This window comes from Carcharodon carcharias, chromosome 4 (assembly GCF_017639515.1).
Source record: "Carcharodon carcharias isolate sCarCar2 chromosome 4, sCarCar2.pri, whole genome shotgun sequence".
In the NCBI taxonomy this organism is placed as follows: domain Eukaryota; kingdom Metazoa; phylum Chordata; class Chondrichthyes; order Lamniformes; family Lamnidae; genus Carcharodon; species Carcharodon carcharias.
In genome coordinates this window covers 158,388,217-158,964,932 of record NC_054470.1, presented here as the reverse complement: position 1 = coordinate 158,964,932, position 576,716 = coordinate 158,388,217, and the positions used below count along the sequence as shown (strand labels likewise).

General features: G+C 43.0%; 3 protein-coding genes across 16 annotated transcripts; 1 reads left to right on the top strand and 2 right to left on the bottom strand.

Annotated features, from left to right (window-relative positions):
- Positions 1-242,703: 242,703 nt before the first annotated feature.
- On the top strand, positions 242,704-346,118 carry poc5 (POC5 centriolar protein homolog (Chlamydomonas)). 3 transcript variants are annotated; one of them, XM_041186205.1, is made up of 13 exons: positions 242,704-242,784; positions 248,473-248,553; positions 260,173-260,296; positions 265,680-265,787; positions 275,441-275,649; positions 282,654-282,830; positions 285,853-285,957; positions 299,644-299,823; positions 300,789-300,951; positions 315,924-316,057; positions 330,765-330,884; positions 332,158-332,328; positions 344,100-346,118. In XM_041186205.1, the coding sequence occupies exons 1-13, from the start codon at positions 242,728-242,730 to the stop codon at positions 344,232-344,234; spliced, it is 1,764 nt and encodes a 587-aa protein (XP_041042139.1). In that variant the 5' UTR covers positions 242,704-242,727; the 3' UTR covers positions 344,235-346,118. The 3 variants fall into 3 exon arrangements, with proteins under 3 accessions (XP_041042139.1, XP_041042138.1, XP_041042140.1); XM_041186204.1 differs by having other exon boundaries at positions 260,173-260,323; XM_041186206.1 differs by lacking the exon at positions 260,173-260,296 and having other exon boundaries at positions 242,731-242,784.
- LOC121277141 (ankyrin repeat and death domain-containing protein 1A-like) lies at positions 316,617-431,280 on the bottom strand. 8 transcript variants are annotated; one of them, XM_041186211.1, is made up of 17 exons: positions 430,999-431,280; positions 421,170-421,273; positions 418,885-418,983; positions 417,000-417,098; positions 414,050-414,151; positions 413,234-413,332; positions 407,978-408,076; positions 390,237-390,335; positions 388,932-389,030; positions 388,726-388,824; positions 386,125-386,223; positions 376,144-376,239; positions 365,863-366,064; positions 359,203-359,334; positions 348,342-348,934; positions 346,120-346,214; positions 323,060-323,187 (listed from the first exon to the last, which is right to left on the bottom strand). In XM_041186211.1, the coding sequence occupies exons 1-15, from the start codon at positions 431,114-431,116 to the stop codon at positions 348,876-348,878; spliced, it is 1,605 nt and encodes a 534-aa protein (XP_041042145.1). In that variant the 5' UTR covers positions 431,117-431,280; the 3' UTR covers positions 323,060-323,187; positions 346,120-346,214; positions 348,342-348,875. The 8 variants fall into 8 exon arrangements, with proteins under 8 accessions (XP_041042141.1, XP_041042142.1, XP_041042145.1 ...); XM_041186214.1 differs by having other exon boundaries at positions 348,608-348,934; XM_041186212.1 differs by having other exon boundaries at positions 323,064-323,191.
- Positions 431,281-435,299: 4,019 nt separating this feature from the next.
- Positions 435,300-541,282, bottom strand: polk (polymerase (DNA directed) kappa). 5 transcript variants are annotated; one of them, XM_041186712.1, is made up of 16 exons: positions 541,195-541,265; positions 538,090-538,136; positions 535,663-535,868; positions 521,655-521,774; positions 496,367-496,519; positions 487,767-487,898; positions 471,667-471,805; positions 467,408-467,671; positions 463,158-463,282; positions 456,869-457,035; positions 448,058-448,090; positions 446,465-446,561; positions 446,091-446,262; positions 443,686-444,870; positions 437,596-437,647; positions 435,300-435,865 (listed from the first exon to the last, which is right to left on the bottom strand). In XM_041186712.1, the coding sequence occupies exons 3-16, from the start codon at positions 535,807-535,809 to the stop codon at positions 435,781-435,783; spliced, it is 2,871 nt and encodes a 956-aa protein (XP_041042646.1). In that variant the 5' UTR covers positions 535,810-535,868; positions 538,090-538,136; positions 541,195-541,265; the 3' UTR covers positions 435,300-435,780. The 5 variants fall into 5 exon arrangements, with proteins under 5 accessions (XP_041042646.1, XP_041042647.1, XP_041042648.1 ...); XM_041186713.1 differs by lacking the exon at positions 538,090-538,136 and having other exon boundaries at positions 541,195-541,282; XM_041186714.1 differs by lacking the exons at positions 538,090-538,136; positions 541,195-541,265 and adding an exon at positions 538,338-538,646.
- Positions 541,283-576,716: the final 35,434 nt, after the last annotated feature.

Below are 576,716 nucleotides of genomic sequence, written 5' to 3'. Positions count from 1 at the left end.
GATTACTGGTGATCAGGAGGACTTGTTTGATCTGAAGCCATGAGACTTCATGGTGTACAGATTCAATGTTGAATCTGCCAACCTATGCTGTGTGTGGGTTTATACTGCAAGTGAGACAGGATGGTAATGGAGGAATCTTGTCTGATTCTGTTGCTTGTTTAGTCTGTAGGACAGCTTTCCAAACTTAGGCAGCAGACCTCTGATGGTAGTGAGCACAACCTTGTCTGGCTTGATTGGTCTATGACTATCTTAGTCTTATCCTCGTACAAAGCCTGGATTGTTACCCAAAGGTCTCCCTGATTTTGTTTACAAATGGTTAGCTTGCTCATCCACTTCAGAGGCATTAAGAGCCAACCGCAGTGTGGGAGTGGGGTCACAAATAGGTTACACCAAGCAGGAGCGATTGGCTCCATAACAGAAAGACTGTCACATTGTTGAGTTCTATTTTTATGCAAATTCAGAAACTTGTATAATTTTCTGGTGCTAGCTTATAAATTACCAGGTTTATTAAATTCAATTCCATAACTTGCCATGGTAGAATTTCAACTCACAAAATCTTGCTTATCCAATATGATAGCCACTGGGCTGCTATACCAAGAGACAATTGAAAAGGTATTGAAAAGACATTGTAAAAGTCACTAAAGACACAATCTTCTGCCAGTGGGCAATTGGTGTGCTGTATTGCCCTCAATAAGTCAAACAGAGAACTATAAAGACTGAGAAATGTCCACAAAGGGAACAATTGATGAAACCACTTCACCACCTTTATGGGGGAGGAGGAAGGATGTGAGTCAGCCACCCTTTTTGAGTGACAAACATATCTTTGCTGCTGCCTTCATTTTCGACAATGGCTTTGAGACCCAAGGCATTTCCACACTTCTCTCACCTTCACATGGGGCATTTCTAACACTTCCTTTCCCTTTCTTTACTTCTCTGTCTCCATTTCTGGGGATAGGCTGTCTACTAATATTCATTATAAACCTACCAACGCCCACTTCTCCACACCCTGCTTCCTGTTTCATTTTCCCTGTTTCTCTGTATCCATCGCATCTGTTCTGATGATGCTGCCTTCCACAACAGTGCTTCCAATATATCTTCCTTTTTTCTCAACCAAAGATTCCACCACACCCAGTGTGGTTGATAGGGCCATCAACTGTGTCCAACCCATTTCCCACACTTCTGTCATCACCCCATCCCCTCCCAGAACTACACCCCACCAGCCTTCACATTCAAAGGATCATTCCAATCATTTGTGTCACCTCCAACATAATGCCGCTACCAAATACATTTTCCCCTCCCCTGTTAGCATTTCAAAGGGACCGTTCCCTCTGTGACACCCTGGTCTACTCCTCCATTATCCTCAACAACTTCAACAACTTCCCATTACACCTTCCCATGCAATGTTGTAGTTGTATTGTTGCTGAACCAATAATCCAGAGACCCAGGGTAATGCTCTGGGGACTTGGGTTCAAATCCCCCCATGGCAGATGGTGGAATTTGAATTCAATAAAAATCTGGAATTAGAAGTCTAATGATGACCGTGAAACAATTGCCAATTGTTGCAGAAGCCCATCTGGTTCACTAATGCCCTATAGGGAAGAAAATCTGCTGTCCTTACCTGGTCTGGCCTACATGTGACTCCAGATGCACAGCAATGTGGTTGACTCTTAAATCCCCTCTGAACAAGGGCAATTAGGGATGGGCAATAAATGCTGGCCTAGCCAGTGACACCCACACCCATGAACAAATAATACAAAAAACCACAGGAGGTATACTACTTGCCCTTTTACCTCCTCTCTCCTCGCTGTCCAAGGCTCCAAATACTCCTTCCAGGTGAAGCAGCAATTTACTTGTACTTCTTTCAACTTAGTCCTCTATATTGGGGAGGCCAAACACAGACTGGATGACCACTTTGTGGAACACCTCCACTCAGTCTGCAAGCATCACCCCAACCTTCCATTTGATTGCCATTTTAATTCACCATCTTGCTCTCTTGCTCACATTTCTGTTCTTGGTCTGCTGCAATATTCCAATGAAGCCCAACACAAACTTAGGAACAGCATCTCATCTTCCAATTAGGCACTTTACAGCCTTCTGGATTCAACATTGCATTCAACAATTTCAGACCATGAACTCTGTCCTCCATTTTGATTTGTATTTTTTTTTTGCAAGTGTCAGTCCGTATCTTGTTTTGATGTTTTGCACTCATGCAATGCCACCCTTTATTCGGACTTACTCTGGACCAATGCTTTGTTTCTTTACATCCTTTTCCTTTTGTTCCATGATATCCTTATCACTTAATCCCTTCTGCTCTCTAATCTATCTCTGACCTTCCTTTTTGTTCTAGCTGAATCTTCACCCCTTTCTCAACAGCATAAAACTCATCACATTTCTACCCCTCTTTAGTTCCGAAGAAAAGTCATATTAGACTCGAAACATTAACTCTGTTTCTCTTTCCACAGATGCTGCCAGGGCTACTGGGTTTTATCCAGCACCTATTTTTATTGAAGCAGTCATACTTGCACATTTAATAATAACAAACCTTTCCCATAGCTGGATCTCCAACAAATTGAAAGAAATAAAATTGCTGCATTTCCATTTTGCTTGTCCCATTTTCAGTACAAGAGAACCTGACAGAAACATTTTCAACAGTTAGGTTAGTGGCAGATTTACAATGAGAGGAACTCAGACTCACATTCTATATTTTTATAAAATATATATAGATATGCTAATCATTATTTCTAAAAATTTTAAAACTAACAAGGACCTCTAAAATGGCTGTGTCTGCCTGTAACCCCTGAATAAAAGAAGCCATTTGGCAGTTTTAGGAAAACTTTGAGGAGCCGCTAACGACCCTCTGTGGACTATACAGCACAACATCAAAGAAAGCTATACAAAATCATTGACATTTAATAATCTCGGCTGGCGAGAATGAGATAGATTATCTGCTAAAACAAAGGCCCTGCAACTTTCCTTTCAATTCCTAATGGCTGAGACATTTCCCGTCATTGAAATCCATATGAGGGATGCACATCCTTTGTCAAAGATAGTGGAGAGGTGGGAGTCATGTGACATGGGCCTCTAGCTTGTGGAGCATATTGCCTTGCTGAACTGAAAAGCTCAGTCTGCTGTTTACCATCTGACTAGCAATCTCACAGAAAAAGGGCTCTGCCCAGGTTCAACACCTGGCCCCCATCTACAGTGCTTTTGTTGTAAAATCTGTACCATCACCTACAAAACTGATTTATCTCTGTGTGATTATTTCATCGTGTGAAGTCAACACCACCAGAAAAGTAAATTATCCAACATCGGATTTCAGCCCACCGAGCTCCGTGAAGGAATACCTCATTGGACTTTGATTCTGGACTCTGGAACTCACATGAACCAATATTGATTTCCTCCATGGTCTCTGTGCTGTAAAACCTTCTTTCTTCTATCCCTTTCTTTACTGTCAGAGTGTGGAGGTGACATTGCAACCCTCCTTTCGCGTTTTAAGTGTGTGCAAATAAACTAACCTTTTGAGTTCATCCTACCTCAAGCTTGCTGTGGGTTATTAATAGAAAATTGGATCGCACAAAAACCGAGGGGTTGGGAAACCCACCAACGCTTATAAAGAGAGAAACAAATCAAAAAACCTTTCTGTTCACGGTCAGGTTGTCAGAGGAGAAATTAGTGCTGTTTAAATTAACCCTCCTAATAACACTGTAAATGGGAAAAGGAGAATGAGATAGAAAACTCTGATTCATGCATTCATTTTGGTCCCCTTGAGCCAATCTATGTATGAAGAATGGCTGAAGTGATAGACTGGAAGATGGGAGGAGTGAGAATATCATGGTGAAAGGCATCAGGAGAGAAACCCAATGTCTTTTTTCATGCAAACAGATATTCTGAAGGGTGGCTGGCATGGTGGAAGGACCACACATTCAAATGCAGTAGAAAGGTAATTAAGCCTGTCATTTAACTGTGGTTTTACCAGGGTTTCAAATTTTACAAAGGTGCAGGTGAACTGTTGGGCTTCAATGCGTTGCCATGTGTAAGGAGGTGGCAAGTTAGCTGAACATCGATGCTAGCTCCAGACAGCAGCCATGGTTACTTGGCAGGGAGGGTGGAACAGCACAGGCATTGGCAGTGGTGGGGGCATACCACTTGAGTGCCATCTTGAAAGATGCACTTGTGTGAACAAAGTAAAAGGGAGGTGAAAGACCCTGAAAACAGAATACAGCTACCTGCTATGGGCTTCACTCAGGCTGCTGAACCTCCAGTGATCAGGAGCATTAAGGAGAGTGAGAAAGCAGCCAGTGGCACACCGGGAGATACAGCCCCAAGGGACATGCAACCAGCCTCTTGTATGTAGAAGAGGTTACCCTCCAGAAAGGGTCTACAGTTGTGAAGGGATTTTCTTATAGGGAGAGGTTGAGTTGGTTGGGCCTGTATTAATTGGAGTTTAGAAGAATGAGAGGCAACCTTATTGAAACATATAAGATTCTTAGGGGGCTTGACAGGGTAGATGCTGAGAGGTTGTTTCCCCTTGTAGTGTGGTCTAGGGCCAGAGGGCATAATCTCAGAGTAAGGGATCACCTTACTTTGAGACAAAGATGAGGAGGAATTTCTTCTACCAGAGGGTAGTGAATCTGTGGAATTCTTTACCACAGAGGACTGTAGAGGCTGGGTCGTTAAATATATTCAAGGCTGAGAGAGACAGGTTTTTAATCAATAAGGGAATCAAAGGTTATGGGGAAAAGGCATGAAAATGGAGTTGAGGATTATCAGATCAGCCATGATCTCATTGAATGGTGGAGCAGGCTAGATTGGCCTGATGGCCTACTTCTGCTCCTATGTTTTATGGTCTTACGGTCATAAAATAACAAAAGTATTTTCAGTAAAGATAATTGAATTTACATTTTGAGGCGATCATAACAGTAACTTGGTGTTAGTCTGAAATCAACAGCATGGACAGAGCTGGCTGCTTAAATGATAGTAACTTCACAACACTTTTTATGGCAGATTTCACCATTGATTAGGTCAACGTAAAAACTTCCCAAATGTGAATCCAACATAGAAGTAGTCTTGAGATATTGTAATTTGAAGTAGCACATTCACAGTGCCAGTGTGAAAACTGGAAGTTGTAGCTGGAATATGTGCTTTTTTGGAGAAAACCTCTGCAAGGTCAGCAATTAACATAATGTATGAGAGCATAGGCCATCAATAAATTGGCAGCAACTTGACAGGCAGCACTTTATGTTGAATAAAGCCTGGACCATCTGTGTGATCAGGTAATGTCCTTTCTCTGATGAAGAGGGCATGTCTTATTCCCTCACTCACTGCACCCTAATGAATACAGAAAATGTATCCAGCCTATTGTTGAGTGTAGCCTGCCATGGTGTTTGCCATCCAAGGTGCATCTTAACCTGTGCCCCTTTTCTTTCTCTGGATCAGACAGATAACTTGAATTTGAGATCAATGGAAAGGGGTGAGCGAAGGCCTCCAGAAGATGTAGTATTACTCACTCTTAGCACCATGTTGGAAATATGGAGCCTGCACAGGTTAACCAGTGAATTAAAGGAGAATGATTCATAAAGCACAGGAGCAGGTGACTATAGGGAGAAAAGAAACTGATGTTTGGAGGGTTAGATTGGGCCCTTTCTGTGCTGAAGAATGTGGTACTCAGTACAGAAGAAATTACTGGAGCCATTAAACAATCAACCTGAGAACTACCAAAACATATCGGCAAATGTGGAGAATTCCACAATCCAAATGTACGGATGTTAATGTATGCTCAATTCTACAGAAAGCCTAGAAAGTGCAGGGGTGAAATTAGTAAGGAAATTAAGGAAGTAAAATAGAAGAAATGAAAAATATTTGGCATGTAAAATCATGGAAAACCGAAAATACATGAAGAGCAAGAGGATAACCATTAGAGACTAAAAAGGTTGCTTGTGTCGGCTTTCTTCTTAATGAATACTTTGCGTCTGTTTTCGTGGAATAGGGGAAATGGTGCAGATGTTGTGGTTAAGGAAATATTGATTGGATAAACATAGTGAGCGAGGAAATGTTAAGAAGTTTAGCATCTTTAAAAGTGGATAAAGTCACTAAGCCTGGATGAAATGTTTTCCAGGATACCACATGGACTGCAGCAGTTCAAGAAGGCAGCTCACCAACTCCTTGTCAAGGGCAATTAGGGATGGGCAATAAATGCTGGCCTAGCCAATGACACTCACATCCCATGGATATATAAGATGCTAAAGGTAATTGAGGTATATAAGATGCTAAAGGGGATAAACAAAGTAAATGTGGAGTGGATGTTTCCCCTTGTGGGGCATTCTAGAATGAGAGGCCATAGTTTTAGGCTAAGGGGTGGTAGATTTAAATCAGAGATGAGGAGGAATTACTTTTCTCAAAGGGTCTTGAATCTGTGGAACTCACTACCTCAGAGTGCAGTGGATGCCGGGACGCTGAATAAATTTAAGGAGGAGATAGACAAATAGACAGATTTTTAATTAGTAATGGGTTGAAAGGTTATAAGGAGAGGGTGGGAAATTGGAGTTGAGGCCGAAATGAGATCAGCCATGATTGAAATGAATGGCAGGGCAGGCTCGAGGGCCGAATTGCCTACTCCTGCTCCTAGTTTTTATGTTCTTAGGTTATGTTCTTATGTACTGTCCAAGGCTCAGCTATTGTCAATGTCAGAGTAGCAGTGTCACTGAAGATTGTACCTTTCCAGGGAGGCCATCACAGAGCTGTGTGCCACTATGAAGGGCGAGCTGAGTCAAATGGGAAATGATGGTCGTACAATTCTAGTGGCAATGAAGGTCACCATGGCATTGAATTTTTGCATGTCAGGATCATTCTACGGGTTCTCTGGAGATATGTGTGGGATTGCCCATTCTGTAGCTCATGGTCACCAATGTCATCTTTAAGAGGGCCAGGCAATACGTGCACTTTCATACCAGTCCTAAAAGTCAACATTCCACATTTATTTCAAAAAGATTGCAAGGCAGCATACTTTATCAAAATATTAACCAGTGACCCTATGAAGGTGGGCCTGTTCTTAAATGTCTAATGTGATTCTAAATTGTTCTCCCCCTGAATTGTCAACTGTGGTGGAGGCAGGCTGTTGACCTTGCTTCCCTGTGGATTTGCACGACTTTGGTGGCCATCCCCTGGCTGCCTGGGACGCTGACTCATTGAGGGCCTCCTTCATAAGTGCATAAAAGTCCTCTGTCACTGCAGCTGTGAGGCCCTGTTGTCACTGACAGAGAGACTGGGGAGCTGCATCCTGAGAGCAGTCCCCAGTGCATCAGCTACTCTATGCTTTCAAGGAATGCCCGTAGCCCCTGGCTCTCCTGAGGAGTGCGAGGACCTGGCAGTTAGACCAGGCCCCTTGTCTCCATGTTGCCCAGCTCCTGCTACACAAAGCTCATGGAACTGATGGTGGCATGCAAATCCAAGTGCAGCTCTGGAATCTACTGGGTGATTTGCTGGATCAGGGTCTCCATGAGGGTCACCAATCTCTCAATGGATGAAGCCAAGCACTAGACATAGTAACACTCATGCCTGGATGGCCTCCTCCATTGTCCGTGTCAGGGTATGCATAGTCTCTGAAAGTTCTGCTACATGTTCACACACCTCATGGTCTAGCTCCTGCAACTACCACCTTGCTGATGACCCCAGAGGCTCGCCATCATTTAACATGGGCCTGGCATCCTACAGTCCTCTGAATGTCAATGGTCTCAGCAGTCACAGTCTCCAATATCTGCTCAGGTGCATCTCTGCTGTTCTCACCAGGTTGTGACCTCAAATCTATACAGAACGGGATAACAACAACATGAGAGCATCTGCACTAATGAAGGGTGCAGTGAAATGATGTGACGGTGTACCCTTTGAGATTCGCACCACACAAGTGCCAGGCAATGACCATCTCCAACAACAGAGAATCTAACCATCGCCCCTTGACATTCAATGATATTGCCATCAATGAATCCCCCACTATCAACATCCTGTGGGTAACCATTGACCAGAAAATGAACTGAACCAGCCATATAAATACTATGGCTATAAGAGCAGGTCAGAGGATAGGAATCGTGCGGCAATAACTCACCTCCTGACTCCCCAAAGCCTGTCAATCATCTACAAGGCACAAGTCAGGATTGTGATTGAATACTAACCTACTTGCCTGGATGGGTGCAGCTCCCACAACACTCAAGGAGCTTGACACTGTCCAGGACCAGACAACCTGCTTGATTGGCACCCCATCCACAAACATTCACTCCCTCCACTACCAACAGACAGTAGTGGCAGTGTGTACCATCTACAAAATGCACTGCAGGAATTCACCAAGGCTCCTGAGACAGCACCTTCCAAACCCACGGCCACTACCATCTAGCAGGACAAGGGCAGTAGACACATGAGAACAGCACCACCTGGAAGTCCCTCTCCAAGCCACACACCATCCTGACTTGGAAATATATCACCATTCCTTCACTGTCACTGGGTCAAAATCCTGGAACTCCCTCCCTAACAGCACAATGGGTGTACCTACACCAGAGAGACTCCAGTGGTTCAAGAAGGCAGCTCACCACCAGCCTCTCAATGGATGGGCAATAAATGCTGGCCTAGCCAGTGACGCCCATGTCCCCATGAATAAATTTTTTACAATCCCCTCCTTTGCAGCAGCGGGGCACTGTCTCCCAGTCATGGTCACTGCAGGTCTCTGCTTTTGTCTCAGACCTGCGTGAGAGGGATGATTAATTAGAGACTCAGGTGCATTCCTTACGTCCTTCAGACTACGCCTAATGTGGAGCTCAATGTGACCGGTAGTGGACATGTGAGCCCTATGCTTCACTTTCAGCAGAGGCTCTCGTGCCCATCTATTAGGCAACTCACTCTCTCAGGCCTCCACTCCTGTCTCACCATCTGCAACAGAATGGCCTGCATGCTGGCCTCTGAACTCCAGATTCTCCTCCTCCTCCATCAGCATCAAGATGGTAAGGTAAGGGACCCTGTCAGTCTTGGCTCTTTCTTTTGCATTGCGTGCAGTCTTCTCCTGGAGGGACATTAATGACCATTGTTAGTCATCCAAGGAAAAGCACAATGCCTATGCTAGTGGAATCTTGATTGTCCATGATGGAACCACAGGAATACCTCCTGCATGTGGCCCCTCAAAATCAGCAGTCAACTCTGACGGACTGGGGCCATTGACAGAGAGGCTGCCATGTACCTGATAGGCAATGCTGTTGCCTGGTCATTGCCAATGGGCATTTCCTTTCTACCAATCTCACCCTCATACCTAGTCACATGTAGGGTTGTAAGGAAAACAACATGTGGAGCATGATTGGCGATCGCACAAGGTCATAAACATGTACGTTTAAGGGATGATCCCACGGCCACTGACCTCCTCTGCGATCTCAGTCCAGGCTTGCTTGGTCTGATGGCCATTCTCCTCCTCCTATTCCGGGCGAAAATGACCACCCACCTTGCCCGAGTAGCCTGTAGGAGAACCTGCAGGGAGGCATCACTGAACCATGGGGCTATCCAGGATCTTGCTTCTGCCACTCCTCCAAAAGCCTACTTCCTTGGGGCTTCAACAGATGTTGCCTTTGTGAGAGGAATGATTTGAAAATGGTGTCAACACTTCCAGGCTGGCTAGACAGCTCCTCCAACTGCCATTGTTTATTGGCCACTTCCGCCGGCTAGTTTGCTGATTGAATTTGTTGAAGTAATGATTCCATTTCCATGGATCGTTACCAGCTTCTGAAAGACTGCTTAATTACCTACTCTCCTTTGTAACAATTAGCTTAACTCAGTGTCAGAATTGCAGCAGGCTTCTCCCACCGACCGGAGGGCAAGACTGGAGCATTGTCCTCATACTATCTGCTTCTGCTATTACTGGAACAACAGGAGGGCACACAAGAAGAGCTGGAAGAAATTGAATCTGATGCAAATCAGCTTGCAAATTTCTGCTAATTTCCTTCAAATTGAGTGATGTTGTCTAACATTTTGATGAATTCCACATTTGTGTTACAATGCAAGCAGATCATAACAGCCTTAGCTTTCGAGTAATTCCTGGGCTGATATCTTCAAATGAAGTGTTAATAAAGGAATTACATCTGACTTCAGGCTGCCACTGGGAGATCTGTAACATTAGCCAAAAAGCTGCAAACATCACAGTAGTTACACCAGCTTCAACCCCCCCTCCCTGCCTTACCTTAAGTGGCTGACTCAGCAAGACTAGAAATGCCACAGAAGCCCACTATAATCATCATAATTAATTTGATCCTAGAAACCTGCTGGGGACAGAGAAGAGTAAGATACATGGATGCAAACCTGATCTGGAGGGATTGTTAAATCCTTGACATTAAATCATATCGGGCCTGCTGACCCAGCTATGCCTCTGCCTGGGATGACCTTGGCGGGCATCCTCTGGTCACCTGAGGCTGTGTGGGCCCCAGCATGGTGAAGGGCTTCTGCACAGCATCAGGAGTCTGCTCGGTTGCCATGGCATCCTAAGGTGCTGGTGTCACTGGCTGAGGGGTGCAGGGGACACTGTCCACATCAGGAATGTCCTGAGAGGTGACCCCAATGGAAAACGCTCCTTCACTCACTCCACCATAAGGTCCGGTTGGCTCTCAATGCTTTTCTGAGAGGAAGAAGGTCCTTGTGGCAACCTCAGGTGCCTCCTTGCCCCACCCTTCTCTCATTGCCTTGACTCTGGTTGCTTGAGCTCAGAGACAAGGTGATGAAATGCAGGTCACAATTCATATCCTGAAGCCCCTAAATGAGTTGCTGGGTCTGGCCTCCATGAGAGTCGCCAACCTCTCGACAGAGGAAACCATGCATTCCAATGAGAGGATAATAACAGTGCCCATAGCCTGGATGGACTCCTCCATTGTCTGTGCCAGGAAACCTAGACTTATTTTCAGACAGTAGGTTGTAATTGGAGTTACTTTGGAAAAGAATGGCTGAAACCGACTGTAAGGTATCAGGGAATGATTTCCCACCATTATTCTGTGAAATTGAACCGAATGACCAATAAAAGAATGAAGTGGACGTATGGACACGAGTTACATCCTTACAAAAAAAAAAGCAAGATATGGCCTTGGCACTTTTGCTTCACACCAGAAGCAGGATCAGGTACAAAGTATTTTTGGAGCTAGAGGCTCATCATTTGGACAGTTATGAAGGATTGGATAATCTCTTAAAAACTATGGACAAAATTTATAAGAAAGGTGATCTGTTAAACAGAAATGAGGCATGGTCAGTTTTTTTATAAATTTAGAAGGATGGGCAGTTATTCCATAGAAGAATATATCATGGAATTTAACAGGTTATATAACAGATTGCAGAAATTCTATTTGCAGATCTCTAATTCAGTTCTTGCTTTCAAATTGTTGGATTGCGCTAAAGTATCGAACGTGAGTAGGCCCTTGGTCTTGACTGGAGTTAGACTCTCAGAAAGAGATATGCTTTTGGAACAGATGTCTAAAGCTTTAAAAAAAATTCTGGGGAAACATTAATTTCCAGCCACTTTCATGGCACCAATGGAACATTCAGTGGTAACACAAAAGATGGAGGATTCAATACTGGCAGCATTTTGAGACTGTTTAGATATGGGGCACAAGTGTCAATACAAAAGAAGAACCACAAACAAAAGAAAGGAGGATAGAGACCTTTATGGCAACTCTATTGGACAACAGAAGCTGGGTATCTATGGCAGTAGAACGAACACCATAAATAACCAAGGAGTGATAAACAGGTGTTTCAAATGTGACTCGCTATATCATTGTTCAATCAACTGTCCGAAACGGAGTAACAGGGTTTTTGAAATGACACATGACAGAGAAGGTTCAGAAGAGGAAAATGACCATGCTGACCAGTCAGAAGGAATTGTCCTGGTCACCAGAAGCTTTATTCTGGGGTGTTCTAGTTGCAGGCTCATTCAATTTTGCTGTATTAGACAGCGGGTGCACGTCCACAGTATGTGGAGTGGAATGGTTGAAGTGTTACCTCGGTTGTCTAAACAGTAAAGGCCAATATAGAAAGTTCTTCTTACTTTAGGTTCATGAACAATAATACATTAAAATCACTAAAGAGAATGGTGATTCCATGTAAAAGAGCTGAGGTGATTATAAGCAAAATAATGGAAAATTGGACAGAAACCAGACCGGAAGCTAAATTTCCTAACTAGCTATGGGGGGGTGGGGAGGATTTTGCCAACCATGAATTTATAAACAAGTGTAAAAATGTGAGCATCGTAGCAATGAACAGACCAGTGAAAAGTCCCTTTAGAAATTGGGTTGTGAAAGAAATCACGCAGTAATTGATGCGATGCTTCACAAAATCTCAGCTGACCAACTGAGAGGTAAACTGACATCTGCCCTGATCCATGTGAAGAATTAAATAAAATAGTTGGGGGCTACAGCCCCTATCAATTAGTTAATGGTAGAAATCCAAAAATACCTTCAGTGATGTGGAATCATCCCCCCGGTCTTGGAAGGGAAAATTGGTTCAATTTTTTCTGAACACCTGAATGGCCTGCATGCAGGGAGAAGGGCATTTATCAAGGCTATGGTTTCAAAGAAAATTCGGTAAGCTTTACAGCACTGAATATGGCCATCAGAAATAAATTTTAATCCATGGAAAATGGTATATTACAAAAGAGAAGGAAAGAAAGAGTGGAAAAGCCTAGGTAAGGTTAAAGGCAGTGACGGCAAAACAGTAATTTTACAACATGGCAATCATACTGTTAGGGTACATTCCTCAAGACCAAATGGCACTGATTATACATTTATAGAACAGAACAGGCCATAGAAAGTGAAGAAGGGCCATGCATTTCACATACACATATGTTGTGCAATTATGAAGACCAGATAATGGCAGACAACGAGCTGACTGAATATAAACAAAGTGATACTGAAGCACAGGATAAGTATATTTATCCCAATGGATAACTATCAAAAGTTGGCACTAGAGTAACATATATATGAGTAGGAGCCATTGAATGGAGGGATGCCACCACTACAGGGAGAGCAGGAAAAGCTACCGGCAAATACAAACATTTGCTGAATGTGCAAGATGAGGGACAGGAGGAAAGACTCATGGATTGGCAAAATGAGGTAAAGATGTGGAAGGCGAGAATGCACAGTGTGAGGTCTGAAAAGGGATGGGGAAGTGATCACAGCCATAGGAAAAGATAATAGATTTGCAAAATTGACTCTGACCATAGCAGAGAGAGATGATGTAGCAGTAGTCCAGAAAGAGATAGGAGGGTGAGTAGAGGTTGTAGTTATTGGTGTCACAAGAAGAAACTAGCAGGCATCTTTATGATTTATGTTGATGATTTTCTGTGGCGAGATTCTGCAGAATTTGAGCAATAGGCGATAGATTAAAAAAAAGAAGCTTATGATTGGAAGTCAGATTTCAAGGGCCTTTAAACCTATAGGGCTAGACATTAAGCAAAATAAGTCAGGACCGACCTTGAATCAACAGTCTTATTTAGAAAATGTCAATTGCATCCCAATAAATCAGGACCGGCTTTGAATCAAGTCTTATTTAGAAAATGTCAATTGCATCCCAATAAATTAGGCCAGGTCCTCACAAAAGGAGGGTCCTGCTTCTAAGGAAGAAATAAACCAATTAAGGAGTCTGACTGGACAGTTAAACTGGTTGTGCACTCAGGCTAGACCTGACACTAGTCTTGCCATATTTGAACTGAATACTATGGTAAAACATGCTACAGTCGAGTAAGTTCTGAGAGCAGATAAAACATTTAAGCAATTAAATTCAGAGAAATGTGCACATAGGTTTCCAACCTTGAGTTATCCAGAAGATATGAAATTAGTAATTTTTAACAATACTTCACATGCCAATCTTCTGGATTGATATCCTGATAAGAAAGGTTTATCATATTCTTGGTGGGAAAGAATAACAAATGTTGTCCATTGGCCAGGGAAACAAAGAAAACAAAATGGCTAGTTAAAAGTACCTTAGCTGCAGAAACACTGGTTCTAGTAGAAGTGATAGATATGTGATTTTATTTATCAAACATTTTGAGGGAAATCCTACACAAAGGTTATTCTGAGAAATGTTGCCCATTGAATGTTATGTGGCTAACCATTCTCTATGGGATAATGCACATTCAACAAAGCCTATGATTGACAAAAGGTTAAGGATTGACCTTGCTAACATAAAAGTGATGTTAGAGAGAAAAGAAATCTCTAAGATAAATGTGTCAATGCAATTCACCAATTATTATTGTTTTCCAAAAATTTGTTGCAGGTTCTAAAAGAGGATGTCTTGTATTATGATGGGTTATATGAAATGCGGAAAATCATTTTTTTCTTTGATTTGTTTCGAAATTATTTGTGGGTTATAAAGTTTGTAGTTTAAAGAAGGAAAGGAGAATCTGATGATGGTATGTTAACAATATAAATGATATAATTAAGATACACTGGTGAAAGGCATTGTTTAATTAAGTACTTTGATCGTGTATAAATAGGGGATAGCTGGGACACTGAGGAGAAGTATGAGAGCGAACTAAGTCAATAAACTCTCAGTAAAGAAAAGCTCTGTGACCTGGTTTTGACGTTACCAATCAGCTTGGATTCTGTTAATGTCCCTGCCTTCCCCCCTGACAACCCCTCCCCTCCTCTACATCCCTCTGGCTCTCTCGCACCTGCCACCCCCTAATCCCTCAGGCTGAATGCCAGGCTCTCTGAGGCCAATGGTTCTGCAGTCCTAATTTCTAGTCAGCTGCAGGATCTTCTCCTCTATCGGAGTCAAGATTGCCAGGTTGGCCACACCACCACTCATCCTTGTTCACTCCCAAGAATTATGGACCTCTTCTCCTGCAAAGATAATGGTGGATTGTTAGGTTTTATTTCTGGAAAAATCAAGTCCCTATATGTGTGCATAGCTAGTACTCTACAAGACTGCATTGCTTGGCCCTACTCCTCGTAAACTATCCATCCTTTACATTCAGATAGCCCTCTTTGTTTCCCTGGAGCCATGAAGGGTGGCATGGCTGCTTAATGCCACCTTCTGACCATGATCCAAAACTTAACCCAGTCCATACTCACCCCACATTACATCTTACCACCATCCCATAGGTGTGCGCTCACATTGGATAGAGGTTTTGATACTCATCCTCGTAGATCTCATTCAGCCTCTTGCAGTACTGCAACTATGTCCTCTGGATGACACCACGGCTACTAACCTCCTCTGCCACCTTCAGCCAGGCAGGCTTAATCTGGTGGGGAGGCCACCTCTCAGCCTCCTGAAGCATGAAAACTCCCACTGTTCACTCACAGCCTGGAGTTAAATTGGCAGGGAGTCATCATCAAACCCTGGGGCCATCCAGATTTTAGGGCCCACCATTACACCTGGTAGTTGCAGCATGGAGGGTGAGTCACTCTATTCATCTGTGGGTGTGTCCTGTACAGGCAGCTGATATTTCTTCCTTGGCAACAGGGCTGGCAGTCACAACGCAGTTGTTGCAGAGGTCACCTGGACTAAAACTGACCTACTGCTGCAATTAAAAATACCCTCTGAATGCTCAATCCACTTTTTCCTCAATTTAAGGTACTTACACAATCTGATATCTCCTCAGGCTGCACCCGACCCACCAGCAATTCCAATGTCCACAGCCCTTTACATCGATGGCCGGCAATGACTTCCGGTTCACAGCCTGACGCTTCTCCCATGGGACATCCCTCCCTGACTGCACGATTCACCAAGGGGCCCACCAGAAGCACGTTAATTGGCCAGCCAATGCTTGATTGCGCCGCGAGGATTGGCGGGTGTTAGAGTGAGCACACTTGTCTTTTTGCCTTCCTGATCCTGCCAACCAATGTAAAATCCAGCTCTGAGTGTCTAGATAGTTTCCCTTGTCAGGTTGTAGCCTTTAATATTTAACTTATTGTAACAATAATTTAGTATTGCTGCCATAAAAATCAAATCTGAAATTATTTTTGTTGAACCATAATAATTTGTGGTATGTTTAATTACGTATATGAGGAGAATACACTGTACCTATCTGCCATAAGGGGTGGATTTTGTCAGATGATTGCTGAATAAACAAGAGTGCCCAAACTTCACTCTAGGATGCCAGGTCCTGCTAGACCAAGAATGAAGACAAGCTTAATCAAATTACATAGAATTTACAGCATAGAAACAGGCCATTTGGTCCAACTAGGCCATGCTGGTGTTTATGCAACACTCGAACATTCCTTTCTGCCTCATGTGTTTATCTAGCTTCCCCTTAAAGGCATCTATGTGATTTGCTTCAATTACTCCATGTGGCAGGAGCTCTTCCATTATGCAAGGTTTTATAAGATGATCATGTTTTGAACTGTCTCTTCAATTCAAGGTAAAATGGAGATTTGAAGAGAGTCATGTGATCTGCTATGAGTTCTGCCTGACAACAAGCCTGTATGTCTTGGTTACCATGGGGACAGGGGGGCCCAGGTCAGGAACTATTGAAATGTATGTGCACATTTCACCCCTGAAAACAAAGTTAAAAGCAGCTGGGCTGACTCTGTTCAGACTTCCTATCTGATATTTTTGGACAGAGAGAGAGAGAGAGAGGCCTCACAGGGACAAAAAGCTGCAGCTGGTATGGTCAGCAGAGTGAGAAGGCTGCAAGTCCTCGGCAAGCCACCAGGCGGAATGCGGGGGGGGAGGACAGTCTCTGGTCAAAGTGTTGCATCCCATAGCAATCTAACGACTCTTGAAGATTTGTCCCAATGAGGCTGGGAGGAGAAATCGCCTAAGCAGGCCTTATTGCTGGTATTCGGTTTGGAAATGCTCTGAAAACTGAAGGAAGCACCTTACAACGGTCAATTGACATTACAACTTGGTGATACTGGGAGACATGAACCCAATGGAAGCTGTGAGCGAGTGTGGACTGTTTCCCATAAAGACTGTAATCCTGTGGAAAGCATGTTGTAGTGTATATGTATGTGGCATGGGGTTATTGGCTGTGTTAAAACATTAATAAGGGTTATTTTTCTGTAGCTTAGCGTATTAGTTGCCTAATGGGTAATGTTTAGTAAATGTGGCTTTTAGTTTGTTTGTTACAGTAAATTCTTAAAACTTCAAATCTTGCTGTGCAATTCCTTTAAATTGGTCACTGGAAATTCAATTATCTTTTAAAAGTTATCAGTCCCTATGGTGATCATAACACTTACCACTCTTTGGATAAATACATTCCTCTTGAAGTCTCTATTGATTTATTAGTGACTATCTATATTATATTTATGATTCCTAGTTTTGATCTGCCCACAAGTGGAACGTCTATGGGGTCACTCTTCTAGAGAAAAAAGGCCCCATCTGCTCAATCTTTCAAATAACATTCAATTAAGTATTTTTGTCTGATTAATGTCAGGCAGGGGGAGATGAGTGTTTGATGACTGCACAGTGAGTTGATGTCTCGTGTAAGGCTTCATCATCTGAACATTTTGGCAAATAATTAGGAAAGTGGGTCATTAAAGTGTAGATATTGAAGATTCAACCTTTAAATCAAATCAATATAGCTACCAAAACTGTGTCTGTTCCTGCTAATTTTATGTTGCACATGAACCTCCTCCCATTGTAAAATACAAACAAGTAGAATTATTTCATTTCACATTGAAATGGACACAAAGGCAGATTGACTCCATAAAGCACAGCACATCAGGAAAAACTATAGTCGATGTATTCAATGCAAGTCTCAATCAAGTGATGCAAATACACAATCTAAGAAGTTAATTCGCAAGCACTGTGCACAATAGCCCCACAAAAACAAATCGAGTTGGTCACATCCAACCTTCAAAACCCATTGAACCTGAGCTGAAAACAAATAGGCTTGATTTGGTGCAATTAATTATTGTGTTAATGCAGTTTATCCTCTATACAAAAAAAAAAAATCCACAGATCTCCCTGGTCAGTTAGCTGCTGAAACTGAGGAAATATTTACTTCATAATAAAAGGGCTTTTTTCATTTTTGACAGAATGGGCTACACTAGGGAATGATAGGTGATACTCACTTAATTATAATCAAACATTGACATTTTTAAGGATGAATGCAATCCATTGACAGACATTCTATGAAGTAGAGGCCCGTATTTTCACCACAACGGCAAGCCTCTCCATCATGGTGAAGTGGTGGGTGAGCATGGTAATCGTAAGGCCTACCTCCGAACATTGCACTTCGCATTGTGGCGGGGGTGGGAATGAGGGTGGTTTGCGTTTCGTGTATGCACAATTCATGGCTACAGCTGGCGTTTAAGTCATCAATGACCTCCAATGAAGTCGGATTTTTGTATCCCGGGAGTGTGAAACCTGAAGTGTGCAGAGTAGACCTGGTAAGAGCAGTCGGAACATTGTGAATTTCTTTGACTAGCCGGGGTATTCTTTTGGAAGATAGGTTACCCCTTTGGATTTGGTCCGGGGACACCTTTGGAGCAGGCCAGGTGCTCTATAGGGGAGGTAAGGTGCCCTTTGGGGGAGAGCAGGTGCCCTTTGGGGGGGAGGTAAGGTGCACTTTGGAATTGTTAAAAGTTGGCATAAATGTGCGTAAAAAGTGCATTAACTGTCACGTTCATTGGAAAAATCGACTGTGAAAACTGTCAAGAGGACTAGTCAAGTGACCTGTCAAATATGACAAGAGGAACAGTCAAAGGCACCTGTCAAAGGTAGCTGTCAAGTTATCAGGGCTTTTAAAATCTTTGAAAAAAGTATGGAGTATTAAAAAGGATCATTACCTGCCATTTCACTGTCTGTTGACATAAGCTTGAGAGTTTCCATAACTGGATTACTGCTGCCGACTGGTTTCACAACCATCCGTTATCATGGTAGGGTGCCTGCCATTTCACAGTTTGGTTGACAGCTACAAGTGGTTACAGACTCTTTGAAGTGAAACTATGAATCCCAATGCTTATTGTTATCGGGAATTGTGCACTTGAATGAAATGTGTGTTGTTATAAGGCATTATGCAGTTGAAGGAATGTAAATGCAATAAACGTTTTTTATGAATGAGAGTGTTCTTTTCAATATAGTGAAGACTGCGATAGACACTTAGAACTTTATTTTATAGAATTTTATTTTATCTCAACCCTGCATGAGTCCTGAGGTCTGCCCATGGTGGATACTCGTGAGTTGGCATGGTAGATGTAAGGGCTAAGGTTGGTGGGGGGCATGGGTTGGCATTAGTTGGCACTAAGTTGGCATAGGGGTGATAAAAGGCCATGAGAGCTGGGTACAGTGGCATAAGTTGGCATGTAGGATATGAGGAGATATGGCAGGTGGGTCCAAGGGCATAGGTTGGCATGGAGGGTATGAAGAGGCACGGGCATGGGTACAGGGCATGAAGTGGCAAGGATTAGCATGGATCGAGCATGGGGAATGCTTGTCGGGGTGTGAGGGATGAGGGCTGGATGGATGTTTTATATTTTATACTTTTTTAAAAAACAGTGCCGGAGCCCCAAGGCACGCCTTCAGCCCAACCTGCCTGTGCACCCAGCATTCTCCTCACTACTTTCTGGGTGGCCCAGCCCAACTTCTAATATATCTCGCCCCCTACGGCTGCAAGTCTGATGCCCAGACATTTTTAAAAGTCGGGTTCACAACTGATCAACTCATGATCAAAAATCCAGGGCAAAGTATAGATCTTCTAAAGAGAAATTGTATTTTGTTCTATTAAAACTCAAAAGCCCAGTGTTACAAAAAATCATTAAGTGGCCTGCTATGATCTGAGCTATGTCTATTCTCTCCTATATATTGAGGATGGTATTTATAGATGTCATGAAGCTATTAAGGTATATATTATTGGAAATCATTTTTCTTTGCAAAATAGAGGCTTAGTCTGTGGACTTTAATTGGATTAAAGCCAGCTAGTCTGAGTGCTTTGATGTGTACTAGTTTTGAGATGTAACAAGGGTAGAGTGCATTTGCATTTTTTGAATAGAGCAGTCAAGAAAGGGAATGAATTCTGGCACTAGCTAGCAGAGACCCAGCAATGTTTATATTACTAATAAATTGGTACTATGAAAGGGGTTTTATTGTTAGAATAGGTAGAGGTCAAAGGGGCTGGTGATACAATGAGAATTTACATTCAAAGAGCTGTGTTGTGTATAACAGACAGCAGTTTTGTTTGTACAGGGAGAGGCATGGAACATCAAAGCCTGTAAGCCTGCCACAGTATCTGCAAGGAACCAAAGTAAAAGGAACCTCATTTTGAATTTGTAAGGTGAAAATGCTTTGCCTGGTGTCTGCTTAAAAATCTATGCATTGCTGTTGCCTTAGTGGAGATTAGTCTGGGAATTAGTTAAGAGTTATGATAGTAGTAATTTGTAGCCATGTGTATGTGATTAATGTATCATAACTTAATAAAATGTTTCATTTAGTTTAATATAAAAAAAACTCTTGAGAACTGGTGGTCTGATTCCTGAATTTAGAGTTGCATCTCAAACATACCACTTAAAAATATAGGTTATGACAGTTGTTTTTGCAAAAGTCTGAGACTTTTTAATAATTCAGCTTTACCAACTGCTGGGTCATAACAATAGAATAGAATCATAGAATGGTACAGCACAAGAGGACGTTTAGCCTGTCGTGTCCATGCCAGCTCTCTGCAAGAGTAACTCATCTAGTCCGACCCCCAGCCCTTTCTGCATAGCCTGGCATTTTTTAAATCTTCACGTACTAATCCAATTCCTCTTTAAAGGCTGCAATTGTATCTGCCTCCACCATCATTTCCAGACAGCGCATTCCAGATCCTAACCACTTGCTGCTTAAAACTCATGTTGCTGTTGATTCTTTTGCCATTCACCTTTACATCAGTATCCTCCGGTTCTTGACCCTTCTGCCAATGAAACAATTTCTCTCTAAATACTCTGTCTAGACCCCTCATGATTTTTACCATCTCAATCATATCTCCTCTCAACCTTCTCTCCTCTAACAAGGACAACGCAGTTTGCTCAATCTATTCACATAACTGAAATTCCTCAGGCCTGGAACCATTCTCGTAAATTTCCACACCCTCTCTAAAGCCTTCACATCTTTTTTAAAGTGTGGTGTACAGAATTACACACAGTGAGCTGAATTCTATGGGGGGGGGCAGCAGAGTGTGGGGACAGAGGTGCAGGGGAGGGAGTACTGCTTGCCTCTCCAGAAGAAAAGTTGGTCTGTTAAAAAAGGTGGCTCTGCAGTGATAACTTGCTGCTGGCAGCCTAAACAAGCTAGGGTCAGACTCCTGCCCCTCAGTGGAAAAGAGGCCCCACCCACAAGAGCTGTCTGATCAGCTAGAATCTCTTGTGGTCCCAGCGGCACCAGAACTCAGTAGTGGGCACTGTTGGGACTGCAAGCAGGCCCACAAAGATCCAAGATGGACATTGAACCTGGTAAGTCCTGGGCTTTTTGGGCAGGGAGGGATTGAGCATCCTAGAGAGAGGGGGAGTGGGTAGTTGTCAGGTTTTGGATGCCAGGCAGGGAGATATAAAGAGGCAGGGGGTAATATCTCAGGGGGTGCCCCCCATGCTCACAGAGCAACCCCCCAAAGGATGTACCCCATTTCCTTCCTGCCTTTGCACCAATTTTTTTTTAAAAACAGCTTTCTGACTCTTGCCAGCTACCTAGCATATTATGGCAGTAGAAGCAGATTGAGGGCCTTAAGTGGGCAATAATAGGCCAATTAAGGACCTTAATTGGCCCAAAGACAGAGGGGCTAGTGAGCATCTTATCCACCACCCTTATTCTGAGGACCAGGTCAGGCGTGGGCGGGAAGGCACTGGGCTAGCCATCTGACATATTAAAAGCTCCCCCTGCCAGAAATACTCCCAGTGGGGGTGCATGTCCACAAGTAAAAAATAAGTTGTGGGGGTGGGGAGGTGGGTTTGGTGGTGGTAGGAGTCACAGTGCGGGTTTGGGAGAAGGTTAAATTATTTTGGACCATTCTGGAACATCTCAAAATGACTACTTGTAGATGATTTGAACTAGATCACCTGCCCCAAAACATCTAACTGGAGAGGGGCCATAAAGTCCAGCCCAATATTCCAGGTGAGGCCAAACAGTTTTTTTATAAAGTTTCATCATAACGTCTTTGCTTTTGTACTCTATGCCTCTATTTATAAAGCCCAAGATCCCTTTTGCCATATTAACCACTTTCTCAACCTGCCCTGCCAACTTCAGTGATTCGTGCACATATACCACCAGGTCCCTCTACTCCTGCACCTTGTTTAGAAGTTGATGGAAGTTTTTGTGCAAGATACTATCAGATTTGTGGGTAGTACCTTCAGAAGATATACAGGCAGGACTAGACTTCATGGAGCAATGTGTGACACAATGTATTTATTATTCCTTAGCTTTCAACTGCCTGAGTGATGGGAATGCTCCCTAGTATTCTAAGGACAATATTGTCAGGGATTGCGAGCTTGCATAATGTTGACACATTAATTGTGTTGCAGCACCTTCAGTGCTGGCACTCATAGAACAGCCAATCATAACAGGATGCTAAGGAGGCAATGACTTACATTTTTAACCATGTTTGTAATACTTATCAATGTTTCGTTGTTCACAAAATTATTCTTATGAATATCACAATTATTTTACAATTTAAAAGTAAAACACTTTTTAAATATATTGAGGGAAAGTTGTTTGTGTGGTGCCACTTCAAGTGGTGGTACACAGACCTTCGACATCCCAGGGGCAGACAGCACTGTGAGCTGCTACCTGTAGCCAGCACGGGTTTCATCAATGATATCAATGAGGAAACATGTGTGGACTGAAAATGTAGTGACCCTCAGCAGAGCTGTGTGCCTTTGGAGAATCCATGGAAGTCCGCGTACAGCCATTTGAAGTGGGACTATGCAAGCGATTCCCCCCCCCACCCCCATTTCCTTTCTAGCTTAGATCTTTGCTACTTGCCATGCAGCACTTTCCAGTTTAAAGTTTTGGGGCAGGTGACCCAATTCAAGTCATTTGTGAAATGTTCCAGAATGGTCCAAAATAATTCAATCTTCTCCCAAACCCCCACTGTGACCCCTACCACCATCCCAACCCATCTCCCCACCCCTGCAACTTATTTTCACCTTTTACTTGTGGACATACACCTTGGCTGTGCTCGACAGATCCACAACAACCCAGGATGTCGAGCTGGGAATTTATTCCACGTCATCATGTGTTCATCAACCAAAGAACTGCAGCACTAGATCGCAAAGGATTTCTGAATTCTAACCTGGTAAAGAGAACATTACTCCAAAATTTTTTTAGATTTATTCTTTCATGGGATGTGGCCATTGCTGGTAAGGAAAGCATTTGTTCCCCATCCCCAACTGCTGAGTGGCTTGCTGGGCCATTTCAGAGGTCAATTAAAAGTCAACCACATTGCTGTGGGTCTGGAGTTACATATAGGCCAGATCATTCCTTCCCTAAAGGGCAGTAGTGAACCAGATGGGTTTTTACAGCAATCAATGATAGTTGCCATGGTCACCATTGCTGAGACTAGCTTTCAGTTACAGATTTTCCTTTTATTAGTTAAATGCATGGTGGGATTTGTACCCATGTCAGCACTAGACCACCATGTCACCCCACTTGCTGAATGTCTGCTTTCTTCTGCTACTTTTGAATTTACTATCTGACACAAGGGCTAGTTGCCTTTCAATCTACAATGCAAATAACATTGTGTTGTTTTCAATGTCACAGCACCTTAAAAGTGTGGCGGATTCTCTGGAACACAAGTGACAACTGTAACATGGCAACACAAGAAGATGAAGATGTCATTTATTTATGATTAGCAAATTGTAACACAGTTCTCTCTCTCTCACTGCTCTCTGATTCAGGATTTTGATCAAGAGCCTATACCTTCACCTGCTGACACTCTGATTGTGCTTAGATCGTTGACATATGGGGAAGGATGTAGAACAGGCAGTCACTTCGCATTTTCCCCTTTCTTGCCACTTCTGAGAATGAAAATCTACCTCCAAACTTGAATATAACAATTGAAATTGTTTCCTTAACAAAAATTTTCAATCAACAGGAAATTCTCCACAGCTTTACCCACAATTTTCTATAAGATGCTCTGCCTAACATGCATGATTGACAGATGTCTTGAACCTTCAATTTACATACTTAGCAAAGGAATATCTGATGTGAATTTGGTGTTTACCTTTGTCTCCAATCACATATGAAACTGATTTATGCTAGTTTATGCCCATTTTACACTCTACCATATGTTAATGAATCAGGTGCATATCAGCAAAATTTTACCCTCCGCAAAGTATTTCATCATTTTCTATTCTATTCCAGATGTGGAATATTTTTCTTTCTGTCCTCACAAGTAAATGTGCTGCCTGAGTGTAATTTCTCTGTTTTGAACCAATGTTAAAAATTTGCAGAACATCGTTTTTAAAGTGATGTATGTAAGAATAATATGAGCTTTAGAAAGGTTTGGAATTGAAGAATTAATTATTTCCCAGTCAGGTAAGGTCAAGTTTTGTTCCGGATGCAGCCATGTTTGAAATGACTTCCTCTACTGAATGGAGGAAGCATTTGACTCTACCACTGTTTATAGAAGAGAAATAGAATTATACTTCTATTATAAACTGACTTTTTCCATAACCCATACACCAAATGATTTATAGTAAATCATTCTCAGCAATCTCAGCCCTTCAACCTCAATTCTAAGCCCTTTGGAGTAGAAAGGGTTAAATTAGTTTGAACTGACATGTTCCTTTAGAGAGACAGGTGTGTGCTTTTTTTTAATTATCTTTTTCAGTAACTTGCCAAGTCCCTGCACTTGAGATAATCTTATCTGCCTGTGAGCATCAGCACAGCAAACGATGTTCAAATGAAAAGAAAACAGGGCCATTATTGTGTTGCCATGCACCGTGATTGAATGCAGTGGTCACTTTCACATTAGATTAAAAAGGATGAATCAGAATGCTGATGGCATGGATTTAACTGACTGACATCCTGTTAGGCTGCCTGTTATGAATCGGAGTAGCATAATTTCCCAAGTTTGACTGGTGACTCAGACCGCAAGGAGGCATAAATATCAGATTCAGACAAAGAAAAATAATTGCATTTCAGGATGAGTAATGCATCAACCATGAAACATTTTAAGCTGAGGAACACTAATACATTTTGCACAAGTTATATTTAAAATGCTAATGTTGCAAAGATTTTAAAAGGAGGCCGATGTGGACTGATAATTCGCCCTTGCATTAACTCACTGTTGGCAGCCTGCTCTTTCTGTTTACTTCGGCGAGAGAGACTTATCTTTTGTTCTGATTAGGTCATTTTAAATTCTATTCAAATTGGTTTATCCGCTCTACCAACCTACCCTATTTATTCTGTGTGCTATATCAATAGCAAACAAATAACTTGATTTTGAATTGGCCACTGTAAAGAGCTTTTAAAATCCAGATATAAAATAAAGCAAATCCAATCCAAGGCAGAGGCTGAATATCCAACTATCCTCCATCTTTGTTGCTATTCTATCCAAAAATCAGGTGCTGCAGCTTGGAAAACCCATGTTTAAATTGCTGTGAGAATATGGCATCATGTGTTGCAGAAGGTCAAAGATGCAATCAATTTAGGCGTCACAGCCAGAGACTCTCCTGGAAACATTTCTCTTCCTGCTCCCATGCCATTACAGCATACGTTATGTTACTGAACTAGTAATCAAGAGGCCTAGGCTAGTGATCTGGTGACAGAATATTTCGCTGAGTGGGCAGGTGCCCACTCGAGCGTAAAATGATCCGTGATGACCCCAGGCGAGCGTTCAAATGTCATCGGGCACTCGCGCGATATTTCGCTCAGTGGGAGCGCACGGAAGTCGGAGCCACACCCGCCATTAATTTAAGAAGCCAGTTAAGGCCCTTGACAACCCAATTCACGGTGATTTAGTGTTGCCCGTTCGATTTTTCGCTCTTCACACAGGGAAAACGGGCAGGCCACATTTTGGAAAACATCATCCAAGGGCAGGATAAAAAGGGTCAACAGCATTGCCAGTGTGAGTAGTGTGGGGTGTTGGAGATAGTTTGCTGCTGGTTGCTTATTGATACTTGGCAGCTTCATCTCTGTTCAAGGTTCATTGTTAGCATTTCCAGGCTTCAATTCAGGACCGGTTGGTGTCTCCAAGGTCCACGGAGGATTCGGACCATGTGGACCCTTCCAGGTATCAGTCAGCCTTTCCTTACCCTGGTAATGGGGATTGTGGTCTCCGCTGAAGGCACCTCCTCTGAAGAGAAACAGAGAGACAAAAGGGAGAGGAGGATAGGTACCCAATGCAGCTTCCAGGGAGGGGACCTATGGGAGGAGAGGCACAGGCACAAGGGGCGCAGGGCCAGCAGGAGGTCCAAGGTGGAAGGGGCTGCAGAAGACACCACTATCCTGCTGCCAGTGTTTATAGGTGGCGATGCAGCTACCTCAATACATCTGAGGTGCAGTGCCAAAGGAGGCTCCGTCTCTCAAGGGAGACAGTGACCTCCATTTGTCAGATGATCAGGCCTGAGATCACTTCCAACTGTGTGGGTGGACACCCCATGCCAGTGGTTCTGAAGGTCACAGTTGCCCACAATATCTATGCTTCTACCTCTTTCCAGGGCTCGGCGGGGGAGCTGTGTGGAGTCTCCCAAACAGCTGTCCACAGTTGTGTCAAGCTGGTGACAGAAGCTCTGTTCAGGCAGGTATTGATTTTCCTTCATTCCCATATGAATGAGGCCAGCCAGGCTGAGCGAGCCAGAGGTTTTGCAGCGATTGCTGTGTTCCCCCGCATCCAGAGTGCAATTGACTTCACACGTGTGGCCATCAAGACACTAGCGGTTCAGCCGGGTGCCTTCATCAACAGGAAGGGCTTCCACTCCATGAATGTGCAGATAGTGTATGACCACAGGAAGCAGATTCTGCAAGTCTGTGCAAGGTACCCTGGCAGCTCCAAGACACGTACATTCTCAGACTCTCCCAGATGCCAAGGTTCTTCAGTGCTCCAGCCCGACTAGATGGATGGCTTCCGGGTGACTAGGCCTATCCTTTGAAAAAGTGGCTCATGACGCCTCTCTGCCACTCAAGAACAGAGGCAAAGCAGCGGTACAACAGGAGCCATGCCTCCACAAGGGCTGTGGTAGGGAGAACCATAGGTCTTCTGAAATTGCACTTCCGATGCCTGATCTGTTCAGGGGGTGCACTCCAGTACTCCCCAGATCGTGTGTCACTGTTAGTGGTTGTATGCTGCGTTCTCCACGATCTGGCACTGATAAGGAGAGACCCATTGGAGGAAAAGGATCTTGACGCAGCTGCACAGGCCACAATGGATGAATCTAGTTATGAGTCAGAAGAGGGGCACGGTGAGGAACACAGTGAGGGTGTGGAGCCAGACCTCGGTAGCCTTCAGGGAGGCAGGGACACCTTGATCCAACGCTCCTTCAACTAGGCTGCCAAATAAGAACAACAGCCTCATGTCAGGGCTGTTGCCTCCATCGTGGATCGCAGAAATTACCCTTTCCTTGGTCCCCAAGATACACTCAGTGCCTGTGCAATAGGGCTTCAAGCCACCCACGTCCAGCATTACATACTGGCTTAGGCTGCACCTACAAAACAAATGAAGCATACTCGGGCCAATAACACAAAAGCAAATGTAATTTAATGTTGGAACTCACATCGTCTTGAACAGAAAAAAAGCGGTGTTGGTAGTTACACCATTAAAAAAAAACAAGATGGGGGAACAAAAGATCACCCATGACCAGTCCCTCTTGTGCTTAAGGTGCTTTAAACTTATGTTTACGGGTGCTACGTCTAGGTGCTTCCCCCTAACTGGCACCAGCATTGGAGGTAGCATGCTCACTCTGGTGTCCTGTTGGCTTTGATGACCTTGGCAGTCGTCCTCTCGCCAGTGGAGCCCGTGCTGGCCCAGCCTGGGAGGGTGTTGCCAGTGCCATGGCTCGCATTTGCCCAGTCGCCGCAGCCTCATCAAAAGCCATGTTCACTGGTAGAGGGGCGGAGGAGGTGCTGCCATCATCCTGAGCGCCCTGAGAGCAGCCCGCAGAGACGACAAGCAGATCATGCACCAACGTGATGTTACTGTGGGCCTCCTTGCTCACCATTGATGGACGGGCACCTAGCTGGGATACTGGATGCCCGATCCATCTCACACACGGAGACTGACCAGTTGAGGTCAGTGCCTGGTGTGAGGGCTTGCAGGTCTGAGTGCAACCCCAGATCCTGTTCCTGGAGCAGCTTCTCCATGAGAGTTGCCACTCTCTCCATGGAGGAGGCAATGCATTTGGCCAAGAGGGTCAAGACAGTGCTCACACTCTGCAGGGACTCCTCCACAATGGAGACCATGGCATGCATACCCTCTTGGATCTCCGCCAAATCCTCCCGCACACCCCGCTGGACATCCAGCATCTGCTGTCTAATGGACGGCTCCTGAAGCCCATCATCAGCCTTCAACTGATCTAGTCCTAGTCTTCAGCAGTCCTCCAACTGCCAGCGCCCTGGGCATTGTCTGCCTCCGCCTGCACCTCATGCAAGTGTGAAGTGCCCTCACAAATGTGCACTGAGATACTATCCACCGAACTAATGCCCATCGAGGTGCTGGTATCTGCGCTGGTGTCTGGTTCAGAGAGCGGGTGTGACACAGGTGCGTCCACTGGTGTCAGGAGTGGCCCTTCAGGATCAGTAGATTGAATTCCTGCTGGTGAACCTAAAAGGGAGAAGAGGGACATGTCATTAGTTAAAGTCATTACACTGTCACTGTGCAAACCAGGCGCCCTGGCGAAACTATGGAGATCTGCATCATGGTGCCATCGTCTTTCAATGATCAATGGGGACTCCAGGTTTGAGGCTCACATCAATGAAGAAACTACACTAGAATGGTTGCACAAGCTGAAATTCTCACCTCAGTGCACTGTATTCTTACCGTCGTCTGACACCCCAGCCTTACCGCAGCCGCTTGACCAAGTGCATGGCGCCTCATGAGCTCCAAGGCCTCCTGCTATACCAGGAGAGGATGAGGAGGTGTGGGGGCCCTCTGCCAGTCTGCGACCTCTCAATATTGTTATGCGATGTCTTCTCTTGAAAGACAGAAAAGCATTGATTAGTCCACTCTCTACCTGCAGCACCATTGCCCCTTGGCCAGCTCTGGCATGATTGACAGTTGACTCAGACCCTAACACCCCTGAGCTCCATGGGGGGACGGCCAGCCCAAAAGAATTCAACACACTGATCCATGCCAACATGTTACTCACCCTTTCTGAGTGCAGCAGGTCATTGAAGTGCTTCCGGCACTGCACCCAGGTGTGCCGCACCACTTTGTGGCAATGCCTTCTTTGTAGGTGATGTGGCCTACTTTTCCCATCCCTGGGGACAAGGGTGTCCCTTCTGCCACCACCTCCTCCAGGAGGACAACTAGGCACTTGTCATAGCAATGGGAAGGGCCGAGTGCCCTCCCAAACTGCCCTCCCACTGGCATTTGCTGACACACTGGAGTCCATCCTTGCAACGACAGATAGGTTTCCTTCCCTGGCAGCCTTTCTGGGGCTGCCTGGGCCGTTTTTAAGCAGGCCTCCGGGTTGTCATTGCACCAGGCGGCCAACAGGCCCCTGCCCCCACTTGGCCCTTCCTAGCCAGTGGCCCGCCAGCGTGAAATCGCAGTCAGGCCCCGATGACGGGTGACGGTAGAATTCCAAACCACCCCCACTCCTTCCCCGCCCAGCCCGCCCAGCGAGGGCAAAATTCAACCCATGTGTTCAAATCCCACCACAGCAGTTGAGGAACTTAAATTCAGATAATTAAATAAATATGGAATAAAAAGCTAGCATTAATAATGGTAACCATGTATAAACTCACCAGATGCACTAATGTCTTTTAACAAATGAAATTTACCACCTAATCTGATCTACCTGTGTTAGAACCGGTCCCCAGGCAAGGTCCCTCAATTTTGTTATTCTCCCGGGTGAGGAGGAATGAACTGGCTCCCCTTCTTTATTCAACCCCCTCAGTTGGTTGCAGCAAAGTTAATTTAAAAAGGATCCCTTCCCTTGTGGATACCTTTTACCAGTCTAAGTGTATTTGTGTTTTAGAAGGAGCCAATTTAACCAAGGGGAGAATTCTCTCCCCGTCAATGGGGGTTGGGCGGGGGCAGGTGCGCAGCCAATCGCCGATCACTGCCCACGATCGGCTGTGTGCCACCATTTTATGTGGACGGGCCAATTAAGACCCACCTAGCGTGACGTGCAACTGGAAGCGCTGAGCGCTCCCTTTGCGGTTGGGGGGAGAGTCGGTATCTGCGCTCTTTCGCACATGCGCGCGAAAGAGTGCAGAAATCTCTCTGAGGCACAGAACTGCCTCGGGGAGATCAGTTTGATATTTAAAAATTTAAATAAAAGCAAAAAAAAAAATTTTTAAGACATGTCCCCTCATGTGACAATGTCACATGAGCTGAGACTTGTCTATGAATTTTACTGAAAATTTTGGTTAAAGTTTTAAAACCTTCATGAAACCTCATCCCACCCATAGATGAGGTTTCATGATAAATGCCAGGGCTCTTCGCCTGCCCACCAACTTTAAGTTTGGATGGGCAGCTCAGTTAATTATTTTAATTGCTGTTTCAATGGACTTAATAGGCCTTTGACGGTTCAGTGGGTGCGCAGCTGACTCCGGTGCTTGCCCGCTGAACTCAAGATCTGAATGATGCATGGTGTCATTGGGACACACACCCGACGTCACTGTGCATCATTTTACATGTCAGCAAGCAGGACCCGCTCCTGCTCACCAACCCGAAGATTCTGCCCCAGGCTTTCTTGAGTCAAAGAAAGAGTGAGTTTATTAGTTTCTAAGAACCAGAGAAAAATAATAAAAATACAACACACATACACCCAGATCAGAAATGAAAAGTTATAAGTTAAAAAAAAAGATATATGAATCAGTCTTTGGCTTGTCGATGAGGAGTAGATGATGAAATGTTGCGGCGGTTAGATTGGGTGATTCCAGTAGAGCTGATTTTGGCAGTTGAGCAGTTGGTTTGGAGACATTTGGTTCTGCAGGCTAGCTGAAGGAGCTGTGCTATTTCCTTCTTAACTGTGGTTTTACTGACTTGTGACTTGCCTCCTGCAGCAGAGAAAGACTGTTTTTACCTGCAGGCTGCAGGGATGCCTAGTTGATGTTCTTCAGCTGTGACCTTCACAGCACACACTAGAACACCAGAACTAGAATACCAGAACTAGAACACCAGAACTAGTGCAGAATGACCAGGTTTGCAGCTGGCTTTTTAACCCCTTTGCTTGTGTATTCCTGGAAGTGAAAAACCAACATGTCTTTTGCCCAGAATCTGCTTTCTTTCAACTCAGATAATGTCCACATTCTGAGATATAACTCAACAGGAGATGGTTTCTCCATTGTCTCTGCAACCACAAGAGATTGGAGTTCAGCATTTTGCATTGCATCTCTCCCTTTCAAGTATCTCTGCCTTGGCCTTGACACCTTTTTAGGTGTGACATTCCATTCTCTCTGGACTAGTCGGTCAAGTGTAATCCACATAGGAATTTTCCAGAAAGTGGTTACTTTACAGTCTCAGCCAGCTTTTGCTTGTATGTCCTTTGTTAAAAAAACATGTCTTCCTCAAAATGTTCGATAAGCCCATAAATAATTTGGGCTGTGATCTGCTGTCATGACACATGTTACTTGAGACCCACAGCATTGTGGTTGAGTCTTAATTGCCCTCTGAAATGGCCTAGCATGTCACTAGGAAAAAGTCAAATAAGAATAAAACCAGATGAACTACCCAGCATGAGAAGGCACCAGAAATGACAACGGCACACCCACCCCAGTCGACGCTGCAAGGTCCTTTTCACTAACATCAGGGGGCTTATGCCAGAATTGTGAAGGCTGTCTCACAGACTAATTAAGCAACAGCCTGACACTGTTGTATTTAAAGAATCATAGCTTTCGGCCAGTCCTAGACTCCTCCAACACCATTCCTGGGTATGTCCTATTCCATCAGCAGGACAGGCCAACTAGAGGTGATGCCACAGTGGTATACAATCAGAAGGGAGTGACACTCAGAGCCCTCAAATTGACCCTGGATCCCATGAAGTCTCATGGTATCAAGTCAAACATGGGCAAGGAAACCTCTTACTGAATACCACCTACTGCCCTCCCTCTGAGGATGAATCAGTACTCCTTCAATATGAACATGACTTGGAGAAGTACTGAGGGTAGCAAGGGGACATATCTACCAGACTAGGCTTGTGGCAGATGTTGAGAGAAACAACACGATTGATTGGCATTCTATCCCCCACTTTAAATATTCACTCCCTCCACCAATAGCACACAGTGGGATGTACTATCTACAAGATGCACTGCAGCAATTCTCCAAGGTTTCATCGACAGCACCTTCCAAATCCATGACCTGTACTATCTAGAAGGGCAAGAACAACAGGAGCATGGGAATTACACCACCTGCAAGCTCCTCTCCAAGTCACACACCATCCTGACTTGGAAATATGTCATGAATTCTTCATCATTGCTGGGATAAAATCCTGGAACTTCCTCCCTAACAACACTGTAGGTGTACCTGTATCAGATAGACTAAAGCAGCTCCAGAAGGTGGCTCACAACCATCCTTTTGAGGGCAATTAGAGATGGTAATAAATGCTGGACCTGCCAGGGATGCCCACATCCCCTGAAGAAATAAAAAAAACCATAACCTCTGGAGTCTTCCAAGAATCTATACTTCTATTTTCATCATAACATCATCATAAAAGTCCTATCTGACCCTGAGCTTAGCTTCCGACCCCATATCCTCTCCATCACCAAGACTGCAAATTTCAGCTCTATACTATTGTTCTCTTCTGCTCCTTCCTCAGCCCATCTGCAAGTGAAACTGAATGCTCTTGTTACCAATGAGGGGTATCCCATGGTCTTGTGGCACTGAGCAGCACAGAATTGCAGCATCTCTGACATTGGTGATGTTGAGAGAGACAGGGATCTCCCACTGTTAAGGGATCAGGGTCTGACCACTTTCGGGAAAAGTGGGGTTCGTAAGAGAATCTAAGCCAACTCCCACCTCTCCCTGTCTGCACATCCCTGTAAGTTCCCAGGCTGCTAACCCACTTTCCTGCCTGAAGCTTGTTTTAAGTTCAAAATGAACTTCAGTACATTGCTGACTGCATAGCTATCCTATTGCAATAGCTGATTACAACCACAGAACACAGCTGATGTAATTAGCTTCTGAAAGACAATAGCTAAATAGAAAGAAAGGCAATGTATTTAGCCAGTGCTGCTCAACAGTAGTTTTAAAAATTCAAGACATTTTTCCCATTGCTGTTGTTGGTCCTGAAATTACTGAGGGTTTGCGTAATTAGTGCAAAAAGGAACTGCCATGTACATTAATTCAAAGCTCTGGAGATTCAAGCTGAACAACCAATCATTCTTTCTCAAAATGTCCAGCAGCCATGACAGTTCCCTGAATTGACCTAGGGTTGTTCCAATTGGTTTTTGTCAGGAGTTTACTGCTGAAGAATGAGGAGAACTGAGGATCAGGCGTTTTGTTGCAACACAGCTAAATGGGCAGGCTCAATGGACCAGCTGATCTTCCTACACCCATTTTTCCCAAATGTATGTGTGACTAAAAGGTCAATCATTTTGGGAGGGTGCATTCCTTTTTTTGGGATTCAGAATAAGTGACTGATTACTAGATGTCCTCAGGCTGGATCCTTCTCCCATTGGTGGGTTAATGTCCAGGTTAGCATCCATGTGTTTCTGCCATTAATTCATTGAACTTCCCTTGAGGCCCATTAGCCTTGCAGGGTGGGTTAGCATTGACAATACCATTCTCCAGTGAGTTACCACTACTGCAAGGGAGGGAATATGAATTCTGTTGCAGCCTTGTCAAGGGGACAACATCACTTCTTGTACAGTTAGAATTACAAGTGCAAGATTTATGAAGGAACAAGAACCTCAAAGGGATGAGCATCCTCAAGAAAGTTGGTCACACTATTTTATTAGATGGAGTAAAGAAGCAAAATAGTCTAGCATGGCCTTTGGTGTATGTGAGGAGGGTTACAAATAAGATTGATGAGTTGCTAGCACAATTAGAGGTTGGGGAAGCAAGGGGTTTGCTAAATAGGTTGGCACCACTCAAAGTTAACAAGATGCTCCATCCAGTTGGGATATGTTGTTGTTTGCTGAAGAAAGCAAGGTTGGAGATAGGAGATGGCCTGACAAAAATCTTTGAATTCTTCTTGAATATGTTTTGGGGCCAGAGGGCTGTAGTTTCACAAATGTTGCACCCCTGTACAAAATAAGCAGAGAGTGCTAAATACAGGCCCATTAAGGCCAGTCAATCTGGGCCAGAATTCTATACTGGTTGTGTGAGTGCGTCCCTGACCTGACAGCACGTGAAATCACGTGAGAAGACATTGAGTGTGCGTCCTGACACCATTGCGCACTCGCACGACATTTCGCTCGGCAGGTGAGCACAGCAGTCGGAGGCGCACCCGCCAACTAATAACAGGCAATCAAGCCCATTAAGGAAGCAATTGAAATCGATTTTATGAGGCCCATTCACTTTTTCAGTTGGCAGATGGACCAACAGATCAGGCGGCCTTCACATTTTCACTGAAACCTCAGTCCAGGGCGAGATGAAATGACTGGGCTAAAATATAATTAGAAAAGATATCAGGGGACTGATGTTTTTTGAGTTCTGCTGCCAGGTGCTCGAATGTGCTGAACAGACACATTTTTGTGCATCTTTTACTTGCCATTTAATCTGTCCAGGCCTGCAGCCCCCTGAGGCAGCTCCACAGCAGCTGTCTGCCTTCAAGGAACTCGCTAGAAGCATCCACCCGCACCCTCACTTTTGTCAGCACCTGACCTCTTCCCCCAGCCCCCACTCGGCAGCGCTGAGTCTTTCTCGGCACGCATTTCATACTGGCTGGCTGTTAATTGGCCAGCCAGTGTGAAATTGCTTTCAGGGTCGATTGTGGGTGGATGTGCATTTCGCGTCCACTTCCAGTCTCGCTGATTGTGCGTGCCCGACGAATGTATGATTCAGGCCCAGATGCCAGTGGTAGCAAAATTACCAGGACAAAATTAATTCTCACTTGGAAAAGTATTAGTTATTAAGGGGCAGCCCGCATGGACTTGTTAAAGACTAATTGTGTCTGACTAACCTGGTTGATTTTCTTGATGAAGTAACAGAGAGTGTTGATGAAGGTAGTGAAGTGACCTAGATTTCAGTAGGAATAATAGTGAGGCTATCAGCATTCATTGTAAATGAGGACTAACTTGGGCAGCAACTTCTGGTGTCAGTAAATGTGCAGCTAAAGATGGAAATCAGGAAGTTGCAGTCTGAGTTACTCGGCTCCTCCACAAGTTTCACTAGGCCTGTATCTCACTGAGGGAAGCAGCATTCAGGCTCATGAAGGGTGTGAAATTGTGGTACCTACCTATCGGTCATCAACTGATCAACTGTAGTTGGGGCTGACCCAAAACCATTTTCTGCAAATTTCATGCCTGCATACCCCCGACACCACCTCCGCTGACTTGGGAAAATTCTACCTGATGATTCTACAATTCTATGAACATACCAGTGGATCTCAATAGGCATTATTCATGGTGAGTTAGAGAATACAATGTTTCACACCATATCTTAACAGTCAGTGTGATTTCATGCCTAAAGTCTACTCCACTGACTCTGCAATGACTGCTGGCATCCCATGTGGGATATATAGAATGGTTTACACTGAAGCAACATTCTCAAGCAGAGATGGTTACTTCAGAGACCAAGACTAAAACACCTGGTTCATTTCCAGAACACTTAACCTGAATTATTGGCCAGGAATTTCCTTGGAGCTGCCTTGCGTCCTTCGGTGTAACTTTGTCAGAAATGTGGCAACTCTATGGAAATTCCGAGCCATTGTGTTTTAATTTTTAAAAATTTACTTATAAGCATTAAATAATGGGACCAGACACTGCAACTTCAGCTTGTGGCATTTTTAGCAAATGATCTCAGCTCACCTTGCACTTTGCTGAGTAGTTTACCCAATAACCTGCAATCGATTGACATGATTGCCCATGACAGGTAGCTACCGGCTTATGCTAAAAGGGAATTTTTTTCTTGTTCATTCATGGCATGTGGACATCACTAGCTAGGCCAGCATTTATTGCCCATCCCTAATTGCCCTTGAGAAGGCGGTGATGGGCTGCCTTCTTAAACCACAGCAGTCCATGTAGTGTAGGTACACCCACAGTACTGTTAGGGAGGGAGTTCCAGGATTTTGACCCAGCGACAGTGAAGGAACGACAATATATTTCCAAGTCAGGATGATGAGTGGTTTGGAGGGGATCTTCCAGTTGGTGGCATTCCCATGTGCCTGCTACCCTTGTCCTCCTAGATAGTAGAGGTCTTGGGTTTGGAAGGTGCTGTCTCAGGAGCTTTGGTGAGTTCCTGCAGTGCATTCTGTAGATGGTACACACTGCTGCCACTGTCCACTGGTAGTGGAGGGAGTGAATGTTTGTGGAAGGAGTGCCAATCAAGCAGCTGCTTTGTCCTGGATGGTGTCAAGCTTCTTGAGTGGTGTTGGAGCTGCACTCATCAGGCAAGTGGGGAGTATTCCATCACACTCTTGACTAGTGCCTTGTATATGGTGGACAGGCTTTGGGGAGTCAGGAGGTGAGTTACTAGCTGCAGGATTCCTAGCCTCTGACCTGGTCTTGCAACCACAGTATTTATATGGCAGATCCAGTTCAGTTTCTGGTCAATGATAACCACCAGGATGTCGATAGTGAATGATCAGTGATGGTAATGCCACTGCATGTCAAAGGACAATGGTTAGATTCTCTCTTGTTGGAGATGGTCATTGCCTGGCACTTGTGCGGCACAAATATTACTTGCCAATTGTTAGCCCAAGCCTGGATATTGTTCAGGTCTTGCTGCATTTTGACATAGACTGCTTCAGTATCTGAGGAGTTGCGAGTGGTGTTGAACATTGTGCAATCATCAGCAAACGTCCACACTTCCGACCTTATGATAGAAGGAAGGTCATTGATGAAGCAGCTGGGCCTAAGACACTTTCCTGTGGAACTCCTGCAGTGATGTTCTGGAGCTGAGATTTGCCCTGCTTTTTGTGTACAGGACATACCTGGGCAATTCTCCACATTGCCAGGTAGATGCCAGTGTTGTAGCTGGACTGGAACAGCTTGGCTCGGGGCATGGCAAGTTCTGGGGCACAAGTCTTCAGCACTATTGCCGGAATGTTGTCAGGGCCCATAGACTTTGCAGTGTCCAGTGCCTTCAGCCGTTTCTTGATATTATGTGGAGTGAATGTTGATCTTTGCTTTAAAATAGAATATTATGATGTGTGTCTTTTCCCTTTGTTTTAATGTGTCAGTGATGATGGTGAGTACTTCAGAATCAATGGAGAACCCATCCAAATTAAGGACACCAGGCGCAAACTTCAATATCTATGAAGCTGCAATTGTGTGATACTTTGGGCTGAATTTTAGACTTAAAAGCTGGTTTGCATCAGCTGACAGGTTAAAGTCTCAAAAATCAGTTTCTCCTCCCAAACCACTTACCCATTTCTGGCTTTAGTTGAAGCTGGAATGTGGGCAGGTAACCAACCCGATCCAAGCTGGAGTAATGCAACTTTAAATATTATATTGAAGCTGCCAGCCTTGGTGACATGCAGGCTTTCAATCTTAGCAGCTGGTGGCTGAGTTTCCTGATTGTCGAGGGATCCGGCAGCTTCATTTGAGTGAGAACTTGGTAGTTTGTGAAAAATCTCCATGATCAGGCCCTGTGCCCCTACCCTCCCCTCCCCCCACCCACCCAATCTCCAATCCCACCACAAGGCCTCTGACCTCTCCACCAGGATCAGCAGCCCACTGATCAATTCCTGCTTTCTGCCCCAGTCTGGCCTCTGATGAGGGACCAGTCATTGACGTCAGTGACATGCTGTGGGATTTAAGCTCTGCAGTGTGAAGGGGCATCCTAAATTGTGTGTTCCCCCCGATTTTCTGACTGACCCGGTCCCCACAGGTCTGTTCAACAAAAATTCTCCCCCTGGTGCTGAAACACTGCGACGCTACATTGCACTGTACAATGCACTCGATTTATCACTTTATATCAGCACTACAAATAATGGATGAATCCTGACAGTTTGTACTAATTGCCTTTACTCTCCAGCAAATTCAATCATGATCACAAAAACAGAATGAATATTCAAGCCTCCAAGGACTAAGGAACTGACCCCACAAAAAAATTGCATGCTACTTATGGCTCATTTACAGTAGTAAAAATACTATTTTATAGTGAATATAAACCAGTAAGCAAATCAATGGGACAACATCGTAATACTGGGCTTGTTAGGCATGCTGCTGTATCCCTTCAAGTTAAATATCCTTTCATCTTCAGTAGTTATTCTTTATTGAACATCAGGACAAGTTTGCAGTTGCGTCTAGCATCCACATCATACAAGAGTAAGCATAGAAATTTAGTATTCATAGTTGCACTTACCTTGCCTGCCTGAAACATTGCACAGGATATAATTCTGACACTTGTGTCTTTCTTCAATACGCCATCTATATGATGAGTGAAGTGAACTGGGAAATTAGGTTAAGAGGTAGGTCAGTAGAGATGCAGTGGCAGACATTGAAGGAGATATTTTAGAATACTCAGAAAAGACCCATTCCATTGAGAAAGAAAAACTCTAAAGGAAGAACACACCATGTGTGGCTAACTAATGAAGTTAAAGATAGTCTCAAATTGAAAGAGAAAGCAAATAATTCTGCATAGAGGAGTGGCAGGTCAGAAGATTGGTCAGAAGATAAAGACCAGCAAAGAATAACTAAAAGGTTAATAAGGAGGGAGAAATTAGAGTGCGAGAGAAAGTTAAGGACAAGAGTAAGTAAAGTGTGCATCGATCCTATTGAGAGTGAGTCTGGGGAATTAATGATGGAAAATAAGGAAATAGCGGATGAATTAAAGAGATATTTTGCATCTTTCTTCACTGTAGAGGCTACAAATAATATCCCAGAAATAATTGTGAATCAGAAGGCGAAGGGGAGGGAGGAACATAAAACAATTATAATCACCAGGGAAAGGACGCTGAGAAAATTATTAGAGCTAAAAGCTGACAAGTCCCCAGGTCCTGATGGTCTTCATCCTAGAGTCTTAAAAAAAGTAGATGCTGAGACAGCAGATGCGTTGGTTTTATTTTTCCCCAAATTCCCTAGAGTCTGGAAAGGTCCCATCAGATTGGAAAATAGCAAATGTAACTCCTATATTCAAGACAGGAGGGAGGCACAAAGCTTTAAACTACAGGCCCGTTACCTTTACATCTGTCATAGGGAAATTTCTGGAATCTATTATTAAGGAGGTTATAGCAGCGCACTTAGAAAATCTCAATACGATCAGGTAGGGTCAACGTGGTTTTGTGAAAGGGAAGTCATGTTTGACTAATTTATTGGAGTTCTATGAGGAAGCAGCAAACAACGGGGATAAAGGGGAACCTATGAATGTGCTGTACTTAGATTTTCGGAAAGCATTTGACAAGGTGCCATTTCAAAAGTTACCATGCAAAACAAGAGCTCATGGTGTAGGGGGTACCATATTAGCATGGATAAAGAATTAGTTAGCTAACAGGAAACAGAGAGTAGGCAAAAAATGGTCATTTTCAGGTTGGCAAGATGTGATGAGTGGAGGTCCACAGGGATCAATGCTGGGGCCTCAACTATTTACAATTCATAATAATGAATTGGATGAAGGGGCGGAATATATGGTTACTAAATTTGCTGAGGACATAAAGATAGGTAGGAAAGTAAGTTGTGAAGAGGACATAAGGAGTCTGCAAAGAGACATAGATGAATTAAATGAGTGGGCAAAAATTTGGCAGACGGAGTGCAATGTGGGAAAATGTGAACTTGTCTACTATGGCAGGAAGAATAGAAAAGCAGCATATTATTTAGATGGAGAGATATTGCCAAACTCTGAGGTACAGAGGGAAAGGTTAGTGTGCAGGTATAGCAAGTGATTAGAAAGGCAGGTGGAATGTTGTCATTTATTGCAAGGAGAATGGAATATAAAAGTAGGGATGTTTTACTACAGTTATACAGGATGTTGGTTAAAGCACATCTGGAGTACTGTGTACAGTTATGGTCTCCTTATTTAAGAAAGGATATAAATGCATTAGAAGTAGCTCAGAGAAGGTTCACTGGACTGATACCTGGGATGGGGGGAGGGGTTATCTTATGAGGAAAGGTTGGACAGGTTGGGTCTGTAAACCCTTGGAGTTTAGAAGAATGAGAGATCTTATTGAAACATATAACATTTTGAGGGGACTTGACAGGGTGGATGCTGAAAAGATGTTTCCCCTCGTGGGAGAGACTAGAACTAGGGAACACAGTTTAAAAATAAGGGGTCTCCCATTTAAGATGTAGATGAGAAGGAATTATTTTCTTTCAGTATGTCATGAGTCTTTTGAATGCTCTTCCCCGGGAAGCAATGGGGTAGGGTCATTGAATATTTTTAATGCAGAGGTGGCTAGATTCTTGACTAACAAGGGAGTCAAAGGTTATTGGGGGTAGGCAGAATGTGGAGTTGAGACCACAATCAGATCAACCTTGATCTTATTGATTGGCGGAGCAGGCTCAAGGAGCCACATTTTTTAAAATTCATTCACGAGATGAAGGCTTTGCTGGCTGGGTCAGCATGTATTGTCCATCCATAGCTGCCCTTGAGAAAGTAGTGGTGAGCTGCCTATAGTCTATTCCTGCTCCTATTTCTTATGTTCTCATCCTGTGAACCAATAAAAAGTCAGTGTAACAGCAAAGGAAAATTTGCCCTTCTATTACGATTCACATTAACATAACCCTTCAAAATTTGAAAATCCTCTGTCGATTTATAGCCTAACCTTCTCATCTCTAGTGAAAACAACTCTGTTAGTCTTTCAACCTAACTATAATACCTCAACTCTAGTAACATCTTATTGAATTTATGCTATACCTTTCCTGTTCTATTTATATCCTTCCGATAATGAGATGTCCAAAACTATACACAATGATCTAACAGAAGCCTAACTTAAGTTTTTATACAAATCCAAGGATTCTGCATGTAAGTTTTGTACTGCCACCTTTAATGATTTGTACATTTACACATTAATGTCCCTCTGCTTCTCCATTCTCTTTAAAATCTTACCCTTTCAGAATATATTAACTTCCCTTTCAGTGTATTGGTTCACATTTTTTTAAATGGATCTGTATCCTCCACCTATTTTGCAAACTTATCTATGCCTCTTGAAACCTATCACAATCCTCATACCAATTTGCCAATACTCTCGAATTTGATATAATCAACAAATGGTAAAATTGGCCTTGATTCCTACATCCAGACCATTTATGTGTATAGTAACTAAGCCTGTGAAATGTTATTAACAACAGCTCTCTAGTAGGATAAACTTCCTTTACACCCAAACTTTTGCTTTTTACTGTCCAGCCATCTCACTATACATGTTGTGCTTGGCAAATACTCAGTTCCCAGACATGGTGCAGAAAAGTTGGGATGGAGACCCAATTCATCAGGTGTCTGTCCTCATAATGGCTTCCCCAATTCATGTCAAATGGCCTGTGCCCTGAGGAGTACATGCCCAGTGTAGGAATATTAATGAGGTGGGAGGGGGCTTTCCCAACTTGATGTTTCCTTTTTTTCTTTGGCTGCCATTTGGGAGTCCAGTGGAGGGATGCTTAAAGAGAACTGGTGGTGGGACATGCTGCGACTCTCTATAGACCAGAGAATCAATGAGATTCCTGCAGACAGCCTGTAGTAAACAAGAACAAATGTGAATATATTTGTAGAGTATTGTTCACTACCAACCCCCAGACAATATTTGCGAATGGGGGACTTTTGATTGCTGTTGGCCTGAAGCTGTATTGTGATTTTATCCATTCCCCAACTGCCAGGGCAAGGTCAAAAATTGACCCTGTGCCATGAGTAGGCCAGGAACATTGTAGCACCTCTCCCTCTGCTCTGGTTACAGAAAAGGCTCTATTTCTGCAAATGAAGAATTGCTTCCTCTCTTTCCTAGCTTTCCTGTTTCTTCCCAGCCCTAGCGGTCTCTGTCAGCATACAAAAGAATGGGAGAGAAGTGTGCTCTGTGCTGTAATGGAGAGCTGTAGCTGAGTTAAGGGCACAGTCTGAGGCTGGAAAGAAACAGAGAAATAAATGGCACAAACAGAGATCCATATTTGTTGAGAGAGACAAAATCATTCCTACACTAATCAAAGGATCATTGTCCTGAGTGGAAGTATTGTTGATGATGCAAGTGAGCCTGTGCCAATCTAGATTGTAACCTGTGACGACGACAGGCGAAGGAAATTAATCACTGGATATTGCCGCAGTTCACTGGAGCAATGCGAAGAATCAAAATAAAATTATTTTAACAAATAACAAATGCTTGAAGGAAGAGGAGGCAGTACTTCTATTTGAGTTTAATTATCTTAATTAACGTGAAATGGCGGGGAAGGTTCTAAATGTTGATAGGTTGAATTCATGGTGGCAGTTTTCTTATAAACTCACATTTAAGAAATTGACATTGCCCATCGACAATACTAAAAAACTCTATCTTGCCTCAACAAAAACAGAATTACCTGGAAAAACTCAGCAGGTCTGGCAGCATCGGCGGAGAAGAAAAGAGTTGACGTTTCGAGTCCTCATGACCCTTCGACAGAACTTGCGTTCGAGTCCAAGAAAGAGTTGAAATATAAGCTGGTTTAAGGTGTGTGTGTGGGGGGCGGAGAGATAGAGAGACAAAGAGGTGGGGTGGGGGGGTGGGGGTGTGTGGTTGTAGGGACAAACAAGCAGTGATAGAAGCAGATCATCAAAAGATGTCAACGACAATAGTACAATAGAACACATAGGTGTTAAAATTAAAGTTGGTGATATTATCTAAACGAATGTGCTAATTAAGAATGGATGGTAGGGCACTCAAGGTATAGCTCTAGTGGGTTTTTTTTTATATATAATGGAAATAGGTGGGAAAAGGAAAATCTTTATAATTTATTGGGAAAAAAAAAGGGAAGGGGGAAACAGAAAGGGGGTGGGGATGGGGGAGGGAGCTTACGACCTAAAGTTGTTGAATTCAATATTCAGTCCAGAAGGCTGTAAAGTCCCTAGTCGGAAGATGAGGTGTTGTTCCTCCAGTTTGCGTTGGGCTTCACTGGAACAATGCAGCAAGCCAAGGACAGACATGTGGGCAAGAGAGCAGGGTGGAGTGTTGAAATGGCAAGCGACAGGGAGGTTTGGGTCATTCTTGCGGACAGACCGCAGGTGTTCTGCAAAGCGGTCGCCCAGTTTACGTTTGGTCTCTCCAATGTAGAGGAGACCACATTGGGAGCAACGGATGCAGTAGACTAAGTTGGGGGAAATGCAAGTGAAATGCTGCTTCACTTGAAAGGAGTGTTTGGGTCCTTGGACGGTGAGGAGAGAGGAAGTGAAGGGGCAGGTGTTGCATTTTTTGCGTGGGCATGGGGTGGTGCCATAGGAGGGGGTTGAGGAGTAGGGGGTGATGGAGGAGTGGACCAGGGTGTCCCGGAGGGAGCGATCCCTACGGAATGCCGATAAGGGGGGTGAAGGGAAGATGTGTTTGGTGGTGGCATCATGCTGGAGTTGGAGGAAATGGCGGAGGATGATCCTTTGAATGCGGAGGCTGGTGGGGTGATAAGTGAGGACAAGGGGGACCCTATCATGTTTCTGGGAGGTTGCCTCTGTTTGTTTCACATCTCAAATTATCCCTGTCTTTCTTTCTCTGCCTTCAACATGTTTTAACTCCCGTTCCCACCTCACTGGATGCGTTTCAAACACTATCTTCTGGAACTCCTTTCATCTCTTTTTTTCACTTCCTCCTTTCCTCTCCACTCTCCCTGTCAGGCCCCGTGCAAGAGTATGGCGTCTGTAAGCCAACTTTCAGTTTCAGTCTTGTGCCCGCACACCACTGCCTCCCACCCCAAACTCCAATAATTAACTTTCAAACATGAATATTGTGCATTAACATGAATAAAAATTCTGTAGTTATAAATACAGATTTATTTTATATGAAAAAGGAGAATATTGTGTTACTGATTGTACATTCTCATTATTCTACACTTTTCACAGGATATGTACCTGAAGAGACATGCATTATAATGTGTAATATGCTTTATATGATGTAATATTATGTGTTCCTGCAACAGTTACTAGATGATTTTATGCACAATTTACATAATCAATTGTGGTTACGATAGAGTGAGCTAGATTAAATTTACTGATTTGCAGTTTTGGAATAGTCATGTAGATGTACAAATTTGTAAAACAGTCACATAACAGAATGAGGAATATAATATGAAATTTTGGAAAAGACTGCAATATAAATACATGGAAATCTATATGTATGTCAGTATATGTGGGTGTATATCGGTTGATCTAGACCTTTCATTCCTACTGCTGAAGCCTGTTTGTTTACTTATGTAGTTTCATGAATAGGTCATTCAATTTTTAGGTCATTCAATTTTTGCCCCCCAGCCCCCAGCCCCCTGCCCAAATTTTGCCACTCTAACAATACTATGATGCATTAGTACTTTCCCATTCCAGGATATAGGACACATACTAAGCAGTTTAATTTGAAAAAAAAAACAGAGAGAGCACTGGAAATGTACAGCAGGCGTCTGATGTGTACCATCTCAGCAGAATTAAATGTTACATCCAAAAATGTATCCATCTTCCTCTTTCAGTTAGCAATCGAGCTGTCTATAATTCCAGCAGTCTCTTTTTATTTCAGATTTGCGACTTCCGTTTTACTCACTCAAAACAGATTCTGATTTCATAAGTGCACCATTTGTTCTCGGTGAGTTCAACATTTTTAACAAAAAATAATAAATGGGCTAATTAAAGCCAAATGGTCATTCCCTCCATTGCCGATAGATTTAATACTTTTGTCATTTACATTTTAATAAGATTTTTAAGTGCTAAATGGAAGCAAAATCTAATTAAGATCACAACACAAACGGCACATACTTCAGAAAAAAATAAGCGTGTCTTGAAGTACATTGAACTGAATTAACCTAACTGAATGAATCTCCGAGATTGAAGGCGGATTCCTAATTTATTGCAGCAGGGGAAAGTGAATGAGAAAGCTGAGCATTGACAGTGACTGGTGCGAGATTCAGGGCTTTCACTCAAGCTGCCACTGAACTGAAACATTCCTCTAATTATGTCTATAATTTTAAAAAGAGCCTCGATGCGTACGGATAAACATAATGCTGACTTGCTTTATTAATTAATAATTCTATCAGATCCGTGAAAGTACTTCCCTTTGCAAAAGCAGAAACAGTGATTGACAGAGCAAGACCTGAACCTGTTTTGTGCTAAGCCTATACTTTGACATTGATCTTTTCAGTCCTACTTAGTTCAGCCAAGTGATAGAGAAATAAACTGGTTTCATTGTTCTTTATGAGGGATGCTGTGCTGCACACTTAGTCAAATTCCTAAAATAACAAAAATATATAGATCAGTTTCAACCATAACATTCCCTGGAAGACAATGTCAAAATCATCCACATATAAAATACAGAATATAAAAGAATTTGTATTAATCTTCTGCTTCTAAAAAGGCTTCTGTCCTTATGCTGAAGCTGTCACCTCATTAATTTATGTCATTGTTTGCTACTGTGGGTGGGTTGCACATTGCACTAATTCAGTGCTTGACCCTGCTTTGTTTTGCACATTACATAAAGATAGAATTTTTATCTTGTAACTATAGCTGTACATCCTTTCAGTTCAGGAGAACCCCTAGGCTGTCGCAATTATTGAACCAGTGATGTCATGAATTACTATAAAAGACATTAATTTAAATCCATATTCACGAATAGGGAAAAAAAAAATCACATTTTCACTATCTGCTTGGGAGCTTAATTTGCAGAGACCATGGGATCCTCCCTCTGCCTCACTGCAAAAAGGCTGCAGCCATGGACCAACTTACAGTTCTTTTCTCCCATCATCAACAATAGTTTAACACTGTGGCTCTCCAGTTTATAAAAAATGATTTAGTTCAGAATTGGCCTTCTAGCCATTATGTTCCTCAATTGTCAAACAGCTTACTTCAACTCTCTGTCAGCTCACATTTGGGTAAGGTTTAGAAAAATCTCTGATGCATGTGAAATCAAATCCTAATGTGAGCCATTACTGTTGGGAGAAAAGAGAAGTAAATTAGAAAAATATATAGTTTAAAGTATTATCTTGCAATTTCATGCTCTAATGCTGTAGAGTAAAATATTCTATTGGTTAGAAAGAAATTTCTACTCCTAGTATTTTCTTATCGCCATTGTCATTCAGGGTAAATTTTACTCTACTTGCTTTGCATCCTGAGACCGCATGTCAGGAATTCAGGCACACAGGTCAATGGGTCCCACAGGATTTTCCACCCATTAAAATAAAATGAATAGATGGAAGATCCAACAAGATTCACATGCCAAATTCTTGATATCATTCCCACTGGGTAAATCTCTTCGCAAGGAGTGCAAGTTCATAAAATGTATCCTGTTGTTCCATCCTGTAACTCAGAACCTAAAACAAATAAATCCATTCAGAAGGAAAAATTAAAGGGTTTTGTTACTTCATATGGTGGAAATAGTCTGTTCAGTGGAACGGTCCATGGTGACCTCATGGGAAGTGAAGCATAAACACCAGCATGGACTGGTTGGGCTGAATGGCATGTTTCTGTACTGTATATCTGATGTAATCCTGGGTAATAATGCAATAGAGTTTCCACTCATTGCGATGGTTTTTCTAGCCCAATTCGTTCAATATCAGTGTAACTGGCATACAAGATTGGGAACTGGTACATTGTGAAAAATGTTGATTTTTTGTTCATTTTCTAAGTAATTAACTGACCTCTGTACCAAGCTAACTGGAAAATAGTTGTGCATTCTCTGACCATCATTTCATGTCATTTAAAGTCAGGGTAACTTTCAGGTAGTGGATTGACGCTATAGTTATTTTTTTTTTGATAAACCCGTTTTCAGATGTTTTAATCAAACTGCTCCAAGTCGCCACTCTTTTGTCTTTATTCTTTCATGGGGTGTTGGCAAGGCCAGCATTTGTTGCTCATCCCTAATTTCCCTTGAAATGAATGGATTGCCAGACCATTCCAGAGGGCAGTTAAAAGCCAATCACATTTTTGTGGTTCTGGAGTCTAGACTGGGTGAGGATGGCAGATTTCCATCTCTGAAGGGCATTAGTGAACCAGATGGGTTTTTACAATAATCAATGATAATTGTCACGGTCACTATAACTGAGAATAGCTTTATATTCCAGATTTATTAATTTAATTTAAATTCCACCAGCTGCCATGGTGGGATTTGATCTCAAATTCCCAGAGTATTGATCTGGGCCTCTGGATTACTAGCTCAGTGACATTACCACTACACTACCATTGCCCCATATTAAAAGTATCAAAGAGGTGTTGATGGTGATGATATTAGCTAAGAAATGTGCTAATGGTGACATTAAGGGTAGGATGCTTCCTGCATCCTGCCACCATCAACACCTCTTTGTCCCTTTGTCTATGACATCTTTTGGCAATCTCCACCTATCACTGGCTCTCTATCCAGCTCTACCTGTCTCACCCCCCTTAAACCAGCTTATATTTCACCTCTTCTATTTTTCCTTAAGGCTAATGGAGGGTCTGATAGTGGCATAAAGATAAGAAAGCAGAATATGTTAATATTTGTTCTGCTATTGTCCTTTTGTTCATGACATCTTTGTCAATCTCTCCTTTGGCCCCACCTATCACAGGCCTTCTACCCAGCTCCACTTGCTCCACCATTCCTCTCTCCCCCCAAACAGCATAGGTCAGCATTTATTGCCCATCTCTAATTGCCCTTGAGAAGGTGGTGGTGAGCAGCCTTCTTGAACTACTGCAGTCCATGTGGTGTGGCTACACCCACAGTGCTGTTAGGGAGGCTGTTCCATGATTTTGACTCAGCAACAGTGAAGGAACGGCGACATACTTCCAAGCCAGGATGGTGAGTGACTTGGAGTGGAACTTCCAGGCGGCGGTGTTCCTATGTATCAGGTGGCCTTGTCCTTCTAGATGATAGCAGTCATGGTTTGGAAGGTGCTGCCTTGGGAGCATTGGTGAATTTCTGCAGTGCATCTCGTAGAATGGTACACAATACTGTCACTGTGTGTTGGTGTCTGAGGGAGTGAATGTTTGTGGATGGGGTGCCAATTAAGCGCTGCTTTGTCCTGGATGGTGTCAAGTGCCTTGAGTGTTGTTGGATCTGCAGTCATCCAGGCAAGTGGAGAGTATTCCATCACACTGCTGACTTGCACCTTGGAGATTTTGGATGTTTTTGGGAGTCAGGAGGTGAGTTACTCACTGCAGGGTTCCTAGCCTCTGACCTGCTCTTGTAACCACAGTATTTATATGGCTAGTCCAGTTCAGTTTCTGGTCAATTGAAACAATGGAAAGACACAGTAAGATCAGTTAATTAAAATGGCCAGTTATTAAACAGCATTTTAGGTGATTAATAAAGATCAATGAATAAAGCTCTGAAGAAGAGTAATATTCAACTTGAAGCATTAACTTTGTTTCTCCCTCCACAGATCTGGCAGACCTGCTGAGTATGTCCAGCATTTCTTGTTTTAATTCAATGTTTATAGCTGATTATTCTATGTTACTTAAAAAAATTAAAGCCAAGTTTAAAGGCATACTCAGTTGGAGCCCTAGGTGACTAACAGACCGAGGATGGTTAAAATATGGAATCTTCTGTCACAGACAATTGTTTGAAGAAAATAATCACTGACTGAAGTCAGCCAACAGTCACCAATTGTCTCTACCTTGTAGTACTTAGACTGACAGTTTCAGTTTACAGATTCTACTGTCAGCTCTAAATTTGATGAATGATGATTTCCTGGAGTCTATTTTCAAAAATTTTGTGATGGGGAACGTAGTGCCTGTCACATCTCAGTCAGAATGAAAATGAACTAGAGATTAAAGTAATGTGGCTGGCGTTCCAATAAAATCCACATATCATCAAAGGGGATAAGAATTTCACTTGATCTGTTTAAAAGTACAACAAATCTGATGCAGTTTGGCGCTGACAACCTCACATTTTCTTTCAGGAATATTGTTGGTTAACAAATTAACCATATGGAACACTCCATTAATCACCATTTTGTGATTTGTCTGCAGTTTGAAAAGCAAGAAACATGTCACTTAATTACATTCTCCTGTAAACTCAAAGCTGATGATCCAAATATTAATCACAAAATAGAGTAAGCACTAGTTGGGTTCAGAGACCGCAGAAAGTGCAATGGATCATGCTCCTGAGGGATAGGGCAATGGATAGATTGAGTCGTGGCTCCTCCCACTGCAGGAAAGAGAATGGATTAATTGGACATAAAAGACAAAGGAGGTAAAATTTGGCTCATTATTGTCAATTTTTTGTATGAAATGCCATTAGGGTTCCAACATGGTGTCCACAGAGAGCATTTTCTAACATGCAGCCTGCCAGATGCTATCTCAGCAAACGGATTAGTGTGTACGTAGCTAATGTTCACAGGATGTATGCAGAGCAGGAAGATCATGACCTCTTGACGCTGTGTTGCCATTTTCAAACTTCAAAACCCAGCTGCCATCCTCTCTTAATCTTGTGCAGCTGAACATGTGTTCAGCAGCATGAAGGAACCCCCCAACTAGCACAACCTAAAGGGTTGTCGGCAAGTTGCTGGCTCATTTTGTCTGGCTTTTGCTACAATCTACACAGTTATGTTGCTTCCATGGGTGTTCCAAGTTTCAAAATTGTACTGGTCGTGACAGGTGCTGAAAGACTTTTTGCTGACGTCAAGGCTTCTGCACAAACCAGTTGTTCCCAGACATGGGTGCAGTAGTAGGCCTTCCCCCTAGAACAGGGGATGACAAAGAGAATGAATATGGCCAGAGCAGGACAATCTGCTGGAAGTGGGAGGAGGAGAATGGCACTCAGCACATATCAATCTAGTGTATTCATGGAGCAATTCTCCTACCTTGCATCACAGAGAAAACCAACGTTTGAGTCATCTGTGCTTCACTGAAATCCACCAATGAATGCTGGCACAACTTCAACCTGAGAGCAGCTGAAGAACCGTATTGCCAGTGCCTATGACGGTGACCATGGTGATGTACTTATTTCTGCTGAGCTCCTTCCAGAACGTAGAGATTAGCGACATCTCGCAATTTACTGTCCATTGTTGCATAAGGAGTGGGAGGCGGGGTGCAGTCACTGGAGGCTCTCTATTCAAGGAGAGATAAATTAATTTAATTCCCTCTTACCATAGAGAAGCAGACAGAGTGAGTACAAGGACTTGCAAGGATTGCAGGCTCCCCATGCAGCAGAGTGCCATGGCTACAAGAACATTCCTTTCAATGGGCCAGATGGCCCATTGCCAACTCTGCCAGTTACCAAAACCAAATGGCTTCTAGTCCCTCAATATACAGCTTCATGTGAAGGATGGCATTGGAGTAGGGAGAGTGCAGAGGTTCCTGACCAGGGTGCATGCTGGCCTGGAGAAATGGACTTATGAAGAAACATTGCATACACTTGTGACATTTGCCGTAGAGCACAGGAGATTGACAGGTCACATTTTTGACCTTCATACCGTTATGAGGGGCATAGAACGGGTGGACAGAAGGCAACATTTCCCCTTGGCGGAGGGATGACTAACATGGTGGCATTTATTTAAGTTGAGTGCCATGAGGTTGACAGGTGAGGTGCTGAGGACCTTTTGGACAGAGTAATGTGGGACGCACTGGCTGAAAGGGTGATGGAGGTACAAACCCTCCTAAGATGCAATAGGTATTTGGATGTGCAGCAGCGATGCCATGGCATGTTAGGCCATGGGGATAGTGGTCAGAAGTGGGATAAGGTGACTTTGGAAGGTGCTGGAGATACGTATCCTCAAGGGGCCGAGGGAGCTTTGTGTGTGATCCACACGTCTGACTGTATCAGTCTGTGAATGAGCAGTGTTGCTGCATTAACAATTGCAGCAGTCATCAGTGCTTTGGATGGTGGGAAGATAGAATGGATGGGACTGTGGGCCTCAAATACCTGGTTGCTGCACCGCAGCCTCGCCGACACCTGCCGATCTGGCCACTTGGCTTCTTCCCAACTCCATGGCCTGTTCTTCGAAGTGGGTCAGTGTGTGCAGCATGGCCTGGCCACCACCAGTGCGCAAACGCTCCCTGGTTGTTGTGTTCAGTTTTCGTCTGCAGACCAGAGAACACCATTTACTGGGGCTGATCACTCATGTACTCTGCACGCGCACACTGCAGCCCAACCACAGTGGCCCATCTGAGGCTCCTGTCCACACTACTGGTGATCAGTCACCAGAAGATAGTACGGCTGTCCCAAAACCCCTCCCCCAACAGCCACCTTAGACACATTCCGCGTCCATGGCAAGGAGGCGCAACTAGGTGCGGCGCCGAGGCCAGCAGATGGCTCTTGGCCACAACACCTTGAGGCTCCCCTTCCACCATCTCATCACCATCAATAAGACATGTGTTGGAGTTCTGAGTATGTCTAGCTGCCTCCCCTGCAGGTTGCCCCCAGACTACTCAAATGCGACAAACACCAACATATGCTGCAGGGAGAACCCATCTTCTCATCAACCACTAAGGCTGATGTAAGCATGGTCACTATCTGTTTGCTTACCCAGCGTGCGCCAAATGCCCAATGCAGTAACAACAGCAAAATGTGGGGAGGGCCTCAAAGGCTAAGGCTACCTGTTGGGTTAAATGGCCAAGGCTGACATGGTACTCATCCTTCCAGAGCGCAACAAATCATTGAAGTGCTTGAGGCACTGGGTCCCTGTTGGGAGCGGACCACCTCCGCCACTTCCTGCCAGGCACGCTTCGTGACATGGGGGGCCCTCCTCCTCCCATCCTGAGGAAACAGGACCTCTCGTCGTGGTGCCACCTCTTCGAGAAGGGCATAAAGGCAGGCGTCAGAGAAGCGAGAGGCACTTTGGCCCCCCCGCTGGCCTACCCTGAAGCCTGCCCTCCTCCTCTGGCCTGCCCTCCTCCGGGGCCCACTGTGCAGACCCCCTGCACCTGTCGCTGGCCATGGTGAACAGCCTAAAGGAGGCTGCCTGAACTTTCTTTGTACAGACTGCCAGTTCCCCATTGGAACCAGCGGTCTGTGCATGCCTGCCGCAAGTTTGAAAATCCCGCTGTGTGAAATGCGCTGGGCGGGTCTTAACTGGCCCGCCTGCGCAAAAGGGCCACACCCGCCCACTGGACAAACAGAAAATTATGCCAACTGTCTTCATTCTGCAGCGGTCCCCTGTGCCAGCTGTATTTCAGCCACCACGACAAACTAAAGAGTGGCTACTGGGTGACAAGGGCCATCCACTGACAATATGGCTCATGACTCAGTCAGCATCCAATGCACCCGTGCGGAGCATGCATGCATGGAGAATCATGCTGCCACACAAATTGTGATAGAACAGAATCATTGCTATGCTGAAGCAACGAACCCTGTTCCTGGACCACTCTGGAGGATCCCTGCAGAATTTGGCTGAACAAGTGTGAACGGAATTGAGGAAGCAGAATTCTTGAGGTGCATTCAGGAGAACCTTTTTGACCAATATGTAGCAAGTGCAAGAGAGAATGCAGTTCTGGACTTAGTTTTTGGAAATGAAGCTGGTGTTATGATATAGCAGTTTGTAAAGGTTGAGTCATTTAAATGCCAGAGGGAAACTTAAACAACTGTCATAACCTATATTTTCAATTGGCATGTTTGAGATGCACTTCTGACTTCAGGAACAAGGCCACCGAGCCTTGAAAGGGTTTTTATATAAAACTAAATTATTAAACATTTATTAATTTAACAACAAATTAAACGCATATACATGTCTACAAATTACTACCATAATAACTTTTAAACAAGTCGCCAAATTAATCATTCCCAGGTAAATCTTCACCAAGGCAACATTAACTCATAGACTTTAAATAGACACCAAGCAAAGCACATTTGACCTTACAAATACAAAATGAGGTTCCTTGCAGTTTAGTTCCTTTTCATAGTTGTAGGCTTACAGGCTGGTTAGGTCTTAAATGACTCTGACTCACACGCACAAATTCCTCTCTGTTTACATGAAGCTTCCTTTTTGAATGTAAATTTTCCATTGTATTACTAGATTTTTAAATTTACCTCTCCTAGCATAATCCTTTCATTCCACCAATTTTATTAGTAATATAAACACATTGCTTGGTGTCTCCCAGCTAGGTGCAAGATTTTACCTATTCTTTTGAATGGTTTATTCAACAAATGCAAATTGCACTTTACCTTTTACTCCTTATGTTTATCTAATTAACATCTCAAACTACTATACATTAAAGCACCCAGACTAGCTGGTGTTAACCCAATTAAGATACACACAGACACACACATAGACACGCACATAGACATAGACCCTACTACAATTCCAATTTAACAATAATTTCCAAAATCATTATAAACATTAATATCTCTTCATGACAGCTGGGCAGGTGGAAGGAGTAGACATGAGAGAGCATTTTGTGGTAGTGATCATAAGTCAGTTAGTTTTAGCATAATTATGGAAAAGGACAAAGGTAGAACAAGAGTTAATGTTCTAAATTGGGGCAGGGCCAATTTTAATAAGCTGAGGAGTGATTTAGCAAAAGCAGACTGGAAACAGCTACTTGAAGGTAAATTAGTGTCAGAGCAGTGGGAGGCATTCAAAGGGGAGATTCAGGGGGTTCAGAGTAAACATGTTCCCACAAAGAGAAAGGGAGGGATGGCCAAATCTAGAACCCCCTAGATGTTAAGGAGCTTATAAGGTAAAATAATGCAGAAAAGGAAAGTTTATGTCTGACACCAAGAATTCAATACTACAGAAAGGCAAGAGGAGCATAGAAAGCAGAGGGGTGAAATCAAAAAGGAAATCAGGAAAGCAAAGACAAGGCATGAAAGGATATTGACAAGCCAGACCAAAGTGAACCCAAAGATGTTTTGTCACTACATTAAGAGTAAAGGGATAACTAAGGAAAGAGTAGGGTCCATGAGAGACCAAAAAGGCGGAAGATGTTAGTATGGTTCTCGAATACCTTGAGTCTTCACAAAAGGAGAGAACAATGCAGATGTTGTAGTTAAGGAGGAGGAGTGTGAAGTATTGGATGTAATAAACATAGGGAGAGAGGAATTATTAAGGGGATTAGCATCCTTGAAAGTGGTTAGATCACCAGGGCCGGATGAAATGTACCCCAGGCTGTTAAAAGAAGCTAGGGAGGAAATAGTGGAAGGTCTGTCCATCATTTTTCCAATCCATACTGGATCTAGGCATGATGCCGGAGGATTGGAGGTCTGCTAATGTTTGAAAAGGGAGCAAGGGACAGATCGAATAATTATAGGCCAGTCAATCTGACCTCGGTAGTGTGTGAATTATTGGAATCAATGCTGAGGGATAGGATAAACTTCACTTAGAAAGGCATGGATTAATCAAAGATAGTCAGCATGGAGTTGTTAAGGCAAGATTGTGTCTGACTAACTTGATTGAATTTTTGAGGAAGTAACAAGAAGGATTGATGAGGGTAATGCAGTTCACGTGGTCCACATGGATTTTAGCAAGGCTTTGGGCAAGGTTGCACATGACAGGCTGGGTAAAAAAAAATAGAAGCCCATGGGATCCTGGGGAATGTAGAAAGCTGGATACAAAATTGGCTCAGTGGCAGGAAACAAAGGGTAATTGTCGATGGGTGGGGAGCCTCCTACCTCCCCCACTGCGGATCTCTCCTCCTTTCTACCGCCTTCAGTACCCCAAGGAGACACAATGCACTTTCACTTAAAGAGGTGTGTTTCATTTTGTGTTTGGGGTGTAGACCTCTTGTAGTCATTCATAGTGATATTGAATATGAGTTTTTGTCCCTGTCTGTTTATGGCACAAGTAAAACAGTTAGAAATCATTTCTTCTGGCCACTGGTCTGATTGCTGTGCTTTCAAATGACGTTTTGCTATTCCTAGCTGACCTTGGTGAAGTGTTTGAATAATATCCGGCCAAAGTGCCCTCAGTGTGACTATTCCCTCATTGAAGACTAGTAAGTCTTCAATGACAGTGAGGTGCTTGGATTGCTCACAGTGCTGCCATAGTATCAGATTAATGGGGAGATAATTTGGCCATGCTTTCAGACAATGTTCTCGGATTTGGTGACATACTTCAACTCGTTGCTGGCTTTATTTTACTTCCTGCAACTTTTTTGCATTAGTGGGTAAGCGCTGAATGATTAAGGATTTACATGCATCATCCTCCTTCACAAAGTGTAAATCCTTTTCTTTGGTTCCTTCTTATGATATTTGTGACAGTGGGTGGAATTTCCTGGTCTTGCCAGTGGCCGGTTTTGTGGTGGGCGGGAATGGAAAATTTGGAATAAGGCCAAAAGTCAGATTCCCGCCGGTGGAAAAACGAGTTGGAATTTTCCCCTCGCCTTTCATGGCAGGACGATGGTGGATTGGCTTTCCCACTGATCCATGCTGGGAACACCATTTGCATGTATTAGCATGTCATGAATACTCATTAAAGATGCAACTCACCGGAATCACATTCCCCCTCCCAATTATGTGCAATGCCAGCGGGAAATTAGACCGGTCTAAATCATGACCAGATATAAGTGGCGTGCAGCTGTCCATCCTCACTTCATTTGTGAATGTGAGATGATTGCAACATTCAAAGCCTACCTGCAACAGCACTGCTCCAATTTCTTAGCAATGCCAGTGTTTGCCCACTCTGGCGGGGACATATGGCAGGGCTGTTCACTTTGGTTTCCTCAGGAGCTGAGCTGGTCTGATCACTATGGTTGCCTCGGGAGTTGAGCTGGTCTGCTCACTTTAGTTGTTGTGCTACTCCAGCAGGACAGCATTGTGCGCAGTGAGTCTCAGGCAGGGCTGACCTCCAAAACAGGGACCAGCATGATGACTGGGGTCTGGGGCAGGAGTGGTGGCGGTGGAGATGACAGAGATACGAGAATGAAGGGGGTTTGGGAGTGTTAAGGTAACAGGGGTAATGATGACAGGCAGAGGGAAGTTTGGGGGTGGGAAAGCTAGAACCCGACATGGAACAGTAGAATGCAGGCACAGAAGGGGACAGATGGGATTCAATTTGCATGAACGGAGAGATTGTACGCAGTCTCTACCAAACAGAGGAGTGGGGGGGGTTAGTGTGGCACCAGAGGGAAGCATTACACAGAGAATCATGAGTGGTGTGCTTGGGGGGAGGCTTGCACAAGAGGGACAGAATGCACAGAGACTCATGGAGCCAGCGGGGAGGGAACCGGTCGAGTGGTCATTCATTGAGCAGCCAGAGAGCTGAGTGAAAGACAGTCATAGTCCTTGGACTGATACCAAGAGGTTGGGGTGAGAGATTAAAGCCTCTCCTGGGCTCTGTGGACTTCATAGTCAGGGTGAGAGATTAAAAACAGTCCTGGGGCTTTGCAGGCCATGCTACAGGGCAATGCATGGCACGCACATCATCTCCCAACTCCAGAGAGAGGCAAGGCCTGTCAGCTCATTGGGGATCGGGCACAGCTCGGTGTGCAACGTGGTCATACTCTCACACTCGGGAGTAATGGGGATGTTTGCTCGGTACTGGGCTGCAGATGGGGTGATCTTGGTCAGGGGAGGCATCTGCAGTCTGTAAATGGGGAAAACGTAATAAAGCAGGGGTACTCGATTGGGTGGAGTGGGTTGGGGGGGGGGTCACCTTTGTATGTGGCTGTGCACACAGTCTCAAGATGGGGGGGTGTGGTGAAGCCCACATGAGGCATGAGGACATCAACAGTGATGAGTTCGGGGGAGGTCCCCGCCCCCACCCTCCTTCAAGTGTCTCTGTTTGAACTGGGCCTTGACACCTCTTCAGGTACGAAATTCCACATTCTCAGCACAGGTCTGTCAGTATAACCTACATTGGAATTTTCCAGAAAGCAGTCACTTTACACTATCAGCCGTCAGTGATGGAGTGTCCACAACAAAAGCAGTGGGATCCAGTGTTACTGGGGGAGGCTGGAGAATAACTGGAGGGAGGTCCACCTACATATCGTGAGGTTCCAGGAAGATCGGGGGGGACTGGAACTCTGGCGGGGTGGAGGGGGCGGGATTGAAGCTGGTCTCAAAGTAAAAATATTGCACCATCATCTTGAGTTATGGAGTCCTTGAGTCGGAGTTATGGTGCAGTTTAAAATCGAAACTGGAGAAGAATCTGCAAGGGAGGGGCTGAGGCAGTGTGGGAGGAAGCCACGGCTGGACTCAGGGACCCTAAGAGGGAGCACCCTCATACTGCTTAGAGTAACAACATGCAAATGGAGTCTGAGCTGTTAGAACTCAGGAAGAGTTTATTGAGAAGGTGCAATTGGAGCCACTGACATTTGGAGCATTTTAACGTGAGACTCCAGGAGTCATTGGGTTCACAAATAAGTTGATCAATTTGAGCATTAACCAAGAGAAATGTGAGAATGGAAAATGCAGCCAACCACGCAGGGAGCACAGCAGCTGGATATCTGCAAGGTGATCAATGAATCAGGTGCTTTCTCCAATTGGCACGGTTAACAGGTCAAAGGGCATCCATTCATTCCAAAAGTGCAGGTTAGGCATAATCAATATACCAGATCAGATAGTGTCACAAAAGTGTGCTACAGCTTCACCAACTACCTACAGGCATATTGAACTTTTTAAGGAAGACCTGTGTTTTTAAAAAACACAAGAAAAGACAGTGATGGCTGATACTGTAAAGTGACCATGTTCTGGAAAGTCCTGATTTGGATTATACTGACAGACCTGACCTGAGAACATGGAATTTCCCATCTGAAGAGGTGTCTAGGCCCAATTCAAACAGAGATACTTGACAGAAAGGTACGGCAAATTCAAAAGGCAATGGGCTGTTTCCTACATCTCATCAAAAAAACCAAAGACCCATTTCCTGTTGAGTTATATCTCAGAATGTATCAAAAAAAGTTCTGAGCTGAAAGCAAAATGAACTGTGGATGCAAGACATGCCAATTTCCTTCTCCTGACAATATCCCGGCTTGAGCTGACAAGTGACAAGTAACATTGGTGCCACACAAGTGTCAGGCAATGACCATCTCCAACAAGAGAAAATCCAACCATCACCCCTTGATGTTCAATGGCATTACCATCACTGAGTCCCCTACTAGCAACATCCTGAGGGTTACCTTTGACCAGAAACTGAACTGGACTAGCCATATAAATACTGTGGCTACAAGAGCAGGTCAGAGGCTGTGAATTGTGTGATGAGTAACTAACCACCTGACTCCCCAAAGCCTGTCCAGCATCTACAAGGCACAAGTCAGGAGTGTGATGGAATTCCCCACTTGCCTGGATGAGTGCAGCTCCCATAACACTCAAGAAGCTTGACACCATCCAGGACAAAGTAGCCCACTTGATTGGCACCACATCCACAAACATTCACTCCCTTCACCACCGCCACACAGAGCAGCAGTGTGTACCATCTACAAGATGCACGGCAGGAATTCACCAAGGCTCCTTTGACAGCACCATCGAAACCCATGACCACTACCATCTAGAAGGACAAGGGCAGCAGATATATGGGAACAACACCACTTGGAAGTTCCCCTACAAGCCATACACCATCCTGATCTCGATCTCTTTCTCTTGCTGGAGATAAGTATTGTAGCAGGGTTTCTTCTTCAGCAGAGTGCAAAACAGAATCAAGTGAGCAAGTGTCTCCACACACTGTGAAACTGCCAAAGTCAGCTCCAGAGTTCTACTGAAATCACCTAACTGCCATGATGTACCACCATCTTTACCTCACAGACAAGCCAAGGACTGATTTGTATATTCTTTTAAAAATTGTATTTGGATTCTTAATTTTCTCATTTCTGACGTGTGGATGTGCATGTGCGTGCATGTGTGTGTGTGCTTGTGTGCGCATTTCTGTATGTGAGTGTGTGTGCATGCATGCATGTGTATGTGTGTGTGAGCATGCGTGCGAGTGTATGTGTGAATGTGTGTGTGTGTATATGTGTGTGTGCACATACCTGTGCATGCGTGTGTATGTGTGTGTGCATATGCACATATAAGTGGTGTGCGCATGTGGGTGTCTGTGTATGTGTGTGTCTGTATCCCTGTGTGCGGTGTTGTGTGTGTGTGTGCCTGTCTCTGTGTGAATGTATGTCTTTGTGTGTGTGTGTGTGTGTGTGTGTGTGTGTGTGTGTTCGTCTCTGTGTGAGTGTATGTGTCTATGTGTGTATGTGTGTGTGTGTAAGTGTCTGTGTGTGTGTGAGTGTGTGTGTGGCATCTTTATTATTTTTCCTCAGGTTTTAATAACTAATAAACTTATTCTTTTTTGCCTGAAGAAAAGCTGTTGGAATTGGTTCCTTATGAAAAGTAAATTACACTTGGGTTGGGAAAAGGCGTCCACAGATCCACGGGGAAAGAATTTTAAACAATCCAGCGGGCAAAGTTTTTACCTCAGCGGGTGGGCGCGTGCCTGACCTGCTCGAGTGTAAAATAACGCGCGTTGATGTCGGACCAGTGTCAACGAGCAGTTGCGCAATATTTCGGTTGGCGGGCACGTGTGGGAATCGGCAGAGTGCACACCGGCAATTAAAAGGCCTGTTAAGGCCATTAAAGTCTTAATTACCTTACATTTTTCACTGCCCATCCAACGGTTGGCGAGCAGGCAAAAAGGCCAAGTGGCCTTTGCACTTTTTAGGAAACCTCATCCACTGGCGGTATGAGGTTTCCAAAAGCAAATAAAAATAAAATAAAAATTTCACAATTTAATTAATAACATGTCCCTGCTCATGTGACAGAGTCACATGAATGGGGACATGCTTTATAATATTTTATGAGCTCATCATTATGTAAAGTTCACATTGGATGAAGCTAGATTCCTGCATTTCACTGCAAGCTCTTGCTTCCCTAGAGTACAAGGTGCGATTGATTGCACATGTGACTTTGAGAGCTCCATGGTAATAGCCCCTGATGTTCATTAACAGGAACACTCACTAAATGTTCAGCTGGTGTGCGACCATCAGAACCACATCATGTACCTTTGTGCCAAGTACCCTGAGAGTTCCCATGACTCATACATCCTGAGGCACTCCCAGTTTTCTCAGATATGCAAAGGGCCGCAGCTTTTACAGAGCTGGCTGCTTGGTGATAAGGGTTACGCACTGAAACAATGGCTCATGACACCCATGCTTCGTCCTCAAAATGCTTCGGAGGAAAAATACAATGCGGTGCATAGGCCAGACAAGATCTATCATCGAGAAGACCATTGGCCTCCTGAAGATGCGCTTCTGATGTTCGGACATCTCAGGTGGAGCTCTGCAGTACTCTCAGGAGAGGGTGTCCCACTTCATTGTGGTCTGTTGCGCCCTGCACAACCTGGTGCTTCAAAGGGGAGATCACTTGCCACAGGGAGACATGGAGGAAGCTGAGAACTCCTTGGAAGATGAAGACCTGGAAGGGCAGGAACCTGAAGAGGGCGATGATGGGGAGCTTCCACGTGAGGATGTGATCAAAGCCGCAACACACGGAAGATATGCCTATGACACACTCACAGCCACAAGGTTCCAGGAGGAGTAAAGTGCAGGCAAAGGTACACAAGCACATTTCTCCTACCCCTGGAATGCCAGTGATCTGAAAGGTCTTTACAACCACTAACATCAAGAGCAAGGTCTGCACTGGGCCTTGGACCCCCAACCCTCATGTTTCACCAGGCCCTAATCTTTGGAAAGGTCAGCAGCCAAAGCAGTTTGTAGCCGCTCTGTGAAATGAAAGGCAGTACGCCAGAGCAAAGCTTGCGTCAAGTGGACTTGATGCAGTCGTGGCCTCCTGAGTGAGACACTTCTTGCTGCCACAGAGATGCGCACATAGCTGGAGAGACAATCATGGCTGCAGGTCTTGTGCTATGGCACAAACAATGAAGACAGCTATTTGATGATGAGACAACATGAGTGGTAACCTTCCAATGCAATTGAACACACATAACTCCATGGTGTCTCTAAATGAATATCACTTCCTAATGCAATTTGCAGTCACTTTCAATAAAGAGGTTGACACATCTCCCTGACATTAGACAAGGGATGAGTAACAAACATGAGTCAGCTGGATCACATGAATATGAGTTTCACAAAGGGAGATGAGGTCACCCTCGCAATAAGAGGCCACGAAGATGAATATGTATGATGCATTCAAATGATGAGACCATTGTCATGAACAGCAAATGTATTTACGAAGGTGCATGATATATACAGTGAGCAAATACCCATGACCCAAAAGTGATATCAAGATTTCTTAATCTTTCTAACTCTACCGTTACATCTTGGTGGATTTCCGACATCGGCAGCAGAGGTGGAGGCATTCTGCTCACTGCTGTGCCCTGTGTCTTTGACGACTTTGACAGGCATCCTCTGGAGGGCTGGGACCTGGAGGGCTCAGGCTTGCTTTGGGTCTCCTGCTGTGAGGAAGATCCGAGTGCAAATCCAGTAGAACCTGCCAGTCCAAGGTTTCCAAGGTGGCCGCTGCCCTTCCCATGGAGACCTTGAGGCACTTGCATGTTGGAGCCATGACATCAGACAGAACACGGATGGATTCCTCCATCCTTCGCTCTAGTCTGTTGACTGCCTCTCACAACTCTGCCTGATGTTCTGCCTGTCTTTGCATCTCCAGCATGTTAGTGACAGCCACTTCCAGAGGCTCATCATCTGAGTCAGACTCAGCGGGTGGCTGTTCTCTAGCAGTCCTCCAAGTGCCAGAGACCCCGGCTATCACTGCCTCAGTGTGTGGTGTTCTCTGAGCCTAATCTAGATCTATGACCCACAGGGGTGTGTGTCTGCACTGATGGAAGGTACAGGTGAACGCAGTGACAGGTGTTCTTCAGATGGAACCTCAGCATCCTCCACCGAGGTGGCCTGGGGGCTGGGGCTTATGTTTCCTGTGCTGGTCTGTCTGGACCTGCTGCCTGTGAGAGAGAGAGAAGATAGATTTACTTCATAAACAGGCTGAATACAACATTGTATGTCACTCACTGTGAATCTCACCTTCACCACAGGAGCAATCTCTGTCCTCCCCAGCCAACTCAGCGGCATCCTCCTCAAATTTGGAGAGCTCCTAAATGTTGGCTGTCCTTCCTCCAGTCTAGGATCTCCCCCCTTTTGTTGTGGGCAAGCTTGGCCTGCATGAAGACAAATGGAATGGAATGTGATGAGAAGGGATGGAGCAGAGGTTGGGAAGCATGCATGTGTACTGTGTGTGCTGAGCACCCCCAAATGCAGGATGATAGATGAGATAATGGTGAATAGGCTGTCAATGCTGATATCTCCCCTGCGAATGTATAAGATCCCTGAACTATGTGACACTTTGAGTGCATAATGCCATGATGAGAGTGTGAGTTTGGAGTGAGCTGAGGGTTAACTTACCCTGGTGGTGCGGATGAGATGATTCATCTTCTTCCTGCACTGGATGGCATTTTGCTGGCAGTTGCCCACGGAGCTGACCTCCTTCATGACCACCTGCCCGGCTGGTGAAGTGAGGTTGATGGACCCCCTGGATCCATCCCTGGGAAAACCAACATCCCAGTGTTGGCAGACACCTGTAATTAAAGCCTCCAGGGAGCCATGGCTGAACCTTGGCGCAGTCTTCTTGATCCCTCGGGCCATCTCCGGAACTTCCAACCACACAGTTGAGCTACAGAGAGTGTTATGGCACAGCCGATGGTAAATGCTGAGTTGTTCAAATCCCAGAGGGAAACTTGAAACAACTGCCACAACTATTTTTGCAATTTGTATGTTTCGCGATGCGGGCTTTGAATTCAGTAGTAATAAGACCACTGAGCCTTAAAGGGTTTTACAAAACTAGGTTTTAAGCACGTAGATATGTCTACAAATTTCTACTATAATAACTTCTAAATCCCCTAATTAATCTGACTCTCAGTTACACCTCCATTAAGGCAACAGTAAGATGCATATTTTAAAAGACCCAGGCAAAGAAACATGATACCTTGAACAATCCAATTCAAAGTGAGTTTCCTCAACTTCAGTTCTTTGTAGACAGTAGATGCTGAAGGTTTTTCACACTTGTTAGATCTTAAAATGCTTGTCTTTGCACACACCCTGCTCTCCTTTATCCATATTTTCCCCTTTGAATGCAAATTCCCATTGATTCACTATGTCTTTGGACTTTACCTCCCTGATCATAAAAAATTATCATAGTACCAATTTTACCATTAGTCTTTAGGGAAAATAAACACACTGTTTCTTAACTTCTGCTGGTTAGGTGCAATATTTCACCCCTCCTTTGAAAACAATCTAGTCTAGTTTATTTAAAAGTAGAAATGTTCTTTTACACCTTACATTCTAAACTTCCCCCATATTTACCTACCTAACATTTCAAACCTGGCTCATCTTCTAATGCATCAAAGCTTTCAGACCAGCTGCTTTTATTCCAATTAAGTCATACACACACACACACACACACACAAACACACACACATAGACACAGATGCCACTATCAATAAATTCCAATAACTTTATTATATCTTCCTGACAGAGAGTAATGTGTGTATTCAGGTAGCATTTAAGCATGCCACCAGGAACTTCAATACCATGAGGTGATGGTGGTTGGACAAATCAGTTCCCACCCCACCACAGCAAAGGGCTCGCCTATGCAAAATTAATGATGTTTCAAGCAGAAGATCAAGCATGAGAATCCTGCAATCAGCAAAAAACTCACCGCTAATCCCATCTGCCACTGCACTTAGTCTTGAAGCAGAAAATATCATCTAGAGTATCTGCTATTCATTGTTTGATACTCTGTGATGAAGTCATATTTCATCAATCTTTGTCTGAACCACTAGATTCTGGGCAGCATTTTCGTACTTTTTTTCATGACAAGAAGGGTGACTAGTCATTTTCCAGGCCCACACTCATGCACCACTGTCTCAGTAGCAGCCTCAAGAGCTCATTGACCCCTGCTAAATTTGGTAGGAACTTGTCAACTTGGTTGACCATCCTGAGGAATCTTTGAAGCTCAGTTATGTTCCTGCGTTGTGGGAATTCTCAGGTTACTTTCAATTTTTGTGGATCAACTGTGATTCCATGGCCTGGATGTGGACTAGAAAGTTGATCAGAAGTTTGGCAAACTCACTTCATTCATTCAGGCCTTCATTCTGTAAGCCTCTTAATAATCTCTGACCCCAACACTCATGATCTTTCCCCGTGGAGTTATGTACATGTGTGTCATCCTGTGGCATATTACTCCTTTCTGTTTGGCATTGAGACTGTAACCATTCCTGCACATTACTTTGTAGGCATGATGACCAGTGATCTTGCTGCTGCATCTTTTCAATGTCCCCTTTGACTTTGTCCAAGAATGGGCGAGGAACTTTCCTCAGTATAAAGAGGCAAATTGGTTTAGCATTAGCTTGGTACTCAGTCATTAACTTCTCTAGGCTGGAGGAACAGAACCTCATCTTCCGACTAGGCACTTTACAGCCTTTCGGACTGAATATTGAATTCAACAACTTTAGGTCTTGAGCTCCCTCCTCCATCTCCACCCCCTTTCTGTTTCTTCCCCCTTCCTTTTTTTTTTCTTTTTTTTCCAATAATTTATATAGATTTTTCTTTTCCCACCCATTTCCATTATTTTTAAATCTTTTATGCTCCCCCACCCCCACTAGAGCTCTGCCTTGAGTGCCCTACCATCCATTCTTAATTAGCACATTCGTTTAGATAATATCACCAACTTCAACACCTCTGTGTTCTTTTGTTCTTTTGTCTGTGACATCTTTTGATGATCTGCTCCTATCCTAACACCACCCCCCTGCACTTCTTCCCCCCCACCCCCCACCTTAAACCAGCTTGTATTTCCCTCTCTTTGTAAAGAAAGATCAGTTCTGTTGAAGGGTCATGAGGACTCGAAACGTCAACTCTTTTCTTCTCCGCCGATGCTGCCAGACCTGCTGAGTTTTTTCCAGGTAATTCTGTTTTTGTTTTGGATTTCCAGCATCCGCAGTTTTTTGTTTTTATCTAGGCCTAGTTTTGGAAATTCATTTTGAAATGTACAGCTGTAATTCACATCAGCAACTTCATCCACTTTATAGATTAATTTCAGTTTTAGGCATGCCTTTCTGTTTAGTAGAGAGAGCTCTTAATTTTGAATGATAAGGGGCAGGAGTTTCCCCTCCGTGGAATAGGTGCAGTGGCGGGTGAGAAAAGCAGCATTTTCCCCATCGTCTGCAATGGCCGGTTTCCGCGCCCGATTGTCCACTTCTCGCCTCATTAAGTATGCATCAACAGGAAACACGTATTGCGGGCAGGCAACCTCTGATTTACCGACCCTCCTGTGACCTGAACAAATGATCACTCCAGGCACAATATTTAAACTGTACCTGCACACAGCTTTCTCAACATCTGCAGCCCAGTGCTGCTCCAGGAAAGAGATGGCACCCAAACCAAAGAAGCCTGTAGCACCCAAGTTTAGTGACTCACCTTCTAGATGCCATCTAGGATCACCAGGATGTCCTGCACCTCCTGATGGTAGGAGGTCCACAAACCTGACGACTGAGGCTTGGGAAGAGGTGGCCACCGCGGTGAGCACCAATTCTGCACAGAGGAGATCAACCATCCATTGCAGGAAGAGGATGAATGATCTCATATGTTTCCACCAGGGTATGTCAACCAGCTCATCACTCTCAACTCACTCTCACAAGCCCCTCACATTTGCAGGATGACACTTTATAGGGATCTCACACATTGTCGGCTCAAGGGGCATAACCACTCACTGTCTCACACACACCTTCACATCTCCATCTGGACTGGCATCCTGTGTAGTTCACATCCTCATTCCATGCGCAGATCCACTCAGCACCCACACAAGGCAGGGATCCTTATCATTTGCCCTGGCATGCGTCCTGCTCACCCTCTCTCCATCCATCTTTATGCAGGACAAGCTTGCCCACAATAAAAGGGAGAGAACCCAGACCGGTGGGGGGATGCCTGAGCTCAAGGTCCTCACTCCTTACGAGGAGCCTACTGTTGAGCTGGCCAGAGAAGACCAGGACCGGGACTGGGATTGGACCCAGGACCGTGCCTGCAGTGATGGTGAGGTCAGCAGTGCAGACCCTGGTGAGGACCCTGCACCAACTGATCCTTCAGATAGCAATACTGTGAGTGCATTGTCATGTTTTTGAGTCAGCCGCCATGCACTAATTATTTCTACTCTCTTTCATAGGCACCTCTGCCAAGTGCCCCAGGGATACCAGGAGCCAGCCCCTCCTCTCCAGCTCCCTTGACACCTTGGATGAGGATGCTGAGGACACAATCATTGAAGACTCGTCACAGCGCTCACCCACACCCTCCACTAGCACAGAGACACACACCTCGGTAGGACCTATATTTAGAGTAGGCTCAGGGTCACAACCTGGTGAGCACAGCACAGATTCAAGTCCACAGCAGGCAGAGGTAGGGACATCCGAGGTCACAGGCACTCGGAGGACTGCTGGAGGCCAGGATGCTGCTGGATCCCAATCAGATGATGAGCCTGTGGACTTGGTCCTAACTTAGATGTTGGAGCTGCAGTGACAGATACAGGAATATCAGGCAGGATTGTCAGCTACATTCCACAGATTGTAACATATAATAAGATGTCCATCCATGTTTAGTCTGAGGTAATAGCACTAGCCTGCCAGCACACCAAGGTCAACACTGGTAAGATGGCAGCTGCCATGGAGACCTTGATCCAGGACATAGGTCCTGCAATGCACCAGGAGGTGCACTCCACCGCTGTAGGCATTGGTGGCATCCATCAGTGTCAATTCCAGCTGCTCCTTCTCCTCAAGGAGTCAGACAGGAGCCCTCGGCACCTATAGGGAGGAGGACCAGGAGCTGAACGCCCCAGGGCCATCTATCCATGCAACTCCAGAAGTGCCCAGCAAATTGCAATCCCCTCTGCATGTGACTCCATCACATCTAGCTCCTCAGACCAAGGAGGCTGCACCTGCCCCAGAGCAGGAGGCCCAAAGCAGGGCAAGTCCTCAAGAAGACGCCCGCCAAAGTCAAAAAAGACAACAGGACGTAGCAGGGCTGTCCCCACCTCCACTGTGGATGTCAGGGATGCACCAAGACATAGCGGTAGGGTTAGGAAGATCAAGAATATTAGGAGAAGGGTGATCTTTCCTTGAACTCCGTGCTCTCTGTCATCCGTGAGGGTTTGCAATCTATAAGCCCATACGCAGAGGTCATGTGCACTCCCGCCAGCCTTGTGCATTGTTGACTCTATGAGTGTACATCTGCTAAGCTAACCAATAAGTGTGTGCACCTTCCCACCTCAGTGTGCTGGTGCTCTGTGCCTCGCCAGCACAATTTTGGCCTGGTGCTCAAAGCTACAGCTTTAACCATTTTCCACCTTGGAAGTGTCTGCATAGCACCCACAAGGCTATCATCAAAAAGGGAGGTAGTGATGGCCCATTCATTCTGCTTAGCCTCCCCTCCCCTAAACACTCACCGAGTTCAGCCACACTACCTCCATATGGAGATGCGTTGCAATCAATGGAACCATTGAACATGGTCTCAATGCTCAAATGTTAGCTTGATGGGAAGACAATGCTGAGGGCAGAAATAGGCTAGGAGAGAGGATGCAATGCAGCTGACGTGTGGTCTTCATTATCAATGAAGCAAAACCTTGAGGGCTCCATGTTGTGTCTGCATTTTTGGGGTTGCAAGGGCCAGGGCTTACCATTATGGGAAACTGATGGGCCAGAATTCTACGTCATTTGGGCAGGCGCACTCCCAACCCGACAGCACGTCAAATCGCACAAGAAGACGTTGGACACGTGTCCTGACCTCATCGCACAATCATGCAATATTTTGCTCAGCGGGCATGCGCAAGAGTTAGAAGCGCGCCTGCTGACAATTAAGTAGGCAAAGAAGTCCATTAAGGAATCAATTAAAAGCAATTTTACATGGCCCGTCCACTTTTACGGTTGGCAGACAGGCCAATCGGCCAGGCAGCCAGGATGCAATGAAATATCCAGGGTGAAATATAATTTAAAAAGTTGTCTTGGGACTGAGGTTTTTTTGTTGTCAGGTGCTTGAATGTGCTGCATAGACATCTATTGCTGCAAATTTTCTTTTCATTTAATTTGTACAGATCTGCAGCTCCCTGAGGCAACTCTGCAGCAGTTGCCACTTTCAGAGAGCTCATTAGAAGCGCCTGCCCGCACCTTCACTTTTCTCGCTGTCCACCCCCTTCCCACGCTCCCCCTCCACGGCAGTGCTGGGCCCAATCTCAGCGCACATTTCAATCTGGTTGCCTGTTAATTGGTCAGCCAGTGTGAAATCGCGTTCGGGGGCTGGTCGTGGCAGGAAGCGCATTTTGCACCCGCTTCCGGGCCTGCCGATCGCACGTGCCACTCGAACGCAAGATTCAGTCCATGCTGTAGAAAAGGAGGCTTTTTCATATCTGTCAGGCAAATGTGTGAAGATGGTCATCCTGAGGTGATCTATGTCCATTGAAAGTTCAGGCTAACTGGTGCCCCACATCCCTAACTGAGAGAGGAGGATCTCAATGTGATGATCCGGGTAAGGAAGCGCTGAGGGCTGAGTGCTTTGCACGTGCATTAGCACCTGTTGAACATCCTTGCCTGCCTTGGCCAAAGTTTCACCTAGCAGTATCACCTTCGAAGTGACACTTAAGGTGTTTTTCAGTTGCTGGATGTGGATCTCACTGAGGCATTTTGTCAGACTGAAGGTACACTGCCACGAGTCCACTTAGGACTGCAGTGCAACTCCTGCCTCTTGTAGGCTGCATTAGTGACTGGAATGCTCTGTAGGAACGTTGAAAGAAAGGTATCTCAAAAGTTCTCTTTCTGTCGCTGACTCATGAGTGACTGTGGATTCTAGGACTTGGTCACAGTCTAGGCACCTATTAGCCAATACAGTCCTGGCCATTTCAACAACTGGTCTCAGTGTTATAGTATGCTTCACCCCCATCCACCCACCCCTCCTCCCAGCCCCATTTCAGTAGACCTAATTCTATGAGATGGATTTGGCCTGGTGCTTGGATATCCTGCATTTTTTGGGGTGATAATTACTCATTCAGTAGTCTCTTTAACTACATCCTATGGAATACACATGAGGGCACTTGCTCTATGAGGGGATAAGATTCTTTTAGTGGGGCCTGGGAGCTCCATCTCTGAACCTGGCAGCTGCAAGTTCAATGCCAGGAGTCTAGCCTTTTTGCAGTGCCACCAGGAGTTAAATGACCTCACACAATTGATCAAGGTTAATGAATGTATCTTCAAATGCCATATCCCACCAACTTTCCCAGAGGCCTCACACACTGCTCAATGCACTACACTCCATTGCTCACCTACCAACAATCTGTATTTACACATTTGGACCTCTACGTGAGGTTGGGCTTCTCCTCCTTCCAGATCTCTCTTACTTCTCAGTCATGTGATCTGACATCATTATTACATCAGCATCAAGTATGCTTCTGATGTTGACCCTTTACACAACAAGGCGCAGGAAGCTTTAAGTAGGTCTAGTAAGTACCAATATTGGACACCCTGCTGATGCGTGCAGCCGATGATCAGTGCAGGAAACATTGGCTGTGCACAAAAATCATCATAATGAGCAGGCAGCACAAAGTTGGCATTACATTCACTGGTGGCGGGTATAATAATCCCTGTGCTCATTTTGGGGGCTATCCAAATTAACCCCCAAAATCTGAAAAGTATTATGGGAAAAGGGACAGATCAAAGGTGGAAGACTAAGTTGCAGTTACTGACTTGTATCATTGTTTATGATTGTTATTATTATTTGTCCTATATGCACGTTCATGTTTAGAGTTTTGCCATAAGAATTTTTTTACATATATTCTTTCGTGGGATGTGAGTTTTGTTGGCAAAACCAGCATTTGTTGCCCTTCCCTAATTGCCCTTGAATTGAGTGGCTTGCCAGGCTGTTTCAGAGGGCAGTTAAGAGTCAACTACATCACCATAAGAAATAAATCCTTTGGTTATCCAGTATGACCTTCACAGGTGGCATAATATTATGGTGCATTGGAACACCAATATGTTGGCCCATAAAACACAAGAACATATGATCATAAGAAATAGGCGCAAGAGAATGTCATTTGATCTTTTGAGAATACCCTGCCATTCAGTGAGGTCAGGGCTAATCTTTTACCTCAACTCCACTATCCTCATACTATCCTCATAACAGGCCATATCTTCTGAAATGTGGCAATTGTTGTAGGGTTGTTTGTTGTCTCACAAAAAGGTCTAGAGGCTTGAATGGTTGAACAATAACTGTTTATTAATCACACATAACTATATACATATATACAGGATGCAGTCCTGACTAGGTGCTATCTTCATGCAGACTTCTACCAGACTCACTATTACACTCTAATACTCCCATGTGACTCTCTACACCACAATGTGGGCAGTACAGTTTTCTCAGTCCCATATTAACCCTGTCAGTCCTGAACACCCTAATACTACAACTTCCCCCAAGTCTTTACCCAAATGTATTTTACAATAACATTTACATTCTATCCCTTCTCACCCCCAGGTCTCTGGCTTTACTGATTTAGATGGTCTGGAGTCTTTACGGCTCTTCCAGGTTTCATTCTTTTCAAGTTTGGGGTTCTGCATCTGGTTCATTGAAATGTATAATAGGAGGTATGGCACAAGGAATGAGGAGAAGACTTCTCCTGTTCCATCTGATTGTGCCTTCTGGGGTATGTAACAAGTGAGACCATCGTTGATCTTCATCCCTCAGGACAATGATGCCATTGATCCAAATCTTGTCACCTCTGTTTAGCCTGGGCAGGTTTCTAGTACAGTACCTCCTATTCTAAGTGGAAGCTCTGTCTGTAGAACTGCTTTTGGTCCTAAACGTTCTGATAGTCCCTGATTGCCAACCCTGGGATTAATTTCTTCAGCAGCATGGGAAGTTGAGTGTGAAGTTTTATGCCCATCAGCAGCTTTGATGGGGCTAATCCACATGACAGTGGGGTGGATCTATTTGTCAAAAAACGCCATTGGAAAGTCATCATTTTTCTTCACAAGCGTTTTCAATAGCATGGATGCCCCTTTCTGCCTCACTGTTAGATTGTGGATACCTTGGGTAGCTGGTGAGATGTTGAAATCCATAATTCCTGACAAAATGAGTGAAGTCTTCATTAGCGAATTGTAGCCCCTTGTCAGGCACCACTTGGTCCAGGATGCCATGGATTGCAAAGATTTCTTTCAATGACCTAATGACGGACTCTTTGGTTGTTGTGTGCAAATGTTTCACTTTAATCCACCAAGAGAAGTAATCAGCAATGATGAGGAAGGGCTTGCTGTTGTACATGAATAGATCCATTCCCAAATGTTCCCACGGTTTAGTAGGGAACTGTATGGGAATAAGGGGTCTCCCTCTGGGCTGGTTTATGCAGTGCACACGCTTGGCAGTTTAAAATCATCTCTTCAATTGCGCTTGATATTCCCGGCCACCACATTGCAGACTGGGCTTTTGCTCTGCACTTTGTAATGCCCAAGTGGCCTTGGTGGATTCGTTGTAGAATCTCCAGCCGGAGTGAGATGGGAATGACCAATTGCTCATCAAACACTAGCAGATCATCAATAACAGTGAAGTATTTCTGCTGTTTGACGTGAATTTTCATAATGTTGCCTCCTGGACGCTGCAGTGGCCAACCTTGCAGGCAGTACTGACAGACGCGGACGTACTCTTCATCTCGCATCTGCTCCTGGTGTAAGAAACCTGGCATCTGTCCTTTTATCCTTTAACAATTATTACTATTCTATGTCCAATCACCCATTGTCTGTATTTCAAAATCCCGCAAGAGCACCCAATCTTTGTTAGGGCTGGGATGGAAGCAGTGCACAATTTATCTAGCCCCACTACTCCACAGGTTGCACCATTAGTGTAATTGTTTACTTCGGTCATCAAAATGGCCAATTATTTACCTTCACTACTGTTAACCTCAGAATAAAATAAACTTTAACCAGGCTTCTTTCAATAAAGTCAGAATTATTGATTTATTATTAAACAAAACTTCTTTTTTAAAACAAGTTGCAAGAACTGATTAACACAAAATTTGTAACCTGGAAATGTAACTTTTAAAATTCCTCAGCACACACACAAACACACACACACACAGACACAAAGACACACATACACAAATACAGGACAAACAAATAGGGTCTTAGCAGAGATGGCAATCGAAGAAAAAATCTTTATAAAATGGATAAAGTTCACATAGTTCTGATGCTGTTAATCTAAGCTCCCTCATGAGAATGGGTTACTAGTCCCAGTAGATGTTTATAGGTTCTCACCAATGGAGTTTCAGCATGGAGGAAAATAGGGCCGGGTCAGTCCTTCTCATCCCAGCCTCTCGGGTTTCCAAATAAAGACAATTTCCCCTGAGATGAGGATTCCTAGCTAGATAACTGATAAGCACATTGCACTTCAAGCAAGGCAAGGAGAGCACGAGCTGGACAGCTTTTCCCCTTCTTAGTTCAAAACATAAAGCTCCTCTGTTAGGTAATTTCCAGTAAATCACCAGGCCTTTGCCTTTAAAACTGTTTTTTTCCCCCCATCAACTAAAGTGATTACACTTCAAATAAATAAATAGCTGTCCTCCACAATTGCCATGCTGGTCATTTAGCTGATGTGTGATTTATTAGAAAAGGCATGTTTACCCACAGTCCGAGGTGAACTTATGACCCTTTTTAACAAAAGCCAGGTCAGTTCCCATGTGTCCAAATAATGCAATGTCTTTCCAAATTTTAAAAGATTTATAATTCTTGAAGATACAATTCTAGCAATATACATATCTATGGGATAGAGTCCCAAATAGGTGTTATCGTCATGCCGACTTCACTCACTCCTACACTCTACTACTCCCATGTGTCTCTCTACATAATAATGTGGGTGGTATGGTTTTCCTAGTCCCACATTAACTCGAACAGCCTAATACTACAGCAGTCACCATCGGTGGGGAACAGGGTGCAATGTGGAATGTTGCGCAGGATGGCAGGGTGGTAGAATTGGCAAGGTGCTGAGGCCGGGTCAGGATGGGTCAGGCTGTGGTCAGAGGGTCTGGGGCAGTTGGAAAGTCCCGAAGGGTGTCAGAGTGTTGGGGGCCTGGGATTTGGGGGAGAATTGAACAGTCAATTGCAGTCGGAGGGTGAGGAGGTGGCCAGGGTGGGATTAATGGGGAGTCAGTGAGATCAGTTGTATTGTTACCCAGGAGTTTGACATGGGTCAGGATTTGCTCTCAGGCGGGCTCAGCGGGGGCGGGTGGGAGCTGTTGGGAAGCCAACTCCCGCCATCGATCGAGACGAGACTGCATTTCATGCTTGTGGGCCAATTAAGGCAAGCCCAGTGTGAAACACACACTGCAGTGCTCAGCGCTGCCTGTGTGAGGGAGAGAGGAGGACAAGCGGGGAACTTCACACATGTGTGCAGGAAAAGCTCCCTGAGGCACAGAGCTGCCTCAGGGAGATGAAGATCTGAAAAATCAAAAATAAAAAATTTAAAAATGTTAAAAAAAACATGTCCCCTCCATCACATGAGCAGGGACATGTTATTAATGAAAAGCTAAAATTTTTATTTTATTTTTAATTGCTGTTGGAAACCTTATCTCACCCGTGGATGAGGTTTCCTAATAAGTGCAAAGGCCACTTGGCATTTTCGTCTGCCCACCAATCATAAAGTTACTCAGTCAGTGAATAATTTCAGTTAATTGATAATTTAATGGCCTTGATAGGCCTGTTAATTGTCGGCGGGCGCGCTACTGACTTTCACACATGCCCGCCAACCAAAATATTGCGCATCATTTTACGCTCGTTTGGGTTCAGCACACACCTCCCCAGTGAGCACATATTCTGGCCATGGTTCTTCCTGTCTAATATTTTCTGGTTAACTATTTTATTAAGTGAGTCAGAACCATCCAAAGTCTCCAACTCTAACTCAGAGGTGGGACTTTTCAGAGGGTCCTCGGGAGCTGAGGAATCACCCATCGGAAGTTGAAACTTCTCAGGCAATTCCCATAGAGTCTTTGCGTTGGGAATTCCGAGGGATCCCATAGCACTTCATCCAGGGTATATCCTATCTCCAGAGACCGGAAAACCTGGGCCAACATTATGCGACTTGAGTTTCAGTCTGTGATCCCATGGATGGAGTTCTTAATTGCATCTCCACAGACATGGGGAAGCAGCACGATCCAGTAATTAACATAGGACAGGAAGAAATTTCAGATTGTGATTCACTTCTGGGATTCTCACTCTCTCACAGTCCCTGGCACCTGTTTTCAGAGCAGCACTACTGCAAACCAGGATCAAGGTCCATCCCCACCCCCTTTCTGGTCCCCCTTTTTCCAATAATTTATATTTTTTTTACAACTATATTTTTTTTTTTCCCCCTTATTTTTACATTTATTTCGATCTATTGTTTCATCTCCACCTTTTAGCCCATTTCGATCCCTTCCCTCTCCCCACCCGCACTAGGGCCATCTGCCACTAGCTTGGTTCCCTTAACGTCCCCATTAGCACATCCTTTAGATAATATCACCACCGTCAACACCCCGTTGTCCTTTTGTCTATGACATCTTTGGCAGTCTCTTCTTGGCCTCCACCTATCACTGACCCCCTATCGAGCTCTCCTGTCGCACCCACTTCTACCAGCTTTTATTTCATCTCATTTCTATATGTCTTACTTCTGATGAAGGGTTATACGGACTCGAAACATCAACTGTATCCCTCTCCGCAGATGCTGTCAGACCTGCTGAGTTTTTCCAGGTATTTTTGATTTTGTTCAAGGTTCTGACCATCTTCTCAAGTAAGGTAGTCATAGGGAAAGCAAAAGAAGGCAAATAATAGAATACCTTGGAGAAAACCAGTCTTAGTCTCAATGAAAGTAAAGGAAATGGGGAAAATTGGTGCAGTGGCTTCGAAACAGACCTTTCACCTCTGAGATTTCAGATCAAGTTCTGCCAGCCTGGACAATCTCCATTGTCTGCTGGCTATAAGGGCCCAACGTGAAATGAGTTTGTGCGGTTTCAATCTATTTTGTCGGTAGACTGGCACAAAGCTGCCCCAAAGTTGGAAGGCATTGTGGAACAAATAACCTACTGGTGCAGTCTTCTGATATTAAGGTTGGGGTTTTGGCTGAATAGAGAGAACTCTACCCAATAACAACTTGTATTTATATAGCATCTTGTTTTGTATTTATATAGCAAAGTAAAATACCCAAAGTGCTTTTGGGATCAAATAGCAAACAAAATTTCCACTAGCCTGCACAATATTTGATGTTGGAATGCTTGATGCTGACAACCCATGCCAAACATGCTTCACCTTGATGAATATTGAAAAAAGAAGTTAAATTAAAAGAAGATAATAATGTAGGATAGTGTTACCAGACTGCAATCAAATCAAGTGCGCTGTTTTCCCAAGTTGTTATATTACATGTATGGAGTGCTTACCTGGATTGGATGAAAATGGTCTTGTGAGAGAAAAAAAGTTTGTTCAGATAAATGGCAGGACCCAACTGCAATTTGAACTGAGGCCTGACCGGAGAATCTGATGTGACTGTCCCACCACGCGAAAGTCAGTCAGGACCTGCTGAAGAAAAAGAGACCAATAACGGTAAGGTTTTTTCTTGCCTTTGTGGGGCCAAATGAGATTTCCCTTGTCACACGCTCCTCCCCTTGTGCAATGTGAGACCCTACAAGTGCCGCCTCTACATGTTTTGCCAGGCAGCCTCCTAAAGGTGCGCTCTTCTGCCACTTCCCAGCAACTTGGCACTCGTTCTGGGACAATAACTAGTTGCCAGGATTAAATGAAACCTAGGAGTTCAATTAAACCAAACCTCTTTTCTAGAATGTGGGTAAGTTTCCAAAGGTACCCATCTGCTCAAAATCCACTTGGGGTTAAAATTGGCACACGAGGATGCCTTGCTTTGTAAAGCTTTGTTACAACTTCCCATTGAGCAATTGAAAGGCAGCGTCTTGTAATGTAGATTATTTCTGTCTCTTATGTTGTGCTTCCTACTATTTTAAGGTATCTAATCAGATACAGTTTAGTTGACACAATTCAAAGATTATGTGATGAAGCACGGTGATGCAGGAATATAGCAGCAATGGAGAGGATTTTTGTGAATCTAGTTTTCAAGTGATTCTGATGTTGTTATGGAGGAAACCTGAGTGATAGTGCACAACATAAATATTGGAGGCCACAACTTAGGACAAAGAAATTCTTGTGTAAATGCCGAGCTGGTTAAATCAAAACAAGACCTGAGGCTGAGGTGCTATAAGATGAAAATCCAAGGTTAACAGGATACAGGTCAGAAAGTTGCAGTGACGAAAGTCAGTGAGCTGGGCTGACTCATGCTTGTGCCAAAGGCAAGATTAACTCATGAACTGGAGTCAACATTGCTTGGATCAAGTAGTGAGTAATCCTTTCCTATTGGCAGCAAACTAGAGGCACAAGATGCAACATAAATTAAATATGAATGGGCAAAAATAGGAAAATATAAATGCCCAAGCCTGTTGTCAAATTTCACAGCTACTTACTACGTTTTATGTCCAGTATTAAATGTATTAATATGATAAAAATATTTAAAATGTTAATATGATAAAAACATCACTAAAGCAAATGTTGTGAACTGTTATAACTGTGGCAATAAGTATTCAGTTGAAGCTTGGAAATGTTTTTTTATTCATTCATGGGATGTGGGCATCACTGGCTGGGCCAGCATGTATTGCCCATCCCTAATTGAGAAGGTGGTGGTGAGCAGCCTTCTTGAACCATTGTAATTCATGTGGTGTAGGTACACCCAGAGTGCTGTTGGGGAGGGAGTTCCAGGATTTTGACCCAGCAACAGTGAAGAAATGGCAATATATTTCCAAGCCAGGGTGGTGAGTGGCTTGGAGGGAACTTGCTTTTGGTGTATTCCCATGCATCTGTGGTCCTCATCCTTATAGATGGTAGTAGTCGTGTGTTTGGAAGGTGCTGTCTAAAGATCCCTTGGTGAGTTCCTGCAGTGCATCTTGTAGATGGTACACACTGCTGCTACTGTGCGTCAGTGGTGGAAGAAGTGAACGTTTGTGGATTGGTGCCAATCAAGTGGGCTACTTCGTCCTGGATGGTGTTGAGATTCTTGAGTGTTGTGGGAGCTGCAGTCATCCAGTCAAGTGGAGAGTATTCCATCACACTCCTGACCTGTGCCTTGTGGATGATGGAAAGTCTTTGGGCAGCTGGGAGGTGAGTTACTCACCACAAGATTACTAGCCTCTGACCTGCGCTTGTAGCCACAGTATTTATATTGCTGGTCGAGTTCAGTTGCTGGTCAATGGTAAGCCCAAGATGTTGATACTGGGGTAATCAGTGATGGTAATGCTATCGAATGTCATGGGGCGTGGTTAGATTCTCTCTTGTTGGAAATGGTCATTGCATGGCACTTGTGTGGCACAAATGTTACTTGCCACTTGCCGGCCCAAGCCTGGATATTGTCCAGGTCTAGGTGCATTTGGACATAGACTGCTTCAGTATCTGAGGAGTTGCAAATGGTGCGGAATGTTGTACAATCATCAGCGAACATCCCCACTTCTGACCTTATGATGGAAGGAAGGTCATTGATGAAGCCGCTGAAAATGATTAGGCCTAGGTCACGAGCCTGAGGAACTCTTGCAGTGATGTCCAAGGACTGAGATGCTTGACCTCCAACAACCACAACTATCTTCCTTTGTGCTAGGTATGACTCCAACCAGCAGAGGGTTTACCCACTGATTCCCATTGACTCCAGTTTTGCTAGGGCTCCTTGATGCCACGAATGGTCAAATGCTGACTTGATGTCAAGAGCAGTCACTCTCACCTTATCTCGGGAGTTCAGCTCTTTTGTCCATGCTTGAGCCAAGGCTGTAATGAGGTCAGGAGCTGAGTGATCCTGGCAGGACCCAAACTGAGCGTTAGTGAGCCAATTATTTCTAAGCAAGTGCTGCTTGAAAGCACTGTCGATGACCTCTTCCATCACTTTACTGATGATCAAGAGTATACTGATGAGACAGTAATTGGCCGGGTAGGATTTGTCCCACTTTTTGTGTACAGGGCATAGCCGGGTAGATGTCAGTGTTGTAGCTGTACTGGAACAGCTTGGTTAGGGGTGCGGCACAAGTCTTCAGTACTATTGCTGGAATATTGTCGAGGCCTATAGTGTTTGCAGTATCCAGTGCCTTCAGCCATGTCTTGATATCATGACGAGCGAATTGAATTGGCTGAAGACTGGCATCCCTAATGCTGGGGACCCCCAGAGGAGGCTGATCATTCTCTTGACATTCTGGCTGAAGATAGTTGCAAATGCTTCAGCCTTATCTTTTGTGCTGATGTGCTGGGCTCCCCCATCATTGAGGGTGAGGGCATTTGTGAAGCCTCCTCCTTCAATGAGTTGTTTAATTTTCCACCACCATTCACAACTGAAGTTCTGTGTTTGTCTGCAGTAGAGAGCTTCAGATTGGTGACTGAGGGAGTTCAAGGGTTAAATTCTATCTAAAGTCTAGTCTTTCTTTAATTTAGCAATTAACTAAAAGTTGCTGTTAGGGTTAGAAAAGGGTGAGTTTTAGTCCAGCTTAAAACAGGGCTCATACACGCTCTGCTTGCAACTGCAACTAGTTAATTAGATAACTGGCATAATCAAGTTTTCAGTGATTAAGTTCAGAGAGTATAAAAGCAGGCTATCTTATAGTACTGACTTTGTCTGCACTAGAGTGTTGTGTTTGGCTGCAGTAGAGAGCTTCAGTTGGAGATTGGTGACTGAGGGAGTTTTACAGTCTAAAACAGCAAGAGGAGAGCCAGGAATTTTACAGTTTAAAACAGCAAAAGGAGAACGGCAAGTGTTACAGTTTAAAACAGTGAGAAGGGAGCTGGGGGTTTCACAGTTTAAAACAGTGAGGGGAGAGCTGAGAGTTTTACAGTTTAAAACAGCAAGAGGAGAGCGGGAAGTGTTACAGTTTAAAACAGTGAGAAGAGAGCCGGGGGTTTCACAGTTTAAAACAGTAAGGGGAGAGCTGAGAGTTTTACAGCTTAAAACAGTGAGAAGAGAGCCGGGGGTTTCACAGTTTAAAACAGTAAGGGGAGAGCTGAGAGTTTTACAGCTTAAAACAGTGAGAAGAGAGCTGGGGGTTTCACAGTTTAAAACAGTGGGGGAGAGCTGAGAGTTTTACAGCTTAAAACAGTGAGAAGAGAGCTGGGGGTTTCACAGTTTAAAACAGTGGGGGAGAGCTGAGAGTTTTACAGCTTAAAACAGTGAGAAGAGAGCTGGGGGTTTCACAGTTTAAAACAGTGAGGGGAGAGCTGAGAGTTTTACAGTTTAAAATGACGAGAGGAGAGCCAGGAGTACACAGAGAGCGGGCCTGCGTGAGAAGGGCAGCAGTGGCAGGAGATAAAAAGCAGTGACAGAGAGTCCCTTCAACCTGTTTCTACCTGTCAGAGCCAGTGTGTGACATCACAGGAAAACAGGTAGGTGATTGGTGGTTATCTCTTCCATGATTTTTTTGGTTGGCCAAGTGGTTTGACTCAGGAGACATTATTACAACTGAAGAGTACAGTTAAGAAATTCACTTTTAAAATATTTAACATCCAAGTTAATTAAACAAATAGAATAGAGATGACTGGGCAGGTGATGTGTTGCAGCTGTAGCATGTGGGAACTGGTGGACACTGGTGCGATACATGGTGACCACATCTGCAGCAAGTGTTGGCTGCTCGAGGAACTTCGGCTCAGAGCTGATGAGCTGGAGTCTGAGCTGCAGACACTGCAACATAATAGGGAGGGGGAGAGTTACCTGGACACTGTTTCCAGAGGCAGTTACACCCCTTAGATTAATTACATCAAATTTGGTCTGTGGTCAGGAACAGGAGGGTATGACTGTGAGTGAGGCAGGTATGGGGATCCAGAATTTAGCTTTGGAGGAACCTTCCCCAGTGCCCTTGTCCAATAGGTACAAGGTTCTTGCTCCCAGTGTAGATGAGGGCACAGACCACAGAGAGGATGAGCGAACTGACCACAGCACCATGGTACAGAGCATCATTCAAGTGAGGGGAGAACAGACAAATGTAGTAGTAATAGGAGATAGCATAGTTAGGGGAATAGATACTGTTCTCTGCAGCAAAGACAGTGGGTCCCGAAGGCGGTTTTGCCTACTCGTGCCAAGGCTAAGGACATCTCTCCTGGGCTGGAGAGCAACTTGGAGTGGGAGGGGAAGGATCCAGTTGACATGTCCCATGTAGGTACCAATGACATAGGTAGGACTAAGAAAGAGGTTCTGCTGAGGGACTACGAGCAGCTCAGGGCTAAATTAAAAAGCAGAACCACAAAGGTAATAATCTCCGGATTACTACCTGAGCTGCGTGCAAAATGGCGTAGAGTAAATAAAGTTAGAGGGGTAATGCGTAGCTCAAAGATTGGTGTGGGAGGAATGGGTTCTGATTCATGGGGCACTGGCACCAACACTAGGGAAGGAGAGAGCTGTTCTGTTGGGACAGGCTTCGTTTGAACCATGCTGGGACCAGTGTCCTGGCAAATCGTCTAACTAGGGTTGTGGATAGGACTTTAAACTAATTAGTGGGGGAGAGGGTTCAATTGAAGGGAAGTTTAGAAAATCAAAAATAAATGAGAGAGCAGAGGTGCAGGGTAGTGAAGAGGTGAACGAGAATCAAAGTATGACAGGAAGGGGTAGAAAATATAAGCAGAAGAGTGCAGCAGAAATCAGAACCAGAATGAGTAATAATGGTAAACAGTCAAAGCTCAAGGCTCTTTATCTGAATGCACACAGCATTTGTAACAAGATACATGAATTGACAGCACAAATAGAAATAAATGGACTTGATAGCTATTACAGAGACATGGTTGCAGAGTGACCAAAACTGGGAATTCAATATTCAAGGATATTCGACATTCCAGAAAAATAGACAGAAAGGAAAAGGAGGTGGGGTAGCTTTGTTAATAAAGGAAGGTATCAGTGTGGTGGTGAGTAGTGATACAGGTACAATAGATTGTGATGTGGACTCAGTTTGCATGGAAATAAGGAATAGCAAGGGGAAGAATTCATGGGTGGGAGTCATCTGTAGGCCCCCGAAGAGTTGCTTCACTGTAGGGCAAAGTATAAATCGGGAAATGATGGAGGTGTGTAAGAAGGGCGCCACAATGGTCATGGGTTATTTTAACCTGCATATGTTTTTTTTTCATTAACATGATGTGGACGTCGCTGACCAGGCCAGCATTTATTGCCCATTCCTAGTTGCCCTTGAGAATGTGGTGGTGAGCTGCCTTCTTGAAATACAACAGTCCATGTGGTGTAGGTACACCCACAATTCTGTTAAGAAGGAAGTTCCAGGATTTTGACCTAATGATAGTGAAGAAACGGCGATATATTTCCAATTCAGGATGGTGACTTGGAAGGGAACCTCCAGGTGGTAGTGTTCCATTTTTTTGCTGCCCTTGTCCTTCTAGATGGTAGTGTTCGTGAGTTTGGAAGGTGCTTTCTAAGGAGCCTTGGTGAATTCCTGCAGTGCATCGTGTAGATGGTACACACTGCTGCCACTGTGCATCAGTAGTGGAGGGCATAAATGTTTGTGGATGTGGTGCCAATCAAGCAGGCTGCTTTGTCCTGGATGGTGTCCAACTTCTTCAGTGTTGTGGGAGCTGCACTCACCCAGGCAAGGGAGGAGTATTTCATCACACTCCAGACTTGTGCCTTGTAGATGGTTTACAGGCTTTGGGGTGTCAGGAGGTGAGTTCCTCGTCACACGATTCCTAACTTCTGGCCTGCTCTTGTAGCCACAGTATTTATATGGCTAGACCAGTTCAGCTTCTGGTCAATGGTAATCCCCAGAATGTGGATAGTGGGGATTCAATGATGGTGATGCCATTGAACATCAAGGGGCGATGGTTGGATTCTCTCTTGTTGGAGATGGTGATTGCCTGACACTTGTGTGGCACAAATGTTACTTGCCAATTGTCAGCCCAAGCTTGATTATTGTCCAGGTCTTGCTTCATTTGGACATGGATTGCTTCAGTATCTGAGGAGTCGCGAATGGTGCTGAACATTGTGCAATCTTCAGCAAACATCCCCACTTCTGACCTTATGATGGAAGGAAGGTCATTGATGAAGCAGCTGAAAATGGCTGAGCCAAGGACATTACCCTGAGGAACACCTGCAGTGATGTCCTGGAGCTGAGATGACTGCCCTCGAACAACCACCACCATCTTCCTTTGTGCTAGGCATGACTCCAACCAGTGGAGAAGTTTCCCCCGATTCCCATTGACTCCTATTCTTGCTAGGGCTCCTTGATGTCACACTGGGTTAAATGCTGACCTGATGTCAAGGGCTGTCACTCTCACCTCACCTTGGGAGTTCAGGTCTTTAGTCCATGTTTGATCCAAGGCTGTAATGAGGTCAGCTGAGCGGCCCTGGTGGAACCCAAACTGGGCATCAGTGAGCAGGTTATTGCTAAGCAAGTGCAGCTTGATAGCACTGTTGATGACCTGTTCCATTACTTTACTGATGATCGAGAGTAGACTGATGGGGCGGTAATTGGCCGGGTTGGATTTGTCCTGTTTTTTGTTTATGGGACATACGTGGGCAATTTTCCACATAGGTGGGTAGATGCCAGTGTTGTAGCTGTACTGGAACAGCTTGGCTAGGGGCACGGCAAGTTCTGGAGCACAAGTCTTCAGTACTATTGCCGGAATATTGTCAGGGCCCATAGTTTTTGCAGTATCCAGTGCCTTCAGCCGTTTCTTGATATCATGTGCAGTGAATCGAATTGGCTGAAGACTGGCATCTGCGATGCTGGGGACCTCCAGAGGAGGCCGAGATGTATCATCCCTCGGCACCTCTGGCTGAAGATTTTTGCGAATGCTTCAGCCTTATATTTTGCACTGCTGTGTTGGGCTCCTCCATCATTGAGGATGGGGATATTTGTGGAGCCTCCTTCTCCAGTGAGTTACTTAATTGTCCACCACCATTCACAGTTGGATGTGGCAGGACTGCAAAGCTTAGATCTGATCCATTGGTTGTGGGATCGCTTACTCTGTCAATCATCTGCTGCTTATGTTGTTTGGCATGCAAGTAGTCCTTTGTTATAGCTTCACTAGGTTGACACCTCATTTTTAGGTCTGCCTGGTGCTGCTCCTGGCATGCCCTCCTGCACTCTTCATTGAACCAGAGTTGATCCCTTGGCTTGATTATAATGGTAGAGTGGTGGATATGCCAGGCCATGAGGTAACAGATTGTGTTTGAGTACAGTTCTGCTGCTGCTGATGGCCCACAGTCTTGAGTTGCTAGATCTGTTCAAAATCCATCCCATTTAGCACAGTGGTAGTGCTACACAACGCGATGGAAGGTATCCTCAATGTAAAGGCAGGACTTCATCTCCACAATGACTGTGCTGTGGTCACTCCTCCCAATAATGTCATGGCCAGGTGCATCTGTGGCTGGCAGGTTGGAGAGGATGAGGTCAAGTATGTTTTTCCCACTTGTTGGTTCCCTCACAACCTGACGCAGACCCAATCTAGCAGCTTTGTCATTTAGGACTCGGCCAGCTCAGTCAGTTGTGGTCACTGAGCCACTCCTTGGTGATGGACATTGAAGTCCCCCACTCAGAGTACATTCTGTGCCCTTATCACCCTTGGTGCTTCGTCCAGGTGATGTTCAACATGGAGAAGCCTCACCAGCTGAGGAAGGGTGACACATGGTAATCAGCAGGAGGTTTCCTTGCCCATGTTTGATCTGATGCCATATGACTTCATGGGGTCCGGAGTCAATGTTGAGGACTTCCAGGGCAACTCCCTCTTGACTTACCACTGTGCCATAACCTCTGCTGGGTCTGTCCTGCTGGTGGGACAAGACATACCCAGGAATGGTGATGGTGGAGTCTGGAACATTATCTGCAATGTATGATTCCGTGAGGATGAATATGTCAGGCTGTTGCTTGACTAGACTGTGAGACAGCTCTCCCAATTTTAGCACTAGCCCCTAATTAGATGTTAGTAAGGAGGACTTTGCAGGGTTGACAGGGCTACAATTGCCATTGTCGTTTCCGGTGCCTAGGTTGATGCCGGGTGGTCCGACTGATTTCATTCCTTTTTTGTGACTTTGTAGCAGTTTGTTACAACGGAGTGGCTTGCTAGGCCATTTCAAAGGACATTTAATAGTAAATCACATTGCTGCGGGTCTGGAGTCACATGTCGGCCAGGTAAGGCCCTTCCCTAAAGGGCATTCGTGAACCTGATGGGTTTTTACAACAAAAAAACAATGGTTTCATGGTCATCATTCGACTTCTAATTCCCGATTTTTATTGAATTCAGATTCCACCATCTGCCACGGCAGGATTCAAACCCAGGTCCCCAAAGCATTACACTGGGTCCCTGGATTACTAGTCCAGCAACAATACCACTACACCATCACCTCCCCAATATTGACTGGACAAATCAGATTGGCAGGGGTAACATGGAAGACAAATTTGTAGAGCGCATCAGGGATTGTTTCTTAGAGCAATACGTTGCAGAACCTACCCAGGAACAGAGATAAAAACAAAAAAACTGCGGATGCTGGAAATCCAAAACAAAAACAGAATTACCTGGAAAAACTCAGTAGGTCTGGCAGCATCGACGGAGAAGAAAAGAGTTGACGTTTCGAGTCCTCATGAACCTTCGACAGAACTTGAGTTCGAGTCCAAGAAAGAGTTGAAATATAAGCTGGTTCAAGGTGTGTGTGGGGGGGGGGGGGGGGGGGGGGGGGGGGGGGGGGGGGGGGGGGGTGGAGAGAGAGAGAGAGAGAGAGAAGTGGAGGGGGTTGGTGTGGTTGTAGGGACAAACAAGCAGTGATAGAAGCAGATCATCAAAAGATGTCACAGACAATAGAACAAAAGAACACATAGGTGTTAAAGTTGGTGATATTATCTAAACGAATGTGCTAATTAAGAATGGATGGTAGGGCACTCAAGGTATAGCTCTAGTGGGGGTGGGGAGAACATAAAAGATTTTAAAATATTTAAAAATAATGGAAATAGGTGGGAAAAGAAAAATCTATATAATTTATTGGAAAAAAAACAAAAGGAAGGGGGAAACAGAAAGGGGGTGGGGATGGGGGAGGGAGCTCACGACCTAAAGTTGTTGAATTCAATATTCAGTCCAGAAGGCTGTAAAGTGCCTAGTCGGAAGATGAGGTGTTGTTCCTCCAATTTGCGTTGGGCTTCACTGGAACAATGCAGCAAGCCAAGAACAGACATGTGGGCAAGAGAGCAGGCTGGAGTGTTAAAATGGCAAGCGACAGGGAGGTTTGGGTCATTCTTGCGGACAGACCTCAGGTGTTCTGCAAAGCGGTCGCCCAGTTTACATTTGGTCTCTCCAATGTAGAGGAGACCACATTGGGAGCAACGAATGCAATAGACTAAGTTGGGGGAAATGCAAGTTGAAATGCTGCTTCACTTGAAAGGAGTGTTTGGGCCCTTGGACGGTGGGGAGAGAGGAAGTGAAGGGGCAGGTGTTGCATCTTTTGCGTGGGCATGGGGTGGTGCCATAGGAGGGGGTTGAGGAGGAGGGGGTGATGGAGGAGTGGACCAAGGTGTCCCGGAGGGAGCGATCCCTACGGAATGCCGATAGGAGGGGTGAAGGGAAGATGTGTTTGGTGGTGGCATCATGCTGGAGTTGGCGGAAATGGCAGAGGATGATCCTTTGAATGCGGAGGCTGGTGGGGTGATAAGTGAGGACAAGGGGGACCCTATCATGTTTCTGGGAGGGAGGAGAAGGCGTGAGGGCGGATGCGCGGGAGATGGGCCGGACACGGTTGAGGGCCCTGTCAACGACCGTGGGTGGAAAACCTCGGTTAAGGAAGAAGGAGGACATGTCAGAGGAACTGTTTTCGCTACCCAGGAACAGGCTATTTTAAATCTAATTATGGGTAATGAGATAGGATTAATATGAGATATCATAGTTAAAGATCCTCTAGGGATAGCGATCACAACATAGTAGAATTTCAAATTCAGTTTGAGGGCAAGCAACTTGGAACTTAAACCAATGTCCTCAACTTAAAAAAGGGCAATTACAGATGTATGAAGAAAGAGTTGTCTAAAGCAGGCTGGGGAAATTGACTAAGGGGAAGGTCAGTGGTTGGGCAGTGGCAGACAGTTAAGCAGATATTTCATAATTCTCAGAAAAAATTTATCCCAGTCAAAAAGAAGGTCTCGATGAGGAGGATGAACCACCTGTGGTTAACAAAGGTAGTCAAGGAGAGTATCTAATCAAAAGCTAAGGCATACGAAGCGGCAGAAACTGGTGGTAGGCCAGAGGATTGGGAATTTTTTAGGAACGAGCAGCGGATGACTAAAAAGCTAATAAAGGTGAATAAATTGATTATGAAAGTAAATTGGCAAGAAATACAAAAACAAACAGCAAGAGCTTCTACAGGTATATTAAAGGAAAGAGTAGCTAAAGTGAGTGTGGAAACCTTGGAGGATGCAACTGGAGAATTGATAACAGGGAACATGGAAATGGCGGATAAATTAACCCAATATTTTGCATCATTCTTCATGGTGGAGGACACTATAAACATTCCAAAGATATCAGGTAAGCAAGGAGCTAACGGGAGGAAAGATCTTGTAACAGTCTCTATCAAGAGAGACAGTTTTTGAGAAAGGCACTAAAGGCAGACTAGTCGCCAGGACCTGATGGCCTGCACCCAAGGGTTTTAAAGGAAGTGGCTGCAGAGATAGTGGAGGAATTGGTCGAAATATTCCAGAATTCACTGCATTCTAGGAGGTTCCCAGCAGATTGGAAAACCACTAATGTGATGCGCCTGTTCAAGAAGGGAAGGAGACAAAAAGCAGGAAGCTATAGGCCAGTCAGCCTAAATCTGTCGCTGGGAAATACTAGAGTCCATAATAAAGGAAGAAATAGCAGGACATTTAGAAAAGCTTAATGCAATCAAACAGAGTCAACCTGGTTTTGTGAAAGGGAAATCATGTTTGACAAATTTGCTAGAGTTCTTTGAGGATATAACAAGCCTGGCTGATAAAGGGGAACCGGTATTTGGATTTCCAGAAGGCATTTGATAAGGTGCCTCATAAAAGGTTATTGCATAAGATAAGAGCTCACAGTATTGGGGGTAATGTATTAGCATGGATTGAGGATTGGTTAACACACAGAAGACAGAGAGTCGGGATTAATGAGTCTTTTTCAGGTTGGAAAGACATAACTAGTGGAGTGCCACAAGGATCAGTCCTAGGGCCTCAATTATTTACTATCTATATTAATGACTTGGAGGAGGAAGCAGAGTGTAATGTATCCAAATTTGCTGACTATACAAAAATAGCTGGGAGGACATGTTGTGATGAGGACATAAGGAATCAGCAAGGGGATATCAACAGGTTGAGTGAGTGGGCAAAAACTTGGCAAATGGAGTTTAATGTAGGAAAGTATGAGGTCATGCGCTTTGGAGGAAGAATGAAAAGGCAGACTATTATTTAAATGGAGAGAGACTTCAAAAACGTGCAGCACAGAGGGATCTGGGTGCTCTTGTGCATGAAACACAAAAAGTTAGCATGCAGGTGCAGCTAATAATTAAGAAGGCAAATGGAATTTTGGCCTGTATTGCTAGGGGGTTGGAGTTTAAATGTAGGAAAGTCTTGCTACAACTGTGCAGGGTGTTGGTGAGGCCACACCTGGAGTACTGTGTACAGTTTTGGTCCCTGTATTTAAGAAAGGATATACTGGCATTAGAGGCAGTTCAAAAGAGATTCACTAGGCTGATTCCTGGGGTGAAGGGGTTGACTTATCAAGAACGGCTAAACAGATCAGGCCTTTATTCATTAGCATTTAGAATAATGAGTGGTGCTCTTACTGAAACATACAAGATTCTGAAGGGACTTGACAGGGTAGATGTTGAGAAGATATTTCCACTTGTGGAGGAATCTCGAACTAGGGGATATAGTTACAGAATAAGAGGACATTCATTTAAAGCTGAGATGCGAAGGAATTTCTTCTCTCAGAGGGTAGTGGATGTCTGTAATTCTCTACTTCAGAGTTGTGGAGGCTAGATCACTGAAAGTACTTAAAGAGGAGGTAGATTGATTTTTGAAATATCAGGGGGTTGAGGGCTATGAAGAGCTGGCATGAAAGAGGAGTTGAGCCCTGGGCCAGATCAGCCATGATCTTATTGAATAGTGGGGCAGTCTTGAGGGGCCGAATGGCTTCTTCCTGCTCTTATTTCTTATGTTCTTATGAGTATGACTATGTCAGCCTATTACTTGACTAATCTGTGATACGGTTCTCCAAACTTTGGTACAAGCCCCGAGATGTTAGTAAGGAGGACTTTGCAGGGTGGACAGGGCTGAGTTTGCTGTTGTTGTTTCCAGTGGTTCATACAACACTGGTTTCATACAACTGAATGGCTTGCTAGGCCATTTAAGAGTCACTTAACCACATTGCTGTACGCCTGGAGTAAGGGCAACAGATTTTCTTCCTTTAGCGAGCCAAATGGATTTTAGGACAATACCACAATGCCACTACCACTATGCAACCGCCTCCCCCTATGTGGCAATGGTGATTTGCATTTTAAACTTGATGTCCACAACAATATTCCCACACATGGTGGGTATTTTTGACTTTTTCTGAAATTGTTAAACTTGTGATATCAGCCTGCTGCCCTTTAAAGGCCTCTTCTGATTTTCACTGCTGTTGACTTCAGTGGACTTTAACATCAAGAGTGATGTTTATTGAGTGGCTGAACCAATAATGCCCATTTTACATTATTATCTGTAGTCAAAACTTCCTGTTATATATTGCAGAATGCCAGGTGGTGAAGGATAGAACTGGAGCCAATCTTGACATATTTTATATGCACTTATTTACAGAGATATACTTACAAGCATGCACACAGAGCCATAATTTCAGTCTGTTCCTATTTATAGGGACACAAGTGAATCCCCAGTTAATGTCCACCACTTGCATATATTTGAATAGAATTATTATGCAATTAACAGATTTAAATAAAAATTAGAGTTGATATGTATAACCAAAATTTCAAAACAAATTAATCAAAAGTCTCCACATCTGTACAAAACATTACATTACAAGATGCCCTTCCTCTCGGACCCCTAATAGTATTTTTCATTTCTTTTTGTAAAACAATCTAACAGTTGGTAACTTGCATCCATCTATTTAATTTTAGAGATTTCATTTCTCCGCAGCATTTGTGTCCAGCCAGCATAATTAACCCCTAACCTTTTCTCACTCACTTTTGGAGGAGCGTACGTTATCATACAAGGAACGATTATCTATACAACATTCAATGGGTATACTATCTACAGTATTCCCTTGTACAGAATCTCACTTAGAATATTTGCCAAAGAGAATTCCATATCTTTGCCTCCACAAGAGCCAATGTTTGACAGCCAAAGAACTTTTAACAAGCCTTTTCATTTTCTTTGGGTTGGGACCATGATGTCCAGTTCAAACGGGGGCGTCAAAAACCGCATTGTTGGGGAAACAGTCACCGGAAGTGGTTTTCTGCAAATTGGCTGCTTTGTGACCAGAGGGCAGGCTTGTTGTCCAATTAAGGATGACAGGCAGGCTTTCGAAACAAAAACAGAATTACCTGGAAAAACTCAGTAGGTCTGGCAGCATCGGCGGAGAAGAAAAGAGTTGACATTTCGAGTCCTCATGACCCTTCAACAGAACTAGGTGAATCCAAGGAAGGGGTGAAATATAAGCTGGTTTAAGGTGTGTGTGTGTGTGTGTTTGGAGGGGGGGTGGGGTTGGGTTGGGGGAGAGAAGTGGAGGGGGGTGGTGTGGTTGTAGGGACAAGCAAGCAGTGATAGAAGCAAATCATCAAAAGATGTCACAGACAAAAGAACAAAAGAACACATAGGTGTTGAAGTTGGTGATTTTATCTAAACGAATGTGCTAATTAAGAATGGATGGTAGGGCACTCAAGGTATAGCTCTAGTGGGGTGGGGGAGCATAAAAGATTTAAAAATATTTTAAAATAATGGAAATAGGTGGGAAAAGAAAAATCTATATAATTTATTGGAAAAAACAAAAGGAAGGGGGAAGAAACAGAAAGGGGGTGGGGATGGAGGAGGGAGTTCAAGACCTAAAGTTGTTGAATTCAATATTCAGTCCGGAAGGCTGTAAAGTGCCTAGCCGGAAGATGAGGTGCTGTTCCTCCACTTTGCGTTGGGCTTCACTGAAACAATGCAGCAGGCCAAGGACAGACATGTGGGCAAGAGAGCAGGGTGGAGTGTTAAAATGGTAAGCGACAGGGAGATTTGGGTCATTCTTGCAGACAGACTGCAGGCTTTCGATGCTGGAGGACCAACTGGTGGTCTTCCAGCACTTTAGAAGTAGTAGGCTGCTTTTTCAGGTAAGCGAGAGAGCAGGCACTTCAAGATGGAGGCACCTTCTCTCCAACTTTTTAACATTAAAATAAGAAATGCCTATAGCAGCCGAGCCTCAGATGAGGACTTTGATGGGCAGGCTACAGAAAACCGCTGATGTGTATGCACAACAGAATCCTTGTTGCTTTGAGAAGCCTGCCACAAAGCCAGTGTTCAATGTCAAGGAGCATGGAGGGATTAGGTATCAATGTGAGGTGATGCATTTTGGCAGAAGGGATGGGAAGAGGCAATATAGACTTGATGGCACAATTCTAAAGAATGGACAGGAACAGAGGGACCTGGAGGTGCATGTGCATCGATCTCTGAAGGTTGGAAGGCCATATTGAGAGAGTGGTAAGCAAAGCACATGGGATCTTGTGCTTCATAAATAGGGGTATTGAGTACAAAAGCAGGGAAATTATAGTGAACTGATGCAAAGTTCCAATTAGACCCTAACTAGACCGTTGCACCCAGTTCTGGTCACCACATGACAAGAAAGATGAGAAGGTCCTTGACAAGAGGAGATTTACCAGAATGGTTCCAGGGTTGGGAGGTTTCAGTTATAAGGTCAGATTGGAAAGGCTGGGGTTGTTCTCCTTGGCGTAAAGGCGATAGAGGGGACATTTGATAGAGGTGTACAAGATTGTGACAGGTTTGGATAAGATAGACAAGGAAAAACTCTTCCTATCTGCTGATGGTACAAGGGATAGGGGACACATATTTAAGATCTTAGGCAAGAAATGCAGGGGGAATTTGAAGAAGAACTTATTTATGCAGGAAATGGTGCTGGCCCAAAGCTCACTGCCCAGGAGGGTGGTGAAAGTGGAAGCAATCAATAATTTCAAAAGGAAATTGAATGTGGACTTGAAGGAAATAAACTTGCAGGAGGTATGGGGTTCTAACAGGGGAATGGGACTGACTAGATTGTCAGGGAAGCTGGCATGGACTCGATGAGCTGAATGGCCTCCATCTGTGCCATAGATGACTCCACAACACTAACTTGCCAGAGATCATTGACAGACCTTGGAGGCCATCCTTTCTAACATGGAACTGGTAGCCAACTCCATCTTCACTGGAAGGCAGGAGAGATTCACCATCATAGTCGTTGAATAAATAGCAAAAGGAATGATGGTGCAAGGCGAAAGGAAGTGATAATGGGACAAGTAAATTAAAAAATGTTTACAGTAGGTGTAAATGAGAAAGCAGGATAATTACCGACAACTGCCATCAAAAAACAAAACTATTAAACATAAAATAATTTGGGGTTTGAGATTATGACCTGAAATTGTTGAACTCAGTGTGGTGTCTTGAAAGCAGTAAAGTGCCCTAATTGAAAGATGAGATGCTATTTATTGAATTTACATTGAGCTTAATTCAAAAAGTGTCGGAGGCCAAGGACAGGAAGATCAGAGAGAGAGTGGAAGAATGAATTAAAATTACAGGCAACTGGAAACTTGGGGGTCACACTTGTGGGCTGAACAGAGATGTTCTACAAAGTGGTTATCCAATCTGCGTTTAATCTCCCATGAGGCCCATGTGCTTTTTGCGGGGGGAAATCTATGGGCTGAATCTTCTGGCTGACGTGCGGGTGGTGGAGTCCGCACCTCAGCACTTAAAACGTCACGTGCTGACGTCGCGCAAGCATCCCGATGTCAGCGCGCGGCATCGCGATATTTCAGTCGGCGGGCACGCTATGCAGCGCAACGCACGCCTGCCATTCATTAAAGGCCTCATTAAGGCAATTAAGTGAGCAATCAGCCAGGATTTTGAGGGGCCCGTGCGAACTTCGGCTCGGCGCACGGGCCCAATGGGTGAGTGATTTTTTTTAGAAACCTCATCCACTGGCGGGATGAGGTTTGATATCAGAATTAAAATGTTGTAATAAAGCTTTGTGCATTTCATTAATATGTCCCACCTTGTGTGACATTTTCATATGAGACGGACATGTTAATGATTTTTTTTATTTTTCTATGTTTAAAGTTTCACTGCCTTTCAGCAATCTCCCTGAGGCAGCACTTTGCCTCAGGGAGATGTGCGCTCTTTCGCGTGCATTTGTGAAAGAACGCACTCTGACAGTTGGGGAATCCCGCCCCCCCAGCCCGCACAGGAAGCGCATAGTGCTTCCCATTGGGCAACACGCTGGGTGGGCCTTAATTGGCCCGGCCACTTAAAATGGCGGTGGGGCCCGTTTCAGCGGCGGTGATTGGCTGCCTGCCCGCCGCTGAGTTGGTCGAGCCCATCAAGGGCAAAATTCTGCCCTATGTTTTATTTTGAGATGATGGTCCCTTTAAGAATTAGGCTTCTCTGAAAGATCATTTACTGTAAACAGCCATGTGCTTCCAGTAAATGCTTATGTGACCAAGTTGCCTGGAGATAAACTACAGAATAACAGAGTCAACAAGAAGTTAATTATAGGAGTGAATGTGTTCCTGGTTCTGTTTTCAAGCAGTTTTAGGGTTTAGTTTTAGTTTTGAGCAAGCTGGATGCGAGGAGCATCCTTTCAAGCAGGATTCAGTTGAAATTCTGTGTGCTGGCTAAAAGAGTTAAAACTCTTGCTAACTGAAGGAATCTAATAACAGTAAGTTTGACTTCTGGGATAACCAAGCTGAGGAAAGAAAGAGTTTTTGATGCAAGACTCCAGAACAGTAAACTAGGAGAGTTCTGACCTGAGATAATTATGCTTAAGAAGCTAGTGGCGCCTGTGTTGAACTGGGACTCTACAACCATGCGACAATTGGAAGAGATTTGAAAGGACATCCTTGCTGAAAGTGAATGGAAGGCCCAAGATATCTCAGCCCATATACGAATCTTTGAAACAACACTCAGACCAAGTGGTTAATCTTCCAATTTCTGATAAGTATCTGACTTAAGCTTATTGGAGGTGTAAGTCAAATGGTTGTAGAAAGAAAGTTGAGTTAAGAAGTTCAGTTTAGACCATAAGTAACTGTGTTCATTGTACTTTTAATATCTTTAATACACCTGATCATTTAAGGTAGAGTGTAGTTATTAGTATTCATTTTCTTTCATTTTTTGTAGTAAAACTCTTTTGTTTTAAACCATGAACCTCATGGCTTCATTCTTCTAGTAAATACCTGGGTTTTCGGATTTCCAAAGAACAAATGAAAACATTACTTGTCTCTACTGAGATTGTAACAATCCCCAATGCAGAGGAAACCACTCTTGAACAGTGAATATGGTATGCTAAATGGAAAATGTATAATTAAATCGCCGCTTGACCCGGAAGGGGCATTTGGGACGTTGGACAGTGGGAAGGAGGAGGGAAAAGGGTGGGTGTTGCATCTCTGGTTTTGTTTTTGAACTGCAGTTGTTAGTAATTATGGTACACGCTGTACTTCATGTCAGAAGTGTGCAAGTGCACCGTGCATGCTATTTTGGAATCCTAAGAGCACTCATGGTGCCCAGACAGCATGTGCCCAATTTCACCTCCTGTGGCTTAAAGTGAAAAGTACCATCTGCACAACCGCTGTTGAAGAATTTTAAGATAAGGCATTAAAATCTTAATCAAAATTGGCAGAGTCAGAAATGAAGAGGATTCTAATTCTCTTTCTTTCACAGTCACTGTTCACACTAACTGTGGACACTGTTTCCCATTAAACACACACTGCAAATTACAATTGGTATCAAAGCCAGCAACACCTTTTGTACAGTGCATTCCTCCAGTCAACAGCAAACAACATTTCCAGTTGCCTCTGTTCATCACTCAATGCAGGAAAGACACTAACCCAGGAATGAAGGCTCATTGTATACCAGAAGCTACTCTTTACTAACTGATGGATAATATTGGCAATCTCTGGAATGATGTGCAATTAAAAGCAAATCAGTTTGAATAAATTAAGCACCTAGCAGGTGGTTATGTCTTTTTCTCAGTAATAGATCACTTGGCATTTTCCAGTCCTGTGAAATAACAGTACTTTGTCACACACATTGGCCTCAATTTTAGCCCCCTCTGATGGATGAGGCGGGATCATTGGATGGTTAAAATATCAGAAACGCACAACCCGATTCCAACTGCATACTGAGTGTCCATGATATCTGTGGCGGTGATTCATGCCCTGGGCTAAATTAATGCTAAATGTGAACAGGAGCCTATTTAAGATTCAGAAGCTCATGGTGGGATTATTGCCCTGAGATATTTTCAACCATACAACAGGGTTTGGGTGTGGTGGGGGGGGGGGTGCGGTGGGGAGTGGGGCTGTGCTGACTGCTGCCTGGCAGCAGAAACTGGCAGGAGAAGTGGACTAGCCAGAAGAGGTCCAGGGGAGTTTACAACATATCCTGTTTTAAAGGTCCTTGTGGGCTAGGAGGATCAGGGGTGCTCCCCACCCCCCAAGGAATCACAAGGAAGAATTTGGCCTCTAAAGCTTCATCATCCATATCCAGAACTCCCCTCTTCAAATCATTGCCACAGTCTTCCTCCTTCACCACCCACTCTTTCTTACATCCAGTCTTTCTTTCCCACCCTTTATTGCTCTTTCTGTCCTTAATTTGTCATTGAATTCACCACAAGTAATTTATACTTTGTTCTCAGTCCGTCACTTTCAGTCAGATCTCCTCCTCCTTCAAGCACCATGCCCTAAGAGGGCATTGGCAACCATGGACTTCCATTGGATTGGCCTATGATGATGCTTGGCAAAGTACCACAATGGTTTGCCATTACGTTCTGCAGTTTGGCTGACCAGGAAACTCTCCACTCTCACTGCCTGCCATCAGGCATATTGGAAGGATTTACAGACTGATATTCAACTTGTTTGATCACTTAATGCATGCACATTCCCTGGTCATCAAGGCTTAAAGTGGGAGTTGACCCCAGAGCTTCTGGCCCAGAGGTAGGGACACTACCACTGTGCCACAAGACATCCAGTCAGGATCTAGCCAAGGTAAAATGGAACTGAAGACGGACAGGAAGAACAGAATAATGGGTAACGTTTAAGGAGGAAATTATTCAGGTACAGGCTAGGTACATTCCAACAAGAGAGGGCACAAGGTAAGAGAACCAAAGCCCTTTGGATGACAAGGGAAATTTAGAATATGCTGAAACAAAAAAAGAGGGTGTATGATGTGTGTCAGGTAAATTCTTGAAGCGAGAACCAAGTACAATAAGTTAAGAGGGAAAGTGAAGAGACTGTCAAGAAATGGGAATAGAACAACCGTTAACACAAGGAAATCCAAAAATCTTCCACCGGCATGTAAATAGGAGGTGGGTAGTGATTGGGCCTATTAGGGACAAAGAAGGTGATATATGCTTAGCAGCACATGGCAAGGCTAATATACTAATTGCCAGAATTTTAGGCAGAGGTGGTGACCCATACCCCCCACCACCTCCTCCACCACACCCCAGCCCATAAAATCCAGGGGCAAGCTCGCCAAGCTTCCGAGAGACTTGGTTGTGCTTGTACAGGGAATGCAGGAAGTTAGCATGCAGGTACAGCAATCGATTAAGAAGGCAAATGGCATGTTGGCCTTTATTGCAAGAGGATTAGAGTGCAAGAATACAGAAGTCTTGCTACAATTGTACAGGGTTTTTTGGGGCCACATCTGGAATACTGTGTGTAGTTTTAGTCACTATACTTAAGGATATACTTGCATTGGAGGTGATACAGCGAAGGTTCGCTAAAATAGTCCCTGGATTGAGGGGGTTGTCCTATGATGAGAGGCTAAGTAAATTGGATTATATTTTCTGGAGTTTAGAAAAATGAGAGGCAATCTCACTGAAAGCTACAAAATTCTGAAGGGGCTTCATAGGGCAGACGCTGAGAGATTGTTTTTGCTGGTTGGGGAATCTAAAATGCAGGGGCACAGTCTCAGGATAAGGGGCTAATCACTTAGGACGGAAATGAGGAGAAATTACTTCAGAGAAACCATAGAAAAGTTACAGCACAGAAGGAGGCCATTCGGCTCATCTTGTCCATGTCAGCCCGAGGATATCCAGGTGCCCTTTCTAATTCCACCTTCATGCACCCGGCCCATAGCCCTGCAGCTTACAGTGGTGCGGGAAAGAGGGTTCCATTTTGTGGGGCACTGGCATCAGTATTGGAACAGGAGGGATCTGTGCCGTTGGGACGGTTTCCACCTGAACCGATCTGGGACCAATGTTCTAGTGAAAAGGCTAAATAGGGTGGTCAACAGGACTTTAAACTAGAAAGTTGGGGGGAGGGAAGGATAAAACTCCAAGAAGTATGACTAATGGGAAACAAAGCAGCAGATTAGCATGTGGGAGGGTGGATTCAACTTCATGGAAAAATATGAAAAAACTGAAAAGAAAGGAGAGCCCAGGAGAGGCTATTAAAGTCTCCAGAACACAAAATCGGACAGAGTGTTTGGAAAGGGCTGGGAATCTAACTTCAAGCACATCAGATAAAGGGACGACAATGAGAAAGGAGATGGGAAATACAGGACTGAAGGTGTTGTATCTGAATGCATGCAGTATACGAAATAATGTAAATGAGCTTGTGGTGCAGATTGAAATTGGCAGGTAAGATGTGGTGGGCATCAAGGAGACATGGCTGCAAGGGGATCAGGACTGAGAGCTAAATATCCAAGGATATATATCCTATCGAAAAAATAGGCAGGTTGGCAGAGGGGGTGGGGTTGCTTTGTTAGTAAGAAATTAAATTAAATCAATAGCAAGAAATGATGTAGGGTCAGATGATGTAGAATCTGTGTGGGTAGAGTTGAGGAACTGCAAAGGTAAAAAAAACCATAATGCGAGTTATGTACTGGTCTCCGAACAGTAGTCAGGATGTGGGGCACAAGATACACCAGGAGATAGAAAAGGCATGTAAGAAAGGCAAGGTTACAGTGTTCATGGGGGATTTCAATACACAGGCAGACTGGGAAAATCAGGTTGGTAGTGGATCCCAAGAAAAGGAATTTGTGGAATGTCTAAGAGATGGCTTTTTGGAGCAGCTTGTGGTGGAGCCCACTAGGGAACAGGCAATTCTAAATTTAATGATGTGTAATCAGGCAGATTTGATAAGGGAGCTTAAGGTGAAGGAAACCTTAAGAGGAAGTGACCATAAAATGATAGAATTTACTCTGCAATTTGAGAGGAAAAAGCTGGAATCAGATGTAACGGTATTGCATTTGAATAAAGGCAACTACAGAGGCATGAGGGAGGAGCTGGCCAGAATTGACTGGGAGATGAGCCTAGCAGGAAAGACAATGGAACAGCAATGGCAGGAGTTTCTGGGAGTAATTTGGGAGACACAGCATAAATTCATCCCTAGGAAGAAGAAGCATACTAAAGGGAGGACGAGGCAACCATGGCTGACAAGGGAAGTCAGGGACAGCATAAAAGCTAAAGAGAAAGCATACAATGCGGCGAAGAGCAGTGGGAAACCAGGGGATTGGGAAGCCTACAAAGACCAACAGAGGACAACTAAAAAAGAAATAAGGAGGGAGAAGATTAAATATGAGGGTAAACTAGTCAGTAATATAAAAGAAGATTGCAAGAGTTTTTTTTAGATATATAAAGGGCAAGAGATGGCAAAAGTGGACATTGTGCTGCTGGAAAATGATGCTGGAGAAGTAGTAGTGGGGAACAAAGAAATGGCAGAGGAACTGAATAGGTACTTTGCCTCAGTCTTCATGGTGGAAGACACGAGTAAATCCCCAAAATTCAAGAGAGTCGGGGGGCAGAGGTGAGTATGATGGCCATTACCAAGGAGAAGGTGCTAGGAAAACTGAAACGTCTGAAGGTGGATAAATCACCTGGACCAGATGAATTACACCCCAGAGTTCTGAAGGAGATAGCTGAAGAGATAGTGGAGGCATTAGTGGTGATCTTTCAGGAATCACTTGAGTCAGGGAGGGTCCCAGCGGACTGGAAATTCGCTAATGTAACCCCCCTGTTTAAGAAGGGAGTGAGGCAAAAGACGGGAAATTAGCCTGACCTTGGTCATTGGTAAGATTTCAGAGTCCATTATTAAGGATGAGATTTCAGAGTACTTGAAAGTGTATGGTAAAATAGGGCAAAGTCTGCATGGTTTCATCATGGGGAGGTCATGCCTGCCAAATCTGTTAGAATTCTTTGAGGAGGTAACAAGTAGGTTAGACAAAGGAGAGCCAATGGATGTTATCTACTTGGACTTCCAGAAGGCCTTCGACATGGTGCCGCATAGGAGGCTGCTCAGTAAGATAAGAGCCCATGGTGTTAGAGGCAAGGTACTAGCATGGATAGAAGATTGGTTGTCTGGCAGGAGGCAGAGAGTGGGGATAAAGGGGTCCTTCTCAGGATGGTGGCCGGTGTCTAGTGGAGTTCCGCCGGGGTCAGTGTTGGGACCACAACTTTTCACTTTATACATTAATGATCTAGATGAAGGAACTGAGGGCATCCTGGCTAAGTTTGCAGATGATACAAAGATAGGTGGAGGGACAGGTAGTATTGAGGAGGCAGGGAGGCTGCAGAAGGATTTGGATATGTTAGGAGAATGGGCAAAGAAGTGGCAGATGGAATACAATGTGGGCAAGTGTGAGGTCATGCACTATGGTAGGGAGAATAGAGGCATAAACTATTTACTAAATGGGGAGAGAATTCAGAAATCTGGAGTGCAAAGGGACTTGGGAGTCCTAGTCCAGGATTCTCTTAAGGTTAATTTGCAGGTTGAGTCGGTAGTTAGGAAGGCAAATACAATGTTGGCATTTATTTCGAGAGGACTAGAATATAAAAGCAGGGATGTGCTGCTGAGGTTTTATAAGGTTCTGGTCAGACCACATTTAGAATATTGTGAGCAATTTTGGGCCCCATATCTCAGGAAGGTTGTTCTGGCCCTGGAGAGGGTCCAGAGGAGGTTCACGAGAACGATCCAGGAATGAAAGACTTAATATATGAGGAACATTTGAGGATTTTGGGTCTATACTCGATGGAGTTTAGAAGGGTGAGGGGGGATCTGATTGAAACTTACAGAATACTGAAAGGCCTGGACAGAGTGGATGTGGGGAAGATGTTTCCATTAGTAGGAGACACCAGGACCCGAGGGTACAGCCTCAGAGTAAAGGGAAGACCTTTTAGAACAGAGATGAGGAGCAACTTCTTTAGCCAGAGAGTGGTGAATCTATGGAATTCATTGCCACAGAAGGCTGAGGAGGCCAGGTCATTGAGTGTATTTTAGACCGAGATAGATGGGTTTTTGATTGGTAAGGGGATCAAAGGTTACGGGAAAAAGGCAGGAGAATGGGTTTGAGAGACTTATCAGCCATGATTGAATGGTGGAGCAGACTCAATGGGCTGAATGGTCTAATTTCTGCTTCTATGTCTTATGGTCTTATGGTCTTATGCTCAACTTTCCCCCCTCTATCTTCTTTTAGTTCTTAAAATCTGACCAATCTCCTGACAAATCCTAATCTTTGCAGATTTGTACAGTGTTTCTTTCAATTTGATGCTATCCTTAACTTTTTTATGTGGCCATGGATGATGCAAACTTTCTAAAGTGCCTTTCTTTGTCACTGGGGTAAGTCTTTGCTGAGAGTTATTAAATATTTCCTTAAAAGCCTGCCACTGCATCTCTACTGCTCTACCTTTTAATCTAGTTTCCCAATTCACTTTAGTTTTTGCCTTCATTATAATTACATTTATTCAGGTTTAAAACACTAGTTTTAGACCCGCACTTCTCTCCTTCAAACTGAACATGAAATTCTATCATTCTATGATCACTCTATCCTAGAGGCTCATGTGCCATGAGGTTATTGATTAATCCTGTCTCCTTGTTCATTACCAGGTCCAGAATAGCCTGCTCCGTAATTGCCTCTAGTATGTACTGCTGTAAGAAATTGTCCCAAATACACTCTATGAACTCATGTTCCAGGCTACCTTTGCCAATCTGATTTGTGCAATCTACATGTAGATTAAAGTCACCCATGATTATTACAGTACCTTTCTTACATGCACCATTTATTTCATCTTGTATACTCTGTCCTACTGTGTAACTACTGTGAGGAGGCCTATAAACTACTCCCACAAGTGACCTCTTACCTTTCCTATTTCTTATATCTACCCTAACTGATTCTACATTGTGCTCTTTTGAGCTAAGATCATCTTTCATTACTGTACCAATGTCATCTTTAATTAATAGGAGCTACCCCGTAGTCTTTTCTTAGCTTCCTATCTAGTCAAATGTCAAATACCCATCAACATTCAGATCCCATCCTTGGTCACTCTACAAAGAAGGGTGGGATTTTCTGGCCCCACCAGTGGTGGGCATTGTTGTGGGTGGTACGGGAAAATTTGCAGAGCAGCCAAGAGTCATTGGTGGGATGGAAAATCACAGCCAATGTCTCTGTAATGGCTATCAGGTCATACATATTAATTTCTATCTTTGTGAAGCAGTTCAGAGAAGGTTTACCAGACAAGAACCTGGAACGTGGGAAGGGGCGGGGGGGCGGGGAGGTTTCTTAGAAGGAAAGGTTGGACAGGCTAGTTTTGTATCCACTGGAATTTAGAAGAGTGAGAGGCAACATATAAGATCCTACGGGAACTTGAAATGGTGGATATGGAGAGGATGTTTCCTCTTGTGAAAGAATCTAGAACTAGGGGTCACTGTTTAAAAATAAGAGATCACCATTTAAAACGGAGAAGAGGCGAAATTCTTTCTCTCAGAGAGTTGTGAGAGTTTGGAACTCTGTTCCTGAAAAGTCAGTGGAAGCAGAGTCTTTGAATAATTTGAAGGCAGAGGTGGATAGATTCTTGGTAAGCAAAAGGGTGATAGGTTATTGGGGGTAGGTGGGACGCAGATTTGAAGTTACTATCAGATCAGCCATGATCTTCTTAAATCGCAGAGCAGGCTTAAGGGGCTGAATGGCCTAATCCTGCTTCTTGTTTGTATGTTCATCTTTATTTTGTTATGAATGCTACATGCATTCAGATATAGAGTCTTTAACTTTGTCTTTTTACCATTTTTGAAATCTCTGTCCTTACCTGCTTGTGCACTCTGTTACAAGGCTATATCCCTTTATTTCAAAAAAAATATTTTTCAACTGACTGAAAATTTTGCAATTTGAACAAAGACAGAGCAAACTGCTTAAAAATGCAAGGCCATATTCCGTGGTGGAGGTGATAAACAAATCATCGTCAGGGGAGTGTGAAGAGAGAGACATATCCTACAATCCAGGCACCCATAAAACTCATAACTGTCTTCTAAGGAAGTGATATTAAAAATGCAAAGTCTTGGATTTGAAACAATGGCTGCCACAGACAGACTCACCCATAAACCTCTTGGAAATACACAATGAGTGAAGTATTTCAAGGCAAGGCTGCCAGCCACTAAAGAGAAATTGCAAATGACAGACACTGTCAAGAAAGTCCTCAACACGGGATTCAGCTAAGGGCTCTCTCTCTCCCTCTCCCTCTCCCTCTTTTGGAATAAGCATGTCATCAAAATCAAGAAGCCAACTCGACCAGACACCTACCAGCAAACCAAGATCTCGTATTAATTTCAACTTCTTCTACGTCTGACCACATCCAAGAAACTAGTTAATCTAAATTGGCCGCAACATTTAAAACCTACGCCTCAAGGACAATCAAAGGATATTTAGCCATAGATTCTTTTACCTTTTTTTCTTGGACTCTAACTCCCTAATTTCTGATATGTGTGTGTGTGTGTGTGTATGCGTGTGTGTATGCGTGTGCGCATGTATGTGTGTGTGTGTGCACATATGAATGTGTGTGTGCATATGCTCATGTGTGTGTGTGTGTGTGTGTGTGCGTGTGCATGTGTGCACGTGTGAGTGTGATGTGCCTAAACTGCATGAGAGCTGAATGCTTCACATGACGGGCAAATTTTTGTCCTTGACAGGTGGGCTCAATGGGGGTAGTTGGGAACCCGTCCACTCCCTGCCAATTAAGGCCTGTCCAGCTTGAAATGCAAGTGAAAGCATGGTTCAGGTGAAGACCGTCCCAACCGTACAGCTCCCACTTTACCCAATACTAGTGTCAGTGCTCCATGAATCGAAACTTGTTTCTCCCACATCTGTCTTTGAGCCATGCATTCATCTCTCTAATTTTATTTACCCTATGCCAATTTGCTCGTATTATCAGTATTATCTCTATGGATTATTACCATTGAACTTCTGCTTTTTAATTTAGCCACTAACTGCTCATAATCTCTCAGCAGAACATCTTTACTAACCCTATCTATGTCGTTGGTACCCACATGAGCCATGACAACGGGTCCTTCCCCTCCTACTGCACGTTCTTCGCCAACCCAAACCCTGGCACTGGGCAGGCAACATAGCTGGCTGCAGAGAACTGTGTCTATCCCTTTGACTATTCTTTCCCCTACTACTACATTCCTATTAAATCCCCCTGCTTGAATGGCTTCCTGTACCATGGTATCATGATTAGTTTGCTCAGCCACCTTGCAACCCCTGCTCTCATCCATACAGGATACAAGAACCTCAAACTTGTTGGACAATTGCAAGGGCTGAGAATCCTCCATTTCTAATTTCTTGGGAGGGAAATCGTGTTAGACAAATTTATTAGAGTTCTCTGAGGATGTAACACGCAGAGTGGATAAAGGGGAACCGGTAGATGTTGTGTACTTGGGTTTCCAAAAGGCATTTAATGAGGTTCCACATGAAACATTCTCACACAAGAGAAGATCTTATGGTGTTGGGCATGATATATATTGGGGGTGGTGGGGTGGGGTGGTGGGGGTGTGCGGGCAGGCAGGAAAGTGGAGTTTAGGCCCCAATCAGATCAGCCATGATCCTGTTGAATGGAGGAGCAATATTGAGGGGCCAAACTGTCAACTCCTGCTCCAATTTTTAAAATATTCTTATGCTATCAGTTAATGGGAAGGCTTTTCTTTGTCTACTTTATCTAAATATTTTATAATCTTGTACACTTCTATTAAATCTCCCTTCAATCTCCTTTTCTCCAAGGAGAATAAGCTCAGCTTCTCCAACCTAACTTTGTAGCTAAAATCCCTGATCCCAGAACCATTCTGGTGAATCTCCTCTGTACCCTCTCAAGGGCCCTCAATTCCTGTCTAAAGTGTGGTGACCATAAATGGATGCAATACTCTAGTTGTAGTCTAACATGAGCTTTATAAATGTTCACCATAACATTGCTGCTTTTATATTCGATGCCTCTATTTACGAAACCCAAGATCCCTTATGCTTTGCTAACTGCTCTCTCAATATGCCCTGTCACCATCAAAGACTATACAATTGAACCCCCAGTTTTCTCTGTTCCTGCATATTCTTTAGAACTCTATTGTCTCTCCCTATCCCTCTGCCAAAATGCATCACCACACATCTCTCTATATTAAACTTCATCTGCCACTTGTCTGCTGATTCTGCTAACCTATTTATATCCTGTTGCCGTCAATTGGTATCATCCTCACTGTCTGGCACATCTCCACATATGGTACCATTGACAAATTTTGAAATTTTACTCTGTTTTTCAATATCCAAGTTATTTATATGTATTAAAAAAAAGCAGTAGACCTAGCACTGAATCATGGGTAATATGACTCTCTACCATCCTCCAGTCTGAAAATAACCATTTACCAGGACTCAGCCTGTTAAACCAGGCTGACAATGACCCACCATGAGCCTCAATTTTGTTAATCAGCCTTTTATGTGGTACTTTGTGAAAAGATTTTCTTAAAGTCCAGAGACAACATATATTGCTTTCTTTTTGTCAACTTTCTCTGTTACTTTATCAAAAAATTCGATTAGATTAGTCAAGCACGAGAAGGGGTCTCTCATCAGCTTCAGGGCTGAGGACAAGAGAGGAGGGGTCACATGACAGGAATGGAGTAAGACATGGTCTAAGACAGTTCCCACGATTTCTGTAATTTATCCCTATAAGAATACATCATTGGGTTAAAAGGTTCAGCTTTTGACTATCAGTGTTCTGGGGTTTATTCTGATGTTCAACATACATTTGAAATGTCTGAACCCAGAGGCAAACGCAGTCAGAATGAAACTGGGTCTGGTGCTTTATCGACTGCGGCGTCCAATACTACAGCTGGTAACAAATTGCGGTTTACCGCGCTGAATTCAATTCTGTCAGTACACTTGTTGACTTACAGAGCACTATTTTCGCTGAATTTGCTGGACTCCGTTCAGAGCTGCTCTGTGCTACTCTACAAGCCTCTGTTGCCTCCTTCAATCAAAGGCTTTTACTGAGGCACTTCTTTTGGAGGTTTCTGGAAAGGAGAGTTTCGATTCACTGCTGGTAGTGGATGGAGCTCATCACTTTTTGGTGCCGCGGCTACAGCATGGCAAGCCGCCAAGGCCGATAATACGAAGATTGCATCACTATAGAGTGCAGGTGAAAATTATGCATCTGTGTAGAGAAAAGGGTCAACTATACTTCACTGGAAACAAGATATTCATCCATCCTGACCTCAACGTGGATCTAGCCTGAAATCCTGGAGAATACAAATCTGTTAAAGTTCAACTTCATGAAGCTGGACTTAAATATGGCCTTCTCCACCCTGCTCACCTGTGTGTAACTTTCAACAGAGTGAATAAGATTTTCAATACATCGCAAGACGCTTCAGCCTTTCACAAGGACACAATTGTACCTTCTCTTAATAAGACATATCGTGACTTCACCCAGGACAAAATGGTACATGATGTTTAATTATTTAACTATGCCTGATTGGTCTGTAACATGATAAGTTTTGTTGGTTATACAAATCTCTTTGTATCTTATATGCAAACTGCATTAATCACAGGAAGTTTTGCATAAGCTGTATGGGTGTTTATTTTTACCTTTTCCCACATGTGCAAAAGCAACTGAATTCCTTGAGAGTTGAATCCCTCTTTATCTTCTCCTTCTCTTGTTGGGTACTGTATTACAAAACTGTTGCTTCTGGACAGATTTTGCACCTTGTTCAGCATATGCTGAGCTTTACAATACCTTTGTTTGGGATATTTGCTTGTCCATTGCTTTAATGTAGGCTGTCCTTTCAAGACACACTGGTAAAATAGGGAAATAGAACAGTAGCTGTGAGGGGTAGCATTCACCTCGCTTGGGGGTGTGATGCAAGCTTTTCTTTTCTTCACCCCCTTCTATTTTTTCTCCCAATCCTTCTCTCTTTTTCTTGTTTGTTTTCCCAAATATACATATATACTTTCCTTTTGGTCAATTTTTAACATTCTTTAAGTGGATAAGCTCTGGTTCAAAAATATTTAATTCTTTATTTGCAATGGTTAACCTATGGGGCCAATATGGTTTGATACACTTTTTTATATCATAATGTCCACTAATATTAAGGCCTCACAGGGCAGTTGTCCAATCCATTTTATCACCTGGAATGTGAAAGGTCTAAATCACCCAGTTAAAATAAATAAAGTTCTCTCTCTTTACATCATCTGAAAGTGGGCATTGTCTTCCTGCAAGAAATTAATTTTTGTAATCTGATCACTTTCGAATGTGGAAGGATTGGGTTGGGCAGAAGTTTCATTCTAATTTTCATAGTAAAGCGAGAGGTGTGGCAATTCTAATCCATAAGGGCGTTCCCTTTGCTCGCTCTCAGGTTATAGCTGACCCTATTGGCCGCTATGTTATAGTACAAGGCAGACTTTTTAACTGTCCATTGATTTTAGCTAATGTATATACACCAAACTGGGATGATCACTATTTCATTTCAAACTTTTTATTTTCCATATCTGATTTAGACTCATATCATTTACTTCTTGGAGGAGACTTTAACTGTGTTCTTAACCCAAATTTAGATCATTCATCCACAAAATATGTTCCAATATCAAAATCACCCTCAGCCATCAGGTCTTTTCTGGATATACACGAATTGGTAGACTCATGGCATTTTCCATACCCATCAGCAAGACAATACTTCTTTTTCTCTCCTGTTCACCACACCTACTTGCTTATTGACCATTTTTTCCTTGACAAGAGGCTGCTCTCGTTTATTCAATCTTGAACATACAATAGTTTGTGATCTCTGATCATGCCCCCTTAGTACGATTCCATACCAGCCTGTTTCTCGTCCACCATGATTATCTTCTTCTGATGGACCCGGATTTTACTAAATTCATTTCCTCGCAAAGGTACTTTTATAGAACTTAATACTACCCCAGATAATTCCTTTGCTACTGCTTAGCTTGCTATGAAGGCTTAACTACGTGGACAAATAATTTCATATACTGCTTAACTTAACAAATGCAATACCTCAAAATTGTTCCAATTGACTGACCAAATTCTCTTAGTGGACCAGCAGTATGCTATTGCACCTACCGCAGTATTGTACAAACAGCATCTGGTTCTACAGACTGAATTTGATCTTCTTTCTACTAAACAAACAGAAAAGCTTATACTTTGATTACGTGTACATTTTATGAGCATGGTGAAAGAACTGGTAGACTCCTGGCTCAACAGCTTTGACAATCTGCTTCTCTCAACTTATTACTGAAATTACCACTCCAACAGGGTCAATCACCATCGATCATCAGGAGATCAATGATCAATTCAGACTTTTTTATTCCACTCTTTATACCTCAGACTCCTTTACAGATCCTGGTTTATTTCACAATATTTTTGATAATATTGACGTCCCATCTCTAACATCTGACTCTATGAATGTGTTCGAAGCACCCCTTTCTCAAGATGAAATACGAAGGCAATTAAATCCATGCAAAGTTATAAGGCACCAGGGCATGATGGATTTCCAATAGAATTTTATAAAAAATTCTTATCACTACTTTCTCCATTATTATTGTCACTGTTTTCGGAATGCTTTTGCACTGAAACGCTCCCTCCTACCAGGGAGCAAGATGTGAGGCATCTTTGTCTATTCTTTTAAAGAGCGATAAGGATCCTCTCCATTGCAGTTCATATTGGCCTATTTCCTTTTTAACTGCAGGTGTTAAGATATTAGCCAAAGCCTTAGCCCACTGTCTTGAACCTGCCCTTCCATCTATTATCTCTCCTGACCAGGCAGGTTTTATACAAAGCAGGCAATCCATCTCTAATTTAAGGCGTCTTTTCAATATCATTTATACGGATTCAACTATTCCTCTTCCTGAGGTTCTTATAACTATGGATGTAGAGGAGGTTTTTAACAGAGTGGAATGGATGCACCGTTGAATGTCGGGAACCTCAATGTAAGGCCAGCCCATCAGAATCAATCCCCCGGTGAATTGTACACTCACATCAGGGTGACTCAACGCCGATGTGTTTCACAACAGCATATATAAGGTGTGTACTTGGCGGGCTACACTTTGAGGGGAACACAGAGGTGAGTGCACAGTAACATTGTGCAGTGCTCACCCAGGTCACCTGTTGGACTTCAAGGTTGAGGAGCATTGTGGTGGGTGGGTGGGTGGAGATCAAGGGCTGCCCTGCAGGTTTGGTGACTTGGGGGGTGGAGGGGGCAAGGGCTGCTCCGCTGTTGAAAGTAGTGCACAAGATCATGTTAAAATCAGGTTGGGGGCTGGGGGGCTGGTGGGGAGGTAGTGGACACGCATTACAGACACCTTATATAAAGTGACCATTCCTCTGCAACTGAGACAGTTCAGATGCAACCACATTGACATGCATGGAGTCGGGTCTCTGAAGCAAAGCAGAGGCATGAGAGTGCCACTTAGTGCTCCAGAGCTTTTCACCCCTCAAGCACAGACTGCAAATTAATGCACGTTTAAGTGGACTGCAGAACAGCTGATGACTGGGCACATTGTACAATCTCCTTGTTAAAGCTGGCTGTGGAGCAGTCACTGGTGGAGGTGCTCACAGCCTCCTGCAAGTGTTATCATCCTAGTTTGGACCAGTGACCCCCATGGTTCAAGCTAACAGTGCAGCCTTGCAGTGCAGCTGAGGAGAATACCTGCACCTGAGCTGAGGGCACAGCATGCAGCCCGGTGGGCAAAGCTGCTGCCAATCGGTCAAATGGAGTGGGGCGGAGTAAGGTGAGGTTTTGGGCAGCCATGCAGCGCACTAATGTCTGGCCATCCAAGTGGTGGCCAGCACTCTCTGGGATGCATTAAGGGGCCTTCAGACCTAACCAAGAGAGGTTCTTAGTATACCCAAGCTAACCCACGCATCTCTCTCTTTCATCCTGCAGGAGGGGTACATGAGGAGCATGGATGTGGTGAACTAGCTGGATGATTCGTATAGAGAGCGGAGATGACAGAGAAGAGAATGACATAGGCTCCTGGCTGCGCAGAGGGAGGAGCAGCACCCTCAGGAAGAAGGGGCAGCCAGGGCTCCCGCACACACCGCTGAAGAGCCACAGCAAGCTGTCATTAGTCAGTGCCTAGCTAGACCCAGGGTCTGTAGACACGATCTTTCATTCCAGTAGATGACCGAGAACCAGTGTTGCTGAAGAACTGCGCATGTCTAGGGAACTAGGCATGTCGTTCAGATCTACCAGCTCCTGCAGGATTTGGCGCCATGAGTACACGGAAATCATCCACTGCCAATAGCCATGAAAGTGACAGTGGTGCTCAATTTTTATGCCAGAGGCTCCTTTCAGGGCTTCACGGATGACCTCTGTGGGATATCACAAGGCTCCACCCACAAATGCAGATGACATCTTCACAAGGGCACACAACTTTGTGCATTTCACCTGGGACCAGGACAGCCAGGATGCAAGAACATTTGGATTTTCCCAGATCTCCGGTTTCCCACAGGTGTAGGGTGCGATCAACTGCACTCAAGTGGCGCTCAGATCTCCATCGCAACACGTGGTCAACCACAAGGAATTCCATTTGCTGAATGTACAGCTTGTGTGCAACCACCATTAATGCATCCTTCAGGTCTGCTCATGGTTTCCAGGGAGTGTGCACGACTCCTACATTCTTAGTCAGTCACAGATCCCCAAAGTCCTCCAGGGTCCACAGAGTCTGCAGGACTGGCTCCTCAGGGACATGGGCTACCCACAGAGGATGTGCCTGATGACACCCATGCAGTGGCCTCAGACTGCAGCAGAGTGACAGTGTAATGGGGCTTATGCTGCAGTTCGCATCTTGGTGGGGCAAACCATCTGGATGCTGAAAGTGAGGTTCCGGTGCCTGGACTATTCTGGTGGAGCCCTGCAATATAGTCCACAGCGGGTGTCACACATCGTTGCCGTCTGCTGCTCCCATTACAACCTGGCGCTGGCTGAGGAGGAGTTGGGGGAGCTGGATGTCTCCTCTGATGAGGAGGATGTCGACAGTGAGGAGGTCCTCGTAGGTGATGATGACGGCGAAGAGGCCCTCACATTGGCCAGACAAGGCAGGCGTGCACAGGAGACCCTCATAGCTTCTAGATTTGTGGAGGATGATGACAACATGCAGTAAGGAGACACCTCATAGATCCTCACATTGCATCTATGAATGTTTGACTCCAGTCTGGCTTTCGGCAACGTTCATACCCTCTGTGATAATGCTCCTGCCATTCAGATGCAATGGGGACCCTAAGAGTCACTCGATTGCAGGAGGATGATGATGAAATGCAGTGAAGACACTCCATAGATCTTCACAAAGCCTCTGAGAATGTCTAACCCCTGTCTGGCCGAGGGCAGCTCGCTTGAGCTCTGAGATCAGGGTCGTATCATGGGGATGCAGCCAAACTTTAAATGCACCTGATCCTTTGTCTGCTTTTAGCACCTGACCCCTGCACGAGCACAGCATCACTGGTCACCGATGCTGAAGAGATGGGGAACAGCCCCACCTTAAAAGATGCTGAGAGCACACAGAGAGAATGATGGAACTCCCTGATGCCTGCCTGTGACATTCTGGTGGCCCAATCTCACTCCAGCTCCGTCAAGGTGCAGGCACCACTAATGTGTCCAGGGAATGTGAGGCCAGACCATCACTTTGGTCTGAAGGCTGCACAAAGCACAGGGAAGAGGCCCTGGACTGAGACACCTGTCTTTATCTTGTGCTGAAAATTTTCACATCTGAGTGACATGAACACTGCTCATCAGAGCAAGGAGCCATAGGCAGGGAGATATTCTGAGGAGTTTTTAACAATAGTGAACATTATGTACAAGTGATTAACACCCGTGCCCAGGCTCCTTAACTTTCCTAACCCTGCCGCTACGTCCTGGTGCTCCCTGGACATCCACACAGGAGGTGGACACAGCCTGCTGACTGCTACACCCTGTCTGTGATGACGTGGGTGGGCGTCCTTAGGAGGGCTAAGATCTGGAGGGCCCCAGCCCACTTTTGGCGTCTTGCTGTGTGGCAGTGGCACCCTCCTCGGCCTGTGGAGCTGGAGCTGCTGGAGTCACAGGAAAAGGGGATTTGGATGGGCCGGACACTTCTGGAGTCACCTGGGTGGATGACCCAAAGGGTACAACTGCTGATCCTCCTCACTATGGGTGCCCAATGGTCCCTGGCCGACTCCTTCAGGAGAAGGGGGAGCTGGAGTGAGATTGGGCTGCTCTGCAGCCCTCTTGTGCACACACTGTTGGAGGCCAACTATGATGTTGGCGTTGGCGTTCAGCCCACGCTGCAATGCAGAAGCAATGTCCTGGGACCAAGGTCTCCATGGCGGCCGCCATTCTACCAGTGTAGACCTCAGTGCGTTGCCATGTCTGAAGGCGGACAATGTCCTCCAATGTGCCTTACAATCTGAGGAGTGCAATGGCCATCCCTTCCTGATGTTCCTGAGTTTGCCTTTGCAGGTCCAGCAACTGTGACATGACCAAGTCCAGAGCTCATCATCTGACTCAGACTCAGCAAATTTCTAGCCTCTAGCAGTCTGAGCACTGGGGACTTGCAAAGTCCCTGCATCTGCCTGCTGTGGATCAGAAAGTGCAATGTGCTCACCAGATTGTGATCCCGAGGCTACTCTGAAGCTAGTCCCACCGAGTTGTGTGTCTCTGCACCGGTGGAGGGTGTGGGTGAGTGATGTGATGGGACTTCAGGGAGGGTACCTTCAGATTCCTCTTCAGAGGTTTCTTTGGAGCTTGATTGGAGGCCCTGGATCATGGACTCCAAAAGCAAGGAGAAATCATTATTTCATCACAGTAACAGCATGGTTGTCTGATGGATGTTGCACTGCTGGATCCTCCCTTGATAGAGCACCACTGACCTCACAGTCAGCACAGGAATGGTCCAGGATGGCTCTGTTTTCAAAGTCTGTGAGGACGTTGATTTCGGGAATTCCTCCACCGGTCAGTGACCTCTCTAACTTATTGTGTGCCAGCTTGCCCTGCATGAATAGAGATGGAGAGAACGTAAGCAGGGTGCCTGCCAGGCCAGATGATAAGTATGCCTGGCCTGTGTGGGTGGTGAATGGTCCCATGGACGGGATGAGAACAATGACGGTGAGTGTGAGAGAGTGAATGGTGATGTCCCTTGAACTGGCAGTGAGGGAGATCCCTGTGGATATGTAATGGGTTTGTGAGTGTGTGAGTTGAGAGTAATGAGAATAGTGACTTACCCTGGTGGAACGAAGGAGATCATTCATCCTCTGGCGGCACTGGGTGGCTGCCCTCTTTTGCAAGGCGTTGGCACTGACCACCGCTGCCACCACCTCCCAAGCCAGATTGGTGATGTTCCTGTCCATCCTGCGGCCAGATCGGGGGTAGAGGACTTCATAGTGGGCCTTCACTGTGTCCAAAAGACATGTCATTGAACTTGGGGGCAGCAGTCCAGGGCTGGAAGCACTGAGAGGTTTGCATGCAGCTGCACTTTAAATGTAGCCCCCAGTTTGATGAAGCGGAGAGTTGATGGCGTGGCGAGTGATCCACTTTAGAAACGGTGTGTTTCCTGGGAATGCATAATTAATGCGGTGGGTTTGCAATGATATGGCCTGAAAAGCTGCCGTTGCGGTTGGCGGGTACCCTCCTGCTACCACACTTAATGTAAATCTGGGATAATTCCGCCCATTATTCGATTAAATTGGTAAGAGTCTGCCCTGTCCTCTTTATTATTTGGATATCTGATCTTATGCAGAATCTTAAACTTGAGAAAATAAAGTACACTATAAGAGGCCCCACTGATGGATTTTATGCAGCTTGGCAACCTTTCCTAGATTATTCTAAGGAACTGCAGCTCTCTACTTTCATATAACCGACCCTAATTAGACTGTATATATTATGTCATGTGAAACTATATCTGTTCTATGATTGTTGTTGATTTTCTTATTAATTATTTTTTGGGGGCTGGGGAGGGTTTTTTTTTCCATCTTTTTTCCTTTTCTTCCTTCTTTTTTTTCTTCTTCCTCCTACTTCTCTCTTCCTTTCCCTTTTCTTTCTCTTCCTCTTCTTAATGAAAGTTTATTAAATGAGTGGTCAAAATGATTAGTCAAGCACGATCTACCTTTTACAAATCCATGATGGTTCTCCTCAATTAACTCAGGCCTCTACAAATGCCTGTTAATTTTTTTGCTTGATTATTCTACTTCAACATTACCCACCACTGATGTTAAACTGAAAGGCATGTACTTAGTAGGAACATGGTTCCTTTTCTTGAATAAGGGTGTCATAATTGCCAGGGAAGATTGAAGAATTATGGCAAGCCCTTCCAATATACCCAACCCCCAGTTCATTTAGCAGCCTGGGTTGCAAGCCATCTGAACCAGGCAAACTGTAAGCCAACCTTTCCAGCACATCTTGCCCATCAATCTTAACCTCATCCGTTACCTCTACTGTCACTGCTTCTACCGATATTTCACAGAATCACAGAACCTTTACAATACAGAAGGAGGCCATTTGGCCCATCGAGTCTGCACTGGCTTCCTGAAAGAACATTCTACCTAGTCCAACTCCCCTGCCTTATCCCACAAACTTGAACATTCTCTCTTTTCAGATAGCAATCCAATTCCCTTTTGAACATCTCAATCGAACCTGCCTCCACCACCCTCTCAGTTTATTCCAGGCTTCAACCACCCTCTGGGTGAAAAGGTTACTCCTTTTTCTAATTATTTTGAATCTGTGCCCTCTAGTCCTCGATGCTGTCTTGAGTGGGAACAGTTTCTCGCTATTTACCCTGTCCATACCCCTCAGGATCGCCTTTCAGCCTTCTTTTCTCCAAGGAATACAGCTCCTACTTATGTTGCTAGAGTGTCAGAATATCCTGCTGGACTGATGATAAACCATTAAAAGTCAACCACTCTGCTGGTTATTCTTTTTACTATTTATTATTTTAAATTAGTTTTTATTGTGATCTGAAGATTCTGGTTAGACATTCCGCGCACAGGAGTCGCTTAAATTCATTTTCTTTTCAATTTCTTCACATTAAAATCACAAACTGATACTTCACCCTGAAATTTTAAAGAGCAATTCATATTAAAATTCAACAACAGAAATCTTTTAATAAAATTCCTAACTTCTGTTGGTAAATTGTAGTGCCATACTTGTCAAGTACTGTGACAGTCTCATTCTTGTACTTTCCCTTGTTTGATTAGCTTTTGTCTTATGTGAATCTCAGCACTAGAAAAAGGGATTTACCTGCATTAACACTGAAACAGAAGGGACTAACACAATCTGTTTTCACTGAAAAGAAGCTTGAGGCAGGTCTTTAAAATACTAAGAAGCATAAATGATGTAAGTACAAACAGGTTAGTTGATTTGAAACTTTAAGCAAATAACTTAAAAAACACAGGTTCAGTACTAATAACAGGTTGACAAATCATTGTTTTCAATTAGTCAATTTATTCTTCTGGTGAGAGGAATGAATAGAAAGTGAAGCCTTTAATATAAACTTCCTTAATAATGATTGGCTGGCTGCTGGGCCTTGCAACTGTTTTATTTAAATAAATTCATGCATCATGTGAGAGAAGAACAAAATATTTGTTGTCCTGCCCACTAGGGCTGATAAGCAGAAACTGAAAAGGAATATCCACATCGAGCTATTCTACAGTCACTGGGTGGGATTTTCTCCTTCACGGACTAAGTGGGTGGGAAAAGTGGCGTTTTCCTTGCTGGCCCCAATGGTGGGTTTTTGCGCCCAATCATCTGCCTCCCACCTCGTTAAATATTCATCAGCAGGTAACACATCACTGCGCCATCAGGAGGCCTGTTCTCCCGCTTAGGGAGGGTGGTCAGGCGCTAGTGTGCCTACGCACACAGGTGGCGACTTTCCGCCTTCAGACCCTGCAGCGATACCTCTACGTCGAGCCTCCTCCTAGATGGTGTGCCCTGACGACGTATTTCTTCCGTCAGGTGCACGGCCTGAATTATGACGTGCAGCTCCTGTTTATAGAACAGCTGGGCCTCGGTGGCTCCTTGCAGGCATTGCCCGTCTTTTACCAGGACCTGATCAAAGTCTGGAAAGTGGTCGCCTCGCGACGCAGCTCTCCCCCGTCAGGAGTAGCGGCTATCGTCAGAGAGCCGCTGCTCAGGAATCCGCCCCTCCGTCCTTTTCAGTGGTTGGCGGAGAGGAGGGCTGTGGCCGCAGGGGTGACCAGGATCGGGGACGTGCTGGGTGGCGGAGGACTGGGCTGGATGCTCCCGCAGGAGTTGGCGTGACGCACGTCTGTGGGTGTCCAGGTCGCAGCCGATGCCATCCAAGACCTGAGAACGGTCATGCTCGGACCCGACGTTATTTTGGGTCTTGAGGTGGCCCAGGTGCGCGGTGGTCTTCCGTCTGAACGTTCCCCTGTTCGGACAGAATTCCACATTGGCCCCAAGCCCCAAACCCTCCCTCGGGTGCTGGTGCCCCGCAATATGAGCCGCCTCGGGGACATGCCCTCCGTGCCTTTTGGCACGGCAAAGAGGGGCTTTTTGTACGGACTGCTGCTGCACACCTTCCATTTTCTTGCCCTTGTCCATCGCCCGGACATGCCCTGGCGTGCCTTGTTGCCGTCCGGCGGCGGAGGCCCCCGATGGGAGGCCCTCTACGGAGGTGTCCTCCCCCTTTCTATCGGGGACCTGGGTTGGAGGGTGTTGCATGCAGCAGTCCCCTATAATAAGAGGATGCATAGGTTCACAGACTCTCAGGACACGTGCCCTTTTTGCGGTCTTGTGGAGTCCGTGGACCATGTATACATAGGGTGTTGTAGGCTGCACTCCCTTTTTAGTTACTTGAAAAACATTTTATTGATGTTTTGTTTGCACTTCAGCCCCACGCTCCTGATCTATGGGCACCCGGTGCGGAAGGGGGTCGGGAAGGAGGAGGACCTCCTCGTGAACCTGCTCCTGGGCCTGGCCAAGTTGGCCATTAACAGGTCCAGGCAGCGGGCGATCGACGGGGGAGTCCCGCCCAATTGTTTGTCCCTCTTCCGCGGCTACGTTCGCTGCCGGATGTCCCTGGAGAGGGAGCACACGGTGTCTGCTGACACTCTCGAGGCCTTCCGTGCTCGGTGGGCACCGCGGGGACTGGGGTGTTTTGTTGACCCCTTTAATCACATTTTGATTTAAAGTTTGTAAGTTTCCTTTAAACTTTGTTCTTGGTTTTACAGCTGACCTGAATTAGGGGCTGTGCCTGATTTATCACAATTTTGTTGATTTGGTTTTCATTTAAAAGATTATCAGGCGGCCTGTGATTTGCCCGTCCTGCCATGGCATCAGCAGGTTATTGCAGCGCCAGGCGCCATATTTAAACCTCACCCGCACATACCTCTTTCGATGCCTGAAGCCCAGGACTGCTGCAAGACAGAGATGGCCAGGAATGGGAAGAAGCATGCAGCTCCAAAATTTACCGATGCCTCGCTGGGTGAGGCAGAAGAGGCCCACCGTGACCTTCTGTAACCCACCGTCATGGAGGTCCCCAAAGGTAACCAACCCGGCTTGGGAGGAGGTTTCTGTGGCAGTGAGCGCCAACTCCACCCAAAGGAGATCAGCTATACAGTACAGAAATGCATGAATGATCTGCACAGCCAGGGTAAGTCAACCTTCTCATGACTCTCAGTTCACACTCTCCTCACACATTTTCAGAATCAAACTCCACAGTGATTTTTTTTTAAATTATTCATCCATGGGATATGGGCATTGCTGGCTCAGCCTGCATTTATTGCCCATCCATAACTGCCCTTGCTCAGAGGGCATTCCAGATCACTGTGCTTGGAGTCACTTGTAGGCTAGAACAGGTAAGGATGGCAGATTTCCTTCCCTAAAGGACAGTAGTGAACCAGACAACTTAGACAGCTTTACAATGGTTTCGTGGTTATCATTCAGCTTTTGATTCCAGATTTTTTTTACTGAATTCAAATTTCACCATCTCCAAGGCAGGATTCAAACCAAGGTCCCCAGAACATTACCCTTGGTCTGCTGGAATGAGTCTAGTAACAATACCACTACACCACCACCTCACCAACACACTGCCATGACATGGGACATCACCACTCACTCTCCCCCACAGACCTTGACAGCTCCAACTTGCCTCACATCCTGTGTAGCTCAGTTACTCATCCTGAACACAGATCTGCTCAGCGCACACATAGCCAGCTTTATCATCTGCCTTAGCATACCTCATGCTCACGCTCTCTCCAACTCTCTCTATGCAGGCCAAGCTTGCCCATAATAAAAGGGAGAAGTTCCGGGCTGGTGGGGGTATGGCAGAGAACTGGGCCCTCACCTAGTATGAGGAGTGTGGCCTTCACCTAGCCGGAGAGAACCGGTACCTTGCCTGCAGTGATGGTGAGGTCAGTGATGCACACCCCAGTGAGGACCCTGCATCAGCTCATCCTTTAGATTGCGACACTGTGAGTGCAATGTGATGTTTTGTATTTTGATACCACGCACTAATAATCTCTACTGTCTTTCGTAGGCATCTCCACTGAACGCCCGAGGGACACCGAAAGCCAGCCCCTAATCTCCATCCCTTTGACACCTCGGATGAAGATCCTGAGGAAACAAAAAATGAAGACCTGTCACAGTGCTCACCCACACCCTCCACCAGTGCAGAGACACACATCTTGGTGGGACCTAGATATAGAGCAGGCTCAGGGTCACAATCTGGTGAGCACAGCACAGATTCTGGTCCACATCAGGTGGTGGCAGGGACATGCAAAGTCAAAGGCACTTGGAGAACTGATGGAGGCCAGGATCCTGCTGAGTCCGAGTCAGTTGACGAGCCCCCAGACTTGGTCTTAAGGCAAATGTTGGAGCTGCAGGTGAAAGGGAATGGAATATCAGGATTATCAGATGCATTCCTTGATTGCAACGTACGATGGAGGCGTCCCTCCCCAGTCAGTCTGAGGTCATTGCGCCAGCATGCCAGGGCACTGAGGTCAACACAGGTAGGATGGCAGCCAGCATGGAAACCTTCATCCAGGACTCAGGTCCTGCACAGTCCTGCACTGGGCCAGGAGTTGTACTTCATCGCTCTAGGAATTGGTGGAATCTATCAGTGGCTACGTGAGAGGGGGCCAGGGCACCTTGATCTCGCTCCAGGTGCCACTTCTCCTCAGGGTCAGCCAGGGGCCCTTGGGCACCAATAGGGATGAGGACCAGTAGCTGGATATGCCGGGATCATTCACCCAGGTGACTCCAGGAGTGTCCAGCCGATCCCAACCTCCTCTGCCTATGACCTCATCACCTCCAGCTTCACAGACCGAGAAGGGTGCACCTGCCCTACAGCAGGAGACCCAAAGCTGGCTGAGACCCTCCAAGCCTTGGCTCTCCAAAGGTCACCCGCCAAAGTCACCACAGACAACAGTGTGTAACAGTCAGCAGGATGCCTCTACCTCTGCTGCGGATATCAGGGAAGCACCAAGACATATTGACAGGGTTAGGAAGACCAAGAAATATTAAGAGCACAAAGGTGGCATGGGTGTTCACAACATGTATATACGTTCCATCTATGTAAATACAATTTCCCACTTTCCACATCTCTTGTGTATGCCTCCTCTGTATGCTGAGTTTGGCCTATCAGGGGTCACACCATGTTCCCTCGCTGCCACTTATCGCTGCTCAAGCATCATGTGCTTCTGGTCCATGTTGTGTGAAGCCATCTCATCACAGTGTGTCTCCCTCCTCAGTTCTTCTCCAACATCAGTGATGCGTTACCCTCTATGTGATAAGTGCTTGTTGAGACAACTTGTTGTCAAGCATTGCAGATACAAATTATGTTCATTCTTGGCTTTGTAAGATGGAGGCTCATCTGTGTTGTGGAAAGGTGAATTTTGTCAGCATCCCCTTTTTTAGTAAACACCAATACAAAGTATTCCTAGGCTGTGATTTTACACTCCCTCAGAGGTGGGCTGGCAGCCGGGGGTCGGTGGGTGTAAAATTGAGTGCCATGGCAGTGGTGCCATTAATGGCCACATAAGAGCCTCCTCCAACCACCGCTGTGATTTTACCTGTAGCAGCAGATGGCAGGACCAAGTGTCCAGGCCACGAACTGAAACCTAAAACCTGGTGGCCTTGTTGCTAGCAATGGTTCCGGAGTAGTGTGGCTTGGGGGTGTTCCTCCTGTCTTGTTGTGTGTTCCCCAAGCCATGCCCTGCCAAACCCCACCACCCTCACCGGGCACAGACAGCCTGGCCCCGATGAAACTCCGGACTTAGCTTTAAGTACAGGTCCATGGAGTCTCTTTTTTGGAGAGTGGCTGCAGTCCCAGCAGTGGCCATGGCTCCTGGCATTGCTGGAACAAGAGAGCTGCTGGCTATTTGATTGGTCGCAGCTCAGAGGCTGGACTTCCTCTCCAATGGGGGAACATTACCACAACACGTGAACACAAGAAACAGGAGCAGGAGTAGACCATGTGGCCCATTGAGCCTGCTCTGCCATTCAATGCAATCATGGTTGATCTTGAGCTTCAACTCCATTTTTCCGCCCACTCCCCAAATCCCTTAATTCCCTGAGAGACCAAAAATTTGTCTGTCTCAGCCTTAAACGTAATTCAACAATGGAGCATCCACAACCCTGTGGGGTAGAGAATTCCAAAGGTTCACAACCCTTTGAGTGAGGTTAGTTAAGGAAAAAGTGGGACCTATCAGAGATGAAGATGGAAACTTGTGCAGAGGCTGTGGGAAGGGTTTTGAATGAATGAATATTTTGTCTCCGTGTTTACAAAGGAAAGAGAGGATATAGATATAGTAGTCCAGGAGGAACACTGTGAGATATTGGATGGGATAGTCATAAAGAGAGAGGAAGTACTCAAAAGGTTGAAATCCTTGAAAGTTGATAAATCACCAGGACCAGATGGATTGTTTCCGAGGCAGCTGAAGGAAGTCAGGGAGGAGATAGCAGATGCTCTAGATACAGGGGAGGTACCGGAGGACTGGAGAAATGCAAATGTAGTTCCATTGTTTAAAAAGGGATCAAAGGAAATGCCAAACAATTAAAGGCCAGTTAGTCTTACATCGGTGGTGAGCAAATTAGTAGAATCAATCCTGAGAGATAGGATTAACTGTCATGTGGAAAGGCATGGACTAGTCAGGGATGGTCAGCATGGATTTGTTAAAGGAAGGTCTTGCTTCACAAATTTGATTGAATTCTTTGAGGAAGTGACCAGAAGGCTTGATGAAGGTAATGCAGTGGATGTTGTGTACATGGATTATAGCAAGGCATTTGACAAGGTCCCACGTGGCAGATTTGTCAGGAAAGTAAAAGCCCATGAGATTCAGGGTAACGTGGCAAGCGGGATAAAAGATTGGTTTTGTAACAGGAAACAAAGGGTAATGGTCGATGGATGCCCTTGCGAATGGAAAGTTGTCTCAAGTGGTGTTCCACAGGGCTCGGTGTTGGGATCCTTGCTGTTTGTATTATATATTAACAATTTGGACATTAACGTGGGGGGCACAATTGGGAAATTTGCAGATGACACAAAGATTGGCCGAGTAGTGGATAGTGTAGAGGATAGCCATAATCTCCAAAACGATATAGATGGGTTGGTGGAGTGGGCGATAAAGTGGCAGGTGGATTTTAACATAGAGAAGTGTGATGTCATATATTTAGGGATCAACAGTTACAGAGATTACAAAATAAATGGGAAAATACTAAGAGGGGTAGATGAAGTGAGAGATCTTGACGTACAAGTACACAGGTCCCTGAAGGCAGCAGTTCAAATAGACAAGGTTATAAAGAAGGCAAATGGAATGCTCTCCTTCATTGGCAGAGGTATAGAATATAAAAGTAAGGATATAATGTTGGAATTGTATAAAACACTGGTGAGATCATAACTGAAGTATTGTGTGCAGTTCTGGTCATCACATTACAGGATAATAGCTCTGGAGAGAGTGGAGAGGAGGTTTACAAGAATGTTGCCAGGGTTAGAGAAGTGTAGCTACGAGGAGAGGTTGGTGTTATTTTCCTTAGAACAAAGAAGGCTGAGAGGTGACTTGATTGAGGTGTACAAAATTATGAGGGGAATAGATAGAGTGGACAGGATAAAGTTGTTTCCCTTCGTGGAGAATTCTAGAACCAGGGGACATAGATTCAAGATAAGAGGCAGAAGGTGTAGGGGGGACATGAGGAAGAACTTTTTTATGCAGAGGGTAGTGGGTGTCTGGAATTCGCTGCCCAAATTGGTGGTAGGCAGAAACTTTAAACTCTTTTAATAATTACCTGGATCTGCATCTAAAGTGCTGTAGACCATTAGACCATAAGACATAGGAGCAAAAATTAGTTTCTCCTCATCTCTGTTCTAAAAGGTCTTCCCTTTACTCTGAGGCTGTGCCCTTGGGTCCTAGTCTCTCCTACTAATGGAAACATCTTCCCCACATCCACTCTATCCAGGCCTTTCAGTATTCTGTAAGTTTCAATCAGATCCCCCCTCATCCTTCTAAACTCCATCGAGTATAGACCCAGAGTCCTCAAACGTTCCTCATATGTTAAGCCTTTCATTCCTGGGATCATTCTCGTGAAACTCCTCTGGACCCTCTCCAGGGCCAGAACAACCTTCCTGAGATACGGGGCCCAAAATTGCTCACAATATTCTAAATGTGGTCTGACCAGAACCTTATAAAACCTCAGCAGCACATCACTGCTTTTATATTCTAGTCCTCTCAAAATAAATGCCAACATTGCATTTGCCTTCCTAACTACCAACTCAACCTGCAAATTAACCTTAAGAGAATCCTGGACTAGGACTCCCAAGTCCCTTTGCACTCCAGATTTCTGAATTCTCTCCCCATTTAGAAAATAGTCTTTGCCTTTATTCTTCCTACCAAAGTGCATGACCTCACACTTCCCCACGTTGTATTCCATCTGCCACTTCTTTGCCCATTCTCCTAACATGTCCAAATCCTTCTGCAGCCTCCCTGCCTCCTCAATACTACCTGTCCCTCCACCTATCTTTGTATCATCTGCAAACTTAGCCAGGATGCCCTCAGTTCCTTCATCTAGATCATTAATGTATAAAGTGAAAAGTTATGGTCCCAACACTGACCCCTGCAGAACTCCGCTAGTCACCGGCCACCATCCTGAGAAGGACCCCCCTTATTCCCACTCTCTGCCTCCTGCCAGACAGCCAATCTTCTATCCATGCTAGTACTTTGCCTCTAACACCATGGGCTCCTATCTTACTGAGCAGCCTCCTGTGCGGCACCTTGTCAAAGGCCTTCTGGAGACAAGGGAGTCAAAGGTTATGGGGGCAGATGGAAAAGTGGAGGTGAGACTACAGCCAGATCAGCCACGATTTCATTGAATGGTAGAGCAGGCTCGAAGGGCTGAATGGCCTACTCTTGGTCCTAAGTCCTGTGTTCCTATATCTTATGTTCCTTTCACAAAATCATGTGGACTTTACCTGATTGTATTAAGATTTTCTAAATGTCCTGCTACTACCTCTTCAGGAGTAGATTCTAGCATTTTCCCAATGATACACCTTAGGCTGACTGTCCTTAGTTTCCTGATTACTGTCTCCCTCCTTTCTTGAACAAAGGTGTTACATTTGTGTTTTTCCAATCCACTGGGAACTTTCCAGAATCTAGGGAATTTTGGAAGATTACAACCAATGTATCCACCATCTCTGCAGCCACTTCTTTTAAGACCCTAGGATGTAGACCATCAGCTCAGGAGACTTGTCAGCATTAAGTCCCATTAGTTTTCCTGTTACATTCTCTCTAGTGATAGTGATTATTTTAACTTCCACCATCCTTTTTGTCTCCTACTCCTGGGATGCTTTTTGTGCCTTCTACTGTGAAGATGGTTGCAAAATGCTTTTTCAAAGCCTCTGCCATTTCCTCATTTCCCATTATTAATTCCCTGGTCTCACCCTCTAAGGGATCAATACTCACCTCAGCTATTCTTTTCCTTTTTTTTATACTTGTGGGAGCTTTTACTCTGTTTTTATATTCCTTGCCCGTTTTCTCTCATATTCTAATTTCTCCATCTTTTTTCTTTAATCATCCTTTGCTGGTGTCTAAAACTTTCCCAATCTTCTGACCTATCACTAACCTTCACAGCAGTGTGTGCTTTTTCTTTCAATTTGATACCACCCTTAACTTCCTTAGTTAGTTATCTTGATATTACAAGGACAAGGGGGACACAGATTTAAAGTTTTGGGCTAGAGTTGCACAGGATGTCAGGAAGCACTTTTTGTGCAGGAAGCTTACCATCTATGAGGCTGGTTGAAGCAGGGACAATGAATGATTTCAAAAGGAAATTGTATGGGCTCTTGAGGGAATTACATTTGCAGAGATATTGGGATAGAGTGGGTGAATGGGACTGACTGGATTGTGCCACAAGAACTGGCATGGACGCAATGGGCCAAATGGCCTCCTTCTACACTATAATGACTCTGTGACTCAATGACTCTGAGTCTTGGTGTTATTAATTTCAGAATCCTCCATTCTTATTGGTTATAGAGGCATCCAGGTCCCTGATGCTCTGTAGAGAGTGCCATGCTGTTTCCAGTTCTCACTTACAGCAACATATCATGGAGGTTAAATAGACAAGAGCAAGCCTAACTAATGGCAGCCACTGTTCATTGGCCTGGCCTGTAAATATGCTTTTCCTCTAAATTAATTGCTGAGAAATCATTATTGCAGAAAACTCAACACTCATCAAATGCAAAATCAAAAGTGGTTAAATACAATTGCCAGGACCATTCACACATTGGGATAGGAGGATCTGTCGGCCTCGGCACATTTGCTGGAGGTTGCTTATCACAAGGTGAATTGGCTCAGGAGAAGATGTTATGGACCCTGTAATAGATTGGCTGATTCTCTTGATTTGCATCAGTCCTTGTTTTTATTGATATAATGTCATCCTCTTACATGGCTGGCTTGCTCATTGTACAGACTGTCAAATTGTACGGCATCACAAAGTCTAGCACTGACAAAGCTGGAGCTGGTGTAATTAATCGATATTCCCTACACAACTGCCAGAAAGCAATTCATTTGGGTAATTATTTATTGATGAATGATGAATCAGTGTGTAGTGCTCGTGAGATTACAGAACCCAGCTGTATTTTCATGTCTAGCTGCATGGTTCTGGCATGGGAATCACTACACATATGGTCTACATTATTCAATGTGGCATACCAACGGCATAGTAGAAATATTTCAGGCTCCAATGTAAGAACGTTTGTTGCTTAACTGCAATTTGACATTAGTCTGAATTTCAGTATACAAATCTCAATAAATGTTCAGATATTTTATAAGATCTTTATCATCCAGCAGTCTCAGAAGACAGAAACTCCGTCAGACTAGTTGGGACCACATAATCTTGTGATGTTCTTAGAATCTTTTTTTAATAACGAGTTTTATTTGAAGATTTAATGTCTTTAAGATAATTCCAAAGTGGCCTGTGACTACCTCTTAGAAGGATTTTACGTTATGAGGCTATTCTGACCAGTAAGAAATAATTTGTTCTCTTTTTCTTGAATATGGTGTCTAATAGTTTTATGCTTTAATTGCTTTTCCTTTTCATTTTCACTCCCTCCTTTTTCCCCAAATTTTCTTCCCTCCTCTCCCAAGGACATTGACTCATACTGAGGCACTGTTCCATAAGCTGCAACCATCCTGGGGTATCTGACCCAGAGATGAATTAGCAGCACATGCATATTTTTCATGGCCCTATGAGCATTGCTTTCATTTCATTTTTGCTCTTTAGTTACTTGCCAAACCCAAGTGACAATTCATCATGGTCAAGTCCAGCCCTTGAGTATTCAGTCAGAGTGGAGGGGGGTGCAATTTAATCAAGCGCCCCTCCATCCTTGTCAGACAGAAATGAATGCGTATGCCAGGAGATGTAAATAGTCAGCAATCAGGAGTGGGTATCCTGACTGAGTTTTTCCTCTCTTTAATCAACCAGGATGTTACGGGAATTGTATTGCCTCATACACTCACACCTCACGCTCAAACTGAAATCTGATGAATCAGCACACACAATCCCTTTGTACTTTTGACAAATTTTCATCGAAAGCTCCAGAGTTTTCTGCGCTGGATGTTTATAGGGGAAAATTGGACAGAAGCTGCTTACAATTTTTTGCCCGTTCGTTTTGATGGAAAGCCTTGGAAGTTCGGCGATCACAAATCTCCACTATGTGTTCCTGGTGAATGAAATAGATGAAGCTCTGAATGTGCTGAAAAAGAAAGTTTACCCCATGATAAATTTCTGTCAGCCAGTGAAGAGTCAACAAAGATCGGGAACACCACTACTGTCACATTGACCCTCAGGTAAGTAAGTTCTGGGAGGGGGACAAACAGAAGCCCAAGAGTAAATCAGAAGTCATTTTGGAGGGAATAGAGACTAAGGAGATAGGTTAGAGGCCATTTTTGTTGTAACAATGGGTATTATTTCTCCTTTATATAAGCTGTTCCAACTACGTATTCTTATGCTATTTAGTGTAAGAATATGGAGTTCTCTAGGAAATAGTTGCCATTGCTCCTAGTATCACTGTCAGTTGGGCCCAGGGAGGAAGGGGAAAATGGGAAATTGCTCTTGCTCTGAAAAACCACAGAAGGTGATGTGCCAGCAATATTTATCTGGAGACGAAGGCCCAAGGCTGACTGGAAACCATTCCTTTGGTCTCAACTAATGGACTTGTGAGCAAAGTCAGAGCTCATGGAACAAAAGGGACAGTAGCAACATGAATATAAAATTGGTTGAGTGACAAGAAACAAAGAGTAGTGGTGGATGGCTATTTTTGGACTGGAGGAAGGTTTATAGTGGAGTTCCCCGGGGTCAGTATTAGGATCCCTGCTCTTCTTGATATATATTCGTGACATAGACTTTGGTGTACAGGGCACAATTTCAAAATTTGCAGATGACACAACACCTGGAAGAATTATGAATTGTGAAGAGGACAGTGTTAAACTTCTTAAGAACATAAAAAGGTTGGTGGAATGGGCAGTCAAGTAACGGATAAAATTTAATGCATAGAAGTGTGAAGTGATTCATTTTGATAGGAAGAATCTGGAGAAACAACATGGAAATGAAGGGATAAAAACAAAAAACTGTGGATGCTGGAAATCCAAAACAGAAACAGAATTACCTGGAAAAACTCAGCAGGTCTGGCAGCATCGGTGGAGAAGAAAAAAGTTGACGTTTCGAGTCCTCATGACCCTTCGACAGAACGAAGGGTGGTAAGGATTCGAAACGTCAACTCTTTTCTTCTCCGCCAATGCTGCCAGACCTGCTGAGTTTTTCCAGGTAATTCTGTTTTTGTTATGGAAATGAAGGGTTTAGTTTTAAATGGGATGCAGGAACAGAGAGACCTTCATCATTGAAGATGGCAGGGCAGGTTGAGAAGGCGATTAACAAATCGTATGCGATCCTGGGCTTTATAAATAGAGGCATAGGGTGTAAAATCGATGGAGTTATGTTCAACTTATATAAAACACTGGTTCAGCCTCAGCTGGGGTGTTGCATCCAGTTTTGTGTACCCACACTTTACGAAGGATGTCAAGGCATTCGAGAGGGTGCAGAAAAGGTTCTTGAGAATGGTCCCAGGGATAAAGAGCTTCAGTTATGTGGATTGATTGGATAGATTGGTGAAGTTGGGGCTATTCTCCATGGAGAAGAGAATGTTGAGAGGAGATTTAATGAAGAGTTCAAAATCATGAGGGGTCTGGACTGAGTTGATAGAGAGAAACTATTTCCGTTGGTGAAAGGATCGAGAACCAGAGGGCATAGATTTAAGGTGATTGGCAAAAGAAGAAACAGCGACATGAAGAAAAATTATTTTACACAGCTTGTGGTTATGATCTGGAATGCACTGCCTGAGATTGTGGTGGAGGCAGATGGATGACAGTGTAGCACTGAAGGAGGATGATGTGTTCAATGGTATCAAAGGCTTCAGATGAGGAGGGAAAGGTTATCTTTGTCACAATTACATAGGATGTCATTTGTGACTTCGATAACAACTATTTTGGTATTGTGGCAGGGGCAGAAACTCGAATGAAGGGATTCAAACATGGAGTTCCGGGAGAGATGGGAACAGATTTGGGAGGTGACAACATGTTCAAGGATTTTGGAGAGGAGATTGGAGATGGGATGGTAGCTTGCAAGGACAGAGGAGTCAAGGCTTAGTTTTTTGAGGAGAGGCATGATGACAGCAGATTTAAAGGAGAGAGGGACAACACCTGAAGAGAGCAGACAGTTTACAATGGCCCAAAATTTACGATTCAAGTCGGAATCCCTGTTCTGACACTGATCAGCGAGAAAACTACCTGCATACGTTGAAAAGGCTCCAACTTCTGATCTATGATGCAGAAGAACACCCTCAGCGCAGGAGTCCTCACAGTGAGCAGCAAAGAGAATCTGCACATCAGCCACATCACCTTTTACAGCACTAGCTGCCACATTCTGGTTTAGCGTTTAGAAGTCCCCAGGTTTCTCAGTGTACGAGTGAATGCGTGTATGAGTGAATGGGCGTACGAGTGAATGGGTGTGTGTAGGTATGTAAGTGGATAGGTGGGTGAGGTAAGTGAGTAAGTGGGTAGGGTGGTAACTGGGTAAGATGGCAGCTGTGTAGGATGGCAGCCAGGTAGGGTAGTAGGCATGTAGGGTGGCTGCTGGGTAGGCTGGCAGCCAGGTAGGGTGGTAGGTGGATGAAGTGGTAGGGTGGCAGGTGGATGTGGTAGGTGAGTTAAGTGGTAGGGGGCAGGGTAGCAGCTGGATAGGGTGATGTGGGTGAGATGGTAGGGTGGCAGGTGTGTACACTGGCAGGCTGGAGAAGTAATAGGGTGCCAGGGTGGAAGGTGGGTGAGGTGGCAGGTGGGTGGGGTAATAAGGTGGCAGCAGGGTGAGGTGGTAGGTTGCCAGGTGGATAAGTTGGTAGGGTGGCAGGTGGGTGAGGTAGTGGGGTGAGAGGTGGCTAGGGCTGCAGCTAAGTCAAGTGGTTGAGTTGCAACAGTGGGATGAGTGGGGTGGTTGAGTGGACGAGTAGCTAGGTGGGCTCGGGGGTAATTGGGTTGGATCAGGAGGGGCTTCCAGGTTGCAGGCTAATCGGGTCAGGTCGGCGAGGAGTCAGGGGTTGAGGGGGCAGTTAAGGGGGTGGTTGGATAGTGGGGCTAGTCAGGTTTGGTCAAAGGGAGTCAAAGGGTCAGGGAGGAGTTGACAGTTCAAGGAGGTAGTCAGGTGGTTAGGCTAGTCCGGTCGGGTCAAGGAGTACTCAGGTGGTGGGGCCAGTCACATCGGTCAGGGGGTCGAGGGGGTGGGGAGTGTCAGTTGTACAGTTACCAGGAGTTAGACTAGGATTTTTCTGTCCAGCACAGACTTGTCCAGAGCATAGCCCATGGCTTGGATGGAGTCCACAAAGCCCCTCTATCTGGCTCCTGGAGCCAGTTTTCAAAAAGCCAGTCAAACAAGTTGGAGTGGAAGATTCTGCAAGGAGATGCTCCTCCAATCACAGGTCACTTCTCTCCCAAGTTTGGTGCTGATAAGCTCACTAGTGAGTCTATCAGCAGCAAGTGTGGGAGAAAAATAATCTGTGATTAGAGGAGCAGCGAACAACAGTGGGGGTGAATTCGGGGCCTGGAGAGTAGAATCCGGGGAGCAGGGCCTGGGGAGCAGAGTGCCAGAGAGCAGGGTGCCGGGAAGCGAGGCTCGGGGGAGAAGAGGCTGTCTACGAGGCCCGGGGTTGAGAAACTGGCCGACAGTCGGTTGAGGGGAAGGGGGGAGAGGCACACTGCGGTGCGTGGGAATGAGTGTGAGTGACTCTGTGTGTGGGAGTGAGGGAATGGCTGGGGAGAAGTGGCCTCAGGCAAGGGAAGAGACTGCAGGTCGAGGGCTGTACTGGGGAAGGAGGGTATCCCAGGATGTGTGTGGCTACACATGTTGATCTGTGCAGGTGGCCTCAAGCAGGTGAGGGCTGAGGAGGCAGTCTCCAGTGGAGTTGAGGCCAGATGCAGATGTGAGAGTGTGAGTGAGGGAGTTAGCAATGATGACCCTTGAGCTGGCAGTGAGTGAGATGCCAGGGAATGTGTGATGGCTTTGTGGGCGTGTGCGTTTAGAGTGATGAGATGGTTGTCTTACCCTGGTGGCACGAATGAAATCATTCATCCTCTTTCTGCACTGGAAGGCTGACCTCTTCTGTGCAGCGTTGGCACTGACCACCTCTACCACTGCCTTTCAAGCTGGAGTGGTGACACTGATGGGCCTCCTGCAGTCGGAGCAGGGGTAGAGGCCATCTTGGTGGCCCTCCTCGGTGTCAAAAAGGCATTCCAGTTCACGTCAGAAAAATGGTGGGCTGCTGTCTTCTTATCATTCGGGGCCATATTTCCTGTGCAGCAGTCCTGGGCTGCAAACTTTGAGAACTGTGCACACAGCTGCAGTTAAACTACGGTGCCCGGCATGAGGAAGCGGCGAGGTGGCAGCGAATTGAAAGAAGCCCACCAGTGGAACAGCATGTTCCCCGTGACTGTATAAATAATGAGGCAGGAAGGGGACGATACGGCCCAAAAACCCACCATTGCAGCCGGCGGGTAAAACATTGTTTTGTACACCCGCTAGTGCACGTGGTGCGTTTCTGGGATGATTCCATCATGCGTGCATGTGTGTCTTATTCCTCAGGTTTCTCACTTACTCTCACCACCACACACTAAGACATACACACACCACTCACAGTGGGTGAGGATGAGTGAGTGAGTGAGCATCCTGGCATACACACTCTGACCCTCTCACATTCCAGTCGTGTTTATTCATCACTCTTTTTTTTAACTTAACAGTTGACTGCTATGACCTTTCTTTATTTTTGCTTGACAATTGTTTCTTAATACCTCAACTTTTTTAAAAATTCAATTTAAAGTTGTGCCGAACCTTATCCTTCCGAAATTCGCTCATCGACGCCTTCAGTGAGAAAAAAATTGGAAATGGGACCCTCCCAAGGGAAGAGGTTGGACAAGCTCAGTCTAACGTTTCCTGAGTGACTATCCAGGTAAGTCAGAACTGCCCAAAGTCTCTGGCTCTACCTTGCAGCTGGTGACCTTTTCAGAGGGTCCTGGGGAACATAGGAACAGGAGGAGGCCATTCAGCCCATCGAGCCTGCTCCACCATTCAATACAATCATGGCTAATCATACACTTCAATGCCTTTTTCCCACCCTATACCCATATCCTTTTTATGTCATTGGTATTTAGAAATCTGTCAGTCTCTACTTTAAACATTCTCAATGACTGAGTTTCCACAGCCCTCTGGGGTAAAGAATTCCAAAGATTCACAACCCTCTGTGCAAAAAAATGTTTCCTCATCTTGGTCCTAATTGGCTTCCCCCTTATTTTGATATTGCATCCCCTGGTTCTAGAGTCCCCAACCAGGGGAAACATCTTATTTGCATCTACCCTGTCTATCCCTTTAAGTATTTTGTGGGTTTCATTGAGATCACCTGTCATTCTTCGAAACTCAAGAGAATACAGGCCCTGTTTTCCCAACCTTTCTCCATAAGACAATCCCGCCATCCCTGTAACAAGTCCGGGGAACCTTTGTTGCACTCCCTCTATGGCAATAATATCCTTTCTGAGGTAAAGGGACCAAAACTGCACACAGGACTCCAGGTGCAGTCTAACCAATGTTCTACACAACTGAAGCAAGACTTTGCTACTCCTGTACTCAAATCCTCTTGCGATAAAGGCTAACATACCATTAGCCTTCCTAATTGCTTGTTGTACCTGCATGTTAGCTTTCAGTGACTTACTGATGAGGAAACCCCAGAGTCCTTTTACATCTACATTTTTAAATCTCTCACCATTTAAAAAAATACCCTGCAATCTGTTCCTCATACCAAAGTGGATAACATCACATTTTCTACATTATATTCCATCTGTCATGTTCTTGCGCACTCATTAAGTCTGTCCAAATCTCCTTGAAGCCGTTTTTCATCTTCTTCACAACACACATTCCCGCCTAGCTTTGTGTCATCTGTGAACTTTGAAATATTACTTTTGGTCCTCACATTCAAATCATTGAGGTATATTGTGAACAACCGGAGCCCAAGTACTGATCCTTACAGGACCTCACTATTCACAGCCTGCCAATGTGAGGATAACCCGTTTATTCCTACTTTCTGGTTTCAGCATGTTAATCAATCCATAACCAACCAGGATGTTAACCAATCCTTAATCCATGCCAGTCCTATATCTTGTGCTTCAATTTTGATAACCAACTTTGTGAGGGACTTCTGAAAATTCAAATATTACATCCACCAGCTCCCCCTTGACAATTCTGTTAGTAACATCCTCAAAAAACTCCAACAGGTTCATCAAACGTGATCTCCCATTCATAAATCCATGTTGACTAAACCCAATCAATCTTTATTATCAAAGTAAAAACAGAATTACCTGGAAATACTCAGCAGGTCTGGCAGCATCGGTGGAGATGAAAAGAGTTGACGTTTCGAGTCCTCATGACTCGAAACGTCAACTCTTTTCTTCTCCACCGATGCTGCCAGACCTGCTGAGTTTTTCCAGGTAATTCTGTTTTTGTTTTGGATTTCCAGCATCCACAGTTTTTTTGTTTTTATTATTATCAAAGTGTCCATTTAACACATCTTTTATGACAGATTCTAGCATTTTTCCTATTACTGATGTAAGGCTTAACAGCTCTGTAGTTCCCCATTTTCTCTCTCCCTCCCTTCCTAAATAGTGGGGTGACTTTTCAATTCGCAAAAACCATTCCAGAATCTATAGAATTTTAGAGGATGATCACCAATGCATCCACTAACTCCATAGCTACCTCTTTCAATACTGGGATGTAGAATATCAGGTCCCAGGAACTCATCAACCTTCAGCCCATTACTTTCTCCAATACAACCTTCTTACTATTACTAATTTACTTCAATTCCTTGTTCTCTCTAGTCCCTTGGATGTCTAATTCTGGGACATTTCTTGTATCTTCCTCAGCCATTTTTCTATTCCCCATTATAAATTCTCCTGACTCTGCCTATAATGGGCCCACATTTGTCTTAGCCAAGCATTTCCTTTTTATGTAACTATAGAAGCTTTTACAGTCCATTTTTATATTTTTCGCTAGTTTACATTCATATTCTACTCTCCCTTTCTTTTTAAGTTTCTTGGTCCTCTGTTGCTGTATTTCAAAATGCTCCCAATTCTCAGGTTTACTATTCCTGGCAACTTTATAGGCCTTATATTTTAATCTTATACAATCCTTAATGTCCTTTGTTTGCCACAGTTAATTGATATTCCTTTTGGGGTTTTTATGCCTTGAAGGAATGTGTAATTGCTGTTATCTATGTAATCATTCTTTAAAGACTATCCATTGCCTTTGTACCATCATACCTTTTAATGTATTTTCCTAATCCCTCTCAGCCAATTTGCCCTTCGTACCTTCAAAATTTCCTTTGTTCAAATTTAACACCCTGGCTTCAGATTAAACAATCTCCCTTTCAAACATAATGTAAAATTCTATCATATTATGGTCACTCATCCCAAAGTTTCTTTTACAACAAGATTATTAATTAGCCTTTTCTTGACACATAATATCAGATCTCAAGTCGCCTGTTCTGCAGTCAGTTCCTCAACATACTGCTCTAGAAAGCCATCCCTACCACACTCCAAAAAACTCGTCCTTCTTAGCATTAATGCTCATTAGGTTTACCCAATCTATTTGCAGATTGAAGCCACCCATAATTACTGTATTACCCATGCTATATGCTTCTCTAATCTCCTGATTAATACCATGCCCCATACTACCATTACTGTTTGGTGGCCTATGAACAACTTCTATCAATATTTGTTGTCCTTGCTGTTTCTTAGCTCCACCCAGGTTCCATGTTTTGTTCTTCCAACCTGAGATCCTCCCTTACTAATGTACTTTACTGATCCCATCCCTTATTATAAACGCAACACTATCCCCTTTCCCTTTTTGCTTGTCCCTCCTAAATGTTGAATGTCCTTGAATATTCAGTTTGCAGTCTATTACCTCTATTTGTGCCTTTAAATTATCCACTTTGTTGCAAATGCTGCACGCATTCAGGTAGAATGCCCTTAACTTAGGCCTGAATTTACAGCTTGGCGGGCAGACAGGATTGGCAGGCCCAGGATCAGCTGAGAAACAGACCGCCAACCACGATTGGCTCCCGACCGCGATTTCACGCTGGTTGGCCAATTAACGACCAGCCAGCGTGAAGCGCACACTGAAAAGCTCAGCGCTGCTGGGGTGGAGGCCGGAGGAGGGCAGGCGATGACATCAATGCGGGCACGGGCAAGCACTGACAGAAAGCTCCCAGAAGGCAGAGAGCTGCCTCAGGGAGTTACAGACCTGAAAACTATGAAATAAAGTTTTGAAAATCAGGGAAAAAATGTCCAAGCATCACAATCAAACACCTAAACATATAGTTTACAAAAATACTGTCCACATTTTTAAAAAAAATTATTTAATAACAGGAACGTCATTCCGGTTTTATGTGAGGTTTGATGAAAAACGTAAAGGCCACCTGGCTGATTCACCCATCCACCAACCGTAAGGTTGGACAGGCTACAAAAAGTAACAAACAATTGCGCTGGTATTGCATCCTTTGGATTTAAGGGAGCAGAGATGAGGGCTGTACCAGGGAGAGCAGGAAGCTTATGGTCTTATAGGGAACCATGATATCAAAGGTGGAGGCTCGGTTGAGCAAATCAACATATGCAGAAATATTATGACAAATGGAGCACCAAAGGCTATATAGGTTGGATTTTGAAAGTGAAAGTGCGCAACAGCAATAACAGTTGCAGTCTTTGAGAGCCATGAGTTGCAGCTCCTGCCCTTTCCAATCACAGTAAGTTCACACAAGCAAGGCCAATCAAACCTGGGGATGGACAATGAATAGGTAACGAAGCTGACCAAAGGAAATCCAGCAAGATTGGCCCAGCACAAGATCAGCAAACTCAAAACTCACCAGTCCATGTTCTCACTACTTTACACGTATAGGTTTCTTCAACAGCAGTTCCCAAACCACCCGCCTCTAGCACAAGGCCAGTAGATGCCAGTTGCAAGTTCCCATGCAAGTCACACATCAGTTTGCCTTGGAAATGTATCAGTGTTCCTTCACCATCACTGGGTCAAAATCCTGGAACTTCTTAACAGCACTGTGGGTGTACCTACATGTCACCAACTTCTCAAGAGCAATTAGGAATGGCAATAAATGCTGGCCTTGCCAGTGACACCAACATCCCATAAGCAAATAAGTTGAAAAATAATGGAGAAAATTGTATTGAAGCAGCAATGGACAACCAGAGAATTGCAGCAACTGTACTTCAACAAGTGCTGCCGAACTGTTGCATTTTAACATCCAAGAAGTAGGCAAAGAGTTACAGGTGGTAGCACTGCCTTAGAGATAGATTGTGTGATGTGATGTGCAAAGCTTTGCTGCTGGCTTTAGCACACGCTCTTAGGTAATTCTTAAAGCTTCAGTGCTTAGTGGAGGATCAAGTAAGATATAAGTATAAACGATGTAAGTAAAAATGAAAGATGTGAGGCTAAATTGTTCTGTTATGCCCTGTTATCCTGAAGAGTTGAACTCTAAGTCAACCCTTTTCTTGGGAAAGGGAAAATATGGCATATCACGAATACCATTTAAATTATATAAAAGGTGTTATTAGATTAATGCCTTGACTGGTGCCTGTTGAATAACAAGTTATGAAATAGATTTAATTGCTTGCTGAGAATAATAATTGCTTTTAATTTTCACTTACATTTAACAAAAGGCAACTCCTAACTCCTACAATACAGCTGTAAACTCAATCCCAATGGGAATTCCCAGCTGAAGTATCATTATGTGCTATTACAGTCACATGCCCTCTACTGCAGATCAGTCTCACTATCAACAGACCTCGGGGCTCTACAGAGATATCCATATCACAAAACCACATGCGTGTCAGTAGCTTTCACTGTCTGTGCAGGTTCAAATGCAAGTGGCACTTCACGTGAAGCTGAAAATGTCCAAGAGATATGCCAGACCTTCTGACGGTGCCACATCCTAAATGTTTGCCAATTTGCTTGCCCAGAACCATTTTAGAATTTATTTAGTTATCTTATGAAAGAATGCAAATTTACTGTGTCTACATCAAAGGGGATTAAACTGATCAATATTAGTTGTATAGCTCTTACAGTGAAGCAATTACAGCTAAGAAAGCTGGTTACCCAGCAACAACTCAAACGCCCACGTACAATGCCTTTTAATTCTATTCATGCCCACTAGTGAAGTGGAGAAAATGACAGGCTGTCAGCGGAATGAAGCGACGCACAGAATTATAGTCCTGATGAACTGTAGGGCAATTCCTTTTTAGTGAAAAGTTCTATTATGTCCCCCAAACCAAGATTAAGAAAAACAATCATCCTATGTGAACTGAAAAAAGGTTATATTTACAGTGTATTGAACAATAACTGAATGGGAAAATTTACCAACTGATCTTTGTAGTATTTTACTCAAACACTGCTAAACAGAAGGGTATAGTAAATTAAAAATTCCTTATTGATCCCTCAGTGCCATTGAAAGAAAAGGTCGTTTCTCCTGCATGATTAGAAAACTCCACAAAAAATATGTTGGGACAAGTGGCTGAGATTGACATTGCTTGGGAATAAGTATCCTTAGCAAATAGAACTCCATTGAACATTTGAAAACTGCAGCCAAAGGCTGCGCCCAAGCTCGTAGCCTGGATTGATTTAAAAGATCAGTATCATTGCATACGAGAAAGGCCAAGAATCTTGCTCTGAAGGTAACTATTCAACACTTCTGAGAAAATTGATTTAATTTTTTGCATTTTGAGGGGATTTCTTTTCCATTTTTTTCACAGGAAGTAATATCATGTGCACCAGCTCAAGACACTGCAAGCTTGCTTGTTTCTCTTTTAGTGAACTTATATAAATATCTTCCAAGCTATTTTACCAGGCAAGAGGGATCTAGCTGGTTTTTGTGAACAGTTTTCAGGACACCTTCATCAAGAAAGAGTACACTTCCCTTTGCCTTATCTAATCTTTATCTGTAATTATATTGGGATTGATGCAGGTCAATAGTCATCCCTGAACTCAAGAATCATCATAACTACAAAATAAAATTATTTGTGCTTCATGCAAATAAATCTTGGTTAGTCATTAAGTTTTACCTGTGTCTTTGCTTTGTCAATGGAAAATATCATTTGTTGAAACTCAAATTGGAATAGAAAAAGAAAGGATTGCCTTTGTACAAGATTAAGGCAGGAAAGTGGTACACAATTTCCTATTGTGACAATCTTTACATGTCAACAGAGAAGAAAACAGGTTAGTGGATGTCAAGTGGGGAAAGAGCAGGGAAATGGGAGTAGATTAATATCTCAAATGCAGAGCAAAACAGGCATGATGGGCCAAAACATTCTGCTGTGGTGTTAACATCTGTGATTTCTTTTGGTGCAGATTGTGCTGTGCCATTGTCTGCAAGTGGAAAGTATGTCTCTGATAATTCTTAAATTAAAGTATAGATATGATCCATAAAAAGTGTTGATTAAGTGCCACCTTTATATGGTGATCACTTTAAACTCATTTTTTTACCATACCATTTTATCAAAAGGGCAATTGTAAAAATAATTCAATGATTCAGAACCCGCCATATATGTTCCAAAGTAAACTGCTCCACTCTATTATGATTCAGTGAACCATTATTATAGTTGGTTTAATTTCAAAGTCTCTAGTTCCAACATCAAGCAAGGTTTGCTAATCTGAGAGTACACACACATTATTTGTTCCATGATACACTGGAAAGACAAAGACAAACAGGAAGAGAATGAAGTAAGGGAAAGGTACAAATGGAGATAAAGAGACAAAGAACTTAAAGAAAAGGAGGGAGTTGTCACTCTACCAGGGTAGCACATCACAGTGTGTGACTTCTATTCTCACCTGCTGCCTCACTTTATGGCTGAAATACCCAGTTTATTCTATACAGTAGGTCACGACTTGTTCTAGCTTGTATTCTAACATTTTGGCCATGTGGTTAACATTTAATTTGTTTTGTTGATTAGTGCTTTCTTGTTTTTGAATATAACTGGTGTAATTTTAACATTGTATAAAACAAGCAATATTGATTCAACTGCCTGAGGAAGGAAATGACATGGGCAAAGGGAGGGATTACAGCGCACAGGTCTTCAGAAACAGAACATTGTACCTGGACTTCACAATGGAGCAGCGAGTAAGATGGCCATGTTTCAGTAGGGTGACAGTCACTTACCTATGCTGAAGAGAGAATTGGGTTTGGAGTGTCAAGAATAGATGAGGGAACATGGAGTGGAATAGGACAGTTAAAAAGGATGAAGTAGGAACACTAGAGAGTCAGGGTGTGGTGGAAGAGAATGGGGTTGTGAGAAGGTGAAATTGTTGGGGATCCAGTGGAACTGAGATGATGGGAAGAACAAGTAATTTGGGGAGGGTTTAGGGAAATATCCACTCAGGACCACATATTCCCTACAGCCCCAACCCAAATGCAGCTTGCAGCCATTGCTGGCTCCTTTCCCCGTCTTACTGTACCATTCCACAGATTACCTCTCACCAGAAGAAAAGAAAGATGTATATTAATGACCTGGACTTAGCGCAAAGTTTGAAAATAACGGAAATGTAGCAAACAATGAGGAAGATAGCAACAGACTTTGGGACGGGACATAGTCAGGCTGGTGAAATAAGTAGACATATGGCGGATTAAATTTTAACACAAAGTGTGAAGTGATACACATGTTAGAATTTATCCCTCATTCAACGTCACAATAAATAGATTACTGTACTTGATCATCATATTGCTGTTTATGGGAGTTTGCTGTGTGCAGGTTGGCTGCTTCGCTCTTCTGCATTACAACAGTGACTACACTTCGAAAGTACTTTGTTGCCTATTAAGTTCTTTGAGACATCCGGAGGTCATGAAAAGTGCTATATAAATGCAACCCTTTCTTCTTTCTTTTTTTAGAAAGAATGAGGAGAGGAAATATAAACTTAAATGAAATGATTTTGAAGTTGCTGTCAGAGCAGCGATGCCTGGGGGTGCATGTACTTAAATCTGTCAAGGTGGGAAGACAAGTCAAGGAGGCTGTTTTAGAAGCATATGACATCCTTGGCTTTATTAATAGAGACATAGGATGAAATTTTCTGCACTTGCAATATTTTCAGGTGTTGGGACCATTTCCAGTTCAGTGGTCCATCGACCACTGGGGTGAAATTCCAGGAGGTGACCAATTAGCAAGCTGCCTCTTTGTTCACCATCCAATTAGTGATGGTGGGCAAACTCCAGAGACAACAGCACAGGATATCGCAGTTTACTTGAATGGAGGTTGGTTGCCTCCAGTGTGAGATCAGTGGGAGAGCTTCTGAGGGACCAGACTGATGGAGCAACAGGGAGGCACTGAATCTGCCAACAGGATCAGTGGAGCAGCTGAAAAATAAAACGCATGCTCCACTGTTTCAGAACTCAATGGTAAAGCTACAAGATGGACAGGCAGCAGACTCGCCACTTTCTGCCAGTGAGCTCTTCAATATTTTTAGAAATTACGATGTTCCAACAATCCACTGTGAAGCTGCCTCCTCTCGCTTGCCAGGGAGGGAACATGGTGGGGGGGGAGGTCGGGGGGGTGCTGATAGCTTCCCACAAGACTTTAAAACATAGCCCAATTGCCATTTTAATCACCCTGCCACTGGGAGCCCACCTCCTGAAAAACGCACAGATGTCGGAATGTATTGGGAAGCTAACCCAACATGCTACAATCTAAAGTTCACTGACCCAAACCCTCACCCCCGCCTCCAAAGCCATCTTCAAGGAGTTGGAAAGTGTCTGGCCATCGAGTGCAAAAGACAGGAAGTTAAACCTTTACAAAATACTGGTTAGGCCTCAGCTGCTGTATTGTGTTTGAATCTGGGCACAATACTTCAAAGAAGGTACCAAAGCCTTTCAGAAGGCACAGGAGATTTACCAGAATGGTACCAGGGATGAGAGGCTTTAGTTAATGTGGACAGATTGAAGAAGCTGGCATCGTTCTCCTCAGAGCAGAGAAGGCTAAAGGAGATTTGGTATTGTTGTTCAAAATCACGATTTTCTTTGCAAAACATCTGTAATGCGCTGCCTGAAAGACAGATTCAATGATAACTTTCAAAAGGGGATTGGATAATGTTACAATCGCAGCTCTTGTTAATAATGGAGAAGTCAGATCCCAGAGTGTAAACTAACTTGATAGGTCCTAACTTTTTTTTAGAAACCGTGGAGGAAAGTTACTGAACAAATCCACAGGAGTCTGATGAATTTTTAATACAAGGAATGAAATATTTATTAAAACAAGAAAAGTGAACTATATTGCACCACACAAAAAATTTGGAAAGATATCAAAACAAACACAAGAAGATTATTCAAATTCCCATTAATCCTTTACCCCAGCAACATCTTTATAGACACATAACCAGTGAAGAGTTACCACTAGCTTGGGACAAACGCTTCTTATTTGGGACTGCACAGTTGCAAATGATCTTCTTCCAGGGAATTCCTGAGCATTCACTTGAAGCTTCTCACCCAACTCATATTGCTCCCCAAGCACCCAAAAACCACACCCTAAACTCACTGTTTCTTCACCTGCAAAGCAAACAAATGAGTTCCCTAAACTCAGTCTTCCAGTAGCAGCTCCGCTAAACTGATCACTTTACTGAGTCCCGTAACCGATTATTCAGTTAACTACTGTTCCACTAGCCTTGCCATTTTTCTTCTCAGAAAGCTTACAATCCCTGTCTTCTCTCTCTGACACACACTCTGAATTCCTGTCTTTTCTGTGTCTGTGTCCCTGGATCGCTGTCGCTAGGCAGAGTAAAGCTTTTCTACTTTGTGTTTTGTTTTCAGAATCACTGACCTTTCAATCCCTTTTAACCCATCTCTTTAACTTCAGGGGTTATAAGATCTCATAAAATGTATACATACAAATAAACCCAAAAGATCTGAAACCTCAGTCATATGTCTATCCAGCCTCCCAGGCACTAAGTTTCATAAACAAAACCTAACTGAAACTGAAACCATTTTTACCTTTCGTAGCACACAAATATGTATATAAATTCAACTTTAAATTATACATTACTCATAAGGATAAGTATTTGAGGGGCAGGGCTATGGAAAAAGGGAAAGGCTTTCAGACTAATCGGATAGCTCTAACAAAGAGCCAGCACAGGCGCAATGGGTCGGTTGGCCTTCTTCTTTATCATATCATTCTATGATTCTATGAAGAAGCAGAAGACAGATTGGAAAGCAAAAAAAAAGAGTTTTACAAAGAGAATCAGCAGAATATTGTAAAAGAGAAATAGAAGAGGAGAGACTGAAAAAAATCAGCAAGATAAAGGCATTGGCGCCAGGTCTGAGAGTGGTCACATTCTCTGACCAGCCATGAGTGCCTCAAGAAATCAACTACTTCCTAATAAATGGCAAATGCGCAACAAGGCAGGTTTCAACTGTATACAATTTATAGTTGATTCAGATTAACAGGATTGCATGCCTTAGTCTGTATCTGGAGCAAAATAAATCATTCCAAATTAAATTGATACCAATACCATGCTGAAAGCGAATCAACTCTGTAAAGATCAAATCTTTGCTTAAAGGCATTGTACACCATAATTAAACTCACTGAAACAATTTGTACTTAGATTCATCATTTTAAAAATAATATTAACATGATCTTTCTGTAATATTGCCAATGCTGCCATTTTGTAATCAGAACTTAAGCACTTAATGCATCCAATCTTATGAATACTAAAGCACCCCCAGGAATCTATGCTTCTATTTTTTTTCAATTGCTTATAAAATTAACAAATCCTGTCAGACAATGTTGAAGGTAGACATTTCAGCAATTCCTATAATTAAAATCCTAAGATAGACAGCATTTAAAAGATACACAATGCTTTTAAAGTAAGATATTCCTTGCAGTGTTCAACCAATTCTGTAGAATCAACCATCATAGGCAATTATAATTTTCACACTAATAATTTGGTTCATAGTCACCTAAAATAAATTTTCTGTCCACTCTCATTGACCAAATTACTGTTTTACCAGGTAAAGTGGAATGCTTTAAAATTTCTGATGTTAATCTCAGACTCCAACTAAACCCCTTGAGGTTCCCCAACATGCTTCCTCTTCCTTCTCTTTAACCTTTTCCTTCAACCACGGCAGGGTGGGCAAGAAGACCCCCATCTTCAGTCCTGAGCTTCTCTAAATTTTGGAAGCAGAGGATATCAGTGAAGTCCAGTGGAAACCCCATGAAGAAAACCACCCGGATGAATTGCACAAGGATACCAATGATCTAAGTGCTTTTGGGTGAGGGTTCCTTTAAAGATACTTCCAATTGCTGTTTCATCCTCTTCTCACTTGACGGATGCAGCACTACCTACACTTCAATGAGAAAAATAGCATGAGGATTCTATTGGCATCATTATTTGATTGAGGTTTTCAAGGTTTTGAAAGGGTTTGAAAAAATAGATGAAAGAGAAGTCTTTTCCCCTGGTGGGGAAGTCTAGGCCAATGGGATATAAACTTAATATAAGAGGCAGGCCATTCAGGAGAGAAGTTAGGAGACATTTATTTTTGCAATGGGTGGTTCAGGTGTGCAACTCTCTCTCCAGGAAGTCGTGACCCAGTAGCCAATTCACCGCACAGAAGGTCTTTGGGTATACAGCTGTCATCTATCCAATAAACGTGGCCAATGGCTTAGCAATAAATATATGCTGATGGAATTACCACACTCTCAAGGGCCTCTGAGTTGGTGACCTTGTCCTTCCAAGAGATGCCGAGGATATGTCTGACACTGCAAAGGAGGAAAATGTTCGGCCTTTTCTCCTGCCTAGTATATGTTGCCCAGTCTCACCACCATAGAGGAGTATGCTGAGAATGCGGGCTTGGTACACTCGCAGTTTGGTATTCTCAGTCAGGTTGCTGTTGTTCCACTCATTTACTCAGCTTGGACATAACAGCTGCAGCTTTTGTGATACGTATGTTGATTTCAGCATCAAGAGACAGATTGCTGATGATTTTGGAGCCTAGATATGTGAAGCTATTAATAACCTCTAGCATCACATTGTCAATGCTGATAGATGGTGGTATAATGTCCTGGACAATGACATAACAATGTTTATGGTCAAACCAAACTCTTTACAAGCATACAAGTCTGTCCATTTGCTGCTGAAAGTGTTCCTCAGCATGGAATGTCAGTGTGGCATCATCAGCGTAAAGCAACTTCCTGATGAGGACTTGGCACATCCTTGTCTTGGATTTCAGGTGAGCAAGGCTGAACAGCTTTCTGTCAGTTCTGGTATGTAAGCAGACACCCAAAGGCATTTTTTTTATCATTCGTTCATGGAATGTGGGCACAGCTGGCTAGACCAGCATTTATTGTCCATCCCTAATTACCCTTGAGAAGGTAGTGATGAACTGCCTTCTTGAACCACAGCAGTCCATGTGGTGTAGGTATATCCACAGTGCTGTTAGAAAGGGAGTTCCATGATTTTGGCCCAGCGACAGTGAAGGAACGGTGATATATTTCAAGTCAGGGTGGTGAGTGACTTGGAGGGGAACTTCCAGGTGGTGGTGTTCCCATCTATCTGCTGTCCTTGTTCTTCTTGATGGTAGTGGTCATGGGTTTGGAAGGTGCTGACTGAGAGAAGAATATGCCAAAAGGTGTTAGTGACAGAACACAATCATGTGTGACCACACTTTGGATCTCAGGTTTCCAATGTTGTCCTGTCACAGCGGATAGTATATTGTTATGGAAAGAGATCACATTGAGCTGTTTCAGTAGGCAGTCAATTTTCTCCAGCAGCTTAAATAGGCCTCCTCTGCTCACCTGGTTGAATGCCTTGGCGAGATTGATGAAGGCAATAAATAGTCATCTCCTTTGTTCAAGGCATTTCTTTTGCAGCTACCAGACTGAGAAGACCACGTCAATTGTAGATCCTCCAGTTCTGAAACCTCACTGGGGCTCGGGATGCATTCAGCCAGGATCTGCAGTCTGACAAGGGCAACACAGGCAAAGAATTTTCCCAGGGTGCCTAGCAGGGAGATGCCTCGATAGTTGTTGCGATTGCTGCAGTCACGCTTGTTCTTGTGCATGGTCACAATCTATGCATCTTGCTTATTCTGGGGCACTGACCACTCCCTCCAGCAGAAACAGAAAAGTTCATGCAGATGCTGGAGCAGCGCCGGTTTCCCGTGCTGGATGAGTTCAGGGGGTAAAGCATCCACAACTGGAGCATTGCCCATGGCAAGCGAGTCAATAGCTTTGCTAAGCTTCTTCACTGTGGGTTCAATATCCAGCTCTGCCATGACAGACAGGCTTTCTATTGTGTCCAGAGCTTCCTCGGTGACAGTTTTCTCCCTGCGGTACAACTTGAGGTAGTGTTTCACCAATATCTCCAATTGTTTATTGCCAGTGATGAGCTCCCCTGTCTCTGTTTTCAATGGAGCTATTTTCTTTGTTGATGGACTTGTTGCCTTTTTGATTCCTTCATACATGGCCCGGATGATCCCTGTGTCACAGGACATCTGGATATTCTGGCAAAGTTGGAACCAACAATCATTGGTACACCACCTAGCAGTCTGTTGGACTTTACTTTGAACTGCTCTTAGTGCATTCAGAGTTTTCTTGCTTGGAAATCTTTTGTAATCAATGAGAATGGTCTGCTTGACTTCAATGACAGGTTCCATCACAGTGATGTTAGCCTCGAACCAGTCGGCATTTTCCTGCTCTTGCTTCCCATATGTTGAGGGTGCTGTATTGAAATATGTTCCATTTTGCTTCTGCACTCTGTGTGGGAATGCCGGAGAGTGTCTGTTCAATCAAGTCACAGAACTGTTGGTTTTCATCTGGGAAGGCAGTATGGCTGATGTTGGTATGAGGACGGCATTTCTGCTTTGAATGATAAAGATTCAAGAATTGCATCCTAATCCTGGTGTACACAAGGGAGTGATCTGTATCACAGTCAGCGCTGTGGTAGCTACGTGTGTTGAGAATGCTGTCAAGAGAGTCACATCAGGTGATGATCAATCCAGCTGCTCCCAATGCCCTCATCTTGGATGTCTCCCGAACACCTTGTGGCATGGCTTGTTCTGAGAGAAGGTGTTAGTTGCACGAAGATCATGGTAGCAACAAAGCTCAAGTTGTCTCTGGGCAGAATCGTCTGCAGAAGGAGTACATCAGGATCATGGCTTACAGAGAAAGGAGACAAAGGAATAGAGAGCAATGGAGGTGCCTGGCTGGGCAGAAGGAGGAGCAGCACCTTCTGGAAGAAAGGGGGGCTGGGCCGCTGCATGTGCCACTGAAGAGCCACAGTGGGCTGTCGCTGGTCGGCACCTAGCTAGACCCAGAGTCTTTAGACACTGCCTTTCATTCATGCAGATGATTGAAAACCAGTTACCGAAGTCTGCACATGTCCAGGGAACTGGTCGGTCACATCTGCCACCTGCTTCAGGATTTGGTGCCACGGGAACATGGAGGGCAACCACTGCCAGTGGCCGTGAAAGTGACTGCGGTGTTCAGGTTTTACAGACGTGGTTCCTTTCAGGGCTCCACAGGTGACCTCTGTGGGATATCACAAGCCTCCACGCACAAATGCATCCATGAGGTCATGAATGACATCTTACCGAGGGCACACAACTTTGTGCATTTAGCCCAGGATCAGGAGAGTCAGGATGCAAGAATGCTGGGATTTGCCCAGGTCTCAGGCTTCCCTCAGGTGCAGGTTGCCATCAACTTCATTCACGTGGAGCTCAGATCTCTATGGCAATACATGGTCAACTATGTCAACCGCAAGGGCTTCCACTCGCTGAATGTTCAATTGGTGTGCGACCACCACAAATGCATTCTGCAGATCTGCATATGGTTCCCAGGACATGTCCATGATTCCTAAATTCTTAGCAGATCTCAGATCCCTGCAGTCTTTCAGGGTCACGGATGCTGCAGGGTTGGCTCCTCAGGGATAATTGCTACCTGTAGAGGACATGGCTGATGACACCCATGCCACAGCCTCAGAGTGCAACAGAGAGAAAGGTACAATAAGGCTCATGCTGCAAATCATACCTTGGTGGAGCAAACCATCGGGATGTTGAAAATGAGGTTCTGGTGCCTGGACTAGTCCGGTGGAGCCCTGCAATATAGTCCATAGAGAGTGTCACGCATTATCGTTGCCTGCTGTGCCCTTTACTATCTGATGACGCAATGGGGACAGGAGTTAGTTGAGGAGAAGATGGAGGAGCTGGACGTCTCCTCTACTGAGGAGGATGTCGACAGCGATGAGGGTGAGGAGATGCTCAAAGGCAAGAATGGCTGCGATGAGGCCATCACACTGGCCAGACAAGACAGGCATGCTCAGGTGGCCCCCACAGCTGCTAGATTTGTGGAGGCTAATAACGACATGCAGTGAGGAAACACCATAGATCCTCACATTGCATCTGTGAACGTTTGACTCCTTCTGGCTGAAGGCAGCGCACACACCCGCTGTGATAATGCTCCTGTCATGAAGACACAGCAGAGGCTCTAATAGTTGCTAGATTCCAGGAGGATGATGCCGACATGCAATGAGAACACTCCACAGAAATTCACACAGCCTCTGTGAATGGCTGAGTCCTGTCTGGCCGAGGGCAGGTCGCTTGCGCTGTGTGATCAGAGCCATATCATGGAGATGCAGCCATGAAACTTTAAAAGCGCCTGATCCGTTGTCGGCCTTCAGCATCTGACCCCCTTCAGGAGCACAGCGTCACTGTTCACAGATGCTGAAGAGATGGGGGACCAGCCCCACCTCAAAGGTGCTGAGAGCGCAGAGAGAATGACGGAACTCTGTGATGCCTGCCCATGGCTTTCTGGCAGCAATGACAAGCACCATCGAGGTGCAGGCATCAGTAATGTGTCCAGGGAGTGTGAAGTCGGACCATCATTTTGCTCTGAAGGTTACAAACTGCACAGGGAAGAGGTCCTGGACTGAGACACCTGCCTTTACCTTGTGCAGGAACCAAGGTTTCACATCTGAGTGACACAAGCACTGCTCAACATAACAAGGAGCCATAGGCAGGGAGACATTCTTGGGATAAAATCTGAAACAAAAACAGAAAATGCTGGGAAAAATCAGCAGGTATAGCTGGAGAGAGAAACAGACTTAACATTTCAAGTCCATACGTCCCTTCTTCAGAGCTGATTTGTGGGTATTTATTTATAATAATGAACATTAGGTTCATGTGATTAATACCCATACCCAGGCTGTGCAACAATATCTTCTTAACCGCCCTAAACCTGCTACGTCTTTGTGCACCTCTAACTTCTACAGTGGAGGTGGAGGCAGCCTGCTGCTGACTGCTACACCCTATCTGTGATGACCTTGACAGGCGTCCCCTGAAAGGCCGAGACCTGGAGTGCTCCGGGCCCTGCTGTGTGGCTGTGGCACCCACCTCAGCCTGTGGAGCTGGAGCTGCTGAGGTCACAGGAAGAGGGGATTCAGATGGGCCGGACACTCCTGGAGTTACCTAGGTGGATGGCCCCAGGTTCTGCGCTTGCTGATCCTCCTCCCTATGGGTGCCCGAGGACACTCACAATTGGGCAGCCCCGCTCCTTTCTCACATACACACTGTTGGAGGCCAACTATGGCACCAGCAATGGAGTTCAGCCCACGCAACAGTGCAGGGCCAATGTCCTGGACCAAGGTCTCCATGGCGGCCGCCATGCTACCAGTGTTAACTTTGACTCATTGCAATGTCGGCACTATCACCTCAGACTGAAGGCTGACTGACTCCTCCATTGTGCCTTGCAATCTGAGGAGCGCAACGGACATCCCTTCCTAATGTTCCTGGGCTTGCTTTTACAGTACCAGCAATTGAGGTATGACTGAGTCCAGAGGCTCATCATCTGACTCAGACCCAGCAGATTTGTGGCCTTCAGCAGCTGTCTGAGTGGCGGAAACCTGGGAAGTCTCTGCTGCCACCTGCTGTAAATCAGACAGTATGACATGCTCATCAGGTTGTGACCCCAAGGCTACTCTAGAACTAGGTTCCACCAAGGCGTATGTCTCTGCACTGCTGGAGGTGTGGGTGAATGCTGTGATGGGTCTTCAATCGGGGTTTCAGCAGATTCCTCTTCCAAGGTGTTTTCTGGGCTTGCTTGGAGGCCCTGGGTCATGGGGTCCCTCAAATGTTTTCCAGATGTGCCTACAAAAGTAAGGAGTGATTATTAGTGCATGACAGTGGCCTGTGAAACAGGACACATCCCTCACAGCATGGTTGTCTGATGGATGTTTCACTGCTGGATCCTCACTTGGTAGAGCACCGCCAACCTCACCATCAGCACAGGACCGGTCCAGATCGTCATCGGCCAGCTGGATGACTCTATTTTCAAAGTCTGTTAGAACCTTGATGTCATGCATTCCTCCACCAGTTTGCGATCTCTCCCTCTTGTTGTGTGCCAGTTTGTCCTGCATGATTAGAGATGGAGAGAGTGCAAGCAGGACACCTGCCAGGCCAGATGATAAGGATGCCTGGCCTGTGTGTGTGATCAGTGGTGCCACGGACGTTTGTGTGAGAGAGTAAATGGTGATGTCCCTTGAACTGGCAGTGAGGGCCCTGTGGATGTGTGATGGGTTTGTGAGTATATGAGATGAGAGTGATGAGAAGAGTGGCTTACCCTGGCGGAACGGAAGAGTTCATCCTCTTTCGGCACTGGGTGTCTGTCCTCTTTTGCTGGGCATTGGCACTGACTACCACTGCCTCTGACTCTCAAGCCGGATTGGTAATGGTGCTACCCCTCCTGTGGCCAGAGCAGGGGTAGAGGACATCACAGTGGGCCTCCATGGCATCCAAAAGGCATTCCAGGGATGCATCACTAAATTGGGTGGCTGCCGTCTTCTTGCCTTTCGGGGCCATGTCTTCTGTGCAACAGTCCTGGGCTGGAAGAACTGAGAAATGTTCATGCGGCTGCACTTTAAATATGGCGTCCAACGTGAGGAAGCGGCGATGTGACGGCACGGTGGGCAAATGAGAACCCGCCCACCATTGAAATGGTGTGTTTCCCAGGAATGCATGATTAATGAGGCAGGATTGGGACAATACAGCGTGAAAAGCCGCCATTGTGGCCGGAGGGTAAAACGTTCTTTTTCCCACCCACTACCACAGTTAGTGAAAATCTGGGGCGATTCCGCCCTCTGTCATTTATCTTTTCCAAGCCATGATGTCCACATGGCAGTTCATAAATTCTAATGTCATTATAATTCAATGAAGTTCATTAATTGGACTTCAGGTTACAAGCAAAGGGGGTTGGTGTTAGTGGTTAAGTTATTGGGTTAGTAATCCAGAGGCCCAGGCTAATTTACTGGGGACATGGGTTCAAATCCCACCATGGCAGCTGGTGGAATTTCAATTCAATTACTCTATCTGGAATTGAAAGCTTGTCTCAGTAATGGTGATCTGAAACTATCATCAATTGTTGTTAAAAATCCATCTGGTTCAGTAATGTCCTTTAGGGTAGGATATCTGCCATCCTTACCTGGTCTGACCTACATGTGACTCCAGACTCCCAATAATGTGGTTGACCCTGAAATGTCACTCAGTTCAATAGCAATTAGGGATGAACAACAAATGCTGGCCAGAAACACCCATGTCCCATGAAAGAATAAATAAAGCACTATATGTCTACCAGGAACAGTATGACTGAGTCAGAAAAGTTCAAGTTTGCTGCAGTAGCATTTTGCAGCTGTCAAAATGGTGGATTTATAGCCATGTACTCTCATGATGGTTCTTGAATGCCTGTACCAGAACACAGTGTCCTCTGGTTTTAACAAGCTTTGTAAAGGAGCCCATAATTTAAGGATTATATCTGACTGTAGGCAGAATGGACATCGAATTTATCCTTTAAATGGTTTTAAATAGAAATCGAGCATAAATGCCACAGAGGTCTAAAGCCAAACTACTGGGATGCTAAGTCCAGCCTGTTGAGTCTTTCTAATTTATTAGAGAGAGGATTGCCTCCAACTGAAATGTGGTTTTGCTTGTGACTCTCAAGCCTGTGGGTTTATCCAAAATAAAAGCAGAAAATGCTGGAAATACTCAAAAAGTCAGGCAGCATCTGTGGAGAGAGAAACAAAGTTAACAGTCTGGGTTTTAATGTTCACACTCAGCAGCAGGGTGTTGGGGGAGGGGCCTGATAACACATGAGAAACCCAAAAGTATGTGAAGCACATCTGCTAATGGCTTTTTAACACTGGTGCTACATTAATGTTTGATTTCCAGGTTTCACAACCAATTAGCATCAGCGAGCATGATGACAACCCTTATGACACAATTTCAATTATTTGAATATGCAAGTTGAAGCAGTTGGAAGTGAGAAGGAGAGAGAAAGAAGTCTTGCCATGGAATGTAGAAGGTTGAAAGCTACACCCTGCCTCAGCAATGTCTCTCTGGATGTGCTGCTGGGGGCTCTGAGCACCCCAAAGTATATACTGCTCCCTAGAAACGAGAGTAAGAAGCCAGCTTGGATCAGGAAGGCATCGATGGAGGTGGCACAATATGTCAGCAGTAGGAGGATGGTGCCACAGTCTTAGACACAATGTATGAAGCACTTCAATGATTTAAGCAGGGCAGGAAATGTGAGTACAGTGGTCCATTCAAGTACATCCTGATATGTGTATCACCCAACCCCTCAGTCTGCCTTCTCAAGCCTATTCCAGTATATCACTCCTCACAATGATGTAACTTGCTGGACACATCCAACACTCTCTGTATATGCACTTCCTCACAACCAAATTTGTTCATCTACCATTGACGGTCACTCTCAACTTACGTAACGCCATGCCTGTCCCTCATAGTCACCCCCATCAAATGCTCTCCATCCATCCATTCAACACATGACATTACTCTCACTTATAGTTTTTTTCTTCCCCTCCTTGCAGGCCAGGAGAACTTAGAACATGAGGAGTGTCACAGAATTGGAGTTAGCCCTCCAGCAATCTCACAGCTAACAAGAACAGAGGCTCAGTCACTGGAAATCACTGGTGTTCATGGCCATCGGCAATGGAAAGATAAGGGCCTCCCACCTGCCTGGTGGCAGAATTAAAGATCAGATAGCCACATGGCATATAACACTCGCTTATGTTAATTTAATGTCAAACGCTTCACTGCATGAGATAGCCTTCTGCTATATCTCAGCCCCAGGATAACCTAGTGAAACTGTAAGCATGTGTGGAGATGGTGGCAAGGGGGTAGTGTCGCTGAGCTAGTAAACTAGAGGCCCTGTCTAATGGCCTTGGGACATGGGTTCAAATCACACCATGGCAGCTGGTGGAATTTAAATTCAATTAATAGATTTTTTAAAAATTTGGATTTGAAAGCCAGTGTCAGTAATGGTGCCATGAAACTATCATCAATTATCGTTAAAAACCCATTTGGTTCACTAAGGCCATTAGGGAAGGAAATCTTCCATCCTTACCTGGTCTGGTCTACCTGTGGTCTACAGCAATGTGATTGACTCTTAACTGCTCTTTGAAATGGCCTAGCAAGCCACTCAGTTCAAGGGCAGTTAGAGGTGGGCAACAAATGCTGACCCACATCCCATAAAAGAATAAAAATAGACATTTATACATCTTTAAAACTTCTGTTATCCACCTCTGATATAGCTGATATTTGCAAAGTCAGGTGCAATAAAGTATTTGATCATTTATATTGACACCCATCCTTACAATCACCAAAGCCATTCTTAACCCAATTTGACCTCCTCTTTTGATTTAGAGAATTAGTAGCTTCAGTCTGAGGAAGTCACCTGATTTACATCTTAAAGGCATATAATGGTCTGCAGTCACAAAATTAATTCATTATGGGCTTTGCATTTGAATAGTAATGTTACATAGACACAGCGGCATTGGGTATCTTTCAGAAAAATAGAAGAAAGTTACACTTTAGCCAAAAAATAACCAAGAGCCTGTTGGTCTTTAACCCAGTAAACATCCTTTAGATGAGGTCCTCTGTAAACATAAATGTCTATTCACCCTGTAAACATAAATGTCACTAGTAATTTTTAAGGTGCCTAGACAATTTGTGTGATGTCAGCTACGTGGTTGGCATTAGCCATCGTTGTATTAGTTATGTCTCACTTAAGTTCTTTCTATTCATATGACAAGTTTTGAAAGAGTGCACAATCATCAATTTTAAACTCAAGAAGGTAACCCTTTAAAAAGGATCACATTTAAACCATGAATGGTTGTCAATTTTATTTCTGAAGATTTTAGTTAGAATTGTCCGGATTAAGATTATTATGTACAAGTAACACAATGTAATTGATAACTGGGAATAAGGGTCCTTTGGTGATGCTAGAAAACAAATTCTTAATTAATCACTCTTTGGGAGAATTGTTCTGACTAAATTAATTTAAACCAGCAATTTCTACATTAATCCCCTTAGAAGGAAGGCTGAAATGGTACCCCCGCTCACAAGGGGTATAGTCACAATTCAAATTTTCACTTCGTTCTGATCCCTGTGCAGACCAACTTAAAGAACCAAATGTACTGAACAAAACCAATAAAAACAAAGAAAGACAAGATTTCACTTTTTATAACTTCTACTTTAAAAATCAAACTAAAATCAACATAAATTAAACATTAATTAACATGAAAATTGCAGTCAATATAAACTAGAAATTGCCCTTTAAATAGCAGATACAAGAAAGAAAGATCTCACAGATTCACCAGACAGCATCCTTAGCATATACAGCACCACGTTCAGCTACAAAGTCTTTCAAAACTATCTTCCTCAGGTTCCCAAGTTCCTTTCTCCACAGGACTTAACCACTTCCGACAACACCACTTAACCACCATCTATTTTTTTATTCATTCTACGGATTTGGGCTTTTTTGATTGGGCCAGCATTTTTGCCCATCCTAGTTGCCCTTGAGAAGGTGGTGCTGAGCTGCCTTCTTGAACCACCGCAGTCCATGTGGTGGAGGTACACACAGTTCTCTTAAGGAGGGAATTCCGGGATTTTGACCCAGCAACAGTGAAGGAACGGCGATATATTTCCAAGTCAGGATGGTGAGTGACTTGGAGGGGAACTTCCAGGTGGTGGTGTTCCCATCTATCTGTTGCCCTTGTCCTTCTAGTGGTAGTGGTCACGGATTTGGAAGGTGCTGCCTAAGGAGCATTGGTGAATTCCTGCAGTGCATCGTGTAGATGGTACACACTGCTGCTACTGTGCGTCGTTGGTGGAGGAAGTGAATGTTTGTGGTTGTGGTGCCAATCAAGCAGACTGCTTTGTCCTGGATGATGTCCAGCTTCTTCAGTATTGTAGAAGCTGCACTCATCCAGGCAAGTGGGGAGTATTCCATGACATTCTTGACTTGTGTTTTGTAGATGGTGGACTGGCTTTGGGAAGTCAGGAGGCGAGTTACTCGTCACACGATTCCTAGCATCTGACCTGCTCTTGTAGCCACAGTATTTATGTGGCCAGTCCAGCTCAGTTTCTGGTCAATGGTAACCCCCAGGATGTTGTTAGTGAGGAATTCAGTGATGGTAATGCCATTGAACATCAAGGGGCGATGGTTGGATTCTCTCTTGTTGGAGATGGTCATTGCTTGACACTTGTGTGGCACGAATGTTACTTGCCACTTGTCAGCCCAAGACTGAATATTGTCCAGATCTTGCTGCATTTGGACATGGACTGCTTCAGTATCTGAGGAGTCATGAATGGTGCTGAACATTGTGCAATCATCAGCGAATATTCCCACTTCTAACCTTGTGATGGAAGGAAGGTCATTGTTGAAGCAGCTGAAGATGGTTGAGCTGAGGACACTACCCTGAGGAATTCCTGAAATGATGTCCTGGAGCTGAGATGACTGACCTCCAACAACCACAACCATCTTCCTTCATGCTAGATATGACTCCAACCAGTGGAGAGTTTTCCCCCGATTTCCATTGACTCCAGTTTTGCTAGGGCTCCTTGATGCCACACTTGGTCAAATGCTGCCTTGATGTCAAGGGCAGTCACTCTCACCTCACCTCAGGAGCTCAGACCTTTTGTCCATGTTTGAACCAAGGTTGTAATGAGGTCAGGAGCTGAGTGACCCTGGCGGTACCCAAACTGAACATCAGTGAGCAGGTTATTGCTAAGCAAGTGCCGCTTGATGGCACTGTTGATGACCCCTTGCATTACTTTACTGATGATGGACAGTAGACTGATGGGGCCATGATTGGCCAGGTTAGATTCGTCCTACTTTTTGTGTACAGGACATACCTGGGCAATTTTCCACATAGCCGGGTAGATGCCAGTGTTGCAGCTGTACTGGAACATATTGGCTAGGGGCGCGGCAAGTTCTGGAGCACAAGTCTTCAGAATTATTGCTGGAGTGTTGTCAGGGCTCATTGCCTTTGCAGCACCCAGTACCTTAAGCCATTTCTTGATATCACGTGGAGTGAGTCGAATTGGCTGAAGACTGGCATCTGTGATGCTGGGGTCCTGCAGTTAGCAGGTTCCAGGCAGTTAGGGCTCGAAGAAGCCCTGGGAGACATCGGTGCAACTGAGAATTGTTGTTTGGACATTGTATCCTTTGCAGTACACAGAGAATTGTTGGGAACTGTTCACTGCAATCAGGGCTCAGAGAAGCCCTGGGGAACTGAGAAGGTGGTGGAATGTCACTGGTTCTGAGTCAGGCAGGGCTCAGAGAAGCCTTAGGATCAATTTATAGCTTAGTGTAGCTGGGAGACTGAATTTTCAGGGGCAGTACCAGATTAGTGAAGCTAGCAGAATGCGAATGAGTTGGAATTAAGCTAGAGGCGGGAATGCAGCTTTGTGAATCCCGTGGAACGTAGTCTCAGGAGAAGAGATTGAACCATCGGGAGGTGAGCAGTCAGTAAAGCAGGTTATGTCAGAGCAACCTTGGAGGGAATTCCCCTTGAGGGAGACAAAGTCTTAACGAGATTTGTGATTCACAATGTCACTGACGTCTGGGTGGGTTGCTGAGAAATCCATGGGATCTGCCTTGGTCATATCTTCCATTTAATGTGCAGTTTGGTGTGCTCAACCATGGTTTTCCTGTTAATTCATATTTACTTCATGTTAATTCTGGATGTTATAGAGTGTAAGATAGATATTGTAAATTGTTTTACTTTTCTGACTTTGCATTGTAAAACTTATTTTGTTTGTTTAAAACCGTAGAATTTTGTGGCTTTATTCTCCTAGTGGGTAGTTGGGACTTCAAGCTTTGTCTACTTTAAAAAGTTACTGTTCCTTCGCCAGATCAGAACAATTCCAGGGTCAAAGTTTTACTGGCCCTGGGTGGTGAGCTCGAAGGTGGCAGGCCCAGTAAAATACAAGAGAGCCACGTCGGAATGGCTCACTGACACAGGTCCATTGGTGGGGAAGTTCCCCAGCAGTGGGAACAACAACAGTTTGGCTGCCCACAACCAGAGGTAGGCAGCCAAGTTAGACAATGAAAGACTCGGTTAAGAGCTGTTTTCCCAGGCCATTAACATATTGCCAGCAGTGAAGCTGCCCCCTGCCATGTGGGGAGGCCGTCAACTGCAAGGAAGCGGTTGGCCTTCCTGTGAGTTTGCAGAGAAGTACGTTGGAACAGGAGGCTCAATGACCCAAGGAGGAGGCCACCAGCAAAAGTGTTCCTCGAGGCTCTAACACCGCTGCTGCATGTGTTTGCCCTCTGATTTCCTGCTTAGCCCCACTAAAATAAACACCGCTACCTCTGCTCTAAATATGACACCTCAATCTCAGTGGTGTGCAGAGCCAGCAGTGCTGCCGGCCCTCTGATTAGGTTAGCAGTGTGGAAGGGCCAAATATAAACAGAAAGTTCTTGAAAAACTCAGCAGGTCTGGCAGCATCTGTGGAGAGAGAAACTGAGTAAATGTTTCGAGTTCAATATGACTCTTCTTCAGAAAAAGAAGGGCGCACTGTCTTCTTTGAATGGCCACCTCCCCTGCTTGCTGCCACATTGTTGCTCCTCCTCCTGGCAATATTGCAGACATGGCCCGCCTTCCACCTGAGCTGCTGGCCGCCCAAAACATTGACAGAATCGGGACTTCCCAACTCCTGGGAATGTCAGGGTGGAATTTAATGCTCTCACTTGTGGTGAGTTTGGTGCTGGGTGTGGGGAGGGGGTGTGCATTTAATCAAGTGGTGGGGACCAAACCAGCTTCCTGTCTCCACTCCAAATAGATCTGTGGCCCACCTGCTGTCAATTGAGGCCCTTAAGTGGGCAGTTAATGGCCATTTAAGGCCCTCATCCCACTATCGCTGGTATTCAACCAGCAGCAGGTGGGGAATTCGCCATGTGAGAAGCCCAAAAAGCTAGCCCTGGTATGTTTGCTTGCAGACACCCGTGTGTGGAGTGGGGGGGGGAGGTGGAGCGGTGTCGGAGGGGGTGTCCCGCCCTTGTTAGGCACTCAGTGCCTGATTGAGGGTCCCGGCTTCAGGAAGGGGGCCCACTGATAGCCACTCCCCTGCCCTTGCTGAACCCCTCCACCTCCCCTGTGACCCCTACCCCATAACAATTCTCCCGCCATCAGTCACCTGTTCCTAAGTCCTAGGCAATCCTAGGCCTTGGGTGGGTGTAGTACCGGCAGCAGCCACTATCTCCCCGCTGCCAAGCAATTAAGAGCAGCTGGCAGCTTTGATTGGCTGGCAGCTCACAGAGCATGGGACTTCTGGCCCCTGTCGTTGTTGACACCAGCTAGGCCCTCACTGCCCAGTTGAGTACCCGGTTGGCACTTAATGTGGCAAAACGTCCTGAAAAGAGGGAACATGGAGTTCTCACCAGTTTTTTTTTTACTACCTTTTCAACTTGTCCTGCCAGCTTCAAGAATTTGTGTGCACACATCCCCAGGGCTCTCTGTTAGTGTAGTCCCTTTAAAGTTGTAGCACTTATTTTGTATTGCGCCTCTTCATTCTATCTACCCAATGTATCACTTCACACTTCTCTTCTTTAACTTTCATTTGTCATTTGTTTTCCCATTTTACCAGTCTGTTTATGTCCTTTTGAAATCTGTTGCTATCATCTTCAGTGTTTACTCCATTTCTGAGTACCATGTCACCTGTAACCTTTGAAAGGAAACCCAAGTTTGGGTCATTAATATATATCAAAAAGAGTAGTGCCACTAAAACCAACCCCTGAGAAACACCGCTATATTCCCCCCTTCAGTCTGAAAGACAACTGATCACCATGATGTGTGTTTTCGTAGACGTGAGACATGGATAAAGGAGGAAGAAGAACTTCAGCTGGCTGCACTTGAAGAAGATGCCCTAGCATCTGCCTGAAAAATTGAAAAAAGCTTGTTCCATGGATATTTTACTGAATAACCAGGAGTCTAATAATTCCAAAATGATTGAAATCTAAAATTGCCTAAAAGCTGAAGAAAGAAAATTGTCAATTACCAAAATACTGAAGACTAACAAAAGGATCACAAAGTTGTCTTTCTTAATAGGAACCATTACTGAAATGAAACTACACTCTTGTCAACTTAAAAGCCTAAGCCAGCACACTAGGTAATATGTAATGATACAAGATGATTCTCATCAAACTGCTTGAAAGCTTCTCATTTTGATGACTTACAAGTTAGGCGTTTTTAAATAATTGTTTCTTTTAAGACAATTCAAATAAGTTATGTAAAATACCTAATGCAATAAAATCAGCAGGTGAATTTTAACCCTGTTCCCCCCACCCTCCCCCCCCCACCCCACCCCTCACCCACCACTCCAACAATGGGCAGGAAAAGGTTCTTTCTTCTTTTCTCTTCCCACACCTAGTGGCACACAAAGCATGTGTTTACATCTATTCCCATAGCTAGTTTTTCTGGGATTAGTTAGAGGGGCACCATTCCACATCAAATATGGCCGACCTGGAGTCTTTCCTGCTATTACCACCTGCCGTAGGGGTGTTGGAAGGACTTACAAGTTGACAATCAACCCAATTGGCTATGTTATGAATACACTGTCCTTGGCCATCAAGCCCTGGAGTGGGACACGAACCGGAGCTCCTGACTCAGAGGCAGGGGCACCACCCACTATAACCACAAGGCCTCCCCAGGGGAGGATTAGTGGAGTTAAAAATAAAAGATTTGGTAACCTGACTACAGCGTGCCATACAGGCTCTTGCCACCATTTTATAGTGGTGGGTTGTGTGGCACTTCTGTGTCTTATTCCAGAGAGGCAGGTACATCAATATAATATTGAAGTCAAATTCCCAGGACAGAATTTAACGGCCCCGTTTTGGCGGGGACGGGGCCGTAAAATGCGGTGGGCAGTAATAAATGCCATTGACGACAGCGGGAACGTAAAATCCCACTGTCGTAAAATTCAGCCCCCTAAGTGCAGATGGGAGCCTGATTTAAATTTAGCGGCTGTGAGCCTCATTTCCCAAGGGTGAAAAAACCAAGCATCTAAAAAGATACAGTGTCAACTGGACCCAGAGGATAGGTGCTTTTTATAGCACTGCTTGTGGGCCATGGGGAGCAAGAGAGTGCCCCCACCCCTCTAGAGAAATCTCTGTGTCAATTGGCCGACCCTTACCCCGACAATAAGCCCTTCACCTCTCCATCCTGACTGCTGGTCTATTCCCCCAATTCCCATCAACCTTCAATTTTTTCCTGATTGTCAGGAAGGCTGTGGCCTTTGACGGTTGGCTAATTCACCCGTCAGGCAGCCAGTCTATTAACCTGGCTATTAATTGGACAAGAAAGCAGGGTAAAAATTTGATAATGAGCTCCTGGCATAAATGCAGCAGGCCATCCATCTTCCTGGGATTTTATCCACCGCTTAAAAACCTGCCCCACTCCCTCCCCACCAACCTGTAAATATAAATATCAGGGCCCATATTTAATTTAGGAAACTAGTATAAGAAGGAAATTTCTTCATTGCCTTATCTTCCATCCAGCTGATGTCCAGAATTATTGCAATGGCTAGGAAGAATGGAACAAAAAATATATTCCCCCTCCACCCCACCCCACAAAATCAGATGGTCATCAACTAACCATCAGCTCCTCTCCCCAAAGACAAATCATGCTAACCTGAGCCAAGAGCCAATTCTTTATCCAAATCTATCTTCATTCAGGTTAATAGGTGTGACATCTTGCAGGGCAAAAAGAGACTTGTGCAGCATATGGAGTTTCAAGTCCCTGCTGAAGCTGGTTTATCCCAGTTTGCTTATATACATACACAACAATAGCCACAAGACAGTGGCCCCCTCTTTAATGAAAACGTCACACAAAGTTTGAACTCCATGCAACTTATATTAATTTCTTGTTTTTCATTTATTTACAAATCCAACTTAAACACTGATTCCTAAGAGGATCCCTTCTTTCTTGAAACAAACTTTCAGAACTCAGGAAAGTCTGAGAAGAAGTTTTTTTCCAAGACTCTGACTTGGATCTGAACTGCTTTCAGGCACAACTTGTGTTCGAGTAAGTATTGGTACTCTACTTGTACCCCAACTCATTGGGTTAATTTGATTCTTCCCAATTTCCTTCTTCCTTGTGAACCTCTGAAGGTAAAATATGATCTATACGTACAAGCCTAACCTTTCCACTGCCAAACCTCTTGACCAAGTATGTGTGAGGACTCCATATTTCCACATCGCTTCCTGGTAGCCACTTCAACCACTTATGATGATGATCTTTCACTCTAACCTTCTGGTTCAACTTTAGACTTCTTTCTCCTGCTCTACCCCTGTCATGATTATCTTTCTGTCTTAATTGTTTCTCATATACTCACTATGCTAAATGTGGCTTCAGCAAAGAGAACCTCATTTTGGGCTGCCTTCTAAGAAACAAATCTACCGATAGTAGTGTGGGGTGTGTTACAATAAATAAACAAAAAATTCACCAGTTTATGATTCAAAGACAACTGATATTACTTCCAGTTTGTATCTAGAATTTGTTTAACAAGAACACATTTAACAATTTGTACTGTGTGCTCTGCTGCTCCATTTGAAGCAGGATGATACGGTGGAATAAAAACAAAAAAACTGCGGATGCTGGAAATCCAAAACAAAAACAGAATTACCTGGAAAAACTCAGCAGGTCTGGCAGCATCGGCGGAGAAGAAAAGAGTTGACGTTTCGAGTCCTCATGACCCTTCGACAGAACTTGAGTTCGAGTCCAGGAAAGAGCTGAAATATAAGCTGGTTTAAGGTGTGTGTGTGGGGGGCGGAGAGATAGAGAGACAGAGAGGTGGAGGGGGTTGGTGTGGTTGTAGCGACAAACAAGCAGTGATAGAAGCAGATACGGTGGAACTCTAATATGTTTTACGTGTTTAATCTCCTGAATTTTACAAATTCTTCGGAACAAAACTGAGGTCTGTTGTCAGACCCAATTTCCTTTGGGAACCCATAAGCAGCAAACAAACTACATACAATATTTAAAGTTTCGCTAGTTGTTATTTGATTCATTAGAAACCCCTCAACACACTGATGCCCTGCAAATTATGAAACATTTACGTGCAGCCTCTGACATACTCTAGCTGACCAGTTCCATATTTGCAAAGGTTATGAGGGTGGATTTTTCCTACAGCTTGACATACTCTGCACTGTTTCACTGTGTCTTCTATGTCCTGACCACCAAAGATAGCTTCTTGCTAGACTATTTGTCAAGCTCATCCCAAAGTGTTGATCATGAAGATCACAGAACAATTGTGATCTAGACCTTATGGGAATTACAACCCTGGCTCCCCAAATAACACAACCTTTACCAACAGACAATTCATTTTTATATATAAAAAAGGCCTGATTTCTAAATCCAGTATCTGTGTTGGACAACTATTTGTGGTATAGGTGTACACCCTTACCAATACAGGGTCCCTACAAGTTTTTCTACCAATGTCATCTGCTGGTGACTGGCAACTCACCTAAGTGTGAAAAGAAAGACATTTTCCCTGTTGGGCTCTACCTCTGGCAGGGATCATAATCTAGACATCACAGCAGCATTACAATGATCTTCCAATCAGTACTTAATGTCGTACTGATAAGCAGACAAGGTCAAAGCTCTGCATTTGGGCTGCAGCTAAAGTGGACACTGGAAACTTTGGATTCAAAATAGCCACCTTTAGCTTATGATCAGTTTCAACTGTGAAACAATGACTGTACAAGTATTTATGAAATCTCACTCCAAAAATCAAAGTCAATACTTCATGTTCTATCTGAGCATAATTTCACTCGCTGGCACTGAGGGTGTGTGAGCCAAATGCAATCTATCTCCCCTCACCATTGTCAATCACATGACAGGTTACAGCACCTACTCTGTATAGCGACGCATCACCTGCTAGCTTAATCTTTTCAACACGTTGTAATGTACAAGCATTGCATCTACCAATTTACCTTTACACAACTGGAATGCCTTGTCACATTCCCTTGTCCAATTCCACAAACCCTTCCTCAAGAGGTAATTCAAGGGATGCAATAAGGTTGCCAAACTTGGTATGAATTTACCGTGGTAATTCATTAAGCCCCAAAAAAGTTCTAAGCTCAGAATTTTTCTAGGGGTATGTTGCATTTCTTATTGCTTGAACCTTACTCTTGGTACGATGTTATCCATCTTCTCTACCCTGTGACCCAAATACTCTCCAGAGTTTTGAGTCATTTCACATTTGTGTATCTTCACCTGAGCTCCATGCTTTTCCAAATATTGGAGTACCTTATTCAGCCTGTCATCATAGGTCTTCCTGTTTGGAGCTGAAATAAATATGACATCCAAATAGCACACTGCACCCTAAATTCCTTGCAAAATTTGGTTCATTGACCCCTGAAAAATTCCAAGGGCTGAAAAAAACATGAAATGGCAGCCTATGAAACTGAAATAGACAAATGTGTGTGTTAATAATCAAATATGACTTAGGCCCATCGTCTAACTCAAGTTGCAAATAGGAATTTGTCAGATCTAACTTTGAAAAATCTGGCTTCCTGACAACATTGTTAACAGATCCTCCGTGTTTGGCAAAGTATCGGGTGGATTATATTCCAGTACCTAATTCACTGCTCCCTTATAATCCCCACATATTCTTACTCTACATCTGACTTTGGTACTGCTGCTATAGGAGTAGCCCAATTACTCAGTTCTACTTTAGAGATAATGTTCTCAGTCTTAAGGGCAGAATTTCCCCCCGTTGGGGGGAAGTTCAAGAGCTGGCGCATGGACATGCACCTTCTGATCGGCGCCCCCAATCGGGGGAGTGCCGCCATTTTACGTGGGCGGGCCAATTAAGGCCCGCCCAGCATGATGTTGGCAAGGAAACACTATGTGCTCCCTGTGGGGGTGGGGGGGGGGGAGGTGGATTCCCTGAGCCACGAGTGCACTCTTTCATGCATGCGCGCGAAAGAGCGCACTCATCTCCCTGAGGCTAAGTGCTGCCTCAGGGAGATCGGCTACACATTTAAAATTATTGAAAACAGAAAGAATAAATTTCTCAGACATGTCCCCTCATGTGACACTACCACATGAGTTGGGACATGTCCATCACTTTCAGTTTCACTTTTATTAAAAATTTATAAACATACTTGAAACCTCATCCTGCCCGTGGATGAGGATTCATGCTTTTTTCAATGCCCGCCAGTGCTCCTGGCCTGCCCGCCAACCTTAAGGTTGGACGGGCAGGTCTAATAATTACATTAATTACTTTGTCAATGGCCTCAACAGGCCATTGACAGGTCGGTGGGTGCACATTCGGCTGATTCGGCTGCACCCCCGCCGACTTGAAAATTGAAATGGGGCAGGGTGACATCAGGAGTTCCACCCAATGTCATCCCGCGTCATTTTAAACATCGCGAGCAAGCCCCGCTCCCGCTCACCAACTGGGAAATCCTGGCCCAAGTCTTTTCAGTTCTTGCTCTACTTTCTCCCTTAGAGCATAGGCTGCTGGACAAGGCCTGCAATAAACTGGTCTGCGTTCCTCTGATCCTGTATGTTGGCCTTATATCCTTGAATCAGTTTGCTGATTTCCCTAAACACCTGAGGTACTTGGAGATTGCATATCTTGCGTTATGCATTTTGTTTCTAATCAACAAAGCTCGTTCCAATTGAACTTAAGTGTTGTTTACCAGTTTCTTCCTAACAAGGCTGGTTTCTCACCTTCGCCACAATTGGTCAATTTTGCACATTGCTCCTTATATGTGACTGGAACTGACACACTTCCCATTATGGAAATTTTCTCTCCTTCATAACTTCTTAATTCCATGTGTGATTTCTCTTGTTGATGTTGATGCAACTTTTCATGGTATAGTGATTCATGAATCACACTAACTAATGGCCCATGTTGACCTCGATGCTTACCAGAACTCTATCCAATGCTACTTGGACAATGATGCCTTATGATGTGAATTTCCCCTGGACATCTTTGTGCTTCGAATCAAATGGGTCTCGAGTGAACCCTCATTGTCCTGGTGCTGTCCAACAACAATATGCAGTGGCTGCCATTTCCTCCAGCCAGCATTTTCTCCATTTATGTTCTTTTGACATACCTTGGCAAAATGATCCTTCTTGCAGATGTAGCACTCTGCCTTCAGAAATGGCCAATTCTGTGCCCACTGTTGGTCTACGAGTAACAGGACATTTTAGTACCTCTGCTACTACTAACTGCTGCTATTGGGGCCCTCTGCTTACTCAGCTACAGCTATTTACTTCAGCAGACAACTGGCAGTTGTTGACCCTAAATTTTCTCAAGTCACATTCCACCATGTCCCTGGATAATGCTATTTGTCAAGCTATGTTGAAAGTTAACTTTGGCAATGTCAGCAACTGTGAATGTGTTCATTTTTTAAATGACACTCAAATCTGTCCCACAATGCTGTCTCTTGAAATTCTCAAAAATTACAATGGCTGAACAGCTTTTTCAAAGCCCTGATAAAGTCTCCAATGTCCTCACTGGATAACTGATTCCTTGTTCCAAATCGATAGCTTTCAGTGGTTTGGGACTGAAGTGCTGCTCAAGGTTGCACAAAATGTCTGACAGTAATGTGTCTTTTGGCTTTACTGGGGTGAGCAAATTCTTGAGCATTTCATACACTTCTGGGCCTGCTTCAGTCAAAATGATTGCCATTTTCCTTTCCCCCACTGCCTGTTGAACTGTTGGATTATCAGGATCTTCGAGGAAATTATTATTTATTGCAGGGGGGATGGTGCATATAAGTAGGGAAGTCTTGCTACCACTGTACAGGACATTGGTGAGGCCTCAACCGGAATACTGTGGACAGTTTTGGCCTGCTTACCTGAAGAGGTGGGATATACTTGCATTGGAAGTCATTCAAAGATGGTTCATTAGGCTTTTCTGAGATGAAAGGTTTGTCTTATGAGGAAAGGTTGAGCAGGTAGGGGCAAACTCATTGGAGTTTAAAAGAATGTGAGGTGATCCTATTGAAACGTAGGACAGAATTTTAAGTCCCGTGGGCGCGCGCACACCCAACCCAATCAGGCGTAAAATAGCACACGATGACGTCGGGTAAGCATCCTGACATCATTGCGCAATATGTCGGTCGGCAAGCACAAGCAGGTGCCAGAGTCATGCCCTGCCATTAATTAAGAGGCCACTTAAGGCCATTAACAATCCAACTGATGGCAATTTTCATTGCCCATGCGATTTTGCGTTCGTCGCACTGGCAAAGTGAGCAGGCGGCCAGCCGACATTTTCAAAAACTCATCCAAGGGCGGGATAAATGGGGTGAGCGGCATTTCCAGTGTGAGTAGTGAGAAGTTTGGTACATAATTTGTTGCTGGTGACTTACTGGTTCTTGGCAGCTTCATCCCTGTTCGGGGCTTCATTCTTCATTTCCAGGCTTCATGTTAGGTCTCCTTGATGTCTCTAAGGACCCTCCAAGGAGGATTCAGACCGTGTGGACCCTTCCAGGTATCAGACAACCTCCCATCACCCTGGTAATGGCAGTGTCCACTGATGGCATCTCCCCTGAGGAGGAAAAGAGGGGCAGGAGGGAGAGGAGGCAAGGTGTCCCTATCTTCCCGTGGAGTGACCGGTGGGAGGAGAGGCGCAGGCACAAGGGGCACAGGGCCAGTAAGAAATCCAAGGTGGAAGGGACTGCAAAAAATGCCACTATCCTGCTGCCAGAGTTTACAGGCAGTGATGCAGCTACCTCAATATGTCTGAGGTGCAATGCCGAAGGAGGCTCTGCCTTTCAAGAGAGACCGTGATCTCCATTTATCAGATGACTGGGCCTGAGATCAGCTTCGGGTGGACATTCCATGCCAATGGCTCTGAAGGTCACAGTGGCCCTCAACTTCTATCCCTCTGGCTCTTTCCAGGGTTCAGTGGGGGTTTTGTGGAGTCTCCCAATCAGCTGTCCACAGTTACATCAAGCTGGTGACAGAAGCTCTGTTCAGGCGGGTACTGATCTTTATTCTTTACCATACAGACGAGCCCAGCCAGGTTGAGCAAGCCAGAGGCTTTGCAGCGATTGCTGGGCTCCCATTCACTGCACACATGTGGCCATCAAGTACCAGCGGGTCAGCCGGGAGCCTTCGTCAACAGGAAGGGATTCCACTCCATGAACATGCAGATAGTGTGTGATCACAAGATGCAGATTCTGCAAGTCTGTGCAAGGTACCCTGGCAGCTCCCATGACACTTATATCCTGAGACACTCCCAGGTGCCGAGGCTCTTCAGCCTGACTGCTGGGTGACAAGGGCTATCCGTTGAAGAGGTGACTCATGACGCTTCTCCACCATCCAAGAACCGAGGTAGAGAAGCGTTACAATACGAGTCATGCCTCCACAAGGGCAGTGATAGAGAGGATCATAGATCTTCTCAAGTTGTGCTTCTGATGCCTGATCATTCAGGGGGTGCACTACAATACCTCCCAGAGTGAGTGTCACTGATAGAGGTTGCATGCTGCGCTGTCCACAATCTGGCACTGGCAATGGGGGACCCACAGGAGGAAGAGGATCTTGATGCAGCTGCATAGGCCGTAGAGGAGGAGTCCAGTAGTGAGTCAGAAGAGGAGCATGGTGAGGAGAACGCTAAGAACATGGAGGCAGACCTCGGTAACCTCCAGGGAACAGAGACACCAGGGACGCCTTGATCCAATGCTCCTTCAGCTAGACTACCAAAGATCAGCTTTAAACACATAAACGATGTCTGAAAAGACTCTTTCATTTGAACACAAAGAACACTCAGTGCCTGTGCAATAAAGTTCAGAGCCACTTACGTCCAGCATTACATACTGGTGTATGCTGCACCAATAAAATGAAAAGGTGAAGCATACTCAGGCCATGACGACAAAAACACAATTTATCTCAATTTGACAATTCCAATCTATTTACATAAACTTCTCTGGTCTTAATTTCCAGACCAGTATAGATACTGTATAGATATAGATAGTATATATATATAAGTACATAAATGAACATAAAATCACCCCATGACCTGCCCTCTTATGCTCATGGTGCCTTTAACTTACGTTTGCATGGGCTACGTCTTGGTGCCTCCCCCTCGCTGGTACCAGCATTGGAGAGAGCCTGCTGACTCTGCTGTCTTGTTGGCCTTGATGACCTTGGCAGTCGTCCTTTGGCCAGTGGAGCCTATGTTGGTCTAGCCTGGAAGGGAGCGGCCAGTGCAACGGCTGGTATCTCCCCAGTCGCCGCAGCCTCATTGGATGCGATGGTCACTGGTGGAGGGGCAAAGGAGCTGCTGCCATCATCCAAAGTGCCCTGAGATAAGCCCACAGAGATGTCAAGCAGCACGTGCACCAATGTGAGATCGCTCTGGACCCCCCTGCTCACCATTGATGGACAGGCACTTAGCTAGGATACTGGGTACCTCATCCACCTCCCACACTGGCACTGACCTGAGGTCACAGCCAGTGTTAAAGGCTTGCAGGTCCGAGCGCAACCCCAGGAACCCCTGGTTCTGTTCCTAGAGCTGCCTCTCCATAAGGGTCGCCACTCTCTCAATGGGGGAGGCAGTGCGCTTAGCTGTAAGAGTCAATGCAGTGCTTATGCTCTGCATGGACTCCTCCACAACAGAGACCATGGCACACATTCTCTCTAGGATCCTGATCCTCCCGCACATCTCACTGATCATCCAGCATCTGCCGCCAAATGGACGAATCCAGAGGCTCACCATCTGCTTTCGACTGAGCATTGTCCTGGCCCCCAGCAATCCTCTGATTGCTGGCACCCTGGGCACTCTCTGCCTCCACCTATACATCAAGCGAGTGTGAAGTGCCTTCACCAATGTGCACTGACATTCTAGCCGCTGATCTAATGCCCAATGAGTTGCTGGTATCTGCACTGGTACCTGGTTCAGAAAGTGGGTGTGACACAGGGGCAACTGAAGCTCGGTAGTCCTCTGGCATCAGGGATGGCCCTTCGGGGTCCACAGAGCGATTGCATGCTGGCGAACCTAAATGGGGGAACAAGAACATGTCATTAGTTAAAAGTCATCACACTGTCACTGTGCATGCCAGGCACCCTGGTGAGACAATGGAGATCTGCATCATGGTGCCATCGTCTTTCAATTATCAATGGGGACTCCAGATTCAAGGCTCACCAATAAAGAGATTACACTAGAATGATTGCGCAACCCAAAAGTCTCACCTCTGTGCACTGCACTCTTACCTTCGACTGGCACCCCTGCTTCTCCATGCCCCCTTGCACATGAGGTGTGCCAGCTCTTGAGTTCCAGAGTGCCTTGCCTAAATTTGCTGAGCAGCAGGAGGTTGGGCATGTCTCCACATGTATGTGCCCTCTCTTACTTGGTTATGGCTTGTCTTCTGAAATGACAAAGGAGCACTGATTAGTCCACTCCCTACCTGCAGCCATTGCAACCTGGTCAACCCCAGCTGAGGAACTCTTCGCAGGGTACACGCAAGTCATAGCAGGGGGACCGAGTGCCCACCCAACCTGCCCTCCCACCTGCTGTGTCCAGCAGTATTCAACTCCATAACTTCAGTTTGACAACGCAGAGGAGAGATCCTTCCATGGCAGCCTTCAGGGATCGCCTGGGCCGTTTTTAAGCTGGCTGCAGGGTTGACTTTGGACCCAGCAGCCGACAGGCCGCTGCCCCCATCTGGCCCTTCCTCAGCAGTGGGAAGCTGCATTTCATGCTGGGCAGCCATAATTGGCCCAGCAGCGTGAAATCGCGGTCGGGGGCTGATCGCGGGCATGGCCCATTTTCCAGCTGCTCCCAGGCCCGCGCACCACACCCACCTGAGGACCCCAAAATCCTGCCCATAATATTCTGAGGGGATTGACAGGGTAGATGCTCCAAAGATATTTCGTCTCTTGGGGGAATCTAGAACTAGGGGGCATAGTTTCAAAATAAGGGGTCTCCTGTTGAAGACAAAGATGAAGAATTTTTCTCACAGGGTTGTTAGTCTTTGGAATTCTCTTCCTCAGAGAGCAGATGATGACAACATGCAGTGAGGACACTCCATAGATCTCCACATAGCCTCTGAGAATGTCTGACTCCTGTCTGGCCGAGGGTAGCTCGCTTGAGCTCTGTGATCAGAGTCATATCATTGAGATGCAGCCATGAAACTTTAAAAGCATCTGATCTTTTGTCCGCCTTCAGCACCTGATCCCTTCAGGAGCACAGAGTCATTGGTCACAGACGCTGAAGAGATGGGGACCAACCCCACCTTAACGGTGCTGAGGGCACACAGAGAGGATGACGGAACTCTGTGACACCTTCCCATGCCATTCTGGCAGCATGACAAGCACCATTGAGAAGTAGGCATCACCAATGTGTCCAGTGAGTATGAGGCCGGACCATCACTTTAGTATGAAGGCTGCAGAAAGCACAGGGAAGAGGCCCTGGACTGAGACTCCTTCCTTTATCTTGTGCAGAAAGGTTTCACATCTGAGTGAAATGAACACTGCTCATCAGAACAAGGAGCCATAGACAGAGAGACATTTTTGAGAGTTTATTTATAATAGTGAACATTACATATAAGTGGTTAACACCCGTGCCTAGACTGTGAAACTAATTCTCCTTAATTCTCCTAACCCTGCCACTACGTCTTGGTGCTCCCATGACATCTACAGCAGAGGTGGAAGCAGCCTGCTGACTGCTACGCCTTACCTGTGATGACCTTGGCGGGTGTATTCTGGAGGGCTGAGATCTGGATGGCCCTGGCCCGCTTTCAGGGTCCTGTTGTCTGGCAGTGGCAACCTCCTCGGCCTGTGGAGCTGGAGCCGCTGGGGTCACAGGAAGAGAGGAATCAGATGGGCCGGACACTCCCTGGGTGCACCTGCTCATCCCCCTCCCAATGGGTGCCCAAGGGCCCCTGGCTAATTCCTTGAGGAGATGGAGAGGCTGGAGTGAGATTGAACTGCCCTGCACCCCAGCTGCGTACACACTGTTTCAGGCCAACTATGATGGAGTTCAGTTTGCGCAGCAGTGCAGGAGCAACGTCCTGGACCAAGGTCTTCATGGCGGCCGCCATCCTGCCAATGTTGACCTTGGCGCGTTGTAATGCCGGCACCATCACCTCATGTCTTCTGTGTAGCAGTCCTGGGCTGGAAGCACTGAGAGGTATGCGCACAGCTGCACTTTAAATATGGTGCCCAGGATGATGAAGGCAGATGGACTCCTCCATCGTGCTTTGAATTTGAGGAGTGCAACGGACATCCCTTCCTAATATTCCCGAGCATGCCTTTGCAGCTCCAGCAACTGTGACATGACCGAGTCTAGAGGCTCGTCATCTGACTTAGACTCAGCAACGTTCTGGCCTCCAGTCCACCGAGTGCCGGGGACTTGGGAAGTCCCTGCCGCTGTCCCTGCAGATCAGAAATTGCGATGTGCTCAGCAGGTTGCGATCCCGAGGCCACTGTAAAGCTAGGCCCCAGCAAGGTGTGTGTCTCTGCACTGGTGTAGTTGTGGGTGAGTGCTGGGTGACAGGACTTTAAGGGGGGTGCCTTCAGATTCCTCTTCAGAGGTTTCTTTAGGGCTTGATTGGAGGCCCTGGATCGTGGACTCCGTCGGATGTTTGGCAGGTGTGCCTCCGAAAGCAAAAATAGGTCATTAGTGCAAGGCCATGGCCTGTGAAACAGGACACATCAGTCACAGCATGGTAGCCTGAAGGGTGATGCATTGCTGGATCCTAATTTGGTAGAGCACTGCTGACCTCACCATCAGCAGAGGAATGGTCCAGATCCTTGCCAGCTAGCTGGATGTCTCTGTTTTCAAAGCCCGTGAGGGCTTGATTTCAGGCATTCCTCTGCCGGTCTATGACCTCTCCCTCTTATGTGCCAGCTTTTCCTTCATGATAGAGATATCGAGAAAGTAAACAGAACGCCTGCCAGGCCAGATGATAAGTATGCCTGGCATGTGTGGGTCATGAGTGGTCCCATGGATGGGATGAGGACAATGAAGATGTGTCTGAGAGAGTGAATGGTGATGTCCCTTGAACCGGCAGTGAGTAAGGGCCCTGTGAATCTGTGGTGGGTTTGTGAGTGTATGAGTTGAGATAGATGAGAAGAGTGACTTAACCTAGTAGAACGGAAGAGATCATTCATCCTCTTGCAACACTGGGTGGCTGTCCTCTCTTGAAGGGCATTGGCGCTCACCACCGCTGCCACCACCTCCCAACCCAGATTGGTGATGTCGCTGCCCATCCTGTAGCCATAGCTGGGGTAGAGGACATCACGGTGGGCCTTCACTGCGTCCAAAAGGCACTCGAGGCACGTGTCATTGAACCTCGGTGCTGCAGCCTTTTTGCCTTTCGGGGCCATGTCTTCTGTGTAGCAGTCCTGGGCTGGAAGCACGAAGAGGTATGCGCACAGCTGCACTTTAAATATGGTGCCCAGGATGATGAAGTGGTGAGGTGATGGCGTGGCGGGTGCAAAAGAACCCTCCCCCACCCCGTCATCGAAACTGCGTGTTTCCCATGAATGCATGATTAATGTGGCGGGATTGGGACGATACTGCGTGAGAAGCTGCCATTCTGGCCAATGGGTAAAATGTCATTTTGCCCGACTGCTACCACACGTTGTGCAAATCTGGGATGATTCCACTCCTTGTTTCATCACCTGAGGAAATCGATGTGGCAGCCACATGCTCATCTATCCATGCCATTTCCCTAACATTATATTTGGGTGTAGCGAACCAAGCAACCCTGCACGGAAGTTTTATTTTCTATTGGATCATTCCACATGGAAAAGTTTACTTGGCAAGTTTAATCTTCTTTCTCGTGCAGCTCACATCCTTTTCTATTATTGAATGGGTTCCCAATAAATAAATATACGACTCCTCCCGACACAAGACCAGATGCTTGAAACATACTTACATGGTTTGGCACCCACTTTGTGCTTTAAATTACAACATGATTTGTCCAAGGCTTCATAAACTCATTGTGACAATGTGAACCTGCAATGTATTTAAATAAGTCCTAATCTATAAATAGTGCTTTGGGATTACTTGGTTTCATTATTGATCATCTTCTCGTAAGTAAAGTTCTGATAGGGAATCTCCTTTGAGAACATTGAGGACCTGCTTTGAATGACAAAGAGAATGATTTCCTTTGGGCACCCCATTATAGAAAGGACATTAGAGCCACAGAGAAATATAGTGTAGGTCACCATTTTGATGCACGAGATGAGATACTGAGGCTATTACCACTGAAGCAAAGAAGGCAAAGAGCAGACTGAGAGATTTTCAAAATTAGTAAGGACATTGAGAGCAAGAATAGGGAAAGATTATTTCCTTTGGTTGGAGAGTCAATGGGCTGAATTTTACAGGGGTGTGGAGGGGGAACGTACTGCTCTCCCCACTGCTCCCCACCACTCCACTCCAGAAGAAACGTTGGCCCCGAGTCAACCAACATTAAACAAGGCTTCCTCACAGCCATAATATGCTCTGGGCAACATTAAGTACCTGAGATTGGGGCTTCCATTCTTCGGTGGGAGGAACTCCTGCACTCAAGAGCTGCCGGACAACCTGATTTGCTAGCAGTTTTGGCAGTTCCAGCAGTGTCAGAGCTAAGTAGTTGATGCCAGGACTGCAAGTAGGTCCCGGGGTGAAGACTACATCGATCCTCAAGACAGGCAAGTCTGGGCGTAATAAACGGGGAGGCGGGGGGAGGTGATGTGTGGCATGAGGGGTCTGGGTTTTGGTGGCCAGGCAGGAAGTGATGGGGGCAGGATAACAGCTTGTGGGTGTGCCCCCAATGCATGAAGGGCACCAACTCCCTCAAAGGACGTATCCCCCTACCTTCCCACCTTTTAACCAGTTTGGTTAAAAAAAATGGCATACCTACACCCACCCTCCTTGTCCATGCCAACCATATAATGGCACGTGCAACATAATATTCAGGTCAATTGGTTTGTTAACAAACTCAATTGTACATTAATTATCTTTTTAAAAATGGTGGGTGGGCTGCCAATTTTGGCACCTGGCCACCTACCCTTTTATGGGGAATGGGCCAAGGGGGAACAGGAAGGTGGTGGGCTAGCCACCTGTCATATTTTATGTGCCTCCCCCACCATCAAAAACACACCCGGGGGGGAAACCATCAAATCCAGCCCCATGTCAAGGGATCAATAATTTAAAATCAATATGAGAATGACGAGAGAGATTACAAAAAATTAGGTTCAGGGTTTATGGGGCATGTAGATAGTTTACCATTGGGAATTGGTGAGCCAGAAACCACTGAATCTTTGTACATTTATCTACATATATCACACAACTTTTCTACGTATAAGTATACATTTACATATGTTCTTTGAAGCCATTATATATTTATGTATTTACACATAAATTTCATCAAATCATTGGACATTTTGGCTGCACTGTGCTGTTATGAATCAGTACATTTGGGTATTAAAAACAGAAAATGCTGAAATTACACAGCGGTTCTGGCAGCATTTGTAGAGAGAGAAGCAGACCATTTCTCTCGTCATGACCTTTCATCAGTTCTTCATCCCCCTTGTAAACATGTTCAACATTTCAAATCAAAAAAAAAATTCCCTTTTATATAACCATGTTGACTCTGCTTGGTTGTATTATGATTTTTTTATATGCACCTGCTTCTGCTTCCTGAATAATGGATTGCAATATTTTCCCAAGGACAGGTGTTAGGCTAACCAGCCTATAGTTTCCTGTTTTCTGTCACCCTTCTCTCTTGAATAACAGCATTATATTTGCAGTTCTCCAATCCACTGGGACATTTCCAGAATCTAAGGACTTTTGAAAGATTATAGCCAATGCATACGCTATCTCTGTAGTTAATTCTTTTAAGGCCCGAGGATACAGGTCATCAGGTCCAGGGGACTTCTCAGCCTTTAGTTCCATAAGTTTGCGTAGAATTTTTTTCTCTAGTGATAATGTTTGTTTTAAGTTCTGCCCCCTCCCACTTTTCTGCCTGATTTTCTACAATATTGGGATAAACACAAATATTCATTTAAAGTTGCTACCATTTCCTTGTTTCCCATTATTCTTCTGGTCTACCACTAATCTTTGCAACATTGAATTTCTTATTTACAATTTACCATCCTTAACAGCTTTAGTTAGCCATAGATGATTCATCCTTCTCGTAGAGTCTTCCTTCCGAAATGGAATATATCTTTGTTGAAAATTATGAAATATCTCCTTAAACATCTGCCACTACTTAGCTACTATCTTACCTTTTCAGCTATTTTCCCGGTCCACTTTAGCCAACTCTGTCTTCATAACTTTATAATTGCCTTTACTTAAGTTTAAGAATCTGGTTTCAGACTCAAGTTTTCACCCACAAACTGAATGTGAAATTCTATCATCTTATGATCTTTCTTCCATAGACAATCCTTTAATTAATTAGTCTTGTCTCATTACAATGTTATCAGATCTGAAATAGTCTGTTCCCTGATTGGTTCAACAAGATATTGTTCTAAGAAACTGTCCCAAATATGCTCTATGAGCTTGTCCTCAAGGCTATCTTTGCCAATTTAATTTGTCCTAGACTCCCCAACCAATGGAAATAGTTTCTAGCTACACCACCTATTCTCCTTAATAACTTGAAAGCTTCAATCAAATCACCCCATAACCTTCTAAATTCTAGGGAATGCAGCCATGGTATAATCCTTGGAGTCTAGGGATTGTTCTGGTAAATTTACATTGCATTTCCTCCAAGCCAGTAGATCTGCCTAAGGTGTGGTGTCCAGAACTGCTCACAGTACTCCAGGTTTGGTCTAACCAGGGCTCCATATAGATGAAACATAACTTCAACCCCCTTGTATTCTAGTCCTCTAGATATAAAGCCCAACATACTATTAAGCTTTTTGATTATTTTCTGGACCTGTTCATGACATTTTAATGACCTATGTACTTGGACCCCCAAAGTCTCTTTGGACCTCCACTTCATCTTGCTTTTCACCATTTGGAAACTATTCTTTTCAAGCTCAAAGTGGATGACTTCATGGACAGAATCTTCTGCCTGTCAGGCGGGCTGGTCGGGAGTGGCTGTGGGCGGGTGCGGAGCCGATCGCCACCCGCGAGCGGCTTCACGCTGCCATTTTACGTGGGTGGGCCAATTAAGGCCCGCACAGCGTGACGCCTTCTTGGAAGCGCTCAGTGCTGCTTGTGCTCCGTGCCTCAGGGAGATTAAGTTCAATTTGAAACATCAAAATAAAAAAAGTTAAAAAATCATTTATGCATGAGCTTGGACATGTTTATCAAATGTTTAAAGAATATTTATTAAATTAATAAACCCTTCATGAAACCTTACCGTGCCCATGGATGAGATTTCATGAAAAATCTGAAGACCGCCTGGGCTCTTCGCCTGCCCACCAACTTTAAGGTTGGACGGGCAGCCCTATCAATTTGGTTAATTAGTTTATTAATGGTCTTAACAGGTCTTTGACAGTTTGGCGGGTGCGCAGCCGACTCCGGTGCGCGCCTGCCGAACGAAAGGTCAGAATGATGCATGGTGATGTCGGGCTGCCCCCACACACCGAAGAGAAAATTCTGCTCCATGTTAGCCTACATTGAAATCCATTTGCCACAATTTTGCCCATTTATTTAATCCACCAATACCTCTTCATAATTAGTCAATTAGTAGTACAAACTTGAGTATTGCAGAAAAAGGAGACATGCTACTGAAGCTTTTCATCTTGCATTCATCAGTACAGATGCAAGAATGTCAAATTTCAAAAAGAACAACAATTTATACTGCATGAGAAAAATGGTGCTGATTGGTTGGCAAATTGGCACTGATTGGTTGAGGCATTGCCATGGAGAATGCACGAGGGAGCTTAAGGCCACAACTTTCAGACCTGAAAAGTGCCCAGTTTACCTCAAATTACCTTACAAGGGTAAAATATCTCAAAATTTGAGCCACAGGTGAAGCTTTCTGTTTCAAACTGCTACTATGCAGTGGCAACACACGTGGTGTTTTCTACTAACAGGATGCTGCCATCAAGTCAAAAAGATGCTCTGCCTACTACACAAACCAATAATATGGCATATGAATTTTAGTGCTGGTATGATCCCAGGTATGTAGGCCATACATCCCAACAACTGGCGGATCATACCAAATAGCACATCCCTTCAGCTGTTTGCCATAGGCAGAGACTGACCGTACTCAACCAAACCATGCTTGTAAAACTCAGAACATAACGTCTAACATTAGATGTGATTCCGTGAATGGGCAATATTTGTTAAACAATCCTGAGTGTGTTAAGAATTACATTCACAACCAAGTTAAGATGACTAGTGGGGCTTTCAATGTAGCTCACTTAAGCTCGCTAGAATCTGCAGGGACTTGTCCTCTGCAGGCAAAAGGAATATGTCCAGACATTGCACCTTTTTTGAATAAACAAGCCTAGATGACAATAGTTCCCAGTGCATTAATATGATACAAATTAGGAGATGGAATAGGCCACTCGGCCCTTCATACCTGCTCTGCCATTCAATAAGATCATGGCTGATCTGATTTTAACCTCAGCTCCACATTCCTGCCTAACCCCAATAACCTTTCACCCCCTTGCTTATCAAGAATCTATCTACCTCTGCCTTAAAATATTCAAATATTCTGCCTCCACTGCCTTTTGAGGAAGAAAGTCCCAAAGGCTCAAGGCCATCTAAGAGAAAAAATTTCTCCTCATCTCGTCTTAAATGGGTGACCCCTTATTTTAAATAGTGACCCCTAGTTCTAGATTCTCTCACAACAGGGAACATCCTTTCCACATCCACCCTGTCAAGTCCCCTCAGGATCCTATACGTTTCAATCAAGTCGCCTCTTATTCTTCTAAACTCCAGTGGATACAAGCCTTACCTTTCCTCATAAGGCAACCCATCCATTTCAGGTATTAGTCTAGTAAACCTTTTCTGAACTGCTTCCAACACATTTACATCCTTCCTTAAATAAGGAGACCAATACTGTACAAAGTACTCCCGATGTGGTATCACTAATGCCTTTGGAGAATCTAAGTACAGTACATCCGCTGTTTCCGCCTTCACCACAGCAATGTCTAGACCAATTGGAGCCAACTTGCCAACAAACCAGCAATTTTTTCTCATGCAGTATAAATTGTTGTTCCCTTTGAAATTTGGTATTCTTGCATCTGTCCTGATGAATGCAAGGCAAAAAGCTTCAACAGTATGTCTCTTTTTTCAGCAATACCTTTTGTAATTTTATGCCTCCATCTAATTTTGGTGAGTTCCTGTAACTGATTCCATAGGAAGTTCCTTGAATTCCTGGCATGCTGACCTCTTGCTCTACTGTAAACAATGAGGCAATGTAATTATGCAACATGTATATCATATTTTTAATTTCCCATATAACAGTGATACATGACAGTGCACGCACCAGGAATTGTGTGGGTCAGAGAATGTTTTGTTGCTGGGTTCTGTGTATCATTCAGACCTTGGAATAGGGGATGGGAACAGGCTCCCGGCTATTGGTAGCCAATGCTGCTGTGAGTCAGTGCCTCTCATGGCTTGTGGGTGGAATTTTGAACTAGAACAAAAATGAGCAATACTATTGCATCCTTTAAGGAAAAAGCAGATAAATATTTGAAGCAAAGAAAGCTTCAAGGCCAAATGGAATGAATATGAAAGTGAGATTCGTTTTGGATTGCACTGGCAAACAGCACCCATAGATTAGGTGGGCTGATGTGCTGTAATCTTCTGTAGTTGGACAATAGCTGTTACCAATAAGATAATTTTCTTTATTATTTATTACTTTGATCTTTGCACTATTGAAAACTCCTGCAAGGTGGTTAAAAAGGCTGAAATGCACTATCAGGAAGGATTTGTACTTCAGCAAATCTTCCCTCCTGAGTACAGTGTTACCTCAATAAATTTCAGATGATGTATGTTTTCTCATTTTTTCATTAATTCTAATGACAATGCTTACATCCAAAGATAAAAGTAACTAATAGCCTATATACTCATCCACACACACACATGCATACATAATACAATATTAAACAATTATTAAGAAATGTCAAAATCACTGAATTGAACTTAACAATACAGGTGCAAAGAGTAGATGTGATCTGACAATTTCTGGTCATGGTATACAATCTTTGGAAAAGGATCCCACTGACTGGTTCAGTGAGAAGACCTGACAATATGTTATAGGTTTCCAAACGGGTAATAAAAGAAACTGAACTGTTGAAAACTAGTCCTACAGAACAAAGTTAAATGCAATTTGCCATACTATCAAAATATAGGTCTGGAGTTTCATTCTCATGGTGAGTAACAGGAGTTGGAAAAATCTCAGGAGAAAGTGCCCGCAAGGATGGGAATTTCATTACGGCATGCTGCAGTCAAGCCACCCAACCCAGGAAACAGGTCAAAGGCAGCCACAGGGTCTATCAAGTGCTGAGGTGGGCTGTTTAAAAGGCCTGCCTCAGTGCTTTGGGGCTTCATTCAAGTTATAATGAAAAATGTAGGGCCCTCTAATCCTCACCCCTCACACCCCCTCACCGCCCATACACTCCCCATGCCCCATTTATGCCATCTCATGCCCCTCCACCCATCCCCATTGCTCCTCATGCCCCCATGCCATGCTGTGCCCCTCCAACCAACCCCCATGACCCCTCAAATCCCTATTCCAAGCTGTGGCACTTCCACGCTCACTGTGCCACCAAACACTGTATAGAACCAATGAATTTATAGTGACAATAAAGTGTATAAATCAGACCTTTAAAAAATAGTTATTCATTCATAACTTTCCATTATGTTAAAAAAAGTCCTTTTACTACAGGGCAATAAAAGTGTCAATCATACAGGCCCTTTAACTTATCGATGGCAAGCACTTGAAATGTCTTAACCTCCTATAAATAAATATTTTGCAATTGACAGCAGAGATCAGAAAGTCAGAACCGTCAATCAAACAACGATTTCTCAGTCAAGAATGCATAATGAGGCTTGGCTGAGAGCCCAGAAAACCATTCATCTGTTAAAACACCTGGGCTCAGGGAAAACATTGATTGATTGAGAGCTCTGGCTCTCTGATCTCTGCTGTCAATTGTACAATGTTTATTTACACAAGGTTAAGAGCTTTCAAGTACCTGCAGTTTCTCCTGTTGATGCTTTAAATGGCCTGGATGATTGACACTTTTATTGCCCTGTAGTAAAAGGACATTTTTAATATAGTGGAATGTTATGAATTAATGACTGCTTTTTAAAGCCTTTTTTTACACATCCTATTGTCACAATAGAGTTCTTTGGTTCTATACAATCTATAATGGGTCAATGGGCATGGAGGTGCCACAAGGAGGCATGAGAAGCCATGGGGATGGGGGTGGAGTGGGGCATACCTTGGCATAGAAGGCATGACAGGTCATGGGAGCTGGGTGGAGGGGCATAGGTTGGCATAGGAGCTATGAAAGACCAAGGGCTGGGTGGAGGGCATACCTTGGAATAGGGGGCACAAGGAGGACCTTTTGAAGTTACACTTCAAAAGGTTCCCTCATGCAGACTATGGTTCATGACACCATTGAGGTGCCGCAAACTACAACTCTTTAAAAAGTTGACCTGACTCCAAAAAAATTGCAGAGAAACAAGGCATGCCTATCCCTGCAATGGAGCCAGTCGATCAGGACAGCAGGGTGCAGGCTCATGACCCAAGCAGCCTACACCCTTAAAAGGCCATGGTGAAAACTGGAAAGCCTGGGAATGGGGTCAGGAATCCCAGAACTGGGACCCAATTGCCATTTTTAAAAGGCTACTGAGCCATATCGATGTGGAAAAATTCCAGGCCATAAAGTCTAAATAGTGACTTTGATGGACTACCTTCATTATGGGTTATTTTACGTTAAGTTTCATGTATCTTTGTATTCAACCAAGGAGCTCTGCATGGATCATCCGTGACACTTTAAAAGCCCTAAGAACTCATTCAAAAGATGTTGTGTACTATTCTGATATTCTTAAATATTTCCCTATAGCAAGAGAGATACAGTTATTTTACATAAGTGTTCCTCAAATCTGTCGAGGCTATTAAGAATAATGTTAAAATCTAACTCTACTGTACGTGACTAATCAGCTCAGGGATTAGATTAAGGTGCTCTTCAAGATGCATGGTGTGATGTTTCATTTGGTGCCACATGGAGTAACGACAGTGCAAATAAGCAGGGAAAAAGTCATTGGAGTATATTTTAATGGTTTATGATTACTGTTCTGGAACAGATTGAACCTCTTTGTAGCCCACGAGTAGAATATGTGTCCTGAATTTAAACAATGAGCTGGTAATGGATTTCACTAAAAGCAACACAGATAAAAAGACATATGTTGTCATTTATGGTAAGGAAAAAATTGTAACTGGAAGGCTTTTCATAAATAAAATCTCCAGACATCAGGAACAGAGGTAGATCAAAATGCCTGTGAGGCAAAACACTTAGTTATATTGTACATAGTATCCTTAATATCTATAAAAAGATAAATAAATCTATACAGTGACTATATTCATGGACTTTGATGCTAGGATGTTTTATATTGAATTTCACGTATCCTTTTAATTAGCTACTGAGTGGTGCATACATTCTGCGTGACTCTGTAAAAGTGAAAGAGGCTGTAGGCACAGTTATAAATAATTTGGTTAGTCATTTGAAGATCCGCCAGTAGCTAATATCTATCATAGAACTAAATTCCACCCACAGAACACCTACATTCCCTGCATTTTTTGTGCTGAACACAAAACATTGGACATGTTTGACAGAAACATTCAGCTACTTAGCCATTCAATGCAAGTGTGACGGACCCCCACTACACTAGTCTTTTTATCGTTAGGAAACACTTAGAATGACTCATCATGAATCAGACCCTTACACTGCAGATGTTGGAAAACAGTGTGCAGTCCGTGATAGGTGACAGAATCAGTCAGTAAAATCTCATTACACGACCAAAATGTTTATATTGTAGTTGGTAATGAATTCTGGTATCTTTCCCTAAAATCTTATGCTAGCAGCATCATATGGAGGAAGTCTGATCTCTTTAAAAAGCTTGGCAAAATAGAGCCTCTAATAGAATATTGTTTTGTAAATTGCATATACAATTGGTTCTGATATTTGTAGCCAAAATTCATTTGCTAAATCTTAATGCCATTTAATATTGTCAGACAGTGCCTTTGGGTATGAAGAAATTTGCAATGTTAATTTAAGGTAACGATTTTCCCCCTATTTCTCTTTAAGTCAGGTACAATTTCAAGGGTGCTGGCAACCACCCAGCAGCCTGCCCAAGTAATGATTCTTCACTTGTGAGTGGAGACACTGGGCGGAACTGAATGGAACTGACATGAGTCCAGCTCACCAGTTGGAGAGCCAGTGGGAAGCCTGTGTTGTTTCTGAGGGGGAGGCCTGACAGGCACTTAACAGGCCAGTGCCAGGGCTTCCCGGGGATTTAGGACCCTGTGGGTGGAAATTATGCACACCCCCAGAGCTGCCAGTCAATCAGAGGCGGCAGCTCTCCATTGCCAGCATGCCACCGGTAGCCGTGGCTACTGCCACTAGTGTTCCAGGGTTTTCACCAGAGATTGTCATTGGATCACTGGGCTCAGGTGAGTGAAGGTGGGAAAGGGGTCAGTAGCATGGGGCAGAGAGTTGGAGGCAATGGTGGGGGTGGGGGAGGTTGGCTTTCAGCACCCGCCCCCATTCCCAAAGTTGGATTCCTGAATCAGGCACTAAGTTTCTTTGAAAGGGGGATTCTCCCCCCACTGCCCCAAGAAAGCTGCAGACAAGCCTTAGAGTTTACTGGGCAGCCTTTGGGAGGCACAAGTAAAACCACGAAAAAAAAGCATTTGGGCTTTGATCTCATTGCTATTCATGGGATCTTGCTGCAGCAGATTGGCTGCTCTTTTTGCATCTACTTAAAATGTTTTCTACACAACAAAAGTCATTAATCGGCTGTTGAAGCACTTTGGGATGCCCTGAAGCTCTGAAAGGCATTATAAAAGTTCAAATTCTTTTGCTTAGGAAATCATAGCTGGGCCTGATTCAGCTGTTAATTGGTCATCCGTGCATTTGTGTTTTCCAACAAGATTTGTCGAACAGCAATCAAGGATGGAATCGTCCCAGATTTGCACTCTGTGCAGTAGCAAGCACCATGCCATCACCTCACTGCTTCATCATGCCGGGCACCATGTTTAAACTGCAGCCACGCGCACACCTCTCTGCTCCCAGTCCACAAATGTTGCATGGAAGACATGGCCCTGAAAGGCAAGAAGACTGCAGCCCCCAGGTTTAGTGACACGTCCCCCGAGCGCCTTTTGAATGCCATGGAGGCCCGCCGTGATGTCCTCTACCCCCGCTCTGTCCGCAGGATGGGCAGTTGCATCACCAATCCAGCATGGGAGACAGTGGCAGCAGTGGTCAGCGCTATTGCCCTACAAAAGAGGACAGCTACCCAGTGCTGCTACAGGCTGAATGGTCTGCCAGGGTAACTCAATCTTCTCATCGCTTTCAACTCACACATTCACAAACCCATCAAACATCCACAAGGATCTCACACCTCAAAGGACAACACCACTAACTCTCACACACCCTCAGATCTCCATTAGGCTCATACCCTCTGGAGTTCGTGTCCTCATCTCATCCATTGCTCCGCTCACCACACAAACATTCCATGCAGTGCTATGTGTCCTGCTCACACACTCTCCATCTGTTCCCATGAGGGTGAAGCCTGCTCATAACAGCAGGGCGAGGCCCCAGGCAGTTGGGGGGGGTGGGGGGCAGAGTGGCTGACATGAGACCCCTCACTCACTTTGAGCAGCGTGCCATCGCATTGACTGGTGAGGACGTGGACCCTGCCTGTCGGTGAAGTAAGCGGCGAACACCCACCTGAGGATCCTGCACCACATCATCCCTCTCACAAAGCAAATGTGAGTGCTCTCTCTCCTGCTTTTGACTCTGTTGCCATGCACTAATTATCTCTACTTCAGTTCACAGGAAGCTCTGCCAAGCGACCAACACCCTCAGCCAGCCAGTCCCTCAGCTCCATCCATATCCTCACCTCCGACCAAGAGGATACCTCCTCCATTGAAGAGCTGGAAATAAGCAACCTGGAAGACCCGTCACAGTGCTTATCAACATCCTCCACCCACGCAATGACACATACCTCGGTCGGAGCTAGATCTACAGCAGGCTTGGGCTCACAATCTGGTGGTCACCACATGGACAGTTGTACCCAGCAGGAGGAGGCAGGTTCAGTTGAGCTTCACGGCATTCGGAGGACTGCTGGGGATGAGGTATCAGGTCTGAATCAGATGACGGACCCCTGGGCTAGGCCTTCCAACTCACCCTGGAGAGTCAGCAGAAGACGTGGGAACATCACGCAGAGCTGTTGGAAGCATTCAACAGAGTGGCTAATGAGTCAGAGGAGTGTATCCGCCTGCTCTATGATAAAGTGATACCCACATGTGTGTATATGGAGGTCTCCATGGGGAGGATGGCGGATGCCATGGAGATCTTGGTCCAGCAGAATACAGAGGTACACTCAGACCTGCAATCCATCACGGGAGCCATGGGTGAATTCTTGCTGTGGCAACGCGAGAGGGAAATGGGGCAGCTCACATCCTGCCAGCTCATCCTTCCCTTCAAGGAGTCAGGCCGGGGACCCTGGGCACACAAAGGGAGGAAGAGCGGCAGCTGGACACCCCTGGATCATCCACCCAGGAATCTCAGAGGCTGTCCACTCCCTCCTGTGAGCCCATCACCCTCATCCTCTGTCACCACAGAGGGAGCAGCTGGCCCACAAGTGATTCTGGAGGGAGAAGCATGTGTGTGGCAGGGCCTTTTGGAGACTCGTGCAAACGTTCTACCATACCCACAGATCCCTCTTATCACACTCACCTCAATGTCCTGAGCATTTTCATGCTGCCTTCTGGGGATTGTTTTCAGTTGTCCATCTGAGCTGACCTGCATTGATCACACTCCCATGCAGCACCTGATCTCGCCCACCATGACTCTCGTTTCACTTTCGACTTGGACAGCATGGTGCTAATTCAGTTTTATTTTTGCTCCCGTGTCCTTTACCCTCCCCCAGCCTCCCATTTCCTTTCCCCCATCACCTTCCATGTCCTCTCCGTGACCTACCAGCCACAACTCTTTTCCTTTGGGGATGTCCTGGTGAAGGTCCATGTTCACTCCCTTCACGAAAATCCCACCCCCATCCACATTAACATCCCCGACCTCCTCCTTCCCACCCCCAGGCCCCATGTCTGCCTCCAAGTCCCCACCAACCACCCTCACCGCCCCTTCTACTGCTGCCATCAAACCTTCAGACTCCCTCTACTGCCTCACTTTTTGCTAGTCATTCTCACCATTCCCTCATACCATGCCCACCCTCAGTTTGCTCCCCAGGTGGCAGTCATGGTCCCACCAAACCCCACCCCCCCACCCTTGCACGTTCACCTGGACATCCCGCCCTCTGGACCACATCCCCCCCTTTGCATCCCTTCCCCCTTCATACTGCATCCCACCCCCAGCTGGACTCCTTCCCCGCCTTGGAACCTTTTCCCCTCTCCAGACCCCTTCCTCCCAGATCCCCTATCCCAATTCGGACCCCTTCCCCCGGAATTCTTTCATCCCCGGAACCTTTTCCCCCATTGTCCTCCCACCTACCCGGACTGCCCCCCATTTAGTCCCTTCCTGACTCCCTCAGGCACCCTAACTTCTTCCTCCAGCTTTACTCCTTCCCCCTTCCCAACTCCATCCTCTCCCCGGACTCCCTCTCCTCTCCACACTTCTTCATCCCCCTGGACTCCCTCCCCTCTCCGCACTCCTTCCTCCAACCTTAATCCCACCCCTCTCCGCACTTCTTCCTGCACCCTCCCCTCTCCGTGTTCCTTCCTCCCCGTCCTCTCTGCACTCTTTCCTCCACCCTTACTCCCTCTACCTCTGCAATCCTTCCGCCCCCCTGGAGTCTTTCCCCTCTCTGCACTCCTTCACCTCTCTGAACTCCTTCCCTTGCATCTTTCACCCCACTTACACCTATCTCCCAACTTGCCAACTTCTCCCGAGTTACTCCCTACTACCCTATACTCCCTCCCCCTCCCAACCTCCCCACAACACCATTTCCGCCTCCCAACCTCATCCTCCGACACTTTCATTCCCACCTACCTACCTCACCCACCCCAGCACCTTCATTTCAGCTCTCACAACCTCAACTCCCAACACCTTCATTCCACCCCCCTCCCATCACCCCCTGGTACCTTCATTCCCCCCAGAGCCTCACTCTCCCAACACCTCTTCCTCTCCCACACCCTCCTAAATCATCCATTGTGAGCTTCAATAGCGGCTGGGATTTTCCATGCGCGGACGTGTCCAGTGCCGTGAGCAGACAATGTGGCTTGATTGGTTTCATGACGCGTGAATCGTCTACTCAGCCCGCCAATGGCAGGCCGCATTCTCCGCCATCCGATGTCGGGAACCTCATTGTAATACATCAGCATATTACTATTATTAGCCTGCCAGCCGGAATCATGCCCCCCCACCCCCCCAACCACTTCACTGGATTGTCCGCCCATGTTGGCAGGAAAGCACACCAGTACAGAACACATGTTGACAACTGTGACATGCAGAAGTCACCCGCCAGGGTTTTGCTCACATCGTGGACATCCAAGGAGCAGAAGATGCTGGAGCCCCACAGCAAAGGCACACTGGAGGAAGGTCCATGGCGTGCTGAGTGGATTCTCATAGACAGGGCTCTGCTGTGAAGCAGCTCACAGAAACTAGATAGTCACCGTTGACGATCACAATTGATGTCGGTCGACAGGGTGGGAGGGGCAGGGCTAGGATCGGCTGGGAGGGAAACAGGTGTCAGTGGGGTGAGGATGGGAAGGTGGGGGAATGAAGGCATCAGGATGGAGTGAGGTTGGGATGGTGAAAATGAAGGTGTCAGGATTGGGTGAGGTTGGGAGGGGGGAGAATGAAGGTGTCAGGATTGGGACAGGTTGTGGGGCGAGGGAGAACGAGGGAGGAGGAGGTAACAGGGGAGAAGACTGCAACTGGGGAGGTAGATGTAAGGGAAGGAGTGCAGAGAGGGGAGGTGTCTGGGGGAAGGAGTGCGGAGAGGGGAGGGTGTCTGGGGGAAGGAACAGGTGCAGAGAGGGGAGTGAGTAAGGGTTGAGGAAGAAGTAAGAGTGGAGCAAGGGCATAGGAGTAAGGCTGGACGAAGAGGTAAAGCTGGAGGAAGGAGTCGGGGGGAGGGACAAAGAGTGACTGAAGAGGTAGGGATGGTGAGAAGGAATCAGTGGGGGGAGGGACTAAGCAGGGGGAGTCTGGGATGGGTGGAAGGACTAAGGAGGGGAAGGAGTTCTGCAGGGCAGGGGTGTGGAGGGGGGAAGGGTGCAGAGGGGGGAAGAGGTTGCAAGTGGGAATGGGAGGTGAAGGGGAACAGGAGTTCCACAGAGGGAAGTGGTGCAGAGGGGGGAAGGGATGCGGAGGAGGGGGTTGGGCAGGTGCACGTGCACAGGAGGGGTCTGATGAGTCCATGTCTGCCTCCTGGGGAACAAACTGAGGGTGGGCATGGTATGGAGGAAGAGTGAGAATGACCAAGGGCATAAAAAGGCGGTAGGGCGGTAGGGTGGGAGGGTGAGGTTTCAATGGTAGTGGTAGAAGCGACAGCGATGGTGATTGGTAGAGACCCAGAGGCAGACATGGACCCTGGGAGGTGGGAAGGAGGAGGTCAGGGAGGTGAATGTGGATGGACGTGGGATTTTCAGGAAGGAAGGGAATGTGCACAGTCACCTGGACATCCCTGAAGGAAAAAGGGTTGTGACTGGTAGGTCACAGAGGGGAGGGAAAGGCAATGCCAGAGGGGTCAACTGTGATGGGGGAGAGGAAATGGGTGACTGGGGGAGGGTAAAGGACAGGGGAACGAAAGTAAAACCAAATTAGCACCAGGCTGCCCAAATTGAAGATGAAATGAGAGTTGTGGTGGGTGAGTTCAGGTGCTACATGAGAGTGTGATCATTGGGCGGACAGAGATGCAGGTCAACTTAGATGGAGAACTGAAAACGAACCCCAGCAGGCAGCATTCAAAATGCCGGGGACATTGAGACGAGTGTGAAACGTGAAGGATCCTCTTGCTTGTGAGAGTGCTTGCACAAGGCTCTGAAAGGCCCTGCCACACACACTTTTCTCTCCAGAATCACTCGTGGGGTGGCTGCTCCCTCTGCGGTGATGGGTCTTCCAGGTTCTTATTTCCACCTCTTCACTGGAAGAGGAGGAGGAGTCTCCTTGTCTGCAGATGACGACATGGATGGAGCCGAGAGTCTGGCTGGCTGAGGATGTTGGTCCCTTGGCAGAGTTCCCTGTGGAGCAAAGTAGAGATAAGTAGTGCATGGCAGCAGAGTCAAAAGCAGGAGAGACAGCACTCACATTTGCATTGAGAGAGGAATGATGTGGTGCAGGATCCTCAGGTGGGTTTTTGCCACTGACCTCACCGTCGCTGCAGACAGGGTCCACATCCTCACCAGTCAGCACAATGGCACGCTCCTTAAAGTGAGTGAGGGGCCTAATGTGAGCCACTCCAGCCCCGGTCTGAGACCTCTCCTTGCTGATGTGAGCAGGCTTTTCCTACATGAAAACAGGTGGAGAGTGTGAGCAGGACTCTCGGCACTGCGTGGAATGTTTGTGTGGTGGGTGGCGCCATGGACAGGAATGAGGTTGTGAGTTCAAGTGGATGTGAGCCTGATGGAGATGTGAGGTTGTGTGTGAGTTAGTGGTGTTGTCCCTTGAGGTGTGAGATCCCTGTGGATGTGCGATGGGTTTGGGAGTGTGTGAGTTGAGAGTGATGAGAAGAGTGACTTACCCTGGTGGAATGGAAGAGATCATTCATCCTCTTGTAGCAATGGGTGGCTGTCCTCTTTTGAAGGGCATTGGCACTGACCACTACTGCCACCACCTCCCAAGCCTGGTTGGTAACAGCACTGCCAATCCTGCGGCCAGAGTGGGGGTAGAGGGCATCATGGCAGGCCTCCACGGGACCCAGATGGCATTCCTGTGAAGCGTCATTAAACCTGGGGGCTGCAATCTTTTTGCCTTTCGTGGCCATCTTCCCTTCAGTAGTCGTGGGCTGGAAGCACTGAGATGTGTGCGTGCAGCTGGACTTTAAATATGGCGCCCAGCGTGAAGAAGTGGTGAGGTGATAGCAGGTGGGCGAATGACAGCCCGCGCACTATGGAAACGGAGTGTTTCCCGGGAATGCATAAATAATGTGGCAGGATTGGGACGATACGGCATGCAAAGCCACCGACGCGGCTGGTGGGTAAAACATTGTTTTACCTGCCCACTACCACACTTAATGCAAATCTGGGACGATTCTGTCCAGTGGCTTTCCAACTTTGGTGAGCTGCCTAGTAGCAGAGCCACGTCCATGCCATAGACATTCCTCCAGTGCGATTGGGCTCCAGCATCTTCTGCTCCTTGGATGTCTACAATGTGAGCAAGGCCCTGGTGGTAAGTCCCGACTTCTACGTGTCACACTTGTTCTGCACCGGCGTGTTTTCCTGTTGATGTAGACGGATGATCCAGCGATGGGGGGCGGGGAATGAGTCCGGCCGGCTGGCCTTATAATGATATTTGATGTATTACAATGAGGTTCCCGACGTCCAATGTCGGGGGAAGTGGACCGCCATCAAAGGGCTGAGTGGATGATTGCAAACTGGTTTCATGATGTCGTGAAACCGATTTTTGGCCTTCTCACCATATTGCTGAGCACAACTGACGCCAGCGGGCCAGAGAATTCCACTGGCAGGTTTAGGTGCACTGATGTCAATTATCATGCTCACTTCATTTTAGGGCGATCAACTGCGTGGACATAAGTTTTTTTTTTACTGTGGAAATCTATACATTTCCACAACAAGCACTACATAGGCTACGGGTGTGCTACTGGAGCCATCATCCTCTATAAAACAAATAGAAGCAAAAAACTGTACAAAACATATTCCATAGTTTATATCATAAAATAATTCACACAGAACAGTAATTTGGAGGTATTAATGCCCTCTTTGGTCTAAATGACATTGTAACCAGTTTCTCTTCTGATGAAACATTGGGCAAAACCATCCCAGATTTGAACCAAAACGCGGTAGCGGGCGGGTATAACGACGTTTTATCCGCAGCTGCGATGCCGGATTTTCACGCTGCATCATCCCAAAGCTGCCACATTATTTATGCGTTCTCGGGAAACACGCTGTTTCCATGGCGGATGGGGTCTCATTTCCCCGCCCACCATCACGTCGCTGCTTCATCATGCCGGGCACCATCTGGGAGACAGTCGATGGAGTCCATGACCCAGGGCCTCCAATCAAGTCCCGAACAAACCTCTGAAGAGGTATGTGGAGGCACCCTCCTTGAAGTCCTATCACAGAGCTCAGCCACCAGCCCAGAGACACACACCTCAGTGGGACCTAGCTTTAGAATAGCCTCGGGACCACAATCGGGTGAGCAAATCACACTGTCTGGTCCACAGCAGGCAGCGGCAGGGACTTCCCTGGTACTTGGAGGACTGCTATACAACAGAAACCTGCTAGCTCCGAGTCAGATGATGAGCCTCTGGACTAGATCATGTCTCAGTTGCTGCAGCTGCAAAGGCAAGCTCGGGAACATCAGGAAGGGATGTCCGCAGCACTCCTCACATTGCAAGGCACAATGGAGGAGTCTATCTGCCTTCTGAGGTGATACCGCCAGTATGCCAATGCACTGATAGGATGGTGGCCGCCATGGAGACCTTGGTCCAGGACATTGGTCCTGCACTGCTGCACAGACTCAACTCCATCACTAATGCCATAGTTGGCCTCCAAAAGTGTGTATGCGAGAGGGGTGCCAGGAAATTCAGTCTCACTCTATCTATACCTTCTCCTCAAGGAGTCAGCCTGGAGCCCTTGGGCACCCATAGTGAGGAAAATCAGCAAGTGTACACCCCAGGGCCATCCATCCAGGTGATTCCGGAGTGTCTGGCCCAACTAAATCCCCTCTTCTTGTAAGCTCAGCAGCTCCAGTTCCACAGGCCGAGGAAGGTGTCACTGCCACACAGCAGGACCCCAAAAGCAGGCCAGGGCACTCCAGAGGGAGCCCACCAAGGCATGACAGTTAGCTGGCTACCCGACCTCTGTTGTTGATGTCCAGGGAGCAGCAAGACATAACAGCAGGATTAGGAAAGTTAGGAAGAGTTAGTTACACAGCTTGGGCACAGGTGTTAATCACTTGTACATACTGTTCACTGTTGTCAATAAACTCCCAAGAGTGTCTCCCTGCCTATGGCTCTTAGTCCTGCTGAGCAGTGTTCTTGTCACTCAGATGTGAAACCTTTTTGCACAGGATAAAGGCAGGTGTCTCAGTCCAGGGCCTCTTCCCTGTGTTTTGTGCAGCCTTCAGACCAAAGTGATGAACCAGCCTCACACTCCCTGGACATATTACTGATGCCTGCACCTCGACGGTGCTCAACATTGCTGCCAGGAGGTAGTGGGCAGTTGCCACAAAGTTCTATCATTCTCTCTGTGTGCTCTCAGCACCTTTATGGTAGAACTGGGCCCCATCTCCTAGCTTGTTTCATGGCTGTGTCTCTATGAAATGACCCTGATCATAGAGCACAGGCGAGCTGCACTCTGCCAGACAGCAGTCAGACATACTCAAAGGCAATGTGAAGATCTATGGTGTCTCCTCACTGCATGTCGTCAGCATCTTCCACAAACCTAACAGCTATGAGGGCCTCCCGAGCATGCCTGCCTCATCTGGCCAGTGCAAGGGCCTCAACCCCATCATCATTGCCTTTCAGGACCTCCTCACCCTCATCCCTGTCGGCGTCCTCCTCATCAGAGGAGACCTCCAGCTCCTCCATCTCCTCCTCAGCCAGCTCGTCTCCCCATTGCAGCGCCAAGTTGTAAAGGGCACAGCAGATGATGACAATACGTGACAGCCTCTGCGGACTGTATTGCAGGGCTCCACCAGACTGGTTCAAGCACTGGAACCTCATCTTCAGCATCCCAATGATCTGCTCCACTAAGTTGTGAACTGCAATATGAGCCTCATTATGCATCACTCTGCTGCAGTCTGAGGCCGCTGCATGGGTGTCATCAACCACGGCCTCTGCGGGTAGCCCTTGTCCCCGAGGAGCCATTCCTGCAGCTTCTGTGGACCCTAGAAGACTTCAGGATCTGTGACCGACCGAGGACGTAGGAATCGTGCACACTCCCTGCAAACCGTGCACAGACCCCAGGTGGTCGCACACCAGTTGCACATTCAGCAAATAGAATCCTTAGCAGTTGATATGGTTCACCACATGTTGTGATGGAGATCTGGGTGCCACATGAGTGCAGTCGATTGCACCTTTCACCTGTGGGAAACCAGAGATCTGAGTGAATCCAATTGCACTTGCATCCTGGCTGTCCTGATCCCGGGTGAAGTGCACAAAGTTGTGTGCCCTCACAAAGATGGCATCTATGACCTCATGGATGTATTTGTGAGTGGGGCTTGTGATATCCCACAGGGGTTGCCTGTGGACCCCTGAAAGGAGCCACTGGCATAGAAATTGAACACCATGGTCACTTTCACAGCCACTGGCAATGGGTGCCCTCCATGTCCCTGTGGCGCCAAATCCTGCAGCGAGTGTCAGATGTGACCAACCAGTTCCTTAGACATGTGCAGTCTTTGGCGACACTGGTTCTCGGTCATCTGCAGGAACAAAAAGCAGTGTCTATAGACCCTACGTGGCGCTAGGCACCAATCTGCGATGGCTCGCTGTGGCTCTTTTGTGGTGTGTGTGGGAGCCCCAGCTGCCCCTTCTTCCTGAGGTTGCTGCTCCTGCCTCTGCACAGCCAGGAGCCTCAGTCACTCCCTCTTCTGTCGTCTTCACACTCTGTAGGCCATTAATCATACAGCTAGTTCACTAGGCTCCATGATCCTGAGGTACTCCTCCTGCAGGATGAAAGAGAGAGACACGTGGTTAGCATGGGTGTACTAAGAACCTGTCCTGGTTAAGTGTGAAGACCCCTTAACGCTTCCCGGAGAGTGCTGTCCACCATTTGGATGGCCAAAGATAAGTGCTCTGCATGGCTGCCCGAAACCTCACCCATCCCTGCCCCATTCCACCCGAATAATTGGCAGCAGCTTTGCCCACTGGACTGCATGCTGTGCTCTCAGCTCAGGCACAGGCATTTTCTTAACCCAGACTGCAAGGCTGCCCTGTTAGATTGAACCATGGGAGAGACTGGTCCAAGCTGGGATGTTGACATTGCAAGGGGCTGTGAGTGCCGTCACCAGTGACCGCTCCATGGCCAGCTTTAGTGAGGAGATTATACAATGTGCCAAGTCGTCCAACTGTTCTACAATCCACTAAAACAATCATGACCTTACAGTCTGTGCCGGGGGGGGTGAAAAGCATTGAAGCACTTGGTGGCACTTTTATGGCTCTGCGTTGCTTGAGTGGGCAGAATCCCGACTCCAATCATATCAATGTGGCTGCGCCTGAACTGTCTGAGCTGCAGAGGATTGCTCACTTTACACAGGTTTCCCTAATGCGTGGCTGCTTCCCTCGCCCATCCCATCCTGAATGCTTGTGCGCTATATTCAATGCCTTTACCTCCCCCACCACAAGTCGCCTCAGCCGGAAGGCTGCCCTTGCCCACCCCTCACCAAAAGTCAACCCAATGGCAGGGCTGCCTTTGAACCCCACCCCAACTCTCCTCAAGCTTGAAATTCAACAGGCAGCCCTGGCGAGCACTGCACATCATTTCAGTGCACTCACCTCCAATTTCCCTTCAAAGTACAGGCCTCCATGTGCACACCTTCTATGTACTGTTGTGAAACGCGAAAGTGTGCTTTCCCGCCGACGTGGAAGGACAATCCAGTGAGGGAGGACAATCCAGTGGGGGCAGGCTGGCCTAATAATGATATGCTGATATATTACAATGATGTTCCTGATGTCCAATGGCGGGAAACGTGGCCCACTATCGATGGGCTTAGCGGACAAATGCGAACTGGTTTCCCGCCGTGGTGAAATTGATTGAGTCATTTTATCCACTCACTCAACTGAACACAGGCAGGTATGGAAAACCCCGGCCGTTAACTCTGATTTTCTCTCCACAAATGCTGCCAAGCCTGCTGAGTATTTCCAGCACTTTCTGTTTTCCTTCCAGATTTCCAGCGTCTGCTATATTTTGTTTTTGTATCAGTAATTTGAGCTTTACTCTTACAATTTGCATTTCCTGAATCCTGGCATGAGATTACTACCTTGAAATGACTCCCAGTATCCATAACTCTTTATTTCTACGTTCTTTATTAACGATTGAAATAACCTTTATTTATCTTAGGAACTTCCTAGGATATTCAAAATAGAAAGATAAAAATTGCTTAGCTTTTTATTTGTAAATTAAAATTGCTAAATGAACCATAATGTTCCATCTTAATACTATCTCAAAGGGACAACCATTGTCTGCTGCCCCTGCTACAAAATCTGTTGCCTGGCGACCAATCCCTCTCCCTGGCAACTATCTGAGGCTGAACCAGACTGTTCAAAACCTTGGTGTTACATTTGACCCCAAAATGAGCTTCCAACCACCTACTCACACCATCACTAAGACCGTTTATTTCAATCTCAGTGAATAACTGTCCCACTTCAGCTCATCTGCTACTGAAACCTTCATCTATGTTTAGTTACCTCCAGACTTGAATATTCCAATGCACTCCTGGCCAACCTATCATATTCAACCTTCCGTAAATTTAAAGTAATCCAAAATTCTGCAGCTGTGTCCTTACTTGTACCCTGTCCCATTCACACATCATTCCCAAACTCACTGAACTACATTGGCTCCCAGTTAAGCAACATCTGGATTTTAAAATTCTCATCCTTGCTTTCAACTTCCTCCATGGCCTCGCCCCTGCCTATTTCTGTAATCTCATCCAACCCCACAACCCTCTGGAATATCTGCCCTCCTCTAACTCTGACCTCTGGAGCAGTACAATTTTAATTATTCCACATGCCTTCAACTGCCTAGTCCCTATGCTCTAGAACTCCCCCCACTGAAATTTTCAATCTCTTTGGGCTAAATTGTCATGGAGTTGGGAAGACTCCTTGGATGTGTGAAAATGGCAGCCAGACCTGATTCCAGGATTCCTGACCCCATTCCCGGGGTTTCGATTTTCACCAGTATGGGTTAAAGATGTGGGCTGCTGCAGGTCGCAAGCCCACAAACTGGACTCCTGACCTAGCCAGCTCAATAGCAGGGATAGGCATGTCCTGGTCATCTGCACTTTTCATGGAGTCAGGCTGGCTTTCAAAGGACACCTCAGAGCTGTCATGAACCATAGGCTGGATAAGGAAACCTTTTAAACGGTAAGTTCAAAAGGTCTTACCAACGTTCGTACATCGCAATCTATGTCTCCCACTCACCCCCTCCCCCCATGGCCCCTCATACCCTCCATACCAAGCTATGGCACTTCCACGCCCATTCACCCACTATACACGCTGTAGAGAACCAATGAACTCTATGGTGACAATAATATGTGTTAACAGAGCTTTTTTTAAAAAGTCATTTATTCCTAACTGTCCACTTTCTTAAAAAAAAAATCCATTCACTCCAGCCCAATAAAGTGTCAGTCATCCAGACCCTTTAAAGTATCAATAGCAGAAACTGAAAACACTTGAAACATTTTTATCTTGTGTAAAATAACATTGCCTAATTTATAGAATAGAGCTGTCAATCAAGCAATGTTTTCCCTGGGGTACAGATTTTTCAACAGTTTAATGGGTGTCTGTGCTCTCAGGGTCCAGAGGGGTGATAGGAGGAGTAGAGCTTGGCATGAAGGGTGTGACATGGCATTGGTGGGGCATGGGAAGTGTTTGTGGAGGGGTGAATGGGTGTGAGGAGTGAGGGCACTAGAGTAAAGTGTTAATGGTTACATTAATTAGATAATGAAGTTAATAATGATGAGATCAGAGTCAGATGACCCACAGGCTCCAAGGGAGCAAGACACAGAACAACCCTTGTCCAGAGAACAATGTACTTACCATAAGGCCTTGGATGTAAATAGTTCAAAATAAATAGTTTCAAGAAAAACTAAATGCTGACTATTTATAAGTCACTCATAGAATAAGTGAAACCTCATTGAGCCAGAAGTCCAAACAAGTAAAGGGCTACAAGCAAAAACAATAACAACAGCCCAAAACATGGTGGCAACACTGGAGGCCACAGTTTAAGAAGTTGAGACCACAGGTGAAGACTTCTGAACAACTCTACTTCGCAATGACAAAGAATGAAAATTAAAAGTATCTTGGTAGGGGATAGTGAACCACACACGATTTCAGCAGCCATTGAACGGCCACTTCCACAGCCTTCCAACACATCAGGGTCCACAGCAAGGACGGTGGTTGGAGCTCTGGAGGCAATGGTTCAAAAGGTACCAAACATCTTCAGGCTTACAAAAAAAGCACAAAAGTCAGTACCCTTCTCTACGCAATTGGGAACATAGTTGATGATGTCCTGGTGAGACAAGGAGTTGAGGAGACCTAAGCATCCTAAAAGGAGGTTTTCAGGGCTTTCAATAGTTACTTCAGCTCTAAGAAGAATATGGTCATTGAACGGGCGAGATTCAACCAAAGGAGCCAAAGCCCAGGTGAATCCATTGATTCATTTATTAATGAATTGTATTGCCTGGCCAGTAGTTATGGCTATGGAGCTTTAAAGCATGACGTCATTCACATCCGCATCATAGTCAGCTTGCTCAATGATGTGCTGTTGGATTTTTTGCAATCCTAAGAGGATTCAACTTTAAAGGAGGCCGAATAGTTTACAAGACAGGCGGAGCTGTGACAGCAGAACCAAAATGTAATTTGGGGAGACATCCCAGCTTAAGAGGGGTCGATCCAGTAGGCCCGAGGGCAGGAATATCTGGAATGGGTGGCTGTCTTATGAGGAAAGGTTGGACAGACTAGGCTTGTATCCTCTGGAATTTAGAAGACTAAGAGGTGACTTGATTGAAATATATAAGATCCTGAGAAGGCTTGACAGGGTGGATGTGGAGGGGATGTTTCCTCTTGTGGGAGAATCTAGAACTAGGGGGTCACAGTTTAAAAATAAGGGGTTGCCCATTTAAAACAGAGATGAGGCAAAATCTTTTCACTCAGAGGGTCATGTGTCTTTGGAACTCTCTTTCTGAAAAGTGATGGAAGCAAAATCTTTGAATATTCTTAAGGCAGAAGTGGATAGATTCTTGGATGATGGGTTGATGGGTGATGGGTTATCAGCAGTAGGTGGGCTACAGGTTTTAGGTTACTATCAGATCAGCCATGATCTTATTAAATGGCGGAGCAGGCTTGAGGGGCTGAATGGCCTACTCCTGCTCCTTGTTCGTATATTCATATATAAAAAGCCAGTGAAACAATCTGCCAAACCGCCAAAGGGATGGGGAGAATCCTAGAGAATCCAGGTGCTGCATCAAAAGCATCATCGCAGCAAAGGCTGCCCAGGGCTGAATGCTTTCTCTGTGGCGAGCCTGGACATTTTAAACAATTCTGCAGATCTATAGTTCAATATAAAGGAAGAAAGCTGGAACAAGCTTCCAACAATTTTGAAGTCCAGGAAATTGAAAATACAGCATTTCAACCTGATGATTTGCTTGGAGAAATCAAAGATCCTGATAAGCAGTTCTGGTCTGTAGAGCTGGAAGTCCAAGGATCATTACAGAATTTAAACTGCACAACAGGGCTGGGGTCACAGTCTTATTGGACAAATTGGCTTCAGGACTGGCTTAAGGAAGTAAAAATCCAGCCATCCAAAAAATAAAGCTATAGAGGCCTCAAAATGAAGGATCAGTTCACTACAACCCTTAGGCATGTTGATAAAGAAGTTAACAAGACTCTTGATAACTTACAGAACCAGCATATTTCTCTGCTTAACAGGGCAGCATGTTTAGAACTCGGTCTTCTACAAAAGATCACTGAGGTAACCATAGAGGATAATGAAGTAATATTCAAGAATGAATTTCCAAAGTTGTTCCAAGGACTGGAAAAGCTCAAAACTGCAGCAGAAATTGAAGCCAAATCATTACGCAGTGAACCAGTCTTTACTGAAGAAACACCATCCATTGGACTACAGGAGGAGATTGCAGATCTGGCATTTCTCTTTGGAGACAGGCTTGAAGAACCGAAATATGATGCACTAACAAACTCAGTGACCATCCATTAGATGAATTTCCAGACCTTGGTTGGCTCTTTCAGGACAGAGTTCAGGAGCATGAAGCCACTGCAGGAGCAGATGATCTGTTGGAAGAAGAGGTCCTAGATCTTACTACACTCTTTGACTCCACTGCAAAGATTGTGAAGTCTCTTTTGTCTCTCTTGAGGAGAATTATTCTTTCATTGAAAAAGGTAATAAAGAGGGAATTTGTCTACTTATTCCACTGAGCCCACCAATGACATGCATCAACAATCATATGTAGTCAGCAGCAAGCTTTCCAGGGAGATTGGAATGCTTAATTCCAGGCTAGATCATACCAATAGTGAAAGTTCAGAGCTTATCAATTTATACAAAGGGAAGTCCACTTGGATCTCACCAGCAATTCATGAATGCACACAAATATTCTTTCAGTAAAGAAGCAGAAGCCCAACTACAGAGCTTCTGCTGCTGAAGAGTACGCTGCAGGAACTTCCTAGAGCTTTATTCCATCGCTGATGATGGTTCAATCTTACTTTCTCATGCTGACACTGTGATTCTCTTGTCTACAGCACAGCAGTCTCACGCTGAAGCAAGAACAGAAATGATACTACTATCTACAGAAAATGACATTCCTACCATAATAGGGAAGTCTTCTTTTCCTCATATCCTGCAATGTCTTCAAGATGTTCGTCATTCTTCTTTTTGTCTACCAGATTCATTCATGTCTCAGGTATTGAATACTCCTTTTGTCATCACAACAGCAGTGATGCAAAGCTGCAAAGTTCTTTCTAGGAGCTGAAAATGCTCCATTTTCTCAAGCTGGTGCTTTCACCTTTACCTAGATGACAGGGAGAATGTCAGTTTTCTGTCTTCCTTTTCAAGGGATTGTGATCATTCGAGTCTGGAAGGTTTCACCTTTGAATCAGTTTTTCCTTGATTGGTTTTCACTGTCTTTACAATAAGGTCATCATAAAAGTCATAGCAAAGGAACCAGGAGTCATAAGAAGCTGCTATTCCACTCCACCGATGTGTTTACCTTCCAAGGAGAAGATAAGGGAACACATACGTCCAACACATCCTGGAAGAAAGCTGAGAACACTGTTGGTGATAAACATAAAATGACTTGGTGAGGGGGAGGGAAGGGTGGAGGAGGTAGGGGTTGGATTGTAACTTGGATAAAGTCCCAGAGCACCAAGGCAGGTTTTTTAACCAGCCCAGCGCGACACTCGGCAGCCCCTGTGGCTGCCTCTAAACTGTTTCCAGGGGCAGCGGATCCAACTCCAGTTATTGTCACTCTCCCCACTCCGGAACGAATATCCTGTCTTTGCTGGCACTTTTTTCTTAGGTAGATGGGCTGCATTGGGAAATTTCCTGACACCTGCTACCTACCTTGAAGATGAGAATTCAGCCCTCTCTTTCCTCCATTAAGGCATTCCTTAAAACTTACTTCTGTAACTAAGCTTTTGGCTCTCTGCCCAAATATCACCTTCCATTGCATGGTGACAAATTTTGCTTTATTAAGCTCCTGTGAAGTGCTTTGGGATGTTTTATTATGTTAAAGACATAATATAAATGCAAGTTGTCGTTTGAAGTACATTATAAAATGGTAGTACCAGTTATGTTTGTATGTGGCACTGTGACAAGTTTTTTAAGTGTTAAATATCACAATCAGCTATAAAACAGTTACTGTGGTCTGAAGTCTGCATTCAGCAGAGAAGCAAGGGCTATCATCACTAACCATGAAGTAAGATTCTCTGAGAGATCAAGGTCTCTGGCTGAAATTTCATCTCTATCACTGTGCAGTGGTATTCGTTAAGATCACAGCATTCTTAACTGGGCATTCACAGCAAAAAGCAGCTGTGATGCCTTCAGGCTGCCCAAGCAGTCAATCACATTAAAGGGTTTTCACTGATACACAAACAGGAACAAAGAGCACTAAAATAATATCACTTAAAAAAATTATTACATGCTGCAAATTAAAGATTGGCACATACACATGGGGGAAGGCAGAAACTAAACTATTCCGGAAAAACATTTTTATAAAAACTTATCATTAAAAACATTTAAATTAATCTACTAATTAATCATTTAACAGCGCTCCAATGAACATGAACTTACTTTTTCAGGGTCAGTTCTGTTGTTCATCAAATGTTATTAATCACATTAACACTAAAAACCCAGTTACACATAATTAACTAATGTGTATCCTATTAAGGGATTTCAAACGATGATGTGAGAGCTGTAAAGTTGAAATTTTCACTGATTTCATGATTGCTGCCTCTGGTGGATGATCCATAATGCAGCCTGTGTTGAAGCATGAAGTGACAGACAACAACTTCAGAATTTCCATGCAAATTTGCACATGCCTGACATCCTGAAGTTTTAGTCAGTTTCAGAGAGGTAATGTCAGCGAATGTGGTGACAGTTCAAAGACAACCACTTTCCCCTGCACCCACCCCTCCATCCCACCTCACAATACCCAGCAATTGTATATTGAGAATTAATACCAAGAAATTGGGCCAGAGTTTGCTGTTAAAATAACAGTAAGTCTAATGATACTCACCAAAATGCCCAGTTAAGTGTGGAAATCCAAGAGTAGTTGTCTGAGATGAATTGGTCCACTTTGCGAAAATGGCATCTCACTCCCTGGTTCATCACTGAAACACATTGAATTGTGCACAGTTGCTGTGGCTCAGTTGGTAGGATATTATCTCTAAGGCAGAAAGTTGTCAGAAAGTTCTGCAATAGACACATTAATATAAAAATCAAAGCTGGTGTTCTAGTGCAATGCTGAGCATGTCCTTCATTGTTGGGGCATCCTCTTTCAAATGAGATATTGAAACTTATCTGGTGGATATAAAATATCCTGTGGCAATATTTCAAGGAAGTGTCATGGAGTTCTCCCTGGTGTCCAGGCCAATACTTATCCCTCAATTAACAGCACTAAAAATAGATTTAGTGGTCTTTATGCTATTTGTGGAATCTTGACGTGCGCAAATTGGCTGCTGTGTGAATATCGTATCCTTCCTATGACTTAGCATTCCTGCAACCATTCCTTCAGTCCCTTACATTCCATTCCCACCCAGCATCTAACCACTTATCTGTTTTGGGCAGGTATCTGACTGAAGCATGCTGATGAGGCCCAAGAATTAAAACAACTGATGCCTCTTACTCTCATGGTCAGGGTGATTTGGTACTTACGTCAGAGCCCATTTTCCAAAAGTTCCCACTTTGGGATCAAAGAGGGCCTGTTGAATATCATTTTTTGAATTGTACTACTTAGGTCATTTTTGTTTTCCTATAGTTGGTTTTGGGGATTTTGTACGAGATCAACCACAGCCTGATCAAAAAAGAAAGTCATTAATTTAATAAACTGTACGCCCTCAGAGGTGGAAGCTAATCTCTTATCCACTAGACATTGACCAGCCAAACCTCTTCAGTCATCCAGAAGTGACAAGGTCTTGCCGGGGTGATAATCGTGATAATATTCTTGGAATTACATCCCACTCGCATTAGTAGAGTGGAAGTACTTACTGTCAAAATAGATATGTACCCTTCCTGCAAATGCATGATTGGATACATAGACCCAGTCAATTGAATTCAATTTAATTGCTAGGCTCCCCACCTAGTGACAAGCAAATGTCCTATTATTATCAAGGAATTTAAAAGTAAAGCGGTGCACATAACAATCAGGATGACAATGCTACCAAGGAATCCTATAAACTTCAAAGACAGATTTTGCAGACTGCAGGAGAAGTCAAATATCTTTGCTGTCAGTTACAGTGAAATGATTTTGGCCAATCTCAACCAAGTTCCTATTAGTCAATGTATTTAACTTAAAACTGAAGGGAGATCTTGTGGCTCAGTAGGTAACGCCCCTGCCTCTGCGTCAGCAGCTTTAGGTTCAAGTCCCACTCCAGGGGCAGAATATTACAGGGGAATGGATGGATTCCGCAACTACCCCTGCCCTCCAAAGTAAAATCGGCATGGGGCCAACCTGCTCCACGGCTGCAGCCCAATCTGCAAAGGGCACCCCTTGAAGATCATACCCCCACTTCCTTCTTGCCCTTTGAAAAACTTTTTTTAAAAAGTGTCCTGCCCACTCCCACCCTGATTGCTCACGCCAACTGTTTTTTGGTGTAGGCAATATATTTTTGGGGTCAATTGGCTTACTAACAAGACCAATTGACCCTTGATTATTTATTTAAATATGGCAGGAGGACTGCCGATTTCAGCACCCACCCAGATCCCATATTATGGGGTGAGCTCAGGGGGTGGGCAAGAAGGTGGTGGGGTGGATACCCACCATAGTTTACTTGGCCTCCTCCCATCCCGCCACTGAAAACACACCTGGCTGGGGGCACATAAAGTGCAGCCCCAGGATTTGCTGGCCACAAAAGGAGTGTTCATGATACAGTTCAACAAGTTACAGGCAGCCCGTTCATCCTTCAAACATTTCCCCATTATTTCCCAAATGGGAAAAATAAGTGTTGTGACGATATGAAACAAACAAACTGAAAACTGCTCATAGATCTGGCCTAAATGGCATTGTCTCAGAATAGCCACAAAGATGGTGGGGGTGGTGGTGGGAATTAGAAATGCCACACATTTCACTTGAATGACAACTGGTTAGAGCTCTCAACACCTGGTATTACTGGGCAGAGGTTGTACCTGAATTTTGCTATCAGGTGCTACAGCCAGAGCAGATCCTTATTTGCATATTTAAGTAGCCTTACACCTGTTCCAGATGAGCAGACATCTTTGCCATTTATAGGCCCAGCTGAATATTGCACCAGGCAGATACTGAGCATCAAAGGGAAAGTTGAAGGCTGAGGTGCCCCCTTCTCGCTATCCACATAATTTCAGGTAGAAACATCCTATGTGCGGTAATGTTTGAATGTTATCAGAGCGTGGAGAAACTAACATTTTGGCCATTCAACAAACCTTGAATATTACTCTTTGAATTTGCATTTAGCACTATGACTTAATCAAATTACAGTCCAAATAGATAATCAGCAATTAAACCAATAATTAAGGGTTCAACTATAAAATAAATCTGATTGCAGTTTTATAAATAAAATTCCCAGAGTAACTTGCATTTAATTATATCCAAATTGACATTAACCCATCCCAAGCAGGGACTCAAATTTTCTGTTAACTCATGAGTAATCTTTTACAGTACATAGTTTCAGAATATTTGGTTATTGGCAGCTCCGTCATAATAGCAGAGGAATTATAAAGGAAAGGAAGTTAATGTGGTGAACAAAAATTCGGACGGCAAACAGAAAATTATCTCCAGATATTCCAATTAAAAATGCCCAAGGTAAGCATTCATTTCACAGAGTGCAGCTGAGGAAATTGAGTGCAAAACTGAGAGTTTAGTGAGTGGGGGAGCTCGGTGAAGAGGGAGAAGGAACTTACCATTTCCTTTTTGCTTTTTCTACCTTTCTCACCATGTAGGAATTGGTTCTTGCTCTACTACAAAGAAAGGAGCTAGCTGTTTGGTGTGTATCTGGTAAGTAATTAAGGTCTATTCTATTCCAAAGGTTTAAAATGGTGTACAAATCGGTGGTAAAGTTAATAAAATATATTAAAAAGCAACATAAATAAGTGAATTATATAACTAATTTATTAAAACATATTAGGGATGGCAGGACAGGTGATGTGTCAAGGTTGCAGCATGTGGAAGTCCTGAATACCATTGTAATCCAGGGAAAACACGTCTACAGTAAGTGTTTGCAGCTTGAGGAACTTTGGCTCAGAGTCATTGAGCTGGAGACTGAGCTGCAGACCCTGCGACAGATTAGAGAGGGGGAAAATTACCTGGATGCTTTGTATCAGGAGGCAGTCACCACTTAGGATAGGGTCTTCTGATTTGGTCAGTGGTCGGGTACAGGAGGGTGTGACTGCGAGTGAGGCAGGTAAGGGGACTCAGAAGGCAGGAGTGCAGGAGTGTGAGCCTCTGCAATTGTCCAATAGGTTTGAGGTTCTCTCAACTTGTTTGGATGAGAATGGGGGCTGCAAGGTGGATGAGAAAACTGACATGGCACCGTGGTACAGGAAGCAATTCAACTGTGTGGGGGGACGCAAAAATGAATGTAGTGGTAGTAGGGGGACAGTTTAGTGAGGGAGATTGACACTGTTCTCTGCAGCAAAGAGCAAGAGTCTAGATAGCTGTGGTGCCTGCCTGATGCCAGGGTTCAGGAAATCTGCTCAGGGCTGGAGAGGAACTTGCAATAGGAGGAGGAGGGTCCAGTTGTCATGGTCCATGTATGTACCAATGACATAGGTAGAACTAGTAAAGACGCTCTGCATGAAGAGCATGAGGAGCTAGGCACTAAATTAAAAATCAGAACCTCGAAGGTTATGATCTCTGGATTATTACCTGAGCCAAGTGCAAATTAGCGTACGGTACAAAGAAACATAGAAAACAGGAGCACGAGTAGGTCATTCGGCCCTTCGAGCCTGCCCCACCATTCAATATAGTCATGGCAGATCCTCTATCTCAATGCCACGCTCTCCCCATGCCCCTTGACGTCTTTAGTGTCCAGAAATCCATCTATTTCCTTCTTAAATATATTCTGTGACTAGGCCTCCACAGCCCTCTGGTTGAGAATTCCATACATTCACCACCCTCTGAGTGAAGAAGTTTCTCCTCGTCTCAGTCCTAAATAGCCTATCCCATACCTTGAGATTGTGATCCCTTGTTCTAGACCCCTCAGCCAGAGGAAACGTCATCCCTGCATCCAACCTATCTGACCCTGTCAGAATTTTATACGTTTCAATGAGATCCCCTCTCATTCTTCTAACCTCCAGTGAACACAGGCCCAATCTCTCCTCATACGACAATCCTGCCATCCCAGCAATCAGACTGGTGAACCTTCGCTGCACTCCCTCTATGGCAAGTATATCCTTTCTTAGGTAAGGAGACCAAAACTGCACACAATACTCCAGGTGTGGTCTCACCATGGCCCTGTACAGCTGCAGTAAGACATCTTTGTTCCTGTACTCAAGTCCTCTTGCAATGAAGGCCAATATACCATTAGTCTTCTTAACTGCTTGCTGCACCTGCATGCTTGCTTTCAGTGACTGGTGTACAAGGTCAGCCAGGTCCCTTTGTACATCAAGTTTAAAATACTAATTTTAGATCCACTCTTCTTCCTTTCCAACTGGATGTAATCTATCAGCATTTAAATAATACACTGCCATTCTGCTTTTCCTACCAAATTAAAATAAAATTAGAGAGATGAGTACTTGGCTCAAGAACTGGTGTGGGAGAAGTGAGTTGTGGTTTGTGGGGCACTGGCACCAGTACTGGGGAAAGTGATGGTTTTTCCATTGGGATGGTCTACACCACGTTGGGACCAGTGTTCTTACAAACAGCATAACCAGGCCAGTAGAAAAGGTTTTCAACTAAATAGTGGGGGCAAGGAATCAAATGTGGAAAGCTGTGGTATATCAAAGAGTAGAGACAAGGTAAGAGAGGAAAATAATAATATGGGAAACGAGAGTCAGAAAATGGCAGGAAGGGTCAGAGAGAGGACCCTAAGAATGCACCAACAATCAAGGCTAAATGTTACAAAGATAACAGAAAGACAAAACTAAAGGCTCTGTATCTGATTGCGCATAGCATTCATAACAAACCACACCTTGAAGTAAGTAAATATGATCTGATAGCCATTATGGAGACGTGGCTGCAGGATGACAAGGTTTGGGTCCTGAATATTGAGGGATATATGACATTCAAGAAGAATAGGGAGCTAGGTAAAGGCAGATGGGAAGTACTGTTAATCAAGGATGACATTTATGCAATAGAGATCTTTGTTCAGGAGATCAGAATGTAGAATCGGTTTGGGTGAAGATGAGGAAAACTAGGGGAAAGATGTCATTCGTGGGAATGGTCTACAGGTCCTCTAACAGTAACCACAATGTAGGACAAAGTATACAAGAAGGATTATTGGGTGGTTGTGATAAAGGGACAGCATTAAACTTGGGTGACTTTTAAACTGGAAAAATCAGATTGGCAGTAGTTGGTGGATGAGAAGTTCATAGAATGCTTTCGAGATAGTTTCTTAGAGCAATACATTCTGGAACCAACCAGACAGCAGGTTATATTAGACTTGGTATTGTATAATGTGACAGGATTAATTAATTACCTCAGAATATAGGCAACCTGTGGTAACAGTGACCACAATATGATTGAAGTTTCAACCAGTTTGAAAGGGAGAAGAGTGGATCTAAGACCAGTGTTTTAAACTTGAATAAGGGCAACCATGTGGGCAAGAAAGCTGAACTAGCTGAAGTGAATTGGGATACTAGGGAGGGGAATAGATCAATGGAGCAGCAGTGGCAGACCTTTAAGGGGATATTTCAGAATACTCAGAATAAGTATATTCCTACTATAAAGAAAAATTCTGAAGGGAAGACCCACCATCCGTGGTTAACTAAAGATGTTAAGGAAAGCATCAAACCAAAGGAAAAAATCATAAAACTGCACAAAGATGAGTGGCAGGTCAGATGATTGGCCAGAATATACAGAATGGCAGAGAATGACTAAAAGGTTAATCAGGAGAAATAAATTAGAGTTTGAGGAGAAGCTAGTTCGAAATGTAAAACCGGAAAACAAAAGTTTCAACAGATATTAAAAAGGAAAAGAGTAAATAAAGTGAGTGTTGGTGCTCTAGAGAGTGAGAATGGGGAGTTAATAGTAGATAATAAGGAAATGACAGATGAATAGAACATATATTTTGCTTCTGCCTTCACTATAGAGGATACAAAAAAAATTCCAGTATTGCTGTAAATCAGGAGGTGAAAGGGAGAGAGGAACTTGATGAAACTACAATTGCTAGAGAAGCGGTACTGAGCAAACTGATAGAGCTGCGGGCTGACAAGTCTCTGGGTCCAGATGGACTTCATCCTAGAGTCTTAAAAGACTTGCCTAATGAGGTAGTAAATGCGTAGGTGTTAATTTTCCAAAATTCCCTAGACTCTGGAAAGGTTTCATCAGACTGGAAGTTCGCAAATATAACCCCTCTATTCAATAAAGGAGGGAGGCAGTAAACAGGAATCTATAGGTCAGTTAGCTTGAAATCCATCATGGGGAGGGCATTAAAATTGATCATTAAAGAGGTTATAGAAAAACTCAAGGTAATTGGGAGGGTCAGCATGGTTTTGTGAAAGGGAAATCAAGAGTTCTTTGAAGGAGTAACGTGTGCTGTGGATAAAGGGAAACTTTGGATTTCTAGAAGGCATTTGTTAAGGTGACACACCAAAAGTTATTGTGGAAAATAAAAGGTCATGGTCTAGGGGGTAACACATAGCATGGATAGAAGATTGGCTGGCTGACAGAAAGCAGAGAGTATGCATAAAAAGATTTTTTTCTGATTGGCAGAATGTGACGAGTCCCACAGAGGCCTATGCTGGGGCCTCAACTTTTTACAATATGCATCAATGACTTAAATGAGGGGAGCAAAGGCATGGTAAATGAATTTGCAGACAACACAAAGATAGGTAGGAAAGTATGTTGTGAAGAAGACATTAGGAATTTGCAGACTGATATAGATAGGTTGAGTGATTGGGCAAAAACCTGGCAAATAGAGTATAATGTGGGGAAATGTGAAGTTGTTGCCTTTGGCAGGAAGAATAAAAAGACAGAGTATTACTCAGAGAATGACTGCAGAATTCCGAGGTGCAGAGGGATCTAAGTATTCTAGTGTATGAGTCACAAAAAGTTAGTATGCGGGTATAACAAATAATTAAGAAGGCTAATGGAATGCTATCCTTTATGACGAAAGGAATTGAAAATAAAGGTGAGGATGTTGTGCTTCAGTTATACAAAACATTGGTGAGACCACATTTCGAATACTGTGTGCAGTTTGGGTCACCTTATTTAAGGAAGGATGTATATGTGGTGAAGGGGGTTCAGAGGAGGTTTACCAGATTGATACCTGGAATGAGTGGTTTGTCTTATGAAGAAAGGTTGGACACGGTTCCATTGTTTCCACTGGAGTCTAGAAGAGTGAGGGGTGACTTGATTGAAGTATATAAGATCCTGAATGGTCTTGACAAGATGGAAATAGAAAGGATATTTCCCTCTTGTCGGTGAGTCCAGAACTAGGGACTGTTTTAAAATTAGGGGTCACCCTTATAGGTCAGAGATTTATTTTCTGAGAGTTGCATGATTTTGGAACTCTCTGCCTCAGAAAGCGGGGTCACTGAATATTTTTAAGGTGGAGGTAGACAGATTCTTGTTAGGCAAGGGAATCAAAGGTTATCAGGTGTAGATGGAAATGTGAAACACAAACAGATCAGTCATGATCTTATTGAATGGCGGAGCGGGGTTGAGGGGCAGCATGGCCTTCTTCTGCTCCTATTTTGTATGTTCATATGTTTGTATTTTATAAGTTATAAGTCAATTTAAGTTACTTTCCTAGATGCAAATATTTTCTTCCAGTATTTGTAAAGGCTACTGCTGCCATGGACCTCCACACTACTAACCCTTAGATTTGTCATTTAGCCATATCAAATTGCATGCAGGAGGTCACCAATGCACTGCTAAAGAGACTTTACCAACAATAATGACAGCAACATCTTGAATTAATATGTAGCTTTCTTAACACAGAAAATCATCCCAAAGAGCTTCACAGAGGCATAATCAATAAAATGGATGCAGAACCAAACCAATAAACAAGAAGTTCCAGAGCAAGGGGGCTAGGTAGCAGAAGGCACAACATGCTAGAGGAATGGAGAGTTGGCAGGGTATGGTTGCAGGATTGTAGGGTTGGATGAGGTTAAAGGGATCGCAAGAAGTGAAGCCATGAAGGGATTTAGCCATAAGGGTAAACATTTTAAGTTTGGGTAGGGTCAGCAAGCAGAAGGGTAATAAGTGTGTAGGACATCGGCTTTGTTGGCAAGGCTGGCATTTATTGCCCATAGTTAGTAATACGGTGAAGGTGATGATAGATCCTCTTCATGAACCACTGCAGTCCTTTCAGTGAAGGCACTCCACAATACTTTCAAGTTGGTAGTTTATTTGTAGTTTTATTACTGTGACCATGATAAACTGTCCCTCCTTGTTCTTCTCAACCTGCCTGCAGCCTTTAATATGGTTAACAACTCCATCCTCTTCCAAAGCCTCCCCACCATCATCCAGCTGGAGGGAACTGCACTCTTGTGATTGACACCAGCTTTTAATTACAATTTTTAAATTAACTCCGCTACTGAAGGTGGGTGAAGGTAATGGGCAGAATTTTCCATTCTGGAGGCGAAGTATAGTGGCGGGCAAAAAAATCAACATGATTCCTGCTGGGTGATGGGATGGCTGAACACACACAATTTTCTGCTTTTCAGCCCATTAACTGTGCTCCAGCAAGCAGCTCAGTGAATCTCGTGGTGGGATGGGCAGGAAGTTGCCATCCCACCATTGACTAATGGGGTTTAAGGTCCTGGCACCATATGTAAACAGCACTCGGACAGACATTTGCTCACTGCAGGCCAGGTGCTGTAGAGAAAGTGAACATAACGGCACCCAGCCCTAAGAAACCATCAGCCCCATGGTTCAGCGAAACCTCCCTGGGGATTCTCTTCCAGGCTATCCAGGAAAGGCAGGAGGTCCTCCCACCTGACCAGCGGCCTGGGAGGAGGTCACTAGGGAGGCCCATGGGGCCCAGAAAAGGACCGCCCTTCAGCGCAGGAAATTAATGAATGATCTGCCACGCTCTGCCAAGGTCAGTGCACCTTCTCACTGCAAACTCACACTCTTATAAGGACATCAGGCAGTCTCAAGGCTAGAGTCCACTGGGATATCACACACGACCAGCAGGTGGGTCATCAGCACTGAATGTGTTTTAGCCACTTTATGTTCACCATCTCCTGTAAGTTCCTGCACAACTGGCATCTTAACCCCTTACTTGGGAGGGCTCAGCAGAGACAATAGGTATGCATGCTTCAGAGCTGCTCTTTCATCCATTGGGTTCACAGTCATTTCTTCTGTCTTTATGCAGGACAGGATTGCCCATAAAAAATTAGACTGAGCCAAGACGGGAGGAGGAACCCCTGAGATCTAGACACTGTCAAGTTTTGAGGAACAGTCGCAGAGCTCGCTGGCAAGGAAAGTGATCATTCCTCAACAAGCCTGTGAGGATGCATCCAGTATACATAGAACAGATGTGGGAAATGACTGTGAGTAATCTTTTATTATGAGCCTGCCTAGTCAATCACTAATTCTCTCATCTATCTATTCCAGGTACCAGCAAGAAAAAGGGAAGGATGTCATCTTGCAGAAGACTCAGCCCCAGCCCACCTATGAGGAGGAAGCAGAAGTATCCTCAGAGGAAGACTTGTCACTGCATTCACCTGCAGATACATGCACCTAGGTAGGATTTAATTGTAGAGTAGGCTCAGGTTCACAATCTGATGATCACCTCACTGATATGGGTCCACAGCTGGCGGAAGCAGTGACAACCGAGGTCTTTGACACTTGGGCTCTGCTGGAAACCAGGCCCCTGCTGAGACCGATCCTGAGGACTCGGCCTTAAGAGACATGTTGGAGATGTAGAGGCAAGCAGGGGAACATCAGACAGTGTTGTCAGAGGCCATCCACAAACTGGACCGAAGGATGGAGGAATTTGTCCAACTTCAGTCGGATGTTGTGGCTCCAGCCACATTAGTTTCTATTGGTAAGGCGGCAGCTGCTTTGGAGACCCAGGTCCTGAAGTTTCTGCCATATTTGCACTCGGACCTGCACACCATCGCTCTAGCCATGGGTGCATTTCACCTCCCTCCAGGTGACCTGCTCCTCATGGACACTGGGAGGGGCAATGGGGCACCCAAAGGGAGGAGGAGCACCAACCAAGCACCCTGAGGGCATTCACTCAGGACACTCAAAAGGTCCCTTGCTGCTCCATCTCCCCTCTGCCATTGTCCCCATTACCTCCAGCAGGTCAGGCCGAGGAGCATCCACCTGCATCTGAGCAGGAGACACTTAATGAGCCAAGGCACTCAAGGCCTCAGGCCACAAAAGGACACCCACCAAAGTCATCTCAGATAAAAGGGCATAGCAGTCAGCAGGCTGCCTCCATATCATCTACGGGTGTTGGGGCTGCACCTTGATATAGAGGTTGGGTTAGAGAGATGAAGAAGTGTTGAATGCACGCTGGTGGCATGGGTGCTGACTCATTGTATTGACTTTTCACTTCTGTAAATATATGTTGCATCTATAATTCTCCAAGTCTCAAGGATTCCATTAATATTCAAATAGCTTCAAAGTCTAGCAGTCATTTAAGGGTCAAAAATGTAGGTCCCCAATGAAATCCCATCTGATCTCCAGCTGCATAAATTTTCACACAATCTCACACAGTGAGTATTTTTAATTCCGCATCTGCAGCATCAGGAAATGCACGTCATCTGTGACGCTGATGCCTGGCCACTACACCGGTCAGCCTGCAATCTCAGGCAGATGTGCATTGGGCTCTGGAGAAGTGCTCATCAAGGTTAATGATTATCCTACTGCTGTCGCACTGACGTCTGTTGTTTATGGATCGCACAAATAGTCGTCATGACTCACATTCTATCTGTATGTCCGATGTACAGTTTGCAATGGCATTTACTTTAAGAGAATCAGTTTATGAAAAATGTGGTTTAAAACTTTGAAGCCCATTGACTTCCATGCATCTCTGCAAGAAGATGTAATATCTGTGTTTAAGGCAAAACGTCATTCCTGCTGAGTTCCCTCCCTCTCCACAATTGACACTGAACTAGGGAAATAAGGATCAATCGGGAAACTTACAAATGACTGCAGGTGTGGGTTAGAGTGTGTGATGTAAGAGATGTGTGCTTATTTTGATGAAACCATCTCCTTTCCTGCAACAAAAGGATTGGCCTTTGTGAGATGGACGGTGTTGAAGACTGTGATGCTCTCAAAGTGATGCATATGCAAATCTCCTAAGGCCTCAGCAGGATCTATGAAGAAAAGATGTTGTCATTTGCTGTTGTGCCAATATTGACTGGGCCAGGTTTTCCCTGCAAAGCTCAACCAGGGCAGAAATTTGCCAGGCTCCCGACGAATGCAGGGTCCTGAGTTGTTGCATCTCAGCAAGCCATTGTCCTGGTGAGTCCTCTCAGTGAAGACAATGCAATCACTCCTCACAACTTTACTGCATGATGTAGATGTCAGTGTTTACTGCGTCCTGATGTGCGAAAGGCAACTGGCCCAGTAGAAAGATGTTGCCTTCAGCATTGATGACAGCTGGCGATGGAACAAATGAAGCTCTCTAGATGGTGCTCCATGTTGAGCCACCCAAGCACAAAGCATGAAAAACTGACGTGTGTGTTGGCCGCCTTATTGAGTTGGTGTCATACTGACATAAATGCACGGCTGTGCAACTTAGAATTGCAACCACTTAAAAGCTGCCATGCCCACTGCCTTGGTGAGGCCATGGGTGAAAGAACTGCACTATATGAAGTTGCTTAAGGATGTGCACTCAGGGAATGCTAATCACATTCTACAGCAGCCACATATTGCGAAGACTACTCTTCCTTCCAAGTATGATCCCATCATTAGGGCTTACAGTGAGTACGGATGTTTCCGTCATCATTGTGAAATCTTTGAACTTTCATGAGATTTTCTAGCTAAGAATGAAGGTGGTGGGGTGCTCCATGCAGCAAAGGCTGAAGGAAATCTCAATTGTGAGAATTTGTCGTCACCTTACTCATCCTGGAATCTTGTAGCTATCAGGTTGTCGCAGGCACGTCTGCCATGTCGTGCTCATGCAATGGCATCTTCATGTGGCTTGTCTAAATCCTTGCATGCTTCATAGCCATCCCCTTCAATATCCTCCTCATCCAAGGAGATGTCTAGCTCTTCAGTTTCTCCCTCTGGCCACATATACCTCCTTTGCAATCCAAAGTTGTGAAGGGTGCAGCAAACAATGATGATGTAGGACACTCTCTGTGGTGAGTATTGGAGAGCTCCATCTGACCAGTCCAAACGTCATTTGCTCTATCAAGGACGTTGTGGCGGAACGTGCAGCATTGTACTTCACTTCAGCTGCACCATGTGGGCGGTGAATAGGCATCATCAGCCAAGTCTTCTAGAGGTACCCTTTGTCCCCAAGGAACCAACCCTGTAAGCACCAAGGGACCTCAAAGATCTGTGGCACCTGTGAATGTGTCAATATGTGAGAGTCAGAGCTCCCTGGGTACCTAGCACAGATGTGCAGGTTCAGCTTTCTGTGATTAAATTAGTTGGACATTCAGAGAGTGAGATCTTTTTCTATTTATGAATCTCACTGCCTGCTGCCAGGGAGCACGTGTGCAGTCAATGGCACCCTGCACTTGCAGGAAACCTGAGATCACAGCAAATCCTAAAGAACTGGCAGCCCAGTTTGCGTCATCCATGCGGAACTGGGTGTAATGGTGAGCTTTATTGAAAAGGTGTCACCTCCCTTATGCATCTGTGTGTTGCTGATTGTGATATTCCACAAAAGTCCCTAGTGAATCCCTGGAAGGAACTACTGACAAAAAGGATCAGTGTGGCAGTCACCTTCAAAGCCACCGGCATAGGATGCCTTAGAAGTCTTTGCAGCGTAAGTTCCTCACAGGTGGCAAATGTGAGCTACCAAATTCCTAGACAAGCAAAGGCACCTGCTACACTGTCTTTCGCTCATCTCCATCTGTGAGCTGGGCTTCTATACATCCTTGGTCGCATCACGCATCTTCCTGGATTTTGCCCCTCCTCGGGAGCATCTGGGGCTGCGTGGGGTCCCACTACCTCTTGCTGCTCAGGCCCTTGATTGTTTGATCCTCCTTCCCTTTTTACACGCCTCTGTGAGGAATGGATAGCCATTCAGACCAACTTCACTGTTGCCCCAGGGCTTAACAGATTCTCGCCTGAACATGCAGCATGAGTAAAAGAGCAATTCTCATTCAGTGGGCTTTCGACCCTCAAACCCAGTACTCAGCTGAGCATTGTTCTCCATGGCTTAACCAGCTAATTAATAGGATGCACCTTTAGTTAGCCCAAAATAGTAGTGCTGAACTCCTCCCACATGCCTTGAAACCCCTCCCATATCATTTTTTTCAAGCTTGCTTTTCCAACTGTGTCACTGAAGGCGAACACGGTGCTCCTTACCTACATGAGTGCGACCAGCTTCCAACCTCCCCTGTCACCCACCATGTTCCTCCTATGCTCCTCCACAGACACTGCCTCCTAATTCACTTCCCTTACTGTTACTGTCCAGCCTCCCCCCATTACCCTTGACCCTATCATTGTCCACATTGATATTCCTGTTCTCTTTCCCCACCCCCATGTTGGTGCCTCCATGCTCTTTATCAGTCTGACCCCTCCCCTTCTCGAAACCACATGCACCATTACCTTCCAAGACCCCAACATGACTTTACGTTTGCCTCCCCTGAATGTAACTGTGCCCTCTGCTTCCCAATTATGACTCTATCCTCAGGGACCAAATGCCTTATTTGACTGATCACTCCCTACACATAATTCTGTGCACAACCATCACTGCCCAGAGGGACCTTCCCCACCCAAGACATGCGTGCCATGCAGAGCCCTCTAACATGGCCCGTACAGTGCCAGGACAGTCTCTGATACATGCCCCTGACAATGTGGCCTCATTTCCAGGATTCAGTTAAAAATGCCTCCAACAGCATGGCCTATTTGTAGACCTTTTAATGAGCATTCCTGAGATGCTAATGAATGCAAATGGGGTTCCTGACATTGCTCAATGGGAAACTTGACCCACCTTAAAGCAGCCTTGAGAGTTGGGAGAACAAAATTCCAATCTATCTTTCTGCCGGTGGGAGCTGATTTTTTCATTCATGCCAAAATAAGTGCCTCCAGCTGCCACGATTCCCACTGCTGGCAGGAGTGGAAGATTCCACTGAATGTTTTCACCCTTTCATTAGTCTGTTTCTCTATAAATAATATATCTCAAAAATGGATGGATGGCTTTCAACAAAACTTGGTGCACAGATAGGTTCAGGCCCAAAGAAGAATTGATGACAAAATGCGGTCTGGATCCAGATTCTAGAATTTTTTAAAGGATCAGAATGTTGTTGGTTGTTTTACAATGTTGTGGGTTGTCACAGCTCCTGTGGTGGAATTTGTCACAGCTGTCAAAATTTGAGCAATGTTTTCAAAGCAGATTGTTGGATAAGGATTGGCCTGAAGCCTTCTCAGTGAGATGCAGGCTCTTAATAAAAAGATTTCTTTTTCCAGATTTGTGGTTACAGAGCATCAGCTAGGCAGAGCAAAGCCTCAAGGAGTGGCTGCGTAATTGTAATAATATTGAGTTGATGCAGCACGGCAGAGATATATGCACTACTGAGTACCCTCTTGACTTGTTTAAACTGTATTCACATTCTCAAATGGATATGACAGGATTTGAACTCCAGTTTTACTGTATTATTAGCCTGGATTACTAATCCAGAAATATAATTTCCATGTGACCAATACTACTTTTTACAATACTAGGTTTAGCATACATGCAACAGAGTTCTGGATGAGCTGAAGTTTTTGGCAGATGCAAGATGGGAAGCCAAGCAAGAGAGCGTTGGAATAGGTGAGTGTGAAAGTGGCAAGGGCATGGATGAAGATATCAGCAACACGTGTTTAGGTAGGGAACTTGACGTTAAGAAGGTGAAGCTGGCAACCATTATGATGGAGATGACAATGTTCAACTTGAGGATTGAGGATGTCATGGTTGAGAACAGCCTGGACCAGCTGAGACTGGAATGAGGCAGTGCCAAGGGTACAGTGTTTATGGAAAGATGATGGATTTTTATTGTCCCAACATTTAGTTGGAGGAAATTATAGTTCATCCATGACTGAATGAGATGCACTTTGACAACACAATGAAGTGGTCGAAACAAGTGATGGTTAGGCAGAGCTGGTTGTTGACAGTGTACATGTGAAAGTTAACACAATATCTGAAAACAGTGTCATCTATGGACTACTTGTAGATGAGGAAGAGGAGGTAATGTTATCGGGAAGAGTAGCCATTGCTGAGAGATGCTAGTTGCAACCGTCTAGGTGAGAGTAGAACTGTGCAAAGGAAGTTCCACTGAGATGAATATCAGAGGAGAACCATTGTAGGAGGGTGGTGTCATCTACCATGTCAAAGACTGCAGACAGGAAGAGGAGAATGAGGAACAATAATATGCCAAAGTCATTGAAAATCACATTTGTGACTTTGGTTAGGGCCATTTCAGTGCTGCGATAATACTAACAGCCTGATGACAAGATGTCCTTTGTTCTTCATTGCCCTGCCAGAGGAAATAATTTCTTTGTATCTATCCTATCAAATCTTTTTTTATCATTTTAAGCAGATTAATTAGATTACCCCTCAACCTTCAAAACTCAAGGGAATATAAACCATGTTTATGCAACCTGTCATTATAATTTAACATATATATAACATATATATTGTAAGGCTCTTAAACAGGAAGTCTCACTTCCCTATAAGGTCTGACCCCATATTATACATCAATGACACAAAACAAACTTTAGATTCAATTTCCTATTAAATGGAAAACTTTTATTAATCCACTAAGGAATATAAATAACTTACAACATAAGTTGCTTAGTAATAGTCATGTACAGGAGCTCATTTCTGGGTGGTCGGTCCACTGAAAGAATTCTTCCACATGACTTCCTGTGACTGACCTAAGTCATACTTACCTGGCTGCAGCAACAATGTCCTTGTGATCTGTGGCTTTTTACCCCTTTCTGACCCTGTTACCTTGATATATAAGGTAATACCTCAAATTGGGTCATCCAATTGGTTTCAGTACCTTATCAATCCCAACATGGCTTTGCAAGACCACCTGCATGTGGTCATTTCCTGCTGTCAGGAGGAGGGATGTGTGTGTGTGTGTGTGTGTTTGTGTGTACATATGTTAAAAATACCTTACAGCATACAAAAGGTATTAAAATGCCCATGTCCCATGAAGGAATAAAGAAAGCAGTCCAAGAGGTCAAACCAGTAAATAACCTTATGGAGGGAATTAGCCCTTTAAGTGGGATTCCTGCAAGGTGCTTTCTGGCTATTAGCCCAATCATTTGCTGGGCATGTTTATCACATGGTGAGTCAGGCATTGAGGCAGACCAACTTCACAGGGATATTGCAAGGGGCAGAATTTTACAGCCCCGTTTAGGCAGGGACGGGGCCGTAAAATGCAGCGAGTCATTATAAATCCCATTGACTTCAAAGGGAATGTAAAATCCCGCTGTCATAAAATACTGCCCAAGACGTCTAGGGTCCTTATTTTAATATTATATTGAGGCTTTGAAACACTTCTGACATGCACCTGGAACACCTATCAAACAGCTGAATCCAATATGGCAGCCTGCACATTTCTGGCACAAAACAAGTGCACATATGCTGCCTACCATTTTGGACTCTTGGGTTTCTGTCTCATATGGCTAATAATGCCATATGAGACAGAAATCCAAATTGTGAAATTGCCTTTCTAATTATATTTTTGATGAGATGTTAAACCGGGGTTCTTTATGCCCTCTCAGGTGGTGGCTAAAGATCCCATGACCCTAATTTGATTTCAAGGCAGATCCTTCCACGTGAAGTGCTAGGGCAAAAAATAAGCTCCGACGGTAAAGCCCAGAGAAACTACTGTCTGATCATTGGGCAGGAACAGAGCATCAGGCAGCAGGAGGCTGCCACCATATGTGGGAACCATTGTTGAGAACAACCATGTTGAGAACTGAGCATCAGGAAGGGGGCTGGATTGGATTAGAGTGTGGGGTTTCTGGCAAGGCACAAACACAACAGCTTCAAAGTCATCAATGTTGAGCTGCAGAATGTTTGACAGCAAATGGACAGAGCAATGGCAGCGATGGAATCGTGAGTAGAGAGGAAAAGCTTGGCATCATTGGCATATGTATGAATACTAATCTTTGTTTAACCCTTTCTATGAGTTAAATTCTCTTTTTAATGCTCAGACCTCACATTATATACTAGATAAACCAGCCTCAGTAGCATACTCAGATTTTAAGTGCATTTTCTCATCCTTCCAGCTGAGAAAATATATTATTTTCTCTGTAGGGGCTCCCAATACCAGTAAAAGATTCAGCTGAGCCTATAATTCAGATTTCAAAAATTGTTTATTACTTGGGCAGGGAAATGTACCAAGTGTATTATGCTGCCAGAGACTTGTATTCATTTATAATGACCAAATGCACTGATTGCATTACTTCAGAGTAATTAACTGATAATCATCATTCAATAAATTTCAAGTGATTCCATCGCTCCCATTCATCCTTCGGTAAACTAGTTATCTACATTAATAGCATGGTACATACCAACCATCTGTAATTACCATGACGTTCATTGCCGAAAAGAAAATCCAAACTGAATAAACCAACAACATGAACTCTACAGTATGCATTAGAAAAAAAATAGAAAATCCATGGTTAATTTTAAGAATATAACTCAGCTTGGGGTTTTATAATCACTCCCAGGTATCCATGATATTTTGTTTCTTGAGTCACTTTTTTAAAATAAATTGTTTTAGACTGGAATAAAATGAGAAGCTGTCTTATTCCATGAAATCATTACTTGTCAGTTTCAGAATTAGACAATATCAACATGAGGAGGTAAAGCATTTGTTTATTTAAAATGTAATTATCTTCATGGTTCCTTAGTGTCTAAAGCCTAGAAATTAGTTTAACTCATTATATTACATCCCTGTTATCATTGTTTTGGCAGAGACACTGACCAGCTTAGTTTAAATGGGATTATACTATATTAAAGTGGAATAAGAGAAATGTCAAATGGATGCCTCAAATATTCGTTTGCTATTAAATACATTTTTGAGTTGCATCATCACAGTACAAGTAATCCTTGATTAAGTCAATGCCGTGGATTGCTCACGTAAATCTTTCTAATAAAAAAAAAGCCCAGTGTTGTTACATATTGTTAGGTTAGTTTTGTTATAGGGTCATAGAGGTCTACAGCACAGAAAAAGGTCCTTCGGCCTTTTGGCCCATGTTTTTCCCTTCTTCCCCAGTTCTGAGTCATTTCAAGTCATTGAAATCCTCCCCCGTGGCCTACGATAGTCCCCCACTGAGGGCGTTGATAACCCTACTCGAGGCCTTTGTAACCCGCCCCTTGAGACTTCTGTTTGCCATCAGCATCCCCCATTCCCATCCCCAGGCATCTCCAATCTTCCCCTTTCTTTGATCCCTCTCCCCACACCTCTGACCATCCACTCCCAGGCTGATAAACATCTCCTGCTCCAGGCCCAAGACCTCCCTACCAGACTTTTTATGACCCCCACCTCACAAGGGCTCCCCTGAATTCCTTGGTCTCCGATCCATCAGACTTCCAATCATGGACCCCACCCACCCCCATCCCCAAACCTCACTGCTTAGCTGACCCAATTGTAAGAATCAAACCCCCTACTGTCCCAGGATTTTGGACACCTTCCCCTGGGGTCGGCCCCCCAACCACCCCACCCATTTGAGGCACAAACCTATCTTCTGGATTTCTCCTTGCCTGATTAGAAGCCAGACCTCTCAATCAGTGTGGCTTTCTGGAGGGGTACCTGTTGATGATGTCACCCACACACCACAGTGCACCTGAAAACCCCAAAATCCAGGTTTCAAACCTACCAACACTCCTGTTCCCCTCCAGCGGGTCAAGAAAATTAAAATTCCATCCCCCTGCCCCCCACCCCCCCCCCCCCCCCCCCCCCCCCCCCCCCCCCCCCCCGGCCATATCTCCCCAAATTACTCAAGTTTACAGGTAGAACCTCATGCTCATCCACATTCCAACAATCAATCCATTAAGATCTCAAAATCAATGTTTTGTTTTTAAACTGTTATCCCTGAAGGACTGGGTGATATAATGGATTACTATACTGGCCATTCTCCTCTAGGGTCTAGGTTTGAACTCACCCCAAATTGATGGGATGTGAGCCTCATCTGTCAGTTGGCTCAAAGAATCCCAAGTGAGACAAAGGATGGTATGTTATGGAGGCAACAGGGGTCTTGCCCGCTGGCTGGAAGGCCCGCCAAATTAAATGACTGGGCAGTGGCAGGCCTTCCCTGGGATTAAAGACCCCAGGGGGCGGAGGTCCTGCCTGCCAAGAGCTGTCAGTTAATCAGGGGCTGGTAGCTCTTCATTGGGTGGCAGTATTGGGTGGGGAGCAATGGCTGCTGCCGGTACTACACCCACCTAAGGCCCAGAATCATTGATGGACCCAGGCGCAGATGAATGATAGCGGGAGGTGGGGGGTCAGAGGGTAGGAGGTTCGGAAGCAAGGGCGGGGGGTGGCTCTCAGCCAGCTCCCGCTTCCCAATGACAGGTCCCTCAATTGGGAACCGAGTTACAGACTGTTTTATAAAGAGTTATAACAATAAACAAGATCAACACTTCCAACAGTCATAGTTTCAAAATTCACAAGCAGCCAAGAAAATCGGAAATAATACTATAACAAATACTTAAAAGTAAAGTACAAAGAAATATATGATACCCAAGTACAAGATAACCTCATTCATGTCTTTTAACAATGGATCTTCTCCTAATTTAGGAGGCTGTTTTTCATTCCCATGAAGACTTTCACATTTATCTGGTACTGCTAAGAAGATGTGGTCTTGAAATCAGATTATGTATGGCCAAACCACTTCGCACAAGTCTGGATAGCAATCAGGATGATGCTTTTCATTCTTAACTGAGTATTCAGCACCTGCTAACAGAGTTATCAACTCCCCACCAAAGCAACTGGAGGCACAGTTATATGTGGAGCAGTAGGGCAGATAATGCAATAGCAGGTGGCCAAAGTGCTGCAGCATTAAGGGCTGAGGCCCCGTGTTATCTAGGATAGACAGTACACCACAATATATTGTACTCTAATACAGGTGGGATAAGCTCTTCCTGGAGGACCCTGCACACGGTGTGCATGGCCCAGTAAACACACAGGTTCCTTCGGGAGGTTCTCCCTATACTGTGGGTGGAGCACCTTAACAGCACTTCCAATGCTCAATTCAATATTAAACTAAATTTTTTACCTATCATAGAATGGCTACAGCACAGAAGGAGGCTATTTGGCCTGTCATGTCTGTTCTGGCCCTCTGAAGGAGCAATTCACGTAGTGCCACTCCCCTTCCTTTTCTCCATTGCCCTGCAAATTTTTCCTTTTCAGATAATGATCAAGTTCATTTTTGAAAGCCTCAATTAACCCTGCCTCCACCATATTCTCAGACACTGCATTCCAGATCCTAACCACTTGCTGCATGAAAAAGATTTTCCCCATGTTGCAATTGTTCCTTTTGCAAATTACTTTAAATCTGTGCCCTCTGGTTCTCAATCCTTTCAACTATGTGGACAGTTTCTCCCTATCTACTCTGTCCAGACCCCTCATGCTTTTGAATACCTCCATCAAATCTCCTATCAACCTTCTCTTCTCCAAGGAAAACAGACATGGCTCATTGCTTTTAATAGGAGCATCTAGTGCTTATGTTGCTGCAGTTCTTGAACTTTTCAACAGCAATGGAAACTTAGATTTCCATGACATTAAAAGACAAATCGAAGTTAGCCATAGGCAGCTAATGGCTCTTCAGAAGCTGCCTTTGCCTGACATTTTCGTGGCATGTGGCATTCTCGGTACATAATTGGATGCAAGCTAAGAACAGCACAAATGTATTTGAAATAGTCAACCTCACAGTGTTGTGCAAGGTTACCTCATTGGACTTAGGTGCACTAAGCATCTCAGAAGTAATATTCACAGCAGCTCTGTGCAAGAACCATATTATCACCCCCAGTGTTTAATAATAACAAGTATATGTGATATAAATGGAGCACAATAGCACTTCACTTCCATTTAGTGCAAATATAGAAGGACGTTTACAAAAAGGCAATTTAAATCCTGGCTTTGTGTCTAGAGGCATAGAATACAAAAGCAAGGAGGTAATGTTGAACTAGTATAAGATTGTAGTTAGCCTATAGTTGGAATATCTGAGGGATATTAGAGCAAGAGAAAAGATGTAGCATAGATGTTACCAGGGAAGAGGATTTGTACTTACAAAGAAGACTTGAGGAATCAGGAGTTTTTCATTATAACCAGGGGTTTCCTTGGAGTTGTTCCCACTCTTCTGCCATGCTTGCCTCAGAAGTGCAATAGAAACCTCGTCATTGTACATAAATGGAATTTACATTGCAGTACTGGCAAATGTACAACATTGGAGCAGGAACAGCTCCAAGGGAACTCCCTGCATTTGTTACTCAAAATGTAGGGATGTTGGCAGTGATGAACACCATGCAGCCTTTACTCTTTTCAGTATAACTAAATGATCTGGACTGGGTTAGAAAGCCACAACATCAAAATTTGCACTGAGATAGACAACACGATTAATTCCCCAAAACACTGTAATTTGATTCAGGAAGATATAGGTAGGCTGGTAAATCAATAAAACATAAATATCAGGTTAAATTTAATACAGACAAATCTGAGGTGATATAATTTGTGAGCAAAAATAACAAAACAACGTGTAAACTAAATGGCAAACTTTTAAAAGGAGCAGGGGGACTTACTGGGTTCAGGTATAGGATGTGAAAAAATTCAATGGAGTCCTAAATTGTGTAGGGGTATACTGTGTCAGAAAAGAAAGAGTTAATGACAAAAACAAATTATTTGGTGGATCACTACTACATCAGGACAAATTCAGACATCAGTTTGGGGCACCTGGGGATACAGGCAGCCAAGCAGGTGTGAGACAGACACCCGATGAGTAGCAAATTAGGTTCATGTGGTAAGTTCTGGTAAGTCTTTTTCAGCTTTAAATATAAGAATCAAGCACTGACATAGAACTAACAGCCTGCAAGTAAGTTAGACTAGCTTGTTAAACAGGGAGCTGCCTGGTACAAACATATGAATTAGGAGCAGGAGTAGGCCACTCGGCCCCTGAACCCTGCTCCGCTATTCAATAAGATCATGGCTGATATGATTTTAACCTCATATTCCTGCCTACCACCGATAACCTTTCACCCCCCTCTTGGTTATCAAGAATCTATCTATCTTAAAGGTATTCAAGTACTTTACCTCAACCACCTTTTGAGGAAGAGAATTCCGAAGTCTCACAACCCTCTAGGAGAAAGTTTTTTTCCTTACCTCTGTCCTAAATGGACGACCCCTTATTTTGAAACAGTGACCCCTAGTACTAGATTCTCCCACAAGGGGAAACATCCTCTCCACATCAACCCTGTCAAGACCCCTCAGATCTCATATGTTTCAGTCAAGTCACCTCTTACTCTACTAAACTCCAGCGGATACCAGGCCTAACCTGTCCAACATTTCCTCATAAGACAACTCGCCCAATCCAGGTATTAGTTTAGTAAACCTTCTCTGAACTACTTCCAATACATTTATATCCTTCCTTAAATAAGGAGACCAGTACTGTACACAATACTCCAGTTGTGGTCTGACCAATGCCCTGTATGACTGAAGCATAACTTTCCTACTCTATTCAGTTCCCCTCACAATAAATGATAACTACTAATTAATTGCTAATTACTTGCTGCTCATGCATACTAACCTTTTGTGATTCATGCACTAGGACACCCAGATCCCTCTGCATATCAGAGCTCTGCAATCTCTCACTATTTAAATAATATGCATCTTTTTTTATTCATCCCACCAAAACAGACAACCTCGCGTTTTCCTACATTCGCCAGATCTTTGCCCACTCACCTAACCTATCTCTATCCTTTTCTAGCCTCCTTACATCCTCTTCTCAACTTACTTTCCTACCTACCTTTGTGTCATCAGCAAATTTAGCAACCATACCATCGACCTCGTCATCCAAATCGTTTATATAAATTGTAAAGTCTTGAGGCCCTAGCACTGATCCCTGTACAACAACACTCGTCACATCCTGCCAAACAGAAAATGAGCCATTTATGCCAACTCTGTTTCTTATTAGCTAGCCAATCTTCTATCCTAGTCAATATGTTACCCCCTACACCGTGGGCTTTTATTTTCTGCTATAACCTTTGATGAGGCACCTTATCAAATGCCTTCTGATTTCCCTTTATCCACAGCACCTGTTACATCTCCAAAGACTCCAGTAAGTTGGTTAAATATGATTTCCCTTTCATAAAGTCATGTTGACTCTGCCTGATAACCTTGAATTTATCCAAGGGCCCTGTTATAACGTTTTCAATAGTAGCTTCTAACATCTTCCCCACGACAGATGTTAAGCTAACTGGCCTATAGTTTCCTGCTTTCTGTTTCACTCCCTCTCTCTTTGAATAAAGGAGTTACATTTGCTATTTTCCAATCTAATGGAACCTTCCCCAAATCTAGAGAATTTTGGAAAATTAAAACCAATGCATGAACTATCTCAATAGCCACTTCTTTTAAAGCCCAAAGATGAAATCCAGCAGGACTTGGGGACTTGTTAACCCACAGTTCCAACAATTTCGGAAGGACCACTTCCCTGGTGATTGTAATTTTCTTGAGTTCCTCCATCCTTTCCATTTCCTGATTTACATATTTTTCTTTGATGTTACTTGTATCCTCTATAGTGAAGACCGATACAAAATATATATTTAATTCATCTGCCATTATTAGTTCCCCAGGTTTACTTTCTATAGGACCAATGCTCACTTTGTTAACTCTTTTTTTAAATATCTATAGAAACTTTTACCATCTGTCTTTATATTTCCAGCTAGCTTTATCTCGTATTCTAATTTTTCCCTCCTTATTAATCTTTTAGCCATTCTTTGCTGTCTTTTATATTCTGTATATATTTTATATATTTTTACAAATATTTTATATTCTGACCTGCCACTTATCTTTGCACAATTATATGCTTTTTCTTTAAGTTTAATACTGGGCAGAATATTCCGCACCCGCCCACCGCCGGGATCGTCCGGTCCTGCCGCAAGTCAATGGACTTCTGACTGGGGGCCGCCTCGCCCGCGGCGGGTCCTGCCCGCAAAATCCCGGTCACTAGTCTAAGAAATTATTCCTAAAGCATCTGGTTATTGCAGTTATTGGTTAAAATCCCCCATGATAATCATTGTACTTTACCTGATTATTGTTAGCGGTCTGTACATCACTCCCACAAGCGACTTCTTGCCTTTATCATTCCTCATCTCTACCCAAACCACTTCTGTATCCTGGTTTCCTGCACTGAGGCCATTCCTCTCTATTGTGTTAATGTTGCCTTTAATTAATAGAGCCACCCCTCCACCTTTACCTAACTTCCTATCCTTCCTAAAATCAATACCCTTCAATGTTCAGGTCCCAATCTATTCCATCCTGTAGCCATGTCTCTGTAATGGCTATTAGATCATACTTATTTATCTCTATTTGCATTATTAGTTCATCCATTTTGTTTCAAATGTTATCTGCATTTAGATTCAAAACCTGAAGTTTTGTGCTTTTATTATTTTCGCAACCTCTTGCCTTATCTATTGGTTTACTCTTCGACTTGTACTCTCTGTCCCTTCCTGTCATGGTCTGTTATTATTTCCCAAATTAATACCTTGTCTCAACTCTTTAATTTACCACATCTTCCCCCATTTGATCTCTTGTTCCTACTCTTTAATTTAAAACCTTCTGTACTTCTCTAGTTATGCAGTTCGCAAGAACACTGGCCCCAGCATGGTTCAGGTGTAGACCGTCCCAAAGGTATAGTCCCCACTTTCCCCAGTACTAGTGCCGATGCCCCACAAACCAGAACCCACTTCTCTCACACCAGTCTTTGAGCCATGCATTCATCTCTCTGTTATTTGCCCTGTACCAATTTGCACATGGCTCAGGTAATAATCCAGAGATTATTACCTTTCAGGCTCTGCTTCTTAATTTGGTACCTAGCTCCTCATACCAACTATGCAGAACCCCTTGCCCTACCTATGTTGTTGGTACCTACATGGACCACAACGACTAGATCCTCCCCGACCTGCTGCAAGTTCCTCCCCAGTTCTGAGCAGATGTCCCAAACCCTGGCACCAGGCAGGCAACGCAGCCCTCTGGACTCTCGTTCTTTGCTACAGAGAACGTGGCCAACCCCCCTCACTATACTGTCCCCTACTACCACTACATTCCTGTTTGCTCTCCCCACTTGAACGGCTTCCTGTACCATGGTGCCATGGCCAATCTGCTTGTCCAGCATGCAGACCTTGTTTTCGTCCACACAGATTGTGAGCACATCAAACCTGTTTGGCAATTGCAAAATCTAAGGCTCCTCCACTAATGTCTGCTCGGTCCCAATACCTGCCTCATTCATGGTCACATCCTCCTGCCCCTCACTGCTGGCCAAAATGACCCTTTTCTAAGAGGTGTGACCGTCTTCTGGAACAAATTGTCCAGGTATTTCTCCCCCTCCCTTATGTTGTGCAGTGTCTGCAGTTTGGCTTCCAGATCAATAATCCTGACCCAGAATTCTTCTTGTTGTTTACACTTTCTGCCGACGTGTTTGTCCTGGAGACCTTTGGCATCCAAAAGCAGCCACATTCCAGAGCTGCAACATAACACCTGCCTGGCCATTGTTACTTACATTATTTAATTTATTTAATTCAATTATTTCCTTAATTAACTTAGAGTAATTCCTATACATGCCACAATTTACTGTGTTTATTAAATGCTCGTGCCACTGACAACTAAAAGTTACACACTTGTTAACTACACAGTTATGTGCTTTAGGTGTTTAAAATTAAATTTAAGTAATTAAAATTAAGTTTTAGCCTTACTTTATTTATAGATCTACCTTAACTCCTGTGTCCTAAGCTGGCTATTAACACACTGTCCCTAACACTAGGCACCTACCAGCCAATCAACTTATTATCAACTTACAGAAGTGGCTATACTATTTTAAACCCTAGGAAAAGAATAAACCTTAACTACTTACTAAAAACTCAGCAGAAACTCACCAAACAGCTAGCTTCTTCTCCAACCAATCAAATTGTTTCTTTACTGTGATGTCACTATTTGTTTTCTCGTGCTGTCTGCAACCTCCTGACTGCCTCTCTTCTCGCGCTGTCTGCAACCTCCTGACTGCCTCTCTTCTCACGCTGTCTGCAACCTCCTTACTGCCTCTCTTCTTGTGCTGTTTTCAATCTCACAACTGCCTCTCCACTTGCACTGTTTTCAATCTTCCCTGGTAGTGACACTTAAAAGTCAATCAACTGAAAGCAGTTGGTTCAATTGGTGTTAATTACTGTAGCAGGAAGCTAAACTAGCTAGTGGCTCATCAGAAGGTCTATAAAAGAGACAGGCTTCTCAAATTGCATGATTAGTAAGGGGCACATGAGGAGACAGGCAATATGCCAGAGGGAGACAGAGGCAGAGTGCGTTGTGAATTAGAATTATGTGCGAATTCAGTGCACAGGGCAAAGAGGCGTGATATATGAAGGAATTATTCTAAGTTATTAAGAAAATAATTAAATAAAGCTAACTAAACAAAATAATAGAGCCAATAAAGCAGTGGGAGTTCAGAGACAGAGAAAGCAGAGAGAGAGAGCATGAGTTTAGAGATAAAATCTATAAGTGATAGCATTGGAGTCCCATAAGTTGATTGGTTTGTGAGTATAGGCCTTTCCAGACTTGGCAGACAGGAGACAATTGGTGAGTGACAGCTGAGTTATTATTTTATACCATTCTGTAGTAAACACTTTATATAAAGTTTAAGGTATGTCAGTGCAGCTCGGCTATGTGGAATGCACATCCTGCAGAATGTGGGAAGTCATGCAGGCACAAAGTGCCTTCAATGACTACATTTTCAGCAAGTGTCACCAGCTGCAGAAACTTGAGCTTTGGGTTGCAGAACTTGAGCAGCAGCTGGAGTCACTGTGATGCATCTGCAAGGCTGAGAATTACATGGATAGCACATTTAAAAAGGTGGTCGCATCGCAGCTATGAAGTACAGAGGCAGACAGGGAGTAGGTGACCACCAGATTATCTAAGGGAAACAGTCAGGTAGTGCAGGAATCCCTTGAGGCTATCTTGCTCTCTAACCGCTTTTCCATTTTGGATTCTGCTGAGTGAAATGGTTCCTATGAGGACTGTAGCAAGAGCCAAGTTCGTGGCACATGGTGGCTCAGCTGCATGGGAGGAGAAAGTGTGGAAGTACTATAGTGGTAGGGGATTCCAAAGTTAGGGAAGCAGACAGGTGTTTCTGCGGCCATTGACATGACTCCAGGATGGTATGTTGCCTACCTGGTGCCAGGGTAAAAGATGTCACAGAGCGGCTGCAGGGCACTTTTTTGGGGAAGGTGAACAACCATAGAACCATAGAAAAGTTACAGCACAGAAGGAGGCCATTCAGCCCATCTTGTCCATGCCAAACCGAGGACACTCAGGTGCCCTTTCTAATCCCACCTTTCTGCACCCGGCCCATAGCCCTGCAGCTTACAGCAGTTAAGGTGCAGATCCAGGTACTTTTTAAAAGAGTTTAGAGTTTCTGCCTCTACCACCAACTTGGGCAGCGAATTCCAGACACCCAATACCCTCTGCGTAAAAAAGTTCTTCCTCATGTCCCCCCCTACACCTTCTGCCACTTATCTTGAATCTATGTCCCCTGGTGCTAGAAATCTCCACCAAGGGAAACAATTTTATCCTGTCCACTCTATCTATTCCCCTCATAATTTTGTACACCTCAATGAAGTCACCTCTCAGCCTTCTTTGTTCTAAGGAAAATAACCCCAACCTATCCAATCTCTCCTCGTAGCTACACTTTTCTAACCTTGGCAACATTCTTGTAAACCTCCTCTGCACTCTCTCCAGAGCTATTATGTCCTTCCTGTAATGTGGTGACCAGAACTGCACACAATACTCCAGTTGTGGCCTCACCAGTGTTTTATACAATTCTAACATCATATCCTTACTTTTATATTCTATACCTCTGCCAATGAAGGGGAGCATTCCATATGCCTTCTTTACAACCTTGTCAATTTGAACTGCTGCCTTCAGGGACCTGTGTACTTGTACGCCAAGATCTCTCACTTCATCTACCCCTCTTAGCATATTCTCATTTATTGTGTAATTCCTGTAACTGTTTGACCTCCCTAAGTGTATTACCTCACACTTCTCTATGTTAAAATCCATTTGCCACTTTACCGCCCACTCCACCAACCCATCTATATCGTTATGGAGATTATGGCTATCCTCTAAACTATCCACTACTCGGCCAATCTTTGTGTCATCTGCAAATTTCCCAATCGTGCCCATCACGTTCACATCCAAATCGTTAATATATAACACAAACAGCAAGGTCCCAACACCAAGCCCTGTGGAACACCACTTGAGACAACTTTCCATTCGCAAGGGCATCCATCGACCATTACCCTTTGTTTTCTGTTACAAAGCCAACCTTTTATCCAGTTTGCCACGTTACCCTGAATCCCATGGGCTTTTACTTTCTGGAGGTCATAGTCCACAATGGGACCAATGACATAGGTAAGAAAACGGATAAGGTCCTTAAAGCAGATTTTAGGGAGTTAGGAAGGGAATTAAAAATCAGGACCTCAATTAGTCTCAGGATTACTCCCAGTACCACGTGCTAGTGAGAATAAGAGTAGAAAGATTGAGCAGTTCAACACATTGCTGGAGAAGTGGAGCAGGAGGGAGGGCTTTAGATTTCTGAGGTATTGGCGCCAGTTCTGGGGCAGGTGGGACTTGTACAAGAAGGACGGGTTACACCTTAACAGGACTGGGACTACTGTCGTCGTAGGGAGGTTTGCTAGTGCTGTCAGGAAGGATTTAAACTAGACTGGCAGGTGGGTGGGAACCTGAGGGGGAATTCAGGGTGGAGAGAAGACGAACTGGCAGTGGGAAGTAAAGAAGTATTAACTGATAAGGAGGATATCTTAGAGATTAATATCAAGGGAGATAGAATACTTGGAGAGTTTAATAGAATTAGAGTAAGCAATATTAAGTCATTAGATGGGTCAGAGTAAGGGAGTAAGTAAAAAAGCCTAAATCAGGCGTAACATGCATGCGTGTGAATACACGGAGTATGGTTAATGAGATTGGTAAACTACATGCATAAGTTGACAAATGGAATTTTGATATAATTGCTATAATAGAGGCCTGACTCAAAGAAGGCAGGATTGGATGGTAAATATTCCTGGGTAAAAGGTCTTTACGAGAGACAGGGAAGGAAGAAAAGGAGGGGGAATAGCAGTATTGATTAAAGATGACATTAGAGTACTGGAGAGAGAGGGTGTTCCAGAGGGGTCAAGGACAGAATCTCTCTGGCTAGAGGTAAGGAATGAAAAAGGTGCAATAACATTGATCAATGTAGTACATAGACCACCAACTAGTGAGAGGGATGTAGAGAAACAAATCTGCAAAGAAGGTGCAAGAAGTACAGAGTAATTATAATGGGGGACTTCAATTATCCAAATATAGACTGGGATAGGAAGAGTGCAAAGGGACAAGAGAGGCAAGAGTTCCTGGAATGTGTTCAAGATAATTTTCTGCATTAGTATGTTTCCAGTCCAATGAGAGGGAAGGCAATATTGGACCTGGTTCTGGGGATGAGCTGGCCCAAGTTGATCAAATACCAGTGGGAGAGCCTCTAGGGGATAATGACCATTGTATCATAAGGTTAACATTGGCCATGGAAAAGGACAAGGAGCAATCCAGAAAAGGGATAATTCATTGAGTGAAAGCCAACTTCAAGGGGATGAGAATGCATCTGAGTCATGTGAGTTGGAATCAAATGTTGATAGAAAATACAAGGGCTGAACAATGGGTTACCTTCAAAGAAAAAGTATTGCAGGCAAAGTGTATTCCCTTGAAGGGGAAAGGTAGGACAAGTAAATCCAGAGTGTCCTGGATGATGAGAGAGATAGAGGTGAAGATGAAAAGGAAGAAGTGTGCATATGACAGATGTCCAGTAGAAAATACAATGGGGAATCAGGCTGAATATAAAAGGACCAGAGGGTAGTGAAAAACCTAATAAGAAAAGCAAGGAGAGAGCATGAAAAGAGGCAGGCAGCTAATATAAAAAGGAATCCCAAGGTCTTCTGTAAGCATATAAATAATAAAAGGGCAGTAAAAGAAAAAGTAGGGCCAATTAGGGATAAAAAAGGGGACTTGCATGTGGAGGCAGGAGAAATAGCGGAGATATTAAACAAATACTTTACATCTGTCTTTACAAAGAAGCAAGATGCTACCCAGGCCAAGGTGAGAGGAAGATACCGGTTCACTAGAAAAATTTACAATTGAAAAGGAGGAAGTTTTAGAAAGACTATCTTTACTTAAAATTGATAAGATACCAGGACTGGATGAGATGCATCCAAGGGTACTGAGGGAAGTGAGAATGGAAATTGCAGAGGCACTAGTGATAATCTTCCACTCTTCCTTAAACACAGGGGTGGTGCCAGAGGACTTGAGAATTGCGAATGTTACACTCTTGTTCAAAAAAGGATGCAAAGGTAAAGCCGGCAACTACAGACCAGTCAGTTTGACTTCAGTGGTAGGGAAATCTCTGGAAACAAAATCAATAGTCACTTAGAAAAGTGCAGGATATATAAGGAAAGTCAGCATGGATTCATTAGGGAAAAATTATGTTTAACTAACTTGTTGGAGTTTTTTTAGAAGGTAACTGAGAAGGTTGATAAGGACAACAATGTTGATGTGGTGATTATGGATTTTCAAAAGGCGTTTGATACAGTGCCACACAACAGACTTGTGAACAAAATTCTAGCTCATGGAATAAAAGGGAAAGTGGACACTTGGATAAGAAATTGGCTGAGTGACAGGAAACAAAGGCCAGAAATTTTTGGCTGATGTGCGGGTGGTGGAGCCTGCACGTCAGCGCTTAAAATGTCGCGTGAGCGTGTCAACGTCAGCACGCGGCATCGCAATATTTCGGTCGGCAGGCACACTCAGCAGTGGGGCATTCACCCGCCATTAATTGAAGGCCTTATTAAGGCCCTTAACTTGCCAATTGTCCTGGATTTTGAGGGGCCCGTGCTAACTTTGGGTCAGAGCACCGGCCCAACGGGCAGGCGGGTAGGAGATTTTTTAAGAAAACTAATGCAATGTCAGGATATGTGGACTCAGAGGGGTTGTTCATGTTTTACACAAAGTTTTAATTGCTGAAAGTATTTAAAAGTTGCCTGTGTGATTGCTAGCAGTTCTCATCGATTTCCAAGAGCTTCTTGTGTACTTTGAAACCAGTCTACAGACAGTAATCTTTCTCGGGCCTGCAGGTTTCCGGAGGCCTCGATTTAGCCTGGGGGTATGGGTTCTGACCTCTCCACTGGAGGCAGCTCCCCTGAGGAGGGAGGGATAGAATAAGGAGGACGCCAGAATAGGACAATCAACCTCCAGGGGAGCCACTTTTGGGAGGCCAGCCGCAGGCACGAGGGTCGCAAGGCCAAGAGGTAGTCCAAGACGGAAGGGGCCGCAGAAGACGCCACTATCCTGCTACCAGGGTATACAGGCGGCGAAGCAGCTACCTCAATATGTCTGAGGTGCAGTGCTGGAGGAAACTCCGACTCTCAAGGGAGACAGTCAACTATATCTGTCAGATGATTGGCCCTGAGATCACCCCTAACTGTGTGGGAGGACACCCCATTCCAGCGGCTCTGAAACTCACAGTTGCCCTCCACTTCTATGCCTCTGGCTCCTTCCAGGGCTCGGTGGGTGATCTTTACGGTGTCTCCCAATCAGCTGTCCACACTTGTGTTAAGCAGGTTACAGACGCTTTGTTCAGACGGGTATCCACCTTCATCCACTTCTGCTGCCACCAGGCAAGTCAGGCACAGCGAACCAGGGGCTTCGCGGCCATTGCTGGATTCCCCCGCATCCAGGGTGCTACAGATTGCACAGATGTGGCCATCAAGGCGCCAGCAAGTGAGCCCAGTGCCTTCATCAACAGGAAGGGCTTCCACTCCATGAACTGCAGATAGTGAATGATCACAGGATGCAGATTTTACAAGTCTGTACAATGTACCCAGGCAGCTCCCTTGATGCCTACATCCTGATACTCCCAGGTGCCGGGGCTCTTCAGTGCTCCAGCTCGGCTGGATGGTTGGCTGCTGGGACAAGGGCTATCCCCTGCGAAGTTGGCTCATGACACCACTCTGCCGTCCAAGAACAGAAGCTGAGCAGCTGTACAATAGGAGCCAGGGCACCACAAGGGCTGTGGTGGAGAGAGCCATCGTCTTCTCAAGATGGGCTTCCAATACCTGGACCGCTCAGGGGGCGCACTCCAGTACCCCCCAGATCACGTCTCTCTGATAGTGGTGGTCTGCTGCGCCCTGCACAATCTTGCGCTGGAAAGGGAGGATGCAATTAACAATGAAGACCATGACACCCTGGATGAAGCTGCACATGATGAATCCAGCAGTGCCTCAGAGGATGAGGAAGCACAGGGCGATGATGAGGGTAGAATGACGACCTGTAATTACACCAAGGAGGCAGGGACACCCGGGACAATTTAATCCAAAGAACACATATGGATCAGCAGGAACAGCATTGCCTGCCACTTCCACACGTGGCACTTAGGTGCCACATCTTCCACCTGTTCAGTTGCAACTAAGGGCTTAGTACAGAAACATCAATGTTCACTCAAACACTCATGATAAATATGTGAAAAAGAAAAATGCACCACAAACAAAAAACCCTCAGCCCTGGTAACAAAGGTGGACTTTATTCTGTCCAAAAGAAAAGCAAACAACACTCCATTACAATAAGAAAAATTTGGCTCCCTATTCTAAGGGCAACACAAAATCACCAATGACATACCCATGGAGTGCCTAAGGTGCCTTATGCTTACGTTTTTGGGTGCTACATCTAGGTGCTGCCCCATCGCTCAGAGTGGCTTGAGAGACAGCCTGCTGACTCTGTTGTCCTATTGGCCTCGATGACCTTGGCGGGTGATGGTTCCACCCGGGAGGGAGTGGCCAGTTCCTGAACTGGCACCTCCCCAGTTGCCGCAGCCTCAACAGAAGAAACGTTGACTGACAGAGGGACGGAGGAGCTGCTGCCCTCATCCGGAGCGCCCTGAGAGGAGCAGCGACGACAGGCAGCTGCTGCCCCGTTGTGAGGTCCCTTTCGACCTCCCTGCTCACCACAGATGCATGGGCACTGAGTGTCGATGCTTGGTGCCCACAACATCTCCCACATTGGGAATGGCCGCCCATGGCCAGTACCGCAGTAAGAGCTTGCAGGTCAGAGCGTAACCCATCATAAAATGTTCCATTTGATTGAAGCCCTTCTCTATGAGAGTCGCCAATCTCTCATTGGAGGAAGCCTGAAGCTCTGCTCTGAGGGTCAAACTTTCACATGCACTCTGCCTGGACTCCTCCGTCGCAGAGAGCAACTGAAGCATTCCCTCATGCAACCCTGCCAGATGAAAACGCACTTCCTGCCACCTGTCCTGCAGCTGCTGCATTGGGGACAATGCCAGAGGCATGTCATCAGTGCCGAACTCAGCATGTGCCTCATCCCCTGCAGCCCTCCGGCTGCTGGCGCCATTGGAACTCTCTGCCTCTACCATCTCCTCCAGCGATTGTGATGTGCCCTCTCCACTGTGACCCGGGACATTAGCCGACAGTAATGGTATGTGTGTCTGCGCTGGTGCCTGGCTGGCTAAAATGATGTGCCGCAAGTTGCATATGTTGGCCCTCAGGTGTGGAGGGGTGCTGCGGTGTCGAGGTGCGGCTCGCTCTGGTGTGATGCTGAAATTAACAACAAGGACACTACATCAGTTAGCGTACATTCAGTTCAACCTTTCATCCCTTTCCCCCCCGAGCCTCATAAGTCGCTCACCCTTCATGACCCTAAGGAGACGAACATTGGTGAGGTGGGAAAGAGTTATGAGGAGCCCCAACCATTAAACGCACAAGCAGGCAGGCTCATCAGATGGCCTCAACATGGCATGTTATGTATCATAGAAGTGGGGAGAGTGCAGAAGTACCTGACCTGAATGCATGCTGGCCTAGATAGTTGCGGGGCGGAGAAAACATTGCAAACAGTTGCAACATTTGCCATGGATCACAGGAGATTGAGAGGTCACATTATTAGCCTTCATTCCGTTAGGAGGGGCATAGACCGGATTTGCAGAAGGCAACATTTCCCCTTGGCGCAGGGAGGAGTAATGTGGTGACATTTATCTAAGTTGAGTGCCATGAGGTTCACAGCTGAGGTGCTGAGGACCTTTTGGACAGAGTAATGTGGGGCGCACTGGCTGAAAGGATGCTGAAGGTCCCAAACCCCCTAAGATGCAATAACTCTTTGGCTGTGCAGTAGCGATCCAATGGCATGTTAGACCATGGTGATAGTGGTCACAAATGGGATAAGGTGACTTTGGAAGGTGGTAGAGATGTGAATCCTCAAGGGGACGAAAGTCCCTTCTATGTGACCCACACGTCATAATGTCTCAGTCTGTGAATGAGCAGTGTTTCAGCATTAACAATTCCAGCAACCATCAGTGGTTTGGATGGTGAGCAGACAGAGTGGATGGGACTGTGGACCTCAAATACCTGCCCGCCAGACCCCAGCCTCACCGTCCCCGGCCGCCCTGGCCTCCTGCCTCCTGCCTCCTGCCCAGCTCCATGGCCTCTTCTTCAAAGGTTGTGAGGCGCTGGAGGAGGGTGCGCCCACCTCCAGTCCTCTGGCGCTCCCGGGCATTGTGGTGACTTTTAGCCTGGAAAACAGAGAAGAGGATTTATTGGGGCTGTTCTCTCATGTACTCTGCACGCGGACACTGCACCTCAACCACAGTGGCCCATCTGAGGCCTCCAGCGGCTCCTGTCCACGCTACTGGTGATCAGTCCCCAGAAGATAGTATGGCTGGTCCCAACCCCCTCCCTCAACGGCCACCTTGGACACATTCAGCGTCCATCACTTTGAATAGCACTCGGGTCTTAGCGCCCATGGCAAGGAGGCGCAACTAGGTGCGGCGCCGATGCCAGCAGATGCCACTTGGCCAAAATACCTTGAGGCACCCCTTGCACCATTTCACTACCATCAATATGACATCTGTTGGAGTTCTGAGTATGTGTCTAGTGGCCTTCCCTGCAGGTTGCCCCCAGACTACTCAAATGCCACAAACACCAACATATGCTGCGGGGAGAACCCTTCTTCACCTCAACCACTAAGGCTGATGTAAGCATGGTCAGTACCCATTTGCCCACCCAGCGTGCGCCAGATGCCCTATACAGTAACGACAGCAAGACATGGTGGGGGAGCTCAAAGGCTAAGGCTGCCTTCTGGGTCAAATGACCAAGACCGACATGGTACTCACCTGTCCAGAGCACAGCAAATCGTTGAATCTTTTTCTGCACCAGGTGCCAGTGCGCCGTACATCATCATGGGCGCTCACAGCGTCACCCAACTCCTCCCACGCCTGGCTGGTGACATGGGGGGTCCTCCTCCTCCCATTTTCCCAGATACAATATGTGCCGACAGATAGACACGTCTTGGAGGGGGACAGCAAGGCATGCATCTGAAAATCGGGGGGCACAGTGGCCCCCCTCCGCTGGCCTCTCCTGCAGCCTGCCGCCCTCTTCCTGCTCATGCTGCTGTCCAATCAGTCCTCCTTCCCTCTCTCCACAAGTGGCCATGGTGCACTGCCTCAAGCAGGCTGCCTGGCCGCTCTTTATACAGCTTCAGCTCCCCATTCGAACCTGCAGTCTGAGGCCACCCAGCCACGTGACTATTTTCCTGTTCTCCACGGGAGTCGCTTACCGGCTGGGCGGGCCTTAATTGGCCTGCCTGTGGAAAATGGCGGCGTGGCCCGTTTCTCCAGCGGCAATCGGTCACCCGCCCACCACCGAGTTGGTCGGGCACGCCCAACCAACAAATGGAAAATTTTGCCCTGAGAATAATGACTAATGGATATTTTTCAGATTGCAGGAAGATTTGTAGTGGAGTTCTCCGGGGTCAGTGTTGGGACCCTTGGTCTTCCTGATATATATTAACTACCTAGACTGTGGTGTTCAGGGCATGATTTCAAAATTTGCAGATGATACGAAGATTGGAAGCATTGTCAACTGTGACAAGGGTAGTCTTAAGCTTCAAAAGGACATAGACATGTTGGTGGATTGGGCAGACAAGTGGCAGGTGCAGTTCAAGTGTGAGGTGATTCATTTTGACAGAAAGAATATGGAGAGACAGTATAAAATAAAAGGAGAAGCTCTAAAGGAGGTGCAGGAACAGAGGGACCTCGGTGTATAATTACATAAGTCATTGGAGATGGCAGGGTATGTTGAGAGAGCAGTTAATAAAGCATATAGTATCTTAGGCTTTATTAATAGGAGCATTGAATACAAGATTTGGGAAATCATGTTGAAGACATCAATTAGGCCTCATCTCAATCACAAGAATTATTCCAGGGATGAAAACTGTAGCTATGAGGGTAGATTGGAGAGGTTGGAACTGTTTTCCTTGGAGAAAAGAAAACTGGGAGGAGGTTTGATAGATGTATTCAAGATCCTGAGGGGTGTGGACAGGGTAAATAGTGAGAAATTGTTCCCACTCAAGAGCACCAAGAACTAGAGGGCACAGATTCAAAATAGTTGGCAAAAGGAATAAAAGAGATGTGAGGAAAAGAATTTTCACCCAGAGGGTGGTTGGAGTCTGGAACGAAATTCATGAGAGGGTGGTGAAGGCAGGTTCGATCGAGATATTCAAAAAGGAATTGGATGGCTGTCTGAAAAGAAAGAATGCACAAGGTTATGGGGATAAGGCAGGGGAGTGGGACTAGGTAGAATGCTCTTTCAGAGAGCTAGTGCAGACTTGATGGGCCGAATGGCCTCCTTCTGCACTGTAAAATTTCTGTGATTCTATAATTCTACGAATGATGTACTCCCAATGGTGATTGTAGCTCAGAAAGAATGCCTGGGCGGAAATCATGGGTATGCAGACAAAAATTTGCCGTGTACTCATTTTAAGGCTCAGAAAATCACTGGCTGCAGAACAAGATTTTCCAACCTTTGAGTGCCACTGTCCTGTGAAAGTACAGAATTGTGACCAATTTTGGATGCCCTAATTCAGACAGACTGCTTGGGTTCATGTGAATGTGCAGAATAAATAGTTAATGGTGAAACATGAGATCAGTTGCTTTAATTATGAGGAAAGACCAAATAAATTGGCACTGTTTTCACTAGGCCACAGAAGGTTAAGAGGAGATCTGACAGAAGTGTTCAAATGATGAGAGGTTTTGATTAAATAAATAAGGAAAAGCTCTCAAGTTACTGGTTGATCAACTAGTAACTAGAGAGCATAAATTTAAGATCAAAGGTGAGAGGTTGGAAGAAATATTTCTTATGCAGCAAGTTATTAGGGCAATGAATGCCTTATCAGAAACAAAATAGTGTAAGCAGAATTCATAATAATTACTTCTGAAAGTAAAATAGATAAATGTTTGAAAAAGAAATAATTAAAGGCTATCACAGGCACGATGAACTGAATGGTTATCTTCTCTTAAGGTAAAATGATTAAAGGAATGGATACAGGCTGGTTAGATACATTAATTGAAATACATAATGATGAGAAGAATGAATTATGCCTATAAAATTCATAGGCAAAAAGTAATTTGGATGCCAGGAAATTTTAATTTTCACTAAGTCCATTAACCTCTGGAACAGACCACTTAAACACTTAAGTTTGGAATCCAGAGAATCCTTGAAATCTGAATTTGAAATTTTCCTATGGGAAGAGAATAGTTCCAGTTATAGGGATAAGTTGCTCATTCATTGTGATTGTGATCAATCATGGTAACTGTGGAACCGTGAAGCTTGTTTTATGTAGGGAATCAGGGACAAATTTCTCAGCATCTTTTCTGAATAGCTCAGAGAGTTTTAGCTAAGCAGTTCATCCTCATTCATAAGTGTCTTGTGATGTGGTGATTTACATTGTTCCTTATTATAAAAACAGAATTACCTGGAAAAACTCAGCAGGTCTGGCAGCATCAGCGGAGAAGAAAAGAGTTGACGTTTCGAGTCCTCATGACCCTTCGACAGAACTTGAGTTCGAGTCCAAGAAAAAGTTGAAATATAAGCTGGTTTAAGGCGTGGGGGGGCCCATCTCCCGCGCATCCGCCCTCACGCCTTCTCCTCCCTCCCAGAAACATGATAGGGTCCCCCTTGTCCTCACTTATCACCCCACCAGCCTCCGTATTCAAAGGATCATCCTCCGCCATTTCCGCCAACTCCAGCATGATGCCACCACCAAACACATCTTCCCTTCACCCCCCTTATCAGCATTCCGTAGGGATCGCTCTCTCTGGGACACCCTGGTCCACTCCTCCATCACCCCCTACTCCTCAACCCCCTCCTATGGCACCACCCCATGCCCACGCAAAAGATGCAACACCTGCCCCTTCACTTCCTCTCTCCTCACTGTCCAAGGGCCCAAACACTCTTTTCAAGTGAAGCAGCATTTCACTTGCATTTCCCCCAACTTAAGTCTACTGCAAAAACAGAATTACCTGGAAAAACTCAGCAGGTCTGGCAGCATCGGCGGAGAAGAAAAGAGTTGACGTTTCGAGTCCTCATGACCCTTCGACAGAACTTGAGTTCGAGTCCAGGAAAGAGCTGAAATATAAGCTGGTTTAAGGTGTGTGTGTGGGGGGCGGAGAGATAGAGAGACAGAGAGGTGGAGGGGGTTGGTGTGGTTGTAGCGACAAACAAGCAGTGATAGAAGCAGAATATCAAAAGATGTCAACAACAATAGTACAATAGAACACATAGGTGTTAAAGATAAAGTTGGTGATATTATCTAAACGAATGTGCTAATTAAGAATGGATGGTAGGGCACTCAAGGTATAGCTCTAGTGGGTTTTTTTTTTTATTTTATATAATGGAAATAGGTGGGAAAAGGAAAATCTTTATAATTTATTGGGAAAAAAAAAAGAGAAGGGGGAAACAGAAAGGGGGTGAGGATGGGGGAGGGGACTCACGACCTAAAGTTGTTGAATTCAATATTCAGTCCGGAAGGCTGTAAAGTCCCTAGTCGGAAGATGAGGTGTTGTTCCTCCAGTTTGCGTTGGGCTTCACTGGAACAATGCAGCAAGCCAAGGACAGACATGTGGGCAAGAGAGCAGGGTGGAGTGTTAAAATGGCAAGCGACAGGGAGGTTTGGGTCATTCTTGCGGACAGACCGCAGGTGTTCTGCAAAGCGGTCGCCCAGTTTACGTTTGGTCTCTCCAATGTAGAGGAGACCACATTGGGAGCAACGAATGCAGTAGACTAAGTTGGGGGAAATGCAAGTGAAATGCTGCTTCACTTGAAAGGAGTGTTTGGGTCCTTGGACGGTGAGGAGAGAGGAAGTGAAGGGGCAGGTGTTGCATCTTTTGCGTGGGCAAGGGGTTGTGCCATAGGAGGGGGTTGAGGAGTAGGGGGTGATGGAGGAGTGGACCAGGGTGTCCCGGAGGGAGCGATCCCTACGGAATGCCGATAAGGGGGGTGAAGGGAAGATGTGTTTGGTAGTGGCATCATGCTGGAGTTGGCGGAAATGGCGGAGGATGATCCTTTGAATGCGGAGGCTGGTGGGGTGATAAGTGAGGACAAGGGGGACCCTATCATGTTTCTGGGAGGGAGGAGAAGGAGTGAGGGCGGATGCGCGGGAGATGGGCCGGACACGGTTGAGGGCCCTGTCAACGACCGTGGGTGGAAAACCTCGGTTAAGGAAGAAGGAGGACATGTCAGAGGAACTGTTTTTGAATGTAGCATCATCGGAACAGATGCGACGGAGGCGAAGGAACTGAGAGAATGGGATGGAGTCCTTACAGGAAGTGGGGTGTGAGGAGCTGTAGTCGAGATAGCTGTGGGTGTCGGTGGGTTTGTAATGGATATTGGTGGACAGTCTATCACCAGAGATTGAGACAGAGAGGTCAAGGAAGGGAAGGGAAGTGTCAGAGATGGACCACGTGAAAATGATGGAGGGGTGGAGATTGGAAGCAAAATTAATAAATTTTTCCAAGTCCTGACGAGAGCATGAAGCAGCACCGAAATAATCATCGATGTACCGGAGAAAGAGTTGTGGAAGGGGGCCGGAGTAGATCTGCAACAAGGAATGTTCCACATACCCCATAAAGAGACAGGCATAGCTGGGGCCCATGCGGGTACCCATAGCCACACCTTTTATTTGGAGGAAGTGAGAGGAGTTGAAGGAGAAATTGTTCAGCGTGAGAACAAGTTCAGCCAGACGGAGGAGAGTAGTGGTGGATGGGGATTGTTCGGGCCTCTGTTCGAGGAAGAAGCTAAGGGCCCTCAGACCATCCTGGTGGGGGATGGAGGTGTAGAGGGATTGGACGTCCATGGTGAAGAGGAAGCGGTAGGGGCCAGGGAACTGGAAATTGTTGATGTGACGTAAGGTGTCAGAGGAATCACGGATGTAGGTGGGAAGGGACTGGACAAGGGGAGAGAGAAGGGAGTCAAGATAACGAGAAATGAGTTCTGTGGGGCAGGAGCAAGCTGAGACGATCGGTCTACCGGGGCAGTTCTGTTTGTGGATTTTGGGTAGGAGATAGAAGCGGGCCGTCCGAGGTTGGGCAACTATCAGGTTGGAAGCTGTGGGAGGGAGATCCCCAGAGGAGATGAGGTCAGTGACAGTCCTGGAAACAATGGCTTGATGTTCAGTGGTGGGGTCATGGTCCAGGGAGAGGTAGGAGGAAGTGTCTGCGAGTTGACGCTCAGCCTCCGCGTGGTAGAGGTCAGTGCGCCAGACAACAACAGCACCACCCTTGTCAGCGGGTTTGATGACAATGTCAGGGTTGGACCTGAGAGAATGGAGTGCAGTAAGTTCAGAGAGAGACAGGTTAGAATGGGTGAGAGGAGCAGAGAAATTGAGACGACTAATGTCGCGCCGACAGTTCTCAATGAAAAGATCGAGAGAAGGTAAGAATCCAGAGGGAGGGGTCCAGGTGGAGGGAGAATATTGAAGATGGGTAAAAGGATCCGTTGAACTGGGAGAGGACTCCTGCCCAAAGAAGTGAGCCCGGAGACGAAGACGGCGGAAGAAGAGTTCAGTATCATGCCGAGCCCGAAATTCATTGAGGTGAGGGCGTAAGGGTATGAAACTAAGTCCTTTGCTGAGCACTGAACGTTCAGCATCGGAGAGGGGAAGGTCAGGGGGTATAGTGAATACACGGCTGGGGTTGGGATTGGAAGATGGGGTGGGGACGGAGGGACAGGCAGGGGTGGAGGGTCCTAGATGGGTGTTGGTGTCGATGAGTTGTTGGAGCTTGCGTTCCTTAGCACTTGAGAGAAAGAGAAAAAGTTTCTTGTTGGAATGCAGTCTACTGCATTCGTTGCTCCCAATGTGGTCTCCTCTACATTGGAGAGACCAAACGTAAACTGGGTGACCGCTTTGCAGAACACCTGCGGTCTGTCCGCAAGAAAGACCCAAACCTCCCTGTCGCTTGCCATTTTAACTCTCCACCCTGCTCTCTTGCCCACATGTCTGTCCTTGGCCTGCTGCACTGTTCCAGTGAAGCCCAACGCAAACTGGAGGAACAACACCTCATCTTCCGACTAGGCACTTTACAGCCTTCCGGACTGAATATTGAATTCAACAACTTTAGGTCTTGAGCTCCCCCCTCCATCCCCACCCCCTTTCTGTTTCCCCCTTCCTTTTGTTTTTTTTCCAATAAATTATATAGATTTTTCTTTTCCCACCTATTTCCATTATTTTTAAATATTTTAAATCTTTTATGCTCTCCCCACCCCCACTAGAGCTATACCTTGAGTGCCCTACCATCCATTCTTAATTAGCACATTCGTTTAGATAATATCACCAACTTTAACACCTATGTGTTCTTTTGTCCTGTTGTTTGTGACATCTTCTGATGATCTGCTTCTATCACGGCTTTTGCCTACAACCACACCACCCCCCTCCACTTCTCTCTTTCTCTCTCTCTCCCCCCCCCCCCCCCCCCCCCACACCTTAAACCAGCTTATATTTCAACTCTTTCTTGGACTCGAACTCAAGTTCTGTCGAAGGATCATGAGGACTCAAAACTTCAACTCTTTTCTTCTCCACCGATGCTGCCAGACCTGCTGAGTTTTTCCAGGTAATTCTGTTTTTGTTTTGGATTTCCAGCATCCGCAGTTTTTTTGTTTTTATTTTTGTTCCTTATTATGTCTGCCAGAAACAGCCTAGAGTTTTGTGTACAATTTATTACTTTGAGGTGGAGTGAATCTTGTCGCATAGGCAAATTTAGCATGCAGGTACAGCATGTGATTAGGAAGGCAACTGGAACATTGGCGTTTAATGCAAGGGGAGTCGAGTATAAAGGTAGGGAAGTTTTGTTAGTTGTACAGGGCATTGCTGAAACTGCATCTGGAGTACTGTGTACAGTTTTAGTCTCCTTACTTAAGAAGTCATTTAATTGTTTTAGAAGTAATTCAGAGAAGTTTCATTTGACTGATTCCTGGAATGAAGGGGACATCTTATGAAGAAAAGTTGGGCAATATGGGCCTGTATCCATTGGAGTTTAGCAGAATGAGCGGTGATCTTATTGGAACATATAAGATCCTGAGGGGACATGACAGGGTGGATGCCAAGAGGATGTTTTCTCTTGTGGAAGGGACTAGAACTAAGGGACACAGTTTAAAAATTAGGGGTCTCCCATTTAGGACAGAAATTAGGAGAAATTTTTCCCTCAGAAGATATTTAGTATGTGAGCTTCTCTTCCCCAGAGAGCAGTGGAGACAGGGTCACTGAATATTTTTAAGGTTAAGTTAGATAGATTCTTGATTAACAAGGGAGCCAAAGGTTATGCATGGCAGATGCTGCAGTATAATGTGGATAAATGTGAGGTTATCCACTTTGGTAGCAAAAACAGGAAGGCAGATTATTATCTGAATGGCTATAAATTGAGAGAGGGGAATGTGCAACGAGACCTGGGTGTCTTCGTACACCAATCGCTGAAGGTAAGCATGCAGGTGCAGCAGGTGGAAAAGAAGGCAAATGGTATGTTGGCCTTCACACAACGAGAGGATTCGAGTACAGGAGCAGGAATGTCTTGCTGCAATTATACAGGGCCTTGGTGAGACCACACCTGGAATATTGTGTGCAGTTTTTGTCTCCTTGTCTGAGGAAGGATGCTCTTACTATAGAGGGAGTGCAGCGAAGATTTACAAGACTGATTCCTGGGATGGCGAGACTGACATATGAGGAGATATTGAGTCGGTTAGGATTATATTCGCTGGAGTTCAGAAGAATGAGGGGGGGGTCTCATTGAAACCTATAAAATTCTAACAGGACTAGACAGAATAGATGCAGGAAGGATGTTCCCAATGGTGGGGGTGTCCAGAACCAGGGGTCACAGTCTGAGGATACAGGGTAGACCATTTAGGACTGAGATAAGGAGAAATTTCTTCACCCAGAGAGTGGTGAACCTGTGGAATCTGCTACCACAGAAGCTCTTGGGGTGAAAGGGATCAAAGGATATGGGGAGAAAGCAGGAGTTGGATGATCAGCCATGTTCATAATGAATGGCAGAGCAGGCTCAAAAAGCCGAATGGCCTACTCCTGCTCCTATTTTCTATGTTTCTATGAGTGCATTTTTGTTGGAATATTTTGAATTGTTTCTTTAAATGTTTCCCATTGTTTATTTTCTGCCATATCTTTTAGTCTATTTAGCCAGTCAAGCTTAGCCAGTTCTTTTCTCATACCTATGTAATTTGATTAAGTTTAAAATTCTTGTTAGTGACTTAAGTACAGTATTGCACTGGACTGACAGCCTAGATTTTGTGCTCAAGTTTCTGGAGTGGGTCTTGAACCTATAACCTTGTGACCCCAAAGTTAAGAATACTACCAATTGTGACACACCTGACAACTAAGAAATTAAAAGCCATAATCAGCAATTGAGCAAATGGTTAGTTCATCTTTTTTGATGGCATTAAATAAAGGTGAAATAAGAGTATGCCTACGCCACATGGACTGCAGTGGTTCAAGAAGACAGCTCACCACCAATTTCTCACGGGCAACTAGGGAAGGGCAATAAATGCTGGCCCAGCCAACGAGACCCACATCCCGTGAATGATTTTTTTTTTTAATGTTGGCCAAAATACTGGGGAAACTGCCAGGGCTTCATCAAACAGTGCCAAGTGAGCTCAACCACCAGAACAGGTATGCAGGATTTCGGTTTAAGTGTCTAAACCAAGGGATGGTCTCTCAGAATTACTCTGGTATGTCAGCCTAGATTAGGAGTTCAACCCCACAGCCTTCTGATGTGAAGTTGAAAATATTACCAACTGGGTCAAGCACTCAGGTGCTAGTATCATTGATACATAATATTTACTATGTACAAGAAATATATTTAATTTGTAAAGGGTCCTTGGGATACCCCAGTGCATTTTACAGTACATTTTTGTGCTCACCTGAGAAAGAGCAGATACTTGCACGCAGCGGGCAAACCCCGAGACCCCATTCACTAATGTCTCTCAGCCAATCGGGCAGAAGCTTTCCGCGTCTCTCAACCATGGCAACTGTGCGTGGAGGAGCTCCGTCCAATCAAAGCACAGGGCGGTGCGGAGTGGGGGATTGCTCGCCAGACCAATCGGGATGGGTCTTGCTGCCCTGCGCCTCCAATAGCCTCGGCGGTTATTGATGTGCGGACAGTTTGAAACGGTTCGGGAAAGCGGCTGGAGGAGGCGGATAGAGATGGTAAGGTCGCCCTTGGCCAGGCTTCTGGCTTAAGTCTGTTTATATCTCAGTCACAGTGCAATTTAACTGAATTAAAGCCCACCCACCCACCTATTGTTAAAGTTTGCAATTCCATTAGCAACTAGGCGGCCGCACGTTAAGCTCCGTCCCGAGGTTTAGGCCGAATATTAAAGTCGCTGTTGAGGGACTCAATTACCGTCCCTGTAACGAAATATTACCAAGCATAGTGAAGCTTTTAGAAATACCATCATCCCATATGGGGATTCGGAGGTTGTGCAACGCTCGGGAAGCTTTTGAGAATCTGACAGAACAAAAGTCCAAATTGGCCCAAAAAAAATTGCATTCATTCCTGGATTTTTTTTCTCCCCTTGATTTCACTTCTTGCCGGAGCGAAGAAACCATTTCGGAACTCCTATCTATTGAGTAACTATATGAAATATATGAAAATGGAAGGGTTTTATGTTTTGCTAATTTTCTTTAAATGTAGCTATATGTTGCAGGGTAGAAGTAAAATGATCTTCAATCTGAATTTCGAAACCATATGGAGGTTCAGTGTCACTTCTGGTTTTCACCTGGCTTGGTGAAGGTGGGATGGGGGAGTGGGATATGGAAGGAATTTAGTTGAACTTCCAGTTTGCTTACCCAGTTTATAGTTGTTCTGCAACCCACCTTTTTATTTAAATGGATTCCAGAAATCAAAGTTAGATTCATGTTGAAGTGACTTGGTTGGTAACCCATGGCACAGGTTGTATGTTGGAGCCCTTCACCAAGCTGAGTACACAGTCTTATTTGGCCCAAGCGTGGTTCTTTGGGTTGGGATGTTAGCCTGATGCAACCTGCTTGGTTGGATGTAAAGATCCCATGCTATTATTTGAAGAGCATGGAGTTCTGGCTAAGCTCCCTTCCTCAATCCACATCATGAAAGAAAATATTGATTAACTGGTTGTTTACCTCACTATTATTTGTGGAACCTTACTATGTGGAAAATTAGGCTGCATGTTTTCCTAAGTTACTGCATTTTAATCCACTGGCTGTGAAGTGCTTTGGAATGTTTTCTGGATGTGATAAGATGCTATATCAAAGTAAGTTTGACCTTTCAATTGCCATGGGGGAGGAGTAGGCCATTCAGCCCTTGAACCTACTTTGGCACTCAATATATCTTAACTCCATTTACTTGCCTTGGCTCTGTAATACTTATTACCCTTGCCTAAAAAAAGTAGGTCTAAGAACATAGGAGTGTGAGTTGGCCATTTGAACCTGCTCTGCAATTTAGGCATCATGGTTGATCATCTACCTCTATGCTATTTTTCTCCACTATCCCTGTATTCCTTGACATCATTAATATCCAGAAACCTGTCAATTTCTATTTTGAACATGCTCAATGACTGAGCTTCCACAGCCCTCTGGGGTAGAGAATTCCAAACATTCACCACCCCCTGAAGAAATTCTCATTGAAGAAAGACTCATCTCAGTCTTAAATGGCCTGCCACTTATCCTGAGACTGTGTCCCCTGGTTCTAGACTCACCAGCCAGGGGAAACATCCAATCTACATCTACCCTGTCATGCCCTGTAAGAATTTTGTATGTTTCAATGAGATCACCTCTCATTCTTTGAAACTCTTGAATACAGGTCCAGTTTCTTCAATCTCTCCTCATAAAACAATCCTGCCATCACAGGGATCTGTCTGGTGAACATCCATTGTGTTCCCTCTGGCAAGTACAGCCTTCCTTAGATAAGTTGACCAAAACTGTACACAATACTCCAGGTCCAGATGTAATCTCACTAAGGCTCTACACAATTGCACCATGACATCTTTACTCCTGTTTTCAAATCGCCTTGTGATGAAGGCCAATATACTATTTGCTTTCCTAATTGCTTGCTGCGCCTGCATGCTAGCTTTTAGTGATTCATGAACAAGGACACCTGGGTCCTTTGGGCATTTGTACTTCCCAAGCTCTTCCAATTTAAGAAATACTCTGCCTTTCTGGGTTTTTTTCTACCAAAGTGGAAAACTTCACACTTATTCACATTATGTGCCATCTACTATGTTCTTGCCCGTTCACTTAGCCTGTCCAAAACTCTTTGAAGCCTCCTTGCATCCTCCTCATAACTCCCATTCCCACCAAGTTTTGTGTCAGCAACAAAAAATTGGAAATATTACATTTGATCCCTAACAAATTTGAGATCGGAGGTAATATACTGGTATGGATTGAGAATTTGTTAACAGATAGAAAACAGCAGGAATAAATGGTCATTCTCAGATTTACAGGCTGTTACTAGAGGGGTACCGCAATGGTCAGTGCTGGGGCCTCAGCTGTTTACAATCTTAGTTTTGGCATTCTCAGTTGATCAAGCCATAACAGCTTACTGGGGGAGGGAATTCCAGATTTCCATTCCCCTTTGTGTGAAGAAGTGTTTTCTGACATCATCTTTGAATGGCCTAGCTCTAACTTTAAAATTGATGTTCCTTTGCTCTGGACTCTCATCAGACGAAATAGTTCCTCTCTCTACCCTTTCAAAAACAATGCTGGACAGTTCCAAGTGGAGACATTTCTGTCATCTAGAAGTCTCAACGTTTGATGAGAACAGAATCAGGTCCCTACCGGACAAGCCAGCATACTGTAAAACGAGTGCCTTCACCCACCCCTCTATCACTGACTTCAAATGGGATACTTGTAATTGGATCTCCAAGTCAAGATTTGATTTCACATCAGATGAGACAACAGCAATCCAGTTGGTGAATAATTGGTTTTGCTGAGCACTCTGTTGGAGCGATGGGAGTCTCAAAGGAGCGAGTAGCCTACTTCAGCTCCTAATTCTTTTGCCTGTATCATTTGCGTATATTTAGGCTATCACCTGAATTTAACTATATTCAACTGCACTTCTGAACCCAAGTCTTTAATGTGAAAATTAAGAACTGTCTAATCTCCAACAACAATCCTTGGGACTGAGATCATGGCTGATTTGATTGTAATCTCAACTCCATATTCCTGCCTGCCCCAATAACCTTTCATCCCCTTGCTTATCAAGAATCTATCTCAGCCTTAATGACATTCAAAGATTCTGCTTCCACTGCCTTTTGAGAAAGAGCATTCCAAAGAATATCAACCCTGAGAGAAAAAAAATTCTCATCCCTGTCCTAAATGTGCAACTCCTTATTTTTGAACAGTGACTGCTAATTCTAGATTATTCCACAAGAGGAAACATCCTCTCCACAACAACCCTGTCAAGACCCCTCAGATCTCCTATGTTTCAGTCAAGTCACTTCTTACTCTATTGAACTCCAGTGGATACCAGGCCTAACCTGTCCAACATTTCCTCATAAGACAACCCACCCAATCCAGGTATTAATTTAGTAAACCTTCTCTGAACTGTTTCCAACACATTTCCAACATATATCCTTCCTTAAATAAGGAGACCAGTACTGTACACAGTACTCCAGATGTGGTCCCATCATTGCTCTATATAACTGAAGCAGAACCTCCCTACTTTTGTATTCAATTCCCCTCAATAAATGATAACATTCTATTAGCTTTCCTAATTACTTGCTGTGCTGCATACTAGTACTTTGCGATTCATGCACGAGGACACCTAGATCCCTTTGCATCTCAGAGCTCTGCAATTTCTCGCTGTTTTGGTAATATGTTCCTTTTTTATTCTTCCTGTCAAAATGGGCAATTCCACACTTTCCCACATTATACTCCATTTGCCAAGCCTTGCCTACTCACTTAACCTAACTATATCCCTTTGTAGCTTCCTTGTGCCCTCTTCACATCTGGACTTTCAGATGGAATGCAAGTTAAGAAATAAAGAAGAACTTGTATATCATAGGAGATAGTTGGGAGTGTTGTGTGTCATTCATTTAAGGGAACAAAAAGATTTAAAATCTGAGTTAATCTGTATGTTCCATCCATGAAGCTGTATTGGTAATTAGACATGAAATAACACGTTGCAGATCAAAAGTTAGATTAAGTTCTTGAGCAACAAACTGGTGATTGTAAACAGTATACAGGCAACAGGAATAGTGTTGTTTCTGAAATGTATGAAAATGGCTTACTTGTCAAATGGAGCTCTAAGTTATTTAAATTGTTCAATGTACTGTTTAATGTTATGTTGTACCCCAACAATTGCAGAAAAGCGATACTTCACTGGTTGTCAATACCTTTAACAAATTTTCTCTAGTAGGATATATTTAAAATGAATCTGATTCCATCTGAAAAATCGTTGAATGTTGAGAGCTTGAGGAGTTTGGAAAGAACATTGGGTTCAGTTGGGATGAATTTTGGAAGGAAGCAGGATAAAAATTCTTAGAGCTGGAGAAGAATGTGTCAACCTGGCTGATTTGTTAGAGATGATATGTAATCCACAAGTGCTTTAAGCTTACCTCAAGCCAGTGTCTTGGGGAAAGTAAGCTTTTGCTGCATCTTCTCTATTTAATAATGCTTTGTATACAGTTTCAATATTAGTTTTGTAACATTTTATTTGATTGCGCAGTCTTTAAAAAAAATTCCAAATGATTGATCTTTGTCAAATATACTTCCTTAATGTCTGTGCCCTCAGTTCTGGTTTCATGTGCATTACTGACTCCCTTGCCCCACTGTTAACAGTTGTGCCTTCAGCTGTTTAAACTTTAAGTCTTGAAATTGCCCCCCTAAGCCTATCCACCCCTCCTTTTAAGATGCACCTTCAATCTACCACTTTTACCAAACCTTTGGTCACCTGTCCTAGTGTCACCTCCATTGGCCATCAATTTTTTTTTTGTGCTCTCATTCCTGTGCTTTAGGATGTTTTACCACGTTAACAATGCTATATAAATGCAACTTCTTTGACTTTCATGGAAAATGATTAATACTGCAAATAATCTTTGCTCATATTGAGGCCTGCTACTTGATGAGGAGCTCTTGCACTGCCTGGATTATAGCAGAGCTTGGAGAAATGAGCTGCATTGTGCTCACTGAGCTTCAGCTCTTAATTGGATTCCTTAAAGAGTTGTTGAGATTTGGAAATCTCAATTAAACGTGTAAGTCAGCTGATTGACCAAGATTTCATGGAAAGTTTACGGCATAGGAAGAGACCACTTGGCCCATCATGTTGGACAATTTTTTTTAATTGTAGAGCTTTAAATGTAGCTGAAATGTGAGATCGTTCTGTTAAATTAGCATGTTTCATTGGTGATGTCATTTGAGTTTACATTTTCAATTTTATTCTCATAGAAAAGACTTTTATACTGTGCCATTCTGAGCTAAGAATTTCTCCAGAGCATGAAAATTGATGTAATGTTTAAGACTTTGATTTTGGTGAACTAGAAATTTCCCTATTCAATTCTTTGTGCAGTATTTAGTCTTTTTTTTAAGGCACTGGTGGCATACTCTTTACTTTCTGGGGAAAACACTCCTTAAGGGTAAGTTTGAATTCAAAGGTTTCACATATCCTTTTAAGATTGCAATAGTGAACAGACCAGCTGAATTGTCTACAGTGAGCCATCTGTTTGTATCTGTGACTGCAAAAAGCAAATTATGCACAATATCTGATGGGTGTTCAGGTTAAGCTGAGGTCAGCAAGATTAATAACTGCCAGGTCACAGGGAGATTGGAATAGTAAACAGATGAAATTGAAATTTTATTAATTTGTTTTTCTTTTGGGCCGAGGTCAGTACCTAAATCAATTGATTTATTTCTCTTGCACAGATGTCCTCCGATGAGAGGATTTCCAGCCCTATGCTGCCTAAAGATTCAGATCCGGGTAGTTCAGTTTCTTCTGATCTACAGGTAGGAAGGACAAGTTTCATGTTTAAGTATTCAAGATAAACATAATTAAGCATAATTTTTATATATTAAAATCATATCTCATTCTTTTACCTCTAATAGTATGGTACTATGTGCTAAATATGGCTCTCTTACTGGCAGAGTTGTTCTACATATTGACATTTGCTGAGGAGTTGTCTTCAGCTTTTGTGTATATAAATCTACTGGATTAATTTTTTTTATGTGCAAGTATGACTGTTCTGAGCATTAGTAACCCCATGTGCTGTTGGCAATATCTCTCATCAAGAAATAAGACATCTTGATTCAGTCAGTTGTCCACATGAATTTGCACTACTGCATTCATGAATGAAAGTTAATGGGATATTTTTCCTGCAGCCTGGGGAAAAAAAGACAGCAGTATGTTATTACTTGGTGCCAACTGTCATATAGCATTGAAATCATCAATAAGTAGAGCTGAGCATTTATCTTCTGATTTGTCCTCCAGGCGTATTCATCCCATGTAGTTTGGTTGTGATTACTCAATGGAAAGCTCAGTGTTTGTAATTGGAGTTGGTGCATAACATCACACTTAAGTTAATAATCCTTTTGATAAAGTTAGTGTACACTCGCTTCTGTTTCAGAAGGTGATGGGTTTAACCTCAGTCCAGAGACTTCACATAATCCAGACTGACACTTAGTGCAGTACTCAAAGAATGTCGACTGTCAGAGATGTTGCCTTTTGGGTGAGACATTAAATCAAGGCCTCCTGTCCACCCCCTGAGATAGATGTTAAAGATCACAAGGCACTGTTCAAAGAAGAGCCGGGGAATTTCATCTCTGATGGCATGGCCAAGATTATCATTCAACAGTATTGAAAGAATATCTGGCCATTTAGCTTATTGCAAAATATTGCACTTGTGGTGCATTATTTATAAGTCTGCCTGATATCCTTAATAATGTATATATTGCATGCTATTATCTACCCAGTGTGTGTTCTTCATAGGTCAGCAAGTATTTATTTGCTGTTCAAAGTGTAATGGAGGGATTTGATGCAAAAATGGTTGAAAATATTTTCTATCCTTCCACTACCACCTTTCCCCATGCCTTCTACATTGTACATCTTAAGACCAAAACTTTACTGTTTCAAATCTAGCAATTTTAGACATAGCGGAAGAATTGCTGCTCCCATCACTCTTGCAACATGGGTTGTTTAGGTGGATGGGCAAAACAATGGTAAATGGAGCTCAGTGTGAAGTATGAGATTATCTTTGGAGAGGAGGAGCAAAGGGATTTGGGTATCCATGTACATTTAGGTGCACAGGTACAAAAAGTAATTTTAAAAATGACTAATGCAATGTTGGCTTTTATCTGAAGGGGATTGGAATGTAAACATGAAGTGATGCTTTGTTTGTATAGACCCTTGTTTAAAGCCCATTTAGAATAGTTTTGGGCACTGCACCTCAGGAAAGATCTTGAAAGGGGTGCACAGTAGATTCACCAGAATAATAACAAGACTTAGAAAGTTATATTAGAAGGGCTGGTTGCATTTCCTTGAGTTCAGAAGATTAAGAAGTGACCTAATCAATATGTTTGAAATAAGGGATCTGCTGGATAGATACAGAGGAACTATTCCTAGGCCATTAAGGAATGCAATCAGGAAGTACATTTTTACACAAGGGTGGAAATCTGAAGATCTCACACGTGCTTGCACTCACAAGTGTGTGAACGGTAGACTTATTGAATTTTTAATGGCTGAGATCGGTAGTTAATAGCTAAAAGAATGACATAAGATTTTACGTTTTAAGACTTCTACTGTAACAAACAGACTAAAAGCACTAGTGGCTAACATTTTTGGTAGGCAGCTTGTACTTCAGAAGAGAACTCCCCATTTTAGTTTTGACGCAACTGAAAACCCCAGCTCTCAGGTATACCTTACACTATCCCTTAACTAGACATTCCATTTTCCTGGACCCACTTCAAAGTGATTCTGAGTTCCCACGGGTCAACTTCTATTCTTTCCCTTTCCCAGCTGGGTGACTTTTAGCCTCAGAACTGCCTTTCACAATGGGGTTTTTTTCTAGCGTTTCTCCCTCTGGTGTAAGCTAGACGAGTCTCCAACTTTGCTTCAAACCTTGACAAATTTAGTCTTTTCAATCTGAGTGAGAGTTCCCACCCGGAGTCCTGTGTGTTTGAACTTTAGACTTTCGACCACTAGCTCCTCTCTCTCCTGTTGATCCTGACACAGTGGTCAGTGTCTGTGAGTTTCAGCGTTATCTTAGAAACCTCCTCCCCTCCTCCCATCTCCATGGTAATATGAGTCACATAGGCCTTGTTTCCAGGTAGAATTCTAATTTCAAATTAAATGGACAGCTTAAAGCATAACTGTTTACAACCTAACATTCTTAACACCTACCTGGACTTTGTTTAGACTGCTAGTCTCCAGTGTAAAAACAGGTGTTGCTGCCACTGTCCAAGTGTGAATACCTTATACTTTTACCCCGGGCTTCCCTTTGATCTTTAGCAGTCACATTACCCATGCCTCTTGTCAAGCAAACATAGGCTAGGAAACCTCTTGCTGATCAACTATTGCCCCCCTCCCCCTGCTGATCAACAATTGCCCCCCTCCCCAGTTGATGAACCAGTGCTCTTCCATGTTGAACATCAATTGGAAGAAGCACTGAAGGTGGCAAAGGCACAGAATGTGCTTTGGGTGGGGGCTTCAATGTCCATCACCAAGAGTGGCTTGGTAACAGCGCTACTGACTGAGCTGGCTGAGGCCTAAAGGACGTAGTGGGCAATTGGGTCTGCAGCAGGTAGTGAGAGAACCAACAAGAGGGAAAAGCATACTTGACTTCGTCCTCAACCATTTAACTGTCGCAGATGCATCTGTCCATGGCATTATTGGTAGGAGTGACCACAGTACGGTTCTTGTGGAGATGAAGTCCCATCTTCATCTTGAGGAAAACCCTCCATCATGTGATGGAGCACTACTGTGCTAAATGGGATAGTTTGAACAGGTCCAGCAATTCAAAACTGGGCATCCATGAGGCACTGTGTGCCATCAGCACCAGCAGAATTGTATTGAACCAGAATCAATAACCTCATGGCCTCGCAATTCCACACCCTTACCAACGAGCAGCGTATCAAACCTAGTTTTTTTTTATTCATTCACGGGATGTTGGCTTCGCTGGTTGGGCCAGCATTTATTGCCCATCCCTAGTTGCCCTTGAGGTAGTGGTGAGCTGTCTTCTTGAACCATTACAGTCCATGAGGTATAGGTACACCCACAGTGCTGTTGGGAAGGGAGTTCCAGGATTTTGACCCAGTATCAGTGAAGGAATGGCAATATGTTTCCTAGTCAGGATGGTGAGTGATTTGGAGGGGAACTTCCAGGTGGTGGTGTTCCCATCTATCTGCTGCCCTTGCCCTTCTAGATGGCAGTGGTCAAGGGTTTGGAAGGTGCTGTTGAAGGAGCCTTGGTGAATTCCTGCAGTGCATCTTGTAGATGGTACACACTGCTGCTACTGTGCATCGGTGATGGAGGGAGTGAATGTTTATGGATGTGGTGCCAATCAAGCGGCCTCCTTTGTCCTGGATGGTGGCAAGCTTCTTGAGTGTTGTGGGAGCTGCACTCATCCAGGCAAGTTGGGAGTATTCCATCACGCTCCTGACTTGCGGACAGGCTTTGGGGAGTCAGGAGGTGAGTTACTCATCACACGATTCCTAGCTTCTGACCTACTTTTGTAGCCACAGTATTTATATGGCTGGTCCAGTTCAGTTTCTGGTCAATGGTAACCCCCAGGATGTTGATAGTGGGGGGATTCAGCGATGATAATGCCATTGAGCATCAAGGGGCGCTGGTTGGATTCTCTCTTGTTGGAGATGGTTATTGCCTGGCACTTGTGTGGCACAAATGTTACTTGTCAGCCCAAGCCTGGATATTGTCCAGGTCTTGCTACCTTTGGATATGGATTGCTTCAGTATCTGAAGAGTTGCAAATGGTGCTGAACATTGTGCAATCATCAGCAAACATCCCACTTCTGACCTGGTGATGGAAGGAAGGTCATTGATGAAGCAGCTGAAGATGGTTGAGCTGAGGACACTACAATGAAGAGTGCAGGAGGGCATGCCATGAGTAGCAATAGGCATACCTAAAAATGAGGTGACAACTTGGTGAAGCTACAGCACTTGCACACCTAACAGCGGAAGCAGCATGCGATAAACAGAGCTAAATGATCCCACAATCAACGGATCGGATCTAGGCTTTGAAATCCTGTCATATCCAGTTGTAAATGCTGATGGAAAATTAAACACCTCACTGGAGGAGGAGGCTCCACAAATATCCCCATCACCAATGATGGGGTAGCCCAGCACAGCAGCGCAAAAGATTAAGGCCCACATTCTGTGAAACAGTAAATAAAGAAAAAAAAAAACCTTCATTTTACCCTAAGTTAAAGATGCAATCCCCAAACACAATAACCTTTTAAACTCCATATTTGCAACAACAGTTTCTCTCTCTCTCAACTCTGTCCTGATCCCTAATTGATTCTGAATTTTTTATTCTTTTGCATGGATGTGTTTTCTAGTAAATGATACATTGAGTTTAATTCTTAGAATATGAATGTAGATTTATGAAAATGGTTCCAGGTATAACCTTGTGTATTACACCTGATTCCATTTCTCTCCTCCCAGTCACTGTAATAAAAAAAATTGCGACTTGCCATAAATTATAGTACAGAGAACATGTTTTGTGTAGAGCTCCAGTTTTTTGTGGAGCTCAACATTACAATTAACTATTTTAGAGTCAGTCACTGAGGTACAAAAGACACTTTGACTTTCATCTAGCATTTGAATTATTCTGTCATGGCTGTAGGAAACATTCAGGGTGCAACAAAGTTATTAGCTTGTTTGTAGCCTTGAATTCATCAAACTATGCAAAGTAGAAGGCTTTTGTCTTATTCAGCAGTGGGACCGTGAAAGGAGCATTTATTTGCAACTTAAAGTATTCTCATACATTTCTTAAGAGTGTTATCAAAAAATTGGGCACTGAGTCACACGAAGTATTAGGACAGATGACTGAAAACTTAAACGGGGAGGTTTTGAGGGTCATCTCAAAGGGCACAAGAGATTTTTGGGGGGGAACTTGAAGAGTTAAAGCCTAGAGGGCTGAAGGCACAGCTGCCAATGCTGGAGAGATTTAAAATCTGAGATCCTAACAATGGAGGAGCACAGACATTAGATGGTTGGTGTGAGGGGGCATATGGAGGTGAGAGGAGGTTACCTACATTAGGAGGGACAAGGCCACAAAGACATTTAAAAATAATGTCCATTATAAAATCTGAAGAGGGGATGTTCGCCGTTGATTGCGCAATCGTCACCATTTGCAACTCCTCAGATACTGAAGCAGCCAATGTCCGAATTCAGTAAGATCTGGACAATATCCAGGCTTGGGCTGACAAGTGGAAAGTAACATTCATGCCACACAAGGGCCAGGCAATGACAAGAGAGAATCTAACCATCGCCCCTTGACATTCAATGACATTACCATTGCTGAATCCCTCACTATCAACGTCCTGAGGGTTACCATCCACCAGAAACTGAACTGGACTAGCCATATAAACACTGTGCTACAACAGCAGGCCAGAGGCTAGGAATTCTGCGGCAAGTAATGAGGTGAGTAACTCGCCTCCTGACTCCCCAAATCCTGTCCGCCATCTACAAGGCATAAGTCAGGAGTGTGATGGAATACTCTCCACTTGTCTTGAGTGCAGCTCAACAACAGTCAAGAAGTTTGACACCATCCAAGACAAAGCAGCTCACTTGATTAGCACTTCATCAATAAACATTCAGTCCCTCCACCAACGCACACTTGCAGCAGTATTTACCATCCAAGATGCACTGCAGGGCTCACTAAGCCTCCTTGTACAGCACCTTCCAAACCCACAACTATGGCCATCTCGAAGGACAAGGGCAGCAGACACAATGGAATACCACCACCTGGAAGTTCCCCTCCAAACCACTTGCCATCTTGACTTGGAACTATGCCACCACTCCTTCACTGCCACTGGGCCAAAATCCTGGAACTCCCTCCCTAACACCACTGTGAGTGTACCTACAACACATGTATTGCAACAGTTCAAGAAGGAAGTTCACCACCACCTTCTTGAAGGCAATTAGGGATGGACAATAAATGCTAGCCCAGCCAGCGTTGCCCACATTCCATGAACAAATAAAACATAAAATTGCCTAACTGGAAATGGATGTAGTTCAGTGAAAATGGGGTACTGGGTGAACGGGACTCAGTCATAAAGCCATTACGGCACAGAATCAAGACCATGCTGGATCTCTAGACTAACCCAGTCAGTCATATATCCCACTTTATCCCCATAGCCCTGAATGTTTTTCCCTCGTGTGCCTGTCCAATTTCCTTTTGAAATCATGTAGCATCTCCACTTCAATCACCCTCATAGGCAGAGTTCCAGGTCATTACCAATCGCATTTTTAAAAAAAAAATTCTTCCTCGCATCCCCTTGCATTTCTCCCTCAAAACCTTAAAGCTGTGTCCCCTGGTCCTTGTTTCATCATTAATGGGAACAGCTTTTATTTGACTACTTTATCCAAACATGTCATAATCTTGTACACTTTTATCAAATCTCCCCTTAATCTCCTTTGCTCCAAGGGAAGCACCTCCAGCTTCTCCAGCTAACCTTGTAACTAAAATCCCTGTCCCTGGACTCATTCTGGTAAATCTCGATGCATCCTCTGAAGAACCTTCACATTCTTCCTAAAGTATGGTGACCAGAACTGGACTTAATGCTCCAACTTGTGGCCTAACTAGAAATTTATGAAGGTTCAACATGACTTCCCTGCTTTTGTACTTGTACCTCTATTTATGAAGCCCAAGATCCCACATGCTTCACTATTTGCTCTCTCAATATGTTCTGCTGCCTTCAATGCACATGAACCTCTAGGTCACTCTGTCCATGCACACTCTTTAGAACTGTGTCATTTAGTCTATATGGCCTCTCCCTAACCTTCTACCAAAATGCATCACCTCCCATTTCTTTGCATTAAGTTCCATATGCCACTCGTCTGCATATTCTGTTAGCATTTCTATGTGCTGTTACAGTTGGTATCATCCTTGCTGTCTGTCAAATTTAGTATCATTAGCAAATTTTGAACTTGTACTCTGTATTGCAAAATTCAAGCCATTGATCATAAATCAAAAAAGCAGTGGTCCTCGCAGACCCTTGGAAAACACCAATGTCGACCATCCTCCAGTCTGAAAAACGCCCATTACCACTACACTCTGTTTTCTATCTTTAAGCTAATTTTTTATCCAAGCTGACACTGACCCTCCCATTACATGAGCCTCAATTTTAATAACCAGCCTTTTTTATGGTACTTTGTCAAAGGCTTTCTTAATATCCATAGAGACAACATCTATTGCTTTCTCTTCATTGACCTTCCCTGTTACTTCAAAACATTCAATTAGATTAGTCGAGCACAATCTGCCATTAACAAGTCTGTGCTGGCTGTTCTTAATTAGCTTGATGCTGCCAGACCTGCTGAGTTTTTCCAGGTAATTTTGTTTTTGTTTTGGATTTCCAGCATCCGCAGTTTTTTGTTTTTATTTTTGTTTTTACCTCTCCAAGTGTCTGATTTCTTTTCTTCCCTGATTATTGTTTCTAAAACTTGACCCACCACTGATTTTAAACGGACTGGCACACAGCTATGAGGACTGTCTTTACACCCTTCCTTGAAAAAGGATGTCATATTTGCCACTCCAATCCCCTGGCTCCTCCTTTCTACCTAAGGAAGATTGGAAGATTATGGGAAGCCATTGCACTATCCCCACTCCCATTAGCAACCTGAGATGCAAATTATCTGGACCAAGCAATTTTATCTACTTTAAGCATAGCCAGCCTTTCCACTATATCCTGTGTATCAATTTTCACCCCATCCATTAACTCTAATATTTTTTGAGCATCCCCCCTTACTACGCACTTACAGAAAGTACTCAAAGTATCCTACCCTTACCCTGTGCTTCTAAACATATATCATCCTCTTTGTCTCTAATAAGATCCACCCTGCCTCTTGCTACCCACTTACTATCTACATGCTATTAGAAGATTTTTGGATTCCCTTTTATGTTAACTGCCATTCTTTTCTCATTTTCTCATTGCTTGTTTTATTTTCCTCTTCTCTTAACCCATTGTATTTGGCCTGGTTCATTTTTGAGATGTAAGTTATGTCTTGTAAGCCTTGATGCATTCGCATTTGCACCACACTTTAGATGGGATTGTGTTGAATTTAAATACAAGCTATATTTAGATTGTAGATATTTTCTTTAATTTGCAATTATGAAATTTTCACTGTCATTTTGTATGGTTTTTCAAATTAAATAAGTTTTCAAAACAAAAGTCTGAACTCTGGACCCTTTTTATTTTCCATATCTTTTTGATCATTATCTGGAGTATTTTTACATTCACATGAGGACTACTGAAGGGCTTGATGTAACCTTTCATACAACATTCTATTTCACATCAATTTTGTTTCACTGCAAGAGGCCCTAGTGCATGCCAAAATGTAATTAGGACTGAGAATAATATTAGCTGCCTTAATCACAAACTCCTGTGGACCAAGCAAAACCAAATACTAAACTGGACAATATCTAATGGTGCACAATTTAATGTGGACATAATTGCTAATGATGATCAGTTACAGTTTTAGTTTTAGCCTTTGTTACCTCCAGATCTGACTATTCAAATGCACTTCAGGCTAGCCTCGCACATTCTACCTTCTGTAAACTTGATCATCCAAAATTCTGATGCCCATGTCCTTACTCACCCTAAGCCTTATTTGCTCATCACACCTGTGCTCACTGACCTACAATGGCTCCGAGTCAAGTAGCGTCTCTTTAAATTCTCATCCTTGTTTACAAATCTCTCCACAGCCTCATCCCTCCCTATGTCTGAGCCACGCCCCCCTCCCCAGCTCCAAAACTCTCCAATATCCGTGCTTATCTAATTCTGGCCCTTTGAGCATCCCCAATTTTGATTGTTCCATCATTGGTGGCCATGAATTCAGCTGCCTAGGCCCTAAGGTCTAGGATTTCTTCCTAAACCTCTCCGTCTCTCTATTTTGCTTTCCTCCTTTTAAGATGCTTCACTTTGACCAAGCTTTTCATTATCTTTCCTAATATTGCCATTTGGCTTAATGTCAAATTTCACTCCTGTGAAGCATTTGGGATATTTCATTATGTTAGTGGTGCTATATGTTATGTAAGTTGTGATGGCGGTGGACAACTGGTGTTGAAAAGTGAGTGGATTAAAAAAATAATATTGAAAGAAGCAGAGAAAGGGAATAATTCTGGATTTAGTCAAATACATTTGAGAGTTAAGAATCTCAACACTATATGAAAGATTTATAACAGAGACCTGAAGGGACTTATTTTCCCCTTAATGTGTGATATAAATGAGACCTGGCTTATACAATATGCACAGAAGCTACTTTTCTTTAACATCCTACTGGGCTCTCCGTAAAGCCTGAGCCTTGTGTTATGATGTGGCGGGTAGCATGTGCCAGACTGACCAAATCCCACGCTATCACAACAATTTTGCAATTTGTATTTATTATGAGAAAATTTGTGCACTGAAGTCAGAAGTAACGAGTCCACTGCCACCTTTAGATATTTTAAAGACTAAATTAAAACATTTATTGACAAAAGAAAAGAACGCTTAAACACAAGATTTCTGTTACACAGCTACATTTAGTTTTACAACGGTTCTCACAAGTTATATTCTTAGCTGGACTCCCAACTACATTCCCCTTTCAGGCAACAGTCCAAAATAGATTATTAATCAATAATATATCCAGCAAGATTACCACAAGCACCCAATGTAGCTGTAAGGGAGGCATTTCACAGCTTCTCGCTCCCTCTCTCTGGACAATGGATTTCCAAGACTTCTTTAAAAAAAAACCTTGAACGCTGGAACAAGCAAGTGCTGCTCTCAGGTGGCTAGAGGCTGCTTCTTCACAAGTCTCTTTCACACAGCCAAGACCTCACATGGCCACACCCCATACAGCTTTCCATCTTTCTTCAAATATATTTTCTCCTTTTTGATCTGTAAATTCCATTGTTTCCACCTGTCTTTGTAATTTACTTTTCCCAGAATATAAAAGTCTTTTATGTTGTCATTATGCCCATCACTTTTGGGAAAAGTAAATGTAACAGCTTTGCCTTATTTACCTTGCCAGTTGTAAACATCTTACCTTGTCCCTTTGGAAAGCCAACAACCTCTCCACTTACCCAAAAATGCAAATTCCATTTTACTTAGCTCCTCCATTAGCATTTCAAATGCCTGGTTTTTACACTTAGTCCCCTTTGATGATTCAAACCTTGCAGTCTAATAGTCTGCAGTTAACTTAAATTATTCACACACTCAGAAACACGCACACAAACATAAGCCTGCTTTAAAGTATCCCACAGTAATATTTGCAAAAATATGATAGTTCCTTTACGCTTGACATTTTGTTCTTTTAGCTGTTTTTCTTTCACCTCATTTACAGTTTTCATCAAAATAATGAACAGTGCGAAATCAATCTTCAAACCCATTAGAATTCCAGAATATGCTTTAGTACAATTTAAATTTTGTTAGTCACAGTAACTTAGTGTACTTGATGTGTGATAAAGGTGGGTGGGTGGTGCCTTGATTTTTCTCATTTTAGATAGGTGTTGTACCCATGCGGTATGTGTTCAAACTCAAACTGAAAATTAAGCTCTTATGTTATGTTATGCATTCATCAAATTTTAAGTGATTGTCCAAAATTGAATCTCAGATTTGACTGTGTAGTCCTAAACTTACTGAGATGTAGTACTAAATACATTACAGGAAGGTTAACCTGGTGTAATCAATACTATGGCTGGACCTTTAAACTTTGGCAAGAGTGTAAATTAAGTAGTAACAGGGTGTTTGTTTCGCTATTATAAAAAAAAATATTATTCAGCGTGTATAACAGATGGATGACCTGCCACCCCCATTTTATGCTTTCGCTGAAGTCAAAGTTCCATCCTATGATAAAGTGAATATGATGCTAATGGTGTATTGGCTTAACTACTTTTGAAATATTTTGGAAATTACACCACCAGAGACCAAAGCTGACTCCTAGGAAGTGATTTACCTGAAGTTTTTCATTGTAGCAGGAACCCTGTGGTGTCAAAACTTAAGATATTTTGGCTTTAAGATGAGTCTGAGAAGATTGAATGTACTAAAATTAGCTAATGTAAAATGTAATTATTACAATTAGCCTATTGATTTTAAAGCTAAAATCAAGCCAGAAAATACTGGAAATACTCTGATTAGGCAGCATCTTTGGAGTTCGAAGCAAAGTTAATATTTTGAATCAAAATAACCATTGATGAGAGGTCATTGACCTGAAATGTTCCAATTCTTTCCCCACAGATACTGCCCCATTTAAGTATTTCCAGCATCCATAGTATTTTGCTTTTGCACTTAAGGTTAATTCTGCTCAGTTTTTTTTTCTATCCTGAGTGCACCAGATGTGGTTATTTTGAAGGAATAGGTTGTTTTTTTTTATAAAAAGTGCTAAATGCGTTTCTTTCTTTCTTCTGCCTGTAAGGACGAGTATGAAGAGCTCTTACGTTATGCAGTAGTAACTCCAAAGTGGGATTCTGGTGCCCTCAAACAGCCACATTATGTAACAAAGCTTGCAACAGGCAGCAAAGATTCAAGTACAATAAAAGGTGACCAACTTCCTCAGCATTTTGCAGGTGAAGATGTTTCAGATTAATACAGTCTTAGTGCTTTCCAAAGTTTCCTTTAAAACTGCACCAACCAAAGATAATTAAACTTTCTATAGTGCAAATTTTAGCCTACTCTACAGTTTTTTTATAATCATTGTTAGAAATCTACAATTTTGACTTTATGCGAAGGTTGAGTAAGTTATGTAAGTGTCCGTCTTGGCTCAGTGGTAACACTCTCTTGTTTTTGAGTCGGAAGATTGAGAGTTTGAGTCCCATTCCAGAGACTTGAACACAATCTAGGCCTACAATTAAGTGTAATAATACAGCCTACTGCCCTTGCTGCTGATGTCCTGCACTACCGGAGGTGTCATTTTTTCCAGTAAGTCATATGCCCCCTTATGTTTGGAGATGGATGTAAAAGATCCCATGTGTTACGAAAAGGAGATAAGTGAAGCCCTTGTCCCCTTTCCCTAACTGTCCGTAATAAGTGCATTTTTGCAAAAGAGGTTGGGTATGTTCTCAACCCCTGAGCATGTGGTCAAATTTTAAATAATCAGCAGCATGTTTTTGTGGGTTTAAACAAAGGAAGAGATTCTTCATGCTTTCACCCCAAAAGTCTAAATGTTACATCACTCACTCACATATGCACATTCAAGAAAGATGCAGTTCAAGAGGATGATGCACATTTACAAGTTGTGAACAAAAAACTTTAATGGTTCACATGTTTGGCTCGTCATTGGAAAAATAGTCATTGTGGGCCCGTTGAAGGTGGTTCACTCCAAAAAGGTAGTCCAAGTGGTTTCAATAACTCGGGTTGTATATCTGTGTTGTTATAGGATTCCTTCAAGGAGATGGCTCTTCAGCAGCTCACAAAGTACGTTACCTGTGGGTATTCTTACCAAATCGTCAAGTTTCTGTTCTGATAGACTTTTGAAAAGGAATAGCTGGGGCGAACTTAAGATATAGCAGTTTCCATGTTTAAAAAGGCATGGAGCTACTACCCTTTTCGGCTGCTGATGCCCTGTGGGTGGCATTCTGTGTAAACTGCCCAGTTTCTCGCTGGTTCTTGGGATAATAGATGCGCTACCTGTAGCCAGTTTCAGTCACATGACCAATACTTCTATTGTCCACCCAAAATGGTTCAAAGCTAGAAACCGTTGCTATACAATGCAGAATGGGTGGGCCATTCACAACCACTTGTGGTTAACTACTTCCTGCAGCGCACATTTGTTAAATTTTGGACATTTAAACATGAAGTCTGGAACATCAGGGCATAAGAAAAAGGAGCAAGAGTCGACCACATGGCCTGTTCAAGCCTGCTCTGCCATTCAATACGATCATGGCTGATCTTACCATTGACCAGAAACTGAACTGGACTAGCCATATACATACCATGGCTACAAGAGCTTTCAGAGGCTAGGAATCCTGCAGCCAGTAACTCGCCTGCTGACTCCACAAAGCCCGTCCACCATCTGCAAGGCACAAGTCAGGAGTCTGATGAAATACTCTCCACTTGCCTGGATGAGTGCAGCTCCAACAACACTCAGAAGCTTGACACCATCCAGGACAAAGCTGCCCACTTGATTTGCACCCTGACTGCAATCATTCACCCCCTCCACCTCCTCATGCACACTGGCTGCAATGAGTACCATCTACAAGGATGCACTGCAGGAACTCACCAAGGCTCCTTAGACAGCACCTTCCAAACCTATAACTGCTACCATCAAGAAGGACACAGGCAGCAGACACATGGGAACATCACTACCTGGAAGCTCCCCTCCAAGGCACACACCATCCTGACTTATAAATATATCACTGCTGTTTCTCTGTCGCTGGGTCAAAATCATGGAACTTCCTCCCTAATAACACTGTGGGTGTACCTACACCACGGACTGCACCGGTTCAAGAAGGCAGCTCACTACCACCTTCTCAACGGCAATTAGGGATGGGCAGAAAATGCTGGCCAAGCCAACGATGACTACATCCCATGAGTAAATTTTTTTAAAAACTTTGGGCTTTAACCCTATAGTCCCATCCGCTCCCCATCTCCTTAGTTCCTTGAGAAACCAAAGATCTGTCTATCCCAGCCTTAAATGTATTCAGCGATGGAGCACCCTCAACTCTCTGGGGTAGAGAATTCCAAAGATTCACAAGCCTTCAAGTGAAGAAATTTCTCCTCATCTCAGTCCTAAATGATTGGCCCCATATCCTGAGACTGTGCCTCCATGTTTTAGATTTCCCGAGCAATGGAAAAGGACCTCTTGGCGTCCACCCCATCAAGCCCCTCAGAATTTTATAGGTTTCAATGAGATTGCCGCTCATTCTTCTAAACTCCAGTGAAATATAAGCCCAGTTTACTTAGTCTCTCATCATAAGACAACCCCCGTCATCCCAGGGTCTAATTTAATGAACCTTGCTGTACTGCTTCCAATGCAAGTATGGAAATCTGTTGACTTGAGTTTTGGGTAAACCATAAGCAATAGCAGTGTAAATTCCACAAATGTGTTTCCACTAGGTATGTCCATTCAATGGGGAGGCATTCTATCCATCGTTATTCAATTATGAGCTTTTCAAAGGATTGAAACTCTTCTGAGTCAATGCAGAAATTGCAAAAGTTACCTTACCTCCAGCAGCCATCTTAACAGTCTTATTAGCGCCCATTCTTAAATAAGAGACGGCTCCAGAAAATTATATACTGAATGCAGCATATGTTTAAAGGTGTGAATAGGACTGTGCATGACATATGGCGCTATTTGAAGAGCAGATAAATTACCCTGGTGTTCTGGCCACTATTTCTCCCTCAACCAACATTATTAACTGTGGATTAACCGGTAATTTATTGTGTTGCTGTTTATAGGACCATACTTTATTCAAACTGACTGCCCTGTCTCCAAATTACAATGGTGGCCCCACATCAACAGTAATACATTTGCTGTAAAGCACAATGGAATATCATGTAAGGTGCTATATAAATGCATGTTCTTTCTGTCGCACAGAAGATTTGCCTTTGTACAATAAAGGGAGAGGAGAAATTAGCTAGGGAGTGCTGTTCTTAAGAAATAATCCTACTAGTGCAATTACTTTTGACAGCTCCTGGAGTTTGCTTTGTTGGGGAAAGGATTTTTCAGTGTTCAAGAAATCCAGCCAAGTCTGAAAGTTATACTGCCTCCTAAATCATCTATTATTCATGCTCAATGCTTATCATTTTCAAGAGTTAATTGATTTCATTTTGTATTATATGTGGCTTATATTACTGAAGCAACAACGAGCGGAAAAATACTTGCAAGCTGCCTCTGCTACATAAATACCTCTTCTTTCCCAATTAGAGGGGAGTCAGAAAGACAAAGTAGACATATCAAGTGTTCTCCCCACAGAATGGTTGCTGGAATGTGAGATTGAACTCCTTTCCAAGAACAAATGTTAGCTCTTATGGGTAAAGTGTAACATTTTTAAAAGGCCAGATGCAAATACAAACCTTGCTTAGAGTTGGAAACTGATACTCTTATGATTTTGTCTTTTTAACTACATAAACATTTTGTGTTTAGAATAGCAATAGTGTGTACCACAGTCTTATTACAGTGAATTCGCATGTAAATCATAAATGTCATCTTTAATGCTTGCAGCAGCAGATGAGTACCCACAACTGGACCATTAGCTTGACTGGGCCCATTTCCTACACATTTATGGCTTATCCAGAGTTCTGTCTTAATGCTGCTTAGTCAACATTGAGACTGTCCAAGCTGCTTTTGATAATGAATCATAAATTACAGTCTTGATCCCATCAGCCCTTTTTGTTTTCTCCTTCAATCTATCTGCTAAAGTGTCTTATCAGAATTGAGAATTGTTTCTGTTGACATTATAATTTTATGCTTCATCTTTACAGTTTAAATAGATATTTTCTCTGCAACTAGCTTTTAACTGAAATGTACCTGTCATAAATGTATGCTTTTAAATATCGTTCTCTATAAATTTACTAACCCATACAAAACAGAAATTTGCAATGCAACATTTTTGTTTGAACAATTGTTATACAACATGCTATATTGATTACTGTTTGTGCAGTAACAGCCTGATTATTATTTCACTTGCAATGTTTGTTCTTAATCTAATGTACTATTTTCAGAAAACAAATGTTAAGTTACAGTTGAACAGATACTGGCATCCATGGTGTGCTCAAATTAATACTTTTCATCGGAGTGTAGAAGTTATCATCAGACTGTCCAACCAAGAAAAGCATCAAAGCCAATCTTAGTTTTGGCCTCTCACAATATCTGCTTATGCACAATTCTAGGAGGAATTGCATGAATAGCCACGACTTGTATTTCTCCATCACTCATGGAGATGTTCAGGCCAATTCTTCATCCTCATTGTCCCTCCCCAAGCTGAGAATGTAAAATAGAACGCACTAATGATCAGGCTTGTGACCTGCCTCCATACTGCAGCCACTGCTTCTAGCTACCATTGGGAAAGTTCTCTGTGTATTTTCCATATTTCTTGGCTTCTTTGCTTCCCAGCCTGCTAATCGGGTAACCTATATATTTGGTTTGTCGGAGATTAATCACACCGAGGCATCATTTCGTCGTAGAAACCCCATTTATTACTTGTGTACAAGGGAGAACGATACAGCGAGAGTTATTGTAATCTCAAAGCAGAATTCTTGCTTAAAAGCATTTTACAACCAATCAGTAAATTTTGCACATCTCAATCTGCTTATTTACATATGTTAACTGACCAATCCATGTTTTAGTTGATTTTCATTCCCACCACAACAGGTGCGGTGCCTATGCACTTGGTTATCACAATTTTGATTACATTCGGCCTGAGAGAGAGAGACATGGAATGCCTCCAGGCCCATCCTTCTATAGTGGCCAGCCAAGATGCTATTGTTCAAGGTTGCAGTGTTTTTCTCTTAGGCTCAAGCATTTAATTCAATTGCTCCATTAACCCTTTCAAAACTGAGTGGGCCCCCGTATAGTTGTCTTTAGGCCACCACAGATTCTTGTCATCTCTACTTTCAAAATGAAAGGCAATGCTGCTTCTCTTCACCCACCCTGAAGTGTCTCCTTAGTTCTAGAAACGCGCACACAAATTCTTCAGTATCAAGGCCTTAAAATTGCAAGGCAAGAATAGAAAGACTTACATTTATATAGTGCTTTTTAGAATCACAGAACTTCTCATGTGCTTTACAGCCAACACTTTATTGTATAATAGGTTTTGCCTTATAAGGAACAGAAGGGAAATCTTGAATTCCACTACTTTGTCCCTTTTTTTAACATTATACTTGTGTTACATTCACTAAAATTCTACAATCACTTTTTTACTAAAAAGACTAGAGAATGCAAATTATCCATGAGAATTAACTGATGAATTTATGTTCAACCAGGCACGATATCAGAAAAAAGACATGAAAACCCTGTAAGACAGAAGACTGCAGACACAGTAATGACCCCAGACAAACTTGATTCAGCAACGGTAGAAAAACCACCAGAAGGTATAAATTCAAAGGAAAATTTTGCAGTGCTATGGGGAAAGAGCAGCAAAGTGGGGCTAATTGGATCGCTCTTTCAAGGATCTGCCACGTACTCTTGACTGACCTTCTCTTGTGCTGTGCTATATCATTCTGTAAGATGGAGTTCTGGTGTAGTACTTGAAATATTACTGTTGACTTGTTTGCAAAAATATAATTAACTTTGAGGCAGTGGAAGTTGAAGCTTATTTTGCACTCTCAAACGAAGGCTGTGGTAAACCTGTCACACTTTTAAAATATTTTGGCTGGTTCAAGACTTTTTTTATTTAAAAACTTGCACATTCAGTATTGTTTATTACTCCATAAGTTGCTATCACAAACTGATCATTTTGAATATTCTAAAGCCTGTAATTTGTTTTCCTTTAGTTATTTAACCCCCAAAATGCCTGGCAGAAAGTTGCAGATGTTAAACAGATGAGCTTTCAAAAGCTTTTATATACTCGCTATCTAGATACTACATCTATAAACAGATATGTCATTCCAAAGTAATTTATCACTTAATTTGTTCCTAAAGTGTTTTATTTATTCTACATTTATACTATTAGGATATAATAAGTGCAGCATAATATTGGTGAAGCCTTTTAGCCTCTATAGCCAGCTGTAGAATAACAGTCTGAGTAGGCAGGTCAAAATGACCTGTGCTTTATGGACATACGAACAAGGAGTAGGCCATTCGGTCCCTTGAGCTTACTCTGCCATTTAACAAGATTGTGGCTGATATGATAATGATCTCAAATCTGCATCCCACCTACTCCCTGATAACTTATTACCCCCTTGGTTACCAAGAATCTATCCACTTCTGCCTTAAAAATATTCAAAGACACTGCTTCCACCACCTTTTCAGGAAGAGAGTTCCAAAGACTCTCAACCCTCAGAGAAAATTTTGCCTCATCTTTGTTTTAAATGTTGGCCTCTTATTTTTAAACAGTGATCCCTAGTTCTAGATTCTCCCACAAGAGGAAACATCCTCTCCACACCCACTCTGTCAAGTCCCCTCAGGATCTTTTGTGTTTGAATCAAGTCGCCTCTTACTCTTCTAAGCTCCAGCAGATACAAGCCTAGCCTGTCCAACCTTTCCTCAAAAGACAGCCTACCCATTCCAAGTATTAGTCTGATAAACCTTCTCTGAACTGCTTCCAGCACATCTACACCCTTCCTTAAATAAGGTGACCAGTACTGTACACAGTATTTCAGATGTGATCTCACTAATGCTCTGTATAACTGAAGCATAACTCCCTACTTTTGTATTCAATTTCACTCGCAATAGATGATAACATTCTATGCGCTTTCTTAATTACTTGCCGTACTGCATATTAGCCTTTAGCAATGCATGCACTAAGACACCCAAATCTCTCTGCATCTCAGAGCTCTGCAATCTCCATTTAGATAATATGCTTCTCTTTTATTCTTTCTGCCAAAATGGACAATTTCACATTTTCCCACGTTATACTCCGTTTGTCAAATCTTTGACCACTCACTTAAGGATGCTACAAGGTGACATAAATAGGTTATGTCCTCTTCACAACTTACTTTCCTACCTATCTTTGTGTCATCAGCAAATATGGCAACCATCTCATCCATCTCTTCATCCAAGTCATTTATATAAATTGTAAACAGTTGAGGTCCCAGCACTGATCCCTGTGGCACTCCACTAGTTATCATGTCAGTGCCTCGGCCTTTTCAAAGTTCAATGATGGTAACGTAAGCAAACATTGCCATTCTGTGCAAGCAGCAACCTACAAACAGCACTGAGATAAATGGGTGTGTATACTTTAGTAATATTGATTGAGGGAGCAATGTTGGCCAGAACATTGGCAGAAGTCCAGCATCTCTTCAGATTGTGTAATAACATTTTTAATATGTAGCATTTTCACATTGATTTGATAATCTTTTCTCAGTATGATACATTCTGCAATTCAGCACTTCCTCTATACTGCCCTGGAATGTTAGCCTGTGCGCTCAGCTCCTGGTTTGGGGCTGAAAACTACAGCGTTGTCCAAGAGTGCTGCTAACTGAGCCAAGCTAATGATTGTAGGGTTACTGAATTTTCAGTAAAATTTTACAGTACTACCTTGCTGTGTGCTAAGTTTCTCAATATTGGAATCAAAAGTTGTTGGCTGCCTCTCCAAACATAGGAACAAAAACAGAATTACCTGGAAAAACTCAGCAGGTCTGGCAGCATCGGCGGAGAAGAAAAGAGTTGACGTTTCGAGTCCTCATGACCCTTCGACGGAACTTGAGTTTGAGTCCAAGAAAGAGTTGAAATATAAGCTGGTTTAAGGTGTGTGTGTGGGGGGCGGAGAGATAGAGAGAGAGGGAGGTTGGGGGGGTTTGTGGTTGTAGGGACAAACAAGCAGTGATAGAAGCAGATCATCAAAAGATGTCAACGACAATAGTACAAAAGAACACATAGGTGTTAAAGTTGGTGATATTATCTAAACGAATGTGCTAATTAAGAATGGATGGTAGGGCACTCAAGGTATAGCTCTAGTGGGGGGTTTTTTTTTAATAATGGAAATAGGTGGGAAAAGGAAAATCTTTATAATTTATTGGAAAAAAAAAAGGAAGGGGGAAACAGAAAGGGGGTGGGGATGGGGGAGGGAGCTCACGACCTAAAGTTGTTGAATTCAATATTCAGTCCGGAAGGCTGTAAAGTGCCTAGTCGGAAGATGAGGTGTTGTTCCTCCAGTTTGTGTTGGGCTTCACTGGAACAATGCAGCAAGCCAAGGACAGACATGTGGGCAAGAGAGCAGGGTGGAGTGTTAAAATGGCAAGTGACAGGGAGGTTTGGGTCATTCTTGCGGACAGACCGCAGGTGTTCTGCAAAGCGGTTGCCCAGTTTACGTTTGGTCTCTCCAATGTAGAGGAGACCACATTGGGAGCAACGAATGCAGTAGACTAAGAAGTTGGGGGAAATGCAAGTGAAATGCTGCTTCACTTGAAAGGAGTGTTTGGGTCCTTGGACGGTGAGGAGAGAGGAAGTGAAGGGGCAGGTGTTGCATCTTTTGCGTGGGCATGGGGTGGTGCCATAGGAGGGGGTTGAGGAGTAGGGGGTGATGGAGGAGTGGACCAGGGTGTCCCGGAGGGAGCGATCCCTACGGAATGCCGATAAGGGGGGTGAAGGGAAGATGTGTTTGGTGGTGGCATCATGCTGGAGTTGGCAGAAATGGCGGAGGATGATCCTTTGAATGCGGAGGCTGGTGGGGTGATAAGTGAGGACAAGGGGGACCCTATCATGTTTCTGGGAGGGAGGAGAAGGTGTGAGGGCGGATGCGCGGGAGATGGGCTGGACACGGTTGAGGGCCCTGTCAACGACCGTGGGTGGAAAACCTCGGTTAAGGAAGAAGGAGGACATGTCAGAGGAACCTCGAGGAGGCTGAGCGTCAACTCGCAGACACTTCCTCCTACCTCTCCCTGGACCATGACCCCACCACTGAACATCAAGCCATTGTTTCCAGGACTGTCACTGACCTCATCTCCTCTGGGGATCTCCCTCCCACAGCTTCCAACCTGATAGTCGCCCAACCTCGGACGGCCCGCTTCTATCTCCTACCCAAAATCCACAAACAGAACTGCCCCGGTAGACCGATCGTCTCAGCTTGCTCCTGCCCCACAGAACTCATTTCTCATTATCTTGACTCCCTTCTCTCTCCCCTTGTCCAGTCCCTTTCCACCTACATCCGTGATTCCTCTGACACCTTACGTCACATCAACAATTTCCAGTTCCCTGGCCCCAACCGCTTCCTCTTCACCATGGACGTCCAATCCCTCTACACCTCCATCCCCCACCAGGATGGTCTGAGGGCCCTTAGCTTCTTCCTCGAACAGAGGCCCGAACAATCCCCATCCACCACTACTCTCCTCCGTCTGGCTGAACTTGTTCTCACGCTGAACAATTTCTCCTTCAACTCCTCTCACTTCCTCCAAATAAAAGGTGTGGCTATGGGTACCCGCATGGGCCCCAGCTATGCCTGTCTCTTTATGGGGTATGTGGAACATTCCTTGTTGCAGTCCTACTCCGGCCCCCTTCCACAACTCTTTCTCCGTTACATCCATGATTACTTCGGTGCCGCTTCATGCTCTCGTCGGGACTTGGAAAAATTTATTAATTTTGCTTCCAATCTCCACCCCTCCATCATTTTCACGTGGTCCATCTCTGACACTTCCCTTCCTTGACCTCTCTGTCTCAATCTCTGGTGATAGACTGTCCACCAATATCCATTACAAACCCACCGACTCCCACAGCTATCTCGACTACAGCTCCTCACACCCCGCTTCCTGTAAGGACTCCATCCCATTCTCTCAGTTCCTTCGCCTCCGTCGCATCTGTTCCAATGATGCTACATTCAAAAACAGTTCCTCTGACATGTCCTCCTTCTTCCTTAACCGAGGTTTTCCACCCACGGTCGTCGACAGGGCCCTCAACCGTGTCCGGCCCATCTCCCGCGCATCCGCCCTCACGCCTTCTCCTCCCTCCCAGAAACATGATAGGGTCCCCCTTGTCCTCACTTATCACCCCACCAGCCTCCGCATTCAAAGGATCATCCTCCGCCATTTCCGCCAACTCCAGCATGATGCCACCACCAAACACATCTTCCCTTCACCACCCTTATCGGCATTCCGTAGGGATCGCTCCCTCCGGGACACCCTGGTCCACTCCTCCATCACCCCCTACTCCTCAACCCCCTCCTATGGCACAACCCCATGCCCACGCAAAAGATGCAACACCTGCCCCTTCACTTCCTCTCTCCTCACCGTCCAAGGACCTAAACACTCCTTTCAGGTGAAGCAGCATTTCACTTGCATTTCCCCCAACTTCTTAGTCTACTGCATTCGTTGCTCCCAATGTGGTCTCCTCTACATTGGAGAGACCAAACGTAAACTGGGCGACCACTTTGCAGAACACCTGCGGTCTGTCCGCAAGAATGACCCAAACCTCCCTGTCGCTTGCCATTTTAACACTCCACCCTGCTCTCTTGCCCACATGTCTGTCCTTGGCTTGCTGCATTGTTCCAGTGAAGCCCAACGCAAACTGGAGGAACAACACCTCATCTTCCGACTAGGGACTTTACAGCCTTCCGGACTGAATATTGAATTCAACAACTTTAGGTCGTGAGCTCCCTCCCCCATCCCCACCCCCTTTCTGTTTCCCCCTTCCTTTTTTTTCCAATAAATTATAAAGATTTTCCTTTTCCCTCCTATTTCCATTATTTAAAAAAAAAACCCCACTAGAGCTATACCTTGAGTGCCCTACCATCCATTCTTAATTAGCACATTCGTTTAGATAATATCACCAACTTTAACTTTAACACCTATGTGTTCTATTGTACTATTGTCGTTGACATCTTTTGATGATCTGCTTCTATCACTGCTTGTTTGTCCCTACAACCACACCACCTCCCCCCCCCCAACCTCTCTCTCTCTCTATCTCTCTGCCCCCCACACACACACCTTAAACCAGCTTATATTTCAACTCTTTCTTGGACTCGAACTCAAGTTCAGTCGAAGGGTCATGAGGACTCGGAACGTCAACTCTTTTCTTCTCCGCCGATGCTGCCAGACCTGCTGAGTTTTTCCAGGTAATTCTGTTTTTGTTTTGGATTTCCAGCATCCGCAGTTTTTTTGTTTTTATCTCCAAACATAGTGCTGTTTTGAAAGTAGGAATCTGAAAATAATGCATCCATAAATGGATCTTAAAAACAGTGAACTGTTCATCAATGGCTGCTGGGATAAACTTTTCCATTGTAAGACATGTTCTGTGTTTGTTTCCAGGGACACAACTTGCTGAAAAGATATATGGCAGAGCTCAAAATGCATCCATTTTTTACTGCTGCAGATATGGGAAGCAGATATGCTTCAACATAATCAGCCAAGTGTAAATTTGAGCATTATAGTAAATGCTTTGAGAGACTACTGACTTGTGCCTGCAACACTTCCATTGCACTGACTGGGTGTCCTCTGGGCTTCCCAGGACTTTGACCACTGCTAATGCCAAAGTTAAAAGTTTTAAATGGAATAGCTTTTAGTTTTATATCATTTTTTTGTCACTATGTCCAAATTCTTCCAATCAATTCATCAAGCTAATTTCCTTAGACTGGATCCAGGCAAATGTTTATTTTCTCCTCTAGTCCCCACTGATGCCCATCACTTGATTGAGAATGTTCATTGACCTGTTGCTTTCATTTTTTTCCCTCACCCTCACCTGATTCAACCCTACATAATCAGTTGAGAATATTGGTGGACGAAGAGGCTTTACTCCGAATAGATTGGAAGACCTGCTCAACTCTGTCCACAACCTGTTAAATTGTGGTATTTAGCACACAGTAGCCATCTGTTGTAGTTTTTCTAGCTTGGGGTCTAATTCTCTGGTAACCTGTGATGTTCTTCTCATACCCTTCACTCCCCATTGAACAAGAATTGGTGTTTTCGTTTGGTGAGAAAGGGATCAGGGATGCGTCAGGCCTTCACCTTACAGATTGTAATGGTTTGCCTTTCTGATGATGACTCAGTGCTTCATGAATATCCAGTTTTGGGCTGTTGACTATTCAGAATTAGTTGCACTCACCATGCCTGCTGGAAGATATTGTTACTATGAAGGAAAGCTTCGTTTTCACAAGGAGTGAACACTGAGTCCTTCCATTTCGATCATGTACAGATGTCTGAAACAGGTAGATTAGTGAAGTCAGGTGGGCTATTCCCTTGTATTGGTTCCTTTGAGAGCTGCTGCAAGCCCAGTTTGATAGCCATGTTCTTTAGAGCTTGTTGGTGGTGGGTATTGAAGTCTCCTACCCAAAGTGAATTGTATGTCCTTGTGCCCCTGCCTTTTTCAATTGGTGTTCAATATGAAGGAATATTAATTCATCACTTGAGAATGGTGGCAATCAGCAAAAGTTTTGACCTGATTCCATGAGTCTTCATGGGGCCTGAGTGCTCTGTTGAGGACTCCAAGTGTTAAATCTACCCAGCTGTATACCGGTGTGCCCCACTCATAGATCTATTCTGTCAGTGGGTTAGGACATATTCGTAGATGGGGATAGAGGTTGGGATGTTAACTGATAGATATGACTGAAAATTCTTAAGTCAGACCCATTTTAATTTTCTGTGGGGCTGCTCTCCCAACATTGGCACCAGTTTCTAGGCGTTACTGAGTAGCAGTAGGCTTGAATTGATTGAGATAAAAACAAAAAACTGCGGATGCTGGAAATCCAAAACAAAAACAGAATTACCTGGAAAAACTCGGCAGGTCTGGCAGCATCGGCGGAGAAGAAAAGAGTTGAAGGGTCATGAGGACTCGAAACGTCAACTCTTTTCTTCTCCGCCGATGCTGCCAGACCTGCTGAGTTTTTCCAGGTAATTCTGTTTTTGTTTTGAATTGACTGAGCCTTGGCCTAATCTATGTCTAAGTTGCTGATATTTTTGTTCTGTAACAATTTGTTTTGTGACCTAAGTCACTTGCTTAGGCTATTTCAGGGAGATTGTGTCAACTTGCATATTGTTGAACTTAGCAGTCTGGTCTACTACATATGACTAAATGGGGATGGCAGATTTTCCTCTGAATCAGCTGAGATTTTTTTATGACAATCTAGCAACTTTATCACTTTTCCTGGGTGTTAGACTTCAACTTACTAGATGTATTAAACTGAATTTTGCAAATTGCTGTATTTTGAGATTTTAACCATACCATTTAGGGTAAATCTAAACAGTTCTCTGCTTTCTGGAAGCTTTTTCTTTTGGCAACCTTTGCTTTTGTGGTGGCCATGCAAGCTGACATTGTAGATTAATCCCTTTCCTTGGACCCATCTCACTGCCTTTCAAAACAACTGACATCACTTCCCTCCAAAAAAAAAACTAGCATCAATTCTTTTGTCTTTGCAAGCCTCCAACAAATCTCCACCCTTGCCTTCCTCTATTGCTGACAGCCAAATCTTTGCCCACCTCCTGGAACTCCAGGCTTGAATCTCTCCAACTGGGTTTCCCCTGCCTCACAGCATCAGAGGAAGTTTAACTAAAGCTGTTCTCAATGTCTGTCTGATTGACTAACTGTGGTGCACTTTTCTCCACCTTGACTTCCTGACCCCTACAGCCATTGGTATAGTTGACCACAACATCCTTTTTCAGACATTTCTCTTTCTCCATTTTCTAGCTTGATAGCACTGTCTTGTTATCCAAATTGGGTCAATGCAGGAGTCCCTTAAACAAAAAAGAAATGACATATGGCCAGGTAATCTGTTGTTGGTGGTTTTGATTAAGGATGGGATGCTGGCCTAGGTACTGGAGAACTCCCTGCTCTTAAATAGCATCCTCCTGCACAAACAGGTGGAACCTCTAACATTTTATTTGAAATTGGCACACCTGACAATACACAGCAGTATCATCCAGTTCTGAACTACTCCAACAATTTCTTAACACTACTTTCTTTTCAAGAAAGGAATACTATTGAAAGTTAGTTATTTTATTCTTGTATAATACTAGTATCGGGACGGTAAGAGGTGAACTCCGTGGAATTTGACCTTTTTTGACTAGCAGTCCTCTCTTTCAATGCTCCTAAAGTTAAATGCTAGAACACACTTTGTTTGCTAATGTATTTTGCTCACATTTAAATTTGCTAGAAAAATAGCATTGTTATATAGTCTGAGTTTAACTCAATCAGTTTTGTACATGTCCTGTAGAACTTTATAACACGTCCTTGTCATCATTGCACCAGCTCCATGCAGACAGTATGTAAATTCCAACTCATAAAGTGCCAATCTGCCTATGGCAAGTATATTATAAATTATTAAAATATTTTGAGCAGCAAGATTGCGATAGCATAATAGCCTTGTTACCAGAGATTAAAGAAACAAGAAAGATTTGTATATAATCAGCAGGAGGGTTGAAATCTATCCAAAAGGGATGGATGAGTTTGTTAGGCCTAAACATTTCTGTTCCCAACTCTTCTAGTGTCCTTGGGATTGTGATCAACAAGAGTGTGACTTCCTCCAGTAGTACATTTGCAGTATGGCACCTGTTGATTAAAACCATATTGTTGTTGTTTCAGTATGTTTATTGGAAATTTGAAATTGGTCAAATCTCAGTTTGATTGCTTCATAGGAACTAATTCAAGTGAAGCAGAATTGTCTTTTATCTTGGTTATGATGACCTGTATTGTATTATGATGTCAAAGTTCAGTATTTTACATATATATATATATATATATATATATATAATATATATATATATAGCATCTATTATGATGTGTTTAGCACTTATGATGTCACTGTATTTATAAAATGCAAACTTATACAGTGGGATTCTCTAGAGATGAGGCATCCCCAATGAAGTTTTTTTTCGTAGACTGTATATTCCTTTTATATGTGAGGTTGAACTAATACTTCCCGGTGGAAATGTAGTGTCATTATTTACTGTTTGAATCTTGTAATGAATAGGTTTGATGTTATTTGGAAACTTCAATTTTGATGGAGCGGTCATTTTAAGGACTAATAGTTATGCATGGCACCCAGTTTATTATCCAATTTTATTACTTTAGGTATATTTTTTCAGTTTTAACAGATTTAGATAGGTTTGAAATACAGATCATCCGTTGAACATTCATAACTTTCCTTGTTTCCATTTTGCAGAACAGGAAGTTCCCCACAGGACACCTATTTCATTTCTCTCAAATACAGGTTTGGCTGTTGGACCACTTGATTTTTCCGAAAGACTCCCGTCACATTTGCCAGTTTCTAGAAAACCTGAAATGTCTAACCCTGTATGTCAGTTACCTATTCCAGCTGAGAACCTGGACAGGGTAGAAAATATACTCAACACTGCTAGTGACCACCTCAAGGTCAGTATAGTTGATTTTAAAGAGAGAGCCTCATTATTGGCAACATACTCAATGATTAGTTGATTATGGAAGAATTATAATTAGCTGAAAATAGTTAAATCATTTTTAATGTGTTGACATTGAGTGAATTGAAGGAATTACTCAGCCATGTGAGAAGGCTGCATTATTGATTGTTAGCACAAAGGTGCTTCAATAAGCCTTTTATAAATTGCATCTTATTGCAACTTGTTTCCAGTGCTCATTATATTCTACAATCCCATACCAAATTGGTAATGCTCACTAGTCAAACAACTAAACTCAGTAAGGGAAGGTTGGTACTAATTTGGTGTAATGATGTAATTTTTTAAAAGGTGCTGATGAGGAATCACTTTTAAAACAAATCTTTAGTTTTAAAAGGATTTTGTTGATTGATTGGACTGTCCTAAAAAAATGTGTACATATCTTTAACTTTTTAATGTTGTTTGAAATTATATAATTCCCATTTAATCGGAAAAGTGAAAAGACATAATCTTAAAGATATATATTAGTATATCATGACTGATCATCTAGCTCAAGTACACCTTGCACTATTTCCATTTTTCTCTTTTTCTCCAAAAACCTATTGATCTGTCTTGAACATATTCAACAACTGAGCATTCACAGCTCTCTAAATATAGACAGTTACATAGATTCTTCATTGCTTTCCACTTACCTCCTGATGTTAGATGAGGTGTTTACCAAAATTTGCTTTCACAACTATATTTCCCTCCTCAGCTACTGTCTCTATCTCCGATTTACCCCACATGAATTCCAACTGGGGTTCTGTTCCTCATGTTTCCAATCCACCCAGGATTACAGCTATCTCCAGGATGTACAACGTTCCTCGAACTGCTGTTCTCTGCACCTGAGATCCACACTCAGTGCCACATGCCACCATATGCACTCGACCTCTCTCTCTCTCTCTCTCTCTCTCTCTCTCCAGCAGCACCACCTCACCTTACATCAAAGCTACCTTTGTCCCCAGTTTCATTTTATTCTTCGTCTTGTCGGTTGCTACAATGAGAAACCTTTTTTTTCTTCCTTTCAGGTGTTAAGAAACACAAGTTCCAACAACTTATTGATACTTGTGATCCTCCACCCCTCTGACCCCAACCCTTCTTCTAATCCCAGCCCTTGCTGTGTGTTCACTATAGACCCTCCCCTCTCTGCTGAATGTTCTATAATCAGCAAAGGACTCTGTTTCATTGCCTTGCGCCCTCACCTCAATGCATTTCAGGCTCGGCACAATGCTGAACTCTTCTTCCTTTGCTTTCACCTCTGTGCTCACTTCTTTAGGTAGGAGCCCTCACCCCATTCAATGGATCCTTTCACCTGCCTCCAGTATTCTCCCTCTACCTGGACCCCTACCTCTGGCCTCTTACCTGCTCAAGAGCAGATTTCATTGAGAACTGTCGGTGTGACATCAGCCATCTTAATTTCTCTGCTCCTCTCACCCACTCCAGCCTGTCTCTTTCTGAACTTGCACTCCATTCTCTCTGATCCAAACCTGGCAACAAGGGCGGTGCTGTTGTTACCTGGCATACTGACCTCTACCTTGCAGAGGCTGACTGCCAACTTTCAGACACTTCTTCCTACCTCCCCCTGGACCTTGACCCCAACACCGTACATCAAGCCATTGTTTCCAGGACTGCCACTGACCTCGTCTCCTTTGGAGATCTTCCCTGCACAACTCCCAACTTCATAGTCTCCAAACCCCGCACAGCCCGCTTCTACACCCTTCCCAAAATCCATAAACAGGACTGTCCTAGTAGATCCATCATGTCAACCTGTTCCTGCCCCACGGAACTTATTTCTTCCTATCTTGACTCTATTCTCTCTTCCCTTGTCCAGTCTCTTCCCACCTGCATTCATGGTTCCTCTTACACCCTACGTCATATCAACAATTTCCAGTTTCTTGGACCTGCCTCCTTTTCACTATGGACACCCAGTCCTTCTACACCTCCCTCCCCACCAGGAAGGTCTGAGGGCCCCTCGCTTCATCCTTGAACAGAGGCGCGAACGATCCACATCCACCACTCTGCCTGGTTGAACTTGTTCTTTCACTGAACAACTTTTTTCTTTAACTTGTGTCTCTTTCTCCAAATAAAATGTGTAGTTATGGGTACCTGCATGGGCCCTAGTCATGCCTGTCTTTTTGTGGGGTATGTGGAACATTCCTTGTTCCAACCCTTCTTCTAATCCCAGCCCTTGCTGTGTGTTCACTGTAGACCCTCCCCTCTCCGCTGAATGTTCTGTAATCAACAAAGGACTCCGTTTCATTGCCTTGTGCCATCACCTCAATGCATTTCAGGCTCGGCACAATGCTGAACTCTTCTTCCTTTGCCTTCACCTCAGGCCCCCCCTTTTTTCCTTTTGGAACGTCGATGACTGTGTCAGTGCCACCTCATGTTCTCATCTGAGCCTGGAAACATTCCTTGGTTCCTGCTTCCAATTTCCACCCCTCCCTCACTTTCATGTGGTCCATCTCCGACTCTTCCTTAACCTCTCTGTCTCCATTTCTGGTGATAGATTGTCTACTAATATTCATTACAGGCCCACCAACTCCCACAGCTACCTCGACTACAGCTCACACCCAGCATCCTGTAAGGACTCCATCCCATTCTCCCAGTTCCTCTGCCTCCATCACATCTGTTCCAGTGATGCTACTTTCCAAACGGCGTTTCTGATATGCCTTCCTTTTCCTTAACCGAGGGTTCCCCCCACCTCCCACTCCTGTGGTTGACAGGGCTGTCCTCACCCATTCCCCTCCCTCCCAGAACCATGATAGGATCTCCCTTGTCTTCAGTTTTCACCCCACCAGCCTCCACATTCAAAGGATCATCCTCTGCCATTTCTGCCAACTCCAGCATGATGCCAACACCAAGCACAACTGCGCCCCCGCCCCAGTCAGCATTCGGTAAGGATCATTCCCTCCGTGATACCCAGGTCTACTCCTTCATCACTCCCAACTCCTCATCCCCTCCCCATGGTGCTTCACTTGCACCTCCTTCAATTTGGTCTCCTGTATTCGCTGCTCCCATGTGGTCTCTACACTGGGGAGACTAAATGCAGACTGGGTGACTGCTTTGCAGAACATCTTTGCTCAGTCCGCAACCATGACCCAGACCTTCCTGTCATTTGCCATTTCAACACACCATCTTGCTCTTGTGCCCACAAGTCTGTCCTTGGCCTGCTGCAATGTTCCAGTGAAGCTCAATACAATCTGGGGGAACAGCACTTCATCTTCCGATTAGGCTCTTTACAGCCTTCCGTACTTAACGTTGAGTTCGACAACTTCAGACCATGAGTGTTCTCTCCTCCATCTTTACCCCTGTTTTAATCCGATTTTTAAAAATTTATTTATTAATTAATTTAATTTAAAAAATGTTATCCCTTTTCCCCTAACCCCACTACCACCACCACCACCACTACTTCAGGGCCATCTGTAACTTGTTTCTATGTTGTTCTTTCGCAGAGCACTGACCCTTGTTCGGCTATCAACGCATTCTGCTATCTTATCTTTATGCGATTACCAGCACCTTCTTTAGTCTTTAACACTACCATTAAAGCTCCTTTTATCCTGTGTCCATAACATCGTTGTCAAATTTGTCCTTAGCTCCCACCTATCTTTGACCTTCTATTTTGCTTCCCACCTCCTCCTAAACAGTATAAAATCCAACACATTTCTACTTCGCTTTAACTCCGAAGATGTGTCATACGAGCGTGAAACGTTAACTCTGTTTCTCTCTCCACAGATGCTGCCAGACCTGCTGTGTTTTTCCAGCACTTTCTGTTTTTATTGCAAAGATTCACAACCCTGTTGAATGAAAAAGATTTTCCATTGCTCAGTCCTAAATAACAAACTCTTTATTCATCCCTGGGTATATCCTGTCCCACCAGCAGGACAGACTCAGCAGAGGTGGTGGCACAGGGGTATGCAATCGGTAGGGAGTTGCCCTGGGAGTGCTCAACATCGGCTCCGGACCCCATGATGTTTCATGGCATCAGGTCAAACATGGACAAGGAAACCTCCTGTTGATTACTGCGTCGTGCCCTCCCTCAGCTGATGAATCAGTACTCCTCTATGTTGAACACCACTTGGAGGCAGCACTGAGGGTGGCAAGGATGCAGTATGTACTCTGCATGGGGGACTTAAATGTCCATCACCAAGAGTGGCTTGGTAGCACCACTACTGACCGAGCTGGCCGAATCCTAAATGACATAGCTGCTGGACTGGGTCTGCAGCAGGTGGTGAGGGAACCAACAAGAGGTAAAAACATACTTGAACTCATTCTCACCAACCTGCCTGCCACAGATGCATCTCTCTATGACAATATCAGTAGGTGTGACCATCGCACAGTCATTGAGGAGACGAAGTCCTGTCTTCACGTTGAAGATACGCTCCATCAGGTTGTGTAGCACTACCACTGTGCTAAATGGGATAGATTTCGAACAGATCTAGCAACTCGAGACTGGGCATCCATGAGGCATTGTGGGCCCATCAGCGGCAGCAGAATTGCACTCGAACACGATCTGTAAACTCATGGCCCGGCATATCCCCCACTCTACCATTACCATCAAGCCATGGGATCAGCCCTGGTTCAATGAAGAATGCAGGAGGACATGCCAGGAGCAGCACCAGGCATACCTAAAAATGAGGTGTCAACCTGGTGAAGCTATAACACAGGACTACTTGCATGCCAAACAGCATAAGCAGCAAGTGATAGAACTAAGCGATCCCACAACCAACGGATCAGATCTAAGCTCTGCAGTCTTGCCACATCCAGTCATGAATGATAGTGGGCAATTAAACAACTCACTGGAGAAGGAAGCTCCACAAATATCCCCATCATCAATGATGGGGGAACCCAACACATCGGTGCAAAAGATAAGGCTGAAGCGTTTGCTACAATCTTCAGCCAGAAGTGCCGAGTGAATGACCCATCTCAGTCTCCGGAGGGCCCCAGCATCTCATGCTAGTCTTCAGTCAATTCGATTCACTCCACATGATATCAAGAAATAGCTGAAGGCAAAGGCAATGGGCCCTGACAATATTCTGGCAACAGTACTGAAGACTTGTGCTCCAGAACTTGCCATGGCCCTAGGCAAGCTGTTTCAGTAATAGCTACAACACAAACATCTAACCGGCTATGTGGAAAATTGCCCAGGTATGTCCTGTACACAGAGCAGGACAGATCCAACCCGGCAATTACCGCCTCATCATTAAAGTGATGGAAGGGGTCATCAACAACACTATCAAGTGGCACTTGCTTAGCAATAACCTGCTCACTGAAGCTCAGTTTGGGTTCCGCCAGAGCCATTCGGCTCCTGAGTTCATTACAGCCTTGGTTCAAAAGTGAATAAAACAACTGAACCCTTGAGGTGAAGTGAGAGTGACTGCCCTTGACATCACAGCCGCATTTGACCAAGTATGGCATCAAGGAGCCCATACAAAACTGGATTCAATGGGAATCGGGGAGAAAACTCTCCACTGGTTGGAGTCATAGCTAGCAGAAAGGAAGATGGTTATGGTTGTTGGAGGTCAGTCACCTCAGCTCCAGGACATAAGAACATAAGACGTCACGTCGGAGCAGAAGTGGGCCGTTCTGCCCATCGAGTCTGCTCCACCATTCAGTGAGATCATGGCTGACCTGAGGATCCTCAACTCCACTTTCCTGCCTTTTTCCCATAACCCTTGATTCCCTTACTGATTAAACATCTGTCTCTCTCAGCCATGAATATACTTAACGACCCAGCCTCTCCAGCCCTCTGCGGTAAAGAATTCCACAGATTCACTACCCCCTGAGAGAAGAAATTCCTCCTCATCGTTGTTTTAAATGGGCGTTCCCTTACTCTGAGATTATGCCCTCTGGTCCTAGACTCTGCCACAAGGGGGATAACCTCTCAGCAGCTACCCTATCAAGCTCCCTAAGAATCTTATATATTTCAATAAGGTTGCCTTTCGTTCTTCTAAATTCCACTGAGTACAGCCCCAACCTACTCAACCTCTCCTCATAAGAAAATCGCTCCATTATCAGGAGCAACCTGGTGAACCTTCTTTGGACTGCCTCCAATGCCAGTATATCTTTCCTTAGATAAGGGGACCAAAATTGTTCACAGTATTTTAGATGTGGTCTAACTAGTGCCTTGTATAGTTTTAGCAAGACTTCCCTAATTTTATACTCCATTCCCTTTGAAATAAAGGCCAACATTCCATTTGTCTTCCCTATTACCTGTTGAATTTGTATGTTAGCTTTTTAGGATTCATGCACAAGGACTGCCAAATCCCTCTGTTCTGCAGCCTTCTGCTGTCTTTCTCCATTTAAATAATATTCAGCTCCTCAGTTCTTCCTGCCAAAGTACATAACCTCACACTTTCCCACATTATATTCCATCTGCCAAGCTTTGCCCACTCATTTAACCTGTCTACATCCCTCTGTAGACTCCTTGTGTCATCCTCACCACTTGCCTTCCCATCTATTTTTGTGTCATCTGCAAACTTGGCAATAGTTCATTCCCCTCATCCATGTCATTAATATATATTGTAAATAATTGAGGCCCCAGCACTGATCCCTGTGGCACTCCATTAGTTACAGTTCACTGCAGGAGTTCCTCAGGGTAGTGTCCTCAGCCCAACCATCTTCAGCTGCTTCATCAATGATCTTCCTTCCATCGTAAGGTCAGAAGGAGTGCAGAGGGAACAATTGGAATTTGAATTCAACATTCAGTGTGAACCTCTTGCATCTGCTGCGAGTTTGTGGGGGGCAATAGCACCATCTTAACCAATCACAGTATTGCTATTATTGCTGCAATTACCTAAGTACATTTAATTTCCAGTACATTGTTAAGATTTTGTATAAGTAAATGAGATTGAAAAATGGAGTTTGCAAGTGTAATTTTGATTCAAATGCTTTTTCAAGAAATATACAAGCTAAGCTGCTTTTGTAAATGTAATCACTGATCAAATTATAATGTTTCTTTTGAAGGCTGATGTTCTATCTGAAATTCGCCAGTGGAGGTTGTCAGTTATTGAGCAGCACAAACAGGAATTGCAAGATGAAAGGATGAAACACGAAGCTCAAATTGCACAAATGGCCTGTCAGACTGAGAACTTGAACCAGTTGATTTGTACATATGAGGATTCAGTTCGAAGAAAAGATGAGGTACAGTAATTGCTATGCAGAAAATACTTAGAAGTGTGAATCGCCATCTCACCAAAAATAAATCATGATCACAAAATAATTAAATGAGTCATGTTGCACATAGAAGCGAAATATCATAACCCACATAATTGGAGAGATATTTGTAACTAAAATACTACCTCGGTGATTTAATCTGACCTGTAGTTCAAACTTCCCATTGCACGCAGAAGAAGCAATGAGTGGATATTTCTTACAATGTGTTATATATCTTTTGCCTATAACAGTATCTACATATAACTGGAAGTTTATGCTCTTACCCTGCTATATCTGTGTGTTCCTCTATGTCCAGAAATTTATGTTCTCATTGCAATGTGAGTAGAAAGCTGTTTGCATTTGTGACTAGAGTTTAAAATAAATTAGATAATGGAAGAATCAATAATAAAGTTTTTCAAAATATGTGCAAGTTTGACCCGACTGAACAGAGAAATATTTCTTGCTTGATACTGAGCTCTAATCAAACTGCCCTGTGATACGTGACTCCCTACATAAAATATACAATTCAAATACATGTAGCTCATCTTAGGACTTGGCAACTGAAGAGCTTTGTACTAATCTTGCACGATAAAATTTCTTGGCAAAAGAATCATGGAGGAAATGAGAATTTTTATTATTATGCAGCAAGTTTTAATGATCTAGAATAAGCTGTCTGAAAGGGTGATGGAAGCAGATTCAATAGTAGCCTTCAAATGCAAATTGGATATATACTAGAAAAGGAAACATTTGCAAGGTTATGGGGAAAGAGCAGAGGTACTAAACTAATTGGATAGCTCTTTGTTTTCATGGCTGCGCTGGTTTTTTCAAAGAAACTGAGTTCCTCCTGCACTGTTCCAGTGCGGCTCAACATTAACTTGAGGAGGAGCAGCACCTCATCTTTCAATTAGGCATTTTACAGCATTCCAGAATAAATATTGAATTCAACAATTTCAGGCCATAATCTGTGTTCCATGTTGTTTCTTTGCCTTTGCTTGTTTTCTGCTTTCTTTCAGTCAGCAGCACACCACCTCCTAGTCACATACTGTTTCTTTGTTTCTTTTCTTGCCCTATCCAATTCCCTTTCATCCTGGAAGGCTAACTTTTCTGTCATTCAACTCTCCTGGCTTTCACCTAATGCAGACCTCCCTTGTCCTATCCAGCCCTTGCTCAAAGCCTATTTACACCTCTAACTTTTCCCAGTTCTGATGAAAGATCGCAGACCTGAAACATTAACTCTGTTTCTCTCTCTTCACAGATGCTTCCTAACCTCGAGTTTATTCCAGAATTTTCTGCTTTTAATCACTTCAACTGTTACCCCACCTTCAAACTTCTTTTAATTGCTGAAGTCCTCAAATTCATCATTGCTGTGTTTTTCTCTCTCATAGTTTATTTAAATCTGACCAGTCTGGCTTCCATGTATTTCCACATTATAACAACTTACTTATTCAGAGTCATGGATTCCATTAATTCACAGTTTCTTAATAGTCAGCAGAATGAGTCAGATAACAGCATAGATTGATTCTTGAAGAAATCAGGGAATAATTCCTCTTTTGGAATATCTTTCTTCCAATTGAAACTGTCTGTCAAAATAACAGTAAATGTTAAAGCTAATGGCATTCACTGTTACCTATGTGTGCATGCTACAGCAACTTCAGGGAGAGGCGGATAGGCGATTAAATGCAAAAATCCAAAAGTTGATGTTCCAGAGATGCTGCACAGCTGTTAGCTTAACAAAAACAGCATCTAATTTGTCTCATTCACTGAGTGGTGTGAAATTGCTGTATTTGCACAGAATATTTGAACTAAATTCCCACAGAAAATTGGTTTGTTTGGAGCCAATTAAGCCTGCAAGTATTTAAGTCTGCATTTGCTGTCAAATTCTTTTAATACGTTAATTGATAATTACTACCAAATTTTCAGTACCAGAGAGATGTTAACTAAACAAGTGTGAAATCTCATTCCTAAAAGTTTTCTCGAGTGAGAGTCTGGGGGAATTGCCCATGGAAAACAAAAGTGGTGGAGGTGTTGAGCAGATATTTTGGGTATGTTTTCACAATCACCATCACTAAGGAAAAGGTGCTAAGAAAACTGTTAGACCTAAAGGCTGACAAGTTCCCATGACTGAATGGCCTGCACCCTGGCGTCTTAAAAGAATTGAGGCACAATAGATACTTTGTTAATTTTTAGTTTGTTAGTTGACCAATCACAAGCCTCTCTTTTAAGACAGTTGAAGAGAAATTTTAACTCAGTCATTAGAGTGTGGAATTCTGTTCCTCAGAAAGTAGTGCTGGTTGAATCTTAAGATTTATTCAAGGCTGAATTAGATTTTTGTTAGACGACAGAGTTGAGGGTTATGGTGGAGACAGGAAAGTGGAGATGAGACCACAACTAGATCAGCCATGATCTTACTGAATGGTGGAGCAGGCTTGAAAGGCCAAATGGCCTACTCCTTCTAAGCCTGATGTTCCTAAGTTTTCATTGGATCTTTTAAAAATGTAATAAAACATTTTTCTCTCCCTCCCCCTTCCTATCTATCTTGCCGCTCTGTTTCTCTTTCTGTTTCTAATTTGGCATTGAATTCACCCACTCTAATTTGCATTTCCTTGTCAATCCTTGTTCTGTTAATTTCACAACCCTTCAATCTGTTTAAGATATCCAGTAGCTTGCTCTGCTTGCTAAGGCCCCAGTTTCCTTCCCTCCAAGCTTTTCAGCCAGCATTTCCAGCAACTTGCAGCATAAAATAGTTTTGCAGTTAAATGGGGAAGATTAACTAATAGCAAATGCAATTTATGGCCCAATATTTTGATCTATATTTAATTTTTGGCCAATGACTAAAGTCTGACTGTGGTCCAGTTTGCATAATCTGTTCAGAAAACTCTTCTAATTTAAGCTTGGTGGTATTCAAACTGGTATTCTTGTTTGAAGTAGGTTTAATTATTTTTCCAGAAGTAATATCAACAAATAGGTTAGCCATTAATTGCTGCATTTCTTTTTATTTCTATCTACAAAGGTGATCACCAATTTGATCCAAGGCATTCAGAATCTGAAAGAGAAGATAGAATTGATGCGCAGATTTACACAATGGCGACTTCAACATTCAGAAGCAAAAATGGAAGTATGTGTCAGAAATGTCTGCAAACATATAATTTTAAAGCTAGCTGTATGGGTGAAGTGTTGTTAACCTGTGATTGTTAATTTTTAGCAAGTTGACAGATTCGATGTGCTGCGGAATACCAGATGAGACAATCCTGCCTCATTTACATTTAAAGAATGAAGACTGGGTTAACTAAACTTTCATCTGTCCCCAGTGTATGAACTTAGTTAAATCTGGTTTTAGTGAGTGAATATACTGTTGTAATAACCATATTAACTATATTTCGTACAGTATGGTATCAGATTATTTTGCATGTGGAGGGGCAAAGAATATGAATACTTCAGAATATTGAATGTTTATAAGCAAAATATCATCCAATATTTGGTTTCACTGTAGTCAGGTCAGGCATTTAAATATGATCTTTTATCTTGAATTGCCACATAATCCTGGATGTTATACTCCATGATGCACACTCTTCAGCTTAAAAGTTGCTTTTCACAATTTGTGTAGAGTTCACTCAGTGATGCAGAAAATACATAATTATTGATAATGTAGAAGAATTTTGATTTTTTTTTTAAAGGAGTTCTAAATTATACAAAAAATGCTTCCATTAAGCAATTTCAAAGTTTAAAATTAAAAGCTCCACTTTAGCTCCCCAAGTATATAGTTATATAGTTAATTCCCCGTCTGCAGCATATTCTGAGCCATGACAGCAGTAGTACCACTGCGGTTGTGCTCAATATCTTTGGATTAGGAAGAGGAAAAATTAGTCAGCAGTCCCACTTCTGATGATTACCCCTTTTATAAGAGTGCATCATACAACAGCAAGGAGTTAAAGCTTTCAGGAGGGCAGAAAATTGGCAAGGGTTGGGGACATAGTTTGGAAATGTGAAGAACAGCATTGAAGCTGTACTAAGTCTGCATCTCTGTTAGGAAATCTTTTAAACAGTTAAATTCCTCATGATTCAGGCTCAACTTGTCTAAATACAAGTTTATTGCTCGAGACACCAATAGCATAATAACTATTATGGTTTACAATAGATTCATTCAACCTGATTTTTTTGCAGACCCAAGATCATTAAACTTGTAGATGTTGTCTATATGTTCCCTGATATATTGTGTACCCTTTCTTTGTGAGTTCCATCATATGATACCCAGAATGTATATTGAAGCAAGTTCCTTCTCGCCCTACCTCCAGACTTGACATAATGGCCATCTTGATGGCTTAGCTGTTAAGCAGTTATTAATATTACAACAGGAAGGACAATCACAAATTGTTAAATGATACTGCTTAGATGCTCCCATTGTTCTGACCAATAGCCAATACTTGTTCCTGATGTCGGATGGCCAACATGTCTGCTATAGTTTCTATTTCTGGCTGATAACCATATTGATTCAAATTCTGACCAGTCAGGCAAATTCTTAACAATCTCCCTTAGTGTATATTTTTATTCTGCGATGAAGGTTTTATTCTAATTAGGAATGGAGCTGTACTGTTCTACTGTCCTTGTATCACCATCTGTCTGCCTGAATTGTGGTTTTATTTTTATGTTGGCTTTTTTTTTTGGTAACAAATCTAATTTAATCACCAGTCCAGTTTATATACTGTCACATAAGAGAAATGGTATCACAGAGAGACCAACTTTTATGCGGTTGGAGGGACTGGGTGGAGAAACAACAGCTCATTATGGGTGCAGGGTGAGGTGAAATAAAATGTTGGCAATGGAATTACTCCACTAGGTGGAAATTTCACATAAGAGGAATGTTTGTCTGTATAGTTACTGCATTGAGATGACGTCTATGCTTGTTAATTTAATTTACTAATGGAACCTTTTTTTGGGTTTGTCCTTGTAAAAGACATTGTTAGATGTGCCTTTTAGGTTTTGTGTGAAGGACACAAGGGATGATGTCATTTTATATGTATAGATACTTGGTATGAAAACTGGATCAGCTCATTGCAGTATCAAATGAACTTTCATTTCAAACCTTAAAACTGTTCTGTGGTAGAATTCCTTTAAAGAAATCATGAAATTTGTCTCCAGCAACACCAATTGGGTGTTCTGTTTATCACCACAGCATCTCTAAAATGAATCGTTTAAAATGTGCATTTAATCTGTATGTTCTATTAGCCAGGGAGGTAGAGAGAACAGGCAATAGTTCACATTAGTAAAAATGCTCTGTACCTGATTTAGATTGAAAAACTTAAATCAATAACACCACCCATATACAAGTCAACCCATGACTACATGCAATTTGCCAGAGCATCCAACGTACTTAGATTTCAGAATATTTTGTGATTTCTATCCATTTGTATTTTGTCACTTCTTTGAGTTTAAACCAGAAAATGCTAGAAATGAACAGTCGGTCAAAAAGCATCAGAATGGACAGAATATATTTTTTTCAAAATGATGCTTTTCAGATCTGCCAATTTGAGTGTCTAAAATAGTGAACTATCTGGGCTCATAGGCAATATATTGCTTGAATCTGTTATATTTTACCTGTACAATAAGGGTTACTGTGTAAAGATCAGTCAGCCATTTAAATTGGATGTTTAGAATGCATTTTGTTCACTGTATGAACCAATACATATTTGACTGGACTTAAATAAATATGATTAGTGTTTTAGGGTACATAGTCTCAGAAATTAGACTTTATTTCCCATATTGGACATATGTGCAAAAGAAATTTTGCTGGATTTGCTTCATCTCTAAAGTAGGATGTTATTCCTAACTCATTGTTTTATACAATGACAACCCCGCAATGCAAGTCTCATTTACCTGGAGGTTTTGCATCCCATCAAATGTTCCTGTCAGCGCTAATGCACCCTATCATAATATGGGCTCTGCTTGCTGTTCACTCCAGTCCTCACCAGTCTCCAGTCTGCCTATCCTCTAGCACAGGATTTAAATCAAAAGTCTCCTTGGGATCTTATGTTTCAATAAGAGTACCTCTCATTCTTCTAAACTCCAATGGATACAGATCCAGCCTATTCACATAAAATAAACCCCCATCCCAGGTGTCAGCCCAGGGAACCCCCACCCCAGATATCAGTCCAAGGGACCTTCTTTGAATTGCTCCTAACATAAGGAGACCAAAACTATACACAGTATTCCAGATGTGGTCTCATCAATGCCCTGTACAACTGCAGCAAGACATCCCTACGTTCAGAAAATGCTGGAAAAGCTCAGCAGATCTAGTAGCATCTGTAGTGAGAGAAACAGAGTTAACAGGCAGAATTTTCCATGCCTGCTGGCAGTGGGCATGATAGGTGGCGCGCACAGACAATATGGCGCGATTGGTTTCACGGCAGTGGGAAGGCAGGCTGTAATCTTCCGCTCAGCCTGCCAACAGTGATCCACGTTTTCTGCCAATGGTCGTCAGGGAGCTCATTGTAATACATCATATCATTAAAAGGCCATCTTGCCAGGCTCTTGGACCCCGCTGATTGTCCATCCACGTCGGCGGGAAAGCATGTTGACGTGTTGCACAACAGCACACAGGCGACGTGCACTTGGTAGCCTATACTTTGGGGAAACTGAAAGTGAGTGAACAGCATCGTTTTCCACAGCTCGCTAGGGTCGCTTGTTGTTTTTCAGGCTTCAGGGGCACTGGGGGGTTGGGGTGAAGTCCGCCCTGCCATGGAGGCAGCTGTTGTCTGTGACGGGGGTGGGGGTGGGGTGTCCGGGGGCAACTGTTGCCCAGCTCCGGAGGTGACTGTTGCTGGAGGGGAGGTGGGGGGCAGCAACTGCTGCCCTGCCTTTGGATCCCGCCCACAAGAAATCGAGGTGGGGGACAGGGTAGGCAAGGGAAGTGGCCACACAGCAGCGACACCTGTGTAAACTGACCATTCCTCTGCAACTGAGACAGTTCAGGCACAGTGATAGGATATGAGCCTGCCCGCCCACGCAAGCAACATGGAGGTACCAAAGTGCCACCAAACACCCCAGACCCCCAGACCTTACCCCCCTAACCCCCCCCCACCACCACCACCACCACTGACCGCCTACACCCAGAACTAATTTAGTGAACCGCAAGGCAGTTGGACTGCACACTTTGCAATCTCCTCAACAAAGCTGACCACGTAGCAGTCACTGCTGGAGTTGCACTCAACCCCTTTGTAACCTCAGCAACCCAGTTAGGAGCAGCCAACCCCCCCATGTCACCAGCTGACAGGGCAGCCATGCAGCGCACTCATCTGTGGCCACCCAAGGGGTAGCCAGCACTCTGGGAAATGTTAAGGGGCCGTCACACAGGACCAAGAAAGGTGCTAAGTTCACCCATGCTAACCACGTGTATCTATCGTGCTGCAGGAGGACCACATCAGGAGCTTGGAGCCTGATGACCTTACTGTATGCCTGATGGCGTACAGAGAGCGAAGAAGATGGAGGAGAGAGCGACTGAGGAGCTTGACTGTGCAACAGCAGGAGCAGCAACCTCAGGAAGAAGGGGCTCCCATGCACACTGGCCAGGAGTGACAGTGAGCAGTGGCTTGTCAGCGCCTAGCGACACCCAAGGTCTATAGACACCACCTGTCATTCCTGCAGATGACCGAGAACCAGTGTCGCCAATGACTGCGCATGCCTAGGGACCTGGTCGCTCACATTTGCCACTTACTGCAGGACTCGGCACCAAGGGGTTATGGAGGACGTCCACTGCCAGTGGCTGTGAAAGTGACCATGGCACTCAATTTCTATGCCAGTGGCTCCTTTCAGGGCTCCACAGGTGACCTCTGTGGGATATCACAAGCCACCACCCACAAATGCATCCATGATGTCACAGATGCCATCCTCTCAAGGGCACACAACTTTGTGCATTTCATTCGCTTCCGGGACAGCCAGGGTGCAAGGGCCATTGGATTCCCACAGGTGCAGGCTGCGATCGACTGCACCCATGTGGCACTCAGGTCTCTGTTGCTGCACGCAATAGACCACGTCAACAGCAAGGGATTCCACTCACTTTGCTGCTGGTATGCGACCGCCAGAAACACATCCTGCAGTTCTGTGCATGATGCCTACATCCTCAGTCGGTCACAGATCCCTGGAGTCTTCCAGGATCCACAGAAGCTGCAGGTATGTCTCGGGGCCAGGGCTACCCGCAGAGGCCGTGGCTGATGACACCAGTACAGTGGTCTCAGACCGCAGCAGAGGTTTGGTATAATGAGGCTCATGCTGCAGCTCGCAACTTGGAGCAAACCATTGGGATGCCGAAGATGAGGTTCCGGTGCCTGAACCGGTCTGATGGAGCCCTGCAATACAGTCCACAGAGGGTGTTGCGCATTGTCGTTGTCGTCGTCTGCTGCGCCCTTTACAACCTGGCACCCCAACGGGGAGACGAGCTGGCTGAGGAGCTGCACATCTCCTCCGGTGTGGAGGATGCCAACAGGGATGAGGGTGAGGAGGTCCTCTGAGGCAACGATGACGGGGATTAGGCCCTCGCATTAGCTAGACAAGGCAGCAGTGCTCTGGAGGCCCGTATAGCTGCTCGATTTGTGGAGCATGATGATGACATCCAGTGAGGTGACCCCATAGACACTCACAGTGCATTTGTGAATATTTGACTCCAGCCTGGATTATGCAGCGTGAACACCCTCTGAAAATGCTCCTGTCACAGAAATGCAGTGGAGTCCCTAATGTAGTCACTCAATTGCAGGAGGATGATGACAACACACAGGGAGGACACTCCATAAATTTTCTCTCCGCCTCTGAGAATGTCTGACTCCTGTCTGGCCGAGGGCAGCTCACTTGCGCTCCATGATCAGGGTCAAATAATAGAGACGCAGCCAAGAAACTTTAGAAGCACCTGATCCTTTGTCCGCCTTCAGCACCTGAGCCCTTCAGGAGCACAGGATCACTGGTCACAGATGCTAAAGAGATGGGGGCCAGCCCCTCCCTTAAAGGTGCTGAGAGCACATCGAGAGAATGAGAGTACTTTGCGGCGCCTGTTCTCTACATTCTGGCAGCAATGACAAGCCCCACTGAGGTGCAGGCATCAGTAATGTTCCCAGGGAGTGTGCAGCCAGACTGTCACTTTGGTCTGAAGGCTACACAGAACACCGGAAGGAGGCCCTGGATTGAGACACCTGCCTTATCTTGTGCAGAAAGGTTTCACATCTGAGTGACAAGAACACTGCTCATCAGAACAAGGAACCATAGGCAGGAAGACATTCTTGAGAGTTTATTGACCATAGTGAACAGTATGTACAAGTGATTAACACCAGTGCATAAGCTGTGCAACTAATTCTCCTTAACTTTCCTAACCCTGCCTCTATGTCTTGGTGCTCCCTGGACATCCACAGCGGAGGTGGAGGCAGCCTGCTGAACACGACACCCTGTCTGTGATGACTTTGGCAGGTATCTTCTAGATGGTCGAGACTTGGAGGGCCCCCAGACTGCTTTCAGGGTGCTGCTGTGTGACACTGGCACCCTCCTTGGCCTGTGAAGATGGAGCTGTTGAGGTCACTGGAAGAGGGGATTCGGATGGACCGGTCACTCCTGGAGTCACCTGGATGAATAGGCCCGGATTATGCACCTGCTGCTGATCCTCCCTATGGGTTCCCGTGGCCCTTGGCTGACTCCTTGAAAAGGGGCCGCTGGAGTGAGACGGAGCCGCCCCACAGCCCTCTTGCATACGTACTATTGTAGGCCAACTGTGGCGCCAGTGATGGAGTTGAGCCCAGGCAGCAATGCAGGAATGACGTCCTGGATCAAGGTCTCCATGGCAACCACCAGCCTGCCAGTGTTGACCTCAGTGTGCTGGCATGCCAACGCACCATCACCTTAACCTGAAAGCGGACGGAATCCTCCATTGTGCCTTACAATCTGAGGAGTGCAGCGGACATCCCTTCCGGGCGTTCCCAAACTTGCAGCTCCAGCAACTGTCACATGACTGAGTCCAGAGGCTCATCATCTGACTCTGACTCAGCACATTCCTGGCCTCCAATCCTCCGAATGCCGGGGACCTGGGAAGCCCCTGCCGCCGCCTCCTGTGCATCAGATAGTGTGATACGCTCACCAGATTGTGATCCCTTGTCTATTCTAAAGCTAGGTCCTGCCGAGACGTGTGTCTGTGCTGGTGGAGAGTGTGGGTGAACGCTGTGACAGGACTTCAAGGAGGGCACCTCCAGAGGTTTCTCCGGGGCTTGATTGGAGACCCTGGATCATGGACTCTGTTGGTTGGTTGGCAGATGTGCCTGTGAAAGCAAGGAGAGATAATTAGTATATGGCAGTGGCCTATGAAAGAGGACACATCGCTCATGGCATGGTTGTCTGATGGATGTTGCATTGCTGGATCCTCACTTGGTCGAGCAGCGCCTACCTCACCATCAGTATAGGACCGGTCCAGATCCTCGCCAGCCAGCTTGATGGCTGAGTTTTCAAAGTCCTTAAGAACCTTGATTTCGGCATTCCACCACCGGTCTGTGACCCCTCTCCCTCTTGTTGTGTGCCACCTTGTCCTGCATGGATAGAGTGTGAGTGTGTGTTGCTCAAGGGACCCGCCGTTAAACCGGAGGGGTGGAGTGCTGCGGTCTTTTTTCCTTTGCTGGTCACGTCTCCTGGGCAGCAGTGGTGAGCTGGTGGCTGCCTTTTAAACATGACGGCTGGGCGATGGCAGGAGGCCAAATGTGTGCCTGCCTGCCTGCCTTGGAAACTGTGTGTTTCCCAGGAATGCATAAATGTGGTGGGTTTGGGAGGATACAGCATGAAAACTCGCCTTCACCATTGGCGGTTAGGACACCATTTTGCCAGCCCGCTACCACATTTAGTGCAAATTTGGGAAAATTCCACCTAACATTTCAAGTCCAGATGGCTCTGAAGAAGACTCATCTTTCTGTTTTCGTTTCAAATTTCCAGCATCCACAGTATTCTGCTTTTACTTCATTATCCCTATGTTTATATTCCATTTCCCTTGCAATAAATGACAGCATTCCATTTGCCTTCCTGATCACTTGCTGTACTTGCATACTACCTTTTCCTGATTCACGTACCAGGACACCCAGTTCCCTTTGTACTTCAGTTCTGCAATCTCTCTTCATTTAAATAATATGCTGCTTTTCTGTTCTTCCTGCCAAAGTGGACAAGTTCACATTTTCCCACATGATACTCCACATTTTTGCCCACTCACTTAACCTGTCTGTGGCTCTATGCAGACTTCTTATGTCCCCCTCCTTTCTTTCCTACAACTTACTTTCCTACCTATCATTGTCATCAGCAAATTTAGCAGCCATACATTTGGTGTTTCCATCCAAATCATTGATATAGTTTTTGATATTCAAAAGTGGGGGGTGAGGCAGAAAGTAGGAAACTATAGACCAATTAGTTTAACATCTGTCGTTGGAAAATTGTTGGAATCCATTATTAAGGAAGTAATAATGGGACATTTGGAAAGTCAAAATGCAATCCATCAGAGTCAGCATGGTTTTATGAAGTGTAAGTTGTGTTTGACTAATTTGCTAGAGTTCTTTGAAGATGTGACAAGCAAAGTGGATAATGGGGATCCTGTAGATGTAGAATATCTGGACTTCCAAAAGGCCTTAGATAAGATGCCGCACAAAAGATTAATACACAAGATAAGATCTCACGGAGTTAGGAGTAATATATTAGCTTGGATAGAGGATTGGCTAACCAACAGAAAGCAGAGAGTCAGGATAAATGGGTCTTTTTCTGGATGGCAAGCTGGGGTGCCACAGGGTTCGGTCCTTAGGGCCCCAACTATTTACAATCAATATTAACAACTTGGATTCAGGGATAGAAAGTACTATAGCTAAATTTGCAGATGACAACAAAATAGGTGGGGAGGTAAGTTGCAATAAAGAAATAAATTTACAAATGGATATAGACAGGTTAGGTGAATGGGCCAAAATTTGGCAGATGGAGTTTAACAGGGATAAGTGTGAGGTTATCCATTTTAGTTGGAAGAATAAAAAGATGACTTATTATTTAAATGGAGAGAAACTTTGGAATGCTTCAGTGCAGAGGGATCTGGGTGTCCTCGTGCACGAATCACTGAAAGCTAGTATGCAGGTACAGCAGGTAATAAGGAAGGCAAATGGAATTTTGGCATTTATTGCTAAAGGAATAGAGTATAAAAACAGGGGAGTGTTGTTGCAACTGTACAAGGCATTGGTGAGACCACACCTGGAGTACTGTGCACAGTTTTGGTCCTCTTGAGGGAGGATGTAGTTGCATTAGAGGCGGTTCAGAGGAGGTTCACTAGATTGATTCCAGAGATGCAGGGCTTGTCTTATAAGGACAGATTGAGCGGTTTAGGCCTATACTTGCTAGTGTTTAGAAGAATGAGAGGAGAACTAATTGAGGTATTTAAGATGTTAAAGGGGATAGACAAAGTAGTCGTGGAGCAGATGTTTCCCCTTGTGGGGCATTCTAGAACAAGAGACCATAGTTTTAGGCTAAGGGGTGGTAAATTTAAATCAGAGATGAGGAGGAATTACTTTTCTCAAAGGGTCGTGAACCTGTGGAATTCACTACCTCAGTGCAGTGGATGCCGGGACGCTGAATAAATTTAAGGAGGAGATAGACAGATTTTTAATTAGTAACAGGTTGAAAGGTTATGGGGAGGGCGGGAAACTGGTGTTGAGGCCGAAATGAGATCAGCCATGATGTATTGAATTGAGGGGCAGGCTCGAGGGGCTGAATTGCTGACTGCTGCTCCTAGTTAAGTAAATAGTTGAAGTTTCAGTACTGATCCCTGTGGCACATCACGGGTTATAATATCTTGGCAACCCAGAAATGGCCCATTTTGCCTGCTCTGTTTCCTGTTAGCTAACCATTCTTCTATCCAGGATGTACCCCCAACACCATGAGCTCTTGCATTGTAACATTTGAAATGGCATCATGTCAAATGCCTTCTGGAAATCTAAGTGCAGCACATCCACAGGCTCTCCTTTATCCACAATGCTTGTTACTTCCTCAAAGAACTCCAATAAATTAATAGTCGTTTGGTAAAACAGAACTTGACAATTGCTGAAAAAAGAGACATCCTGTTGAAGCTTTTCGTCTTGCACTCGTCAGGACAGTTCATAAACATACCAACAGTGAAGGGAATATCAATTTTATACTGCATAAGAAAAAAGTGCTGATTGGTTGGCAAGCAGACCCCAACAGGTAGAGGCATTGTCATGGAGAATGCACCAGGCAACAGTTAACTGTCAAGCTTTTCAAATTCAAACCAGGCAGATAAACTCAGGTCAAGGTATTGCCGTGGGAAATGAACCAGGGAATGGCTGTCCCCCAAGTTTTTTGGTTGAAAAAGGTGTAATACATGGACATGCTCCTTCTGTCTGCAAGGGACAGGGCCCTGTGTGTGAATATATGTAGCATCTAGCTTGCATAAGTGTGGCACACTGTGAGCCTGACAATTTTAAATTGGCCTAGGTCTGCCACTTTTGGTCCTGAAAAATGCCCAGTCTACTTCTGATTAGCCTGGAAGGGCAAGTTATCTCAAACACTTGAGCAACAGGTGAAGCTAGCTGTTTCATGCTGTTGCTAGCTGTTTCATGTAACTACATGAGTGGTATTCTCCACTAACAGGATGCTGCCAAAAAGGCGTTCTGCCTATCACACAAATTGAATAATATGGGATATGAATTTCAGTGCCAGTGTGATGCCAGGTATGTAGGCTGTACGTCCCAACGACTGGTGGATCGTATAAAGCAGCACATCCCTGTTCATTCGGCTGTTCACAACAGACAAAATACTGACCGTACCCAACAACCAGTGCTCACAAAACTCAAAACGTAGCACCTATCATTAAATGTGATTCCCCTATTGGACAATACTTGCTAAACAATCCCGATTTGTGCTAAGAATTACACAAAACCAATTTAAAGTTCAGTCAGGCTTTGTGTGGCTCATTTAAGTGCGCCAGAAGCTACATATGTTCACACACAGGGCCCTGTCCTTTGCAAACAGAAGGCGCATGTCCACAAATTGCACTTTTTCAACTAACCAAAAGCTTGAGGACAGTCATTCTCTGGTTCATTCCCCATGGCAATGTCTTGACCAGAGTCAGCCTGCCTGGTTTGAATTTGAGCAAAAAAGCTTCAACAGCATGTCTTTCTTTCAGCAATATCCAATAAATTATTCAAATATTATTACCCTTTCACAAAACCATGTTGACTCTGCCTGTTTACATTAATATTTTCTAAGTGCCCTGCTATAACTTTCTTAATAATAGATTCCAGCAATTTCCCTATGGCAGATGTTAAGCTAACTGGCCTGTAGTTTCCTGCTTTCTGTCCCCCTCCTTTCTTAAATAGAGGAGTCACGTTCACTATTTTCCCAGTTCACTTTAACCAATCTGATGGGACCTTTCCAGAATCTAGGGAATTTTGAAAAATTAGAACCAATGGATCTACTATCTCATTAGCCACTTCTTTTCAGAGTCTAGGATTAAGTCCTGAGGACCCGGGGACTTGTCAGCTTTTAGTTCTAATAATAATCCTAGTATTCTTTTCCCTGGTAAGTGTAATTGTTTTAAGTTCCTCCTTTCCTTTCAGCTCCAAATTCACAATTATTTCTGGGATGTGATTTGTACCCTCTACAATGAAGACCGACACACAATATCAGTTCAATTCATTTACCATTTTCCATTATTAATTCTCCAGAGGACCAACGCTCACTTTACTTATTCTCTTCCTTCTTAAATGCCTGTAGAAACTTTTATCCATTTTAATATTTCTAACTAGCTTTCTCTCTTACTCTAATTTCTCCCTCCTTATTAATCTTTTAGTCATTCTTTGCTGTTTTTTTTATATTCTGACCAATCTTCTGACCTGCCATTCATCGTTGCGGAATTATGCACTTTTTCTGTCAATTTGATACTATCTTTAACTTCCTTAGTTAGCCAAGGATGGTGCGTCCTTCCCTAAGGATATTTCTTTCTCACTATAATGTACCTTTTCTGAGCATTCTGAAATAGTTCCTTAAGTGTCTGCCACTGCATCTCTATTGACCTATTAGTTAACCTAATTTCCCAGTTCACTTTGGACTGCTCTGTCTTCACACCCTTGTGATTGTCCTTATTTAAGTTTAACATTCAAGTCTTAGATCCACTCCTCTCTCCTTCAAACTGAATGTGAAATTCGATCATATTAATGTCCACTGCTGCCTGGGGGCACCTTCACTGTGAGGTCGTTTAGTTAGCCCTGTCTCATTGCACATTACCAGATCTAGTAAATCCCTTTCTGTATCATACCTCTACAATCACTCCCAGTGCTACATCCCAGTCTGAGTCTGGGCTATTGTCTGACTTCCACCTTCTTGCAGCTCACCCCATTTTCAAAAGCCTTTCTCAGCAACTTTACCTTTAGCTAACTCCCCTAGCCTTCTTTCAAATCCAGTTGCAAGGAATGGAGATTCATTCAGAGATCAAGAGCCAAAGATGCAAAAGATACTGTCCCTGACTCATCCTTTCCTATCTATCCCTACTTTCTTGCCTTTAGCAATTGCCATCCTCTTACACGTATTCAAAGCCCCCTTTCCTAGAACAAGTACTTGTTCTGTTCAGCCTTGCTTCCTGTAAAGACTGTGGGGGTGGTTTACACTTTTTGTAGGGACCTGTGGTTTTTCCCCCTTGCAGAACTCAGAGTATTTCCAGCACATCAGTTTTAATTTTAGGCCTGCATCTGTGGACATTCGTTTTCTGTTCCAATGAGCTTTAATATATTTTCCTCCTCCTTGCACAGGCCTTTACCATATTAGGTGTTTGAACATTTAAATTTTTCCATCACTGAGATGAGAAAAGATCAGCTGCCTTTCATTTGAAGCAGGTTGTTATTGTGCCACTCAGAAATGAAGTTTAGAGATTCAGTGTTTTATATTTTCCTTTTTCTTTACTCTCCTTCCTTTCCCAGTTTTACTGAAATCGATGTTTACATTCTTGGGTTATATCTGGAATGTTAACCTGCCTTTTCTCTTCAAATGCTGACTGACTTTTCTACATTTCTATTGTTTCGTTTGTTTTGTAATCTAAATGCTACATTTTGTTTAAACAATGAAGTTTTTCCCGCAGGCTGGCAAGAGCTGCAGCAAGTTTGAAAGTGCCTGCTCACCTTCAGCTCATCAGTATTGTAAGATTAGTTGACCCGGGCTGGCTGGGTATGATATTCCAGCGTTGATTTGTAATATAATTGCTGGTTAATTATGCCTTATTTAGAATGAAGTGTAAGCTGGTTATCTCCTATGTGTAAAAAAAAAACTATTTATACAATTCAAATCAATTTGTGCCTGAGGAAATGTTGCATCTAAAAGGATTTACCCAGCTTAACAATCAGGTGCATGACATGGATTGTTACACACAAAACAAACAAACTATAAAGAGGGGGGGGAATGGCTGATTTATTGTATAATGATGTAAAATAAATGATGCAAGTTATGTGATGGTGAGCAGTGAAAGGATTAACTTAATTAAGTCCAAATTGAAACTAACATTGTAATAGTTCATAAAATTGTGCGACAGTTCAGTTTACATTCAAAACACACGTCATTTGTTGTATTTCCATGCTCTTCTGTAACTAATCTGAAATGTTAGTGCCATGTTCAATGCACTCCAGTGATATAAAGCAGTGTAAGTTATAGAGAGTGAGTTGGGAATAATTTGACAATTTTATGGCTTGAATTTTACTGAAGCTATGTAGCCTTACTGTCCAGTTGCAACACAATTTAATTAAATCTGATTAATCTCTTCAAGGCTTATGCAAATACCCTGGCTGACAGACATTATAGATTCTGCCTGATGAAGAAAGTGTGTACAGCTTGGAAGTCAGAAATGCAAACAGAATGGAAAGAGAGAGTAGAAAAAGCATGCCAAGCTCGTGCCGAGGAGGTCTGTATCCAGTTATCCAGGGATTACGAGAGAAGGCTTGATGCAGTAAGTACCAGTGAACAATTTGAAAAAAGGTTTCTTGTGTACACAAGTAATTGATCAACTGAAGACATGTGTCTAATGCAAAATATCTTGGCAGGGTGAGGGGATAAACATCTACATGCGTTCTTTAGCTTGTATTTCCAAACTTTCAGCCTTTTAGCATTCTCTCCAGCTCTCCCACCAAAATTACTGGAATCTTCAGAAAACCCTCATAGAATTCCCCTCCCCACTCTCTTTGTTTTGGAGCCATTTGTATATGGTAATTGGGAAAGCAAACCTAAAACTTGCACCAATAGCCAACCACACAGAAGAATAAAAGATTTCTGCGAAACTGTTCCATGAAAATTGGTATCAAGAAATGTTGCTGGGACAATAGGATTTTCCCTCCCCTTACTCCTGCCCTAAGATTGTCTTGAAACTAGAAAAGGAAAGAGGTGTGGTTAATGTGTTTCAGAAACCAATGTTTGAAAAATCCCTACTTTAACACGTTGGCATATTCTTTGTGACATAGCCAATGGAAATGCAAATATTTATTAAATGTGTTTGTTTCCTGGGCACAAGAAAATTACCTCCATTCCTCATAAGATGTGTTAGAAGGGGAAATCTGCAAGGACAGTGTTATAATTTTGGATATAAAGCTTTCCATATTTAAAAGCAAGTTGAAATGCTACAGGAAAAATGTGGAAATGGTTAAACGTTCCATGTTTTGTTTCTAAGCTGCGTGGTTTTATGCTTATTTGGGATCACTTTTTATGTACAGTAAAAAAAAAATTGAAGGAAAATAATGGGATTTTAATTTAAGTTCATTCGGAGGACTTTGGAAACTTGAAAAAGTCAATTTTAGCAGGGAGCTGATATTACATTTGGACCAATGTGATCTGAAATATGCATGATGAAATAGATATTATGCGTTATTGAAAATTGCAGTCTTGTTTTGTTCTCAAATCACTTTTCATTTGAAATTTTAGTCAAAGGAGGAGCTGGAAGGAGCAAGAGCAGAGATAAGACGGTTGTCAGCTGAAAAGGACAAGTATACTGATTCTATGAAAAAGGCATTCATGCGTGGTGTATGTGCTCTCAACCTAGAGGCAATGAGTATGTTTCAGAATGGAAACAGAAGAGTGGAACACGGTCAGTACTCGTAGGAAAGCTTGTTGATGGAAATTGCAGAAAATGTTTTCCAAATTGATGGATATTTTGGATGTAAATAAAGTGAATCTGTTATACAATTATGTATATTTATTATTCTAAAATTCCAAAAAGTCAGCCATTTCCTTTTCCTAGTTGATTTTAAGTGGCTTGCCAAAGAGAACTGAAAACGGAAGGAATCACATAATTAGTCAGTAATTATAAGAATCCTAGCATTTTATATGTCTGCACAGATAACAAAAAATCCACACTGTACCAAAATGTTATTTATATGGTAACGATTAAGTTACTTTAACTTGATTTTGAAAGGTTATTGCTTGGAAAGCCATGCATCCGAATAAGTCACCAATTTGAATAGTAAAAGAAAACAGGGGGTGACGGGAGGAGGACAGAAGTAAATGCATCACCTGCATTCATTCATGAAAATCAATTGCAAGTGCTGTTTAAGAATTCGGTACAAGTCAGGTTACCCTGCAGCACTCTGTGTGTATTTTTTTGGACCTTTTCTTTTTCTTTTCTTACTGATCTTTCTCCCACATTGAAAAGTTGAAGTTTTACAATCCAACAATTTGTTCTGCGGTCTATTTTCAGTTCTGCGGCAAAGGTTTTATTCTTTTCCTTGTTCACAACTGTTTTCTAATCAAAGTTTTCTTCTTTCAAGTTGGCAGTCTTGTTCACTCATTTTCAGTCCCTACTGATTCTATCTCATCCACAGGCTAATGTGAGTTCCTGGTTTGAATTTGTACTGAATATCATGGCACAGCTCTTAAGTCTCTGGACGGACATTTACTAACACACTGAAGAGCTTTGAAACATTTTAGATAGCTTTACAGTGTGTTAGTGAGGCACTCATGGGTGCATAGGTAGGGTGGCATTGCAATGAAGCCATGTTGTGTGCGGTGCAGGGCGGGGGGGTCAGGTCGGGGGATGGCGTGGCAGGGAGTCAAGGGTGGGGTGCAGGGCAGAGGGTGCACTCGGGGACCTCACGGAAGTCCGTGGGAATTTCCCAGGAAGTTTCAACTTCTGATTAGCAATTCCGCTGCTTCCCGGGACTCTCTGAAGAAGTCTCCAACTCTTGAGTTAGACTTCAGAGGGTTCCGAATCAGTTATCTGAATGGTTACTCAGGGAATATAAGACAGGAAAAGAACCTTGACTAACTGGACAACCAAACAATAAATCACCCCCACCCTCCCTGGTCTGCCAGATCTCTTTTTCCCCCCTCACCCCCTTCCTCCAGCCTGCCCTCACTCACCCTCATTCCCTAACACACTGAAAAGTTATTTAAGTGTCCCAAAGCTTTTCAGTTTGTTAGTGAATGAAGACTTAACAAAATAAGTCAGCTAGTGCTGTAAAAAAGCAAAATGGCTTGGCTTCCCCAGTGATCCTCCATTACAAGGAAAGACTCAGAGACCAGGCATGCTCCACACTTCTGATAAGGCCTGGTTCGGAAGTCTAGGTCAAAAATGCAAAGTTCCGTCTTAGCGTCCAACAGTGATTGCCATTCCTTGGAAGATTTGGCCCTGTATCTTTTTGATTGCTGATACTTCATCGGTGTTAGAAATAACTTTGATATGTGCAGGAAACAGTGTGTAAACTGTTCAACCCATCAGGTACATATCACAATTTTGCGGTTTGCAGACAAAACCTGGACAGAAGCAAACAACATAAATAGGTATGGGCCAACTTAGGTGTAATTGGACAATGAGACCTGAGTATTTTGGACACTAGCTAGAATTGTATTCATCTTAACCATTCATCTTGGTTTATATTTCCAGGACTTTGAGCAGCAGACCTGCCTAAAAGGAAACTGGAACTATCATTCTGATTATTTGGCAATCAGATGGGTGTAACAGTTTATAGCTTTTGTTTTTTAACAAGAAACACCAGAAAAACTAGTTCTTTTTTGGCAGATATCACAGTTAACCTGAATTGCTTTAACCTGGAAGCAGGTCTACTTTTCTTCAAGGTGATATCCATAGATAATTATCCAATGATTCCTACTTCTGCAGAAACAAGAATTTATAAAGTGTTTGTATGTCTTAAATATTTCAGATCACTTCAGATACAATGAATTGCTTTGAAGTGAACAGTGCAACAAATGCAGTATCAAAATCAACAAAACCAATAAATTGTGAAATAAATAAATAACAGTTGGAAAAGTCATGATCAAACTACATAATACTTTACTTGGACCACAGTATGCCTACTGTGTCTATTTCTGGTCACTGGGACTCGAGAGAGATCCAAACACTCTAAAGCAATGCAGAGAATAACCATAAAGCTGATCCATTGTGTCAAAGGTCTGAGTTTAAAAGCGCTTTCCAATTAGTGTTGCATCCCCTGCTCCACCGACAAAGCGGCAGAATTTGAGACAATAGTCCGGTTAAGGCCTAACCAGTGATTTATAAAGGTCTAGTATAACTTCCTTGCTTTTGTATTCTCTGCCTATATTTTAAACCTAAAATCCTTTTTTTAAAAAAAACTACCTTCTTTTGTCCTACCACCTTTAAAGTTTGTGTATGTGAGCCCCTAAGTGTCTATTCCTGCTATCCCTTTAAAATTGTGTAACTTAGTTTATATTTTTGGAAGTGGTCAAGTATGACTTTTTTAGACTTGCATCCAGCTTTACAGTTCAGCTGGCTTGGCTCTGAGAAAGTGACTGGACTATTGAATTTAATCCTGACATGCTTTTCACATTCCATGGTACTGCATGTTAATGAGCACTATATCTCCATTGCCATCACTAGATGCCTGTTTTACATGATCTCAGGAGAAGAAATGGTGACACGGTGGGCAACATGTTGAAGCTATGATGCTAAGTAAAAGGCATACTGGAGTGGAGTATGGGGTAACTTTTAACTTTGGCTGCAGGCAAGGAATCTTATCCACTGGGATTTAAATTTGAGCTCTCACTGCCCTAGCCACTGATGTCAAAAAATTATCCATTATGCATACCTCAATTTCTCCTGAACACTCAGCAGATGAAGCTCCCTGCCAAGTCATAAAATCATCCTATAAAGAAAATAACCTGGATTGTGTCCCATGAGAAAATTGGAACAAGAAAAAGCCTTCGGCTTGAATAGTTCAGGAGCCTCAAAATTGGTTGAAGAATGAAATTGTGGTTAAGCTTCCCACTCCCTCTCTATTGGAATTGACCTCTTCTGGTAAGCACAACAGATCATAAATGTTCCACAAGCTTTGCTGTACTCCCTACTTTCAACCTTGCCTGTAATGGCAATATTGACACCAGCACTGCAGAACTAATACCCTTCAATAGACCATGCTTAAATTAGGCTGCTACTCAACCCTTTTACACTCCTCAGCAAAAGCCGAGTCCCTACAACTTTTAGCTCCTCTACCTTTTTAATCCACTTTGCCTCCTGCCATCTTTTTCCCTCCCCATCTGAAATTTTGATCAAATTCCAGAATATGACTACCGCCTGCATTTGTTTTCCTTGGTATGGCATTTCCCCAGCTAACTTCTATTTTGATCATTTTTCAACACCAGGAAATCAATCTGAGGGCACAGATTTCAAATAATTGGCAAAAGATCAGAGGTGGAAATTATAAGTAATGTTTTTTAACTAGCGAGATATCTAGAATGCACTGCCAGAAAAGATGACAAAAGTAGATTTAGTAACAAATTTCAAAAGGGAATTGGATAAATAATTAATATGAGTGGATGAAAATTTGTAGGCCTATGAGGAAGAACCGGAGAATGGAACAAATTGGGTAGTTCTTTCAAAGAGTTGATACAAACACAGTGGGCAAATGGTCTCTCTCTGCTGTATGAATTTGTGATCCAGTTGACCCTTGGGAAGAGACCCAGCATCTTCCACCCCCACCTCCTGTATAAAGAGAAAACTCAAGGATAGCAACTTTTAAAACTTTTTGACAAAACATTTTATGCTCTAATTGACTGCCCGGATGTATCAAATTATTGGTTTGATATCTGAAGAAAGGCCACTAAATTTACCATTAGTTTAAAATTTTGATCTTTGCTTCAAATTTGATCACTAAATCTACAGTTAGGAAGAATATTAATTTTACAGGTTGGTTTTCAGTGAATTATGGGAATAATTGCTGCTATTGAGATTCTGAGATTTATTTTGACCACGAAGATTTATTTTTGGAACCAATTCACTGAAATCTTCAGTTCAGCTCCGAAGATGAAATACTAACTAAACAGGCAGTGCATACTACATTTCAGTTGCTTAAATCATTAAAGCTCCATGAAAAACTTTAGTATAATTTTGATCTCTCATATTTAAATGGAATTGATGGATTTAAATAAACACTTACATTAAGGGTGGTGTTGTAAATGCTATTGAATCACATTTTGTACTGTTGAGTGATGGATTCAGCTAAAAATCATCTGCAGGGCAGTTATATCGATTTGAAAAGGACACTGTTTCCACAGTGGGTTGGCTTTATAGAACAAGCATGTTTATGTGCAGCAGAATGTATAATTCCAAACAGCTGTTTAAAAATTCTTCTCCTAAGCTGCCAGTGCCTAGCTAACCCAATCCAATTCTCTACATTACCACTCTAGTTTCTCCTGTGAATAAATTTTCCCATTCTTTATTTCTTTATTCTAACATCCTCACTGTAATAAAATCTAAATTCATTGAATAGTCCCCTGTTGTCATTCTTTCCCATGATGTCAAAGTGAGGTACACAGCGCATCCCATTTCTTTTTCACTCGCCAACCAAATGTTCATTTTCTGATTGGTCTTTACATTAACCCTTAAAACTATTTTTGCATGACATCTTTATCCTCTCATCTTTGCCTAGTTTAAGTTTATGGTTTGTTCTTTGCCTTATCTGTGATTGTTTTTGATTCAGTGTTGACTTCCTGTACAATAGTGCATTCTATCTAAATTTTCCTGGCTCTCTCAAACATATCTACTGGCCTCCTTCTCCAGTACTCCTATTTGAAAAATCCCAGTATAAGTCTATATCAATCATTTTCAAGTGGTACTTTGCTCAAGTTGTAGCCTTTGAAGTTGGTACAAACTTTCTCTTGTCCAAAGGGCACGTCAGTCCTGTAGAAACATAAACAGGAGTTGATATCTTTTATCTTAGTCTGTCTCACTGAAAATGTAGCACATACAGAAGGAAATTCTGCCTGGTTGGGCATTTTTGGCCTTTCTGCCAAATATACTGAAATTATTTTGAAGAGCTGCAGTCTAGAGTGTATGATTCCAACATAGGCTGTAATTATATTGTTTTATTCCCGCACTCATTTACTAGATCATCAGCCCTGACCTGACATCAGTCACCCATGTTCCTGGAGACACCTGGCACTTCTCATGCTAAGGATGAGCCTCCTTTTAACATTACTGATCTTTATTCTTTTTGTGTTTCACCTGTGCCGCATTTCTATTGAAAGACATTTAGTATTCAAGTTCTTTCAAAACCATCTGCTTGACAGTTAGATATTTATCTTTTTGTTGGATGTAGCCACATAACTTTTGTCTAATACTTGCCATCTCTCCTTAACATTAAGGGTACAAATCATAGTTCTTGAAAAACTGGTGCAATTAATTTTTCCTTTGTCCAAACTTTTGCTTATTCCATACTGGGGACATTATCATAGGAGTTATTGTAGGAAAGAGTTGAGAAATAGTGATTTATAGGATCCCAAGGTTCAGGATAATTTTTAAAAGATGAGGTTTGAAAAGTAAATTATCCTCAATTCAGATTTTCTTTATTATTTTGAGTTGAACGCAATCTCCATTTACAAAGCTTCTGAATTCTCCACCTTGTCCCTTTCTGAATAAGTTTGCTCTTGTTACCTTTGAGTTTGTTTTATACACTTTTGTAATGTTATGTTCCTATGCTACAAATTTATACTTTAAATAATTTTGCTGCTGTTTTGTTACTGTTGATTTATAACCAAATAGCCAGGAGTACAAAATTAGATTGGCATATTTCAGTTAAATATGTGCATAAATATGTACAGAATCTTTGGGTGTAACTCAAAGTAAGCTGTGATTTAGCAGGGGTACTTGGCCTGGTGTGAACATTTGAAGACCTAATTGAAAGTTTCTCCTTTGAGAAACTTTCAACTTTGAGACTATTTTATATATGAAGACTGATCTTCATTCATAGAATGAACAAGACTACCAATGTTAAGTAACTGTTTTTAAAATTCACTTGTTCTCTTGTGCCCAACAAATCTTGTACCAGCATTTTCCTTGTTTGCTGATCATGCTTTATTGAAGGGTTTTCTGACACAATTATAATGTCAAAAGATTATTCCAGAAAGAGTTTTATGAAAAAAATGCGCTTATATTTCATCTGTACCAGTGATATTGTGACCATTTGACAGTTCACCAGTAAATGATGCAATGAAAAATTATCAAACCTATTTCTGCCATAAACAAATGCAATTACTCTCTTACAGTCATTACTGCAGAATAGGAGGTCATTTAGCCCATAGAGCCCATGCCTGGATTTTTGTAGAGCAACCCAATCAGTTCTATTCCCCCTCTCCAACTCTGGCCTTGCACGTTTATTTTTCCTCAAGTGCTCAATCCAACTTATTTTTGAAATCATTCATCATCTCCGCTTCCATCTTTCTCATAGGCAGTGTGTTCCAGGTTACCATTCACCGTGTTTTTTTTTAAAAAAGCTCTTCCTTGCATTCCTCCCCTGCAACTCTTGCCCAAAATCTTAAATCTGTGTCTCCTAGTCCACATACCATCAGCTAATGGTAACAACTCTTCTTTGTCTATTTTATGTAAATCTGTCATAATCTCGTACACCTCTTTCAAATCTCCCCTCCATCTTCTGTGCTCCAAGAAGAACAATACCAGCTTCTCCCACCTAACTGTATAGCTAAAATCCCTCATATCTGGAACCATTCTGGTAAATCTCCTCTACACCCTCTCTAGAACCCTTTTCTTAAAGTATGGTGACCAAAATTGGGGACAATACTCTTGGTGTAAGTTCTGGCCTAACCAGACCTTTATACAGATTCAGCATAACTTTCCTGTTTTTGTACTCAATACCTTTATTTATGAAGCCCAAGACCCCATTTGTTTGATAACTATCTGCCAGCTTCAAAGATCTATGCATGTGAGCTCCTTGGTCCATCTGTCCTTTAGAACTCTTTAGAACTGTACCATTAGTCTATATTGTTGCTCCCTATTTTTCTTCCAAAATTCATCACCTTACATTTCTCTGTATTAAATTCCATGTGCCACTTGTCTGCCCGTTTTTCTAGCCTATCTGTATCCTGTTGCAGCTAAGTGGCATCATCCTCGCTGACAGCTACACCTCCAAGTTTTGTATCATTGGCAAATTTTACATATGCATGCAGAAAAAGGCCCTCAGCCTTTGTAATCACACCTTCTCAACTCTAATCAAATGGGCCCCATCCAAGGACAACTTTTTTCCAATACTGCAGTGTTTTCCCTAATTAGTACTGCCAACCTACCCCTCTCTTTTTCCACCCCTATCTTTTTTTGAACACTTTGACCTTTGGATATTAAGTACCCAGTCCTCCTAATTAGGTTTCAGGTTTGCACAATTACCACTACATCATAATCCTACATGGCAATTTATGCTTGCAGCTCACCAACCTTATTCACAATACTTTGTGTGTTTACATACATGCGCTGTAATCCTGCCTTTGTGTTTCTCATCCTCCTTGGTCTGCTCCAATCTAATATGGTGCTACACCCTTGTACCATCCAACACTCTCACTACTTTGTTCATATTATTCTTTTCTATTTCTAGGTGCTGATGTCCATCTTTGTGGATATTCCTTTAATTTTTTTCAAAATGAAATTTATTCATTTTAATGTGGGAATTTTTAGTACAGGAAGGATTTCCTGTAATATCTAATGCATCAAACCTATTTGTTCACAGCTACATCTGTGGAACAGCTATTTACTGTACAACTTATATTAATGACTTAGATGAATGGACTCGGGTTAATGTTTCCAAGCTTGTTGCCCTTATAAATCTCTCTGCAACCCGTGACACACTTAGATCATAAGACCATAAGATATAGGAGCAGAAATTAGGCCATTCGGCCCATTGAGTATGCTCTGCCATTCAATCATGGCTGATATGTTTCTCAATCCCATTCTCCCGCCTTCTCCCCGTAACTTTTGATCCCCTTATCAATCAAAAACCTATCTATCTCGGTCTAAAAAACACTCAATGACCTGGCCTCCACAGCCTTCTGTGGCAATGAATTCCATAGATTCACCACTCTCTGGCTAAAGAAGTTTCTCCTCATCTCTGTTCTAAAAGGTCTTCCCTTTACTCTGAGGCTGTGCCCTCGGATCCTAGTCTCTCCTACTAATGGAAACATCTTCTCCACATCCTCTCTATCCAGGCCTTTCAGTATTCTGTAAGTTTCAATCAGATCCCCCCTCATCCTTCTAAATTCCATCGAGTATAGACCCCAGAGTCCTCAAACGTTCCTCATATGCTAAGCCTTTCATTCCTGGAATCGTTCTCGTGAACCTCCTCTGGACCTTCTCCAGGGCCAGAACATCCTTCCTGAGATACGGGGCCCAAAATTGCTCACAATATTCTAAATGTGGTCTGACCAGAGCCTTATAAAGCCTCAGCAGCACATCCCTGCTTTTATATTCTAGTCCTCTCGAAATAAATGCCAACATTGCATTTGCCTTCCTAACTACCGACTCAACCTGCAATTTAACCTTAAGAGAATCCTGGACTAGGACTCCCAAGTCCCTTTGCACTGCAGATTTCTGAATTCTCTCCCCATTTAGAAAATAGTCTATGCCTATATTCTTCCTACCAAAGTGCATGACCTCACACTTCCCCACGTTGTATTCCATTTGCCACTTCTTTGCCCATTCTCCTAACCTGTCCAAATCCTTCTGCAGCCTCCCCGCCTCCTCAATACTACCTGTCCCTCCACCTATCTTTGTATCATCTGCAAACTTAGCCTGGATGCCCTCAGTTCCATCATCTAGATCATTAACGTATAAAGTGAAAAGTTGTGGTCCCACACTGACCCCTGCAGGACTCCACTAGTCACCGGCCACCATCCTGAGAAGGACCCCCTTAACCCCACTCTTGCCTCTTGACAGACAGCCAATCTTCTATCCATGCTAGTACCTTGCTTCTAACACCCTGGGCTCTTATCTTTCTGAGCAGCCTCCCTTGCGGCACCTTGTCAAAGGCCCTCTGGAAGTCCAAGTAGATAACGTCAATTGGCTTTCCTTTGTCTAACCTAGTGGTTGTGGAATCACTTAACTCTGTCTGTCGCTTGCTGCTTATGCTGTTTGGCACTCAAGTAGTCTTGTGTTGTATCAACCTGGTGAAGCTCCCTCATTTTTAGGTATGTCTGATGCTGCTACTGGCATACGCTCTTGATTGAACCAGTGTTGATCCCCTGGTTTGGTGATAATGATAAAGTGGGGGATATGCAGGCCATGAGGTTACAGATTGTTGTTGAGTACAATCCTACTGTTGCTGTTGGCCCACAGCACCTCATGGTTGCCTAGTTTTGAGGAGCTAGATCTGTTCAAAATTATTCAATTTAGCAGAATGGTAGTGTCACATAATACAAGAGAGGGTATCCTCATGTCTCCACAAGGACTGTGTAGTGGTCACTCCTACCAGTACTGTCATGGACAGATGCATCTGTGGCAGGCAGTTTGGTGAGGATGAAGTAAAGTATGTTTTCCCTCCTCTTAGTTCCCTCACCATCTGCCGTAGACCCAGTCTTGCAGCTTTATGCTTTAGGACTACTGGTCTCTACAGTGCTACTGAGCCACTCTTGTGATGCATGTTGGAGCCCCCCCATCCAGACTACATTCTGCTTCCTTGCCACCCTCAGTGTTTCCCCCAAGTGGTGTTCAACTTGGGGGAGTACTGATTCATCAGTTGAGTGGGGTGCTGTATGTAGTAATAGCTGGAGGCTTCCTTGCCAATGTGACCTGATGTCTTGAGACTTAGAGGTCTGGAGTCGATGTTGAGGACTCCCAGGGCAACTCCCTCCAGACTGTATACCACTGTGCTGCCACCTCTGCTGGGTCTGTCCTGCCAGTGGCACAGGACATATCCCAGTTTGGTGATTGTGGTGTCTGGAACGTTATCTGCAAAGTATGGTTCCATGAGTACAACTGTTGATGGAATAGTCTGTTATAAAGCTCTCCCAATTTTGCACAAGCCCCCAGATGCTAGTAAGGAGGACCTTGCAGGGTCGACAGGGCAGAGATTGGCGTTGTCGTTTCCAGTGCCTAGATCGATGCTGGGTGGTCCGTCCGGTTTCTTTCCTTTTTACTGACTTTGTAGCGGTTTGATACAACTCAGTGACTTGCTAGGGCTTTTAAGAGTCAACTACATTGCTGTCAGTGGAGTCACATGTAAGCCAAACCAGGGTAAGGGTAGCAGACTTCCTTTCTTAAAGGGCATTAGTGAACCAGATGAGATTTTTTCTGACAATTGACAATGGTTTCATTTTTTTATTGAATTCTAATTCTACCACCTGCCGTGCTGGGATTCAAATCCGGGTCTCCAGAGCATTACCCTGGATCTTTGGATTATTAGTTCAGTGACAGTACCACTATGCCACTGCCTCCCCTAAAATTGCTCAAATTTTTGAGATACCTTGCCCTTCCAGGGTAACCTGTTGTAGACTGGGTACTTTTTAGGGCCTAAAATGACAGCCTTAGGTCCGTTCATGAGAGGGCCTGATATACAAGAAGAAATGATTTGATCAGGGTAGCCATTATCCTGCAGGATGCGTTTGATGCACATGTTTTTAGAAGATTGAGTGGTGATCTTGATTAAACATACTAAATTCTCAAAGGGTTTGACTGGTTAAATGCTGAAAGACTGTTTCCCTTGACTTGATAGTTTAGAACTAGATGGTATAGCCTCAGAAAAAGGGGTCAGCCTTTTAGGAATGAGATGAGAAATTCCTTCACTTAGCTTGTGATTCTTTGGAATTCTTTACCCCCAGGAGCTCTCTATGCTTGGCTGATACATATATTCAAAGATGAGTTTAATAGATGTTTGAACTCTAAGGAAATTGAGGGATATGAGATCAGATGGGAAAACAGAGTTATCCATAGAACCATAGAAAAGTCACGACACAAAAAGAGGCTATTCAGCTGAAAAAAGAGAAAATAAAAAACTTGCTGCCCATTCTAATCCCACCTTCCAGCACCTGGTCCGTAGCCTTGCAGGTTACAGTACTTCAGGTGCGGTTCCAGGTACCTCTTATATGAGTTGAGGGCTTCTGCCTGCACCACCAAACCAGGCAGTGAATTCCAGATAGCCACTACCCTCTGGGTGAAGAAGTTGTTCCTCATGCCCCCTCTAATCCTTCTACCAGTCACCTTAAATCTGTGCCCCCTGGTAATTAACCTCTCTGTGCTAGGGGCAACAGGTCTTTCCTGTCTACTCTATCTAGTCCCCTCATAATCTTCTCAATTAAGTCACTCCTCAGCTGCCTCTTCTAAGGAAAGCAACCCTGGCCTATCCAATCTTTCCCCATGGCTGCAATTTTCAAGCCCTGGCAGCATGCTTGTAAACCTTCTCTGCACTCTCTCAATTATGTCCTTCCTGTAATTATGCAACCAGAACTGTACACAAAATACCAGTTGTGGCCTAACCAGCATTTTATACAGTTCCAGCATTACAGCCCTGCTTTTGTATTCTGTACCTCATCCAATAAAGGAAAGCATTCTATATGTTTTCTTTACCAACTTATCCACCTGTGCTGACACCTGCAGGGACCTATGGACATGCACTCCAACGTCTTTCACTTGCTCTACCCCTCTCAATAACTTCCCGTTTTTTGAGTATTCCTTTGCTTTGTTTGCCCTCCCCAAATGCATTACCTCACACTTTTCCAGATTGAATTCCATTTGCCACTTCTCTGCCCGCTCAACTAAAATATTGATATCATTCTGGAGTCCACAGCTATTATCTTCACTATCAACTACACGGCCAATTTTTGTCAGCTGCAAATTTCCCAATCATGCTTCCCACATTTAAGTCTAAATCATTAACATATACAACAAACAGCAAGGGATCCATCACTGAGCTCGTAATTATTTGGCCTATCCCTTGCACCCTTTTTAAATAATGGTACAATGTTCAGACCTCCAATCCCCTGGTACCTCATCTGTATCTAGTGAAGATTGGAGATAGGAATTAAGTTAAAGAAGAAAAAGTGTGCTTATGACAGGTGTCAGGTAGCAAATACAATTGAGAATCCAGCTGAATTCAGAATGGATGTGATGAAACAAATACAAGAAGCAAAGAGTGATTATGAAAAAAAGACTGGCAGCTAACATAAAAGGAAATCCCAAAGTATTCTATCAGCACATCAACAATAGTAAAAGGGTGGTAAAAAGAGGAGTGGGGCCAATTAGGGACCAAAAAGGGGTCATTGATTAATTAATTATGCACAGGCAAGGGGCATATCTGAGGTGTTAAAGGAATACTTTGCATCTGTCTGTACCTATGAGGTAGATACTGCCCAGGCCATGATGACAAAAGGAGGAAACTCAGACACCAGAAGGGGTTTAAAATTGATAAGGAAGAGGTATTAGATAAACTGTCGGTACTTAAAGTTGATAAGGCACTGGGACCGGATGAGATGCATCCAAGAATATTGAAGGAAGTGAGAATGGAAATTGCAGAGGCACTAGCAATAATCTTTCAATGTTCCCTGGATTCGGGAGAGGGGCCAGAGGACTGGAGAATTGCAAACGTTACGCCCTTGTTCAAAAAAGGGTTGCAAATATCTGCCCTGCAATTACAGACCAGTCAGTTTAATTTCAGTGGTCGGGAAACTTCTAATAACAACTATTCGAGATAGACTTAAGTCACATGGGAAAATGCAGATTGATTCAGAAGAGTCAGCATGGATTTGTTAAAGGAAAATTGTGTTTCATTAACTCACTGGAGTTTATTGAAGAGGTAACAGATGGTTGATGAGGGTAAGGCCATTGTTCTGGTGTATATGGACTTCCAAAAGGCGTTCGATACAGTGCCACACAACAGACTTGTGGAAAGTTATAAGTCTTGGAATAAAAGGGACAGTAGCAACATGGATACTAAATTGGCTGAAGGATAGGAAGCAGAGAATAATGGTTAATGGGTATTTTTTGGGCTGGCAAAAGGTTTGTAGTGGAGTTCCCCAAGGGTCAGTATTGGGACCCTTGCTTTTCCTGATATATATAAATAATCTAGACCTTGGTGTGCAGGGGATAATTTCAAAGTTTGAGGACAATGCAAAACTTGGGAGAATTGTAAACTGTGAGGAGGACAGTGTAGAACTTCAAAAGGACATTGACACGTTGGTAGAGTGGGCAGATAGGTGGCGGATGAAGTTTAATGCAGAGAACTATAAGGTAATGCACTTTGGTATGAAGAACATCGAGAGACAGTATAAAATAAAGGATACTATTTGAAAAGGTGTGCAGGAGCAGAGAGACCTGGGTGTATACTTACATAAGTCATTAAAGGTGGCAGGACAGGTAGAGAGAGCTGTTTCTAAAGCATACAGTATCCTAGGCTTCATGAATAGATGCGTAGAGTACAACAGCAGGGAGGTTATGATGAACTTGTATAAGACACTGGTTAGACCTCAGCTGAAGTATTGTGTACAGTTCTGGGCACCAAATGATAGGAAGGAAATGAACTCATTAGAGAGAATGCAGAAGAGGTTTACGAGAATGGTTCCAGGGATGAGACACTTCCGTAATAGCAATGATATAATGTTGCCATGTGTCTACCTATGCCCTCTGCTCATCTGCTTTATTTACCATACTCCTTGTGTTTAAATATATACCTTTTTAACACTGACAAATTCCTGTGCTGTAAGTTTTTTAACCATTGCTTCTTCTGTCTTTCAAAGTCACTCCTAATTTTCTGTCTCCTGCTCCCTGCTCTGAATTTGTCCTCTCTGAATCTGCTGTCAGGTTCCCATCCCCCTGCCAATCGAGTTTAAACCCTCCCCAACAGCACTAACAAACCTCTCCACAAGGATATTCATTCTGGTCCTGTTCAGGTGTAGATCATCTGGCTTTTACAGATTCCACCTTCCCCAGAACCGGCCCCAATGCCTCAAATCTGATACCCTCCCTCCTACACAAGCTTTCCAGCCACGTGTTCAGTCGCTCAATTCTCCTATTTCTGTGCTCACTAACACGTGGGACAGGGTGTAATCCTGAGATTACTGCTTTAGAGGTCCTGCTTTTCAATCTCCTTCATAGCTCCTTAAAATCTGCTTTCAGGACCTCATCCTTTTTCCTACCTAATGACCTCTAGCTGATCACCGTCCCCCAGAAGAATGTTATGGTTGAAGATCAGCCATTATGTTTGCAGGGCAGAGCAGGCTCAAGCCTACTCTACCCCTATTTTTGTTCTTATGTAAATATCAGTATAGCAGCCCTTGTGATCCTTCACAATGCCAAGCAGTAAGAATGTAATATTTTACTTAGGCAAATTTTACCCTGATCACCATAATTGTGGTAATTTACAGCTTAGGTACTTGTTATTGTAAGATTTGCTTATTGTCTGAAATGCTATGTTGCACAGTTGACTGGAGGAGGAATTGTTTCAGGAATGGGTGTTAACTGGGCTAATTCACCTGGAAAGGGAAAGAATGAAGGCACAAATGTTAAACCTGTTTCATTATAATAACCAGAATGATATTTCATAGTATCGTTACACTTAATGATCTGACAACTAATTAGCAATAAGTTTCCCACCCACACCCGTCCATCCACCCCATACCCAAGACCACAAATTTTGTACTTTATTATTTCCACCCCCTCGCCTCCCCAGGGTACGGGATTATCTCCATACACCTTTGTAAGGGATCATACATAATTCTCACATCTGTAACTCAAAAAAAATGTTTAGTTGTATGAATCATTGTTGTTTTGCACTCATACGCAAGGGCAAATTTCAATTGTACATTTCTTTTCCAAAACAGGAGAGTCAGAGTCTATGCACAGAAGAGATGATCCAGATCACAGTTCTGTCTCTGTATCCCAAGCCGCTGGAAGTTTGGTTGCTCCTATTCCTGCAGCCTCAGATTCTTCAATTCCTTTTGAGTCTGATCGGATGGTATGTAGCAAACCAGACTTAATTTAAATGTCAGATTTGCCTTTGATGCATATATTGCTACTCTTGGGTTTTGTAGTGAAATAATTCTGGAGGATGGCCTTCTGGCGACAGGGAATGGTGCAGCAAAAATTTCATTTTTCCAATTCTACTTAGTTTCCAAACTCTGCCATGTTTTTGCAGAGGAAAAGAAATCAAATTCTCTCTCTTTTAAGAACACATATTTTCTTTGCACTTCAACTACTTGGATTATTTCCACTGGAGCAGAGAACACTGAGATAAAATTTACTGAAGGTTTTGAAAATTCCGAAGTTTGGTTTGGTCACCAGATAAAGGAGCAGTTAGATATTGTAGCTACAGGTGCTAAGTGTAGACATTTATTTTGTATGCTTGTGTCACAGTTTAGTTGGCTTACTTGTTTTTTTCCCTGTAGGTGAGGTTGAATTCATTTGTTACTCTATTTTTGCTATAGCTTTGAACTATCAGGCATTCTTTCAATTTATCAAGGACATGCATGTCCTTCAGTTTCTTTTTAAATTTAGTTTTGTTTCTGATGCAGAACTTTTAACAGTTGTAATAAGATAAATGAGTGTTTTATCCGTTTATTTTTGCCAACTTGTAGAACTTGTGGCCATAGTTCAAGGACATAAACAGATGAAATTCCAAGCAACTTAGTGCAACGGTATTTAAGATATAATGACACAGAACTTTGAAACACTTTTTAAAATTTTCATCAGCATCTCTATATCTTTGTAAATAATCTATCTCATTAAAAATATTTTTCCCTTTTTGCTTCATCCTTCCCCCAAACCTGTTTTATAGGCAACCTGATTAGTTGGCCAGGTGCCATGGATGAATCAGATCACAGAAAAGAGGCAAGTGGATCAATGGATACTCAGTGGGCGGTGACACCGTAGTACTGTGACAAGCTGCCAAAGTTGCTTTACATAAAATTCTGCAGATGCTGGAAATCTGAAATAAAAGCAGAAAATGCTAGAAACACTCAACAGGCGTGGCAGCATTGATAGAGAGAAAAACAGAGCTAAGGTTTCAGATCAATGACCTTTTGTCAGAATGAAGTTGCTCCACCATTTTAACTGATGAGTCATTGACCTGCCCTGCACTGTTTCCAACAACATAATTCTTTAAACTATGTAGTCCTTTTTTTTTAAATGCTTCAGAAAGGGTTCTTTAGGAACCTTGCGGACTCAGCAAAGTGTGAGAATATAGCCTGGGACTAGAGATACAGAGAAGAATGGGAATTATTTGGTTTTTGGGAATAGAAAGCAAGTGACTCAGTTGACAGGGTTGGTGAGAGAGGCTAATTCAGCTTGGTTGGAGAAGAAAGCCCAAGGTGAGTGTACCCTAATTCCAGCTCCCACAAATAGAAGTGGTGGAACTGTACATATGGCTCTCCTCTGTGTCAATACATAGCAATGCTTGGATTAGATCATTCTATGGTCAACTTTGTGTGTAATTCTTCGTAGAAATATTGAGCTGAATTTTGAAGCCTCAAGCCATGCTATTCCCACCAACAGTGTAGCAGAGGCGGTCTCACAAAAGGCAAATAAGATTTCTCTTTTAATCAGCGGCATTTCAGATGTGCAGAAAATTATAGTCAAGTTTTAAGTTTGTAAAACTATTGAGAGATCCAGACCCACTTGTAGAGTTTCTGGTTGCCCATTGTGGAGAGTGTACACTCTCGCCGGCAAATTAAATGGCCCGATAAAGTCCAGAGAGCTTAGGCATAGATTATCGGGACCAAGGCCTAAGGACTGATGAAGTTTATGCCGTGGTACTGCTAGAATTTAACCAGATAAAAAGCAATCCATGCCAGCCTATTGCAGACTGAATAATATCAAGGATTATGCTAAGAAGTGAGATGAATGTTACCTGCCGCACATTCAGCGGCATTACCATCACTGACTCCCCCAATTATCAACATCCTGGGAGTTACCATTGACCAGAAACTGAACTGGACTAGCCATATAAAGACTGTGGCTACAAGAGCAGGTCAAAGGCTAGGAATCCTGTGGCGAGTAACTCACCTCCTGACTCCCCAAAGCCTGTCAACCATCTAGAAGGCACAAGTCAGGAGTGTCTTGGAATGTTCTCCACTTGCCTGGATGAGTGCAACTCCAACAACACTGAAGCTTGACATCATCTAGGACAAAGCAGTCGCCTGATTGGCACCCTTTCCACAAACACTCTCTCCTTCCACCACTGATGAACAGTGGCAGCAGGTGTACCATCTACAAGGTGCACTGCAGAAACTCACCAAAGCTCCTTAGACAGCAGCTTCTAAACCCACGACCACTACCATCTAGAAGGACAAGGGCAGCAGATAGCTGGGAACACCGCCACCTGGAAGTTTCCCTCCAAGCCACTCACTATCTTGATTTGGAAATATATTGCCATTCCGTCACTGCTGCTGGATCAAAATCCTGGAACTCCCTTGCTAGCAGCACCGCAGGTGTACCTACATCGTGGGGACTGCAGTGGTTCAAGACGGCAGCTCACTACCACCTTCTCAAGGGCAACTAAGGATGGGCAATAAATGCTGACCTAACCAGCGTGCCCACACCCTGTAAATGATTTTTTTTTAAAGTGCCATGGCAGTTACAATATTCCACAAGAAAATCACCATCAACTTCTCCCAGCCTCAGTGCCATCGCAATTGTCCTCCAGTATCAACATCTTGGAGGCATCGCAATTGTCATGTTCTCCAGTATCAACATCTTGGAGGTCACCATTGTTCAGAAGCTGAATTGAACCAATCATATCAGCTACATGTCTACGTGCTGAGAATGGGTGCACTAACAAGCAACTTACCTGGTTGACCAATGCTTCTCCATTGCTCTATAAGGCATAAGTCAGCAGTGTGATATAACGTGCATCACATGCCTGGATGTGTGCAACTGCAATAACATTCAAAGCTCAACATAATCCACAATGCAAGTCCCCTCGGTTAGCAAGCTTACTTATGGATTCGCTTCACCTTCAATGCTACTAGTGCACTATGGATGGAATATGTTCTCAGTGAAGACTGGGGTCAAACAAGGCTGTGTCATTGCAACAGCCCTTCTACATTTTCCTTGCTGCAATCCTGCACCTCGCCTCTAGCAAGTTACCCACAGGCATGGAGATAATCTATAGAAGAGACGCAAAGCTGTTCAACCTACGCTGCCTTCAATTCAAAACCACTCCAACTTCAGTCATAGAGCTTCATTATACAGGTGATGCTTGTGTGTGGTTTTTAATATTCATGTGATGTGGGTATCGCTAGCTAGGCCAGCATATATTGCCCATCCCTAGTTGCCCTTGAGAAGGCGGTGGTGAGCTGCCTTCTTAAACCCCTGAAGTCCATTCAGAAATTGAGCTCGAGGACATTGAATCCTTCTCTGAAACATATGAGAAAATGAGCTTTCACTAAACACCTGGAAAATTAGAGTCCTCTTCCACCAGCTGCCATAGCACTTATCCCCTCCCTCCTTCAATTAAGATCAACAGAGAGATCCTGGAAAATATGGATCGTTTTCCATATCTTGGGAGCGTCCTGTTGATGAAGGCAGAAATAGACCACAAACTTCATCATCGCCTCCAATGTGTCAGCTCAGCTTTGAACCACCTGAGGAAAATGGTATTTGAGGATCTGGATCTCGAATCCAAGACTAAGATTTACAGGGCAGCAGCGAACCCCAAGCTCCTATATGCTTCAGAGACTTGAACAGCTCACAAGCAAGCACCTTGGAACACTGGAGAAGTACCACCAGTGGTGTCTTCACAAGATCCTCTAAATCTGGTGGGAAGCAACAGCCTTTCCCAAGCCAACAAGCCTAGCATTGAGGCTCTAATCACTCAAAACCAGCTCCACTGGGTGGGACATGTAGTTTGTATGCCTGACACTAGATTTCCAAAGCAACAGCTCCACTCATAAAGCAGCTGCAGAATGAAACTCCAAGAAGGGTAATAGAAAGACAATAGAAACTCCTTAGGGATGTCCTCGAAACATCCCTGAAGAGATCAAACATCCCCGCCGACTTGAGAGTCCCTGGCTTGTGACAAACCAAAATGGAAGGCAATGAAGACACCAAAAGACTTCATCAGGAAGATGCAGAGACAAAGTCAAGATGTTGGGAGCACACAGACCGCCAAGCAACCCATTACCCAACCCTTCAACCACCACCTGTGTAAGCACCACAAGAATAAGGCAGATGAGTTGAGGGCACAAATTAACACATGGCAGTATGAAGTCATTGATGTCACAGAGACATGGTTGAGAGAGGGGCAGGATTGGCAGCTCAATATTCCAGGGTATAGGGTCTTCAGACGAGACAAGGAAGGAGATAAAAGAGAAGGGGGTATCAGAATATTGATCAAGGAATCAATTACAGCAGTAAGGAGGGATGACACCTTAGAAGGTTCCTCAAATGAAGCCATATGGGTAGAACTGAAGAACAAAAAAGGAACAATCACATTGCTGAGAGTGTACTATAAGCCCCCAAACAGTCAGAGGGAAATAGAAGAGCAGATATGTAGGCAAATTGCAGAGTAATGTAAAAATAATAGGGCAGTAATAGTGGGGGGTTTCAACTTCCCCAACATAAACTGGGTTAGTCATAGTGTGATAGGTTTAGAGGGAGCAGGATTCTTTAAATGCATCCAAGAGAGCTTTTTAAGCCATACGTAGAAGGTCCTACAAGAGAGGGGGCAGTCCTGGAATTAATTTTAGGGAATGAAGCCGGGCAAGTAGTAGAGGCATCAGTAAGGGAGCATTTTGCAGATAGTGATCATAACTCTGTTAGATTCAAGGTTGTTAAGGAGAAGGACAAGGATGGACCAGAAATCAGTTCTAAATTGGGGGAAGGCCGATTTTAATAAGATCAGATATGATTTGGCCAGAGTGGACTGGGAGCAGCTATTTTTAGGCAAATCTGCGTCAGAGCAGTGGGACTCATTCAAGAGGGAAATAAGGAGAGTACAGGGCCAACATATTCCAGTAAAGACATGGGGTGGGACCAACAAATCCAGGGAACCCTGGACATCGAGGGATATACAGGATTGGATAAAGAGAAAAAGGGAGGCATATGGCAGATACCGAGGGCTCAAAACAGCAGAAGCCCTACAGTAGTATAGAATCTGTAGGGGGGAAACTTAAAAATGAAATTAGGAGAGCAAAAAGGGGGCATGACAAAACATTGGCAGGTAAAATAAAGGAAAATCCGAAGTTATTTTACAAGTATGTTAAGAGTAAGAGGAGAACTAGGGAAAGAGCAGGGCCCATTAAGGACCATAGTGGTAATTTGTGTGTGGAACCGGAAGATGTAGGTAGGGTTCTAAATGAATACTTTGTGTTGGTGTTCACAAGTGAGAGGGACGACGTGGGTATGGAAATCAGGCAGAAGGACTGATATAATTAAACAAATTAGCATAGAAAGGGAGGAGGTTCCAAGTGGCCTGGCAGGCTTAAAAGTAGATAAATCTCCTGGCCCGGATGAAATGTATCCCAGGCTGTTGAGTGAGGCAAAGGAGGAGATAGCAGGGGCACTGGCAATAATTTTCAATACCTCTCTGGCCACAGGAGAGGCGCCAGAGGACTGGAGGACAGCCAATGTAGTACCTTTTTTGAAGAAGGGAGGAAGGAATAAACCAGGGGCCTACAGGCCAGTCAGTCTAACCTCAGTGGTGGGGAAACTTATTGGAAGCAATTCTGAGGGACAGAATTAATCTACACTTGGACAGGCAGGGATCAATCAAGGACAGTCAGCATGGTTTTGTTAAGGGGAGGTCATTACTGATCAATTTGATTGAATTTTTCAAAAAGGTGACCAGGTATGTAGATGAGGACAATGTATTTGACATAGTTTACTTGGACTTCAGCAAGGCTTTTAATAAGGTCCTGCATGGCAGACTGATAACGAAGGTAAGAACCCATGGGATCCAAGGTAATTTGGCAAATTGGATCCAGAATTGGCTGAGTGGCAGGAAGCAGAGGGTGATGGTCGAGTGGTGTTTTTGTGACTGGATGCCTGTGTCCATTGGGGTTCCACAGGGATCGGTATTGGGTCCCTTGTTTGTGGTATATATAAACAATTTAGACTTGAATGTTGGAGGGTTGATCAGTAAGTTCGTGGATGACATGAAAATTAGTGGGGTGATAAATAGTGAGGAGGATAGCCTGAGATTACAGGAGGATATAGACGGGCTGTCAGATGGGCTGATCAGTGGCAAATGGAATTTAATCTGGATAAGTGTGAGGTGATGCATTGGGGCAGGACAAACAAGGCACGGGAATACACGATGAATGATAGGGTCCTGGGAAGTGCTGAGGATCAGAGGGACCTTGGTGTGCATGTCCACCAGTCCTTTAAGGTAGCGGGACAGGTAGATAAGGTAGTTAACAAGGCATATGGGATACTTGCCTTTGTTAGCCAAGGCATAGGATATAAGAGCAGGGAGGTTATGCTGGAACTGTATAAAACGCTGGCTAGGCCATAGCTAGAGTATTGTGTGCAGTGCTGGAATCTGCATTATAGGAAGAATGTGATTGCACTAGAGAGAGTGCAGAGGAAGTTTACCAGGATGTTGCCTGGGCTGGGGAGTTTGTTATGAGGAGAGATTGGATAGACTGGGGTTATTTTCCCTTGAGCAGAGGAGATTAAGGGGGGAAATGATTGAGGTGTACATAATTGAAGGGCACAGATAGAGCAGACAGGAAGGAACCTTTCCCCTTGGTGGAGGGATCAATAACCAGGAGGCATAGATTTAAGGTAAGGGCATGAGATTTAGAGGGGATGTGAGGAAGAATTTTTTCACCCAGAGGGTGGTGGGAATCTGGAACTCTCTGCCTGAGAGGGTAGTAGAGACTGAAACTCTCATAACATTTATGAAGTATTTGGATGTGTACTTGCGAGGCTATGGCATACAAGGCTATGGGCTTAGTGATGGAAAATGGGATTAGAATAGTTAAGTACTTGCTTGACTCGATGGGCCGAAAGGGCCCTTTTCTGTGCTGTAGACCTCTGACACCTGCCCCGCATATGACAGAGCCTGCAGATCACACGTTGGACTTATCAGCCATCTCAGACCTCATTGAACTGAAGTGAAAGCAAGTCATCCTAAATCCCGAGTGACTGCCTAAGAAAAAAGAGAAAAGAATGTACCGTTTACAGAATGTACTGCAGCAGTTCCTTAGCCTTGACCTGAACCATGAGAGGCAAGAACAGCAATATCAATTTATCATCACCTCCAAGTTCTTCTCTAGCTTGCATCTCATCATGACTTAGACATATACACACAATGCCATTCTTTCATGATTGCTGGGTCAAAATCCTGAAACTCCTATCTTAACATCATTAGGAGCACCATTGCCAGAAGAAGTATGATTGTTCAAGAAAAAGGGCCCACCAATTTCCTTCCAGAACACCGTGACTGCTTTGTGTGGGGCTGAACTTTTCCCTCTCAACAGTCTTGTTCAAAATTCTGCCACTAGTGCGAACACCATCTCAATATCTACCCTGTCAAGTCCCCTCAGAATCTTGAATCAAAAAGATCACCCCTTGTTCTTCTAAATTCTAATGAATAAAAGCCTAACCTGTTTAGCCATTCTTGATAAGTCAACCCCTTCATCCCAGGAATCAGCCTAGTGAATCTCTTTTGAACTGCCTCCAATGTTAATATATCCTTTCTTAAATGTGGTGACCAAAACTGTACACAGCATTCCAGGTCTGGCCTCACCAACACCTTGTACAGTTGTAACAAGACTTCCCTATTTTTAAACTCCAACCCCCTAGCAATACAGGCCAAAATTCCATTTGTCATCTTAATTACTTGCTGCACCTGCAAGCTAACTTTGTGTTTCATGCACAAGAACACCCCGATCCCGCTCTGCTGCATTTATTTGAAGTCTCTCTCCATTTAAATAATAGCCAGTCTTTTGATTCTTCCTACCAAAGTGCATGACCTCGCACGTTAAACTCCATCTGCCCACTCACTCAACCTATCTATATCCCCTTGCAGATTCCTTATATCCTATTCACAACATGCCCTCCCACCTATTTTTGTATCGTCAGCAAATTTGGATACATTACACTCTGATCCTTCCTCCAAGTCATTAATATAGATAGTAAATAATTGAGACCCTCGGACTGATCCTCGTAGCACTCCACTCATTACATCTTTCCAACCTGAAAAAGACCCATTAATCCTGACTCTCTTGTCTTCTGTGTTAACCAATCCCCAATCCATGCTAATACATTATCCCCAATACCATGAGCTCCTATCTTGTGCAATAACACTTTATGTGGCACCTTATCGAATGCCTTCTGGAAATCCAAATATACTAGAACTACCAGTTCCCCTTTATCAACTCTGCTTGTTATATCCTCAGAACTCTAGCAAATTTGTCAAACATGATTTCCCTTTCACAAAACCATGTTGACTCTGTTTGATTCCATTAAGCTTTTCTAAATGTCCTGCTATTTCTTCCTTAATAATGGACTGTAGCATTTTCCCAAAGACAGATGTTAGGCTGTCTGGCCTATTGTTACCTGCTTTTTGTCTCCCTTCTTGGACAGGGGCGTCACATTAGTGATTTTCCAATCCGCTGGGACCATCCCATAATCCAGTGAGTTCTGGAATATTTCAACCAATGCCTCCACTATCTCTGCAGGCACTTACTTTAAAACCCTTGGATGCAGGCCATCAGGTCCTGGTAACTTGTCTGCTTTTAGTCCTATTAGTTTGTCAAATACTTTGCCCCTTGTGATAGAGACTGTTACATTACTTTCCTCCTATTAACTCCAGGCTTATCTGATATCTTTGGGATGTTTATAGTGCCCTCCACTGTGAAGGCCAATGCAAAATATTGGTTTAAATTAACTGCCATTTTCCTGTTCCCCGTTATCAATTCTCCAGTCGCATCCTCCAGGGGCCCCACGCTCATTTTAACCACACTCTCTTTTTATATACCCATAAAAGCACTTGCTGTTGTTTTTATTTCTTGCCAATTTACTTTCATAATCAATTTTCTCCTTTTTTATTAGCTTTTTAGTCACCTGCTGCTGGCCCCTAAAAAAAAAAATTCCCAATCCTCTGGCCTACCACTAGTTTCCGCTGCTTTGTATGCATTAGCTTTTGATTAGATACTCTCCTTGACCACTTTTGTTAACCACAGGTGGTTCATCCTCCTCATCGAGTCCTTCTTTTTGACCGGGATAAATTTTTGCTGAGTGTTGTGAAATATCTGCTTAAGTGTCTGCCACTGCTCATCCACTGACCTTCTCCTTAGTCTATTTTCCCAGCCTGCTTCAGACAGCTATTTCTTCATACCTGTGTAATTGCCTATTACAACCTGTTGCACCTATATCACCATTCAACACCCACATTGATATCTTCCTTTATTAACAAAGCTTCTCCACCTCCTTTTCCTTTGTGCCTATTTTTCTGGAACGTCAAAAACCCTTGAATACTGATTTCCCAGTCTTGGTCAACCTGCAACCACGCCTCTGTAATAGCTATCAAGTCATATTCATTTGTTTCTGTTTGTGCCGCCAACTCATCTATCTTGTTACAAATGTTTGCATTCAGATAAAGAGCCTTAAGCTTTGACTTTTTACCAGTATTGCTCATTTTGGTTCTAATTTCTGCTGCACTCTGCTGCTTATATTTTCTGCCCCTTCCTGTCACACTTTGATTATCATTCACCTCTTCACTACCCTTGCACCTCAGCTCTCTTGTTTCTATTTGATTTTTTAAACTTCCATTCAATTGAACCTTCCTCTCCCCACTCTCCCACCTCCACCCCCCCCCCCCCCCACCCACCCCAGCACCCCCACTAATTGGTTTAAAGTCCTATCTACAACTCTAGGTATGCGATTTATCAGGACACTGATCCCAGCATGGTTGAAGTGAAGCCTGTCCCAGCGGAACAGCTCTCTCCTTCCCCAGTACTAGAGCCAGTGCCCCATGAATCGGAACCCATTTCTCCCACACCAAACATTGAGCCGTGCATTAACCTCTCAATCTCATTTGCCTTATACCAATTTGTATACGGCTTTGGTAGTGCCTAGGATTTCTGAACCATGAGAAAAAACCATTACAACTATAGTAAAAATGCCACAAACTTAGCCTGTATTGGGATTTTTGCCTTCACTGAAAGACGCGAAAGACCAAAGTGCCATTCATCCATTTTCAACACAACAAAATTTTTTCATGAATATTTCAAAACAAGATAATTGCGAATTGCATGCTGATAGCAGTCATTTCAGCCAACTGGTTCCTACATCTTTACCCATACCCAGATTTATTCACTGAGGAGGTACCTTCTTTCATTTCCCTTTAGGCCAACTTCAGATTTTGGTGACCAACAGCCATTCAGTAAACTGGCTGTTCTTGATATTCAGGGTCAGGTCACAGGAGGAGGATGGTATTAGAAAGTGAAAGCAAAAAACCTTTTGTCCCTCTGTCAGACAATAAAGCAAGAGGAACTTCCGGAGAAACTTTACCTGAAGATTGGTAAGAACGTGAAAGGCACTACAATAAAGAATATTTAACAGTGCTTTAAGGGGAAGCTAAACAAGTACATGAGGGAGAAACAAATAGGATTTTCTAATAGGGTTAGATAAAGTGGGAAGAGGCTCATGAAGCACAAAGGCTGGCATGAACAAGGTGGGCTGAATGGCCTTTTCTGTGCTGTAGACTGTAACTTTAAATTTTTTTGTATTTAATTGTTTCATTTCTTACTATTTTTCTAAATCTGATTTGTACATTATATCCTAATACCCACAGTGTGAAAGTCATCAGTTTTCTGGAACTCGGGACACTTTCATGACCCGAGTCATTTCCAGTCTGCAAATTATAAGTAAGCTATTCTGTTCAAACATGGCAACATTATTTTACAGATCTGGTACATAGAAGGGCTGCTAATTTGAGTAGTCCTTAGTGCTGAGTGTGAGAAAGCTAACTGGTATAGCCTGAAAGCCATCCACTCGCATATTTAAAAATGTTTAAGTTCAAGGTTAAAAATAGTACAAAACCACTAGACTTATCTTGTTTGAGATGTACTTAGCAAATTATATTTTGATAAAATACTTTGGCAGTTCAATTTTTTTTTTTCATTCCTTAAGTATGAGTTCTTACTTTGGGGTGCGAATCTGGAATTATTGCAACGTCTCACACTTCTCTTTCAGTACTCGATGTTCAGGAAATAACTAATTGTGACCTATGGAAACTGCTATGAACCTCTCAAATGACTTGCTTAGTATGCAGCACAGCACAACTGTTTTCAAATGCAGTTTTTCAATTCTATAAGCTGCCAATTCCTGAATTTGGAAAGTATGGTAAATTATGTTCTGGGTTTCTGACTCCTGGTGTTTTCACCACAAAACCATCATAAGATTTTCTGTTCAAAAGAGCAGTTTGCTCAAGAGGGTATTGCTGGATGCTGATTGCCTAACCAAAGCCTTAAAGGAAGAAGTGATCATCTGTCATTTCTTCCCTGCCTTTATGATCTAAATTATCCTTAGCATGTAGTGTAGTTGAGGAAGAATGTGGATTGTCTATTATTACTGAGTAAATGAACTCCATATAAACTTGACCCATACAGATCATAAGATCCCAGGTTTAATTCCAGTCTGCGCATATTAGTACTGAGGCATCAGCAGAAGCATTTAAATCAGTCTGATCATTGGAAAATGAAGTTAATATGCCACAGTTTTTCCTAGTGATCACTTATAATGTGTGAAAAGATGATGACAAGACCATAATCTGTGAAACTTTCAATGGTTGAATAACCAGCTAGGAATGCCTTGTCTCATGTAATGTCATTTAGGCAAGGGATAGAGGGATGCCACCAACTATGGAGAAAATTAGATAAGAAAAGAAAATAGAGCCTGTAGAAAAGCAACCTACCTTTTGTTTCATAACACCGGTATTACTGCTATCCATCTCCCTCGATATATGTACAGTAACTTAAAAATGTTGATGTGAAAACCTCATTGCCACTATTGTGACATCATATTGATTGTTGCTGCTCACAATGCTACTAAAATACTATTTACACATTGAACATTTGGCTGAATGAGGAAAATTGTGATATATCAAAAGTCATAATTATAAAACACAAGGAAGCCAACTAGCACATTGTGCCTATTGTGGCTAACCTGTTATCTTCTCTAGTTATTTTCTCTAACCATCTCCTTGTTCCTTCCCTGCATTTTTCAAGTTCTTGCAAATTTGACGTTGGGTTAGTGGGAGTTGCAGAAACTTTGAGCAATATGTTCTACCAAATTTTCACGCATTTTGCACCGGCTCTAAATATTGGTGGGGAGTAATCTTCCACTCACTCCCCTGTGTCAGGTGGGTTTATTGGGAAGTTTCCAGACATCCCTGGAATTTTGCCCTTTAAACTCTAGGCAAGTTGCAAGAAATCAAATATTAATTTAGCCTTATTGAAGGCTTCAAGGGGCCCCATATTTTTACAAAGCTGCTGGCTTAATCCATTTGAAGCAAAAAACCTGGCTGGCAGTTCATGCCAGGTGGAATAAATGCTAAGAAATTTCAGGGTCCCTACCCACATCTAAGACAAAACTAACTGGTCCATATTTTCTTGGTTTACCTGGATAGGATAGGACATTTGCCACCCTTCAGCCCTTTGGAATGATTCCTATTTCCAGGAATGTTTGGAAAATTAATTGTTGGTACCTCCATAATCTTTATTTGTTTACTCCCTGGCTATTCTGGAATGTATACTGGAAAGACTGCATCTACTTCTAGTCTCATAAATAAATTTTATTTTTAAAAAAATTAAAGTCCAACACAAAAAAAAGCAAAATGTTGTTAGTCTGTGTCTTTCATTCCGTCATTTTGAGTGCAAGATGGTATCCTTCCTTTCAGGCAGTTCCTCTTTTATGTACTGATAAAGGGAAATAAGTCCACTACTAGTTTTTGTACTCTTGCCTAGCCTTGCTCATTTTTTTTAATCCCTTCAATATGCTTTTGTCTCTTACTATATTTTTCCCCCTGTGCATGTGCCTCAAGATAATACCATGTGTGGGTTTTAGTCGCACCATTTTGTCACCAGAGGTCACTGTTGCAAAGACAATCAGGAAAATGTACTTTTTTTCAACATGTTGAATGTCCTAATTAATTGGATTTTGTTTTCTATTCATACTCATTTCTGATATCATTTTTTCTCTTTATTGTGCACCAACTGTTGTAATTCCATTTCTTTTTAAAAGCTGAGCAGTAAAATATGCAAGTGTTTTCCTTAGTAAAACTGAATTCCCTTTTTTCTCTTTCTTTATTTCTCCTCCTTTTCCAGTTTCCACTCAATTTTTAAGTCTAAATTTTAAACTCCACAATACCATCAATGGAGAGATTCAGATTGAGAATCCTTGCGCACTCTGATTTATTATGTGTACGTTCTAAAAGAAATTCAGGCACAGTACTGAAACAGCCCAAATCAATGTCATCCTCTGTTACTTTGTCTATGGTACCCAATTCTGCCTCTATTTTCTGCAGCTTTGAGTTGGTTGACCACACTGTTCGCCACCAAAGACTTGCCTCCTGTCCAGCTCAGTAGTATTGCCCTTACTTGGTTCTACTTATACCTATACAATGTAACATGTAACGTGAGCATCTCCATCACACCGCCAACCCCCCCCTCCCCTCTCACACACGCACATACACACACACTCACACACCTTTGCCTCTGGACTCTCCTAAAGGTTTAACCTCCACTTTCCTCTGCCCCCACATGTTTCCCCTTGGCAAAATCGCCCAAAGGCATGTAGTCAGGTTTCACGTGCAAGTTGCAATCCTTAGCTCTACCCTTCTGCCACCTGCTTCGACTATTCCATTTCTGGTGCTGTCCGCCATCTATTCTTGAGTGAACCTCCGTTTCCTCCAGTTAAGAGTTACCTTTGGCCTTGTCTCAAATTCTGTACCCCTTACACCAATCCGATTCCCTTCCTCAGTTTCGTGGGTGCGACCGGATTGCTTATACTCTCTATGTTCTATTCAAATGCTAGCTGAGCTTACATCTCCATATTACCTCCATCCCAAATGTCACCAAGTTCCATCCCAACATCATCCATTTCTGCCTTCGCCTTTGCAATCAACATGCCATTTACACCTTGCAACTATTTGTATGTACTGTTGGCCAACTGCCCATTCTACCCTTAAGCTTCAGCTCATCCAAAAATCTACTGCCTGTACTCTGTCATGCTTTCACCCATCAATTATGTTCTCATCGATCTACATTGGTTCCTGGTCCTCTAACTTCTCTAAATTAAAATTCTTGTGTTTAAATCCTGTCATCACTTCTACAATCCCTTTAAACCCTACAATAGGATCTCACCCCGTCATTCCTCCATTTTCCCTGAAATCGCCGTTCCTCTGATTCTCGTCTTTTGTGCAGCTCCCTTAGATTTCTCCAATATTAACCACTATGCTTTCAGCAGTCTACAGTCCACACTTTAGTATTTTCCTCACTAAATTAGAAACTACCTCTTTGATCAGCTTTTGGTTACCTTTCCTAATACTTCCTCCTTTGCCTATTTTTGTCTGATTATATCTTCGTAAACATATTTGGAACATTTTCCATATTGAGCAAATGTATCTGAAGTTTTGTTGCTGACTTTATGAAGAAAAATTTATATATAACAGCTGAAGCCTGGCTACTTGCTGTCTTGATCATTTCCTCTCCCAGGTTACTTTACATTTTGGTTCCACAAATGTTGCTCAAACCAGACCTGCAGAGGCAAGTACTCCACCAGCTGCTGGCACTGTGGCATCTTCAGCATTAGGATTCCAAACCGCCCAGAAACTGGTAATAATTCAGAACTGTTAGTAAGACCATGGTGTATGAATTTGTCTTGGGTGGAAGCATAAAACCAGTGATATCAAATTGCTGACTCATTTTGCATTCCACTCAAGTTCCTTATGCATGACTTCATTGTAAAGACTGCTGATTTACTATTATCTATTTTGCATTACTACCCCTTATTAACTTATACATCTCTATCTCATTTATTGAGTGCAGCTAGATCATCTAATTAACCTAAGGGTTCGTTATGTGTTCTTAAAATAATGTTATTAGGACCTTCTACTATATTAGAGGATGCACAAGTTAAAAGTGTGGGTGAAAAAATAGTAGACAAACTGAAACTGCATTAAATAAATTCAACCCAGTTTTTCAGAATCTTTTCTACAGCACTCTAAACTATTCACCTGCTGAGGTGAGTCCTTGAAGTTGCATTTTATTTGGGATTTCTGACTAAATTGTCAGCTTGGCTCAGTGATAACAACATTAACTACCTGTGAATTAAACAAGTTTTCAGGGTCATGAAGAACAGAATGTCTTGAATTGTTGACCTGGCCCCTAGATCAAAGGTTAGAAGGGCTAGAAAAACAATTTAGCAACTTGCATGATGTGACCAACGAACCAGAACATGTATGCAAAGAAATTTCTTTCACCATATGCAGAACATGCAGTCACATGAACTGTATATTTCCAGTTGTTTGGTTTAGAGAAATAATTACACTTGTATCTGTTTTATTAACAATGTTAGAATGTATGCTTTAGGCACAGACGGATGTAGCACTGCACTGTGGACACAAGAAGGGTCCAGGCTTTATTCACAGCCTGAACCGAGTTAACTCAATCTCAGGCCAGGCTTTAGTTGAGGCATCTGGAGTAGGGAGCTGGAAGAATCACTAAATCACGAACTAGTAGCTCTTTCTGGCAAAATGCACTGGTGAAGATCGAGCTTAATTATATTGCTCTTGCGTCGGAAAGCTTGCCAGCGTTCTCTACCCAATCTCTTGCATAAAGGATAACCCTTCATGGATTCGTACAACATAAAGGAGACCTTTGGCACATTATGCCTGTGCTGAAAAACAAGGTACTAAAAGGTGCTCAACACCCTTAACTGCCTCCAGCAGAAGTTGTGATATCCATGAAAAGTGAAATTTTGGGAGGGGGGGGGAAGGTACTAACTTTATTTTGTTAGCTTTACTTCCCTATCGTTTTTTCAGTGAACTTGCATTTTGACTAAAAATATGTAACTTTATTTTAAAAACTACTTTCTTACTTCGTTTAGCCTCCTGCTAAATGTGTGACCTCGACACAGCAAAACACTGGGAAAACTATAGTGGCACGTATCACAGGGCGATCTGACCCATCCCTGAAAGGAGTTAAATATGGATCATGTCAGGGAGTGGCGCCTCCAATGACTACAGTATGTGTGGAAAGACATCATCCAATTACACAGGTAATTTTTAAAAAAACTGGATGGAAAGGTAACTGCTTCAGATGTAATGAAATAAGACATTTATATCAATGAATCCTTCTCAATGAGATTAGACTCGTGTGTCTGAAGCTCAGAAATATTACATCTGGGCAAATTGGTGACATTGTACATTTTAGGGGCATTGAAAGTGTTTGTTGTATCACTTAACTGCTGGACTTGTTTATAGCACATACTAGTGCTATTCCTCTGTTTTACCCTTTTCCTGTTGAACTGCTGTGCTATGCCAATTTTAGAATGCAGAAACCCTGGATGATAGTGGACATCACCATGTTTTTGTAGTGGTATCACTTGTGCATTCATGGCACATAAAGAAATGAACCACAGAAAATTTTGAGGTTAGCTCTAAAAAGGTAGGTGCAATTTAAGGAATGGTCAAAGCTGTGACAGGGCTTTTGTTTTTCGGTTAGAATCATAGATACCCACAACACAGATAGAAACCACTCAGCCCCTTCTGCCTATGCTGGCTTTTTAAAAGAGCAGTCATGTTTAGTCCTATACCCCAGCTTTCTGTCTGTCTAACCCTGCAAGTTCCTCATCAAGTACCTATCTAGCTCCCTTTTAAAATTATTTACGGAATTGGCTTTTCATATGGAACATGCCAAATCCTGATAAGTACTCCTGTATCCAATGTGTTTTAAAAGATTGTGACCAGTGCTTCTGCTGTTTCTGCTTTTACTGCTTTTAGCAACCTAGGATGCATTCCAACCAGACAAGATGACATACTAACTTTCAGCAGTACTCATCCTTTTAGTATATCTTCTCTCTGTTATCCCGTTCATAAATTTCTTTTCCTCTCAATGGAACCTGCACAACATCCACTTTCTTTATGAAGACAGGTGCAAAATACTCTTTTAATATTTTAGCCATGTCATCTGCTTCTACATGTAGATTTCCCTTTAGATCCTTAATAGAGCCAATTTCTTCTCCAATGAATCTGTTAACATTGATTTCATAGAATGTTTACAACATAGTAGGAGGTCATTTGGCCCATCATGTTCATGCCAACTCTGAGAACAGCATGGCTAGGTCTACTGCCTTTCCTTTTCTCTGAAGCTCTGCAAATCTTTACTCTTCAGATAGTTACCAATTCCCTTTCGAAAACAATGATTGAATCTGCCTCCTCCTCACTCTGTGCATCCCAGATCCAAACCACTAATTGCGTAAAAATGTTTTCCCTCGCATCAACTTGGGTCCCTTTGCCAATCATCCTAAATTGGAGCTCTCTGATTCTCAACCTTTGTACCAATGGGAACAGTTTCTCCCTATATGCTCTGTCTAGACCCCTCATGTTTTTGAACATTTCTATTAAATCTATGCTCAGCCTTCTTCTCTAAAGAGCCCCAACTTCACTATCTATCCATGCCCCTCATTCCAAGATAATTCTTAAATATTTTCTGCACCTTATCCAATTCTGTCATGAAGTGTGGTGCCAGAATTGGACACAATATGCCAGTTGAGGCCAGTATTTTTATAAAGGATCACCATAACTTCCTTGCTTTTGTACATGCTGCCTCCATTTATAAAGCCCAGGCCTTATTAACCAGTTTTTCAACCTGCCCTTTCATTCTGCACTTGTGCACATATATCCTCAGGTCCCTCTTTTTAATTCATCGACGGAATGTGGTCTTCACTGGCTAGGCCAACATTTATTTCCCATCTCTAATTGCCCTTGAGAAGGTGGCGGTGAGCTGCTGCCTTGAACTGCTGCAGTCACTGTGGGTTTGGGGGTGTTCCAGGATTTTGACCCAGTGACAGTGAAAGAACAGTGATGTATTTCCAAGCCAGGATGATGAGTGGCTTGAGGGGAACTTCCAGTGGTGGTGTTCCCATGTGTCTGCTGCCTTTGTCCCTCACAACCCTGGAGCTCGAGGATCTGATCTGGATCAGGATCTTGAATGGGAATGCAGTTTCAGGAGAGGGAGGCAGTAAGAGGGTGGGCCGGGCTCAGGGAGAGGCTGCAAGTCAGAGTCCGGCCTCTGGGAATGACTGCAGGTCAGAGGTTGGGCACAAGGAGAGGCTGCAAGTCGCAGGGTCAGGCATGGAGTCAGGTCGGGCATGGAGTCAGGAGGGTTAGAGAATGGGAGAGCCGTTCCAAAACGCCAATCAAGTCATGCAAGAAACTACATTAAAAATAATCTGGCAAAGTTCAAGGTGGTTATAAGGCCCATTAACTTACCGACATTAAAGCGAAACAATGTTAAATGGGGACTTACTAAGTGCATTACCTTCATGAACCCTCTGTTACCTCATCAAAAAACCCACTCAATCAAGTTGGTTAAACACAGTTTGTCAAAATGACAGTTAATTTTTCCCAGCTTACCCATTATAAAAGCTTTCCCACCATCAAGGTTAAACTGACTGGCCTGTAGACTGGCCTGTAGTTTGCTAGGCTTATCCTTGCACCTTTTTTTGAACAACTCTCCAGTCCTCTAGAACCGCCGCTGTATCTAAGGATTGTAAGATTATTACCACTGCCTCAGCTATTCCCTCCCTTGCTTCCCTAGTTATCTTGGATGCACCTCATCCAGTCCTGGTGACTTATTAATTTTAAGTAGAGCCAGCCTTTCTAGCACCACCTCTTTATCAATGTTTAGCATGTCCTGTGCTTCAGCTATCTCCTCTTTCACTGTGGCCCAAAGCTTCTGAGCTCCGGGCATCGTAACTGTGGGGTACCCCAAAGATGTGCTGGGGAGCCCCTGCATCTGGAAGCCTCCAGGTAAGGATTGCACAGCAATTGCCTGGAAGTTCAAACTTCTGTTGGGCAATTGCCCTGCAATCAGAGTCATCTGAAAATAAGATTTAAATCGCAAATCTTGAATGGTTACGACTGTCTTACTCAGGAAAATTAGAAGAATTAAAACCACTTCTAACCCCTGGATAACTATTCTACTGACCCCACCACCCTCTGTCACAGGACCCCATCCAACTCTGCCACTCCATGGAAGTTCAGGGCCTATGTCTTGGGCAGAACCTTCTTCTGTGCAAAGTAATGAGGTTAGACTGGAGAAGCTAGGGTTGGAGAGGGTTGGAGAATTTTTTGAATCACTAAAAGCTAGCATGTGTATGGAGCAAGCAATTAGAGGCAAATAGTATGCTGACCTTCATCCCGAGGGGATTTGAGTACAGAAACAAAGATGTCTTCTTGCAATTGGACAGAGCCTTGGTGTGACTGCACCTAGAATATTGTGTACAGTTTTGGTCTCCTTATTTAAGGAGGGATATACTTGCCATAGAGAGAGTGGATCAGAGGTTCACCAGACTAATCCCTGGAATTGTCTCATGAAGAGACATTGAGGAAACTGGGTTTGTATTCTCCAGAGTTTCAAAGAATAAGAGGTAATCTTGTTGAAATTTATAAAATTTTTACAGGGCAGATGTGGATAGGATGTTTTCCCTGGCTGGTGAGTCTAGAACCAGGAGGCCACAGTCTCGAAATAAGAGACAGGCCATTTAAGACTGAAATGAGGAGGACTTTCTTCACTCAGAGGATGGTGAATCTTTGGAATCCTCTACCCAGGAGGGCTGTGAAAGCTCAATGACTGAGCATGTTCAAGATCGAAATCGATGGATTTCTAGATGCTAATGACATCAAGGGATTTGGAGATAGCATGGTAAAGTGGCTTTGAGGTAGATGATCAGCCATGATCTAATTGAATGGTGGAACAGGCTCGACAGGCCAAATAGCCAACTCCTCCTGTGTTCTCGGAGGAGGTTGCAAGAAGATCAGATGGAGGTATTCAGTATCATGAGGGGTTTAGACAGAGCAGATGAAGCGTTAAGAACCAAAGGACGCTGACTTAAGGTGATTGGCAAAAGAACCAATGACAACATGAAACAAAACATTTTTACACAGTAAAGGTATCTGAAATGCACTGCCTGGGAAAGTTGTGGAGACCAATTTAATCATGGCTTTCAAAAGTGAATTGGATAAGCACCTGAAGGGAGAAAATTTGCAAAGCTGCAGATAAAGGGAAGCGGAGTGGAACTAGCTGAGTTGCTCTTGCAGTAGGCTGGCATGGTCACAATGAGCCGAATAGCCGGCCACCTTCTGTGTTGTAACCATTCTATGATTATGCCGCTAGAAGTTAAAAGAAGAGGTGGATCTCTCGCAGCTGAGAATTTGAAAGAGGACTTCTGTGTTATTGATCTGGACCACCCAATCCTTGGTCTCGTAATTCTGCAATGTCATCTGAGCCCCTCTTGTGTGGATTTTAAATGTTAACCAAATACAACTAAGGCTCTAAACATAATAAAGCCACTTCAGTTGTTACTGTAACCCTGGTTCTAACCTGATTAAAACAAATGATTAGACTGCAAATAGTAAAGCTGGTGCTCAACAGTGGTATATTTTAGGAATATCAGTTTAACATTTTCAATCGTTAACTTTACAATCCATGTTTTTGAGACCTTTTTTACATAAGTAGCTTTTTATTGCTCACTGTATTCGGCTATTTTTTGTTTTCGTAGGTATATATTTCTCTTTTTTAAATATAAAATAAAACTGGAAAATTGTACTATTGATCAGTATTGACAGTAGGAACATATTCACAGAATTGGCTCAGCGACAGAAAACAGTGGTAGTTAGTGGATGTTTTCAGTGCTGGAAGAATGTTTGTAGTGGAGTTCCCCAGGGATCAGTGTTGGGACCCTTACTTTTCCTGCTATATATTAATGACCTAGACCTTAGTGTACAGGGCAAAATTTCAAATTTTGTGGATGATACAAAACTTGGAGGTATTGTGAGATGTGAGGAGGATAGTGTAGAATTTCCAAAAGGACATAGATGAGTTGGTGGAATGGCAAACAGGTGGCAGATGAAGTTCAATGCAGAGAAATGTGAAGTGATTAATTTTGCTAGGAAGAGTATGGAAACACAGTATACAATAAAGGGTACAACTTAAAGTGCGTGCAGGAGCAGAGGGACCTGGATGTTAATGTGCATAAATCATTGAAGGTGGCAGGACAGGTCGAGAGAGCAGTTAATAAAGTATACAGTATCCTGGGCTTTATTAACAGGGGCATAGAGTACAAGAGCAAGGAGGTTATGTTGAATTTGTATAAGTCACTAGTTCAGTCTCAGCTAGAGCATTGCATCCAGTTCTGTATGCTGCACTTTAGAAAGGATATGAAGGCATTAGAGGGTGCAGAAAAGATTTATGAGAATGGCTCCAGGGATGAGGAACTTTGGTTAAGTGGATAGATTGGAGAAGTAGGACTGTTTTCCTTAGAGAAAAGAAGGTTGCGAGGTGATTTCCAGAAGGCATTTGATAAGGTGCCACATAAAAGGTTATTGCATGAGACAGGAGCTCACGGTATTGGGGGTTATGTATTAGCATGGATTGAGGATTGGTTAACACACAGAAGACAGAGTCGGGATTAATGGGTCTTTTTCAGGTTGGAAAGATGTAATTAATGGAGTGCTACAAGGATCAGTCCTAGGGCCTCAATTATTTACTATCTATATTAATGACTTGGAGGAGGGGGCAGTGTAATATATCCAAATTTGCTGATGATACAAAAATAGGTGGGAGGGCATGTTGTGATCAGGACATAAGGAATCTGCAAGGGGATATAGATAAGTTGAGTGAGTGGGCAAAAACTTGGCAGATGGTAGGAAAGTGTGAAGCCATGAACTTTGGTAGGAAGAACCAAAAGGCAGACTATTTTTTAAATGGAGAGAGACTCCAAATAAGTGCAGCACAGAGGGATCGGGGTGTTCTTGTGCATGAAACACAAAAGGTTAGCTTGCAGGTGCAGCAAGTAATTAAGAAGGCAAATAGAATTTTGGCCTGTATTGCTAGGGGGTTGGAGTTTAAAAATAGGGAAGTCTTGTTCCAACTGTACAGGGTGTTGGTGAGGCTGCTTCTTTGGAGTAGTGTGTATAGTTTTGGTCCCCGTATTTAAGAAAGGATATACTAGCATTGGAGGCAGTTCAAAAGAGATTCACTTGGCTGATTCCTGCGATGAAGGGGTTGACTTATCAAGAACGGCGGAACAGGTTAGGCCTTTATTCATTAGAGTTTAGAAGAATGAGGGGTGAACTTATTGAAACGTATAAGATTCTGAGGGGGCTTGACAGGGTAGATGTTGAGATGTTTCCACTAGTGGGGGAATCTCGAACTAGGGGACAGAGTTACAAAATAAGGGGACACTCATTTAAAACTGAGGGTGCAAAGGAATTTCTTCTGAGGATAGTGAATGCCTGGAATGCTCTACCCCAGAGAGTTGTGGAGGCTAGATCACAAAGTATTTAAAGAGGAGGTAGATTTTTGAAATATCTGGGAGCTGAGGGCCATGAACAACTGGCACGTGAGATGAATTGAGGCCTGGGGCAGATCTGTCATGATCTTTTTGAATGGCAGGGCAGGCTTGAGGGGCTGAATGTCCTACTCCTTCTATTTCTTATGTTCTTATTTGATAGAGGCATTCAAAACCATGGTGGGTCTGGACAGAGTAGATAGGGGAAAATTGTTCACACTAATGAAAGGATTGAGAATGAGAAGGCACAGATTTAAGTAATTGGTAAAAGAAACAAAAGTGATATGAGTGGAAGCTTTTTCATGCAGCGAGTGGTTAGGTACAGGAATGTACTGCCTGTGTGGAGGCAGGTTCGTTCAATTGAAGTATTCAACAAGGGAATTAGACTTCCCTAAAAAGGGAGAATGTGTAGGGTTACGGGGAGAAGGTGGGGGAATGGCACTAGGTGAGTTCATTCAGAGAGTCAGCAGACACATTGGGGCAAATAGCAGTCTCCTGCGCCGTAATTCTGTGACATTAGCCATATTAGATCAGCAGGAAATGGCTTAAAGATTATAGCACAGTAACTGTACATGGACAGAAGATTAATTTCAAGATAAATGACTTGAAAATATTTTTAAATAAATGTATTGTGTAACTGTTAACTGTTGCTAGTGCCAGTTTTTAAGGTATTTGATTTCTCATTCATATTAGTTTTTTTTTAAGTTGGAGTAAATGGATCAGTGAATATTGACTGTCTTCTAAAGCTATAGTGAACTGTGTGAGTGCATGTTTTAATCAACTAATATTAATGTTCAGTGCAGAAAATTGCATATTTTGAAACGTTACCTAAACAAATTAGATGCATATGCCATGTCCCCTTCCATTTTGGTAAATATTTCTCCATAAAGGTAGACTACTTTAACTGCATTATTAACACCCTATTTTAATGTCGACATAAAGCCAAAAATGCTTCAAATATTAGTTTTCTGCACAGTTTGATGCAAGAAATAATGTTCTAGATGCTATATCCACCCTTAAGTAACCTATGTAAGTAGTAATTAAGGCTATTGTAAAAAATCTATCTGTAATTGTTTAGGAATTACAAGATAGAGTAGGGATTGGGGCAGGATGTAACAAATGGTTCCCCAGGTATCTTCTGGGGCCTCAGTTTTTCACCAAATATGTACATAAATGACTTAGGATAGAGAATTCTACACACAAGATTGCAGGTGACACTCATTTGTGGTGCAGATGGGGACAAAGGGGCATAGACTAAGTGGGCAAACTGAATTCATTCGGGCATAATGTGGTGAAATGTGAAGTTGGTCACCTTGGATCTGAGACAAATCGGAATATTTTCTTTATGATGAGAAACTAGGGGCTGTAGAGGAAAGAAAGAAATTTCGGCAAAAGCCAGTGCATAAGTGTTTAAAAAGTAAACAAAATGGTTAATGCAATGTTGCCCTTTTCCTCTGAGGTTGGAATTCCAAAGTGAGAAAGTGATGGTTTAGTTGTGGAGTATGTTGGTCAGATCTCATCTGGAATAATGCATTCAGTTTTAACCATGGGTTTAGGAAGGAGGTATTGACTTTGGAAGTACAATGCAAATTCATCAGAATTAAGTTATGAAGATAGCTTGCACTAACTTGGTTTATATGTTTAGATGATTGAAGGGCGATCTAATTTGAGGTGTTTAAAAATAGGGATTTTATGGAGTAGATACGGAGGAACTATGGATTTGGTGTGATAATCCAGGACAAGGAGGCATAATCTTAAAATTGGGACCAGACCATTTAGGAACAAAATCCAGCATATTTTCATACACGAGGTTTGTGGAAGTCTGGAACCCTTCCTCCAAATGCATGGATATTGGGTTAATCAAAATTATCAAGATTGCAGGAGTGTAAACTTCAATATGGAGAAAGGTGAGTAAATGGAGCTCCGGTACTGAGCAGCCATGATCTTATTGAGTGGTGTGAGACTCAAGGGGCTGAATGGCCTACTTCTGTTCCAATATTGAAAATCAGTATATTTTCTATTCCGTTTATACCTACCAAAATAGTAAGCCTTGTCAATTTGGTTTTTAAAAAAATGAAACTAACACTTCATATGAAAAAGCACATTCTTGTTCAGCCTTCCCTTACTTCCAATGTTGTCAAACTTGGTAGGCAAATGCAAATTCTTCAACAATCATACTTTTCAAAGAGTATCCCACTAGTTTCTTTCCCCCCCCATTAGTCCTTACGTTACAAAACACAATACTTGAGCTAGCAAATGCCTAGCAATGTGCAGGAAACTGCAGCATACAATATAAATGACTTTGTGTAGATCACAGTATAAAACTGCTGCAATCTACAGAATGTTAATTGATTCTCACTGTATTCAACTGCAGGATTTAGCTTTGCAGACTGCCTGAAGGACTTCAACTGCAGTCTTTAAGTATTGACCCAATTTTACCTTCTGTTTGATAAAACTAACTTACAAGGTGATAGTTTATTGAATAATGATCTGGTATTTCATTTGCATGTAAATGATGAAAATATGAAAGGGTTCTGATTTACAAAAAAAATCTAGCATGTACCTCTTGCTGCACATGTACAAAATATCCCAGCATTGATGGTTAGCCCAAAGCATTCTTTTGCTTATGCAAAAGGATACCATAACTGATCATTCATGGATGGCTTTCATAGAGTAGAAAGAACTGAGATAATTATATCAGATACTTCATATTTCCTGGCTATATCTAACACGCATATGGTCACGCAGTTTTTAAATTTTACTCATTCCTCTCTTCCTACATCCTTACTGTGAAAGTAAAATATGGAATGGCAGGTGAAGCTGAACATTGAAGTATCAATATGGGACATGAGATGAGAACACTTGATCTATTCCTACTCCAAGCTTTAGTGGGTGGGAATGCACTCGAGGGAGACTGGGGTACCTGCTCAGACAAAATTACTGGCATAAATTGACAAGTTATACTGGACATTAGGGGGAGGAAAAAAGAAGAGGGTATATATTTTCAAATGGAAAAGGAAAATGCTCTTTGAGAGAACTTTAAAAAAAATTGAATGTGCAGCAAAGCATTTACGCAATTAAATTCACAAGGAGACCTGCTAGTGTGTTGGGTAATACCTTTAACAGTGCAATTTTTTTGTTTTTTAAATTATGCCTCCATTAAATCAAAGATCCTTTTAGTTATGAGGACATTCTTCTGACTGCTGGAAACATTCAGTAGTAATTCAGGGGGCAGCATTGACCACCCATTCTACTCCAACCCCACCCCACTCTGCTCTTAACTTCTCCATGTGTCAGCCTGGTCTCCTGATCTCAAACCCCCCCACCCCCACCCTGTAATCGAGCTATAAAATGTAACAGTGGGTTCTCTCCAAAATTTGTCCTGTAGTAAAAACATAAAATGTAACCTTATTTTGGCTATATGGCATATTTCACTTGTCAGGGAAGGATGCAACAAAAGACGAAGAGCCTTATATTGGTATTCTTGTTAAGTGGCCTGATGAGTGCAAGACGAAAGCTTCAACATGTCTCTTTTTTCAGCAGTAATTTGTATGCATATTTGAGATGAGGATGTGTGGTGTCACATGCTAATGATTAATACTTTGGCCTCCATAATTTCAAACGTTTAATGATGCATCTCAGTGTCCTGGAGAGTTCAAATGCTATCAATATATTTTAGTTAAAAGAACCCTTTGTTAATATGTGACTTCATAGTGACTGATGATGCTGGGAACAAGTTACTTAAAAATGACAAAAGAGTACAAGAAGCACACAACCTTAAACTGATGCCAAAATTTCAAAATTACTTCAATGTAAAGTCTATGAAAGGTGTACATTAAAGTTAGTACATAAAGATAACCAGTGTGTTAAAACTTTGGTAACACAATACATGTATAAGATATAGCATGATACCTGATCATAAGGAATAAGAGTCACGAGCTGCATAACTACAAAAACTGATTACAGAAGCTAATTGCAAAGTCATATATAAGCATAAAGACAAAAAAAAACTGTGGATGCTGGAAATCCAAAATAAAAACAGAATTACCTGGAAAAACTCAGCAGGTCTGGCAGCATCGGCGGAGAAGAAAAGAGTTGACGTTTCGAGTCCTCATGACCCTTCGACAGCATATAAGCATGTTATGTACTTTAACTGTGACTTAAAACCTGAAGCTGTTTTACTTCACACAATAGCTTTTTGAGAGGAATACAGCATGCTAAGTATTAAATCACTTCCCAGAGCCTAATTTATCCAATTTTGGCATTCTTTGCAGCATTTGCTTTGACAGTTAAACTACAGGTGATCTCTCATTTGTCCCGTAATCAAGCCATAAAATGTAACAGTGGGTTTCCGCCAACATTTGTCCTGTAGTAAAATCATAAAACGTAACCTTACTTTGGCCTAAGGTGCTATGGTGCATTTCACCTGTCAAGGAAGAATGCAGCAAAAGACAAAGAGCCCTATGATGTGATGCTAGTGCCTTCCATTGACTACAGTTAAGCAGAATATCAAATTAAGTTCATTGATATACTTCAATTACTTGACCATGACATATCTAAAAATAATTATTAAACATAACCTTTCCGACACGTTAGGCATTCATTCAGATTTAAATGTCAAGTATTTTTTCCACACTACAGTAGGTAAGAGAATATACTTATATGTGACATCAATACTTCATTCAGAATTATAAAGCATATACCAATAATCAGCATTGTTGAATAAAAGAAACTTAAATTTATTTCACTCTCCCATCTCTGAAACCTCAAAAATGCCTCATTTACAGTGAATTACTTTGAAGAGCCATGTGGACAAACTAATGAATATGTGTTAGACTAACAAAATGGTAACACAAATGATTGCAAATTAAATTAAACGCAACACCATTGGCTTATTTGTAAAATCCTATTTATGACACCTGTATGCTGTTTGCCATTTCTTGGGCATGCTAAGTTGTTTTAGCTTGTTAGAACAGTTGCTTTTTATCTATAAAGAGACATATGCCTCTGTGATTGACATTTATATCTGTATTTTGATTTTCTGATGGTCATTTACATCAATGCTCATTGCTAGTACACCACAGAATATTCCAGTAATAACTTGTAGAAAATTTAACCCATCTGGCTCAACTAGACACAGCTTCTCATCAGGATGTAAATATTCCGCGACAGCAGTACTGAGAAGAAACAAAAGTTTGTATGTCTTGACTAAATGATCGCTCACTCACTCAGTAACTAAAACATTTTGTCAGGTTTTAATAGAATATGATTGACTGCTAATGGAAAATGGAGATTTTTTTAAAAATTGGTATACTGAGATACTTTTGTCAAGTTCTTGAAGGAGCAAATGAGTAACTTTAAAAGGACCAATAGGAAGACAAAACAAACGAAAAAAAATACTTTGGGCTGGGGAAAAAGCTCATACTTTAGATCTGTAGTTGCTGCTCACTTCTTGTTCTTTTATTTGCCCTTAGCAAACCATTGGTCAAGGGACTGCAGCCAAGTATCCTCGATCCAACCAGCCCCTCTCAGGAGGGAAAGTCACAGGTCAGAATGCAAAATCACCCACTGTCAGCTGTGGTATCCAATCAATAAAAGTTGTAGACTGAATGTCACGTCAACGAAAGCATCAGGAACCCAATGAGTGGAAGATACATTGTGGAAACTGGTGAAATCTCCAGTTTCTTCTATAAGTGAAGACCAAGGATCTTTTGAGTTGAGATCATTATTAATGCTAATGACTTAACTTGTGAGCACAATTGCAAGTGCGTTATTGGGCATTCAGCGTCCAATAAAAGTATTTGTGGCATATGTAGGGTTCTGCTTGTGCAAGGAGTGTATCAACAATTTTTAAATGCTGTAAAATTCAATGTATTCACTGCATAGGGTTTAAAAATGATACCTCAACTTTTTGGCCTGTTGGCAAAAGATCACTGAGTAGTAGCCAAGATGCACCTCGGAAGGCAAAATGCGTATAGTTTTAATAGAAATGGGGCTAGGTTCTATGAAGGTGCCATGAGTTTAAGCACTAAAATATCTCCTACAGCAGAACTTTGGCGGGGGGGGGGTAGGGGGGAATTATGTTCTCAACCTTGTTTAAAAATATAGCACCAATCGCTGTATGAATCCTCATCTATTTGCAGGTTAAGGAGATGCAGCTCATGGGTGAAAGTCGTATATAGTATTTCCTACTGTTCTTCAAACACATCAAAGTAGTTAACAGTGAAAATGTGTTTAATTGTTAAGTTACTATTTATATGACTTGTGATACTGCAAGTGGTTGTTGCATAAAAATATATTTATAGGTAGTGCAGGATCAAGTAGAGCTCTTAAATAATATGAATTCTCAGTTTCACTTCCATTTCCTGTCAGCTGATCTCATCATAAACCATGGTATATTGTCATAAATTTCTTAAATTATCCCTCTTACTGCCACAGATGAGCTGTCTAAGCAGCTAGTGACATTGCAAGATACAAATCGCCACTTTAATGATACAGACCATGGAATTTGAACTTTTGACTGGAAAGCGTGTTCACAAACATCTTTTTATGTTTTAGTCTTGTAACATTATAACTGCTGTTGTTTTATATACTTGAATTTTGGCCTTAGCAATTTCCATTTCTGGGTTTGTCATTGGAAATTTAAAATCTACGAATAAATACACCTCTTAGAAACTTGCTGAAATAGCAGACAGATGTATGACAGCAGAGCACCTACCTGCTGCCTTTAACAGGAGAATGGTACAGTTCAATTTGGGAACAGGAATACTAATAATTTTTGAAACTGAGTGGTTTCCTCTACTTACTGTGATTCATTATGGATGAGAGGAGACAGTGATAGATTTGCAGTGTTAAGGGTGAGGGGATGGTAGTTGTATGGTTCAGGTCTATATGGCCCTACCTGTGTCTTAAATTTATTTTTAACTGCTCAGAGCAAAATGTCCTTGAACCTGACTCATTCAATGTACTTCAACACACAGGCATTGGGCTTAGCACAGCTCAAGGTTAGATCATGTTTTTCACTGGTCACCAGAAATAGCTCTTTATGTTAATTTTCATAATTAAAATCTGCTTGTGTAAAAATTTGTTTGCCAAATGTATTTATAGTTTCAAGATCTAGTTTTGATCAATTTATAATTCCTATTCAATTGTACAGTTTTTGAGGTTTTGATCATTTTAAGAGCACATGCAGTTTGACTTGAAAGTATAATTGTAATTGACTTTTGTATAAATGTGTGTATATTTTTAAACTTTTGTATTGCTAATTTTTAACTTGTGATTACAGTACTACAACAAATGTGTCCTCAATCTGCTTTCTTTCTTCCGCAATATAAAGAATACAGAAAATGTTCTTTGCATAATGGGCATATGAAAAATGCCATTTTTACAAATTATTGGTGCTCTAGCTTTAGCATAAAGTAAATTATATCTATTTCATAAAATTATACAAGCAACAAGTCCCACGAACAAATAAATATAAAAATTTTGACCTACACTGTAGCCAGCAAATCTTTTTTGTAAATATTATATATTTGAGATATGTGGATTGATATCAAGGCAATGGCTGTAATCTGATGGAGGGATGGTTCCTAGAGAGAACAAAATTGGAATAGTTGGTAGCAATCTAATGCAAATATCTACTTATCTTAAAAGCAGTTACAATTTTTAAGTTTTGTTAGGGACTGTCAATATGCATACTGTCCTCAATGTATGATAACTATCCTTAAAGGGCTAACAACGATGGTTCATATTAAGTTATATGTAGTTGACTGGAAAATTCTGCATCCATTGTATATTGTATGCAGGCGTAATAATTTCTTTGCAAATTAACACGTGATCAAATTGTGCAATTAAGTGTCCGATATAGCCGAAAGACTACATTGATTGGAGCATTGTTGTAAGAACATGAAATGTCTTGAAGTTAAGTTGAGCTTCAGTCTAGTGTTTTGGGTTTGTCTAAAGACATTCAGCCATGTGCATCATAATCTTGTATATTTCTCAATAATTCTTCAAGGGTTTTTTGATTGTGTTGATCAGAAACCTTTTAGAACATATTTATAACTTTACTACAAATATGAAATGCTTTAATTTTATAAGATGACTAACCTAGTAGCCAGGAAAAATTTTCCCATCTAACATTATCCAGTTGAAATGCTACACTACCTCAATTTATGAAACATGGAGTCTTAAGTTTTCAGTCTCAGATAAGAGCAGCCTAGAAAATAAGTCAAGCAGTTCAAAAAAGAGACCAAATAAGCTGGAAAAAGGGCAGCTGAAGAAATATATCATGGATGCGTTTCATAATCTTTTAGTTTATTTACCTTGTTACTATTTTACGATGAAGTAAATTGGGCATTTTTATTTTACCCAAATATTTAATTAAAATAAGCCATAGAAATCAGACTGGCCCTTCAGTTATACATTTTTTGTTTGAAGGTCATGCTTTAAAATTGAAATGGAGCTGATAGCCTGACACAAGATGTCCAATAAACTATTTGCAAGTTACATTTTGGATATAATTTCTTAGTTTTAAAAAAAACATTAAAAGATGCAAGTCTAATATGATGACAAGTGATTTATTTTACATCTCCAAAATGAAACTGCACTTGATGCAAGTTGACTCTTCTTTTATTTGTGTTTCCTTGTAATGGTTTTTTCTTTTCATGGGATGTGGGCATTGCTGGTAAGACCAGCATTTGTTGCCCAACTGTCATGCCCTTGAGATAGACGTAGTAAGCTACTGCCTTGAACTGCTGCAGGGCTTTTCTGTAGCGGTTTGGTAGAACTGAGTGGCTTGCCTGCCTCACTTTTTCAGAGGGCAGTTAAGAGTCAACCACATTGCTGTGGGTCTGGAGTCAGATGTAGACCAGGATAGGTAAAGATGGTAGATTTCCTTCCCTAAAGGACAGTTGTAAACCAGATTAATTTTTACAACATTTGTTAGTCTGAGTTATGATGACCATAAAACTACTAATTTTCAATTCTAGATTTTTTTTTAAATTAATTGAGCATATTAATTAATTGAATTTAAAGTACACCACCTGCCGTGATGGGATTTGAACCTACATTCCTAGAGCATTAGCCTGGGCTTCTGGATTACTAGTCCAGTGACACTACCACTACAAATATAAAGCTATGGAAGAACATAATATGGGTAAGGGGCTATCTGGTTAGTAGCTCATTAATGGAAGGAAAGAAAAAGGAACTGATTGTTAAATACTAAATGTTTGCTCTATCATGTGTTTGACTTCATAAATCTTGACACATTACCAATGTCATTACTAGTGACCACTATCGGTTATAGTAATGCCTCACATTTATATACCCATCTTTATTTTGGATAAAGAATTTCTCCTTACTGATGGTTGCCCAAACTCCTTTTTAGGAGGAATATTACTAAATGGACTTGTCCTTCCTTTGATTTGTAATAAAGTTTTTTCTACAACAGCATATATTCATACAGTGCCTTTAAATGTAGTAAAATGTCCCAAAGTAGTAAAATGTACCAAAGCACTTCATAGGAGTGTTAAACAAAATTTTACACAGCCACATGAGCACAAAAGCTTGGGTCAAAGTTGTAGATCTTAAGAGATGCTTAATGGAGGAAATTGAAGTGGAGAGGTTTAGGGAGAGAATGCTAGAGCTTTAGCCACAGCTAAATGGTAGTTCTGAATTCATCTTTATAGAACAGTTATCAATAATGAAGGTCATTCTACCTGTCTAATTCAGCCAGGAAGATACTAGTTCTCCCATTTGGTTATTTGATGCGCAGAGGTTTTGCCTCCACTGTTTCATCCAGGGCTCCATTTCACCAATGTTCTGTATATCACTGCAGCAGCACCAGTAGTGATTTTTGAAGAATCCGTCAAATCATGTATAAAATGATCAAAAAAATGTTTCCAAGCTCTCAGAACTGACACCATCTTTGTAGTTACAGTAAACAGTCAACATGTTATATACTTCAAAACAAAAACAGAATTACCTGGAAAAACTCAGCAGGTCTGGCAGCATCGGCGGAGAAGAAAAGAGTTGACGTTTCGAGTCCTGTTCTGTTGAAGCGTCCACTATTTGTTTTGGATTTCCAGCATCCGCAGTTTTTTGTTTTTATCTATGTTATATACTTCATTTGGGATAGGGCAAGGATGGTCTTGTGACATGAGCTTCTTACAAAGCAGCCCTGTATGTTGCCTTGCAATTCACCTGAGCAGCAGACTGCCTCATCATTGGCTCCAAATTAAGCAATGCAAGCTTTAGGAAACACTGCACTTCTGTGGAGATTGCACGCCATTAATTTCCTTTCTGATCTTTTCTGTAATGAGATAAAAAAAATTCAGTTCTAAAGAAGGCTTCAACACAATTTTCCATTTACTTCAGCTCATTCTAATCTATTTACTCCTCCTCCAAACAGAACTTGTTTACGAAATGCTACTGGTATGTAAACTGGTAAAAATCCATGCAACTACCTGCGACAAAAAATAAACTCAGCTGGGAAATGAAGTTTAACTGCAGTTGTAAGACAAGTATAATATATACGGACTCGAAACATCAACTATCGCTCTCCGCAGATGCTGTCAGACCTGAGTTTTCCAGGTGTTTTTCTAGTATGATATATATATTGGCTGGACTCCAGTAGATAATTTAGCATTTGTAATGTGAGGGAGTGTAGACTAAAATTATTCTTTGTGTACACAGTGAGATAAATATTTTCCAAAATACAATGAGCTCAAGTTTATGGTTTTTTTTTAAAAAAAGAACCACCTCCCTTAGGAAGAGGTTTAAGTTTAAGTCTGTGCATGTCAGATGATGATGCCATCACTGGAAAGGTAGTGGAATTTTGGTAGAGACTTCAAAAAAAATCAAAACCAGGTTTGCCAGACAGTCTGTTGGGCTTTATTATTCCTACAAGTCCTGAACCCAAATGGTCTGATTGGAGCTGTTCGTGTTGGACATTTATCCTACTCGCTAAATCATTTCCTGAATTTGAAGTGATAATATGACTGTCAGACGGTCCATTTTTTAACAGCAGTTAAAATATTGTTTATCTAAGCAAAAAACACATCCAAAAAGTTACATTTCTAGCATGTAGAGTTAATTAAGGGGTAGTATATCCACTTGCTGCCTTGGCCTTCCTCTTGACTTCAATCAGATCACCAGCAGAGATCCTACATCCTTTGAAACAGCCAACACATTCCTGTTACCATGCCATTCTCTTTATCCAACTTTTAATTTCTCAACCCACCAGAGCCAACATGCCCCTCATACCTTCATAGTTTCCTTTGTTCAGAATTAAGACGCTAGTTTCAGAATTAAGTATATCACTTTCAAACTTAGAATTTTACATTAACATATTATAGTTACTATTTCCTAAAGGCTCCCTTATAGCAAGGTTATTAATTAGCACTTCTTCATTACACAAATCCAAAATAGCCTGATTGAGTTAGTTCTTCAGAAACCCATCTCGTACACACTCCAGGAATTCATCCTCCACAGCATTAGTGCTAATTAGATTTACCCAGTCTATATGTAAATTGAAGTCATCTATTATTACCGTATTAATCATGTTACATGCAGCTCTATTTTCCTGCTTTATACTGTGCTCAACATTACCGCTACAGTTTAGTGGCCTGTAAACAACTTCCAAGGGAGTTTGCTGCCCCTTGCTCATTCTTAACTCCACCCAAACTGATTCCAAATCTTGAACCATCGATCTGTACCGATCCCTTATTAACAGCACTACCCCACCTTTTCCTTTTTGCCTATCCTTCCTATCTTCCAGTTAGTGACTCCTGTACTACCTGCCCGGTTCTCTTAGCCAGCTGGGCAGTCACTTGTTCCCTCTTTGCCTACATGCTCCTAACCTGTGGTGTGACCACCTCCCCAAACATGCTAGGTACATAGAGTCATAGAGGTCTACAGCACAGAAAAAGGCCCTTCGGCCCATTGAGTGCGCTGGTCAAACAAGTACCTAACTATTCTAATCCCATTTTCTAGCACTACGCCCATAGCCTTGTATGCCATGGCATCGCAAGTGCACATCCAAATACTTCTTAAATGTCATGACGGTTTCTGTCTCTACCACTCTTTCAGGCAGTGAGTTCCAGATTCCCACCACCCTCTGGGTGAAAAAATTCTTCGTCACATCCCCTCTAAACCTCCTGCCCCTTACCTTCAATCTATGCCCCCTGGTTCTTGATCCCTCCAGCAAGGGGAAAAGTTCCTTTCTGTCTCTCTGCCTGTCATAATTTTATACACCTCAATCACGTCCCCCCTCAATCTCCTCTGCTCCAAGGAACATAGCCCCAGTCTATCCAATCTCTCCTCATAACTCAAACTTTCCAGCCCAGGTAACATCCTGGTAAATCTCCTCTGCACTCTTCCAGTGCAATCACATCCTTCCTATAATGTGGATTCCAGTACTGCACACAATACTCTAACCAGCATTTTATACAGTACCAGCATAATCTCCCTGCCCTTGTATTCTATGCATCAGCTAATAAAGGCAAGCATCCCATATGCCCTCTAAACCACCTTATCTACCTGTCCCTCTACCTAAAGGGACCAGTGGACATGCACACCAAGGTCCCTCTGATCCTCGGTACTTCCCAGGGGGTGTGTATTCCCGTGCCTTGTTTGTCCTGCCCAAGCGCATCACCTCACACTTATAATGATTAAATTCCATTTGACACAGCCCATCTGACCAGCCCATCAATATCCTCCTGTAATCTAAGGCTATCCTCACAATTTACCACCCCACCAATTATTGTGTCATCCGCGGAACTGACTGATCAACCCTCCTACATTCAAGTCTAAATCATTTATTTATACCACAAACAGCAAGGGACCCAACACCGGTCACTGTGGAACCCCACTGGACACAGGCATCCAGTCACAAAAACGCCCCTCGACCATCACCCTCTGCATCCTGCTACTCGGCCAATTCTGGATCCAATTTGCCAAATTGCCTTGGATCCCATGGGCTCTTACCTTATCAGTCTCCCATGTGGGACCTTATCAAAAGCCTTGCTGAAGTCCAAGTAGACTATGTCAAATACATTGCCCTCATCTACACACCTGGTCACCTCTTCCAAAAATTCAATCAAATTGGTCAAACATGATCTCCCATTAACAAAACCATGCTGACTGTCCTTGATTGATCCCTGTCTCTCCAAGTGTAGATTAATTCTGTCCCTCAGAATTGTTTCCAATAGTTTCCCCACCACTGAGGTTAGACTGACTGGCCTGTAGTCCCCTGGTTTATCCCTTCCCCCCTTCTTGAATAACAGTACCGCATTGGCTGTCCTCCAGTCCACTGGCACCTCTCCTGTGACCAGAGAGGTATTGAAAATTATTGCCACTGCCCCTGCTATCTCCTCCCTTGCCTCACCCAACAGCCTGGGATACATTTCATCCGGGCCTGGAGGTTTATCTATTTTTTAAGCCTGCCAGACCACTTAGTACCTTCTCCCTTTCTATGCTAATTTCTTTAACTATATCATAGTCCTTCTGCCTGATTTCCATACCCACATTGTCCCTCTCACTTGTGAACACCGACACAAAGTATTCATTTAGAACCCTATCCACGTCTTCCAGCTCCACACACAAATTACCACTACAGTCCTTAATAGGCCCTACTCTTTCCCTAGTTATCCTCTTACTCTTAATGTACTTATAAAATAGCTTTGAATTTTCCTTTATGTAAGTTCTCTGCCTCGTGGACAGCTCGAGTTCCAAAACCCAGAGCTCAAGATTCCGCAGCCAGTGATACTTCCTTCAGATGTATTTATCTAAGACACATTGTGCATCCATGACCTCCCACACTCCATACCTTAACTTTTACAAACTAACTTACCAATTATTCACCAAACAGCTGCTTCTATACTGATATAAGAACTAAGCACTACAGACAGAAAAAGAAAACAGCTCCTCCTTCCCCTCTTCACTGAACTCCCTCACTCCCCAAACTCAGCTGCTCACTCTGTAAAGGCACACTCTGTGAAAGTCTCACTGACAGCCCTGTATTTATGCTAGCTGAGACTTAGATGATTCAACCCTGCTATCTAATTAGCTAAATAAAATAAATATAGGATGGATTTAATTAATTTTTGGTCTTGCTACAAAGCTTCTCACTGGGAACACATATATTTTGCAAAATCATCTTATCTCATCTGTCATCCTCCCTTATCCAGGTACTCATTGCTGCTGTGCCCAAAGGCTCTATCCTTTCCCACTCCTGATCTCCATCTCTGCTATTCCTAAGTGACTTCATCGAGCAGCATGGGTTCAACTTCCATTCTTACCCTGATTCAGTTATAGGTCTGCATTTCCTCCAACAGGGACTCATTTCAGCTCCTTGTCAAATATTAAGATTTGGTTGAGCCAAAACATCCTCCAGTTCATGTAAGCAAAACCAAAGTCAACCACTTCTGCTCTTTCAGTCACCTATGCACCTTCAGATCCACCTCCATCAACCTTCCTTCTGCCACCTGGTCAAGATCCACTGCCTCTTGAGTAAACAGGCAATAAATGACTTGTTTTCATATTCAAAACCTACAATGGCCTATTCTCTCTGTACCTCCATGCACACTTTCTGTCCTGCCATCTAGAACTCGCTGCTAGCAGTTGCAACTTGCTTACTCCTGCCTTCTTTCAAAAGTTTCAAAAAGCCTTTCTCTTCAATTTTTCTCCCCTCTTGCTCAGTCCACAATCTTGCAAACCAAGCTATATTTCATGCTTGTGAGGAGTGCTACAGAAATGTAAGCTGTCCTATTTAATATGGGTAAGGATAATTTCTATTCAAGCTACAATGTAAATTGCAAAATCAAATGTATCACATTTTGTAGATGAATCTGATAGATTGCCAACGAAGCAATAGCATCACTGCATCATTTATTCAGTTTGCATTGGCTTCTGCCAGCTTTATAAAACAAGACAGCAAAAAAATCCAAATCCATGCCAATACAACCTGACCCAGCCGTTAGGGAGGCTGTCATTTTCACTATTGTGTGGACACATTTAACTTGAAATAAGGAGAACACAATGTAAATTATGTGCATGGATCAGTGCTGTGTGTGTGTGTGCAGCGTTACTAAGAATGCAAAGCAAGCAAAACAAAACCCTAAATTGATTGATATTATCTCTGCCTAATTCAGCTAAGAGCAGGCACATTTTTACTGGTGTCACACCAAAGAGACATGCAATAACATAGCTATTGCCAATAACCATGTCATTTTCTAGCTCAAGTTAAATGATCATTGCAGCCCATGTCTTCACACAGCAAGTGCCGTTCCCCTATGACCCCTCTGCTCACGGTCAAGCAACGTCATGATTATAAGACACTCATCCTAGTTTTCAAATCCCTCCATGGCCTCATCCTTCCTTATCTCTGTAAGTTCTTCCAAGATATCTGCACTCCTCTAATTCTGATCTCTTCTGCATCCCCAATTTTAATTGCTCTATCAAGGGTGGCTGCGCCTTCAGTTGCCTAGGCCCCAAGCTCTGGAATTCCTTCTCTACACCCGCCCCCCCCCCCCTACCTTTCTACCTCGCTTTTCTCCTTTAAGATACTCCTTAGTACTTAACCTCTTTGACTAAGCTTTTGGTCATCTAACTTATTATCTCCTTACATAGCTCTGTGTCATACATTGTTTCATAATACTCATGTAAAGCATTGTGGCATGTTTCATTATGTCTGAAGCCCTATATAAACATAAGTTGTTCGTGATAATGGCTTTGAAAATCCTTGGGCAGTGATCCTGGCAATTACACCAGGATGTGTTACTCTTGATAACTATGTGGAGTAAGTGAGAGATACTCTAATGTTAATATGCAATGCAGATGCTCAATAGCCCGTACGAATTGGAAAGCCTGCTGATGTTCAATATCCTGGCCTTTCCATAAATGGTAAGGCCAGGAGTACAATTGTTTGCTGGTGATTCTATAGTGTTCAACTCCGTTTGTAGCTCATCTGACCAGAGCTTAATTGGGCAAACCTTATCATTAACATAACTGCCAAAGGCAGGACAAAGGCTGGGTACTCTGTGATGGGGAGGGCTCAGCTCTTGACCCCTGAATGCTGCTCCCAATTTCAGACTCGAGTCAGAGTGTGATGGCTAACTCGCCATTCGCCTGGATGGGTACAGCTGCCACAACACTTGAGAAGCTTTACACCATCCAGGAGACAGCAGTTTGTGTGACTGGAGCCCCTGCCACTAGATTCAATATCCCCTCCTTTCATTGTGATAGTAGTCGAAAATCTTTTATCCATATTTCTGAAAACCAAACACATCCAAAAAATGAATTTTTTTGAACAGCTATGCAGTTAATTTATATCTTAATAAAGCAATATAATATATTACAGGTGTATTAAGCGTGACTTGGCAGAGGCAAGAAACAGGGCATATGAGAGTTGGCAAATGGAGAAACAACCTAGTAGTTGTAGATTATAACTAGCCTACGCTTAGGCTATTATAATGTAAGTAGGCTTAGGCCTACCGTATACACGGCAGCTCCAAAAACCAAAAATATCTGAATACCAAAATGCACTCGGCCCCAAGGGTTTTGGATAAAGAATACTCGACCTGTACCATCAACTGCATCGAATGTGGCAGTTCAAAAAAGTACAAACACTTCAGGGCAACTAGGAATGTGCAAAAAAATGAGGCTTTACTAGCATTGTTCACACCTTGAAAACAAATTTTAAAAATTAGAAATAGTCGGCACTATTGATCTCACACACAAAACACGTCAGGGAGCATTTCTATTTGTTGTTTCTTAACTTTTTGAAAAATGAAATAGGGCAGATATTTAGTACCAACATGCGACTTTGTCACTAGCCACTGCTCTAATTATTTCTCGCTTGATGATTAATATAATTGATCTAATGACATGATAGATATAAAATACCATCAGCTCACAATTCCGTCAGTGTCTACAATAGTAGGTCAATAACAGTATTTAAATAGCACCTTTGACGACCTCAGGACATCCCAAAGCACTTTTATAGCCAATGAAAGACCTTTTTAAAGTGTAGTCACTGTTGCAATGTCTTTAAGTACCTCCTCCTTGTTGTTGATTTTAGCTGTAGCTAAACTGGTAGCACTCTCACATCTGAGTCAGAAAGTTGTGGGCTCAAATCTGTCTTCAGCAGCTGAGCACAAATCAAGACTGATACTCAGTGCAGTGCTGAAGAAGTGTTGCACTGGATGTTAAACTGAGGCCTGGTCTCCCTCTCAGTTGGATGTAAAAGAGCCTATGGCATTATCCTGGCCAATATCTATCCCTCAACCAACATCATAAAAAAAATTTACCTCATCACATTGCTGTTTTTGGGAAATTGCTGTGTCCAAATTGGTTGTCCCATTTCCTACATTACAGCAGTGACTACATTTCAAAAAGTACTTCATTGGCTGTAAATGTTTTGAAATGTCCAATGGTCATTATAAATGCCAGTCTTTCTTTTTCTTCCTTATTATAACCACCTGTAGAATTTGCGGAGAAACACCTCCATTGTTCTGAATGTGTGTAATTATTTCTTTCTGTATTTCACCAGCTGTTGCCTGTGTTTAAGTAGAGCTTAAAAGCAAAAAACTGCGGATGCTGGAAATCCAAAACAAAAACAAAAATACCTGGAAAAACTCAGCCAGTCTTACAGCATCAGCGGAGAGGAGCACAGTTAACGTTTCGAGTCTGTATGACTCTTCAACAGAACTAAGGAAAAATAGAAAAGAGGTGAAATATAAGCTGGTTTAAGGCGGATGGGACAAGTAGAGCTGGACAGAGGGCCAGTGATAGGTGGAGATAACCAAGCGATGTCATAGACAAAAGGACAAAGAGGGGTTGATGCTGGTGATATTATCTAAGGAATGTGATAATAAAGGTACAGATCGCCCTAGTGGGGGTGGGGTGGGGGTAAGGGATTGAAATAGGCTAAAAGGCAAAGATAAAACAATGGATCGTACTACATTTAAAAATAATGGAAATAGGTGGGAAAAGAAAAATCTATATAAATTATTGGAAAAAAGGGGGGATCAGAAAGGGAGGGGGGTTGGAGGAGAGAGTTCGTGATCTAAAATTGTTGAACTCAATATTCAGTCCAGAAGGCTGTAAAGTGCCTAGTTGGAAGATGAGGTGCTGTTCTTCCAGTTTGTGTTGAGCTTCACTGGAACAATGCAGCAAGCCAAGGACAGATATGTGGGCATGAGAGCAGGGTGGAGTGTTGAAATGGCAAGCGACAGGGAGGTTCAAATTGGGAACTTTGAACTTTATGGGTAGTGTTATTCAGCCCATACGATAACACTTACCACAACTATGTTTACTTACAATACATTCTTATCACCCATGGGAATGTAAGAAACACCAACGACTGGAATGTAAACATGAATTGAAAAGCTATAGAAAATTATAATCTACTGCATAAGGAGTGCTATTGAAGGTCCACAACTACCAATGACTGTGTTAAAAACTGATCACTTGAACGAATACTAAAATAGCTCACCGTGGGAACAGAGTTCACATTCTTTATGATGAGATGTAAATGTTGTTGTATTACATTAATTCACTGGTAAAGTTACCATTTTTAGTTTCACAAATACCAGTTAATTTATAATTCAAAATTATGTTATAACAACTTTTCTGGTAGCATCTGTATGGCACAATTGGTAAACAACATGGGGCACAAGCTTAGGTTTATCACTAGAACAGCCAACAAGATGGAACAATACCTTTCCTCACGCGGAGGCTTACTAGAACAGAGAATGTTTCACCACTGAAGCAGAGAATACAAAATAAATTAAAAGGGAATTGGATAAGTATTTGAGAAGGAGGAATATAAAAGAGCACAGGAAATGGGCTGAGAATAAATAGATCCAACTGAAAAGTTAGCACTGTCAAGGATACCATCAATCAAAGACCTCCTTCTGTACTCAGTACGGCACAGAATTAAGTCATACAGACCAGGAGAATCCCAGGTTCAATCCCCAGCCTCTGGCTTGTTTGCTGACTCCTGTGCTTTAATTGGTATTCACACTTCTAGGTACAGGAGCAGAAATAGTCCTGATCACTGTCCAGTAATCCCTGAAGAGAAGTGCATGTACATAAACATTGGAGGTGCCTCACACAATCAAATAGCCCGATAATGCTCAGTTTTACACAAAATATGAAGAATGATCACTTGTATGAGGTAGCTCCCAACCACAGAATGACAACCAGTACAATTCAATGAGAGTTATTCTGATGAAAGCATGAAAACAGGTGCTAAAGGATGCCGTGTTAATAACACAAGTGTGTTTGAAAGTCTGGATTTAGCATACAATTTTGGTTCTAATTACTGATTACCATAATTTGAACTTGCCTGGTGGTGCTAAAGCAAACATCTATAGGTTTAGCATTTCAATGCTGATTACTGGCAACTTTTGTGGAACAGGATATGTGGGCTTCTCGCAGCCACTTTCACTGAAGGGGTGAGGTGGACTGGCTGACACACGGCACCAGGTTTCAGAATGGCTCAAGGACCGAGTGAGAGGGTGCACAGGTTCTCAGCTGCAGCACTGGAAGTCCTGGTGGAAGAGATCCCACAAGGGGGAAAAGTGCCATTTCTCCCTCCTCACCCTCTTGTCCCCCTCTCATGAAGTATCTCATACTGTCCTACCTGGCTTCATATCATCCTCCTATTCCTTGTCCAGACCAAGAGGGATCCCTATCAAGATGCCAATAACCAAGCACTTTCTCCTGATGACTCCAATAAGGTGTCCAAAAAGGCCTAGGAGCTAGTAATTACTCTTTTCAGGTGAAGCCCTAAGCAAATTTCCAAAATAGGTATTGCTTGAGTCAAGTCTTTACAAAGTTCACCAGAGAGTCTCCTGATTTGTTTCAGAGGTCCTCTTCACAGTTCCAACAGCAATGGCCATGAAATAGTCAGAGTCCCTTTAAGTAACTTGAAATCTACATCAATGCCATGTTTACTCCCAAAAAGCTAGTCACTGTTCAGAAAGAGTGTTAGTTGAAGTGCTAACTACCAAAATGCCATGCAGCTTCTATGATGATAGCTAGCATGCATTTTATGTGGCAATCAGTTGTTTAACACCCTCCAGGCTACCATGCCTAGCGCTGCTTTTAACTTCTTCACCAATCTGCATCTTGTGCATCTTGCACTAAACAAGATTAAACAGGCACTTCTGCTTAAGAGCCCATCTTAGCCACCTCTTTAGCACCTGAGGTATTTGGCAAAAATGTCTTCCAGCCAGGGGAAAATCCTGAATATCAAACATTCCTTTCTGTTTATTAGCATAATTGTAAATGTCTGGTTTACACTTACCCAACAGGTAATATGTATCAAGGATGAAGAGTGTTCCTGAGAAACATTCTGGTTTTTGGTGTAGGAATTTCCAGTCAGGTATGAGAAAATTATTATGGTTGTAATCTGCACCCGATAAATTAAAATGGCTGTGGTGCAATTTAATTGCTGAGATGAACGTGGGTAGAAGCAAATTACATCATAAATGAACTTAATCTGTCTTTGAAGCAAGAATCTCATATGACACTTGGCATTTCAAAATGAAAACTTCTTCATTCTTTACTTACCAGCTAAGTTCCTCTGTTCAATATTAAGTAGCGCCTCATACAAGTCCTTGACTGGGTTCTTGCCAGTTAAAAGGATTCCATGTAACCAGATCAGCAACATCCTGTGGCCATGTTCCTTATAACTTTTTGGTCCTAAACAAACAGAAATAAATATTTGTAAACAATTCACAACAAGCTGTCTGAATACGAGCAAGCTTTAAGCAAGCCTTGAACCTCATTCAGCCTACTTAGATGTAAATGCTACCTTGTGATTAAGCAACTTCAGTGTATTAACTGAGTGCCTGATGTGATTTCACATGCCAATATATTTGGTAATTAAAATCTTTAGTCACCACACTGATTTACCAATAGTACAAGACAGGAAGACTAATTAACAAAAACCTTTTAAAGAGAAATCCTTTAAATATTAGCCAAAGTGCAATTGAAGAATGAGCCTGAGTTAAAGCCTAACCACTCAAAGGAAAACATAATGAGGTATACCCCACTTATTTTGTAACATGCTGCCAAACAAAACAAGATCGGCAAATGTCCTTGTTCTGTCACACTGAAGCTCTGGAGACATGATTAAAAAGATTTCCTTTCAAGGGAAGAAACATGAGGTGACATTAAAATATAAGCATTAGATCTTCATAGGACATAAGCTTTCACAATTAATTAGAGGTAAAGATGAGCTGATTTTCCTTTGCAGTACTACTGTTAACCATGTCTAAAAGGCTACAAACTGGTGCTTTATAGTGAGTAAAGAGAAACTACACTGTATATAGCTATAACTACTTCCCTGGGTAAACTTGGGAGCCAGTATATGCCTTGTGACGAAAGTATAATAATTTTCAAAATATTTTTCTGGTTTATCGTGAAATAGGTTTATGGATGTGATTATAGTCACGTCTGTCTGTGTGATCTAATTACATTTGGAGTCAAGTAGACTGCAAGCTTGAAATCATCAAAGGAAGCTAGATGTAGGAATGTGCTTGACATGTTAATGAGTAAACATGGATGCTGGCTTAGCATGTAACATGTGAAGGGAATTTTCATTTTTAGATAAAGAAGGGATTGTTGGATTTCAAAGGGATGTTAGTCTATTTACAACTAGCCAGATAAGCAAAGCTAAGGAACGTGTTTATTTCTTCCCAAAGGTTGCTGACAATATTGGTAACATGAAAGTTTTTATATTATGAGGAAGATACAGTTTCAAAGACATATGGAACAATAGAATTTGCATATTAAAAAGAGAGAAACATACATATAAAGGAGGACGAAAGGCTATGTGGAGAAGGCCATGTAAGATCTAACAGGAGTGTGTGAAACAGTCTTCAAGAAGCCTCCAGCCATTTGTGCATAAGTCTGCTATGTAAAGTAACTGAAGTTGGAGACACCTAGCTGGAATTCCACTGTCAAGTGGGTACTGTGTTAATTTGCTGAGTTTGTTTTAAATCTAAAACATATTTTGGATTGTTGCCTTAAAGGGAGTGTGTAACCAGGAATCAAGCTAATTAGGAATTTTAAGATTTGTTATAGTAACAAGTAATTGTAGTCTTATGTATGTGCTGAAATCTTTTATTTTGTTAATAAATATTTTAATTTAATTTCTAAAATCTAATTGTATTGGTGGACTCATTACTTCTGAATTCAGTGCACACGTTTTCTCGTAACAAATACAAATTGCAAAACCGCTGTGATAGCACGACCAAGTTTCCCTTGTGGATTTGGTCCACCTGGCACACATCATCTGCCACGTCATAACAGCCTTGAATACATAGGGATATTCCAGAGATTAAAACAAAGGGGGCTGGCACCATTCTGGCACTAGTGAATAAATTAATTCACCTTTGTAGTCCTTAAATGTGAAAGATTTGCAAAATATTAAGTGGCAAGAGAAAACCTTGGATAGGTTGGCTAGCCAATTGAAATCCACGCCATCTAAGGAAGATAAGTAATAAATTCCAGCAGAACCAAGATTTTTATTTTAAAATGGGATGGTCAATAAATACTGGCTTTGCCAATGATGCCTATATGCCATGAACAAATACAGAGAGAAAATATTTCTAATTGCCATCCTTGAGTTACCAGGACCATTTGTACTTTGTATTTGCCTGGACAGTAGGGGTGATTCTGAGTATGAGTGGAATATAGCAGAGAACAAGGAAGGGCCATCCGACTCAACAGGCTCACTCCTTTTACAGATCACATACTATCTATTCTGTCATCCAACATCCCCTCAGTTATGCTTAGTTATGACTGTGTGGTGGAATGGGAGCAAAATATGGAGCTTGTGTGCATTTGAAGCGATAAATGCAAAGTAAACATTTTTCAACACTATAAAGAAATCAAATTCTGTCTTAACAAATGAAGAAAGCAAGATAAATGATATTTTCAGCTTTTAGTCAGGTGAGTACTGCCAATTTTTATGCATTGAAATGAATGGAAGGTCAGTACCACATCATGATCCTCAGTTCTCTCTGTGGGTCCTTATTTCCAAACAAGTGACAGGAATACTGGATGGTTAAGATCTCTGAATGAATAATATCCTACAGTTCCCAGTTGATTTTATCGCTGCATTTTGATTATCTTCATCTACAAGAAAGTGCAATTTGCTGACAAACTGTCAGATCGTTGGAAATGTTGATTGAAGGCAGGTTAGAGTAAGAGACCAAAAACTATTGAATTTATGCAAACAAATAAATCAGAATATATTTGATGTACCATACTGTATCTAAAAAAAGCATTATTCACATAAATATGTTCACATAAATGAGTTCTATTAAGTAATGGATGAAAACTCAGGATTTTAGGCTCTTAATTAAGTGTTATTCAAAATTGATAAATCAAGTACAGACAAGATTGCCTACATACATGCAACTTCCACTTAGTTAGAACCTTCAAGATAAAAAAGCTTCCAAGGTGCTTCACAGAGGCACAAAGAAAAATATGAATGCCAAGTCAAAGGTGATAATAATAGCAAAAGTAACCAAAACCTGGGTCAAAGAAATTAGTTTATAGGAAGATCTTAAACAAGGAGATGGAGGTAGAGGGGTTAAGGGAGGGAATTCCAGAGAGTGGAAGCTACGAGTGGGATTTTGGGTTGGGAGACAGTGGCATACTGGCAATGTTACTTGGCTAGTAATCCAGAGGCCCAGGTTAATGCTCTAGGGACATGGATTCAAACCCCACCATGACAGCTGGTGCAATTTGAATTCAATTCATAAAATCCAGAATTAAAAGCTTGTCTCAATAACAGTGAAATTTTCCATCCTTACCTGATATGGGCTACATGTGACTCCAGACTCTCAGAAAATATGATTGACTCCTACTGCCCTCTGAAATGGCCTAGCAAGCCACTCAGCTCAAGCACAATCAGGGATGGTAACAAATGTTGGCTTTGCCAGCGCCCACATGCCTTCATGGATTTCATTGGGGTCATAATGTTCACTCATTGACATTGGGGTCTCAAGTACACAACACCACATTGTGTGGGAAACGGTCACCCAGCTGTGATTTTCCCTGAATTGGCCAATTAGTGGCCAGACGATAGGCTCACCATCCAATTAAGGATGGCAGGCAGTCTCTCAAAGCTGGAGGATCAATAGAAGGTCCTCCAACACTGAAAGAGCAGCTGCTTGCAGTTCAGGTAATGAGTGAGGGAGAGGGCACCTCCATCTTGAGGCGTCCTCCCGACAATTTATGGCCTGAATTTTTCAGGCGGCGGGTGGGCTCATCAGGGGCAGTCGTGGAGCCAATCGCCGCCCGCAATCAGCTCCGTGCTGCCATTTTACACTGGCGGGCCAATTAAGGCCTACCCAGCATAACACGCAAGCCGTAGCGCTCAGCGCTACCTGTGCAGGCGGGAGGGGGTGGAGGGAGAGTCTGGGCCAACACTCTTTTCACGCAAGCCGACTGAAAAATCCTGCCCGAAATGTTTGAAGTTTTAAAAGATGGCCACAGCATCTGGGCCACCATACGTGCATAGGTCATTGAAGATGGCAGGGCAAGTTGAGAGATCAGTTAATAAAGCATATAGTATCTTAGGCTTTGTTAATAGGGGCATTGAGTACAAGAGAAAGAAAGTCATGTTAAACTTGTATAAGACATTATTTAGGGCGTCATATTTGAGGAAGGATGTGAAGGCATTAGAGAGAGTATAAAGGCGATTCACTAGAATGATTCGCGGGATGAAGAACTGTGGCTATGAGGAGAGGTTGGGACTGTTTTCCTTGGAGAAGAGAAGGCTGAGAGAAGACTTTATAGAAGTATTCAAGATTGTGAGGGGTACAGACAGGGTAAATAGTGAGAAACAGATTCCACTCAAGAAAATATCAAGAACTAGAGGGCACAGATTCAAAATATTTGGCAAAACAAGTAAATGTGATGTGAGGAAACATTTTTTCACCCAGAGGGTGGTTGGAATCTGGAACAAACTTCCTGAGAGGGTGGTGGAGGCAGGTTCAATTGAGGTATTCAAAAGGGAATTGGATTGCTACCTGAAAAGAGGGAATGTGCAAGATTATGGGGTTAAGGCAGGGGCATGGGACTGGGTGGAATGCTCTTTCAGAGAGCCAGTGCAGACCCGATGGGCCAAATAGCCTCCTTCTGCACTATAAAGATTCTGTGATTGCAGAAAGGAAACCCCACCACAGGGCAGCTTGGGCCCACAGCTTTGGCCAGGCAGGCAAGTAAGGCCTCAAAGCCAGTGAGACCACATCCGGAATACTATGTACAATTTTGAAAGAAGATATAACGTGTTAGAATCAGTTCAGACAAGGTTCCATCAATTCATTCCTTGGATGAGGGGCTTATCTTATGAAGAAAGGTTGAAAAGTTTGGGCCAATACCCATTGGAGTCTAGAAGAATGAGAGGTGACCTTACTGAAAGATAGAAGATCCTAAGGGGACTTGATAGGGTAGATACCAGGAGAGACCAGAACTAGGGTACACAGTTTAAAAATAAGTGGTCTACGTTTAAGACAGCGATAAGGAGAATTTTTTTTCTCTTACAGGGTTGTTAATATGTGGAATTCCAGAAAGCAGTGGAGTCTGATTGAATTTATTCAGGCAGAGTTAGATAGATTTTTGATAGACAAGAGAGTCAAGGGTTATGGGAGACAGACGGGCAAGTAGAGTTGAGACCACAATCAGATCAGCTTTGGTCTTACTGAATGGCAAAGCAGGCTCAAAGGGCTGAATAGCCTGCTTCTGCTATGTCCTATGCTCTTATGTTCCCTTGGTCTGATGCTGGGAGGCCATCTCCAAATAACTGGCCTTGTTCTCAATGACGCTGGAACCACAAAGACTGACTGGAAAATGGGCATTTATAGGCCATTTACTCACTTCAATGGCCTACCCTCCACTTGCAGGCAGGTAGGTAGTCCTTCCCACCCAGATCCTGCCTCTAGGAAAGTGACCCAGGGCAGGCTGGTGCCAGCAAACCGGCATGCCAGCCAGCAGTGCAAATTTTCATGCTTGCCCCCCTCCACACTGAAACCTTTGCCCTATAAAGTTACAATAAACATCGACCACAGCTGCAGTTGGTGTCTCACTCTACATCCGTCCACTGTACATATACATTAAGAAATAGGCAGGCAGCTTTGTCTTTTTCGATCAAGTGGTTGTTTGACACATGCAGAAACTCACCACGTTTTAAGTCTCCCCCCATGAAGCAACCAAGAAGCCCACAAAAGAAGAGTTTCCGATTACCTGATATGAAATGCAAACTCGTCCCTCACTCGCCAATGGTTTCCTTCACCGTGTTTGTCTCTCTACATTCTTAGAAATAACAAACTGCAGAGAGGCAAATACTCCTACTAGCTAATTGAAATGCCTGTCTGATCCTACATTTATTTACATCGGGTTAGATTTATTATATAAAAATCTTGGTTACTACTATTGTTCAGTTAAAAGACCACATTCTTCATGAAAGAATGCTTAGTAAACTTTTTTTTATTCATTCACAGGATATGGGCTTCACTGGTAGGGCCAGAACTTATTGCCCATCCCTTGTTGCCCTCGAGCTGCCTTCTTGAACTGCTGCAGTCCATGTGGTGTAGGTACACCCACAGTGCTGTTAGGGAGGGAGTTCCAGGGTTTTGACCCAGCGACAGTGAAAGAACAGCGATATATTTCCAAGTCAGGATGGGAGTGACTTGGAGGGGAACTTCCAGATGGTGGTTATTCCCATCTATTGGCTGCCCTTGTTGTTCTAGGTGGTAATGGTTGTGGGTGTGGAAGGTGCTCTGTAAGGAGCCTTGGAGAATTCCTATTTAGTTTAAGAAGAATATCCAGAAGAACTACACATTATTTTCATCAACGAGGATACACAAAAGCTGTGGTGTATTTTTGATGAAATATTTAGCAAGCTGTCGTTATGAGGTGGAATTGAAGTGCTTTTCTGTACCGATACACAATGTTTGCAAGCAGTTCTTTGTAATGACAAGTCTCTGTTATTAACCATGCAGGAAGCAGAGGTTAGGTGCTTCTCCACTGTGAATGAGTGTGCCTACTCAAAGGCAAATTACTGGGAGCAGGTCTCCTACTGGGGAATGAAGTGAAGGATGGAGAAGAATGGGAGGAGAAGGTGATCACAATCACTTCATGCCTTTTGATGACTTCAGCTTAAAAATGTGCTTTATTCTGTGCGTCTATCTGCATATTAACAGATGTCCCTACCTGTCCATTGTTCCTCAATTCCTTTAATCTGCTCCTCAGTGAAATTCCACAGCAACGCAAGTTTCTTCCAATCCTTTGGTTTCAAGCTATGGTATGCCATACTCCATATGGCTGTCCGGAGCTGGCTCGTCTGTGTGGTGTGGTCTGGTTTGAACGTTAATGGGTAACTGCTTGCTGGGATTGCTGTGCTGTCCTGTATTTCCTGAAAAACAAGGGACTGTGTTACCTCAGATTTATACACAAGAGTATCAGAACAAAGCAGACAAGATTGTTTTCCAACTCTTGGCACAGTTGTGATATGACAGTATTTGTGCTACTTTCCTCACAGAACAATGTGAGAATTTTCAGCTTACACAGTCCAGGCAAGAAAGCGTTTGCTCACTTAAATATTACTTCCTTTAATCCAGGCACCAGCACACCATAAAGTAATTAGCTAAAGAAACTGAATGTAAGTAAAATGAATCATTGCAATAGAATGCTTCTTGAAATCCTGGCCACAGCAGGGACGCCTAAGTTCTGTAGTATAAAAAGTTAACAAATGGGATATGCTAATGTTTGACATAGATGATGATGTACTACTGACATCAGTCAGTCATGTGTTAGACTCGAGAGAGAGAGAAAGGGCTGAATTTTCCCCTTGTTGGGAGGGAAGTTGAAAGGTGGGCACATACAAGCGCGCTTCCAATCGGCACCCCCGATCGGAGGCGCGGCGTCATTTTATGCGGGCGGACCAATTAAGGCCCGCCCAGCGTGACGTCCGCACAGAAGTGCTACGCACTCCCTGTGAGGGTGGGGGGAATCCCAAAATCGAGAGTGCACTCTTTCGTGTATGCGCATGAAAGAGTGCACTCATCTCCCTGAGGCTAAATGCAGCCTCAGGGAGATTGGCTCCAAATGTTAAGAACCTAAAAATAGAAAAATAACATTTCCCAAACATGTCCCCTCATGTGACAATGTCATAATTTTTACAAAACCTTTATTAAAATTTTTAAAACCCTACATGAAACCTCATCCCGCCGGTGGATGAGGTTTCATGTTTTTTCTAGTTCCCGCTGGGGCTACTGGCCTGCCCGCTAACCTTAAGGTTGGATGGGCAAGTCTTTTAATTACTTAATTGGCCATTGACAGGTTGGCAGGCGCACAGCTGATTTTGCTGTATCCCCACCTTCCTGAAAATTTAAATGCGGCAGAGTGACGTTGGGACCTGCCCCCGCTTGCCGACACATAAAATCCTGCCCAGAGGTTAGAATCATGCCTAGGAGCAATGTGCCCACTCGGTAACCTGATTAGATGTAGTATTAATAAACAAGTGTGAAGCAGATAGAAGAGCATGTCTACAATCTGTCTAAGAACCAAGTCCCACGCCTAGGGTCCAAGATAGAAGGATCCATCTCAGAACAGTTCTACTCATGGAAGACCATCTTATGAGTTCTCCTGGTGGAGCATTCCAGCTCACATGGGCTGAAATGGAAAGTAAATAATATTTAGGCCTCTTCTGACCCCTGCTTCCCTTCCTTCCCTCGTAGCTGGTCAGAAAGTTAAAATCAATTTCCCACTCAGCCATCGGTCGAAGCATAACGTACAATATGCATATGTTTATGAAAAGAATGATCCCATTGGCTTTAGGTGGCTGTCCTTGCCACAGCTTGAGTTCCAACCAGTTGCATGAAGGAAGATCTGCGCAAAATACAATGACCTATTACTGATTAGGAGCTTAGGTCAAGTGAAAATAATATCAATAAGGGCAGAGAACTTGTTCAAACATTTTGTATGTTTCTTTATTATTTTCTAACATGAGAAAACAGTACAATATTTTTAAAATTAAAAATAAATATTAAAAATTAATCAGACAAAATATGAGTATCACAGTAAAGAGGTCACCCTCAAATCTATATAGTCAAAATTATAATTGTATTAATACAGTTAGGATTTATTGGAAAGAAAATGGGAAATGCACTATTAAATAAAACATGTCTTTGTATCCGGATATTTAACTCTTGAGAATTTGTGTTTAAGCCCAGCCCAGTATGACCAGTGGATGACTTTTCTCTGTTAGTTAGCAATAGATACAAGCCCACGGTTGAAGGCCGCCTATAATTCACCACCAGTTGGTAGTTTGATTCAGGTCACAAGAGGAACTACAGTAGGAAATGGAGATTTCACACTGCTTAATGTGCCTGTTTTTCTGCGGCTGTAGTTAGGACATTTGGGTGGGAGTGTCTTTCTATATTAAAGGTGTTGGATAATACAACGTGCTTTTTTGTTAGCTTAGTATACACTCCTGACAACGACATCCAAGAGGAGTTTGCTCAAGTAGACTGAAGTGTGAAAAATACAGTGAATTATTTCATAAAAACAATGGCCTGAAGTTTCTGCTCAATTGTACCAGTTACTTCTGTGCAACTGCACCAATTTCACTGTAACCAGCACAAAAGATCGTGGAATTTAAAGTGCATATTGCATTCTGCACAAGTCAAGTTTTCATGATTGTTTGTGCTGGTTTTAATAACATCTTGCTAACAGAATGCCCCGTCTGCAAAACTGGTAACACACCATTAGAAGTTACTGTGATAATTGCACACATTGCAGACCTTCGAGGGGACTCCAAATATTAAGCTGGAACTGTTGGGTACGAGGACATTGCTAGGTACATTTTTAAATGGTTTTAAATTTCTTTCTCACTTACTAAAAAATGCACTACTGTACTCCAAAATAATTGGAGTTAAGAAACTCAAACACTTACCTTGTTTTGTAGTCGCAGTTTGAGCCATGGGGTTTCTGTGCATGCGCCAGCTGGGGAATGGCCGCATATGCACAGTTTGGGTTTTTTGTTACATAGCATGGGCCTTTCACACTTGTGCTGGCCGGGAAAGGACCGCACATAACACAGTCATAACTTACGCTCTCTAGGCTGGGAATCGGCCCTGTGCACATGCGCAGAAGGAAAGAAGCAAAGAAGTGACACAGCGCAAAACTGCATGTCAGGTGACCTGGAACCAGGTTGCCAATCGAGAGCAGGCGACCCAGGGAGCAGGACACAGGGAGGGGGACATGGAGAAGGTCCCAAACCTAGGAGAAGGTCCCAAAACAGGGAGTGGGATAGAAAGAGGTCTCAGAAGAAAGTCCCAGGTGGGGACAAAGGCAGGGATCAGAGATAGATCCCATTTAGTCAAGATAAATGACAGGAGCAGAGAAAAATATTCCTAGTTAAAGAAAGAGCTGCGAGGAGCAGACATGAAGCAGAGTAGGCTTGAGAGAAGCCTGAAAATGTAGGAAGCAGCCAATGGTTGGTGACTCCTTACTGCAGACCCTTTTGCAGCAGTGGTGTTCTACTTGGCATGGCCAAAGATCTGAAGATGTACCTGAGAGGTGAAGCTTTATTGTGCTCGGAGATCCAGGGAAAACAAGTCTTGAAGGCGAGATTGAAACCCTGGTGGACCCTTGTTGAAGCCATCCATGTGGGAGTGACATTTGGAGAGGATTCCAAGACAAGTCCTTCAAACGTGGAGATCAGAAACTCTTGTGATAAAGACAGAGTTTCAGTGAGTCTGGTTGTTTCACTGTGTGACAAGCATTTGGGTGGGTTGTTGAGAAACCCAGAGGATCTGCGTTGGTCACATCTGTCATTTACTTTGGAGTGTGATGTGTCTGTCACCATTTGGTTCAAATGCACTGCATACTTACCCTAAATGTTAGAGTATAAGATAGATATGGTAAATTGTTTTATCTTTCCAAGTTTGCATGTGTCTGTATAGATATAGCTAGGGTGGAGGAATAGTGAATATTCGAATCATTTTCTTGTGTTTGTATTGAGATCTTTCCAGCCTTTTTGTCTGGTGTAATATAGTTCATTTTTCTCGTTTAATAAGTGTTTTATTCTTTGTGTTAAAAGTTCATCAGCAGGTTCCTGTGATTTGTTCAGTAACTTTCCACCACAGTTTCTAAAAAAAGTTAGGTTCTATCAAGCCAAGTTTCACTCTGGGATCTGACTTGTCCAGTAGTAACATCAGCTGGGATCATAAGACTGGAAAATACTTTTGTATTTTTTTTAAAAAAAGAAAAAGAAAAATTTGCAATAATATAGCATTTTTCATGGCCTCAGCATGTGCTAAAGTGCTTTACAACCATTGAAGTACTTTTGAAATGCAGTCACTGTTGCAATATAGGAAACACGGCAGCTAATTGCACACAGCAAGCCCCCATAAACAGCAATGTGATAATGACCAGACAATCTGTTTTTGTGATGTTGATTGAAGGTTAAATATTGGCCAGGACACCAGGGATAACTCCGCTCCTCTTCTTCATGATAGTGGCACGGAATCTTAAACGTCCAAGTGAGAGAGCAAATGGGTCCTCGGTTTAACATCTCACCCAAATGATGGCAGTACTGACAGTGCGGTATTCCCTCAGGGTATCAACCTAAACTTTTGTGCTTAAGTTCTGGAGGGGGCCTTGAACTCACAGCCTTCTGACTCAAAGGCAAATGGGTGCTGCTCACTGAGCCACACCTGACAAAATAATCACTTTCAGTAATTTAAAATCAGGTTACTCACGGATGATGGATTGACACTGATTTAAAATACTTAACTTTTGTGATAAACCCATTTAGAGCTGCAAACCATTAAGTTTACCATTCCAATTTTTTTTTAAAAAACATTTTAAATTCTGTCCAGCTACTCTGTTTCATGGCAGATTTCGTGTTCAGCAATATGCAAATGAGTTTGAGTGGAAACGCATGGGAAGAAAAAACACTTCAAAACAGGAATTGCCAAATATGCCCAAAGAGGAAACTCCATCCCATTGTACTGAAACAATGGAAATGACATTGTTAGGGTGGGTCTACCTTCTTAAGATAATATTGTTGACACACGTACTGCAGACTGAGAAACGCACAACTAAAAACAAATTTCAATTAAACCAGATCAACCCGTCTTGCCTGACATACATTTAGCTAACCATGACAAACTGATGAATTATACTCCCACATTACAGCCAATAAAGCCCACTTATTTATGATTTACTTGGAAAAAATTACGTATTTGTCCAACAAATTGGTAAGGATCCACTATGACAAAAATTTGATTTACTTAGTCACCATACATCTACAGCGTGCCAACAACCTGTAAAAGGCTTATATATTCTGTCAATTCACAAATTTAAGCACTAATTAAAATCTCAACATTTTAACTTTTAAATGAAAAAGCCCCATTTAATGCCTTGGGGTATTTTATTACATTATATCTAGCATCTTCAAAGTAAGATATTGTCATTATTACAATCTTATCCTCAAGTATTTATCTGAAAGAACAAGCTATGGTATTTTTTTTTTTAAATGCAGCATGTTGGAACTGAACCTGACAAAGATGTTGTACATTTCGCTATTCTCTCTCAGAAAATGCAACTAAAATACTGGCCTCAATCAGAGGTCAAACACCTCATTGGAAATATAAAAAAATACTTCTAAGATTGCAGAAACAATTTTTTTTATTCATTCACTGGATGTGGACTTTCACTGGCTGTGCCAGCATTTATTGCCCATCCTTAGTTTCCCTCAAGAAGGTGGAAGTGAGCTGCTTTCCTGAACCGCTACAGTCCCTATGGTGCAGGTACACCCACAGTGCTGTTAGGGAGGGAGTTCCAGGTTTTTGACCCAATGACAGTGAAGGAATGGAGATATATTTCCAAGTCAGGATGGTGAGTGACTTGAAGGGGAACTTGCAGCTGTTGGTGTTCCCATATGTCTGCTGCCTTTGTCCTTCTAGATGGTAGTGGTCTTCGGTTTGGAAGGTGCTGTCTAAGGAGCCTTGGTGAATTCCTGCAGTGCATCTTGCTGCAGTGCATTGGTGGTGGAGGGAGTGAATGTTTGTGGATATGGTGCCAATCAAGTGGGCTGCTTTGTCCTGGACAGTGTCAAGCTTCTTGACTGGAGCTGCACTCATCCAGGCAAGTGGACAGTATTCCATCACACACCTGACTTTTGCTTTGTAGATGGTGGACAGGCTTTGGGGAGTCAAGAGGTGAGTTACTCATCGCAGGATTCCTAGCCTCTGACCTGCTCTTGTAGCCACAGTATTTATATGGCTAGTCCAGTTCAGTTTCTGGTCAATGGTAACCCCCAGGATGTTGATAGTGGGGGATTCAGTGATGGCAATGCCATTGAAAGTCAAGGGACGAGGGTTAGCTTCTCTCTTGTTGGAGATGGTCATTGTCTGGCACTTGTGCGGCACGAATGTTACTTGCCACTTGTCAGCCCAAGTCTGGATATTGTCCAGGTCTTGCTGCATTTGGATATGGACTGCTTCAGTATCTGAGGAGTCACAAATGGTGCTAAATATTGTGCAATCATCAGTGAACATCCCCAGGTCCATCATAACCTCCCTGCTCTTAGTATTCAGTGCCTATACTAATAAAGGCAAGTATCCCATATGCCTTCTTAACCACCTTATCTTCTTGTCCTGCTGCCTTCAAGGATCTATGGACATGCACATCAAGGTCTCTCTGATTCTCTGTACCTCCTACAGTCCTACCATTCATCGTGTACTCCCACACCTTGTTAGCTCTCCCAAAATGCATCACCTCACACTTTTCAGGATTAAATTCCTTTTGCCACTGTTCTGCCCATCTGACCATCCCACCTATATCATCCTGTAGTCTAAAGATTTCCTCCTTGCTATTTACCACACCACCAATTTTTGTGTCATTTAGGAATTTACTGATCATACCTCCTACATTCATGTCTAGATCATTAATTTACACTATACCCAGCACTGAACCCTGCGGTATGCCAATGGACACAGGCTTCCAGTCACAAAAACAACATTCGGCCATCACCCTCTGCCTCCTGCCACTAAGCAATTCTGGATCCAATTTGCCAAATTGCCCGGATCCCATGGGCTCTTACCTTCTTATCCATTCTCCCATGTGGGATCTTGTCAAAGGCCTTACTGAAGTCCATGTAGACTACATCAACCGCACTACCCTCATCTACACACCTGGTCACCACCTCGAAAAATTCAATCAAATTTGTTAGACATGATCTCCCCCTGACAAAGCCATGCTGACTATCCTTGATTAATCCTTGCCTCACCAAGTGGAGATTAATTCTATCCCTCAGAATTTTTTCCAAAAGTTTCCCTACTACTGATGTTAGACTGACTGGCCTATAGTACCCTGGTTTATCCCTCCCACCCTTCTTGAATAATGGGATCACTTTAGCTGTCCTCCAGTCCTCTGGCACCTCTCTTGTGGCCAGAGAGGATTTGAAAATTAATGTCATGGCCCCTGCAATCTCCTCCCTTGCGTCCCACAGCAGTCTGGGATACATCACTTCTGGGCCTGGGGATTTATCCACTTTCAAGCCCACTAAAACCATTAATACCTCCTCCCTCTCAATGCTAATTTGTTCACATATATCACAGTCCCTCTCCCTGATTTCTGTACTTACATCATCTTTCTCTATGGTGTGTACAGGTGCAACGTTCTCATTTAAAACCTCACCTACGCCTTTTGGCTCCTCACATAGATTGTCACTTTGGTCCCTAATGGGCCCAATCTTTCCCTGGTTATCCTCTTGCCCCTAATATACTTGTGAAACGTCTTTGGATTTTCTTTCATTTTACCTGCCAGTGTTTCTTCTTGCCCCCTCTTCACTCCCCTAATTTCTTTTTTAAGTAACCCCCTGCACTTTCAACATTCCTCTAGAGCTTCTGCTGTTTAGGGTCCTTGGTATCTACCATAACCTTCCATTTTTTTCTGATCCAATCCTGTACATTCCTCAATGCCAAGAATTCTCTGCACTTGTTGGTCCCATCCTTCACCTTTACGGGAACATGTTGGCCCTTCACTCTCACTATCTCCTTTTTGAATGACTTCCACTGTTCTGATATAGATTATCCTACAAGTAGCTGTTCCCAGTCCACTTTTGACAGATCCTTATATTAAAATCAGCCTTCCCCCAATTCAGAACCTTTATTTTTGGTCCATCTTTGTCCTTTTCCATAACTACCTTAAATCTTACTGAGTTATGGTCACTATCACCGAAATGCTCCACCACTGACACTTCTACCACTTGCCCGGCGTCGTTCCCTAAAATTAGGTCCAGCACCGCCCTCTCTCTTGTAGGACTTTCTACATGCTGGCTTAAAAAGCTCTCCTGGACACATTTTAAGAATTCCACCCCCTCTAAGCCTTTCACACTCTGTCTATGCCAGTTAATATTGGGGAAATTAAAATCACTATTATTACCCTATTATTTTACACTTCTCTGAGTTTTGCCTACATATCTGCCCTCCTATCTCTCTCTGACTGTTTGAGGGTCTATAGTGCACTCCTAGCAATGTGATTGCCCTTTTTTTTGTTTTTGTTCTACCTATATGGCCTCATTTGAGGAACCTTCTAGGATATCATCCTTCCTTATTGCAGTAATTGACTCTTTGATCAATATTGTGACACCACCTCCTCTTTTACAACCCCACCCCAGAAAATTGAGCTGCCAGTTCTGCCCCTCCCTCAATCATGTCTCCGTGAAAGCAATGATATCATATCCCCATGTATTAATCAACAACCTCAACTCATCTGCCTTATTCACAAGACTCCTTGCATTAAAATAAATGCCATCCAGCCTTGTCATGTTCCCTTGTGCAGTAACTTGACTATATATACTCTGCCTTCCAGAATGACTTGGTTTTTCTTCTATACTTGTCTCTGCATCACCCCCTACTATACCTCCACTCCGTATTCCATCCCCCTGCCAAATTAGTTTAAATCCCCAACAGCACTAGCAACTGCTTTTCAATCTGCTACCCAGCTCCCTAAGTTCTTAGTGCAGGACTTGATCCCTCTATCTATGTCATTGGTACCAATGTGAACCACGACCTCTGACAGTTCACCCTCCCACTTCAGAATGCCCTACAGCCATTCAGTGACATCCTTGAACCTGGCTCCAGGGAGGCAACTCACCATCCTGGAGTCACATCTGCGGCCACAGAAGCACCTGTCTGTACCCCTCACTATTGAGTCTCCAAACACTATTGCCCTTCCTCTCTTTCTCCTCCCCACTTGTGCAGCTGGGCTCTGGCTGCACTCCCCAGAGGAACGGTCACTATCACAGTTGTCCAACACAGAAAAACTGTTCTTGAGTGAGATGTATTCTGGGGCTTTCCTGACTACCTGCCTGCCTTCTTCTGACTGGTGGTCACTCATTCCTTCTCTGACTGCACTTACTCAAGCTGTGGGGTGACCACATCTAAAAACTTGCTATCCACATAACTCTCAGCCTCACAGATGCATTGCTGTGCCTCCAGCCGACACTCAAGGTCCAAAACCCAGTGTTTAAGCTGGTCAATCTAGTGGCACTTACTGCAAATGTGGTTATACAGACTGCTAGGAGCGTCTAAGACTTCCCACATTCTGCAGGCCATGCAACACACAGAACTTTAGTTAAAATACTCTTACCCTAACTTTAAGCCAAGTAGAAAATTATTTAAGTTTCTTTCTTTTTTAAAAAAGAGCCAGAACTCTTACCTTTCCTTAAGGTAGCTTTAAAGTAGAGAAAAACAACTTACCCATTACCTACCAATCAGTTCCCTGCTTTGCGCTGATGTCACTTTTGTCAGCCTTTTCGAATTCTGGCGGGGTTCCTGTTGGGGTTAGCTGCTGCTCCAACCAGTTCGATCTGGGCCTTGACCCTCAGGCTTTTATTGAGAAGCTCCGCTGGGGCCATTCACCCCCAGGTTCGCTCCGCTCCATTCCCGCTGTTGCTCCGACTGTTCAGTATTAATTTTTACATACGTTTAGGACATCTTTTTATTAAGAGGTGTAGGCATGGGACTTCCTCACTGAAATGCAGTGGCACAACACTTTGATGTACCAATGCATGGCACTGTAAGGCCATAGGACACAGATTCAGTATGCTGGTTAGGAAACCTTACCACAAGGAAAAGTGATAAGTTGGTGTGGAGTCATTTCTAAGCGAACTTTCTAGTCAGTGCATTGAGGTAATGGAGGATGTTATTGATATGCCCACTTGAATATAATTGGTGCTAATTTGAGTTGATGACAGATTTTCCCCCCTGCCCACCCCAAGGAGAGCTGTAAGTTCACCAAGAGGATAACAAGAGTAACATGTCATAACTTAGACTAGAGGAAAAACACTACATCGATCTTAAGAGAAACCCCCATAATTAAATGTTAAGGTAACAAAAGTGGAAAAATGCAAAGATTATCTTAAGCTTCATATCTAGTGAACCTGATTCTCAAAGCAATAGCTCTAAATTGACTCACCTCTTTCCATGCATAATATCTTTCTGCTTTAATGATCATATCCACAATAATGATGTGGTTGACTCTTGCTGCCACTCCCAGCGAAGTTTTACCTTGCTACAGGACAAGAAATTAGAAGTTGAAATAGTTAATTCTGTAAATTGTACTTCCTGGACTTTTGATTATTGACATTATAATATTTAGCATCAGCACAAGCATATTTGATGCATTTTTTATCAAACTAGTAGTAAACAAACAACCCAAGTACTCTATTCGCTTATCTATTCACTTAAGCATGGAAGTGATAATTACTATAATTTTAAATATCTCTCCTCAGTACTTGGGCAATCTAACTGATCATTTCTAAAAGTGACATGTTACATCTTTCTTAGATTAAATGCAAAATATAGTCTGCTTATATTAACATACATAAATGTTTTATATAAAACATACATACAAATAGGCAAGCATATGTAATCTATACATACTATCTATCTCTGCAACATTTATAGCCATATAGAAATCTTCCATTAGTAATACAAGAACACAAGGTGTGAATGCTTGGATATCATGATAGATTAATATACTGCCCTTTATGAATTGTATCCGGAATAATGGGACAAAGCTCTCCACTGATGTCCAAGGTTCCATGTGACTTGCGTTTGGGGCAGTCCCATTGGTACGAATGACAACCAAACCATACAAACAATACATACAGCACAAACTGAGTTAACTAGCAATCTTACTCAATGAGGTAATCAGGGTGACACATGTTATGTGTTTTATGTTGACATATCCCATAAAAAACATCCACCCAAAATACATAATCCACCTGAACTATAATTCCAGTTATTTTTTCCAGTCAAGTCAAATGGCTCCTTCTATCAGGAAATGCAAACCATTCCAAAAACACCATGGGCAGAACTTTTCACTGAGCAGGTGGGCGCGGGCCCAACCCGCTTGAGTGAGAAATAGCGGGTGATGATGTCGGGCGAGCATCCCGTCGTCATCGCGCACTCGCAAGATATTTCGGTCAGCAGGCACACATGGGTGCTGGAGCCGTGCTCGCCATTAATTAGGTCAGTTAATGCCATTAAAAAATCAATTGATGCCGATTTTTCATTGCCCGTGCGATTTTGTGCTCATCACACAGGCAAAACGGGCAAGCAGCCAGCCAACAATTTCAAAAACCTCATTCATGGGCGGGATACAAAGAGTCAGCAGAATTGCCAGTGAGAGTAGTGAGGAGTTCAGTAGATAGTTTTCTTGTGACTTATTAGTATATGGCAGCTTCACCTCTGTTCAGGGCTTCATTCTTAGCATTTCCAGGCTTCATTTCAAGTCTCCTTTGTGTCTCCAAGGACCCCGGAGGATTCAGACCATGTGGACCCTCCAGGTATCAGACAGCCTTCTGTCACCCTGGTAATGAGGATTCTTGTCTCCTCTGAAGAGGAAGAGAGGGGCAGGAGGGAGAGGAGGCCAGATGTCTCTATTCAGCTTCCAGGGGAGGGATCTGTGGGAGGAGAGGTGCAGGCACAAGGGGCACAGGGCCAGCAGGAAGTCCAAGGTGCAAGGGGCCACAGAAGATGCCACTATCCTTCTGCCATGATTTATAGGCAGCGATGCAGCCTCAATATGTCTGAGGTGCAATGCTGAAGGAGGCGCCGTCTCTCAAGGGAGACAGTGACCTCCATCTGTCAGATGATTGGGCCTGAGATCAGCTCCAACTGTGTGGGTGGACACCCCATGCCAGTGGCTCTGAAGGTCACAGTGGCCCTCAACTTATCTGCCTCCGGGTCTTTCCAGGGGTCAGTGGGGGATCTGTGTGGAGTCTCCCAATCAGCTGTACATAGTTGTGTGAAGCTGGTGACAGAAACTGCTGTTCTTTCATTCATTTCCCTATGGATGATGCCAGCCAGGTTGAGCGAGCCAGAGGCTTTGCAGCGATTGCTGGGTTCCCCTGCATCCAGGGTGCAATTGACTGCACACATGTGGCCATCAAGGCACTAGCGGTTCAGTCAGGTGCCTTCATCAACAGGAAAGGATTCCACTCCATGAACGTGCAGATAGTGTATGACCATAGGTGCATATTCTGCAAGTCTGTGCAAGGTACCCTGGCAGCTCCCATGACATGTACATCCTGAGACACTCCCAGGTGGCAAGGCTCTTCAGTGCTCCAGCCCAACTGAATGGATGGCTGCTTGGTGACAAGGGCAATCCCTTGAAAAGGTGGCTTATGACACCTCTCTGCCACCTAAGAACAGGGGCAGAGCAGCATTTCAACAGGAGCCATTGCCTCCACAAGTGCTGTGATAGAGAGGAAAATAGGTCTTCTGAATATTTGCTTCCAATGCTTGAACTGTTCAGGGGGAGCACTACAATAACCCCTCCCCGAGCAGGTGTCACTGATAATGGTCGCATGCTGTGGTCTCCACAATCTGGCACTGGCAAGGGGGGATCCACTGGAAGAAGAGGATCTTGACACAGCTCCACAGGCCACAGATGATGAATCCAGTAGTGAGTCAGAAGAGGAGCTCTGTGAGAATGCTGAGGGCATGGAGACAGACTTCTGTATCCTTCAGGGAGGCAAGGACGACTTGATCCAATGCTCCTCCAGCTAGGCTGCCAGATAAGCGCTACCACCTTATGCCAGGACTGCCGCCTCCATCCCAGATGCCTGAAATGGCCCTTTCCTTTGACCCCAAAGTCCATTCAATGCCTGTGCAATAAACTTTCAAGCCACCCACGTCCAGCATTACACATTAATATTACATATTACAAATTAAATATAAAAGGTGAAGCATACTTAGGCCATTACGACAAAAGAAAGTTTATCGCATGTTCACAGTCAAAATGAATTAACAAAACCTTCTCTGATCTTCAATCCCAGACCAGTAAACATAAACAAAACATTGCATAACAGAAGATCATCCGTGACTAGTCCCCCTTGTGCTCATGGTGCCTTAGACTTTTGCGAGTGCCACGTCTTGGTGCTCCCTCCTCACTGGCACTGGCATTGGAAACAGCCTGCTGACGCTGCTGTCCTGTTGGCCTTGATGATCTCGGCAATCATTCTCTGGCCACTAAAGCCTATGCTGGATTCGCCTGGGCAGGAGTGGCCAGTGCCACAGCTGGCATCTCCCCAGTCGCCGGAGCTTCATCAGATACGACGGTCACTGGCAGAGGGGCAGAGGAGCTGCTGCCATCATCCAGAGCTCCCTGAGAGGAGCCTACAGAGAAGACAGGCACCTCGTGCACCAATGTGAGGTTGCTCTAAACCTCCCTGCTCACAACTGAAGGACACCTAGCTGGGATACTGGGTGCCTCATCCGTCTCCCACATGAACACTGACCACCTGAGGTCATTGCCTGTGTGAGGTCTTGCAGGTCCAAGCGCAACCCTCGGAACCCCTGATTCTGTTTGTGGAGCTGCCTCTCCATGAGAGTCACCACTCTCTCAATGGAGGATGCAGTGCTCTCAGCCATGAGTCAACACAGTGCTGATGCTCCGCATGGACTCCTCCAAAACAGAGACCATGGCATGCATAGCCTGCAAGATCCTCTAGCACATCTTGCTGGACATCCATATGCCGCCTAATGGACGACTCCAGAGGCTAATCATCAGCCTTCAACTGAGCATCATCCTGGTCTCCAGCAGTCCTCCCACTGCCAGCGCCCTGGGCACTCTCTGCCTCCGCCTGCACCTCAAGCAAGTGTGAGGTGCCCTCACCACTGTGCACTGACATTCTAGCCAAAGATCTAATGCCCACCAAGGTGCTGGCATCTGCGCTGGTGCCTGGTTCAGAGAGTGGGTGTGACACAGGTGACTGTGGAGCCTGGTGGTCCTCTGGCATCAGGGGTGGGTCTTCGGGGTCCTGCAATTGCTTGCATGGTGGCAAACCTAAGGGAGAGCAAGGACATGTCATTCGTTTAAGTCATCACATTGTCACTGTGCATGCCAGGCACCCTGGTGAGACAATGGAGATCTGTATCATGGTGCTATCATTTTTCAATGATCAATAGGGAATCCAGTTTTGCGGCTCCCATCAATGATGAGACTATACAAGAATGTTTGCACCATCCAAAACTCTCACCTTTGTATACTGCACTCTTACCTTCGTCTGACACCCTAGCCTCTTCGTGGCTGGTTGACCAAGGAGTGTGGCGCCTCTCCAGCTCCAAGGCGTCTGCTCATATCTGGTCAGGGTTAGGAGGTTAGCGAGGCCTCCACTGGTCCGCGACCTTTCAATGTTGTTATAGGCTATTTTCTCCTGAAAGGACAGACCTGTAGTGCCATTGCAGCCTGGTCAGCCCCACCTGAGGGACACCTTGCAGGGCATATCCAAGTCGTGGCCCTCGAGCCACAAGGCACTCAGACCAAGCAGCCAGGGCTCACCCCCTTGGCCAGCTCTGGCATCATTGACAGCTGGCACTCAGGCTCCAACACCCCTGAGCTCCACAGGGGGACAGACAGCCCTTAACACTTCAACACGCTGATCCATGCCAACATGCTACTCACCCTTCCTGAGCGCAGCAGGTTGTTAAACCTCTTGCAACACTGGACCCAGGTGCACCGCACAACATCATGGCTGCTGACCCGTGCTGCCACCTCCTCCCATGCTCTCTTGGTGAGGTGCAGTGGCTCCTCCTTCCATCCCTGGGGACAAGAGTGTCCCTCCTGACAGCCACCTCCTCCAGGAGGACTGTAAGGCACTTACCAGAAAACCAGGGAGGTGGGGGGTGCCGAATGCCCACCTGACCTGCCCTCCCATCTGGCTTCTGCAGCCGCATTTGAATCCTTAATTCTTAATCTCCTGTTGACAACACTAAATATGTCTTCAGCGCTGGCGGTCTTCCTGGGCCTGACTGCCAGATTTAAACTGGCTGCCGGGTTACCATTGGACCCGGCAATCGACAGGCCCCCCTCCCCTTCCTGACCAATGGGGAGCTGCCGTTCGAGCTCGGCGGGCCTCAATTGGCAGTGAAATCACAGTCAGGGGCCAATCACGGGCAGCGGCACCTTTCCCAGCCACCCCCAGGCCCACCAATCCCGCCCGCCCACCAAACTCAAAATTCTGCCCAATATCTCTATGTGCAAATTGCCTCTCCTACTTGGAGAAGACAAAGTAGTGATAATGGAATTTTCTGAAGCATCTCAGTGGAAAAGAACAAAATTCACAATTTGCCCTTCTAATTATTATTAGCTACATGTTCAGCATCTCCTGAATGAAATGTCACTTCCCTTCTGTGTTAAAGCCAAGTCTGTATCCTTGGGCACCCTTTGGAATCAGAAATGCATCCATCTCTGTTTGAGTTCATCGATTTCCTCCATTCAAATCACTATTCTGTGATTTACCAGCTCTCAGTGAAGTTACTCCTTAATTGATATTTGATATTCCATTTCATCAATTTGTTATATGTTAAAAGTGGCAGAGGACACATCTACATAAAAATTTAACATACTCATCACTATTTTAATGTACGTGCTTCAGGCAATAACCTGTTTAAAACAAATGAATTAACATGAAGACATAGCACAGAAAGGAATTTGGTATAAACACTTTAACTGTTTAACCCTACACTTGCACCCCAGGCTTGGCATAGCTAGAGATTGAGAAAAAAAGATATCCACAGGACATGAATGTCCTCTGTTGTAACCAGAACAGAAGAATTCTTGTCAATGAAAGTTATCTTTGGACATCATGAAGTATTAAAAGGACGGCAAACAATCCTTAGAGGATGATTGAACATGGTACAAGGAAGGAGTGAATCTGATGGACTTATTCAAGCTCTGTGCCCTTATGCTTCCTTCTCTTGGCTCTGCATAAACAATTGATCATTGCTGATTTTCTTAGTATGTCCTTTGCTTTCCAATTGCATTGCTTGACTTTGATGGGAACTTCACATCACTGATCAGTAACCTTCATTATAAAAAAGACTGCTCTTAGTTAGCTCTTTGTGTACAACTTGGCCTCATGACAAAGGGTGTCTGCTAATATAGAATAATTGATGATCTCCGTACCATAATTGATCAGGCAAAGATGGTCTCCTTACAAAGACATTACTATATGGATAAAGCCCATTCAGCCCAAGCAGTGCATGTTACATTTACTCTCCATACTATCAAACAATCCTCATCACATTTACCTACTGTGATCCCAAATCATTTATCCCTTTTTCCTTAATCCACTTATCCAATCAAATCTTGAATGTTAGCATAGTTTCTGCCAGCAATAACTAAATAAATTTCACAGCCTCACAACGCTCTGTGTAAACAAGTTTCTCTTGCTATCTGTTCTAAATGCCCTTCATTTCCAATTACAAAGTCTGGAACCAAGTCAATAGGACCATTAATGGAATTAATAGGGTGAACTTTATAAAGAATGATGTGGCCAATTATTCTTTTTGTCTCTCAAACTAACACCAAAAACAAATGAAAAATTTCTGCTTTCTGCTCATCTACTAAATAGAGTCCTTATAAGGTGACTGCAAAAAAAGATAAAAGACAGTAGGTCTTTAAAGTTATATTTCAAGTCTTTCTAAAATTTCTGAGGGTAGGTTATGATACAGAACATTGCATTGTCAAGAGTGTGATTCGGGAAATGAAACCGGATTAATGGACTACTTTCACCTACAAGACAGCACAACTACAAAATAAAATCTAACTCATTTTCCCTTGGCTGAAGTCTACTGCCTAAATTAAATGAGTTCCTCTGGTCAAGTGCCAATGTCTGTTAACTCAGACTTAGCTATAACAAAACCCTGGGCCTATGTAAAAATCAAAAATGGTTCAGGATGTATTTTTCTCCATTGACGAATAAGTACAAGTTGTCCTTATACATTGCAGAGTATCGTAATGCTCAGGGAAACCCAAAATATTAATCTAATGATTCATGAAGAAGTTGCAAGCTACAGCAGTAATGCACCAAGTGCCAAGTGACATTCCCACACAATTGGGAGGCAATGACCATTTCCAACAAGAGAGAATCTAATCATCTCCCCTTGTCATTCAATAGCATTCCCATCACTAAATCCCCCATCAACAACCTGGGGGTTGCTGTTACTATCACCAGAAAGTTAATTGGACCAGCCATATAAATACTGTGCTACAGGAACAGGACAGAAGCTGGGTATCCTGTGGCAATTAATTCACCACTGAATTCCCCAAAGCCTCTCCACCACGTACAAGGCACAGGTCAGAATGCTCTTCACTTGTCTGGATGAGTGCAGCTCCAGCAACACTCAAGAAACTTGACACCTTCTAGGACAAAAGTCCGGAACCCCATCCACCGCCTTAAAAATTCACTCCCTCCAGCACTAGCACACCAAGAATCATTTGACACCACGTTCCAGACCCGCGACCTCAATCACCTAGAAGGACAAGGACAGCAGAACATGGGAACACCAGAACCTTTACGTTCCCTTCCAAGTCATATCAACCTAACTTGGAACTTCATTGCCATCCCTTCATCGTTGCTTGGTCATATTCCTAAAACTTCTAACAGCATTGGGGGAGTACCTTTCCCACTGCAGCGGCTCAACAGGTGGTTCATCACCACCTTCTCAAGGATAATTAGGGATGGACAATAAATGACGGCCTAGTCAGTGATGCCCATGTCCCATGAATGAATAAAAAAGTATTGGGACTTGTAATCCAGCTCCAAGATCCATGTTAAGGTTAGATGGAGAGAGATTCCCACTAATTATGATGAATAAAGCAAGTTGTCCACGTGTTACCAACGCCATTCAAAGTCTTCATCAGTGATGTGTTGGATTATATCATAAAGGACAATATCAGGTTGGCTGTTGCAGGCATTTCCAAGCACTTCTTTTCACGAATGATATTGTGTTGTTTGTAGGCTCACTTGAACATCTAGCGTAATGTCACTATTGTTAGGAACTAGATATAGTTTTAAATAAATTATATTTGTATTAATGGGTGTTAGGAACAAGATATAGCTTTAAGTTTAATTTATACTTTTTGTATTTGCATGTTAAGAAAGGTGAAACCTGGGTTTGGATTCACTTTAGAGATTTTTTTGAGTCAGAGCTGGGAAATCTCCAGGCCCTGTTTGTATACATGCATTTTTAATGAGGTTTTATGACTCTTGATGTGAAAAGATGAGTTACCAAGGGGTTAGTAATTTAGGGAAGTTTAAATAAACACAAAAACTAAGAAGAACCTGTGCTGTTGTCCAGCAACAGGGGATCAGAGAGAGACCCACAGGGAGAGACAGAAAGGCAGATTTTAGTTCAGTTGGTATGTGTATACCCACAGAGTGAAGACAGAAAAGGTCGAAGACTTTCTCTAGCTGGGAATGATGCCAGCCCACTTGTTTGACACCCCATTGACTACCTCCAACACTGATGCACAGTGGCAGCAATGGGTACCGTCTATAAGCTGTATTGCAGCAACTCACCAAGGCTACTTCAATGGCACCTTCCAAACCCGCAACCACTACCATCTAGAAGGACAAAGGCAGTAGACGCATGGGAACACCACAGCCTGCAAGTTCCTCTCCAAGTCACACACCATCCTGACTTGGAACTATATCGCCGTTCCTTCACTGTTGCTGGGTCAAAATCCTGGAACTCCCTTCCAAACAGTACTGTGGGTGTACCTACACCACACAGACTGCAGCAGTTCAAGAAGGTAGCTCACCACCACATTCACTAGGGCAATTAGGAACAGGCAATAAAAATGCCGACCTGGCCAGCAACACCCACATCCCGTGAAAGAATTTAAAAAAGGTGGTGGAAGCTGATTTCTTAATAATTTTCAAAGGGATTTGAATAGGTTCTCCAGGACGAGGAGCTAACAGGGTTATGGACAAAAAGTAGATTTGTTGGACTAAGCACAACTGCTGTTTCAGAGATCCAGCACAAACAGGATGGGCTGAATGGCATCACCACTGATGAATTATCAGCCAGCCTCTACTCATGCGTGGAACCACAAGTGGCAGAACTATCACGAAGGGTTCTATTTCTCCTATGCAGTTTTAGATAATGCTGGAAGCCAATTCTCTAATGGGAAGAGCATTCCTGGCTGTGAAAGCAATGAGAAACTTATCACCAATTGGTTAACTAGGCAGATTTAGTAGATTCAACTCTAGCAATACACCCATGTACACTTGGGGTACTCAAATTTTTAGTTCTTTGACAAGCAGCAGCTGAAGTCTCTTGACATAACTAAGTGATATATATCTTTATAGGGGTAAGAGTGTTCCTTCCATGTCAGGCAAACTGAAACTTACCTGGACTCAGTAGTTTGGTCTGTGGACTCTGAAATACAGCGTATTTCCACACATCAAACACTTGGTGACGAAAAGAAATGCTTTTATGATTTAAAGATTTGGATCATATTGCTCATTCAAATGACAACCCATTAACCTTTCTAAGTCTTCGCAGCTCATTGAATCAGATCCAATACCATTGTTACTGACTTTCTTTGAATCCTTTCCAATACCTCAGCATAATTTCATAATTGTATTTAAGTATGGTCCACTGATGTTTTAGCATCATTGTATTCTTGCCAGCATGCGTTTGATGGGTCAAATGGCCTCCTTCTGTACCAAAAGGACTCTACCCTAAGGATCTATTTATACCTCCTAGCATGGCAGCTATTGCCATGTACATGTTAAATAAGAAAATTCTAAATCTTTCCCTGCTGAATCTTCTGCAATATTCACTACTTTTAAAAGCTATTCAAAATATTTCTAATGAGGATAGATTAATAAAAATTTCCCCAGGGCCCAGGATTGACAGAACATTTAGAGCAGCTCCAACATTTACTTATTGAGTAGATGCTGTGGGGCAAGTTTTCACCTACCCATAGGTCAACTTTGCCTTTTAAATTAACAGTGGATCCACACTACTGTCCATTTTAACTTTGCCCCATTAAATGCTGAACACAACCTGTGCTGAACCGTAATGTATGTACCTCAACACCATTTCAAAATCCCACACACCATCCAATACTGCACACCGTATCCAGAAAACAAACCTTGTCCTTTTGTTTTAGGTCAGTATCCGCTTTCAGGAGCAGTTCCACCAAGTCAGCTCTTCCAAGCTCAGCTGCCAGATGCAATGGATTCTGGTTTCTCTGGAGAGCAACAAAATATTAATTTGTCGAAGAGCATTTTAAAATATTCCCTAGGACACTGTGCTAGGTTTGCTATTCACTCTTTTCCCATTGCTCTGCTGATAATCCAAAACATGTTCATTCTGGAATGTTGAGACCGTTTCAGAGATCAAGTACCCAATAGGAGATGAGAGCCAATAGTATTGGCACTTCTCTCAATGTACTCTGAAAATGAACCAGCAAGGAGAGACATTCAGTTATGGAGCCAGAGGAAGAGGTCACCTATTTTGATACGTCCCGAGGCAGGCCTTTCTGTTAAGCATGAGAAATCGTTTAGAAACTATTTTATTCGCTTGACTGATGTTTGATTCTTGTACTCAACCCTTAGAGGAAGGAGCAAACAATGTTTATGCCCATGGATGGTAACCAATTAGATTTTTAAAAAAACAGCTCAAATAATGGATGCATTGGTGCTCATCGTCCGAGATTCTATAGACTCAGGAACAGTTCCTACAGATTGGAGGGTAGTTAATGTAACACCACTATTTAAAAAGGGAGGTACAGGGAAAATAGGGAATTATAGACCAGTCAGCCTGACGTTCGTGGTAGAGAAAATTCTAGAGTCCATTATAAAAGATTTAATAGCTGAGCATGTGGAAAACAGTGGCAGAATCAGACAGAATCAGCATGGATTTATGAACGGGAAATCATGCTTGACAAATCTACTGGAATTTTTCCAGGATGTATCTAGTAGAGTTGATGAGGGGGAGCCTGTGGATGTGGTTTATTTGGACTTTCAGAAGGCTTTCGACAAAGTCCCACATAAGAGATTGGTGTGTAAAATTACAGCACATGGGATTGGGGGTAGTGTATTGAGATGGATAGAAAATTGGTTGGCAGACAGGAAACAAAGAGTAGGAATAAACGGGTCTTTTTCCGAATTGCAGGCAGTGACTAGTGGGGTACCACGGATCGGTGCTGGGACCCCAGTTATTCACAATATATATTAATGATTTAGATGAGGGAACTCAATGTAATATCTTCAAATTTGCAGATGACACAAAGCTGGGTGGGAGGGTGAGCTGAGGAGGGTGCAGAGATGCTTCAGTGTGATTTGGACAAGCTGAGTGAGTGGATAAATGCATGGCAGATACAGTATAATGTGGATAAATGTGAGGTTATCCATTTTGGTAGCAAAAACAGGAAGGTAGATTATTATCTGAATGGCTATAAATTGAGAGAGGGGAATGCGCAACAAGACCTGGGTGTCCTTGTACACCAATCACTGAAGGTAAGCATGCAGGTGCAGCAGGTGGTAAAGAAGGCAAATGGTATGTTGGCCTTCATAGCCAGAGGATTCGAGTACAGGAACAGGGATGGCTTGCTGCAATTGTACAGGGCCTTGATGAGACCACACCTGGAATATTGTGTGCAGTTTTGGTCTCCTTATCTGAGGAAGGATGTTCTTGCTATAGAGGGAGTGCAGCGAAGGTTTACCTGACTGATTCCTGGGATGGCGGGACTGACATATGAGAGATTGAGTCGATTAGGATTATATTTGCTGGAGTTCAGAAGAATGAGGGGGGAATCTCATAGAAACCTATAAAATTCTAACAGGATTAGACAGGGTAGATGCAGGAAGGATGTTCCCGATGGTGGGGGAGGCCAGAACCAGGGGTCATAGTCTGAGGATATGGGGTAGACCATTTAGGACTGAGATAAGGAGAAATTTCTTCACCCAGAGAGTGGTGAGCCTGTGGAATTCGTTACCACAGAAAGTAGTTGAGACCAAAACGTTGTATGTTTTCAAGAAGGAATTAGATACAGCTCTTGGGGCAAAGGGGATCAAAGGATATGGGGAGAAAGTGGGAGCAGGCTATTGAGTTGGATAATCAGCCAAGTTCATAATGATTGGCAGAGCAGGCTCGAAGGGCCAAATGGCCTACTCCTGCTCCTAGTTTCTATGTTTCTAAATAACATAAAAAGAACAATTTTGTGGCTAGTTCAAATAACCTGAATTTTAATGCCCATCCCTTAAACTTTCTTCCATTTTGATGTCAATCAGGTGCAATTTTAATAATAGTTTATCAAATATTTAAATTTGCTGGCAAAATTCCAGCAACTCTACAACATCTGAAAGCAGAAACACTTGATGAAAGACTAAACTGAAAACAATTTAGATTTAGGACTGCCTTCACAAACCTGTGGGAGGATAATGAAGCAGGAGATATTTTAGACCCCTCCTGCCTCATTTGTGTTGGGTTAGAATGTTTTCAACTGCTCTATGCATTTGGGTTTCCCTCTCTGAGGAAACTACCCCTTAAAATCTAGGGAAACTCAAAGAAGATGAAGGCCCAGCATCAGCAGCCTTGACCCCATTTTCCTTTGCCTTACACCCTGGAGTTGAACATTACCCCAAATCAGAGGAAAATCAGCCCTTCTCTAATCTATTCCCCAGCAACTGTGACACATGCTCTTATTTGTCTGAATTCAATCAGAATGATCAGCTTTTAAAAGACTTACCTCATCCAAAATGTTAACATCACACTTGGATTCCACAAGGAGCTGGGCGACTAAAGTTTGTACGTTTTTAACGGCTAAATGTAGAGGAGATTCCTTTCTCTATAAGTGATTGGAGAAAGAAAAGTCTATATCACGGTGTCACTATTATGGGACTTGTAATTCTGAGTTGACATGTGAATTCGTCCCCACCCCATCTCTTTACTTACATTATTTTGATCATTACAAGCAATTCCAGCGTCAATAAGAACCAAGGCCATGGAACTATCACCTCTCGCAGCTGCGATATGCAAGGGACTCAAATTGGTCTGAAAGGAAATTAAACATTGACAAATACTGTTTAAAAATGAGCCAGCATTGGGATTCACTACAGTGAGGCTACTGTACGCCCTCCAATTCTCAACCTACCATGTGGCTAATTTTTTACTGAAATCTCAGAGAAGATCTCAATTTTCACAATTTTCTTTGAATTTTCAACCATGCCCCATATCTCTGATTTCAAACTTATATTTCATATTTCCTATATTACTTAGACTATATAGGAACTAGCATTTCACTGCAGAGATCACCCAATAATGCATAGTAGCACTGATTCTACAGCTAACACCTAAACGTTTTCTTGTGGGGTTTTAAATGAGGAATACAGTGGTGTAATTTAACCCCCTTCGAGAAAGATTTGCTGAAGTTGACTGTGTTAAAGCAGCTAACATTATTTCAATAAAAAACATGGTTGTCACCTTCATCAATTTTGGCAAACAAAATTAAAAATAAATCTAACCAGCTGGGGCTGCTCAGCTCATGATTCTTAAAGTGCTCCACACACCTCTTTATCCCCTCGCCACTCTGCTTCCCCCCTCTCTTTGCCACTTCTCCCCTTCTCCTGCTCTCCTTTTCCGCCCTCTCTCCTCCATCTCCTGTTGACCCCCCGCCCCTTCCCCTCACACCTCTCCTTGCCCCCTTTCCACTCCCTTTGCACCCCCCTCCTCTGACTCCCTCTCCTCCTGTTCCCCTTGCCCCCTCTCCCCAACCCAATCCCCTCTCCACTCCCGCTCCACTCCCCACATCTCCACTCATGGCGTCCTCTTACCCCTACTTCAGCTATTCCCTCTCCTTCCATTCCGCTCCCCTCATCCTCCCTTCTCTCTGCTCCTCTTCCCCTTTCTCCCCAACCATCCCTTACCCCCAACTCATTTTTCTTCCTCCTCTGCCCACATTCCAACCCGCCCTCAGGATTTGCGACAAGCAGCCAATAATCTTCTTCTGAAAATGGGTGAGCTGTCTGTGATGGTGTGAGGGGCACAGGTAGCTCTCCCAATTCATATTAATGAGACCCAGGTAAGATCTCTGCTTGCCTGTAGTGAAGATGGTGCCCAGCTGAGGCCAAGGGCTAAAGGAATCTCTGTTCTTTTGCCTCAAATTTGTCTTGGTCCAAGAGGTAAATGTATAGAAGAAGACTCAACTAAGATAAAGGAGGTAAATAGTTCTTTTCTAAGGCTACAAAGGATTTGAGGTACCTTTGGTAAAATATTGATGTCACTTCCTGCTTCCATCAGCAGTTTCACACATTCCTGGTGGTTTCCTACAGCAGCCAGATAGAATGCAGTCTCACCCTCCTGTCAGTAAGGCAAAGGTGTAAAATTGTGTGATAATGTACCAATGTATCATACCAAACAAATCTTCACTGCACAGATAATCTAAACATTGAGAATTTAGGAACATAGGAATAGAAGTGGGCATTTAGCTGCTTGAACCTGTTCTGCCACACAATGAGATTATGGCTGATCTGCAACCTAATTCCATATACCTGTAATTTCCCCAAGAATACCTTTGTTATGAATCCCATGAGGGAACCATTAAGCAAAATAATCAAATTTGCCAAAGGACCCATGAAAAAATTACCATTACAATTTTGCTTTTTATAATTTTTAATTGAACACAAATCAGAATCAACATAAATTAAACATGAATTACGAGGCAAATTATGGCTGGTACAAACTATAGGTTACACAGGGAATGGCAGATACGACAAAAACTATCTCACAAGAATAGAAGCATTTATATCACTGCCGCACTAACATGACACCACATGCAATCTCAGTCAGTCCTACAGCCTCCCGTACGTTGGATCTCTCACTTTTCTCACTCGATGAATTTGGTCCATGAGAGATCTGATATCTTTCTGCCTTATTTTCTTAAAAAAAGAACTGATTCAAGGCTTCGTTTGTTACAAGATCCTAGAATTCTCTATTCCACAATTCCCCTATTCAAAGTCACTGGGTCAAAATCCTGGTACTTCCTCCCTAACAGCACTGTGGGTGTACCTACACCACATGGACTGCAGTGGTTCAAGAAGGCAGCTCACCACCACCTTCTCAAGGGCAACTAGTGATGAGCAATAAATGCTGGCCTAGCCAGTGACGCCCACATCCCATGAATGAATAAAAACCTCTAACGTTACTGTGCAATGCACAATGGTAAGACCAATCTCCATTTAAAATCCCCGTTTGTTTTAATTGGCACACTGGCTTCTAACAATAGATAGTTTTCAGCCAGAAGCTAGAATTTAAACTAGCAAACATTCCCCAAATGTGAGATTTTGTTTGTACCCAGGGCTGCAAGAAGCAGGCAATCTTTCTTTGGTTGAACGTGCCATGACTCAACCAAATTTGCCTGCCAGGTTCCTCAGCAGTGACAGGTTTTTTTTTTGCAAAAATATACTTTGGTCATAAAATATCTAGAAGAACATTATAAAATATTTCAAAATGGCCATCGCAGAACATATGAATTAGGAACAGGAGTAGGCCACTTGGCCCCCTCAGGCCTGCTCCACCATTCAATAAGATCGTGGCTGATCTAATTTTAACCTCAACTCCATATTCCGGCCTACCCCCTAATACCCCAGAAAGAGCAGGAATATTCAAATTTCCTACATAGATCATGAGATGCTTCACTATAATTGTGACACACGTAATATTTACTGCGTGCATTCAATGTGAATCATACAGCCTGAGGGGTTCTATACAATTTCAGCGCTGAGTAGTGGTTTACCCATGGACGCTGTATGACTACCTCTTCAAGTGCAGCTTGTCGTTCACAGTCACCACTGTCAATCCTCTGTTGTCACCAAGGGCAGAATTTTCCGGTCGGCAGGTGGGCAAGATCGGCGGATCCGGGAGCGGCTGCGAAAAGGACCGCTGACCGCGATCGGCCCCCAACCGCAATTTCACGCTGGCTGGACAATTAACGGAAAAGCTCAGCACTGCTGGGGTGTGGGCGGGAGGAGAGCAGGTGCTGATGTAAGTGCAGGCGTGGGCAAGTGCGGAATGAAAGCTCCCTCAAGGCAGAGAGCTGCCTCAGGGTGTTGAAGACTTCAAAAGTATTAAATAAAGATTTTAAAATCAGAACAAAAATGTCCAAGCATCACAAACAGTCATCTGAACATATACATTATAAAAATGAGGTGGAAGCATATCTTTGGCAGCCTAGTTGAAGGAGCGTTGGATCAAGGCGTCCCTGCCTCCCTGGAGGTTTCCGAGGTCTGCCTCCATGCCCTCAGTGTTCTCCTCACCATGCTCCTCTTCTGACTTGCCACTGGCTTCATCATCTATAGCCTCTGCAGCTGCAACAAGATCCTCTTCCTCCAGTGGGTCCCCCCTTGCCAGTGCCAGATTGTGGAGAGCACAGTATGCAACCACCATCAGTGACATCCGCTCAGGGGGGTACTATAGTGCTCCCCTGAACAGTCCAGGCATCAGAAGTGCATCTTGAGGAGACCTGTGGTCCTCTCTATTAACGCCCTTTTGGAGGCATGACTCCTTTTATAACATTGCTCCGCCTCTGTTCTTGGATGGTGGAGAGGCGTCATGAGCCACCTTTTCAGGGAATAGCCCTTGTCACCCAGCAGCCATCCATCCAGTCGGGCTGGAGCACTGAAGAGCTTCAGCACCTGAGAGTGTCTGAGGATGTAAGCATCATGGGAGCTGCCAGGGTACCTTGCACAGACTTGCAGAACCTGCATCCTGTGTCACACACTATCTGCACGTTCATGGAGTGGAAGCTCTTCCTGTTGACGAAGGCACACGGCTCACCCACTGGTGCCTTGATAGCCACATGTGTGCAGTTGATTGCACCCTGGACGCGGGGGAACACAGCAATCGCTGAAAAACCTCTGGCTCGCTCAGCCTGGCTGGCCTTGCTCGTACAGTAAAAAATAAAGCTTGATATCTGTCTGAACTGAACTTCTGTCACCAGCTTGATGAGGCTATGGACAGCTGATTGGGAGACTCCACACAGATCCCCCACTGACCCCTGGGAAGAGCTGGAGGCATAGGAGTTGAGAGGCACTAAGACCTTCGGAGCCATTAGCATGGGATGTCCACCCACACAGTTGGAGCTGATCTCAGGCTCTAATGATCTGACAAATGGAGGTCACTGTCTCCCTTGAGAGGTGGAGCCTCCTTTTGCATTGCACCTCAGACATATTGAGGTAACTGCATCGCCGCCTCTAAACCCTGGCAAGAGGATAGTGGCGTCTTCTTTGGCCCTTTCTGCCTTGGACTTCCTGCTGGCCCTGTGCCTCTTGTGCCTGCGCCTCTCCTCCACAGATCACTCCCCTGGAAGTTGCACTGGGACACCTTGCCTCCTCTCCCTCCTGCCTCTCTCCTCCTCAGAGGAGGAGCCACCAGTGGAGGCCACAATCCTCATTACCTGGGTAACAGAAGGCTGTCTGATACCTGGAAGGGTCCATACAGTCTGAATTCTCCATGGGCCTTGGAGGCACCAATAAGTCCTGAAATGAAGCCTGGAAATGCTAACAATGAAGCCCTGAACAGAGATGAAGCTGCCAAGTACAAATAAGCAACCAGCAGCAAACTATCTCCAAAACTCCTCACTCCTCACACTGGCAATGCTGCTGACCCTTTTTATCCCACCCTTGGATGAGATTTAACAAATTGTCAGCTGCCTGCTTGCCCATTTTGCCCATGCGACGAGCGCAAAATCGCAGGGGCAATGTAAAATTCAGCTTAATTGCCTTTTTAAAGGCCTTAACTGGCCTCGTAATTGATGGCGGGTGCAGCTCCGACTCCCCTCGCCAACCAAAACATTGCACAAGTGCGCGATGACATCAGGACACTCACCCAATATCATCACGTGCTATTTCACGTTCAAGTGGGTCAGGCACGCGCCCGCCCGCTCTGCCAAAAATTCTGCCCCTATGGGTAGAGCTCCGGAATAGGAAGGGTGCATTCACATTGTTGGGGGTTTACTATAGGCCTCACAATTGCCGACAGGAGATTGAGGAACAGTTATGTAGGCAGATTTTGGAAAGACGTAAAAGCAATATGGTTGTTGTGGTGGGTCATTTTAACTTTCCCTATATTGACTGGGAATCACTTAGTGCTAGGGGCTTGGATGCTGCAGAGTTTGTAAGGTGCATCCAGGACGGCTTCCTGAGACAATATGTAATAGTCCAACTAGGGAAGGGGCAATACTGGACCTGGTATGAATGAACCCGGCCAGATGGTCGAAGTTTCAGGAGGGGACCATTTCGGGAAAAGTGACCATAATTCAGTAAGTTTCAAGGTACTGGTGGATAAGGATAACAGAAGTCCTCAGGTTAAGGTGCTTAATTGGGGGAAGGCTAATTATAACAATATTAGGCATGAACTGAGGAATCTAGACTGGAGGCGGATGTTTGAGGGCAAATCAACAACTGATGTGTGGGGGGCTTTCAAACGTCAGCTGATAAGAATTCAGGACTGGTATGTTCCTGCTAGGATGAAGGATAAGCATGGCAAGTTTCAGGAACCTTGGATAACGAAAGATATTGTGAGATTAGTCAAAAAGAAAAGGGAAGCATTCATAAGGGCTAGAAGGCTGGGAACAGATGAAGCCCATGGAGAATATAAAGAAAGTAGGAAGAAGCTTAAGCAAGGAGTCAGGAAGACTAAAAGGGGTCATGAAAAATCTTTGGCAACCAGGATTTAGGAAAATCCCAAGGCCTTTTATACATATGGAAAAAGCAAGAGGGTAGCCAGGGAAAGGGTAGGCCCACTCAGGGACAGAGGTGGGAATGTGTGTGTGGAGCCAGAAGAAATGGGAGAGATACTAAATGAGTGCCTCTCATCAGTATTCACCAAAGAGAAGGACTTAGCGGTCAATTTATCTAGGGGAGAGTGTGTAGATAGCCTGGATCATGTTGAGGAGGTGTTAGGCGTCTTGAAGAATATTAAGGTGGATAAGTCCCGAGGGCCAGATGGGATCTACCCCAGAGTGCTGAGGGAGGCAAGAAAGGAGATTGCTGGGGCCTTGAAAGGATATTGGAGAGAGAGGCGGAGGATCCAGATGTTGTGGTCCACGTCGGGACAAATAACATAGATAAGACTAGGAAAGAGGACCTGTTTGGGGATTATCAGGAACTAGGAACTAAATTAAAGAACAAGTCCTCAAGGGTTATAATCTTCGGATTACTACCCAAGCCACGTGCAAATTGTCATAGGGACGCAAGAATAAGGGAAGTAAACATGTGGCTAAAGGAGTGGTGTGGGAAAGAGGGGTTTCATTTTGTGGGGCACTGGCATCACTATTGGAACAAGAGGGTTCTGTACCTTTGGGGCGGTCTCTACCTGAACTGATCTGGGACCAATGTTCTAGCGAAAAGGGTAAACAGGGTGGTCAACAGGACTAGAAAGTGGGGGGGAAGGGAAGGGTAAAACTCCAAGAAGTATGACTAATGGGAAACAAAGCAGCAGGTTAGCATCTGGGGGGGTGGATTCAACTTCATGGAAAATTATGAAAAAACAGAAAAGAAAGGAGAGCCCAGGAGAGGCTATTAAAGTCCCCAGAACACAAAATAGGACAGAGTGTTTGGAAAGGGCTAGGAATCTAACTTCAAGCACATCAGATAAAGGGACGACAATGAGAAAGGAGATGGGAAATACTGGACTGAAGGTGTTATATCTGAATGCATGCAATATACGAAATAAGGTAAATGAGCTTGTGGCACAGATTGAAATTGGCAGGTAAGATGTGGTGGGCATCACGGAGACATGGCTGCAAGGGGATCAGGACTGGGAGCTAAATATCCAAGATATACATCCTATCGAAAAGATAGGCAGGTTGGCATAGGGGGTAGGGTTGCTTTGTTAGTAAGAAATGAAATTAAATCGATAGCAAGAAATGAAGTAGGGTCAGACGTTGTAGAATCTGTGTGGGTAGAGTTGAGGAACCGCAAAGGTAAAAAAACCATAATGCGAGTTATGTACAGGCTTCCGAACAGTAGTCAGGATGGGGGCACAAGATACACCAGGAGATAGGAAAGGTGTGTAAGAAAGGCAAGGTTACAGTGATCATGGGGAACTTCAATATGCAGGTAGACTGGGAAAATCAGGTTGGTAGTGAATCCCAAGAAAAGGAATTTGTGGAATGTCTATGAGGTGGCTTTTTGGAGCAGTTTGTGGTGGAACCCACTAGGGAACAGGCAATTCTAGATTTAGTGATGTGTAATGAGGCAGATTTGATAAGGGAGCTTAAGGTGAAGGAACCCTTAGGAGGAAGTGACCATAATATGATAGAGTTTACCCTGCAATTTGAGAGGTAAAAGCTGGAATTGGATGTAATGGTATTACAGTTGAATGAAGGCAACTACAGAGGCATGAGGGAGGAGCTGGCCAGAATTGACTGGGAGATGAGCTTAGCAGGAAAGACATTGGAACAGCAATGGCAAGAGTTTCTGGGAGTAATTTGGGAGACACAGCAAAAATTCATCCCTAGGAAGAAGAAGCATACTAAAGGGAGGACGAGGCAACCATGGCTGACAAGGGAAGTCAGGGACAGCATAAAAGCTAAAGAAAAAGCATACAATGTGGCGAAGAGCAGTGGGAAACCAGGGGATTGGGAAGCCTACAAAGACCAACAGAGAACAACTAAAAAAGAAATAAGGAGGGAGAAGATTAAATCTGAGGGTAAACTAGCCAGTAATATAAAAGAAGATTGCAAGAGATTTTTTAGATATATAAAGGGTAAGAGAGAGGTAAAAGTGGACATTGGGCCGCTGGAAAATGACACTGGAGAAGTAGTAGTGGGGAACAAAGAAATGGCAGAGGAACTGAATAGGTACTTTGCCTCAGTCTTCACAATGGAAGACACAAGTAACATCTCCAAAGTTCAAGAGAGTCGGGGGGCAGAGGTGAGTATGGTGGTCATTACCAAGGAGAAGGTGCTAGGAAAACTGAAAGGTCTGAAGGTGGATAAATCACGTGGACTAGATGGATTACACCCCAGAGTTCTGAAGGAGATAGCTGAAGAGATAGTGGAGGCATTAGTGGTGATCTTTCAGGAATCACTCGAGTCAGGGAGGGTCCCAGAGGACTGGAAAATCGCTAATGTAAACCCCTGTTTAAGAAGGGAGTGAGGCAAAAGACAGGAAATTACAGGCCGATTTGCCTGACCTCAATCGTTGGTAAGATTTTAGAGTCCATTATTAAGGATGAGATTTCAGAATACTTGGAAGTGCATGGCAAAATAGGGCAAAGTCAGCATGGTTTCATCAAGGGGAGGTCATGCCTGACAAATCCGTTAGAATTCTTTGAGGAGGTAATGAGTAAGTTAGACAAAGGAGAGCCAATGAATGTTATCTACTTGGAATTCCAGAAGGCCTTTGACAAGGTGCCGCACAGGAGGCTGCTCAGTAAGATAAGAGCCCATGGCGTTAGAGGCAAGATACTAGCATGGATAGAAAATTGGCTGTCTGGCAGGAGGCAGAGAGTGGGGATAAGGGGGTCCTTCTCAGGATGGCAGCCGGTGACTAGTGGAGTTCCGCAGGGGTCAGTGGTCGGACCACAACTTTTCACTTTATACATTAATGATCTAGATGAAGGAACTGAGGGCATCCTGGCTAAGTTTGCAGATGATACAAAGATAGGTGGAGGGACAGGTAGTATTGAGAAGGCGGGGAGGCTGCAAAAGGATTTGGACAGGTTAGGAGAATGGGCAAAGAAGTGGCAGATGGAATACAATGTGGGAAGTGTGAGGTAATGCAATATGGTAGGAAGAATAGACTATTTTCTAAATGGGGAGAGAATTCAGAAATCTGGAATGCAAAGGGACTTGGGAATCCTAGTCCAGGATTCTCTTAAGGTTAAATTGCAGGTTGAGTCGGTAGTTAGGAAGGCAAATGCAATGTTGGCATTTATTTTGAGAGGACTAGAATATAAAAGCAGAGATGTGCTGCTGAGGCTTTATAAGGTTCTGGTCAGACCACATTTAGAATATTGTGAGCAATTTTGGGCCCTGTATCTCAGGAAGGATGTGCTGGCCTTGGAGAGGGTCCAGAGGAGGTTCATGAGTACGATCCCAGGAATGAAAGGCTTAACATATGAGGAACATTTTTGGACTCTGGGTCTATACTCGATGGAGTTTAGAAGGATGAGGGGGCATTTGCTTGAAACATAAAGAATACTGAAAGGCCTGGAGAGAGTGGACATGGGGAAGATGTTTCCATTAGTAGGAGAGACTAGCGCCCGAGGGCACAGCCTCAGAGTAAAGGGAAGACCTTTTAGAACAGAGATAAGGAGAAACTTCTTTAGCCAGAAACTAGTGAATCTATGGAATTCATTGCCACAGAAGACTGTGAAGGCCAGGTCATTGAGTGTTTTTTAGACCGAGATAGATAGGTTCTTGATTGGTAAGGGGATCAAAGGTTACGGGGAGAAGGCAGGAGAATGGGGTTGAGAAATTTATCAGCCATGATTGAATGGCGGAGCAGACTCGATGGGCCGAATGGCCGAATTTCTGCTCCTATGTCTTATGATCTTGACAGAAATCTTTGTATCCTCACTGGCTACGGGTGAGGTCCCAGAGGACTGGAGAAAGGCCAATGTTGTTCCATTGTTTAAGAAGGGTAGCAGGGATAATCCAGGAAATTACAGGCTGCTGAGCCTTACGTCAGTGGTAGGGAAATTATTGGAGAAGATTCTTCATGATAGGATTTACTACCATTTGGAAGCAAATTGGCATATTAGTGAGAGGCAGCATGGTTTTGTGAAGGGGAGGTCGTGTCTCACTAACTTGATCGAGTTTTTTGAGGAAGTGACAAAGATGATTGACGATGGAAGGGCAGTCGATGTTATATACATGGATTTCAGTAAGGCCTTTGACAAGGTCCCTCATGGCAGACTGGTAAAGTCGCACGGGATCAGAGGTGAACTGGCAAGATGGATACAGAATTGGCTTGGTCATAGAAGACAGAGGGTAGCATTGGAAGGGTGCTTTTCTGAATGGAGAGCTGTGACTAGTGGTGTTCCACAGGGATCAGTGCTGGGACCTTTGCTGTTTGTAGTATACATAAATGATTTGGAGGAAAATGTAACTGGGCTAATTAGTAAGTTTGCAGATGACACTAAGGTTGGACGAGTTTCAGATAGTGAAGAGGGTTGTCAAAGGATACAACGGGATATAGATCGGTTGGAGACTTGGGCAGAGAAATGGCAGATGGAGTTTAATCCAGACAAATGCCAGGTAATGCATTTTGGAAGGTCTAATACAGGCAGGAATTATACAGTAAATAGCAGAACCCTTAAGTGCATCAACGGGCAAAGGGATCTGGGTGTATAGGTCCACACGTCACTGAAAGTGGCAACGCAGGTGGCTAAGGTAGTCAGGAAGGCATATGGCATGCTTGCCTTTATCAGCAGAGGTATTGAGTATAAAAGCTGGGAAATCATGCTGCAGCTGTATAGAACCTTGGTTAGGCCACACTTGGAATATTGCGTGTAATTCTAGTTGCCACATTACCAGAAGGATATGGAGGCATTGGAGAGGGTGCAGAGGAGGTTTACCAGGATGCTGCCTGGTCTGCAGGTTATTAATTATGAGGAGAGGTTGGAGAAACTAGGATTGTTCTCACTAGAGCGACGGAGATTGAGGGGCGACTTGATAGAAGTTTACAAAATTATAAGTGGCATGGACAGAGTAGATAGTCAGAAGCTTTTTCCCAGGGGGGAAGAGTCAATTACTAGGGGACATAAATTTAAATTGAGAGGAGAAAACTTTAGAGGAGATGTGCGGGGCAAGTTTTTTACGCAGAGGGTAGTGAGTGTCTGGAATTCGCTGCCAGAGGAGGTGGTGGAAGCAGGTACGCTAGTGGTGTTTAAGAGGCAGCTTGACAAATACATGAATAGGATGGGAATAGAGGGATACGGACCCCGGTAGTGCAAAATGTTTTAGTTTGACGGGCAATATGATCGGCGCAGGCTTGGAGTGCCGAAGGGCCTGTTCCTGTGCTGTACTTTTCTTTAGAGTTTGAACTCAGTGCGTTTCCCCTCATACAATGTTGCTGCATTTCCAGGTGAAGGCGATGCGAGCGTGGATTGGAAACGGCCGTACCCGGAATCTCAAATCATTGCCCCGGGGGGAGAAGCGCCGGACTGCCCTCCTCAAAAAAAAAGCCCAGTCTGAGGAGGAAGATTCAGCATCTCAGGGCAATTAGGGATGGGCAGGAAATACCCCCTTTATCCCCCAAGAGAGGGAGAGATCAGATACACAGAGAGGTCTGAAAGATTTCAGCGCGTGCGGGAGCCACTTAACGGTTGGCGAGTGGGCAGCATTCAAATTCCCGGGGCAGCAGCGCGAGGGGTTTTCTCAGGTTTACCGAGGTGAAGGGAGAGAAAGTGAAGAGACACCGATGAACTGCTGACGGAAATCTGCTTCATGTAAGGGAGAAGCAGTAAAGCTGGGCTTTTCAGCAATTTTGAGGAATTTGTTGGGACACCAGAGCATTTAATGAAAACCGGGACATCTGGTCACCCAATCGTTTGGATACATATTACAGTCTATGCTGAGGTAACTGATCTCATCTGGGGCCATATTTTGGGTGCCACAACTGACCCTTAGAGAAGGGGGAAAAAAGGCCAAAGCTCCTGCTCCTAACCGCCCCACCAACTAGTCAAGTAGGTGGGAAAGGGAGAAAGTTCAGCTGTGGTGGTGCCCTGTCTTCCCCACGGAGAAATAGTTCATTGAAATTCACTGCCCTCAAGCTCACAAGTGGGAAAAATAGCATTTCACCAAGGTGCCTAGACTCAAGATCATCAGAAAAAATGAGGACACTGAGGAAAGGATGTGGCGACAGGAACTGAAGCCAAAGTTCATGTCAGACATTCGTGGACAAGGCTCCCATGATAATCAGAGATCTGTGGTTTTTACAGAGTCTATTTTTCTCAAATGCCACTGGCAGAAAAATGTAAATTTCATAAGTTCCCACAGGCTCATTTGAATAAGTTAACAACCTTAATTTTTCACATATATTCAAGAGCAAAATCTGAATCACAAATACATATACATGCACGCAAATGGGCAGTTACATATGCGATAAACAGACAGATTAACCTTTTTGATTCACAACTTGTATCTTCTATACTTCCATCTCACACTCATAGCTCACTCAAGTCCTCTGACTGGAAGGATCAACTTCTCCATTCTCTGCATCTTTCCAGGGTTTAAAGGTTTCCCATGTATTTCAGTGAGCAGAACTGAATGTAATATTCAAGGTAATGCCCAATGGGAGCCTTATAGAGCTCAGCAAGATGCCCTCATTTAAACTGACTCTGATCTGATATGCACATGCACATTCTGTTTACTTTAATAATTGCTGCTTACAATGGGCTTGGCACAGTTAGTGTAAAGTCTGCTACTATTCTCAGGTCCCTTGGTCTCAACCAAGCTATTTTAATAACATTGACGAAGGATTCCTTTCCTTAAATGCGCTTATCTGTTTTGAATTCTATCTGCCCACTTGGAAATTCTTATAATTTCTTGGTGTTTCCTCAGCCTCTACTGCCCACTCCTGATGAAAGGTCAGTGATCTGAAACATTAACTTTGTTATCTTCACCAGATATGCTGCCTGGTCTGCTAAGTATTTACAGTATTGTCTGTTCTTATTTCTACTGCTCCAGCCCACGTTCAATATCATCTTAAAATTTGATGAGCTTCTATTTAGTTTCTGAGTCTAGATCAGAAAGACTGGAGACCCAGAGGGACTATTCCACTCAGTAAATTACCCTAGCCTGACATCGCTTTCCTAACTAGAATAAGAAGCCCATGTATTAGCAACACAGACGAAAGTTTCCTGAGTTAACATAAGAACATAAGAAATAGGAGCAGGAGCAAGCTATTCGGCCCCTCAAGCCTGCCCCGCCATTCAATAAGATCATGGCTGATCTTCCCCAGCTCTCAACTCCTCTTTCGTGCCAGCTCCTCATAACCCTCAACTCCCCGATACTTCAAAAATCTATCTACCTCCTCTTTAAATACTTTCAGTGATCTAGCTTCCACAACTCTCTGGGCTAGAAAATTCCAGGCATTAACTACAATCTGAGAGAAAAAATTCCTTTGCATCTCAATTTTAAATGACTGTCCCCTTAATCTGTAACTATGTCCCCTAGTTCGATATTCCCCCACGAGTGGAAACATCTTCTTAACATCGACCCTGTCAAGCCCCCTCAGAGTCTTGTATGTTTCAATAAGATCACCCCTTATTCTTCTAAATTCTATGAATAAAAGCCTAACCTGTTTAGCCGTTCTTGATAAGTCAACCCCTTCATCCTAGGAGTCAGTCAAGTGAATCTCTTTTGAACTGCCTCCAATCCTAGTATATCCTTTCTTAAATACGGGGACCAAAACTGTACACAGTACTCCAAGTGCGGCCTCACCGACACCCTGTACAGTTATAACAAGACTTCACTATTTTTAAACTCCAACCCCCTAGCAATACAGGCCAAAATTCCTTTTGCCTTAATTACTTGCTGCACCTGCATGCTAACTTTTCGTGTTTCAAGCACAAAAACACCCAGGTCCCTCGGTGCTGCACTTTTTGGAGACTCTCTCCATTTGAATAATAGTCTGCCTTTTGATTCTTCCTACCAAAGTGCATGACCTCACACTTTCCTACATTAAACTCCATCTGCCAAGTTTTTGCCCACTCACTCAACCTATCTATATCCCCTTGCAGATTCCTTATGTCCTCATCACAACATGCCTTCCCACCTATTTTTGTATCGTCAACAAATTTTGATACAATACACACTGCCCCCTCCTCCAAGTCATTAATATAGATAGTAAATAATTGAGGCCCTAGGACTGATCCTTGTGGCGCTCCACTGATTATGTCTTTCCAACCTGAAAAAGACCCATTAATCCCGACTCTCTGTCTTCTGTGTGTTAACCAATCCTCAATCCATGCTAATACATAAGCCCCAATACCGTAAGCTCCTATCTTGTGCAATAACCTTTTATGTGGCACCTTAATGAATGCCTTCTGGAAATCCAAATACACTGGTTCCCCTTTATCAACTCTGCTTGTTATATCCTCAAAGAACCCTAGCAGATTTCCCTTTCACAAAACCATGTTGACTCTGTTTGATTGTGTTAAACTTTTCTAAATATCCTGCTATTTCTTCCTTAATAATGTACTCTAGCATTTTCCCAATGACAGATGTTAGGCTGACTGGTCTATAGTTTCCTGCTTTTTGTCTCCCTCATTTCTTGGACAGGGGCATCACATTAGCAGTTTTCCAATCCACTGGGACTCTCCCAGAATCCAGTGAGTTCTGGAATATTTTGACCAATGTCTCCACTATCTCTGCAGCCACTTCCTTTAAAACCCTTGGATGCAGGCCATCAGGTCCTGGTGATCTGTCTGCCTTTATTCCCATTAGATTGTCAAATACTTTGTCCTTCGTGATAGAGACTGTTACAAGATCTTTCCTTCCATTAGCTCCTTGCTTACCTGATATCTTTGAAATGTTTATAGTGTCCTCCACCATGAAGACCGATGCAAAATATTGGTTTAAATTATTTGCCAATTCCCTCGTCCCTGTTATCAGTTCTCCAGTTGCATCATACAAGGATCCCACGCTCACTTTAGCCACTCTCTTTCTTTTTATATACCCGTAAAAGCTCTTGCTGTTTGTTTTTATATTTCTTGCCAATTACTTTCATAATCAATTTTCTCCCTCTTTATTAGCTTTTTAGTCACCTGCTGCTGGTGCCTAAAAAATTTTCAATCCATTGGCCTACCATTAGTTTTCACCGCTTTGTATGGCTTAGTTTTTGATTGGATTCTCTCCTTGACCACTTTTGTTAACTCCTTCTCATCGAGTCCTTCTTTTTGACTGGGATAAATTTTTGCTGAGAGTTATGAAATGTCCACTTAAATGTCTGCCACTGCTCATCCACTGACCTTCTCCTTAGTCTATTTTCCCAGCCCGCTTTAGATAGCTCTTTCTTCATACCTCTGTAATTGCCCTTATTTAGGTTGAGGACATTGGTGTGAGACCTGAGTTGCTGGCCCTCAAACTGAACTTGAAATTCTACCACGTTGTGATCACTACCCCCTAGAGGATCCTTAACTATGAGATTTCATGTTAATCCTATCTCATTACACATTACTAGATCTAAAATAGCCTGTTCCTGGGTAGGTTCTGCAACATATTGCTCTAAGAAACAATCCCTGATGCACTCTACAAATTCGCCTTCCATGTTACCCCTGCCAATCTAATTTGTCCAGTCAATATGCAGATCAAAATCACCCATGACAATTGTAGTGCCCTTCTTATACGCCTCCATAATTTCCTGATTTATACTTTGCCCTGCAGTGAGGCAACTCTTAGGGGCCTATTGACGGCTCCCACCCATGACTTCTTCCCCTTGCTATTCCTTATTTCCACCCAAAATGATTCCACATCACAATCTATTGCACCTATATCACTATTCACCAGCGCACTGATACCTTCCTTTATTAACAAAGCTACCCCACCTCCTATTCCTTTTTGCCTATTTTTCCGGAATGTCAAATATTCTTGAATATTGAGTTTCCAGTCCTAGTCACCCTGCAACCATGTCTCTGTAATACCTATCAAGTCATATTCATTTATTTCTATTTGTGTCGTCAACTCATTTATCTTGTTACAAATGCTACATGCACTCAGTTAAAGAGCCTTAAGCTTTGACTTTTTACCATTATTGCTCATCTTGGTTCTGATTTCTGCTGCACTCTTCTGCTTATATTTTCTGCCCCTTTCTGTCATACCTTGATTATTGTTCTCCTCTTCACCACCCTGCATCTCTGCTCTTTCGTTTCTTTTTGATTTTTTAAACTTCCCTTCAATTGAACTCTCCCCCTCACAAATTTGCTTAAAGTCCTAACTACAACCCTAGGTATACGATTCGCCAGGACACTGGTCCCAGCATGGTTCAAGTGAAGCCCGACCCAATGGAACAGCTCTCTCCTTCCCTAGTACTGGTGCCAGTGCCCCATAAATCGGAATCAATTTTTCCCACACCAATCTTTGAGCCACGCATCTACCTCTCTAATCTTATTTACCCTAAGTCAATTTGCACATGGTTCAGGTAGTAATCCAGAGATTATTACCTTTGTGGTGCGGCTTTTTAATTTAGCCCCAAGCTGCTCGTAGTCCCTCAGCAGAACCTCTTTCCTGGTCCTACCTATGTCATTGGTGCCTTCATGGACCATAACAACTGAGTCCTTCCCCTCCCACTCCAAGTTCCTCTCCAACCCAGGAGAGATGTCCTTAACCTTGGCACCAGGTAAACACAGTCTTCAAGGGTCTCTCTCTTTGCATCAGGGAACAGTATCTATTCCCCTAACTATGCTATCCCCTATTACTACTACATATCTCTTTCCTCCCCCCACTTGAATGGCATTCTGTACCATGGTGCTGTGATCAGTTCGCTCATCCTCCCCGCAGTCTGTGCCCTCTTCCACACTGACAGCAAGCACCTCATACCTATTGGACAAGGGCACCATCTGAGGCTCCTCCAAGCTAAATTTCAGATTCCCATACCTGCCTCACTCGCAGTCGCACCATCCTGTCCCTGACCACGGTCCAAATTTGATGTAATTAATCTAAGGGGTGTAATTGTCTCCTGAAACACAGTGTCCAGGTAACTCTCCCCCTCCCTGATGTGTCACAGTGTCCGCAGCTCAGACTCCAGCTCATCAACTCGGAGCCAAGGTTCCTCAAGCAGCCAACACTTGCTGCAGATGTGATCACCATGGATCGCACCAGCGTCCACCAGCTCCCACATGCTACAGCTACAACACATCACTTGCCCAGTCATCTCTATTCTATTTAATTAATTAATTTGGATGTTAAATATTTTAAAAGTGAATTTCTTAACTGTACTCTTCAGCTGTAATAACATCTCCTGATTTAAACCATTTGGCCCATCAAAAGAGACTTGGAAGAGATACCCACCAATCAGCTACCTGTTTTCCTTTGATGTCACACTTCGGCTCTGACAGGTAGAAACAGGTCCTCCTCTGGTGCTCTGCTCTAGGTGCTGCTGACTGCCTGTCCCAGGGGCCTCCTCTTGCACTCTCCTCTAGCTGCTGCTGACTGCCTGGCTCAGGGTCCTCCTCTCACACTCTCCTAAATTGTATATTAGCGGTGTAGACTGGAGTTTCATGACTTACCTTGAAATTGGCACTCTCTTCTTCTATTCAGCAAGTTACACTCCAGGATTTGATCTAGGCTGGCACTTCAGTGCAGTACTGAGGGAGTTCTACACTGTCAGAGCTGCTGTCTTTCAGATGAGATATTAAACCAAGGTCCTGTCTGCCTGCTCAGGTGAATTAAAAGATCTCATAGCATTATTTGAAGTACAACAGGAGTGTTCTACATTTAGTCTGGCCATTATTCAAACTGTAGCAAATGACACAAAGAGATTATTTGCCCATTTAGCTCATTGTTGTTTGGGTGTCCTCACAAGCACAAATCGGCAAACATGTTGGTCTACATCACAACAGTGACTATGTGCTGAATTTTCCCAACCCCATTCCAAAAGGGTTGGAGGTGGAGTTATCTGGGAAAATGGAGGGGAACCAAGGAATTTCCCAGGGGTGGGAGAGGAAGAAAGACAGCAACCTAGTCCAATGAGGTGGACGGTCAATTACACCACTGGAGGGCCCAATTAGGCGCCATTTTCCATTGAAGATGGGATCTTCCTGCCATAGGAGTGGCCTTCCCCCAACGTGTGCGGAGCCCTCCAGCTCTCCAGAGCAGCCTCCTGATGGCAGGCCAGGGATCCATCGATGCCTCCTTTAAATACCGCCCCCTCCCATAACTAGGGTGAGCATCGGGCTAACAGCCACCACCTCAGGTCAACCTGTGGAGGTGTTTCCCTCTCTACAATGACGGCCTGGCATCTGTGGCCACGCTTAGTTTAACAATTTTAGAAATCTTCAGAGGGATCTTCCATCTTGAGGCACATCCAGGATCCTCCATCTTGAGGCACATCCAGAATCCTCCATCTTGAGGCACTGACCTCCGTCTACATCGGCAGCATTCACCTCTGTTAATGAAGCTGCTGGCCAACCACAGCTTCAGGAGCTCTGATTAGCTGTCCCTAATTGGAGAAGCATCCAAAGGTACCTTATTAACTGGCCACCTCCGGGAGGATTGTGCAGGTGGGCGAGACACAAATATCCTGATGCTCACCGGAAAATTCAGCCCTACGTTTCAAAAAACAATTCATTGTCTGTGAAGTCATTCTGGACGTCCTGAGGTTATGAAAAGAGTGATTATAAATGTCATCATTTCTACATTTACACCATACTTTGGGTGTGCAGGTTGTAGTTTCATGAGATTATCTATTTCAGTGGTGAGCTGTCATCAATCATACAGTATTTTTTTTAAGCTGGTTATTTCCCTTCAGCCAGGTACTGAAAATCCATACAATTTGCATAGGTTTATGACAGAGAACCAGCATGAATTATAATTCCAATCCCTGTGTGATACCTCGACAGTTTAAAGCCAGAAAATAGGATTGAATTCACACCACTGCATGTGTTATAAATGGATTACACCACCCACACAAATATTATATATAAATAACATACGGTTTCTGTAACATACATATTCACTGAATGACTCAGTATTAGCATGGTCAAGCATGTCCTTTACAAGAATCACATCAACCTTTTCTTTAAGACACAGATTAGGGATGGACAATGAATGCAGGCCTAGCCAGCGACACCCACAGACCATGAAAGAATAAAGAAAGGTAAGCAATGGCAACATTGAAACTATTTAAAAATAATGATATATCAAAAAAGGCAATCTGCCATATTTGAGCCCATTTTCTCTTTTATTTGAAAGATACAATAAGATTAAGTGAACTTGTACATACATTTTCTGTTCCTTGTTTCTAGTTAATAACTTCCTCACGATAACTTACCTCATTCGCTTCATCTATTAGATTCCATTCTCTCAGCAGCTCCTCCAGTACCGCTGTGTGACCATTCTTGGCAGCAAGGTGCAAGGCCGTGTTACCTTCCTGCATAATAAAAGCAATTACTTCTTTTTATTTGTTCAGATCAGGAGAATCTATGAAAGAGACCACAAAGAAAAGGGTTGCCTCCTGCCATTCAATGAGGTTTTATTAACTGAGACTAATTGGATAGCTCTTTCAAAGAGGCCATGCTGAATGTCATTCTTCCATGCTGTAAGGTTCTATGATTCTGTATACAAATAAACTCACTGGCATTCAAACAAGAAGAAATAGGCCAGGTGAAGGTAAACTTGAGAGACTAAGAAAGAAGATACTGGAAATCTGAAGTAAAATACACAGGTCTGTCAGCATCTGTAAATGGAGGAAACAGGTTGGCATTTCAGCTGCTCTGGGATATCCTTGACCCTGGCACCAGAATGGTTTGGTGCCTCCCTGGTGCCAGGGTCAAGGGTGTCACAGAGCAGCTGTAGGATGTTCTTCTGGGAGAGGGTGACCAGCCAGAGACTTAGGTAGAAAGGGGGCTGTGGTCCTGCAATCAGAATTTAGGGAGCTGGGTAGAAAATTAGCAAGCAGGACCTCAAACGTTGTAATCTCCAGATTACTCCCAGTGCCATGTGCCAGTAAGTACAGAAATAGGAGGATAAGACAGATGAATACATGCCTGGAAAGATGGTGCAGGAGGGAGGGCTTTAGATTCCTGGGACACTGGGACTGGCTCTGGGGGAGATGGCACCTGTACAAGCCGGACGGGTTGCACCTGAACAGAGACGGGACTGAGTTCCTTGTAGGGCGTTTTGCTAGTGCTATTGGGAGGACTTTAAATTAGCTCAGCAGGGGTGTGGGAACCAAGAGAAAATATTAGAGAGGAATGCCAGGGTGCACAAAATTCTGGGACGGACAGATAGCACTAGAATAGAGAATAGTAAGTTAATAGGTAAAGTCGGGGCAAGGGAGAAAGTAACAAAATCTAAATCAGGGTTACTATGCATTTATGTGAATGCATGGAGTATAGTAAATAAGACTGGGGAGTTACAGGCACAGATTGCCATGTGGAAATATGGCGTTGTGGCGATAACAAAGACCTGGCTCAAAGAAGGGCAGAACTGGGTGTTAAATATCCCTGGGTACAAGGTGTTCAGGATAGGAAAGGATGGAAAGGAGGAGGGGTGGTGGCATTAAGGACAGCATTACAGTGCTGGAAAAAGAGGATGTCCCAGATGGTTCAAGGACAGAATCAATTTGACTAGAGCTAAGGAACAAAAAGGGTGCAATTACATTGCTTGGTGTAGTCTATAGACCACCAAATAGTGAGAAAGACATAGAAGAACAAATCTGCAGGGAAATTACAGAGAGATGCAAGCATTATAGAGTAGTTATAATGGGGGACTTTAATTACTGAATGTAGACTGGGACAGTGGTAGTGTAAAGGGCGGAGAGGGGCAAAAATTCCTAGATTGTGTTCAGGAGAATTTTCTACAGCTTCATGTGTCCAATCCAACAAGAAAAGATGCACTGTTGGACCTGGTTCTTGGAAATGAGATGGGTCAAGTAGAACAAGTGGGGGAACATTTAGGGGACAGTGATCATTGTATTGTACGTTTTAAGATGATAATAGAAAAGGACGATAGGCGACCCAGAGTAAGAATAATTAACTGGATGAGAGCCGACTTCGGTGGGGCAAGAATGGAGCTGGGCCAGATAGACCAGAGCGAAAGATTAGTGGGAAGAACTGTAGCTGAACAATGGGCTACCTTCAAAAAAGAATCAGTTCGGGCATAGTCAAGGTATATTCCATTGAAAGGGAAGGGTAGGGCAAACTAATTCAGAGCTCCCTGGATGAAAAAGGAGATAGAAATTAAGAGAAAGAAGAAAAAATGTGCTTATGACAGGTATCAGGTAGAAAATACAATTGAGAATCAAGAGGAATACAGAAGGTTCATAGGGGAGGTGAAAAAGCATATCAGAGAAATGAAGAGGGATTATGAGAAAATACTGGCAGCCAACATTGAGGGGAATCCTAAAGTCTTATATAGGCATATAAATAGTAAAAGGTGGTAAAAGGAAGAGTAGGGCCGATTAGTGACCTAAAAGGGAATTTACACATGGACGAAGGGGCCATGGCTGAGGTATTAAATGAATACTTACCAAGGAGTTAGATGCTACCCAGGCCATGCTGACAGACAAGGAAACTCTATCACTAGAAGGGTTCAAAATTGATAAGGAGAAAGTGTTGAATAGACTGTCAGTACTCAAAGTTGACAAGGCACCGGGACCGGATGAGATGCATCCAAGGATATTGAAGGAAGTGAGAGTAGAAATTGCAGGGGCACTGGCTATAATCTTTCAGTCTTCCCTAGACTCAGGGGTGGTGCCAGAGGACTGGAGAATTGTAAACATGCCCTTGTTCAAAAAAGGTTGCAAGGATAAGCCCAGCAATTACAGACCAGCCAGTTTAACTTCAGTGGTGGGCAAGATTCTAGAAACAATTATTTGGGATAGAATTAGTAGTCACATTGAAAAATATGGGTTGATAAGGAAGATCCAGCATGTATTTCTAAAGGGGAAATCATGTTTAACTAACTTGCTGGAGTTTTTTGAACAGGTAGCAGAAAAGGTCAATGAGGGTAAAGGTGTTGATGTGGTGTACATGGACTTTGAAAAGGCATTTGATACAGTACCACACAATTGACTTGTGAGAAAAGCTTTTGCTCAAGGAATAAAAGGAAAAGTCGTAATGTGGATACAAAATTGGCTGAAAAATAGGAAGCAGAGAGTAATGGTCAATGGATATTTTCGAGCTGGAGGAAGGTTTGTAGTGGAGCTCCCCAGGGTCGGTATTGGGACCCTTACTTTTCTTGATATATATTAACGATCTAGATCTTGGTATACAGGGGAGTCAAGGTTTGCGAATGATACAAAGCGTGGGTGTGTGAACTGTGGGGTGGACTGTGTAGAATTTCAAAAGGACATAGACAAGTTGGTGGAGTGGGCAGATAGGTGGCAGATGAAGTTCAGAGCAAAGTGTGAGGTGATGCATTTTGGCAGGAAGAACATGGACAGACAATATAAAATAAGGGGTGAAATTTTGAAGGGGATATAGGAGCAGAAAGATGTTGGTGTAAATGTGCATAGATCATTGAAGATGGCAGGACAGGCGGAGAGAGCAGTTAATAAAGCATATAGTATTCTGGGCTTTATTAACAGGGGCATAGAGTATAAGAGCAGGGAGGTTATACTAAATTTATATAAGACACTCATTAGACCTCACCTGGAGTATGGGGTATAATTCTGGACACCATATTATAGGAAGGATGTGAACACATTGGAGAGAGTGCAGAAGATTATGGACTCATGCCATTGCCCAGCCTTTTCCCTGTACCTCTGCACATTGTTTCTATACAAATAATCATCTAATGCCCCCTTGAATGCCTCGATGGAACCTCCCTCCAGCATACTTCCAGGCAGTGCATTCCAGACCCAAACCACTGATTGTGTGAAAATGTTTTTTCTCACATCACATTTCCAGTATTCTCTGTTTTGATTTGAAGGTAAACTTGATTGAAAAACATGATGGTAAACATACTTCTGTTGTATTTTTTTGTATATTAGACAATAAGATATACGAGGAGTAGACCAGACCTGATTGTGGCCTCGATCCTCCTTTTCTGTCTGTTCCCCCTAACCTTTGACTCCCTTGAATATATTCAATGCCCCAACCTCCACTGCTGTATGAGGTAGGGAATTCCAAACTTCCAAACATAATCACCCTCTGTGAGAAGAAATTTCACCTCATCTCCATTTTAAATGGAAGACCTCTTATTTTGAAACTGTGCACCCTAGTTCTAGATTTCCCCACAAGGGGAAACATCCTTTCAGCATCTACACTATCAAGCCCCCTCAAAATCTTAAATGTTTCAATAAGATCGCCCGTCATTCTTCTCAACTCCAATGAGTAAAGGCCCAATCTGCTCAACGTTTCCTCATAAAACAACCCTATCATACAAGGAATCAGCTGAGTGAACCTTCTTTGAATTGCCTCCTATTCAAGTATATCCCTTCTTAAATAAGGTGACCAAAACTTAACCAAAGTCCTGTACAGTTTTAGCAAGAATTCCCTACTTTTATACTTCATCCCCTTTCCAATAAAGGCCAACATCCCATTTATCTTCTGAATTACTTGCTGTATCCTAACTTTTTGAGTTTCATTTATGAGGGCATCCAGATCCCTCTATGCCATAGCATTCTGTGGTCTCTCTCCATTTAAATAATATTCTGTTTTTCTATTCTTCCCACCAAAGTGGACAACCTCACATTATACTCCATCTGATATGTTTTTGCCCACTCCTTGACCTATCCATAACCCTTTGCAGGCTCTTTCACTCCTCCTCACAACTTGCTTTCCCACCTATCTTTGTAACTCAGCAAATTTGGCTACAATACACTACACTTAGCTAAGTCGTTAATATAGATTGGAAATAGTTGAGGTTCCTGCACTGATTCATGTGGCATCCCAAAAGTTGCAGTTTGTCAACCTGAAAGTGACCCATTTATCCCTACTCTCTGTTTCATGTTAGGGAAGGAGTTCTAAGATTTTGACCCAGTGACAATGAAGGAATAACGGTATAATTCCAAGTCAAGATGGTGTGTGTCTTGAAGGAGAACTTACAGCTGGTGGTCCCATGCATCGGCCGCTCTTGTCCTTCTAGGTGGTAGCGATCTCAGCTTTGGAAGGTGCTGTCGAAGGTGGCTTGGTGAGTTACTACAGTGAATCTTGTAGATAGTACACGCTGCTGCCACTGCACATCACTGGTGGAGGGAGTGAATGTTTAAAGTGGTGGATTGGGTACCAATCGAGCAGGCTGTTTTGTCCTGGATGGTGTCGAGCTTCTTGAGTGTTGTTGGAGCTGCACACATCCAGGCAAGTGGAGGGTATTCCACCACACAGCTGATTTATGCCTTGTAGACGATGGACAGGTTTTGGGGAGTTAAAAATATAAAACTACCTAGATACTACACAAATATCTGTAAAGCATATCCAGAGTTTTCAGTCTCTTGGGGGACATTCTCCATCAGTTATTGGTAATGATAATCCATCATTGAAGAGAACAAAGGGTGTAAGTTGCTGACAAACACTAAGAGATGTTGAAGGTTGAACAATAAGAAATGTGGCCACTTAAGTGAAAAGTATTCAGATGCTCTTACTTTGTCCTTCTCCTGTGTATTATATTCAAATTCCTTCAACGTCTCTGCCATTTCAAGACATCCATTTTCAGCTGCCAAGTGATATGACTTTTTGCCTTCCTGTAAAAGAAGATATGCAGTCATTCATTGCATTATCATCTTCACACTGTACACTGACCCAGGCTTCTGCCTCTCCTCAATGATTTTATTTAATGAGTCTGGGATGCATGGAGATGGGAATCGATTCTGCTGTATCCCTACTTCCTGTCATTTGCAGAGGGTGAACCCATCAGGACAGGCTACACCTGCCATATTATGAGCAGGTAAAAGTTAACTACATGTCAATGAGGGAAACATGACATCCATCCTTTACCCCACCCATTATTATGCCTTGGCATCCAGTGTTTAGAGGTTGACAGAGTTGGGGGGCCTCAGGGCAAGAAGTGAATAAAGCAACATTTTTATGCACAGGCCTGTCAGAGTACAAATCTTCAAGTCAAGAATAAAAATATTGTAACAGGCAACAGACCATCCCACAAGGCTGGTACATTACTGCCCACCACAAAACTGGCGTGACTCTCCGGCAGAGGCCAAGGATCCTGCCTGTTGTACGTAAATGACCCAGTGCTCGAAATATGGCCAGGGTCAGCAGACATCTCAGGGGTGGATAGAAGTGTTGCCCAGTCATACAGCAATGCAGAGAAAGCCAAGGTTCAGAAGGTATTGAGTTAGATCAAAATCACCATTTTGTGTATGAGGTTTCCCCTATTCATTTTTAATTATCCGCTGGAAGGATTCAGTAAAACTGAACTATTTGTTTAGTTGTGTCTCACATACCTCTGTGGGCTTGTTCAAATTCAACTGCAAATCTTTAACAATATATTGTACAATTGAAACTTGATTTTTTTGAGCAGCGCAGTGGAGTGCATTCATTCCTTCCTAAAGACAAAAAAAAAACAAGCTCATTGAGATCTCTTTAGCAATGGGCAACTGAAGTGGGATAAATGAATTGATTTTATTAAGATTGATGCTAAAATTTGCATTAATAGCCTTAGAATAGACAAATGTAGTTATGAGAGGTCCTTCGAGGCGTGATGGAAAATTTAGTCAATGCTATAGACATGATGGGATCCTTGGCCAAGGATAGTTCCAGAGGCAGCTAGCCCAGGAGTTGTAATAATAACAGCTTTCACAGACATTCATTGATGAATAGGACAAGAAGGAGATAAGGGAGAACTGAAGGCTGTGCCCAAGGCTGAAGGGTGAGATAACATCTGCTGATAGAATAGCATGGTTAGTTAAGGAATTAATCAGAAACATTATAGTGAAAGCTAGGAAGATAAGAATTATAAATATGTGCTACAAAGCCTGTATCATAGAGAGAGGCACCTCTCTCCAGCATATGCTTAAAAAAAGCCTTCACTTACTTTAAAGCTCACAGATTCGGAGTGGTTGTTTTCACCAAAATAACCACTGAAATATTCCAAAACATTAACATTTTACATCAGCCAATGCTGTCAATCTAGAAAAGATCAATCAAAATATGTTGAACCTTCTAGTGCAGAGCTGTCCCATGAGCCAGAGTCCAGCTGGCCAAAGGTTTCTATTCGGCCCGCCAACTGGACTCAATCCAAGCGCTCAATTGAAAGTGATCCTGCCACCAGGAATTCAAAGGACCAGCCAGCCTCTGGAAGGTATCTCAGCATCCCTCCTGATAAATGTCCAAGGAACGTTGTGATATGGCTGCACTTGGTGGTGCACATGCATTGTGCATTAAGATGAACTGTGAGCAATGGTAGCCTGTCAATTGTGGGGATCTGTGTAGCCAATGAGTGAGGTAAAGACAAACTGCTCTTCATCATGCTGGGCAAGGAGAAGCATTCTAGAGACTAGAAACTTGTAAACTGCTGGCTATAGTTGGACTGTTCCCCTTTCTTCGACCTCCCTCACCCCTCTCCCTGGGCCTTGTCCTCATCTTACCATCTCTGAGTTTCAGACTTTTCTTCTTCCTCTTTGAATCTAATTGCTGAGCTTTTCACTCTATCAACTTCAAAATTCTTAATTTCAAATACCAATATGTAATCTCAAACAGCACACACCCATAATAATTATCAAAACAAAGAAGGCAGCTCCCTTGAATACAGGCAAGAAAAGGATATTTGATACTGAATGTCAAGTCTACAAAGGCTCTTGGACTGATGATTTGCTTGTTACTGTGTTTGATTTGTCTGTATTTGATATCTGTAAGATAATAAATCACCTTCTCATTTGAAGCTTGTTCATAAAATGCACATTTTTTGCTGCTTTGACTAACAGCAAGATAAATTTCTAATGCCTTGTCTTTCCTAAACTTTTCCGTGAGTGAGAAAAAAATGGGAATGTGGCTCCTCATGTAAAAAGGTTGGACACCCCTGTTCTGGAGGGCTATAAAGAGCAGGTCAGAGGCTAGGAATCATGTGACGAATAACCCACCTCCTGACTCCCCAAAGCCTGTCCACCATCTATAAAGCACAAGTCAGGAGTGTGATTGAATACTCCCCACTTGCCTGGATGAGTGCCGTTCCCACAACACTCAAGAAGCTTGGCATTGATCAGGACAAAGCAGCCCACTTGATTGGCACCACATTCATTCCCTCCACCACCGACGCACAGCAGCAGCAGTGTGAACCGTCTACAAGATGCACTGCAGAAATTCACAAAAGCTTCTTTGATAGCATCTTCCAAACCCATGACCGCTACCATCTAGAAGGACAAGGGCATCAGATAGATGGGAACACCACCACCTGGAAGTTCCCCTCCAAGCCATTCACCATCCTGGCTTGGAAATATATCACTGTTCCTTCACTGTCGCTGGGTCAAAATCCTAGAACTCCCTTCCTAACAGCACTGTGAGTGTACCCACACCACAAGAAGGCGGCTCACCAACAACTTCTCAAGGGCAGTTAGGGATGGGCAATAAATGCTGGCCTAGCCAGCGAAGCCCACATCCCATGAATGAATTAAAAAAGAAATTAATAAAATTATCCCTTAATGTCTCATCAATAGGCAGAGCTGAGATAATATTGTATACTATGGTCACTGATGGAAACAGCACTCCACAGATCCACATTGTGATTTCAATCCTTACTACTTCAGTTAAGTAATTAAAAGTTAAAATGAAAATAATTAAATTTGAATTATAATTTTAAATGACCACAAAATTGACATGTGGTTCAGTGACATCACATGTCTTGTTTTTGCATCAATATCTGATCTCAATGTTTTTCCTCATCTTTATAGAAGATGGAAATTATTTCCTTGAGACAACCCATTGTCTTAGCATCATGAGTATCATTTTTAAAAGGCTAAATATTGCTGATTTCAGATCACTGGTATCTATAGCAAACATTGTATTAGACCTGAGCTCTGATGCAGTTCAATTCCTAATGTTAACTAGCAAAACATTGCAATTCTGAAAAGTTGATGCTATGAACAAAAATATAATGATAGATTATAAGAAAGTTACAGTATTATCACTTTATGAATAAAGACCTACAGCTTTGCTACTGGCCTGATGCATCTTACTGAAATGTACAATTCTTAAATAACACAATGAATAGACAAAACAACAATAGGGAATAGCACAGGTAGGAATCTATCTGAATCTGATCAAGAGCTGTCTTGGTTATTTTAAGAGTAATTATAAAATTATTATAAATGTTCCATCCCATGTACCAAACTATAGACATTTCAGGTATCCCAATAACAAGAGCACTCCTGTCACGTGACTGAGTAACTCCACACATACCTGATTTGTGGATTTTCGATCAGCACCTTTTTCTACCAACATTTTCATAATACTGAGGTTTCCAAACCAGGCTGCAAGAAGGAATGCATTCATTCCATGCTTCAAAAATAAAGGAAAATATTTTTGTCAGCAAAAAGGTCCTCATTCTACAAATCTTATTCACATTTCAGACTCCACTGACTGCAGAGAAAATGTAATTACTGCCAAAGAATCATGCAGCATTGATGGAGGCTGTTTGGCCCATTATGTCTGTGCTGGCTCTTTGAAAGAGCTATCCCATTCCCCTGCTCTTCCCCATAGCCCTTCAGATTTTTTTGCCTTTTCAAATATTTATCCAATTCTCTTTTGTAAGTTAGTAATGAATCTGCTTTCACTTTCAGGCAACACATTCCATATCAGAACAACTTTCTGTGTAAAGGAATTTCTCCTCATCCAGGTTCTTTTGTGAATTATCTTAAAATTGGCAATGCAATCAGATTAGGACCATTTATTCTTAATGGCTTGATACAGGCTGTTTTGTTACCCAGAAACCAAAGGAAAGAAGCCTTCATTCTTCAGCACTTACACCCTGAATTTTAACATGCCTCAGATAAAAATTGATATAATTTACACATTAGCACAAAGCTTTAACAATTTAAAATGAACAATTTTTCAATTATTTTAAAAGAAAATATCATGGAGTCACTTCAGGTCTAACATAGTTTGTTCCCTTGATGTATGAAGACATAAAGTGTATGAGGGATCAAACTGAAGTAACACATTAATTTCATTCCAGGTTAGTACTTATGGGAGTAAACTAAGTGATTAAACACTCTAGCTGAATTACAATACCCTACATAGCTCAGAGTAGGTGTATAAGCAAAATACTGCAGGTGCTGGAGTTCTGAAGTAAAATAAAAAAGTGCTGGAAATACTCAGCAGGTCTGGTTGCACCTGTGACGAGGAAACAGAAATAATGTTTCAAGTCCAATATGACTCTGTTTTGGAAATGAAGAGAGGTAGAAATGCAATGGGTTTTATGTTGTTGGAAAAGGAGGGAGGGTCAGGTGGAACAAAATAGGAGGTCAGGGATGGGTTAGAGGGTGGGGAAGATTAAATACCAAAGATGTCATGGAACAATAGGCAACAGGAGTGGTAATAATTGTAATAATGAAACAAAACATAGATCCAGAGTAGGCATTAATAGCAGAATAATTCTGTTTCTCTCTCCACAGATGCTGTCAGACTTGCTGAGTTTTTCAGGACTTTCTGTTTTCATTTCAGAGAGTGTTTACTGAATTTGACCAATAGTGTAAAAAGGGTGAGACCAGGTCATCTGTCCATTATATATATCTCCCAAATTTCATTTCTATTGAAGTCAATGAAAATGAACCTCAGGAGGGATGTAAAATGGGAAGTTGATCTGTTTGCACACATTTTACAGTTGCTCCAAGTCAAAATTGCCCCTCAAACTGTTTTGACTGCTACTTTGTCACTCTGAAAATTAAGTTTCTGATGATGTACTTTACTATGGGAGGTCTTGTGGTGCAGTGGGTATTGAACCTGCCTCTAGGCCAGAAGCTCTGTGGTCTAGTCCCACCCAGACTCGATGGCCAAGAAATGTGCATTCATAAGGTGGCCACATAGGTTGAGTGTCAACCTGCAAATCATTCCTACACAGGGCAATAGCAGGTGGTAAAAGCAGGAGAGATTACTGGTCAGCCGTGTGTTGAAAAGAATGTTTGAGCCTCTATCATCACGATCCATGGTTTCACACTACTTCATGCATGCTGCCACAGCAACAGTGACTCCCTGAGTAAACTGTAACACACCGCCACCACCCACTGTACCATGAAGACATGCAAACATTGTGTTACAGTCATTTGGCAGTAGGAGTTTCACAAACCTTATCTTTAATGTCCACCACTGCATTGTGTTTGAGAAGAAAGGCAACAGCATTTTCATTCATGTTAGCAACAGCAAAATGTAAGGCGGTGCGATCCAACTGCTCAGAAACAGAGACAGGATTATTCACAACTGATTCATCTGGCAAAAATATGTGCTGTCGTGTGTGTCAATTCCCTAATTATAATGTTCTTGTCTCAATATTTTGTTGACTCCCATTTATCAATACCATTGATTTTTTTTAATTAACAATTTAATCAAATAATTTAGCTGAAGGCAGGTGAGAGCCAAAGAATGAGATGTAGAGGCAGAAAGAGCAGGAGAGACAGCCAGGAAAAGACTAAGAGAGAGAGAGAGAAACAGGCAAAGAGGGAAAGAGAGCCAGAAATACGAAATCAGAGAAATCGGGAAAGGAGAGGAAATATGTTTCAGTCAAACTGAGAGTTATTCTTGTCTAACTTGTTCAATGAAAGTGGAACTTTTTTCCAGGTTAGAAATTACTGTTGGAAATGTAAATAGATGTTTAATAGGTTCATTTGACATTCCCTTGTCAGCCTATGTTAAACAGAATTTTCTGGTGGGTTTTAGGATCTGACACCAGGACTACATGCATGTCTCAAGCCCGCAATTGCCAGCAGCACACCCATGGGTACAACTTCACATGAGTCAGGCTCCTATTTGGCCACTTCTACATTTGCTATCCAATTAAGGACAACGGGTGGAACAGCAAAGTGGGAGGCCCAATGAGAAGGCCACCAGCAGCTCCACTGGAAGAGCTGGCTGCGGTTGAGGAAAGGTTAGGTGATTACAAGGGTGCCTCAGAATAGAGGTACTCTTGGATGGCTGAAGGATATTCAGAAATAAAGGCCCAGAGCTATTAGGGCCTTCAGTGTGTAGGGGAAACCCCAGCGTAGAAATGATTTTGGCTGCAAATTTGACTGTTTCAGCCTTGTAGCTTCGTGATTGGGGGATTGAGAGCAGTCTCCAAAAGCCCTTTGAACTCCCACCAGGAGGGTACCTCCAAATTGTTGTCAGGTTCTGGACTTCGTGAAGGACCCGTGCGTTTCCATGGACATCCTGTTGGCAATTAGCTGCTAAGCATCTGCCATTCCCACTTGGAAAGCACTTTTTAAGAGAAGTGCATGGATGAGATCAGAACTTGTCATCAACAACAGCCAACACCCCACCATTTTATGGGATGTTAGCTTCGCGCTTCAATGCAGGGGAACTTAAGAGACATAGATTAGATACTTATAATCCTCATTCATCCAAACAAAGTAGTTCTTCTCGTAAATTTAATGGATGGACTTTCAGTGCCTGTGGGTTCAGGACCTGGTGTGGGCCTGATATCAAAATCACGATCCTGTATGTCATTTCAGGATCCTGAAGCCTTGGGGGCAGTTTGGAATTTTCAACGGGTCGATGTAAAGGAAAGAACAGGAAACCCACTCGGTGCCAACTGATTTACCTTTTAAACTCCTGAAAGAGCTTATTATGGGATCTGCCCAGCAGTCAGGTTCATTACAGGGACATTTGACCGTTGATTTGAATTTGTGGAAGACTGAATTCTGCTGGGCCTCTAGCACCAGGTCCAGAGCTGTACCTCTTCTGTGTTTGCCACTTTTTTCCGTGCTCCAGCTCCTGGCCTTCTGATGAGCTGCCTGCACTCTTCGGCAAGGCAGCAGTGAGCCACATCATGGCTGCATGACTTTGCAGCTGGTGCCAGGTTGGCTGCTCCTGTCTCCTGGAGGCTCTCAGCACCACTAACTGAGCACCAAGCTTGCCTCCTGCTCAAACAGGGTATTTATATTTAAAATACATCACTCTGTGGGGTCGGCCCCATAATTTTTCTGGGTATTGGGTTCCCCAGCCCACTTTGAAAATTTTTATTTATAATTAAATGCTACAAATGGGAGCCAGTGAATTGTACTGAGAATAAATTTTAAACACTATTGTAACCAAAATCTGGAATTTATATAAAAAATTTTCACAAATTCACATGGAATATTTAGTTCACAAGATATAAAAGTGTGGATTATTCTGATTCTCATTCTATATAATAATTACGACAGTAGCAGAGGGGCTAGCAGTGAAACAGGAGGGTAATATACAAACAGGCTCAGTGAAATGGCCCCTTCTTTTTCCTGTTCTCTTATAAAAGGATTATTTACTAAGTTTATGAATTCAAAAAGTCACGTAAAAATGGAAAAACAGCAAAATGACTGTATATATAATTACTTGTATATAAAATCTACCATACTGTAGCATACTGACATTATTACTTACTTCAGTCTTAATGTTAATCTGGACCTTCTTCTGTAAGCATCTTGCCAAAGTATTTATATCATCACTTTTAGCAGCATTAAGGAATTCCTTCTCTGCTGGCAACACTATTAGAAAGGGAAACATAAGCAGTTACCAGTATCTTCTGTGAGTATATAAATCCATCAAAGTTTTAATATGAATGAAACACAACAATATTACTTTTACAGACTTTTGTTTCTTTCTGATTTGTAGCGCCATTCAAAAGCAAGAACTTGCACTGACAGCTAGTTTCACATTCTCACATTGTTCCTGAGCATTATGTAAAGACTCACCTTTGAAGTTCTATAATATGGGCAAGTGAGACAGCCAATCTGTGCACAGCAGATACAACAAACAATGAAAGATGAATCACCAGTTTGTTTCTTTTTAGTATTTTTTGAAGGAAGGATATTGGCTGAATCAGCCTGTCCTTCAAATATTGCCATGGAATCTTTACATCCAGCTGTCCAGACATATAAGATCTCAGTTTCACCCCTCATCCGATGCACTGTACCTCTGACAAAGTAGCATTCCCTTGGTATTGCACTGAAATGTTAGACTAGATCTAGAAATATGCTCAAGTGTTGGAATGGAACTTGAACTCACAACATTTGACTCAGGTTGGAGCACTGCCAACTGAATCATATTGACAACTGAATATAATAACCATCTATACAAGTCGGGCACCCACCAGAAGCTGCATTCCAGATGCCACACTGCATATAAAATACTGACAAATCACATTTGAACAAACTTTTTAAAAGTATGCTGTTTTTTCTCCTGACTCATACTCTCTGCAAAGAGTTGAGTCAAGTTCCAATTGCAACCGGATGTAATTGACTTCAGGGTTTGTCTATTTAGACCCCTTCCCCAAATGTTGTATAAAGAAACAGGTCAGTAGGGAGAGGTGAAGCAAATAGCAAGGTGCATTTAAGGGGAGGCTAGACAAGCATATGAGGGAGAAGGGAATAGATGGTTATGCTGATACATTTAGATGAGGAAAGGTGGGAGGAAGCTCGAGTGGAGCATTAACACTGACATGAACTGGTTTGTTCGAATATCCTGTTTCTGTGCTATGTGTCCTATGTAATCCTATGTAAAGCACCACAATAGTGCTTCAAACCCTAGATCTCCCATGGACAATGCTATGGGAGATCAACCAGTGCAGTAGTAGAAAAATATTTCAATTGGGCTATTTAGTCAGATAATTGCCCTCTAAAGTTGCCCTTTCTTTCCAAAACCAACAAAAGCATTCAACTTATAGCATTAGAAAAAAATTTTTTAAAACATTGATGCCAGACTTTCTTGATATTCTTTCCCAACCTCAGATAGAGGGGATAAATGTCAAAGCCTATCAGGAGAGATGATCCCCAATAATTCAGATTGCAATCTTTTTACATGCAACAATAAGTGACAATTCTTCCTGTAAAGTTTCAAAAATGCAGCACGCATTTCCTTTAATCTTTTGGCTCAAAATTATTTGAACATTTTATTGCTTTCATTTATATAACTTTAAGTGCTACAGGTTGCATGTCCATTAAACATAATGCTATACCCTAATTGCATCATAAGTTCAGAACAATGTGAATTCAATGTAAAAAGAAATGCTGGATCAATGCCTGTTTTAAAATGGAACGAAGGTTAAAAATATATATTGGCAGAAATAAGTAAAATATCTTGGAATGTAATTGTTCCTTCACTGCTGGGCCAATGGAAATGTTGTCTGGAGTTCTATCCTCTTGGAATATTTGCCATTTTGCTAGTCACATCCCTTAGGCAATAAGGAATAATGGGAACACCACCACCTGCATGTTCCTCTCCAAGTCAAACACCATCCTGTCTTGGAACTATATCACCTTCACTGTCATTGGGTCAAAATCCTGGAGCTCCCTTCCAGCAGCGCTGTATACCTATCTACATCAGATGGACAGCAGCGATTCAAGAAAGTGGCTCCCCAAGGGCAGTTTCAAGGGCAATTAGGGATGAACAACAAATGTTGGTCTCACTGGCAATGTTCACATCCCTCGAGATAAATAAATTGGATAACATCCATGTTAGGAAGAATTATACACTTTGGAAACAACTAGCTGTTAGGGTTTAATGATTTTTTCTCATTCTATATTTTCTTAGGTTTTTTTGTGGGCCCACTACAGAAGCTCCAAAATACACAAAAAAGGTGTGCAGTTTGAACAACGTGCTGCTTCAAAAAACAATATTTTTGGTTGAATGAAGAGTGCAGGGGGGCATATCAGGAGCAGTGCCAGGCATACCAAAGAAACATGAGGTGTCAACCTGGTGATGCTATAACACAGGACTATTTGCATGCCAAACAGTATAAGCAGCAAGTGATAGACAGAACTAAGCCACCCCACAACCAATGGATCAGATCTAAGCTCTGCAATCCTGCCACATCCAGTCATGAACAGTGATGGACAATTAAACAACTCACTGGAGGAGGAGGCTCCACAAATATCCCCATCCTCAACGATGGGGTAGACCAGCACATCAGTGCAAAAGATAAGGCTGAAGCATTTGCTACAATCTTCAGCCAGAAGTGCCAAGTGGATGATGCATCTTGGCCTCCTCCAGAGGTTCCCAGCATCAGAGATGCCAATCTTCAGCCAATTCGATTCACTCCAAGTGATATCAAGAAATGGCTAAAAGTATTAGATACCGCAAAGGATATGGACCCTGACAATATTCCAGCAATAGTACTGAAGACTTGTGCTCCAGAACTTGCTGCGCTCCTAGCCAAGCTGTTCCAGTGCAGCTACAATGCTGACATCTCCCAGCTATGTGGAAAATTGCCCAGGTATGTGCTGTACACAAAATGCAGGACAAATCCAACCTGGCCAATTACTGCCCCAACAGTCTACTCTCGATCATCAGTAAAGTAATGGAAGGTGTCATCAACAGTGCTATCAAGCGGCACTTGCTTAGCAATGACCTGCTCACTGATGCCCAGTTTGGGTTCCGCCAGTGCCACTCAGTTTCTGACCTCATTAGCCTTGGTTCAAACATGGACAAAAGACCTGAACTCCCGAGGTGAGGTGAGAGTGACTGCCCTTGACATCATGGCTGCATTTGACAGAGTGTGGCATCAAGGAGCCCTAGCAAAACTGGAGTCAATGGGAATCAGGGGAAAACTCTCCGCTGGTTGGAGTCATACCGAGCACAAAGGAAGATGATTGTGGTTGTTGGAGTTCAGTCATCTCAGCTCCAGGACATCACTGCAGGAGTTCCTCAGGGTAGTGTCTTAGGCCCAACCATCTTTAGCTGCTTCATCAATGGCCTTCCTTCCATTATAAGGTCAGAAGTGGGGATGTTTGCTGATGATTGCACAATGTTAAGCACCATTCACGACTCCTCAGATACTGAAGCAGTCCATATTCAAATGCAGCAAGACCTGGACAATATCCAGACTCGGGCTGACAAGTGGCAAGTATCCTTCGCACCACCCAAGTGTCAGGCATTGACCATCTCCAACAAGAGAGAATCCAACCATCAGCCCTTGATGTTCAATGGCATAACCATCACTGAATCCCCCACTATCAACATCCTGGGGAAACTGGTTTCCATTGACCAGAAACTAAACTTGACGAGCCATATAAATACTGTGGCTACAAGTGCAGGTCAGAGGCTAGGAATCCTGTGACAAGTAACCCACCTCCTGACTCCTCAAAGCCTGTCCACCATCCACAAGGCACAAGACAGCAGCCTGATGGAATACTCCCCACTTGCCTGGATAAGCGCAGCTCCCACAACACTCAAGAAGCTCGACACCATCTGGGACAAAGCAGCCCGCTTGATTGGCACCACATCCACAAACATTCACTCCCTCCATCACCAACGCACAGTAACAGCAGTGTGTACCATCTACAAGACGCACTGCAGGAATTCACCAAGGCTTCTTCAACAGCACCTTCCAAACCCACAACCACTACCATCTAGAAGGACGGGGGGCAGCAGATAAATGGGAATACCACCCTCTGCAAGTTCCCTTCCAAGCTACTCACCATCCTGATTTGGAAATATATCGCTGTTCCTTCACTGTAGCTGAGTTAAAATCCTGGAACTTGCTCCCGAACAGCACAATGGGTGTACCTACACCACATGGACTGCAGCATTTCAAGAAGGCAGCTCACCACCACCTTCTCAAGGGCAACTAGGGATGGGCAATAAATGCTGCCCAGCCAGCGAAGCCCACATCCCATGAATGAATAAAAAATTTTTAAAATACATAAAAATATTGTCCCAACATTCACCTTTACCATGGAGTTAAAGCATTGTATGCCATCATTACTGCATTTTGTGATATGCAATACAGTTGGCAGTTATAGTATGGCCAAAAGGAACAGATATTAATCATGCAGCAAGGAACATAGATTTCAGCCAGTTTGAGAGCATTTTGCACCAGTGTACACTTGACCAGAGTCATATGTGATTCAGCCTCATTGAATAGTCATAAGAATACTTGGGATCTTGGGGATAGCAAGTAAACAATTATGAAATCCTAAATTTACCACACATTGTTAGGAAGTGTAGTAGGACTTCCAGATATCTATTCTCAGGATAGCAGTAAAGATATTCAAGTGAAACCAAATGGCATAATTAACCTCATTGCCCTGGTTTAGGGAAGGAAAGTGCATGTGTCAAAGAAGATACAGTCAAGCTCAACCCCTTTATAGTCAAATAAGCTGCCAACACTTATTCTTTGGCCTCACTCATGTAATTGCCACTAGGTGAGATACCAGAGGCCTACTAACTTTCATGGAATGTACTATCTTGGGAAAGGAAGGAGAAAAAGGCCGAAATTTCATGGAAAGAGAGTTACTACACACAATCATGGTAACCTTGCTTATACCACTTCAGGAACCAGAATAGATCTGAAACTGATAGAGATTCAGTACCCTAAGTGAAACATAACAATCTAGATTTCTTTCTTAATCATTCACCCCCATTATCTCCAGAAAAGTCTAACTTTCATCATGAGTTAAACCGAGTGCTTTCACTGTGTGTCACCAAACACAATCTTACATTGTTTGCTCTCAAAAAACTAATAGCGCATTAGATTTTATTAAACAATTTTGATCAACGTACGACAGTAACTAATAAACAACTTTTGATACTCTGCACTCAATAAGCCTATACCTCAATTACAAGCCTCCAGCCAAACTGAATATATCATATCCACAACAATATTCATTGTCTGCAATGAAAGGAATGACATTTTGAGTGTTCATTAGGACACTGATAACCCAGTTGAAAATCAGAGGATCAACATTCCAGCACAGCTTATGGTTTGCTGACATTTTAATGATGTGAGTGAGCACTCTGCAGATAATGGGTGATGGAAGGCAACACAGAGTATGGTAAAAAAGTATGTGGTTTACAGAATGTATTTCTAGTATTGCTATTCATTTCTTGATTTCACAACAACTTTTTAATCATTTTTAAAAGCATGTCATGAGGCTATTGGTTTCAAAAATAGATGCGTCCCAGAAGATTGTCAAATGATGCTGCATACAAGCCATTGTACAGAAAAAGATAAACACCACTTATCAATTGAACAATATAGTAAATTTTCAGGAATCTTGCATCAAGTAATTTATTATAAGGGGCATGTCACAGAGTAGGTTCCCATAATTTGGCCTAAGGCTCTTCTCAGCCTCAGCTAACTTAACTGATCTGCATGTCAAGGGCCTGAATTCAGAGACCACCAGCTCTGCAATCTTGGACAGAGAAAGAGATGTTAAAAAGAAGGAAAAATGTAAAACTTTAACTATATCACCATTCCTTCACTATTGTTGGGTTAAAATCTTGGAACACCCTCCCTAACAGTACCATGGGTGTACATACACCATGCGGACTGGAGTGGTTCAGGAAGAAGGATCACTACCACCTTCTCAAGGGCAATTAGGGATGAGCAACAAATGCTGACCTTGCTAGCAAAGCTCATGTCTCATAAAAAATTAAAGGAAACACAGTTGAATCTCCCCACTGTGAGGTCTGACCTGCTCAATATATTTCACGTTATCATACAGACAATCTGTATGATTACCTGCATTTTATCCATTATGTTTACAGCTAAATTGCTGCATATAACAGTAAAATTACTATGTATAGTATATCATATCAATTTTATATTTATTTTGGGTTAAAATCAACACAATTTTACTGCTTGCTTTCTCGACAGAAATAGAGATGATGGGGAAAATGTTCACCATCCAAGGACTAGCACTGTCACTAAGCTGAAATCACTGGGAAAAATGAGCAGAGATTTGACATTAAGAATGAATAAACACAATATTTAATAGTTGGAGTGCTTACTTAATGGTCTAACATTTTAATTTTGTACCAACAATAATTGTATTGTGTCTTTCAAATATCCAATAAAAACTCATGTCTTCTATTTAACAGCAGGAGAAATTTACTCCTGATGACATTGATCTCGCCTGCCAGCTGGAGAGGCAGTAAGAGCACCGCATCACCTCAGTTGGGGAAGGCCTGCCAAATTGGCACTTACGTGGCCTTGCCTGAGATGAAGGACCTTGGTGACGGAAATTCCAGTCAGAGGCTGGCAGCTCTCCATTACAGTGCCACTGGGATCAGTGGTAGCTGCCTGTATTGCATCCACCAGAACCCCAGGATCAGTGAGGGACCAAGGCTACAGGTGTGCTAGGAGGGGATGGCTTCAAGGGACGGGGCATCATTGATGTAGTGGTGCAGGGGAGTCGGGGGGAAGGGAGGAGAGGTGGCTCTCTGATGCCAGATCCCTTGATCGGGCACTGAATGCCTGACAAGGGTCGTTTCCACCCCCCCCCCCCCCCCCCCCCCCACCCCCACCACCCCCCCATCACCCCCTGAGACCACAACCAAACTCAACAGGGTTTGCTGGTCAGGCTTCCTGAGTGGAAACCTGTTCATCTTTCTTGGATTTGTCTGGCAACAAAGACCAAGTCAGAGGCACCGCTGGAAGGTCTAAAGCCACATTGTGTCTCTGGGAGGACTTCCTCTGCCAGAAATGTAAACAATTCAGGAGAATACGTGTCAGAATTTTCTCTGCTACGAGCAAGAGGGAAATACTCAGTAGTTTCCACCACCTGATTTATCATCCTTCTTGAAACAGTTACAATTGTCACATTCTTTGGTTGGGGTTGTAGGGGGGTGGGGGGCGCGGTGGTTCTTTTTCCTCCCAAATCACCTGGACCTCATGGGTTCCATCCTAGGATATTAAATGAAGTAGCTACAGAGATAGTGGATGCACTGGTAGTAATCTTCCAAGAATCCTTAGATTCTGGTAAAGTCCCAGAGGATTGGAAAACTGCCAATGTAACGCCCTTATTCAAAAAGTGGGGGGGAGGGGAGGGGTGGAACGACATCTGTAATTGGGAAAATATTGGAGTTGATTATAAAGGATGCAAAGCAGAGCATTTAGAAATGCATAATATAATCAAGCAGAGTCAGCATGGCTTCATGAAGGGGAAATCATGCCTAACAAATTTATTAGAATTCTTTGAGGAGGTAACAAGCAGGATAGATAAAGAGGAACCAGTAGATGTAATATATTTGGATTTTCAAAAAGCATTCGATAAGGTACCACACATAAGGCTACTTAATAAGATAAGAACCCATGGTGTTGAGGGTAGTATATTAGCTTGGATAGAGGATTGGCTAACTAATAAAAGACAGCGAGTTAGGATACAGGGGGCATTTTTAGGATGGCAACCTGTAACTAGTGGATCAGTGCTGGGGCCACAATTATTTACTATATATATTAGTGACTTGGATGAGGGACATGAATATACTATCACCAAGTTTGGGGATGCCACAAAAATAGGTGGGAAGGCAAGTGGTGAGGTTGACACAAAGAGTCTACAGAGGAATATAGACAGGTTGAGTGGGCAAAACCGTGGCAGATGGAATACAATGTGAGAAAGGGTGAGGTTATGCATTTTGGTGGGAAGAATAGAGGAGTTGAATATTACTTAAATGGAGAAAGACTGAAGAAAGCAGCAGCACAGAGGGATTTGGGCGTCCTCGTGCATGAATCCCAAAAAGCTAGCATACAAGTTCAGCAGGTATTTGGTAAGGCAAATGGAATGTTGGCCTTTCTTTCCAAAGGGAATTCAGTATAAAAAATAGGGAAGTCTTGCTAAAACTATACAAGGCACCAGTTAGACCGCACCTAGAATACTGTGAACAATTTTGGTCCCCTTATCCAAGTAAAGATATACTGGCATTGGAGGCAGTCCAGAGAAGATTCACTAGGTTGGTCCCTGGGATGGAGGGATTTTCTTATGAGGAAAGTTGAGTATATTGGAGTTTAGAAGGATGAGAAGCGTCCTTCTTGAAACATATAACATTCTTAGAAGGCTTGACAGGGCAGATGCTGAGAGATTTTTCCCCTTGTGGGAGAGTCTAGGACCAGAGGGCATAATCTCAGAGTAAGGGGTAGCCATTTAAAACAGAGATGAGGAGAAATTTCTTCTCGCAGAGGGTAGTGAGTCTGTGGACTTCTTTACTGCAGAGGGTTATAGAGGCTGGGATGTTAAGTATATTCAAGGCTTAGATAGACAGTAAGGGAATCAAGGGTTAGGGAGAAAAGGCAGGAAAGTGGAGTTGAGGATTATCAGATTAGCCATTATCTGATTGAATGGCAGAGCAGACTCGATGGGCCGAATGGCTTACTTCTGCTCCTATGTCTTATTAGGAGCATGGAGAGAGCAAGAGCACAGAGAGAACAGGATGACAGAGAGAGGAGAAGGGAGAGAACAGAAGAACGGGGAGAGCAGGAGCACGGAAAGAGCAGGAACAAGGAGAGAGCAGGAACACAAAGACAGCAGGAGCCTGGAGAGAGCAGGAGGACGGATAGAGCAGGAGGACGGATAGAGCAGGAGGGCAGAGAGAGCAGGAGCATGGAGAGAGCAGGAACATGGAAAGAGCGAGAAGACGGAGAGAGCAGGAGCACGGAGACAGCAGGAGCTCAGGGAGAGCAGGAACACAGAGGGAGCAGGAATGTGGAGATAGCAGGAGCATGGAGAAAGCAGGGGCACAGGGAGAGCAAGAGCATGGGGGAGAGCAGGGGCATGAGGAGAGCAGGAGCACGGGGAGAGAGCGGGAGGACGGAGAGAGCAGGGACACAGAGAGAGCAGGGACACAGAGAGAGCAAGGGCACGCCTCTGCCTGACACTCACTCGTTTACTGTTGACCATGGCAAACTGGACAGTCAGCCACATCACCCAGCCGTGGGCACATCCTGTGTCATGGATCCACTAGGAAGTCTCTGCAGACCCCAGTTTGACAACCATTGATTTCGGCTGATACTCAATGCGGTACTGAGGGAGTGTTGCCCTCTCTGAGGTGCTATTTTATGGACGAGGCATTAAACTGAGTCTTTTAGCTGCCTACCCAAAGATTCCACAGCACTTTTTAAGGAACTTGGCAGTTCTTCTCATTTCTTGTCCATCCCTCCACCAACATTTAAAACAAATGGTCAGGTCATCATCTCATTGTCATTTAATGAGACCTTTGCGGAAATTGGCCCCTGTGTTTTGTACATTACTATAGCGACATCAATTCCAAAGGGCTTTAAACCACACTGGGACGTCCTGAGGCCGTGAAAAGCGGTGCAATATATATATATATATATATATATAAAACGTTACATTATTCCTGCATCTTGTTGCACAACTCGATAAAATGCGGAGTGACTAGTTTTATTTGCATGAACGTCTCGAGGCTGCAAAGAACCCGGCACCATCGCATTCCCTACTATATCACTGGAACACCCGATTTAATCTGCACTCACGGATCTCCATTTGAGATGACCCATCTCTTGAAGGACCCTTGACGATATTCTCGACCAATTCTTTCATGCTCCCAACTTGAGGTCGTTTATTCCGCAAGGAACTGTTGTTATTCGACATACCAATCTGAAACCCGACAGAAATATATATATATAAATATATATACACACAAACTACACTGGACAGTGATACTTAAATAAAGAGACTTAGCTTTCTCAACTATGTTGTTTTAAGTAGTGCTCAGGGTGCTCTGTTATCCCACCACCAAAGAGCAGGACCTGATGAAGTTTGTTTCGCTCTGATCAGATCGCAGCCTCGACACAAATAACCCTCGCGGCTGAAACCTGTTTTATCAGGTGAATTGTTTCGGAGTAGGCAAGCCCAGTCTAGAGGGTGGGGCTGGTAACTCCAGTTTGAGTCCTTACTGTACAGTGACCTTGTTAGTGGGGCTACTCCTGTCACCGTGGCGGCACATTCACTTCTGCCCAACTCTCGTCCGCTTTTCAAAGGATCGGAAATTAGGTGGTGACGGTCCGTCAATTAATAAGAGCAAAGATCAGCTTTTAGCTTTAAAAATCAAAGCTTTTGCGAGTAGTGTAACTCGCCAGATTTTCTCCATCTCTTGCAAGGGAGCAGCAAGCACCACACTGTTCGTTTTGGCCAACAATTCAAACTAAATGTTAACAGTTCTCTGAAGAAGAGTCATACGGACTCGAAACGTTAACTCTCTTTCTATCTCCACAGATGCTGCCAGACCTGTTGAGTTTTTACAGCATTTTCTGTTTTTGTTTAAAGTGTTAACAATAATGGCTACAATGATCATATTTGCAGCATCATCTTCTCTCGAAAATACATATACAGAGCTACAAAACCGGCGATATTTGGTACAGTCCAAGAGCCGAGATAAATACGTTCGAACAATTGTGCCCATCCTGCTGTTCTCAAATTCAGCTCAATTTCGCTTCTTAGTGGCTGGTTTGTCTAGTTGTAATGTTGCCAGTCTCTTTTGGAAATGTCAGTTGTGTGTGTTGTTGCCGTAATGATTGATAAATTCTTAGTAAGGACACCAGGATCTGTTAATACAGTTTCGGCAATGTATGCAAAAGAATGGATTTTTACATTTGGTCTCAAAGGGTTCTTGGGATGTGGGCACTGCTGGCTGGGCCATTTATTGCCCAACCCCTAAATGCCCTCGAGGTGGTGACGGTGAGCTGCCTTCTTGAACCGCTGCAGCCCATGTGGTGTAGGTACACCCACAGCACTGTTAGGGAGGGAGTCCCAGGAATTTGACCCAGCAACAGTGAAAGAACGGCAATATATTTCCAACTCAGGATGGTGAGTGACTTGGAGGGGAACTTCCAGGTGGTGGTATCCCATGTATCTGCTGCCCTTGACTTTCTAAATTGTAATGGTTGTGGGTTTGGAAGGTGCTGTCTAGAGAGGCTTGGTGAGACTTGTTTGGGCCATCAAGGCAAAAAAAAAAGCTTGAATGCCCCTGCATTACAGCTTTCAAAATAAGACTAGGGAGATAAATGACTTAGTCTCCCAAATTTTAAACCATTTTGGCTTGGCAGTCAAATCCAAGTGATTTAAGCCTGGACCCTGGTAGCAAAATTCATAGTTGGAAATGGTCAGCACCTCTCTATTAATTCCTGGGTTACCATTTATAGATGCCCATAAAGCAGCATTAAATCCTATTAAGCCAAGTGTGGCATCAAGAAGCCCTAATAAAATTGAAGTCAATGGGAATCAGGGAGAAAATTCTCCATTGGTTGGAGTCATATCTAGAACAAAGGAAAATAGTTGTGCCTGTTGGAGGTCGACCATTTCAGCTCCAGGACATCACTGCTGAAATTCTTCAGGGCAGTATCCTAGGCCCAACCATCTTCAGCTACTTCATCAATTACCTTCCCCTGCATCATAGGGTCAGAAGTGGGGATATTCATTGATGATTGTACAGTATTCAGTTCAATTCAAAACTCCTCAGACACTGAAGTAGTCCATACCCACATGCAGCAAGACCTGGACGCCATTCAGGGTTGGGCTAATAAGTGACACAAATGTTACATGCCACTTAAGTACCACATAGTGATTATCTCCATCAAGTGAGTGTCAACCAACTCATCTTGGCATTCAATGGCATTATCATAATCAAATCTCCCATCATCAACATCCTGAATTGACCAGGAACTTAACTGGATCAGCCACATACGTACTACAAGGCTAGGTCAGAGGCTGGGTATTCTGTGGTACGTGACTCACCACTTGACTCCCCAAATCCTTTTCACTACCTACAAGGCACAAGTCAGGAGTGTGATGGAATACTCTCCACTTGCCTGGACTAGAGTATCTCCAACAACACTCATGGAGCTAGACACCATCCAGGACAAGGAGTCCACTTGATTGGCACCCCCATTCACCATGTTAACCATTCACTCCCTCCATCGCCGTTGCACACTGGCTGTAGTGTACAATCCACAGGATGCATTGCAGCAACCCGCAAAGGCTTCTTCAACAGCACCTTCCAAACTTGTGAGCTCTACTACCTAAGGAAAAAGGACAGCAGATGCATGGAAGCACCATCAGCAGCAAGTTCCCTCTAAGTCACATGCCATCCTGACTTGAAGATATATCACTGCTCTTTCATTGGTGTTTCAAAATCCTAGAATGCCTTATGTAACAACACTAGGAATTATCTTCACTTCATGGACTGCAATGATTCAAAAAATGACTCCCATCACCTTTTCAAGAGCAACTTGGAATAGTCAATGAATTCTGGCTATGCTCAGAATCAGTTGGATGAACAGAAAGACAAAATTTATTGGATTAGTTCAGGAATCAATCGGGTTGCTAATTATTGGTAGAGAGAAAAAGATATCCAGGTATGGACGTTGGAAACGAAGACCCAACAGCCTTGTCCTGGTAAAGTTGGGGGTAAAAATAGAAGAGGAAGAAGAAAAAACAGATGGGTGGATAATATTGAGATACGGACTTGAAGAAAGTCAGAGAAGAAGCAAGGTAATGCCAATGGCCCCATTAAGGCTACGGTGACAACAACTGAACAAATGTGAAGCACCTCGGGATGTTCCATTACTTTAAAGGTGCTATATAAACCAAGTTATTTTTGTTGTCATACCTATAGCAATATGCAGATGTCAATTCAGGATTATAAACATTACCAAACATCACCTACAAATTTCAACCCTCCATGACAGATAACTGCTGAATGGGCTGTGACCAGAAAGCATCCTCCTCCGAATATTCTTGCTGTGCTCCCAGGTTCAGCTGTTCTTAACTGTGCAGTTCTTAACAGTAAAGGCCAAAACTAGTCTCATATTTCCATAGGCTTGCTGCGCTTACTCAGCACAATGATCACATACTGACTATGGAGGACCATGATCCCAACTAGAAAGTGAAGCCTTCCCATCCCTTTATTCCCAGTCTCAACTAATCTCCACAAACCAAGCAAATTGTATGAATCCTTAGACCCATATTATTCCAAATTTAAGCATAGCCATACCAAGAAACATGGATATGCTCTTCCTGCACCCAAAATGCATAATGGCATCATAAAATGTGAGATTGCACACATAAGAAAATTTAATTTAAATAAAAATAAGCTTCAAGCAAAAGCAATTATCCTTGGATCCCATATTTCTGCATAAAATATCACGGGCTATTCACTAGAAACGTTAACACATGGTTGATGAGAGGGCAATTTTACTTTTTAGGTTAGCATTTTAGTTCTGTTTCTTATTCCCATAATTTTAATAAACATTCTTTCTGTAATCCAGCCTCCTGGCCTGACAAATTCCCCAGCTGAAAGGCAACCTGCTCTTTTCTCTTCTAATATTTTTCAAATTATACCACTTGCAAGTCTTAGTAGAATATGAGTGCCATATAGTTAAAAGCTTAAAATAATAACACTTCCAACTTCCGCTATCCTTGTCTTCACTTTTTCCCTTTGTTCTTTACTACACCCATTATCATTCACTTTGGCTATTGTATCATGACATCTCTTGTTATTTAATCTCTTCTGTCCTCAACCCTATCAGAGACCTTCTCTTTTGTTCTTCTCGCCCTCTCCCCACTTCCACTGACTTAAAAAGGCTTAAATTTCTATCTTTCTTCAGTTCTGATGAAAGGTCACCCTGACCTGAAATGTTAACTCTGTTTCTCTACTCAGATGCTGTTTGACCTGGTAAGTACTTCCAGCATTTGTTGTTTTTAATACAAGTAAGTACTTTAGTGAAATTGGACAAAACCAAATCCAAACACATCAATCAATAAATACCATTTTATCTAATAGAAATACTTTATTTTATTATAAGTAGCACAACACAGGTTTACAGTTGTGTGCCTTTCCATAAATTTATTACAAAAATATGAATAGCAATCTTTCTATACAAACTTAAAGAGTTTAGTCTTTTAAAATTATTTTTGTACCTTACATGATTTCTTAAATACTCAAATTATGTTTTTGAGATCAAAAATATGTATTGCTTAGTGAAAAAGCATTTATGGTTTCATATTTATTTAAATTCAGTCTGTAAAAAGTAATTATGTATTACCAATAATAGTTATAATTTGCTCTCGACATCTAAAATTTGTGGCTTAGATATCTCTGGAACAATTTTTCAACAAAATAATAAAATCAAAAATCACTAGTTGAATAGAATATATTAAATATATAAACAAAAGTGCTTTATAACATGTACTGTACACTGTGCTTTATAACACTGACAATTCACTGTGATATAAAATCAACAATTTGTTTTATTAGCTTATTTAAAAAATCGATCAATGGTGTTTTTGGAATCATTACATCTTGCTTTCTTGGTTGTTGGCTGCTGGGCCGCGGATCCAGTCCTGGGAACAATTTTAGAAAGAAAATATTCAATAAATATATTTGCAAACAACAAAACAGCGAGAATTAAGTTCAGGTGACTCCTCAGTTTTTTGTTTGGATTTAGATCACATTGGATTTTACACAAAGGTGAATAGAATAGAAAGGTGACGTCTTCTTCTTAGCATTTAGTTTGAGGGTAGTGGTGGATGAAGGATAAGAACTAATTACCTACCCAACAGGTCAGGATTAGTGTCAGTTAGAGGTAGAGGAAAGAAGACAGCCAGGTTTGCATTTCTGTCACATCTACAATTCTTTGTACAGCAAATTTCTAACCTTGCCCAGGTTCATTTACTCATAAATCATGAAATCAGATGTTTCCTTACAGACAGTTAAGCCCAGAAACACTCTTGCGCATCATCCAGTGATCAGAAAACACATGTTACATTGTGCTAGTGTCTTTGACTTGTGATGCATGGGTCTCACTCAATCAGCAGGAACACCAAAGATAAATTTACCAGCTTTGTACAAATGGGCCTCCTCACATGTCACTTTCCAGTCTTCCTTCTAACACTCTTAAACCACATTCATAGAAAATGTTTCTATAAGAATACGTAATTTCTCATAATCTGAAACTTGCTACTAACAATACTCTTTCCTTAAGTATTGCTGAAAAAAAGAGACAAGCTATCAAAGCTTTTTGTCTTGCACTCATCATATGCCTCAATGACTGGCAGATTGTATCAAACAGCACGTCCCTTTGACAGTTTGCAACAGGCAAAATACTGACTGTACCCAACCATCCCGTGCTTGTAAAACTCAAAACATAGTGTCCAACATTAGATGTGATTTTGAGATTGGACAATGCTTGCCAAGCAATCCTGATTGTGCTAAGAATTACACTGAAAACCAATTTAAGATTATCAGTGGGGCTTGCAGTGTGGTTCACTTATGCATGCTAGAAGCCACATATACTCGCACACAGAGCCCTGTTGTTTGCAGACAAAGGGAGCATGTCCATGCATTGCATCTTTTCCGCATAAACAAAAGCTTGGCCGACAGCCATTCTCCATCGCAATGCCTTGACCAATCAGAGTCAACCTGCCTGGTTTGAATTTGAACAAAATCTGGGCAGTTAACTTGTTCTTTGCTACATTTTCCATGGCAACGCTTCTACCAATCAGAGTCCACTTGTGAAGCAATCAGCACTCTCTTCTCATGCAGTATAAACTGTTGTTCCTTTTAATGTTGGTTTATCTTGCAGGCTACCTTGATGAATGCAAGACAAAAAACTTCAATAGCATTTTCAGCAAACTACAAATTCTGTACTACCAAAGAGCTATTCTTCCTTACTATTATGAACCAGACACGACATGAACTCCAATTCTCCTATCCATTTCAAAAGGTGGTAAATACCACTTTGTCCCAACATATTTCTCAAGCTCTTGAGTTAATCATACAGAAGCAGAAAATAAAGAAAGTTATTTATTCCAATAACCTGTTCCAAATGCAAACAGTATTTGCACTATCCCAGAAATAAGAGGGAAGTAGTGCAAAGCTAGCAAAGAACACATGTTTTCACATGAATAAAACTTACAGAAAATATACTTAGTACATTGCCAAAAATATTTTAAAACAAAGCCATAGTTTTTCATTAACACGCTCTTCAATTCAGTATATATGACTCAAATGTATAAATAATAAGAAGTTATAATCAGTAAAGGGAGATACAATACTACCTTGATTATCTCACCTTTTTGTTCGAGCAATTGAATTTGAAGATGTTTTCCCAAATCCTGTCAGACCTATCAATCAAAAAATAACATATTATCCTTTTCGCCCCCACAAGGAAAAACAATTCATAAGAATTACTTAGCATTCTATTCAAACGCTACACAGAGTCAAAACTTTTTTGCAATCATTATTTACATTTTGTTTTGAAGAGGTGAAACTTTTGTGCTTACCCAGTTGAGAGTTTCAGTACAGGAAATGGAATACTTTGTTACTTTATGAATCAGCATTAGCAAACACACCTCCAGGTCAGGCATAACAGACATCCAGGAAAAAGCCTAAAGTTCCCTAAGCTGCATCGCCAAAAAAACACAATCAACTAATTTTTGAAGTTGTTACAACAACTTGTATATATTTTCACGAGGATATGCCCCTTTATTTTTGAAAATATGATTATTCAGCTTTCAATTGACTGAAAATTTTGCAATTCGAAATGAGACAGAACAAACTACTTAAAAATGCAAGGCCACCTTCCAAGGTGAAGATGAAAAATAAACAAACCTTCAGATCCATCGTCAAAACTCATCACTGTCCAAGGAAGAGACATTAAAATGCAAAGTGCTGGATGTTGAGGCAATGGCTATCACCAAAATCTACCAGACCCACCCATAAACCCTTGGAAATATATAATGGATGAAGTATAACAGGCCAGGGTGCAACCACAGTAGGGAGACAGCAAGTGATATGGAGTGTCAAGAAAGTTTTCAGCAGAGGAAACAGGCTGAAAAGCTGCATTCTCTCCCCTTTTTGGGAAAAGATTGTTACCCAGTTCGAGAAGTTAAGCATCAAAAACCTACCAATGAATTGAGATCTCATAATAATTGCAGCATCTTCTACATCTGATCTCATTCACAAAACCAGCTGACCCAAATCATTCACAACGTTTAACAGTCTATGCTTCAAGGACAAGCAAAGGAAACTTAACCCTTCTAGCTTCTATATTCTTCTAGCTTTTTTTATTCCCTCATTTCTGATACCTGTGTGAGAGAAAGATGTCATGTTTTTATTATTTTTTCCTCGGGCTTAGTGGTTAATAAATTTTCTCTTTCTCACTACATCATATAACACCTTTAAGTAATGAAATATTCCAATAATAAAAACAGAAAGTACTGGAAAAACTCAGCAGATCTGGTAGCATCTGTGGTGAAAGAAACAGAGTTAATATTTTGGGAGTTCTTTGGAACTGAAGAGAGGTAGAAATGTGATTTTTTTTGCTGTTGCAAAAAGGGGCAGGGTTGGGTGGAATAAAAGGGAAGGTAGGGGATAGATTAGAGGGTGGGGGAGATTTAATACCATAGATGTCATGGAACAAAAGGCAAAGGGAGTGGTAATGGTAACAGTAAAGAAACAAAGCATTGGTCCAGTGTAGGTGCTAATAGAAGAATAAAGGTCAGCTCTGTCTGAAAGCATAAGTATAGGAACAAGATACAGACTAGCACTTGGCAAAATAAAATTCAAAATGGAGTACAGAGTTCATGGTTTGAAGTTGTTGAACTCAATGTTGAGTCCAGAAGGATATAAGGTGCCTAATTGGAAGATGAGGTGCTGTTTCTCCAACTTGTGTTGGCCTTCATTGGAATATTGCAGCAGACCAAGGACAGAAATGTGAGCATAAGAGCAAGTTGGTGAATTGAAATGGCAATCAAACGGAAGATCAGGATCGTGCTTGCGGACTGAGCAGAGTTGCCTCACAAAGTGGTCACCCAGTCTGCGTGTGGTCTCTCCAACGTAGAGGGGAATGCATTGTGAGCAGCAAATACAGAGGCTAAACTGAAAGAAGTACATCGCTACTTCACCTGGAAGGACTGATTGGGGTCTTGGATAGTGAGGAGAGAGGAGATAAAGGGGCAGATATTACAGCTCTTGCGATTGCATGGGAAGGTTGGGGGCGATGGAGGAGTGGACAGGATGTAACAGAGGGAATGGTCCCTTCAGAATGCTGACAGGGAAGATAGAGGAAGATGTGTTTGGTGGTGGCATCATGTTGGAGGTTGTGGAAATGGCAGACAATGATTCTTTGAATAGAGGCTAGTGGGATGGAAAGAGAGGACAGAGGGGAAGGGATAAGGGCAAAAGTGAGGAAAATGAGTTGGGCATGGTTGAGGGCCCTTTCAACCACAGTGGAGGTTGGAAATGCTTGGTTGAGGAAAAGCAAAGACATATCGGAAACGCCATCGTAGAAGGTTGCATCATCAGATCAGGTCAACAGAAACTGGGAGAAAGAAACCCAGTCCTTACAGGAAGCAGGGTGTGAGGAAGTGTACTTGAGGTAACTGAGCAAGGACATGGGCAGCAGAGTTTTGCATGATCTCAAGTTTACAGAATGTAGAATGGAGGGCAACAGCCAGGAATAGATTAGAATAGTGTCACAATTATGAGGTTTATAAGATTAATATATTTTGGGACTGTAGTTTGAAATTTAGGATAAATAAAGGGTGTCAAGAGACTTTTAAAGCCTTCCTGACAGTAAGCCTGGGTGGTTTAATTGTTAAAAGTTCAAAGGAAGGCTTAGATTGTTTTCCTGAGAAGGAGGTGTGAGGTATTTATGTCTGAAGAAAATGGCAGCAGTCTCTGAGTTACAATCAATAGACTGAATCTCCCAAAGTCCCAAAAAGGTGTTGTAGGTGTTGGGTGTAAGCAGTTGTGCTGTAAACTGCTGTCCATTTCCTTCTAAGATGAAAGGAAGTTGGGGTCAAGAGTAGCCAATTAACATTTCTACCTGGATGCAAGGCTGATGTGTTTCATGTTGAGATGGGGAAGCGGGCAGAGGAAGCCATTTTTTGAGATCAGGTTACAGGCTACAATCGATGAATATCACAGGCAGACAGAAAAGGCCATTTGGCATGCAAACTACCACAGCCAGATACATGGGGGACACAGTCTCTAGTTGAAGAAATGCATTCTGTGGCCTTCTAAGGATATGCCCTGGTTTGGCCAGGGGGAAGAAGCAGCATTGGAACAGGCTTTACTGTTAGTGATGGATTTAAGAAACTCTCCAACAATTGAGGAAAGTGCCTAGCGACGGTCACTCAAAGTTACGACTCAGTGAAACATGGATACGGGAACCAACTGGAAGCTGGGAGCAACAGTGGGCTATTTGCTCAAACAATTGTAATTCCTTGGAGAGGTGGGTGATGAGTACAAAAGAGGAACATCACTTTCTGTAGTTTAAAGTATGAGTTGCTTACAAAAAAAATACCATGAGTCAATAATGCTTTTAACCATTTGTTACAGTAAAAGTTTTAAAACGCAAAATCTTGTGTCATGCTTTCAGCTATCAACTGGAATTTGACTCTCTTTTTAAATGTCTTTTAATGTAACAAAATTCAAGTCGAGGGGTAATGTAGGCATCTTGTTTTCCTTTGTTCTTGGAATTTGGGCAACCCCGAAATGTAGTATTTACTGCCTAGTCTTCATGGCGTTAACAGCCAGTTTGGGACTGCAGTCACATGGGGGCCAGACCAGGTAAAGGTGACAGGTTCCTTTCTGTAAAAGGATGTAAGTGTGCCAATTAGGTTTATACAAAAATCCAGCAGATTTCATGGTAATTTTTTGGTGCCATCTCACAAACTGCTGGATTTACTGAATTAAATCTCTCAATCTATGGGTTGCTAGGACACTATCAGCTATTAAGCTGGGCCAGTCTTGAAGAACCATGAAACAAATAAAAACTCAGCAGAGCAATCTTCACCACAGAAATGTAAATTTCTCACAGCAGCTATGTTTACATTCTCTCTGACTGCGATTCCCACTTAGTGCAGTGTGTGCAGAGTTACATTTAGCTTTTTTTCTCCTGGCCACTAAGGGCCTCCATCCATGGGAACGATTAAATTTCACAATCTCATTTCTTAGAAGACTCCAACAGCATGAAAGTCTGGGACAGTACAGAGAAGCAGATTTCATTCCATCCAAGCTGAAACATAGGCCGAGAGGTGAAAGGATAGTAAGCTAACCCAGTGTACCACTTGGTATTCCATAATTCAGTTTTTGCTGAAAAAAGACATTTTGTTGAAGCTTTTCATTCATCTTGCACACATCGGGGCAGTTTGCAAGAATACCAATGTCATGGGAAACAACAACTGACATTATTATTCTTACAAATTGTCCGATGAGTGCAAGACAAAAAGCTTTGACAAAATGTCTTTTTTCAGCAATGCTCAAGTTCTGTACCACCAAATTCAGTTTTCATTGCAAAGGAGTGTGGGAAGCATCACTTTATGGAGGAAATTTGCTGATAGCCCTCAGCATTCTGCTTTGGATTTGTGCATGCATTTAGAAAAAAACAAAAGATTTACTCAACATTTTCTCAGCTTCAAGTAATTTATAACCAGTTTCATCTCTTTACTGTCACTAACCTATATCCACATTCTCTCAGTTATCAATATTATGTCACAGATTAGAGACAAAAAAGTTATACTTTATGTAACATGTGCCCCTCTGACAAACTTGTATCACATCTCGCTGCTCACCCCACTCTGACAGTGCATTTTAGAATTATCCCAAACCATTCACAAACAATAGGCATCAGCTAAGGGATCTTAGGGGGAAGGGTAGCGTAGTGGTCACTGGATTAATAATCCAGCCCAGGCTAATGCTCTGGGTACATGGGTTTGAATTGCACCACAACAGCTGGTGGAATTTAAATTCAATTAATAAATCTGGAATTAAAAAAGCTAATCTTGGTAGCAGTGATCATGAATCCATTGTCAATTGTCATAAAAACACATCTGATTCACTCACAGAAATCTGCCATTCTTATCTGGCCTGGCCCATATTCCAGATCCACAGCAATGTACTTGATTTTTAAATGCCCTCTGAAAGGGCCTAGCAAGCCACTCAGTTGCATCAAATCACTACAAAGTCTATGAAAAGTAATTAAACTGGAGAGGTCAATTGGCATCAACCTAGGCACTGGAAACAACAATGACAAACCCAGCTCTGTCAACATTGTAAAATTCTCCTTATCAATATTTGGGGGCTTGTGCAAAAATTGAGAGAGTTGTCTCACAGACTAGTCAAACAACAGCCTGACATTATCTGTAAGGTATGATTTCGTGAGCATGACTATGTCCCAGACACCGCAATCACTACCCCAGAGGTGGCGCACAGTGGTATACAGTCAGGAGGAAGTTCTCAACATTGACTCTAGACCCACGACGTCTCATGGCATCAGATCAAACATGGGTAAGGAAAACCCCTGCTGGTTACCACCTGCTGCCTCATCTCAGGTGATGAATCAATACTGCTCCATGTTGAACACCAATTGGAGGAAGCACTTAAGGCAGCAAGGGCACAGAATATACTATGGGTGGGGGAATTCAACGTCCATCACCAAGAGTGGCTCAGTAACAGCACCACAGACTGAGATGGCCAAGTCCTAAACGATATAGCTTCTAGACTAGGCCTGTTTTTTAAAAATTCACTCATGGGATGTGGGTTTCGCTGGCTGGTCCAGCATTTATTGCCCATCCCTAGCTACCCTTGAGAAGGTGACGGTAAGCTGCCTTCTTAGGAACACCCACAGTGCTGTTAGGAAGGGATTTCTAGTATTTTGACCTAGTAACAGTGAATGGCGATATATTTCCAAGTTTTACTAGGGCTCCTTGATGTCACACTCGATCAAATGCGGCCTTGATATCAAGGGCAGTCACTCTCACCTCACCTTGGAAATTCAGCTCTTTTGTCCATGTTTGAACCAAGGCTGTAATGAACTCAGGAGGCTCCACATATATGCTTATCCTCAATGATGGGGGAGCACAGCACATCAGTGGAAGGGTCATGAGGACTCGAAACATCAACCCTTTTCTTCTCCGGCGATGCTGCCAGACCTGCTGAGTTTTTCCAGGTAATTCTGTTTTTGTTTTACAAATATGTGGATGTCAATTAAAGATAGATTGTGCTGGCTGTTTCACATGCTCTCCCCTTAGTGGCCGGATACCACCAGATTCCTTCATAAATTGGTGACTTCAGGAGAAGAGTGAATACATCTCTAAAAACGCCCTAGGTTAACAAGCAATACTAAAATTGGACTCTTGGAAAAATGATTGCTCACCTATTCCATTTGAAATGCATTCAGTGGTAGCTGGCTCTGCTGGTCTTTCAGTTAGCTCCTGTATAACCCCTTGATTTAGGCAGATGTCAACATGCCTGTTGAACAATGACAGATCAGTCGTTTCTTGTTTAATGTTGCAAATTGGACAAACCAGGCCAGCTGGTTCTTCTAGATGAAAAGGGGGCCTTTCCTCTGATGATCTGCTATGTCTTATTGACTGGTCTGACTGTTGCTGCATGTAATGAGTTCTTTGTATTAGCTGGTCAAGTTGTGTAAATGAGGGCAGATCTAACATGCCAGCAGTCGATTCTTGTTGTCCAAATTGCTTCTCTTCCTCTGTAGTATTAGTAGATTTAGCAGATAATTTATTACACAATAAATTGTTGTGGCCTGAAATTTCCTCTTTTAACACATCTTTATCCTTAGTGAGTTCCATGGTTTTTGCTGCATTGTTAAGTTGCATATGATTTTTAAGCATCTCCTTAAGGGGAGCCTGGTCACCAGATTGCCCTGTATAGCATGTCATGCTTTTTACTGATGATTCATAGTTAAAGCTGCTATTTTCAGTTTCTCCTTGTAAATCTCCAACTGTATTGTTTCTATAAGTTTCTGAAGGTCTCTCCTTAAATCTCATTCTTTTCTGCTCATTATTTAACTGTTCACTTTTTAGATTTATTATTTTATTTTTCAAATCATTATCCAAGTCTGATGTTTTCTTCATGCTTATATAACTTATTTTTGAAATATTTGCTTCGCCTACTGTCTCTGCAACTTGAAAAGACTTGGTTACACATAGGCACTCATCAACTTGCTTGTTAAATTCCCCTGAAGTTGGTACGCCTTGCCTTTCAAAACATATTGGACAATTACTGGTAGCCTCTAATTCTAGGGTCAGTCCGCTGCCCTCAGCGCCAGTATCTCCTGGGATTGTTATGGCAGGTTTGCAACTTTCTTGTTGCTTCTTTGCAAGAACTTGGTTGAAGAAGGACTGCTGATTGTTTTGCTGCCACTTTTTATTGAAGAAACTTTCCCTTTTGGACGTTTCTCGAAGTTCTGCTTGATTCTCGATATCTATGCTGTCAAATGCAGAGGCGCTCTCAGACTTTCCAGTATGCAAAAATTTGATGATGCTTTTTTGGTGAGATTTTTTCTCCTCTTGATGCACAAAGCCAGACACTCGCACACCTGTACAAGGGAAACACATGGGAGAAGTAATAACACGTTAATTGCACAATAGTGAAAGTTCACTAAATTAAAATGATTGCCAGAAAATAATATTCTTCAGGTGTGCATGAAAGGCTCAAAAATATCTTATACGCTACTTATAAAGTATATAAAATAGAAAATACACAATACAGCTTAATAAAATATCAGCTGACAGCACAGTGTGACAGTACAGCATGTTGGGTCCACAGTTTGTCCAAAAGCCAAGTCAACATGTCTGGGAACTTCCAGTTAGAGACTAACCATTTCCATCTGGGGGAATAAAACAGCGCGGGAGCCAAATCAAATCATTCTGAAGCTGATACCTCAAAAATAAGGCTGCTGCTGCTCACTCTCTCAATCAGTGAATGATTCATGGCATCAGAAGATCCAAGAGAAGGGTGAAATAATACAAACATGTTAAATAAATTTTTACAAATTCAAAAATTGGTTTACTATTGTCTGTTATATTTGGAAAGTCAGGGAGAAGCCCCATTATTTTCTAAAAATAAAAATTCAAAGGACTTTTGTTATTCCTTCCACCCTTCACAGGAACTACGATCTAGGTCACACTCTATGCAATTTGTCCTGTGCAACCTACAACAGCAAATATTCTTGTTTTCTCGTGAATTCATTTATTGGAGAGAAACATACATTTCCTGTGACTTTGACTATTTTTGCAACTGGTAAAGCAGAAATGGGTAAATTCTTCATTATTCACTTTCCTTTCTTGTTCTGGCTGTGCTTGTTGAATTCTGCTCAACAGTGTCACCCAATGTGTCTTTTCGTTTTGTGGACATTGACTAATCTGCTTTTTACTTCCAAAATTTTCTGTATCTATTACAGATTTGCAGCATTTTTAGTTTTTTCTTTTTATTTGTACCGTGGCCCTTTGACTTGTTAAAGCAGCAAAACTATGCGCCTTGTAGAAATTACAAACATTTTTTTTCTCACCTTTAATGCCAATGAACAACTTCCTGCATAGTTTAGACCCTCTCATTACAGGGGGACAGACACCTTATGCATGGAATTGTATGGTATCAAATAAAAAAGACTTACTACTATTTACAGTCTACTTCTGTCACCTTGTGAAAATGGACAAAAGGTCAGTCTTGTCAGGGTTAATGATGAGCATTATGGAACGAAACAAATGTTAATTTATTCCTGTGCATCTTTATTCAAAAATTCCTGCTGCACATTACCCATAAGTCTCAATCTCAGAGGCCGGGGATGCACGCTGTTAATCTCAGTCTTTAATAATTCATGTGCAACAGCAAAAATCTCCTCTTCTTTGGAAACCGGTGATGGAACTGTGCAGGCCCTTGTCTTCACTTCAAAGTTTACGTTCTTCAATTTTAGAGTTACTGTTTTTCCCTACAATTTTAAAGGAAGAACTCTTTTACAAAAGGAAAATTCCTTGAAACTCTTTCCCACAAGTAACACAGACTTTATGTATCATTACTTTCATGAATTACATTCTAGCCCATTTAAATTGTATTGTGTTAGCAAGGTAAAATTTCAAATACATTTTGGTCAGTGGAAAGAGAAAAAAACTGCAAAAAGGAAAAAACTGTACCCTTAGTCCTTCCTTTTGGAGATCTTCTTCAAGATCATGACAAAGATCACGGCATAAGCTGTACTGCTCTGCTGCTTTACTGATTTCACTGAATGTTCTAAAATTCAAGAGTAAATACTGTATCATATACGATTTCCAAAGTTAAAATGTACACTGTGGAGATACCTTGATAACATTGGAGGTCTTAACACTATGACTTCTAAAAATTGTCCTCAAAATACAATTTATATGATAAAAAATTTATTGTACATTAAAGAATTCCATTAATTGCTGATGGAAATGCTACTGCTGTAAATGTCTTACTAGTTTGGTTTAGAAACTGTTAAAAGTGCTGATGGGTTTCTGCTCAAGTTTAACACCATTAATAGTACTCTTTACACCAAGACAGTTTTTTTCCCTTTCAATTCCACCTTTATACACATCTCAAAAAGCAAACTTTTAATTCTCCATGCTCTACTACAACAATTACATTCCTTTCCTCCTGAAGATGCTCATCTCTGCTGCAAGATTGTTCAAATTCTTAAGTTCAGTACTGAAGCCTTCATGGAGAGTTATCTAAAACATCCTATTTTATTGTAGTTAATCAACCCTCTGTCATCTCAATGTCTCCTTGACATTTAACCATCCACCATCATTCACCATCTGTTCTGCAAATTTCACTATAGTGGCTGGCTACTTAACCAATATCAAGTCCTGGGAGAGGCAGAACTTATTTTAACCAAATATAGGTAAAGCATAAGCAATCCTGTCAGCACTTATGATAATGTCTGTAGCCCTGCTCACAATTATGTCTGACCCAGCTGAATAAGAGTACACTACCCAAATGTCTTGGTTATCCCTGAGCTGAGATGCAAACTTCAAGTTGTCACCAATACCAAGTGCACTTAGTTCCACCTTTTCAACGCTGTCCACTTTCAATCTTACCTCACTTCCACTGCCACTAAATTCTGCTTTGGTTGCCTCCAATTTCCGCTTCAAGGCTTTCCTTGTTGTTTCCCAAGATCCAATCAACAAATAATCCAACTCATTCAAAATTCTGCCACCTACTTCTGAAACTACACTGTCCTGTCTACCCATTAACCAGTTTCTTGCCTACCTGCAGTGACTCTTTGACTCCTAAAGAACTGAATTCAAAATCTTTATCCTCATTCGCAAATTCCCAAATGGCCTCACTTCACCTTACTGCCTCAATCTCTTCCAACCTTATATTCCAATTAGTTTTCTCATGATGCTATCTGCTTTCCACTCCTTCACCACTGATAATAAAGACTTCAATCTTCTCAACTCCCTTCTCTTTGGGATTCTCTCCCTAAATTTTATGCCTTGCTACTTCTTACCATGCCTTTAAAAACCTCCTTAAAAATCTATCTCCAAACAAGGTTTGCATCACCTTCCTTTATTGTATTACTGCTGAGCATATGCTTATTTTCTATTAAGTGCCTTGGCCACTAGATAAACACAATTAGTTGTTGCAATCCAGGTTTTCATGCAAGTAGATGTTAGCAAAGAGCCTTTCTAGGCTGCACAAAAACAGGAGCTATAATGAGTAACACAGATCTACAAAACATTTGTAAGGATCTGTAAATGACTCACCTTTCTGTGCTCATACTCTTCCGATCACCATCTCTACAACAAGGAGAGGCATTAACAACATTATTTTGTCTTAAATGCATAAAGTCAACAGTTGGAGTTATCTTAAAAATACTGAACTATCTATTCAATTGGAGGTATTTTTGCATTGATATGCACCTGACCTTCCAAGGGTAAACAATGTCATTTTTTTTTTTATCCATTCATGTGTTACGTTAGGTTTGAGTTCTACCACTAATGAAATTATAGTTTCTTTGAGGGCAGGGTGAAAGGCCGGTTACTATATATTAGTAATGACAAGACTACGGCTTCTTACCCAAAGCAGCTTTTTGCTGTTTTCCTCATTTTTGTCCTCCATAACCTTTGGTCCCATTGTAGATCAAAAATCTGTCTAGCTTAGCCTTGAATATATTCAAACCCCATCTCTACTGCTCTCTGGAATAGTGAATTCCAAAGATTAACAACCTTCAGGGAAGAAATTACTCCTCATCACCATTTTAAAGGGGAGACCCCTTATTTTTAAAATATGCCCCCTAGTGCTAGATTCCCCCATGAGGGGAAACATCTTCTCAGCATCTACCCTATCAAGCCCCCTCAGGATCATATGTTTCAATAAGATCACGTCTCATTCTTCCAAACCCCAATATGTATAAGCCCAACTTCCTCAATCTTTCCTTATAAGGCAACACCTTCATCCCAAGAACCAATCAATCAAGTGAAGTTTCTCTGAACAACCTCCAATGCAAGTATATCCCTCCTTAAATAAGGAGGCCAAAACTGTATGCAGTACTCTAGGTGTGGTCTCACCAATGTCCTGTAATGTACAGTTGTAACTATACTCCCTATCTTTACCCTTTGCAATGAAGGCCAATATTCCATTTACCTTCCTAATTACTTGTTATACCTATCTATGTCCCTTTGCAGGCTCTGTGCCCTCCTCACAACTTGCAATAAATTACAATTAATTTTACTTTTTGTTATTGTTAGTATATGTATTAATGTTCCTGTATTCATGTGATTCAAAATCTTTAAGTAAAATATATAGAAAAGATATATTTCATTACATATTGACTAAAATATAACAAATACAGATGAGGTTTTTAAAAGATACTTTCTGTAAATTTTTTCCTTCGGATGCTAATTGACCTGCTGTGTATTTCTAGCATTTTTTTTTGCTTTTATTTCACATTTCCAGCAGTAATGCCTTTTTTTTGTTTGCATTTTCTAATATGTTCATGTTCTGAATGAAAGAGTAGGAAGAACAAATACTAAAAATGCAAATTGTTGATTAGTCCATTCATGTAACACATTAAATGTTCTACATTTCAGAACAGGTGAGCCAGATTTGAAACACAAGATGAAGTAACATTTGCAGTCAATGGGGCAATGCGATATTACCTGTCAAATCCTGACAAGTTTCAGGTCGTTTAAACATACAATGCCCAGTGTGAGTAATAACTTGACCCAGAAGTACCTAAAACATTTAGACGCCGTGCTCCAGTTGTGCATTAGCTTCATTTTAATGTAAATGAAAGGAAATTTTAAGCACCTGAACAATGCTCCAGATCTTCTCTTCAGATGGGTCATTGCTCTTTGTGTAACTGTTTGCAATTTTAATCTGCCTACGTAAAAAGCATTCATGACATATTCTAGCACCAAACACAATAACCTTTATGAATTCTTGTGTGTGCTGGGGTGATCAGTATGTGTCCCCTCTGTGTTTCACTCCGTGTATCCTCTACCATTTGCAATGACATGACTCCTGAGACAATGAGCTCCAATACACAGGTCTATTTTGTTGGGGAATGCATCTGGTATAGCCATAATGCAAGATCTTGATAAACTCCTTGCTTAGTGGTGTTTCCTCTCATTGGTCTTTGACAATGCTAAGTGTCCCAAACCAGGTAAATGGCATCAGCTGGGCAGATGATGTGCAGTACATCATCTCTAGGAACAGAGATGACAAGGTAACACCATGTGCAGGGTCAACTAGAGGAAACATATTGATTGATGCAGTGGCCTGCACGCTATGGGGGACAGATTAGTAGTTATTGAGTGGCATTGCCTGGGTGTTACACGAGATATCATCTTGAGAGATATCATTTGTCCTAGTTCTAGAACTACTTATCTTGCTTCTCCCACTAGATGCCCAGAAAGACCATGGAGATTTTCACAGCAACCTGCTCATCAATCCTCTTAGCCTAAGTCCAGGATGCAGCCTACTTACGTAACCTTTCTCTATTCCTTTGCAGATTCCTCACAACTTACTCTCCTACCTACAGTCATCAGCAAATTTAGAAACCATACATTCGGACCCTTTATCCAAGTCATTGATATAGATTTTAAATAGTTGAGGACCCAGCACTGATCCCTGAAGCACTCCACTCCCCTCATCTTGCCAACCCAAAAATGACACATTTATCCCTACTCTCTGTTTCCTGTTAGCTAACCAATCCTCTATCCATGCTAATATGTAACCCCCCGCACCATAAGCTCTTATTTTATGTAATATCCCAATCAAACGTGAGTTAGAAATCCAAGTACATCACATTTACAGGTTCTCCTTTATCCATGTTGATTGTTACTTCCTCAAAGAAATCTAATAAATTAGTCAAACATGATTTCCCTTTCACAAAATCATGTTCACTCTGCCTGATTGCATCAGGATTTTTAAGTGCCCTGCTACAACGTCCTTAATAATAAAATACCGTCATTTTCCCTATGACACATGTTGGGCTAACTGGACTGTGGTTTCCTGCTTTCTGTCTCCCTCCTTTCTTCAATAGAGGCGTCACATTTTCTATTCTCCGATCTGATGACACCTCACCAGAATCTAGGGAATTCTTGGGAAATTACAACCAATATATCTACTATCTCTGCAGCCACTTTTTTAAAACCATAGGATGAAGTTAGTCAGCCTTCAGTTCAAATAGTTTCTTCAACAGCCTTTCCCTGGTGATTGTAATTGCTTTAAGTTCCTCCCTCCTTTTCACCTTTTGATTTACAAGTATTTCTGGGGTATTATTTGTGTCTTCTACAGTGAAGGCAGACACAATATTTGTTCAACACTTCTAACATTTCCTTATTTCCCATTATTAATTCCTAGAGGACCAATGCTCATTTTAGTTACTCTTTTCCTTTTTAAATTCCTGTAGGAACCCTTACTATCTGTTTTTTATATTTCTAGCTAGCTTTCTCTCATATCTTAATTTCTCCCTCCTTATTTTTTTGAGTCACTCCTTACTGGTTTTTAAGTTCTGTCCAATCTTCTGACTAACCACTAGTTGAATGTACCTTTGCTGAGCATTATGAATATCTCCTTAAATGTCTGCCACTGCATCACTATTGGTGTGCCCTTAACCTAATTTCCTAGCTCACTTTAGCCAGATCTGTCTTCATACCAGAATAAAAGCAAAAAACTGCAGATGCTGGAGTTCTGAAATGAAAACATAAAGTGGTGGAAAAACCCAGCAGATTTGACAGTCTCTGTGGAGAGAGAAATAGAGTTAATGTTTCGAGTCCAATACGACCCTTCTTTGGAACTGAGGAGAGGGAGAAATGTGATGGATTTTATGCTGTTGAAAAAGGGGGCAGGGTCACGTGGAACAAAAGGGATGATCAGGATGGAGAAGGGCTCCCCCACCAAAATGGTCTAAGGACTCTGTTTCTTCCCTCAACAGAGGCTCGAACAGTCCCCATCCACCAGCACTCTCCTCTGCCTGGCTGAACTTGTTCTCTTAATTCCTTTTAGCTTGTCTCACTTCATCCAAATAAAAAGTGTGGCATGGGTACCCACATGGGCCCTAGTAATGCCTGTCCTTTTGAGGGGTACATGGAACATTCCTTGCCCCAGTCCTACTCAAGCCCCCTCCCTTTTTCCAATATATCGAAGACTGTTTCATTGCCACTTCCTGCTCTCGCACAAAACTGGAAAAATTAATCAATTTTGCTTCCAATTTCTACCCTTCTCTCACCCTCACATGGTCCATCTCCGAGACCTTCCTCCACTTCTCTGTCACCATTTCTGGGGGCAGACTGTCTACAAATGTTCATTATAAGCCCACTGACTCACCTGCTACCTCGACTACACTTCTTTCCTACATTTCGACTACCCTTCCTGTAAAGGCTTCATTCCATTCTCTAGGTTCTCTGCCTCCGCCTCATCTGTTCTGACGATGCTACCTTCCACAACAACACTTCGGACTTATCTTCCTTTTTCCTCAACCGAGGATCACCCCCCCCGACAGCGTGGTTGACAGGGCCCTCAGCCTGTCCAATCCATTCCCGCACTTCTGCCCTTATCCCTTCCTTTCCCTTCCAAAACCACAATAGTGTTACCCTTGTCCTCACTTACCACCCAATCTTCCTCTGCCCTTTCCACCACTTCCAGCATGATGCCACCACCAAACACATCTTCCCCTCCTGTCCCCATCAGCACACCGAAGGGATTACTCCCTCCACTATACCATGGTCCACTCCTCTATCATTCTCACTGCACCTTCCCATGCAATCGCAGGAGATGTAACACCTCCCCCTTTATATCCTCTATCCTCACTATGCAAGGCCCCAAACACTCCTTCCAGGTTAAGCAGCGATTTACTTGTACTTCTTTCAATTTAGTAAACGTATTTGTTGCTCACAATGTGGTCTCCTCTACATTGGGGAGACCAAACACAGTCTGGATGACCACTTTGCGGAACACCTGCACTCAGTGCGCAAGCATGACCCTGACCTTGCCATTTTAATTCAACATCTTGCTCTCATGCTTACACTTCTGTCTTTGGTCTGCTACAATGTTATAGTGAAGCCCAACGCAGACTAGAGTTCAACAACTTCAGGCCATGAACTCTACCTCCATTTTGAATTTTTTTTTGCCACGTGTCAATCCCTACCTTGTTTTTGCTTTCAGAGAGCTGACCTTTATTCTGCTATTAACACATACTCTGGACCTATGCTTTGTTTCTTTACTACAACTATTACCACTCCCTTTGTCTTTCATTCCATGACATCTTTGGTATTAAATCCTCTCCCAACTCTAACCCATCCCTGACCTTCCCTTTTGATCCACATGAGCCTCCCCAACTTTTACAACAACATAAAATCCATCACATTTCTACCTCTCCTCAGTTCCAAAGAGAAGTCATATTGGACGCAAAATGTTAACTCTGTTTCTCTCTCCATAGACCTGAGTTTTTCCAGCACATTCTGTTTTCATTTGTCTTCATACACTTGCCTTTATTTAAGTTGAAACCGCTAGTCTTTGATCCAGTAATGGGCACAGTTCTAAAGCGGGTGCAAGAACAGAGAGATCTGGGAGCACATGCGCACAAAATGTTGAAGGTGGCCGGACAGGTTGAAAAAGTAGTTGAAAAGACATATGGGCTCCTGAGCTTTATAAATAAAGACACAGGGTTAAAAAGCAAGAAAAGCATGGCAATAATCATGGGTGATTTTAATATGCATATAGACTGGACTAATCAAATTGGCAAGGGTAGCCTCGAGGGAGTGTTGATTGAGTGTATTAGAGATTGTTTCTTGGAGCAATATGTTGTGGAACCAACCAGGGAGCAGGATCCTCTGGATTTGGTTTTATGTAATGAGATGGGATTAATTAATGATCTCATAGTAAAGGATCCTCTAGGGAAGAGTGATCATAACATGCTAGAATTTCAAGTTCAGCTTGAGAGCGAGAAACTTGAGTCTCACACTAGTGTTCTGGAGTTAAACAAAGGTAACTACATAGGCATGAGGGCAGATTTGGCCCGAGTGGACTGGGCAGGAAGACTACAAGGTAGGACAGTTGATGAACAGTGGCAGATATTTAAGAAGATATTCAATTCCTCCCAAGTAAAATATATTCCAAAGAGGAAGAAAGATGGTAAGAGGGGGAAAAAGCATCCATGGCTAAGCAAGGAAGTTAAAGATAACATAAAGGCAAAAACTAAGGCACACCAAATTGCAAAGGTCAGTGGCAGGCTGGAAGATTGGGAAACTTTTAAAGATCAACAAAGGGTTACTAAAAAAAACAATAAAAAGTGCAAAGGTAAATTATGAAAGAAAACTAGCGCAAAATGTAAAAACTGATAGCAAAAGCTTCTACAAGTATATTAAATGAAAGAGTAGCTAAAGTGAATGTTGGTCCCTTGGAGGATGAGACTGGGGAGTAAATAGTGGGGATCACAGAAATGGCAGAGATGCTTAATCAATATTTTGCCTCGGTTTTCACAGTGGAGGACACTAGTACCACCCCAATAGTAACAGGTAGTGCAGAGGGTATAGAGAAGGAGGAACTTAGAACAATCACCATCACTAGAGAAAAAGTACTGAGCGAACTATTGAGATTAAAGGGTGACAAGTCCCCAGGACCTGATGGCCTACATCCCAGGGTCTCAAAGGAAGTGACAGCGGAGATAGTGGAAAGGTTCCAGTGGATTGGAAAAATGTTAACATAACACCCTTATTCAAAAAAAAAGGGAGGGGGGGGAGGCAGAAAGTAGGAAACTATAGACCAGTTAGTTTAACGTCTGTCGTTGGGAAATTGTTGAAATCCATTACTACGAAAGTAGTAATGGGGCATTTGGAAAGTCAAAATGCAATCCATCAGAGTCAGCATGGTTTTATGAAGTGTAAATCGTATTTGACTAATTTGCTAGAGTTCTTTGAAGATATGACAAGCAAAGTGGATAATGGGGATCCTGTAGATGTAGTATATCTGGACTTCCAGAAGGCCTTTGATAAGATGCCGCACAAAAGATTAATACACAAGATAAGATTACATGGAGTTAGGGGTAATGTATTAGCTTGGATAGAGGATTGGCTAACCAACACAAAGCAGAGAGTCAGGATAAATGGGTGTTTTTCTGAATGGCAAGCTGTGGGGTGCCGCAGGGTTCGGTCCTTGGGCCCTAACTATTTACAATCTATATTAATGACTTGGAATCAGGGATAGAAGGTACTATAGCTAAATTTGCAGATGACAACAAAATAGGTGGGAAAGTAAGTTGCAATGAAGAAATAAGAAATTTACAAATGGATATGGACAGGTTAGGTGAATGGGCCAAAATTTGGCAGATGGAGTTTAACGGGGATAAATGTAAGGTTATCCATTTTGGTCGGATGAATAAAAAGGCAACTTATTATTTAAATGGAGAGGAACTTCAGAATGCTTCAATGCAGAGGGATCTGGGTGTCCTCTTGCATGAATCGCTGAAAGCTAGTATGCAGGTACAGCAGGTAATAAGGAAGGCAAATGGAATTTTGGCATTTATTGCTAAAGGAATAGAGTATGAAAACAGGGAAGTGTTTTTGCAACTGTACAAGGCATTGGTGAGACCGCACCTGGAGTACTGTGCAGTTTTGGTCCCCTTACTTGAGGAAGGGTATAGTTGCATTGGAGGCAGTTCAGATGAGGTTCACTAGATTGATTCCAGAGATGCGGGGCTTGTCTCATGAGGAGAGATGGAGCAGTTTAGGCCCAAACTCGCTAGAATTTAGAAGAATGAGAGGTGATCTAATTGAAGTATATAAGATGCTAAAGGGGACGGACAAAGTAGATGTGGAGCAGATCTTCCCCCTTGTGAGGCATTCTAGAACGAGAGGCCATAGTTTTAGGCTAAGGGATGGGAGATTAAAATCGGAGGTGAGGAGGAATTATTTTCTCAAAGGGTCATGAATCTGTGGAATTCACTACCTCGGAGTGCAGTGAATGCCGGGACGCTGAATAAATTTGAGGAGATAGACAGATCTTTAATTAGTAATGGGTTGAAAGGTTATGGGGAGAGGGCGGGAAATTGGAGTTGAGGCCAAAATGAGATCAGCCATGATCGCATTGAATGACAGGGCAGGCTCGAGGGGCGGAACTGCCTTGTCCTGCTCCTAGTTCTTATGTTCTTAATTTATGAAGATCATTTATAAAACACTGATTCAGCCTCAACTGGAGTACTGTGACCAATTCTGGGCACCACACATAAAGAACAATGTGAACACTTTAGAGAGGATACAGGAAGGATTTACGAGCATGGTTCCAAGGATGAGGGTTTCAGCTATATGGACAGATTGGAGAAGCTGGAGTTGTTCTCCTTAGAGAAGAGAAAGTTGAGAGGAGATTTGGTAATGATGTCTAAAACCATGAGGGATCTAGACAGAGTAGGTAGTGAGAAACTGTTCCTATTGATGGAATGGTGAAGAGCCAGATTAAAGATGATTGGTAAACGAAGGAATAGCGACATGAGGAAAAAATTGCTTTTAACACAGTGAGTGATTAGGATCTGGAATTCACTGCCTGAGAGTGTGGTGCAGGCAGATTCAACAGTGACTTTCAAAAGGGAATTGGTTAAGAATCTGAACAGAAAGAAAATTGGTGGGTTACGGCAAGTCCAAGCAAGTAGAATTAGCAGAGTTGCTGTTGCAGAGAGCTGGCACGGGCATAACGGGTGGAATTGCCTCCTATGCTGTAACCATTCTATGATTCTATACCTTCAGCCACATTCCCCAATCCACTTACTATTTGTGTTCAGTTACCAACTTTCCTTCAGTGAAACAGTGCCAGGTATAGCACATTAAGTATAAATGCAACTTGTTTTTGAAGGACTCTAGCACTTGTAGAAACCATTATTTAGCATGTAAATATGTTCAAAAAATTTAAACATAATGCCTTTGTTTTTTAGTTCCTGGGGCAACCTCTTTGATATCGTCATTCCTCACAACACCTGTGCAATGTCCTGTTGGTTTAAGGTGTATATATAGTAACAGCTTGTTTTTGACATAAATACACAATAAATTTTTAACAGGCACGATTTAAAGCAGTATAATTACCTTTCAAGGTGGGTGTCACCCAGACCAAGTGAGACCTGCAAAAAATGATGCCAGGAACTCTCAGAGAAAAGGATGGAAAGCAGGGCCCCCTGCTGGTACAGTTCAGTGCATGTAGTAATTCCTAATGCATTCAGCATTTTTTCTGTCACTTTTCCTATTCCAGGTACCTATAGATAAAAGTACCAAGAAAAACAAGTTTATTGATATGTATCTAATATCACGACAATAAGATGCATTTATATAGTGTCTTTAATGTAGTAAAACATCCCAAGGAGCTTCCCAGGAGCATTTTCAAACAAAATCTGACGAGTCACATAAGGAAATGTTAGCACAGATGATCAAAAGTTTAGTCAAAGAGATTGGTTTTAAGGATCTTAAGCACCTTAAAAGAGGAAAGAAACGCAAAGAGGGGGAAAGGTTTTAGGGCAGAATTCCAGAGCTTGGGGTCTTGGCAGCTGATCATGGCCACCAATAGGAGAGTGATTAACACAGAGGACACTCAAGAGGCCAGAATTGGAGGAATGCAGAGATCATGGAGGGTTATAGGGCTGGACAGGAAAGGGTGAGGGCACAGAGGGATTTGAAAACAATGATGTATATTTTAAAATTGAGGCATTTTCAGACCAGCAGCCATTGTAGGTCAGTGAGTCCAGTCAAGGTCCAGTATGAATGGGTGTTATTAAGAGTTAAGATTCAGACAGCAGGTTTTTGGATGAGCTCAAGTTTATGAAAGATGTAATTACAATTTATAGATATTATTAAAAATGAATTCCTTTTCCTCAAAACCCATCAAAATGTTTCTAAATTCTGAACAAAAAACGCTATTAACTGAAATCCTTAAAAATATAACTATCGTCTGTCACAAAAGAGAAACTGCCTGATAAATACTGAGACACAGCCAGGAAGTTCTGATGACTTCCTGAACTTTAATAAGACTTAACAGTTATCAACAAAAGCAGAACAGAAGACTTAAACGGCTACCCTAAACTAATGGGAGATGTTGCTTTTTTGCCCCCACATATAATATATAGCCTTCTGTTTGGATATGTTTTTAAATAATTATTTTGTTTAACTTTCTTTCATTTTCTGCCAAATTTTGTGCCATACTTTTCTCTTCTTGAAAGGTACAATTCTATGGTTAGGGTTCATGCTGTAAGTTATTAAACTGGATGGGGCATTGCTAACCAACATGATCTTGTCGTCACCTCAATGGCCACAGAAGTTCACAATGGAATGCCAACTCATGAAAGAAAGGTACACTCAGCTGATTTTTCCTTTCATTAATCCATGTGCAATTGCAATGTTTCTGTAATGCCTCAAACTCTAGTTGTCACATAAACTGAGCTTATGGTCAAAGTGCAATTACTATATTAGGGAATGTAGAAATTTGGTATTGGTCCAAGTCCCAAAACACACATCGATTGCATGAAAACTGTTTTGCATCTCTGGAAGTTCTACAATATGGCACCTCTGTACATAGAAATGTCATTATTAATATATTACTACTTAATATCTTTCATGATGGTGCTAATATTAAGTCAGAGAATGTGATATTTTAGAAGATTGGGAACAATATACCATACAATATGTAGCTGTGTGTCCTTTAAGGCCAGAGAGTGTAATTGTTTTTAACTATACACACCGTTCATACAGAGGTCCGTTAAGAGTCATACAAAGATGTCAGCTCAAGACTGAGTGCAGTGAGACCAAGTGCTTAAATCTGGAAATTTGGTAAGTGAGGGAATTTTAAGGGTTGATATCTTTAAAAAATGAAGTCAAGTGTGCATTTAGCATTTAACTTAATTATAACAATAAACTGCAGCTTCTGTCAGTCTTAGTAACTGATAAACAAAGTCCCTGTCAAGAGGCACCTGCAGGATAGTTAATCAGGTAACTGGTTAGAACTGGCTCACTAGCCAGCAGTGACCTGACTCATCCGACTGGAATCTAGGCTAGTATAAATACAAGAAGTTTAACATGCACATAAAGTAAGTTGCACAAAGGTGCAACTGAATATGTAAATCTGGGAATTTGCTAAATGAGAATATTCAGTGCAGTTAGGGAAGAGCTGCTGCCTGGTCTTTTACAAAAAGGAGTCATCCAAGAGAGGGAGCCAGACACAGCAAGACCCAAAAGCTGAAGCCGAGAGGCATTAATTAGGTGTACAGGTAGATAAATGGTGAGTTTAGGATTTTTCCCCTTCCAAAATGGAGCAGTAGTTTAAACCGGTACTGGGGAGATGTAAGTAATATATTGACTGGGTGACCGCTTTGCAGAACACCTTCGGTCTGTCCGCAAGCATTACCCAGACCTCCCTGTCGCTTGACATTTCAACACTCCACCCTGCTCTCATGCCCACATGTCCGTCCTTGGCCTGCTGCATTGTTCCAGTGAAGCTCAACGCAAATTGGAGGAACAGCACCTCATCTTCCAACTAGGCACTTTACAGTCTTCTGAACTGAATACTGAGTTCAACAATTTTAGATCATGAATTCTCTCCTCCATCCCCACCCCCTTTCCAATCCCCCCCTTTTTCCCCCAATTATTTATATAGATTTTTCTTTTCCCATCTATTTCCATTATTTTTAAATGTATTTCCATCCATTGTTTTATCTCTACCTTTTAGCCTTTTTTGATTCCTTCACCCTACCCCACCCCCACTAGGGCTATCTGTACCTTGCTTGTCCTGCTTTCTACCCTTAGTTAGCACATTCCTTAGATAATATCACCACCTTCAACACCTCTTTGTCCTTTTGTCTGTGACATCTTTTGGTTATCTCCACCTATCACTGGCCCTCTATTCAGCTCTACTTGTCCCATCCCCCCTTAAACCAGTTTATATTTCACCTCTCTTCTGTTTTTACTTAGTTCTGTTGAAGGGTCATTCGGACTCGAAACGTTAACTGTGTTCCTCTCTGTAGATGCTGCCAGACCTGCTGAGTTTTTCCAGGTATTTTTGTTTTTGTTCTGGTAAGTAATATATTAAATTTGTAGCATAACAAGTTAAACTCCAAAATATAACTATGAATAATCATTGAGTGATATTCTAAACTTGAGACCTAATTAGTTAAATAAATACAAAATAAAGATGGCAGGACAGGTGATGTGTTGCAACTGTGGTACGTGGGTGGAGGACACCAGTCTGTTCCACAACAACCACATCTGCAGTGCTGCAGCTTGAGGAACATCTGTTCCGAGTTGATGAGCTGGAGTCTGAGCTTCGGATATTGGTATGCATCAGGGAGGCAGGGAGGTTGTTATTCCAGGAGGCAATCACACCCTTATGCTAGGTTCTTCATATTTGGTCCTTGGTGAGGGACAGGATAGTGTGACTTAAGAGAGGCAGGTCCAGGGCTCCAGAAAGTAGCAATGCTGGGACCTCAACTGTCCTAGAAATTGTCAACAGGTTCAAGGTTCTTGCTGCTTGTGTGGACAACAGCACAGACTGCAGGGAAGATGAGAGAACCGACCAAGACACCATGGTGCAGGAGGCCATTCAAGTTGGGGGAGCAAAAAGGGGAAGTAGTTGTAGTAGGGGACAGTATAGTGAGGGGGATAGACATTGTTCTCTGCTACCGAGAGTGAGTCCAAAAGGTTGTGTGCCTGGCCGGTGCCAGCTTAAAGGACGTTCCCTCAGGGCTAGAGAGGAACTTAGTGGGAAGGGGGGTATCCAGTTGTTGTGGTCCATGTGGGTACCAACAGCATAAGTAGGACTAAGGATCACATTCCGCTAAGGAAGTATGAGCAACTAGGGACTAAATTAAATAGCAGAACCTCAAAGGTAATAATCTCTGGATTACCATCTAAACAACAAGTAAATTGGCATAAAGTAAAGATCAGAGAGTTGAATGCATGGCTCAGAGATTGGTGCAGGAGTAATGAGTTTTCATGCAAGGGACACTGGCAGCAATACTGAGGAATGAGGGAACTGTACTATTGGGATGATCTTCAACTGAACTGCACTGAGACCAATGTACTGGTGAACCATATAACTGGAGAGGTAGAAAGGGCTTTAAACTAAAAGGAGGGAGGTTCATGTCAGGGGAGATTTGGACACTTAAAGAGAAAGCATAAGACAATAGTAGTGATGTGAGTGACAAGAGTGTGAAGAGAAGGGACAGAGTGTATAAACATAAGAAACATAGAAACTAGGAGCAGAACTAGGCTATTCGGCCCTTCAAGCCTGCTCCGCCATTCAATATGATCATGGCTGATCCTCTATCTCAATGCCATATTCTCGCTTTCTCTCCATACCTCTTGATGCCCCTAACATCCAAAAATTTATCAATTTCTTTCTTGAATATACTTAGTGACCCGGCCTCCACAGCCTTCTGTGGTAGAGAATTCCACGGGTTGACCACCCTCTGAGTGAAGAAATTTTTCTGCATCTCCATCCTAAATGGCCTGCCCTGTATCCTGAGGCTGTGGCTCCTAGTTCTAGACTCCCCAACCAGGGGAAACATCCTCCCTACATCCAGTCTGTCTAGTCCTGTTAGAATTTTATAAGTTTCAATCAGATCCCCTCTCATTCTTCTAAACTCTTGTGAGTACAGGGCCAGTCAAACCAATCTCTCCTCATACGACAGTCCTGCCATCCCCTGATATCAGCCTAGTGAACCTTCGGTGCACACCCTCTATGGCAAGTACATCCTTTCTTAGGTAGGGAGACCAAAACTGCATGCAATATTCCAGGTGCGGCCTCACTAAGGCCCTGTATAACTGCAGTAAGACATCCCTGCTTCTGAACTCAAATCCTCTTGCACCTGCCTATTTACTTGTATTGACTTGTGTACAAGGACACCCAGATCCCTTTGTACATCCACATTTTCTAAATATCACCATTTAAATAATACTCTTGCCTTTCTGTTTTTCACATCAAAACGTATAACTTCACATTTATCCACATTATACTGCATCTGCCATATGTTTACCCACACACACAACTTGTCTAAATCGCCCTGAAGCCTCATCATAACTCACAACTCCACCCAGTTATTAGAGAAGGGAAAAATGGTAAAAAGGCTCTTTACCTGAATGCATGTAGCATTTGTAACAAGATGGATGAATTGGTAGCACAAATGGAAACATATGATACATTAGTCATTACAGAGACGTGTTTGCAAAGTGACCACAACCAGGACCTGAACACACGAACTTCCTAACATACAAATTAGGAGCAGGAGTAAGCCATTCGGCCTCTTGAGCTTGCTCTACCTTTTGATAAGATCATGGCTCTGATTGTGGCCTCCACTCTACTTTCCTGTCTACCTCCTATACTCTTTGACTCCCTTGTCAATCAAGAATCTATCTAAATCAATTGTCTCGATATTCTGAAAAGCTGTTTGGTTAAAAAATGAAGTGGTTCACATAAAATGGATTAATTAATATGAACTTTCCTGCTAAGTGTTCCTAACTATACTTAAAAAGTAATATATAGGCTGTCCTATATATGTGAAAGTCACCATATGAATCAAATTCTTTCATTTTGTTACCCTTTCAATCTTTTCTTTTTCAAAGACACTAACCTGTCTTTTAAAAGCTATTATGAATAGTTTGTTTAACCTCTCACTTTATTGATCTTAAATTTCTACCCTCCAGTTACTGACTCAACAAACAATTAGTTTGTCCCTAATTACATCAAAGCACTTCATAGTTTTTTTGAACATCTCTATCGAATTTCCTGTTAACCTTCTGGGTTCAGATGGAAAGAGCCCAGTTTCTCGCATCCCTCTTAACTAAAGCCTCTCATCCAGTGTTCACATAAAGCTGCACAGGTTTTCAGTCACGCAGCAACCCGAAAGGTACCGTGTAGGCCTTCTGTATGTGCTCCATCACACAAAAAAAATTTAAAGGGGCCAAGCACTGAATAAAAGGGTGACATTAAAGAGAGAACTCTCATCCCGAACAGGCCTTTGTTAGGTGAGTGTTGGTGATTTTAAGTATTAACCAAAGTCACTATACTTCATAGAAATTTATTTTATCTGAATCACTGAGATGTTTCTCAGGGAAGACCCAAATACATGTAAGTTTTTATTCAAAAAACAAGAAAATCTGTTGCCCAGCTTCAAACTTCTAAAAACAAAAATAAAGAAAAAGTGAATGCCACAGAAGTTGTGCAGGCACCAGGAACTGTGCAAGTAAGAACAAAATTTAAGGGTCACATTATGTGCATAATAATAACAGAAGTGTCCTAAAGAGATGGAATCCCTGAGATTTCTCTCCTCTCTCCAACTGGTGACTTGGACTATTCTATGTGGAGAAAATAAATACAATCTACACAACAGATTACCTTTCTAATAGGCAAATTCTTTATGAAGTCGATCACAACATCCCTGTCTGCTGGAATTCGATACTGGCCATTTGGTTTGTTCATGTCACTGCAAACTTTGGACAACATCATGTTTGGTGCAATTCCTGGATATATCAAGTAAAACAATAAATATGAAATCAGTATTGCTATTTGCACTGAGCTGCTCTTAACTAATTATTCATCCTTTTAAGTATATTTGAAATGGTGTAATTTTGAGGGTACGGAAATAACTTCTTGTATCTAATCTGTTTTGCTCCTTCCTCAATCAAGAAGGGATGAGAGGGGTATAATCTCTAATGTTATTACACTTGGTGAAACCTAACTGATATATCACAATGCACATTTTAGATGGATTGCAAATGTTGCATTTTAATTTTGTCACTCCCATGCAGTTATATCCATGGCTTTTTGGAAAAACGGACACTTGACTTTTAAAAACGGAATGGAAAATGGGCAATTGACTTTGAAACATGATGGAGTTGGGAGGTCAGCTGACCTTTCCTCCCTTCATGTCTATCAAATATACATGAAATTGCCCAAGGCTGGATGTTAGCCTGCTTGTCTAGTCATGACAATAAAATATAAATGACATTTTAGAACATTTAATTGAGAAGACATTAACAATGTAACATCTCTTTTGTGGATTTAGCAGTTGTTATTGCCCAAATGCCTAGAGAAACTAATGTACTATGTAAAACTTAGTGGCTGCAGAATGGAATCCCACAGAAACCCATTCTATCATAGGAAGATGCAAATAGTTGAGATTCAAACCCCACTAGATGTCAATGTTCACGCTGTCAGGGACCATTTGTGTGGACAAATGGAAATACTTATAATATGGTCACCTGACAGAAACAAGCATGTGATAAGAAACATCTATTGAATTTTGTTTGATTAAACCTCTGTGAAGTGCCTTGAGGCTTTCACAATATTAGAGTCGCTATGTAAATTCAAGTTATTGCTGTAGCAGTTACGCAAAACTCAAGAGGCTAAGAATTAGATTTGCCCGAGGTCTGAGCTAACATCTTCTGCACAGGGGGTCTCAGTTTTAGATATTTTGAATAATCATGAACAAGCATTCTTAATCTTGTGAATATCACAAACAGGATTTCTCAGGGTAAAGCTCATCCTCTTGTTTTTAAACTGGCAGAATAAGCCAAGAATAACAGGATTACTTATAAAACTTCAATCACAATTGTTTGATTCACTAAGAACCACAGTCTTTGGAGCCAGTTTTAAGCTAAACAATATTATTTGTTGCTGATATAGTGGTCTTTCCCACAATTTGATGGCCAAATGCTATTTCCTAGACCTTCCCTCTAACATAACGTTAGAAGTGGGGGTGCTCACTGGTGGTTGCATGACCCACAGAAACATTATGTTCAATCTCCACCTCACCCAAAACCCCGTGATCTTCTGGGGAGATCAAAAAACCTGATTAAAAATGCAGGCCAATTTGTGGAAGAAAATCTGGGAAATTCCACTCATGATTTAGGTGATGGAAACTAGTACAGAAAATCGCTCTAGCCTTGTTAATTCTATGTTGTACCTGCCTTTTGCATGAGATGATCTCCACCCCAGTTGGAAACAGGTCTAATTCTCACTTGTAGGAATTCAGCAAATTACCATCCACTGCATGAGCTGGTAGCCTGTTCCACAGGTCCACTATTCTCTGGGAAAGGAGCCACCTCCTGACGTCTAACCTAGACCTGGCCTTACATAACTTATAGTTGCGATCAATGGTCCTCCCTAAACTATTTAATCGGGCCAAACTAGAGCACAGTCTATTCCCAGCATCGTCTTACAAATTTTGATGAGATCACACTCATCCCATTCCTACTCCGACATTTCCACCTTTGGCAACCTACACTATTCCAAACAAGCAATAGCTAAAGCAAATAGGATGTTGGAGTGCATTCAGAGTAGAACTGATTATTACAGAATAGTATGCCTTGTATTATAAAAACAGTAAATTCTGGAAAAACTCAGCAGGTCTGGCAGCATCTGTGGAGAGAGAAACAGCGTTAACATTTTCGAGTCTGCAGGACTTTTCTTCAGAGCTTTTAGCACACTATTCTATCCTTGTGTAGGGCGTTGGTCAGGCTTCACTTGGAACAGTTTGTCCTGTTTTGGTCTCATCTTATGCTGGGTGACAGTGAGGCATGGGAAAGAGTGCAGAGGAGGGCCAATAGACTAATTCCCAGTTTAAAGGATCTTCGTTATCAAGAGAGGCTAGAAGAATAAGACTCTACTCTTCAGACAAGAGTAGACTTAAGCGTGATCTCATCAAAATTTGTAAGACGATGCCAGGAATAGACTGTGCTCTAGTTTGGCTCAATTAAATAGGTTAGGGAGGACCAGTGATCGCAACTATAAGTTATGTAAGGCCAGGTCTAGGTTAGACATCAGGAGGTGGCTCTTTTCCCAGAGAATAGTGGACCTGTGGAACAGGCTGCCAGCCCATGCAGTGGATGCTGAATTCCTACAAGTGAGAATTAGACCTGCTTCCAACTGGGATGGAGATCATCTCATGCAAAAGGCAGGTTTAACATAGAATTAAAAAGGCTAGAGTGATATTCTAGACTAGTTTCCATCACCTAAATGCACGAGTGGAATTTCCCAGATTTTCTTCCACAAATTGGCCTGCGTTTTTAATCAGGCTTTTTGATCTCCCCAGAAGATCACGGGGTTTTGGGTAGGGTAGAGATTGTACATAATGTTTCTGTGGGTCAGGCAACCACCAGCGAGCACCCTCACTTCTAACTTTATGTTAGAGGGAAGGTGATTGATGAAGCGACTGAAGATGGGCTAAGACACTGCCCTGAGGAATTCCTGGAGTCATGTCTGTCAATGTTGTCAATTACATTGTTACGGTTTGTTAATGTCAATTACATTATTAAGGGAAACGGGTGATGGGTATTTGAACACATATAAATAGGGGGTCTCTTTAAGAGGCTGCCAGTTTGGTTAATTTGTTTATTTTGATTCATTAGTCTGATTAACTTCACAGGTACTCAAAAGAGTATAAATGGGGGATAGCTGGGACACTGGGAGGGGGTAAGGAGCTTTGACACAGAACTAAGTCAATAAACTCTCTCAGCAAGGAAAGACTGTCTTAGTTTTGACTTCACCAACTGGCGTGGATCCTGTTAACAATGTTCTAGAGTTCCAACAACCACAACGCTATTCTTTCGTGCTAGGTATGACTTCACCCAGTGGAAAACTACCACTACTTCCCATACTATGTCAAATGCTGCCTTGTTGTCAAAGGCTGTCACACTCACTTCACCTCTGGTATTCAGCTCTTTTGTCTATATTTGGCGCAAAGCTGTAATGAGGTCTGAAGCTGACTGATCCTGGTGGAACCCAAGCTGAGTATTGTTGAGCAGTTTGTGTGCCTCTCGATAACACTGCCGATAATATTTCCATCACTTGGCTGACGATTGAGAGTAAACTGCTGGGCAGTAATTGGATTGGAATTGAAATCCTGCTTTTTGTCAACAGGACATTTTTTACAACCATTACTGAGACTAGCTTTATATTCCAGATTTATGAACTGAATTTAAATTCTACCAACTACTGTGGTGGGATTTGAACCCATGCCCCCAAAGCATACGCCTGGGTCTCTGGATTACTATTCAAGTGACATTATCAAACGTCACTGTCTCCCGAAACAGTATTGTAACAGTTTGTTTAAAAGAGCAGTTAGTTCTGGAACAACAGTCTTCAATACTACAGACAAGATTTGGCTGCATTCAATGTGCTTAACTGTTTCTTAATATCTCTTCGTTCACACGTCAACATTGCTGCCTGTGGGTGTTTGCCACATTTCCTACATTACAACAGTGACTACACTTCAAAAATACTTAACTGGTTGTAAAGCTTCGGGATGTCCTGAGGTCATGAAAGGTGCGACATAGATGTAAGTCTTTCTTTTTCCAAACATTATTTCCAATCGTTAGAACATTACAAAAGTAACTTTGTTATTTTGCAAATCCATGATGCATTTTCTTCCAAACCTTCTTGTTTTTACTTCTGTTTTGAGCTCTGAGAAAAGGCCCCACCTGTAACATCTACTATCTTTACAGATGATCAGATGCTGACTGATCTGCTGTGGATTTCCAACATTTCCTATTTTTTTATGGCAATTTAATGAAATTACTTCCACATCCAAGGTGGCGATGTGGGATAAAGTTGAAGTAAAAGAAATGATAAATACAATGTTTTACCTGCACTTGCTGTTAATTTCGTCTTCTGTTCAACCCTGAAACGCATTTCTTTAACAGCCTCCTCTGCTGTTACACCAAACACAATTTTTTCTTTCTGCTGATGTAATTCTTTTTCATTGCTTTGCAGATGAGGATCTGTCTGTTGTACTTCACAATGGACTGACCCTTGTTGTGACAATATGGGAGGGCTGTCTTCAAAAAGTAGAGGTGAAATGTCTCCCAAGTCGTCACAGGGTGGCTGTAAATCATCTCTATTCTCTTTTACTGCATCAATATTTTAAAAAAAGTCAGTGTAAATGTGTATGGATTTCAGAACATCGCTTAAAATTGCAGGGTCCCATTCCCTTATGCAAAATCAATATTTACATATAAAAGTGAATTGCTTACTTTGAATTTCCATTATTGATCAGGTAATTTATTTTGCTCTATATAAACCATTATATCCATCACTTAGTGAACCAGTCCAAATATACAATAGTCACTGGTTAGTTGATGTAATACTTTACTCTGTTATTCCTTATTTAAAACCAAAAATGCTGAAAAAAAAACATGACTGCCAGCATCTGGAAAGAGAAAATTTAGGTTAATATTTGAGGTGCAGAGCCTTGAACGGAATTTGAAATATTAACCTATAAGTTTTGCCTTTGTTAGTCCTGCTGTATATTTCCACTACTTCTACACTCATTGTTACGATCCAAGCTGATGTTAATATTGGAAATGTCAGATTCCAGAGTTAAACATGGCTTAAATCAATCCTAATTCTTTTTTAGAAATGTGGAGGGGAGTTACTGATCAAATTCACAGGAGCATGCTGATGAACTTTTAATACATAGAATAACTATTAAAACAAAAATGAACTATATTATATCAGACAAAAATATTGGAAAAATCTCAATACAAACACAAGACAACGATTCAAATTCCCACCATTCCTTTACCCAAGCAACATCTTTACAGATACGTAAACCAGTGAAGAAGTACCACTGGCTTGACACAAAGGCTCCTTGCTTGGGACTGGCACTGTTGCAAATGGTTTTCTTCTGGTGAATTCCTGAACATTCACATGATGCTTCTCACCCAACTCTTATCTGTCCCCGAGATACCCAAAAACAGCACTCTAAATTCACTGTTTCTTCAACTGCTGAGCAAACAAATGAGTTCCCTAAACTAAGTCCTCTCGTAGCACCTCTGCTAAACTAATCACTTTACTGAGCCCCATAATTGATTACTCAGTTAACTACTGTCCCACTAGCTTGTAGTTTTTTCCTTCTCAAAAAGCTTCAAATCTCTGTTTTCCTACTCTTGACACACACTGAACTCTCTCTCCACTCCTGTCTTTTTCTGTTTCTGTGTTACTGGATTACTGGATCATTGTTGCCAGGCAACAGTAAGCTTTTTCTACTTTTTATTTGTTTTGTTTCCAAAGTCAATGAACTTTTAACCACTTTCAATCCATCTCTTTCACTTCAAAGGTTGTAAAACCTCATTAAAAATGTAATATACACCAAACTCAAAAGACCTAAAACCTGTTAGTCACAATCGGACTCCCATGCACCAAAGTTCACAAACAAAACTGAAGTGAAACTGAAAACATTTTTTTAACCTTTCTTAATGCACAAATATTTATAAAAATTCAATTTAAAATTATACACTGTTCTTAACATCATCATGTTCTCTCTGTGAGTTCACTGCCCTCTGATCCTTCCTAAATCTCTCCCTCCATGTAAATTCCCCAACCCATATTCACGGCTACCCATGTACCCTGCCATCTCACGTGGTCTCACCACTCTCATAGTTTCAATCACAGATAAGGCCATTTCTGATCACTTCCTTGCATCATTCACCACCCACATCGCCCTTCCACACCCCAACCCTACCTCCTTCTGTTTCCATCCCTGGAAATAGCTATCCCCCAATTTACTTAAACTGTACTTTCAAAATTCCAACTATCTAGCCTTTGGCCCTAGATTCACCATAATATTTCTGCAGCAACTTATTTATTTAACCCCACCTTCACCTCCACATTTGATGTCCTAGTCCCCTATAAAATGATCACACTTTCTCATCCTGGCCGTTTCCCCTGCTATGGCTCTCACCTCCACTTGTTTACATCCAAGAGACGCAAACTTCAAAGGTTTTAGCGCACAACCGGCTTAGCCATCCACTGTCAGATTTGACTGGACCGCTTAAAACACTACCGGGTTCTACTCTCATCTTCTAAAACTGTTCGCTGTTGCAGGATCACCCTGGAATCCCAAGACAACCTCAGCTTCTTTTCCCAACTGCAGGCTGTCTTCTTAAATCCATCTCTGCAATTGCTACAACTGTAGAGGGTTTTGGTGAGACCATATCTGGAATGCTGTTTGCAATCTTGGTCTACACATTTAAGAAAGGATATACTTGCATTGGAGGCAGTACTGCCAAGGTTCACTAAATTGATCCCTGGGATGAGGGGTTTGTCCTATGATGAGAGGCTAAGTAAACTGGGCTCATATTCTCTGGAGTTTAGAAGAATGAGAAGCAATCTCATTGATACCTACAAAACTCTGAAGGGGCTTGACAGGGTGGATGTTGAGAAATTGTTTCCGTTGGTCAAGGAGTCTAAAACATGGGGTACAGTTTCAAGATAAGGGGTAGTTCATTTAGGGCTGAGATGAGGAGAAATTATTTCACTCAAAGGGTTATGAAAATTCTCCACCCCAGAGGGTTGAGGATGCTCCATCATTGAATACATTTAAGGATGGGATAGACAGATTTTTGCTCTCTTAGGGAATGAAAGGATATGGGGGGCAAGTGGGAAAATGGAGTTGAAGCTCAAGATTAGCCATGATCGTATTGAATAGCGGAGCAGACTCGACCGGCCATATTGACTACTCCTGCTCCTATTCTTGTGTTCCTGTGGAGTTGATGCCACAATCAGATCAGCCATGGTTTAATGCATAGGGTAGCAGGCTTGAGGGGCAGAGTGACCTACTCCTAATCCGTATGTTCATATGTGGTTTGGAAGCACAGGCCGAGCCCTGAAGGACACATCTGCCAGGCTGGGCCTGTGATAGGTGGCGAGGAAACCTAGGGGGAGAAACCTACCAGTCCTTGTCCTCACCAATCTACCTGTCGCTGATACATCTGTCCGTGAAAGTATTGTTAGGTACAGTCACTGCACAGTCCTTTTGGAGATGAAGTTCTACCTTCACAATGAGGATTCCCTCAATCGTGTTGCATGCACTACTACTGTGCTAAATGGGATAGATTCAGAACAGATGTGGCAGCTCAAAACACCTCAAATCCATGAGGTGTTATGGGCCATCAACAGCAGCAGAACTGTATGCAACCACACTGTAATCTCATAGCTCGACATATCTCCCAATTCTATCATTACCATCGAGCCAAGGAATCATCCATGGTTCACTGAAGAGTGCAGGAGGACATGCTAGGTACAGCACCAGGCATATTTTAAAACGAAAACAAAAATAAAAATACCTGGAAAAACTCAGCAGGTCTGACAGCATCATCGGAGAGGAATACAGTTAACATTTTGAGTCCATATGACTCTTCAACAGAACATGTTGAAGAGTCATACGGACTCAAAACATTAAGTGTGTTCCTCTCCGCAAATGTTGTCAGACCTGCTGAGTTTTTCCAGGTATTTTTATTTTTGTTTTTGTTTTGGATTTCCAGCATCCGCAGTTTTTTGCTTTTAGCTTATACCTTAAAATGAGATGCCAATCTGGTGAAGCTACAGCACAAGCCTACTTGCAAACAAACTGAGGATACAGCATGCGATGGGCAAAGCCAAGCAATCCCACAACCAACGGATCAAATCAAAGCTCTGCAGCCATGCCACATACAGTCATGGATGGTGGTGAACAGTTAAACAACTAACTGGTGGAGCAGTCTCCACAAGTATCCCAACCTCAATGATGAGGGAGCCTAGTACATCTGTGCAAAAGACAAAGCTGATACAATAATTTCATGGTTATCGTGACTGGGACTAGCTTTCAATTCCAGATTTTGTATTCATTAATTGAATTTAAATTCCACCAGATGTTGTGTTGGGATTTGGACCATCTTCAGCCAGAAGTGCAGAGAGGATGATCCATCTTGGCCCCCTTCCATTTTGATGAAAGGTCGTCGATCGGAACGTTAACCCTGTTCCTCCCCAGAGATGCTACCTGACCTGCTGAGTATTTTCAACACTTTTTGTTTATATTTCAGGTTTCCAGCATCTGCAATATTTTGTTTTGCACCATTTGCTTCACCTTCTCTATGACAGTAGTACATCCTTTTGTGTTCAGGCCAGTTCTGCCTTTGTTGTAAATGTTCTGTTATATCCAAGTAGGCTTCATCAAGACTCATTGGAAGGAAATTGGGGTCATAGTCTACAAGTATTTCTTGTACCTATAACAAAAAAGATTTTGAAAATATTTAAAAGCTTATAAAGACTCTGATAAGCAAAAAAACTGTATCACAGTTACAAGGCATAATACATCACATTTTTCCATCAAAATGCAATGGAAGTTTTATGCTCCACATTCCATTTGGCAAACAGCAGCTAGTTACAGATTGAAAGAGAAGAATAGCCTAGGGAATATTTTCACGACAAAAGAGTTTCCCTACATATATTATTTACAAGAAAATTAAGAATCCATGCCCTGCCTGGTAGCAGTTTCAATTTAATAACTAAGCTCCCTCTTGTACTCCTCATATTTCAGGCCCCCACTAATGGTTCTAGCTGACATAGTGGGCAGAATTTTCGGATCCCAACCCTGTTAGCAGCAACAGCTCGCCTTCCATTTCAATCTTTTGGAAGTAGGTCAATTAAGTACCTGCCATCAATTAGGGACAGCAGGTGGCCTGAGGAGGCGGGAGGTAAATTCAGCACATTCCATTGCAAGGGCGGCTGGCAGGCTTCACTGTGTCCACACAGTGATAGTGCTGCCGGGTAGAATGCAGGAGTGGGGGAGCCACAATGGAGGCATCACCAGTCTGACAGGAGCAGCTGCTACTGCATTGTCCTTTGCAATTTCTGAGACATCAGGCTCCAGAAGCTCCTCAAGCAACGGCATGCATTTGCCACCGGAAGACATTAGCCTCAGCATTTTTTGCTGTCAAAGATTGGAAAACCTCACACTGCTCTGACCTCCAACTGTGCAGCTGCCAAAGTGCAGATACAACTTGGAGCCTGTGCAAGTCTGGGGCAACTGTTGATGGAAGACATCAGTTAATTGTTTAATTATCCACCTCAATTAGCTTCCTGCCACTGCCAAGAAGGTTGCCGACATCGGACTCAGCCCACCCCTGGGAAAAGCAGCGGGAGGTGAAAATACATCAGCAAACCAGCCTGATCCATTGTTCTCTAATTTTGCTTCTCTTACCACCTAGGGCCTAGAAACACCTGGTAAAATTCAGCCCCATATGTTCGCCACCATCTTCTCACATCAAATGCAGAGTTACTTCCATAGTACTTTAATGCATTGCAGATAGAAAGCTTATTTTTAATTCTTTTACAGGATGTGGGCTTTGCTGGCTAGGCTAGCATTTATTGCCCATTCCTAACTGCCATTGAGATGGCAGTTGTGAGCTGCCTTTTTGAACCACTGCAGTTTCTGTGGTATAGGTACACCCACAATGCTGTTAGGGAGGGATTTGCAGGATTTTGACGCAGCGACAGTGATGAAACAGTAATATATTTCCAAGTCAGGGTGGTGAGTAGCTTGGAGGGAAATTTACAGGTGGTGGTGTTCCCATGTGTCAGCTGCCATTGTCCTTCTAGGTGATGGTGACTGTGGGTTTGGAAGGTGTTGCCTAAGGAATTGTGGTGAGTTCCTGCAGTGCATCTTGTAGATGGTACACACTGCTGCCACTGTCGGTGGTGGAGGGAGTAGATGTTTGTAGAGGGGGTGCCAATCAAGCTGCCTGCTTTGTTCTGGATGTTGTGGGGCTTCTTGAGTGTTATTGGAGCTGTACTCATCCTGGCAAGTGGAGAGTATTCCATCACAGTCCTAACTTGTGCCTTGTAGATGATAGACAGGCTTTGGGGAGTCAGGAGGTGAGTTACTCACTGCAGGACTCCTAGCCTCTGACCTGCTCTCGAAGTCACAGCATTTATATGGCTAGTTCAGTTCAGTTTTTGGTCAATATTAACCCCCAGAATGTTTATAGCGGGGGATTCACTTATGGTAATGCCACTGAATATCAAAGGGAGATGGTTAGATTCTCTCTTGTTGGAGATGGTTATTGCCTGGCATTGGTGTGGTGCAAATGTTACTTGCCACTTGTCAGCCCAAATCTGGATATTATCCAGTTCTTGCTGCATTTGGGCATGGACTGCTTCAGTATCTGAGAGTTGCGAATGGTGCTGATCATTGTGCAATCATCAATGAATATCCCCACTTCTGACCTTATGATGGAAGGAAGGTCTTTGATGAAGCAGCTGAAGATGGTTGGGCCTAGGACACTACTTTGAGGAACTCCTGCAGTGATGTCCAGGAACCGAGATGATTGACCTCCGGCAACCACAACCTTCTTCCTTTGTGCTAGGTATGACGCCAACCAGTGAAGATTTTTCTCCCGGTTCCCATTGACTCCCATTTTGCTAATGCTCCATGATGCAACACACAGTCAAATGCTGCCTTGATGTCAAGGGGGTAGTCATTCTCAACTCACCTCTGGAGTTCAGCTCTTTTGTCCACTTTAGAACCAAGGCTATAATGAGGTTAGAGGCTGAGTGACCCTGATGGACCCCAAACTGAGCGGCAATGAGCAGGTTATTGCTAAGCCAGTGCCGATTCATAACACTGTTGATAGCCCCTTCCAATACTTTACTGATGATCAAGAATAGACTGATGTGGTGGTAACTGGCCGGGTTGGATTTGTCCTGCTTTTTGAGTACAGGACATACATGGGCAATTTTGCATATTGCCAAGTAGATACCAGCATTGAAACTGTACTCGAACAGGTTTGCTAGGGGCGCAGCAAGTTCTGGAGCACAACTGTTCAGTACAATTGCCAGAATATTGTCAGGGCCCACAGCCTTTGCGGTATCCAGTGCCTTCAGCTGTTCTTGACATCATGTGGAGTGAATCGAATTGGCTGAAGCTTGGCATTTGTGATGCTGGGGACCTCTGGAGGAGACCAAAATGGGTCATCCACTTGGCACTTCTGGCTGAGGATTGTTGCAAATGCTTAAGCCTCATCTTTTGCACTGTTGTGCTGGGCTCCTCCATCATTGAGGATGGATATATTTGTGGGCCCTCCTCCTCCAGTTGTTTAATTGCCCACCACCATTCTCAACTGGATGTGCCAGGACTGCAGAACTTAGATCAGTCAAATCACTTAGCTATGTCTACCATTTGCTGCTTATGTTTATTCTTTGGCACACAAGTAATCCTGTGTTGTAGCTTCACCCCATTTTTAGGTATGCCTGGTGCTGCTCCTCGCCTGCCTCTTGCACTCTTCATTGAACCAGGGTTGATCTCCTGGCTTGGTGGTAATGGTAGAGTGGGGGATATGCCAGGCCATAAGGTTACAGATTGTGTTCGAGTACAATTCTGCTGCTGCTATGGCTCACAGCGCCTAATGGGTACCCAGTTTTGAGTTGCTAGATCTGTTCAGAATCTATCCCATTTAGCAAGGTAGTGCCACACAAGACTTTGGAGAGTAACCTCCATGTAAAGACTACACTTCATCTCCACATGGATTATATGGTGGTCACTACCGATACTGTCATGGACAGGTGCATTTGCAGCAGACAAGTTGGTGAGATTAAGGTCAAGTATGTTTTTTCCTCACCACCTGTCGCAGACCCAGTCTGGCAGCTATGTCCTTTAGGTGTTAGCGAGCTCGGTCTGTGGTGATGCTAATGATCCACTCTTAATAATGCACATGGAAGTCCCCCATCCAGAGCATATTCTGCACCCTTGACATCCTCAGTGCTTCCTCCAAGTGGTGTCCAACATGAAGGAGTACTGATTCATCAGCTGAGGGGCGGAGGCGGTACGTGTGTTATGACACAGCTGTTGGTAAAGGCTGAGTTGAGGCAAACTTTAAACAACTGTCATAACCTATATTTTCAATTGTTATACTTGAGATGGAGCTTGAATTCAGAAATGAAGCCACCAAGCCCCAAGGGGTATTTTATACAAATTAAATTAAATACTTATTACCAACTCATATGCACTCAAAAAAATCTTTTTCACCACATCATAATTCATCGATATCTCTTCAGACAGTGAAGCATATACCTCATGCACTCCACCCAGTAACTTAGACTGTAATAATAACGTCCAGTACTCCTGTGGCCATTTCATCTGTTTAGCTATCTTCTCAAATGAAATAAAGAATGCTTCAAAATCTTTTTCCTCAAACTTTGGAAGAGCTTGTACAAATCTCAACATTTCCAACTGGGTTTTAGGTTAAAGGTTTTCTCATCATCAGAACTCTCCTCAGAATCTGAGATCTCTTTTTTTAACTTCCAGCCTTTGAAGCAAGAATTCTCTTTCTCTCTTTCCTGAAACCCCAGTTCCTGCTTCCTTTCTTTCTCCTGCCTTTCTGCTTGCTCCCTTTTAATTGCCATTTCTCTTTCCTTCGCTTCTAATTCAAGTTTTTTCAGTTCTTTTGCTTGATCAAATTCAAGCTTCTTCATTTCAAACTGAAGTCCTAATACCTCCAGCTGTGACTTACTTGTGTCAGGTATCACTTCCAACTGTAGATGCTGTTCTATACTTTAATTATATCTGATTTCCTAGCCCCTGCAGGTAATCCCAATTTTAACTCATATGCCAACTCTGTTAACTTACTCTTGATTATCTTTTGCAATCCAATCAGAGTTATATCGTCTACTCCTAGACAAGTCTCAGCAATTTCCAAAGCCATTTTGCAGTCTCACCACTTCTAAAAACCTCACCAACTCCTGAATTCAAAGTGCTTTCTGTACTTGTAACCTTAAGATTCACCAATTCCAAACCAATCAAGGAATTACAAATATTATCCTGCCAAGAGTACCCAATTGTTATGACACAGCAGTTGGTAAATACTCAGTTATTTAAAATCCCAGAGGGAAATTTTAAACAACTGTCATAACCTATATTTTTAATTGGCATGTTTGAGATGCAGCTCTGAATTCAGCCTCAAGGGATTTTTATATATATTAAATGCAGCATTTATTAATTTAACAAGAAGTTAAACACATACATGCGTCTACAAATTACTACTATAATAGCTATTAAACAAATCTCCAAATTAATCACTCCCAAGGCAACAATAACCCAAAGACAGGCAAAGCACATTTTATCTTACAAATTCAAAATGAGGTTCCTTTTAATTTGGTTCCTTGGCACCATTGCAGGCTTACAGGTGGCTTAGATCTTACATGCCTCTGACTAACAAACACAAAACTCTTTTCTGTATATACCTAGAATTCCCTTTGAATGCAAATCCTCATTGTATCGCCAGGCCCTTTGAACTCCACCACTTCCAACAATAAAACCCCTTTCATAGCACAAATTTTATTAGTAATATAAACAAATTGCTTGGTGTCTCTTAGCTACGTGCAAGATTACACCCCCAGTCTTTGAATGGTTTATTCAACAAAATGCAAATGTATCCTCTACCTTACTGTTTAACATCTCAAAACTACTATACATCAAAGCACCCAGAGTAGCTGGCTTTGATCCAATTAAAACACATACACTCATACCCACAGACTACAAAACCCTACTACAAGTCCAATTTAAAATAATTTCCAATAATATATTTATTAATATCTTCATGACAACGTGGTAATCAGCAGGTTTCCTTGCTGATGTTTGATCTGATGCCATGAGACTTCATGGAGGCTGGAGTCGATATTGAGGACTCCCAGGGCAACTCCCTCCTAACTGTATACCACCGAGCTGCCATCTCTGGGTATGTTCTGTTCTGCCAGTGGGATGGTGATGGTGGTGTCTAGGACATATCTGTATTGTTATGTCAGGCTGTTACTCAACTTGTTTGTGAGATAGCTCTCCCAATTTTGGCACAAGCCCCCAGATGTTAGAAGAACTTTGCAGGGTTGAAAGGGCCGGGTTTGCCATCGTCACTTCCGCTGCCTAGGTCAATACTGGATGGTCCACCTGGTTGACTTTTTAGTGGTTTGATACAACTAAGTGGCTTGCTAGGTCATTTTAGATGGTATTGAAGAGTCAACCATATAACTGCAGATCTGGAGTCACGTGTAAGCCAGACCAGGTGAGGACAACAGATTTCCTTCCCTAAAAGATATTAGTGAACCAGATAGGTTTTTATGATAATCAACAATGGTTTCATGCTGATCATTAGACTTTTAATTCCAGATTTTTTTTATTGAATTCAAATTTGAACCCAGGTCCCCAGACCATTACCCTGAGTCTCAGGATTACCAGTCTAGTGACAATACCGCTATGTCACCACTTCCCCTTAAAGGTATCACAAAATAGACTATATTGTAACTCTATAGAAAATATAGCAATGGATGTTTGATTTAGACTGTACTGATATGCAGAAAGAAGCACACTAAAGGAAGAATTATCATAAAATATTGCAATTATTATATTATCTTCTAGAAACAATAATACAGGACAAAATTAAGTGTCACATGAACAAATGCAGGTTAGTTAAAGAAAGCCAGTGTGGATTTCTTAAGGGAAAATCATGTTTAACTAGCTTGGAGATTTTTGGAGAGTTAACAAAGAGGGTTGATGAGGACAATGCTGTTGATGTGGTGCACATGGACTTCCAAAAGGTGTTTGATACAGGGCCTCACAACAGGTTTGTGAGAAAAGTTATAGCTCATGGAATAAAAAGGTCAGTAGCAACAAGGATTCTAAATTGGCTGAGTTACAAGGAACAAAGAGTAGTGGTTAATGGATGTCTTTCAGGCTGGAGGAAGGTTTGTAGTGGAGTTCCCCAGAGATCAGTGTTGGGACCCTTGCTTTTCCAGATACATACTAATGACCTAGACCTTGGTATACAGAGCACAATTTCAAAGTTTATACATTGTACAAAATTTGAAAGCATTGTGAACTGTAATGAGGATAGTTCAGAATTTCAAAACGACATAGACAAGTTAGTAGAATGAGCAGACAGGTGGCAGATGAAGGTCAATGCAGAGAAATGTGAAGTGACTCACTTTGGTAGGAAGAACATGGACAGACAATACAAAATAAAGGGTTCAATTCTAAAGGGGGTGCAGGAGCAGAGGGACCTTGGTGCATATGTGCATAAGTTACTGAAGGTGGCAGGACAGGTTAAGAGAGTGGTTAAAAAAGTATACAGTATCCTGGGCTTTATTAATAGGGCCATAGAGTACAAGAGCAAGGAGGTTATGTTGACCCTGTATAAGACACTAGTTTGGCCTCAGCTGGAGTATTGCCTCTAGTTCTGGGTCCATTTTAGGAGGGATGTGAAGGCAGTGGAAAGAGTGAAAATATTCTGAAAATGGTTCCAGGGATAAGGAACTGTTTTCCGTGGAGAAGAGAAGGCTGAAAGGAGACTTGATAGAGGTATTCAAAATCATGAGGGGTGTGGGCAGGGTAGATGGGGAACAACTGTTTGCACTTATGAAAGGATCAAGAACGAGAGACCACAGATTTCAAGTAATTGGTAAAAGCAGAGCAACATGAGGAAAACTTTTTCACGCAGTGAGTGGTAAAGGTCTGGAATGCATTTCCGGAATGGCAGAGGAAGGTCCAAATGAAGCATTCAAAAGGGAATTGGACAGTTATCTGAAAACAAAGAATGAACAGGATTACAGGGATAAAGCAGGAGAACGGGTACAGACATGATGGTTGAATGGTCTTTCCCTACGCTGTAACAATTCTGTGAATTAAGAAAATTGTATTGTAAGAAAATGTATTTCCTCTGCTGTGCTCAAAAGAAAGTTGAGAGATTACATTATAAAAAAATGAAATCCTTCAACATACTTTTAAACACTGTTACAAATAATGAATCTACTCTGGGAGGGAGTAGTTTAAGACTGAACAAGTCAAGAGGTTTTACTAGGTGTTGTTAATGTTAAACTTGTTTACTGTTGATGAAGTTTCCACTCAATTAAAAAGTTTGTTCCAGCTGACAGTTTATCATTACAGTTACTGGGCACAAGGGTCACATTGCAGTATATAAAGTTGTTCCTACACAAATCCAATACAGGAATGTAGTGACAAGAAGATTAAGATACTTTAAGAAGTCCTTGACCAGCACACATTACAACATTTACTGATAAACTCTTTAAGTAATAGAAATGCACTTTAAGGAACAGTTCACAGTAGTTGCAATACCGAAAGACAAAAGTTTACATGCATAAGACCTTTTGAAAGCTGGAATTAGGGCTCATCTGTAATTTGAGACTTCAGATGTTTAGTATAATTTAGTTAGATCACTAACTGAAAACATGGAACTAAAAAAACTTTTTAGGAGGTCCAAGAAATGCTTTAATCTAAGACGACTGTTAATATTAATTATCCAAACCAGAACAAACATGAATCTAAGTAAAATAGTTCATAAAAAAAACACAAAATACCAAATGACACAAATGTCAAAAAAACCACCTGATTGTATGTAAATCATTTCATATCACTCATAACAATTTAAACTTGTATAATTTCTCTAACATAAAAGAACATCCCAGAGCACTTCACAAACATGTAATCAAATTGATGGACAAAGGAGGAGATGTTCGGAGAGTTAGCAAAAACTTGGCCAAAAAGGTTTTACAAGCATCCTAAGGAGAGGGAGGTGGAGAGGCAGAAGGGTTTAGCGAGGGAATTCCAGAATCTGGGGCCGAGGTAACTGAAGATAGGTCCACCATCAGTGAAACTGGGAATGGGAGATGCACAAGAAACTGGAGTCAGAGGAAGCAGATTCCTGAAGTGAAGGTCTTGTAGCAATGGGAGGAGGTTCCAGAGATGGGGAGTGGCAAGGCCATAGAGGCTTGTGAATTTTTTGTAATATATTCAAATGAAATTTTTTTTAAAGTGGATATAAATTGACAAAATTTAAAAATTGGATTAATTTTCTGATCACTGCTAATGCAACTCCCCACTTCCCCAAAACTGCTGGCCACCCAACCTTGCTTCCTGGCTCCTATACTTGCTAATTTTCTAAGTGAAATTCCTTTATTCAGGCAACGCCCCCTTGTTTTTAAAGAACGTTATCATCACACAGCTTGGAAAAAAAAATCACCCTCAACGCCACCCACCTACGTCCTTGCAAGCTGCTATCTCATCATCATCTTCCTTTTCCTCTCCAAAGCTCTGCAACGTGTTGTTGCAAACAGAGATTTTCAGGAAAGATGCATCTCTTCAATCAGATTACAGACTGGAAGCCAACAGAGATCAGCAAAGACAGGTGTAATGGTTGAGCAGTATAGGAGGTTGGATATGGACAGCAGTATTTTAGATGTCTTGAAGTTTAAGAAGGTTGGAGGATGGAGGTCAAGAAGGGCAACAGTGTCATAATTTTTTTTAACTGGACTAGCTACAGTATTTATGTGACTAGTCCAGTTCAGCTTCTGGTCAATAGTGACTCCAGAATGTTGATAGAGGGGGATTCAGCGATGATAATGCCACTGAATGTCATGGGGAGAAGGTTAGATTCTCTCTTGTGGAGATGGTGCCTGGCACTTGCAAGGCACAAATGTTATTTGTCATTTATTAGACCAAGCCCAAATGTTGTCCAGATCATGCTGCATACGGACACAGACTGCTTCAATGTCTGAGTCGTCGCAAATGGTACTGACCATTCTACAATCATCAGTGAACATCTCCATTTCTGACTTTATGATGGAGGGAAGATCATTGATGAAGCAACTGAAGATGGTTGGGCCAAGGGCGCTACCCTGAGAAACTTCTGCGAGTGACATGGTTAGCTTCCAACAATCACAACCATTTTCCTTTGCACTAGGTATGACACCAACCAGCGGAGAGTTTTCCCCCTGATTCCTTCGGGCACCTTAATGCCACATTTGGTCAAATGCTGCCACGACGTCAAGGGCAATCACTCTTACCTCGCTTCTGGAGTTAAACTCTTTTGTCCATGTTTGAACCAAGGCTGTAATGAGGACAGGAGTCGAGTGTCCGTGGCGGATCCCAAGCTTTGCATCAGTGAGTTGAGTAAGTCGCTTGATAACAACATCAATGACACTTTCCACCACTATGCTAATGATTGAGAGTAGACTGATGGGGCGGTAATAAGGCAGATTGGATTTGTCCTGCTTTTGTGGACAGGACATACCTGGACATGGACATGGAGTGAATCAAATTGGCTGCAGGCTGGCATCTGTAATGCTGGGGACCTCCAGAGGTGGCCAAGATGGATCATCCACTCGGCACTTCTGGCCAAAGATTGTTGCAAATGCTTCAGCCTTATCTTTTGCACTGATGTGTTAGGCTCCCCCATCATTGAGGACAGGGATATTCATGAAGCTTCTTCCTGTAGTCAATTGTTTAATTGTTGACCACCGGTCACAAGTGGGTGTGGCAGGACTGCAGAGCTTAGATCTGATCCATTGGTTGTGGGATCTCTTAGCTTGTCTACTGCATGTTACTTCCGTTGTTTGGGATGCAAGTAAACCAGTTTCCACATAGCCAGGTAGATGCCAGTGTTCTAGCTGTACTGGGATAGCATTGCTCGGGGCATGGCAAGTTCTAGAGCACAAGTCTTCAGCACTTTTGCTGGAATATTTTCAGGGCCCATAGCCTTTGCAGTATCCAGTGCCATCAGCTGTTTTTTGATATCATGCAGAGTGAATCGAATTGGCTGAAGACTGGCATCTACGATGCTGGGGACCTCCGGAGGAGGCTGAGATGGATCATCCACTTGGCACTTCTGGCTGAAGATTGTAGCAAATACTTCAGCTTTATCTTTTGCACTGATGTGCTGGGCTCCTCCATCATTGAGGATGGGGATATTTGTGGAGCCTCCTCCTCCAGTGAGTTGTTTAATTGTCCACCACCATTGACAACTGGATGTGGCAGAACTGCAGAGCTTAGATCTGATCCGATGGTTGTGCGATCACTTAGCCCAGTCTATCACTTGCTGCTTATGCTGTTTGGCACGCAAGTAGCCCTGTGTTATGGCATCACCAGATTGTCACCTCATTTTAAGGTATGCCTGGTGCTGCTCCTGGCATGCCCTCCTGCATTCTTGATTGAACCAGTGTTGATCCCCTGGCATGACGGTAATGGTAAAGTGGGGGATATGCCGGGCCATCAAGTTACAGATTGCGTTCGGGCACAATTCTGCTGCTGCTGATGGCCCACAGTGCCTCATGGATGCCCAGTCTTAAGTTGCAATGTCTGTTCAAAATCTATCCCATTTAGCACGGTGGTACTGCCACACAACATGATGGAGTGTTTCCTCAATATGAAGGCAGGACTTCCTCTCCACAATGAGTGTATGGTGGTCATTCCTACCAATACTGTCATGGACAGATGCATCTGTGGCAGGCAGGTTGGTGAGGATGAGGTCAAGTATGTTCTTCCCTCTTGTTGGTTCCCTAACCACCTGCCGCAGACTCAGTCTAGCAGCTATGTCATTTATATCAGCCCAGTCTGTAGTGGTGCTATCGAGCCACGCTTGGTGATGGACATTGAAATCCCACAACCAGAGTACGTTCTGTGCCCTTGTCACCCTCAGAGCTTCCTCCAAGCGGTGTTCAACATGGAGGAGCATTGATTTATCAGCTGAGAGACGGCAGTACGTGATAATCAGCAGGAGGTTTCCTTGCTCATGTTTGACCTGAGACTTCGTGGGGTCCAGAGTCAATGTTGAGGACTCCCAGGAAACTCCCTCCTGACTGTACACCTCTGTGCTGCCACCTCTGCTGGGCCGGTGGGACAGGACATACCCAGGGATGGTGATGGCGGTGTCTGGGACAACATCTGTAAGGTATGGTCCTGTGAGGATAACTGTGTCAGGCCACTGCTTGCCTAGTCTGTGAGACAGCTCTCCCAATTTTGGCACTAGTCCCCAGATGTTAGTAAGGAGAACTTTGCAGGGTCGAGAGGGTTGAGATTGCCGTTGTCGTTTCCAGTGCCTAGGTCAATGCCAGTTGGTCCATCCGGTTTCATTCCATTTTTGTGACTTTGTAGCGGTTTGTTATAACTGAGTGGCTTGCTAGGCCATTTCAGAGGGCAATTAAGAGTCACATAGATTTCCTTTCCTAAAGGATCTTAGTGAATCAGATGGGTTTTTACAACCAGGGTCATCATTAGACTTTTAATTCCAGATTTTTATTGAATTCAAATTCCACTGTCTGCCATGGCGGGATTCAAACATGGGTCCCCAGGGCTTTACCCTGGGTCTCTGGATGACTAGCCCAGCGACAATACCACCACGCCATCACCTCCCCCCTATGTAAACGCATTCCTGGAGGTTTCATCATATGACTTGTCCCCATGCTACATTTCTCTTTTCTCCCCCCGCTTCAATGGGGGTCTATACCACAGTGCTATGGTCAGTTCGCTCATCCTCTCTGCAGTCTGTGCCCTCGTCCACACCGGGAATAAGTCTTGGTTTAAACATGGACAAAAGGTCTGAATATCCGAGGTGAGGTGAGTGTGACTGCTCTTGACATCAAGGCAGCATTTTGATCAAGTGTGGCATCCAGGTGCCCTTACAAAACTGGAGTCCATCAGAATCAGAAGGAAAACTCTCCACTGGTTGGAATATTACCTCGCACAAAGGAAGATGGTTGAAATAATAATTTTAATGTCCATATGATTTTTCTCCAGGGTTGCACGCAGCTGTGAACTGTTGATTGCTCCTGGAGACTCGTCAATCCAGTAGGATTGGCCCCCCTAGCCAGACATGCCACCTTTTAAGCACAATCAACTCAACACAAACAATGTTTATGTACTTCTATTGAAACAGTGACATCCCAAGCTTAGAGTATCAAAGTAACATGCAATATTCCGAAGCTACCATGCTGTGAAACAATCTGCACTATTTCATTTCGTGATTGCATCAATAATTTATAAATGATTCATAAACCTGTGATTTTGACTCCTCCCTTCTCCTCCACCCACACAGGCACTAACCATTAACTGAATCAAGATGTACATTGCACCCTAAGTCAACGACATATGACATAAGATGATGTCACACCGAGTGCTCGATTCAAAGCAGTGCGCTCACTCATGCACATTAAGTCTCTCAGTGTAGTTTAAACTTTTGCTTTAAATATGTTAATTGCTACAGAAACGGTGGCTGTATACTCCAGATTTGCTTCTTTACCATGATTTGTACAGTATTTGGGGTCATCTTTTACTTTTCTATTAGTAATGCAAAGTAGCATCAGCACCATGACATGGTCTGGATGCAATTTAGCAGTACATGAAATATATCACATAGGTTAGTCCATCACCATTGCCTCCCCCACCCCATACAATGGTGGTACCTAGACCTTTGGACCTGTTATTATAGAGGTGCAGAGTTCCTTTGAGCTGAAGGATGAGGGAAAATTTCAAAGCAACAAGGAACACCAAGAGATGTCCTGTTCCTGCAAAATCTGAGTCTTTGTTTCAGCATAGGCCTCTACTTCTGGCTGTTATTCTCCAGTACACCACATTATTTAACTAACCAAAATAATATTTGATGTAAAAGTTCATTTTTAGCACCAGAGTGCAATAAATTTTCTTTTATTGGAACTTAAGCATCAAAATAAATGCTATAAAATTAAAACCAGATTATGAATGACACGATTTATAAAAAGGTATGATCGTCAATCTGTGAAATAAACCGCTTTTGTTTATACACAGTCATCAGTCAAAATCGAAGAACTCTTTCTAATCTGCCACTCTGTCCAAAACATCAGGCCCGTACTAATAAGGATGCATTTATTGCACCATATAAGAAACATTTCTGTATTTATGAATAATAATTAGTCACATAGTTAAACTAGTGTTGCAGAATGTGCCACAAGTATAAATAGGGTGAATTAGTCAAACTTCAGAACCATTTTAATGAAAGCAGAATATGGCTCAATCCCTGGCAATTCCACACTTCTTACAGATAGTTCAGAATGACATGAGCAGAAGTCTGGAAGCCAGTTGTTATAAATATCTAATTTATGGTTCATAGTAATATTTTAGAGGTAAATTAAAGTTTTAACTATAGCAAATTAGATAAATGTAACTCAAGCAGCTTGAAGTCTATTATACTTAAAAGGTTAGAGCCATGTTGACCTAAGGGGTTAACAGCTAGAGAGGCAAGATCATAAAACAGCTGGTGGACTTCCTAAGCTGGAGAATGGAAGACAAGGGGTCTACAATGCTTGCAAAGAAATGCAGCACAGAGAGTTGTTTTGTTTTGGGAGTTAGAGCTAATTAATTTAAGAGCATACGGTGAGCCCTGGAAGGCTACTCATCAGGGAGATAGGTGAAGCTTAAAAAAGTTCTTGGGTTTCAATTTATCTGTGTATTTTTTGGGGGAGTGAGTGTACTGCAGTAGGGGAAGAGGCCATCCTGTGAAGGTACTGCTGTTAGCAGGGTCCAGGCAGCAAAAATGTTGCTGTTAGTTGGCTCTGTACAGTTGGGACTCAGGAGAATCCTGGGGAGCTGAGGTGGTGGCAAAAAGACACTGGCTCCATACTGGACAGGGTTAGGACTCACAAGGAACGCTGGGAGCTATTTACGGTTTGGTGTGGCTGGGGAGATCGGAGCTTGGTGAAATCTAGGGGCAGTGCCAGCCTAGTGAAGCTAGTCAGCTATTAAGGAGCTGGAGCTGAAATTGCGCCACTAAGTAGAGGCTGGATTGAAAACTCAGAAATCTAGGGGGTCGGAGTCTCAGGAGACAAGATTGAAACTCTGGGCGGTGTGCAGTTGTTGAAGTACTCTGAGTCAGTGTGGCTTTTGAGAGAATTCAGAGGTTAGATCTTCGAAAGTGAGAAGTTTAAAGTTTCTTCTGAGAAAGACAGAGTTTTAACGGAATTGAATAATTCACAGTGTTCACTGATGTCTGGGTGGGTTGCTGAGAAATCTGTGAGACCTGTCTTGGTTGCATTAGCTATTTAATGTGTGGTGTGGGTGCTTGATCACAGTTTGCCTGTTAAATCATATTTACCTCATGTTAATTCTTAATATTAGTGTACAAGATAGATATTGCAAATAATTTTACTTTTTTGACTTTGTGTAGTGAAGTTTATTGTAGTCTGTTCAAAACCCTTTAAATCTTGTGGCTTTATTCTCTTAGCCAGTGTCTTGAATCTCAAATTTTGTCCACTTTAAACAAAACGTTATTGGTTCCAAGCCGGATTGTACCAAAAGCTTGGGGCCCTGGTCAAGGATAACACAGTTATCAGTCTTTTTGACTACACTTGTTGTTTGGCTCTGGGAAGAAAAAAAAAATCACACTATTCAAAAAAGAAGAATTTATCACTTGCGGCTACCATAGTCTAAGAAACAGAAACACAAATTACCTGTCCCACTAACCTCCTTCTTACACTGGAGGGAAGAATACAATTAAATCAATAATGCACAAATATTATAAATTTGGCATTAATTCCAGAAGCATTTTAGCTCCTCACTCAAGAAAAGAGAGATCTGGTATTGTAATTATTTTCATTCATACTCCAATTTCATACAACCCTGATTTTTATCAAAAAGCAAAATTTGTCACAAAATTTAAGCCCTCCTCATCTGAAATTGACTTCTCATTTTAATTAACCTTGGTTAAAAGGTGGCATTGTTATGAATTGGAGAATTGCATTGAAATGGACAGAAAGCATCTTCGTGGTTGAAATTTGCTCCTTTGATGGTGAAAATATATCATGATTTTGTGACAGAGCTCCTTATACTCACTCCTCAATTTGCCAACATTTTCTTCCTGCTATCTTAATACCACACGAGGTACTTCATTTATCTGCCATGCCATCAACGGGAGCTTGAGATGATACACTTACTTTTAACAGAATGGAAGCCATTAGAAAGCAGTCTTGAAAGGGTGGGGGTGATGGCCAGTTAAAGAGGGGAGTTTTCGACAGGAAAGCATTATGACAGATACCAAATAGAAGGTCCTAGAATTCCTAGAAAGCTACAGTGAAATGAACTAAGAATTGGTTGAAAAATGGATATACGTCTTTGGGACATTAACTAAGAGGTAATAAAGAATTAATAGCAAAGAGAGAAACGTCACAAAGAATATAAGAAACTGAGGGAAACGACAGCACATGAGAATAATAAGAAGAGTGCTAAGTGAAATTATTGAAAGTAAATGATTGGAAAATTGCATAAGGCAAGGAATTAATCACAGGAGCATTACTGAAAGGAAATAGGAAACAAATTTAGCAGAGGACAAAAGAACAGTGAATAAAATAATGGAATAGTGATCAGAATATAAGCCTTACCTCCTTGCTTACTGCTCGATACTTATCAAAATTTGTTGGAATGATAATCAAATTTGGACACAGCTTCTTAGCAATAAACCCAGGCATAGCTGCACGTACTCCATATTTCCGGGCATGATAATTTGATGTTGACTGAAATAATAAATGTTATTGCATTAGGGAAAAAACTCTCAGCAAAACTACAAAACTATCTACAAGAATTAATAACTTGATGGAGAATGATCATAAAAACTTCATAAAACAAAAATTTCATATTTCCATAATCAGCATGCAATTGTTAAATTATACAACATTTAGAACTGTTGAACTCAGTTCACTTTCAAGCATATTTGAAATATGTTTAGTGAATACAGCTGTATCTGAAAGACTAAAACCATATCTTTGTTAAAAATATTTAAAATATCAGCAGATCCCTTGTGGCTTTGTCCATAAGTAGCCCAGGGACAAAGATCACAAATACGCACTGGTCAGGAGAACATCACAAATGAACATTTGTGGAAGCCTGGATACTGTCCCCTTCATATCAGCAGTGCCAAAGAGAGAAAACGCAGCAGTGAATGCTCAGGTCAATGCTTGCATTTCTGTTTGTGGGACTTTCTTGAGCACTAATTGGCTGCCCATTTCCCTATAGTACAACAGTGACCTACATTTCAAAAATACTTCATTGGTTGTAAAGTGCATTAGGACGTGCTGTGTGTGGAAGGTACTACATAAATGCAAGCCCATTTCCTTTCATTCTTTTCATGATGGCAGGGAAAACATTGTGACCCAAAAGTCAATGGTTAAAGATCTGGGATCAGAACAGAACAGCAAGCCCAAGCATGGGGACTGGATGAATGGATGGGTAGGTTTTGTATTATTTTTCACAGAAATCTTTATAACATAACAAACACAAAAAAATGTTATTTTTAGCGGTTTATACTTGAGTGAGTGAAAAACCAAGATAACCACTCAAAACTGTTCAAAAAATATTTTCCAAGGACAAGATTTGTTTCTCTTCTTGTGTGCTGAAACTTTCTACAGGGAGGCTTCTATATTAACTGAGGGCCATGAACAAAGCAGGGTGGGGTGTGGGTAAGATTTCTGGATGGAAAAGCCAGAAGTAAGGGTTTCCCCAGGCATCCTGCTGAATTTAACAGCAGGCTACCTTTTCAATTTTTTCAGCCTGACTCAAGCCTACCCATTCTTGGAGATTAAATGTACCCCATGACTGCATGATTAAGTGTCTTTTTTTTATTAGATTAAATATTATATTAACTAATGAACATCAGTCTCTTGTTAGTTCTTTTGCATGCCTCTAGTCACAGTTTCAGGGACTTAGGTTTTTACCTGGGTCTCATTAAAAAGTTAGGTAATGGTTGGCAAAGCATTTACTTTGCACCTTCATGTGTTCAAAAGACACACACCAAATGCAAAACTTATAATGAAACAACTGCTTTCAAGAAAGGAAGAGCTTGCATTTATATAATGCTTCTCAGGACCACAGCGGGTCACAAAACACTTTACAGTCAATGAAGTAATTCTGAAATGTAATCATTATTGACATAGGAGACACAGCAGAAAATTTACGCATAGCAAGGTCTCACAGACAGCAATGGAATAAATGACCAGATCATGTGTGATAGTGATGCTGGTGTTGGTTGAATTGTAAATACTGGCAAGCACTCTGAGAATTCCTCAGCTCTTCTTTGAATAGGGCCGTGGGACCTGATAGATGGAACTTCATCTCATCTGATCAAATCTCATGTGAAAGGGCACATACAGTGCAGTGCCTCAGCAAAGTATCAGATAAACTGTGGGTTCAAGTCTCTGGAGTGGAGCTCAAGTCCATAACCTTCTGGTATTGAGGCAGGGCAGCTGCCAAAACAACTTGTATTTATATACTAAGATAAAAGCAAAAAATTGTGGATGCTGGAAATCCAAAACAAAAATAAAAAATACCTGGAAAAACTCAGCAGGTCTGACAGCATCTGCAGAGAGGAACACAGTTAACGTTTCGAGTCCGTATGACTCTTCAACAGAACTAAGGAAAAATAGAAGAGAGGTGAAAGATAAGCTGGTTTAAGGGGGTGTGGGACAAGTAGAGCTGGATAGAGGGCCAGTGATAGATGGAGATTGCCAAAAGATGTCATAGACAAAAGGACAAAGAGGTGTTGACGGTGGTGATATTAGCTAAGAAATGTGATAATAGGTGACATTAAGGTAGAAAACAGGATGAGCAAGGTACAGACAGCCCTAGTGGGGGTGGGGTAGGGGGAAGGGATCGAAATAGGCTAAAAGGTAGAGATAAAACAATGAATGGAAATACATTTAAATACCCTTCCCTCCACCCCACCCCCACTAGGGCTATCTTTACCTTGCTTGTCCTGCTTTCTACCCTTAATGTCACCTATTAGCATACTTCTTAGCTAATATCACCACCACCAACACCTCTTTGTCCTTTTGTCTATGACATCTTTTGGCTATCTCCACCTATCACTGGCCTTCTAACCAGCTCTACTCTTCCCACCCCCCCGCCACCCCTTAAACCAGCTTATATTTCACCTCTCTTCTATTTTTCCTTAGTTCTGTTGAAGAGTCATACAAACTCAAAATGTTAACTGTGTTCCTCTCCGCAGATGCTGTCAGACCTGCTAAATTTTTCCAGGTATTTTTATTTTTGTTTTGTATTTATATACACTTTAAGGTAATGATGCATCCTAAGGCACTTCGCAAGAGCATTATAAAACAAAAAATTTGACACAAGCCACGTGAGAAATTAGGTACTTCTCAAATGTAATCACTCTCCAAAAGCTTAGTCAAAGAGGTAGGTTTTAAGGAACGTCTGAAAGGAGATGAATGAGGTAGAAAGGAAGAGAAGTTTAGAAGGGAATTATAGACCTTAAGGCCTTGGCAGCTGAAGGCACAGCCACCAATTGTGCAGCAATTAAAATCCTGCAGCAGCCAGAATTAGAGGTTGTGGGGCTCAAAGACATTACAGAGATAAGGAAGGAAAAGACCATGGAGGGATTTGAAAACAAGGATGAGAATGTTAAAATTGAGGCATTGCTTAACTGGGAGCGAGTGTAGGTCAGCACGTACAGGGAGTGAGGGGTGAACAGGACTGATTAGGGCACAAGAGCAGGGTTTTGAATGGCCTCAAGTTTACAATGGGAGGTTGACCATGAATGCACTGGAATAGTCAGGTTTAGAAGTAACAAGGGCATGGATGAGAGCTTCAGTAGTAGATGAGTTGAGGCAAGGAATGAGTCACAGGATGTTATGGATGTGGAAATATGTGGATGCTGTCAGATGTTCATCTTGGGGTTAAACATAACACCAAAGTTGTGAACAGACTGGCTCAGCCTCAGGCAGTTGTCAAGGAGAGAGATGGTGTCGGTAGCTAGAGAACAGAGATGACCAGTGAACCGAAGTCAATGGCTTTGGTTTCACAATATTTAATTGGAGGAAATTTCTGTTCATCCAGTACTGGATGTCAGACAATCAATCTAACAATTTAGAGTCAGTGGAGGGTCAAGGTAGAGCTGGATGTGCTGGCACACTTTTGGCTTCCAGATGGCATTTGATAAAGTGCCACATCAAAGGTTACTGAGAAAAATGAAAGCTCATAGTATAGGAAGTAACTTATTGACATGGATAGGAGATTGACTTTTTTTTTTATTTACTCATAAATAGGATGTGGGTGTCGCTGACTAGACCAGCATTTATTGCCCATCCCTAATTGCCCTGTTTAGAGGGCAATTTAAGAGTCAATCACATTGCTGCGGGTCTGGAGTCATATGTAGACCAGGCCAGGTAAGGCCAGCAGATTTCCTTCCCGAAAGGATATTAGTGAATCAGATGGGTTTACCTGACTAACAGGAAGCAGAGAGCAGGCATAAATAGGTCTTTGTCAGGTTGGCAAGATGTAACGAGTGCTGTGCCACAGAGATCAGAGATTAGTGGTTATTTTAGCTGAAACCTCAACTGTTTACAATTTATATAAATGACTTGGATGAAGGGATGGTTGCCAAATTTGCTGATGACAGAAAGATAGGTAGGAAAGTAATTTGTGAAGAGGGCATAGGGAGGTTACAAAATGACAGATAGGTTAAAAGAGTGGGCAAAGATCTGGCAAATGGAGTATAATGTGGGAAAATATGAAATTGTGCATTTTGGCACTAAGAATAAAAGAGAAGCATATCTAAATGGAGAGACTGTACAGCAGTTGCACAGGGATCTTGGTGTCCTAGTGCATGAATCACAAAAGGCTAGTATGCAAGCACAGCAAGTAATTAAGAAAACTAATAGCATGTTATCATTTATTGTGAGGGGAATCAAACATAAAAGTAGGAAGGTTATGCTTCAGTTGTACAGGGCACCAGTGAAACCACATTTGGAGGACTGTGTACAATATTGGTCACCTTATTTAAGGAAGGATGTAAATGCGTTGGAGCAGTTCAGAGAAGGTTTACCAGACAAATACCTGGGATGGGTGGGCTGTCTTATGAGGAAAGGTTGGACAGGCTAGGCCTGTATCCACTGGAGTTTAGAAGAGTAAGAAGCAACTTGACTGAAACATATAAGATCCTGATGGATCTTGACAGGGTGAATGTGGAGAGGATGTTTCCTCTTGTGGAAGAATCTAGAACTAGGGGTCACTGTTTAAAAATAAAGGGTCACCCATTTAAAACAAAGATGAGACAAAACTCTTTCACTCAGAGGGTCATGAGTCTTTGGAACTTTCTTCCTGAAAAGGTGGTGGAAGCAGAGTCCTTGAATATTTTTGAGGCAGAGATGGATAGATTCTTGATAAGCAAGGGGGTGATAGGTTATTGGGGGCAGGTGGGATGCAGATTTCAGGTTACTATCAGATCAGCCGTGATCTTATTAAATGGCAGAGCAGGCTCGAGGAGCTGAATGGCCTACTTCTACACCTTGTTCATATGCTCGTATTGATTTTTACTTCCCTAACCTAGGCATGCTTAAACATTGGTATGGTCGCCAGCTGAAATCAACTGTTTCAATACAGACTGGGGATCAGACTTGGGACCTTTATGGTTTGCAGCGGACTTTTAAGAAAGTTACATTTTTATCATGTCTTCCATATCATCAGAACAGATCAAAATACTTCATAACCCATTAAATACTTTAAGTATAGTCATTGTTGTACTGTCAACAAAAACAGCAGTCAATTTTACATACTGCAAGATCTCACAATCAATAGGGAGAATAATTAACTGCATACTCTATTTTAATGGTATTTGGTTCAGGGATACATGTTGGCCAGGACCAGAAAAACGCTTCCTCTGCTTCTGCTTTAATTGTGTTGGCATCACACTCTAATATCCATATTCTGCCAACATTTATATGGGTAGCACCAGCTAAACCAAGCATAACCTGCTGAACGGTTGTCCTGGTAATGAAAACATTTAAATGGAAATAATCTAAAGATGGGTCTTGAAAATTTTCAAGTAATGGGGCTGTGGTTATTTCCTTTGGCAACTTGTTCCATTGTGGAATTATCCTTGGGAAGAAAGATTGTCTTGGAAACAAATGGTCTTTGTAGTTTGTGGATGGCTACCTCGTGTTTCGTCATTGCCAGAGGGCACCAAGTACTAAAACAAAAACAAAAATACCTGGAAAAACTCGGCAGCAACTGCAGAGAGGAATACAGTTAACGTTTCGAGTCCGTATGACTCTTCAACAGAACTAAAGAAAAATAGAAAAGAGGTGAAATATAAGCTGATTTATATGGGTGGGGGGGGCGGGGGGCTGGACAGGTTGAGCTGGATAGAGGGCTAGTGATAGGTGGAGGTTGCCAAAAGATGTCATAGACAAAAGGACCAAGAGGTGTTGACAGTGATGATATTAGCTAAGAAATGTGCTAATGGTGGCATTAAGGGTAGAAAGCAGGATGAGCAAGGTACAGATGGCCCTAGTGGGGGTGGGGCACCAAGTACTAGTTTCTGTCAATTCCCGCCAGTCCATTCCATATTTTATAGAACATGGTCCGTATATTTTTCTCCTTCCCTTGCTAAAGTGATTCCCATTCCATTTCTTTGATCAAGGATGTGACACTGGTGTATTCTACATACTGAATTGTGCAGAAAATTGGATTGCTTCAATCTTATTTATAATCTCTTACCATATAAGGATCCCACACACTACTCCAGGATTGGACGAACAAATGTTTGGTAAGCTGTAACTCTGATATTTTTGTTGCAATTCCAAAGATTCCTCCTCAGCAATCCAAGAACCCTGTTTGCTTTAGATGTTATCTGAATGCCATAGGAATTTTTTTTTATGTTTATCTGAGCAGGCAGATGGAGCCTCAGTTTAATATTCAATTTGTAAGACATCATCCTCTCAGTATTACACTGAAGCAGCAGCCTGGGTTATGTGCTCAGGACTCTGAGACCCATTAATTTCTGAATTAGAGGTGACAGTGTTCCTTCTCAGCCACTTAAATGATAAGACCGCAGCTCTTTGCTTGGAGTTCAATATAACTTGTACCAAGATTTTTTTTTGTTTACTTCTCTTTCCCAAGCTGCTTTTAGGCCTCTATCAACGTCACTTACAGTGCAGACTTAACATTTAGAATAACCAGAAAAAGGTTTTAGGTGTTAGGAGTTACCTTTCCTTTGTCACGAGGTGAAATAACTGGTGGTAATTAATAAAGACAAGGTCACAGTTTCTCCAGCTGCACAGAGTGGCCATGATTTCCTCAATTGACAAAATATTTGCACGGCTCGGTTGGCAGATTTCACAATCATTCCATTTTTAAATTTTCTGTTCCCATAGCTGCTGCTGGAAAGGAAGTAAGTTCTGTCAAGTTCTCAAAACTTGCTACATTCCAGGACCTTGCTTCCAAGAATATGGCAGGATGGAACTCAACAGATTGTGATGGCCTCAGTGGCAGAACCTCTCTCTTCCACCACAGCCCTTTTTTGTGATTCAAGCCTAATATGACAAAGGCAATAACTATAATGTATGAATAGGGTTATTCTAGTCATCAAAAATTCATTCATCTGGTCTGATACAAGACCCCATTGTGTGATCAAAGTAAACAGGGAAATATTCAGAGAATGTATTTTTAAGCCAAGGATTATTAGGACATGGAATACACCAGCAGAAAGCATGATAGCTTTAAAGAGGGAAGTGGATAAATATTTGAAAAATAAAAACTTAATGGTATGATGAGTACAGGGGAATTAGACTAAATGAATAACTCTTTCAGAACGATCTCGTGCTGCAAAATTCTATAATTTTATGATTTTATAACACTTGCAACTACAGGGTATGTGTCGGGCTCCCTGAATCAGAAGGTTGTGGCTTTGACTCCAGAGATCCAAGCACACAATCTAGTGCTGCAGTGTTGGAGCTGCTGTCTTCTAGATGAGACTTAAAATGTATGTCCCACCTGCCAACTCAGGTGGGCATAATGGATCCCATGGTATTATTTGAAGAAGAACAGTTGAGTTCTCCCTGGTGTCCTGGCCAATATTTATCCCTCAAACACCATCGAATAAACAGATATTCTTGTCATTATCACAATGCTACTTGTGGGACCTTGCTGTGTGCAAATTCACTACTGTGTTTCCTACATTACAACGACTACACTTCAGAAGCACTTCACTGGTTGTGACGCACTTTGAAATGTCCTGAAGTTGTGAAAGACAGTATAAAATTCTAAGTTTCTCTTCCATCTATTAGCAGGAAAAGGGTATTTGTTTATAGCTCCTTTTTTGGTTACACATTTCCAGTTGCCAAACATTCAGTATTTGGGATTCTGTTTATTATATTTATTTGAACATTATAACACCTATAATTTATATTCAATGGAATAATAAAAAAACTCCTGTTTAAACAAAGTACGATTAAAATTCTTCATTGTCCAACTATGACCTTGACCTATTCTCTCTCGTATGTTCTCCGTAAAATCTCAACTTGCCAAAGCACAAAAACAGTAATTTTAATTCTAGTACAGGAATATTTTGTTAATGAACAATGCTTTAATGCTAACATAATTGTGTTATGGAATTTTCTTCACTAACGTGCTCAGGATGTAACAGGATATTAATCAAATTTGTCATAATATTTCCTTCTTCAATGGGAAAAAATTACAGAAACACATCCATCGCACTTAAAACAAAATTCTATTTTGTTGCTTGGGAACACGTTGTTGGTTCTCGTAAATGTCATTCCTCGAAACTACAGAATGTACTGTAATTGGATTTTGTTTTCGAGAATAGCACAAGAACTACTTTGTCAATTCAGTACAATTACTCCAAATACAACTGTTCCAATTTTATCTGAGTGATAAGTTCACTATGAGTTACAGATACATCCAATATTTTGCACAAAGAAATAAACTGTGATATTTTTGAGTTCCATTGGCAAACATTTAAAAAAAAGTTAACTATTACAGTTTGTCGACACATCATACACATCTTCCAACAGACGATGAAAAATTATATTTTGCAAACAAAATAGTTGTGCAGTTAAAATCCAAAAAATTGTGGATACTGCAAGACAGTATGATTCTTAACACGACAAAAATTCCAAGAGAACCTTGGAGTTTTATACTTCATTTGCCAAAATGTAATAATAATCCATACCAGCATACTCATTGATCCAACAGCCATTGGTTTGTCTTTCAGCTCTGGAGCATCTTTCACTTCCACAGCAGCATAAAAAGCATCCATATCAATATGTACAATTGTACGACTAAGGTCACGGCTCTCCTCCAGTTCAATTACAAATCTCTCCACCTAAATGATCAATAACAAGATCAAACCATTCACTATAAACAGATTAGACAGAATTTCATTTCATGTGCATCGTTTTTCTTTTATCTGTGATCAAACCTGTTTGCAAGAATTACAATAAGGACACTTTCTCCTTGAATTTTACATTAAATTTGAATATGATGTAGTTCAATTAGAGACTAGGGTCTTAAATCTAAACAAAGGAAATTATAAAGGTATGCGAAGCAAATTGGCCAAGGTAGTTTGGGAAACAACGTCAACAGGTACAACGGGGGTAGACAAGCAACGGCTAACATTTAGAGAACTAACACACAGTTTATAACAAACATATATTCCTTTAATGCACAAAAACCCAGCAGGGAAAGCGTTCCAATTGTTGCTAATGAAAGGAATCAAGGATTTGTTAATAATGGACAAGTCAGATCCCAGCGTGAAACCTGGATACTGGGATAGATCCTAACTTTTTATTTTAGAAACAGTGGAGGTTAGTTACTGAACAAATTCACAGGAGTCTGCTGAGCTTATAACACAAATAATCAAACATTTATTGAACTTGAGTTCCGGGTTTTGGAGCTCAAGCGGCAGCTGGAGTCACTGTGCCATATCCGCGAGACTGATAGCACATTCAGAGAGGTGCTCACGTTGCAGCTTAGGCGTATGGAGGCAGAAAGGGAATGGGTGACCGCCAGGCAGTCCAATAGAACCAGTTAGGTAGTGCAGGAGTCCCCTGGGATTCTGCTCGCTAATTGGCTTTCCATTTTGGATACAGCTAATGGTGTTGGTTCCTCAGAAGAGTGCAGTCAGAGTCGTGCTCGTGGAACCACGGACAACTCAGCTGTACAGGAGGGGAGGGAGAAGAAAGGAAGAGCAGTAGTGATAGGAGATTCATTGGTATGGGGAACAGACAGGCATTTATGTGGCCATAGACCTGACTCGAAGGTGGCATGTTGCCTCACCAGGGGCAAAGTCAAGAATGTCACGGAACGGCCGCAGGACATTCTTCTGGGGAAGGGTGAACAGCTGGAAGTCATGGCCTAGGTTGGTACCAATGACTTAAGTAAGAAAGGAGATGAGGTCCTGAAAGCAGATTTTAGGGAGCTAGGGAGGAGATTGAAAAGTGGGACCTTTAAAGTAGTAATCTCAGGATTACTCCCAGTCCCACGTGCTAGTGAGCATAGAAATAGGAGAATTGAGCGATTGAACATGTGGTCGGAAAGCTGAAATAGGAGGGAGGGCCAATCAGTTTTCTGAGGCTTTGGGGCTGGTTCTGGGGAAGGTGGGATTTGTAGAAGCGGGATGGTCTACATCCGAGCAGGGAGATTTGTTCGTGCTGTTGGGGAGAGTTTAAACTAGATTGGCAGGGGGAGGGAACCTGAGGGCAGATTCAAATACAACAAATTCAAAGCAGGGAATGGGAGACAGAAAATTAGTGAGTGACTGAGAAAGACAGAAGAAGCAAAGGTTAAAAAAGTGTAGAGCACAGGATTTTGGCAGTGTTAAAAAGTATATATGTAAATACAAGTAGTATAGCAAATAAAGCTGATGAGTTGAGGGCACAGATAGACACATGGCAACATCATAGCATTGCTAAAATGGAAACTTGGCTTAAAAAGGGGCAAAAATGCTAGCTCAACATCCCTGGATGTAGAGTTTTCAGGCAGGATAGAGGGGGGAGGGGATAAAAAAGTTGGGGATGCAGCATTATTGGCTAAGGAAGCAATTACAGCTGTGAATAAGAATGATGTACTAAATGAATCATCAAATGAGGCCATATGGGTTCAGCTCAGAAATAAAAAAGGGGCAACCAGATTGCTAGAAGTGCACAATGGACCCCCAAATAGTGAGAGGGAGATAGAATAGCAAATATGGAGGTAAATTTCTAAGTGCAAAAACAATAGGGTAATAATAGCTGGGCACTTCAACTACTTTAATATCAACTCGGATACGAACAGTATAAAAGGCACAGAGGGCACAAAGTTCTTGGACTGCATTCAAGAGAACTATTTTAGCCAGAATGTAATAAGCCCAATGAAGGCGGGCGCAATTCTAGATTTAGTCTTAGGAAATGAAGCGGGTCAAATGGATGAAGTAGAAGTGGGTGACCATTTTGGAGATAGTGACCATAGTAAGTTAGATTTAGTATCAGTATGGAAAAGGACAAAAATAAAATAGGGTTTAAAGTTCTAAATTGGGGGAAGACAAATTTTATGGAGCTGAAAAAAGTGATCTAGTGAAAGTGGACTGTATACAGCTACTTGAAAGAAAATCAGTGACGAATCAGTGGGAGGCATTCAAAGGCGAGATTCTTTCGGCACAGTGTAGACATGTTCCCACAAAAAGAAAGGGTGGTACTGCCAAATCTAGAGCCCCTTGGTTGTCCAGAAGAGTACAGGGTAAGATAAGGCAGAAAAGAAAGCTTATGACAGTCACAAAAAAAGTTAATTCTCTAGAAAGCCCAGAGGAGTATAGAAAGTACAGAGGTGAAGGAAAAAAGGAAATTAGGAAAGTAAAGAGAGGATATAAAAAAATACTGGCAGGTAAAATCAAGGAAAATCCAAAGATCATTTTTATCAGTACATTAAGAGCAAGAGGATAACTAAGAAAAAGTTAGGGCCTACCAGAGATGTACAAGATAACTTATGCATGGATGCAGGTGATGTGGGGTTCTTAATGAGTACTTTGTCTCTGCCTTCACAAAGGAGTGGGCGATGTAGACATTCTAGTTAAAGAGGATTGTGAAATATTAGATACAATAAGCATAATTTGAGAGAAAGTACAGGAGGGAATGTCATCTTTGAAGGTGGATAAATCACCAGGGCCAGATGGATTGTATCCCAGGCTGTTGAAGGAAGCCAGGGAGGAAATAGCGGATGCTCGGAGGATCCTTTTCCAATCTTCACTAGATACAAGCAAGGTATCAGAGGATTGGAGGTCTGTGAACATTGTACCATTATTTAAAAAGGGTGCAAGGGCTAGGCCACATAATTATAGGCCGATCAGTCTGACTTCGGTGGTGGGAAAATTATTAGAATCAATTCTGAGAAGCAGGATAAACTGACAATTAGGAAGGAACAGAGAAATCAGAGATAGTCAGCATGGTTTTGTTAGAGGAAGGACGTGTCTTACTAATTTAATCAAATTTTTTGAGGAAGTGACTAGGAGGATTGATGAGGGTAGTGCAGTGGATGATGTCTACATGGATTTCATTAAGGCACTTGACAAGGACTCACATGGCAGACTGGTCAGAAAAGTAAAAGCCCATGGGATACAGGGAAATGTGACGCGTTGGGTTCAAAATTGGCTCAGCAGCAGGAAACAAAGATTAGTGGTCGATGGGTGTTTTTGCGAATGGAAAGCAGTTTCCAGTGGCATTCCACAGGGCTCAGTGTTGGGTCCCTTGCTGTTTGTTGGATATATTAATGATTTGGACTTAAATCTGGGAGGCATGATTGGGAAATTTGCTAATGACACAAGAATTGGCCATGTAGTTGACTGTGAAATTCAGTGTGCTTGCACACGAGCAGGACAGAGATGTCATCCTGAGTGAGACACAGCCAAAGCGAGTGTGGGTATTGGCACAGTGGGAATTGAACTGGTAAGTCTTTCTCTTTAATTTTTATATGTTCAGTGGTCTAGTTAAAAGGTTGGTAAGGCAGCTGACTCGGCTGACTGTGTGACAGTTAACTGTCAATCACCTGAAGACTGATTAGGTGTTGATTACTATTTGAAGCTTAACTAGTGTGAGTCATCAAAGCTCAACTCAGCACTATTTAAGAAAGGGACTATTAGAAGCTCGTAATCAGTGTGCTTGCACAGGAGCAGGCGAGAGACCTCACTGTGAGCGAGACACAGCTAGAGCGAGTGTGGGTATTGTAAATTTGGTGCACAATGGGAATTAGGTGCAGAGGGGAAGAGGTACTTTTGCATTTTTCCTTTGCTATCCAACTTCTTAATTCTTCAGAGAGTGGTCTTGCCCTGCTGCAGCAGTAGAGGCTACAAGGGAGAGAAATGACTGGTAAGTAATGGTTAAGGTCAGGTAAGTATTTACTACTTTTATCACTTGTGGTTTAAGGTCATTTTTGTGGTTTATAGTTTGTACATATTGTAGTAACGATGATCAGGAAAGAAGGGTCCTGGATTAATTGGTTTAAAAGGTTTAGTTTAAAGGGATAAGTCATGACAGGAGAGCTCAAAGCCATAGTGTGCTCCTCATGCTCCATGTGGGAAGCCGGGAACATTTCCAGTGCCCGGGACCAGCATCGGTGCAGGAAGTGTGTCCAGCTGCAGCTCCTGGAAGCTCAGCTTTCAGAGCTGGAACAGCGGCTGGGGTCACTATGGACCGTCCACGAGTCTGAGAGCATCGTGGATAGCAAGTTTAGAGAGGTGGTCACACCGCAGCTGAAGGAACTTGAGGAAGGAAAGGAATGGGTGACCACCAGGCAGTCCAAGAGAAACAGGCAGGTAGTTCAGGAGTCCCCTGGGGTCCTGCTCGCAAATCGGTATTCCATTTTGGAGGCTGATGAGGGTGCTGGTTCCTCCAGGAAGTGCAGACAGAGCCAAGCTGCTGGCACCACAAGCAGCCTGTCTGCACAGGAGGGGAAGAAGAGAGGGAGAGCAATAGTAATAGGGGATTCTATAGTCAGGGGAGCAGATAGGCGCTACTGTGGCTGTCAACGTGACTCCAGGATGGTGTTGCCTCCCTGGTGCCAGGGTACGGAATGTCACTAAACAGCTGCAGGGCATCCTGAAGGGGGAGGGTGATAAGGCAGAGGTCATGGTACATGTTGGTACCAATGACATAGATAGAAAGAGGGATGAGGTCTTGCACCAAGAATTCAGGGAGTTAGCCAGTAGACTGAAAAGCAGGGCTCTCGGGTTGTAATCTCTGAATTACTCCCAGTGCCACATGCTAGTGAGCACAGAAATAGGAGAATAGTGCAGATGAATACGAAGCTTAAGAGTTGATGCAGGAGGGAGGGTTTTTGATTCCTGGATCACTGGGGCCGTTTCTGGGGAAGGTGAGACCTGTACAAGTGGGACGATCTACATCTGAACCACAGCGGGGCTAACATCCTTGCAGGCGGGTTTGCTAGTGCTGTTGGGAGGAGTTTAAACTAATTCGGCAGGGAGAGGGGACAAAATGTTAGCACAGTAGGGACACATCATAATACAGTAAAACAATCGAGTCAAAGGGAGTACAGCTGCATTAAGCTTCAAGGGAGTAAGGCAAGGCTAGGTGGCCTCTACGTTAATCGCAGGAGCGTTACAGGTAAAACGGATGAGTTAAGGGTGAGGATTGACACGTGGAATTCTGATATAGTAGCCATCAGAGACATGTGGTTGAGGGAGCAGCAGGATTGGCAGCTCAACATTCTGGGATATAGGATCTTCTGGCGAGACAGGGGTGGGGGTAAAAGAGGAGGAGGCGTTGAATTATTAGTTAAGGAGTCAGTTACTGCAGTAAGGAGAGATGATACCTTGGAAGGGGCTTCGAATGAAGCTTTGTGGGTAGAGCTTAGGAATAAAAAAAGGGTAGATACATTGTTAGGTGTTTATTATGGACACCCAGATGGTCAGCGGGAAATTGAGGAGCAAATATGTGCACAATTCGCGGAGGTGAATAAAAACAATATCAGATTTCAACTTTCCCAACATTAATTGGGATAGACAGTGTTAAGGGCTTGGATGGAGTGGATATTTTGAAATGTGTACGGGCGAACTTTTCAGGTCAATATGTAGAGGATCCAACAAGGGACGGCGCAGTGCTGGACCTAACTCTGGGGAACGAAGCCGGACAGGTGGCCGAGGTGGTGGTGGTGGGGGAGCTTTTAAGTGATAGCGGCCACAACACGGTACAATTTAAGCTTGTTTTGGACAAAGAAATAAACAAGTTGCAAAAAAATGTTTTGAGCGGATTTTAGTAAAATAAGGCGGGATCTGGCCAAGGTAGACTAGGAACAGCTCCTTGTGGGGAAATCTAGAGAAGAGCAGTGGGCGGCGTTCAAAAAGAAAATGGGAAGGGTCCAGGCTCAACATATTCCCTCTAGGGTGATAGGGAGGAGTAACAAGCCCAGGGAACCATGGATGACCAGAGATATTCAGGATACGATGAGAAGGAAAAGAGAGGCGTTTAACAGGTACAAGGGGAGCAAATCAGCAGAGGCATTAGTGGAGTACAGAAAGTGCAGGGTGGAGCTTAAAGTAATTAGGAGAGCAAAGAGGGGATATGAGAAAGCTCTAGATAGTATAAGTAGGGAAAATCGCAAGATATTCTATAAATATATCAATGAGAAGGGGATAACCAGGGAGAGAGTAGGGCCCATTAGGGACCAAAGGGGCAATCTATGGGTGGAGCCAGGGGACTTCAGTAGAGTGCTGAATGAATACTTCACATCCGTCTTCACCCAAGAGAATGAGGATGAAGGTATGGAACTTGGGGAGAGAGACTGCGAGGTTCTTGAGCAAATTGATATAGGGAGTGACAAGGTATTGTCAGGCTTAAAAGTGGACAATCTCCATGTCCGGATGATTTGTGACGCAGACTGCTGAGGGAGGCAAGGGAGGAGATTGCAGGAGGTCTGACCCAAATTTTTAATTCCTCTTTGGCCACGGGGGAGGTGCCAGAGGACTGAAGAACAGCTAATGAGGTTCTGCTATTTAAGAAGGGTTGTAGAGATAAGCCAGGGAACTACAGGCCAGTGAGTCTCATGTCAGTGGTAGGGAAACTGTTGGAGAAAGTTCTGAACGAGAGAATCTAGCTCCAATTGGAGAGGCAAGGTTTGATCAAGGATAAGTCAGCATAGCTTTGTCAGAGGAAGGTCATGCCTATCAAATTTGATTGAATTTTTTGAGGTGGTGACCAGGTGTGTAGATGAGGGTAGTGCAGCTGATGTAGTTTATATGGATTTCAGCAAAGCCTTTGACAAGGTCCCACATGAGAGACTGATAAAGAAGGCAAATGCACATGGGATACAGGTTAATTTGATAAGATGGATTCAAAATTGGCTTAGTTGCAGGAGGCAGAGGGTGATGACAGAAGGATGCTTTAGTTACTGGAAGCCCATGACCAGTGGCGGACCACAGGGATCTGTGCTCGGTCCCCTTTTATTCGTCATTTATATAAACGACATGGATGACTATATGGGGGGTAGGATTAGTAAGTTTGCGGATGACACAAAGATTGGCCGGGTGGTTAACAGTGAGGTTGAGTGTCTTGGGCTACAGGAAGATATAGACGGGGTGGTCAAATGGGCAGATAAGTGGTAGATGGAATTTAACCCTGAAAAGTGAAGGTGATACACTTTGGAAGAAGTAATTTGACAAGGAAATATTCAATGAACGGCATGACACTAAGAAGTTCTGAGGAACAAAGGGATCTTGGCGCGTGTCCATAGATCTCTGAATGCGGAGAGGCATGTTCATGGGGTGGTGAAAAAGGCAGATGGGACAATTGCCTTTATCAATTGAGGCATAGATTACAAAAGTAGGGAGGTCATGTTGGAGTTGTATAGAACCTTGGTGAGGCCACAGCTAGAGTACTGTGTGCAGTTCTGGTCGCCACATTATAGGAAGGATGCGATTCACTGGAGGGGGTGCAGAGGAGATTCACCAGGATGTTGCCTGGGATGAAACATTTAAGTTATGAAGAGAAGTTGGATAGACTTGGGTCGTTTTCGTTGGAGCAGAGAAGACTGAGGGATGACCTGATCGAGGTGTACAAGATTGAGGGGCATGGACAGGGTGGATAGGGAGCAGCTGTTCCCCTTAGTTGAAGTGTCAGTCACAAGGCGGCATAAGTTCAAGGTGAGAGGCAGGATGTTGAGGGGGGATGTGAGGAAAATCTTTTTTACCCAGAGGGTGGTGACGGTCTGGAATGCGCTGCCTGGAAGGGTGGTGGAGGCGGGTTGCCTCACATCTTTTTAAAAAGTACCTGGATGATCATAACATTCAAGGCTATGGTCTAAGTGCTGGTAACTGCAATTAGGTAGGTAGGTCAGGTATTTCTCATGTGTCGGTGCAGACTTGATGGGCCGAAGGGCCTCTTCTGCACTGTGATTCTGTGAGATTCTGTGAAAAGGATAGCTGTCAACTCCAGAATGGTTTGGTTGAGTGGGTGAAAAAGTGGCAAATGGAATTCAATCCAGTGAACTGCGAGGTAATGCATTTGGGGAGGCCAGACAAAACTAGGGAATACATGATAAATGGGAGGATATTGAAAGGGGTAGAGCAAGTGGACTTCATGTCCACAGGACCCTGAAGGTGCTGAACAGATGGATAAGGTGGGAAAGAAAACACATGGAATTCTTTCCTTTATTAGATGACGTATAGAATACAAATGCAGGGATGTAATCCTGGAACTTTGTGAAACGCTGGTTCGGCCACCGCTGTAATTTTGTGTACAGTTCTGTTCGCCACATTACAGGGAGGACATAATTGCTCTGGAGAGAGTACAGAGGAGATTTACAAGAATGTTGCCAGGGCTTGAAAATTGCAGCTATGAGGAAAGATTGGATAGGCTATGGTTGTTTTCCTTAGAACAGAGGAAGCTAAGAGGTGACTTGATTGAGGTGTACAAGATTGTGGGGCCCCGAGAGTAGATAGGAAAGGCGTTTTCCCTAGCAGACAGGTCAATTACCAGGGGGCACAGATTTAAGGTGAGTGGTAGAAGGATTAGAGGGGACATGAGGAAAAACCTCTTCACCCAGAGGTTGGTGGAATTTTCTGGTTTGGTGTTGGAGGCAGAAACCCTAATTTCATTTAAAAGGTACCTGGATCCACACCTGAAGTGCTGTTACCTGCAAGGTGGAATTAAAATAGACAACTAGATTTTTCTTTTTCAGCTGGTACAGGTACTATGGGCTGAATGACCTCTTGCTGTGTCATAACTTTTCTATGGTTCTAAGAAAAATGAAACATATTACACCAGATAAAAAGGTTGGAAAGATTGCAATATAAACAGAAGAAATTGATTCAAACATTCATTATCCCTTCACCCCAATTATCTCTTTATAGACATAAACAAATTTGAAAAGATAAAACAATCCACCATATTTATCTTATACTCTAATTCAGAGTAAGTGCGCAGTACACGTGAAACAACTGGCGAACTGTGGACAGACTCACCACACTCCAAAATAAATGACAGAAGTGACCAAAGCAGATTCTATGGATTTCTCAACAACCCACTCCAACACTTATTACACTGTGAGCCAACCAATTTCACTGAAACTTTCTCATGAGGGTTTCCAATCTCCACATTTGAACAACTTGCCTTGGAATTCTCCCCAAAAGTTGCTCTTACCCAGATGGCTTCAACAAGGACCCACCTTCAGGGTTTCAATCTCCCCTTCTGAGATTCCTTTCTTCTGGATCACTGCACAATCCAGCTTCACCTTCCCAGCACACTTTCAGGTCTTCAGTCATGCCAAGCAGAACACCGCTGCAAAAGGGTACCTTTGCTCTCATGGCCTGCAGCATAGAGTCACCAACCTTCGACTGCCCTCTTGGATCTTCTGGGCTTCTCTCAAGCCCACTCCCTGCAGCTCTGTCTTTAATTTGGAGCCTATTTCTCTGCTCCTTACTTTTTAACTTGACTAAACAGGACCTGTTTCAGAATCCTGCCCTTGTCTTCAACCTGGGGCTTCCTTCTGGGACCTCTTTATGTTCACTCCCTGATTTGGAACTATCTCCCTGTCCCCCTCCCTGTGTCCCACTCTCTGGGACACTTTATCTTCAATGGTGTGCCTCTTCAAGTCACCAGACCTGCAGTTTCACACTCTTTCACTTTTTTTTTCTTCTGCGATGTGCACAGGGCTGGTTTCCAATCCAGAGAATGTAAAAACCACTAACTGCTCGTGTGCAGCCCTTTTCCCAGCTGGCGCATGCATGAAACCAACAAACTGCACAAGTGCGGCCATCTCCCGACCAGTGCATGAGCAGGAGGTCCATTGGGAACTGTAGTTCCTGACCTCCAAACTCCAGACCTCATACTGCCAATTAAGGGTAAGTATTGAAGTTCATCACAGGTTACAGTATATAATCGGAAGTAGCATAAAAAGTTGCCCAAAAAAAATGGTAAGCCTGAGAACTGGGAGCATTTTAGAATTCTGCAAAGGAGGACCAAGAAAAAGATTAAGAAAGGAAAAATAGAATGAGAGTAAATAGCAAGAAACGTAAAAATGGACTGTAAAAGCTTCTATAGGTATGTAAAAAGGAAAAGATTAGCAAAAACAAATGTGGGTCTATTACAAGTGGGGTCAGGAGAATTTATAATGGGGAATAAGAAAATGGCAGAGAAACTAAACCAACACTTCGTGTCTATCTTTATGGAAGAAAATACTCAAAACTTCCCAGAAATAATGGAGAACAAGGGACTAGTAGAAACAAGAAACTGCAAGATGTTAAAATAAGTAAAAAAAAAAAGTATGAGAGAAAGTAATGGAATTTAAAATAGATAAATTCCCAGGACCTGATGATCTATGTCCCACAGTGTTGAAAGAGGTGGCTGCAGAGACAGTCGATGCATTGGTAGTCATCTTTCAAAATTCTATAGACTCTGGAATGATTCCTGCAGATTGGGAGCAGGCAAATGTAGCCCCACCATTTAAGAAAGGAGAAAGGAAATGGGGAACTACAATCCTGTTAGCCTGACATCAGTAGTAGGGAAAATGTTAGAATCTATAACAAAGGGTGACAAATAGAATGAGATAGTGACAAAGGTCACTTAGAAAATAATGGTCGGATTGGGTAGAGTCAACATGGATTTATGAAAAGGAAATCATGGTTAACAAACCTATTGGCGTTTTTTGAGGATGTAACTAGCAGAATGGATAAGGGGATGTGGTATATTTAGATTTTCAGAAAGCTTTTGATAAAGTCCCACACAAGAGGACATAAACAAAATAAGAGCACATGGGGATTGGGGGGAATATGCTGGTATGGACTGAGAACTGGTTATTGGACAGAAAACAGAGTGTAGGAATAAATGGGTCATTTTCAGGTTGGCAGGCTGTGACTAGTGGGGTGCCTCAAGGATGAGTGTTTGGGACCCTGCTATTACAATCTATATCAATGATTTGGATGTGGGATTAAATGTAATATTTCCAGGTTTAGAGATGACATAAAACTAGGTGCAAGTGTGAGTTATGAGGAGGATGCATAGACGCTTAAATGGGATTTGGGGAGGCTAAGCCAGGGAATAAAACTTTGGCAGGTGGAATACAATGTGGAGAAATGTGAGGTTATCCACTTTGATAAGGAAAAACAGAAATGCCGAGTATTTCTTAAATGGTGAGAGGCTGGGAAGTGTTGAACTTCAAAGGGACTTGGGTATCCTTGTTCAGGAGTCACTGAAAGCTAACATGTAGGTACAGCAAGAAACTAAAGCAGCAAATGGTATGTTGGCCTTTATCACAAGAGCATTTGAGTATAGGAGTAAAGACACTTTGTTGCAATTTTCAAGAGTCTTGGTGAAACCGCATCTGGAGTATTGTGTGCAATTTTGGTCTCCTTACCTCAGGAAAGATATGCTTGCCATAGATGGAGTGCAACAAAGGTTCTAAATTAATTCCTGGGATGGAGGGATTGTCCTATGAGGAAAGATTAAATAGGCTGGGCCTTTATTCTCTGGAGTTTACAAGAATGAGAGGTGATCTCATTCAAACATATAAAACTCTTACAGGGCTCGATAGGGTAGATGCAGAAAGGATGTTTCCCCTGGTTGGTAGGGTCTAGAACCAGCGGGACACAGTCTTGGAATAAGGCGAGGGTATTTAGGGCTAAGATGAGGAGGAATTTCTTCAGAGGGTGGTGAATCTTTGGAATTCTCTGCCCCAAGGGCTGTGGAGGCTCAGTCACTGAGTATGTTTAATACTGAGATTTTCTACATATTAAAAACATTAAGGGATACGGGAACAGTGCAGGAAAATGATATTGAAGTAGAAGATGAGCCATGATCTCACTGAATGGCAGAGTGGGTTCAAAGGGCTGAATTGCTTACTCCTGCTCCTATTTCTTATGTTATGTTCTTCTAAAGATGTTTTCCCACTTCTCTCTTTGATAGGTCCCACATACTGTGTTAGAATGGTACCAGAGATCTTTTATGTGGAAGGTATAGAAAAGATAGGACAGTTCTCTTTAGTTCCCTTTAGGGAAGGTTAAAGGGAGAAAAAATAGATGTTTTCAAAATTATGAGGGATTTTGACAGAGTAAATAGGGAGACACTGTTTCCACTAGCAAGAGCATCTGTAACAAGAGGGATTTAAGAGATTTAAGACAATTACCAAAAGAAGCAAAGGGAGATGAGGAAAATTTCTCTTTTTGTAGCAAGTTAGGATGAGCAGGAATTCAATTCCCTAAGGCTGGTAGCAGCAGACTCAATAACTTACAAATGGAACTGGATAAGTATTTTAAAAAGCAGGTGTGGGACTAATTGGATAGCTCTTTCAAAGAGCCAGCACAGGCACGATTGGCCAAATAACATCCTTCTATGCTGTACGATTCTATGAATGTCTGAGGAAGTAGAGTGGTTTAACACATTCGCCCACTTGTGGAACATAAATCATCTCATATGGATCCTCATGATGTAGCCTCAATTTGTCCATGGAATAATTTGGCAAGGATGACAACATTTCAGCCAGTTTGCATGTTATAGCTGGTACCCAAAACATTCTGAATAATTCTGGCTCAAATTCACATTTATCTAAGCCAAAATTTTCATACCAGCTGCATAAATTATATAAAGCTGCCATGGTATTCAATAATTATCTCAAGTAGCATTTTTTATTTAGTCATTGGATGTGAACATTACTGGCAAAGCCAGCATTTATTGCCCATCCCTAATTTCCCAAGAGAAGGTGGTGGTGAGCCGCATTCTTGAATTACTGCGTGTATCTAGTACAGGTATAGCCATAGAGCTGCTGGAAAGCAAGTTGCAGTATTTTGACTCAGTGCCAGTGAAGGAATGGCTATATTGTTCCAAGTCAGGATGGTCAGAGGGAACTTCCAGGTGGTGGTATTCTCATGTATCTACTGCCCTTGTCCTTCTAGGTAGCAAAGTTCACAGGTTTGGAAGCAGCTGTTGAAGCAGTCTTGGTGAGCTGCTGCAGTGCATCTTGGAGATGGTACATACTGCTGTCATTGTGCTGCAGTGGTGAAGGGAGTGAATGTTTAAAGTGGCAGATTGGTGTGCCAATTAAGTGGATTGCTTTGTCCTGGAGGGTAGTAGTCGTTGGTTTGGAAAGTGCTGTCTAGGGGGGCCTTGAGTTTCTGCAGTGCACCCTGTAGATGGTACACAGTGCTGCCACTGTGCATTGGTAGTGGAGGGAGTGAATGTTTGTGGATGGGGTGCTAACCAAGTGGGCTGCTTTGTCCTGAATGGTGTCAAGCTACTTGAGTGTTGTTGGAGCTACATTCATCCAGGCGAGTGGAGAGTATTTCATCACACTCCTGACTTATATTTAGTGGACTGGCTTTGGGGAGACAGGAGATGGGTTACACGCTGCAGAATTCCCAACCTCTGACCTGTTCTTGTAGCCATAGTATTTATATGGCTGATCCAGTTATGTTTCTGGTCAATGTAGCCCTAGGATGTTGACGGTGGGGAATTCTGCGATATAATGCTGTTGAATGTCAAGAGGAGATAGTTAGGTTTCATCTTGTTGGAGAAGGTCATTGTCTGGCACTTGGGTGGCAGGAATATGGCTTGCTACGTATCAGCCCAAGCCTGAAAGTTGTCCAGGTCTTGCTGGATTCGAACATAGTCTGCTTCAGTATCTGAGGAGTCATGAATGGTGCTGAAAATTGTACAATTAGCAAACATACCATTTCTAAAAAGTGCCTGGTCTATCTCAAATTATCCTGGAGAGACGAAGTATCTCAAAAATTTGAAAAACAGGTTAAGCAAGCTGTTTCACATTGTTACCATGTAGTGGCTTTGCAAGTAGAATTTTCCACTAACAGAATGTTGCCATGAATCCAAAAAGATGTTCTGCCTACCACATAACTGAGAAACAGTGTGAATTTCAGTGCCAGTGCAATGCCATGTATGTAGGCCATACATCGCAACAATTGGTTGTTCGAATCAAATGACATTTGCAATAGGCAGAGTATATACTGTACTCAGCCAGCTCATGCTTGCAAAACCCAAAACAAAACATCTATTGGGCAGCACTTGCTGAACAATCCTGAGCATGCTATTAGCTACAATAATAACCAATTTAAGATAATCAGTCAAGTTCATAACGTGGCTCATTTATGCTTGCTAGAAGTGACTTATATTCATACACAGGGACCCGTTCTCTGCAAACATAAGAAAAATGTTCAACCCTTGCATCTTTTGAATTACCAGGAAGCTGGTAAGCAGTTCCCTGTTGCTTTCTCCATGGCAGTGCCTCAGCCAATCAGAGTTGACTTGCCAACAATTTGTGCCGTTTGTTTGAAATTTGGCGTTCTTGCATTTATCCTGATGAGCATCGAAAAAGCTTCGGCAACGTGTCTCTGTTTTCAGCAATATTCAACTTCTGTACTGACAAACAAAATATCCTGAATAACAGAACCAGTTCAGAGTGCTTGCATCTTATAGCCATCAATCATCAAGGCTAAAGCCAAAGAATTTTTCATCCACATGGGACACAATCCAGCCCTTTTATATAGAACATTCTTGCAAGAAATTATCTCAAAGAAGCCACTGGACTCAGAATCTAACTCAGACACACACACTGGTTTCTCTTATGATTCACTTAACATGTGTAGTTCAGGTAATAGACTCAAACAAAAGATAATCATATTTCAGCTATGTTGGCCACCTTTATTCTACCACCTTCAGACATCCATATCCCTCAAAACATCTTGCCTTTAATCACCCACAATGACTTCTCTACCCAGTTCTACACATTATATCCGGTATCCCCTAAGAATCTATCCTAGGCACCGCCACCTGCGCGCCACACCCCCCCCCCACCCCCACCACCCCCCACCCTCCACGCCACCCCCCACCCCCCCCCCAACCCCACCACCACCACCACCAAACCAATAATTGGAAAACATAGTATGTTTTTGCACGTGCACTGATGCCCAGTTCTACCTCACCACCATCTCTATCGACCCCTCCACTGTCACTAGACAGCTTGTCCAATATCTGGTGCAGGATGAACAGAAATTTACTCCAACTAAATATGGGGGCGACCAAGCCATTACCTCCCTAGCTACTGATTTCCTCCCTAGCAAAGTGAAACGGAAATATTTAACCCCGAGATGACCTTCTGACCATATATATCCATGCCATCACCAAAACTGACCATTTCCACTTCCATTACATTGCCTGACTCTAGCTCACCTTATGCATGCATTTGTTACCTCCAGGCTTGACTATTTCAATGCATTGTTGAATTATCTTCTGTAAACTTGAGGTCATCCAAACTTTGCCACTCATGGCTTAACTCAAGCTGAGTCCAATTTACCCATCACCTGTGCTCACTGACCTACACTGGCTCCCTCTAAAGCAACACCTTGATTTTTAAAATTATCAACCTCATTTTCAAATCCCTCCATGATCTCACCCCTTCCTATCTCTGTAATCTCCTTCAGCCCTACAGCTTTCAAGTTTTCTGTACAGCTCCAATTCTTGAGCTTCTCTGATTTTAATCACTCTGCCACTGGCAGCCATACCTTTAGCTACTAAGGCCCTAACCTCTGCAATTCCTTCTTTAAACCTCCCAGCCTCTCTTTCTTCCTTGAAGACACTATTCAAAACCTACCTCTTTGACAAATTATTTGGTCATCTGCGCAAATTTTCTTATGTGGCTCAATGTTGAATTCTGTTTGATAATTCTCCTGTAAAGTGTTTTGGGATGGTTTACTCTGTTAAAGGCACTATATAAATTCAAGTTGCTGCATTTAAATGGGTTTTTACTAAACGTAACAACTTGAATTTATATAGTGCCTTTAACGGAGTAAAACATCCCAAAATATTTCACAGGTGAGTTATCAAACAGAATTCGACATCAAGTCACATAAGAGTCCTGACAAGTGCCCAGTCTACCTCAAGTTACCCTGGAAGGATAAGGTATCTCAAAAAATTGAGCAACAGGTGAAGCTAGCTGTTTCACGTTGCTACTATGCAGTAGCAGCACGAGTGGTATTTGCCAAGCCAGTAAGGTGTTCTGCCTATCACACAAATGAGTAATGTGGTATATGAATTTCAGTGCCAGTATGATGCTAGGTATGTAGACTGTATTTTCCAAAGACTGATAGATTGTACCAAATAGCATGTCCCTTCCGCTGTTTGCAACGGGCAAGGTACAGACCATACCCAGCCAACCTATGCTTGCAAATCTCAAAACACGGTGCCCAACATTAGATGTGATTCTGCAATTGGACAACATTTGCTAAATAATCCTCAGTGTGCTAAAAATTATTCTGACAACCAATTTAAAATTGTCAGTCAGGCTCACAGTATGTGGCATTCATGTGTACAGGAAGCTACATATATATAATACACTGGGCCCTGTTCTTTGCAGACAGAAAGAACATGTACACACATTGAGCCTGTTTCAGCTAAACAAAATAAGTGATAACCATTTGCTCGTTCTTTCCTCAGGTCAATGCCTTGACCAATCAGAGTCAAGCTGCCTGGTTTAAATTTTAAACAGTGCTTGGCAGTAAACTGTCAGTCATCATTAACTGGTGCATTCTCCATGGTAATGCCTCTACTAATCAGAATCCACTTGCCAACCAATCGGCACTCTCTTCTCACACAGTATAAAGTTGTTGCTTCCCCTGACATTGGTATTCTTGCGATTGTCCTGGTGAATGCAAGATGGAGTTTTGACAAAATATCTTTTTTCAGCAATAATGACTATCCAAATTATGAATATATGCACAGTCCAGGCTCAATTCTCTACTTTTATTGCAACACAACACCTCCTTAATTCACATCACCCTCAATTTTCTAGCCATGTAAATTTTCCACTGTACTTGACTTGTCTCTGTCATTCCTCGGAGTCAGGACTAGCATTAGCTTTTGGAGTATAATTTTTCACCATCATTTATATACCTATTGGTGTGATAAAGAGTACCATTGATGGCTGTTTGTTACCACCAAGAATGGATTGTTTCTTGGCAGTTAAGCAGCAGCAACAGAAAATACAGAAGCTTGCATTTTTTTTTCAACAGAACTATAAACTTACACACCCCTCTCAGATGCAAAAATAACAAAAGTCATAGCAGCACTTCAGATAACTTTGCTGACAATGCTAAACTCGAACTTGTTTGCATGCTGTAACTCTTAAAAGGGAGAGGTTCACGTGGTCCACAAAATTCCAGAAAAACACTCTGCCAGAAGCAGCAGTACAGGGGTACAAGATGGAATTCGCAAATAAGAGCACACTGTCAGGGTGACACCTCTGATAGTTCTGTGCAAACTGTGATATTGTTAATCAACGGGTGCTAGCCATAATTGAATCAAATTAATCAAATTAGCGCAATAGTTTGCAGAACTTTTCCTCCGAAGTCCATTTGCATGTTACCAAGCCTGATATCAACTACAATCCCATCTGCCGTACTTCTTCCTACTCTCCTTCCTGTAACAACTCCATTCCTTTTTTCCAGTTACTCTGTCATCACATCTGCTCAGAACCTGCCACCTTCATCAGAGCTTCTGAATGCCCTCCAAGTTTCTCAGCCAAGATTTCCCCTTCCACTATGATAAACTGTCCCTTGACCATGTAAGGCCATTTTCCCATACTTTCCTCTCACTCTTCAACTCCATAGCAGAACCTTGATAGGTCTTACATCCTCAATTTCCCCCCTACTTGTTTGCATGTTTGATTGATTATTCTCTGCCATTTCTGGCAGCAGCAATATGGTCCCAACACCAATTACACCTTCTCATCCCCATCTCTTTCAGTGTCAGTCAGCACCATTTCCTTAGTGACACTTGGGTCTACTCCTCTTGTGCACCTGCCCTCCTTCAGCTGGCACCTTCCCAAGCAAGCGCATGAGATACCTCAGAGTTCTGATGATAGGTCAGGGACTTGAGGAGTTAACTCTGTCTCTCCACAGTAGCTGCCTGACCTGCAGAATATTTCCAGTATTTTCTGTAATATTTTCAAACACGATCAAGTTTGAAAAAGAATTAAACCCATCTACTGCCCTGAACTTATACAACAAGAGTCCAGATACTATGACTGTAATTAAGATAAAAGGACTAACCGTTACCATGTGAATGATTTCCTAACATTACGCCCTTTGGATGCTCCTGGTCTTATGACCATGGAAAATTCTTCACTGTGAAACCCATGATCTGGTTCATACCACGAGGCGATGACTAATCAAAGCCCTCACTTCACTTAACAAAGGGAATTCACTATAAAAATGATTGAATGATCTATACTTGGAAACATGATAAAGGACTACAATTTATTTTAACCCTGTACACATAACTCTGAAAAATAAATTAAATATATTTCAGAGAAGTGCAGCACATCAAAACATAGTCCACTAAAGAAATCCAGCACTGAGCATTACGATAATTTGGAACTTACGTTGAAAATGTTAACTAGCAGACAACAGAGTATTGGATATTGATATTCCAAACAATAGTAACATGGAGCAGTAAGGGCCAGTATATTCAGCACAGCTTCTAATTTATTCTATGCAAGAGGTGGAAAGTAGGAATCAGGGCAAGAAAAAAAAAATCAAAGTTCATAAAAGGGGGAACAGGTTGCGAGCAGGCTTGATTAATAAGATGTGTCTTCTATTAACAAATAATACTCAGAATGCTGCACCTTTTTGAACCATAGATACAAGCATACAACCCAACATGTTTTGTATAAATCGAAGATCATGTTACCTAAATTAGACAAATCTTCCACAGACTTTGGAGAGGAAAAGGGGGTTAGAGATGGGTCAGTAGTTTGCCCTTTTGGAGAGGTCAACAGCCAGTTTGTTGAGGAAGGGATGATGTAGTTTTGAAGGAAAGATGGACAGGACCTGAGGAGAGGGAATCATTAAAAATATAAGCTAACATGAAAGCCAGGAAGAGAAGTGGATGGTCAACAGTTTGGTGGGAATAGAGTCAAGAAAGGAGGTGCATCCCATGGACAAGATGAGCTTGGAGGGAGCACAAGGGAGACAAGACAGAGAATAGAGGTTTGACAGTATTTCCTTACACATGTCGTTGCTGAAGCATGGAACATGTTACCAAAGTGAGTGGCTGAGGCAGAGATCAGGTTATCTTTGAAGGGAAGTATTCGAAGCAGAGGATGATACAAGGCACTAAAATGAGGATAGACTTACTGGGCTGTATGGCCTTTTCTATACTGTATTACATTATTATTCAATAGAGAAAATTATCTCGGATTATTTTGATAAACACAAGACAAACATTATTTACTTTGGTGGATACGAGTACAGAATTCTCTCACAGCATTTGTAAATTAATGGGCAGTGGCACAAGAACACAGTGAAATGTCCCAAAACTCTTTAAGAAAAGAGGAAGGTAACAAGGAGTAGGAAGGTGATGGTTTGGGTAAGTAACTGAAAACTCAGTCAAAGAGGTGGGTTTTGAGGATATTTCTGAAGATGGGGAGAGATATCGCAAGACAGCAGTTAATGCACATTTGAAAAATAAAATTTAAAACAATTTGGGGAAGACAATGGAATTCGATGGAAGCATAGCTCTTTCGTAGAGCTGGCACAGGTAATACAGGCCATATTGCCTCCCTCACTACTGTAAAATTCTATGATTCTACGGTCACAGAAAGCACGGGTTAGAATGTCAGTGCATGCTTGGAAGTGAAGTAGGAGTTCACTTTGCTTGGATTAGAAAGTGACAACTGGGACAGGCAAGGGGACATCAGCAATGTGTAAATGAGGATGTGGTCACAGATGTAAATAGTGAGGCCTTCAGGCCGCATTTTATGACAGGATGAAGGGCGAGCCTCCTAGATTTGATAATGAGAAATTGTGAGGAGAACTTAGATATGAGACCCCCTGTCATCTTTCATTCCATCTTATACATTCCATCCAAGATATACCACAGAGGAAGTGTGTGAGTCAACAAACAAAAGGATAAATTAAATAATTGTTGTATCACACATTGATTTATGTTTGGCCATTTTTCACAGACCTTCTAGTCGATTTGTATTTTTTAACTCATTGGTGCTCCCATTTTCTGTCAAGCTCCATTCTACTACTATACTTTTCAGCAATTGTCCTGACAATATTGTTCCTACGTGCTCTGATTTAACATGGTTGGATGTCTGCACCAGTTGAATTTTTAACTCAAGAGAAGGCAGAACCTATCAGCAATCACGTGTTATGTAACTGCACTTGTGATATGCCTCTCCACCATCATCCATCTGGATAGGACTACACTCACAGGATTCCATTTTATCTATCTAATCTTAATAGCCTATCTTCCTGTTATTGCACCAGTGCCTCTGGTGTCCCCAGAGGATCTATCCTTGGGCCTTCCTATTTCTCACCTACATGCTGCTCCTTGGCCACATCATCAGAAAGCACAGTGATAGTTTTCATATGTACACTGATGACACCCAACTCTACTTCAACACCATTTTTCTCAACTTCTCCGCTGTTGCTATATTATCAGACTGATTATCTGACATCCAGAACAGGATGAGCAGAAATTTCTTCCAATTAAATGTTGGAAAGGTTGAAGCCACTATTTCCAGTCCCCACTTTGAACTCCATTTCCTGGCTACCAAATCCATCCCTCTCCCTAAGCAAGGCTGTACATAGCCTTGGTGCCATATTTGACCCTGAGATGAGATTCCGACCACACATTTAATAAAAATCTGGAATTAAAAGTCTAATGGTGACTGTGAAACCATTGTCAATTGATGTAAAAACCCATCTGGTTCACTAATGTCCTTTAGGGAAGGAAATCTGTCGTCCTTACCTGGTCTGGTCTATATGTGAATCCAGACCCGCAGCAATGTGGTTAACTCTTTTTTAAAAAAAAACCCTTTGACATGGCCCAGCAGGCCACTCAGTTGTATCAAACTGCGACAAAGTCACAAAAATGGAATGAAACCAGACGGACCACCTGGCATCAACCTAGGGAGTGGGAACAACAATGGCAAACTCATGTCAAACCCGCAAAGTCCTCCTTAGTAACATCTGCGGGCTAGTGCCAAAATTGGGAGATCTGTCTCACAGACTAGTCAAGCAACAGTCTGACATAGTCATCCTCATGGAATCATCTCTTACAGATAATGTCCCATATACCACCATCACCATCCCTGGGTATGTTCTGTCCCACCGGCAGGAAGGCCTAGCAGAGGTGGCAGCACAGTGGTTGGGAAGGAGTTGCCCTGAAAATCCTCAACATTGACTCCAGACCCCATGAAGTCCCACGGCATTAGGTCAAACATGGACGGGAAACTTCCTGCTGATTACCATGGACTGCCCTCCCTCAGCTGATGTTTAACACCACTTGGAGGAAGCACTGAGGGTGGCAAGGGGGCAGGATGTACTCTGGGTGGGGGATTTCAATGTCCATCACCAAGAGTGGCTCGGTAGCACCATTACAGATCGAGCTCATAAATGACATAGCTGCTAAACTGGTTCTGCAGCAGGTGGTGAGGGAACCAACAAGAGGGAAAAACATACTTGACCTCATCCTCATCAAACTACCTGCTGCAGATGCATCTGTCCATGACAATATCAGTAGGAGTGACCACCACACAGTCCTTGTGGAGACATAGTGCTGCCTTCACATTGAGAATACCCTTGGTCGTGCTGTGTGGCACTACCACCGTGCTAAATGGGATTGATTTCAAACAGGTCTAGCAAGACTGGACATCCATGAGGTGCTGTGGGTCATCAGCAGCAGCAGAATTGTACTAAAAAAAAAAAATCTGTAATCTCATGGCCCAGCATATCCCCAATCTACCATTGCCATCAAGTCAGGAGATCAACCCTAGTTCATTGAAGAGTGCAGAAGGGCATGCCAAGAGCAGCACTATGCATACCTAAAAATGAGGTGTCAACCTGGTGAAGCTATAACACAGGACTACTTGTGTGCCAAGCAGCATAAGCAGCAAGTGATAGACAGAGCTAAGCAATCCCACAACTAATGGATTAGATCCAAGCTCTGCAGTTCTGCCACATCCAGTCGTGGATGCTGGTGGACAATTAAACAACTCACTGGAGGAGGAAGCTCAACAAATAGCCCCATTCTCAATGATGGAGGAGTCCAGCACATCAGTGCAAAAGATAAGGCTGAAGCATTTGCTACAATCGTCAGCCAGAAGTGCCAAGTGTATGATCCATCTCGGCCTCCTCCAGGAGGTCCCATGCAGCACAGTCTTCAGCCAATTCAATTCATTCCACGTGATATCAGGAAATGGCTGAACGCACTGGATACTGCAAAGGCTATGGGTCCTGACAATATTCCAGCAAAAGTACATAGGATTTGTGCTCCAGAACATGCCACACCCCTAGCCAAGCTGTTTCAGTACAGCTACAACACTGGCATCTACCCAGCTATGTGGAAAATTGCCAAGGTATGTCCTGTACACAAAAAAGCAAGACAAATCCAACCCAGCCAATTACTGCCCCATCAGTCTACCCTCAATTATGGGTAAAGTATTGGAAGGGGTCATCAACAGTGCTTTCAAGAGGCACTTGCTTGGCAATAACCTGTTCACTGATGCCAGGTTTGGGTTCCGCCAGGGCCACTCAGCTCCTGAGCTCATTGTATCCTTGGTTCAAACATCGACAAAAGAGCTGAACTCCTGAGGTGAGAGTAATTGCCCTCGATATCAAGGCCACATCTGACTGAGTGTGGCATCAAGGAGCCCTGGCAAAACTGGAATCTATGGGAATCAGGAGGAAAACTCTCCACTAGTTGGAGTCATACCTAGCACAAAAGGAAGATGGTTGTGGTTGTTGGAAGTCAGTCATCTCAGCTCCAGGACATCACCGCAGGAGTTACACAGGGTAGTGTCCTAGGCCCAACCATCTTCAGCTGTTTCATCAATGACCTTCCTTCCATCGTAAGGTCAGGAGGGGGGAAGTTTGCTGATGATTGCACAATGTTCAGCACCATTCACAACTACTCAGATACTGAAGCATTCCATGTCCAAATGCAGCAAGACCTGGACAATATCCAGGCTTGGGCTGACAAGTGGCAAGTAACATTCGTGCCACACAAGTGTCAAGCAATGACCACCTCCAACAAGAGAGAATCCAACCATCACCTCTTGATGTTCAATGGCATTACCGTCACTGAATCCCCCAATATCAACATCCTGGGGTTACCATTGACCAGGAACTGAACTGGACTAGCCAAATAAATACTGTGGCTATAAAAGCAGGTCAGAAGCTAGGAATCCTGTGGCGAGTAAGTCATCTCCTGACTTCCCAAAGCCTGTCCACCATCTACAAGGCACAAGTCAGGAGCATGATGAAATACTCCCCACTTGCCTGGATGAGCGTATCTCCCACAACACTCGAAGTTTGACACTGCCGAGGACAAAGCAGCCCGCTTGATTGGCACCACATCCACAAATATTCACTCCCACCACCACCAACACACAGTTGCAGCAGTGTGTACCATCTACAAGATGCACTGCAGGAATTCACCAAGGCACCTTAGAGAGCACCATCCAAACTCGCGCCCACTACCATCTAGGAGGTCAAGGGCAGCAGATAAATGGGAACACCACCACCTGGAATTTCCCCTCCAAGTCACTCACCATCCTGACTTGGAAATATATCGTTGTTCCTTCACTGTTACTGGGTCAAAATCCTGGAACCCCCTCCCTAACAGCACTGTGGGTGTACCTAAACCACATGGACTGCAGCGGTTCAAGAAAGCAGCTCACCACCACTTTCTCAAGGGAACTAGGGATGGGCAATAAATGCTGGCCCAGCCAGTGAAACCCACATCCTGTGAATGAATAAAAAAAAAGGTGAATCCACCTCCAGCAAATCCTCAGGCATTACAATCCACAACCTAACCACTCACTGTGTGAAAAAGTTTTTCCTCATGTTGCCTCTGGTTCTTTGCTAATCACCTTCAAATCGATGTCCACTGGTTTTCAACCCTTAGACCTATGGGAACAGTTTCTCTCTATCTACTCTGTCTAGACCACTCATAATTGTGAACACCCTTATCAAATCTCTGCTCAATCTTCTCTTCCCTAAAGAACACAAAGCTAATTTCTCCAATCTATTCATGTAACTGAAGTCCCTTAGTCCTGGAATGATTCTCATAAATCTTTAGTCCACCCTCTCTAAAGTCTTCACATCCTTCCTAAAGTGCTATCCAATTCTGGGCACCGAATACTCCACTTGAGGCTGAACCAGTGTTTTATAAAGGTTCATCACAACTTCCTTGCTTTTGTACTCGATGCCTCCATTTATAAAGCCCACTTTCTCAATCTGCTCTGCCAGCTTCAACAATTTGTGCACATAAGCCATCCAAGGTTTCTCTATTCCTGTACTCCCAATCAACCTCTCTGGCACTGAAAATTGACTAAACAAGTATGGAGTCTTAATCCTTCAGGTTTCAATTGCTTTTGGAGATTTTAAAATATACAGCTCTTCTGTTGCTGAAATCCTCATCCATGCCATTGTTACCTCCAGACTTGGCTATTCTGTGCAATTCTGGCTGACCATTCAGCCCGTTGTACCTGTGGCTGATCTTTGAAAGAGCTGTCCAAGTTAGTCCCACATTCTAGCTTTTTATTCATGATCAAGCAAATTAGTCCTCTTCAAGTACTTGCCCAATAGCCTTTTGAAAATTCCTACAGAATCTGATTACATGAAAATATGGTGGAACGTGTTTGAGATCTCAACAACCCTCTGTTTGAAATAAAAAAATTCCTCAATTCCCCTATAATTCTTTTGCCAATTTGAAATCTATGACTGGTTACTGACCCAGTTGCTAAAGAAAACAGTTTAAAACAATTTTAAAGTTTTTCAATTCAAATTAATACTTTTACTTTGTCTCTTTTTTTCCTCACAATCAAACCTTTCTTTTCCTCTTGATTTCTCTTTCTGAACTATTAAAGGTGCAAATCAACAAATTCAGTGCTGACAAAGACCCAGAATCTCTTTGGAAATATGCAAATATAAAGACCCCTGCTATTTTTTCCTTGCCTCTTACCTGGTGCTGCCTTTTCTTTAGCTGTTGCTCTGTAATCTGTGCTTTCTGCTGTAACATTTTCTCAATTCGCTGGTTCACCTGTTGTTCTTTCTTTCGTTCATTTTCATAAAACCTTGATCCCTACGAAACAAAAGATTAGCATTCAGGATCGATTTATGTCGAAATTAGGCATTTTGTGCTAAGTGTTAAACAATGCATCATCACTGACTCACTCCTTAAGACAATAGCAACCTGCAATTTACTCACTTCAACTACCAATTAATGCAGAATTATGTAAACTGAAATGCTCAATCTTCAAAGGAAACACCCACAGATGTTTCAAAAGTATATGTATTTGTTTCAAAAATAATAATTAATAAATGCTATAAAGAGCTACAGACACAGTCCAAGAAAACTGGCAGATAGAGTTCAATTGCAAGTAGTGTAAGCCCACACTAGGAATGGTAGGAGTTACAGGGGAGCAGAGCACTTTAGGGGTTCGTGCAAAGAAACAGGAAACATGAGCTGACAAGTGCAAAAAGTAATTTAAAAAGCTAGTGAATTGTTAGCTGTTATTTCAAATGGGGATGAAATGCAAATGAGTGGAATTAATGCTCCAGTTGTATAAGACTCTAGTGAGATCGCATATGGAATACTACGTTCAGCTCTGGGCACCTCAACTCAGGAAGGACATATAGGCCTTGGAGGAGATACCACACAGATTCACCAGCATTATATCAACTAAAAGGATGAAATTACAAAGCCAGATGATTAACCTGGTATTCTCCTGCATGTAGAAGATTAAGGGTGATCCAATTAAGATGTTTAATATGACTAAAGGATTTCATATGGTAAATAGAAGAAAACTATTTCCCTTGTGGGTGAATAACCCTAAAACCAGAGCAGAGTCATTGACTTCTTCATGCAGAGATGTAGAAATCTGGAACTATCTCCTTCAAAAGGCAAGTAAAGTTGCAGTAAAGATCTGCTACAATCTAGTTATACGGCAGAACAAGCTCCTAAATGCTTACTCCTATTCCTAAATCAGTTTGTCCACTGTAAAGTAATAAAAGCTTAAAAGCACTTTGAGATACATCTCACCAGATTTTTTTTAATATTTGTTCAAAGAATGTGGGCGTCGCTGGCTAGGCCAGATTTATTGCCCACCCCTAATTCACTTTGGGAAGGTGCTGGTGAGTCACCTTCTTGAACCCCTGCAGGAACATCCACAGTGCCGTTAGGAATGGAGTTCCAGGATTTTCACCTAGCAACAGTGAAGGAATGGCGATATAGTTCCAAGTCATGATAGTGTATGACTTGGCAGGGAACTTGTAGGTGGAGGTGTTCCCATGCATCTGCTGCCCTTGTCCTTCTAGGTGGTAGAGGTCATGAGTATGGAAAGTGCTGTTGAAGTCTTGGTGAGTTCAGGCAATGCATCTTGTAGATGGTACACACTGCTGCCACAGTGCATCAGAGGTGAGTGAAGTGAATGCTGAAGGTGCTGGTTGATGGGGTGCCAATCAAGCAGGCTGCTTTGACCTGGATGGTATCAAGCTGCTTGAGTATTGTTGGAACTGCACTCATGCAGCCAAGTGTGGGGTATTCCATCACACCCCTGACTTCTGCCTTCTAGATGGCTTTGGGGTGTCAGGAGGTGAGTTACTCACCGCAGGATTCCTAGCCTCTGACCTGCTCTTAAGAATATAGGAGAGTAGACCATTCAGCCCCTCTTGTAGCCACAGTATTTATATAGCTGGTCTAATTCAGTTTCCGGTCAATGGTAACCACCCTGCCCTCCCCCCACCCAGAATGTTGATAGTGGAGGATTCAGCGATGGTTAAGCCACTGAATATCAAGGGGAGATGTTTAGATTCTCTCTTGCTGGGGATAGTCATTGTCTGGCACCTGTATGGCACGAATGTTACCTGCTGCTTATCAGCACAAGCTTGAATATTGTCCAGGTCTTGCTGCATATGGTCACGGAACATTTCAGTGTCTGAGGTGTTGCAAATGGTGCTGAACATTGTGCAATTATTAGTGAACATCCCAATTTCTGACTTTATGGAGAGGAGATCATTGATGAAACAGCTAAAGATGGTTGGCCACAGGACACTACCCTGGGGAACTCCTGCAATGCTGTGCCAGGACTGAGATGATTGACCTCCAACAACCACAACCATCCTCCTTTCTGCTAGCTATGACTCAAACCGCAACACCGCACCCCCCCCTCCCCCCCGCCCCGATTCCCACTGACTTCAGTTTTGCTCAGGCTCCTTGACGCCCACACTCGGTCAAATGCTGCCTTGATGTCAAGGGCACTCACTCAAACCTCGTCTCTTGAGTTCAGCACTTTTGTCCTTGCTTGTACCAAAGCTGTAATGAAATCAGGTGCTGAGTGGCCCTGGCGGAACCCAAACTGAGTGTCAGTGAGCAGGTCATTGCTGAGTAAGGGCCGTTTAATAGCACCATTGACGGCCCCATCCATCACTTTTCTGATGATTGGGAGTAGACTAAGGGGGCAATAATCGGTTGGTTTGGATTTGTCCTGCTTTTAGTGGACAGGACATAGCTGGGCAATTTTCCACATTGCTGGGTAGATGCCAGTGTTGTGGCTGTACTGGAACACACAGGCTAGGGGCGCGACTAGTTCTGGGGCACAAGTCTTCAGTACTATTGCAGAATGCTGTCAGGGCCCATAGTCTTTGCAGTAGCCAGTGTTTTCAGTCATTTCTTGATGTCAGGTGGAGTGAGTTGAATTGCCTGAAGACTGGTATCTGTGATTTTGGGAACCTCAGGAGGAGTGAGGTGGATCATCTACCCAGCACCTCTGGCTGAAGAAGGTTGCAAATGCTTCAGCCTTGTCTTTTGCACTGATGCGTTGGGATCCTCCAGAATTGAGAATGAGGATACAAGAGGAGCCTCCTCCTCCAGTGAATTGTTTCATTGTCCACCACCATTCACAACCGGATGTGGCAAGACTGCAGAGCTTAGATCTGATCTGTTGGTTGTAGGATCACTTAGCTCTGTCTATCGCATGCTGCTTCTGCTGTTTGGCATGCAAGTAGTCCTGTGTTGTAGCTTCACCAGGTTGACATCTCATTTTGGGTATGCCTGGTGCTGCTCCTAGCATTCCATCCTGCACTCATCTTTGAATCAGGGTTGATCCCCTGGCTTGATGCTAATGGTAAAGTGGGGGGTATGCCAGGCCATGAGGTTACAGAGTGCGGTTGAATAAAATTCTGCCGCTGCTGATGGCCCATAGTGCCTCATGGATGCCCAGTCTTGAGTTACTAGATCTGTTCAAAATCTATCCCATCTAGCACGGTGGTAGTGGTAGTAAGGGTATCCTCAATGTAAAGGCAAATCTTTGTCTCCACAAAGACTGTGCGGTGATAAAAGCAAAAAACTGTGGATGCTGGAAATCCAAAATAAAAATAAAAATATTGTGGTTAAAATAAAAATTAGGGGTCGCTCTTACCAATACTGTCATGGACGGATGCACCTGTGACAGGTAGATTGGTGAGGCCGAAGTCAAGTAGATTTTTGCTTCTTGTTGGTTCCCTCACCACCTGCCGAACATAGGAATTAGGAGCAAGAGTAGGCCATTCGGCCCCTGAAGCCTGTCAAAGACCCAGTCTAGCAGCTACTGCCTTTCGGACTCGGCAAGCTCAGTCAGAAGTGGTGCTAGCTTTTTCTCGCTGCTATGCGGTAGCAACACAATTGGTGTTCACCACAAATAGAAAGCTGCCTTCAAGCCAAAAAGACTTTCTGCCTATCGCACAAATGAGTAATGTGGTATATGAATTTCAGTGTCAGTGTGATGCTAGGCATGTAAGCTATACATCCCAAAGACTGGTGGATTTTATCAAGCAGCATATCCCTTCTACTGTTCGCAGCGGGCAAGGTACAGACCATATACAACCAACCCATACTTGCAAAACTCAAAACAGTGTTCGATATTAGATGTGATTCTGCGATTGGACCACATTTGCTAAATAATCCACGAGTGCTAAGAAATCTGCTGACAACCATTTTAAGATTGCCATTCGGGCTCACAGTGTGGTGCATTTGCGTGTACCGGAAGCTACATATATTAATACACTGGGCTCTGTTCTTTTCAGACAGAAAGAACATGTACACACATTGCACCTGTTTCAGCTAAACAAAATAAGTGACAGCCATTCGCTGGTTCATTCCCCAGGGCAATGTGTTGACCAGAGTCAAGCTGCCTGGCTTAAATTTCAAATAATACTTGGTAGTTAACTGTCAGTCACCATCATTGGTGGTGCATTCTCCATGGCAAAACCTCTACCAATCAGAATCCACTCGCCAAACAATCAGCACTCTCCTCTCATACAGTATAAATTTGTTGTTTCCCTGACATTAGCATTTTCTTGAGAATTATCCTGAGGAGTGCAAGATGAAAAGCTTCAGCAAAAAGTCTCTTTTTTCAGCAATACTCAAGTTCTGTATTACCAAATGATTTTTGGAAAGCTGGAACAACTTTAAGAAAATTAAATGGAATGACATAATTATGTTTCAATTGATGCTTTTCTGCAGGATCTTTTTCTGATCTATGTATATTTCAGGGAATCTATGTTTAAATTACTTTTTCCTGAGTCAATGAGAAAACACAATACTTGATTTTTGTTCCCACCTATGCAGAGGTTTAATTTGCAATGCACAGTACACAAAACTTTTAAATTATATTAATGTCAGCCTTGGCTCAGTGGCAGCATTCTCAACTCTGAGTCAGAAAGTTGTAGATTAAAGCTCCATCCCTGGCACTTGAGCACATAAACAAGCTCGTCATTTATATCACTGCTGCATATGGAACCTTGCTGTACGCAAATGGGCTATCTCTCTTCCCTACAACAGTGGCTGTACTTCAAAAGTACTTTACGGAATGCAAAGTGCTTTGGGTCATCATGAGATTGTAAATGGCAAGTTCTTTCATATCTTTCTTACAGCTATGACCCACGTCTGCCTCAAAGACTAAGAGGTCAACCAAGCCTGCATTCTTTGTTTATGATGCTTGAGGGTATTGTGCCATGATACAGTAATATAAACTACTACTTTACCAATTACAATACCATTGCAAGTGTTTTAATACAACTACCAAAAAGGTAGTTATTCTTTAAATGACTTGCTCTTTCAAATACCAAGACACATTGGCAAAGTTATTCTACTTGATATCAATGCTGCTTTTAATTGACCTGTGGTCGAAGTGAAAAGTATGAATATACAAATAGCAGAGTGACAATAATAAGAGAAACAATAAGTAAGTTCTGCAACAGTGTTTTTGTGAGCTTGTATTTAAGCCTAGAATTGTTCAAAGATAAAGCACTCAATTTAAACTTCCGATCGAAAGGAATTTTTAAAAACAGATTGAAATCAAAGCTGCCAGTATTTTCCCCGCGTACAACTCTTTACCTGAAAGCAATAACTCAATACCTTTTTTTTAATATTCAATATCCTGCACTCATCTTGGGGGAAGGTGACCAGCAGAGACCCGCATGTAGGTGAAACAGAAAACAATTCCAAATCTCTCCTATTTTGTTGCTATTCCTGAAGAGTGACTGTAGGGTTGGAATCCCCTCCAACTGGGAAATTTATGGAACATCATTTCAAACACATGGACATGTTTTGACCTCATGATTGAAACTATAAATTACAAAAAGCCAAGCTGCAGTCAACAGTACAGGGCTGGGCTGCAAAGGGTTAATTCCCACATTTAGTAAAAACTCAGTTACTCATCAAAAGGGTTTGGACATTGACTAATGCTATCAAGAAGTCTGATTATCCAGTACAATACACTCAAGGAATTATACAACTAAGGTCTGCACCACAGACAATAGTACTGGGATGGGATCATTCAAACCTTCATTAATTTTGGAGCCAGGTGCTGTTGCTGTGCCACCTCAACAGCAGGAGAATTGCTGATACAATGAGAACTGATAATATTCCTCTGGATACATCTTCCATAGAAAACCCCATATTGTTTCAACCAGCAGGAGTTGACGATATTTCTCTGGTCTTTGCGTGGAATCAACTAAATGGACACTGGAACAACAGGGAATATGTTTTGACATGTCTGAGTTAAAGTATTATAAAAGAAGAGCAGATTTGATTATCTGGGCTGCAGTTAGAAGGAGGGTCATGGCTAGTCACCTTGCCTCAGGCCTTCCACCTACACCGCACAGAAAAGCCATATTGGGGATTGTAAGTGTTTTCAGCCACATTGCACTGATATTGGCATGAAGGTTTTGGGCTGCAGTCGGAAGAAGGGTCTAGTTTGGTCACCTTGACTCGGGCCTGAGTCAAGCAGTCCATGTCCAAATGCAGCAAGACTTGGACAATATCAAGGCTTGGGCTGACAAGTAGCAAGTAACATTCACGCCACACAAGTGTCGGGCAATGACCATCTCCAACAATGTCATGAGAAGGGTGAACTAACAAAGGTGGTCAAGGAGAGTATCCAATCAAAAACTAAGGTGTACAAAGCAGCAAAAACTAGTGGTAGGCCAGAGGGTTGAGAATTTTTTTAGGAACGAGAAGCTGATGATTAAAAAGCTAATATAGAGGAAGAAAACTGATTATGAAAGTAAATTGGCAAGAAATATAAAAACAAACAACAAGAGCTTCTACAGGTTTGTAAAAAGAAAAAGTGGCTAAATTGAGTTGGGGCACTTGGAGCATAGGACTGGAGAATTGACAACGGAGAACAGGGAAATGGCAAATAACTTAAACCAATATTTTGCATTGGTCTTCACGACGGGGGACACTATGAACATCCCAAAGATATCAGATAAGTAAGGAACTGATGGGGGGGGCAGAAAGATCTTGTAACAGTCTCTATCACATGTGACAAAGTATTAGACAAACTAATGGGACTAAAGGCAGACAAGTCGCCAGGACCTGATGGGCTGCATCCAAGAGTTTTAAAGAAAGTGGCTACACAGATAATGGAGGCATTGGTTGAAATATTTCAGAACTCACTGCATTCCGGGAGTATCCCAGCAGTTTTGAAAATCGCTAATGTGATTCCCTGTTCAAGAAGGGAGGGAGACAAAAAGCAGGAAACCATAGGCCAGTCAGCCTAACATCTGTCGTTGGGAAAATGCTACGGTCCATTATTAAGGGAAAAATAGCAGGACATTTAGAAAAGCTTAACACAATCAAACAAATTCAACATGGTTCTGTGAGAGGGAAATCATGTTTGATAAACTTGCTAGAGTTCCTTGAGTTGATAAAGGGGAACCAGTAGATGTAGTGTATTTGGATTTCTAGAAGGCATTCAATAAGGTGCCTGCTAAAAGGTTATTGCACAAGATAGAAGCTCATGGTATTGGGGGTAATGTATTAGCATGGATTGAGGATTGGTCAACACACAAGACGACAGAGTCGGGATTAATGTGTCTTTTTCAGGTTGGAAAGACGTAACTAGTGGAATACCACAAGGATAAATCCTAGGGCCTCAATTATTTACTAACTATATTAATTTTTTTGGAGGAGGGGGCAAAGTGTAATGTACCCAAATTTGCTGATGATACAAAAATAGGTGGGAGGGCATGTTGTAATGAGGACATAAGGAATCTGCAAGGGGATATAGATAGGTTGAGTGAGTGGGCAAAACCTTGGCAGATGGAGTTTAATGTAGGAAAGTGTGAGGTCATGCACTTTGGTAGGAAGAATCAAAAGACTGACTATTATTTAAATGGAGAGAGACTCCAAATAAGTGCAGCACAGAGGGATTTGGGTGTTCTTGTGCATGAAAGTTAGCATGCAGTGATTAAGAAGGCAAATGGAATTTTGGCCTGTATTGCTAGGGGGTTGGAGTTTAAAAATAGGGAAGTCTTATCACAATTGTGCAGGGTGTTGGTGAGGCCGCACCTAGAGTACTGTGTACAGTTTTGGTCCCCATATTTAAGAAAGGATATATTAGCATTGGAGGCAGTTCAAAAGAGATTCACTCGGCTGATTCCTGGGATGAAGGGGTTGACTTATCAAGAACGGCTAAACAGGTTAGGCCTTTATTCATTGGAGTGAGGGGTGATCTTATTGAAACGTACAAGATTCTGAGGGGGCTTGACAGGGTAGATGTTGAGAAATGTTTCCACTAGTGGAGGAATATCAAACTAGGGGACATAGTTACAGAATAAGGGGGCACCCATACAAAGGAATTTCTTCTCTCAGAGGGTATTGAATGTCTGGAATTCTCTAACCCAGAGAGTTGTTGAGGCTAGATCGCTGAAAGTATTTAAAGAGGAGGTAGATAGATTTTTGAAATATCAGGGAGTTGAAGGCTATGAGGAGCTGGCACGAAAGAGGAGTTGAGGCCTGGGGCAGATCAGCTATGATCTTGTTGAATGGCGGTGCAGGCCCAAATGACCTACTCCTTATGTTTGAATGCAGTATATCTCTGTTACTAATTGCTATGAGATCTGTAAAACAGTGTTACTATGTGACTGTAGAATGTTCTATGCAACTCATGTGATCAAATAGCTACCAAACAGCTATTTCAACAATCAAGTTGTTTGTCACAGGTAACTACACCTTTCCTAAAAAAATACTTTCAAGTGAAATTATGTTCCAAGGGCCCTCCTCTCCTTCTTTCAAATGCTTTACTTCTGCTGGACTCAGTTTGATACATATTTCCCCTCTCTCCCAAGAGCAAACATGGAGATGCTGCTGGGAAATCAAATATAAAAGGATAGTGTTTCCATTGTGACTGCAATCAAGAGATTGGTTGCAAATTACACTGGTAAGGTGACAGTTTTAAGTTTCTGCTCATCTGTATCATCACAAATGTAAAATCTTTCATGAACCAGCACAATGCTCACTGAAATAGAATTTACCTTCGTTCTTGCATTAAAAGATAGTCACTTACGTTATTTAAGAGTGGCAACCTAATGCAGTTTATTAATAGAGCTGAAAATCGGTTTATCACAAAAAATTAGCAATTTGGATAAGTTTCTAGTCCTCTACCTGTGAGCAGACTGATAATAAAGTACTGAAAATAAAAACTATATTAAACTGTTCACTAGTTTCTAGTCAATTTCCTAGTAAATAAAATATTTTTAAGGTGTAAAAACTTTGAAAACACACCTACTAACGTCTCTGCACCTAAGAAAACAAGCTCAATTTGAATGCAATCCTCCAATGGCCACAAATGGCCGAAACTCACTATCCTCATTATTTTAATGAGCTGTGGCCTATTTTGAGGTGGGCATTGGGCAACATGATTCTTAAAAAAGCATTAAAGATTGTGGAAACGCAATTTAAGATTGACATAATGTACATTCAGGTTTCCACAACCTATTCCGGTGGTTCAGGCAATTTCATCCAGATTGCAAACTATCGGAAGCTCTACCCCAAAGAGCTCATTTAAATAGCTGACTAAAAGAAGATTGACAAGAGATTATTTTTTATTATTCCCTCATGGGATGTCGGCATCACTGGCAGCATTTGTTGCTCAAGCCCGGCTGCCCTTGAGAAGGCAGTGATGTGCTGCTTTCTTGAAGTTCTACTGTATGCACGTTCACAGTGCTGTTAGCAAGGGAGTTCCAAGATTTTTGCCCAGCAACAGTGAAGGAACGGCATATATAATTCCAAGTCAAGATGATGTGTTACTAGGATGGGAGCTTACAGGTGGTGGTGTTCCCATGCATCTGCTGTCCTTGTCCTTTGAGGTGGCAGAGGTTGCAGGTTTGGAAGGTATTGTTGAAGAAGCTCTGGTGAATTGCTACAGTGCATCTTGTAAATGGAGACACTGCTGCCACCTTGCATCCTTGGTGGAGGCAGTGAATGTTTATAGTAATAGATGGGGTGTCGATCAAGTGAGCTGCTTTGTCCTGAATTGTGTCAAGCTTCTTCAGTATTATTGGAGCCACACTTATTCGGACAAGTGGAGAGCATTTTATCAGACTCCTGACTTGTGCCTTGTAGATAGTGGACTGGCTCTGGGGAGTCGGCAAGTGAATTACTCACAGCTGATTCTCAGCCTCTGACCTGATCTTGTAACCACAGTATTTATGTGGCTAGTCCAGTTCAGTTTCTGATCAACGGTAACCCCCAGGATGTTGATGTAGATTCAGAAATAGTAATGCCGTTGAATGTCATGGGGAGGTGATTAGATGCTCTGTCATATCAGAGATGGTCACTTCCTGGCAATGTTGTGCCATGAATGTTATTTGTCACTTAACAGCCCAAGCCTGAATTTTGTTTTTTATTCATTTATGGAATATGGGTGTCACTGACAAGGCCAGCATTTATTGCCCATCCCTAAATGTTGTCCAGGTTTTGCTGTATATGGACACAGACTGCTTCAACATCTAAGGAGTCACAAATGGTGCAGAACATTGTGCAATCATCAGATCAGTGAGGGAAATTTGTTGATGAGGAAGCTGACTATGGCTGGACCTAGGGCACTATCCTGAGGAACTCCTGTAACAATGTTCTGGGGTGAAGATAAGTGGCCTCCAACCACCACAACCATCTCCTTTGTGCTAGGTATGACTCCAACCAGTGGAGAGTTTTCCCCCCGACTCCCATTGACTTCAATTTTTCCAGGACATCTTGATGCCATACTCAGTCAAATGCTGATGTCAAGGGCAGTCACTCTAACCTCCCCTCAAGTTCAGTTCTTTTGTCAATGTTTGGACCAAGGCTGTAATGAGGTCAGGAGCCGAGTGATCCTGGCAGAATCCAAGCTGAGCAGCAGGGAGCAGGTTATTGCTGTGTAAGTGCCCCTTGTCAGCACTGTCGACTAACCTGCCAACACTTTGCTGATGATTGAGAGAAGACGGGGGTGATAAGTGGGCAGATTGGATTTGTCCTGTTTCTTGTGGACAGGGAAATTTTCCACGTGCTCAGGCAGATGACAGTATTGCAGCAGTTTGGCCAGGAACATGGCTAATTCTGCAGCACAAGTCTTCAGTAATATTGCTGAGATGTCATCAGGGCCCAGTGTCCTGGCAGTATCTTGTGTCTTCAGCTGTATCTTGATATCACGTGGAGTGAATCGAACTGGCTGAAAATTGGCATCTCTGATGTTCGGGGCCTCAGGGGGAGGCTGGATTGGATCATCCACTTGGCACTTCTAGCTGAAGTTAGTGTCAAATGCTTCAACCATGTCTTTTGCACTGATGTGCTGGGCTCCCCCAGCATTGAGGAAGGAGATATTTGTGGAGACTATGAGATGGTGGCATTGTCATAATGTCGCTGGACCAGCAATCCAGAGGTCCAGGCTAACAATCTGGGGACATTAAAATCCCACCATGGCAGCTGGTGGAATTTGAATTCAGTTAATAAATCTAGGATATCAAGTTAGTATCAGTAACAATGACCACGAAACTATTACTGATTGCCATTAAAAAACCCATCTGGTTCACCAATGTCCATCAGGGTAGGAAATCTGCCATTCTTACCTGGTCTGGCCTACGTGTGACTCCAGACCCACAGCAATGTGGTTGACTCTTAACTATCCTCTGAAATGGCCTAGCAAGCCATGCAATTCAAGGAAAATTAGGGGTGGCCAACAAATGCTGACCTTGCCAGCGATGCCCACATCCCATATGAAAGAATAAAAAAAATTGTCCTCTGGTCAGTTTTTTAATTGTCCACCACCATTCATGACTGGATGTGGCAGGATTGCAGCACTTTGTTCTGATTTGTTGATTATGGGATCACTTAGCTCTGTCTATCGCATGCTGCTTCTGCTATTTTGCAGGCTTGTTACAGTTTCACTTCACTTTTAGGTATGCCTGGTGCTGCACCTGGCATGCCCTCCTGCACTCCTCTGGCTTGATGGTAATGGTATAGTGAGGGATATGCCATGCCATGAGATTACAGATTGTGATTGAATACAATTCTGTTGCTGTTGATGGCTCACAGCCTCTCATAGATGCTCAGTTTTGAGCTATCTATTCTGTTTTGAATCTATTCCATTTTAGCTTGTGGTGCTGCCGCACAACACGATGGACTGTATCCTCAGTATGAAGACAAGACTTCTTCTCTACAAGGAATGTGTGGTGGTCACTCCTACCAATACTGTCATGGGCAGATGCATCAGCAACAAGTAGATTGGTGAGTGTGAGGGCAAGTAGATTTTTCCCTCTTGCTGGTTTCCTCACTACCTAATGCAGGCACAGTCTGAAAGATATGTCCTTCAGGACTCAGCAGCTCAGTCACTTGAGGTGCTATCAAGCCACGTGGTGATGGACAATGAAATCTCCAGAATACATTCTGCGCCCTTATGACCTTCAGTGCTTCTTCCAAGTGGTGTTCAACATGGTCGAGTACTGTGGAAGGGCAGTAGATGATAATTAGCAGGAGGTTTCCCTGCCCCTGTTTAACTTGACGCCGTGAGCCTTCATGGGGCCCCGGAGAAAATGTTGAGAACTCTTAGGGCAACTCACTCTCAACTGTATACCGCCTTCCAGCGCAGCAGGATATATCCAACGATGGTGATGGACATGTCTGGGCAATTGGCTGTAAGGTATGATTCAGTGAGTATGACCATCTCAGGCTGCTGCTGGATAGAGAATGGGATGCATGTCAAAGAAATAGGAGGGAAAATAATAACAGAAAAGTAGAGATAGAGAATAAAAAAGACTTGGGCAGCTAGAGAGACAACAGCCAAGAATAATTGTTTTAGAGCCAGAGGCACAGGCAGACAATGAAAGACAAATACAAAGACAAAGAGTTGACACAAAGAATCAGAGTGGGAAATATGTAGGGAAACACGGAGCGAGAAACTTTTTCCCTTATCTTTTAGTAATAACTGGATTTTCCACTAAAATATTGTTTTTCAATTAGCTAGCTTTTAAACAGTTCTTTTTTTTATATATAACTTACTTATTTTTATCCTTTTTATCTCCTAATTGTGGAAACGTGCCTCTTAGTATATGTGAAACTATTCCCAAAAATGCACATTTTTAATTTATATTAAGAATAAGATGATCCCAGTTTGACTACCCAATTACACTTAAAGAAATTAACATGTTTTTGTAACACAAAATATGAGCCATTTGGGTGCATTGAAGGGCTGCAAAATAAATACATCACAATTAAGTGGGCTGAACTACTAATGGGTAAACCTACAGACAAACAGTGAGAAGTATTCAAAGTATTTGGTACAAAATCAGTACATACCCTTAAAGGCAAAGGGGCTCCACTTGTGTAGTTAAGAAATCATGGTCAACAAATGAGCCAAGACACAGCATCAAGCTAAATCAAAATATTTACACAAATGCATGGAAAGTGTTAAGTTAGCAGACTAGGAGAGCTTTAAAAAACCCAAAGGAATACAAAAAACAATAAGGAAAAATGGAAAAAAACTTGCAAACGATATTGAAGTAAATATTTTGATAAAGAAAAGGAGAATGGAAAAAGGGAATGTGATCCCATTAAAGATAATTCAATGCTTTGCAGGACGGGAAGCCAATGGAAGTCAGAGAGAACTAGGGATGGAAGGTAATTGAGGCTTGACATGGGATAAGATGCAGCAGAAGAGGTTTGGTTAAATTGGGGCATGTGTAGGGCAGGGCTTGGGAGTTCAGCTTGGAGGACATTAGAAAAGTGAAAACTGGAACTGTCAAAGGGTTTTAGTGACAATCAGGATATATTAGGGATGTAGTCATGCAAGATTTTGATGATGGAAATAAGAACGTTTGGCGACAGATTGAATGCAGAATATTATGGCGGATTGGTTATAAGGATAATTTCTTAATATAGTGATTTTATAATTGTGTGCTACAAGTGCATTTTTGTTCAGTGTTTTGAAATGAACAGTTTTATACCAGTTACGGAGGTGGAAATCCACCCCATTCATCTGTCATTACCTTTCCAACTAAGTCTGCTCTCTATTTTATTAATATTAATCACGAAAGTTAATCAACAAAAAAGCTATTTATAAAAGCTATGTTGTTTGTAGTAATGCTCCAAACATGGTCCATCTTATGCATCAGAAAAATAACAAAGCATGACATTTTAGTTTTGCAAAATGTAAATATCAGCTGTAACTAACCTTAGAAGCTTCCAGAATTATTTTGTTAATTTTTTCTTTATCCAACCCTTCCATTCCAGCTTTATTATCGTTGAGAGCCATCCTGGAAAGAATGCCACCATCACTGGGAGCACAGCTATCCGCAGTTTCTTTTGCAGTATGTTCCATGTTGGCTTCTTTTATCAATTTAGCTGTACCTTTATCTTTTTAAATCACACATTCCAGTCCTAAATAATTGAAAACACAGAAGTGGTTTGACCAGTTAGGACAAAATCTCACTGCAGATTTCAGGAACATAAGCAAGTGATCAATTTTAAAATACAGTCCTCACAAGCTTCTTCCTTGTTGCAATGCAATTATAAAATAAATACTATTTTTATGATCATTTTTCTAGGACAGACATTGATTGATTGAATGATTTTCTAGTTAGCAGTCATGTTCAAAACATAGCCCAGATGAAATGTGGCCTGCAAATTTCTTTGAATAGGCCCGCAAATCTCCCTTCTTTGGGATTGCATGCTGAACCAACTTCAGCACCTTCAAGAGATTTTACATTCCAGACGTATAGCACTGAAAAGACTGTTCCACAATTAATAGGTGGTCAAAAATCCACCAATTAAGGAGCAGCCATTACCTGCCCTCCAACTCCATCAATTTTAAGAGTTGGACCATTCTCTCTATTCTCTTACATTCTTTTTGTGTTCCATTCTAGGATGACCAAAGACCTACTGAACAACTTTATTAGGTCAGATCAAGGTCATGCAACAGACTTCCTCAAACACCACAGCTTGTAAACTGACGACTCTGGATACAGGCCCAACCTTTCCTCATAAGATAACCCCTTCACCCCAAGAATCCAGTTGAGTTGATCTTCTCTGAATTAATTCCAATGCAGTGGACAATATTCAAGCTTTGGCTGAAAATGGAAAGCAGCAATTGTGCAACACAAGTGCAGGTGAAGACCATCTCCAACAAGACAGAACTTAAACACCATCCCTTGAGATTCAACTGCTTTACCATCGCTGAATCCCTCATAATAAACATCCTGGGAGTTACCACTGATAAGAACTTTAGATGGACTGGCAACAAATACTGTGGCTACAATGGTAGGTGAGGGGCTGGATATTCTGTGGTGAATATCCACTTAACTCCCCAAATCCTCTCAACTGCCTACGAGACACAAGCCAGAAGTGTGACAGAATACTCTCCACTTGCCTACGACAATACACAGTCTTTGGACAGTTTTTGAGAGTGAAGAAAGGGAGGAGGAATGGAGGATGGGGGTAACTCACATGCAACAACAGGGGGTGGGGGTAGCTTACTTTTTGTGTACCAGGATTTAATTTTTGTGCAGATGGGGCTTCCTTTTTGTTTTCACCATCCCATATTGTGTAATGATATGCAGCTCACTCATCAGTACTGATGTATTTCTCTAACCTTCCATTACAAACGTTGGGTAACCTTAAGACCATACATCTACTTTGAAGCAACTAACATTTTATGTAGTTTAGGAAAGGAAATTATCACACTCCTCATCTAATGATGTACTGCTGTGGAATGTTCCTTAATGAGGTGCTGCTGTGGAATGTAAAACCTGAATGTTTACTACCTGGGGCAGAAAAGTCTGTCAAACAGCCATGCTCTGAGATTGCAGAGAAGCAGAATGTCAGTGAAGCTTTTTATTTCCTCTTGATTTTCTTCCCAATGGCTCTGCCCCTCCCCCATTTGAACCAAGGCCAATTTCCCCCTCCCCAGAAACCAAATGCCACAAAACAGAGATAAAATCTGTGACTTCCTTTGTCTGCTTGGATCTTAATCACACTATGTGGCTCATTTGCCACTGGGTTAAGAGATTGCAGTGGGATGGGGCGCGGCAGCAGTGACAGTGGCTAATTGTGCACATTATTGAAAAAAAAACATTATTCTTAAACCTATTCTAAATATTATATCAAACCCGCATGATTTAAAATCTCACAAAAGGGCAGGTAGTTTATGGTAGAAGGCATGTTTACAAATTATGATTGTGGAAATACAGTTTTTATTTAATTCATGTAAAGCAGGGATGTTTGGAGTTCTCCATCTTCAGAAACCATTTGGAAAAATGTGTTACCTTGAGGCCATATGGAGTTTAAATTTATTTTTCACTTCATTTACATGTATCTTACATGATTGATACTCCCGTATCTTGGTGTCACGATATGGAATTCATGATTAATGATAGAACAATCTTAAACACAACCCTTTGCAAATCTCCAGACTCAGAATTCAAACAGAGCAAACCAGAAAATAAGTAGTAAGTACAAACAAAATCAAGTTGCCTGGCATTGAGAGCTAGATCGCCACAAAACAGAAGTCACAATTTGGACATCTAAATCACTCAGGGAGACAATTCAGTGATCCGCTGCCAAATGTTCATGCCTGCACTTTCCCGATTGGTAAACTTCTGACCTGTGTCAGATCCACAGGAAATACTGCAAGCAGATGCTCAGTACTTCCTGAAAGAAAGAGGAAGAATTATTTTTAAAACGTAAAACAAATCACTCCAAACCACTTTTATATATTTCACAAAGCCCTGGAGCAACTTATCTACCCTTTGAACCAGGAATGGCAAGAGACACAGGATGAATTTGTATAAATATAAAACATTTTTTAAAGGCTCAATATAGAGCAGGCTAGCTCAAAAACTGGGAACTCACATTCCTGTATGACCTAATAATTGTGTCCAGGCTTCCTTCAGAGAGAGTTTGAGCCATCTCAGATAAATCCTCAATCTTAGTGGTGAGTAAAACTGCAAGGACTCCCTTACATTCTCCAACATGTTAGTAAACAGCAGTGACTTTCCACAGGTTTGACTGTCTCCTCATCCTGACCAGAGGCGTCATTAGCAGAATTCTGGCATTAAACTTTCTGGTTTTCTGCCCACATAGCTTAGTGTGGCACGGTTCAGAGTGCAATGCCTTATAGTATGAAACATTTCTGTACAGATACAGAGGTTTCTGTATAGTGTAAGTTGTTGAATTAGTCCTACACCTTTACCCCTCATTCTATCCCTCAATTTAGTTTCCTGCATTAAACAGTTAAAGTAGTTTGGGGAAAAAATCCAACTTGTAAACTTAACAACGCTGTTTACTGATATATTTTAGTGAGTAAGGAAACTCCTTTGACTATCACCAATGTTGTAAAACCGTCAATAGCTCTACATCTTTCCGAATTGAGAGAGATTAGAATACAGTGGCCCCGATTTTTCTGGAGTGGGGCATCTCACAGCATCCATTAGTTAGACCTTTACCCTCACAATTCAGCTTTAAAACCTTTTGCCCCATAAGTTGCTGGATGGCAAAAGGGCATCTGGGACTTTGTTGAATTACAGGACCAATGGTCTATTTCTTTAACTACTGAGATTTAAGGAATGAGAAAGAAACAGGGAGAAGTAAACAGTCAAGTCGGGTGCAGAAACATGAATCAGGAGGGAAAAGGAGGAGGCAGGAAGAAAAATACACAATGAATAGTAGCACCCTGGGAAGTACTGAGGATCAGAGGGACCTTGGTGTGCATGTCCACCGGTCCTTTAAGGTAGCGGGCAGGTAGATAAGGTGGTTCAGAAGGCATATCGGATACTTGCTTTTATTAGCCGAGGCATAGAATATAAGAGGTTATGCTAGAACTGTATAAAACGCTGGTTAGGCCACAGCTAGAGTATTGCGTGCAGTTCCAGAATCTGCATTATAGGAAGGATGTGATTGCACTAGACAGAGTGCGGAGGAAATTTAGCAGGATGTTGCCTGGGCTGGAGAATTTTAGTTATGAGGAGAGATTGGATAGACTGGGGTTATTTTCCCTGGAGCAGAGGGGATTGAGGGGGTACATGATTGATGTGTATAAAATTATGAGGGGCATAGATAGGGTAGACAGAAAGGAACTTTCCCCGTGGTGAAGGGATCAATAACCAGGCGGCATAGATTTAAGGTAAGGGGCAGGAGGTTAAGAGGGGATGTGAGGAAGGATTTTTTCACCCAGACGGTGTTGGGAATCTGGAACTCACCGCCTGAAAGGGTGGTAGAGGCAGACACCCTCATAACAATTAAGAAGTATTTGGATGTGCACTTGCGATGCCATGGCATACAAGGCCTAGTGCTGGAAAATGGGATTAGAATAATTAGGTACTTGTTTGACTGGTGCCAACTCGATGGGTCGAAGGGCCTTTTTCTGTGCTTATATGACTCTATAAAAATAAGGGAAAAAGAACTGAAATCTCTACAATTTACTACCAATAGGAATGAGACTCCATGTTGTAAACTGTTCTCTTTCTAGGCCAGAGAAGTTGAGTAACATTGCAGGGTCATAATTTAACCATTTAAAAAGTGCTTACACCATTGAATTCCAGCCCTAACTTTATGTAATGAGTTAAACTGGCTATTAATATGCAGATTCAGCAAGTACAGGAAGTATGGGGAGGTTGAGAGCAAGCCAGTGTTTTCACAAGGCTAACAGCCAACCAACACAAATTGTGGAAAGACAGAGTTAATGTTTCGAGCCCGTATGACTCTTCTTCAGATCTCTGAAGAAGTCATACGGACTTGAAACATTAACTCTGTCTTTCTCTCCACAGATGCTGTCAGACCTGCTGAGTTTTTCCAGCATCTTTTGTTTTGTTTCAGATTTCCAGCATCCCCAGTATTTTGTTTTTAACTAACACAAATTGTCTAACAACTTGTGCAATTCAACAATTCACAGGGCCTCTCTTCCTCATCATACTTGACAATTTACACATTTATATATTACACATTTTTGCATGTACATATTAAACTCACTGGGCCATCTTCTATTACAAAGTGAACTACACTTCAAAAGTACTTTATTGGCTATGATTTATGGAAGGTGTTATATAAATGTAAGTCTTCAGACAAGGTTGGACTCCACAGGAGTGCTGTGTTTAAAAATGTAACAACATTGCATAACAGATCATGGGACCAGGTCAATAAGCAAAATTGGACATGTCTCAATAACGTTACAGGACGGGTCCAGTATGATTAAAAGCAAAATACTACGGATGCTGGAAATCTGAAACAGAAACAGAAACAAAAATAATAATAGCTGGAAAAACTCAGCAGGTCTGACAGCATCTGTGGAGAGGAACACAATTGAAGAGTCATATGGACTCGAAACGTCGACTGGATTTTTCCAGCTATTTTTGTTTTTGTTTCAGGTATGATTAACCTGAAATGAGACTAACCCACTTTCTGCTCCAGGTGCCTATGACAAAACCTCCCCTCCCATCTCAGTGTACTCTGAAATGCTGTAATCATTGGTGTATAACTAGTAAGGGATTTAAAAACTAAAGCCTGCCCCAGAGCCAGCATTACAGGGCATTTCCTTTAAATGACATTTCTAATTGAGGCTTCTAGCCTATTGCCAACTGTGAAATATCCTATCATTCGTGCAGCTTCTGGTCACGATGACTGGGAGAAGCAGCACAAACTACCCAAACATTAGAGATCTTTAAGAACCCATGGACGAAAGACAATCTGCTTTTTGTTAATTAGAAAACATTACCAGGGCTCTCATTACTCGCAATCAAACGCTCTCAGCCCTTCATCCCTCCACCAGCTTCCGTTGCTAATCTGGTGCATACGTCATTTCTTGTCAGCCTTTGCGTCACTTCCTGGCAACGTGGAGTACAGCCGTACCGGAAGTGCTGATGACGTACGGTGAAGATTCCACTCCTCCCCCACCTTGCACAATAGATCAGTAAGAATTCCCTATTACTCTCTCCTATATTTCAGCCGGATGTGCAGAAATACATCCATTCTGTTTATACCACTGTTGTAACCTTACATTTACATAATCTATTATTTTTAAATTCTTACATCTTGTGATATATTTCTTATCTCCCCCTCCCCATCCCTCACTTATAATGGAATATAGGCCATGTAAAATATATCCTCCCCACCCACCCTTCAACTGAGGTGTTGCAGCAACATGGCTGGCAGGCGGGTATAATTATAGTGTGACAAGATCGTGTATGTCAATTTTATAAATGTGGAAACAGGAACTTATAATAATGGAAGTGTAAAAGTCAGAACGAATGTATAATTGTAAAAAGAAGACAAAATGCCCTGAGTTCAGTTTGATCCCACCTCCTAATCCCACTTCACCTGAAGACTTAATTGACTCCGTACGAGCAATGCCATGGGAGATCAACTAGCAAAAACTAGCAAAAGGAAAAAAAAATGTAGCAAGCTGATTTGTTCATTGGAACCACATGACTATTAATATATTATTTGCCTGTATGGTCAGCTCAGGCCTGGCTCCTTCACCAGCCCCCTCATATCATGCTTCCTAGCTGTAAACTTTCTGTTTTCTCTAGCTCAGTAATCAACATTCTTCCTCATATTCAGTCCCTGACAGCAGATCTTGGTGTCTGATCTCCCAGCTTGTTCACTCAAAGCATCAGTGTCCAGTTTCTCAGATTTGCCACTTGTTTGGAACAATTTTTGTATTCGCTTCGGTTCTACTCAATGAATTCACTCAGGTTCCCTTTTCTGCTTTCCTAACTTGCTTGTTCGCCAAGTCCCACTCTTCATTGTTGTGTCTAGCTGTGTGATTACAAGTTCAGGAGGTTGAGAAGTGGCCCACATATGCATAGTTACAATTGCATGTACTGAATAAATACTCCTTCTGTCTTTTGTTTTCATTAATCTTGGACTAAAAAGTATTTGTGCAAGTACATTGAGAGCACGGGCTTGGCCTAAATAGCTAGGTGGTTATGGTACTGGGTTTGTAACCCCAAGATCAAGAGTTCAAATCTCACAATGGCAAACTATGAAACAATGTAACTTCATCTGAAACAGATGGAAACATGTTTGTACTCGAAAGAGTTACATTGAGAGCACTGTCACTTTCCCAACAGTCCTCCTAAGGGACCCTATTGGAGGAATCATCTTCTCACATCGAGGGTCCCAACAGCACCTCAGAGTGGCTGGACATGTACAATTCACATGGCGGCCAACCAATTAGATATGCAGAGGCAATGGACCCAGCCAATCACGTGGTGGGGACAGACAGGAAGTTGCTGGCCCCACCTTTACCTCATGGGATCAAATGCCATATTTGAACAGCATCCAAACAGGCATCCACTCTTTGCCTTCTAGCAGCATCAGTCTGGTTGTTTGTGAGGGATTTGTAATCCCTGGAACCGTGGGCACTTACACAGTGACACTTTGTGAGGAGATCAAGAGATTTTGCAGAGGCCTAATTCTGACTTGAATCTGGATGGAATGAGTGTGGTAGGGGCCTGTCTGGCCTGTCACTTCATCACCTTTGCCCTGGCTTTGGTGACTCTTGATCCACACCCCCACCACCCTAGAACTCGCACCCCCCCCCCCCCCCCCCCCCCCCCCCAATAATAACCAATAGCCAGCCCTTCGGCACAATGGAACCTGCCACAATTAGCCTAGACCTGCCACTGTCATCCTCAACCCTCCCTCTATCATCCTTGACCTGCCCTCCATTACCTTCGACCCTCGGGCTTACCATTACCTTTTCTCTATAACTCTTGATCTCCCCACAGTTATGCTTAATCTACCGTCCATAGTCATTAACTTTCCCTGTGTGGTCCAGCTTCCTCTCACATCTCTCCACGAGCCTTCATAGGGCTATCACCACCTCTCTCTCTTTCTCTCTCTCTCCATGCCCCTTTCCTCTTTCACAGTCACTACCCAATCTCAATGCATCAATGCCTCCTCTCCCCGATTCAACAAATCTTCACAAAAAAGAAAAGCAGTTCCCATTCAGTCCAAATCCACCAGGAAAAATACTTCACCTGCTGCGTGCTAGCTTTAACCAACAATGAATCTGAAGTCGTGTGTTACTCATTTGCTGCATATTTAATTTCAAAGTTGCAATTCAATCTGATGAAGTTGTGTTTTAATGAGTTTGGATCGCCTGCTAATCAAAAGTAGGTTCTTGCCACCTGCTGTTAGGAAACATGATCCGTCCTCAATCCACCACCAACTTAATAACCAACTTTCATCCCACCATTGGGAAGCTGACATTTTGCCTCTCACTCAATTAAGTGGCCCCGCCTACCTCATTTTCTGCTTCCAGGAGCTTCACAAGAATGCGCCCTATATTCTCACCTTGTCTTCGTCCCTAACCCAAGCCAGCATCCCCTTCCCTATTCCATCCCTGCCACTCAGCCCCTCCACCATCCAAGACTGAACAAATAATATTGTCAGCAGTATATAAGAATTATTTCATCTTCGAATGGTCATCTTTTACTCATTCTTTCTTCGTTGAGCAGGGAAAACCAGAATCATTTCTCCAGCTATAAGGGGCAGAAGCTGTAAATCTTATCCCACATTTGCATGGGAAATTATGGTGATAATGAAAGAAGGTAGAGTTCTCTTTCTGAGAAGTAAGAGAAACAATTAAATATATGACAAGATTGGGAGATATGCAGAAGGATGGAAATGAAGAGCAGATACTTAGAGGTGGCTGATATTATCAGGCTTGAAAAGCCACTCAGCCATGACTCCACTAAGCTTGTCAAGAAGGCTTATGTATGTGGAATGGTCCCATCCAAGCTGACCCAATTCGGGTGGAATTTCTAATCAACAAAAGGCCTCGATACCTCTCATAAGCCAATGCCTCACAACTTGAGTTGTCTATCAGAAATTTCCTCCATACCATTCCATACTGTGCAGAAGGTTTTCTTCTACCAGCTGCTTCTGCACTTTTTTAAAATGTATTTTTTGATGCCTACTCTCCGTTTCCTGTTAGCTAACCAATCCCCTCACCATGCTAATATGTTACCTCCCACACCTTGAGCTCTTACTTTGCATAGTGACCTTTCATGTGGCACCTTGTCAAATGCCATCTGGAAATCAAAGTACAGCACATCCACACGTTCCTCTTTACCCATGTTGCTTGTTGCTTCCTCAAAGAACTCCAAAAAATTAGTCAAACCTGATTTCCCTCGCACAAAACTATGTTGACTCTGTCAGATTGCATTGCGATTTTCTATGTGCCCTGCTATGACCTCCTTAATAATAGATTCCAGCATTTTCCCGACAACAGATGTTAAGCTAACTGGCCTATAGTTTTCTGCTTTCTGTCTCCTTCCTTTCTTGAATAAAGGAATCACATTCAAAATTTTCCAATCTGTTAGGACCTTTCCAAAATCTAGGGAATTTTGGAAAATTAAAATCAATACATCTACTATCTCAGTCACTTCTTTTAAGACCCTTAGATTAAGTCTACCAGGATCGGGGGATTTGTCAGCTTTTAATTCTAATATTTTCTTAATACCTTTCCCTGGTGATTGTAATTTTTTAAGTTCCTCCCTCCCATTCACCCACTGATTCAAAGTTATCTTTGGGATGTTAGTTGTATCCTTTGTAGTGAAGACTGACGCAAAATATCTGTTCAATTCATCCGCTATTTCCTTATTTTCCATTATTAATTCACCAGACTCACTCTCTGGAAGACCAACGTTCACTTTACTTTACTTACTCTTTTTCTTTTTAAATACTCTTACTATCTTTACTTATGTTTCTAGCTAGTTCTCTATCATTCTCTAATTTCTCCCTCCTTTTAGTCATTATTTGCCGGTCTTTATATTCTGTGTATTCTCTATATTATCTTCTGACTTGCCACTCAGCTTTGTGGAATTATATGCTTTTTCTTTCAATTTGATACTGGGCTGTAACTTGAAACTAGCGTAGGAAAGTGCTAGCTTGCAGAAATTAGAAGAAACAAATACTGACTTACCTGGTCTTGAAAATTACATTGTCACTTCCATTTGCTGGAGTTGCTTGAGCTAGGGGCCTGCATCAAAAGACTCCTCGCAGGATCCAGCAAATTCAAGGAGACCATGCTCCTTTTTTTATGGCACTTGCCGCGTAACGCAGGTAGGTTTAAAGGGCCAGGGAAATTGACAGGCTGGGGGAAGATAAGTGTCTAAGATAAGTGGATAGGATTTGGGGTGAGGGTGTCCTGGGGGTGGACCCATGGGGTGGGAGAGTTGGGCCAGGGAGGAGTCAGAAGTCCATAGGTGGGGGGTCCAAGGTATGGGTGGGGGGGGGTGGTGTCTGACGCCTGGTGCGGACGTCTTGGGGAGTCGTGGAGATGGTATCGGAGGTCCGGGGAGGATGGGGATCGGATGTTGGGGGTGGGGGATTAGGGTGTGGTGTGGTGTTGGGGGCAGGGGGTGGGTTAGCCGTGTCAGAGGTTAGGGGTGGTGGGTGTCAGAGGTCGGGGCGGGCGGTGTCAGAGGTTGTGGGGATGAGGAGACTCCCGTGGGGGAGTGGGCCTTAGGTGTCGGGGGTGTCTCGTGGCATCGGTCTGGGTCTTTACAATAGTTACTCAGCAATTAAATAGGTTTTAATTATTCTAACTTTTTCTGAATAACTATTGGTATGACCCTTGCGGAATCATCTGAGGTTTTGATTTAAACCGCATTTTCGGATGGTTCCCAGTGCAATTGTCCAAAGGAAGTGTGTACTTCTGCGCAATTGCTGTGCAAACCCTTACCAGGGAACTTCCCAGAGGGATTCCCCAATGCACCTTTGGGGTACCCCCCCAAATCCAGTGCTGGGGAGCTTGGAAGTGAAGGGTCAATATCTTTAACTTTCTTAGTTAGCCACGGATGATGTGTCCTTTCCTTAAAGTCTTCCTTTCTCACTAGAATGTATCTTTAAAAAGTATCCTGAAATATCTCCTTAAATGTGTGCTACTGCATCTCTACTGACCTATCCCTTAACCTAATTTCTCAGTTCACTTTCACCAGCCCTGTCTCTCTGTCCCTCTTAATTACCCTTATTTAAGTTTAAAACACTAGTCTTAGACCCACTCCTCTCTCCTTCAAACTGAAAGTGAAATTCAATCATATTATGATCACTGCTCCCTGGAGGCACCTTCATCATGAGGCCATAATTAATCCTGTCTCATTACACATTACCAGATCCAGTATCGCCTGCCCTCTGGTTGGTACTAGAATGTGCTGCTCTAAGAAACTGAAACGAACAAATTCTATGAACTCATTATCCCAGCTATTTGCCAATCTGATTCATCCAATTTATATATAGATTAAAATCACCCATGATTATCACCATACCATTCTCACAAGCCCCATTATTTCTTCCTATATACCCCATCCTCCAGTGTGGTGATTGTTTGGGGGCCTATAAACCACTTCCACAAGTGACTTATTACCTTTACTATTTCTCATCTCTGCCCAAGCTGATTCTACATCTTGATCTCCAGAACTAGGGTCATCTCTCTCTATTGTATCAATGTCATCCTTAATTAATGGAGCTCCACCTTCACCTTTTCCTAGCTTCCTGTCCTCCTCAATGTCATATATGCTTGAATATTCAGTTGCCATCCTGCAGATGTGTCTTTGTAACCTCTCACACTCAATGTATACATGGAACACATTCTCCTCCAGCTTACAGTTGCCATCGTGTTCCAACCAGACACAGCCTGGCCCATTTTGCCATGCAGCGGAGCCTGGAGTTCCAAGTGAATGGCTCCCTACAGTAGTGTCCTCCCCTGTTTCACTGAGAATCTGGCAGTAGTTATGTGCAATAGGCTTTTCGGCAGATTCACAGACTTCCAGGCTGCCTCTAACTTTTGCAAGCCAGAGGAATCTGTGGTTCATGCGTACATTGAGTATGAGAGCTTACAGCCCCTCTTCCACTATTTCAAAAAGCTGATCTCAATATCTGGCTGCACTTCAGACCCAGGCTCACAATCTTTGGTCATACACTGCGCAAGAGCACAGGCAAGCCAGTGGTCCTGCTCATGGGTCTACTCCTGGACCTGGTCAAGGTGGACATTAACAGAAACAAAAACAAAAAAATGGTGGGAAACATTCATCAGGTCAGGCAACATATGTGGATAGAGAAACAAAGTCAACGCTTTAGGTCAAGGACCCTTCATCAATTCTCTCTAAAGATGTTGCCTGACCTGCTGATTAGTGTTTCCAGCATTTCCAGATTTTGTTTCAGATTTGCAGCATCTGCAGTCTTCTGCTTTTCAATTAGTGGCTGCAACAGGTTCAGGTAACATGCAGTTGAGAGGACTGTTTGGTCCAACTTCCTGCCTCTGTTCCACAGCTATGTTTGCACTAGGGTGTCCCTGGAGGCCACTTGAGACCTTCCGTGACTATTGAACCTTGAAGGTACTAGAGTGCATAGTCATGACACCATCAGCATTTTGATTTAATTAGTAAGATTTCCTTATTGTTTCAAATATAAATCAAGCAACAGCCTGACATAGTCATCCTCACAGAATCATATCTTAGAGACAATGTCTCAGACATCACCATCACCATCCCTGGGTATGTCCTGTCCCATCGGCAGAACAAGCCCAGCAGAGGTGACAGCACAGTGGTATACAGTCAGGAGGCAGTTGCCCTGGGAGTCCTCAACATCGACTCCGGTCCCCATGAAGTCTCATGGCATCAGGTCAAACATGGGCAAGAAAACCTGCTGATCACCTCATACCGTCCTCCCTCCGCTGATGAATTAGTGTTCCTCCATGTTGAACACCACTTGGAGGAAGCACTGAGGGTGGCAAGGGCACAGAATGTACTTTGGGTGGGGGACTTCAATGTCCATCACCAAAGAGTGGCTCAGTAGCACTACTACTGACTGAGTCCTAAATGACATAGCTGCTGTACTGGGTCTGCTGCAGGTGGTGAGGGAACCAACAGGAGGGAAAAATATACTTGACTTCATCCTCACCAGCCTGCCTGCAGCAGATGCATCTGTCCATGAGAGTATCAGTAGGAGTGACCACCGCACAGTCATTGTGGAGACGAAGTCCTGCCTTCACACTGATGATACCCTACATCGTGTTGTGTGGCACTACCACCATGCTAAATGGGATAGATTTCGAACAGCTCTAGCAACTCAAGACTGGATATCCATGAGGCGCTGTAGGCCATCAGCAGCAGCAGAATTGTATTCCACCACAATCTGTAACCTCATGGTCTGGCATATCCCCCACGCTACCATTACTATCAAGCCGGGGGATCAACCCTGGTTCAATGAAGAGTGCAGAAGGGCATGCCAGGAGCAGCAGCCAAACAGCATAACCAGCAAGTAATAGACAGAGCCAAGCGATCCCACATCCAACAGATCAAATCTAAGCTCTGCAGTCTGGCCACATCCAGTCGTGAACGGTGATGGACAATTAAACGACTCACTGGAGGAGGAGGCTCCACAATTACCACCATCCTCAATGATGGAGGAGCCCATCACATCAGGGCAAAAGATAAGGCTGAAGCATTTGCTACAATCTGCAGCCAGATGTGCCGAGTAGAAGATCTATCTCGGCCTCCTCCAGAGGTCCCCAGCATCACAGATGCCAGTCTTCAGCCAATTCAATTCACTCTAGGTGATATCAAGAAATGGCTGAAGGCATTGGACACTGCAATGTCTATGGGCCCTGACAATATTCCAGCCATAGTACTGAAGACTTGTGCTCCAGAATTTGCTGCGCCCCTAGCCAAGCTGTTCCAGTAAAGCTACAGCACCGGCATCTACCCAGCTATGTGGAAAATTGCCCAGGTATGTCCTGTACACAAACAGCAGGACGAATCTAACCCGGCCAATTACCGCCCCATCAGTCTACTCTCCGTCATCAGTAAAGTAATGGAAGGGGTCATCAACAGTGCTATCAAGCAGCACTTGTTTAGCAATAACTTGCTCACTGATGCCCAGTTTGGGCTCACCAGGGCCACTCAGCTCCTGACCTCATTACAGCCCTCGTTCAAACATGGACAAAAGAGCTGAACTCCCGAGGAGAGGTGAGAGTGACTACCCGTGACATCAAGGCCGCATTTGACCGAGTGTGGCTAGCAAAATTGGAATCGGGGAAAACTCTCTGCTGGTTGGAGTCATACCTAGCACAAAGAAAGATGGTTGTGGTTGTTTAGATCAGTCATCTCAGCTCCCGGACATCACTGCAGGAGTTCCTCAGGGTAGTGCCTTGGCCCAACCTTCTTCAGCTGCTTCGTCAATGACCTTCCTTCCATCATAAGGACAGAAGTGGGGATATTAGCTGATGATTACATGATTCACACCTCCTCAGATACTGAAGCAGCCCATGTCCAAATGCAGCAGGACCTTGACAGTATCCAGGCTTGGCCTGACAAGTGGCAAGTAACATTCGCGCCACACAGGTGCCAAGCAATGACCATCTCCAACAAGAGAGAATCCAACTATTGCCTCTTGATGTTCAATGACATTACCATCACTGAATCCCCCACAATCAACATCCTGGGGTTACCATTGACCAGGAACTGAACTGGACTAGCCATATAAATACTGTGGCTACAAGAGCAGGTCAGAGGCTAGGAATCCTTTGATGAGTAACTCATCTCCTGACTCCCCAAAGCCTGTCCACCATCTACAAAGCACAAGTCAGGAGTCTGATGGAATACTCCCCACTTTCCTGGATGAGTACAGCTCCCACAACACTCCAGAAGCTTGATACCATCCAGGATAAAGCAGCCCGCTTCATTAGCACCACATCCACAAACATTCACTCCCTTCACTGCCAACGCACAGTAGCAGCAGTGTGTATCATCTCAAAATGCTTTGCAGGATTTCACTCCTTCAACAGCACCTTTCAAACCCATGACCACTACCATCTAGAAGGACAACGGCAGCAGATAGGTGGTAACACCACCAACTGGAAGTTCCCCTCCAAGTCATTCACCTCCTGTCTTGGAAATATATCACCGTTCCTTCACCGCCACTGGGTCAAAATCCTGGCACTCCCTTCCTAACGGCACTGTGGGTGTACCTAAACCACATGGACTGTTTCAAGAAGGCAGCTCACAACTACCTTCTCAAGGGCAACAAGGGATGGGCATTAAATGCTGGCCCAGCCAGCGAAGCCCACATCCCGTGAATGAATTTTGAAAAAAATATAAATTTGGGTCTATTCGTTTGTTCCCATTCAAAAAGGAGCACCTAAGCTGATTTTGCTTGGTAACTTGTCACCCTTACCAATCAATCAGAGGAGAGGAGACTTAGAGACAGAGCACCTGACTTAAAACAAGCAATGTCATAGAGGATCTGCTGATAAAATATTGTAAAAGCAGTTTCTGTGCATGCGCTTCCTGTCTCACACCTCAGGTGTCACAGTGCAGGCATTACGCTTTTGATAGGCATAATCCATGCCACAGTTGCACCTGATTGGCCCAGGTTATATCCCCATAAAAGTGGAACAAGATAGAACTGAGAGGTAAGGAATGTATATCAAATCAAAACTGAGGAAATGGTTTGGAAAACTACAAATCAGAAATGACCAACCCTTAATGACCAGCCAGGAGCATCTACCAATGAAAGAAAGGAAAAGGTACACCAAATAAATTACTCTAAACCGTTTTTTTCATTTTTTTTCCTCCCAAGCTCAAATTTCCACATTGCAAAACAGAATTGTAGCATGACAGAAACATTTTTAAAAATTCACAATAGCATAAACTTACAGGTAAATTCGCCCTTTGTACACTTATTTGAACCAAGCTCAATAACTATGTGGCATTTATCAAATGGAATTTGTTATGTACGTTCTTTTATCATAATTTTACAATATATTTTATAATGTTTAGTTAAAATTAATGCATTTATTCAAGTTTAAAATCCATGCTGTTATATATCAAATAGTTTCACTGAACAGTACATGGTCCAATGATCCAGGTAAGATTTTCCTGAATGTCAGGAAGTGTTCTTATAGTCGAGGTGTGATGGGAGAAATACAAGAGTAAATGTGAGGCAACAATTTGTTCCAAAACCTTTGGGAGAAAGGGAAGTTTGTGTTGGGTTTATATTAGATATTGTCATAAAACCTTTACCTCTAATGTAGGTTCAAGAAACATTGAAAATACCTGAATGATACTTTTTATTGTTAAGTCAATCGTAATAAAACAGAACAAATTAAATGCAATGTATTAAGTTTTGCCTTCTAATTAACTCATGAGACATGTGTTTGACGTTACTTTATTAACCAAAATCTATGCAAATTCAGACACAATATTAATAGACAATTAACAAGAGTCTTTTACTAGTCACATTCTGCCAATTGGAGTTCAAACCAATTACCCTTAATCTCTGTCTCCTGTCTCCTAACCAATGGAATAGGTTATCTCCAATTCCATGTGCTCTCATTTTTATTAACATATTAATATATTAATTCATTAACATTATTAACATACTCATTTCATTGCCCATATATGGTCACATCTGTGGCTTTCACAATTCACTTAACTCATCAAGTTTTAGCTTTCAGATCATTGAGTTTAACTTTGTTGGGAATCTTATGATTCTTAGACCATCAAACAGATTGATGAACACACAACCTTATCCATATCTTATCTAAAGTTATCATCCTTTCAGACAGTGGTCAACACTTCCTGGCAGCTATTAACGTAAGACACTTTGGCTTCCTGTATGGTTTGCTCAAGATGTTCTTCTTACTTCCAGTATTTATTGCAAAAGGAACTTACTGCAGTGTATCCACTGGAGTTCATTCAAAAATTGTTATTCCTTTCTCACGCTGCCTCCCAGTCCCCACTGTTGTGCTAAAAACCTGTCTGGTACATATGTGTGTCTTTCTGAAGTACGTTTTAATCAAATTACCCTCCATTTTAGATAATTTGATGTATTACCAACTCGTTTATTATATAATATTAATTCATTCGGGTCTATCATTACAATTTGTAGGTGGGGATGTGGCACAGAATGAACAAAAAAATTTATAAGGGGAGAGATAAAAAGTTTATCTTGAACAAGCTTCTTCTTAGGCAGTCCCTCGGGATTGAGGATGACTTGCTTCCACTCTGGTGGGGTCTGACACAGCTTATGTTTCCATTGCGCAATCTAGTATCTGCCACGTGTGGGGCAGGTGATCCTTGGAGGGTTGGGTGGATGAGGTGTTTCAAGGTTTGTGCGCTCTCTCCAAGTCTCTTCTTCTCATGAAGAAGCAGACAGAGCAGATTAGTTAAATATTCTAGAATTTTGTTCAGTTTTACCTTTGCAGAACCTTCCTCAGGAAACACAAAAGCAAACACATAAACGTTATCATCGCATCCATCCATATAAGATGAGAGATGTGCAGTAAATCAAATCCATTAGTGATAGGATAACATCATATGGTGCACTTCTGCTGATGGCTGAGAGACCAATCCATAAGAGGCAGCTTCTGCCACAATTGTTGCAGATGAAGTGGTTATTGTTTTTGTTGTTTTTGGTGTTGGTGCATGTTTCCAACCACTGTATATGAAAGAAAGTTCAACCACTTTAGTTACTGATGGTCATGGTGGAGCACGCCAGCCTAAAGGTGATGGTGCCATTTTCCTAATATCTCTCAGGTGCAAAAATGAATGTTTAGGGCCTTTATGTCATACTTGCAAGCATCCTTTTTTTTATTCATTCATGGGATGTCGGCTTCGCTGGCTGGGCCAGCATTTATTGTCCATCCCTAGTTGTCGTTGAAAAGGTGGTGCTGAGCTGCCTTCCTGAACCACTGCAGTCCATGTGGTGTAGATACACCCACAATGCTTTAGAGAGGGAGTTCCAGGATTTTGACCCAGCAACAGTGAAGGAATGGTGATATATTTCCAAGTCGGGATTGTGAGTGACTTAGAGGGGAACCTCCAGGTGTTGGCGTTCCTATGTCTGCTGCCTTTGTTCTTCTAGATGGTACTGGTCGTGGGTTTGGAAGATGCTGTCTAAGGAGCGTTGGTGAATTCCTGCAGTGCATCTTGTAGATGGTACACACTGCTGCAACTGTGCGTCGGTGGTGGAGGGAGTGATTGTTTGCGGATAGGGTGCCAATCAGGTGGACTGCTTTTTCCTGGATGGTGTCCAGCTTCTTCAGTCTTTTGGGAGCTGCACTCATCTAGGCAAGTGGGGAGCTTTCCATCACATTCCTGACTTGTGCCTTGTAGATGATGGACAGGTTTTGGGGAGTCAGGAGGTGACTTACTCCTCGCAGGATTCCTAGCCTTTGATCTGCTCTTGTAGCCACAGTATTTATATGGCTAGTCCAGTTCAATTTTTGGTCAATGGTAACCCCCAGGATGTTGATAGTGGGGGATCCAGTGATGGTAATGTCATTGAACATTAAGGAGCGATGGTTGGATTCTCTCTTGTTGGAGATGGTCATTGCCTGACACTTGTGTGGTGCGAATGTTACTTTCCACTTGTCAGCCAAGTCTGGATATTAACCAGGTCTTGCTGCATTTGGACATGGACTGCTTCAGTATCTGAGGAGTCGTGAATGGTGCTAAACATTGTGCAATCATCAGTGCATATCCCCGCTTCTGACCTTATGATGGAAGGAAGGTCATTGACGAAGCAGCTGAAGATGGTTAGGCCAAGACACTACCCTGAGGAACTCCTGCAGTGATGCCCTGGAGCTGAGATGACTGACCTCCAACAACCACAACCATCTTCCTTTGTGCTAGGTATGACTCCAAGCAGCGGAGAGTTTTCCCTCTGATTCCCATTGACTCCACTTTTGCTAGGGCTGCTTGATACAATACTCAGTCAAATGCTGCCTTTGTGTCAAGGGCAGTCACTCTCACCTCACCTCTGGAGTTCAGCTCTTTTGTCCATGTTTGAACCGAGGCTGTAATGAAGTCAGGAGCTGAGTGGCCCTGCCAGAACCCAAACTGGACATCATTGAACAGGTTACTGCTAAGCAAGTGCCGCTTGATAGCACTGTTGATGACCCCTTCCAAATTCTTTACTGATGATCGAGAGTAGACTGGTGGGGCGGTAATTGGCCAGGTTGCATTTGTCCTGATTTTTATGTACAGGACATACCAGGGCAATTTTCCAGATAGCCGGGTAGATGCCAGTGTTGTAGCTGTACTGGAACAGCTTGGCCAGAGGCCCAGCAAGTTCTGGAGCACAAATCTTCAGTACTATTGCTGGAATATTGTCAGGGCCCATAACCTTTGCAGTATCCAGTGCCTTCAGCCGTTTCTTGATATCATGTGAAGCAAATCGAATTGGCTGAAGACTAGCATCTGTGATGCTGGGGACCTCTGGAGGAGGCCGAAGTGGATCAGCCACTCGGCACTTCTGGCTGAAGATTGTAGCAAATGCTTCAGCCTTATCTTTTGCACAGCTGTGCTGGGCTCCTCCATCATTGAGCATGGGGATATTTGTGGAGCCTCCTCCTCAAGTGAGTTGTTTAATTGTCTACCATCATTCACGACTGGATGTGGCAGGACTGCAGAGCTTAGATCTAATTTGTTGGTTGTGGGATCGCTTAGCTCTGTCAATCACTTGCTGCTTATGCTGTTGGGCACACAAGTAGTCCTGCATTATAGCTTCATCAGGTTTTTTAGATGTGTCTGCTGCTGCTCCTGATATGTCCTCCTGCACTCTTCAGTGAACCCGCTTTGATCCCCTGGCTTGATGGTGATGGTAGAATGGGGGATATGCCGGGCCATGAGGTTACAGATTCTGTTCAAGTACATTTCTGCTGCTGCTGATGGCCCACAATGCCTCATGGATGCGCGGTCTTGAGTTGCCAGATCTATTCAAAATCCATCCCATTTAGCATGGTGGTAGTGCCACACAACATGATAGAGGGCATTGTCAACGTGAAGGCAGGTCTTCGTCTCCACAATGACTGTGTGGTGGTCACTCCTATTGTCATGGACAGATACATCTGCGGCAGGCAGGTTGGTGAGGATGAAGTCAAGTATGTTTTTTCGTCTTGTTGGTTCCCTGACCACCTGCTGCAGACCCAGTCTAGCAGCTATGTCATTTAGGACTTGATCAACTCAGTCAGTAGTGGTGCTACCGTGCCACTCTTGGTGATGGACATTGAAGTCCCCCACCCACAGTACATTCTGCACCCTTGCCACCCTCAGTGCTTCTTCCAAGTGATGTTCAACATGGAGGAGCACTGATTCATCAGCTGAGCAAGGGCAGTACGTGGTAAGAAGCAGGAGGTTTCCTTGCCCATATTTGACCTGATGCTATGAGATTTCATGGGGTCTGGAGTCGATGTTGAGGACGCCCAGGGCAACTCCCTCTCAACTGTATACCACTGTGCCGCCACCTCTGCTGGGTGTGTCCTGTCAGTGGGCGGTGGGACAGGACAAACCCAGAGATGGTGATGGTCGAGAATGACTATGTCAGGCTGTTGCTTGACTAGTCTGTGAGACAGCTCTCCCAATTTTGGCAGTAGCCCCCAGATATTAGTAAGGCGGACTTTGCAGGGTCGACAGGGCTGCAATTGCCATTGTCATTTCCAGTGCCTAGGTCGATGCCAGGTTGTCTGTCCAGTCTCATTTCTTCTTTGTGACTTTGTAGTGGTTTGGTACAACTGAGTGGCTTGCTAATCCATTTCATCGGGCATTTAAGAGTCAACCACATTCCTGTGGGTCTGGAGTCACATGTAGGCCAGACCAGGTAAGGACAACAGATTTCTTTCCCTGAAGGACAGTAGTAAATCAGATGGTTTTTTTTTTACAACAATCGACAATTGTTTCAAGGTCATCATCAGACTTTTAATTGCAGATTTTTATTGAATTCAAATTCCATCATCTGCCATGGCGGGATTCGAACCCAGGTCCCCAGAGCATTATGCTGGGTCTCTGGATTACTAGTCCAGCAACAATAACACTATGTCATCACCCCCCCACTTGAGGCAAGGAAGCCCCACCTCAGAGAGCTGCCAGCCAGGCTGCCTGGCTGCTCAGGAGCCTCAGCAGTGCCACCAGGAACAGCGGCCAATGATGAAGAAGGAAGTGCAGCCTACAGAAGGTTGGCCAAAGATAATTTAACAAAGTACAATTTCCACTGAATGAAGAGAAACCCCTCTGAGGAAAGTGCTGGGGCCATTTGGACTTCCCTGCTTGCGGCCCTCTCTTTACCTCGTAATAGACTCCCCCACCTGGTCTGCCATTGGGAGATGGCCTCTATTTAACTGTTGGGGGGAGTCGATCTGCTGACGGCCTAGTAAAATGGCCCTTTATAGGACTTTTACATATTCAAATTGGCTCCTTCCCTCCTTGTGCTGAGAAACTTGTCAGCTCCCTTACCTACCATCGGTAAAATTCCCTAACAGCAGGACATGGTCAGTGAGCCAATCCACCATGTTTCCCCCTGATTTTACCAGCACCCTCCTCGTGCAGTAAAAATCTGTTTACTTTTGAACAAATAACCTTAGCTGTTGCTTTAATGGTTAGTAGTACCATTAAGCAAGCCATTGTTTAAATTGCTTTAATTTGTGCATTGCTTGGGCATTAAAGAGAATAGCTGATGTTGTAAAATGTTCTCTCAACTTCAGGTGTTGTCCCTCTTTCCTTTAAATCTGCTGTCATTGCAAACTACTATCCCATATCCAACTTCCCTCCTCTGCAAAGTCCTTGAACATGTTGTCACCTCATCAAATTTGTTCCCATCTTTCCTGGAACTCCATGTTTGAATTCCTTCAATCAGTTTTCCGCCCAAAACGGCTCTTAGCAAAGTCATAAATGATATCCTATGTGACCATGACAAAGGTAAACTACTCCTCCTCATCTCGACCTGTCTGCAGCCTTTGACACGGTTGAACACACCATTGCAGATTTTTATTGAATTCAAATTCTACCATCTGCCAACTGCTCTCCATCTTCGTCTAGTTGGGTGGGACTGTCATCATGTGGTTCCATTCTTATCTATCTAATTATAGCCAAAGAATTACTTGCAATGGCCTCTCTTCCTAATACACCACCATTAACCCTGGTGTTCCCCAAGGATCCAACCTTGGCCTCTTATTTCTCATCTATATGCTGCCCTTTGGTGACATCAAAGGCACAGTATTAATTTTCACATGTATGATGATGACATCCAGCTCTACTTCACCACCACCTCCCTTCACTCCTTCACTGTTGCTAAATTATCAGACTGCTTATCTGACATTCAGTACTGGATGAGTAGAAATTTTCTCCAATTAAATACAGGAAGATTGAAGCCATTGTTTTCAGTCCCACCTCCAAACTCCGTTCCCTAACTGCAACTCATTTCTCTCCCTTGCAACAGTCTGAGATTAAGCCAGTTCATAACCTTGGTGTCACATTTGATCCTGAAATGAGCTTCTCACCTCATATTCATGCCATCTCTAAAACCGCCTATTTCCACCCTCATCCATGCCTGCGTTACCTCTAGACTTTTCTGTTCCAATGCACCTCTGGTAGGTCTCCCACATTCTAGCCTCCATAAACTTGAGGTAATCCAAAACTCTGCTGCCAGTGTCTTAACTTGCAACAAGTCCTATTCCCCTAAGATCCCTATGCTTGCTGTCCTACATTGGCTGCCAGTCAAGCAACATGATTTTAAAATTCTCATCCTTGTTTTCAAATCCCTCCATAGCCTTTCCCCTCCCTATCACTGTAATTTCCTACAACCCTACTGAAATCCAGCCCTGTAATATCAATCCACTCCTGTGCCATATTATTTGGACATGTAAATTGGGCATTAGAAACCTTAATGCTTAAAGTTGGTTTGGGGGACTCAAGGTTCCATACTATTCCAGATGATGAACATCTCTCTACATTTCATTGCAACAGAAGTTTAAAAGTGACCATTCCTGGGAGAACCAGTTACATTTTGCTGTATGAGGGAAGGTGTTTGGCTAGGTTGCCTGAATCATATCTATTCAAATAGCGTAATGTTACCTTACCCTAAACTTCCCGCCACCCCCATAATTTCTCTATTTACACTTGAAAAAAAAATGCAAGTCTGTGAAAGATAAGCAAACTGAATGTTTCTTTCACAATGTTTATAATATGATGTCAGTGGCAGGCAGTCTGCAGCAACCAGAGCAGGCTGTTTGATGTGATCAAATCAGATAAGAGATGGAAGGCTAATGGTCAGGGTTTCCTGCCCTTCCTGCTCAAAACAATGTAATTGTTTAAAAACTTGACTCTGGTCTTGGAGAAGCTGATCGATGGGTTTTCCACTTTCAAGTGGAAATTAGCGTTGCATAATTATTGGTGATATCTAGTGTCTTCCTTTGTTCCAGGCTGAATTAAAAGAAAGAGAAGCAACCCTGGGTTTTCTTCAATTTCCTTTTGCTATCCCATCATGAACACAGGACAAACAGAGGACTCTATGGATTGTCTTTTACACATAAAAGCTTTTTTCCACAGTGTGATTCAAGATAATAAAAATTACTTTGATTTCTGACTTTTATTATTTTGAAAGTTTAAAAATACTGCTGAGAAATTGAATATTGTATTGGAGAAATCAGGTGTTATGTGAATATCCCATATTATTTCCTGGGCATATAGCAGTAATAAGAGGTTCATTGTTTATCCTAGGCAAATCTGGATGATTAGTGCACAAAATCAGGTTTTGGCTCATCAAAAGCTGAGGTTTGCATATGTATCTATTTGTGCAACACGAGAAAGGTACAATAGAAGAACACAGGCTTTATCTCCATTCTGCTTGACTTGGCAACCTTCCATCTCGTGAGATATTGATTTGCACTTTGATGGTCCACTTTGCATTAAGCTTCATCTGATGTGGCTCAGAAGCCCCACTCTGGCATGGCAGTCTCTGCCGTACTTACTGGGCAAAGACAGTGGGCTGAGAAAGTGCACAGTCATTGACCCCTATTTTCTCTGGCCCCTCTTCTCAGCCAGCTTCGCTTTCCATTTCACCACCAGTGCCCTACAAGCAGTCAGCCTCCAGATGCCCGCCAACTTCATGGCCTGAAATTTTCAGTCGGCGTGCGGGGGCGGGTGCGTAAAATGATGTGCAATGACATTGGGCGTGCTTTCTGACATCATCGCGCTGTCTCACGATGTTTCGTTCAGCAGGCATGCGCCGGAGTCAGCTGCACGCCTGCCGATATTTAAACAGTCTATTAAGGCCATTAAGAAAGTAATTAAGGGCAATTTTACGCTGCCCGTCCAACCTTACAGTTGGCGGGCAGGGGATAAAGCCAAGCGGGCTTTACGTTTTTTAGGAAACCTCATCCACGAGTGGGATGAGATTTCCTAAAGCTTTTATTAATTAGATTTTAAAAATTTCTGAAATATAAAAACATGTCCCATCTCATGTGACACAGTCACATGAGGGGGCATGTTTAATTAAATTTTTAATGCATTTATTTATTTCAAAAGCACTTCAATCTTCCTGAAGCAGCTCCGTGCCTCAGGGAGATTGAAGCGCTCTTTGCCTGACTCTCCCTCCTACCCCCGCCCGCACAGAATGCTACCACTCGCATCTTATGCTAGACGGGCCTTAATTGGCCCACCCGCATAAAATGGCAGCGTGGAGCCGATTGCAGGCGGCGGTCAGCTCCGTGACTGCCCCCGCCCACTCCTGCCGAGCCTGCCCAACACAGGAAAAATTCTGGCCCATATCTCCATTGCAAGTGCCCTTGTAGCAGATGTATGGGTGTCCAGCAGGTTGTGACCCAGTGGCCAGTCCACCGTATAGAAAGTCTTTGAGTATGCAGCCATCATGCAGCGCAGAGCTGTCCACTTTGCTTAGTTCCAAAGCTAAGTTGTGCAAAATAGGACAAAGAAGGCATTGATAAAGGCTGTAGAATCTCCCTGTCTTGCTTGGACCCTAGTTATTCCAGACAGCCGACCAGAATCTTGGAGATATTCTGGGGAAATTCTGCATGCCAACCAGCCCTGCAGCCAATATTACACAGTCTGCTCTAGTCTATGCTAAAGGTACCCTTCAGCCTAACGCCAATTTGCAGTGGCACAACAGAGATCAGGAATTAAGTGGAATATAATCAATTCTCTATCCTTCTACTCTCCCCCCTGTACACTGGTGCTCCAGCATGTGAACCTCAAGGAAAATCTCGTGCTGAAGGAAACTTCTGTTGAATTTATGAACCTTGCGTTTCTGGTGCTTTGTTGAAGTTTTTGATCCGGTGACATTTTGCACCTGCATTTTGACAGTTTGTTAATGATGTTTAGGAACATTTTATTGTAACATTAAGTTACTGAGTGTAACAATTTATAACAAAGCAGGGAGACTTTGGCAAAGGGCAATGTGTTGTCACCTGTGAGCCTAGTTTCAGTCAAAGGCTGGATATCACTGCAATCACCCACAGTAAGGTCAAGAATGGTGAAGACCTTGTTCATGAGTGAAAGGACAGTCAAGAGGGAAATGTAGGGGATGGGTAATGATTGACTGCTAGCAGAGTCAAGGAGATAATGATGGGTGGGATAAGCAGGATGGGATGGAGAATGGCAGGCTCACAAAGCTGGCTGGATGGCAGTCAAAGATAATGCTTATGATGTTGTTGCTTGAAAGAAGGCAGTGACAGCTGTCTCAATGGGGTCTTTATCGAATGTCAAGAGAGGTTGCTATGTTCTTATTCAAAGGGGATTTAAGCCTGAAACAGTGGTTGGAGCATAGGAAGCTGGTTGGAAAGTGGTTAGGAAAGATAAAATGTCAAACCAGTTTTTTCCATTCAATACTTGGCACCTGGAATAAGAGGGAAGGTCCACTATGCACGATGGGACATGTTTCTTAATCTCTGCTGCACCAATGAAACCTGAATTCCCTTTGTGTCCACTTGTGAGTTTATTTTGCTTACTGTTCAGGACCCAGTTGATTATTTCTATCTCTTTTTATTTTTCTCAGCCTCTCTGGGGACTTTCTCCCCATCCAAGCTTCTGGTCTTCTGACCTGATATTTTCTTATGTGGCTCAGTGTCATGTTTTGGTGTATAATGCTCCTGTGAAGTGCCTTGGGGCAGTTCATGATGTTAAAGGTGCTATATAAATGTATGTTGTTGCTGTTGTCCCTGCCCTTGTTCTTGCCCAGTTATGGAACCTCTAATTTGTCCTAAAAGCACTGTGGGTGCATCTATACCAGACGGACTGCAGCAGTTCAAGAAGATGACTTACCACAACCTTCTCAAAGGCAGTTAGGGATGGGCAATAAATCCTAGCTTTGCCAGCTAAATTACCAGCAAACCCCATAAACAATAAAAAAAAAACTGTGCTCTGATACTTTATCTCTCCTAACCACTTTCCAACCCAGCTTCCTATACAACAACCACTGTTTCAGGCTTAAATCCCCTACGAATAAGAACATAGCAACCTCTCCTGACATTCGATAAAGACCCCATTGAAACAGCTGTCACTGCCTTCTTTCAAGCAACAACATCAAAAGCACTATCTTTAATTGCCATCCAGGCAGCTTTGTGAGCCTGCCATTCTCCGTCCCATTTTGCCTACCCCATCCATCATTATCTCTTTGACTGCCAGCGGTCAATCATTACCTATCCCCTACATTTCCCTCTAGGCTGTGCTTTTACTCATGAACAAAGTCCTCACCATCCTTGACCTTACTGTGGGTGATTGCAGTGATATCCTGCCTTTGACTGAAACTAGGCTCACAGGTGACAACACATTGCCCTTTACCAAAATCTCCTCGCTTTGCTATATTTTCTACCTCCTGGCCTCCATGCTGCATCCCGTTTGGGAAGTTACAAATTGGGGGACCTCACTGTGGGACCGGTTGTAACAGGGACAGACAGGAAAGTAGAGTTGAGGTCGCAATCAGATCAGCCATGATCTTATTCAATGGTGGAGCAGATTCAAGGGGCCAAAGGCCTACTCCTGGTCCTAATTCTTGTGAATCTTTCCAATCAGGTTAATGACCTGGTTACAGCACTGAAATGTCTCTAAAGTCACTGGTGACATCTTCTGTTACTGTGTGAATGATTGATTTTCCCTCCTTGTCATCTTTGACCTCTCTGCAGCCTTTGATGACCACACCATTTATTTTCCACATCTCTCTGCCATGGTCTGGCTCAGTGGGACTCGCCTCGCTTGGTTCCATCTTATTTATCCAATCGTAGTCAGAGTATATTGAGCAATGAATTAAACATCTAGGCTAATGTAACAGAGGAACTTAAAACTCACCTGAGATTTGGTTTGTTCTTCCCACCCTCACAGCATTACCCTTGGAGCCCACCACGGACCTGTCATTGATTCCCTCTTCTTCATGTACATGTTGTTCCTTGGTGTCATTATCTACAAAAATTAGGTCATCTTCCATATATATTGTCCCAGGTCTATCTCTTCATCACCTAACTCATCCCCTTCACTGTTGTGAAATTGCTGGTTTAGCATTCAATTTTGCATGATCTGCAATTTCCTCCAGCTAGACACTGGCTTCATCCCTCATCATAAACTCTATACCATTGCCTCTGATTTCATCTCCTTTTCTCCCATTGTTTCAGGTTGAATCAGGCAGCATCCTCAGAGTGCTATTTGACTCCACATAATTTCCTTTGCGGAGATCAGCCACTTGCATCACCAGAATGTTTCCTGTCACCATACCCCTTCCTTAACCCATCTGTTGCTACAAGGGCAGCGGTTATTGCCCTTGAGATGGTACATTCACACTATTGTTAGGAAGGGAGTTCCAGGATTTTGATCGAGCAATGATGAAGGAATGGTGATATATTTCCAAGTCAGGATAGTGTGTGACTTGGAAGGGAACTTGCAGGAGGAGGTATTTCCATACACCTGCCCCCCTTGTCTTTCTGGGTTGTAAAGGCAGTGAGTTGGTCGGTGATTTTGAAGAAGCCTGGGTGAGGCGCTGCAGTACATCTTATGGATGTGCACACTGCAGCCACCATGTGCCAGTGGTGAGGGAGTGGATGTTTAAGATTGGGCTGATAAGTGGCAAGTAACAATTATGCCAAACAAGTGCCAGGCAAGGACCATCTCCAACAAGAGAGAATCTAACCATCTCCCCTTGACATTCAATAGAGTTGCCAATTCTGAATTCCTCATTATCAACATCTTGGGGTTAATTGACCAGAAACTGAACTGGACCAACCATATAAACACTGTGACTACAAGAGCAGGTGAGGCACTGGGAATTCTGTGGTAAGTAACTCACCACCTGACTCCCCAAAGCCTGGTCCACCATCTACAGGGCACAAGTCAGGAGTGTGATGGATTATTCTCCACTTGCCTAGATGAGTACAGCTTCAATAACACTCAAGAAGTTCAACACCATCCAACAAAAAGCAGCCCGGTTGATTGGCACCCCATCCACCACCTTAAAAATTGACTTCCTCACCACCAATGCACAGTGACAGCAGTGTGTATCATCTACAAGATGCACTGCAGCAACTCACCAAATCTCATTCGAAAACACTTTCCAAGCTTTACCAGCAAGAAGGACAAGGGCAACAGATGCATGGGACACCACCAACTGTAAGTTTCCCTCCAAGTTGCCCGCCATCCTGACTTGAAACTAAATTGCCTTTCCTTCACTGTCACTGGGTCAAAATCCTGGCACTCCCTCCTAACAGTACTGTGGGTATTTCTACACCACATTGGACTGCAGCGGTTCAAGAAGGCAACTCGCCACCACCTTCTCAAGGGCAATTAGGGATGATCAATAAACGCTGACCAAACCAGTGACATTCACATTCCATGAATGAAATAAAAAATTTTACAGAAGTCGATGAAATGGAGGGGTTTATAGAAACCAAGTGACAGCAAGCACAGAGGAGGAGCTCTGAGGGTGAGCAAATGGGTGAGTAAAAAGTAAGTAAATTTGTTTTTTTTATCAACACCAATCTACTTAGTTTTAATTCAGCTTATCAATAAACAAATAAGTGTAAAAACTAGAGTTAGCACGGCAGGCTATGTATCAGGACTGCAGTAGAGTTACTGGACAAGAGACTGTGGTGGAATCCCATATCTGCAGAAGAAATCTCTGACTTTAGCCACACTGGCTCAAAGTCATACGAACATACGAATTAGGAACAGGAGTAAGCCACTCAACCTTTCAAACCTGCTCCGCCATTTAATAATATCATAGCTGATTTGATTGCAATGTCAACTCCATATTTCTGCTTACCCCGATAATCTTTCACCCCCTTGCTTATCAAGAATCTATCTACCTCTGCCTTAAAAATATTCAAAGACTCTGCTTCCACTGCCTTTTGACAAAGAGAGTTCCAAAGATGCTCAAACTCTGAGAGAAACAATTTCTTATCTCTGCCCTAAATGGGTCACCCTTATTTTTAAACAGTGGCCCCTAGTACTAGATTCTCCCACAAGAGGAAACATCCTCTCCACATTGACCCTGTCAAGGTCCCTCAGGATCTTGTATGTTTCAATCAAGTCACCACTTACGCTTCTAAACTCCAGTGGATACAAGTCTAGCCTGTCCAATCTTTCTTCATAAGACAACCTACTCAATTTAGGTATTAGTTTAGTGGACCTTCTCTGAATTGCTTCCAAAGCATTTACATCCTTCCTTAAATAAGTAGACGAATACTACACACGGTACTCCATATGTGGTCTCACCAATGCCCTGTATAACTGAAACATAACCTCTCTACTTTTGTATTCAATTGTCCTTGCAATAAATTATAACACTATTACCTTTCCTAATTACTTGCTGTACCTGCATACTAGCCTTTTGTGAATCATTGAGCTGGAGTGTGATAAACGTAAGGGATAGAAGGAATTTTTGGATAGCTTTATCCTTAACAGTCACACTCCAGAGGAAAATACAGATTCAGGAAGGGGAAGATGTGACTGTCAGGGAGCAAGGGAGTGGGAACTTTGGAGACTTTAGGAAGGAGATCTTAAAGACACTGATCCTGTCTAATGGGTATGAAGTGGAGTAACAGATTAGGATGGACATGTATTAATTGCTTTAGAATAAACAAATGTAGTTATTAGAGCTCTTTCTAAGCATGATGGGAAATATAGCCAACACATAAGCATGATGGGTATGGTACTGTGGGAACCCATCTAACAGTCACAAGTTATAAAACTTAATGACCTTCACAGGATGGGTAAACTAATGTTAGGGTGGTAAGAGCACAGACTGGGAGTCATTAGAACCGAGGCATTTCCCAGCCTCCCAGTGAGATAACAGAGACATCTGCAGCCTGAATAATTCTGCTCATTGGGTGTGTAACTGGAGGTTGTACCAGGCAGTATAGTAAAATGTGATAACTAAAAGATAGAAATATGATATGCAGCCTTTGTTTCAGAGAGACACACTGGAGAACCAGGCTGTGTCCTCCCAGCATATGCTTGAATGAAATAAAAACAAAAAAACTGCAGGTGCTGGAAATCCAAAACAAAAACAGAATTACCTGGAAAAACTCAGCAGGTCTGGCAGCATCGGCGGAGAAGAAAAGAGTTGACGTTTCGAGTCCTCATGACCCTTCGACAGAACAGAGTTCTGTCATGAGGGTTTCAAGGGGTTTCATGAAGGGTCACGAGGACTCGAAACGTCAACTCTTTTCTTCTCCGCCGATGCTGCCAGACCTGCTGAGTTTTTCCAGGGAATTCTGTTTTTGTTTATGCTTGAATGAAACCTTTGCTTACTGGAAACTCGCAGACTTCAGTGGTCTCATCTTTATACCACAACAGTGTACAATGTATGTGCTACCTGCAAGGACATGGAGAATGTCTTTGGGTCGAAGAGGTACAATATAAAGCATTGTGGCTCAGAATGTCGATGGGGAAGATAAGCAGAATAGAAACATGGTTGTGATAAGGGATTCTATAATTAGAGAGATAGACATTAGAGGCATCCTCAACAGCTGTGAATGAGAGTCTTGAAGTATGTGATGCCTACCCAGTGCCAGGGTAAGAAATATCTCAAGCTGGCTGAAGAGGAATTTGGAAAGGGAGATGGAAAATGCAGCTATAAAAACAGAAAATGCTGGAAAAGCTCAGCAGGTCTGGCAGCATCTGTGGAGAGAGAAACAGAGTTAACATTTCGAGTCTGTATGGCTTTTCTTCAGAGCTAAAGAGAAGTAGAAATGTGATGGATTTTATACTGTTTAAGATTGGGTGGAGCAAAATAAAAGGTCAAGGATAGGTGGGAGCTAAGGAGAGTTTGACAAAGATGTCATGAACACAAGACAAAGGGAGTGTTAAAGACTAAAGGTGCTAATAGTGGCATAAAGGTAAGATAGCAGAATGTGTTCATCGCAGAATAAGGGTCAGCAGTCTGTGAAAGCACAACATAGAAACAAGTGACAAATGGCCCTTCCAGCATTTTCTGTTGGTGGTGTGGGGTTGGAGAAAAAGGATTTTAAAAAATGAATAAATAAATAAACATATAAAAATAAATTAAAAATTAAAAATTGGATTACAAAAGGGGTAAAGATGGAGGAGAGAGTTCATGGTCTGAAGTTGTTGAACTCAATGTTAAGTCTGGAAAGCTGTAAAGTGCCTAATTGGAAGATGAGGTGCTGTTCTTCCAGTCTGCGTTGGGCTTCACTGGAACATTACAGCAGGCCAAGGACGGACATGTGGGCATAAGAGCAAGATGTGTTAGGAAGGTCAGGGTCATGTTGTGGACTGAGTGAAGGTGTTCCACAAAGTGGTCTCCCCATTGCGCTTAGTCTCCCCAATGTAGAGGAGACCATATTGGGAGCAGCAAATATCATAGACCAAATTGAAGGAGGTGCAAGTGTAGCACTGCTTCACCTGAAAGGAGTGTTTGGGGCCTTGGACGGTGCAGAGGGAGGACATAAAGAGGCAGGTGTTACTCCTTCTGCAATTGCTTGGGAAGGTGCCATGAGAAGGGGATGAGGAGTTGGGGGTGATAGAGGAGTGGACCAGAGTGTCACGGAGGAAACAAAAATCCAGTTGTTGGAACAAACAACATAGGTAGGGTGATAAGGTAGATTCTTCCGAGGAAGCATCAGAAGCTAGGAACTAAATTAAAAAGCAGGGCCTCAAGGGTAATAATATCCTAATACCAACCCCTAGTATCTTTGATTAACTACAACTACAAATTAGTCACTTATTACTTTATCTATCAACCAACATCACTCGGACAAATTATGTTGCCATTTATCTCAGGGCTGTTTGTAAGTCTTTACAAATTGGCTGCTACATTTTGCTACATTGGAACAGTGTTTAAAAGTTCTTGATTGGCTGAGAAGCATTTTGGGGGTGTTCTGAGGTCACGAAAGGAGCTATGCAAATTTCTGCTGACAGTAAGTTACAATATCAAAGTAGAAAGAACTCCACCTGTTGGCAATACCCCCAAAAATGGATGAAGCACCATGGAGGATGGAGAGAAAGGCATCCAACATTATCCCAATTCCTAGCTCTGTAAGACCACTTATCCATCATCTACGATTCCCAACATAAAGTTCCCTCTTAATACTGATTCCATCCCACTCTCCAGCCATTCTCTTCGACTGCATCATGCACTTCCTAATCATAATGGGGTATGTTTGCAAATCTGAGAATGGCATGAAGATTTCAAGGTCATGGGGGGAGGCAGTGGAGCTTGACAATAATCGGGATGAAGAGAATGTAGGGCTTCACACAGGACAGAACATGGCGTATGACATTTTGGATGATTCGTGGTCAATCCCTAAGTAGCCCGTCCCTAGTCCAGGAACTCAAATTGAGCAAAGAAACAGTTATTGAGTTATGTCCTTTGGTTTGAGAAATTTGTAGTAAAAATCAGGAGTCATTTAATTTTTATGCCATTAGTGTATTCAAGGCACTAATTGATAGGAATCAATTTTTATGTAACCAACTGTTAAATTCATAAATTTTACCAGAAGACACACAAGTTCAAAATCATGCGTGTCAATATTACCAAGGGAGCATGATTGATTTTGAGACTGTGCAGTGTAATCAAATTATTTTCAGGGAACTGTTGCACGGAAGGCTGTGCCTTTTTGATGAATGCTCTGATGAACCTTTGTTTACAACCACAGTTAAGACACAATGATTCTTGTGCTATAACCAAATTACTTGGATCATTCCAGTGAAGCATTGCTTTATACTTGGAAAATGCACCCCATGATGATACAAGTCAATAAGAAGTATGGCATGATAGGAGCATGATGGAAAACAGGAGATGGAGGAAGAGGGTGCAGAAGAAAATGCATAAGAGTCAGTAGCAGGAAACCAAGTACTGCTTACCAGGAGCAAGGCATGGTGTGGCACCATTACATTGAATATACAGTGCAGAAAGAGTTCATTTGGCCCAACCAGTCAACATTTATGCTCCACTTGGCTTTTCTTATTATCATTATAACCCTGTATTCCCTGCTCCCTCCTATGCTACTTGGTATCTCCTTAAATGCACCTACAATATTCATCTCAACAATTCCCCTAGGTAGCAAGTTCCTCATTCTCATCACTTTTCTGAATTTCCCATTTGATTTCTTGGTGACAATCTTACATTGGTGGCCTATAGTTTTGTTCTTCCCCACAAGTGGAAACATGCTCCCTGCATCCACTCTATCAAAATCTTTCATAATTTTAAAGACCTCAAACAGATCACCCCTCAGTTGTCTCTTCTCAAGGGAAAAGAGACCATAAATAGAAGCTTGCATTTCAGGTGCCAACCTTGTAAGTCATGTTTTGTGACCTTCTAGTTCTTCTACGTTCTTTATATAATATGGTGACCATAATTGTACACAGTATTCTGTTGAGGTGGATTTAAACTAAATTGATAGGGCGATGGGATCCTGAAAAGTAGTTCAGAGGGGGAGAGAAGCTTATTAGAAGTTAAAGCACTAGTGAGTCTGGAAGGCAGAGGAAACATAGGTTAGATAAGAAAGTAGTGAGTTTAGCAAGGCTAAATGGAATATATTTTAATGCAAGGAGCCTGAGGAATAAGACATGAGCTGAGGGCACAGATGGGCATGTGGGAGTATGACATCATAGCTAAGACCAAGACTTGGCTAAAAGGGCAGGATTGGCAGCTCAACATTCCTTTTTATAGGGTATTCAGACGAGATAGAGAGGGGGATAGAAGAGGAGGGGGAGTTTGCAATATTGATCAAGGAATTGATTATTGCAGTGAGGAGGGATGATATCTTGGCAGGATCATCAAATGAAGCCAAATGGGTAGAAGTAAAAAACACAAAAAGGGCAAACACTCCATTGGGTGTGTACTATAAGCCTCCAAACAGTCAGAGAGAGATAGAGGATCAAATATATAAACAAACTTCAGAGAAGTGTAAAAATAATGGAGCAATAATGGTAGGGGATTTTAATTACCCAAATATTAACTGGGATAGTTTTAGTGTGCGAGGTAGGGAGGGAGCAAAATTCTTAAGTTGCATCCAGGAGAACATTTTTAGCCAATATGTAGAAAGCCCAACAAAGGAGGAGGCAGTTCTGGACCTAATATTTGGAAATGAGCCTTGGCAGGTGGAAGGCGTATCAGTAGGGGAGCACTTTGGAGCTAGTGACCATAATTCAGTTAGATTTAGGATAGTTATGGAAAAGGATAAGGTTGGGCCAGGAAGAAAAATTCTAAACTGGGGAAAGGCTAATTTTATCAAGATGAGACATGATTTAGCCCAAGTGGACGGGGAGCAGCTACTTGCAGATAAAACTGTGTCAGAGCAGTGGGAGGCATTCAAGGAGGAAATAGCAAGAGTACAGGGCAAATATGTTCCCATAAAGACAAGTGGGGGGACCAAGTCCAGAGAACCCTGGATGTCAAGGGACATAAAGGTAGGATTAAGAAAAAAAGAGAAGCTTATGGCAGATACCGAGGGCTTACTAAGGCAGAGTCCTTAGAGGAGTACAAGAAGTACAGAGGGGAACTTAAAAAGGAAATTAGGAAAGCTAAGAGAATGCATGAGAAAGCATTGGAGGGTAGAATAAAGGAAAACCCAAAGGGGCTTTTTAAGTACATAAAGGGCAAGACAATAACTAGGGAAAGAGTAGGGCCAGTTAGGGACCGTAGAGGTAATGTGTGTGTGGACCCAGAACATGTAGATGCAGTCCTCAATGAATACTTGGCGTCGGTCTTCACAATAGAAAAGGACGATGCTGGTATAGACATCAGGATGGAGGACTGTGAAATATTAGAGGAAATTAACATAGAGAGAGAGGAGGTACTAGCGGGTTTAACAGCCTTAAAAGTGGATAAATCCGCTGGCCCAGGTGAGATGTATCCCAGGCTGTTGAGGGAGGCAAGGGAAGAGATATCAGGGCCCTGGCAGTAATTTTCAAATCCTCTCTGGCCATAGGTGAGGTGCCAGAGAACTGGAGGACTGCTAATGTTGTCCCATTATTAAATAAGGGAGGAAGGGACAGACCAGGAAATTACAGGCCAGTCAGTCTAACCTCGGTGGTGGGCAAGTTCTATGTCCTGTCCATCTGAACTGTCTCTGGTAAATAGTATACATAAATGATTTGGAGGAAAATGTATCTGGGCTAATTAGTAAGTTTGCAGATGACACTAAGGTTGGAGGAGCTGCAGATAGTGAAGAGGATTGTCAAAGGATACAACAGGACACAGATTGGTTGGATACTTGGGGTGGAGAAATGGCAGATGGGAGTTTAATCCGGACAAATGCGAATTAATGCATTTTGGAAGATCTAATGCAGGCAGGAATTATATAGTAAATGGCAGAACCCTTAAGTGCATTGATGGGTAAAGGGATCTGGGTATACAGGTCCATAGGTCACTGAAAGTGGCAACGCAGGTGGATAAGGTCGTCAGGAAGGCATATGGCATGCTTGCCTTCATTGGCAGGGGTATTGACTATAAAAGCTGGGAAATCATGCTGCAGCTGTATAGAACCTTGGTTAGGCCACATTTGGAATATTGCTTGCAATTCGGGTCGCCACATTACCAGAAGGATATGGAGATGTTGGAGAGGGTGCAGAGGAGGTTTATCAGGATGCTGCCTGGTCTGGAGGTTATTAGCTATGAGGAGAGGTTGGAGAAATTCGGATTGTTCTCACTAGAGTGACAGAGATTGAGGGGCGACTTAATAGAAGTTTACAAAATTATGAGGGGCATGGACAGAGTAGATAGTCAGAAGCTTTTTCCCAGGGTGGACGAGTCAATTACTAGGGGACGTAGATTTAAGGTGAGAGGAGAAAACTATAGAGGAGATGTGTGGGGCAAGTTTTTTACGCAGAGGGTAGTGAGTGTCTGGAATTCGCTGCCAGAGGAGGTGGTGAAAGCAGGTACGATAGTAGTGTTTAAGAGGCAGCTTGACAAATACATGAATAGAGGGATATGGACCCCGGAAGTGCAAAATGTTTTAGTTGACGGGCAATATGATTGGTGCAGGCTTGGAGGGCCGAAGGGCCTGTTCCTGTGTTGTACTTTTCTTTGTTCTTTGTAAATACTGAAACAGTCATTATCTAATATTTTCATAATTTGCTATTGCTGCCTATGATTTTGCACTTAGTGATCCCATTTCCATTCTGACTTTCCTTTTGTTATTTATGTTCCTGTTACTATTTTGTTTTATGATCCCTAAACGTAACTTAATTTCATAATTTATATTTGCCATCCTAATTGTTTCTCTGACTTCTCCACTAATCTCTGTATTTTCCCTTGTTATGCTTTTCCCTGCTTCCCATATACTTATTAAATGCAACTTTCCTTACCCTCAATTTTTCCCCTATGTCTTTATTCATCCATGGTCTTTCATTAGTGTTTAGTTTGTTCTTGTTTTGTAACAGAATATATTTATCCTGGACTATGTTGAACCCATTTTAAATGTTTCCCAGGGGATTCTACATCATTGTTCACTGCATTTTGTTGTGAATTATATTCTCCCATACTTTTGTGCTCTGTTATTATTTTAAAATGTATTACATTATAGTCATTATTGCCTAGATGGTCCTCTATTTTCACTCCTCTTGTCTGCACTGGTTAATTTCCCATTGCCAAATCCAGTACCAAATCCTCCTTCGTCAGATTTCTTACATACTGCGTTCAGAAGGAGTCCTGTACACACTATAGAACTTCATTCCTTCATCTCCATTACCCACTCTTCTGGCCAATCAACTTTGGGGTAGTTTAAATCCCCCATGATTATTATCCTACGTTCTTTACTCATTTCCCTGATTTCTTTGCATATTTCTTCCTCCACCTTCCTCCACTGTTAAGTGGTTTGTAGGCTACACCTATTAGTATACTTCATCCTTTATCTCTGTCCACATGGAATCTATGTTTCTTTTACTGATGGTTGCATCACTTTTGATTACTACCATTATTTAATCTCTAATAAGTCCAGTTACTCCATCTGCCATTTTCCCCTTCTATCTTTTCTAAATATGTTACACCCTGAAATGCTTAATTCCCAATCCTAATTTTTCTGTAATTAAAAACAGAAAATGCTGGAAAAAGTCAGCTGGTCTGGTGGTATGTGTGGAGAGAGAAACAGAGTTAATGTTTCAAATCCATATGACTGTTCTTCAGAGCTAAAGAAAAGAAGAAATATGATGGATTTTATGCTGTTTAAGAGCATGTGGAACAGCTGGAGCAAAATAGAAGGTCAGGGATAGGTGGAGCTCAGGAGAGATTGACAGAGGTGTCGTGGACACAAGACAAAGGAAGTGTTAATGGTAGCATTAAAGGCTAAGGAACGTGCTGATAGTGGCATAAAGGTAAGATAGCATAATGTGTTAATAACAGAACAAGGGTCAGTGCTCTTTGAAAGCACAACATAGAAACAAGTGACAGATGGCCCTGTGGGAGTTTGGTGGGGGGTAGGGTTGGGGAAAAAGGAAAAAAGGATAAAAAAATTATAAATAAATAAATAGAATAAATATATAAAAATAAATTTAAAAATTGGATTAAAAAGGGGTACAGATGGAGGAGAGAGTTCATGGTGTGAAGTTGTTGAACTCTAATTTTTCTGTAGCCATGTCCCAGTCATCCCTACTATATCTGGTTTGTTGCAATGTATTTTGGTCTTCAGTCCCTTGTTTTATTAGACACTTTAACAATTTAACTCATTTTTAATAGCAGTTCCTCTCAATTAATTTTTAACCATCTATTCATACTTTGTTTATAACTCTATTTATTCCCTGGACAGTTATGTCCTTCCTTAGTTTAATCTGACCAATGCTCTCCTTTTCTGTTTTATTTATATTTAGGCTTGTTTCATTTCTTGTAGAACCCTCTCCCCAAGCCACCGTTGCCCCCGGCCCTACCCTTACCCCCACCCCCTACCCCGAACTGCTACCAATATTACTATTTTAAACCCTTATTCCTGTTACCTGTTTATATTTTCTACCAGGGCACTTGTCCCATTCTGGTCAGGTGGAGCCATTGGTACAGCTCTACAATGTCTGATGAATAGGACCCTTCTTTTCCACACCAGTCCTTTAGCAATGTTTTAATTATCCTGATATCTCTTTCCTATTTATTAATGACCTGGACTTGATTATAAAGGAAATTATTTCAAAGTTTGCAGATGAATAACAGTTGGAAATGTAGTAAAGAGTGAGGAGGATAGTAACAGACGTCAAAAGGACAGACTGGGTGAATTGGGCAGCCACATGGCAGATTAAATTTAATGCACAGAAGTAGGAGGAAGTGTGAGGCAAGGCAAGGCAATACAAAGGAAATGAGTATTTTTAAGGGGATCCAGGAGCAGAGGGCCCCAAGCATATATGCATACTAGACTTTAAAGGTGGTAGGACAAGCTCAGAAAGCTGTTAAAAAGAATGCAGGATCCTTGACTTATAAACAGAGGCTTGGAGTACTAAAATGAGGAAGTTAGTTAAACTTTTATAAATCACTGGTTAGGCCCCAGATGGAGGATTGTGTCCAATTCTAAGCATCACACTTTAGGAAGGATGACAAAACCTTAGGGAGGGTGTAGACGAGATTTACTTAAATGATACCAGGAATGCAAAACTTCAGTTCTGCAGAAAAGCTGGTGTTGATCACCTTAAAACAGAGGAGGTTAAGGGGAGATTTAATAGAGTTCAAAATCATGAAGGCATTTTATAAATTAAATTTGGAGAAACTGTTTCCAGTGGCAGAAGGGTCAGTACCCAGAGGACACAAAAGAACCAGAGGTGAGATAAGCAGAATTTTTTTTACGCAGCGAGTTGTCATGATCTAGAAGGGTGGTGGAAGCAATCATCATAATAATTTTAAAAATGGAATTGGACAAAAACTTGAAGGAGATAAAGTTCCATGGCAGTGTGGAATTGGCAAAGTAATGGGAATAATTTGATAGTTCTTTCAAAGATCTGGCACAGGCACAATGGACCAATTTTGCAGCTCTATTATTCTATGATATCACTTTAACAATTGAACCCACTTAATCTATGTGCATGATAATAGTAAAATGCAGCACATGACACAGAACTGTTTAGCAGCCCAAATAAAATTTAAACACAAAAACACATTTTTTAGCAAAAAGGTAAAAAAATATGTATATCAGAAAACCTAAATTCTTATCAGACTTATGACTTACAGCAGGTAATCTTTAATATGATAACATTGCTCATTATTTCTCCATGAATTCAGAATTTTTGTTAGCTTTGCTTCCTTGTATAGACCATTTTAGTCCTTTTGTTCTGCTCTATTTCAAGTGTGTATTTACAAAATGATTCCATAACACGTGAATTTAACTTGATTTGCATTTATTATGCTGTTCCAGGTGAGAAATGTTGCATTAAAGGAACTCTCTTTGTTAATGCCTACCTGATCAATCGATTAGCTCTCATGCTGCTTTTGTATTGCATTAGAGGCAGGAGCTGGCAACCGTAGCACGCCATTGAGCACAAAACAAAAATAGCTTCAGCAACCTTATGCTGAGCAAGATATTCTTTCTGCCAATAATTTCACTTTATAAGGGTCCATAACTCCCGAGCTCCCTAGCGTTGTATTTGGGGGATACCCCAAAGATGCACTGGGGAATCTCAGATAAGGGTTTGCAAGGCAATTTCCCAGAAGTGCACACTTTTTATGGACAATTGTACTGTGCTGGGAACCATCTGAAAATGTGGTTTAAATTGCAAACTTCCAGGTGGTTCCGCCAGGGTTATAAAATAGTTACTCAGAAAAAGTGAGAAAAAGTATAACCTCTTCTAACTTCTGAGTAACTATTGCAAAGGCCCAGACTGACCCCATGGTACTCCCCCCACACCCAACTCCCCCCACCCCCGATCCTCCGACCCCCCCAACCCCTCCCCCACCTCCCCGTACCAGCTCAGCTCCCCCCCATGACTTCTGACCCCCGCCCATCCAACCTCCCCGGACCTCTGACCCAACCACCCCCCCCCCACCTCTGGACTGCCCCCAGACACCCACACCCCCCAAATCCTATCCACTTACCTTAGACACTCACCTTCCCTCTGGCCTGTCAATTTCCCTGGCCCTTTAAACTTAACTGCTTTAGAAGGGGGCACAGCCTCCTTGAATCCGCTCGAACTAGACTTCGCTGGGGTCTGTGACGATGCAGGCCCCAAACACCTCCAGCGAACGGAAGTGTCAATGTTGTTTTCAAGACCAGGTAAGTATGTATTTATTTCTTCTAATTCTTGCAGGCCAGCACTTTCCGATGCCAGGAGGAAGTTACACCCCAATATTTTATTCACAAAATTTCAGAAAGCAATTCCTTCATTTCCTCGCTGTCGCTGGGTCAAAATCCTGGAACTCCCTTCCTAACAGAACTATGGGTGTTCCGACAACACATGGATTGCAGCAGTTCAAGAAGGCTCACCATCACCTTCTCAAGGGCAATTAGGGATGGGAAATAAATGGTGGCCTAGCCAGTAATGCCCACATCTCTTGAAAAAATATTTTAAAAATGCCACTCTGATATGGTACAGAGCTATAGAGGCCAGGGAGGGCTCAGATCTGTTCCTTGGTGTGTGCTCACTTAGCTGATCTTAGTCCTGATGATGATGCGGCAGTACAATTGGCTTTAATATTTTGCAGATGCAAGAGGGAAAAAAAATCAGCCAATTTGTTTTTCAAATACTGCTACTAGAAGTGAACCTTTACTTATACTGGGTATTGCTGTTCTTTGATAGCATCTGGAGATAGTCGATTGGTTCTGTCATTCACCATGGTCCCAGATGCCCCATTGACCTCTAAGGGTCAATTTGCACATCCAGTAATTTGAGTACAAAAATAATTAGCACTAAAGGATGAATAAAAGATTCAACTCTTGACATGGGATGTGATATTCTCCTCTCCAGCAAATTCTGGGTCACAACTTTTGTTGATTCTGGTAAATGTAAGCAAATGTTGTTTTCAACACTTGTAAAAAAAATAAACTGCGGATGTTGGGAACAAAAAGTTTGAAACACACAG

What these genes read in the sequence shown, in the direction of transcription:
- polk (XM_041186713.1), bottom strand. Translation starts at nt 535,809, where the DNA reads ATGGAACATACTGCAAAAGAAACTGCGGATAGCTGTGCTCCCAGTGAT. An exon ending in GAAATTAACAGCAAGTGCAG is followed by an intron (nt 463,283 to 467,407) that starts GTAAAACATTGT and finishes TGATATATCCAG; the next exon opens with GAATTGCACCAAACATGATG. An exon ending in AGAATTTGCCTATTAGAAAG is followed by an intron (nt 457,036 to 463,157) that starts GTAATCTGTTGT and finishes TTTTATCTATAG; the next exon opens with GTACCTGGAATAGGAAAAGT.
- poc5 (XM_041186204.1), top strand. Translation starts at nt 242,728, where the DNA reads ATGTGCGGACAGTTTGAAACGGTTCGGGAAAGCGGCTGGAGGAGGCGG. An exon ending in ATTCAGAAGCAAAAATGGAA is followed by an intron (nt 285,958 to 299,643) that starts GTATGTGTCAGA and finishes AATCTCTTCAAG; the next exon opens with GCTTATGCAAATACCCTGGC. An exon ending in GACATCATCCAATTACACAG is followed by an intron (nt 332,329 to 344,099) that starts GTAATTTTTAAA and finishes ATTTGCCCTTAG; the next exon opens with CAAACCATTGGTCAAGGGAC.
- LOC121277141 (XM_041186207.1), bottom strand. Translation starts at nt 431,116, where the DNA reads ATGTCGAATAACAACAGTTCCTTGCGGAATAAACGACCTCAAGTTGGG. An exon ending in AATTGAGGAACAATGGACAG is followed by an intron (nt 359,335 to 365,862) that starts GTAGGGACATCT and finishes CTGTTTGTTTAG; the next exon opens with GACCAAAAAGTTATAAGGAA. An exon ending in TGAACAGAGGAACTTAGCTG is followed by an intron (nt 323,192 to 359,202) that starts GTAAGTAAAGAA and finishes CTTTTTTCTTAG; the next exon opens with GCAGTCACTCGGGATTTAGG.